Raw genomic sequence first — 576716 nt, forward strand, 5'->3', positions numbered from 1 at the left:
TTGTCAGTGTAAACAGACATTTTAACTTGAACAGAGTCAAGGTGAAAACCCGTGATTTGAGTGTCCTGCCTGATTTTTGTTAAGAAGGGCTCTAATGCTACAATAAACAATAAAAGGGATAGGGGACAGCCTTGGCGAACCCCCCTTGAAAGAGAAAAGTACTCCGAGAGTTTACCATTAGCAAAGATAGAAGCTTTAGGTCCAGAATATAATAAAGAGATCAAGGAGATTCATTTGGGAGGGAATCCTATCCATTGGAGAGCATGGAACATAAAATCCCAGCCAATCCTATCAAATGCTTTTTCAGCGTCTAGAGTGATAGCGGCAAGAGGATAATATAAAGATGAGGCTTTACTGAGAACATTGAAGAAAACTCTGGAATTGTCAGAAGATAAAAGTCCCTTAACAAAACCGGATTGTTCTGGTCCAATGAGTTCGGGTAAAATGGGGTCAATACGTAGGGCAAGTATCTTTGCAGTGTTTACTAGAGAAATAGGACGATAATTTTTTACAAAAAGAAGGATCATTATTTTCTTTAGGGATTAAACAAATCATGGCTTCTTGAAAAGTTCCTTGGGAGGATCCATTTGCAATAAAGGAATTAAATAAGAGAAGAAGGTTCGGAAAAAGAAGTTTCGAAAAATGGTCATAAAATTCAATGGTGAAACTATCGGGTCCAGGAGCTTTACCATGTCTTAATACCGAAACAGCATGGGAAATTTCATTGAAGGTGATATTAGTTTCCAGCGAACCAAAGTCAATATGGTGAGAAGGGGGAGAATTAATTGATTGGAAGTAAGAGTATATATCTGAGTGAAGCGGTTGTGTTTCAGGAGTATAAATGTTTTTCTAAAAGGAGACAAATTCATGTAGAATATCATCATCTTTAAAAAGAATATCACCATCAGAATTCGTTAGAGAAGTAATTCTAGTCCTATCTCTACGCCTTTTTTAAATAGTTAGCCAGGAGTTTCCCCATTTTATTTTGACCGCCATAATATCGGCACTACTCTACAGAAGGTAAGAGGCTGCAGCATCCGTGGATAACTTATTAAAAGTAACTTTGGCGGAGATGAGATCTTTTAAAGATGCTTCTGTGAAGGAGTGATAATAAGTATATTCTAACTGTTTGATTTTAGTGAGCAATTGAGCCGATTGCTTTTCATTCTTCTTCTTCTTTTGGGAGACATAATTGATTATGAAGCCTCTAGCGGTTGCTTTAAAAGAGTCCCAAATCATGGTTGGAGAAGAGTCTGAAGTGTTATTATTAGTGAAAAATTCTGAAGTAAAAGAACTGAATTGGCTAGAGAATTTAGGATCCATAAGCAGAGAGTTATTAAAACGCCACCTAACAGAGGATGGGGAAAAAGGAATTAAATCAAAATCAACAAAAACCAGGGCATGATCTGAAATTAATATAGAACCTATTTCTGAACGAATAACGTGTTGAGTGAGGAATTTACTGAAAAAGAGATAATCAATGCGAGATTGAGTTTTATGTGGGGGGAAAACAACTATATTCTTGGAGATCAGGATGACAGAGCCTCCAAATGTCTACTAAAGAGTGTTGATGAATGGTGGAGGTAAATTGCGTGTGCATTTTAGTATTTACAAATTTAACTTGTGAATGTCTATCTAAAATGGGATTGTGGATTTGATTGCAGTCACCACCAAAAATGATATATTTATCATTTAACAGGAGTAATTTATCAGAAATTTGTAACCAGAAAACATTGTCAACAGAAACTGGAGCATAAACAATAAAAAGAACCAACGGCACATTATCAGCAATTTAACAATTACCCAGCGACCATCTGAATCAATTTTCATGATGAGTAACAGAAACATTAAACTTTTTATGGCACAAAATCAAAACACCGTTTTTCTTACCCAAGGCTAGGTAAGAGAAAACATTACCCACCCATAGTCTCTTTAATTTAGAGGCTTCATTGTCTGACAAATGGGTTTCTTGTAACATAGCAATGTCAGTTTTTAATCTAGCCACGTGGGATAATACTCGTCTTTCAATAGGATTATTTAATCCTTTATTATTCCATATAGTAACCTTGAATTGATTTGAAGTAAAATAACTTTATGAAACATAAGCATACAATGTAAGAAACATTTCTGAAAAAGAGATGATATAAATAAGAGAAGAAAGCGAAAAATAGTGCATCAATGACAAATTGAAACAGAGAATACAAGATAGAATAATAGGAACATTTTTAAAAAAAAGAGGAAATCAGCAATATCTAGAAAAAAAAGGAGAAGAATAACAAGGAGAAAGAAAGGCTAAATAGTAAGGGGAGAAGTAAAAGAGGAATTGAAGAGAAATAACATACCTACAAGAGGGGAAAAACACGTAGACAAGGAGGGGAGGGTAGAGACACAGGGGATGGACGGCACATCCGAGGTCGACCGAACAGGGAACCAGGGAGACGTCATGAGATAGCAACAAAGAATCTGTGAAGGTGAAGAAGATACAGAAAAAGTTAGAATCACAAGGTAGAACAAAACAAAAACAGCAATATCAATAAGTTTTAATGATAAATAAACATATAATAAAACTAGAAGTAGAACATATTAAAATCAGTGTAGATTAGGAGGCATTCAACATCAACCAGGAACTGAAGAAGAGGAACCAGAAGAACCCATTGCAGATGGTTTACAAGAGTTTATGAAGCTTTGCAAGCGGAGCGGTTCCTCGTAAGTGGTCGTTCTGTTGTTGTATGTAACTTTGAACAAACAGGGGTGGAAAAGGCCATATCTGGCACCCATCGAGCAAAGCTCAGCTCTCATATTTAGAAACGCCTTACGTTGATTAGCTGTAGCTTTAGCATAATTTTGGGTGAAAAACAGAGATGAACCCGACCATGAAACCTTTGGAGAAGATTTAACTGCCGCCAGAACTTTCAGTCGACCCATATATTCTAGAAAATATAGGATAACTCCTCTTGTCTTTTGTGGAGAAGATGCAAGAGATGGTAAACGACCCAGTCAGTGAGCTCGCTGGATATTTAGGACAGTGCCCTCTGGCATGTGCAGAATTTTGGGTAGAAAAGACTTAAAGAAATTAGGTGGGTCCGACCCCTGAAGTCCTTCTCCCAGGCCATAGATAAGTAGATTATTCCGTCTACTGCGGTTTTCTGAGTCTTCAACTTGTCTTTGGAGTCCAGAAACTTGAGAATGAAGGTGGGAAACGCTGGCACAAGATTCCTTTAAAGAAGCAACTGTGTGTTCGACGGAAGAGACCCTTGTCTCAAGTTGTGATCAGTTATCCGTCAAGACTTGGAGTTTAGTATTGGTCTCTTCCATAAAAGGACGGAGCTCTTATTTCCTCGAGTATTAACTCCATGGAGACAAGCGATGATTGCTTGGGAGGTGAAGGTGGATACTTTTTTAAGCGTTTGGTATTAGATTTCCCTGGAGCATTTTGAGAAGATTCCATTGTTGCAACCGCGTCTTGTGAGGATGTTGATAAGGAATCCTCAAAGTTAGAAAGCTCAGAGAAAATCTTTGAATTCTTTATAAAAATGCGTTTTGGTGTTGACGGATATGGATATAGTGTCTTGGTTCTGCCCATGGAACATATACTACACACTATTTTGGTGCACACTTACTGAGACGATGTCACCATGTAGTAAGATTCCCAGTGGTATTTGAGAAATACTGTTGGAGATACACGTCACAAGCACAACCCAATATTAGAGCACAGAGATGTTTCCTGAATAAATGAAGCAACCATTTAACATGCAAAGTGCCCCCAGAAACAGTAGAAAAAACAGGGGACCCTGAGATTGTGTGGAAACAAAGCTGAGATAGAGCACCAATGAATCAGTCAAGGTAAGGTGGCCATCAGTCAGCCTAATTAATCAACTGCACAGCGAGGCACAGTCAAAATAAGTTCCAACAAGCAGGAGACCAAAATGGTGACAACATAGAGTCTCTCAAATCATGGCATGCAAAAAGAAGAGCATACTGTGAAAGGTCCTTCAGCTTCCTGCGAAAGGGGAAGTTATCAATGAAATATAGGGCTCCTAAAATGGTTGCAGTTGATACTTCAAAAGAGAAAAAACTTGCTTTTCCATTAATACAAAGCATTACACAGGAGTGTATTGGCCACCAAAAAGACATGAAATAGCACGTTGGTAAATCTGGGAAGATATTCCCATGATGACAGGTTGAGTCAGGGCATTCCTGTGAGGTAAAGAGAAGACGCACGAAGAATCCAAAATGGCGGCCCAATCCAAACAGAGCTGCAAGAAACTCACCGAGTCCGAATTAGGCTGCACAGGTCCTTGAAAAGGGGTCGTCACGGACTACAAGTTGGTCTCGGCATCCTCCGATGCTCGTTGACGCTTTTCTGCGGACGAAAAGACGGCCCGCATCGGTGTGCCTCCCGCGTGAGCCATCACCGTCGGGTGCTAAGTCACGCCCCGAGTCTCAACATTAATTAAGGACATTGTGTGGTAAGAGTCTCACCTTTCTCTGGGTTTCCCTTTCTTGGGGAGAACCAAAATAGTCTCTCTCTGCAGATCTGTGGGGAGCTCCCCCAAGTCTTGCGGGTTTAGACAAACTATTCAGCAGGCAGGGCCTGAAGATATTTGCATGCTTTTTGCAAAACTCTGCAGGGATCCCATTGGGCTCCGGGGTTTTCCCCAATCTCAGTTTGGAGATCGTGGCTTGTATTTCATCCAGTGTCAACTCTACTGCTAAAGAGCCGTGGGCAGCCACATCTAACACCGATGTGGGAGTCATGGCTGAATATTGTGCAATAGCATCCAGGTCTTGGAGCAATCTAGCTTTATAAAGCTCTTCATAGTGGTGGGTGAATTCACCAACAATCAGGGCGTTGATGTCGCAAATGACCCCAATGGGGCTTAGAAATGTCTGCACCTATCAAGAATCCTGTTCTTTTCTACTCAGCCTTGCCAGGAGCCTACCGGCCTTGTTTCCTGTTTCGTAAAGATGATGCAACATAGTCATCATCTGTTTCTTGGCCCCATCTTGTGCTTTCTGTAGAGTCACAATCTGTCTAAGAAGCAGGGGGTCAGCTTTCATCCCCTGGGACCCCTCAAGTTTCTAATCTCTCAAGCTCTGACGCCTCTCTCCTTATTTGGGGCAATTCGAATCTGGGCCTCATCGGGGAGCACTGTCATGAATGCTTCCCACAATGTAATCTTGGACTCCACAGACCTTTGATTTTCCTTAAAATAAACCTTGGTATCAGCTCTGAGACCGTCATCTACTTCTCTGTCCTTTAGGTCCCATGCGCTCAAACTCCATCCTGTCGTCGCTTGCTTCGTAAGCGTCCTATCCGAACCACTAAGAGTGAGTGGGTGGATAACCCCCTCTCACCAGGTACTCAGCATGCTGTACCTCGCTATTTCTCCCCAGGGCACAAAAATGTAATCCAATCTTGAATATACCCAGTAGGCCCATGAGAAGTAAGAGTACTTCCTGTTTGCATTATGCACATTCCACCAGAGGTCAACCAGTCCCAGCCAATCCTCAAACTGCACCAATGCAGTGGTCTAGGGGGATCGGCCTGGGTTCTAGGTTCGACAAAGGCATAGGTCATGAAGTCGTTGAAGTCCCCACCTACAATATGGAGCATGGAGGTAGAATCTAAAAGAATATCTGTTATCTTGTCCATTGTAGAAAATAAAAGAACATCTCTTATCTTGGCCATTGTGGATTCCTGAGTCTAAGGGGGGTGTATACACTTAGAAAGGTCATTTCAGTCCTTCATCTGCAGCCCTCCACTCCTATGTACCTGCCATTCGGGTCCAGCCATGAAGGGGAGGTTCTTTTTTATTAAGATAGCCACTCCTCTACCCCCCCTTAAAAACCCCGCATGCGCAAGGGTAATGTATGCCCCATCTGTAGTGGGTCCCCTGTAGATGAGTTTTCTGTAGGAAAACAATAGCGGGGTGCATCCACTTGATATATTGCACCACCAGATCTCTCTTAATTTTGATGCCTAAACCATTGACATTCCAGGACAGCAGCACAAGTGGTGGGTCCTCTAATTAAGCACTTTACAGCATAGGAAAGGGCCAGTATGTGTCCGCATGTGTGTCCAGTAAAACAAGATCATGACCGCATACCCATATATGCAACCTAACAAATAACATTAAACCCTAACAAACCCCTCCACAACCAACACATAACCCACCCACCCCCACAAAGTCTCCCCCGGCAGAGAACCACAACCTCTGGCCCAACAAATTCATGAAGAGAGCATAAGAGGTCTGTGGCCCTCTTTACAACCATTGTTTACAACGTCCAAATGTGGAATATAGCAATAATGAACTTGAAACTAAAAGAAAAAGAAAAAAAAAGGAGAGAAGAGAAGAAAGCAAGAAGGGAGAAAAAAACAAACACTCACAGAAACTCAGAGTGGAGGGATAGAGGTTCCATTAACTTTGGTATTGACTCACTACTGCCATTCATTCGCCACTCATATCTTATTGCACCATGTACATTTTCCTGAGGTGTCATTAGCTGCCTGTCCCTGTTCCAATTATGCTATTTCCCTGGGCACTGGGTGCAGGTAATCTGTATGCGAGGAGCAGTCTCTGTTACATCCTTAGTCTGGCCGCTCCGTTCGCAAGCAAGTTTAATTTTTTTGTGAAGCAAGGGTGCATGACCCTCGGTGTCAGAGAATTTTCCTGGTCGCCATTACCGCCTTAGTTCCTCCATCAGGGTCACCTTATGACAACGCCCATCAGCTAGGGTTCGCCTCTGTCTCCCATAGTGGTGCTTCTTGGGTCACGCCCCTCTGATAGGAACCACCCCCACCATGTTGTGCACCCCCAGTCTTCCGCAGGGGCACACACTCCTCCATCAGGCTTCCTCCGGTGAGAGAAAGAAAAATGTCCTTCCCTCGAATATAGCTTTAAACTTCTTGGGAAACAACAACATGTAGTTCAAATGGAGGGCTTGTAATTTAGCCTTTACAGAATCAAAGGAGTGCCTTTGGTTCTGCACCTCTCTGGTATAATACAGGAACACCATGATTTTTTAATTTTCGTATTGAATCTCTTCCAGGCGGTGGACCTCTTGTAAGATCATGTCTCTATCCAAAAAGTTTCAAAAATCAGTCAATCACCTGACTTGGAGAGGTGTGCCCTGTGTAATAAAGTTTATGGGAGAACTGGTCTGGTAGGAGGGAGGCCCACAGCCATTTGGCCAGAAAGGCCTCTATTTTGGGACTGTCGATTCTCTCCAGCAATCCCACAAAGTGTAAGTTATTTCTGCTGGCAGATTTTCTGCATCCTCGAGTGTAGGTCTTTTGTCACTGTGCCGAGCTCTGATACCTCCTTCGGTTGTCCTTGGGATACAACCTCCACCTTCGAAATTCTTCTCTGCCGTGGTGACCCTCTCTGAAATGTCCCATAAATTCTGCCGTAGGACCGATACATATGATCGGATCTCATCGATCTTACCCTCCAGAGCTTCACTAGAGGAATGGATTGCCAATAACAGTGCTGCGTTATCCACCACCACTGTGTCAGCTTCTGACAAGGGTGCCATCACTCTTGTGAAGTGGTCTAGTTTGCCCTGCATAAGGGGCTTGGAATTCTTGTTCTTGGCCATGGCACTCTCAACGTCGGGCCTTGCTCGGAGGAATTCTAGTGGCGTGGCAGGTTTTAGCCACAACGTACCCTCACGTGTAGGCCAGGGGTCATTATCAGGAGTCAGGTGTGTCAGTCAGTGTGGAGTGAGGGCTCCACATCCCCAAACTGCCACCCCCCCAATGGGCCACCATGCAGGAGGCATCCAGGGCCCCCAACAGCTACACAGCACATGCATCTCCAGACGATTCGACAGTCCCAGAAACTGACATGCCCCACCCACTCTTGGCTCTTGACCCTTGGTAGGCCGCTCCCCACACTGCACAGCTCCGCTTGTGTGCCTGTGCCCATGCCTGCTGCCACTGCTGCTGCCAGTGGGGTTTGAAGTCCTCCCCGCTCCTGCTCATGGTTGGTTTTATGCCACTGTAATCTGTGCTTTTTTACTTTCACTGTTTGTCTTGTGCTTTTTGTAAGTTATTTTTGCTATAGTTCATTTGTGCGTTAAGTTCACCGTTGTTCCCCCCCCCCATCTTTGCCATTCCGCGCCCTCTCCATTGTTGCCCATTCCTTCTCTTCACCCCGAGCCCACCAACACCGACACCTCTGCCCACAACCTCAGACTGTGGATCAACGACTGCACCAACACCCTCTCCCCGCTCAAGAAACCCTCCAACAGACACACCAGCTAGAGAGCCAGCTGGTTCACTGAAGACCTCCAGGCCTCCAAGCAAAGCTGCTGAAAGCTGGAGAAAAACTGTCTCCATGAATAAACACCGGACAGCTACTCAGCCCACAAGAATGCCGCCCACAGACACCATCACCTCATCAGAGCCACCAAAAGAGCCTCCTTCCAACACCGCCAAGACAACAACGCACAAAACAGCAAAGAGCTCTTCAACATAGTGAAGGAACTCTCCAACCCCAGCACCAACACCAACAACATCCCACCTTCGCAAGACCTGTGCGACGCGCTGGCCACCTTCTTCCATCGCAAGATCACAGACATCCACAACAGCTTCCACAACACGACTGCCATGACAACCACGGAACCCCCACCCCCACGACCACCATCCACACCAACCACCTACTCTCCTGGACCAACATCAACAACGACGACACGATCAAGGTCATGAACTCCATCCACTCCGGATCTCCATCAGACCCTTGCACACACCATATCTTCAACAAAGCCAACACCGCCATTGCACCCCACCTCTTGAAAGCCATCAACATCTCCTTCGAGACAGCAACCTTCCTGGAGAGCGGGAAGCACGCCGAGATCCACTCCAGATCTCCATCAGACCCCTGCCCACACCACATCTTCAACAAAGCCAGCACCGCCATCACACCCCACCTCTGGAAAGACACCAACATCTCCTTCGAGACAGCAACCTTCCTGGAGAGCTGGAAGCACGCCAAGATCAACGCCTTACACAAGAAACCCAAGGCGGACCCCAAGGACCTCAAGAACTTCCGGCCCATCTCCCTGCTCCCATTTCCGGCGAAGATCATCGAGAAAACCATCAACAAACAACTGACCCGCTACCTCAAGGAAAACAGCATCCTGGATCCATCACAGTCAGGATTCCACAGCGACCACAGCACCGAAACTGCGCTCATCGCCGGCACCGATGACATCAGGATCCTGCTGGACAACGTAGAAACCGCTGCCCTCATCTTACTGGACCTGTCAGCCACCTTCGACACAGTCTGCCACCACACACTACAAACACGCCTCTACAACACAGGAATCCGAGAAAAGGCTCTGGACTGGACCACCTCCTTTCTCACAGAGCGTCCGCCTCCCCACCCTTCCGCTCCGAAGCCACCAAGATCATCTGCAGCATACCCCAGGGCTCATCCCTCATCCCAACGCTGTTCAACATCTACATGGCACCGCTTGCCCATGTTGCCCGACTGCACGACCTCAACATCATCTCCTACGCCGACAACACCCAGCTGATCCTTTCTCTCACCATGGACCCCCACACCACCAAAACCAACCTCCACAAAGGAATGAAGGCCATCGCCGAATGCATGAGGGACAGCCAACTGATATCAATTACAAAGGCAATGTACTCACATTTTACCCAGACTTTATGGCTACAGTACAGGCAGCACGAAAAGAGTTTCAGGTATGAAAAAGTTGCTCATGAAGAAACAAATTCCGTATGCCATGCTCTACCCAGCGCAGCTGCGCATTGGAGAATCAGCCACTTCCAAGATATTCACAAATCCTAAACAGGCGATGGAACATGCCAAATCTCTGCACCGGCAGAAAAGCCCCCCGGCTCACACTTCAGATGTGGATGACTGAGTAGTAAGAAGCGGCTGGTTCAGACACTCTGTTTGTCATGATTGTACTTAATTGTGTCAAGGGCTGTTTGCAGTTGCACTATGCGCTAGGGGCGTTTATTGTGTGAATTTGTGTTAGGTAAGCCCAGTGGGCTCCGGGTTAATATGTTCAGTGAAGGGCGTTTGTTGCAAATGGCACCTGTTGTGACATGTAAGTGTTAGACAATCAGACATGTGTATTGGACCTTGCTGGGCAGAGAAATATTCCATGTTTGGAGGGCCAGCGAATTGTTATAATGTGCTGTATCTTATTATGCTTTTTTCAAGTGGGAACGGGCTGTCCCTCGGCTATCCTATTCTATGCCTGTTCATATGTGACTGATGTGTTGGTGTTGGGGTAGTGGGTCACATTGAAATATTGGCGGCCCCCTCCCTACTAGATCTGGGAGTGGACCTTGCCGCTACGTTCCCCAATGGGTGTCCCCCACCTGATATATCGTTTCTTGATGTTTTTGTTGGGTTGGAAGATACATGAGGGTCGAGCCTTTGGCAAATTGGGGCTGCTGAGGTGGGTGGGGTAAGAAGGGTATGTTCTACTTTTTCAAGCTGGTTATACTGTGCTTGGTATTATAGTGGCAACTGTTATGGTTGTTAATATGTGTACATGTGCTCTGAAATAATGTGCTATGTCCTCTGTTCTGTTTACCGCCATAGATGACAGGGGAAAAGTTTAATTGCATAACTTGGACTGTCCGGGGATTAAACACACCTAAGATGACCAGACAAGTGTTAGCACAGCTAGGTAGACATAATGTGAAAAATGCTCTCTGAGTAAACACACAGAAGGCACTGTGGCATGCAGATGGGCGGCCTACCGGCTAGCCTCTCCGTACTCCACTTAGGCGAGGGAGTACTCACCCTTGTTAAGAAAGGGGTGCCGTTCAAAGCTGTGCAGACATGCACGGACACGGAAGGTCGCTGGACTATGGTGCAGGGCAAACTAGGGATGGTGATGGTAACAATTGTAAATATGTATGGTCCTGTCGTGGACGATGCGTCGCCTTTTCAGCAAATGCTTAATGTATTACGTACTTGGCCGGAAGCTGCAATTCTATGGGAGGGATCGCACCTCAATCCACTGGTGGATAAATCCAACCCAGCGGGAGCACGCACGGTTAATGCTACACAGTGCATAAGGGATATAATGTTGGAGAGGGATTTAGTGGATGCCTGGTGGCTGCAGAATAAGGGAGTTTTAGAAGGCACACATATCACTCCTGCATTTAACAGCTGGTCTCGGCTTGACTACTGGCTGATTAGCAAAGAAGCCAATGCATGGGTGGAAAAGGTTCACATACTTCCGCGCACTCTATCTGAAAATAATTCTGTTCTCCTTGAGTTGTCTATTCCCGCTAACCCAAACAGACCATTCACATGGCGCTTTAGGGCAGATGCGCTATTAGACCCGATTTATGCTGACGCTATCAGGACTTCTAATATACAATATTTTGAATTGAATGTGGGGTCAGTCAAAAGTCAGGTGACCCTATGGGAAGCCTTTAAGGTGACAATTAGGGGGGCATGTATCAGTATCTCGGTGGGGATCCTTAGGGACCTCAGAAGACAACGACAGACAATAGAAAAACAGCTGGAGACCCTTGAGATACAATACAACCGTGCACCTTCCAGGGATATACTGGCTCCAATTCAGGAGCAAGTAGAAGAATATAACTCTCTAGCAGATACCGAAGCAAAGTATTTATTCAAGCAGCATGTGCCTAGGGCTTATGGGGAGGGTGGGAGACCGTGCAGGATTTTAGCTAATAGACTGCGTGATAGGACTGATAACCCACCAATGGATTGCACTACAGGTACAGACAGGGAGACGCATTATTCCCTCCACACAATATAGGTGTTATGTCGGATGTCCTCGGGATCGTTTTGAAGTATGATGTTCCACCTCTAAATCCAGCCACTGTCTGGTTGCCGTAATGGCACAGTACAATGGAAGGATTAAGTGGGAGAGTAAGGTGATTGGGAAAAAGAGAAGGAAAGGAAGGGGACAGCTGGGAGGGAGATCTGGAAAACACAAAGAGAACGTTTATCATGAATACCTTAATATTCTAATTGCACTGTTCATACAGTCTATCCTCACTAAGCGCTTTATACATTCTCTTTCCCTGAAAAGCAAAATACACTCCAGTGGATAGGTAGGTGAAGGTTGATTATGTAGATGGTGTCATAAAGGATGTTGCTGCAGTGATACAAAATCAAAATAACATATAACCACAACTTATTAGATGCATATCAGACTACAAATCCATGAGACTATAATGTTGCATGAACATACCCCTAACTCACTCCTTCTACGCTTCACAGGGATAGAGTGTAGTCCACTACCACTCATTTGGAACCCCTGTTAATAAAAGGAGCCAGAGACAGTTTGGGTTAACACACCATACATCCAGAACACAATATCTATCAAGAAATAAAAAAGTCAAAGTAAGTGAATTGCGCCGTAGTTAACTTCACTCGTGGCAAATGTATCAGAGGCTTATTCCTTGAGTAAGACTGAAGCTTAGTTTAAGCGTTCCTTGCTCTTAATTCCTGTTATCACTATAGGAACACAAACTTAAATGGAGATACTTGTGGACCTCCAAAACATCCACGTCTCCGTCGGCCGACAATACCGACCAGGTCAAGATCCTGACTGACTAGCAGTCACCCCAAAGAAGATCCAGATTACCGCGTGTAGGCAAACCTTGCCAACATGTCAAACACCAAGTAGAAACAAAAGTGGCCACAGTTCCTGATGCAAGCACCCTTACCGCACCCACAGAAGATCTGCAACGGCCACCAGAAATCACTGGACAGGAGGAATTCCCGACGCCGAGCTCGGGAAAGGCTTCCTCCTTATGCGTCCTTGATCGGAGTCTCGCGAGATTCGCTGAGCAACATGGGAGTAGTAGTTCCAATGCGCGTCTTGCCGGGAACTGTAGTTCTTTCTCCAACGCGATCCAACGTGATCGTGACAGTACATCCTCCCACAGGGAAGGCAACATCAAGGCCCGGGTTTCGTAGGATTGTGGTAAATAAAAAGCTAGTTATTTACGCCGTTCGGAATTTCTATAATTACCCAAGGAAATGGTAATGCATAAAATGAGGAGCAGAGTCCGTGGTCTTCGAGTTGAAAGGGTTTTATTCCAGAACTCGAGTTAAGGGAGAGCTCCTTCACCAAGCGGGTTCAGGAGTAGTCTACTTTGCTTGAAACATAACAGCACTTATATACAGTACGAGTACAATCAAAAAGAAGGAGTTTCCCTTAGACTCGATTCAATCACTTCATGATGTAATCATACAGAAGACATAGCATACTTGTTCTCGTTTAAAGAATAACCTGAATAGCATTTACACATAGACAAACATATTGCACCGGGGCGATTGTGGTGGCAAGTTACAGAGTTGCTGGTATCTGAGGACAGAGAATTGAGGCATTGTTACAGGGTCATTTCTGTCGGAAAGGTAAAGAGGATGAGGCATTGTGCGTTCTTTACTTCGTACACAAAGGTGGTGATGTTTCACAATGGTATGTGTGTGCAGCGGGGAAGAAGGAGAATGGGCTGTAGTAAACTATTCTTCTTCGTGGCAGTCTCGTGTGCTTGATTATGTTTTCCCTTGGTTCTTAACCCAACCCGTGGCTGTCCTCGCAAACTTGGAAATCATTGACGAGCGAGAGCTGCTCGTTTGGTGACAGAGTTAGGGAGGGGGTTTTTCCGAGTCACCCATCCGACTGACTCTGTTCTGATCTAAGGGAAAATATCGAACGGGACGGAAACCCGTAGGTTACATGGTAGCTGGTTATTATTCTTGGCATGTGGCAGCTTTATGGAAAGAGAGCAGGCAAGAGGGGGTACAACGGGGTTTGTGCTTGAAGTAGGAGGATCGGCTTGCCTGGTCGATGTCAGGGAGGATAGGGTGCATGATGGGACACCAGAGAAAATGAGAGCTTTTTAGTCAAATTCCACAGGATGCCTCCGATGAAAGACTGCCACCCGGGCCGGCGGGTGGATCCCCACAGCAGGCTCCCATGAGTTTTCCTCCGGGCCATACCCCTTCCAGGAAACCAAATACCACAGTTTACGGCCTCGGTACTTAGAATCCAACAGGTCCTTGACCTCATATTCGAGTTCACCATCCACCATCACTGGAGGAGGACGCGATTGCCCCCGCGCTCTTGAGGGTTTCAACAACGCCACATGGAAGACAGGGTGGATGCGCAGATGCGAAGGGAGCTTCAACTTCACAGCCACCGGATTTACCCTTTTAACTATGGTGTAAGGTCCAATGTATCGAGGGTTAAACGTGCTGCGCTTCCTGAAATTTAGGTTTCTAGTTAACAGCCACACAGAATCCCCTCCGCAATACAACGGACCCTGCCTCCGGTGTTTATCAGCAGCAGCCTTGTACTTGATTTTGACCAATTCAAGATGCGCCTGAGCTTTAGACAAAGCCTCACGAATATGCACCAGAACACCACTTCTTCCAGAATTGGGCAGTGAACTGGGCACCCCTGTCGGATACGATAACACTCGGCAAGCCATGTAAGCGCACCACGTTAGTCATAAACATTACCGCCAGCTGACCCGCTGTGGGTACTTGAGCACATGCAATAAAATGCCCCATCTTGGTCAGATAGTCGATAACAACCAGAATCGCCGTACACCCCTGATCTTTCGGCAGACCCACTATGAAATCCAATGAGATCCTATCCCTATGATCGGATGGAGTGGGAAGAGGCTGTAGGAGGCCTTGTGGACGGCTATGGTCAGACTTCATCCTGGTACATTGCTCGCAGGCAGAAACCCACTGTCCAACATCGAGCCACAAGGATGGCCACCAGAAATGTCTGAGAACATGTTCCACTGTCTTAGCTACCCCCAAATGACCCACACAGGGGGATTCGTGGCACCACACGAAAACCTGCTTCCTCAGCTGCACTGTGGGTATTAACAACCAGTTATTGAACAACGGGAGACCCCCATGCATTTTCCATTCAGGGTGTCCCCGAAGCCATGACCTCCATGAAAAAGATGCATCCCCTCTCTTGACATCTTTTAGAAATGTATCTGGCTGCATAGCATACAAAACCCTTCCAGGGTCGGTGATGCTGCCGGCCGGAGTCCCCTCAGGAAGAGACACCGACGACTGAAGAGTAAGAGCGTCTGCCTTACGATTGTCAGCCCCAGGCCGGTAAGTGTTGAGGAAATGAAACCCAGAGAAAAACATCATCCACCGATGTTGCCTAGGGGTAAGATGACGGGCCGCAGACATAAACTGCAGGTTACAGTGATCTGTGAAAACAGTGACCACATGTCTAGCACCCATGAGGAAATGCCTCCACTCCTGAAAGGAATCCCGGATAGCCAATAGTTCTTTCTCAGAAATATGATAGTTTGTTTCAGCAGAATTGAGTTTCCGTGACATGAACGCCACTGGGTGGAGCTGACCGGTCTCGGCATGTCTCTGAGACAAAATGGCCCCGATTGCGACATCCGAAGCATCGGCTTCGACCACATATGCCTTGCCAGGATCTGGGTGAGCTAGTACCGGAGCTGACACAAAGGCAAGTTTAAGAGCAGTGAAAGCCATCTGCGCTTTGTCAGTCCATTTGAACACACTGGATTTCTTTAACAATTGCGTGATGGGAGCTACAAGCTTCGAAAAAAACTGATTAATGAATTGCCCGTAGAAATTGGCAAAGCCAATGAAACACTGTACATCACGAACGTTGCATGGAACTGGCCAGTTCATAACAGCAGAAACCTACCTTTCTGCCATTTCCTGCCCATCAGGACTCAAGATTACCCCCAGAAACTCCACTGACCGGACATGGAAATCGCACTTACTCAGCTAGCAAAGCAGGTTGTGCGACTGCAGAATGCCCAGCACCGATTTCACATGTTGACAATTAAGTTCCTCAGATTCAGAATACACCAGGATATCATCAATGTAAACTATCACATAATGGTCCAGTATCTCACGAAGAACATCATTAAGAAAGAATTGAAAAGCTGCAGGGGCATTACACAGCCTGAACGGCATCACCAGGTATTCAAAAAGAGCATACCTGGTCTTAAATGCCGTCTTCCACTCATCCCCACTCCTCATCCGGACCAAGTGGTAGGCCCCTCTCAAGTCAGGCTTAGTAAAAACAGTGGCTCCTTTTACTTGCTCCAGTAAGACACTGATAAGAGGCAAAGGGTACGTGTTCTTCACAGTTATGGCGTTTAACGCGCGAAAATCCACACAAGACCTCAATTCTCCGTTGGCCTTAGGAATAAAAAAAGGGGCGAGGCAGCAGGTGATTTGGACGGGCGAATGAAACCCAATCCCAACAGTTTGTTTAGTCTTCGGCTCTGTCAATGCATAAATACGGCCACTGGGAACCACTGCCCCAAGTACCAAATCGATCTGGCAATCATACTGCCTATGTGGGGGTAGCACCTCAGCAGGGAATTCACGAAAAACCCTTGCATATTTACTGTATACAGCAGGGAGTGGAACACTTTTCTCAGCAGCAGTAGCAATACTGAAACCCCAAAACAACGCCCTAGCAGGTTTCATAGACGTTACATGACAGTAATCCACACAATAATCAGATCCCATGAGCAATGTTCTAGTGTTCCAGTCAATGCTAGGGTTGTGCTTCTCCAACCAAGGAAGGCCAAAAATAACTCCATACTGTGGGGCCCTGATAACACTAAACAATATCATTTCAGTATGAGAATCCCCATAAAGTACCTCTAATTCCTCAGTTATGTACTCAATGGGGCCGGTACACAGTCTCCTCCCATCTACAGCATAGATTTCCTCAGGGGTCTCATTCTGTATCCATGCGACACCTTTACGCTGTGCTTCTTGAATGTCCATAAACATCCCAGTGGCCCCAGAGTCAACCATAGCAGACATTAACACTTTTTCGCCTGCCAGCATTACCATGATCGGAATAAAGAGATGACCTTTTGAAACCGTTTTTACATCACTTAACGAAAGGACGTATAAAGGACTCCAGGAAACCCCTTCCTGTGTCTTAGAGTCTATCAGTTTTCCGACCCCAAATCCGCACTAGCAGAGGCTACTCGAGTGGAACGAAAACGATTAACCTTGGGCTTTACGGGGCACTCCCTGACATAATGTCCTCGTTTACCACAATATAGGCAAAGCCCCTGCTTGCGACGCGACTCTCTCTCAGCTGGTGTTAATGCTGATCTAACTGCACCTATTTCCATAGGTTTAGGGGTAGCGGCTCTAGGAACGTCAACCGGTTTACACCGCTCACATGGGGCTTTCCTACGATTATCACCTCTCCTTTCGCTCAGTCTATGGTCAAAATGCAACGCTAAATTAATCAAATCCTCCACAAATAAAATTCCAATAATGTCACCTGGACGTCTTGGATATGTCTAAGTCCTCCCAAGTTCAGAAGGAGGTGATGTCCAGGATGGTTGAGTAGTCATGTCAGACAAACAGAACAACAAGCAAAAAAGAAAGAGAAACATTGGTGTTTGCAAGTTAACATTACTTTCGATGGTAAGTATAAAAACTATTTGCACCGTAAGTGTCTATGAGTGTACACATAAGGCCCAATCTCGAGCCTACCGTCCGCTTACCTATTGGGTAGGACGATGGTACTATGCCTCACCTGGCTGCGGCTCAGGTAGGTAGAGCACCGCTCTAGTACAAGAAAGCAGGGATAGAGATGTCAGGGATAACAATTATGTATCAATGGCACCTTGTCATCATTATTCAAAATATAGAGTGCATCAAAAGAAAGGGATATGGTCTTCACTAGAAAGTGTGCTATTAATTTGGAGCTGTTGTTTTAACACACCACAGAGCTAAGATTAGTTCGGGTCATAGCCAAAGTTGAAAATGTAGCTTAATCTTAGAAAGAGCCAACTTATCTATGTAATCGTGCTGACTGTCTGTTGTACTATATTGTCGCACCACCAAAGAGGTCAGTATAGGAAGCACAGTCCGGTGCTCTAAATAGCCAACAACTGCGTGTTCCCAATTGAGACAACTGTATTTATAAACCTATGTGGTCTCAAAATAGCCAAGAGCAGTTAATACTGTTCTAGTTGTGCAGCCTAACAATATGCGTGCCAAAAAACCTGGGTTTAATCCAAGAGGCATATATGGTGTCAAACAGCCTCTACATGCATGCAAAGTTCTATCTGCGTTCCTCGATGTGGCCCCCTCATAGTTTTAGCAAAATTACTTCTGTCCTGGGTGTCACTTTAGCGTACATCGTCAGCTCATATGGAGCCTCCAAACTTCAACTCTCTTCATATTGGCGAAAAGTTTAAAGAACGGTAGCAGTCCTGCCCCCGCTCCTTACCTGACCGTCGGTACTCCGGGCGTCCCTCTGGGCTGTCTCGGGGAGGTACCTGACCGTTCTGCAGTTCAGACTATATTACTTTCTTGTCTCGTCACCCCCTGCAGCACCATACGTGTGTGTCCTGCGTATGCCGCAAGGAATGCCGCGAAGAGTAGTTTTAATTCACAGCAATGTAGTTCCAGTGGGAACATGTACGAATTATAGCCTTTGGCTGCCACATTTTATTAAATCGTGTAAACTGCTCTAAGGATTCTTAATAAAAGCTACTAATCAAAAGATAGTGAGCCTGCCACGACTACAGGTGACTAGCACATAAGCCCTTGTCCATCGTGCATAGGCCAATAAAGTTTTTTTAAAGTTTAAAAAAAAACAAATATAAACCCTAAAAGGTTGCTTCTATAAAAGGATGATATGTCACATTGTAGGCAATAGTATACCGCTGTTTGGATTCTTAAAAAAAGCTAGAGAGCCTGCCACAACATTGTCAAAGACAGGCAAATGACTCCTACTTAAGCCCTTGTCCATCGCGCAAAGACAAAATTAAGTTTTTATAAGTTTGAAAAACTCAAATATCAACCCTTTGAGGTCGCTTCTATGCAAGGGTAATATTTCATATTGTCGACAATAGGCAATCTTGGCAAACGGGAATCCTTTTAAAGCCCGATGAAATGCACCATGTACACCACGAGTGTGAGGGTACTTGTAATCATGTAGTTAGAAATGATCAGTGCCAATGGACGGTCACCGTATCTTAGCTCCAAAAAGGTGATGGTAATGCATACATGCACCTGAGAATGGCTTCCAGGAACTAAGCTTGCTAATTCCGTGCCTTGCCTTAGCACCAACAAGGTGATGGTGATGCTCTTACAACCGTCAGTATAGCTATAAGGAACTGAGCTTGATTATAATCCTGCCCATTCTGTATCCTCAATGTCGAGCTTCTCAGTAAGAATTACGAGTGCCTGCAACCACTAGGATTCCTAGTCAATTGAATTATGAATCATATTTATAGGCGAAGATCTAGAGTGGCATAAGAGGACTATTTGAAATAAATCAACAAGGAGGTTATGTTATGTTATGTTATGTTATATAGAGTTTTATTAAGGGCTCAGCTACTCGGACCAAGTGTATCGGCGCTATCAGACCCAGCACAACACAACCATCATGGCAGAGGGGGATTAATTACAAAACAACCTCGCCTTAAGCTCCTTCCTAAAAGACAGTAGGGTCACGCATTTTCTTAGTGACAGTTGCAGTGCATTCCAGGCTCGGGGTGCAAGGTAACCAGAAGAGCGACCCCTGATGCGAGCACACCTAACTGCCGGCATAGTAGTCAGTGAAAGGGACACAGTGCGAAGTGCTCTAGATGGAACGTGAAAACCCAACCGCTTCCTCAGGTAGCCTGCGCCAGTGCCATGGAGTGCCTTAAAAGCCATGGTCAGCGTCTTGAACTCGATACGTTTCTGTATCAGAAGCCAATGAAGGGATTTCAACAGGCCAGCCACATGAGCCCTCCGACCGAGGCAGAAGATAGCTCGGGCAGCCGAATTCTGCACCACCTGCAGCCGTAAAAGAAGATAATCAGGGAGGCCGAGGTAGAGCACATTGGCGTAGTCGAGCCTGGAACCTACCAAGGCTTGCACTATACTTTTCCTGTGGGCAATGGACAGGAGAGGGAGGAATTTCCTGAGCATTCTCAGTATCCTGAAGCATTGACCCACCAGACTCAGAATCTGTGGTTTAAGGGACAGGGCGGTGTCCATCTTGACTCCCAGATTCTTTGCCATCCCCGTCTCCGCAGAGGGAGGGTGGATATGAGCCGGCCACCAGGACTTTCAGCATGGGTGCAGTGAACACCCAAAGAAGAGAACCTCAGATTTGTCTGGGTTGCATTTCAGCTGGTTTGTATGAAACCAGCTGAACACGGCGCCCAGGCAGTTCATAATAAGCTCTCCGTCAAAGTCCCTGTTCCTGCTACAGGTGAAGAGCAGCTGGGTGTCATCGGCGTATGAGACAATCTGGGCGCCGCAGGCCTCGGCCAGCACTGCCAAAGGGGACATATAGATATTGAAAAGGGTGGGACTTAGAATCGACCCCTGGGGGACTCCCACCTCCAATGGCGGTACTGAGGCCGAGTACGGTGGGCCCAGACTGTCTGTTGCCGATTCGAGAGAAAGGACTCAAACCACCTGAGCACCGTTCCCCTTAGCCCAATCTCCAAGAGTCTAGCCAAGAGACTGTCGTGAGGAACGGTGTCAAAGGCCGCCGACAGATCTAATAACACCATCAGAGCCTTTCCTCCCCTGTCCAGGACCACCTTGATCGCTTCAGACACCTCGAGCAGTGCCGTCTCCGTGCTCATGTTAGCCCTGAAACCGGACTGAGTAGGGTGAAGGAAGCCGTGAGATTCTACAAAATCCACCAGGACAGCCTGCACGCGCTTCTCAGTCACCTTAGCCAGAACCGGGAGCAGCGAGATAGGGCGGTAGTTGGCATGGGTGCCAGGATCTAGTGCCGGCTTCTTTAGAAGGGGAAGGACCAAAGCTTCTTTCCAAGCTGGAGGCACGACTCCTGTCTCAAGGGAGTAGTTTAAAATTGGATTAACCATAGGGTTAATCACGTGTGCCAATTTGGCAAGGTATTTGGCCGGACATGGGTCCAAAGGTGACCCAGATCGCATCTTAGATAGACTCTCCAGCGATTCCTGTGGTGCAATAGGGGGGAAATTAGCAAGAAAGGGCTGCCCCAGCTCCGGTTTGGGGGGAAGGCCGAGCCATGATAGAGATTGCTGCCCCTGCAACAGGAGTGAAGGTTGCCTGGATACTGATGATCTTATTCGCAAAAAAGCTTGCCAATTGAGTAACCCAGGCCTTCGAGAAGGAGCGTTTAGGAGTGATAGAGGCCGGAGAGGTGAATTCCTTTACAATCGGGACAATTTCTTTGCTGGAATTAGAGGCCTCCTCAATCCTCCTGGCAGAGTACGATTTCTTTACTACAAAAATTGCCTTGTGGTAAACCTTCATGCACTGCCTGTAAGCCTCCTTAAGGGGCTCATCATAATTTGAGCGCCAAGCTCGTTCGGCCTTCTTGCAGAGCCTATGGCTGGCGTTAAGCGTGGGTGTGAACCAAGGCGCCGAAGCACGCTGAGAGTTCCTAAACTTCCGCTGAGGAGGAGCCAGCTCCTTGAGGCAATGAGCTAACCATGTTTGAAAGAGGTCCAAGACCTTTTCCAAATGGCCTGTTGGCTGGCATGGATGGGACAGTAGATACTGCGCGACCATGTCAGGAGAAATATTATGAAAGGCATACGAAGGGGAGGGGATAGGACAGGTCCCTCTGGACGAGAGGCTTGATTTGTGTGGAATATCAAAATTGACCAAAAAATGGTCAGACCAGAGCACAGGTTGAGGGAGAGCAACTGTGATGGGAATTGTAGAAAAGATCTGATCGAGCATGTGCCCCTTGTTATGGGTGGGGGAAACCAAACATGGTAGCAGGCCAAGCGGCTTGGTAGTGTCTAGCAGCTAGATGGTGTCCGCTGCATCTTGCATATCCATATGGATGTTGAAGTCACCTAGAAGTACGCAGTGCTTAAACTGCACACTTAAAGCTGAAATCACAGAATATAGCCCCTCATGAATGGACCCAATAGATCCAGGGGGCCTGTACACTAACAAGCCCGCGCAGGATTGAGCTAGTGAAAAAGTCAGGCAGAATCCCAGAGCTTCAGCCCCGGGGATGTCATCAGTAGGGACAATAGAGCACTCAAAGCGACGGTCGATCACCAAGGCCACACCCCCATCTTTGCCTGTGCCCCGGTCCTTCCGCAGCATAAGGTAATCAGGGGGCAGAGCATTAGCGATATCCGGACCGGAAGTCTCGCCCAACCATGTTTCCGTTAAGAAAAGACACACAGGATTAGAGGCTGAAAGAAGGTCAAAGAGGTCCTGCGCATGTTTGCTTACGTATCTCGTGTTCAGAAGAGCACAGGAAATATTGCGCACAGGCGGTCCCTGACCCGGCATAGTTGCGCCAGAGTGTCCTACATTTGCCGGGGCGTCCTACATTTGCCGGGGCCCACCCGCCCTATACCTCATGCATAGACCATCCACACCCCTTGCAGAGAAAGTTCCCTCCAAAACACCAGCCCTGCACCGAATAGGTGCAATTTCTACTGCCTCTTAAACTCAACAACTGCAATGCAGAATACCTGAATGTCTGTGACTGAGGGTCGCCCCCACATCCACCCCGTCCGCATCTGGGACGCCTCCGGGTGCAGACGGGCTCTCCTTTGGCGCTCCTTTGGCGCGGGACAGGCGCGCCCGCTGCACGCGTCCGCTGCGCGGAGCCATCCCCGTCTGAATCTAGCTCTCGCCCGTGAGTCATCAAGGCTAGTCCGCCGACTAGCGAGCTTGCCTCACCTAAAATGGCCACCGAACTACAGCGCAGCCTTCAGATCCCACACTGCCCCTCAGCTCCTCAATCGGCTGAGAGGGGGGCAGACAGATGGACTCTGCACAGAAGGATCAGCGCGGCAGTCATGGGAAAACGGGTAAGCGCCCCGCTGCCCCGTAGAGGTGAAAGGCACACTCCATCACAGAAGAACACAGAACAGAAGGAGATCTCCCGGCTTCCGCCTCAGGAGAGAGATAGGGAGAAGTAGCAGGTAGTCCCCAGTACCATAAGCACACAACAACAAAGTAAAATAAATCAGTGGCTAAAATTAGAAGCAGTTTTAAAACTTGGTATCATGCGACTAACTCTGCCAGGCGTCTGCCACGGGAGTCGCGCTATGAAAGGTCTAAAGGAGGTAGCTCGATATGCAATTCATGATTGGTCATTAGAGGCGAAAGGCACTGGGACCTAGTTGTTACAAAGACATCCAAGGAATGTCCTCGTTGAGGCCTTCTTTGTCTGTGTTTAATTTGTAAACCCATTTTTGTTCCTTTCTAAAGAGGTATTTGGTGACATCTGAAATATGTTCCGGAATCATGGGTTGTTCAATCACCGTCCATGTGAAGTCTGTAGGAGCGTGACCAACATGCAGGAAATGCTTAGTAAGGCGAGTGACCTGTTTTTTGCACCGGATGGTGCTCTTATGTTCCGAAATCCAGATCTTTACTTTCCTGGTGGTCATGCCCACATATTTGAGATGGCATGGGCATATGATCAGGTAAATCAGGTTTTGACTGTTGCAGTTTGTGAACCGCCTTTGTTGCCAGGGACGGTCGCTTTCAATGTCTAGGCTCGTTGATTTAGAAGTCTGTGGGCAAGCTGCACAGCTGCCACAGGGATGATGCCCTTCCACGGCTGGTATGTCCCAGAGTGTACCAACAGAATGTGCAATCTTAGTCTTCGGTCTGGTGTGCACGAGTTAATCTCTTAGGTTGGGTCCTTGTTTAAAGGCAAAGATTGCAGGCGGTAAGGTATCGGAACCAGTGTTCAGAATGGTCCAGTGTTTCTTTATGATTTTTTGTATGCTGTTTGATTGGGTGCTGTATGTATTTATGCACGTGACCCTTTGTTTTTTTTCTTTAGGGAGTGTGGGTTCCAGCAAAGACTCACATTATTGTTAGCTGCTCTCTTCATTGATTGATGTACCAGTTTTTTAGGGTATTTCCTAGAGCGTAATTGTTTTTCTAATGCCCCAGCATGTTCGCGAAATGAATCTCCCATAGAGCAGTTGCGTTGGATCCGTAAAAACTGCCCATAAGGTAGATTATCTTTCAGAGCCTTTGGATGGCAGCTGTCATAACATAATAGGGAATTACGCGCCATGGGTTTTTTGTATAGCTCTGATCTTAGCGTACATCGGCAGCTCATTTGGAGCCTCGAAACTTCAACTCTCTTCATATTGGCGAGAAGTTTAAAAGAACGGTAGCAGGGGGTGACGAAACAAGGAAGTAATATAATCGGAACTGCAGACCGGTCAGGTACCTCCCCGAGACAGACCAGAGTACCGACGGTCAGGTAAGGAGCGGGGACATGACTGCTACCTTTCTTTTAAAATTCTCGCCAATATGAAGAGAGTTGAACTTTCGAGGCTCCATATGAGCTGATGATGTACGCTAAAGTGACACTCAGGACAGAAGTAATTTTCCTAAAACTATGAGGGGGCAACATCGAGGAACGCAGATAGAACTTTTCATGAATGTAGAGGCTGTTTTGCACCATATATGCCTCTCGGATAAAACCCAGGTTTTTTGGCACGCATCTTGTTAGGCTGCACAACTAGAACAGTATTAACTGCTCTTGGCTATTTTGAGACCACACAGGTTTATAAATACGGTTGTCCCAATTGAGAAAACGCAGATGTTGGCTATTTAGAGCACCGGACTGTGCTTCCTATACTGACCTCTATGGTGGTGCGACAATATAGTACAACAGACAGTCAGCACGATTACATAGATAAGTTGGCTCTTTCTAAGATTAAGCTACATTTTCAACTTTGGCTATGACCCGAACTAATCTTAGCTCTGTGGTGTGTTAAAACAACAGCTCCAAATTAATAGCACACTTTCTAGTGAAGACCATATCCCTTTCTTTTGATGCACTCTATATTTTGAATAATGATGACAAGGTGCCATTGATACATAATTGTTTTCCCTGACATCTCTATCCCTGCTTTCTTGTACTAGAGCGGTGCTCTACCTACCTGAGCCGCAGCCAGGTGAGGCATAGTACCATCGTCCTACCCAATAGGTAAGCGGACGGTAGGCTCGAGATTGGGCCTTATGTGTACACTCATAGACACTTACGGTGCAAATAGTTTTTATACTTACCATCGAAAGTAATGTTAACTTTGCAAACACCAATGTTTCTCTGTCTTTTTTGCTTGTTGTTCTGTTTGTCTGACATGACTACTCAACCATCCTGGACATCACCTCCTTCTGAACTTGGGAGGACTTAGACATATCCAAGACGTCCAGGTGACATTATTGGAATTTTATTTGTACTTGTCACTCACATATAGTAATGCAGTAGCGAAGTTCGGTCCTGATGAAAGAAGCAGACACTTAGCAGGGTCCATACACTGCAGAAACATGTTGACCTACATAATGTAAATAGTAGCTATTTGCTCAACCTACTATGTTCCCGCACTGGTTTTAACTATTGGAAGTACGAGAGGTACTTAATAAATTTCCTTTCCTCTCCACTCTCCAATTTTATATTATTCACTTAGATCACACACTTCATCACACACCGCTTCTCAGTTATCAGTACACAGTTACCTTCTACACACCCTCAAAAACACTGGGGCATCCACTTATATTATCTACACATTGAATGGATGCAGGAATATCCTCCTTGGCGTAAGGAGTCCCAAGTGATGACAAGGGCGGCAACAAACGATAACTGATGGGTACTTTCACACCTTGGAAGTATCCGGTTCAGATGATTCACTTATTTTGACTTTATGCATGAGTTGATATTGAGTTAGATGTCAGACATTGACTAACAGGCTGTCTTCATAGACCCACAGTTACTTTTGTTTTCTCGTATCATCACACATACCAATAGGGAAACACTCAGGAAGGAGATCAACACAAAAGATGTCACTATCATAGCATGGCAGGAGAGTGAGAGGCAGACATATAAACTACCCCTATATTCACCAGCTCTGCCCATAGCGGGCCACACCGCCTTATCGGTGGCTCAAGAACAAGGCCCTGGCACGGCCCTAAGAGAGGCAGCCATTGTACTCATGAAGGACTTGCACTCCGAAGAGAAATATATAACAGGATGGATTTGGCTTACATACAAAACCCCACGCCATTATTCCAGTACACCTGCTATAGATTACGACAGGCTATGAAGGACCATTACACTGATTTCCCTGATGAACCTGTGACATTGCAGGCATTGCAATTGATGATAGTGTCTCCACATAAGAAGAAGCCAATCACCAAGCTCTAAAAGACAGGAAGAAACAGCCCCTGCGAGGGATAAGAGTTTGGATCGCTGGAATACTGTGTTGACCCCCTCACCCGGTTGTATGTCACTACAACGCGGGCTATTACCACACGTGCCATTACAACGCTGTTTTTACAACGCAAGTCGTTACACTGTAAGTGCTGGATAGTGGAATAGTGTAATTTTCTATTCCAACTCCAGCCCACGTTACAGTAGGGAAGGTGTTGGAATAGAAAATTACACTATTCCCTATCCAACAGCGCCCTCCAGCGCAAGTCGTTGTAACGACGTGCATTGTAAAAGCAGCATAGTAATGGCAGCGCGTGGTAATGCCCGCGTTGTAAAGGCTGTTCACCCCCCGCCCTTTACTGACAAAGAATAGGAACAGATTTGCATGCTGACGGGGCGATTGACATCCAATAGCAATTTGCGGATTATCCATCCAAAGTTTCTGCATCAAGTATATTATACTCCCAAAAAGCTGCATAAGATAGGGCTCAAAGAACGGTTTGCTGTAAAAGATGTGGGCAGAATGGTGCCGATTTCTTTCATCTCACATGGCAGTGTGGGCGGGTGTTCCAATATTGGGAAAAAGTTATCACTCTCATACACACTATGACAGGTCAGGAGCTACAGTACACACCGCTGGAGTGCCTATTAGGATATGTGTCCAATATACAAGCTGTGATGGGGAGGTTTGTAAGAGTGGTGCTGCTATTGGAAAAAGGTGTGTGTTATTCACCTGGGACAGTCGCTTAAGTCCAAAAGTGGATGTTGCTCAAGAACATGGTTTATTGCCGTGAACAGCTGGAACTGTATGCCGAGGAACTTCTGTTTTTTTCAAGGCTCAAGGATATCTGGGCCCCCTTAAGGGAATATTTTCTGTCTCGGCACGAACTGAACTCTGAGTAGGTAAATGCTTAATGGTATATTCCAGAGATTTCCAAGAACTGGACAATGTATCTATGGGGTGGGAGCAGTGATAGACATGGGCATGTATGCTGTAAACTGATCACGGACACTACCTGACAAGTACGGCTTTTTTTTTATTTGTATTGGTTAGGTTGTTTTATATACTATGAGTGTCTTTACATTGTAGCATTGAACTGTGAATACAATGTATGTTATTGAAATACTCAATAAATAATATAATTACAAAAAAACAAACAAAAAAAACAGTTGACTGAAGCTGAACTCGGACAAGACTGAGGTCCTCATCCTCTGATCCACCCCCTCTGCCTGGAACGACTCCTGGTGGCCGACCACACTGGGAACAGCTCCAACACCCACCGACCACACATGCAACCTAGGGGTCATCCTCGACTCCACCCTCTCCATGACCAAGCAGGTCAATGCAGTCTCCCCCTCCTGCTTCAACACCCTACGCATGCTCTGCAAGATCTACAGGTGGAGCCCCACAGAAACAGGAAGAACGGTCACCCAGGCCTTCGTCAGCAGCAGGTTGGACTGCACAAACACCCTCTACGCAGGAGCCTCCGCCAAACTCCTGAAACGGCTTCAACACATCCAGAACGCCCCTGCATGCCTGATCCTCGCCATCCCTCGCCGTAGCTACATCACACCTCACCTAAGAGACCAGCACTGGCTCCCCATCAACAAGAGGATAACCTTCAAGCTCCTCACCCATGCACACGAGGCACTCCACAACACCGGACCAGCGTACCTCAACAGCTGACTCAGCTTCTACACCCCAACCCGCCAGCTCCGCTCCGCCGACCTCGCCCTCGCCACAGTCACCCGCACCCGAAGCGCGACCTCCGGCGACAGATCGTTCTTCCACCTCTCCAAGACCTGGAACACTCTCCCCATCCACCTACTGCAGATCCATGACCTGCTGCCCTTCAGAAGAATCCTCAAGACCTGGCTCTTCGAGCAGTAACAGCATCCCCCAGCACCTTGAGACCCTCACATGTAAATAGTGCGCTTTACAAATGTTATGATTGATTGATTGACTCCCCTGTGAGAAAAGAAGTCTGGACGGTTGATGACATGATTCAAACCTGTGGAGGGTTTACTTCCAGTCAAACAGCCAGGGCATCCTCCTCATAAGGTTGTTTCAAAAGTAACTGGTGTACCAGGAGAACCACATATGCAGTAGGCCAACCCTGCAAAGTGACACCCCGGGCCCCAGCAGGAATCCCCCTTTCCAGTTAACAGTAGTCAGTGATGGAAGCACCAATGGTGAGCAGGGCCTGCTTGCACTCACAGGTGACTCTCTGTGGGTAGTAGGGCACAAGTAACCCTGAAAGGTGAAGGGACAGCAGCATGCAATCCCCTCCTGAGGCGTTGGCTGGCAGTGCCTTACCCTGGATTGATAAGCACATCAGGCATTGGTGCTCCAAGAACCATTTATGACCAGGTACAAGTCAGTGGCACCAGGATGAAGGATCATGAGGTGCAGAAACCCTTGTGTATGGAGCATCTTCCCTTAGGCAAAGAGGGGTCAGGAAAGACAGCAGGCACAATCACACTATTAATCCATGGAGTCTCCAGCCCCCCAGGGGTCCTGTTCTAAGCACCGACCTCAGGCCATAGCTCCAGCCACTGGGAAGCCCAGGCAGCAGCCCCAGAAGGCACGCCTATCATTTCCATTTGCCCTTGCCTCGTGTCCTTTCCCAGACTCGGCCAGCTAGGTTGGAAAAAGGACTGCTGTCTGTGAAGGCACAGTCACAGATGGCACTTGATGACCCGCTCCAGCCAAGGCACCTATTAACTGCCCCCTATGCCTGCCAATCCCCAGTTCTAGTGAGGCCCTGGGCACAGCCACCAAAAGGGCCGCGACTGTGTCCTCTCCTGAGGTGGGGGCACTCAGGCAATTCGCTGAAACTCCTGCCCTCTCAGAGATGAAGCATGGAGAAGCACACACAGGCCAACCAGTCTCTCTCCTCGCGACAGGCTCTTCATGGGCTCGGACTCAGCACTGGCCTCAGTCTCCGTGGTTGATGGCAAGCAGTGAACAAAATAAATGGTGGATTGCAGGAGGCTGTGGAGCGAAGCTCCGTGAAAGAGCGACTGCCATCTTGGCTACACAAGCCACACACTCCTCCCTATTTCACTGTTGACAATCTTTCAATGAACAGCATCCATCAAAATGTTGACCTAATTCCACTAAAAGTTAACGCCACGTGCGACACAACCAACATCATCTACATGCTTAAGTGTCCCTGCGGGAAAGCATATGTAGGCCAAGCTGAAAACCAGACTCAATGAACATAAGAGTAACATACTAACTAAAGCATTGACGTCCACGGTGGCTAACCACTTCATAGAGGCACAACATCCAATAAGCCAACTTAAAGCTTGCGTGTTGGAAATTGTAGAGAGGGTGGAAGGAGTTGACCACAAAAACAACTTATTGAAAAGAGAGAACTATTGGATTTATCACTTGAACACATTGAAGCCCCAGGGTTTAAATGAATGGATTGAATTTTTATGTTATCTATAAACACAGAGATGCCTGTGAATGGTTCAAATTTCCAGCAATCCATCATACTCTTGGCATGGAACAATGATTTACACACAGAATTGCGATACAGAGATGGTTGTAATTATTGTTGACTTTTAGACACATCCATAGCTATGACATTTGCAACACGAGTGAACTTTCACCACACACAACGTTAAAATGTGCCTTTTATTGCATGAATGTTCAAATAACAGCATATCGTGATGGCTATATATTTTTTTTCAGACACGTCATTTATCTTTATTGATAAAACACATTGGTGCCCCTTTAACTATCACAAGCACATTACACGCGTTTTAACAACAAACTTCATGAAAGCCAGTACACAGGATGAAATAAACGTGAGCAGCACCGCGCTGCAGATTCTGGTAAGAATTTACTACAACAATAGATTATTTAATACTAGCCACACAGCCGTAACCTGTATTATACGTTCATGTAACACCGGTTTATTTAATAAGATACTGTCAGCAGCGATTTTAAGCGCGATAGTGAATGTTGCTTTATTGAACGATAAATCACCATGCGGGGAGCACAGAGCATGACACGCGGTAAAAGAACCCAAACACATTGGACTGTTTTTCACTCGATTTATGAATACTAATCGCACACTGGTGGATATAACTTCGGCGATTCTCAGAGGTCAGAATAAATATGCGGCATTCGACTTTTCTTTATAGATATTCCCCTAACCAAATGCATTAGGAAGGAAGCAAATAACTAAGAATGCATATGTGGAAATATTGCATTATGGGAATTGAAGTTTCCACAAACATTTGGATGAAAAAGATGTGAATAAAAACATTTGCAACGTACAATAATAAAGAGTGAATTTATACTTTGGATAAACCTAGCTGGAAACACAGCACCCAACACCTGTGCCCAGGGAGACAACCTAAGGGAACTTGGGACTGCTACTTCAGTGTTTACGCACACTTCCGAGTGGGGAGTGATTCCCAGGAGCATGGTCTACCAGACAATACAGATTCATTTTAGCAGTTCACGACCTACACCCTATAGACCTAATCAGGACAACATCCAATGTACCCAATCTTGAGAGGCCCCAAGTGTGTGGGTATGAGGAAATAGGGATACAACTGTAGAAAACATTTTGCATTGTAGAAAATATTCCAATTGGAGTATAGCAAACTAAGGGTGGGCGTAGTATGCGTAGTGGGGCTATGCGAAGCTATGCAAAGTGGGTGAGAAACTACGGCCACCTACGCACTTCGCGTAGCCCCACTACGCGCTGCCTGCCCCCCTCCCCTACATACCTAATTTTTGTAAATGCTCAAAGAAAAGTAAATAAAAGGCACTTACCTTTTATGCTGTGTCACGAGGCTCCCTCTTCTCGCCCACGCATGCGCATTTCTCGTGAGAAATGCGCATGCGCGGGCGGTCGCACATGCGCATTGGTAACCAAGACAGCGGCGCGCACGAGAAGAGGGAGCCCCGGGATGCAGCGGACAAGGTAAGTGCCTTTTATTTACTTTTTTTTGAGCATTTACAAAAATTAGGTATGTAGGGGAGGGCGGGAGGGAGGCGGGTGGCGGGCAACTTCGCTACGTCCACGGTGTGGGCGTAGTGTTGCCTGCTATGACTACTTTGCAAAGTGAGAAGTAGGCAAATTCAAATTCAAATAAACTTTATTCGACAATTAAGTCATAAAAGTAAGACATAAAATCAGATTTTCCATTAATTAGAAGACCATTAAAAAGATTATACAATAAATAGATTTAAAAAAGAATTAAACTCCAAGAGACAGTTGTCGAATATCACATAACTAAAAACACATCCTTAAAATGTATAAAACTCATCAGTTGTATGGGTCATGCTATATAGCAGGGCTCATGTCCCAACTACATCCCAGCATTTACAATGAAAATAAACAGTTTAGATGGTATTCTCAGTCTAATTTAGTAGAGCTCTTACCCGGATTATCCATGCCCATTTAAAAAATGTTGCCACTGCTATGGCAATTGGGAGATTGGGGTCTGTATACAAGATTCGTAGCGCCTCCTCATGTCGGCGGATTCCTATTAATTTACAAATTGGTTTGATTCACAACTTTCCAGGGGCCACATAGAAAGGACAGAAAAAGAGGAGATGACTTATCGTCTCTAGTTCTTCTATACACCTCGGGCATTTGCCATGATGATTTTCGCCTGCCCAATTAGCTGTGAATGACCTTGTTGGAAGGGAGCCTACTCTAGTTTGAAAATATAGTTTACGTTCCAGCTGCTTTTCAATGGCATCCCAATACAATTCCAGCTTAGGGTATCCCTTGAAATCAAGGAAGCGACCTGTAAGATGCAGGGAAAGGCCATAGGTTCTTGCATTTGCTGTAGTCATCTCCCAATATTATGACTTTAAATCTTTTTTAGAGGGGAAAACCGCATTAGACGGGTCATCCCAAAGTTCCCTCATCCCTAAACTAATTAGCAGTGACTTTATGGCTTTTAGCTGTTAGAAATGGGACCCTGGCTGGCCAAGACTCGCGTCGAGGTCAGTCAGGGATCACCATTCCTAAGGTCAGGGCAAGGGAGTTACACGCCAAGATAACCCCTACTCGCCCTCTAGGTAACGTGGCGCGAGCAGCAAGGCTAAACTTGGAGGCGATATGAGTTAAGTATTTGCGCACGCTCCCCAGCAACAACACCCAAGGCCCACCACAAAGGAAACTCCATACAAGGGTATATAGAAAAATAGCCTTTGTATTCCAATAAACATACATTTAGATAAAACACACACTTTACATTGTGCCAGAGGCACGGGCAGAATTTACAAGGGATATTTACAAGACAGGGCCACCTGGACCACTGTCAGGAATCAGCACTTTTAGAACACAATACTTGTAGGCCTAGAACTTAAACATAGAGCCTCACGGACAGTACCTCCCGACCTGGTTGCAAGGATAATGCGAGTGACCTTCTTAGTAAACTTGAGCGGGCGGCCCAGCAAAGCGGCACGACTCAGGGGAGAGTCATGCGGCTCGAGGCTTGAGCGGGCCACCGGCAAGGTAAAGCGTTTCTCTGGGGCGACCAATGTGTGCGGCTCAGAAGAGGAGAGGAAGGCAGGATGCAGGCGACCCAGCGAAGCGGCATGGCTCAGGGGAGAGCGGTGCTGCTCGAGGCTTGGACGGGCTGCCGTGCACGAGCTGCCGAGGGGAATGAGCGAGGCACGTTTCAGGGAGGCCCCAGGGGCCCAAGAGAGATCAGACAAGTCCCAGCAATTTGTCAGGGCAGGCACAATAGAGTCCACTGGTCCTGGGACTCTGGTCAGGGGGAAAGCTCAGTATCAAGCCCTTGGAATATCACTTAGCACATAACAGAAAATCACTGTAGCACAACACAAGTAACTACTGGTAATCAGGTAAGTACTCCCTACGCAATCCTAACCACCTTAGGAACAGGTCAAGCAGGGAACCAGGACCTCACTAGCACCACCTGTACTAGCAAGAACAACCAACTAAATATCACCTTACATTTAGGGGTATAGACCTGGGGACAAAACACATGATGTATCAACAACACATTCAGCGGTGTAAGGAACACATGACGCATCAACATACGTTCAGCGGTGTAAGGAACAAGGCACATGATGCATCTACAACACATTCAGAGGTGCAGAACACAGGGTGCGCAAAACATACTACACATTGTACATTTCCTAGCACCCAAAAGCAATAGGACATAGATCATAACAGCATCTAAACCTCAGTTAGCGCATAAATCACCTTTAGCGCAGAACTCACAAAGTCCAGGTTGCGCCACTTGCGCCAGGACCTAAACGTAGCAATAGCAAAATCCACATTAGTCACCAACTGTGACTTTCCCTAGGCCAACTGGCCTTGTTGGGGCTAGGACGCCCTGTGTCTCAGAGTCAGGGCAGGCTGTAATAAGCCAAATGTACACCAGCCTAAACGTGGCAGTTGCCCACAAAGTGCTGGGCAACTGGTGAGAATGGTGGGGACAACGTTGGAGCCTTCCAGGCCCTGAACAAATAAAATGTTCCCCTGAGCCTCACAGGGCTCGTAAAACTACTGTGCCCCCTTGAGCCTCTGTGGCTCGCCAAACAGAGAAATGCCGCCTGGAGCCCTCGTGGCTCTGAGAACAACTGTGGCAGGGGTTGGCCCTCTGGGGGAGCCTCGCAGCGCTCCAAACCAACAATGGCCCCACGAGCCTCTCCGGGCTCCTTCACAAGATGCCGCCTGCTTTGCTGGAGTCCCCCTCCTGGGGACTCTCCCCCTCCTGGGGACTCAAAACGACACTGGCCCTTTCACTTGAGGGGAGGGGCGGGCACCGGTACTATGCCCCGACGCCCCCCCTCTTCTGGGAACACTCACCGGTCTCTTCTCTGGCGCTGCTCTTCTCCTCCGGGCAGGGCTCTCCGGTGCTGCACTTTGCTGGCTGCCCCGGGGCTTTCTCTCCACATCACGGGAGCCCCGGGCGGCCATCGCTCAGCCTCATTCTCCTCCCGGTCGACGGCGGCAGGCAGCCAATCGTGGCGCGGTGGCAGGCGGGACTTCCCTCCAAAACCGGAAGTCCCGCCCCGCGTCAGGCAACGTAGTGCCTGGCTTCCTGTTTGGCGGCGCTCGGGCCGCGACGGTGAAAACTGGGCATTTAAGAGGGGTGGACACCCTCGAGACCAAAAGTAAACAGTGAAGCGAGGTGGGCACTCGCAGAGGGCGCCATAATCGGGGTGGCACCCGTCAATTAAGAATTAATTAATTAATTAATTATGTGCTTATATAGCGCTGGAATCACTCCCAAAGGGGTACCTCCGCGCTTCAACCGCTGCGAAACCCTTCCTGGCTTCCTTGAGAGATGGTCCCTTAATGGGTATCTCCATGGTGAGACCAGGCATCCCCGGCGGTCTGGTGGGGCCGTTAGTGAAGATGAGGCAAGCTAGTGCCCAGAGTTGCCGAGTGTGATCGCTGATCAGAGTGGGCACCGAGGCGAGAGAATTATCGAGTCCGCTGACCCTGGTCCAGAAACCTGCCGCTTCGGGAATCGAACCCTGGTCCCGGGCCGTCCTCTGCTCTCGGGTCTGCCGCCTCTAACCAGTGAGCCACACTACTTCACACTACTAAAGTGCAACGAAGCACTCGGGGGTACCAATAAGGGCAGGAGCGCTTCCCTCAGAGGGAAAACGACAGCGCTCTGCCCAGGCAGGCAAATAAAAGCGCTCCCAGCGCTATAAGGCAAATAAAGCGCTCCTTGCGCTAGGAGGGGAAAGAAAGGACTTTCAGGTGCTTGGAGGGTAAATACAGCGCTCCCAAGCGCTATGGCAAACAAAGGTCCAGCAAAAGTCCTTTAGGAGTCCAGGGGCTGGGCAGAGCCCAGGGGAGGCAAGCCTTCCCCTGGGCCCAAGCAGCAGCACGCCCCTGGCAGATTCAAGCAGCAAACAAGAACCTCTTCATGGGGTCACAGCCCCTCTTTTATACACCTTTTCCCTTTGTCTTTAGGTGCAGGGTGGGGGGAGAACCAGTCGCAGCTGGTTTTGGAGTACCCTTGATGGCCCAACCACCCCTTTCATTCATCAGGCAGGCTAGGGTCATCAGTCGCACCACAGGGGGCGGAGCCAGCATTGTGTGGGGGAAACCCAGCCTCATTCAGGACACAGGCGCAGCCCCTCCCTCACATCAGCATGCTAATCTCTCCATTCACCACCGGGGCAGACCCACACAGACTCCTGGAGCCTGGCATCCCAGCCAGCTCCAGCCAATCACACGCCAGCACCTTCACAGCACATACACAGCCATGTCTAGAAGTAGCACTTCCACGCAAGACACAACCATGCCACATACATCGTTGCGAAGCATTCACTCTCACGAGTTCGCACATACCAAACTGGACCATGCACGCCTCACGCATCAGGAACTACCAGGGACACAGACATTCCCCATGCATTCCTATGGGAGAGCAGGCCAATCTCACACACGCACTCAGGGAGAGGACACACTTTACACTGCGCCACAGTGTCAAAGTGCGCAAAGACCAGAAATCACTAGGCAAAAAGTTCAGGGGTGAACCTGCCAGAAGGGCCAAGTCCAACATTAGCCAACTAATTTTTTGGGAGGAGTCATTAGCTATTATTTCTTTTAGGCCCTCTGCATAGTGCTGAAGCTCTTCTGTGGTCCATATCCTGCGCCAATACAGGAGCGGGCGCAAGAAAGCAAGATCTTGGACAGATTTTTTCCCTAGATCCCACATTAAAGGTAGCAACGGGGTACTTATCGGGACGCTAATCGCTTTTCTTAGAAATTCGTTTTCTACTTGGGTCAGGCTCCCTAGTTTTTCAAAGGCCCATAGTTCAGCTCCATAAAGAGCCGAACTAAGTACCTTCATCCCATATATTTCTAACAGTGGACTAATGGGTTTTGTTACAGAAGATTTAAATCTTTTGAGAAGGATACCTGCCTGTTGGCGATGCTTAAGGACTGCTAGTTCTAATTGGCTAGTCCAACCCAGATCTTTCGGAAGGGTAACCCCCAGGTAGGTGAATGCTTCGACCTGTTCAAGCGGGGAATTGTTCATGTATATCCTCCCTCTATAAGGTTTAGTGCGGCCAGTAGATTTATGGTTAGTAAGGACCATATACTTGGTTTTGGCTATATTTATTTCCAAACCCCTTTCTAGACAGAAGTCCTCAAAGCGCTTAAGAGCACGCTGCAGGCCACTAGGAGTTTCCGAAATTAATAAGGTGTCGTCCCCAAACATAAGGATCGGGACTCGCTCACCACACATCACAGGGGCATCGGTCGGGACCAGGGAGAGAAAACTCGCTACCCCGTTCACAAAGAGCGAGAACAGAGTAGGTGCCAAGACGCAACCCTGCCTCACCCCTCGCCCAATGGGGAAGGGTTCCGTAACATCTCCCTGGCCTCCCCACCGTACCCGAGCAAACGTACCCTCATGTAACCGGACGACCAAACTCAGCAGCTCAGGGGGCATCCCTAGTTCCTCTAGCACTTGCCACAATTTATTGCGGGGCACCAAGTCAAAAGCCGCCCTTAAGTCTACAAAGACGGCGTAAAGAGTATCTTTGTCCAAAACCACAGTGCGCCAAAATAAAATAATGAATCGGAAGACCTGATCTATAGTGCTGGTCTTGGGTCTAAACCCAGCCTGGAGGTGACTCAAGATGTTATTATCATCCATCCACGTCTGGATTTTTCCCAAAACCAGCCGTCCCATGATTTTTTGGACAGAGTCGATCAGGCTGATGGGCCTGTAATTACCTGCTAACGACTTGTCCCCTTTCTTAAACACCGGAACTATTTCCGCGCATTTCCATGAAAATGGGACTTCCATCCCCTGGGCGATGGCATTTGCCAAATGCTTGATATACAGTCGCCATCTTCCCTTATTATATAAAAACAAATCGGCGGGGACGCAATCCATTCCAGGTGTGCGGCCCGTGGTCACCAGATCTAACGCTCTGTCCACATCTCTTACTGTAAATACTACTTCAGTATAGTAAATGTGGACCCGTGCTCCCTCTATGCCTCCCGATTCATTAGCGGCATATTGCGGTTTAAAGTACTCAACCCAGGCGCTTTGGGCTACATTATTTTGGGGTGACTCATGTTGCCCATCCCTACCCCATTTAAAAAAGTCGCAAAAAGCTTTTGTGTTTTTGGCTTTACAAGCTTCTTTAAGGTCCTGCCAACTAGACTCTTCCCACGCTTTTTTAGCAACAAACTGTTTGTTCCTATAGTTGGCTCTAGCCGCCCTTACTTCACTTGGGTCCTTTGATTTTAGTGCTTTAGATAGCTCCCCCCTGGCTTTATGACAGGAGCCCTCATACCAACTCTCAGATCTTCGAATTTTCCTTTACGGGTCTTACAGAAATAGCTTTTCAGACTAGTAAAATAAATATTGTGGGCCTCCATGAAAGCTCTATACGAGAGCCCATCGTTAGGTTCAGCCTCCATAGTTGCCAGTACACCTTCCAAACCCTCCTCAATTTCTGTAATGATATCCTGGTGTTCAACCACCTGACACCACTTTAAGCGGCGCTCATCATTAGCTAAAACTAGGTTCGACTTAAAGGGGCCCCTAGTCGTTTTATCCACCATTTTTAGACCCAAATTAAACACAGCGGAAATGGGATTATGGTCACTCTCGATGCGGTCCACTACCTCCATATCAAGAAGGGTGTACCACAGCTTGAGTGGAACAAGTAGGTAGTCTATACGGCTTGCTCTAATGCTCTAATGCCATTATCAAACGTTACTTTACTCGTTCTATCCGAGGGTGTGCGGCCATTGGCTGCCCTCAACTGATGCCCCAAACATAGGCCTTTCAGTTGAATTGCAGCCTCGGTCCACTTATTTATAGGGTTGGTGTCTAGCTGGGGGACTCCCCACCTGCTATCCGTCAGGTGCGTATCCTCGGGGCCCAATGGCTCAAAAGTAGTATTAAGATCACCTGCTATTATTGGTAGTACATTTCCAGGGGTTTCCTGAAGCATTATATCCAGGGCAACTACCACCTCTGATTTTTTCCCTCCTGGGAGACCCCTAGCATAGACATTATAAATGTCAATTTTCAAATTCAGAGGGAAGGAAAGCCTTACAGTCAGTATATCGCAATTTGACCCGGGGAGTAAGTGACTATGGCAGTTAAGACTTTGCCTAACCCAAATAATTAGCCCCCCCTTAGGACGACCGGGGTGGCTTTTAACCGCAGGGACATAAACATTTAAATAACCCTCTTTACACACAGGATCAATCGCCCAAGTCTCCTGGAGCAGACAAATGTCAAAGTTATCGATAAATTCCATCCAGGCAGGTGAGATTATTTTGGACCCCACCCGCCACATTCCATGAGATGAACGATTTTCGACATAACACCCCAGCATGATCACAGACTAAATTTCCGGATACAGGAGAACTCACGGTTACTTGGAATTCCCTATTCTGCATAGACAATCCATCCACTCCTAAAGTCTCGACTATATTTCCAGTACCTGTCATGACAGAGCTGCAGGCACCTTTTTCTATACATCTACCATCATTGGCAGTCACTTCAGCTGCCCGCTTTCCATGCCCATCCTCACCTATACCTGGGGACACATCACTTAAAGCGATATTTTGGGGCACATAGCGTCAGTCACACTCACTCAACCCCAAGAAAGCCTCAAACCTATTGAACAGCCTTAAGTTGCCCAATGGGTGTATATTAATTTGCTCTACCGATCTAACAACATTCCAGTGGGTACCCTGGGGCCATAGAAATATGATAAGGGGAACGTTTGTATCTCAAGTGACTGATCTGATCGTGGCCAGCTACAAATGTAGTTTACACTTCTCCAGTTTTTAAAATTAATAATGACACAGTCCCCTTCAGAAGACTTAGGGCTCCTTCCCAGCCAGTTCACTCTCCTTGCAAACAGAATTTCCGAAAAAATGTTCGGTGGTAATGGGCGATGCTTATTGAGCCAAAAGAGACACTTATTTTTCAACTCCCCACAAGATTCGCGTTTGCCCTGAGCTACTGGAGGTACTCCCACTAATATTACCACATACGGTGCTGATTCAGGTGGGAGATCAATAGTCGGTAGGGTAGCCACTGATCTTAGTACAGGCCCCACGGTACTTGCTGCGGGCCCCAAAGATGGATTTGACAGAGGTGCTGTTGGTCTAATCTCTGTAGCATGAGGCCCTTGCACCGTCCTCACTATGCTCCCAGTATCAGGCAGTGTAGGTGGCAATGGTGGCAGTGGAGTCAACGCGTTAGCTGCCTCAGGGGCTCTGGCTCCCTCAATGGTTTCCCCAGATTTGGGAGGATCTGGAGGGTTTTGGGCTATTGGTGATTTCCGTTGCAGGTTTGGAACACTACGCCGTGATCCAACCTGTTTCTGGACTGTTGATAGTGAAAGTTCCAGACACACCAGTCTATTTTCGATAGACTCCAACCGATCGTATATTGGGTTGCATAGCTTTTTTATGGTTCCCTCCAATTTTTTCCAGAATGGTTGGCCTAGATCAAAAAGTGGCTCATTCCTTACAGGTACCTGTGGCCCTCCATGGCCTTCAATAATAGGTGGTATAGTCTGAGTTAGGCTACCAGATAACGTTACTACTGGTGTTACTACTTCCACCTCCTCCTGAGAAGTAGGCAACACTACGCCCACTCCGTGGGCGTTGGCAAGTCCTTCGCCCAGGGTTATAGCAAACCCTCTGGTACCTTCTTAAAGTCGACCAAAAAATACTCTGGTAGTGTCCCTGAATGTAGCTTAGTCATCACAAAACCTTTATTAGTTAGTCCTCTAACTGGCAAGATGACGGTTGTCTGATCATGGCCGCTGAAACCCTCCCGTCCTGTCCGTCCCGTAACTGTGCTTTAAATCTCTCCTGATACCGCATGAAGGAACCAGTGTTTCCTACCATGAGGCGATCGGAGCCGCGAAGAACAATTCTCGGCCTGCTGGCATTCTGCGCAGTCAAGGTTTGCCGGATCTGGGGTCGTCTTGCTTGGTGGCTGATCTCGCTTGAGAGTGGTGTGGCTGCTGGGGGTGGAGTGCTCCCGATCAACACTCTGGCAATGTCTCCAGCTAAGGCGGCCAAAGCAAAGAAGGGCCGAATGAACTGAACTGATTGGTAAAAATCCTGCAGCAAAAGCAGACTTGGGCTCTGCATCAAAAGGGTTGGTGCAACAGAGTTGGAGGGTGTTTGGCCACATTTTTTCAAAAAACCTTCACGGACAACTACCAGGGAATCTGGGAAAACCCCCAACAAGAAAACATCTTCAATGCCAGATCAACCCTCCCTGGCAAATTCGGCCTCACAAAATGAAAGCATTGGCTCCAATATTTTACATCAGGCAGGAGCCATATTCTCTGAGGCATATCATCTACAATCATCGCCCATGAACCCTGATGTGAGCCAGACTTAAAATCTTGAAAAGGTAGTAGGCCAAGGGGACAGCACAGGCTCCTGAGGGACCTGGAGGAGAGGGGGGTGTCCCCAGTAGAGTGAAGATCTACTTGCAGCCTGCGGTCGTGAGTTACATAAGCTGCCTGGTCCCAATCCTAAGGAGGGCATTTTAAGTGGAAAATTAACTAATAATAAGGGGCCTGAGCTAAAAGGTGGGGATACATTTTTTTCTTGTTGAGCATCTCACATTGGTCTGACTGAGAAAGCAAGGGCCATGTATCGGACTCTAGTAGCTCAAATGGGAAGCAAAGCCAAAGCTCTGATCGTTACTGCTACAGTGAAAAAGGGGAGAAAACTGCCTTCTCAAGACAGAGTTAGTAAAAATTAAACCAAAAAAGCTTGAGGACTGCTTTGGGGCTACTCTATCTCCCCAGTGCTAGAAGGAAACAAGGCAGCAGCTGGCAACAGTTAAGGAGCTGCGGAGCCCGCCTCTCTGGAGTCCATAAACAAAAGCATCATGGCCCATAGAGAAAAGACACATGTTGAGAGTTGGAGAGTGCAGACAGCCTGCAGGAAGATGCAGGAAACTATCTGGAAGATCTGTAAAACCTGTTCAGAGGTCATGGAAAGAATGACTGAGGTAGAGAATAGGGTGTATACGGTGGAAAACGAAGCTTCGACATATAGAGAAATCACAGTGTGCCTAGAAAATCAAATGTCAGTCACCCAATGGAAGCTGGAAGACTTCGAAAATAGAATGAGTTGGAATAACTTGAGGGTTTTGGGTATTCCAGAGAGGTTTGAGGGGGGGGGGGGTGATATCTCAAAATTTAATCTCAAACTCCTCGAAGGGGCTCCCCCAGAGTTGGGAAATTGGGATTGGGCTCAAGAAATCCAACATGCACACAGATTCCCATTTAAGCAGAGGAAATCTTTGTTGACAGCATGGAGTAAACCTTGTGCGATTTTGATATTCATTGGGAATTTTCTCCTTTGCCAGGCAATCTATGATCTAGCTCGACCAGATCAGCAGCGCTTATTTAATGGACATACTTTTTTTGTCTGACCTGGTTATTGCCACACTACAGTAGAACGTCTCTGGCGACTTCGCCTGCTGATCAAATCTTTTCAAAGCAAGGGAGCTCTGATATTTTTAACGAACCCTGCTAAACTAAAGGTAATGTGGATTGAGATCCCACATTTTTTCTCGTCAGTTTTTACAATCTCTTAAATAGATCCCTTTTATGTTGGGTGGAATAAGTAATAGTATTCTTCCTATTTTCTCTTTTTTTTCCTCTCTCTTCAGTTCTTTTTTGTTGCTTAGGATGTTACAGATAGACTTGCGGTCCGGGCAGGCAAGCGGGAAGGGTTCCACTCCATCATCGGATCTGGGAGGTCCAGTCGTCTGTGATGGTTGGTGGGGGCAGGGGGAGTGGGCTGGAGGGAGAGCAAGGATTTGGGGGAAGGTGGAGGGGCAAACAATTGGTGATCATTTTTTTTAAAGATATGTGTAAGGAGGAAAGAAATGTTCTTCGTGAAAAACTCTATATTAATATATATTATGGAAAGTTCTGGCATTAGGAATCTTAAATGCAAGGGTGGAGGGTAAAATATGGATTTGTTCAGTGCACATATGTGGCCTCAATGACAAAAAAAGGGGTATGTTGGCCAACAGCCTCCGATTTATGCAGATTGACCTAGTGTGCCTTCAAGAGATTCATATACCCTGGAGCAAACGATGGTGGCTGAGGGATTTCGGCTATAATATGTTAGCTTGTACTCATCAGGGGACAACAACTAGATGGGTGTCAATTTTAGTAAGAAATAGTATGGGTATCTGTAAACGAACCAAGGAAGATAAGCTTGGGCGATGGGCATTGTAGGATCTACTCTATCTATGGGTCCAATGTAGACGATCCTGATGTACTGGATTATTTGAGTATTGAGCTTGCCTTATGGCCACACCCCTTGATATTTTGTGGTGATTTAAATATCAATTTGGACAGCAATTTTAATTTAAATGCTGATGTCCCGTACCAGGGTAGGAAGGTAAAGGTCTTCAAGGCCTTGCAAGGCTTGGTGAGAGAACATGGTCTGTTTGACAGCTGATATAAGCATAGATCATCTGATCCAGAAGTTACCATTTACTCTGCCCCTCATAATAAACTTTTTCAGCAGGTTTTACGATATCCAACATTTTCCCTACTTTTCACTCTATGGAGTTAGAATAGTAATTTTTACCCACCCGCTATCCAATGCTTTCCCTACTGTTGCACTCTCTGGAGTGGGAATAGTAATTTTTACCCCTACGCTATCCAACGCTTTCCCTACTGTTGCACTCTCTGGAGTGGGAATAGTAATTTTTACCCCTACGCTATCCAACGTTTTCCCTACTCTTTCATTCTCTGGAGTTGGAATAGTAATTTTTACCCCTACGCTATGCAACGCTCTCCCTACTGTTGCACTCTCTGGAGTGGGAATAGTAATTTTTACACCTACGCTATCCAACGCTTTCCCTACTGTTTCACTCTCTGGAGTGGGAATAGTAATTTTTACCCTTACGCTATCCAACGCTTTCCCTACTGTTGCACTCTCTGGAGTGGGAATAGTCATTTTTACCCCTACGCTATCCAACGTTTTTCCTACAGTTGCACTCTCAGGAGTGGGAATAGTCATTTTTATTCTACGCTATTTAAGGCTTTCCCTACTGTTTAATTTTCTGGAGTGGGAATAGTAATTGTAGATTCTACGCTATCCAATGTTTTCATTACTGTAGTTTTTTTGGGACTTTAAATAAGTTTTATTTATTTATGTATTTAATATTCTTTGTATCATTTTAGATATTGTTGTATTTCATTAAGTTTAAAAATATTGAAAGTATATATATTTTTATTTATTTATTAAATATGATTGTTTATTTTTATTTATGTTATTATTTTATGTGTAGATATTTTTGTATTTATAGTTTATTTTAATAATGTATAAGTAATTAAAATAATTAATATAATGTATTATTAAGTAAGTATATATTATATGTTATGTTTATTTTTAATTAAAGTTTTATTGTTCAATATGTATTATTTATTAATTTTAAACATTATTAAATATGTTTAAATATGTTTCTTTTATTTATAAGCATTATTTACTTTTATTTTACTTTTTAACATCGATATTTTGGTTTTGATATTTTTGTACTTACCATGTTGTAGATAGGGTGTCGATATACTTGCCTTCGATATTTGGGCGTCAATGTTTTGTAGGTCGATATTATGTCCGTCGATATTCTGTCAGAGATTCGAAGCGCACGCGTACCACGTAAATACGTTACATATGAGAGAGCTACACAATAAAGTACGAAACAAACCCCCCTCAACGAAGCGCACGCGTACCCCGTAAATACGTCGCGTATGAGAGAGCTACACAATAAAGTACTAAACAAACCCCCCTCAAAAAAACACATGCGTAACCCTAAAAGAGCACAAGGAGTGTGCAAACGAGTCGCACAACACCACAAAACATATTTCCTGTGTAGAAACCATTGCAAAGCAATGTCCAGGCAAAATCCAAACTAGCAAACAGAGGGCCCAAATCAGACCCACCCCTTATAAAACACCCACCAAAAATTCAAAATAAGCCACTCCCACAAATGGACCAATGAAAAGGGCCCACACACACAAACCAGCATCCTTTGCAACATATACATTTACCTACAGAGACTGACAACACACCAACAACTGCACACATCCACCTTCACACATACCCCAATCACATTCAGACCCAAACACACCCTTCAAATTCAGACCCGCAACCCCCTATTCATACACATCCTTACCCCCCAAATACATTCAACCCACAACATGTATGCACCAAAGAATCCAAAGTTCACAAACCAGGAGATGGAGATCCTTGCAGATGAAGTCATCAGAGTAGAGCGACAGCTGTTTGGCGCATTGGTCAGACAGACCAGCATAGCTGGCAAACCCGGCTGTGGGAGAGGATTGTCAATAGGATTAATGCTGTTGCACCCATCAGGCGCCCCAGGAAGGATTGCCAGGTCAGGTGGTACGATCTGCGGAGGATGGTCAAGCGAAAGATGGACGAGGACTACGCCCAGAGCCAGTACACTGGAGGTGGTGGTCCCCGCAGACCAGTACAGTGCCAGCCCTGGGAGGAGAAGGTCATGGCCCTGCTACTACCGGTGGGAGTACATGGAATTCCACGAGTCGTGGAGCCTGGTGAGTATACAAACAACTCGTGTCACATGGGTGGACCACCAGCAGTGCCCAGACACATGAGGGGTGGGTGGATATGACTCCCAGCACTAGCCAGACATAGGAGGGGTGGGTGCACAGGACTCCCAGCAGTGCCCAGACATAGGAGGGGTGGATGCACAGGACTCCCAGGGATGTATGGCTTTACAGCGCTTGCTATTACACCGCGTGCCGTAACAACGCATTTTTTTCAACGCAAGTCGTTACCACGACTTGCGTTGGAGGGGGTGCTTTTTTTATTTACTATCCCAACACCAGCCTACGTACAGTAGGGAAGGTGTTGGATAGTAAATTAAAAAATTCCTTGTCCTGCAGCGCCCTCCAGCGCAAGTCGTGGTAACGACTTGCTTTTTAAAAAACGCGTTGTAACGGCATGCGGTGTAACAGCCGTGTCGTAAAGGCTGTTCCCCGACTCCCAGCAGTGCCCAGACATAGGAGGGGTGGGTGCACAGGACTCCCAGCACTGCCCAGACATAGGAGGGGTGTGTGGATATGACTCCCAGCAGTGCCCAGACATAAGAGGGGTGTGTGCACAGGACTCCCAGCAGTACCCAGACATAGGAGGGGTGGCTGGATATGACTCCCAGCAGTGCCCAGACATAGGAGGGGTGTGTGGATATGACTCCCAGGACTAGCAGCCAGACATAGGAGGGGTAGGTGCACAGGACTCCCAGCAGTGCCCAGACATAGGAGGGGTGGGTGAACAGGACTCCCAGCAGTGCCCAGACATAGGAGGGGTGGGTGCACAGGACTCCCAGCAATGCCCAGACATAGGAGTGGCTGGATATGACTCCCAGCAGTGCCCATACATAGGAGGGGTAGGTGCAAAGGACTCCCAGCAGTGCCAAGACATGGGAGGGGTGGCAGGATATGACTCCCATCAGTGCCCAGACATAGGAGGGGTGTCTGGATAAGACTCCCAGCATAGGGCAACAGTATAGGGGTGGATGCACAGGACTCCCAGCAGTGCCAATACATAGGAGGGGTGACTGGATATGACTCCCAGGACTGCCCAGACATAGGAGGGGTGGATGGATATGACTCCCAGGACTGCCCAGACATAGTAGGGGTGGGTGCACAGGACTCCCAGCAGTGCCAATACATAGGAGGGGTGACTGGATATGACTCCCAGGACTGCCCAGACATAGTAGGGGTGGGTGCACAGGACTTCCAGCAGTGCCAAGACATAGGAGGGGTGGCAGCCGAGGATATGACTCCCAGCCTAGGCCAACAGTATGGGGGTGGGTGCACAGGACTCCCAGCAGTGCCCAGACATAGGAGGACTGGCTGGATATGACTCTCAGCAGTGGCCAGACATAGGAGGGGTGGCTGGATATGACTCTCAGCAGTGCCCAGACATAGGAGGGGTGGGTGCACAGGATTCACAGCAGTGCCAAGACATAGGAGGGTTAGCTAGATATGACTCCCAGCACTACCCAGACATAGTAAGGGTGGCTGGATATGACTCCCAGCATAGGCCAACAGTATGTGGGTGGGTGCACAGGACTCCCAGCAGTGCCCAGACATAGGAGGGGTGGCTGGATAGGAATCCTAACAGAGGGCAACAGTATTAAGGTGGGTGCAAGGCTCAGGGCCAGAAGGCTGCAAGGGGGATGGTAGGAGGGTGCAAAGGGGATGGTGAAGAAGCTAAAACTTTGGCCACCCTTATCACCAATACTATGTACGCACAAGCCCAATTGCACTCATCCCATATGGTCAAGGTACACACCCATGGACCATGCACAATGTACAGGGAGTGAGAAAGTACTGACAAGATAGCTGACCCTGGGCCCTGGTGTATGCAGCACAAGGACCTCTTGTGACCAGTGCAAACACTGACATCAGGACAACAAGGTCAGATATCTTGCACAGGAACTCACAACCATGGTCATGGCAGCATGCTCCATGGGGGGACAGCCACACCATGATTGAGGCCCAGTTATAACTCACACACCAACTACTAGCACGGCCTGTCACACACACCCCTTACATAAACATAGCTAGCTGGGACAGGCAATGTAGGGCCCCACTGTCACAACCGTCATGTAACACAACAAATACCGATCTGATGAAGCATTTAATCAAACAATTCACAGGGCTGAGTCACAAGTCACTTGCACATATACCACGATGCCGTAGCTACACCTTACTGACGCAGTGGACGCACACATATTACTGCAATGGTGCTGGGTATTGACAAGGTGATGCACCTGGGAGATGTGCCACGTTCTAAAGTCCTGCACCAGAAGTAGGTGGACTGCTCATGGTGTGGTCGTGGTGTGGTGTGTGGTGGCTGCCCGTCACGGCGCAGCAACACCTTCCAATAGTGGATAAGTGAATTCTGAAACATTTCACTCTGTCACTTTTATGCGCATGCTGCCTCAAAACCCTGTGCATGCCTGAAGCAGACATAAGGATTGACACAGCATTGTGCGGATAGGGCCACACAGAGCTTTGCTGGATCTGCGTTGCACTAGTGACACAACTAAAGCAATGTGCCACTTTCATGGCACAGATCCGGGACGCAGCTGTACTGTTGTCACACTATGGTGATCCACTGTGTTAATGTGTTGCATCCATGCTGGCATAACTGTGGTGCACAATGTCTGACAAATCCCTGCTGATATGGCTGGCTGTGCCATTCATTGGAAATAGACCCTCACATTAAAATGTGTCCTGAACACAGATCAATCTGACACCACAAGTGAACAGTGTGAAGAAACCAAAGCAGTTGTAACAGTGATAACGACAATGTATATGAAAATTGGATTTTACATTAAATGGCATTAACATAGTCTGTCTCTCACACCCACAGCGGTACAAAAGGGGGTGGTGATGGACGGAGCATCTGAATCAATCAAACACTCATACCCAGTCAAAAGATCTGGGTTTAATCCATCACCGTTCTTTAGCCCACTCTGCCACCCCAGTTCAGACATGGCTATATGCAAATCCGTCTGACCCCGTGCCTCATGGGAACTGTCCAGCCCGAACTGCCGAGCCATGTCTTCCCTGGACCAGAAACAAGCTTCCGAGGACCGGTTTCTGGCATTCCAGCTGTCTTCAGCCCGGCTTGCTTGAATCCAGTTGCAAAGTGAGCAAGGGACTCACGTCTGAGCATACCCTGCCACACACAATAACAAACACAATGTGTAGTGTTGTTGAAGTAGTTTTTTCCCTGAGTCAACAACATACGTGTCGGGATATGTCAAAGTATGCCAGAGTGTAGATCAAACTCAAGCCATCCATACACTGGGATCTGAGTCTGGTTGTGGACACACATAGGTGACAATGTATGATCAACTACATCCATGGAGGGAAATACTCACACGTGATGGTTACTATCTGCTGAGGGGGGGGGGCTGGCTTGCCATACTGATCTGACAGACAGTTACAGAAGAGTCTCATGAAGGTGTACAGGTCGTGGGTAATGTGTGTGTCGGTGTCCAGGTAGGAACTACCAGGTCTGTTTGTTGATGTTGGAGAATTATCACCCGCATGCAGTTGTACTGTGGAAGTGTTGAATGTTGCCCAGGGCAATGGTGGCTGGACAGACTACAGCCAATGGGGTGTTGCATGGGAGACGTCCATATTAGTTTTTTGGCTGTGGTTGTGGCGTGCCACTGACTGTGGCTGAGGAGTATGAAGGTGATCCTGCAGTTGACAGTGGGACTCTCAATCAATCAATCAATCAATCAATCAGCAAATTTGTAATGCGCGCTACATACCTGTGAGGGTTTTAAGGCGCTGGGGGGAGGGGAGGGAGGCATCTGCTACTGATAAAAGAGCCAGGTCTTGAGGAGTTTTCTGAAGGCCAACAGGTTCTGGGTCTGACGTAGGTTGGTCGGGAGAGTGTTCCAGGTCTTGGCTGCGAGGTGGGAGAATGATCCGCCGCCGGTGGTGTTTTTCCGGATGTGTGGACCTGTTGCGAGGGCGAGGTTAGCAGAGCGGAGGCTGCGGGTGGGGGTGTAGAAGCTAAGTCGGTTGTTGAGGTATGCTAGTCCTGCGTTGTGTAGGGCTTTGTGTGCCTGGATGAGGAGTGTGAAGGTGATCCTCTTGTTGACGGTGAGCCAATGCAGGCCTCTCAGGTGGGGTGTGATGTGACTGCGTCGGGGGTGTTGAGGATCAGTCGTACGGAGGCATTCTGGATGTGTTGCTGCCGTCCCAGGAGTTTGGTTGTTGTTCCTGCGTAGAGGGCGTTCCCGTAGTCCAGTCTGCTGGTGACGAGGGCCTGGGTGACGGTTTTTCTTGTGTCGGAGCGGATCCATTTCAAGATCCTGCGGAGCATTTGGAGGGTGTTGAAGCATGACGCGGAGACGGCGTTGATTTGCTTGGTCATGGAGAGGGCGGAGTCAAGGATGATCCCCAGGTTGCTTGTGTGGTCGGTGGGTGCTGGGGCTGTACTAGCGATGTTGTCCACCAGGAGTTCTCCCAGGCTGATGGGGAGGTGCCGAGGATGAGGACCTCCGTTTTGTTTGAAATCAGCTGCAGCCTGCTGTCCTTCATTCATTCTGCATCGGCCTTCATTCCCCTGTGGAGGTTGCCTTTGGCGGTGTGGGCGTCTTTTGTGAGGGACATGATCAGTTGGGTGTCGTCGGCATAGGAGATGATGTTGAGGCTGTGTTGTTGAGCGACGTGGGCGAGTGGTGCCATGGAGATATTGAACAGCATCAGGCTGAGGGATGATCCCTGTGAGATGCCACGGATGATCTAGGTGGTCTTGGAGCAGAAGGGTGGGAGGCGGACGCTCTGGGTTCTGCCGGAGAGGAAGGATGTGGCCAGGCCAGGGCCTTCTCTTGGATTCCATCGTCGCGGAGGCGTGCTGTTAGGGTGCAGTGGCAGACCGTGTCGAAGGCTGCTGATAGTTACAGAAGGATGAGGGCGGCTGTTTCACCTTTGTCCATCCGGATCCTGATGTTGTGGGTGGGGGCAACGAGGGTGGTTTTGGTGCTGTGGTTGCAGCAAAAGCCGGACTGGGATGGCTGCCGGATGTGGTTGTCTTCGAGGTAGCGGGTCAGCTGTCTGTTGGCAATGTCCTCCATGACTTTAGTCAGGAAAGGGAGCAAGGAGATGGTCCGGAAGTTCTTGAGGTGATTGGGCTTCTTCAGTAGGGCGTTGATCTTGGCGAGCTTCCAGCTCTCCGGAAAGGTTGCTGTTTCAAAGGAGATGTTGATAGTTTTTTGGAGATGGGGTGCAATGGCTTTGCTGGCTTGGTTGAAAACGTGGTGAGGGCATGGGTCAGATGGGGATCCGGAGTATATGGAGTTCATGGTCTTGATGGTGTCCTTGTCGCTGACGTTGGACCAGGCGGTCATGCGACTGGTGTGGGTGGGGGTCGCAGGGGTGGTGGTCCCGGCAGTGGATGAGGGTGTGTTGATGTGGAAGCTGTCATGGAGGACAGTGATCTTGTCGTGAATGAAGGTGGCCAGTGAATCGCACAGGTCTTGTGATGGTGGAATGTCGTTGGTGTTGGAGCTGGGGTTGGAGAGGTCTTTCACGATGCTGAAGAGCTCTTTGGTGTTGTGTGTGTTGTTGTGTAGGCGGTCCTTGAAGCCGGTCCTCTTGGTAGTCCTGATGAGTTGGTGGTGTTTGCTTGTGGCGTTCTTGTGGGCTGTGTAGCTGTCTGTTATTCGGTTGCAGAGCCAGTACTGCTCCAGTTTCCGACATGTGTGTTTGGAGGCCCTGATTTCTTCGGTGAACCAAGTGTCTTTCTTGTTGGTGTGATTGGTTCCGGAGGTCTTGAGTGGGGCGAGGGTGTCGGCCCAGTTGTTGATCCACTGTTTGAGGTTGATGGCGGCAGCGTTGGGGTTGGTGGGGTCGGTGGGTGGTCCCAGGGCAAGGCTGGTGGTCAGTTGGTCCTTGGTGACCTTGATCCAGCAGCGGCGTGTCAACTGTTGGGTGCAGTGGTGTTTGGTGGGCTTCCTGAAGGTGAAGTGGACGCATCTGTGGACAGTCCAATAAGGTCTGGTGTTGTGGTTGAAGTAGACGTGGGGACTTGCAGAGAACATGGGGTCCAGTGTGTGTCCAGCGTCGTGGGTGGGTGTCGTCACAAGCTGTTTGAGTCCGAGGCTGGCGAGGTTGTCGATCAGGGAGGTGGAGTTGGCGTTGCTGTTGTTTTCAAGGTGGAAGTTCAGGTCCCCGAGGAGGATGTAGTCCATGGATGCGAGGGCGTGTGTGCTGATGAGCTTGGCGATGGTGTTGCTGAACTGTGGTTGGGGTCTGGGTGGCCTGTAGACAACAGTTACTCTGAGGGTGGTGTTGGGGTCGGTGTGGATCTGGAAGTGCATATGTTTGGCGGTGGTGAGGGTGTTGGTGGTTGTGACTCTGAGGAAGTCCTTGTGGATGATGGAGATTCCCCCTCCCACTCTGTTGGTGCAGTGTCTGCATTAGATTTTGTAGCCCTCTGGGATGGCAATGGCGATGTCTGGTGGCGAGGTGACGTTCAGCCAGGTCTCCATCAGGCAGGTGACGTTGGAGTTGTTTGAGTCTAGGAGGTCCCACAGTTTGATGGCGTGCTTGCAAGCCAACCGGGTGTTCAGGAGGATGCATCGGAGGTGGTGGGTTCTCTGGTCGATGTTTTTGTGGCCTGGATGCTGTTGAAGCTGCAGTACTGGCAGGTGAAGGGCCCTTGGTGTGCTTCGGGGTAGCCCGGTAGCAGGAGTGATCGCTTCCGGGGTTTAGTGCATGGAGGGTGCTGGAGTCGTAGTGCAGTCTGGTGTTGTGGCGGTTTTGGGGGTCAGGGGTTCTGATGCTGGGTGCGGTCCATGTGCCAACGGGCACAGACGGGCTTGCCTATTGCGGGTCAACGGCGCACCAGGGCGCGCCTGCTGCGCACGCCCACTGTGCGGCGCCATATTAAAGCGGGGAGGGAGGGAGGAGCAGCTGGGAGGCGGGAGCGTGGTGGCGAGGGGGCGTGGCCGCAACGGCAGCAGGGAGTGCGCAAGAAGCAAGGGGGCGGGTGGGGGTTGAAAATGCACGCACAAGCCTTAGCGCCTACAATGGAAAAACAGAGCACAGCGTACACAGATGAGAAAAAAATAGAAGTTACAAATCACGCAGGAAAGTGCAGTAGGCAACCATAAATGCACAGTGGATGAGCAGGCACAGCAGGCGCAAACTCGCGCTTCACGTAGTAGCGGGACGGAAACAGGTGGAGCTGTTTGGTGGCAGGGGGGCGATCTAGCCTGCAAGCAGGATCAAGGGTCACTCTTGAATTTAGTAGGTATCTCAGGTGTAGGGTCATGTGGCTGTGACAGGGGATGCTGATGATGAGGTGTGCGCATACGCCCTGGGTGTGCACATGTTCTCCTGGAGTCTGGCTCTTCACCTGTGTAGATGTTGTTGCCATAGTTGAGCTGGCTGCTGTTGTGGATCTGGGTGGCTGTCTGTCTTGACTAGGAGTGGATCTATTTGAAGGTCATTTCCAGCTTGTGGATGGACTTGCAGCATGAGGCAGCGATGGTGTGGATTTGGTGAACTAGATGCAAACATTGATGTAGCAATGCAGGATGGTGGTGTGTTTGTCCTCCAGCCAGGAGTTGCTCTACCCCTGACCCATTTATCCTGTGTAAGTGTGGGCCTGCGTGCTGAAGTAGTACTCCAATGTCTGAGGAGCAATCAGTAAAGTTTTGTACCAGCTCAGTGGTCTCAGAAACTGACACAATGTATGTGGAAGCCTCTCAGCCTGATTAGCATATGTAAATACACTTCCCCTACTGGCCCCCTGCCCACAAAGCAATACAACATCCATTCAAAGATTCTCTATCAATACTTAAACGTCATGTGGAACCCTTACCTCAGATTGGTCTCCAACCCGGATGTGTGGAGACACACGCTCCTCCTGCACATCTTAAGTAAAGGCAACACAGATCCTGTATAAGCTTCTAATCACACACCAAAATCTATCTATCAGTCCTGGTGAACATTTCAGTGAAATTGTCCTGGCAGAAACTGATGCACTTTGTTGAAGATAATAGCCTCCTTCCTTACTCACTTTCCAGCTTCCATCCCACCCATAGTACACAGTTGGCCCTCATACAAATGGCAGACTCTATACGCTTGGAGATAGAAGGAGGTTCCAAGGCGGCGTTGGTGATGTCAGCCATGTCTACACAGTTTGACACCGTAGACCATCCCATTCTTCAGAACCGCATGAAGACCATAGTTGTGTACTACTCATTGCTGAACTGGATATTGTCCTAACTATCTGACTGCACACATCAGCTCCTCTCCTGTACATTCTACTCCATAGTCAAACCACAGAAGTGGGGTATGCCGCAGGGCTACGCTCATAGCCCGCAGACTTTAGTAATATTTACTTTACCCCGCTGGCAGAATCGATTGCCATGTCTGAAGTCTAAATGAGATCATATGCTGAGGATCTTGTGCTTTTAATCCCCTACAATCCAGTCAGAGCTGCAATTTTTGAACATCACCAAAATAGGTCCTTGGTGTTGTATGTCACTGTGGGGGTCTACTTCACAAAGTATTAACAATCAGACACCTGGAATGTTGGTGTCGTCCTTGCGGGTGGTCTAGTGTCCATCTGTGATGGCAATGTAGAAGTAGTGTGCGGGGCTTACGTACAACCAGGTCACAGTAATTAATGTTATGTGTTGTGCTGTTGTGTTGATGAGGTAAGAGTCCAATGTTGGGCTGGTGTAAGTAGCGTGTGTGTAGAACGGCGCACATGACCTGCTTGTACGGACATGCACTGTTATGTGTGGCACTGCGGTGTTGGTAGTATGAGTTACACATACAGCCTGCGAAGCTGTCGTGTGCGCTTAGGGGTTGCCTGATACCAGGTGCATAGTTGACTGGTGTTCACTATGTGGAGGGTGGCAGGAGCATGAGTCTGTAGTGTAACCTGTGTAATTCAATGACCACAGGGCCTTGCACTGTGCACGTTGCAGGCGCTGACGGTCCTGCCTTTGTCATGGAGGTGGTGCAACTGTGGCACTGACAAGCTACAGCCTGCCTTAAGAATGGACAGATGAATGGATGAGCATATTGGAGGCGTGTGTGTTGCAGAATCTGGGCACTGGGTGTTGCGTTGTCACTGGGGATGCAGCATCATGAATGTGTGAACACATGATGGCAGAATGTATGAGACACCATGGAAAAGTAGTACACAAAGACAAGGATATTTGCAAAGCACCATGTTAAACGTGTATGAAAAGGAAGGAGTGTCTGGTTACTCATGGGTCCCTGCCATGAAATGAGTGTACAATCACCAAATATGATGACCACAGGATCAGGCACCAAAAAGCCAAGCTGGGCAGAGGACAAACAGCGTCAGCATGTGTTGCATGACCGTTCTGGGCATTAAGCTACAACAAACACATTATGGACCATGACCTATTACAAACACCATGCATGTTGACCCAGTACACGTAACCACATATGCACAATCATTGTAAAGTATGCCATAGATGATGCATGCAGACTGAAAGAAATCTGCGGTGACAGAAATGGGGCACAATGTACACTTGGGAATACTTCTACTACAGAAATGGGTCAAGTTTGTTCTGAGGCAATGCCGATTTAGCCAATGTATATGGCCAGTGGCATTGCTCAGAAGGAAATAACTGTCATGCAATGAGGGTACCTGTAATGCTGGTGAAACTATCTCCACACGACTGCCAGGGATTGTCGGAACCTTTGATCCTCAGATTTGTGCGATGCTGATAGGGGTCCATCTGCAGATAGCCCCTTGGTCTGAGTATGATTAACAGGCTCAAAAGGGTGATCAGGCGAGGGAAGGAGAGGATGGGAACAGCAGGGAGGGAGATCTGAAACAAAGGTAAACACGCACAACAAATCAAGACTTCTTGTCTCTTAATCACGATATACTCATGATGTATACTGTAACAGTTACACTTGTGTGCTTTGACCACAGCCACTGTATCCAATTTGTCAGCATAGGTTTGGAAATGATACTACATCTGAGGTTTTAACATGGACACATAAAAGGTAGCAGAGTTTGTCACCTGAATGAAGGGGGTCTAACGCTAACCAGGCTGCTTCAATGCAATTAGAACCATGCGCTCATCAAGTGTATGAATGGGGTTAAAAAAATACAGTGAATTGAATGTGTGGCAGTGCTACTCACACAAAGCAAAACAACTGTAGTCATCCCTGGGAATCAGTGAAGGTCATGAATGTAAGATACACATCACCTGCAAGAGCCGTACTTAGCTAAGGCAACGAGGAAGGGGATTATTGAAACACAAGAAAGCCTAGCAAGAGCCAGTCATTGGCTCTTCCAACTGTGCCTTACAATGCCAAACATGAAAGCAGGTGTGACCAAACTCTACAGAGAGTAACAAGGAACAAAGCCACTAAACCACCCCTACCGTGACCAGGATATGCAGCACAGCACAAAAGATAGCTGGGATTAACGTCAACCGACTGGTGTAACGGAAGTGTTTTCATTTGCCACACCACTACGTTGGTACGTCATCAGTGCAGCATTCCTGGAATCATGGGAATAGAAATTTAACATAAAGTTACCAAGGAGGCTTGCAAAGCAGTGTTCTCCACTGGCACTGATGTAACGATGTGACAGTGATATTACATACTGGCACAAGGGGCAATGCATCCATACGAACAGACTCACTGGACAGTTGTCAAAACATGTGGGACATACACTGGCCCACACCTTCACAACATGCCATTAGGTAAATCAAACTGTACTGGCACATAATATTAATGTGATGAACCAGACACATCCAGCTGCACACAGTGAGGTTGCAATTACACACAGAGCCTGTGGTTGTGATGTCACACACAATGTCAACCGGTGAAATCCGCAATGTGTCTGGCCCAAGGTTTACACACATAGATGCATTCACCAGAGTCAACAATCAACAACAGATGACTGACAAGAAGGGTGACTGTCCAGTCATGGGAGTGTTGCAACAGGCATCTTGATCCATGTTAATGACACATGTATGTATGCTTTTACAACATGCATAGAAAGAGTTCCCACTCATTCCCAAAGCATACCAACCCAAAAAAGCCTGTTTAGAGTTCTTACCCAAACGGATATTTCTACATGTTTGTGCATGGAACGCTGATTCAACACACGTTGCAATCATCAGGATGAATAGCCGGAGTACCAAGATGACACGAACAGACAACAGGCAGGGCAACCTGGGAAAGACAGGCACACAAGGGGACACATCAATTGGATTTCCATACAAACATGGTCATGTGAAAAAAAATCACAATGTAGTACACATGTACATTCCGAATTCACTCATTGCACATATGCGTGTGTCATGACGTCATCACTCGTGTGACACATCACAACAAACATCAAAGTGACTTCGCATATAGTCAGTTGGACACACAGTATGCAACACATGCCACTCTATGCCACAAGCTTGCACACAAATTCCCAGTGACTCACCATTAAGAGAAGAAGTTGCGTATGAGCTGACTCCGGATATCATCCTCCTCCTCACTTTCATCGTGCCAAACCCTTTGTCCTCAACGGGTGGATGTTCCAGCTCATCAGGATCCAGGATGAGTGGCACGGCCTTCTCAACTGCCATGTTGTGCAGCATGCAGCACACGATGAAGAAGTTACACACCTTAACCGGGGCGTATGGGAGGGATCTGCCATTCTTATCAAGGCACCGGAATCGGCTCTTCAGGAGTCCAAACGTTCGCTCAATCACTCGCCTGGTCTGCCCGTGTGCATTGTTGTACCGCTGGTCTGCAGCTGTCTTTGGGTTGCGGAGTGGTGTCATGAGCCACGGCATGTTGGTATATCCTGCGTTACCTACAAATATACATTGTGTTATAATGTGGGTAATGCCATTCCGTCAGAGCAAACTAAAAATTAAACATACAGGACAAACAGAGTATACCCATCAACAAGACATGCCAGATCGTTGCGCAGATGCAGCATCATCTGTGGTACCCTGCTACGCCTCATGATGAATGCATCATGGCACGATCCTTGAAAACGTGCACAAACATGGGAAATTAGCATGTTAGCAAGACACACCACCAGGGCATTTATTGAGTGTTAACGTTTCTTATTGTGGTAGGCCTGCTCCTGAGCCTGTGTTGGCAGTAAAGCCACATGTGTACCATCAATGGACCCAATGACATGTGGCATCCCTCCCAGGGCATAGAATTCACCCTATACATCTGTTAACTCTTCAGGAGTTGGAAATTCGACGGATTTATCAATTTGCTCTAACATGGCAGCTGACACATCATGTAGGACACGGCTGAACATGGTTTGGGACATACCTCCCACATCTGCAATGGTAAATTGGAACATACCTGTGGCAAAGAAATGGAGGGCTGCCATCAACTTTATCTTTGGTGTCAGCGCAGTTGGATACCTGTGTTGCGGTTGGAGATGTGGTTCCAGCCTGTCCGTCAAGTTCTAAATCAAAACGCGAGTGAATCTGTAATGTCGGATGCAATCATATTCCCTCATGGTCTCCAAGTCGGGAAAAGGCCTTGGTAGAGGTGGTGCCCTGCAGGACATATTTGGGAAAAATGGAGAACAACTGTCAGCCAACAACTATTCCAATGTACATAGCACATGCAACACTGCTACTACACATCAAGGTACTATGGGTTGTGGTGTAGGCACTACATCCTAGAGACATATGCCAGCTTCCTGGCACTCCAAAAAACGCCCTGATACATCTGTTCTTTTTTTACAAATCATTACATGCACACAAAAGAGCTGCTGGGCTGCTCGGAGTGGGCAGAGCAAGATATCACTGGAGTGACACACGTCACCAGACCTGCATTAGAAGGTTGTCATCCCATACAGACAGCTGACTGCAAGGCACAGACCCAGGTCTCATGGAATATCTATTGGACATATCATACAACTTGCTAATAAGGTGTGGATGTGACAACGCAACACCACAGCAATTCTCATGATGCAGACATGTATGCATGGGGATCAATGATGTATGATACCATCAGACCCAAAAGACATTGGAAAAGTACATGTGGCATGGTGTGCGTACATGCCAAACCATTTCAGTCACAACACAGACCCATTATAGATGCAGCAACAGCAGATGCCTTTTACAGAACCCAAACAGCAAATTCAATCTTTACCATGACACACACATTACATTGTTACATAGGGACCTGATGAGCGTCAAATTGTCAAGTGAGAAAGTGCCACGGTCCCTGGCATCATGAGACAGGTGCCCGTAGTGATGACTGTGCCATCCCAGTGTTGATGTGCATGACAACATGTGCATGATGATACCAATAGGACAAGTGGAAAGGTGATGTGTACCACGTACTGCCCCATCACACATCACATGTGTCAACAGATCATCACACATCGATTGTGCATCAAGATCTGATATCCTGTGCAATATCAGTGCCTTGCACACCTAGGGCATGCTCATGTAAGTATGCAATGAGAAGAACTTGCTAGACATCCTTGTGTTAACTGTACAACTACATCCCTGCCATGTGTTCGCCTCATATCACTATTGTAATGCGGCCATACGTGAGCGTGTGCAACGTACCATCCCCCTGCTTTGACTCCAGCGTGTGAAATGCACTGTATTATATGCACCGTACCCCTGCATTCACATCAGCGCGTGAAACGCACTGTATTACACGCACCATACCTCTGCGTTCACATCAGAATGTGAAACACACTGTGTAATATGCATCGTACCCCGACATTGCGTGCGTGTGTGCGCTTTGTTTCACTATTATAATGGTGCCATACGCAAGTGAACCGTCCCCCGACAATGCGTGCATGTGTGCGCATCATTTCATTATAAAAATGGTGCCATACGCGAGCGAACCATCCCCCAAAAATGCGTGTGTGTGTGCGCTTTGTTTCACTATTATAGTGGTGCCATACGTAAGCGAACCGTCCCCCGACAATGCGTGCATGTGTGCGCTTCGTTTCACTATTATAATGGTGCCATGCGCGAGTGAACCCTCCCCGACAATTAGTGCGTGTGTGCGCTTCTTTTCACTATTATAATGGTGCCATACATGAGCGAACCGTCCCCCGACATTGCGTGCGTGTGTGCGCTTTGTTTCACTATTATAATGGTGCCATACACAAGTGAACCGTCCCCCGACAATGCGTGCATGTGTGCGCATCATTTCATTATAAAAATGGTGCCATACACGAGCGAACCGTCCCCCAAAAATGCGTGCGTGTGTGCCCTTTGTTTCACTATTATAGTGGTGCCATACGCGAGCGAACCGTCCCCCGACAATGCGTGCATGTGTGCGCTTCGTTTCACTATTATAATGGTGCCATGCGCGAGTGAACCCTCCCCCGGCAATTAGTGCGTGTGTGCGCTTCGTTTCACTATTATAATGGTGCCATACGTGTTCGAACCGTCCCCCGACAATGCATGCGTGTGTGCGCTTCGTTTCACTATTATAATGGTGCCATACGCGAGCGAACCGTCTCCCGACAATGCGTGCGTGTGTGCGCATCGTTTCACTATTATAATGGTACCATACGCAAGTGAACCATCCCCCAACAATGCGTGTGTGTGTGTGCATTGTTTCACTGTTATAATGGTGCCATACGCGAGCAAACCGTCCCCCGACAATGTATGCGTGTGTGCGCATCATTTCACTATTATAATGGGTGCCATACGCGAACCGTCCCCCGACAATGCGTGTGCGCGCTTCGTTTCACTATTAAAAATGTGGCATACACGACGTGAAATGCACCATACTTGTGTGTGGATCCCAAAAAATACGTAGGGGACACCTAGGGTATGAGTAGTAGGCCCAGAATGCGGGCTGGTTGTCATGGATACTGAGATTTGAGTGTGTGCTACAGGTGTCCTGCAAAAGTCAGTTGGGCAAACTATACAATGTTGCAATATTGTTGTGGAGCTTAAGCTCAAGTTTTGAACCATGCAAATGTATGTCAGGGCCTTATGTTGAATGTGATTGGATGAAACGTAGGATGCTAAGTTATCCAGCCTATCACACTGTACTCCTGATACTAAAAGCCCCTCAGCAGCACTGATTCAAGGCTGCATGTGGCTGTGAGCGGGCCCTTGCCTGCACAACATTGGAGTGGACCACACTGCTGCTGTCTCTGCATTTCCTGGACTCAGATTTTGCTGACCATGGAGAGTGCACCTGCATTCAGTGAGGAGGAGAACCAGGCCCTGCTAGATGCCCTCCTACCAAACTACAGAAAGCTGTATGGGAGACTAGGGGAGCAGGTGAGTGATGAATGCACTAGCTTTGACTGTGCACCTGTTGTGTGAGTGTCACTACAGCCATTGTGTATTTGTGGAGCAGCCATGCAATGTGGTTTGGCAGTGAATGCCGGGTGTGTACATTGTGGTGTCTCCCATGCAGAGCATGTTGTACTTAAAGTGTGTTTACTCCTTACTTGCATTATGCTAACTGTGACATTCAAAGCATACTGATTAGCACATTCTGCTGTGCCACACCTTGCATGTTTTTTTGGCATGATTTACTGAGCTGCAATAGTGTTCACCCCAGAGTGACAGCTGAATGTACTCACTGATGTTGTTTTGTTTTTTAGGGACCTGTGGTGATGTACAAATGCTGTGTTTGAACTCATGGACATTGAAGAGTGTGAATGTTCCTTGTCACCTGGCTGAGTGTGTATGTGATGTTTTGCACCACAGCTGCATGGCGTATGCAGCAGCTGTAGCAATCTGATGTGACAAGTATGCATTGTAGTGTGCATGACTTGCACAGTTAGCCCTACACTTGTGGCACCTCTTTGTCACGTCTGACATGTGCAAAGTGAGTGTTGTATACAATGTTGGGACTGACAGGCAAGTGATCTGTGCCAGGGTGTCTATGTGTGGTCTGCTGAGGGTTCGTAGGTGTAGTGGGATATGTGACAGCATGTCACGTGCTGTCCAACACCCTGCAGTTGCATGTGTTGTACAGTGTGTGCCATGATCATTGAGTGTGTTGCACCCCTTATGTCATCTGTTGCCTTTCTAAGGCATGTAGTGCATTTGTGTTTGCCCACAGGCCAAATTCACATGTACAATGATGCAAGTCCTGTCAGCATCCTATGCCCTGTTCACATCATCAATGTAGTGCAAGTGTGTGTATGTGGGACATGGAGCAGGTGTAGTGATGTTGTTTCACTTTGTGTTCCTGACAGGTAACTGCCTATGAGAAGGGGGAGATCTGGTTGGACATTGTCAGGGCTGTCAGGTCTGTGGGGGGCCCTCGCCATTGGCTGAACAACATCAGGAAGAGGTGGCAGGACATCCGGTGCTGGACCCGGCGTATCGCCCGGGTCCAGCTGAAGCTGGAAGCTCCTCGCCGGCATGGCGGCAGCTGTCACCTCACCCCCACATGCTCCGGGTCCTGGAAGTGGTTTTTACAGACCTCCATAGGCAGTTGCAGGACGGACAGCAGCAAGGAAGGGGTAGGTGCATGTCTGTTTGTAGTGTTGTGTGTCACATGCAACTTGAGGTGCTCAGTAGCCTGGGAACAGTCCCACAGTTGGGGGGTCTGGTCAGACAGGCTATTTGTGCATTGTAGTTTCAATTCCCCATATTCAGCTGGTGCTCTTTTCCATCCCTTCCCCTCCTCCACATGTGTCCCCTGGTTTGTGTGTTTAACATTTTGCACATGTACTTCTAGGGTGCGAGGTAATTAGACTGCACATTGATTTGCGCATCATGTGGGAGGGAGATCTGTGACATGTGTTGGTACCTTGCCTGTGCCACGACCTGTGCACTGTGTTTTGCATTCATATTTCTTTGCAGTGATCATGAGTATCAAATAGGAGGGTAATGTTCAAAATGCACAACCTACCAGCATGCATGACCCATGTTGCGTACTCATACATGATGTACATCATTTGCAAGATATTCATAGTGACAAGACAGTTATTCATGAGACAGTCAGCAATTTCTAGACCCACGGATCTGAGTGCCCACTACAGTGCCCTGCAACACCCTGGCCTCCTAATCATGTGTATCATCCAACACTTTGCCCATTCTATGTGGGTTCAGCATGGGTGTGCCTCAGTGTCATTGGTCCCTGCCATACTTTGTATTTATGATTTGTTAGCTACATGTCCACACTGTCCATGGATACAAGATTTGGCTTGTGCATACCCACACTGGGCAGTGCCTGTGTGCCTATTCACAAGTATCTGTTGCTGGTTGTTTGTGAGTAAAATGGATTGCCAGCCACAGGAGATGACCTTGGTTTACTTTTTCAAAAGTTACAGCACAGTTTTTGAAACCCTGATTCAGATTTTTAACTTCTTGAGCTGTATCAATCACATTAATGGAGTGATGGGGGTGTTGTGCAGGAGAGGTGTGATGGGCCTGCCTGTTTGGCCTTGTCAGTTGTGAGCTGTGGATGTAATTTGTGAGGTAAAGTTATCACCATGCACTTCCCCTATGATGCTGGGCAGTGCTGTCATTGGGGGCTGTACAGGCTATGTTGTTTGCTTACAGAGAAGATTGTGCCTCAAAGGTTTTTGCTACATATATGTAGTTGTGGTGCTTCACTGTTTTGTCTTAGTGCACACACTACAGGGCTCACATTTCCCATGTGGGTAAGGGTGTGTCTACAATGCAGCAATGATTTTGATCTTCACAATTGCAGGCGCATTAGCTTAAGCATTGTTCTGATTTGGGACATGTGGGCCACTTCACATGCCAGCCAGTGTGTGGTATGTGCTAGCAACTGTATGATCTGGTGATAGATGCCCCTATGAGGAGAGACACATTTGAAGTGATATCACATTGATGAATGCACCTAGGCACTTCCAACACTTGTTGAGAGTTGTTAATGTTTGGAATGTGTTCATATGACAAGTTATGTAGGTTACACTTATGTGTCTGGATTATAGTTGTCTCACAAGGTGGTGCACACCACACAACATGTGCAATGGTTTTGGATAAGCAGGCAGATTTTGAATGAGGCCTGTGTTAGTGGTTAATGGTGTGCTTTGGTCTACAAAGACATGTCTCCGCAGTGGTCTTGAGTGCTTGAGACTCCTTTGCTGTCAATTGTACAGACTAATGTGTGTTAATCCATCTAGACCTCCGTTGGACCATGTATATGGTATATGGTCCACACCATTTGTTTCTAACAGTGTTTCATCTTGAAGTCGGCAAGCTGTCTCAATAAATGTGTTAATGTTGTTTGTATGCATTTCCTTGTGAGAGAACTTAAATGCAGGCACATACGTGTTATGTTCACAAGATGGATAATTTACACATGCAATGCAAGTTGAATATGTGAAGTATGCAGAGTCCCAAGATGCCGAGATTTTATGACATTACTTTTCACCAAACAGTAATTCCTGTGCATTGGGTGTGGTGTAACCTTAGGGAGTGAGGTGTGTTACTTAGCCCTGAGGGGCAACACAACAGTTTATTGATTTCTGAACTTGAGGTGGCATAACTTTATTGTATAGGTCAGCTCTCATGTTAATGAACAACCTCATCAGTGTGACTGTCACTCAAGTTGTGGCCTGGTCTGTTATTTGGATCCTTGTGTCCAAATAGCATTGTGTCTATACCAACTGTGCTCTACTAGTCTTAGATATGTGCAGAGTAATGTGCCTGTTACTCATGATGTATGCCATGATTTGCAATGTGCCCAAATAATTTTGTGGTCATGTGTCAGATATGTACAGGTGACTGATGCCTTTTTATTTATTCTCCTTGCCAACAGCATCATCAACCAACACTGTAGGAGACCTGAGCACGGACCAGGAGGAGGGACCCAGCAGCACTGCCACCAGCTTGGAGGAGTTGGAGGGAGCCAGTGGCATGGAGGGTGAGGGGAGTCAAGCGGCCGGACCTTTGGAAGGGGACACTTCTTATCATTAGGACGGCTCCGCTTATGACTCCCAGGAGGAGGAGGAATATGCGGTGACAGCATCTTCCACCACTGTGTCTGTCCCCACCTCCTCCAGACCCATCTCAACCCTCCCAGTTGCTAGGGTCTCTTCTGTCTGTGCTGCCCCCATGTCTCCTTTGTTCCCGGCACCACAGCCCCTGCCCCTGTCTCCCCTACTGCCCTCAGTGCCGAGTCTGTGTACCTACTCCGGCAGATTCATTTTGGTCTGACATCAATGCTGACTGTCCTCCATGGTCAAACCCAGATACTGGTACAGTTGTTGTCATTCATGGAGGGCATGTCAGATAACATGTCTGACCACCAACGTCGGAGTCTATTGTCCATAGACTCCTCACTGATGGCAGCAGTTGCCCTCCTGCAGTGGCAAGTCCCCCCCACTCCTTCAGACCCATCCACATCCCCCTCTCCCATACCTGTCCACGGAACACACAGACACACAAGATCACGGACACCAACAGAGCCACCCAGCACACCACCACAGAATTCTAGGCGCAGATCTCCAGACACCCAATCTCAGGGGGAGGCAGGCACACCCACAGGGACTGGGGTCAGACGGCATGCACACAGCCACAGACGCAGTCCGCAAGATTCAGAGCCCTCTACCTTAACTCCCATTGTGTCCCCGGGTACAGGTGGTGGTCTGGCAAACCTGGCAGCAGTGTGCAGCGCTGAGTACATTTCCACCTATAGCGCTGCACATGCCACTGAGGAGGATTCCTCCCCCCCTGCACCCACAACACCTACCCATCCCTCTTCTGTCCCTGCGGTGCCAGTCACTGACCCAGATGATACTCCCCATGGGTCCACATCCCTTTAATTCTATCATGTGCAGGCAAGTTTGGGGGTGACAACCTCCACAACGTACCCCCAAAAACAAACATTCTTGTGCACTGGCTATTGGCCTTCTTTGAGCCGGGACTCCTTTATGAACTCCTTTTCCTTGTGGAGCTGAATAAAGCATATTTTGTTTCTTTCTAAACTGTTGCATTTCAGGTACTTGCTTTAGGTGCTGTGTGCCTAGGAGTTGGTGTCATGGTAATGTTTTGGTATTGTGAAAGATGTCTGTTTTCTGATGGTAAGGAGGTGTACCATGGAATTTATGTGCCATCACAATGTTGCAGCAAATTATCTTGATTTGTGTGTGTTCAGTTTGCCTACAGACATTGTCCAAATGGGTGTCCCTTCCTCAGTGACACATGAGATCTTCACTACAAACAGTTGCACAATTGTTGTGGTGACTTTTTTGCAGATTTTCTATTTTTTTTTACATTGCCTTCAGCAATGGCCATGCATGCTCACAAACAAATGAGTTCTGCTCATTAGTCCGTGCCATCCATGCTTATCACTGTACTTGTGTTTGTAGTATGTAGTAATGGACACCATCAGCCTTTATCACACTATGCAAATTTATGATCACAGCCTTACCCTTATGTTTGGATTTTTATATGCAGGGTATTTGTGCACACTACTCACAATTTAGTGCTTTGTATCTAAGGGGTTTCAACCCTGTACCTTACATGAGCGAGTATATGTTTTTCCACCTGGACGTTCATATCAGGCCCAGGATGTACATGGCAGTGTGTTTTTCCTTTTTGCTCTATTTGTTTGGTGGGCTGTTACATGACTATACACTGTTGAGTCATGATGGGAGGGTGTGTAGGGTGCCGGCAAACTCCATGCGTGGATTTGCATGTGGGATCTGACATCGCACCCACATGTGGTATGTCACGCAGTGTGTGACAGAAATCCATCCTCCGTGTAGTGGGACACTGCTGTGAGTGATATATTGCTATGCAACTATCAGGACTGTCACAGGTTAGGGATGTAAACATACACCCATGTACTTGTTGTATGATGCTGATAATGCCCACCCCTATAACTGTTCTTTGAAGAAAAACAAGGGGAACCCAGTAAATGGCTCAGGACCATGGGTATCGAGTATTTATGAAGAAAACAAGCGGTCCTTAGCGTATGAGAATAGGGGTAAACAGAGATATTATATAGACCACAATGGGCTACTATATAGTTTACAGTCCCTTGTCCAGCCGGACAGGGAATTTTTATTGATCTGGAAAATCATTTAATGTAAGGATACAAAACATTAGGGTTACAGTAGGGCACAGTCCTGTGGCATACGTAGGAGAGTAATAAAAAGGACAGAAAGTGAAAGAGATATCAGGCAAACAGGGTGAGCTTACAGGTCACTGATGTGAATTTAAATTAGCAGTGTATCCTGGAGTTAACCATACATACAGTAATACAATGGGGTAACATGTATGAATTACTCAGAAAGGAGTCGACGTTTCGATCCCACGCTCAGTTTATAAGGGGATCATCTTCAGGACTTGGAGAATGATTTTGCCTGAATAAAGCTTTTTAAACGCCTGTTGAGGAAAAAGCAAGGAGGAAAGCAAAAAATAGATGCAGTCAATTTAAGCATAATTATAGCAATAGTCAGCACTAGCTATTCACTTACAGTATTCGGAACCGCAGTGAGGGGTGTTGCCAGATGGCGTGGGCATTCAGTTCATACCTTTAGAAGACCATACTACTGTAAAATTATAAAATATTTACAATTCACATATTTTTACCAATGTTTTAAACAATTTTTTAAGGCGGCCGCAGTGTTTTGAGCGGAGTGATCGGCAGGTGCAAGTGAGCGAGGTCTATTGAGTTTCGCACTGGTGATTTGGCATGGCGCCATGTTAGGGGAGTGAGGCGGAGTCAATGTCACAGGTCCAGTGGTGGGGCATGATGGGGTAGTTACCGTCAATTCAGTGCATGAGTGTGCATCAATCGACCGGGAGGATAGGATTGCGAGCAATAGCTGGGAGTGGAGACATACCACTTGTAAATCCGTGATTGAAGTCAGTTCAATTGAACAGGATAGTGACAGGCATCAACACACGAACTGAGATGCAGTTGAAGTAACCCTGTTGGAATTGAGGGAATATTTTATTATCAGGGTATTTACGGAACACGGGTTGTGAATAGGGCGGGTGGCATCTCGTTTTACCGTATTTGAAAAAATCCAGCTAATTTGGGTTGATATTAAAGGGCACAGATGGGGCAATGCTTCCATGCACTGTGCATTTATCACGGTGCGTTATGCGGCGATGGCGTCGCTGTGGAAACAGAAATACCTTGATCAGTAATTAGTCAAGGGGGGAAAAATTGTTACTGCGTGAGGTAACAATTGCCGCTTTACCGTTTAGTTACTTGCAAGTTAGTAAATTGCGGCGTAGGCAATGGCGCTGTCTCAGAGAGATGACTGGTGCGTTACGGATGTAACTTTTAAGGCTGCATGATGCAAAAATTGCATCGCTGTGGGTGCAATGGGCCGGAATTAGTACAGGGTTTTGGGGAATTGTAAAAGGAAGCGCAAAGAGACAGGCGCTACTTTACCGTTTGGTTTCTTCTAAAATTAAAGAAATCCGAAGCTCGGCGTGGTCAATGGAGCCGTCTGGGGAATCGCGGCCAAAATGGTGACTGATCGCTGTGGGTGCAAAGGGCCGGAATTAGTACAAGGTCTGGGGAATTGTGAAAGGAAGCACAAGGAGGCAGGCGCTACTTTACCGTTTTCATTTCTTCCAAAATTAAAGAAATCCGAAGCTCGGCGTGGTCAATGACGCCATCTGGGGAATCGCGGCCAGAATGGTGACTGATCCGCTGAGGGGTTAAAATAAAAATTAAGGTTGTAGTTAGACCGAGTTAGGGGTGTGCTCGTTCCGAGGTCGGTGGCATGGGAACCTACCGAGTGGTGGAGATGAAGTAGATGTGCCGATAGCGTGCTGTGCCTTGCAAGTTCGCTTCCGTGTTGTGGGTTAGGTGGCTTGTTATTGGGCAACCGGCAGTCACGTGTCAGGGGCCCTATGAGGTCCAGAGCTGCTTCACTTTTTGCCGAGCCACCATCTTGAGGTGGTCAAAAGTAACGCAGGAGCTAGGGAGATAGCTGCTAATGGTAGGAATTGTGCCGCCGCCCTCTTGTAATGATTAAAATTAATATAGAAGCCAGCGAGGTGAGTGCTAATGCACAGATTGGGGGCTGTGATATGGCATTATCAATTAGAGTGGAGGTGCAGTTACAAGTGCCTTATTGTGATCATGTGCAGGGAACCAAGTGGCAGCAATTCAAAATTACAACAGAAATTCATAAGGTTTCAACACTGAGATACATCAAGATTACATCAAGAAACATTTGAGATGTTGGAACTATATCTGGATCCAAGTTTTTTGTGTGACAGCCTATAGTACAAAGTTAAGGCAATGTTTTAGCCGGTATAGGTGCCACAGGAGGGTTGTCCAATCCTCACTTCTGTTCAGTCCTGTGTGGATAGTGTTGAATTGGATGATTGTCTTTAGTTCCTATCGGTTGCGTAGTTGGGCCAGATTCCCTCCTCTTTGTGGGAGTTTTACTGTCTTTAGGATTGTCCATTTAATATCATTAGCAGTATGTTTCAATTCAGCAAAATGTTCGACAAGAGGTGCGTTAGGAGTCCCACATCTGATGCGAGTTTGGTGCTGACATATGCGAGTCTTCGCTTTTTGAGTGGTCTGGCCAACGTACATTTTGGGGCAGGGACACAGGATTGCGTAAATGACATTACAGCTGTTACAATTGGTAAAGCTTTTCATTGCTACTGTCACACCGTTATGGCTGAAATTCCATGCCTCAATCGTGAACTCACACACCGTGCAGCAACCATACTTAACGTGCCTAGGATTGGTGCGAGGCCCCAGTTGGATTCAATTGTTGTCATGATAGTGGGGGCAGGTAAGGCAGCTCTGCCTAGATGGTCCCGGAATTGTTCAGCCAAAGCAGACTACTTCAGGGAAGTTGACATCCTTGCTAATAAACTAAAAGCTCGGGGCTACCCCAGAAGACTAATCAAAACGGCCTCCAAAAGGGCTTGGTATTGCCCTCGTGAAGCCCTCCTGACACCAAAGACAAGGGACAAAACAGAGAGAATAGCTTGTGTAACCACCTTCTCCCCATATCCAACAAAATCCGTAAGTCTATCCTCAAACATTGGCCTACGCTAAACGCAGGCCCAATACACCTAAAAAGATTAGTTTTTGCTTTTAAGAAAAGTAAGAACTTAAGGGACCATCTAGTCAGAGCTGCCTTACCTGCCCCCACTATCATGACAACAATTGAATCCAACTGGGGCCTCCCACCAATCCTAGGCACGTTAAGTGTGGTTGCTGCACGGTGTGTGAGTTCACGATTGAGGCACGGAATTTCAGCCATAACGGTGTGACAGTAGCAATGAAAAGCTTTACCAATTGTAACAGCTGTAATGTCATTTACGCAATCCTGTGTCCCAGCCCCAAAATGTACGTTGGCCAGACCACTCAAAAAGCGAAGACTCTCATATGCCAGCACCGAAGTCGCATCAGATGTGGGACTCCTAACGCACCTCTTGTCGAACATTTTGCTGAATTGAAACATACTGCTGATGATATTAAATGGACAATCTTAAAGACAGTAAAACTCCCACAAACAGGAGGGAATCTGGCCCAACTACTCAACAGAGAGGAACTAAAGACAATCATCCAATTCAACACTATCCACACAGGACTGAACAGAAGTGAGTATTGGACAACCCTCCTGTAGCACCTATACCGGCTAAAACATTGGCTTAACTTTGTACTATAGGCTGTCACACAAAAAACTTGGATCCAGACTTAGTTCCAACATCTCAAATGTTTCTTGATGTAATCTTGATGTATCTCAGTGTTGAAACCTTATGAATTTCTGTTGTAATTTTGAATTGCTGCCACTTCGTTCCCTGCACATGATCACAATAAGGCACTTGTAACTGCACCTCCACTCTAATTGATAATGCCATATCACAGCCCTTAATCTGTGTATTAGCACTCACCTCGCTGGCTTCTATATTAATTTTAATCATTACAAGAGGGCGGCGGCACAATTCCTAGCATTAGCAGCTATCTCCCTAGCTCCTGCGTTACTTTTGACCACCTCAAGATGGCGGCTCGGCAAAAAGTGAAGCAGCTCTGGACCTCATAGGGCCCCTGAGACGTGACTGCGGGTTGCCCAATAAAAAGCCACCTAACCCACAACACGGAAGCGAACTTGCAAGGCACAGCACGCTATCGGCACATCTACTTCATCTCCACCACTCGGTAAGTTCCCATGCCACCGACCTCGGAACGAGAACACCCCTAACTCGGTCTAACTACAACCTTAATTTTAATTTTAACCCCTCAGCGGATCAGTCACCATTCTGGCTGCGATTCCCCAGACGGCGTCATTGACCACGCCGAGCTTCGGATTTCTTTCATTTTGGAAGAAACCAAAACGGTTAAGTTGCGCCTGTCTCTTTGCGCTTCCTTTTACAATTCCCCAAAACCCTGTACTTATTCCGGCCCATTGACCCACAGCGATGCAATTTTGGCATCATGCAGCCTTAAAAGTTACATCCGTAATGCACCAGTCATCTCTCTGAGACAGCGCCATTGCCTACACCGCAATTTACTAACTTGCAAGTAACTAAACGGTAAAGCGGCAATTGTTACCTCACGCAGTAACAATTTTTTCTCCCCCCTTGACTAATTACTGATCAAGGTATTTCTGTTTCCACAGCGACGCCATCGCCGCATAACGCACCATGATAAATGCACAGCGCATGGAAGCATTGCCCCTGCTGTGCCCTTTAATATCAACCCAAATCAGCTGGATTTTTTCAAATAAGGTAAAACGAGATGCCACCCGCCCTATTCACAACCCGTGTTCCGGGATATATTAAAATATTCTCTCAATTCCAACAGGGTCACTTCAACTGCATCTCCGTTCGTGTGTTGATGCCAGTCACTATCCTGTTCAATTGAACTGACTTCAATCACGGATTTACAAGTGGTATGTCTACCCTCCCAGCTATTGCTTGCAATCCTATCCTCCCGGTCGATTGATACACACTCATGCACTGAATTAACGGTAACTACCCCATCATGCCCCACCACTGGACCTGTGACATTGACTCCGCCTCACTCCCCTACCACGGCGCCACGCCCAATCACCAGTGCGAAACTCAATAGACCTCGCTCACTTGCACCTGTCTAGTCTAGTCTAGTCTAGTCTAGTCTAGTCTAGTCTAGTCTAGTCTGGATATTTGTATTGCGCAGAACATATCACATCCCGTGAGGGAGTCTCATGGCGCATCACTCCTCTCAAAACACTGCGGCCGCCTTACAATATTGTTTAAAACATTGGTAAAAATATGTGAATTGTAAATATTTTATAATTTTACAGTAGTATGGTCTTCTAAAGGTATGCACTGAATGCCCACGCCATCTGGCAACACCCCTCACTGCGGTTCCGAATACTGTAAGTGAAATGCTAGTGCTGACTATTGCTATAATTATGCTTAAATTGACTGCACCTATTTTTTGCTTTCCTCCTTGCTTTTTTTCTCAACAGGCGTTTAAAAAGCTTTATTCAGGCAAAATCATTCTCCAAGTCCTGAAGATGATCCCCTTATAAACTGAGCATGGGATCGAAACGTCGACTCCTTTCTGAGTAATTCATACATGTTACCCCATTGTATTACTGTATGTATGGTTAACACCAGGATACACTGCTAATTTAAATTCACATCAGTGACCTGTAAGCTCACCCTGTTTGCCTGATATCTCTTTCACTTTCTGTCCTTTTTACTTCTCTCCTACGTACGGCACAGGACTGTGCCCTACTGTAACCCTAATGTTTTGGTTATGTTTTGTATCCTTACATTAAACGATTTACCAGATCAATAAAAATTCCCTGTCCGGCTGGACAAGGGACTCTGAACTATATAGTAGCCCATTGTGGTCTATATAATATCTCTGTTTACCCTTATTCTCATACGCTAAGGACCGCTTGTTTTCTTCATAAATACTCAATACCCATGGTCCTGAGCCATTTACTGGGTTCCCCTTGTTTTTCTTCAAAGAACTGAGCGCAATCGCATGATTGCAGGGGTTTTCTCTAAACCTTAATCCTCGTTTCACGAGGTTGGCTACCCTAGTGCCATTGTACTGTTATCTTTTCCTTTCAAACTCTATCTTTCATTTCCAAAGTAATGTCAGCCCATGCTCCTCTGTACTTCAGAATACCTAAAACAATTATGTTCTGGACCCTCCCTATTATCCGACACTCCTGATATACCAACAGTCACCAACTCCTCATTACCTGAACAATTCGAAAAACTTAAAAAGAAACAGGTTCGGTTACAGCTTATGGTGTTAATGTTGACAGACTACTTAAAGGCTGACGTTATACCAGTAGGACTTCAGGTCCGTAACATCCCTGGTATTTTCACAGACAACCCTAAGTATATTTCCAACTTCAGCTATATTGGCACTACATGCTCCAGACACTGGCTGGCACTGGGTATTGATATAGCCAGCGAAACTCTAAAGTAATTAGAAACAGAAATTAGTGACCTATTAAAGCAAATTAATGACTCGGATCCCACCGCAGAGTGTAAGAAGTTACTGGACCAGGTAGAAAAAACGGTAGCAGAATTCCACCGCATTGAACAAAACAAGAAATCCAACAAAATCAAAAAAGATATTAAAAACTATAACGTTGAAAATACCTACTCCTACCTACACAAGGACTTTTACACCAACAGGCCACAATTCAACCCCAACAGTAGACCTTGGGGTAGATACAATAGACGTCAGAACATAGTTGGCTTCTCCGACACTTCAGAGGAATCTTCTGATAGCTCGGATCCAGGCGAAGGAGCCAGCAACCAAAGACGAGCAGGAGGGGCCCAGTCAATTTTTTTATCCAGGGGCCAACCAGGTACTCCCCAATGGGGGCGCGTAAAGAAACCACAATGATTGTTCAATGCCCCAGGCGAGCGCAAGACCAGGAACAACTTTTACCAGTGGTAAACCACACTGCTGTAATTGACTCTTCGCTCCCCCCTATCTTCCCTCAAATGCCCTCTGAGTTGATACCTATTTTCAATCTATCCCAACATTCACTACAGGACCCTGAAGTAGCTTTATTGAAAAAAGGCTTATCTTTTGTGCCTACCATTCGACCAAATTTCATGGAGTTACAAACTGAACTACTCAGATTTTTCAGATTAATCCATCTGAAAGCCTTCTTTCAACTTCACCCTTCCACCACAACCAATGCCAACACCCCGTTTCGACCCCCCTCCACATTTCTTCCATCTGCCAGTATGATTCCTTCGGAGATAAGAACATTTGAAAAACTGGTACATAAAGACCTCTGCTATTTAGAGAAGAAAAAACTTTATGTTCCTTATAATATCTCACGGGTTGAAAAAAGATGCTATAAATTATCTAAAAAATAATCCCTCACTTGTCATAAAAAGTGCAGATAAGGGGGGGAGGAATTTTCCTCCAGGACATTGATTCTTACAAAACTGAAGTCCAACGTCAGCTTGGAAATACAAATCACTACCAAAGATTACCAGGTAATCCCACCAAAAGCATCCAAGAAACTATAATAAAACTCACAACAGATGCCGTCTCTGATGGCTTTCTGAGTAAAAAGGAACATCTGTTCCTTAATGTAACGTCAACCAATAATCTACACCCTCCCAAAGGTTCATAAGAACAGTGACACTCCCCCGGGTAGACCAATAGTCTCTGCCTGCGGCTCTATCCTTGAGCCTCTCTGAGCATTTGTAGATTTCTTTATGAAGGAATTTGTACCATCCACAACCTGCTATGTAAGGGATAGCATGGAGATGATCAATCTGGTGGAACATTTCCCCTATGACCCTGCATTTCACACCCTATGCACTATGGACGTAGAGTCGCTCTACACTAATATCCCACAGACAGCGGCTCTTCTGGTCATTCAGAAAACCCTAGACTCACGGCCACGCCCTCACAGGGTCCCTACTATCTTCATCCTACAGCTCCTTGAACTGTGCCTCACCAGGAACTATTTTGTGTTTGATAACATATATTACCAACAAATAAAGGGCACTTCTATGGGGCCTATTTTTGCCCCCAACCTGGCAATTCTGTTTATGGATGCCCTCGAAACTGGCAACATCCTAACAGAAAGTAATCCTTTCTACCCAGGAATATCATTATGGCGTCGCTACATAGACAACATTTTCCTCATTTGGAACCTTGATATTCCCACACTGTATTCTTTCAATCATTGGCTCAATAATAACTGTGCTGACCTCAACTTCACTCTTGTCTATGACAAAAACCAAATAGCTTTCCTAGATCTGACAATTTTTCATCATGATAACGAATTACTAACACGCCTCTACAGGAAACCCACAGAACGCAACACCCTCCTGAGTTATGATAGCAATCACCCCAGGGCGCTGAAAGACTCTCTACCATACTCTCAATTCCTAAGGATCAAGCGGAATTGTTCAGCCAAAGCAGACTACTTCAAGGAACTTGACATCCTTGCTAATAAACTAAAAGCTCGGGGCTACCCCAGAAGACTAATAAAAACAGCCTCCAAAAGGGCTTGGTATTGCCCTTGTGAAGCCCTCCTGACACCAAAGACAAGGGACAAAACAGAGAGAATAGCTTGTGTAACCACCTTCTCCCCCATATCCAACAAAATCCGTAAGTCTATCCTCAAACATTGGCCTACGCTAAACGCAGGCCCAATACACCTAGAAAGACCAGTTTTTGCTTTTAAGAAAAGTAAGAACTTAAGGGACCATCTAGTCAGAGCTGCCTTACCTGCCCCCACTATCATGACAACAATTGAATCCAACTGGGGCCTCCCACCAATCCTGGGGCACGTTAAGTGTGGTTGCTGCACGGTGTGTGAGTTCACGATTGAGGCACGGAATGTCAGCCATAACGGTGTGACAGTAGCAATGAAAAGCTTTACCAATTGTAACAGCTGTAATGTCATTTACGCAATCCTGTGTCCCTGCCCCAAAATGTACGTTGGCCAGACCACTCAAAAAGCGAAGACTCGCATATGCCAGCACCGAAGTCGCATCAGATGTGGGACTCCTAACACACCTCTTGTCGAGCATTTTGCTGAATTGAAACATACTGCTGATGATATTAAATGGACAATCCTAAAGACAGTAAAACTCCCACAAAGAGGAGGGAATCTGGCCCAACTACTCAACCGAGAGGAACTAAAGACAATCATTCAATTCAACACTATCCACACCGGACTGAACAGAAGTGAGGATTGGACAACCCTCCTGTAGCACCTATACCGGCTAAAACATTGGCTTAACTTTGTACTATAGGCTGTCACACAAGAAACTTGGATCCAGACATAGTTCCAACATCTCAAATGTTTCTTTATGTAATCTTGATGTATCTCAGTGTTGAAACCTTATGAATTTCTGTTGTAATTTTGAATTGCTGCCACTTCGTTCCCTGCACATGATCACAATAAGGCACTTGTAACTGCACCTCCACTCTAATTGATAATGCCATATCACAGCCCCCAATCTGTGTATTAGCACTCACCTCGCTGGCTTCTATATTAATATTAATCATTACAAGAGGGCGGTGGCACAATTCCTAGCATTAGCAGCTACCTCCCTAGCTCCTGCGTTACTTTTGACCACCTCAAGATGGCGGCTCGGCAAAAAGTGAAGCAGCTCTGGACCTCATAGGGCCCCTAACCGTGACTGCCGGTTGCCCAATAACAAGCCACCTAACCCACAACACGGAAGCGAACTTGCAAGGCACAGCACGCTATCGGCACATCTACTTCATCTCCACCACTCGGTAAGTTCCCATGCCACCGACCTCGGAACGAGCACACCCCTAACTCGGTCTAACTACAACCTTAATTTTAATTTTAACCCCTCAGCCGATCAGTCACCATTCTGCCCGCGATTCCCCAGACGGCGTCATTGACCACGCCGAGCTTTGGATTTCTTTAATTTTGGAAGAAACCAAAACAGTAAAGAAGCGCCTGCCTCCTCGCGCTACCTTTCACAATTCCCCAAACCGTGTACTAATTCCGGCCCTTTGCACCCACAGCGATCAGTCACCATTCTGGCCGCGATTCCCAAGACGGCGCTATTGACCACGCTGAGCTTCGGATTTCTTTAATTTTAGAAGAAACCAAACGGTAAAGTAGCGCCTGTCTCTTTGCGCTTCCTTTTACAATTCCCCGAAACCCTGTACTAATTCCGGCCCTTTGCACCCACAGCGATGCAATTTTGGCATCATGCAGCCTTAAAAGTTACATCCGTAACGCACCAGTCATCTCTCTGAGACAGCGCCATTGCCTACGCCGCAATTTACTAACTTGCAAGTAACTAAACGGTAAAGCGGCAATTGTTACCTCACGCAGTAACAATTTTTTCTCCCCCCTTGACTAATTACTGATCAAGGTATTTCTGTTTCCACAGCGACGCCATCGCCGCATAACGCACCGTGAAAAATGCACAGCGCATGGAAGCATTGCCCCTGCTGTGCCCTTTAATATCAACCCAAATCCGCTGGATTTTTTCAAATACGGTAAAACGAGATGCCACCCGCCCTATTCACAACCCGTGTTCCGTAAATACCCTGATATTAAAATATTCCCTCAAATCCAACAGGGTTACTTCAACTGCATCTCAGTTCGTGTGTTGATGCCAGTCACTATCCTGTTCAATTGAACTGACTTCAATCACGGATTTACAAGTGGTATGTCTCCCCTCCCAGCTATTGCTCGCAATCCTATCCTCCCGGTCGATTGATGCACACTCATGCACTGAATTGATGGTAACTACCCCATCATGCCCCACCACTGGACCTGTGACATTGACTCCGCCTCACTCCCCTACCACAGCGCCACGCCAAATCACCAGTGCGAAACTCAATAGACCTCGCTCACTTGCACCTGCCGATCACTCCTCTCAAAACACTGCGGCCGCCTTAAAAAATTGTTTAAAACATTGGTAAAAATATGTGAATTGTAAATATTTTATAATTTTACAGTAGTATGGTCTTCTAAAGGTATGCACTGATTGCCCACGCCATCTGGCAACACCCCTCACTGCGGTTCCGAATACTGTAAGTGAATAGCTAGTGCTGACTATTGCTATAATTATGCTTAAATTGACTACACCTATTTTTTGCTTTCCTCCTTGCTTTTTCCTCAACAGGCGTTTAAAAAGCTTTATTCAGGCAAAATCATTCTCCAAGTCCTGAAGATGATTCCCTTATAAACTGAGCGTGGGATCGAAACGTCAACTCCTTTCTGAGTAATTCATACATGTTACCCCATTGTATTACTGAATGTATGGTTAACTCCTGGATACACTGCTAATTTAAATTCACATCAGTGACCTGTAAGCTCACCCTGTTTGCCTGATATCTCTTTCACTTTCTGTCCTTTTTACTTCTCTCCTACGTACGGCACAGGACTGTGCCCTACTGTAACCCTAATGTTTTGGTTATGTTTTGTATCCTTACATTAAACGATTTACCAGATCAATAAAAATTCCCTGTCCGGCTGGACAAGGGACTGTGAACTATATAGTAGCCCATTGTGGTCTATATAATATCTCTGTTTACCCTTATTCTTATACGCTAAGGACCGCTTGTTTTCTTCATAAACACCCCTTTAACTGGGCACTGCTGGGAGTCCTGTGCACCCACCCTTTCTATGTCTGGGCACTGCCGGGAGTCCTATCCACACACCCCTCAGATGTCTGGGCACTGCTGGGAGTCATATCCAGCCACCCCTCCTATGTCTGGGCACTTCTGGGAGTCCTGTGCACACACCCCTCCTGTGTCTGGGCACTGCTGGGAGTCATGTGCACCCACCCCTCCTATGTCTGTGCACTGCTGGGAGTCATATCCAGCCACCCTGCCTATGTCTGGGCACTGCTGGGAGTCATATCCACACACCCCTCCTATGTCTGGGCACTGCTGGGAGTCATATCCAACCACCCCACCTATGTCTGGGTAATGCTGGGCGAACTGTCCACCTACCCCTCCTATGTCTGGGCAATGCTGGGCGAACTGTCCACCTACCCCTCCTATGTCTGGGCACTGCTGGGAGTCATATCCAGCTACCCCTCCTATGTCAGGGCACTGCTGGGAGTCCTGTGCACCCACACCTCCTATGTCTGGGCACTGCTGGGAGTCCTGTGCACCCACCCCTCCTATGTCTGGGCACTGCTGGGAGTCATATGCACACACCCCTCCTATGTCTGGAACCTACTGGGAATCATATCCAGCCGCCCCTCCTATAGCTGGGCACTGCTAGGAGTCCTGTGCACACACCCCTCCTATGTCTGGGCACTGCTGGGAGTCATATCCAGCCACCCCTCCTATGTCTGGGCACTGCTGGGAGTCCTGTGCAACCACCCCTCCTATGTCTGGGCACTGCTGGGAGTCCTATTCAGCCACCCCTCCTATGTCTAGGCACTGCTGGGAGGCATATCCACACACCCCTCCTATGTCTGGGCACTGCTGGGAGTCCTGTGCATCCACCCCTCCTAGGTCTAGGCACTGCTGGGAGTCATATCCACACACCCCTCCTATGTCTGGGCACTGCTGGGAGGCATATCCACACAACCCTCCTATGTCTGGGCACTGCTGAGAGTCGTATCCAGCCACCCCTCCTATGTCTCGGCACTGCTGGGAGTCATATCCACACACCCCTCCTATGTCTGGGCACTGCTGGGAGTCCTGTGCACCCATCCCTTCTATGTCTGGGCACTGCTGGGAGTTATATCCACACACCCCTCCTATGTCTGGGCACTGCTGGGAGTCCTGTGCACCCACCCCTCCTATGTCTGGGCACTGATGGGAGTCATATGCACACACCCCTCCTATGTCTTGGCACTGCTGGGAATCATATCCAGCCACCCCTCCTATAGCTGGGCACTGCTAGGAGTCCTGTGCACACACCCCTCCTATGTCTGGGCACTGCTGGGAGTCATATCCAGCCACCCTCCTATGTCTTGGCACTGCTGGGAGTCCTGTGCAACCACCCCTCCTATGTCTGGGCACTGCTGGGAGTCCTATTCAGCCACCCCTCCTATGTCTAGGCACTGCTGGGAGGCATATCCACACACCCCTCCTATGTCTGGGCACTGCTGGGAGTCCTGTGCATCCACCCCTCCTAGGTCTAGGCACTGTGGGAGTCATATCCACACACCCCTCCTATGTCTGGGCACTGCTGGGAGGCATATCCACACACCCCTCCTATGTCTAGGCACTGCTGAGAGTCGTATCCAGCCACCCCTCCTATGTCTTGGCACTGCTGGGAGTCATATCCACACACCCCTCCTATGTCTGGGCACTGCTGGGAGTCCTGTGCACCCATCCCTTCAATGTCTGGGCACTGCTGGGAGTCATATCCACACACCCCTCATATGTCTGGGCACTGCTGGGAGTCATATCCACACACCCCTCCTATGTCTAGGCACTGCTGAGAGTCGTATCCAGCCACCCCTCCTATGTCTCGGCACTGCTGGGAGTCATATCCACACACCCCTCCTATGTCTGGGCACTGCTGGGAGTCCTGTGCACCCATCCCTTCAATGTCTGGGCACTGCTGGGAGTCATATCCACACACCCCTCATATGTCTGGGCACTGCTGGGAGTCATGTCCAGCCACCCCTCCTATGTTGTGAACCCACCCCTCCTATGTCTGGGCATGGCTGGAAGTCATATCCACACACCCCTCTTGTGTCTGGGCACTGCTGGGAGTCATATCCAGCCACCCCTCCTATGTCTGGGCACTGCTGGGAGTCATATCCACACACCCCTCCTATGTCTGGGCACTGCTGGGAGTCCTGTGCACCGACCCCTCTTGTGTCTGAGCACTGCTCAGAGTCACATCCACACACCCCTCCTACTATGCTCTTCGAGTCGATCGTTATGACGGGAGGGTCGGAGGGGGCGTGGCTGTGATTGCCCGCTCCAACCTTCAGTTTTAACTCGTCTCCTACCCTCCCATCATGGCAGTTGATTTTCTAGTTGTCCGCTCCATCAATCTTCTGGTTCCCTTCACCTGTGCACTCTTCTATCACCCTCCCCAAGCTATGCCTCACTTCATCCCAGCCTTCCAGGAGCTGTTGGCTACCCTGGTAGTCAACAACACCTCCGTTCTGCTCCTGGGCGATAACAACTATTGGCCTGGTGACCTCAGGGAGGATCAGACTTCTAAAGATTTCTTTGAAACTCTCCAATCTCTTAATTTTATTTCTCATATCTGCTTTCCCATCCATATCCATGGTCACACCTTAGACCAGGTCTGGTCTGTCAACTTACCCATTTTTTCCCCTACTGTTCTCCCTTGCCCCTGGTCTGATCATTCCTTGATCACTTTCTCTCTTCATCTCGGAGCCATTAATAAGCCCTCTCTACCCAAGAATATCTGAGCCCGAAACTGGAATCACATAGATCTGCGCGCACTTTGTTTGTCCTTGGCAGCCTCGCCTCCAGACATTGATGATGTTCCGCCTGACCTCCAATTGGCCACCATCAACAGCTGGCTTTCTACCTCTTGTGACTCCGTTGCCCCTCTCAAACTTGTTAGGAAATGCCGCTCTCATGAAGCCAACAGGCGGTTCACCAACGATCTAGAAATCCTCAAACTAGCACTTAGACAAGCAGAACGGCGCTGGAGGCGTAGTTACTGCCCTACTCTTAAGGCCCAATACTCGGCCCTTCTTCACGACTACAAAAAAGCCATCTTGCTAGCCAAAACTGATTATTTCTCTCAGAAGATCCTCCTTGCGGCAAAAAAATCAGACTCCCCTTCTGATTGCGCCCCGGCTCACATCCTGAGGGTAGCATTTTCGAATTGTCCCGATCCTCCCTTAACTTTCCTTAATTCCTCCATTACCCAGGGAATGGTCCCTGCCTCTCTTAACGCAGCTACAGAGCCATCTTTTCACCCTAGCCTACTCAGAGTAATTAAATCTTCTTCCTGGGCCCCCTCTGTTCCCCCCCAACTCACTGCGCCATGAAACCGCTCGGTGGCACTGCTGGGAGTCCTGTGCACACACCCCTCCTATGTCCGGGCACTGCTGGGAGTCCTGTGCACCCACCCCTCCATGTCCGGGCACTGCTGGGAGTCATATCCAGCCATCCCTCCTATGTCTGGGCACTGCTGGGAGTCCTGTGCACACACCCCTCCTATGTCTGGGCACTGCTGGGAGTCCAGTGCACCCACCCCTCTATGTCTGGGCACTGTTGGAAGTCATATCCAGCCATCCCTCCTATATCTGGGCACTGCTGGGAGTCCTGTGCACACACCCCTCCTATGTCTGGGCACTGCTGGGAGTCATATCCAGCCACCCCTCCTATGTCTGGGAACTGCAAGGAGTCATACCCACACACCCCTCCTATGTCTGGGCACTGCTGGGAGTCCTATCCAGCCACCCCTCCTATATCTGGGCACTGCTGGGAGTCCTGTGCACACATCCCTCCTATGTCTGGGCACTGCTGGGAGTCATATCCAGCCACCCCTCCTATGTCTGGGCACTGCAGGGAGTCATATCCACACACCCCTCCTATGTCTGGGCACTGCTGGGAGTCATATCCAGCCACCCCTCCTATGTCTGGGCACTACTGGGAGTCATATCCACACACCCCTCCTATGTCTGGGCACTGCTGGGAGTCATATCCAGCCACACCCCCTATGTCTGGGCACTGCTGGGAGTCATATCCACACACACCTCAGATGTGACGCACCGTACCCCAACAATAATGGCGTCTGTGCAGCTCGTATCACTATTGCCATGAAGATATCCTAATGGGCCCCTAAGTTTTAATTTAATTTGAATGTAGTTATGTTGTTTGTAGTCTATTTAGAGTGTGCTACTTGTATTTTTGGTGTAGTTTGGGTGTATTTTACGTTACAGACATTTTTTATTTTGTTCGGTTTTTGAGGCCTCGCTTTTCGAGTGTAGTATATGTAGGTAGGTTTATGTGTATTCTTTTAAAATGTTATTAAATGTGGTTGATGTTGTATTTATGTGTTTATGGGTTATGTTTTTATTCTTTTTTACTGGTTTATGTTTAACAATGTCGGATTTAGGACAACTTGGACTTTTTTTTTTAAAAGAGATGTGTATTAGTTGTTTTAACTAATATTTATTTAACACACTCTTTTATTTTTTGGGTGTTCTTGGAGCGTTTTTTACTTTTTTTACGTTTTCGGGTTTTTGAAGGGATTTCCAATTGGATTTGTCAAAGGAGGATTTGTGTTTAGAGACGGTTGCCGTTTTTTTTAAAGAGGTGTGTTTTACTTTCATAGGCTAATCTTTACTTAACACACTCTTTAATTCTCGCGTTTTCATGGAGCGTTTTTTTTTTTTTTTTACATTTTCATATTTTTTATGGCATTCTGAAAGTTGGACTTATCTATCAAGGAATTATTTTTGGACCTATTTGCATTTTTGCATATTTTGGGGGGTTTATTTAACGTTGCTTGGAGGACTCGACACCTGGATGGACTTAGAAGTTCTGTTCAATTAGCTTTGGAGCTACAACAACTGTAAGTAATTTTTAAATTGGTGTGTGGGAGGGAAATTTAATTTATTTCTGTTTTAATATGTGTTGTATTTTGTTAAATATTATTATTTTGTCAAAATATATTTAAATAATTTATTATGGTGTATATATTTGACAAATTAATAATATTGTATGCAATATGTTAGATATATATGTTGTGTTGTCTAGGCCTCTAGTTGTAGGATAGAGTTTGACTTGGTTTTGTAAAAGTTCATACATTTTGTTCGTCTGTTTAGTTAGTGTTGGGCCAATTAGTGTAATGGATTGTTGTATCCCTAGTTCTTGGTAACTTTGTTCCTTTTGGATACTTTCTAGTAGTTTTTGTAGTGTGGGTGTACCTCTGCCTGTTGTTGCCTGGAAGGCATTATGCCACCCTTCCACAGAGTTGTTACTTTTGGCTTCTTTGTTTAGGGTGCTAATGTAAACGTTCCACCATGGTATGTGGAACTTTGGAAATCTTCGGTGACCTGATCGGTGTAGTCTCCCTACCCTTGTGTCCTCGTAGTAATCAAGTAGTGGGCTTAGTTTTTCTTAATTTCTTTTGTAGTATGGACTCTCTATTAGTAAGTTATAGTGTTCTACTACGTCCGTCACAGGCACATAGGCTAGGGCTATAAGTTTTTTTATATGGTATGCTAAGGTGCTATCTGTTACGTATTCTGCACTCAGGGGCCGACTGCGATTCGGGTTGGAAATCGGTCCGACGTACTCATACCCGGAACGGAGTCCGACCGACATCGACCGGCACCCAACGACCCGTGCAGTACGATGCAAAGCCTGTGATTTACAACCCAGCCGTACGGAAACCAAGCCGTCCGACCGAGCCGTACAAAATTCAGCCATCCGGTCGGAAAATGTACACGAGCCGCACCGACCGAATCGAACCCGCAACAAACCCGCCGATACGTACCCGTGACGTCCGAGCCGCACAGTACGATGGCAAAGGCATAAAGTCAGGCCGAATCGCACAGAGCCCAAACCGCACGACTGACCCGGATCGAAAACGTACCTGAAGCGAGAGACCACGGCTATAGACTCGCATGCAACACAGAACACAATCAGCATGAAAGACACAGAGCAGCCCGCACAAGCCAACATGAGAGTCCGACTTGGTCAGAAGAACGTCTCCTACATGCCCACCAAAAACAATGCCAAGAACACAAAAAAGGACCAGTCAAGCCATGTCAAAGTTAATAAATACATCCCAAAAAATGAAAAAAACAGAGACACACCCCCAACTCCACCTATAAAAAGGCAAAAGTACACTTCCATGATCCTTCGCAAATACAACCAAGCAGCAGCACAGAACACCTTGAGACACCAACCACAGACACACACACACACACAACTCACCCATCACTCAAACAACACACTATCAGCACTACTCCAAAAGCTCTCTCACATACAACTAACAAAAAAGACACCCACCCACCAACCCTCACTTGCACCCACATCACTCCTCACCACCACCCATCACCATGCCCCTTAAGAAGAATCCACAGATCAGAGACACTGAGCTAGAAATATTGGTAGATATCCACACACCCCTCCTATGTCTGGGCACTGCTGGGAGTCATATCCACACACCTCTCCTATGTCTGGTCACTGCTGGGAGTCATGTCCAGCCACCCCTCCTATGTTGTGAACCCACCCCTCCTATTTCTGGGCATGGCTGGAAGTCATATACACACACTCCTCCTGTGTCTGGGCACTGCTGGGAGTCCTATCCAGCCACCCCTCCTATGTCTGGGTACTGCTGTGAGTCCTGTGAAAACACCCCTCCTATGTCTGGGCACTGCTGGGAGTGATATCCAGCCACCCCACCTATGTCTGGGCACTGCTGGGAGTTCTGTGCACCCACGTCTCCTACATCTTGGCACTGCTGGGAGTCATATCCAGCCAGCCCCCTATGTCTGGGCACTGCTGGGAGTCATATCCACACACCCCTCCTATGTCTGGGCACTGCTGGGAGTACTGTGCACCCACCCCCCTTGTGTCTGGGCAATGCTCAGTCATATCCACACACCCCTCCTATGTCTGGGCACTGCTGGGCATCATATCCACACACCCCTCCTATGTCTGGGCACTGCCGGGAGTCATATCCAGCCACCCCTCCTATGTCTGGGCACTGCTGGGAGTCATATCCAGACACCCCTCCTATGTCTGGGCACTGCTGGGAGTCATATGCACACACCCCTCCTATGTCTGGGCACTCTACTGTACTGGGCATCTCTACTCTGAACTCCTGAGGCGGAAGCCGGGAGCACCGATTGTTTGATTTTAAAAATTGCATTTTGTATTTTGTCTGTTTTAAATACCTGTCACTGGGCTCTACTGTTCTCACTACCCTCCTTTCCTCTGCACAAATTCGCTCCTTCCGCTCAGCCGATTAGGTGCTGTAGCGGGGAACGGCAAGGACAGCGGCCATCTTGAGGGTAGACTGGGGTTGCCGGTGCAGTTGCACGACCACTCCCATGTCCTGCCAATATATTATGACCCCTCCTTCCCGGCCGCACAGCGGACGCGTGCAGCGGGCGCGCCTAAGGCAAGCCCGTCTGTGCCCGTCCGCGACCGGCCGGGAACTAGGGCCAGGCACCATGCCCATTTCCTAACTCACTCCTCTCCACAGCTCCTTGCCTGCCAGGGTGACTGGCCCCTTAGTGTTTCCACTCTTGAAAGCATAGAGAACCTTGGCATATTAGGGCCCACCCATTTTTCCAACTCACATCTTCCTAATAAATCCCAGTCTGATCTGTCCTCCACTGTCCTCGCTGAGCCTCCACCTCACTCTTCTTCCTGCTCTCCTGCCGTGACCACAGTCTATCTCCTCAACACCCGCTCGGCGGTGAAGCATCAATTGGAATTATTTAACTTCCTTGGCACTGTCAGTCCTGATCTTCTGTTTCTTACTGAGACATGGTTTGCCCCAGACTCACTGCCTGATCTCTTAGTAGCCCTCCCTGACTCCTACTATGCTCTTCGAGACGGTCGTTCTGACGGGAGGGTCGGAGGGGGCGTGGCTGTGATTGCCCGCTCCAACCTTCAGTTTCAACTCGTCTCCTACCCTCCCATCATGGCAGTTGATTTTCTAGTTGTCCGCTCCATCAATCTTCTGGTTCCCTTCACCTGTGCACTCTTCTATCGCCCTCCCCAAGCTATGCCTCACTTCATCCCAGCCTTCCAGGAGCTGTTGGCTACCCTGGTAGTCAACAACTCCTCCGTTCTGCTCCTGGGCGATAACAACTATTGGCCTGGTGACCTCAGGGAGGATCAGACTTCTAAAGATTTCTTTGAAACTCTCCAATCTCTTAATTTTATTTCTCATATCTGCTTTCCCATCCATATCCATGGTCACACCTGAGACCAGGTCTGGTCTGTCAACTTACCCATTTTTTCCCCTAATGTTCTCCCTTGCCCCTGGTCTGATCATTCCTTGATCACTTTCTCTCTTCAGCTCGGAGCCATTAATAAGCCCTCTCTACCCAAGAATATCTGAGCCCGAAACTGGAATCACATCTGCGCGCACTTTGTTTGTCCTTGGCAGCCTCGCCTCCAGACATGGATAATGTTCCGCCTGGCCTCCAATTGGCCACCATCAACAGCTGGCTTTCTACCTCTTGTGACTCCGTTGCCCCTCTCAAACTTGTTAGGAAATGCCGCTCTCATGAAGCCAACAGGTGGTTCACCAACGATCTAGAAATCCTCAAACTAGCACTTAGACAAGCAGAACGGCGCTGGAGGCATAGTTACTGCCCTACTCTTAAGGCCCAATACTCGGCCCTTCTTCACGACTACAAACAAGCCATCTTGCTAGCCAAAACTGATTATTTCTCTCAGAAGATCCTCCTTGCGGCAAAAAAGTCAGACTCCCCTTCTGATTGCGCCCCAGGTCACATCCTGAGGGTAGCATTTTCTAATTGTCCTGATCCTCCCTTAACTTTCCTTAATTCCTCCATTACCCAGGGAATGGTCCCTGCCTCTCTTAAAGCAGCCACAGAGCCCTCAAAACCTATCTTTTCACCCTAGCCTACTCAGTGTAATTAAATCTTCTTCCTGGGCCCCCTCTGTTCCCCCCCCCAACTCACAGCGCCATGAAACTGCTCGGTGGCCGTGCGCTATACAAATCATTTCAACTTCAACTTCAACTGCTGGGAGTCATATCAAGTCACCCTTCCTATGTTTGTGCACTGCTGGGAGTCCTGTGCACACACCCCTCCTATGTCTGTGCCCTCCTGGGAGTCCTGTGCACCCACCCCTCTATGTCTGGGCACTGCTGGGAGTCATATCCAGCCATCCCTCCTATATCTGGGCACTGCTGGAAGTCCTGTGCACACACCCCTCCTATGTCTGGGCACTGCTGGGAGTCCTGTGCACCCACCCCTCTATGTTTGGGCACTGTTGGGAGTCATATCCAGCCATCCCTCCTATATCTGGGCACTGCTGGGAGTCCTGTGCACACACCCCTTTTATGTCTGGGCACTGCTGGGAGTCATATCCAGCCACCCCTCGTATGTCTGAGAACTGCTGGGAGTCATATCCACACACCCCTCCTATGTCTGGGCACTGCTGGCAGTCCTAACCAGCCACGCCTCCTATATCTGGGCACTGCTGGGAGTCCTGTGCACACACCCCACCTATGTCTGGGCACTGCTGGGAGTCATATCCAGCCACCCCTCCTATGTCTGGGCACTGCTGGGAGTCCTATCCACACACCCCTCCTATGTCTGGGCACTGCTGGGAGTCATATCCAGCCACCCCTGCTATGTCTGGGCATTGCTGGGAGTCATATCCACACACCCCTCCTATGTCTGGGCACTGCTGGGAGTCTTATCCAGCCACGCCCCCTATGTCTGGGCACTGCTGGGAGTCATATCCACACACACCTCAGATGTGACGCACCGTACCCCAACATTAATGGCGTCTGTGCAGCTCGTATCACTATTGCCATGGTGATATCCTAATGGGCCCCTAAGTTTTAATTTAATTTGAATCTAGTTATGTTGTTTGTAGTCTATTTAGAGTGTGCTACTTGTATTTTTGGTGTAGTTTGGGTGTATTTTACGTTACAGACATTTTTTATTTTGTTCAGTTTTTGAGGCCTCGCTTTTCGAGTGTAGTATATGTAGGTAGGTTTATGTGTATTCTTTTAAAATGTTATTAAATGTGTTTTGATGTTGTATTTATGTGTTTATGAGTGGGCTGGTATGTTTTTATTCTTTTTTACTGGTTTTTGTTTAACGATGTCGGATTTAGGACAACTTGGACTTTTTTTTTAAAAGAGATGTATATTAGTTTTTTTAACTAATATTTATTTAACACACTTTTATTTTTCGGGTGTTCTTGGAGCGTTTTTTACTTTTTTTACGTTTTCGGGTTTTTGAAGGGATTTCCAATTGGATTTGTCAAAGGAGGATTTGTGTTTAGAGACAGTTGCCGTTTTTTTTAAAGAGGTGTGTTTTACTTTCATAGGCTAATCTTTACTTAACACACTCTTTAATTTTCGCGTTTTCATGGAGCGTTTTTTTATTTTTTTTACATTTTCATTTTTTTATGGCATTCTGAAAGTTGGATTTATCTATCAAGGAATTATTTTTGGACCTATTTGCATTTTTGCATATTTTGGGGGGTTTATTTAACGTTGATTGGAGGACTCGACACCTGGATGGACTTAGAAGTTCTGTTCAATTAGCTTTGGAGCTACAACAACTGTAAGTAATTTTTAAATTGGTGTGTGGGAGGGAAATGTAATTTATTTCTGTTTTAATATGTGTTGTATTTTGTTAAATATTATTATTTTGTCAAAATATATTTAAATAATTTATTATGGTATATATTTGACAAATTAATAATATTGTATACAATATGTTAGTGTCAGGATCCAACCTTGATATGTTGCTCTATATGCTAATATGCTCTTTGCACTTATTTCATTGCCTAAATATGCTCGACATTTGCCTGGGTTTGTTATAGTGTCCTGTAGCAATGCTTGTTTATCTTCTTTACTGTGCCAATGCTTGTTATGTAGCTATGCCCAAAGCAATGCTTATTATCTTTTGCCGCTGTACCAATGCTTGTTAAAACCACTGTGTTTCTCGAGTTTCTTAGTGTGCTGCCGTAGTCTTTTGTCCCTTTGCAGCTCCTGTACCTGAATTCAGGGCTATAAAAGGTGCCACGCCCTGGAAGCCGTGCGGATTATTCTTGCCGGTTCCTGAGTCAAGACGTCTTCTGTTCCAGCCTTCGCCTTCAGAGCCGAGAGCGGAGGAGTCCCGCAGCTGTTCCTGATTAATGGTAGTAAACTACCACGAATATCCGCTTGCAGGAAACGCAGGTAGGATTTATCCTTTTCTTTTTGAAAACACGAGCGCAAGAAGTCCCGGTAGGAGATTCTCTCGAGACGCTCATCAATCTTAACGCGAGTGACTGTTTGAAGAATATTTCATTACTGGAAAGCTACCGATTTATTCCCTGAAGCCTAATTCAAAACTCAAAACTGATTACACTCGTTCTTGACCAATTTGAAAGCGCTGATTACCGCATTTGAAAGCAAAGACTTTATTTAAACCGTCGCTTTATTTTTGTAGGTCAAACTGCTTTACTGTGAGAATGTGTAATAACAGTACTGTTACTTGATCTGCGCTCAGCATTGTAACAACTTGATTTATACTAAATTACGTGATAGAACCACAATCTTCAGATTAACAATTAGGGAATGCTTCATATTTCATAGCAATATTTCTGAATATCTGTGCATGAGATTAATGCACGGGTATGTGGTGACATATTGCAATTGGTTAAACTAGTTCCAGGTGAACATACATACTTATACTGAATAAGAAATAGTAATCATTCAATTGTTTTGTTCCTGTTCTAAATGTGGGTATAGTTTGGTCAAAGGTAAAGCAAATGGTTAGGTTCACAATGCTCAGTCTAATTAGATATTTTTCCTAGATACAGAATTTAACCCTTTTAAGGTTCTAGCAGGAGAGCACAGGAGTTCGAGTGTTCCAGTGTTTTTTCTTCTCGTTCCAGATCTCCCTCCCCGCAGTACCCTCCCTTACCTCCCCTCGTCTAGCCACTTCGATCCTCTGCGGAACTTACTAAGTGCAGAGTCGAAGCTGCCGGAAGGTGGGCTTTTGGGTACTGCTCCTGAGGAACACTTAAAAGGACTTTCAAAATTAAGTCCCTGACAGTTAGATATATATGTTGTGTTGTCTAGGCCTCTAGTTGTAGGATAGAGTTTGACTTGGTTTTGTAAAAGTTCATACATTTTGTTTGTCTGTTTAGTTAGTGTTGGGCCAATTAGTGTAATGGATTGTTGTATCCGTAGTTCTTGGTAACTTTGTTCCTTTTGGATACTTTCTAGTAGTTTTTGTAGTGTGGGTGTACCTCTGCCTGTTGTTGCCTGGAAGGCATTATGCCACCCTTCCACAGAGTTGTTACTTTTGGCTTCTTTGTTTAGGGTGCTAATGTAAATGTTCCACCATGGTATGTGGTACTTTGGAAATCTTCGGTGACCTGATCGGTGTAGTCTCCCTACCCATGTGTGCTCGTAGTAATCAAGTAGTGGGCTTAGTTTTTCTTAATTTCTTTTGTAGTATGGACTCTCTATTAGTAAGTTATAGTGTTCTACTACGTCCGTCACAGGCACATAGGCTAGGGCTACAAGTTTTTTTATATGGTATGCTAAGGTGCTATCTGTCACGTATTCTACACTCAGGGGCCGATTGCGATTCGGGTTGGAAATCGGTCCGATGTACTCATACCCTTAACGGAGTCCGACCGACATCGACCGGCACCCTACGACCCGTGCAGTACGATGCAAAGCCTGTGATTTACAACTGAGCCGTACGGAAACCAAGCCGTCCGACCGAGCCGTACAAAATTCAGCCATGCGGCCGGAAAATGTACACGAGCTGCACCGACCGAATCGAACCCGCAACAAACCCGCCGATACGTCCGAGCCGCACAGTACGATGGCAAAGGCATAAAGTCAGGCCAAATCGCATGGAGCCCAAATCGCACGACCGACCCGGATCGAAAACGTACCTGAAGCGAGAGACCACGGCTATAGACTCGCATGCAACACAGAACACAATCAGCATGAAAGACACAGAGCAGCCCGCACAAGCCAACATGAGAGTCCGACTTGGTCAGAAGAACGTCTCCTACATGCCCACCAAAAACAATGCCAAGAACACAAAAAAGGACCAGTCAAGCCATGTCAAAGTCAATAAATACATCCCAAAAAATTAAAAAAAACAGAGACACCCCCCCAACTCCACCTATAAAAAGGCAAAAGTACACTACCATGATCCTTTGCAAATACAACCAAGCAGCAGCACAGAACACCTTGAGACACCAACCACAGACACACACACACACACACAACTCACCCATCACTCAAACGACACACCATCAGCACTACTCCAAAAGCTCTCTCACATACAGCTAACAAAAAAGACACCCACCCACCAACCCTCACTTGCACCCACATCACTCCTCACCACCACCCATCACCATGCCCCCTAAGAAGAATCCAGAGATCACAGACACTGAGCTAGAAATATTGGTAGATGAGATCCTCATAGTGGAGCCACATTTGTTTGGTGCATTGGTAGAAAGGACCCCGATGTCACAGAAAACCAAGATGTGGGACAGAATCGTGGACAAGGTGAACGCACAAGCACCAGCGTATCGCACAAAGACCGACATCCAGAACAGGTGGTATGACATGCGCAGGAGGGTCAAGAAGCTCCTCCAAAAGGAACACGCCTTGAGCCAGGTCACCAGCAGTGGCCCTCCTGCCAATCCAGTCTACTTAAGGTCCTGGGAGGAGAAGGTGCGGGAAATCCTACCACCAGAGGGCGTCCATGGCCTACCTGACATACCAGAGCCTCGTGAGTACACAACCAATATGCCCAATATTGTGTCGCAATACACACACAGCACCGTTAAGGGGACTGTGAAACCATGCACTGAGAGCTAAGGCAAAGGAATCATAAGTCAATCAGCCCACGGAGTCCATGTCAGTCAAAGAAACACACCAATGGCCACATCATAGTGAATTGTAACTGTGTCATGACATGTACAAACCTACCAACAAATAGGGCAAGGCAGTGGCACTAATCTGAGTTAACACTGTCAGATATCTCTGCCACCACTACCACTATCTCACAGTGAAGCTGACTGACAGGAAGGAAAAGTGGGTGTGCTGCTGAAGTGAGTGTATACCAAAGCATGATAGTCGTGTTGTCACAGATAATGCACCCCCTCACAATTGGACCATCAACACCTCTCTGAACAATGCTCACCTCACAGGGGCATGGAAATGGGCAGGCAAGTACTCTGGGACTGGGCTCTGTTGCGGGGAGTACAAGGCCCTGCTGGGAATTGGCTACCAAGAAACAACTTAACTCCACTGTCAGCCATCTTGTCAGCACAGGCACCCCCCTCACAGGGAAGCAGAGTCAGAAGGAGGGAAGTAAGGGCATGCTGGGAAGGGGGGTATAGCCCAGAGCATGCTGGGACTTGCAGTCACTCACAATACCCAGCCACCCAAATGGCCCAGCAAGATCACAATGCACCATGCTCACCTCACAGGGGGTGGAAATGGGCTGGCAGGTACCCTGGCACTGGGCCCTGTTATGTGTAGAAAAAGGCCCTGCTGGGATTTGGCCACCACCAAACACCAGGACTCCACTGTCAGCCATCTTGCCATTGCTGCCATACCCCCTCACAGGGAAGCAGAGTCAGAAGGAGGGAAGTGAGGGCATGCTGGGAAGGGGGGTGTAGCCCAGAGCATGCTGGGACTTGCAGTCTCTCACAATAACCACCCACCCAAATGGCCCAGCAACATCACACTGCACCATGCTCACCTCACAAGGGGTGGAAATGGGCTGGCAGGTACCCTGGGACTGGGCCCTGTTGTGTGGAGCAAAAGGCCCTGCTGGTAATTGACCATCACCAAACACCAGGACTCCACTGTCAGCCATCTTGCCATTGCTGCCACACCCCCTCAAAGGGAAGCAGAGTCAGAATGAGGGAAGTGAGGGCATGCTGGGAAGGTAGGTGTAGCCCAGAGCATGCTGGGACTTGCAGTCACTCACAATACCCACCCACCCAAATGGCTCAGCAAGATCACACTGAACCATGCTCACCTCACAGGGAGTGGAAATGGACTGACAAGATGTCTGACACTGGGTCCTGTTGTGGGGAGCACAAGGCCCTGCTTGGAACTGTGCACCAACAAACACCAGGACTGCACTGTCAGCCATCTTGTCAGCACAGGCACACCCCCTCACAGGGAAGCATAGTCAAACGTGAACAGGGATCACACTCCTGTGTCAGCCACCTGATGGCCCTTGAGTAACAAATTCCATACATGAGCTGGGTATGTGCACACATCAACATGCACATTGAACGGCTCCATGTTGGCAGGACAATGTGCTACCACAACATCAGACTCTGTCTGTGACAAATGAAGACATTGCAGTGTTCAGTCATGCATCCTGACGTCACGTTGCAAATGTCATGTATATAAAACATTGCTACAAAGCTCAAGGAGGGGTGAATGGTCTACTCCTCCTGTGCAACCTGGTTCATAACTGATTGTGTTGCCTCTATTGAAAGCCACGCATATGTACACATGTGTAGTGCGAGACATCATGCTTTTCTGCATCAGTGTACTGTAGCAGCAGCATCATTGGCTCCCCCTTGTTGCAAATGTGTTGTGCCTCCAGCTGGAGGTAACTTGGCTGGTTCCCCACTAGTGCCCAGAGGAGAAAACTGAGAGTGTGTGTTTGTGCTCATGTGTTGTGAGTCAAAAATACAAACAACACCCAAAGGCAAAGGAAAAATGTTGAAGATTGTGATGTATGAAGTTACAAACAAAGGTGCTGTGTGTGGATCCAGCTACTCATACACCACACCAGGGTTGGCCACTGTTGGTCAACATGTTGCAGCCCAATGTGATCCTAGACCTAAAATCTCCTCTGGACACTACTGGGAAGCAGCCAGTCTACCTCCAGGTAGAGGCATATCAGATTTGCAGTAAAGGTGAAGCAAAGTAAATGCAGCTACAGAACACTGAAGCGGGAATCCAAGTAGCACAGCCCCAATCCTGTATACGTATAGGAGGGAATTTACTAAGGAATGAAATCATGTACATATCATGGATGAACAGGATTTGTGATCCACTGCCCCTTCCTTTATTGTTAGTACTACCCATTGCAAGATCAATATTTCAGTACCTCTTCCCCCCTCCCTGTTGCAATATACATAGATCAACCATTGATGTATGTAGTAACATAACTTACAATGTCTGTCTCTTCCAAACACAGGTGCCACTGGGGATTCAGCACCAAGTGAAGATGAGCCCCTGGCCCAGACTCTGGTGGAGGATGAGCTCTCTGGTGTTTATCTGGCCCTGTCCACTTCGGATGACGACACTCACCCTGGCACCTCCGGTGGGAGACATCAGGCAGCCCCACCATCAAAAACACCTGCACCCCCTGCATCCATGTCAACACCACCTGCCGACTGACCTTACACCCTCGCCAACAGGGACCGACCTAGGAGATCAAGTTCAAGCAACACAGGGGCCCTGGCCACACAGGATGATTCCAACAATGACACCAGTGGCAACAGTCAACTGTGCCTTCCACCACAGGTACAGGCCTTGTGTCTAGGGCTGGTTGGAGTGGTGTTAGGCAGAGGTCTGCGCCTGCTCCTGAGGATCCCCCACAGAAGAAGATGAGGGCTCGTCAGAAGAAGGACAAGTGAGCCACAGTTGTCCCCGCACATTCCAGGAACCCAGAACCTGTTTTGGATGTTGGTCTTTGTGTGCAAAGCGTTCACCCTATTGCACATGACACAGGTCCCCATCCTGACATGGAGGGTCCATGTTGTACCAATGTAGAAGATGAATGTGGACTTCACTCTGGATATTGCATCTACCAATACTTCGAAATCATGTGTGAACTGTGGATTCTAGACCTCATGTACAGCACTATCTCCACACATGTATGTAATTAAAATCACCATCACACTATACTTGCCTATGTTGTTATTCAAACTTGTTATGTGTCATGGGGATGATGAAATGCTGAAGCACACAGTGCATGCAGACTACTACAGCAATGTCATTACTGATATGTGACTCATGCTGATGTGTAAACTATGAGGGAGACACACCAATAGGGCTCCACAACACATACTTACCATGGACATGTGACACATTGCCTACAAAGATGGTTCCCAGATATGCAGTGGAATGCACAGACACCATAACCATACCTTTACACAGTCACTGCCAACAAGCCCACAGGTGAGGTTACCAAATGTCAGTTAGATGTGTGAAGACAGACAACACACATTACTAAGTGAAGCACAGGTACATTACAAATCAGAAACAAGTTTATTACACAACAGTTTCAAGGTGAATCCACATGACAGTGGGAATATGGTCGATTTCTGTTGTCAAATGGTGCTGTAAGGTTGAATTCTAGTTGTTGGTGTCAGACTTGCCCCAGCAACTAGCAAAGAACCCTGGGAAGGACAGCAATGGTCAATTTCTGTTGTCAAATGGTGCTGTAAGGTTGAATTCTAGTTGTTGGTGTTAGACTTACCCCAGCAACTAGCAAAGCACCCTGGGAAGGACAGCAATGAGACTGTCAGAAGCACACTGGAACAGGTAGGAAATGCAATAAACATGTCACAAGAAACATATACAGTAACATCTTAGCATTTCCACACAATTGTGGACTACAGACCATCGGACCAGACACATCACAGCACGCTTCCAGTCAAGTACCACACGGACAAACACAAACAGCAACTGAGCCGCAGTAACACATTACAGGCTCACTCAGGAAATTGACATGACAACGCTGTCAACTCACCTTCAGCTGAAGAAGTCGTTGATGAGCTGCGTGCGGACGCCAGCCTCTTCATCATCACTGGCCTCGTGGCCCAGGCCAGGATCCTCCACAGGTGGTGGTTGTTGGTCGTCATCGTCCAGGATGAGAGGCGTCTCCTTCTGTACTGCCTTGTTGTGGAGCATGCAGCAGACGATGATTATTTTACACACCTTTGGAGGCTCATATGGAAGGGCCCCTCCGCTCTTATCCAGGCAGCGGAGAGGCTCTTCAGGAGTCCAAAGGTACGCTCGATGACTCGCCTGGTTCGGCCATGTGCCCAATTGTATTGCTTCTCGAATGGTGTCACAGGGTTCCTCAGGGGTGTCAGCAACCAAGGCATATTGGGGTGTCCAGAGTCACCTACTTACAAAGAATCACGCATTAGTTGAGTTTTGTAAGGGGGATAGAGACAAAATAGCAAAACACATACAATGGTAAACAGTACCCACTGTTGTCAGTCCCAATTTGAATAGACCTACTTAGCCCCTTATTATTATTGCTTCTTTAGATATTTCGTTTGGTGACTTTCTGCCCAGCGTTCAAGGGCCATTAATCCGCTCCAGCCACCCGCACCTAGACGTAAGTTCTCTCAATTTACCATACTGGCCATTTAGAACTCGTGATATATCTTAGCCCCCATTAGCAAGTCCATTGCAACTTGTTTTTAATCATTTTTAGGATTTATCGACAGCGGAATTTACTCCACAGACTAGCACCGATTAATTAAGGTATGCTCTTCACAGACCGTGCGCCCATGTTAATTATCCATTTTTGGTTTGTAATATGAGTTAGTAATTCTTTATTTAATTCTTAATACCAATAGGTTGCTAGACCCCCACCAGTCCTGATGAAGACCCCGCCGCAAGGTTTCTAATAATTCCTGCTATCCTAGTGGGTCGAAACGTCGACAACCCTCCATTACACCCCAGCCCCACGTTTGAGACTGTATAAATTTTGCAATATATGGGGCATGTGTTTGTTTAAACGGACTATCTGGATTTATCATTGTCCTTATAATACAATTTACTGATAATTATTTGAGACTGTTGCTTGCTTTTACTGTCACTATCCCCACCTCACTATCCTCACCATTTCACCCCTCCCGTACTCCCCATGGGGCACTGTTCAACCTTTATAAAATGAATAATGTTGGATACTATATCCCTGCTTTGTCTACTTTGTGATTAAAACATCGTAGACTCACTATGTGTATCATCTTTAATTAATTTTTTGTTAATATGTATGTTTCCTTGCTGGGACCCCTTCCCTCTCAATAACTCATCAATGAGGCTCCTGGTGAAGCGATGCCGACGGATGCTGTCATATTCCATCATGGTCTCAAGGTCTGGGAACTGTCAATGAACTGCTGGCGCACTGCAGTACAGAGATGGGTAAAGTTACATTATACATTCAGCTACACATGTAGCACTCATCTTGCTAAAAATCACAATATACATCATAGCGATTCACTATTAACAAAGGTGTGTGCTTTCTTGTTATGGACACATATGTCACCTTCATGCCCATCATCTCATGTCATTGACACATGTGTGCATGACTTCCCTGTGGTGCTATGGCTAATCATTGGGCTGTGGCTGAGTACCTATGGTCTGCTGTCACATTACAAACACACAACACAGTGACAAGTGTCACAGGCCTCACAACTCCATGTCAGGGAGATAGCCATGGTCCCTGTATTGCCACATGTGCACTGGAATGCCATGTTGTATCATGGAAATCAAACAAATATAATGACTTCCCCAGTTAGTGTGCCCTGTTGTCCCTTAAGGCCATACATGGATGCCCCTTACACACACAGCATGAAATAACATTCACAAGGTACATGGTGGACCCTGTCTCACATTGTGGCCATGGAAACACAAACATCAGAGATACAACATGCACACAGACTTTGTGGATATATCATAAATGTAGCCATGGCTCTGTCTGTGATGTACATGACATGCAACCCTCTACTCATGTTGTATGTGACAGGTCATACACATCTGCAAACTGGTACTGTGTCCAGTACTCATGCCCATAAGCCACAACTTTTTCATCACATTAGTGAGGTGCAGCACACCAAAAGTAAACTGTCCCCATGAACTCATGCCCAGCCTGGGAGTGGCTTGACCTGAGTGCCATTAAAGGATAGTAATGTTGCTCCACCCCATACACACACAGGTGATACAGCCTTACATGCCATGGAATGCAGTGTGGGACATGCTGTGGTGTTGAAGGTGTGGCCATGGCACTTAAATCAGTGTTAAAACCGTCTGCAAGTCACACCAATGTGATCCGACGTGGCTGGCCTGTATGCAGACGCGCCTTACATGCATGGACCGAGTCGTGCACACACCTTGTCCATTGACTGTACGATGCGTATGCATTACATTCACCCACATAGGATCACATTGATGCCAATTGGCAATGAGTGCGCACGGCTCGGTTCATGCATGTTGGACGCGTATCCAATCTCACCTGATGCGGGTGAATCGTAAGCAGACGCGTTGTACAGTCATGGACCGAGCTGTGCGCACGCATAGCCCATCGATTTGTATCCAGCCGGATGCGTATTTTTAAAAAGAAACGCGTTGGATAGTCAGTTTTCCGAGCCATGCGCACTCATTGTCAATGGGCTGTCATGGAGACGGACGCAAATTTAAAAAACGCTTGACGCGTGCGCTAGAAATATAGTTGGATGCGTACAACAATGTTGCAATCCTAGGGTCCTGAAGGGAGTGTTTTGAACGATGCGGAAGATGTGTAGGAGTCTTTCATTTCAATGGATTGGACAGATTCACAGAATGCAACCGTGTCTGGCCTATCAGTGAGGGGCAATGTCATAGAATATGCCTCTGCAGCACTGATTTAAGGCTGGCAGGCCCCCATGGACCTCAATTGCCTGCACTACATGCTAGAGGACCACTTTCACTATCCACTACTGCTGCTGTCTGTGATTCCTCTGGATCCTGCAATGGCACGTACTTTGGAGAGGGCCCCAGCATTCACTGAAGAGGAGAACCAGGCCCTGCTGGATGGGGTCCACCCAGAGTACAGCAAGCTGTATGGGACACCAGGGGAGCATGTGAGTGTGCAGTCCACGGCCTATGATTTCATGCAAGTTGTCTGACTAAAAGTAATGGAACTGTGCACAGCAGTATGAGGCATATGCACTGAGTACTTTCAGCTACCTATTCATGTGGGAACATGTGTTGGACAGGTGTCCTGCTGCAGTAGTGCTGGCCTTACAGTTCTAGCCAATGTTTCCATGTCAGACCTGCAGCAAAAATGCACATGTCTATGGATGCACTATCTGTGTACCTCTTTTGCCTTTGTGATGACTACATGTATTTTCAACTGTATGCAGCGCAATTATGTGGCATGTGTGGTAATGTCATCTTCACTTTGTCATCCTCACAGGTTGATGCCCACCAGAAGCAGGAAATCTGGCTGACCATCGCCAGGACAGTCAGATCAGTGGGGGTCTACAAGCGCTGGATCCGCAACTGCCAGAATAGGTGACAGGACCTACGTGGCTGGACCCGGAGGATCGTGAGGGTCCAGCTGAAGCTGTCGCCTCCTCGCCGAAGGGGCGGACACCGGACCCTGACCCCCCACATGCTGCAGATCCTGCCGGTGGTCTTCCAGGACCTGGATGGGCAACTGAAGGCCAGATAGCAGCAAGGAGGGGGTAAGTCCATGCCTGGTCTGCGAACATGTCTAACATGCTATGTGCAGTATTGTGGCCTGGTCATACTCCCACATTACATTGGTCTTGGAGTCCAGGACTCATGTCCCTCTATTGTGTAAGTCACACTCCTCACCTGATCCACAGTTGTGTCCTCTACAGTCTGTTACTATTATCAACTTAGGCTTGTGTCCCTTAAATGAGCTATGCTGATGGCCCTGCACAGCATATGTTCATGTGACTCTGATGTGTGCATCGTGGGTGTGTCTCCTCTTTGCACTATGCTTGGTCTCTGACATGTGTTCTGTGTGTGCCTTTCATATGAGTTCAAATTGCAGGTCTGGGCCACAACATGTGTTTGGGGTAGTTGAAACATGCCCATGCAGCAAGTGAGTCCATGTAGTGTCCTGGATCACTGAAATAATATCGAGGGACAAAATATCGACTTGCCAAAATATCGTGGACAAAATATCGACAGTCAAAATATCGAGTTTGTATCTACAAACAGGTAAGTACAAAAATATCGAGTACAAAATATCGTTAACAATAATATAGATGTAAAAAATATCGACTTTATTAAATACAGTGTTAAATTAAATTAATATTAAATTTTATTTACTAAAATATACTTAAAAATACTTAAATTAAATTATAATAATTAAATAATAAATGAAAATAATAAAAATAATTTTTTACAATCTTATTTGTTGACCCTCAACCCTAAAAATACCCCTTTACCCAAAAACCCAAAACTGACCCTGAACCCTAAAAATACCCCTTTACCCAAAAACTGAAAACTGACCCTGAACCCTAAAAATGCCCCTTTACCCAAAAACTGAAAACTGACCCTGAACCCTAAAAATACCCCTTTACCCAAGAACTGAAAACTGACCCTGAACCCTAAAAATACCCCTTTACCCATGAACTGAAAACTGACCCTGAACCCTAAAAATACCCCTTTACCCATGAACTGAAAACTGACCCTGAACCCCAAAAATACCCCTTTACCCTAAAACTGAAAACTGACCCTGAACCCTAAAAATGCTCCTTTACCCAAAATTTATCAATATTATTTAATTACCAATTAATTATTAATTAACAATAACAATAAAGTAAATATATTAGCACATTAGCTGTAATTATTTTAATAATTAATATTATTTTTTCCCAATTAATTACTTAAAAATAACACAAAATTATATATATTAAATATTTACTCTAATTAATGTAATTAACTAATTACAATTAATTAATTACCAATTAATTACTAATACAAAATATGTTCAAAATTATATTAATTAATTAACTAATTAATATTAATTAATTATCAATTAATTATTAATTAAAAATATTAACAAACATATATTAATTAATTAATTATTATTAAATTACTTCCCACCCTATTCCCCTATAAACCCACAACCCGCTACAGAATTACATTACGCAAATATTATAAAAACAAAATTCATTTAATAAAATATTTTATAACATTAATACACACTTTTCACACATATTATTACATAAAAATACACTATAAAATATTATATATTATTAAAAATTCGATATTTTTGCTATCTATATTTTATACAGTCGATATTACTTCACTTACCTGAAAAACTATATTTTTGTAGTCGATATTATGTCCAGTCGATATTTTGTCCAGTCTATATTTAAAACTCGATATTATGTCCAGTCGATATTTTGGAGTCGATATTTTGTCTGTATACCAGTGTCCTAAGGGCTATGTAAAGGAAGTATGTCACACTGGCCCAGACACCTGTCCACTGTCCATGCCAATACACTGTATTTAGTTTATCTGCTATGTCATGCCCACTCCAAGGCATAGTGAGTCTCTGTACTCACACTCACGTGTATGGACCCACTACTTGTGCTTCCTGAAATGTGCCATCAGGTGTCTGACACAATGTCATTGTAGTTTGGCTTCCTATTTTGTGGCAACTGGTGTGTTGAGGATTTTAGTGTGAGCAGGACCTCTGAGTTGCGACAATGGGGATGATACCTGTGCAACATATAGGAGTGTGGTGAGTTGAAAGAGCACAATGTTGTATGCAAGAGTGACTTTCACGCTGCTGTGTGTAATTGTCAGCAGACTGTGCGGTGCTCATGTTCAGGTAGTTGTGTTTGCAGTCACTCATATGTGAGATTTTAGTGAGGTTGGATCATCATAGTCCTAGGACAGTGTGTGGCAGGAGACAGTCTGGTGCACTTGTCAGCTGCAGAGTTTGGTATGGGCATGGCCTATGAATGTGACACAGTGAAGACTGTTGTTTTTGGGATGCAATGCCCCATGACATGTGACAGTGAATACTGACTTACCATGCATGTGTGTGTGTCAGGGCATTGACTTGCTAGGAGGGATCCTACATTGGAGTCTGAGGTGCTCCATGCACCCCATTGTGTCGTTTAGTATCATGATGTTAGGATATCATTGTGTGTTGTGCTTCTAGGCGTCACAAGATTGTGAAATGTGAGTGTGGGCATACATTCATCCAGACACCTGTACTGAGTGATTGGCATTTGATGTGATGTATGTTAATGGTGATGTACTTCTACATGGTCATTTGCATGTACAACAACTGTGTATGTGGTGCATGTGTGCACTTTGGGGTATTGGCAGCCAGCATGCAACAGACATATGGGTACCTGTCCAGGAGGGGATAAATGTGTGCCATGGTTGATGTTCAGACTGGGTATTGACCTATGTACCCCTGTGTGTGAATTTTTTTTGTAAATATCAGCTGAGGATGCCAGTGCATGACCAGCAATGTGGTGTATTGGCAGTGTTGTGTGCATATAAATGCAGGCAACTAATGTGGTCCTTCTTTTCCTACTTATGTGCAGATACTTCCGCGGGCACAGGAGACAGCGCTACGGACCAGGTAGGGCCACAGATCCAGCCTGGACCAGCAACTGAGGAGTTGGAGGGACCCAGTGGCACGGAGGGTGAGGGGAGCCACACCGAGGCGTCTACAGCACCATCCACCTCAGCTGAGGACCACAGCAGCTCGGAGGATGACTCCCTTGTGGGGGCGGATGTCAGCAGCCAGGAAACAACAGAGGGTGAGGCTGCCCCTGCCACCACCATCACCACCACCACCACCACCCTCCCCTCGACTCCCATCCCAGAGGTCCCTGGCAGCTCCCGTGTTCGGGAGCATGTCTCCTTCCTGCCAGGCACTGCACCCCCTGCCCCTGTGTCCCCTGCTGCCCTGATTGTGGAGTCTGTGGACCTACTTAAACAGATCTATGTAGGGCAGACATCAATGCTGAGTGTCCTCCATGCACACACACTCCTACAGCAACCCCTGACCCCTTCAGCCTCAGTCCAAACAACTCCTCCTAGCACCCTACTTGTCCCCAGCACACACACACACCTGCACGGTCACCCAAACAGACAGATACAGACAGCACACAATCACCCACACATAAGTCTAAACGTGCACGCAAGCAAAGTCAGGAGACTGATACCGCACACACAGGGGATGTGGCTCAGACACACACACAGGCATCCACAAGCACTCCGCAGTCCTCCGATCCCTCTCCCTCCAAGAGGCCTTCCCTTGCCTCACCTGAAACCCCATCTCCTAAGAAGCTCTTCCTGCGTGACCTAGGCCTCTTCCCCTCAGATCCAGCAGATCCAGACTGCAGGGGGAAGGGGAAGTCCCCACACACAGAGAAGAGTGCCCCTCACACCTGGATGCCCTCCCCCAGGTGCAGGCAGACCGAGGCCCCCACCTGCAAGTCACCCCGTTACCGGAAGAGCAAGACCCCATCACCACCCAGCTCCACTGCACAGTCTCCTTCCTCCATCCCCCAGGTCAGCACACCACAGGTTCCCCCGCCACACCCTGTCCCAGGTGCTCCTACCCACAGATACGTCATCCCTAAAATGCTCAGGCCCTCGCCCCCCCTGCCACTAGCTCTTCCACTGACACCACTACCAGTCTGTCTGTAGCTGCAACTACTGTGGGGAGCGTGTCACCCCCAGCTGTCCTGCCAACCCCACATGCACCCTTTTCCACTCCCATGGTGTTAGGCACTGCAGTGGAGTCCACACCCACCCAATCTGAATGGGCACTGCAGTGGGGACCATGTCCACTACAGCTGACTTGCCCACTGCAGTGGTTCCAGTACCCACCCCCTCAGACATGTGTCCCACAGTTGTGACAGCACAATCCATGTCAGACCCCTCCACTGCAGTTGCCACTGACTCTCCTGCACCCAGCACCCCTTCCCAACATCCTTCTGAGCCCTGATCCTGACCCTGCGGTGCCTGGCCTGCCCAATGATTGCCCCTCAGAGTGGATGTCCCCTAGTCCTTATCAGTGCAGGCAAGCAATGGGTGACAGGTGTCACTCACACCATCACTGGGCTTTGATTTTAAAATGGACATTGGACTACATTTCGTTATTTATTTTCCATTCCAGATGGCAGATTGCTGAATAAAGCATTCTTTGTTCTCCTTGTGCATTTGATTTAGCTGTAGATTTTGTGGTTGTTGTTTACATTGACCTGGTGTGAAGATGCAGGATTTACAAATGTCTGTTACTGAGGTGTTAATGTGGTGTACTCCATGTGGACCATGAGATGAGTTTTATGGTCAGGTTGGTATCCATGTCATCCTTTGCAGCTGAGTGGGCGTGTCATGATTGACTAATTTGGCACAGGGATGGTAGCATTTCTTTGGCATGGCCACATCTGTGGCGTGCACCCATGCACATATGATGTGCTTCACAATGTGCAATGTGACACTTTCCCTGACTGTTGTGGCATCTACCCTGTCCATGCAGGTGCTGGACATCCTTGGTGTAAAGTCAGCTGTGTCCTCTGTACAACTTGGTAGACATATGTATTGTGTAAGTGCAGGTGACTTAAGGGGCAATACCGTACCCATGTGTATGCCACCAGTGCCTACATTGGATGGTAGATGAAGTTTGACTGTACAGGTGTTGTCCTGACATGCATAGGAATCATGCATACTGTTTGTCAAGTGCTGCTATGTCCATGATGACACCTACCTTGTGGTCACTGTGATGATAGGTGATTTTGACCCTTTTCCACAATGTTCTACTTTAACTGCACTTTGTGTCCACACATTTTACATTGGATGGGCACACTGATGGGGTGTTTTCACACATTGACCCAGTGTATTTCAAAGCTTGACTTGTGTAGCCCACACTCTGGTTTACTTCACACAGGTGATGCTAGTTACTTTGTGTGTCATGAATCATAATCACTGTTGTGGCTATTTGTCAGGCACTACACACTATTGGCATGATGTTGTTGTGGAATGTATTTGACTGACATGCCTGTGGCTGATGTTTGATGGATGTGTGTCACATCATCCTTCCTATGGGCGGGGTGGAATCAGTGATAGGTGACGTAACACATATAGGTGGGGGGTATCAGTGATATGCAACATGATAATTATAGGTGGGGTGGCATCAGTGATAGGCAACATGATAATTATAGGTGGCATCAGTGATAGAGCACATGACACACATGGGTGGGGTGGCATTATTGATAGGCAACATAACACATATGGGTGGGATGGAATCAGGGATAGGTAACATTACACATATGGGTGGGGTGGCATCATTGATAGGCAACATAACACATATGGGTGGGATGGAATCAGGGATAGGTAACATTACACATATGGGTGGGGTGGCATCAGGGATAGGTAACATTACACATATGGGTGGGGTGGCATCAGTGATAGGTAACATTACATTATGGGTGGGGTGGAATCCGTGGTAGGCAAAATAACACATATGGGTGGGGTGGCATCAGTGATAGAGCACATGGCACATATGGGTGGGGTGGCATCAGTGATAGGCAACATAACACATATGGGTTGGGTGGCATCAGTGATAAGTAACATTACACATATGGGTGAGGTGGTGTCAGTGATAGGCAACATAACACATATGGGTGGGGTGGCATCAGTGATAGAGCACATAACACATATGGGTTGGGAGGCATCAGTGATAGGTAACATAACAAATATGGGTGGAGTGGCATCAGTGGGCAACATGATAATTTTAGGTGGGGTGGCCTCAGTGATAGAGCACATGACACACATGGGTGGGGTGGCATCAGTGATAGGCAACATGACACATATGGGTGGGGTGGCATCAGGGATAGGTAACATTACACATATGGGTGGGGTGGAATCAGTGGTAGGCAAAATAACACATATGGGTGGGGTGGCATCAGTGATAGAGCACATGGCACATATGGGTGGGGTGGCATCAGTGATAGGCAACATAACACATATAGGTGGGGTGGCATCATTGATAGGTATAATTCCACATATGGGTGGGGTGGCATCAGTGATAGGCAACATAACACATATGGGTGGGGTGTCATCAGGGATAGGTAACATTACACATATGGATGGGGTGGCATCAGTGATAGGTAACATTACACATATGGGTGGGGTGGCATCAGTGATAGGCAACATTTCTCATATGGGTGGGGTGGCATCAGTGATAGGCAACATAACACATATGGGTGGGGAGACATCAATGATTGAGCACATGACACATATGGGTGGGATGACATCAGTGATAGGCAACATGCCCCTATGGGTGGGATGGCGGTGGAGTTGACCATGGGTTCCCTAAGGAGGCGTGGTAATGGTGTGCAGGGTCTGGACCCCCTGGATTTTTTTGTGGGGTTGGTGTCGAACTTACCATCTGCGACGTCCGCGTCTGTTCCTGATCCGGTCAAAGATGTATAGGACTGGTATGGTTCGATTCCGTGGAATGGGTTAATGGCGCGATTCGGAGTTGATATGCAGCTCTTCCGGGTGCTGTGACGTGCTGTACATAGCGACCCAGCCAGAACATAGGAACTGCGCATCGTATTTGACCAGCCGGAAGTAGCTGTGTTTATGTTGCCGTGCAGCACGAAGCGAATGTTTCCGTGTCAGGCTCGGTCGGAGGTTGATGATGGAGCCGGAGCATGTGGATCGGTCGGGATTTAGGCACTTTTCCGCATTGTGCTTCCTCGCCCGGACGGTCTCGCTCCTGGTACAGTTTGGCCGTAAGGTAAAGGCTACTAACACGTCTCAGAGGGCTGACCGACCGAGATCGGAATTGGACCCTCAGTGTTGACTTTTAGAGAAATCTCCACAAGCACTGATTAAAATGATAGTAGCAACCTTGTATAGATGTATGGGGGTATGTTTTTAAAATTGCATTAATCATTGCAATGTCAAAATCCATGATTATTTTCTCTGGGAAGTAAATTACGATTTTCAGATTTTATTTTATTGAGAATTTCTAGATAAGTAGTTTGAGTTTTATTTGGGAGTAGGCAGTAGATGAAGGGTATATTAGTATGTTGGTATATAGAATGTATTGTATAAAGTTGATAAAATGGTTTGGGGCATATTTTAAATGTGCCATCTATCACCCAGGTGTTGCATTGTTGGAGTATAGTCAAGTTATTTGCAGTGGCAAACATTATTATATGTTTTTCACTATTGTTATTGTCAAAGAAAATAAATGGCTCTTTGTTATGGGTAATGCTCAATTCAGGTGGGATGTTTACTTCTTGGAAAGTTTTAGGGATAGGCATGGTGGTTGTAGTTTTTTTTTCTGTCTAAGTATAACTTTCTTTAATGCATCAATTGATGGTAATTGTCCAGATGCATGTTGGGGCATTTGCAGTAGCTGTTCTTTTAATATTTCAGTAGTGGCCTGTCTGTGCTTCTGCTTGCTTATTTTATATATTTTCTAAAGCTGCTCTAATTTCAATTTCAGTAATATTGGGGTGGGGGGGGGGGGGGTTATAATACAGTACTTTCTTGAGTTATGCCTCTTCCGTAACATTTGCTAGCGTAGTACTTGCTAAATTTCCAGAACACTTTTAATTTTTTCTACTTTCTTGTGTATATACATAACCCATGTAGCATAGGAGCATTTTTCCCTTTTGTGACACTATGGCCCCATTAGGATGGCAGGCGGATCGCCCCCACCAGGCCAGCAGTAGCCACTGCCAGCTTGGCGGCGGCGATCGGCCCGCCATCCATGCTGCAATGGCCCCCGCCATATTACTATGGCTGCGGGGTCCGTGGCTGACGTAAAGACTGTCCACCGCTTTTGCACCCCGGTTGCCTTGCGACCGGGCGGGAAAGGGTTCTCTATGGTGGCGGTGTCTATCAGACACCGCCAGCCATATTACTATGGGCATTTTTAAATGCCTTTTCATGGTGGCATTGCCGCCACTGAAAGGCATGCAGAGTCTGCTTTGGGGTCCTGTTGCGGGTCCCCAGGGACTCCGGGGGGTGGAGGTGCACATGGGGGTACCTATCGTACCCCCCAGCATTTCAAAAAACAATGCGGCAGGCACCGCGCAGTGCCTGTCACATTGTGCTTTGAAATGCACAACAAGCATTTTTAACATTGCGGCGGGCGGTGCTTTCAGCACCGCCCGGCACAATGTTAAAAATACAGTATGCGCCCGCCACTGTGGCGGGCACATCCTAATTTCCCCCACGATACCCCTGCCATCCTAATGGGGGCCTATGAATTCTGCGCCTTCTGTCATGGTGGTGGGTTTAGTGCTACAGACAATGTAGATACAATTTAATTAATTAATATTATTCAGTATAATATTTTCTTACATTTATATACTTTTTTATATATACTTACAATGGTTACGTAGATGTTGAAACAAATTTATTTTGCTGTGTGGTAGCTTTTATTTTTCATCCTGGAGGAAGTATATCTGTTGATATAATAATAAAAAATGGTTAAGATATTTAGAAGTATTTGCTGTAGGATATAGGGCAATTGTGAAAGGGTTTATTTTAATTGGTTTTTAATTAGTTACATTATCAATTTTCTTTAAACTACTTTTTTAATATACCTACTTTTTGAATAGCTTTATTTTCGTTGTAGATAATTATTCTTGTGGCTGGAAGTATCTGTAGTGGAGACATAAATAAATGAAAGTATATTTTAGTTTATTTTAATTTAGTTGTATTTTTAATAACATTTCTCAATTTTAGTGGCTAACAAGTAATTACTAACTTACTTTTTCATTAGCTTTATTTTCTTTCTTCTTGTAGAAAATAAATTTAGGTGTTGGTAGAATCTGTAGTGGATATATAAATAAGGGAAAGTACATTTGAGTTTCATATTGTTTAATTATTTAGACGTTTTTAGCAATGTTAAGGTTAACACAACATTATTTACTTACTTTGTTTAGTTTGGAATTTTCTCATCTGGAGATTATCTGGTAGCTTTTCGTCCTCTGTCTTTTTGTTCTGTTGAAGTGGAAAAGACTTTTTATTTTTTTCGGCTTTTATAGTGTTCTTTTAATTAGTTAGTTTCTGTGATTGGTTTTGTTGTAACTGCTGAATTTTCATTAGTTGTTGAGTTCAGTTTGATTTTTTTTACATAGTGTTTCCATATACGGAAGATGCTTATTGAGGGGCTGATTCTGATGCTTCCTGACTGAATCAGGTTGGAAATGGTTTCCAACCCACTCGGATCGGGACAGTCCGACTGACGGAGTACAATGCATCCAGATGCTTCCCGATACGATTTAGTTGGACTCCCATTGACTTCAATGGGAGCATATGTTCTTAACCACATCATAATTGGGCCCTGGGTCATTCCCTATCCGATTTGGAAGGAGCAAATGCCATTAGGAAGCCTTCCTAACCGCATCAGAATCAGGCCCTAGGTGAGAAAGCTTTCCAACCCGCATCAAAATCAGGCCTTCAGTAGTAATAATATATTTTAAATGCATTTAATTGTTGCAATATATTTTATTAATATTTAAATGTTCTATATTTTGCTGTTTAGTTTGTTAAATATGTATTTATTTTCGTTTTTGAGTGATAGTAGTAAATATTTAAGATTTTGTTGTTAATGAGTTTGTAACATATATTTATATGCATTTATTTTATTGTGTATGTATATGTGTTAAAAATGTGTTTTTAAAATGCATTTATACTTTAGAATATGTTTTATTTGTATTCTATTTTAGTGTTGAATCGATATGTTTGGCTGTCTATATTTTGTATTTCGATACTATGTTTTTTTTAAATAGATGTAAGATTTACGATATTTTGTTGTTCGATAATAGAAACTATATTTCTTTTTAGTCGATATAGTGGGTTCGATATATATTTTTTTAAAATTAAATATAGCAGGTCAATATTGTAGTTTTCTATATTTTGGCGTCAATATTTTCTGTAGTTGATATTTTGTCCCTCGATATTTAGTTAATGATCCAATTTATAGTGGGATGGTCAGCTTTTGTCATTTACGAACTTACAGGTAAAGTATAGGGTAGAAAAACAAGATTTCTGCAAACACAAAGGGGCTCATTAGGATGACGGGCGGACTTTGTCCGCCCGCCATCCTGTTGTGTGTAGGGACCGCCCGCCATAAGGGCGGGGGTCCCGTTGGGGGTATTAGGATGCGCCCGCCACAGTGGAGGGCGCATCCTGTATCTTTAGAACCGCCCGCCGCAATGCTAAAGATACATGTCGTGCATTACAAAGCACAAAGTGACAGGCACCGTGTGGTGCATGCCACGTTGTACTTTGAAATGCTGCGGGTGTACCATATGTACCCCCCATGTGCACCCCCCACCACAGGGTGTCTCCGCATGCCTTTCCGTGGCGGCATTGCCGCCACGGAAAGGCATTGGAAAATACCCATGCTAATATGGCTGGCGGTCTCTGTAAGACACCGCCACCATATTAAACCTTTTCCGCCTCGGTCGCAAGGCGACCGGGGCGGAAAAGCGGCGGACGGTCTTTCCGTTCGCCGTGGACCACCCAGCCATCTTAATATGGCAGGGGGTCTTCCGGAGCGGATGGTGGGTGGGTGCCTATCGCCAGCCTGGCGGGGGCAATCCGCCAGCCATCCTAATGAGGGCCAAAGTTTCTTGGGGGAAGTGAAAACAGGGCAGCTCTGATAGCAGAAAAAATACCAGTGTAAATAATACAAGAAAGAAGCACACATTTTCATAGTTAATGCCATCCACCGTTTCCTGAGTGCAGCAACATTTACTAGAACTTCCACCATATATAGAGAATGAGAGAAAGAGTTACAGCCACACATGTTGTGAGAGCCAATCCACCATTTTCACATGTGCCAGGATCTGCCAAGTACTTATTCACCATACTGTAAAGCCCATTTTGTCAATCAGCCAAGCATCACACAACAAAGGTTATACCTTCTAATAAAATGGCTACAGATTAAGGTAATCAAACTTGACATGATGCCATCTGATTATGGATTTAGGGGAAGGTTTAGGGGAAAGTTCCCCCTCATTCCTATATTTGGAAAATGAAAATTCTGCAACAGAATATTTTCATTATGTTCCACAGTCATTTTCTCTTGTCAATATTCCTCAATATTCTGAGCAAGATTGCTGGAGCCTGCATAATTGTCTTCCATATATGGTCTTGTCTGTCTGGAATCTAATGTAGAACTCCCCTACTCAGAGTATGTAAGTCATCCGTGCCCCTGAACCTTCATTTATTGTGCACAGGCCCTAGCCAGAAATGTTTCCACAGGCGGTGTTTCCATATAAAGACAAGTTTCTCTTGTAGGCTTTTATTTCACACTCTTATCACCGAGGACGAAAACATTCAACACAATCAGGCCATGTGTTCGCCATGTAACAATTCAAATGGCCCGGGACAGGGAAATTATATTATCATGGTACCCTATGACCCTGGCTTCCTTTGAAAAATGTAACATGCATGTGATGATCAGGGCAGTAGTTCTGCTCTAGGTTCTCAAAATGTGTTGGACAACCCCAGATACCATGCAAAATTGTGTGGAATGTTGCCCTTCCTAGGGGGGCACCATAACTGTTTACAGCATGCATGCAACATTAATTACAAACCTATTCCTCTGACTGCCCCCACTTACACGGAAGACCAGGACATGGCTTGTGTAAAAGGATTCCTTGAAAATACTCTAGTAAATACACTCATCACAGGTTGAACAATAAGGGTATGCTGTAAGCCAATGACTTCCCAGGTCAAAATAAATGAGATAGGAAGAAAATACGAGCCATCTGGCTGCCCACACTTACTTAGAAATCTGCCACACTACTCATATAAGAGGTGTCTCAAAGCATTTCATTTTGTCCAAAGCCATGGCTTGAAGTACATTGTACTTAACAGTTAGTTAAGATCTTTAAAAAGTGCACAGATCTTGCTTGAATGAGCCATTCCAATACAAATGTTGAACAATTCTTGTAGACATTTCATAAACTTTATTTATCTTTCTGATTGAGCCATATGAGTGAAATTCATCTCTACGGCTCAGGTTATCAGTTAGGCAGAGGGGTATCCCTTGGTGGGATATCATTACAACAGCCGGTATATCTCGCCCTGCCCTCTGGTCTCCAGCCACACTGACTGAACACCGGAACTGAGCGCGGGCTGGGGCCCGACAGCTGCACCCGTTTTAAGCATGTTAGATGGCATAATTGGCAGACCGACCGGGAGCCAAAAGACACTATACCCTCCCCCTCCTACCGTCATTGCTACAGAGCTTCCCTGAGCTGAGTCTTCACACACTGAGAAGACGAGCAGATCAGGGCAAAAACAGGGATCAGGCCTGGTAGAATTTGTTCTGTGGGGCCCCATATTGAAGGCAGTAACTAAGAACCACATGAGTTGTGGGCAGTAGGATGGAAAAGAGGAGGGCGACACTCCCTTGCTGAGACTGAGATGGGCAGTGACCCTGTGAGGGCACCTGTGGGAGAGAGATGCGAGGCAGACAACCAAGAGGGCAGTGTTGAGCCTAAACATATCGGCTGGGGCCAGGGCTTCTCATGGAATTTGTGAACATTGCTAGTGGACTATAGACTGGGGCCATGGGTCGCAATAAGGTAATGGGGCCAGGTCAGGCCAACCACATTGACAAGTACATGGTGGCCATGGGTTGTGATGACGGTGCGACAAGAGGGGTTCCACAAGAGGAGAAGACAAACAGGCCCCAGACCATTCCCTTAAAGACATCATGAAGGTGATCAGGGAACTGCTTGGGACCCTGGAGCTAAAACTAGACTCTGTTACCGAGGAGGTGAACCTCTTGCGAGCAGACCTCTGGAAAATGTCTGAAAAAGTGTCCACGGCAGGGGCAGGAATCAGAGGACTGCAGTCCAAAACTAAACGTCTTGAAGACCAGATCACCATGCTTACAAAGAACAAGTCCAAAATATTTGCCCGGCTCGAGGACGAGGAAGGGAGGACCTGGCGCAACAACATTTGCATGGTGGGTGTGCCGGAAGGAATGGAGGGTCCATCAATAGACCTCTTCTTGGAGGATTTAATCCTGAATCACTTGAAGCCCAAACGCCTCTCCGCTTTTCGTCTTTAGAACGTTCGCACCGGGCTCTGGGGGGCAGGCCTTGCCCAGAGGTTTACTCCTGCGCACAATTATAGTCCGAATTCTGAATGTTAGAGACAGTGACGCTATTGTATAAGAGGCACGTTTGCATGGCGATCTCCGGCATGAGAATGCTACCATCTGTTTTATTCCGGATTTCACGCTTCGCGTCCAGTGCCAGAGGTGTACGTTTGATGCTGTTAAAAGGGCCCTCCGTGAACAAAACATGAACCATATGATGCTCTAACCTGCTAAACTCAAAATCATGGATGAGGGGAAGGCTTACTTCTTTGACTCGCCAGCAGAGGTGAGCGACTGCTGGAAGGGTGGAGCACTGTTGGTCACCAAGGGGGCAAAAGTCAAACATCACCTAAGAATGGGCACATCACATCAGAGCAAGAGGCGGAGCAGGTGTCCAGTAGTCAAGAGCATCAACACCGAACAGATGAGTGACTTGTGACGCATTCCCCCAGTTATCGGAACTGAACGTTTTCTTCCCAGAGACTTCGAGGGAGGCAGTAGTGATGTCCAGAAGCAGTGTTGTAATTGAATGGGCACTCTTGAAGTGTGATACCGCATAAACACCCGCAAGGCGAGGTCCGCTATGATCCAATACAAAGGCCAAACATGTGAAAGGATGAGTAATGTTGTTTCAGAGCTAATCTACATGGGCTTGACTGTATTCAAAAGTAGATATACTTTACTCCATGCTGGAGGCTGGCTCACCTCCCCTCACTAATGTTTATTAATACACAGTTCGGGCGACAGACACTCTGCGTGTTTGGGAGGTAGGAGGTTGGTTACTCACCCATCAGAGCTTCAGGGAGGGGGTAGTTGGGTACAATGCTTAGGTATTTTGGGGGGAAGGTACACGCTCAAGATCACCATATCCAGAAATTACAGGAGGTTGACATGAGTAATCACGAGAGAGGAGGGGACTCATAAACATAATTTTTTCCACCCAACACCATGGGGGATTTAGCTAGTATAAGGGTATGGACCTGGAACCTAAATGTTCTAGGGAAGAAGATCAAACATACACTTGTTCTTCAACAGGTTAGGAGACACTCCCCAGACGTAATATTGACACAGGAATTGCACCCAAGAGAGAGTAAATGCAAGGCATGAGATCGATTTGGGTATAAAATGGTGGCCCACTCCGGATATACGACTGGTGATAACAGGTACTTGGACGGACGAGGCAGGCTGTTGCTTTGCAGCAGCTGGAGAATGGGAGGGGTGCCCGATTGTACTGTGCTCGATCTATATACCCTTGGGACTCCATGCTCTGGTCTTCCCGAAGATAAGTTCATTCCTGATGGGACTGCCCTTGGGCACTCTTTTGATTGGTGGGGATACAAACAGTCATGAATCCAAAACGAGACTGGTCTGGCTCTCAGGCAGGCCAGAAAGGGAAGCGTGGCCTGGCAGGCTTTGTTACGGCAATGGGCATTGTAGACCTGTGGCGGGCACACAACCCAGGGACGCGGCAATACACATACTATACAGCACAACATGTCTCCTTTTCTAGAATAGACCACTTTTTCACACGAAACAACCGGGTGGGGGAAATCACAAATCCTAAGCGCATGGCTAGGGGCATTTTGGATCATTCCCAGGTGTGATTTACCATCAAAGGACCGCTCCTACATAGAGCAGCATTCCCGAGAATTGACCCATGGCGCCTAGGAGATCCAACACTCACAGGCAAAATCCAAGAGAGTTCGGAGCTTTATGTTAAAGAAAATAAGGAGACAGTAGACTCACACATTACTCTATGGGATGTCTATAAGACGGTATTGAGGGGACAGGCACAGGCGCTGATCGGGCCAAGAAGAAAGAAGAAACATGCAAGTCAGGCTGCTTGAGCAAGAAATCACCCAGATGGAAGGGGATACTGCAATTGCAACAAATGCTGACCTGTGCCATAGGCTAGCACTGCGACAGCGAGACCCGCGCGCTTTAGCAGATAGCAAAGCAAGGGCATATGTTCTTGCGACGCCACATCGATTGTATGACGTAGGAGACAAGGCATTGAAGCTCCTAGCGTGGCTGGAGAGACGTGATAGAGAATGATCGTGGGTGATGGGGGTGTGAGACACAATCGGGTCATTGAAAACAACAAGTACAGAAGCCTTCGCCATGCACTTTGAAGGGGTTTATGCACCGGTATGCACTAGGTCCAAAACCAACTGTGAAGAACTGTAAGGGACTTCGCTCGGCCCACATTACTTGGGGAAGGGCGTGAGGGGCAAGATGCTAACCTCACTGAGGAGGAGCTGGGAGGCACCCTTGGTTCCCTTAAATCAGGAAAAGCAGCAGGTCTGAATGGGCTCCCGGTGGAGACATATAAAGGTCAGGCCTCCATAATAGTACCACCACTACTAAATATGCTGATAGAGGCACGGTAAATGGGGCAACTCCCACTTTATCAACGAGCGGCCACAATCGTGGTAATATACAAAGTGGGGAAACCTCCAGATCAATGCAGCTCATATCGCCCTGACTCCCTAATCAATATGGATGCGAAGGTGCTGGCCAAGGCCTTAACTGGCAGGTTGGTGTCATTCATTTCAGAGTTGGTCCACCTGGATCAATAGGGCTTTATGCCTAACAGAAGCATCCAACCTAATCTACGGAGACTCTATGGTGTGCTCCATATGACGAGTGATCCTCCGGCTAAACAAGCGGCATTGATGGCGCTAGACTAGTCAATGGCGTTTAATAGTGTAGAGTGGTCGTATCTGTTTATGGTACTCCACATGATAGGTTCTGGCCCTATCTTCTGTAGTTGGGTGAGGCTACTGTGGTGCGAGTTAATGGGGAGTTATCCAGACCCTTCCCGCTGCCGAGAAGCACTAGACAGGGTTGCCCCTTGTCCCCGCTACTATTTGCCTTCTCACTGGAGCCATTGGCCCACTGGATTATGAAGGATCCGATGATCTGGGGTATAGCGGTGCCAGGAGGATGGGAGGACTGACTTTTGCTGTATTCTGACGACATAGTCTTGTATCTAACAAGAATGTACACTCACTAGCAAGAGTGCTTCACATCTTTGAACTGTTTGGAAGCTACTCGGGTTACACCATTAACTGCTCCAAGTCAGTGATCTTCCCTTTGTCGGGCCCCCCGCCTAGGGTTCCAATGAGGTGTGCAGCCCCAGGTGTGAAGGAGGGTTTTAAGTACCTAGGCATCCACGTCACGCAAGACCAAAAGGCGTTCCTGGAAGGAAAACCTTGAGCCCCAGATGGGTCAACTCAGTACTGATGTGCGCCACTGGCATTCCTATCCGCTATCTCTTATCGGCAGGGCAGCCCTTTTAAAAATGGTGGCATTGCAGCGCCTCATATATGTTCTCCAGAGCACCCCATATCCCGTACCCCGACAATCTTCAAGCGGATAGCAAAGGAAGTTAGAACGCTGCTGTGGCAGGGAGGCTCTTCCAGAATTGCGCTCCATAAACTACAGAAGGGAGTAGGCGTAGCATTCTGACGCATTTCCATGGAGCACCCCTTTCAATCAAAGTGTTGCGTGTAAAGGGGCCATATTTACAAGGATTCAAAAATCCACACAGGCTGGATTTAGTGTCCTTGTTAATATGGAGCAGCAGGTTGTGCTGCTGGTGCGTCACATAGTTCAAGGGGCTTGTAAATAAGCCCACAATTATCTGCAGGGACTTATTTCTAGGTACACACCCAATGATTACAATTTAAAATTGAGTACGAAGAAACAGATTTTACAAGCCAGATGACATTGTAAGAAACAGGGATGTAGATGAAGCAGTGGGACGGATTTGCCCAGAGGTGGGTCCCTTGCCCACTGTGCCACTGGATTCAAGCTAGCCTGGCCGATGTAGGGTGACCAGGGCCGGACTGCAAACCAAAACCGGCCCAGGCAAAGTGCTCGGCGGCCCCCCCGTCCCCCTCTGGGGGGTTGGTTTACGGCCAATTTTGTTACAGGGCCGATTTTGCAGCTATGCTGCAAAAACGGCCCTGTAACAAAAACGGCCCCCAGGGGCCCAAAACCGGCTCTCACCCTTGCGGCGCACCGGGGTATTGCCCGGTGCCCGCTACGGCCGGCCCTGAGGGTGACATACCCCAAAACCGGTCCCAGGATGCTTGTTTCTAGTCTAGGGACTCACTGTAAGCTGTTTTGCCGTCTTGGGAGCCACTGAGAGAGCCTGCCTTTGTTCAGAGCGAAGGAAAACGCCAGGATTACCATCAGCTCCTTGCCGGACCCGCTGCGTGGGTCCGGCTGCATTGTTTCCCTCTGTGTGCCTTCGTGTGGGAGCTGCAGAGCTGCGAGTTGACCCGCAGGGACTCGATCTACCAGGAGTCCCTGCGTGAGGTCGAGACCCGAAACACCTGGGTCGCTCTCCCTGCCTGCCCCACCCTCGCCTCAGCAGATCAGGACCTGCTGCACCGACCCTTGCTGGGACTCACTGTAAGCTGTTTTGCCGTCTTGGGAGCCACTGAGAGAGCCTGCCTTTGTTCAGAGCGAAGGAAAACGCCAGGATTACCATCAGCTCCTTGCCGGACCCGCTACGCGGCTCCCGCTGCGTTGTTTCCCTCTGTGTGCCTTCGTGTGGGAGCTGCAGGGACTCGATCTACCAGGAGTCCCTGCGTGAGGTTGAGACCCGCAACACCTGGGTCGCTCTCCCTGCCTGCCCCACCCCCGCCTCAGCAGATAAGGACCTGCTGCACCGACCCTTGCTGGGACTCACTGTAAGCTGTTTTGCCATCTTGGGAGCCACTGAGAGAGCCTGCCTTTGTTCAGAGCGAAGGAAAACGCCAGGATTACCATCAGCTCCTTGCCAGACCCGCTGCGCGGGTCCCGCTGCGTTGTTTCCCTCTGTGTGCCTTCGTGTGGAAGCTGCAGGGCTGCGAGTTGACCCGCAGGGACTCGATCTACCAGGAGTCCCTGCGTGAGGTCGAGACCCGCAACACCTGGGTCGCTCTCCCTGCCTGCCCCGCCCCTCGCCTTACACCGCACTTATTATTGCCTCAGAGCACCGCTGCGCGGGAGCGCCCGGGGCGAAGCCCGGGCAAAGGGCGGGCCGTCTAAGGCCATCCAAGGTCGAACAAGGACGGGACAGGCCACCCCCTTAACGCCTATATCTTGGCAAGTGTCAATTTTTCCTGCTGCTACCTCCAAGGACTCCCCTACTAACTCACGCCGTACTAGACTTTGTTCCTCATTCAACATACCCCTGATAAACCATGTCTTCGGACCACGCAAAATCCAGGAACATAACTGTAAATACATCGAAGGGGCCAGTAACAGGAACTATCGATCAATTCTTCAAAAGAGTTACAATCGTTTTAGAAAAAGAAATGGCGGACACCGAAAAGCGCCTATCGATGAACCTGTTAACCGGTAAGCGCTCTTCCTTAAGTTTGATTGGGAAAGCCCGCTCTCCAAATATGATCGTTTCTGATTCCCAGACCTCCATCATCCCCTCTTCTGACATTGATTTACTTCCGCTTCTGGGAAATGATGTGAGAGACAGAATAATCCAGACACCCAGTAATGAACCAGAACCAGCCCCCGAAATTCTTCTAGTCAGTCCTAACACATCTAGACTATCTAGTTCCCCCAATTTCTCCGTCTCCCCTCCACCTCCTACAGAACAAATAAACAATCATACTAAGAAATGAAAGAGACAATCTACCCCTCCCTCCTCAAGTACAATTACCATCTTGAACACAACCCCCCCCCCGACAACACCATCTTTGCCCAGTACGGCGCAGAAAACTCGCACCACGACAGGACTACTTCCTGAAATGGAGGCTGAACTTCTCTCCAGAATAGAGGTAATAGTGAAGGCACTCATGCTTCCTCTTCTGGAGAGAACAAGACTAATAAGCTCCCATTTAGAAAATTTGGGCAAACAAATAGAAGATAATACTGCAGCTATTACCAAACTATCGTCACAACCACATAAACACTCCATACCAAACCCCACAGGCCAAAACACGTTTCCACTGGACCAACCATCTACCAGTAGTGCGTCCTTGAAACCTGGAATAACGCAAGGGAAAAAAGCGGTGGCCAAAAGCTCAAAAGAAACAACAAACAATGAAAATCCAAAACCACTCAACAGCAATCAGGCAAAAGATGGGGCGAAATTAACTGCAAGGAGTAACAACACGACAGGGAAGAATCCTGCAGTAAGAACTCTCCCCGTACCAAACACCAACCCTAATCCCCCCACGAACCCCATACCAACTAGAGAGCTGGGCGAGCAGTCACCACAGCGCCCAAGATTTAGACGCAGGATAGTTGATTTACCTCCTGAATCTGCACCATATACAATCATTATGGCAGGAGTTCCAGAATTAGCTGAAGGGGTCAGAGAAAATTACTACGCTTTAAAAAACAAAACTATTTACTGGTTGAAGCAGAATAGACCCCTCCCTGCACATGTCAATGGGGAAATCCTGTCAGTAAGGCGGGCTGTTTGGGTGGGGTCTAGGCCGAAAGACAAAAAGGGGGACGTGATAATTATCAATTTCAAGGATCACAGGGTGGTAAGAACTATAGGTGACTGGTATGAAGCTACAGGGGGGGACAATATTTTGACACACTATGTCAGCTACTTCTACCCACGTGAGTTAATAAACAAGCCAGCTCACCATCACATCAGAAGGCAACGCCCAGAGTGGAGAGAAGTAGGCTATCAATTCACTCAGAATCACTTTCCAAACCAACTCCCGCACCCAACTTATCCCCATCCCTATCAGAGCACTTTGTTTAACAATAACTACCATCCGATATTCCCAGATTACAACATACCAACATTCAACCCCTTTTCAACGCTGAGTGGCCTAGAAGGAATAGACTGACTTGCCAGCAATAAATCTCCGCTGCAAGAATCCCCCATGACAAAAGAAGTTACCCCTTTGGACGATACCATCCTAGGCATCCCTATTGAAACTAGCAGTAACGAAAGTCAACTCCAACCGATCCAATTGTATGGAACAAGTCCGAGGGAGGTGAAAGATCCTATCAGACGGAGTAAAACAAACATGACCCCCATTTTAACTCATAGAGAACTTAACCCAGACTTAGAGATAGCCGTAAGAGAAATGTAAGATAGGTCAAATAAAGGACAGGTTTCCACCAGGAGAGTAGAAAATATCCAAATAATGTTCTGGAATGTTGCGGGTCTCCGAGATAAAATTTTGGACGGAAGTATCCAAGACTTTGTTAAAGATTGCCAAGTTTTGGCCCTTCAGGAGACCTGGCTCACGAGAGAAATGCACCTGATAGGCTACAAAACTTACTTCTCAGCAGGGATTGCAGGAACACACGGAAGAGCCAAAGGTGGGCTGGTAATTTACATATCAAACACCATACCAGGCCTAGAAGTCACAGTACTTAGCCTAGAACCCCACTACCAAATTTTAAAGCTGGTTTTCAAGACAAAGAGGGCACTAATTTTCGTGAACTTATACGACAATACAGGGGAAACCGAGAGAACAAAAATGCTGGGGGCCCTTTGCAAGAAACTAATTAGTGGCACAACACTAAGACCAGGGGTGGAACCCGCAAGCATCGTCTGGGGAGGTGGTTTTAATCACCATCCCTGCATGATGCCTAACAGTGATGTTTGTGGGATTGGAGGTGACTCAGAAGCCCAAATAACCCACTTTAGTCATTCAGTGGTGGGTGATCTGCTAAATGAAACTTTGTCCATTCTGAACCTAGTCATATTAAACCAAATTAACCCCTTAACTGGGAAACTGGACCCCACCTACCTTGGTAGGGGCTGTGAAACAACCATCGACTATATTATTATCACAGCGCCCCTAGCAAATAGGACCAGAAACTTTAAAGTTAAAATTAATACGTTGAGCGATCACGCGGCCCTAGCCTTTGAACTAACCGTGGACCAAGGCCAGCCACTAGCCCAGACTATAATGTCTACCCTTACTCAGAACAACTTACAGCTCACAAAAACAAACGGCTACACCTTGGGGTGGGGAAAGATCGACCCAAATGAGTTGACGAACAAGGTGGTAACTGAGGCAAAATCTGCAATATTGAACTGTTTAGACCTTGAGGCCAGTGAAGAGAATGTTATATCCCATTTTAAACTAATACTAGCCAAAGTAAATGAATCCCTTACTGGGAATCAGAAAGGGTTTAAGGAAAGAAAAAAAGGTTGGTTTAACCCAGGTTGTACCGCTGCCCATAGAAACTTAAAGAGAGCATTATCTAAAACTACAAGAAATCAGGAGGAGATTAGGAACTTGAGGAAACAATACAGGCTTGTGTGTAAAGCGCGAAAAGAAGAACTAAAAAAGGTCCTATGGGATCAGCTGCACGAAAGTTCACTTAATAAAGACAGCGATCTGTTCTGGAAGGTGGTAAAAGCACCTTTCCTGAACGACGTAGATGACCATCCTAGCATAGAAGTGGCCATTGAGGGCCAAACTTGGGTCAATCATTTTGCTAAGATCTTTGGACAAACCCCGGCAGTAGTCCCCATAGGTAGCAGTTGCACCCCAAATCAGGATAACCCATTCCCAATTCCACTGGAAATTCAATTACATGAAGTAATTACGGCAGTTAATGCTAGCAAGAGTGGAAAAGCGCCAGGCCCGGACGGGGTACCGGTTGATTTTTTCAAATTTAAATTAGACCTGTGGGCACCCATTATAACCAGGGTGTTCAACGCAACAATGAAGTGTGGCCTACTTACTTCTTGGACACAATCAATACTGGTACCCATTTTTAAAAAGGGCAATAGAGAGGAGGTGACTTGTTATCGACCTATTTCCCTCCTCGACTCATTGGGGAAAGTACTGGGTAGAGTGGTACTCCAGCGCTTGCAGGACTGGGCAGATGAAACCGGGACCCTCTCGGATATCCAGAATGGCTTCCGAGAGGGACTCGGAACAACGGAACAAGCCTTGAATTTGGCCCTTTTGTTGGGAAAATACGTATCGGCAAAATGCGGGAAGGTCTACATGGTTTATGTCGACCTTTCCGCGGCTTTCGACTGCGTTTCCCATGCAAAATTATGGTCGGTGCTATCCAACATGGGAATAGATGAGACCCTCGTGATTTTTCTCAGAGAACTTTACTCAAACGCCTCTTCCAGGGTGCGTTTTGGAGTACGGGGTGAATTGTCGGAAGCCTTTTCCGTAGAGCGTGGGGTCAGGCAGGGGTGCGTCCTTGCCCCCTTCCTCTTCTCCCTCTACACCAATGGTCTCGAGGTGGAAATGCTGAGGGGGGGTTTGGACCTGCCCCATGTGAATAATAGACTGGTGCCCGCGCTCTTATACGCAGACGACGCGGTGCTCTTAGCATGCACCCCACGTGAGCTCCAAAAGTCCCTAAATAGCTATGCTAAATTCATGAGTGATCTAGATCTCCACATAAACATAAAAAAAACCTATGTTATGGTAGCTGGCCAAGGCAGGAAACATGGAAAAGCTATCTTTCTTAATAACGAAAAGCTAGAAACCACCCCCCAGTACCCTTATTTAGGGATTATGATAGACGAGAAGCTCAACTGGAGAGCAGCCATAGAAGCGCGTAAGCACCAACTTCTCCGCTCTATCGCTGCTCTAATGAAATTTGCCCAAAAGCTGGGGAAAAAGCCTCCGGTTGAATTACTCAAGATCTATAGAGCCAAGTGCCACTCCATCGCACTTTACGGGGCGGGCCTATGGGGACAAAAAAAACACAAATGCCCTCCAGGTAGCAGAAAATATCTTCACGAGATTCTTGCTTGCGGTTTCAAAAAGAGTCTCCACCTTTGCCTGCCACGCAGAATTGGGACTACCACATATCGAAGATCTGGCTAAAATTGAACCCGTACTTCTTTGGCGCCGAATATGGGTTTCAACAAAAAATACCCTCACCAAAGCCATTATTACGGATTGCATGACCTCAGACAGTGCTGAAAAAATAGACTGGCTCATATACGTAAAAAAACTTTTCACAGACTTAGGAATGGCGGAGTATTATCATAATCCCGAAACCATTGCCGAAATACCAAAAAAAGAACTAAAGGCAAAGGCGCTGAGCCATTTCGAAGAGCTTCGTATTACTGTGGAGATTAGGAAACCATCAGTACAGCACTCCATAGCAGTCATGACCACCCTGGAAATGGAACCATATCTAACCTATATAAACTCACAGTTTGAACGTTTTTTACTTACGAGATTTAGGTTGAACATTTTCCATAGGGTGGTAGCATTCCCTAAAAGAAACAGTTGGGAAGAATGTTTAACTGCCTGCCCATGTGACGAATTATCAGAGCAGTCAACAATGCACACTGTACTGTTTTGCAAATTTTACTCTGCTCACCGTAAACTTTGGCTAATCCCTCTGCTTCGATCCTTACACCTAAGAAGGTGCCGCCCTGCTATGCTATGGATACAATTTTTAAACTCGGCTTACGTTTGTAAAGTTGTTAGCGCCTTCCTAAAATGCATTTTTAAGCACAGGCTCAACCTTCAAAATAATAATCTTTAAAACTGTTCGATAAAGCAATGATGACCTTTTAATGCATTGAATTTCAATTAGCAATGTTAAATTTTATTAAATGTCTGTACACTTTTATGGTTTTCTTTGTAATAACGAAACCGAATAAAGATTTTACTACTACTAGTCCAGGGTGGACCTGGTTTGGCAGTTCGCTCTCGACTGTTCCCATGAGGCCCAGGGTCAAGACTGATTTGCATATAGCTCGGTCCAAACCGGGTTGGCGTAGTGAGCAAAGGATCGATGGATTTAAGCCAGATTTCTTGACTGGGGGAGAATGTTTGAATCATTCAGCATTCCGTCCATCATTTGTTGCAGCTACGAAGCTGAGTGTATACATAACTGGATCCTCCGTAAGGTGCCTGTATCCACGAGGCTCATAGGAATACTAGCCTTCCAACCAGGATGCTGGCATGTTCGAAACTCTCAGTTAGGAAAGCGGAGTGTGGAGAAATGCAAACAAGTAAAATAGACTTATAGGAGCAAAAAATAGCAAGAACATGTATCAGGACTAAAAGACAGCAATTAGGCCTCACAGTTTATACTTAACTTACCGGAAGTCATGTTTGTCTGCAATGTTTCTCCTCCATCTCTAACAAAGGCAGGGCAGAAACCGAGTGGGATGGAGGGAGGTCAGACTTCCAGTTTAACTGCCCAGTTGTTGAAATACAGTAATGTAAAGCAGAATGGCTCCTTGAAAAATGGGTGGCGAGGGGCTTCTGTGATTCCTTTAAACTTGCCAACTAATACACAGTGAGCGTTCAGCCAGGCCACCCACCGCACAGGTATACAAATGCCTTGCTATGAGATCCAACGAGCCCCAAGCCCGCAACCCCCGAACGCTGGGAAGGCCCAGACACCAGGCACTGCAGGCTCCCATATCGTGCCGTGTTGAAATACATTACTCCTTTAGTAAGTGCATCCTTTGTGTGTATGATTGCAGTGCCTGCTGCTTTTGTATGTATCGCTAGCCGTGAACTTAATGCTCGCACTTTATCTTTCCTTTGCAATGCGCAAATTATTTGTAGCACAATTCTTAAGTTCAAACAGTTATAAATCATTTTTGTGGTCATTTCAATTAATCATACTTTGGAAATTGTATTTTTATGATGTCGCTCGATGTCCTCATTTCGCACCATGTGTGGAGCATGAGAGACAAAATGAAGTTAATGACTAAATCCAATGTCTTCGTTTATGTTATTTTATTCTAAAATGTGCGATATTACATTTGATTGATATAATGTGTTCCAGATTTGAACACTAGGTGGCAGGCAGGATCCTTCTTCAAAAAATGTATGAGCTGAATAGCTGCAAAGAGCCTGTAACACAATCAGTGCAAACAGCTGATACTGAGCAGGCACAGTCTCTAAATTAGTGTCTGGGGCAGAGTGATGTACTAGACGGGTCATATTGGATTACTAGTTTCTCATTTCGAGGTAGCACATAAATGCGGCGTTGCTGAAAAAAATATCAAGACTTACTTTTATGTCTATTCTGGTTTGTAACTAGCAGTTTAAAACAAGAGAGTAGCCAGAAAATTCAAATACACCCCACTTTGAACCAAACCTCTAATGACACCGAGCGAGCGAAGACAGTAAGCCTGTTTCTTCTTATATTTGTTTGCTTCACCCTTGCATCCAATCATCTGCCCTTCCATCCTTCCACTCTCCCACCCATCCATCAGCCTTTCACCTTTCCACCCATCCTTTCATTATTATGACCAGTTTATTCAATTACATTCATCTGTTCACATATTCATTAATCTTTTTTTATTTTATTTTTTTTAAAAGCTTTATTCGAGTTATATACTCATAAAAGCACAACATACATTTAAATACATCACAATTAAATATTTAAATCACATTTGTACAAATTCATATTTATAAAACAGTTGTGCAAGCTTAATCAGTATAAAAAATTAACACACATTTAAAACATTTATCAAATCACATTTGTGGAAAGAGCCCTCCGCCTAATGGACCAGGCCCACCCCAGATACTTGGCTATGCCCAAAACAATAGGCTCATCAGTGGAGGTACAGATGATTCTCAATGCCTCAACACCACCAGATTTCCCAAGGTTCTTACAAACTGGAGCTAACCATACCCTCCTTGGGGTGGCGTAGGCATTACAAACAAATAGGAAGTGACCCATACTTTCATTGGCTGCACCGCACGCTGGGCAGCACAGGGTATTCAAACTCTTCCACCTGCCTGTTAAATATCTCAGGGGGAGGGAGCCAGATCTCAACTGGAAAAATAGCTTCCTGTCCATAGGGACAGTTATACTGTCCCAGTACTGTTCTAACACGGGACACATTTTGATTTCCAGAAATCGACCCCCCATCAAATCGGATTTTGCGCCCCTCCAGAGCCTACCATCTATCCACTCCCAATATAAAGTTTTAAGGGTATCTTTACTTGGGAATACTTCCCCCGCTGGATTATCCCAAAGGTTGACCCAGTTCGCCTAACATGACCCTTACATTTTTCAACCATGATATTTTATGGAAGGTGTAAATTTTAATTATTGCTAGAAACCCATCTGCATAGTGCTTGATCTCGGGGGTAGACCAAAGGCGTCTCCAATATAAAATGGGACGCAATCGAGCTCGATCACTAACAGATCTTCTCCCAAGATCAAGGCTAAGCGGGATTAGTGGGGTGCTCTGGGGAAGTCCTGTAATTCCCATAATTCCCCTGAAGAACCTGTTCTCTGCTATCTGTAGGGAGGTAAGCTTTTCAAAACCCCACAGCTCTGCCCCATATAGGGCCGACCCTATTGCCTTTGCATCGTATACGGCAAGGACGGGTTTTATGGGTTTTGTTTTTGATCTTTTATGCTCCACCCGTAGTGCCCCTGAAATTTGCTGGTGTTTCAAGACCGCTTTTTCTATGTGATGGGACCAGCCTTGGCTATTTGCTATTTGTACCCCCAGGTAGGTAAACTCCCTAACTACCTCAAGCTCGATGTTATTCATATGCATCCTAGGGCGAGGTTTACATCCTCGGGAGAAAGCCATCAACTTGGTCTTACCAACATTAACTTCGAGGCCATGTTCCAGGCAGAACCCATCAAAGATATTTAAGGCACGTTGTAGCCCAGAAGGGGTCTTAGACATAATTAGCGTATCATCAGCGAACATCAGGATAGGGACCCTGAGGCCCACTAACGAAGATGCATCTACACTAGCATCCAGCATCCTGCCAACGATCCCATTAATAAATAATTAAAAAAGCAAGGGTGCCATTGCACAACCTTGACGAACCCCCCGTGCGACTGGAAAGTTGATGGAAGATTGACCGTTCAAACCCCAGTGGACTTTAGCGAAATTACTCTCGTGCAACCTCATGATTAGGGTGAGCAGTTCTGCTGGGATACCTATTTTATTTAAAACTGTCCAAAGCTTACTCCTTGGGCCTAAATCAAAGGCAGCCCGCAAGTCGACAAAGGCGACATACAGGCTGCCCTTGCCAAGAAGTACCGTCCCCCACCGCAGCAAAGTGAAACGAAACACCTGATCGACAGTGCTAGTAGCCCTCCGGAAGCCGGCCTGGTAAGGGGAGAGGGAATTATTCTCATCCACCCAATCCATAAGTTTGTTTACCACCATTTTCCCTATCACTTTTTGGATAGTGGCAATCAAACTTATTGGCCTATAATTAGCCGGGAGGGACCGATCTCCTTTTTTGTAGATCGGTATAATAATTGCTCCCTTCCATTGGTCTGGGACTAGTGGGCCTTTTGCGATGGCATTCCCCAATAGGAACACATACCTAACCCACCTATTTTTATCATTTTTAAAAACATCCAAGGGTATCCCATCTAAACCCGGGGCCCTTCCCCCTTGTACAGAACATATTGCAAGTTCAACTTCTTTAGCAGAAAACAAATTATCAGTGGGAAATACGGCTGAAATCGCTTCCCCCGCCACCACCTCCTTTGTCTCTGCATATCGGGGTCTAAAATAATTCACCCAGGCAGCCTCTGCGACGTTATTGTCTGGTTTATTTGGGCTGCCACCTCTACCCCACTTCACTATCTTCCAGAAAAGCCTGGAATCCTTGGCTCCAGAAGCCTCCTTTAATTCAGCCCAATACTTCTCATCCCACGTTTTTTTTGCCAGGGAGATGCTTACGTTGTAATGCTTCCTTGCTGCACTAATCACAGCCCTATCCCTATTTCTAAAAGCACTACCCAGGGCTAATCTGGCTGCCCTACACTGTTGGTTAAACCACCTAGCTGGTTTGGGAGGTATTGTACGATTTGCCTTGCGTGCTCTCATGAAATGAGGTCTTAGAAGGGAAAAGAGGTTGTTGTGGATGTCAGTAATTACCCTGGACCCTGGAACTATGGAACCTACTACCTCCATGGGGGCAAGAGCATTGTCCACCTCGGAACTAATAAAGTCCATAGATTCCGCATTCGCCAACACACATGGCCATTTCAATCTGCGCATATCATTAGCCATGTCAGGGAGTAAACCATCACTTGCCTGCAAATTGGACTGGGCAGACATCCACCAAGTGTGGGTCACACAAAGGGGGTTGTGATCACTTTCTATCCTGCCCTTGATTTCCATGTCACAAACCCCCTGCCAAAGATTAAGACTACATATAACGTAATCTATCCTACTTCTATTGTGACCATTATCAAATGTACAAACACCCTCCTTATCACCCTTTGTCCTCCCATTTACGGCTCTCATCCCGTGTTCCAAACACATGGCATTTAGGAGGAGTATGTCCTTCGTCCAGCGTTTGACAGGGGCTAGATTCAGATAACGGACTCCTCATAAATTATCCTCCTCCTGCCCCAGGGGATCATCAGTACTATCTAGGGGTTCAAAGGTCCTATTTAAATCCCCAGCTACTACTACTCGATTTCCAAGGGACTTAGTTTGCAAAAAAGTAGACAGGGCCTCTAAAGTGGGGGGACTCCCGGTATTGGTGCCTCTGGCATAAACGTTGTACAAATCTGTCACACCCCACTTTTCTGAGGAAATTCGCAACATTAAGATGTCTCTGCAACCCAAATCCCACATTTTTATTGTAGTGTCCAAGGTCTGCTTGATCCAAACTGTGAGACCTCCCATTGGTCTACCCCTGGCGCCTCTGCTTGCTGGAATTGAGAAATTGAAGTAACCTGGAAGAAAGATGGGGTCACAAGCCCATGTCTCCTGTAGAAAACACACTTCAAACCCATTAATAAAATCAATCCAGGATTGTGACATCAGCTTGCTACCCAATCCTGCAATATTCTAAGATATAAAACTCCCTGCGATAGAACCATCTATACATACTGTTCTTGTCGAGGGCAAAATAGGGAGGTTCATTGGGCTACCACCATGCCCTCCCAAATTTTGGTCATTGCCCATAATATTGTGCTAGACTCCTTGAGTACCAGTGATACTTGATGCGGATAGTTCCCCACTCCCCTGATTTTGCATTAACTCCCTACTAGCTTCCTCCACAAGTACAATCTTTTCACCAGCATTCGTTTCATTTGACACAACATTTATGTTTATAGCAGAAACATTAAGGTTCCCACATGGATTCCAACAAAATGTACCTCCCCTACTATTCCGATAGTCAGCCTTTGGTCAACAACCCCAACCCAAACCTTGCATGCCTTCCAAAAAGTTATAGTTTAGGCCATTACTATGGGTTTGTCATTGTAGTGGAGTGGTAGATGGAACAACCCCTACCAAGGGGGGGTTGTTAAAGCAGCCTAAATTTCTAGACACACCTACTTGGGCACAAGTTTGCCTTGGATAAAAAAGGTAAGATCCTTAATACCGATTCCACCACTACTTGTGCCCCAGCCCTGCCTCGTTATCCAACCTGCCACCCTGGGGTCTTGAAGATTGATGACAATACAGACCCCCCCCAAGTTTTTGGGAGTATAACCAATCCAATCTGTCCTCCTTACCCCTATTATCAGCCCATCACTTCCCCTGGTAGTGGTCTGTTTACCCTTAACCAGTGCATTACCTTATTTTTCAGCATCTGGAAGGTTTCTCTTTGTCCAACCAAAAGAGGTGGTACGTTGGTAAGGACCGCCACATAAGGATAGGAATCTGGAGTAAGATTCACAGGGGGTATCTTTTGAGGGGGCTTCATTGGATAGGATGATGGTTGTCTAGTAGCTGGAGCAACAGGACGGAGTATAGGGGTATTTGATGGTTGCTGGGAATTAATGAGTGCAGAATTGTTTATTCTGGGACCGTTATTGCCCCCTGCTCCAACTTTAGGATAGGGTTTAGGAATGCTTGGTGGAGGCTGGGAGTCATTCGGAACAGAAGTACTACTTTGTGGGCATTCTTTATTCTTACCCTTAGGCACCGGGTCTGGGACCTTAGTTATTTTTTTCCCTGTTCTGGTGCCAGGGCAAGCTAGCGCTACAGGATTAGTCTGTTGACTTAGTCCCTTTTTCTGGGGCCCATTTGTGGTTCTGCCTATTGGAGATTGTATTTCAACAATAGGCAGATTTTTTACCTTTCCGATAGGTTCCTGAAGCTTACTACTCTCGCTCATCCTAGGTTGTGATTTGATTAACGATTTTGTGGAGAAAAAATTATCTAAGGTGGCCTGCTCGAAGTGATCCAATCGATTAATTAACTTGTTAACTTGATCCTCTATGGGTGTCAAGAGGGACCTTAATAGCTTTTCCAACTCGGGTATCAGTGAATGTATAGGGGATGCATTCGCAACCAACCCCGTCCCCTGGGGGTCATTGATAGTAAGTCCTGGACTCACTGAAACAACAGTTCCCCCCTCATTTGATAGGTCACCACTTTGGCTAACCCCAATATGTTCCTTTTGGGTGTGCAACATTTTTACAACTTTCCTAACTTTATTTGGGGGTTTAGAGGAATAGCATTTCCTCGGGGCGGTACTCCTCTTTCTTTTCGAGCATGGTTTTGATTGAGGCACACTGGTAGACACACTAGGTTCAACTATACAGGTTGGAGAATCAATGAGATTTATAGGTGGAATTATGGATATTGGTGGAAATCTCAGATCCCAAGTTCGAGCCACCCTCAGTCTCCAACATTAAAGGAGATACATAAGGTACTTCAGACACAACTGGCAGGATTATGGATGACAAAGGGGTAACCAATGCCGGGAAGGCTTGCGGTGGACGTTTTTCCGCAGAATTTTTGAGGAGCTCAATGGACAGCCTACGTTCAGCGCGTCTCTCTGCTAGGGAAATTTCCTTGTCAATGTCTTGGGTAACACGGTTACAAAATTTGTCTAGTGGGCCAAAAATGGCTGGCCCAGCCTCGGCCTGGGGAGGGACCAGGATGGTGCTATTTGGTAGTAAAGACATTATTTACAGCCCCCCTCAAGCAAAACAGTAAGTAATTTATCACAGTGAGACACAAATTAAATTGAGTATGTATAATCCACCCTACTGGCAGGGACAAGTTCCTTTGCACTAAGTGTCAGTGGGGTGGCCCAGCCCGGCCTCCTTCGGCCCCTGACGGCCACAGACGGCCCGCCCTTTGCCCGGGCTTCGCCCCGGGCGCTTCCGCGCAGCGGTAAACTTTGTTGAAGTTATAGGGGGAGTGACTCGCTGGGGGCGAGGTTTGCAGGGAGAGCGGGCCAGGTGTACACTATTGGCCGGGCAGGGACTCCTGGTAGTTGGAGTCCCTGCAGTCGCTCGCAGCCCTGCAGCTCTTCCCCATCGCTCCTCAGCAGCAGCGCCCAGAACAAAGACCTGTTGTGCCCAGCAGTCCTCGCCCACGAAGCGGGACGCGCGCAGCGGGTCCTGCGAGGAGTGGCGTCCAAGGCAACAGCAAGGTCTCGGGACGGAAATCCGAAGAACACAGTCCACGCAGGATAAAGGGCATTCCAAATGAGCAAAGCGTCCCACCAGAGCAGAGAACAGGTAGGGATTTAAGGATCCGTTCGCTGGGGGCGGGGTTTGCAGGGAGAGCGGGCCAGGTGTACACTATTAGCCGGGCAGGGACTCCTGGTAGTTGGAGTCCCTGCAGTTGCTCGCAGCCCTGCAGCTCTTCCCCGTCGCTCCTCAGCAGCAGCGCCCAGAACAAAGACCTGTTGTGCCCAGCAGTCCTCGCCCACGAAGCGGGACCCGCGCAGCGGGTCCTGCGAGGAGTGGCGTCCAAGGCAACAGCAAGGTCTCGGGACGGAAATCAGAAGAACACAGTCCACGCAGGATAAAGGGCAGTCCAAATGAGCAAATCCTTTCACCTATCCATCCATCCAATGACCATGCACTTCATATGAAGATCTGTCATCCTTACACTCTTCTAGCCATTCATCCTTGCACTCTTCTGTCCACTTTTACTTCTTATCCGTCTTTCTACCAATCCTTTCTTCTATCCTTGCACCAACTGATCATTTCCCCTACTATCTATTCATTCATCCTTTCAACCATTCATCCTTGCATTCACACTTCATTTTTTCTTTTCACAACCATTCCATTCACTTTGCTGTTTCCAACTTTGCACCTTTCATTATTTTCACCTTTTGCATTCTCCAGTTTGTCCTTTACAGTTTGTATCTCTCTTTGTAACTTTGTCTTTGGTTGCAACATTTATTTTCCTTTTGCTGAAGGTGTCTCACAGTGTTCAGCCCCCGCTTTGGATCTCTACCCTGACTTTTATCTGAAGCCCTTTAGAGGTCATTGTAAAAGTATTAAACCTTTAATAGTTACCCCCCCCCAACTTAAGCTGCCAAATAGGGGGGTTCATGACGCCACTTGTTTAAATGAAGGGCGCTGATTGGACACGTTCAATATGAATCTCGCTTGCTTACCAGTAGATGTTTAATGAAGCCTTTAGAGGAAAAACTCACATTAAACGTAGTTTTGTAAAAAAAAAAAAATTGAAACTGGAAATATTGTCTCCCCACGCCCCTTACACCCACTTCCGCAGGTGCTTCAGCGGCCTGTGTAAAGCCTCTGGCTGCAAGGCCTAAGTGTACTGCTGATTTCTTTCCTTAAGTATAAATAAGTTTAAAACGTATACCTTATTCACAGAAGCTCAGGATTCTGTGTCTTCCCTGGTATACGATGTGTCCCTTTCCATGTGCGGAATCTCCACGTTGTAGAAAATCCACATGTGTAGGTATAAACTATTAGTGACATTTCTTAAATATCAACATAAGTGGTCAGTATCAGTCATATAAGGAAGTGATATCAGTCAGACTCTTTCTTGTGCAATGTCCTGTTTTTAGTAAGCATCAAATGAGCACTCTTTCTATTACATCTGTACACAATATAATTTTGTAACTCATTCCACTTAGTTCCAATAGAAATCCCTGTTTTCCTCTCCTATTTAAAAGTCAGTAACGAGTTAAGGCCAGATATAGGTAGGCTATTACCGGTCAGTAATGGCCGAAATCGTCCGTTACCGACCAGTAATAGGCTTTTCCCATGTAGGTGGTATATTTACCGATTCGGTAAATAACAAATCGGTATTTACCGATTCGGTATTTACCGAATCATCATTTACTGATTCGGTTTTTACCGAATCGGTAAATGAGATGTAGGAAGCACTGTAAAGAGTGCTTTTGTGCTTTAAGGATTCGTTATTTACCACCAACTATTGGTTGGTGGTAAATAAGGAATTCCTGTGTAAAAGCAAATCTGTGCATTTACACCTGGGCCATGTGACAGACATACATGCCCTTATGGCATGTATGTATGCCACATGTGCACACCAGCACTATTCAGGGGTGCAACAGGGTGTCAAAGTGACACCCTGCCACCCTTGACTATTTCCCTATTTTACCGAATCGGTATTTACCGATTCGGTAATTACCGAATCTTAATGATTCGGTAACTTTTACAGAATTATTACTTTCATAGTATTTACCGATTCTAAAATACAGAATCCTGAAAATTCGGTATTTTAGAATCGGTAAATCCTATTTTTCCTACATCTAGCCCTTAGTTCTGTAAATAAGCATATATTATAAGAAAAGCATGTATCTGAACCACGTTGCTAGGCACAGCGCTCTGCCTGATGAATGTTAGAACTGGGATTTCTGGTTTGCTAAGGCTTGCGCCAAAGCCAGACAGAAACCACCACTCTAGTCAGGGCAAGGGAGTTACATGCCAAAGATAACCCCTGCTCACCCCCTTGGCAGCTTGGCATGAGCAGTCAGGCTTATCCTCGAGACAATGTGTAAAGCATTTGCGCAAGCACACAGCAACAACATCCCAGGCACACTACAAAAGGAACTCCACACAAGGTTATATAAAAATAGTTTTTGTATTCTCCAAAAACACATTAGATCATAATCACACAGATACACTGTGTCAACTGGTAATGGGCAGTATTTATAGAGGATTATATACACAATACAGGGCCACGGGGCCACTGTCAGCACTTAGTAGAAATATCACTTAGAACATAGAATAATTGTAGCACAAAAATAACAATTGTAGAACACAACCAATAACCACTGGTACGCAACACACTATGCAACCCTAATCACCTTAGGCATAGATCACGCAGGGAAACATAAACTCACTAGTTTAAAATCTAGTAGGCAAAACAACCTCCAAAGCATAAAACACATTTAGGGGTATCACTGGCATAAAGGCATTGCACGTTACACATAAATCACATTAGGTATGACCCTGTACCCTAAGCGAGGGCACAACACATAAAAACTATCCCCAGGCCAACTTGGCCTCTCAGGGGCTCAAGCTTCCTTTGTCCAATAATGTCAGGGCTACCAGCTACAAATGGAGCAATGCGCAGGGCACCACCTAAACGTTGCAGCTGCCCACTAAGTGCTGGGCAGCTGGGGAAACTAAGCCTGGCACCAGCGTGTCTCCTGGCTCTCCTTTGGGGCTCTTAAAGAAACAACAGTGCCCCCAAAACAACGTGGGAGCCTCGCAGGCTCTAAGTCCCAAAATGCGCAATACTTTGGAGCCTCGTGGGCTCTGAACACCAAAATGCCCCTGGGAGACTTGTGGGCTCTAAATACAACAAATGCTACCCCACGTTGGAGTGGCCCGCTGCCTTCCGGGGCCACTCTACAACTGAATCAGGACCCACCCAGACACCCACACTCACCGGCTGCTGGGAGGCAGCGTTTCCGCTGGGTTTCCCTGCTCCTTCTCAAGGGCGGTGAGGCAGACAGTGTGCGGGGCTCTCCTTCCAACCCGGGAGCTCCGCTGGCCTCGTCTGTTTCCTGGGACACCGGCTCACTTCTCCTTTTGGCCCCGGCACTGCTCTGTCACGCGCAGCTCCCAGTGGTTCTCCACTCACTCCCGGCCTCGCCCTGGCACAGCGCAGCTAGGAGCGTTCACTGGGCTGTCGTCGCGGCTTCTCCTCTTCCTGCACTGCGGCAGTGCAGCGGGGGCTGCAGGCGGGGCTGTTAGGCAGTGGGACAGGCGCCGACAATGCGCCTCGGCCCCCCCTCGACACCGGTGGCTGCAGTTTCTTTGTGGAGCCTCAGAGGCTCCAAGTGGCTAGGTGGCAGGCAATCTTCTTCTGGGTACAGGAGCGCGGGTGGGCTCCCGTCCACTTGCTGTTTTTCCTTGTCTGCACTTCCGGGTCACCATAGGCAGAGCGGCCGCCCTCTTCACTTACGTCGGCTATAGTACGGGGTAGGCTCCCGATTTAAAAACACGGTCCCTGGCAGGGTGGGCACCCGCTAGGGTATTCACAATGGCACAAAGACCCTGGTGGGGTGGGCACCCTCTACGGACATTTATAGCCCACTCTATGCCAGCTAGGCACCCGCGAGGTTCTTCGATGCAGGGTGGGCACCTGCGGAGGACATCCGTAACTGCAAGGTAGGCACTCACTGGGGAGACTTAAAAATGGCAGATCTGCAGGGTGGGCACCCGCACCGTAAATCAGTGCAAACAGCGGGGTAAGCACCTGCTAGGACGGCGCCAAGTTGCAGGGTGGGCACCAGCCTTCTAAGTGGCGATTATGGGCGAAATCTCACACAGGGCAGCTGCGTGCTGCAGGCCCTCCACAGTCCTCCTGGAACAAAAAATAAAGCGCTCACAGGAAGGCAAAACATAGAGCTCCCCAGCTCTGTAGTCCCAAGGAAGTCTCTCAATATGCAGGGGGGGCAAAGGCTGGGCCCAGGGGCCACCTCACAGCGCCCTCCAGCAGGGAGTCAGTCCCTAGTGGCGGTTCCTCCTGGTGCCCAGCAGCATCAGGCCCCCCTCTCAGGTCAGGAACAGGTGAGAACCCTTGCATGGGGTCACAGCCCCTTTTTATACACATATTTCCTTTGTCTGGAGGGTACAGGGTAGGGGGAAAACCAGACGCAGCTGGTTCTGGAGCACTTTGTTGTGCTCAGCCCCTCTCCCCATTCACAGGACAGGCTAGGGATATCAGCCGCACCACAGGGGGCGGAGCCAGCATTGTGGAGGAAAGACCCAGCCCTATTCAGGTCCCAGGTGCATTCCTCCCTCCCATCAACATGCAGATGTCTCCATTCACCACCGGGGCAGATCCATCTTGACTCCTGGAGCCAGGCACACCAGCCAGCTCCAGCCAATCACAAGCCAGATAGTAAATTCACATTTACTACACAGACCTGACAACTTCTAGAAGTGGTACTTTCACACTAGATACATTACCTCCGCGCACATCATCGCACAGCATTTAATCTCACGAGTTCACACATACCAAACTCGACCCTGCACTCCCCACACATCAGGAACTATCATGGACACACATATTCCCCATGCATTCCTATGGGAGGGCAGGAAAACCTCACAACATGCACTCGCACTTTACACTGGGACACACTGTTAAAGTGCGCAGAAGCCAAAAACAACCAACACCAAGTCACCTTAAAATGCAAAAAGTTTAGGGGTGAACCTGCCAAAAGGGCCAAGTCCAACACAACCCCCTTCCAGCCAAATCGCAGGGCAGACCAATCACCACTGTGATGTGCTTCCCTGCTTTGGGCGATAGAACACGGGCGCGGGCCAGCAACTGCAGGGACACCCTCTTGTTCTACGCCACAGTGAACCCATGTGGTTCCTTCTGAAAAAGCTGTCCGGAACAACTGGGCTACCCCACTGGTACTCCCAAGCTGTCCGCGACCGGGACCAGGCCCTAGGCCATCCAGGTGCCCCTGGTCCTTGCCTATTCACAGAGTGAGGGGTGGTAACCCGTGGCACATAGTAGCCATTCTCTACTGTTCCTCTCCTCAGGACAGTTCTAGACTGCCACTGATCCTCCAGCCTGGGGTCTGCACCCTCAGGCCGACCAGAAGTTACAGGTGAGGCTCTCCTCCCCCTACCTCTCCTTCTAGGGTTCCTTCTCCTTTGAGAGGCACCCATACATCACCACTCTCCCAAATAAGGGTTTAACCCCTCAGGTTGCACCGGGGTCAGAGGCGAGGACTCCCATCCTCTGCACCCCCTTCCAGAAGTCTGCACCCTCCCAACTGGAGTGGTACCCCTGGAAGATGAACCGGTCAAGCAGATCCTGAACCTGGCCTCCCAACCTTGGATCTAAAACCTTTGGCGGAATACTTGCCTGGCACTCCAGGACTTCTGGGGATTCACACACTACCCCCCTGAGGCTAACACATGACTCATATGTTGTGTGACCGTCTGTTGGGCGCAGATCTCTCGTCCTTTGTCCACCTGACACTGTGCGAAGATCCCCCAGAACAGAAGTGGTTTCGCCATGGTCACTCCAAGGGAGCGTAGCCCAACTGGCTAGTCCCTGACCCACTGGTTCTTCCACTGGGGAACACATCCCCCATTCACTCCTGACTTAGGACTTCTGTGCCCTCCCAACTGGAGGTGCACTGCCGGACACCAGAACCACGGGAGCACTATTTACAGACGCTCCAGGTTCTCTAGACACTAGGAGATCCTCCTCAAATGGACTAACAGGACAGCCTAGGTCCCCAACCTGGTGTTCCCTAAAGAAACCATCCAGGTTCTGAGACTGGGTTTCGGGCACCCGGGAACTCTCAGTCATACACTCACTCCTACTCTACTGAGACAAGACGTGAGCCCCTACACCCCTCTCGCTACACTGGACCTAGCTGGGCTACTCTGAACCTCTTCCACCACTCTGGGCTGGACAATACCTGAACCACTACTTCTGGGATCACTCACCAATGACTCTTCAGAACCTCTGGCACTTTCCCAGCGGTTTGCTTCTTTTGCAAGGGCCCATGGACTAGCAAACCCACACGTCAACAGATGTTGGCGCAACTCGGGGAAACAACCACTGAGCAGCTGCTCTTTGATAACCAGTTCGAACCGTCCTTCTAAATCCTCTACCGCGGTAACCGCCACCCAACCAGCCAGTGCATCATGACAATCATCCCCAAAATCAATCCCAATCCTGGTAAGACCGCTTCTTACTGTCCGTGAACTTCAACCTGTACTTCTCCTCTTGGGAAGAAGGTACCATTCTTTGGGAACTGGGAATGGGACTTCCTGCACTGAACTCCATATTGCTGCCACCACTGGACTCAACCCTCCCTGGGGAATCCAGAAAACTATAACTGCGCTCGGGAGATAATCTACCCATCCAGAGCTAATTTCTCCCTGGCAAAGGCCCTCTCAGCCTCCGCCATCATCTCCTGCACACCCAGCTGCGCTATTTCCTTGGCATGCTCTAACCTGAGCTTCTCCAAAGCCAGCTGGTACTCCCTTTCTGTCCTCCTATCTACCCACTCCTCTGGGGACAGGGAAAGGGATGGGGTGCTGCACCTGACACTGGACCCATCAAGAGACTCCCTATCTATGGGGTCTTCACTATCTACTGGCGTCCATGTACTGTAATTTTCTTCCTCCTCTTCAGACTCTTCAGGGCTCCCCTCAGACCCACCATCCTCATGGCGTGATGCCCGGGCCCTCTCCTCCTCACTGCGAACACGTTGCCATTCCTCCTTCTGCCATTGGATTAGGTTGTCCCTAAGTTTGGATTGGGTGTCTGATACACTCACTGCTATGTCTCTCTCTTCACAGAACTGCGACCCAGCCGAGTGCCCTTACTTGAGTAAAGTCCCCAGCCCAGGTATGAAGAAAGGTTACAAGGATCTAACGACTGACCTCAAAATGGCCGCGCGCGTGACCATTCCATTAAGGAATAGGGCTCGCCTTGCAACTCAGCCCCCACCAAATAAAGCTGAGGCCACACTACCTAATTAACCCCAAAGGTATCTGCTAGCCAAACGAGCACACTCGCTCGCTCAGAGCGCTCTTTTCTGAATTTTTTGTGTATATTCTGGATTTAAGACTGACCTGATAATGGCCCCCACAGGTGACCAACCCACCAAGGATTATGGCCGCCGAGCCCCAAGGCCCCCGAACCCACACCCAGAGGCCACACATCTGTAATAATCCTTAAAGAGCTAAGATCAAGCTGAAGGCACCTAATAACCTCACACCCGGAAACAAGAAAGATCCCAGCCTGAGACGCCTGGCCTCAAAATGGCCACCACACTTGACCATTCTAACAAAGAATAGTGCTCGCCGGGCAGCTAAGCCTTCCTCCAGTTATTCTGAGGCCATGATCCATCATCAGTCCCAAAAGAAACAGCTAGCCAGACGTTCGCCCTTGCTAGAACAGAGGGCTCATATCCCAACCTCGTTAAATTCCACAATTACAGAATGACTGGCCTCAAAATGGCCGCCGCACTTGACTATGCCAAAGACTAGAGCGTGCAAAGCCCCAAGGGAACCCTACCACAAAATAAGAGACCAGTCGCCCTGTCTACATTTAAGGGCTTCCCAGACCAAACGAGGGCTCCTTCCTAAACAAGACCGCAGACCCTAGACGTAGAAAGACTCCTTCACAGACCGGCTGACCCCTAAATGGCCGCCACTCATGACTGCAACACCAAGAAATAGGGCCTGTCGAGCCCCAATGTCCCAGACTTAAAATCAGAGGCATCTCGCGCCCTGAGCTCTGCCCAGAAGTGTACCAGACTGGCGCTACAACGTGACGAAACCCTGAAATTAGCGCATCCTCTCCCTCGATTCCGCCTGACCCTAAGATGGCGTTCCCCTATCCCTTACTGTGCAGCTTCAGCTCCTAGGCTCCTGACACTTTTTAAGGCACATAACTCTCTGGGTCAGGATCCCTTTTTGCCCCTAGTGAACTGAGAACCTTCTCTAGAGCTCGCACCCCTACAGGAAGCCCCACGCCCACTGCAGAGGCTGCCTGGTCACATGCCGACTGCCCCGAGAACATCATAAAGCCACAGCATACCCTCAATCAAAGTCCTCTTACTTAGTGTCAGAGTCTAGGACTCTACTTAAGGGGATCCCAGCAACCACCTTCATGATCAAAAGTAGTTTTGGTAACTAGAGTTCAAGCCCTACACGGAGCTTCCATCCTGCCCAGATTCCTGCCTAGCCCTACGATGGCCACCACACGACCTTTGTTGCCCCAGGTCTAACTCTTAACTGGCCCAAGACCGACACTGACAGCAACCTTTATCGCAACAACTAGCGCGCACTCTGCGGATCTGCCTTTCCCCCTCCTCCCCCACACTCTCTTTCAGAGGCTTGTTCCCTCTGCATACAGAGCTCACACTATGGCTCTTGACTCGCCATCTCACCCCCCCAATCCCTAACCACACATTTGAAACCGCACAGCCTAAACTCATCCACCATGAACTCCCCCCCACCTGTCTGCCAAAACAAAACGAATCCTCAAACAGAAACTAATCCGACAACACAGAGAAACCCTATTTACAGACATCTACCACTCCTCCTCCAAAGGTCCGATTAAAATGGACTTCATTTTTCACACTGAGAGACCAGAAGTCTCAACTTTACATTGCCACATCCACACCACACAGCTGCAAATTAACAGCCTTACTCCCTAATCGCTCGTCAAGAAGAGGGAGCACTTCTGTGACCTTCTACACTAACGGCACTGTCCTCATTCAGGCAAACAATGAGAACCTTAAAGCCTTCGACACCCTCTTCCCCACACTACGTTCTGCTCTCCCACACCTTCCCCGACCGGTCACAATCCAATTCCCAGCTACAGTGAATAGGCCCCAACAGGAAACACAATCCACTCCACCTTTTACCCCCACTGTCCACCCCCCAAGTCACCTCACACTTCAGTACCCCTGCTATTAATACTCCACAACTCCCTAAGGAAAACACTATCCCACCCCCCATTTGGACCCTCCTACCCCCAACCTATGCAAGACCCTCCCAAATGGTTGAGAAACGTCTCTCAGATCCCCATGGGAATCCTTGAAGAGCGGATAGGTTCTCTTCTCCCTGACACCAACGACCACCTCTCCACAAATGAACTCACTGAGCGCTACAACGCAAATCTACTGTCCATGCTCGATCAACTAGCTCCCTTAAAGCTAAAAAAGAGCAGAGCCACTCCATCAAGATCCTGGTTCAACTCCAACCTCAACTCTGAAATGAGAGGATTAAGAGCCAAAGAAAGAAAATGGAGAAATAACCCTACCTCCATCCTCCGTGATCAACTCAAATCAGCCCGTAGGAAGTACAACAATCACATTAAAAACAAGAAATCCAGCTTCTTCCGCAGTGCCAAAAACAGACCCAAGGAGCTCTATGGTATCATTACACAACACACCTCCAAGCCTGTGTCCTCTTCCATACAGGCTTCAAAAGAACTATGCGATAACTTCGCCAACTTCTTCAATGATAAGATCTCGAAAATCGAACTTTCATTGGACATCAACAACACAAACCCCATGAAGAGCATCTTGGCGGGATCAAATGATCTTTCTCCTGGTTCCTCCATCAATTCCTGGCTAAGCTTCCACCCCATTCAGGAAACTGAGATCGTCAGGCTGATCCCCTCCTCCTAACCCTCAGAGCATGTCCTAGACCCCATTCCTCCACTACTGACTAAAAAATCTGAAACACGCCTCTCTGGAGCACAATCATAAACAGCTCCCTGGAAAATGAAATCGTTCCAGACTACCTTAAAATGGGTCAAGTCACACCCCTGTTGAAAAAACCCAGCCTAGATATTACGGAACTGAACAACTTCAGACCGGTGTCGAACCTCCCCCTTCTTTCAAAAACCCTAGAAAGATGCGTATTACATCAACTAACCCAACACCTGGACAACATCAACCTCCTGGATCCCCACCAGTCCGGCTTCAGAAAAGGCTGTAGCACAGAATCCGCGATCCTCAACATTATCGACGATATCCACGGTTCACCAGACTCTGACCAATGCTGCCTCCTCATTCTCCTTGATCTCTCGGCAGCTTTTGACACGGTAGACCACAAACTCCTCATAAGGGCCCTCCATGAAAGAGCTGGCCTTGGGGAGGTAGTCTTCAACTGGTTCGCCTTCTTTCTGCAGAATCGCACTCAAAAAATAAAAATAAAAAACTTCACCTCTGACCTCCAAAAAGCCATTTAAGGCGTCCCTCAAGGCTCGGTGCTTTCACCGCAACTCTTTAACATTTACATGGAACCGGTCGCCAAACTACTTAGGAAAGCCGACATACGCTTCCATCTCTATGCTGATGACACCCAGATCTATCTGGAAACTACTTCTCTCAAAGACATTCAAAGACTCAATGATGTACTGAGAGACATCCAGGACTGGCTGACATGCAACCACCTTAAACTAAATCCCGACTAGACGGAGATACTCCTCATCTCGAACAAGAAAAAGAAAACCCCCAAATTGCGGAATGGTTAAAAGCCATTAATGCACTCAACGGGAACCTCCCTCTAGCAGACTCTGTCAAATCTCTAGTCATCACACTAGATCCAAAACTGAACATGACGAGACATATCAAGAATTCGGCCAAAAGTGCCTTCCTTAACCTCAGACTACTGAACAAAATAAAACCCTTCATTCCGCCCAGTGATCTCAAACAGGCCACACAAGCACTAGTATTGTCTTGACTGGACTACGGGAACACAGTCCTCTCTGGAGTTCCTAAAGTGCATTTGGCTCCCATCAAGACAACGCTGCATACGGCTGCCAGAATGATCACCAGTATCAAGAAATTTGAACATATCTCACCCGCACTCAGAGAACTTAAGTGGCTTCCAGTCCAAATGCGGATCAGCTTCAGAACAGCCTGCCTCACCCATAAAGCCCTTCACACCGGCAAACCCGAATACTTGGAGATAAAACTCAAAAAAGCCGGCCAGTCTAGGAACCTTAGAAATTCAAACTCCCTTCTACTCATCCCTCCAAAAACTAGAAGAAAAAAGACTGCGGATCGATCCTTCACCGGAAGCCTCCAAAAATCTGAAACTGCATTCCCCCTCACATCAGAACCATTTCCTCCTTTTTTGAATTCAAAAGACAACTCAAAACCCTATTTCTCACCGCTCTCTAGAGAAGGGATAACTCGAGACAGCTAGCAGACATCTAGCTCTGTCCAAGCTCAATAACTCAGAATAACCGTGAAGTCAAATCTGTCCTGCACTACAATGTGTTTCTCTTCTATTGTGCACACTTCTTAACATGTTTTCCCTCCTTTTGTGTATATGGTGACTACCCTCTATGTATATGGTGATTATCTGTTTGTGCCTGTTGTAAAGCGCTCCGATACCCTAGGGTCAGGCCAGCGCTATAGAAAACTTCTTAAATAAATAAATACCAACTCATACATACTGTACCTAAACAGACTACAGAAATTAAAAGCAGACTCCATCTTGGCAGGACGCTCAGGGACGCGTGCAACACAGGGGACCTAACAGTCTGAGCTGAAGCAAGAGTACACAATCTAAAAATGACATTCTCAAGAGAAATAATAAAAAAAACTCAAAACCAATAATCCCCAAACACGTGATTATCTAAATGCAGAGTTTGTAGTGCAACCAGTTGTTACTCTGGTACTGCCCAAACACAAGTCCTATCCTCACCGCTGACAACCAATGTTAGAACTGGGATTTCTGGTTGCCTAAGGCTTGCGCCAAAGCCAGGCAGAAACCACCACTCTAGTCAGGGAAAGGGAGTTACACGCCAAAGATAACCCTGCTCACCCCCTTGGTAGCTTGGCACGAGCAGTCAGGCTTATCCCGGAGGCAATCTGTAAAGCATTTGCGCAAGCACACAGCAAGCACACAGCAACAACATCCCAGGCACACTACAAAAGGAACTCCACAAAAGGTTATATAAAAATAACTTTTGTATTCTCCAAAAACACATTAGATCACAATCACACAGGTACACTGTGCCAACTGGCACTGGGTAGTATTTACAGGGGATTCTATACACAGGACAGGGCCTCGGGCCACTGTCAGCACTTAGTAGAAATAGCACTTAGAACATAGAATAATTGTAGCACAAAAATAAAAATTGTAGAACACAACTAGTAACCACTGGCAAAAGGTAGGTACACACTACGCAACCCTAATCACCTTAGGCATAGATCACGCAGGGAAACATAAACTCACTAGTTTAAAATCTACTAGGCAAAACAACCTCCTAAGCATAAAACACATTTAGGGGTTTGACAGGCATAAAGGCATTGCACATTACGCATAAATCACATTGGGTATGACCCTGTACCCTAAGCTAGGGCACAACACATAAAAACTGTCCCCAGGCCAACTTGGCCTCTCAGGGGCTCAAGCGCCCTTTGTTCAACAATGTCAAGGCTACCAGCTACAAATTCAGCAATATGCAGGGCACCACCTAAACATTGCAGCTGCCCACTACGTGCTGGGCAGCTGGGGAAACTGAGCCTGGCACCTACGTGCCTCCTGGCTCTCCTCTGGGGCTCCTAAAGAAACAGCAGTGCTCCCAAAAGAACGTGGGAGCCTCGCAGGCTCTAAGTCCCAAAATGCGCAATACTTTGGAGCCTCGTGGGTTCTGATCACCACAATGCCCCTGGGAGCCTGATGGGCTCCAAATACAACAAATGCTACCCCGCGTTGGAGCGACCCGCTGCCTTCCGGGGCCGCTCTACAACTAAATCGGGACCCACCGAGACGCCCACACTCACCGGCTGCTGGGAGGCGGCGGCTCCGCTGGGCTTCACTGCTCCTCCTCAAGGGCGGCGAGGCAGGCAATGTGCGGGGCTCTCCTTCCAACCCGGGGGCCCGCTGGTCTCGTCTGCTTCCCGGGACACAGACTCGCTTCTCCTTTTGGCCCCGGCACTGCTCTGTCCCTCGCAACTCCCGGTGGTTCCCCACTTGCTCCCGGCCTCACCCTGGCACAGGACGGCTGGGAGAGTTCACTGGGGCTGTCCTCACGGCGTCTCCTCTTCCCGCACCATGACAGTCGGCGGGGGTTGCAGGCGGGGGTGTTAGGCAGTGGGGCAGGGGCCGACAATGCCCCCCCTCGACACCGGTGGCTGCAGTTTCTTCGTGGAGCCTTAGAGGCTCCAAGTGGCTAGGCGGCAGGCAATCTTCTTCCGGGCACAGGAGCGCGGGGTGGGCTCCCATTCGCTTTCTGTTTTTGCTTGCCTGCCCTTCCGGGTCGCCGCAGGCAGAGTGGCGGCCTTCTTTACTCACGTCGGCTGTAGTACTGGGTAGGCTCCTGATTTAAAAACACGGTTCCTGGTGGGGTGGGCACCCGCTAGGGTAATCACATTGGCACAAAGCCCCTGGTGGTGTGGGCACCCAATAGGGGTATTTTAAGCGTACTTTATGCGGGGTGCAGGGTGGGCACCTGCGTAGGACGTCCGTAACTGCGGGGTAGGCACCCGCTGGGGAGACTTAAAAACTGCAGATCTGTGTGGTGGGCACCTTCACCGTAAATCAGCGCAAACAGCGGGGTAGGCACCCGCTAGGACGGCGCCAAGATGCCTTCTGAGTAGCGATTGTGGGGGAAATCCCAGAGAGGGCAGCTGTGCGCTGCAGGCCCTCCACAGTCGTCCTGGAAAAGAAAATAAAGCACTCACAGGAAGGCAAAGCAAAGAGCTCCCCAGCGCTGTAGTCCCAAGGAAGTCTCTCAATATGCAGTGGGGGCAAAAGCTAGGCCCAGGGGCCAGCTCACAGGGCCCTCCGTGAGGGAGGCAGTCCCCAGTGGCGGTTCCTCCTGGTGCCCAGCAGCAGCAGGCCCCCCTCTCAGGAACAAGTGAGAACAATTGCATAGGGTCACAGACCCTTTTTATACACATATTTCCATTGTCTGGAGGGTGCAGGGTAGGGAAAAACCAGACACAACTGGTTCCGGAGCACTTTGTTGTGCTCAGCCCCTCTCCCCATTCACAGGACAGGCTAGGGACATCAGTCGCACCACAGGGGGCAGAGCCAGCATTGTGGAGGGAAGGCCCAGCCCTATTCAGGTCCCAGGTGCACTCCTTCCTCCCATCAACATGCAGATCTCTCCATTCACTACCGGGGCAGACCCATCCTGACTCCTGGAGCCAGGCACCCCAGTCAGCTCCAGCCAATTACAAGCCAGACAGTCAATTCAAATTTACTACACAGACCTGCCAACTTCTAGAAGAGGCATTTCCACACTAGATACATTAACTCTGCGCACATCATCGCGCAGCATTTAATCTCACGAGTTCGCACATACAAAACTCGACCCTGCACTCCCCACACATCAGGAACTATCATGGACACACATATTCCCCATGCATTCCTATGGGAGGGCAGGCCAATCTCACAACATGCACTCAGAGTGCGCCCACACTTTACACTGGGACACAGTGTTAAAGTGCGCAGAAGCCATAAACAACCAACACCAAGTCACCTTAGAAAGCAAAAAGTTTAGGGGTGAACATGCTAAAAGGGCCAAGTCCAACAATGAACAAACATGGGCTGTAATTGATCAATTATTAAACGTTTTTGCAGTTGTAAGTTCAACTTATATGTGCTAAACACAGTAATTTGTGAGAGCAAATTCAATTCTTGATTCATGGAATTATGAATAGTTGGATTTCCCCACTGTAAAGGGGATTTATGCATACAGAAAGGCTACCATGATGGTAGAAGTGGGTCTTTTGCGGGTGTGTCTACGTTGTTCCGCCGCAGTGGGTAAAATCTTGTGGGTATGTCCCAAATATTTGAAGTTAAATCTTCATCTTGGTGGCATTTAAATATTTACTCCTGGCAAGAGCAGGAATAAATATTGACGGATGTACACCCACCCTAACATTTGATTAGGAAGGGAATAGGGTTTCACCGGAGGAAAAAATTGCCTGTGGACAAAAAAAGAATACAATGACTCCTGTTAACCTGTGATTGAAAGAAATTCCCAAGGCTACTCATGGAATTATTTCCATAAAAGTCAGAAATGTGTTCTAAATGTGGAAGTAACCCTATGAGAGTAAGTTTGAAAAACCTATGTGAATTAGACTCCTAGTGGCTGAGATGATCCCCTTCATATAAACAGCAAATAACCCTATGCATGACCACAACAGATACTCAGCCAATTAAAGCTAGGTCAGAACACAAAAGGTTGCTTGGGGTAGATTACTTAGTTATCAACTTGCATATTTAGTCTGGGACAAGGCTGACAGCTCCATTAGGTTCCAATAAAAACTTTTGAAAAGAAAAAAATAGAATTAGGAAGAGTGGCTTCTACTTCCATGACAGCCTAAAGCACCACGCATGCCAGTTTGAAAGAAAACATTTCTCTAATCACAGTCATTGGAGCTTGTTCAAGACTTGGGGCAATAAGGAAAACAAAGTGAGCAGCAACGTGCTGAGGCCCATTAATGGAAAGTCTATTGAGAAAAACAAATATATGATGGTAGTGAAACTTAAATGCCTGTTTTAACCTCAGTCACGTGCAATCACTCGGATTGCTCTTGAATTACTAGTTGAGACTAAAGGATATAATGATGAGAGGGCTTAAGTGAAATTAAAAATACAAGAACATTGTGAAAAAAGCAGGTTCTGGATGTCTTACCTGTTAGGTGGCAAGTGACAGTAGAGTATCCAAGCAAAATTCTAGGGTGTCGAGCAGATGCCCAGCATATATCCTTAGATGATTGTTAGACCTGACATCATTGGTGTGGGTTTCCCCTGTATTTTATGCCTTTGCCTTCTGTTATTTTGCTGTGTTGGGCTTCGTTTTTTCTGGTCTAGACGCTTTGGACACTTTGCCACTGCTATCCAGTGCCAAAGTGCAAGTGCTCCCTATAAATTGTTGTTATGGATTAGTGATTCCATGATTGGCATATTTGAATTACTAGTCAGTCCTTAGTACAGTGCACTGTGGGTGCACAGGGCCTGTAAATCAAATTCTGCTAGTGGGCTGAAGCACTGATTGTGCCACCCACATAAGCAGCCTGTAAATGTAATTCAGGCCTGCCATTGCAGAGCCTGTGTGCAGTCTGGTACTGCTGTTTCGACTTGGCAAGTGCACCCACTTGCTAGGGTCTAATCTTCAATTTTCTTACATGTTAGTCACCCTTAAGGTAGACCTACGATTCCCCTGTGGGCAGGGTGCAGTGTTTGTGAAAGGTTCGACATGCTCTGAAGTGCGTGGCATGTCCTGATAGTGAAATACAGCCAATTTCCTTTTACACTATTGTAAGGCTATCTGTCCCCATAGGATAGAATGGGAAGTTTGCTTATAACATCTTATGAGCATTACTGCCCATGGGAACAAGATAGGAAAATGAAGTTTGATGTGCCTGAACCCAGAATGTTAAGATACATCTGTTAGTGAGGGTGATTTTTACATTCTGGGTTTGAAAATACCACTTTTATAAAGTTGATATTTTCTTGCCTAACCATCCAGCGTGCCTCTGCTAGGATGTGTATTGACTTGGTTTGGAATGACAGGGGCTGGGGATGTGCATTCTGTTCAGACAGCCACTTGGGGGGCTGAGGTGTGTCCTGCCTTACCAGGGTGAGTCAGGGCTGGGCAGAACATACCTGTCTGCATTTAGAGTAGGGGGAGGAGATTCCGTTCACACGTGAATGGGCCTGATCTGCCAAGGGCAACGCTGTCTCCACCCCCTGCCAGGAAGCTGCACCAGAGAGGACAGAACTGGTTTGGCTGGAAAAAGAGCTTCTCCACCACAGAGAATAAAGGATTTTACTGTATAAAAAGAGGGGCCTAGACCTCAGACTTTTAGATCACTTCTGGGAAATATAGAGGAACCTTTGGAAAGGAGAAGAGCTGGAGAAACTGAGGAGGAATACTGCCCCTGTGCTGTTTGCTGTCTGGGGGTAGCCTGCAGTGGCTACTTTCTGCCAAGGGAAGGGAAAAGGACTTTGCTGTGTGCTGTATACCCTACTTGAAGAAGCTTTCCAAGGGCTTGAAGAAGAGCTTGCCTCCTGTTCTGAAGTCTCAGGGAAACAAAGACTATATCCCCAGCTCCCCTGAATGTCCTTTCTGGGAGTTATGACCTGCTAAGAGGTGCCTGTAGCTGTTCTTTGCCTCTGGAGGTTGTTCTGCTTGTTGGGAGCTAGAAAAGGAGTGCAACGGCAAGAAGCGCAATGCAACCGTACCTGCTTCCGATGCATCGTGGAAGAAACCGATGCAGTGCCTGCTCACGGCTTGAGAAATTGCTGCATGCCAAATCGAGTGCACCAGTCTCTGTAGTCCAAGATCACCACACCGATTCCGACGCAAGCCCTGCTGTGCGGCTGCAGGAACTCGTGCATCGTCCCGGAGCATTGCATCGCATCGAGGCACCAGGTCTGGCGCATCGTTGGGGGATGCAGTAAGAAAATTACGCATCACCTCCCCACGCAGAAGAAAACCGACACATCACATCCTCTCTAGTAAGGAACTAACCCCTCCCCCCCTCCCCCGAGCAGCAGTAAGAAACCGACTCATCCTCTCTCCCGGGGCAAGGAACCGAGGCATCCCCTTCCCTAAGTGTGAGGAACCAACACATCACCTTCCCTGCAACCCTTTTTGTTTGTGCATGCAACGCATCCAAGGTACTTTGTATAAAAAGTGTTACATTTGCAATTTGCTTTGAAGTGAACTATTTCTACCATTGGAAAGTCATATTTTTATTACTGTGGTGTGGATTTTTGTTGCTTTGGTCTTGTTTGGTTTAGTTAAAATGACCTATTCTTCTAAACTGGTGTAGTATCCATTTGAAGTGTTTTTAATGTGTTTCTGTATATATTCACAAATATTTGTTTCACACTGGCTCTGAGATAAGCCTGTCTGCTCGTGCCAAGCCACCAAGGGGGTAAGCAGGGGTTATTTTTGAAGTCTATCCCCCTTAGCTTGACTAGGATTAAGGGTCCCTACTTGGACAAAGGTTCCTACCTTAGCCAACTAGAGACTCCCATTTCTAGCAATGATGAAAAGCTGGTGATCTAAAGTCCACTTAGGTCTTCCATCACCAATACCTCTGTCTGCCTGTTGTTCAGCTTTAGCTAGCTGGCTTTCATCCATTAATTAACGTCTTTAAAACTTGCAAGATGGCTGCTCTATTGTTTGATCCAACATGACAACTATCTTGAAAGTATGGCAAACAGCTTTGTTGTACTTTCAAGTCAGATGCATGATTTCATGATGCAATGTTGCGTAATGCAACGTGATGTTCACATTGAAAGTATAAACATTTTATTGCTCTACATTCAATACGATCAAAAAACAAAACAAAGAGGGGCCCGTTATCGAATTTACCAGCAGGGTTCAGGGGAAATATACCAATCTACCAAATGTTGTCTTTCAGGATTCTGCAGGAGGGTCTCCCAACCCTTGGACAGTGTTCGACAAGTTCAGCAACAGTATCATTGTGATCAGTAACATCAACAGACACCGAATGCATTAGAGATTCAGACTCAGGAGAAAACTCAGGCCAACCAGGAATAGAGCAACGTCCACCACCTGAAGAGCAATCATGAATATCAATGTCAGTGCAGAAGCCGTCCACATATATGCATCTACTTGAATCTCCTTCATTATCAAGATTATTAGAAATTTGCTTTCTCACACACTTGGAAATGTCCCTCACATACCAATATTTACCGTCTTGGGTAATGACTCTTCTCTTGTTAACTTTAACAACACCAATAGGTCTAGAAAAGAGGGCGTGGGAAGGGAAGCACTTAAACCGAGCTCCCAGGCACTGGAAACACGGATAGAGTGAGTTTCCATGCAGCCACCACCCCCATCACACCCCGCGACATCGAAGACTTACGGGAACGATCGCCAAGTCGGATCGGCCGGAATCAAGCCTCTACCGCCACCAGGAAAAGAACATACGCCACCTGGAAGAGAAGATACGAGGATCTGTGCCCCGGCATCCTCAGGACCGTAACTGGCAACTCCAAGGTAACTGGCGGTCTGTGGTCCCCACCCCACTTAAGGTCACCCCGAGTATCACCACCCTAGAGTCCCGCCAAAGAAGCTTCTACATATGCACAGAAGAAACCAGGAAAAAAGCTTTGCAAGCACTGTGCAGCCCCGCAGCGCCTGATCTCAAAATGGCAGCCCGGAGACAGAAATGGAAATAAACGACCTCACCACAGTCACCGGAGTGCCCGAAAGACACAGTCACCTCACAGGGGACCCGCCAGAGCTCCCAACAGCCAAAGACTGCAAAGAACACCAAAATTGGCACAGGTTGAACTTAATGAAAGCCGACTGCAAGCTCCATAGCGCCTGTCCCCAAGATGGCCGCCATGATAATGAACTAACAAGAGTGAGGGCCAGCAGACTGCTCGCAATGCAGAGTCACGCAACAGTAGACCCACAGGAGTCAAGACATAGCCACCAACCTAATTAGCACCAGGAGATCTCTAGAAAGCCAACTTCAAGCTTCTACTGAACTACGCAGTGCCTGTCCCTAAGATGGCCACCCGAGGTACAACCAGGATTAACGATTGCCAGCAGTCTGATAACAGCGCTTGGTCACTCATCAGTGGACTCACAAGAGACCTGACACAGCGACCACAGTGTGACCACCTTTCTGACACTGGGTGTCTGCCTGAAAGTTGCTTGTGAGCTATTACCGAGCTCCGCAGGGCCTGGCCCCAATATGGCTGCAGTAACCTCGAACCCCCAATGAAACAGTCAGTGGACTGTTCTCAACTCTTAAATGCCCCTCAGTGGATCCACAAGAGTCCTAACGACCCAGGACTATAGCGACAGACGATCTAACGCTAGAGAACTGCTGTAAGCGGATTGTGAAGCACTGCAGAGATCTGCAGTGCCTATCCACTAGATGACCACCCCACATCAATCTGGTAAAAGTAACCCCTAACATCCACAGATGCCCACATAATGCTCTCCAAGAAGATTGCTGCCATGCAGAACGAACCAGGACTGAAATAGGAGAAAGCAGTCAGATAGCCACCAGCGCTGCTCCTGAAGCCCAGGCTGTCTGATCCCTTAATGGCCGCTGCCCGAAGGATGCTCCACTTGAAGCACTCCGACCGACTGGATTTGGCCCCCCCAAGAACATGCAGCCTCCACAGTGGGTCATCTGTGACCTACTTCATTGAGATGGGGGCCCTAACTCAGAATGGGGGCCCTGGGGTGCAACACGCACGGAGCCCCGGCTGCCTGACCTTGGAATGGCCGCCAACCTCAGACGCCCGACCTAAGCTGACAAGAAAATTCACCCCCAATGAACTATAGTGAACCCTCCATGAACCTACAACTCGGCCTTCACTCTCTGTCCCGCCTGAGGGTCAAGAGGAAGATCCTAGTCATCTTGTGCAGGAATCTTCAGACCCTGGGGGGGCAATGCCGAATAGACCCCTCCAGATACTGAAATAACCCATCCGGCACCCCCTCAGACACCAAACCTACCCCCTACCCCACCGGGCAACGCCTCAAACACCGAACCGGCACGAGGGGGAGGAGAGCCTTGAAGTGTCTACTCCGGCCCCCGCTCAGCGGCACCGCATGGAGAGCTCCACTGTTGCGCCAGTGAAGAAACGGCGTTGCTTACTGAATGCCTCGCAGCAGATCCATGGGAACTTTCTACTGAACTTCCTACCCCTACCCCTCCCTGCTCTACTCCTCTCCTCTTTCCTGCTACTAACCTTTGCCCTCACCTGTCCTTGCCCTAGTCCCCACCCTGTTTACCTGTGAATTTCTTGAGTCATTTGAGAGCTAGCTACTTTGTCTGATGCCTGATGGAGCTACCTGGTTTAGCTATAGGGGAGACAGGTCGGGGATTCCTTCTTTGGACGTCACCTACCCAGTCGGTCTTCCTTTCGTCTCTCTTGCTGTCTCTTCACGCGTCCTCCCTCTATTTATTATTATTATTTATTATTATTATTTAGCAATTTGTATAGCGCCTGGTGACCCGAGGGCATCCCCGCGCTGTTAATATTGAGTCCTGCTGAGGGGGAGAGAGGTGGAGGGTTTATTTAGGGAACAGAAGGGTTTTAAGTTTTTTCCTGAATGTCAGGTGGTTGGGTTCCAGTCTGAGGGAGCGTGGGAGAGAATTCCAACCAGTGGACGCTTTGACAGAGAAGCGTCGGCCTCCAGTGCGTGTTCTTTTGAATTTAGGGATGTAGGCCAGGTGCTCGTTCTCCGACCGTAGGGCCCTTGGTGCGATGTAGGGGGTGACCAGACCCCTAAGGATCGCAGGTCCCGATCCGTTGATTAGTTTATGGGCCGTGCACATGGCCTTAAACTCCACCCTTTGGCAGACTGGCAGCCAGTGCAGCGCCTTGATGGCGGGTTTAGCGGATACTCTAGGAGGTACGCTCATGATTAGGCGGGCTGCAGCGTTCTGGGTTCTTTGCAGTCTCGCTAAGGTGGCTTCCGGCGCACCTAGGTAGACCAAGTTGCTGTAGTCTAGCCGTGACAATATGAGGCCCTGTACTATTAGTTTCCTGGACACGGGCGGTAGGAGGGGGAGAATTTTGCGAACAGTTCGCAGAAGCCCAAGACAGGTTCCTGCGGTTTTAGCCGCTTGGGTCTTCATTGAGAGAGCGGGTTCTAGCCAGACTCCGAGGGTCTTGATTTCGTGTTTCGGGGTGGGGATTTCCCCGAACACGTCTGGCCAAATTGCCGGGGGGATGGTCGCCCATTGTTTGCCCATGAGCATCACCTCGGTTTTGGAACCGTTGAGTTTTAATGACGATTCACACATCCACCCGTGAATTTCGGTGAGACAGTTTGGTAATTTGTCTGGGTGGTCGTCAAGTTGGGAGAGGGAGACGACCAATTGTGTGTCGTCAGCGTAGCTCACGATTTTTATCCCGTATGGTGTTACCACATCTTCCAAGGGGGCCATGTACACATTAAAAAGTGTGGGGCTCAGGGAGGAGCCCTGAGGAACCCCGCTGGTGAGTGGGAGTGTGGCCGAGTGGAATTCACCATCCCAAACCTGGAACGAGCGTTCAGTGAGAAAGGACTCTATCCATTTGAGTGCCATCCCGGTGAGCCCTGCTGCAGCCAGTCGGTGGAGAAGGACACGGTGATTGACCGTGTCAAAGGCGGCACTCAGATCCAGGAGGATCACTGCCACTGATCCCCCTGAGTCTAGAATGCGCCTTGCTTCCTCGATGACGGCGAGCAGGGCGGTGTCTGTGCCGTGTCCCGGACGGAACCCAGTTTGGGATTGCCGCAGGATGTTATTAGTCACGAGAAATCTGGAGAGTTGACTATTCACCAGTTTCTCGGTGATCTTGCTAATCCCTGGAAGGAGTGATATGGGCCGGTAGTTTGCCATATCAGTAGGGTCGAGCTGAGGTTTTTTAAGGAGTGCCTTCACCACTGCCTTTTTCCAGCTGTGGGGGACTGATCCTTGAGCAAGTGAGCAGTTGATAAGCTCCGTGATTGTAGGGGTGATAGCGGGGGCCACGTTTTTGAGGAATCTCAGAGGTGCAGGGTCTAAAGGAGATCCACTTTTTATTTTATTCAATGTCGTTTCCACCTCGTTGGGCGTTATCGGCTTGAAAGTCTCGAGTTGGGGACGTAATCCCGTCTCATCGGGGGGCTGAATAGTGTTTCTGCGGGAAGGGGAGCTGGGGGGAGGGAGGGATGTGAGGATGCGGGCAATTTTATTGTTGAAGTATGAGGCTAGGTCATTACTTCTATCTACCTGAGGGGTGGTGGGCGAGGAAGCGATGGGAACTTTCAGAAGCTCCTTCACAATGAGATAAGATTCCCTAGAGGAATTGGATGATTCCTTTATCCGGGTGTCATAGTGAGAGGCTTTGGAGAGCTTGATTGCGGTTTTATAGGTTTTAACTGAGGAGTGGTATGCCTCTTTGCTGGCGTTGTGCCAGTCTTTTCTCCAAAGCCGTTCAGCTCTTTTACAGTTTTTGCGGACCTGGCGGAGTTCTGGGGTGTACCACGGAGCAGAGCCGATGTTGTTGGTCTTATCTTCGCGCATTCTGAGTGGGAGCACAGAGTCAAGGGAGGTCGTGATCCAATTTCTGAAGTTGCTATCGGCGTTGTCCGGGATATTGTCGAGAGTAGGGGTGGTAGATGTCAGGGTGTTGGCCCATTCTTCAATAGGTAGTTTGGACCAAGTCCTGCCTTTAGTGAAGGAGGGAGGTTTCTGAGGTTTCTTGAGGGGTCCTGGGAGTTGGAATAGGACCAAGAAGTGGTCCGTCCAGGGAAGGGGAATGGAGTCTATTTCTTGCATCGCAACTACTACATCACTACTTCTCTCCTCTCTCAATGTATTGAGATTGATCTATTTTGTCTGATGCCCGATGGAGCTACCTGGTTTAGTTATAGAGGAGATGGGCCGTGGATTCCCTCCTTGGTCGTCACCTACCCAGTCGGCCTTTAGACATACAGGTGTGGCGCCACGGCCAGGGTGACTGGCGCTGGAATCTGGGGATCACGGTTCGATCCCTGGCGCCGGCGGCAGATTAGCCCAGCACCATGTGACTCTGGGCAATAGCTTGCTTAATCTTCCTGACGGCCCCCAGCACCTGGAGACCCTTATGGGTGATTGTTCGCACTTTACAAATGTGGATTATTATTATTATTATTGTTATGTCTCTCCTTGTTGTCTCCTCCCCTATCCTCCCTTTCTCACCTTCCCTGTTTCCTCCCCTCTATGCTCCATGTTATTTAAATGTATTGAGACTGAACTTTTTTGCCTGATGCCGATGGAGCTACCTGGATAAACTATAGGTGAGAGGGGCCGTAGATTCCCTCCTTGGTCTTCACCTACCTAGTCTGTCTTTAGACAGACTTCTTTCCGTCTCTCCGTATTGTCTCTGCCCTTATCCTCCCTCTCTCACCTCCCCTGCCCCCCCCACTACTTTTCTCTCTCCTCTCCTAATTGTATTGCCTAATTTTTGGGATTTATTGTTTTATGTTGAACTTTTTCTGTTACATTGTTGTTTCTCATGTAAAGTGCTCTGATACCTCTGGGTATAGCCAGCGCTATATAAAACTCTTTAAATAAAATAAATAAATAGAATTTGGTTTTACCTTAACATGTCAAGGCAAGCAATTCTTAACCTATTTCTCCCACTGAAAAGTTGGCTGAAGTGACTCTGTGTAAAGAGTCATAGCGTTCAACTTAATTTGCTTAGACTGTACCCTGACTCTTACGTCTCACAACATTCATATCTCCAACATATGCAACTGAGTCTAATTTACCATCTTCAAGGTCGGACTGTCAGGACTTGGGCAGGCAAGACATGATAAACAATCAGTAGTTTGGTTATTGTTGCCTGTCACATGCAAACATTTTATAGCAGTACTCTTGTAACTTAGATCATAGTCTTGTAATGCATGCAGTAGAATTTAAACCACCTTCAGGAGACAGAATATGAGTTAATGGCTTGTGCTCAGTGTAAGACATTGGGTTATTAGTTGTGAAAGTCATAAGTCAGCAACTTTTTCTTAACTGGGAACCAAGTACCCCAATTGATTATTTCAGGGTAGCAAAACAGAGTGTTCCAAGGCCTGCTCATGGGAGGTGGTATCCCATGGGAGGCTAGTATCCCAGCTCATTGCTATGCAACAAACAACAATCAATAAATCGTTGTCTCACTTTTTTTTAATAAAAAGAGAAAAGTACTTTTATTACCCACACTACTCAATACTCTGCATTAATTACTGGCTGAAGACGGCTGATACTCATAAACCGGTCCTAGGATGCTTGATTCCGGTCCAGGAAAGACATGGCTTGGCAGTTCGGGCTGGACTGTTCCCATGAGGCACAGAGCCAAGACTGATTTGCATGTGGCCATGTCTGAACTGGGGTGGCTTGGTGAGCAAAATAAAGATGGATTAAACCCAGATCTGTGACTGGGGGTGAATGTGTTGCCATTGTGCAACATTCTGTCCATGATCTTGTTTGTTTTGCTGTTCATCCTATGTGGGAAGGGTATGCCCAGCTTTGGTTCCCTTTCTCACTACGCCACTGGAGTCAAGCTATCCTGGCTGAAGACGGCTGATAGCCAGAAACCGGTCCTAGGATGCTTGATTCCATCCATCATCTTGTTTGTTAATTACACTCAGGTAAATGGAACTTCTCTTAGGACTGTTCACACGCCCAGCAAGCCCTAAACCCACAATCACAATACCCTCCACCTATATCAGCCTTCTGGCCTCTAAAGGATACTTTTTCTCGGGACAAAAATCTCACAAGACTACCAAATCTTGTCAAAGAAGGTGGCCATGTGGGTGCTGTTCCTATTTAAGCCACACCTATCTTCCAGAAGCTGCTTGCTATTGCAGCACTCACCCAAGCAGCATGTCTTCGTTGCTGTGTCCTCAGGCATTAATCCTCTTCGCCGGTACAGCAACTCTCAGGCCAGATGAGCAACTGTTTTCAGGGGTCGCAAAGGTGAAATCAGGCCATTTGCGACCGCTAGAAAGGGTTGTTGTATGAACAAAACCCTATTTTGTGAGTTGGTAACCTATTACCGTTTTGTAAAATAGGGTTTGCGAGTCACTATTAGGAAGGGGCGTCCCAAGGTCGGCCCTTCCTAATACCGATTTGCACTGGTATGTATGATTGTTTTGTAAACAGAATTGGGGTCACAAATCAATTGCAGTTACTACCTACTAAAGTAGGTGGTATCCAGTCACAAATGGGGATAGGTCCCCAGGGGACCACCTCTTGCCCTTAAAAAATTGAAAAAAAAATTCTGTTTTTTATTTTATACTCCTGCCATTTTCCTTTAGGGAAAACAGGCTGCATTTGAAAAAAAAAGTTGCTTTATTTAAAACTCAAACACAGACATGGTGGTCTGCTGTCCCCTGTCGGTGTGTTTTTACCCTTTCCCAATGGGTCGCAAATTGCAACCTGTCTCATAAATATTAATGAATCAGGTAATTTGTGACCCCATTGGGAATCGCTCAATGTGTCTAAGACACATTAGTACATCTTGTTTTGCGAGTTGCAAAAAATAGTAATTTGTTATTCGCAAAAAATGAATGGTCATACATCTGGCCCTAGTCCCAGCAAAGAAGCAACATGGAACAGCATAGAGCCTTTAGGCGGTAACTCGCTTGCTTGCTCGAGTGAGCTTGCTACTACTTAGCTTGAGAGAAAACGATTCAAAACCTTGCAAAAAGGAGGGAAAACAAAGGAATTGCACACTACAAAAAGACTTATGCATTACAATGTGAATACTAACTATTGTATTGTATAGGCTGTTGACATAGTCAAGCTTGGAGATGATCCAACGTATGGGAGCATGCAACATTGTGTTTTCATTGGGTAGATGGCACTCTGTTTCACTTTGTTAACATGTGGTATCAAATATAAGCCTGAATCTATGATTACCAAAAGGTTTCTGATTTCTCTTGATATTGTTGGAGGTGTATAATGTTGGTGGTAGGCTGGTATTTATGTCAATTTCCACGGGTCATAAGATCTGTCTCTGTGATATTTTGCTTTAGATGGTTATTCATCATCTATGTGTTTATGGTACAAAAGCAGTCAAGTTTTAAATTGTAGAGATCTTCCAGACCATCCATTAAACATTTTTATTTGGGTGTCATCTGCATAGTTGTTAGCAGTGGGGTTGTGTGATGTAATCAGGATTAGTAAGGAGGTTAGGTAGGTGTTGAGGAATAGAGGGCATATGATAAACTTCTTTGGAATGCCACAGTGTTGTGTGTGTGAAGCTGATATGAAAGGTGATACCAACATGAGTTCACTGTAACAGCTGATAGGTAAAATATTCAGTGGTCATTAGTGGAACTCCTTCACGCCCTCTGTTGAAAATTGAGATACTAATTGAGGAGGATGAGACTCTATTCAAACAGCAAACCCCAAATTAGCCTGGGGTTAACCCTCTGGTAGCTTGGCACAAAGCAGTCAGACTTAACTTAGAGGCATTGTGTGAAGTCTTTATGTCGTACCTCAAACAGTAGTAATGTGAAAGTACAACACATGGAAAAAAACAAAACATTTAAAAAAGAGTAATTGTTAAAACAATAAAAATCCTATCAGTAGAACTGAAGATATGCAATTTTAAAGATTTAGGTAAAAACAGTGCCTAAAAGTACAAAGCGCAACTGTGGTTATCTGGTTGTTCTGGACTAGGACAACGTCACAAATTCAGGTTGACTGTAATGGAGCAGATACAAAGACCCAGTTAGGCCCACTGAACAAAGTACCTTAAACCTTTGTGTGCGGAGCATTGCAAGACCCTGAATTGAGGATGTGTTGCGAATCGGCGGTTCTGAAGGAACTGCTCAGCTGAGATGCAGAGTCCTGCATTGTTGTTGAGGATCCTGTTGACTAGGTGCTTGCAGTCCCTATTTGGACAGTGGTACCTACCCCTGCCAACTAGAGACCCCCAGTTCTAACACCTGCATTGAAAGTGTGTCACGCAGCGACGGTTCCGAGTAGACTGTGGACTGCTATGTGGAGTCAGGCGTCAGGATACATTGTGCTGCAGTGGTGTTGAAGCAGCTGCTAGGAGATGTGTCAGGCTCCGCCACCCTGAACGACAATCTCGCCAACCTCAGCCTCAGACAACTCGTCACCATACCCACGCCGCCGGCCACACGCTGGATCCCGTCTTCTCCACTGGCTCCCATTTCACCTTCGACCACACCACCGAACTCCACTGGAACGAACACCGCTGCATGCATTTCACCTTCAAGAAACCAACCACGCACCACTGCACCCAACAGCTGCCTCGCCGCTGCTGGAGCAAAGCCACTGAAGACCAGCTGATCACCTCCCTTGCCAAGAACCTACCCACCGACCCCACCAACCCAGACGCCGCAGCCAGAAACCTCAGACAGTGGATCCACAACTGCACCAACACCCTCGCCCGCTCAAGAAACTCCCCAACAACCACGCCAACAAGAGAGCCACCTGGTTCACCGTCGAGCTCCAGACCTCTAAACGCGCATGACGGAAACTGGAAAAGACATGGCTCCACGAACGCACACCGGACAACCACGCAGCCCACAAGGACGCCACCCGCAGACACCACCACCTCATCAGATTAGCCAAGAGATCCTCCTTCAAAGACCGCTTGGATAACAATGCACACTACAGCAAAGAGCTCTTTAGCATCCTAAAGGAACTCTCCCACCCCAGCGGCAACGACATCCCGCCCTCACAAGAACTGTGCGACTCACTAGCCATCTTCTTCCACCGCAAGATCGCACATATTCCTTGACAGCTTCAATACCACGACCGCCCGACTACGCCAGACTGCACCTTCCCTGTGAACACCACAAGCGCCAACCGCCTGACCTCCTGGTTCAATATCAACGACGACGAGACATTCAAGGTCATGAACTCCATCCACTCAGGATCTCTGTCTAACCCATGCCCACACCACGTATTCAACAAAGCAGACGCAGCCATTGCACCCCAACTACGGAAGGTCATCAACATCTCCTTCGAAACAGTAACATTCCCGGAAGGCTGGAAGCCTGCCGAAATCAACACCCTCCTCAAGAAGCCCAAAGCGGACACCAAGGACCTCAAGAACTTCCGGCCCATCTTCCTGCTCCCGTTCCCGGCAAAGGTCATCGAGAACATCGTCAACATGCAACTGGCCCGCCACCTGGAAGACAACAACATCTTGGACCCGTCCCAGTCCGGATTCAGACGAAACCACAGCACAGAGACAGCCCTCATCGCCGCCACAGACAACATCAGGCGCCAACTAGACAACAGCAAAACATCAATCCTCATCCTCCTGGACCTGTCAGCCGCCTTCGACACAGTCTGCCATGGCACTCTAAACACATGCCTCCTAGAACTGGAATGCAAGAAAAGGCTCTTGACTGGACCACGTCCTTCCTCTCCGGCATGACCCAGAGCATCCGCCTCCCACCCTTCCGATCCGAAGCCACCGACATCATCTGCGGCGTCCCCCAGGGTTCATCCCTCAGCCCAATGCTGTTCAATGTCTACATGGCCCCCCTCGCACAAGTGGCCCGCCATCATGACCTCAACATCATCTCCTACGCTGACGACACCCAGCTCATCCTCTACCTCACCAAGGACCCACACACCGCCAAAACCAACCTCCACGAGGGAATGAAGGCCGTCGCCGACTGGATGAGGAGCAGCCGTCTGAAGCTGAACTCAGACAAGTCAGAGGTCCTCATCTTCGGACCCACACCCTCAGCCTGGGACGACTCCTGGTGGCCGACCACACTGGGAACAGCACCAACACCCACTGACCATGAACGTAATCTAGGATTCATCCCCGACTCCTCCCTCTCCATGTCTAAGCAGGTCAACGCCGTCTCCTCCTCCTGCTACAACACCCTCTGCATGTTTCGCAGGATCTACAAGTGGATCCCAACTGAAACAAGAAGAACAGTGACACAGGCCCTCGTCAGCAGCAGACTGGACTACGGCAACACACTCTACGCAGAAATCCCAGCCAAACACCTACAACCCATCCAAACGCCTCCGTCCGACTGAGCGTCAACGTCCCTCCCGCAGCCACATCACCCCCCCACCTGAGAGACCTACACTGGCTCCCCGTCGACAAGAGGATCACCTTCAAGCTCCTCACCCACACACACAAAGCACTCCACAACGCCGGACCAGCCTACCTGAACAGCAGACTCAGCTTCCACACCCCCACCCGCCAGCTCCGCTCCGCCAGCCTCGCCCTTGCTGCTGTCCCCCGCATCCAACGAACAACCTCCGGCAGCAGATCCTTCTCCTATCCCGCCGCCAAGACCTGAAACACCCTCCCTACCCACATACGGCAGACCCAAGACCTACTCGCCTTCAGAAGACTCCTCAAGACCTGGCTCTTCAAGCAATAGCAGCACACCCCTCAGGGCCTTGGGACCCTCACGGGTTATTAGCGTGCTTTACAAGTACTCTGATAGATTGACGGTGTCGGTTCTGCCTGCAGGACCACAGCTGGGCTGACAGAGCACCTTGAGGCCCACTTCTAATGGTCCAGGGCTCGGGTGGCATGTCTTGGGGGTGCAAAGCACCTTTAGGCCCACTTCCAATGATCCAAGACTAGGGTGGCAGGTCTTTCGGGCAAGAATTACAACAAGCAGAGTTGAGGTGCTGGATTCAAGATGGTTGGAGCCTTTTTTGTCCCTGAGGTACTGATCAGTGACCTTGGAGTGACTCTGGTGGTACTCAGAAAGCAGGTCTAGTCCTTTTTCTAAGGCAGCAGGGCAGCAGAGTGGTACTGAAAAATGAATTTGGGTGTTTTTCATGAATAGGACATGCAAAATGATATAGTATGTTTCCTAACTTTTACTTACACAGCACCCTGCTCTTAGGACTACCTAGAGCCTAACTTAGGGTGACTTATGTGGAATAAAAGGGGAGTTAAAATTACAAAAGTAGTTTTAAGTGCCAATTCGATGAGGCAGTAAACTGCACACACACGCCTTGCAATGGCAGGCCCGAGACAGGGTTGAAGGTTACTTGTATGGGTGGTACAATCATTGTGGCAGGCCCATTAGTTGCATTTAGGTTACAGGCCCTGGGCATATGTACACCACTTTGCAAGGGACTTACAAGTAAACTAAATACAAATGCACTTTGGCACTGGACGGTAGTGGTAAGGTGCTCAGAGTCCTAAGGTCAACAAAAAGAATTCAGCAAAAAAATGAGGAGGAAGGCAAAATGCACCGCTTAGGACCTCACATATTACATCACTGATGATATCTCAAATGACATCATTGATGACATCATCCAGCGACTGAAAGTGTTTCTCAAACGTTTGAGTGTTAAACTTCAGACGCATGGTGGTTTCTTGAATTGCAAAGTATGCAAGGCTTGTTTACAAGAAGTGAACAAAAATAGTTATCTGTCACCATTCGACTTGAAGGAACATAAGATCACCAAGCTACTCACGTGCAAAAAGGAGTATGCAGTCTATGTCTTGTCCTGTCCATGCAACTTGCTCTATGTAGGGAGCACAAAGCTTCCTGTCCACAAAAGGATCTTACAACACATTAGAGCAATTTGCAACCAAGACAACACTTACCCAGTGGCAAGACATTTTAAAGCTAAACATGACTCCAAAAGCAGTGAATTGAAATACTTTGTGATAGACTGTGTGCCTGCGAGCAGACGAGGCGGTAACAAGGAGGAGAAACTACGCTGCCTCGAGACCCGCTATATATTAGAGCTAAACACTAAACAACCTTCGGGTCTCAACATCACAGAGGATCTTTTCAGATGTCTATAAGGTCATAACCCTATGGGTCTAACACTGATGAAATCTGTATTTTAGGGATATGTAGACACATGTAAATGTAATAACTTTTTATGGGTTTTAAATATTAATCAAGAAATATTTATTTACAGTCTACATTTTATAACAGAATTTCTCATATGTATATTTCCTTGTTAATTTGATATATTGATAATGAATTCACTTTTAGCCAATTATTTAACCATTTTAAGGTTTTTATATAGATTGTATGGCATTATTATGAATCATTGACAGTGTATCTATGACAAATGGAAGGATGTGATATATGAGATAAGATCTATTAGGCCCATATCAAATATAGTAGTATAGACTCTACAGATATCCTAAGCCCTACATCTATTTTCTTGGACTCAGTGGGTATTTATACCGATATAAGACCGCCTCAGTCCACTGACATTTACAAAAGCACGATGCACTTTACTCTTATTAGCATGGCACAAGTAACATTGGGGCTCCGATGTTACTTAACTGGTTTGTTCTGCTCTTGTATATCAACAAATGACAAAAGAGAAAAAAATGCTTCTAAAAACACTAAAAATTGAAAAAACAAAAGAACATATAAATAGTAACATTGTAACCTTTAAAGCTGCTTTTCTGTGCAAAATGAAAGTATTAATTTTAAACATTTGCTTTTTGCACCACTATATATTTTTTTTCAGGATCATGGGTTTTATATGAAATGCAATTTTAAATATTATATGCTTCGGCCAGAATGTAAATAATTTGACAAATGAAATTTGCATTTAGATGATTGTTTGTAGTTCTTTTAAACTACAGAAACTCTACTATTTCTATACGTAATGTAGGCAGAAGCATGTGACTATTCAATGTGATTATTTAAACCAATGACCTGAGGATTGACTGTGTGAATATTTATATATATATATATATATATATATAAATATTCACTGAAAAAACCATAGGTTTCACACCAGTTATAGTTAGGTGGAAATTTTACTGACATAAAACCATAGAAATTCCAACGTTATAGTTAGTTGGACTCACTATAACTTGCGCGCCTGTGCAATGCTGATGACGTCACATATTACATCACTCATGACATCGTCAGTGACATCACTCATGACATCACTCATGACACCAGCCAGTGAATGTGTGTCTTTCTGAAAAAACAATATGTTTTATATATGTATTTGTAAAGGTTTATGGAAGAATAAATGGTTAAATAAGTGTTAAATGGATGTTTTTTAAAAAAAAAAATGATTGGTTAACTGCCTTATTAAGTGTATCTTATTGAATACATATATTAGCAAGTAACTTTTAAATATTGAAATATATGTATCAGTGTTTCACTTTGTGTATAAGTGGCTGCATGGGTTGGTGCCTAACTCACTGTTTGTATGTGTTTGTAAGACAGCATATGTGCCGGACTGTATGGGTGGATGAGTATGTATATGTGTGTGTTAGTGAGTGAATGACTGTCTCACTATTGTCTTTTTTAGTAATGACATATATTTTAATCTAGTGTATGTGAGTTTTGATGTATATAAGTGAGTATATGTGAGAGTAAGAGATTGTAAGAGTTCCTGTTTAAATAAGTATGTGTTTCTATGAGTGATTGTTTAAGAGAGTAGGTATGTGTAAGTTTCCTTAGAAGTAAGGAGGTAGTCTGTGTGTAGTTGTATATGCAAATAAGTGGATGTTCAATAATTTATTTGCAAGTGTGAGTATGTGTGTGAGTAACTTTTGGATGACTGTCGGTGTACAACAGGATGTATAGATGTATCACTACATATGATGAGTGAGTATATGTATGAGTGACTATGTAGAACTGTTGGTGAATGAGTGGATGTGTATATAGATGGTGGAATTACTGAATTGGTTGTTGTAACTGGTATGGGAATCTCAATTTTTTTGAAAATTTTAGTTTCTATTTTTAAATATGTGTTTCAAGGGTTACATTACACTAAAAGGAGGTCTGTCACTCTGTCACAAGGATGGTGTCATAAGTGATGTCATGAGTGATGTCCCTGACGATGTCATGAGTGATGTCACTGACGATGTCATGAGTGATGTAATAAGTGACGTCATCAGCAGTGCATTGCAGGCGCGCAAGTTATAGTGAGTCCAACTAACTATAACATTGGAATTTCTATGGTTTTATGTCAGTAAAATTTCCAGCTAACTATAACTGGTGTGAAACCTATGGTTTTTTCAGTGAATTTAATAGGTTTTTTAAATGCTAATTCCTAACTATAACTGGTGTGAAACCTATGTTTTTTTCAGTGAATTTCATACGTTTTTTAAATGCTAATTCCTAACTATATATAGGGCCTCAAACCTATGAAATGTAATATTTTTTACAATGAATCCTATATTGTATATTTATATAATACTATTTTTTTATTTTTTATTTTTTTTATTTTTTTGCCCTGGTGCGCTCCCGGTGCGCGCCCCGGTGTGCGCACCGGAAAGCGTAGTTTTCCGGAGCGCCCCGGGTCGCGCACCGGTGAGCGTTCCGTTAGCGCTATTGCCCCAAACGAAAACATCATTGTGACGTATCGCGTAGCCGCGTCCGCATGATACGCACGACGTATGCGCACCCGGAAGCACTTGAGCGAATACGATCGTGCAACGTAAGCATCTGACGCGCTTACGCGACGCGCCCCGTGGCGCGCCCCTGAGCGCGCCCGGGGGAGCGTCGGGTAAGCGCGTCGGGTCATGTGACCTGAAAATAACACTTTTTATTGGTGCAGAACAGTTTTGGTTTCCAAATGATGAAAGCCCGGGTCATGTGACCTGAAAATAACACTTTTCATTGGTTCAGGACAGTTTTTTTTTCCAAATAATGAAATCCCCCACCTTTTTTCCTTATTCTGACTTTGTCCTTTGACTGAGAAAGACCTGTTTGGAGATCTAAGAGTAATAAGTTGTACTTTAAAATGGCTACAGTAGCAGCAGCAGCTGGAGCATCTGCACCACCACCACCACCACCACCACCAAGAGGACCAGCACAACATCACATTGGTGGTCAAGAAGAAGAGGAGGAGGAGGAAGAGGAGGAGGAGGGGAGGAGGTGGCTGCCAGAAGACAATACCCCATACAGGCCAAGGTAGCACATTGTATGGGAGTTTTTTTCCATCCCAGAGGGCAAGAAGAAAGTCAATGCGCCAAAGGTGACTTGCAAAATCTGTGGCATTGAACTTTCAAGGGGGAACCCTAATAAGAAATATACATTTGGTAATAACACCATGATTCGACACATGCAGCGCAAGCATCCAAACAACTATGCTGCGGCAGAGGTGAGAGAACTGGCCAGCAACCCTCCCCAATCTACACCCAGCACCTCCAAACGAAAGCAACCCACTCCATCACGACCAGAAACAAGGGAATGGTCCCAAACATTCAATCAAAGTTTGGGCAATACAAAATCTCTTGTATTTTTTGTGGTAAGACCATCACCAATGGTGAGCAAACCATAACGCTCATCAACCGTGCTGGTGACAACCACAAATGCCCCAAAAATCCTTAATTTTTTCCTAGATTTTATTTTGCTCCAGTTGAGCCGTTTTCAATTCCCTGTTTTTTGTTTCTCCCCATAAAAATAACAAAAGATATATAAAATAGTTCATAAAAGCCAAAAAAAGTACAAAATGTTCAAAAAAACATAAAAAAAATATAAAACAACAAAAAGAAGAAAGAAAACAGTTCTTTTTAGAACTACCTCCAAATTATAAAAAAGGCTACATTTTTTAAAAACTCTATCATTCTTTTTTCCCCATGGAACGCTTCCCGGTACGCTCCGCGGTGCGCGTACCAGGCGCTCCCCCGCGCAAATAAAAAAAAATATATATATTATTTTGCCCCGCGGGGCCCTTTTATAGCCCCCACATCAAACCTAGGGGGTCAAGGGGGGTCTACTCTGCCCCCTTATGGTAATTTCCCCCTTTGTTTTTTCCACCTCTTATGTCTCGATCCTACCGAGACACAAGATGGCGGCCGCTCTGGACTGTTTGGAATGTTGACAGACACCCGAGAGCCAATCAGCTTTCCGCACGCAAACTCACGTAGCACGCTGGTTAGCGCCCCGGAGTGCGTACCGGAGCGCGCTTATAGATATATATATATTTTTTAACCTAAATTATTTAAAATCCACTGGAGCACATATCTTGAGACATAGCAAAGGCACATCGGGCTACCAGTCCCTACAATTTTGCCAAATTTGGTGGAAATCCATTCAGCCGTTCGGGCTAAAAGTGAAATTGACCGCCCTATGGAAATTAACATGTGGTAAACGCGTTTTGGGACCCCCCCTTTTATCTCGGCCCCTGCTTGATGAATCCCCCCCAAACTTTCAGGGAAGGACCGGAATGCCGCAAGGCCATTTTGAGGAAATTTTCAGTCAGATTCGTCAACCAGCGCCAAAGTTATTCCAAATAGAATTTTGAGATTTAACATTGAAAAAAATCCTAACTATAACTACCTACTGGCGACCGCCAGTAGGTAATTTATATATATATATATATATATATATAATTATTATTTATTTATTTATTTTCTTTTTGGAGAATCTACAGTACCTAACACCCAAGAATATCTAGAGCAAGCAGGAATGGAAAGGGGCGACCGAATCGATCCCCCCGAACTTATGGCCGAGTGCCTCGATCCCCCCGGGAAGCCGTTTTGGGCGGGAGGCGCGTCTCAGCTGGTATGCCCGAAGCGGCGTAGCTGGGGCGCGCTCGTTCCCGCCCTAGAATGGGCTGGCCTAGACACCGACGCAGCCAGCCACGCCCTCAGGGGCAGGCAGGGGCGGGTATACGCCCGCCCTGAAGACGGATAAAAAGGGACGCAAGACCAGAAGACATCCTCTTGTTCTTGTGCTCTGAAGCTGCACCTCCTCGCTGCACGTGAGCTCGGGACAGAACGAAGAGCCAATTTTGAGCGTTTTAATCTCTCTCTTTGTCTTTTAGATACTTCGTCGAAAGGATGCCCAAGAAAGGAGCAAAGAGAATGTCGACTGACCAGTTGGTTCGGGCACTCATGAAGGACATGTCCGAAATTAAGAAGCGGTTGGCGGAGCGAGACGGCGAGGAGGGATCGGGGCGTCCACCGGCCGGAGGGAAGCCAAAGAGGCCGAGAAGGGGGCCGGTCGGGGGAGACGTCCCGGTTCCCTGTTCTCCGCTCGAGGCGCCAGCCCCGGTACCGGCCCCGGTACCGGACGAGGGGAATCCGATTCCCGTGATAGTCACCCCGACGTCTGCCGGAGATATGCCTCCCGAGTTGGCGGCGCAGTTAGCAGCATGGTTGGGGGACAGTAATGGGGGCGCCATGGCTACCGAAGCGCAAGCACTCATAAAGCAGTTGCGCGAGAAACGTGATACAGCCAAGGTGCCCGCGCCGGATGCGGCGATAGACAAGCCACGAGGGACGGAAGCAGCGTCCGGTGCAGGTAAGCGGCCATTGCCGATTGCAAGGGATGAGTCAACACCCTCTCGTAGAGAAAGATTGGGGCAACATGTTCCTTTGCAAATAAAGGAAAAGATTTGGGCGGGGGAATACGTTAACATTTTCTCCCTGCTCGTTGATCACTATGAGGTCGAAACTGTTAAGGGTCAAAAGGATCTGATGCATCCGAGTGTTTGGCGCGCAAAAATGGCCGCCTTTAAAGTGAATGAAAATATTGGTAACTGGGGTAATGCTTGGGGAATTTTCACGGCAATTTTGGGGGAACGTAGGCCTGATTTGCTCCCTGAATTTCCAGTATATCAGTCACGAATTATGGGGTACTCGACATCACACCAAGGTAACCAATGGTTCTGTTATGACAACCTTTTCAGGAAAGCGATGGAGCATAACAAAAGTTTAACCTGGGACTGTTACGATTCTTTAACATGGAATAAGATGAAAGAGTCGGGAATGTTGAAAGTGCCATTGGTGGGGAGTGCTGTTAGTGAGTCCTCCCGCCAAAATGGGGGGACACCCTTTCGGTCAGGTACGGGTACAGACGATTACCCGAGACCCGCCGGCAATACAGGGAAGAGGGGGTTCTGTTACAATTTCAACAGAAGCAAATGTACTAGGCCCCCGGGATCTTGTAAGTTCAAACACGAATGTAGTGGTTGTGGGGCACCCCATCCTGAGTCCTCGTGCAGAGCCAAATCGGGTGAGAATGGGGGTAGAGGAGGCGCTAAACAGGTCTAATATAGTCCGAGGGGCGCCTTTACCAACCCCGATTGATACCCTGGCGATGATTCCCTGGCTCAGCGAATACCCAGATCGTACTTCTGCTGGGGTGCTACGAAACGGTTTTTCATATGGTTTCCGCATCCCGGTGGGTAACTTTCAGGGTGTCGGGACGTGCAAAAATCAACTTTCCGTCTTGCAGCATACTACTGTAGTACAGGATAAGATCCGGAAAGAGGTTACCCGAGGTCGGGTTGCTGGCCCGTTTCCTGTCCCCCCGGTACCGAACTTTGTTTGTTCTCCTTTAGGGGTGGTCCCCAAGAAGGACCCGGGTGAGTTTCGATTGATTCACAATCTATCAGCCCCTCATGGCCTTTCTGTAAACGATGCAATTGATCCAGAAATGTGTTCGGTGCGGTACGCATCATTCGATGAGGCCGTAGCCATTTTGAATCGCCTGGGGCCCGGGACGCTGATGGCGAAATCAGATATCGAGTCAGCGTTCCGTTTGCTCCCGGTATACCCGGACGACCAACGTTTGTCGGGATTCATGTTTCAAGGTTTGTATTACATGGACAGGTGTATGCCAATGGGGTGCTCGATATCTTGTGCTTATTTCGAGAAATTCAGTAGTTTTCTGCAATGGGTTTACACGAAGAAAACAGGTTTTCGGAATGTGATGCATTACCTCGATGACTTTCTGTTCCTTGGGGCTGCTGGGGATGATGAATGTGCCCGGGCCTTGACTGAATTTTGTGTTTTAATGAATCAATTTGGCGTGCCGTTGGCACCAGGTAAAACTGTGGGTCCCACGACTTGCCTCGAGTTCCTCGGGATCGAGTTGGACTCTAGTGAGGGTTGTTTTCGTTTACCAGCTTCCAAAGTATCGAAATTCAAGACAGCCCTGCAAATGTGTATCACTGCATCTAAAGTTACGCTGCATCAACTGCAGCAATTGGTGGGGAAGTTGAATTTTGCCTTAAGGGTGATCCCGATGGCCCGCCCCTTCTCCCGTTCGATTGCACAGGCGATGGTCGGCCTAAAGGAGGGTCACCATCGCACGAGGTTATCGGCCGAGGTCCGCCAAGACATGCGTATTTGGTTAGCATTTTTGGCGGATTTCAATGGTCGAGTCGTCTGGAACAAACCGGCCTTGTCCTCTGAAGAGCTTGGTCTATGGACGGATTCAGCGGGAAGCATGGGTTTCGGCGCCATCTTCGGCACAAAATGGTCGGCACAAAAGTGGCCAACATGGTGGCACGATGAGGGGCTGACGAGTAATATTGCTTTCCTTGAGCTGTTTCCTATTTTGGTGGCCCTCAGATCCTGGCCCGATGGATTCAGAAATCATTCTGTCATATTTTGGTCTGACAATATGACCGTTGTAGAATGCATTAATAGTCAGGCAGCACGTTGTAAAATGATTTTGAGGCTGCTTAAAGAAATTGTCTTACTGTGTATGCAACTGAACGTGGTATTCAGAGCTAAACATGTCCCGGGGGTGATGAATCAGGCTGCTGATGCACTGTCTCGTTTTCAAATGCAGGCTTTCTCGGGTTTCCTTCCCTCAGCGGACCCCGAGCCAGCACCCTTTCCCGAAGCTCTCTGGTCTCTCGGTGCCCCGAACTTCGTTACCTCGTGGGAGAGAGTCTAGCACCAAGGACGAGGAAGGCATACGAAGGGGCGTTTCGGGCTTATTTGGCCTTTTTGGGGACTGAGAGAGGGGGACTTTGGGGGCATGAGGATTGGGTAGTACATTCTGATGTCCTTGCGTAAGGCTGGGAAGTCGGTGGCTACAGCCCAGAGGCATCGTGCTGCCATCTCCTTTGTTGCCAGGGCTCATAATATCCAGGACCCGACAGCGTCTTTTGCTGTACAGAAAGCGCTGCGTGGGTGGCAACGCCTTGAGGGTCGCAGAGTAGATGAGAGGCGCCCGATAGGTCTGGATAGGTTGTCCCAGTTGCTGGCCACACTCCCCGACATATGCTCGTCTCAGTTCGAGGCCTGTTTGTTCCGAGCCGCTTTTACGCTTGCATTTCACGGGGCTATGAGGATAAGTGAGCTGGTGGCAAGGAGCAAGCAGGATGTGGCGGGGGGTTTGTGCCGGCAACACGTTCAGATCAGGGGTGAGACTATGACGGTATCCTTTGTCAAGTCAAAAACCGATCAAAGTGGGGTGGGAGACTGCATAGTCATTCGCAGGATTCCAGGGTCCTCCATGTGTCCGGTGAGGTGTTTAGAGGATTACCTAGCACAAAGGGTGGCATCATGGGGGGGGACAATGTTGAGGCACGCGGACGCCACCCCACTGACAAAGTTTCAGTTTCAGCGGGTGCTCGCGATGTCAATTACCGCAGCAGGCTTGAACCCGGGTGAGTTTGGGACCCACTCCTTTCGGATAGGGGCTGCCACTGAAGCTGCAGCCAGGGGTCTTAATGTGGAACAAGTAAAACGAGTGGGGCGTTGGTCCTCCAGTTGTTATAAGAGGTATGTGCGGTTGCACATGTTGTGAAGCTGTAATAATGTACTCACGCTTCTTGTCTTTTGTTTGGTTTTCAGTTACGCAAGCCTTCGAGGCGGGGCGGACTATGCAGTCGACCCAACACCGGGCCAGCGGTCAGACATCACCGGCTGTGAGAAAGGAGGTGTGGGTCGTGGGCCACTCATACGTAAGGCGTGCCGCAGACGTATTCAAAGCAGGTGACATGATTCACGTAGCTGGGGAATACGGGTACAGGATGTCCTTCTACGGAAGGGGCGGTCTCTGTATTGACCAGTTTCAAGCTTACTTTGAGGGTTTGTTAGGGCGGATGAGGTCACCGCCGTCTATAGTCATAGTACATTTAGGTGGCAATGATTTGGTCACCACCGGTAGACGACTTCTCCTGGAGGCAATGCTTTCCACCGTAAGTTGGTTGGCGAGGAAAGTTCCGGGGTGCATAATTGCGTGGTCTCATATGATCCCACGAAAAGTGTGGCGGGGGGCTGTTTCGATCCCTGCTTTGAACCATTCTGTTAGAAAACTTAATAACAAAGTGAGTAGGTTGTTTCGTTCCAGGACATTGCATTCTATCTCGCACGGTTGTATTAATGATGACAGTATGTATCTAGGGGATGGTGTGCATTTGTCTCGGGTGGGAAATGAGTTACTCATAGGAGACTTCTTAGCATGGTTAAAAACGTTGGTACATGACCTTTAGCTAGGAGTTTTGTGGGGGGCCCGGATAGCCGGTCAACTATCCGGGCCTGTGGCGGTAAGGTCATGATCGGTGAGCACTAATTAGTAGATCCCTATGAGTGGGCGTCACCCAACACGGATGGGAGCGCTCGGGAGAGGTGGCCATTGGCCCCTCAATGGGGAGGCGGTCCCTTCTAAGGATGGGTCGCCGGAAGTAAAGGAAAGGCGGTCAAGGCCCCTTCCTTTGTAGGAGGGGTTACAGCCCCCTCCTGGGGAATTTCCCGGGGCCAGTGACATCTGCGACGGCAGATGCGGTAAGTTGTGTGGGGTTGGGATAAGGGCCACGATACCTTATAGATACCTCACACGAGTATTCGAACGACCTTTAACTGGCGTCGAGTTTTAGGTGCCCCCGTCAAGTCAAGGGAAATTGGTAGTAGTTGCACTTGAGGTACGCCTCCGTGCTGTCGCCCATCCCAAGTGGGAGGGGTAAGTCCGGTTAGGGATCTTGACACCGGTTATGACCTTGCCGTTGGCCCTTAAACGTTAGGTTGTACAATTTCAATATGTCAAGAAATGTTTTGTAGGTTGCTAGTTCGGCTAGGAGAACCTCTGTATTAGAGAATCTGTTAAGGTTAGCCAAACATCGCAATATGGTAATGAAATTGTACATAACATGAAACGTTTAATGTTTTAATTTTGTTTTAATAAATACGGCCGGGATGGTCACTCCATCCCACTTCCAAAAACTTCAAGAACTGTTTCCGGTTTCACTCCTTTTGGGGATTGTGTTGAGAGGGGGTGGCGGGTATCTCGGCTATATGGAAAGGGGCGACCGAATCGGTCCCCCCGAACTTATGGCCGAGTGCCTCGATCCCCCCGGGAAGCCGTTTTGGGCGGGAGGCGCGTCTCAGCTGGTATGCCCGAAGCGGCGTAGCTGGGGCGCGCTCGTTCCCGCCCTAGAATGGGCTGGCCTAGACACCGACGCAGCCAGCCACGCCCTCAGGGGCAGGCAGGGGCGGGTATACGCCCGCCCTGAAGACGGATAAAAAGGGACGCAAGACCAGAAGACATCCTCTTGTTCTTGTGCTCTGAAGCTGCACCTCCTCGCTGCACGTGAGCTCGGGACAGAACGAAGAGCCAATTTTGACCCACCCACCAGCCCCTGAAGACAGCCAGTTGTGTGTAATAAAGTTGATTAATTTTGTTTCGTTTTCGTTTCCAGGTTGTAGTGCCATGTTGATTTTGAGTTAATAAAGAATGTTCGTTTTGAGTATGTTTGCCATTAAAGATATTCAGTTAAGTGTCGAATTTTGATGTATGCTCTTTCGGTCATAGTGGCCAATGTATTCTTAGGTTAATTTGCACTGTCGTATTTATTTTGGTAGGCGGTAAGGTCATGATCGGTGAGCACTAATTAGTAGATCCCTATGAGTGGGCGTCACCCAACACGGATGGGAGCGCTCGGGAGAGGTGGCCATTGGCCCCTCAATGGGGAGGCGGTCCCTTCTAAGGATGGGTCGCCGGAAGTAAAGGAAAGGCGGTCAAGGCCCCTTCCTTTGTAGGAGGGGTTACAGCCCCCTCCTGGGGAATTTCCCGGGGCCAGTGACATCTGCGACGGCAGATGCGGTAAGTTGTGTGGGGTTGGGATAAGGGCCACGATACCTTATAGATACCTCACACGAGTATTCGAACGACCTTTAACTGGCGTCGAGTTTTAGGTGCCCCCGTCAAGTCAAGGGAAATTGGTAGTAGTTGCACTTGAGGTACGCCTCCGTGCTGTCGCCCATCCCAAGTGGGAGGGGTAAGTCCGGTTAGGGATCTTGACACCGGTTATGACCTTGCCGTTGGCCCTTAAACGTTAGGTTGTACAATTTCAATATGTCAAGAAATGTTTTGTAGGTTGCTAGTTCGGCTAGGAGAACCTCTGTATTAGAGAATCTGTTAAGGTTAGCCAAACATCGCAATATGGTAATGAAATTGTACATAACATGAAACGTTTAATGTTTTAATTTTGTTTTAATAAATACGGCCGGGATGGTCACTCCATCCCACTTCCAAAAACTTCAAGAACTGTTTCCGGTTTCACTCCTTTTGGGGATTGTGTTGAGAGGGGGTGGCGGGTATCTCGGCTATATAATACAAGTGGGCGGAAAAAGTGACTTTAAAAGAAAATAGAGAAAAATTCCACAAACATCTTTTGATGCAATAGACGTTTTCAACGAAGTTGTTATCAATGACTTTAAAAATCTGGCCAAAAGAAGCCACAAAGGAATTGACCATTACAATATTCCACGGAAATATTGGGAAGCACTACAAACTTTAAAGAGTGACAAATCTATAGAGATAAAACCTTCAGACAAAGGTGGAAACATGGTGATCTTTAATAAAGAACATTACCAGAGAGAAGCAATGAGGCAATTGGGAGATACTCAATGTTACACTAAAATTCAACGTAACATATATGTGGAAAGTATCTTGAAATATCATCAACTACTGGGACAATGGAAAGAGGAGGGCATGCTAAACCATGATGAGCATCTTTTCCTGCTCTGTTTAGAACCAACGTTACCCACATTTTACCATTTGCCCAAAATACATAACCACTATAGTAATCCACCGGGAAGACCTATAGTGGATTCAAATAACAGCCTTTTGGAGAACACAGCAATATATGTGGACTCTTTTTTATCCCCCTTTGTCAAGAACCTGACATCATATATACAGGATACACAGGATTTCTTGAAACATGTAGAGGGGATAAGATGGGAAGAGAACTTGTTGCTCATAACTCTAGATATCACAAGTTTGTACACCTGCATTTGTCACTCCGATGGTTTGAATGCAATAAGATGGTTCCTAGGCTAAAAACATCCCAAATTCACACAACATACCGACATGCTATTACAGATGGTATCTTATTGTCTTAATAATAACATCTTTGTTTTAGATGGACAACTGTACCTACAAAATCGGGGTACAGCGATGGGCATGTGTTTCGCCCCCAGCTATGCAAATCTTTTCGTCGGCTGGTGGGAGAAGCACGTGGTCTGGGGGGATGGCAACGACCAGTGGTTAGATAGGATCGTGCTTTGGACACGATATATTGACAACCTGTTTATTATATGGAGAGGCGATCAATCCTCTGCTGAGGAATATATTGCATCTCTAAATAATAATAAATTAAATCTTGAGTTCACAGGAAATATCAGCAACAATACTGTTAACTATCTGGACCTACAGGTCTATATTGAAGATAATGTCTTGGCCACCCGTCTTTTCAGGAAACCTACTGCGGGCAATGCAGTTTTGCACGCAGATAGTCATCACCCCATAAGCCTTATCAAAAGTATACCGTATGGGGAGCTCTTGCGCCTTAAGCGCAATTGCTCCACTGATAAGAGCTACGTAAGTGCAAAGAAAGATGCATTATTACGCTTCTCAGATAGGGGTTATAAGAAAGGACATCTGAAAATTGCTGAGTCAAAAGTACAGCAAATTGACAGGAAAATACTGTTATCCTCTAAAAACAACAACAAGGTGGTACCAACTAAAACCGAGGATCAGACTGTACGAATGATCACAACATACAATGAGAAATCGGCACAAATTGTTCAGATTTTCAAAAAGAACTGGCACATTCTTCAAACTGATAATATTCTTAAAACGCACATCCCTGAATGTCCCTCCATCACATACAAAAGATGTCCATCTATTGGAGACCATCTTATACACAGCCATTATACTAAATCAACAGCCACAAAGAACAAACTAGGAATAAATGGCTTCCTTCCTTGCAAAAAATGCAAGGCTTGTAAATTTAGTAAAAAAATGACTAGTTTCGAAGGTGGGCCAGGGGACTCTAGGCCAATTAGATCCATCAATACATTTTACAATTGTAATTTGGAATATACCGTATATTGCCTCACCTGTCCATGCAACAAGAGATATATTGGTAGCACCAAGAATCCCACCAAAAAGCACATATTGGAGCACATGCGGGCAATTTCTAACAAAGACCCCACCTACCCCGTCACGAGACATTTTGAATTATACCATCAAAGCAATCGGGATCTACTGCAATATTACTGCATCGACGGGGTAGACAAACATGAAAGAGGTGTAGACAGGTTGAGGAAACTTAGAGCCAAAGAGTCCCGTTATATCATAGAGCTCCAAAGTATGAGTCCGGCTGGACTCAATAATGATGAGGAGCTTTGGACACACCTAGAGTAACTTTACAATTCTAGGCAGTGTTACATCAACATAGAAATAGCTTCAAAGTGTGGTAATAGGGTGTTATGCTAATATGAGAAAAATATACATCAACATATAGTAACATAACATTGTAACATCCTTTTATTCCTCAGAATCAAATATGTCACTGCTACTTTACGTGAAAGAAGAACTATTGTAATATCTATAGTAGCACACCTTATTAGGCATATATATATATTAATCATGAGCCCATTCAGGGCACAATTCTGTCACCACAGCATGTTGAGTAACAATACGATATTGTATGTTATGTTTATCAATTCTGTGAACATTTACTCTATCTTGTTTGTTATCTGCTGAGGTTAAAATTTATAACAGGTAACTTGTATGGCAGGTAATGAATTGCTATTACATACACACACCAAAAAATAATACCTGTTCATAGAAAATGTTTTTTAATCGTTAATTCGGTTAATTGTTAATTTTTATGATAGATTTACTTTGAGCACTTGCACTTTATGAATGTAAAGAATATTATTGCATTTTATTTACCCACTACATGATGGCCACCACACAACTGATACCTGTGTGGTTGGTAAAATGTCCATCTTTTGTTTTCATGGCTATGGAAGCGAATGGAGGGTTTAAAATGGTTGTTGCACAAATGGGTAATCGACATAGAAAAAGCCGCGAGGCGAAACGCATCTGTCGATATGGAGGGGAGAGGTCTTTAACCACCGAATAAAGCATTTCCAGCTTTATACATCAACTCCGTGTGTGCCTCTTAATCTGCTAGCCAGCTAAATCAGCTAAATCTGCCTGCTAAGTGAAGCAATATATATATATCTATCTATATATATATATATATACAGTTAAACGATAGACAATGTTATTCCAGGTCTGATGTTGGCAAACTTAAGGAAATGTACCGAGTATATTATAAAAAATTATCAAGTTGGAAAAGCAAAAATCTTATCAGTGATAATGAGTACAAATACCTTAAGAATGATAGTCCAACAGTGCCAACGATTTATTTTATACCTAAAATTCACAAGGACAGTAACAAACCACCGGGACGTCCTATTATTAGTGCAAAGAACAGTTTACTGGAAAAGACTTCAGTCTACGTGGACTTCTTCCTCCAAGAACATGTCAAATCATTAAAGTCGTATGTAAGGGATACGAGTGACTTTTTGAACAAAATAAAAGACTTTCAGTGGAACAGCGAATATATCATGATGGCTATAGACGTAACATCTTTATATACTAGCATAAAACATGAAGATGGCCTACAAGCAATATCATATTATCTGAATAATAGAGCCACCATGTTTCAACAACATAATGAAATGCTGGTATCAATGATCAAATTTTGTCTATACAACAACATCTTCATGTTCAATCATTTACTGTACTGCCAGGTACAAGGCGTTGCCATGGGGGCCAGTTTCTCCCCAAGCTATTCATGCCTACATATGGGCAAATGGGAGGAACTGGTCCTTGGGGTAACGCATGCTGACACTGTAAAAACAAAGGTCAAAATATGGCTAAGATTTATAGACGACTTATTTGTAGTCTGGCATGGCACCAAAGGAGACGCAGAAATATTTTTGGATGAATTAAACGATAATCAGCTTAATTTAAAATTCACGGCAGAAATCAGTGAAAAGAGAGTGAGTTTCTTAGATACAGAAGTGTTTGTAACAGAAAACACCTTACAAACTAAAGTACATAGAAAGAAAACGGCAGGGAACTCCCTACTGCACGCTTCGAGTGCACATCCCCACCACTTAGTGAGAAGTATTCCTTACGGCGAAATGCTAAGGATAAAAAGAATCTGCAGTACTCAAAAAGATTTAGAGTCAGCCCAACAGGAGAGTAAAGAAAGATTCCTAACCAGGGGATACTCTAAGAAAACTATAAATCAGGCCATAGCAAAAACCAACTTAATGGAGAGAGATATTCTGTTGGCTGGTAAAACCCTTAAAAATTCTGATCAGAGAATAGGGAGCTCACAACCAAGCCAAGGGGATCTGGAAGTTGATAATTTTCGCATGGTGGTAGGATATAGTAGACAACACAAAACCATACAGAAAATTATCCAAGATACATGGCCCACAGTTTTAAGTGATCCAGTTCTAGGACCCCTGCTACCGCAGAGGGTGTCCATTACCTACAGCAGAAGTCCATCAATGAGGGATGCACTGGTGGTGTCAGACCCGGAAATTATCGGCAAACCCTCCTGGTACCAGAATTTGAAAGGGTTTAAACGATGTTCTAGTTGTAAAGCCTGCACACATGGGGTAAATACAAAAACGTACCTGAGTCCCTTTAAAACCAAACCCTATGCGATCAACAAAATGTTAAATTGCAAAACTGAGTATACAGTATACGTACTAACTTGTCCATGTGGATTGAATTATGTGGGATCTAGCAAACTACAGGCCCATGTACGTATACTGCAACATCTAAGAGCCATAACCAATATGGACAACACGTATCCAGTGGCTCGGCATTTTAGAACACATCATGCATCCAATAACAAAGGATTAACGTTCTACCTGATAGATGCAATTTCCCCCAATAGGAGGGGTGGGGACCGTGAAAACAAGCTACGTAAACTAGAAACACGGTACATTCTTCTGTTGGATTCGAAACACCCCCATGGATTGAATCTTACGGAGGACATGTACACGTGTTTGGCTTAGAAAACCCATGCTAACAACAACTAAAATGTATGTCACAGAAGAAGACAAAGTCAAAAATTAGATCCCATGCTCCTATAATATTAACAATAAATAATACATTAATTTAGGTACAACACCTAGGATTTATCAAAGTGTGTATATTGTAAATATGGTGTACATATATGAATTATTCAGGATGGTGTAAATATTTTAGAAATGTTTGATTAGCATTTTTTAACCAATATTTTATCAATAATGAGCATTAAAATTGAGGGATACCACAAACACAGGATCAAAGAGAGTGACATAGACAGTATAAATGTGCAGAAAGTTTAAGCAATACAACATGAAATATGACGAACGATATCACGAGCATGACATGTATATGTAGTCTGACAAAAATACAAAAAACAAGATGCGACATGGGTATACAAAAGATGTGCAATATGAAATAAAATCTGGGAATGAATATGGAAAATTAGTTGAACTGGTACATAAAAAATGGTAAAGTGAACATATATAAGAAAAGTTGCAAAATAAGAGTAAGATAATGGACAACTTTGTTTTTAAATAAGTGTAAGCACTTATCACTTATCACTAAGCACTTTAACAAAACTTTTTCATTGTCGAGTAGCATGATAAAAAGAACGCATAAGTAACAGAAACAATATGGGCAAGGTGAAAGGTCATGGACTAATGTATTTTACATAAATTTAACATGATCAGGACAAACAGTATAATACAATATTTTATAGTATGATCAATTTTAGACTTTAGCTAAACAAGATGTGTACTAATGTATTTTACATGTATTAATCACAACACTTTCACCAATGCAAATCAAAAGTAATGTAAAGAAATGTATTTTACGAGTATTACGCTGTTATTAGGTATTTCTTTCATGTCTATGACTGAAGTAATCACGTGGTCACAGCATCACATAGCACTGTCACTTTAAATAAGCCTTCGCGCTCATATGAGATTGTCGAGTGAACAAGCGGCGTTCGCGCTGCGAAACGCGTCTCAGACATCTGGCCAAAATAAAGATTTGAGGCACTGAAGAGATTGGGTCTGTGTCCTGCTTTTTGAGCCCGCGTGGAGTGAGCGAGGAGTCTCATCACAGGATTTGAGATATTGAGATATATATATATATATATATATATATATATATATATATATACATATGTATATATATATATATATATATATATATATATATATATATATATATATATATATATATATATATATATATATATATATATATACACCAAGGCGTATTGATGAATCAGTGGGTGTATGAGTGCCTGTATGGATGATTTAGCGGGTGTATGACTGACTATATAAATTAGTGATTAGATGTCTCTGTGAATGTATGGGTCACTGACTAGGTTTTCTGAATGTCTGTATCAGTCTGTCTATTGGTGTCAAAGTGGCTGTATGGGTTGGTGAGTTGGTACATGTGTGGGTGTAAGGGTGATTGATCAGTTGTCTGAGTGCCTGTATGGGTGTATGAATGTTTGTGTGGGTGGGTGAGAGGGTGTTTGACTGCCTGTATGGATGAGTGAGTACGTGAGTCAGTGGGTGTATGGGTTAGTGAGAATTGTTGTATAAGTGACTGTGTGTGTCCATGGTTGTGTCGATGAGTGAATGGATGTGTCAATGGTATATGGGTGAGTAAGCGGATATGTGAAAGGCAGTATAGGCAAGTGTTAGAGGATTGTTATAGTGGCTGTATGGGTTAGTGAGTGTGTGTGTGAGGGTCTGTATGGGTGAGTGATTATATGTTAGTATCTGTATGAACAAGTCAGTGGGTATGTATATATCTTCATAGGTGAGTAAATGGCTGTCTGATTGACTCTAAAGGTGAGTGAGTAAGTGTGTGAATAGCTCTATGAGTGACTAACAGTTTGTGAGTGGCTGTATGGCTGTATGAGTGGATATATCAGTGGCTTTATGAGTGAGTGAGTTGGTGTATGAGTGGCTATAAGGGTGACTGGACTGAGTGGATATGTGTGTAGGCCTATGGATCAGTGAGTGGGTATGTTAGTACTGGTATGGGTGCGTCAATGGCTTTGAGAATGGTAGTATGAGTGAAATGTCAGTCTAACTATAACATCCCTGTAACCTGTGGTTTTTAAAGTGCATTTCTAAGGTTTTAAAATTCTATTTCCCAGCTATAACGTCCTTGTAACCTTTGTTATTTTTCACTGAATTTTCAAAGTTTTTTGAATGCTAATTGTTAACTTTAACATTCCAGTATCTTGTTTTTTTTTCAATTTCCAAGTTTAAAAAAAAATCTATTTCTTAATTGTAATGTTTCGTACTTTCTTTCTATAATTGTCTATTGTGTTTTATATTTATATAATACACCACTCATTTTTTTTATTTCATATGTGTTTATCAGAAAGTACAACAGGTTTTGTTTTTAACAATTTTGAAAGTTGTCACAAAATTGTAGCATTTAAAGTGAATTCTGTCATCAGTAAATGTATATCACATACTGAAAATGCATGTAAAGACATTTTGTAAATAAAGTTTAACTCAAAATATTTAGTAGAATATTGCTTTAACTTTTCTTTCTATGATCAATTTAGAAGTAAGCCACCCTTACAAAATAAAATGTTATGCGCGACCACCAAAGTCACTGCGATGATGTCGGTAGTCGAGAAGAGCGCGTGGTTTACACAAAGGAAAAATCATATATAGACATATTCTCCAGTATATTTAACAGTAGAGCTTCATTAGTCTACTTTTCAAACTCATATTTTTCTGGTGAGTTTCCAGAATAATGGCCTTGAAGCACTTTTTCCCGTTTCCGCGAAGATAGTGAAAGTCACAATGGCATCGGTAATCGCTGATAGCATGTGTTTTTCAACATCTCTGAAACATATATGTAGAGGTATTGTGAACAAGTTTAGTGTAACTGTTTACAATATAGTATTGAAAATTCTTCTTTTCTTTCCATTTTTGAAAAAAACGACTTTAAACTTGTATTTTACATTGCCGCAGTAACCATGACTATTTCGGTCACAGCGAATATCACATGACTGGGAAAGCAAAGAATATCATTGGATAATATGCTTTTCAGCAAAATCAATAGGAAGTACACACCCACTCCTTGAATCTTCTTTCATAGAACTTCATTCTGACAAGGTGGATTCATTTTACTGTGCAAATTTGTTGGCCTTTTCAAAAATGGCAACACAGCAAGGAGAGGGGGGTCAGCAGGAACAACAGCTGGACCAGGATGTTGAGGAGGTGAAAACTGAAGATTTGGAAGAAGAGGAACCTCCACAAAAGATAGACAGTGTACCATGGGTTTTATTTTACAATCCCGTCAGGGGAATCATAAATAGCTGCTAAACTAGTGCAATTCACAATCGGCAACACAACACTATATGAGAGGGACGAACAAGAAATATTCATGTGAGACAACGTCTGTATTATAACATCTAAAAACCTATCCTAAAAACCTCTCAAACTGGCGATCAAGCAGTGGGAACCTGGAAGACCATCTACTTCAGTGGTCGCAGCAACAATGTCTTGTCAGAAACTCCCTTCTGAGGTGCAGAGTACTGCAAAAGATATACTCCAAGGTTGTGAAGAATGGCCACATACTGCATGGACTGTAGTGCTGTCATAAGTGCTGGTCGGCAGAGTCTTACAGCTATTCGCACTGTTGCAAAACAGCCTACATGCTAATTTTGTTTCCCCTTTTATATGTTTAGCACATTTGTCACTGCATGTTTTCTTAATTTCTGCTGTCCCAGTTGCCATTTTTATTATAAAAAAAGAACAAAAAAAATCTACAACTTTAAAAATGCCTAAAAAAAGGTTTGTGTTGGAACCACATTTAACGGTTAAAAAACAGATAAAGTATGTATATATGTTGGAATAGTGTATGACTGGTGTTTGGATAATTGAACGAGTACACAACTGGTGTATGGATGTTACAATTAGTGTAGCAGTGGTTCCTGAGTGAACCTATGAGTGCATAAGTAGTACCTGAGTGATTGGATGAGTGCAAACATAGTGATCGGGTGGTTGCATTTGTGCATGGGTAGTGGCTGGGTGAATAGAAGAGTACAACAGTAGTGCCTGAGTGAATTGATAAGTGCATGGATAACGGTTGGGTAAATGAATGAGTCCATGGATAGTGCCTGGGTGATTGGATAAGTGCATGGGTAGTACCTGGGTCAACAGATGAGTGCATGGGTAGTGGCTGCGTGAATGAACGAGTAGAACAGTAGTGCCTGGGTGATTGGGAGCAATGCCTTGGTGAACAGATGAGCACATGGGTAGTGTCTGAGTAAATGCATGAGAATATGAGTGAATGAATGAGTGCAAGGGTAGAGCCTGGGTGATTGGATGAATTCATGGATAGTACCTGAGTGAATGGATGGGTGTAAGGGTAGTGCCTGGGTGATTGGATGTGTCCATGGGGAGCTCTTGGGTGAATGGATGAGTTCATGGGTAGTGCCTGAGTGAATAGATGGCTGCATGGGTACTGGCTGAGTGATTGAAAATGTGCATGGTTAGTGCCTGGATGAATGCCTGAGTACATGGCAGTGCATCAGTGAATCGATGAGTGAAATTGTAGTGCCTGGGTCATTGAACAAGTGTATGGATAGTGTCTGAGTGAATGGATGAATGCATGCCCAGTGCCTGAGAAATGGATGAGTGGAAGGGTAATGCTTGGGTGATTGGATGTGTGCATCTGTAGTGCCTGAGTGATTGCATGAATGCCTGGGTAGTGTCTGGGAGATTGGAAGAGTACTTGGGTAATGCCTGAGTGAATGGACAAATGCATTCATAGTGTGTGAGTAAATGGATGAGTGCAAGGGTAGTGCCTGGGTGAATATGTGAGTGCATTGATAGTGCCTGAGTGATTGAAAGAATGTATGAGTAGTGTCTGGCTGATTGGATGAGTACATTAGAACTGCCTCAGTTAATACATAAGTGCAAGAGTAGTGACTGGGTGATTGGATGAGTACATGGATAGTGACTAGGTTATTGGGAGAGTACATAGGTAGTCCCTCAGTGAATGGATGAGTGCATGGATATTGTTTTGGTGATTGGATGAGTGCATGGGTAGTGCCTAAGTGATTAGATGATTGCATGAGTAGTGCCTTAGTGGATGGATGAGTGCAAGGGTAGTGCCTGGGTGAATGGAAATGTGCATGGGGAGTTCCTAGGTAAATGAATGAGTGCAAAGGTAGTGCCTGGGTCATTGGATATGTGTATGATTAGTACATGGGTGAATGGATGAGTGCAAGGGTAGTGCCTGAGTAAATGAATGAGTTTAAGGGTAACACCTGAATGATTGGATGAGTGCTAGGTACTGCCTGGGTAATTGCATGAATGCAAGTGTAGTGCCTGGGTGATTGGGTGAGTGCATGGATAGTGCCTGGGTTATTGGGTAAATGAATGCATAGTGTGTGCATGATTGGGTGAGTGCATGGATGGTGCCTCAGTGAATATACAAGTACAAGGGTAGTGCCTGGATGCATGGATATGTGCATGGATAATAGCTTGGTGAATGAATGAGTGCATGGGTAGTGCCTGGGTGAATGGATGAGTGCATGGGTAGTGGCTGACTGAATTGAGGGGTGGAGAACCGGGCCTTATGGGCCTGGCGGCGCAGAGCACGCCTTAAATCCCCGAGTTCACCTGCCTTGTCGAACAGAGACAAGAGACATTCTGTTGGGCGTAGAAAACCAGGTTTATTAGCTGCAGCCAAGCACAGTTGTCCCAGAAGTACGTACAAGGTATGTTCTGAGGAGACTGTTACTTCAGTCCGTGGTGCAAAATCTTTTATAGCACACATATTTACAGAGTTACTCCCTGTACATACAAAGCGGGCCGATAGGAAAAGTTGGAAAACAAGCTATCAGGTGTCCCAAATACGCCCCTCTCTTAAACCCCGTGTGTTACCACTCCCAACAAATTAATCAGTGCTAGTACCGACAATCCAATTTGCAGGTGGCAGGACGTATTTGTGTGCCTCAAAGGATAGTTGTGTAACAAGAGAATACAAGGAGAGAATAGTGAAGGCCAGTCAGATAAGATAATGTAAGGAAAGAATAGGAGAAGCCAAATAGTCAGTCGTGACAGGGATCAAACAACCCAGACATGGATTAACGAACTCGGCGAGACCCTGACATCGGTTTTGTAAACAAGAACAGGGGGTTACTCTTTAACAGAAGAGACACGTAGCAGCTGAGAAAAGCAAAAACACTCCGTTCGCCGTGCTGCCTGAGTGAGGGCAACACAAAATGGAGACGAGACACAAAATGGCGGCTAAATACGGGACAAAGTCAGAAACCGAAGAACCTCAGACCCTCCTTTTGCCATTACTCAGGCAAAACACAAAGGACTCAAGTTAGTCGGAGTCGATGTCTATGGCCATGAGGTCATCGAGCTGTTGCTGCAACATCATTTTAATGTTCTCTGTTTTCTGTGACACAGGCCTTGGAACACACATGGTGGCACAAAGACCGAAGATGGCAGGGCCACACTGTAAACAGAGAGAACAAAAGAAAATGATGGCCAAAACCGTTCCAATGAAGGTTAGTATCTTCCATCCCTAAGTGGACAGTAGTCCCCAAAACCATCCTATCACAGTCCAATCTCCTGTGTCTTGGTGTATAGACCTGGAAATTATATGCAACTTAGAAATGGCTTGGTATACCGTAGGGGCATTATCAGGAATATAAATGCAGCAACTAGACCCGATCAATTTACAAAGTCCTCCACGATCTGCAAGGACAATATCTAGAACCATCCGGTTCTGCAAAGTCATAGGGCGATCCACCTGAAGTTCAGCTGTCAGATTACTCAAGGCTCCAGAAGTTACATTTATGGTAGCCTCAACAACACAAACTAGCTGTCTGTTGTCTTTGCTGTTGGCCATTGGGCCCCAGAAAGGAAGCAACCCTTTGATAAAGTCACCCCCATCTTCTCCTGCTGTGTCCTTAGAATCAATAACCCGTCTGCCATGTCTCTTTCTATGATGACCTGAAGGAGCAGTATATGTTGGAGGAAGAAGAAAAGCCACATAGCAAGTGCCTGAATAGTAGGTAGGAAACCACGTATAGGCTCTATCATGGCAGACAAAATATGTGCCCTGTGATGCCACTAACGGTAAAGAAATCTGAGGTGAATAGATATACGTATGGGAATAGACACTCTTTTCCTGCTGATTTTTAACATTTTGGCCATTGATTTGTAGACAGAAATTACCTCGATGAGGTACAATCCAAAGTGGTGGGGATCTCCTTCGTCTATCATTATCTGTAAGGCTAGTAACATAACCAGTCACGTTCCAACCATCATATGCTCGTTTCTCATCAACGGGAATCTTACTAATCTCAGCGATTCTAGCCATGGCCACTATTCCCTTTATCAAAGAACAGTGACTAAAATCTGCTCCACCACCATATGGACTACCAGGAGGATATCGAAGTTGGTTCTGATAAACATTAGAAAACATGGCCAAATAGGCCCAAGCGGAGCCTTCGTAGGAAAATGGTAGGACTAAATATGGCATCCCTCTCTCTGTGTTATGGGGCATGAGCCCACAAACCCAACAGTCAGTAGTGTTGATTACCAGTTGATGCTGATGCAATAACTGAATAAATGAATTATTGAAGTATTCTGTTCTCCTAATTTGCTCATGTTCCGGGAGTGTATGAAACTGATGTGGGGAGACAGTAGTAGGAAAAGACAAGGAAACAGAATTTGGAACAGGTGCTTGCTGCATAGTGTAAGCAACCTAACTAACACAAGCCATGTTCATGTAAAATACATGAACATATTAAAATACATAAGGTTATGCCACTTGGACCAACCAATTGCTTTCCACCTAAATATCCATTCTCTAAAGCGTTGCTCACCGCAATCTTCCTAGATCACTTAGCTGTGATTATTAGCCGTCCTATGACACTGCAAGTCCTGCAGACCTACTGTCACTACTCAGGTTACAGCTTAAGACTCCTACCATGACCCTGCAACTTGATGGATAGTGGAAAAGAAATGTCTCTCAAAAAGAATGTAATCAGAAAATGGAAAAAGAAAGTTCAATTGTCTTTCGTTGATCTGGATCTTAAGTTGTACCGAGTCTTATTAGGGATCATTTGTTCTTGAAACAAAGTCTCTGGATTTACTGTGTTCAGTCGCAGATCTGATGGTACAGCTTCTTGCAACACATCGTCGTCTTCTTTCTCAGAGTTCGTTTGATCCAGGCGTGCACTACTGAAAGGTACAAATCGAGGGTCCTTACACCTTCACTGTCACGTATACTCTTGCGAACCCACTGATCAAAAGGTAAAGGCAGAGGTACCCTCTTACAGTGCACGCCATGGACCCAGTTCTTCATCCCGATGACCTTTACTGCTGTACGTGTTGGTAGCAAAACTTGCCGAGGCTGGCCCCAACGAGGTTCCAGATTCTTTTTCCGCTGGAAATTCTTCAGGCAGACCCAGTCACCAGGTTGGATGGAGTGACCTGGATCTGCAGAGGCCTCCTGCAAAGCGTTTTGAACCTGTTGATGAAGAACCCGTAATTTAGTGGTGAGGTCATGCAAGTAGTCAATCAACATTGGATACTGGAAGTCAGAATACTTTTTAGGTCGGGGGACTCCCCAGACATTGGCTGGGCACCCAAAAACGACCTCATATGGGCTGAGTCCTAAACGAGCATGTACAGTAGTTCTTGTGGATAAAAGTGCCAAAGGTAAGGCGTCAGGCCAAGCAAGACCTGTGCTAGCCTGAATCTTCGCCAATTTAAGCTAGAGATTTCCATTATAGCACTCTACCAAACCTGCTGACTGAGGGTGGTTTGCCGCATGGAATTTCTGCCTAATACCAAGACCAGCACACACTTTCTGCATAATTTGGCCTACAAATTCACTCCCATTGTCACTCCAGACAATGCGCGGCAAACCAAACCTTGGGAAAAATTCCTTCAAAAGGACTTTGGCAGTAGACAAAGCAGTATTGTCCTTTAGGGGGTAGGCCTCTATCCATCTGGAAAAGGCACACACCACCACCAGAACATACTTGAAGTTATTACAAAAATCCATATGAATGTAATCAATTTATAATACCTCAAAAGGGTAAGTAGGGGGAGAAAAATGACCTGCTGGAGTTGGGGTTCCCTTTCCTGGATTATGCATTAAACAAACAAAGCAATATTTCACCACATTCTGTGCACATTTTGGAATTCCTCCATTCTGCCATACTGGAGCCAGAAGTTTGCATATGCCTTTTGCACTAATGTGGGCTGGACCATGCGCCATAGTGACTACAAGCAGTACATAGGCGTCTGGTAACAGCCAACGCTGATGTTCTGACAATGCCGTCCAACACCCTGTCTCGGCCAACATTCCCGTACTTTCCTTCCACTTACTCAATTCCTTCTCAGTAGCTTCTTCTTCAATTGTTCTCACATTTTCTATTGTGTCCTCACACATTTTTCCCTCTCTGACCCATCTTGCAGGGCCTGCAACACACATGCAACTCGTAGCATCTCTCGCTGTTTCTTTCGCTACCTCGTCTGCAAAAGCATTCCCGTGACCCACATCATCAGTGACCTTCTTATGAGCACTACACTTTATTATCGCTATTTGGGTAGGCAAAGCAAGTGATTCGAGAAGGTCAGTCACCAACTGACCATGCTGTATCTTAGTCCCATGGGAAGTAAAGAATCCTCTTTCCTACCACAAACGACCAAAGCTATGAGTCACGCCAAAGGCGTATTGGCTATCAGTGTAAACATTCACTCTCTTTCCCTTAGCCAACACACACGGTCTCGTCAGGGCAATCAGTTAAGCTGCTTGGGCTGAATTCTGTGGAATACGTGCTGTCTCCACCACCGTATACAAGGTGGTAACATCATAAGCTGCAGTCGTCTCGCCATTTGGAAGTTTGAAACAAGACCCATCCACCCAAAGGATCCCATCCGGGTCCAAAAGTGGTGTGTCTTTTAAGTCTATTCTGCCTTTCGTTTCCTCCTCCGTTCGGAGAAAACAATCATTCTGTTCTTGAATGTCTTTCTCTTCCGGAATGGGCAACAATGTTGCTGGATTCAAAGTATTACACCGCTTGATGTGTATATGGCTAGCCAAGAGCGTCAGCTCATATCCAGACAAGCGAGCACTCGTGAGGTGTTGTGTTTCGTTCTGTTTAAAAGAGTATCCACTGTATGTGGTACCATAACAACAAGAGTGTTATCTAGTACCAATCCAGCAGATTGACGAATGGAAATCGCTGCCGCTGCTGTAGCTCTGAGACAACTAGGCAATGCCTTGGCTACTGGATCCAACGTAGCCGAAAAATAGGCACATGGCCGTTGTTTGTCTCCAAATTGTTGTGTTAAAACCGACAACGCGCAACCTTCCCTTTCGTGAATGTAAAGTGTGAAAGGCTTACTGTAATCTGGAGTACCTAACACAGGGGCCGAACACAAGGCAGTACGTAAGTCAGTAAAACTCTTTTGACATTCATCAGTCCAAGGAAGAGGTTGGGGAGTATCTTTCAAAGTAAGTGCCAACAAAGGTTTAGCCATCAAACAAAAATTCAGAATCCACTGTCTACAATAAGAGGTAATGCCCAGAAAGGCACGCACCTCTCTTTGTGTGGATGGTACAGACATTTGCGCGATTGCTTGAATTCGTTCTGGGGTCAACCGTCTTCCCTCCTTCGACAAGAGATGACCTAAATAGGTAACCTCTTGGTGGCAATATTGCAACTTAGAGGGTGACACCTTGTGATGCAAGCTCAGACAAATGACACAACAGGGAAACAGTCACATTCTTACAAACATCCTCTGAATCAGCAGCTACTAACAAATCGTCCAAATACTGAATAAGAGTGGCACCTGGGGGCAAAGTGAAAGCATCGAGCTGGGATTTCAAAGCCTGACTATAAGTGGGGGGACTCTCACAATAGCCTTGAGGTGCACATTTGAATCGGAAACTTCGGCCTCCAAGAGAGAAGCCAAAAATATCCCTACTTTCCACAGCAATAGGAATACTGAAGAAAGCATTTTTGAGATCAATAACTGAGAACCATGCCGCTCAAGCTGGTATCATAGTAAGCAAGGCAGTGATATCTGGAACAACAGGAAACTGGGGGACAACAATCTTGTTGACCTCCCGAAGATCAATCACAAAGCGATATACAGGAGGCTAGATGGATCAGTGCGTTTGAGGACAGGTAGAACAGGACTGTTACAAACATTACCTCTCGTCTCTTCGACCACACCCTTCTGAACCAGATCATAGATCATAGCCAACAAAGCTCGTTCACCATCATTAGAAATCTTATACTGAGGAATGCGTGGTAATTTAACATTAGGCTTAATAGTAACCACGTAAGGCAGAATCTGGAGCAGACCAACATCATTCGGACCTGTAGCTCAAAGCGTAGCAGGAAGAGAATGCAATTCGGGTTGGAGTTGGTCTTTAGACAAATACATAGGAGAAACCAGTTTCTCACCAAGGTAAGATGCACACCAGAGGGGGAACAATACAACGTTGCATGAAGACGTTTCAACAAGTCCAAACCCAACAAGTTCTCTCCGCAACCAGTTGTTAAAATAAGCGGAGCTTCCAGATTGTAAGGACCAATCGAAAGAGGCAAAGGACAAGAAACCGGGTTAGTAACTGGGGCGCCAGAAAATCCTACAGAAACGTTAGTTAAGCCAGGTAAAGGTGCCCCAGGGAGTTTGGAGTGAATAATAGAACTTCTCATTGCACCAGTATCCAAAAGAAATGGCTCTGCAACGCCCAATGCAACAACTTCAACATAAGGCCCATTCTGATCCACTGGAACTGATACGACTCCCTTACTTTGTCCATGGCTGTCCTAACTAGAATGAAAATCCTGAACCTCACCTTCATCACAATAATCGTCTTTGTAATATTGCGCAGACTGAGTATTCTGCTGATCAAAATAATTCACAGAATTCCGAGGGGGAAAGGAACGCTGTCCTTGAGGCAACGCACCTCGCCCTCTACCTCTAGGTGCTGATTGAAAACCACCACGGCCTCACGGCCCTGGGAATCCACCATTACGCTGCAATAAAACCGGACAGATATTCTTAAAATGACGTTCCTCTTTACAATAGGCACATTGATTAGGACCAAGCAAAGGTCACGGAACAAAAGGGTCAGGTTTTTGTAACAACCTCTGAGGCTGGGGAGGCTGTTGAAACCGGCGCTGGGCAGAACGAGGGGGATAAGTCTGTTGCTAAAGAACCTTTGTTTTTAATTCCTTAGTCTTTTTCTCAATCTTATCTTTCTCTTCCTTATCCCTATTCTCTCAATACTGAGCAGTAGCTAATATCTGTGCAGACGAAGAAACAGCCCACAAACTCTCTGAATCTTTCAGCTTATGCGATAATTCTGGAAGTAAATTAAATACAAATTTATCCACAAACAATCACTGTCCACCTTCAGTACTCATATCTTGACCACTGTGATCGAGAAACGTCTCCTCAAAACGAGTAAAGAAATCGGAAACACTCTCATCTTTCTTCTGCTTACACACAGCTAACTTATCCCAGTTTACACGTAATGCAGGCATCATCGTCTTCATTAGAGCGATGTTTCTACCAGGCAATTGTGCAATCAAATCATCTGGCTTAGCACCACCCACTTGTGCTGTATCTGCGGCAGTTATAGCGGCCCAATTACCGCCTAAAGCTTGGTCGTGGTCCTTCCTACGAATCCGAGCCCACAACGCTTGTGGAACTACATTCCCCATCAGCATATCAATATTGGCCAAATTCATAATACATGCATCAACAGTCTATGACAGCTCTTTATAATATGTTATATCAATAAGAACTAGCTAGAGGTGCGAGACTCTGTTATGTACGCTTTATCTGGGAAACCATTGGGTTTGATTAAAAAGCCCTCACCCACCAACCTAGTTGGTGGCATGCTTCATCATCGGGCCCACCACAGTGGCACCTAGCGTGCCCCGGGTGTGCTTCAACGCCAGTATTACTGCGGCGCTGGTATAATTGCTGAGTGTGGTGTGTGGTGAGTGAGAAGGTGAGATTTAAAAGCTATACAGTGGGTCCCAGTACCCGAGGGTAAGATAGATAAATTTTATTGACTGGGCCCCTGTTAGCGGATAAAAAGGCTGTCGGACGTGTTGGTGAATTTATGATTCCCTACGTCCAGTGCGGTCTACATGTTTCAGCCAGGCCTTAAAAACTTAAGTGATACTAGATTATTGTGTTGGTTCTTTAGAATGTGTTGCACTCCCTAAAGTGCGTCTATATGTAGAGGGGGATTCCCTCTTGCTTTTGCTACATATGACATAAAGGACAAAGACAGACGTACAGGTAGAGTCAAGATTGGTACACCACAAAGATTGGTACGCCACCACTTGACTCTTGGGAGGTTATACCAACTGACCGCCCTTTTTGAGCCAGTGGTGTACCAATCTTTGTGGCCAACAGGAATGCCAAATGATGAAGGGCGGTTCCGTGTGGTGACTGATGGATATCCTGTGAGTGATCACTGGTATCCACCAATATTCTTGATCACTGTTAGATGAGTTGACACTGTTCTATTAGTTTAATGAACCACACATAGACCAGATAGACCCTCTGACACTTTTTGTTTTTCTGCATTCAGTTAGGGAATGTGTCTTTGTTTGGTCTTTAAAATCCCTCAGGCCCCTCTCCTACCTCTTTGTTTTTTCGCCTCGCCCTGAGTGCCTAGTCATTCGAGGTACTATGCGCATGTGTGCGGTGGGGCAGTGTATATGGCACATGCGCATTGTGACTGAGCAGTGCGTTGCACATCTTTTTGGTGCGCGTGCGCACGGGGTTGGGGTGCCGATTGTGCACTCATGGTAATGGGTGAGTAACCACAATGTTGCTAACGACCACGTGTGTGGTGTGTTCAATAGGGTTACATGTCCCATTGATTACTAGAGTGTGCTGGGAGCACTGTACTGCGAAGAAACGGGGTACAAGAAGTACCTGCAAGCAGGGTTGTCTAGCATCAGTTTGCTCATGGAGTGAGTGAATTCCATGGTATTGAGTCATTCAGACCCTCAAGGTGTGTGGAGAGCCGATATATCCAGCGTTGTTCTTTGGCAAGGAGAAATTTGTCATTCATTTCCCTTGTTTCAAATTGTTCAATCACGGTCCATGTGAAGTCATTCGGGGTGTGGTTGTGAGTCAGAAAATGGTCTGTTAATCTGCTAATGTTTTTGCCACATCTGATGGTGCTCCTATGTTCCGTCATTCTGGTTCTGACTTTGCGGGTGGTCATCCCAACATATCGGAGACCGCATCTGCAGGTTATTAGGTACACCAGGTTGGAGGAGTTGCAGTTGGTGAACTGCCGTTGTGTCCAGGTTTTGCCAGGTTCCAAAGCGAGGGATTTGGAGGGTGAGGTCAAGTGACAGACACTGCAGTTATTGCATGGTTGGTGGCCAGTTAGCTTTGGAAGGCCCCAGGCGTTGATAATAGTGTTCTGTGTTGCTTGCTTCTGTGGCTTGGGTCTGGTTGATACTAGCTGGTCTTTTAGATTTTTTGCTCTCTTGCATGGAAATCGTGGTTTTTCCCATTTCCTTGGACCTGAATTGATGATTCTCCAGTTTTTGTTGATGATGCTTGACACTTGGTTTGACATGGTATTATAAGTGGTGACACATGTTAGTTGTAGTTCCTCTGGAGGTTTGTTGATGGTTTCTAAAAGGGCTTCTCGGTTCTGGTTGCGTGCATGTTTTTTGTATGATTTTGGTGGGGTATCCTCTGTCCTTTAGTTTGTGGACTAAGGCTGTTGATTGTGATTTGTAGTCCTGGGTGTTGCTGCAGTTGCATTGGATGCGCAAAAATTGCCCTTAGGGCAGATTCTCCCTCAGGGGTCTCGGGTGGAAACTGTCGAACCTGAGGAGGGAGTTCCTGGCTGTGGGTTTGCAAAAGGTTTTTGTGATTAGGCCACCGCCCTCAGCCTTGATGTTAAGGTCCAAAAAAGGCAATTCATCCCGGCTACTAGAACATGTGAAGCGTAGGTAAGCGTCACAGTTATTGATCCATTCACGGAAGTTGTCTAGTGACGTTTGATCGCCTTCCCAAATGATGAGGATATCATCAATATAACGGCGCCATATTTTGATGTTGGTGATGTTCGGATTGGTGGGTCCATGGATATGGGTCCGTTCGAAGTGGTGGACATATAGTTCAGCCACGCTGGGCGCAAAAACACTCCCCATCGAAGTTCCGTTTGTCTGTAAATAGAATGTTCCTTCATATTGAAAAAAGTTCTTTTTTAGCGCTAGGGTGGCGCAGTCCATTATGAAGCTTATTGGGGTTTGGTATTCCCAATGGGTTTCCCTTAGGACGTCATGTAGAACCTGTAGTGTGGCAGCTTGGGGGAGACTAGTTTATAGACTTTCGATGTCGAGTCCAACTAGGATTTGTTTTGTAGGGTCGAAGCTGATGTCCTTTATGATGTTAAGTAAATGTTTCGTATCTTTAATGTATGACGGTGTCTTTTGCACCAAAGGGTTAAGGAAGAATTCACAGAATCGTGAGAGTGGTTCCAGTAGGGATTGTATGCCAGATACGATGGGTCTGCCGGGTGGTGGTATGATCCCCTTGGGCACTTTGGGCACTATGTAAAAGTAGGGGGTTTTGGCATTTTTTGTCCGCAAGTAATCTGCCTCTTGTTTCGAGATTTGCTCCGTGTCACAGGCGTTTTTAACCAGATCATTGATGGTGTTTCTCAACTCGTCTATGGGGTCTGCTCTCAGACGTTTGTAGTTGCGTTCGTCATTCAGGAGTCTACGGCACTCTAGGTCATAGTCTCTTTTGCCCATCAAAACGATGCCCCCTCCTTTGTCCGCTGGTTTGATTATCAGTGATGGGTTTTCTTGTAATCGTTTGATGGTCTCGCGATCTACATTGGAGAAGTTGTTGAAAGTGTTTTTGGGTTGTAGTGATTCAATGTCCGAGTAGACTGCCTGTTCAAAGGCTGCTATCTCCACCGGTATACTTGTAGGTGGTGGGATGAAGGAGGATTTTAGTCTCAGGCCAGTTTCGTTTTGAATTTCATCGGTCGCTTCTGTCTGTTCTTGTTTTTCGAAAAAGGCCTTTAGCGTTAATTTTCTGAAAAACTCAGCAAGTTCCACATGTAACTTGAAGGTATCAAGTTTGGCGGTTGGCACGAAGGAGAGGCCTTTGTTAAGGACTTCTGTTTCCTTCTTGGTGAGGGGTGTACTCGAAAGGTTGAACACCAGAGGCATGCTGGTGTCTGTGTTTGCTACTTGCTCGGTCCCGCTTGTTCTCTGGATTTGTTCCGTGTGTTGGAACTCACAGGTTCTTCTTCTGGAGCCCAGTGTACCTGCGTGGTCGTCCTTCTCTTTCCGCGTGTCCTGCAGCCCTATGATAAAAAAGGGTACCTGTGGTTCTGGTTGCCTGGGTAGAATGGCATGTGTCCCGGTGCATACATCGGAGGGTATCCAAAGTATGGTGGTTGTACGGGTCCGAATTGTGGAGGTCCGAAGTTGTAGTTCTGTGGTGGTCCCTGCCAAGGTTGCTGCCAGTGTTGACCGTGGCGTCCTCTGCCTCTGGATTTATTCGATCCAGTGCTTGAATTGCTTGAGGCTGAGCTATCGTCACTCGAGTTGTCAGAGTCTTTCTTGGGAGCTGTATAGGTTTCATCTGGTTAAAAACGCCTGTCACACGGAGCAAATCTCGAAACAAGAGGCAGATTACTTGCGGACAAAAAATGCCAAAACCCCCTACTTTTACATAGTGCCCAAAGTGCACAAGGGGATCATACCACCACCCGGCAGACCCATCGTATCTGGCATACAATCCCTACTGGAACCACTCTCACGATTCTGTGAATTCTTCCTTAACCCGTTGGTGCAAAAGACACCGTCATACATTAACACCATGCGTGCTAGCGGAATTCCGCTCTCATGCTGTGATTTGCGAAAACGCATGTTACGTGACGAGCTGGGCTCGTCATCAGCGTGCGAGGAGGCTACGCCATGACGAGCCCAGCTCGTCATCAGCATGGAAGGGGTTAAAGATACGAAACATTTACTTAACATCATAAAGGACATCAGCTTTGACCCTACAAAACAAATCCTAGTTGGACTCGACATCGAAAGTCTATATACTAGTCTCCCCCAAGATGCCACACTACAGGTTCTACATGACGTCCTAAGGGAAACCCATTGGGAATACCAAACCCCAATAAGCTTCATAATGGACTGCGCCACCCTAGCGCTAAAAAATACCTTTTTTCAATATGAAGGAACATTCTATTTACAGACAAACGGAACTTCGATGGGGAGTGTTTTTGCGCCCAGCGTGGCTGGACTATATGTCCACCACTTTGAACGGACCCATATCCATGGACCCACCAATCCGAACATCACCAACATCAAAATATGGCGCCGTTATATTGATGATCTCCTCATCATTTGGGAAGGCGACCAAACGTCACTAGACAACTTCCTTGAATGGATCAATAACTGTGACGCTTACCTACGCTTCACATGTTCCAGTAGCCGGGATGAATTGCCTTTTTTGGACCTTAACATCAAGGCTGAGGGCGGTGGCCTAATCACAAAAACCTTTTGCAAACCCACAGCCAGGAACTCCCTCCTCAGGTTCGACAGTTTCCACCTGAGACCCCTGAGGGAGAATCTGCCCTACGGGCAATTTTTGCGCATCAGACGCAACTGCAGCAACACCCAGAACTACAAATCACAATCAACAGCCTTAGTCCACAAACTAAAGGACACGGGATACCCCACCAAAATCATACAAAAACATGCAAACGGGCACGCAACCAGAACCGAGATGCCCTTTTAGAAACCATCAACAAACCTCCAGAGGAACTACAACTAACATGTGTCACCACTTATAATACCATGTCAAACCAAGTGTCAAGCATCATCAACAAAAACTGGAGAATCATCAATTCAGGTCCAAGGAAATGGGAAAAACCACGATTTCCATGCAAGAGAGCAAAAAATCTAAAAGACCAGCTAGTATCAACCAGACCCAAGCCACAGAAGCAAGCAACACAGAACACTATTATCATCGCCTGGGGCCTTCCAAAGCTAACTGGCCACCAACCATGCAAAAACCGCAGTGTCTGTCACCTGACCTCACCCTCCAAACCCCTCGCATTGGAACCTGGCAAAACCTGGACACAACGGCAGTTCACCAACTGCAACTCCTCCAACCTGGTGTACCTAATAACCTGCAGATGCGGTCTCCAATATGTTGGGATGACCACCCGCAAAGTCAGAACCAGAATGACGGAACATAGGAGCACCATCAGATGTGGCAAAAACATTAGCAGATTAACAGACCATTTTCTGACTCACAACCACACCCCGAATGACTTCACATGGACCGTGATTGAACAATTTGAAACAAGGGAAATGAATGACAAATTTCTCCTTGCCAAGCAACAACGCTGGATATATCGGCTCTCCACACACCTTGAGGGTCTGAATGACTCAATACCATGGAATTCACTCACTCCATGAGCAAACTGATGCTAGACAACCCTGCTTGCAGGTGCTTCTTGTACCCCGTTTCTTCGCAGTACAGTGCTCCCAGCACACTCTAGTAATCAAGGGGACATGTAACCCTATTGAACACACCACACACGTGGTCGTTATCAACATTGTGGTTACTCACCCATTACCATGAGTGCACAATCGGCACCCCAACCCCGTGCGCACGCGCACCAAAAAGATGAGCAACGCACTGCTCAGTCACAATGCGCATGCGCCATATTCACTGCCCCCCGCACACATGCGCATAGTACCTCGAATGACTAGGCACTCAGGGCGAGGCACCTACTTCTATTTCCACCATCTCACAGGTACAGCCAATTAACCGAGCTACTTAAAAACCCAGCGATGGCCCTCATAATTCGAATCCGGGCACCGCAGAAGGACAACAGGTCCAAGGAGGAACCAGACCGGTACTTCCATGAGTAATGCACAGTCGATCAACAGTATTGGGGTAAGCAATTCTCTCCTTACAGGTTGTTCGCTAACCGCGCTTTCAAAACTTTCTGTAGGGTCTTTTTCTCTGCCGAGTGTCCCAAGGAGGCTTTTACAGATACTAGCCTGTGTGAGGAAAAAGTACACTTACTTACCTGCTCTTCACCATGTCTAAATTCACGCTGTCTTAGCCCACCACCACCATTACGGTCTTATGATAGAATCACTAGTCATGCCACGAACATGACCACACCCTAGTCCAATATAGGACGAGCACACACCTTACCAGTCGGCAATGTTGTGTGTTACCAACTCACCATGCTAATTGACTCTACCTGTACGTCTGTCTTTGTCCTATATGTTATATGTAGCAAAAGCAAGAGGGAATCCCCCTCTACATATAGACGCACTTTAGGGAGTGCGACACATTCTAAAGAACCAACACTATAATCTAGTATCACTTAAATGCACTTTTCACTCATTGGTCCTGAGGAAAGCCAGTTTTTAAGGCCTGGCTGAAACATGTAGACCGCACTGGACGTAGGGAATCATAAATTCACCAACACGTCCGACAGTCTTTTTATCCGCTAACAGGGGCCCAGTCAATAAAATGTATCTATCTTACCCTCCGGTACTGGGACCCACTGTATAGCTTTTAAATCTCACCTTCTCACTCACTACACACCACACTTAGCAATTATACCAGCTCCGCAGTAATACTGGCGTCGAAGCACACCCGGGGCACGCTAGGTGCCACTGTGGTGGGCCCCATGATGAAGCATGCCACCAACTAGGTTGGTGGGTGAGGGCTTTTTAAACAAACCCAATAGTTTCCCAGATAAAGCGTACATAACAGAGTCTTGCACCTCTAGCTAGTTCTTATTGATATAACATATATAAATTGGGGATCGGGACTAGTTAATCCAGTCCTCACTCTCTTCTTTGATCAGGCATACACTAGGCAGCGCACAGCTGCGAGAGTTAAACTCAAACCACCGCCAACATGGCAGTCCTCACTCTCTTCTTTGATCAGGCACAAGCTCTTTATAATATCCAGCAGGATTTTTATGAGGGTCCGGTAGAGACTGTTTGAGCGCCAAAACTTCAGATTGTTGCCAAGGGATATGTACCCATATACGCTGGAAATGTGCAGGGATGGCCGGAATATTACCTGCTTGCGGAACCGCTTCCCTCCATACTGGAGGAACTTTCCTCATAGGATAATGTTTCATTTTCTGTCTAACTGCAGGATCAGGTTCAAGAATAGTCTGAGAAGAAAATAAAGACCTGAAAGTGACCAGTGTCCTTACAGCGTCCTCAACTTCAAGGCCACACAATAAGCCCTTTATCAAACTTATTCTGCACGTCCAAAAGACCCTGAGGAGTTAAATCCAACTCCATACTCTCCCATCCGTTGACAAGAATATCACACATGACATTAAAAACATATCTCTGCCTGGGGGCATTCCACTGGAGAAAGGTACTCAGAATATTGGGTACACTACACTGTGGACCACTCATGATCCATTTATGAGCAAGAGAGTCAAACGCAACTCGTTCGTCAGAATCTGGGATTTACTACGGGATTGCCTTCGAGAATAAGCAGGAGTCCGATTAAAAGACCCAAAGAGAGGGGAGAAAAGACCAGAAACAGTATCAACCAACCCTTTACGATTTGGGGAAGAATCAGACACTAAAACTGGAGACACAATATTAAGTAAAGGAAGAGAAGGACTAGTCGCGACAAGAGGAACCGAAGATGAAGGAGACAGAGGTACAGAAGATGGGGGTGGCAATGTAGGAAAAGGCAATTGTGGGAGAGCCGGACCAACTGGCTGAACAACAGGTTGCTGGAAAAGTGGCTACAATAAGGGTACATTAGCTCCTGGTACATAAGGGGGAGGCAATCTCAACAAATGGGACATTAGGGGATCTTCGTCAATATCCTTACTCTGTGGAGAAGTAGGCAACACAGGGTAGCATCTATCTATTGCCATACGATGTTGTCTGTCTGAGACCTCAATCGCTCGATCAGTCTTGTTGTCCTTGAACTGCTGGGCAGCCTGTATGATCGTCATATCCTTCGCTCTACTATCTCTTTTTGCCTGCTTAATTTCTCTCTGTTTGGATTCCTTACGCCAAAGGCGGAAAGAGTCAAGCAATGCCGGCCGGGTTTTTCTTTTGAACAGAATTGCTTCCAAATTGTCTCATATATCAGGCTCAAAGCTACCATTTTGTGGCCACTGTAAAACACCATCTTTCTTCGTGTATCGGATCCATGCCTCATTAAAGGCAATGGGGCCAACACCATGTTTAGAATAGAGCTCATAAGTGGGAGTTCCAACTGGAGGAATCGGACAAGAGTCCTCGAGCCGGGAATCCCTATTACAACCAAAACAACAAAACTTCCTAAATTTGCTAAAACCAGGCATCTTAAATTCACTGGTCTGTTTACCAACTTCAAGGGGTTAAAACAAAAAACACAGCACAAAAATGCTCACCCTTTGGCTTCGTTTATTGCAATGGTCGAAAACCAAAATTCAAAAACAAAACTAAGAAGTGGGTGCTACCCACAAATACTTAACTAAGTCGTCTTCTCACTATAACAGAGGTCCGTCTAACGTCTCGCGATACCAGTCATCACCAATGGGTCCAAGGCAGGGCAGCAGTCAGGGCAGCAGTCGTCAGTAGCTGTCAGAAAGGAGTAGCCGCGCTGAAAAAGACCTTCGGTCCACTTCGACATACAGGGGTCGCTTGACGTGGCTCGCGAATCCTCTGGAATTTTCTTGCGAGGCTTCTCACGACCCTCGGGCTGAACCGCTACTACAGAAGCCGCCCCACGTTGGGCGCCAGTTGGAGAACCGGGCTTTATGGGCCTGGCGGCGCAGGGCACGCCTTAAATCCTCGAGTTCACCTGCCTTGTCGAACAGAGACACGAGACACTCTGTTGGGCGTAGAAAACCAGGTTTATTAGCTGCAGCCAAGCACAGTTGTCCCAGAAGTACGTACAAGGTATGTTCTGAGAAGACTGCCACTTCAGTCCGTGGCGCACAATCTTTTATAGCACACATATTTCCAGAGTTAATCCCTGTACATACAAAGCAGGCCAATAGGAAAAGTTGGAAAACAAGCTATCAGGTGTCCCAAATACGCCCCTCTCTCAAACCCTGTGTGTTACCCCTCCCAGCAAATTAATCAGTGCTAGTACCGACAATCCAATTTGCAGGTGGCAGGACGTATTTGTGTGCCTCAAAGGATAGTTGTGTAACAAGAGAATACAAGGAGAGAATAGTGAAGGCCAGTCAGATAAGATAATGTAAGGAAAGAATAGGAGAAGCCAAATAGTCAGTCGTGACAGGGATCAAACAACCCAGACATGGATTAACGAACTCGGCGAGACCCTGACATCGGTTTTGTAAACAAGAACAGGGGGTTACTCTTTAACAGAAGAGACACGTAGCAGCTGAGAAAAGCAAAAACACTCCGTTCGCCGTGCTGCCTGAGTGAGGGCAACACAAAATGGAGACGAGACACAAAATGGCGGCTAAATACGGGACAAAGTCAGAAACCGAAGAACCTCAGACCCTCCTTTTGCCATTACTCAGGCAAAACACAAAGGACTCAAGTTAGTCGGAGTCGATGTCTATGGCCATGAGGTCATCGAGCTGTTGCTGCAACATCATTTTAATGTTCTCTGTTTTCTGTGACACAGGCCTTGGAACACACATGGTGGCACAAAGACCGAAGATGGCAGGGCCACACTGTAAACAGAGAGAACAAAAGAAAATGATGGCCAAAACCGTTCCAATGAAGGTTAGTATCTTCCATCCCTAAGTGGACAGTAGTCCCCAAAACCATCCTATCACAGTCCAATCTCCTGTGTCTTGGTGTATAGACCTGGAAATTATATGCAACTTAGAAATGGCTTGGTATACCGTAGGGGCATTATCAGGAATATAAATGCAGCAACTAGACCCGATCAATTTACAAAGTCCTCCACGATCTGCAAGGACAATATCTAGAACCATCCGGTTCTGCAAAGTCATAGGGCGATCCACCTGAAGTTCAGCTGTCAGATTACTCAAGGCTCCAGAAGTTACATTTATGGTAGCCTCAACAACACAAACTAGCTGTCTGTTGTCTTTGCTGTTGGCCATTGGGCCCCAGAAAGGAAGCAACCCTTTGATAAAGTCACCCCCATCTTCTCCTGCTGTGTCCTTAGAATCAATAACCCGTCTGCCATGTCTCTTTCTATGATGACCTGAAGGAGCAGTATATGTTGGAGGAAGAAGAAAAGCCACATAGCAAGTGCCTGAATAGTAGGTAGGAAACCACGTATAGGCTCTATCATGGCAGACAAAATATGTGCCCTGTGATGCCACTAACGGTAAAGAAATCTGAGGTGAATAGATATACGTATGGGAATAGACACTCTTTTCCTGCTGATTTTTAACATTTTGGCCATTGATTTGTAGACAGAAATTACCTCGATGAGGTACAATCCAAAGTGGTGGGGATCTCCTTCGTCTATCATTATCTGTAAGGCTAGTAACATAACCAGTCACGTTCCAACCATCATATGCTCGTTTCTCATCAACGGGAATCTTACTAATCTCAGCGATTCTAGCCATGGCCACTATTCCCTTTATCAAAGAACAGTGACTAAAATCTGCTCCACCACCATATGGACTACCAGGAGGATATCGAAGTTGGTTCTGATAAACATTAGAAAACATGGCCAAATAGGCCCAAGCGGAGCCTTCGTAGGAAAATGGTAGGACTAAATATGGCATCCCTCTCTCTGTGTTATGGGGCATGAGCCCACAAACCCAACAGTCAGTAGTGTTGATTACCAGTTGATGCTGATGCAATAACTGAATAAATGAATTATTGAAGTATTCTGTTCTCCTAATTTGCTCATGTTCCGGGAGTGTATGAAACTGATGTGGGGAGACAGTAGTAGGAAAAGACAAGGAAACAGAATTTGGAACAGGTGCTTGCTGCATAGTGTAAGCAACCTAACTAACACAAGCCATGTTCATGTAAAATACATGAACATATTAAAATACATAAGGTTATGCCACTTGGACCAACCAATTGCTTTCCACCTAAATATCCATTCTCTAAAGCGTTGCTCACCGCAATCTTCCTAGATCACTTAGCTGTGATTATTAGCCGTCCTATGACACTGCAAGTCCTGCAGACCTACTGTCACTACTCAGGTTACAGCTTAAGACTCCTACCATGACCCTGCAACTTGATGGATAGTGGAAAAGAAATGTCTCTCAAAAAGAATGTAATCAGAAAATGGAAAAAGAAAGTTCAATTGTCTTTCGTTGATCTGGATCTTAAGTTGTACCGAGTCTTATTAGGGATCATTTGTTCTTGAAACAAAGTCTCTGGATTTACTGTGTTCAGTCGCAGATCTGATGGTACAGCTTCTTGCAACACATCGTCGTCTTCTTTCTCAGAGTTCGTTTGATCCAGGCGTGCACTACTGAAAGGTACAAATCGAGGGTCCTTACACCTTCACTGTCACGTATACTCTTGCGAACCCACTGATCAAAAGGTAAAGGCAGAGGTACCCTCTTACAGTGCACGCCATGGACCCAGTTCTTCATCCCGATGACCTTTACTGCTGTACGTGTTGGTAGCAAAACTTGCCGAGGCTGGCCCCAACGAGGTTCCAGATTCTTTTTCCGCTGGAAATTCTTCAGGCAGACCCAGTCACCAGGTTGGATGGAGTGACCTGGATCTGCAGAGGCCTCCTGCAAAGCGTTTTGAACCTGTTGATGAAGAACCCGTAATTTAGTGGTGAGGTCATGCAAGTAGTCAATCAACATTGGATACTGGAAGTCAGAATACTTTTTAGGTCGGGGGACTCCCCAGACATTGGCTGGGCACCCAAAAACGACCTCATATGGGCTGAGTCCTAAACGAGCATGTACAGTAGTTCTTGTGGATAAAAGTGCCAAAGGTAAGGCGTCAGGCCAAGCAAGACCTGTGCTAGCCTGAATCTTCGCCAATTTAAGCTAGAGATTTCCATTATAGCACTCTACCAAACCTGCTGACTGAGGGTGGTTTGCCGCATGGAATTTCTGCCTAATACCAAGACCAGCACACACTTTCTGCATAATTTGGCCTACAAATTCACTCCCATTGTCACTCCAGACAATGCGCGGCAAACCAAACCTTGGGAAAAATTCCTTCAAAAGGACTTTGGCAGTAGACAAAGCAGTATTGTCCTTTAGGGGGTAGGCCTCTATCCATCTGGAAAAGGCACACACCACCACCAGAACATACTTGAAGTTATTACAAAAATCCATATGAATGTAATCAATTTATAATACCTCAAAAGGGTAAGTAGGGGGAGAAAAATGACCTGCTGGAGTTGGGGTTCCCTTTCCTGGATTATGCATTAAACAAACAAAGCAATATTTCACCACATTCTGTGCACATTTTGGAATTCCTCCATTCTGCCATACTGGAGCCAGAAGTTTGCATATGCCTTTTGCACTAATGTGGGCTGGACCATGCGCCATAGTGACTACAAGCAGTACATAGGCGTCTGGTAACAGCCAACGCTGATGTTCTGACAATGCCGTCCAACACCCTGTCTCGGCCAACATTCCCGTACTTTCCTTCCACTTACTCAATTCCTTCTCAGTAGCTTCTTCTTCAATTGTTCTCACATTTTCTATTGTGTCCTCACACATTTTTCCCTCTCTGACCCATCTTGCAGGGCCTGCAACACACATGCAACTCGTAGCATCTCTCGCTGTTTCTTTCGCTACCTCGTCTGCAAAAGCATTCCCGTGACCCACATCATCAGTGACCTTCTTATGAGCACTACACTTTATTATCGCTATTTGGGTAGGCAAAGCAAGTGATTCGAGAAGGTCAGTCACCAACTGACCATGCTGTATCTTAGTCCCATGGGAAGTAAAGAATCCTCTTTCCTACCACAAACGACCAAAGCTATGAGTCACGCCAAAGGCGTATTGGCTATCAGTGTAAACATTCACTCTCTTTCCCTTAGCCAACACACACGGTCTCGTCAGGGCAATCAGTTAAGCTGCTTGGGCTGAATTCTGTGGAATACGTGCTGTCTCCACCACCGTATACAAGGTGGTAACATCATAAGCTGCAGTCGTCTCGCCATTTGGAAGTTTGAAACAAGACCCATCCACCCAAAGGATCCCATCCGGGTCCAAAAGTGGTGTGTCTTTTAAGTCTATTCTGCCTTTCGTTTCCTCCTCCGTTCGGAGAAAACAATCATTCTGTTCTTGAATGTCTTTCTCTTCCGGAATGGGCAACAATGTTGCTGGATTCAAAGTATTACACCGCTTGATGTGTATATGGCTAGCCAAGAGCGTCAGCTCATATCCAGACAAGCGAGCACTCGTGAGGTGTTGTGTTTCGTTCTGTTTAAAAGAGTATCCACTGTATGTGGTACCATAACAACAAGAGTGTTATCTAGTACCAATCCAGCAGATTGACGAATGGAAATCGCTGCCGCTGCTGTAGCTCTGAGACAACTAGGCAATGCCTTGGCTACTGGATCCAACGTAGCCGAAAAATAGGCACATGGCCGTTGTTTGTCTCCAAATTGTTGTGTTAAAACCGACAACGCGCAACCTTCCCTTTCGTGAATGTAAAGTGTGAAAGGCTTACTGTAATCTGGAGTACCTAACACAGGGGCCGAACACAAGGCAGTACGTAAGGCTAGATGGATCAGTGCGTTTGAGGACAGGTAGAACAGGACTGTTACAAACATTACCTCTCGTCTCTTCGACCACACCCTTCTGAACCAGATCATAGATCATAGCCAACAAAGCTCGTTCACCATCATTAGAAATATTATATTGAGGAATTAGTGGTAATTTAACATTAGGCTTAATAGTAACCACGTAAGGCAGAATCTGGAGCAGACCAACATCATTCGGACCTGTAGCTCAAAGCGTAGCAGGAAGAGAATGCAATTCGGGTTGGAGTTGGTCTTTAGACAAATACATAGGAGAAACCAGTTTCTCACCAAGGTAAGATGCACACCAGAGGGGGAACAATACAACGTTGCATGAAGACGTTTCAACAAGTCCAAACCCAACAAGTTCTCTCCGCAACCAGTTGTTAAAATAAGCGGAGCTTCCAGATTGTAAGGACCAATCGAAAGAGGCAAAGGACAAGAAACCGGGTTAGTAACTGGGGCGCCAGAAAATCCTACAGAAACGTTAGTTAAGCCAGGTAAAGGTGCCCCAGGGAGTTTAGAGTGAATAATAGAACTTCTCATTGCACCAGTATCCAAAAGAAATGGCTCTGCAACGCCCAATGCAACAACTTCAACATAAGGCCCATTCTGATCCACTGGAACTGATACGACTCCCTTACTTTGTCCATGGCTGTCCTAACTAGAATGAAAATCCTGAACCTCACCTTCATCACAATAATCGTCTTTGTAATATTGCGCAGACTGAGTATTCTGCTGATCAAAATAATTCACAGAATTCCGAGGGGGAAAGGAACGCTGTCCTTGAGGCAACGCACCTCGCCCTCTACCTCTAGGTGCTGATTGAAAACCACCACGGCCTCACGGCCCTGGGAATCCACCATTACGCTGCAATAAAACCGGACAGATATTCTTAAAATGACGTTCCTCTTTACAATAGGCACATTGATTAGGACCAAGCAAAGGTCACGGAACAAAAGGGTCAGGTTTTTGTAACAACCTCTGAGGCTGGGGAGGCTGTTGAAACCGGCGCTGGGCAGAACAAGGGGGATAAGTCTGTTGCTAAAGAACCTTTGTTTTTAATTCCTTAGTCTTTTTCTCAATCTTATCTTTCTCTTCCTTATCCCTATTCTCTCAATACTGAGCAGTAGCTAATATCTGTGCAGACGAAGAAACAGCCCACAAACTCTCTGAATCTTTCAGCTTATGCGATAATTCTGGAAGTAAATTAAATACAAATTTATCCACAAACAATCACTGTCCACCTTCAGTACTCATATCTTGACCACTGTGATCGAGAAACGTCTCCTCAAAACGAGTAAAGAAATCGGAAACACTCTCATCTTTCTTCTGCTTACACACAGCTAACTTATCCCAGTTTACACGTAATGCAGGCATCATCGTCTTCATTAGAGCGATGTTTCTACCAGGCAATTGTGCAATCAAATCATCTGGCTTAGCACCACCCACTTGTGCTGTATCTGCGGCAGTTATAGCGGCCCAATTACCGCCTAAAGCTTGGTCGTGGTCCTCCCTACGAATCCGAGCCCACAACGCTTGTGGAACTACATTCCCCATCAGCATATCAATATTGGCCAAATTCATAATACATGCATCAACAGTCTATGACAGCTCTTTATAATATGTTATATCAATAAGAACTAGCTAGAGGTGCGAGACTCTGTTATGTACGCTTTATCTGGGAAACCATTGGGTTTGATTAAAAAGCCCTCACCCACCAACCTAGTTGGTGGCATGCTTCATCATCGGGCCCACCACAGTGGCACCTAGCGTGCCCCGGGTGTGCTTCAACGCCAGTATTACTGCGGAGCTGGTATAATTGCTGAGTGTGGTGTGTGGTGAGTGAGAAGGTGAGATTTAAAAGCTATACAGTGGGTCCCAGTACCCGAGGGTAAGATAGATAAATTTTATTGACTGGGCCCCTGTTAGCGGATAAAAAGGCTGTCGGACGTGTTGGTGAATTTATGATTCCCTACGTCCAGTGCGGTCTACATGTTTCAGCCAGGCCTTAAAAACTTAAGTGATACTAGATTATTGTGTTGGTTCTTTAGAATGTGTTGCACTCCCTAAAGTGCGTCTATATGTAGAGGGGGATTCCCTCTTGCTTTTGCTACATATGACATATAGGACAAAGACAGACGTACAGGTAGAGTCAAGATTGGTACACCACAAAGATTGGTACGCCACCACTTGACTCTTGGGAGGTTATACCAACTGACCGCCCTTTTTGAGCCAGTGGTGTACCAATCTTTGTGGCCAACAGGAATGCCAAATGATGAAGGGCGGTTCCGTGTGGTGACTGATGGATATCCTGTGAGTGATCACTGGTATCCACCAATATTCTTGATCACTGTTAGATGAGTTGACACTGTTCTATTAGTTTAATGAACCACACATAGACCAGATAGACCCTCTGACACTTTTTGTTTTTCTGCATTCAGTTAGGGAATGTGTCTTTGTTTGGTCTTTAAAATCCCTCAGGCCCCTCTCCTACCTCTTTGTTTTTTCGCCTCGCCCTGAGTGCCTAGTCATTCGAGGTACTATGCGCATGTGTGCGGTGGGGCAGTGTATATGGCACATGCGCATTGTGACTGAGCAGTGCGTTGCACATCTTTTTGGTGCGCGTGCGCACGGGGTTGGGGTGCCGATTGTGCACTCATGGTAATGGGTGAGTAACCACAATGTTGCTAACGACCACGTGTGTGGTGTGTTCAATAGGGTTACATGTCCCATTGATTACTAGAGTGTGCTGGGAGCACTGTACTGCGAAGAAACGGGGTACAAGAAGTACCTGCAAGCAGGGTTGTCTAGCATCAGTTTGCTCATGGAGTGAGTGAATTCCATGGTATTGAGTCATTCAGACCCTCAAGGTGTGTGGAGAGCCGATATATCCAGCGTTGTTCTTTGGCAAGGAGAAATTTGTCATTCATTTCCCTTGTTTCAAATTGTTCAATCACGGTCCATGTGAAGTCATTCGGGGTGTGGTTGTGAGTCAGAAAATGGTCTGTTAATCTGCTAATGTTTTTGCCACATCTGATGGTGCTCCTATGTTCCGTCATTCTGGTTCTGACTTTGCGGGTGGTCATCCCAACATATCGGAGACCGCATCTGCAGGTTATTAGGTACACCAGGTTGGAGGAGTTGCAGTTGGTGAACTGCCGTTGTGTCCAGGTTTTGCCAGGTTCCAAAGCGAGGGATTTGGAGGGTGAGGTCAAGTGACAGACACTGCAGTTATTGCATGGTTGGTGGCCAGTTAGCTTTGGAAGGCCCCAGGCGTTGATAATAGTGTTCTGTGTTGCTTGCTTCTGTGGCTTGGGTCTGGTTGATACTAGCTGGTCTTTTAGATTTTTTGCTCTCTTGCATGGAAATCGTGGTTTTTCCCATTTCCTTGGACCTGAATTGATGATTCTCCAGTTTTTGTTGATGATGCTTGACACTTGGTTTGACATGGTATTATAAGTGGTGACACATGTTAGTTGTAGTTCCTCTGGAGGTTTGTTGATGGTTTCTAAAAGGGCTTCTCGGTTCTGGTTGCGTGCATGTTTTTTGTATGATTTTGGTGGGGTATCCTCTGTCCTTTAGTTTGTGGACTAAGGCTGTTGATTGTGATTTGTAGTCCTGGGTGTTGCTGCAGTTGCGTTGGATGCGCAAAAATTGCCCGTAGGGCAGATTCTCCCTCAGGGGTCTCGGGTGGAAACTGTCGAACCTGAGGAGGGAGTTCCTGGCTGTGGGTTTGCAAAAGGTTTTTGTGATTAGGCCACCGCCCTCAGCCTTGATGTTAAGGTCCAAAAAAGGAAATTCATCCCGGCTACTAGAACATGTGAAGCGTAGGTAAGCGTCACAGTTATTGATCCATTCACGGAAGTTGTCTAGTGACGTTTGATCGCCTTCCCAAATGATGAGGATATCATCAATATAACGGCGCCATATTTTGATGTTGGTGATGTTCGGATTGGTGGGTCCATGGATATGGGTCCGTTCGAAGTGGTGGACATATAGTTCAGCCACGCTGGGCGCAAAAACACTCCCCATCGAAGTTCCGTTTGTCTGTAAATAGAATGTTCCTTCATATTGAAAAAAGTTTTTTTTTAGCGCTAGGGTGGCGCAGTCCATTATGAAGCTTATTGGGGTTTGGTATTCCCAATGGGTTTCCCTTAGGACGTCATGTAGAACCTGTAGTGTGGCAGCTTGGGGGAGACTAGTTTATAGACTTTCGATGTCGAGTCCAACTAGGATTTGTTTTGTAGGGTCGAAGCTGATGTCCTTTATGATGTTAAGTAAATGTTTCGTATCTTTAATGTATGATGGTGTCTTTTGCACCAAAGGGTTAAGGAAGAATTCACAGAATCGTGAGAGTGGTTCCAGTAGGGATTGTATGCCAGATACGATGGGTCTGCCGGGTGGTGGTATGATCCCCTTGGGCACTTTGGGCACTATGTAAAAGTAGGGGGTTTTGGCATTTTTTGTCCGCAAGTAATCTGCCTCTTGTTTCGAGATTTGCTCCGTGTCACAGGCGTTTTTAACCAGATCATTGATGGTGTTTCTCAACTCGTCTATGGGGTCTGCTCTCAGACGTTTGTAGTTGCGTTCGTCATTCAGGAGTCTACGGCACTCTAGGTCATAGTCTCTTTTGCCCATCAAAACGATGCCCCCTCCTTTGTCCGCTGGTTTGATTATCAGTGATGGGTTTTCTTGTAATCGTTTGATGGTCTCGCGATCTACATTGGAGAAGTTGTTGAAAGTGTTTTTGGGTTGTAGTGATTCAATGTCCGAGTAGACTGCCTGTTCAAAGGCTGCTATCTCCACCGGTATACTTGTAGGTGGTGGGATGAAGGAGGATTTTAGTCTCAGGCCAGTTTCGTTTTGAATTTCATCGGTCGCTTCTGTCTGTTCTTGTTTTTCGAAAAAGGCCTTTAGCGTTAATTTTCTGAAAAACTCAGCAAGTTCCACATGTAACTTGAAGGTATCAAGTTTGGCGGTTGGCACGAAGGAGAGGCCTTTGTTAAGGACTTCTGTTTCCTTCTTGGTGAGGGGTGTACTCGAAAGGTTGAACACCAGAGGCATGCTGGTGTCTGTGTTTGCTACTTGCTCGGTCCCGCTTGTTCTCTGGATTTGTTCCGTGTGTTGGAACTCACAGGTTCTTCTTCTGGAGCCCAGTGTACCTGCGTGGTCGTCCTTCTCTTTCCGCGTGTCCTGCAGCCCTATGATAAAAAAGGGTACCTGTGGTTCTGGTTGCCTGGGTAGAATGGCATGTGTCCCGGTGCATACATCGGAGGGTATCCAAAGTATGGTGGTTGTACGGGTCCGAATTGTGGAGGTCCGAAGTTGTAGTTCTGTGGTGGTCCCTGCCAAGGTTGCTGCCAGTGTTGACCGTGGCGTCCTCTGCCTCTGGATTTATTCGATCCAGTGCTTGAATTGCTTGAGGCTGAGCTATCGTCACTCGAGTTGTCAGAGTCTTTCTTGGGAGCTGTATAGGTTTCATCTGGTTAAAAACGCCTGTCACACGGAGCAAATCTCGAAACAAGAGGCAGATTACTTGCGGACAAAAAATGCCAAAACCCCCTACTTTTACATAGTGCCCAAAGTGCACAAGGGGATCATACCACCACCCGGCAGACCCATCGTATCTGGCATACAATCCCTACTGGAACCACTCTCACGATTCTGTGAATTCTTCCTTAACCCGTTGGTGCAAAAGACACCGTCATACATTAACACCATGCGTGCTAGCGGAATTCCGCTCTCATGCTGTGATTTGCGAAAACGCATGTTACGTGACGAGCTGGGCTCGTCATCAGCGTGCGAGGAGGCTACGCCATGACGAGCCCAGCTCGTCATCAGCATGGAAGGGGTTAAAGATACGAAACATTTACTTAACATCATAAAGGACATCAGCTTCGACCCTACAAAACAAATCCTAGTTGGACTCGACATCGAAAGTCTATATACTAGTCTCCCCCAAGATGCCACACTACAGGTTCTACATGACATCCTAAGGGAAACCCATTGGGAATACCAAACCCCAATAAGCTTCATAATGGACTGCGCCACCCTAGCGCTAAAAAATACCTTTTTTCAATATGAAGGAACATTCTATTTACAGACAAACGGAACTTCGATGGGGAGTGTTTTTGCGCCCAGCGTGGCTGGACTATATGTCCACCACTTTGAACGGACCCATATCCATGGACCCACCAATCCGAACATCACCAACATCAAAATATGGCGCCGTTATATTGATGATCTCCTCATCATTTGGGAAGGCGACCAAACGTCACTAGACAACTTCCTTGAATGGATCAATAACTGTGACGCTTACCTACGCTTCACATGTTCCAGTAGCCGGGATGAATTGCCTTTTTTGGACCTTAACATCAAGGCTGAGGGCGGTGGCCTAATCACAAAAACCTTTTGCAAACCCACAGCCAGGAACTCCCTCCTCAGGTTCGACAGTTTCCACCTGAGACCCCTGAGGGAGAATCTGCCCTACGGGCAATTTTTGCGCATCAGACGCAACTGCAGCAACACCCAGAACTACAAATCACAATCAACAGCCTTAGTCCACAAACTAAAGGACACGGGATACCCCACCAAAATCATACAAAAACATGCAAACGGGCACGCAACCAGAACCGAGATGCCCTTTTAGAAACCATCAACAAACCTCCAGAGGAACTACAACTAACATGTGTCACCACTTATAATACCATGTCAAACCAAGTGTCAAGCATCATCAACAAAAACTGGAGAATCATCAATTCAGGTCCAAGGAAATGGGAAAAACCACGATTTCCATGCAAGAGAGCAAAAAATCTAAAAGACCAGCTAGTATCAACCAGACCCAAGCCACAGAAGCAAGCAACACAGAACACTATTATCATCGCCTGGGGCCTTCCAAAGCTAACTGGCCACCAACCATGCAAAAACCGCAGTGTCTGTCACCTGACCTCACCCTCCAAACCCCTCGCATTGGAACCTGGCAAAACCTGGACACAACGGCAGTTCACCAACTGCAACTCCTCCAACCTGGTGTACCTAATAACCTGCAGATGCGGTCTCCAATATGTTGGGATGACCACCCGCAAAGTCAGAACCAGAATGACGGAACATAGGAGCACCATCAGATGTGGCAAAAACATTAGCAGATTAACAGACCATTTTCTGACTCACAACCACACCCCGAATGACTTCACATGGACCGTGATTGAACAATTTGAAACAAGGGAAATGAATGACAAATTTCTCCTTGCCAAGCAACAACGCTGGATATATCGGCTCTCCACACACCTTGAGGGTCTGAATGACTCAATACCATGGAATTCACTCACTCCATGAGCAAACTGATGCTAGACAACCCTGCTTGCAGGTGCTTCTTGTACCCCGTTTCTTCGCAGTACAGTGCTCCCAGCACACTCTAGTAATCAAGGGGACATGTAACCCTATTGAACACACCACACACGTGGTCGTTATCAACATTGTGGTTACTCACCCATTACCATGAGTGCACAATCGGCACCCCAACCCCGTGCGCACGCGCACCAAAAAGATGAGCAACGCACTGCTCAGTCACAATGCGCATGCGCCATATTCACTGCCCCCCGCACACATGCGCATAGTACCTCGAATGACTAGGCACTCAGGGCGAGGCACCTACTTCTATTTCCACCATCTCACAGGTACAGCCAATTAACCGAGCTACTTAAAAACCCAGCGATGGCCCTCATAATTCGAATCCGGGCACCGCAGAAGGACAACAGGTCCAAGGAGGAACCAGACCGGTACTTCCATGAGTAATGCACAGTCGATCAACAGTATTGGGGTAAGCAATTCTCTCTTTACAGGTTGTTCGCTAACCGCGCTTTCAAAACTTTCTGTAGGGTCTTTTTCTCTGCCGAGTGTCCCAAGGAGGCTTTTACAGATACTAGCCTGTGTGAGGAAAAAGTACACTTACTTACCTGCTCTTCACCATGTCTAAATTCACGCTGTCTTAGCCCACCACCACCATTACGGTCTTATGATAGAATCACTAGTCATGCCACGAACATGACCACACCCTAGTCCAATATAGGACGAGCACACACCTTACCAGTCGGCAATGTTGTGTGTTACCAACTCACCATGCTAATTGACTCTACCTGTACGTCTGTCTTTGTCCTATATGTTATATGTAGCAAAAGCAAGAGGGAATCCCCCTCTACATATAGACGCACTTTAGGGAGTGCGACACATTCTAAAGAACCAACACTATAATCTAGTATCACTTAAATGCACTTTTCACTCATTGGTCCTGAGGAAAGCCAGTTTTTAAGGCCTGGCTGAAACATGTAGACCGCACTGGACGTAGGGAATCATAAATTCACCAACACGTCCGACAGTCTTTTTATCCGCTAACAGGGGCCCAGTCAATAAAATGTATCTATCTTACCCTCCGGTACTGGGACCCACTGTATAGCTTTTAAATCTCACCTTCTCACTCACTACACACCACACTTAGCAATTATACCAGCTCCGCAGTAATACTGGCGTCGAAGCACACCCGGGGCACGCTAGGTGCCACTGTGGTGGGCCCCATGATGAAGCATGCCACCAACTAGGTTGGTGGGTGAGGGCTTTTTAAACAAACCCAATAGTTTCCCAGATAAAGCGTACATAACAGAGTCTTGCACCTCTAGCTAGTTCTTATTGATATAACATATATAAATTGGGGATCGGGACTAGTTAATCCAGTCCTCACTCTCTTCTTTGATCAGGCATACACTAGGCAGCGCACAGCTGCGAGAGTTAAACTCAAACCACCGCCAACATGGCAGTCCTCACTCTCTTCTTTGATCAGGCACAAGCTCTTTATAATATCCAGCAGGATTTTTATGAGGGTCCGGTAGAGACTGTTTGAGCGCCAAAACTTCAGATTGTTGCCAAGGGATATGTACCCATATACGCTGGAAATGTGCAGGGATGGCCGGAATATTACCTGCTTGCGGAACCGCTTCCCTCCATACTGGAGGAACTTTCCTCATAGGATAATGTTTCATTTTCTGTCTAACTGCAGGATCAGGTTCAAGAATAGTCTGAGAAGAAAATAAAGACCTGAAAGTGACCAGTGTCCTTACAGCGTCCTCAACTTCAAGGCCACACAATAAGCCCTTTATCAAACTTATTCTGCACGTCCAAAAGACCCTGAGGAGTTAAATCCAACTCCATACTCTCCCATCCGTTGACAAGAATATCACACATGACATTAAAAACATATCTCTGCCTGGGGGCATTCCACTGGAGAAAGGTACTCAGAATATTGGGTACACTACACTGTGGACCACTCATGATCCATTTATGAGCAAGAGAGTCAAACGCAACTCGTTCGTCAGAATCTGGGATTTACTACGGGATTGCCTTCGAGAAAAAGCAGGAGTCCGATTAAAAGACCCAAAGAGAGGGGAGAAAAGACCAGAAACAGTATCAACCAACCCTTTACGATTTGGGGAAGAATCAGACACTAAAACTGGAGACACAATATTAAGTAAAGGAAGAGAAGGACTAGTCGCGACAAGAGGAACCGAAGATGAAGGAGACAGAGGTACAGAAGATGGGGGTGGCAATGTAGGAAAAGGCAATTGTGGAAGAGCCGGACCAACTGGCTGAACAACAGGTTGCTGGAAAAGTGGCTACAATAAGGGTACATTAGCTCCTGGTACATAAGGGGGAGGCAATCTCAACAAATGGGACATTAGGGGATCTTCGTCAATATCCTTACTCTGTGGAGAAGTAGGCAACACAGGGTAGCATCTATCTATTGCCATACGATGTTGTCTGTCTGAGACCTCAATCGCTCGATCAGTCTTGTTGTCCTTGAACTGCTGGGCAGCCTGTATGATCGTCATATCCTTCGCTCTTCTATCTCTTTTTGCCTGCTTAATTTCTCTCTGTTTGGATTCCTTACGCCAAAGGCGGAAAGAGTCAAGCAATGCCGGCCGGGTTTTTCTTTTGAACAGAATTGCTTCCAAATTGTCTCATATATCAGGCTCAAAGCTACCATTTTGTGGCCACTGTAAAACACCATCTTTCTTCGTGTATCGGATCCATGCCTCATTAAAGGCAATGGGGCCAACACCATGTTTAGAATAGAGCTCATAAGTGGGAGTTCCAACTGGAGGAATCGGACAAGAGTCCTCGAGCCGGGAATCCCTATTACAACCAAAACAACAAAACTTCCTAAATTTGCTAAAACCAGGCATCTTAAATTCACTGGTCTGTTTACCAACTTCAAGGGGTTAAAACAAAAAACACAGCACAAAAATGCTCACCCTTTGGCTTCGTTTATTGCAATGGTCGAAAACCAAAATTCAAAAACAAAACTAAGAAGTGGGTGCTACCCACAAATACTTAACTAAGTCGTCTTCTCACTATAACAGAGGTCCGTCTAACGTCTCGCGATACCAGTCATCACCAATGGGTCCAAGGCAGGGCAGCAGTCAGGGCAGCAGTCGTCAGTAGCTGTCAGAAAGGAGTAGCCGCGCTCAAAAAGACCTTCGGTCCACTTCGACATACAGGGGTCGCTTGACGTGGCTCGCGAATCCTCTGGAATTTTCTTGCGAGGCTTCTCACAACCCTCGGGCTGAACCGCTACTACAGAAGCCGCCCCACGTTGGGCGCCAGTTGGAGAACCGGGCTTTATGGGCCTGGCGGCGCAGGGCACGCCTTAAATCCTCGAGTTCACCTGCCTTGTCGAACAGAGACACGAGACACTCTGTTGGGCGTAGAAAACCAGGTTTATTAGCTGCAGCCAAGCACAGTTGTCCCAGAAGTACGTACAAGGTATGTTCTGAGAAGACTGCCACTTCAGTCCGTGGCGCACAATCTTTTATAGCACACATATTTCCAGAGTTAATCCCTGTACATACAAAGCAGGCCAATAGGAAAAGTTGGAAAACAAGCTATCAGGTGTCCCAAATACGCCCCTCTCTCAAACCCTGTGTGTTACCCCTCCCAGCAAATTAATCAGTGCTAGTACCGACAATCCAATTTGCAGGTGGTAGGACGTATTTGTGTGCCTTAAAGGATAGTTGTGTAACAAGAGAATACAAGGAGAGAATAGCGAAGGCCAGTCGGATAAGATAATGTAAGGAAAGAATAGGATAAGCCAAATAGTCAGTCGAGACAGGGATCAATCAACCCAGACATGGATTAACGAACTCGGCCAGACCCTGACATCGGCTTCGTAAACAAGAACAGGGGGTTACTCTTTAACAGAAGAGACACGTAGCAGCTGAGAAAAGCAAAAACACTCTGTTCGCCATGCTGCCTGAGTGAGGGCAACACAAAATGGCAACGAGACAGAAAATGGCAGCTAAATACGGGACAAAGTCAGAAACCGAAGAACCTCAGGAGTGCATGGGTATTGCCTGAGTGAATGGATGAGTGCATGGCTAATGTATGAGTGAATTAATTAGTGTATGGGCAATGCCTGATTGGTTTGGATGAGTGCAGTGGTAGTGGCTGGGTGAACAGATGAATGCAAAGGTAGTACCTGGGTGAATGGATGAGTAGAAGGGTAGTGCGTAGGTGATTCGATATGTACATGGTTAGTACCTGGGTGACTAGATGAGTGCATGGGTAGTGCATAAGTATTTGGCAAATATGAGTTTATTTGTCCCTAATTTAAGCATAAAAGTTTATGCAAAGTGTATATATTTATAGATGCTGATATTTAAAAATGAAATAATTGCACAGGAGTTAAAAATTCCTCAGGTACATCACTATATAATAGTTATTGCACATTTCATTCTTATATATAATGTATGTACAGTCGAGGCTCAGTGCTTTGTTGCATCTTCTGGATGTAAATTCTGTCTCCATCACATATATAAGAACAAAATGTGGAATCACTATTGTTTAATTATGTTCATGATTTTTTTTTTTTAAATCGTGTGTGGAAATGAATGTGAAATTAAAACTCTGTAGGGCATATTCTCAAGGACTTTTCACCGAGTTAATGGCACCTTACTACAGCCAAAGTGGCAAAAAAGATATCGCCCCATTCACAAGCTAGCGCCAACAGCCCATATCACCAGTTTACCCGCAATAGCAGCCATAAAAAACATCGCCACCGATGACCCTGGCAACTATGCCTAATGAGATGCAGAGTAGGCGTTCCCGTGCAAAAAGCCGTGACAACACCTCTTTGCAACATTCTCAACGACCAGCCAGATCGGCGATGAGAACTCAAAACAGGCAATAAGGCATGTTAGCAGGAGGAAATTAACACCTGCTCTGACCTGGTATAAAGTCGGACGGCAGCGGGCACCAGAAAAGGGAGCCCAGCCCAAAGCCACACTGGAAGGGCAAAAGATGCCATGGAGCTACTGATCATGCAGCTGGGAGCCCCAACTATCCCACAACACCCATCGCCACCACCCCCAGGCCCACCATCCCCGACCCCCCTGCTACCTCCTTGAATCCCCCTCAGCCCCCCGGACCACCACAGAGGCAGCACAGACACAGACTGCGGACCTTCAAAAGATGCACCAGCCTCACAGACTTAACACCAGAGTATGTCATTTCCCACTACAGGCTCAAAAGGACAACCATCCTCCCCATCTTGAACATCATAGCCCACAGGCTGACGACACCAACATAGCGGACAACCAACATGCCTCCGCAGACAAAACTGCTGGCTGTGCTGCATCTGTTGGCCTCTGGTACCTTCCAACCAACAACAGCCAGAGTCGGAAGAGTCTCACAGCCAGCCCTATCAAAGTTCCTCAAACCTGTCCTGGATGCCATCATCAGCTTGGTACCCCAGTACCTATACTTCCCCCATTCTGCGCAGGAACAGCTGGAGACCAAGCAAGGCTTCTATGCCATAGCTGGCTTCCCGCACATGTTGGGGGCAATTGACTACACACATGTCCTACTTATGCCCCCAGCTGACACTGCACACAATTTCCGAATCAGAAAGCACATGCATTCCATCAATGTGCAGGCAATAGTGGACCACCGGTGACTCTTCACCAATGTCGTCGCCAACTACCCAGGCATGATTTATACATCTTCTGACAGTCCATCATCAACCAGCGCTTCCAGGATGGCACCTACAGAAACACTCTGCTCATTGGTAAGTACCAAATGAACACACCACACACCTCAAATACGCAATCATGCAATCCACAACTCGGGGAATGCACACGTCACAAAGTCACATACAACATGCCCACACACCAGACACGACAGCACAACTCACTGTGGGAACCTGGTCTAGCCATGTACATAAGCCATCAACGTCATGGCACCTCAGCTACACAATAGCAGTTTGTGGGAAGAGGAGGGAACCAGGCCTGTTCGAAGGAGGCGATGTGACCGATGAATGAAACTACACACAATGCCAAGTGTGGCATGGATGTGCTAGACAGACTGCAGTATGCAGACCACAGACATATCCATATCGACACACACCGCTGGTGTTTGGAGTGTAGTGGATAGAGGACGCAACCATGTCACCCCAGCCAGTGGGGGAGATCAAGGAAATGTAGCTTGTTATGCCCCCCTGTTTGCGTGTGAATAAAAAGCATGTGACTCTGAGCGTGGTCCTCTTCTGGAATGCCCAACGTCCCTACCATGGCGGTGCCTCTCACCCCGCCATGAGACCCCCGCCGTGAGCGCTGGTGCCTGGGATCCTGTGTGCCTGCTGCACCCCAGACCAGCACCAGCGGAGAGGCCGAGTCAGTCCGGTTTGAGCGCACCACACATGCAGGCTGCAGCCGGAAGGCCTGCAGCCCATAGCCAGGGCCTGCTCCCACCTCCGTAGTTGCGGGCCAAGACCCTGGACCGCCCCCCACCTACCGCAGCCCACGGTGGGCGACGACAAGGCTCCTCAGCTGCTGGTGGGCTCCTGACTCCTCAGAAGGTATGGATTCCCACCTCCGGTCCTCCGGCAGCTGGAACAAAAGCCAGTCGAGTAGCCCTTCTGGAGCAGTAGGCCAGGTCAGTCCACCACCGGAGGCTCACCGGAGAGGTAGGTACCAGCAGCCGCCAGCAGCACATATAGCAGGAGGTAGAGGGTGTGGCGCAGCATACTCTCGTCACCTCAGAGCCCAAGCCGGAGCTCTGCTCCCACTTGCTGCATCCTTGGCCGCCATCTTGGCCTCGAGGCATTCGGAACAGCTCTCGCCGAATTGTTCCAATGCAGAGCCTCTCCGGTCACACCAATGGCCCCTAAGTGTAGCAGGGGTGACACTCCATGCAGGGTGGCAGTGTACATACTTGGATGCCCCAGTATGCAGCAGATTCTGGGTTGATGGGAGATCAGCTGTGCAGAGCTGCACCAGAGTGCGGCCATCTTGCCAGGTGCTCTCTAGCGCCCCGCATCCTGGGCATTCTAGTCCTCTGCTGAGCACTGTGACACCGGACCCTCTTTCACAAAAAGATCTGCGTTTAAGTGCATCTCATCAAGCTTTGCTTCACTTGGCATCTGTTTTCTACCGCAGAATGCCAAAGAAACCTGTGCTGGTCTCGGAGGAGCACTACACTGTCATTTTTGCCCCGGAACCGTGCACTACTATGAGGTCTAGGTCACAGGGTGACAACTGTTACGCTAATCCGCTTGTACAGTAAGAGCGCTTTTGGTGTATGTGCTACGCTCAATGAAACTACGTTTTCTGTTATAACAGTCATGTCCTCAGTACCTGTCTAGAGTGTTCCAATGTAGACATGATTGCCTCGTATACACAAGGAGATGATGGATGGAGCGCTGAAACCTTTCAGACACTCACCTCCAGTCACAGATCTGTGTTGAATCCATCATCATTTTTTAGCTCACTTCACCACCTCAGTTGAGACCCAGCTATATGCACATCAGTCTTGACCCTGTGCCTCATGGAAACAGTACAGTCCGTACTGCCAAGCAAGGTCTTCCCTGATATGGAAACAAGCATCCTGGGACCGGTTTCTGGATAACACCCTTCTTAAGGCCAGGGTAGCTTGAATACAGTGGCAAAGTGAGCTCACTATACCACTGGATTCAAGCTAGCCGGGCTGATGAAGGGTGAACCCCTGGAACCGGTCCCAGGATGCTTGTTTCCGGTCTAGGTAGGACCTGGCTTGGCAGTTTGGGCTGGACTGTTCCCACAAGTAACAGGGTCAAGACTGATTTGCATATGGCTGTGTCCAAACTGGGGTGGTGTGGTGAGCAAAAGAATGATGGATTAAACCCAGATCCTTGTGACTGGGGGTGAATGTTTGCATTGTCCAGCATTCCGTCTATCAATTGTTTATTTTGGACACGGATGCCTCAACATCATTTTTATGGTTTTTCTCTGTGAACAATGAATTTTTTAAAAATCAGTTGATAATTTAATCAATTTTCATTGCGTGTTCACAGTGTGGAAGATTAGCATTTTACTCTCCACTCAGGCAAGAAAGGGAGACACATTTTTCTCATTTGAGTTCACTGCTGTGCACTGGTCTGTATTTCTACATGTCACTTAATCCTACAACCTTTTGATTAACATGTCAATTTGAGTGGTTCTATAAAAGTTTTTGGAACTATCTTGCATAAGCATGCAAGCAGTTGCACCTCCACCTCCATTTGTACAATCACCTGGTGAACCTCCCATTAAGTGAAACAATGGTTTGATGGGTTTGAAACTTATTTAGGGGAAATTGGGGCTATTTGCTTCAGGGCTGAGAGGAATAAATATATTTTGCTTCATTCGTTAGGGTTTGAAGGCAGGGCCGTTTTGAAACACTTGCCATCACCGATTGTTGATGGACAGCATACCCTTGATGATTATGAAGACACTGTAAAAATTCTTCACTACAGGTTCGATGTCCAACCAAGTTTGGTCATGTTGCGCCATACGTTTTTCCTACGAGTCGGGAATGCTAGTGAATACGTTGATGCTTACATAATGGCATTGAGAAGGTTCATTTCTGAGTGTCATTTTGAACATTTTGCAGACCAATTCATTAGAGACCAGTTAATTTGTCATCGTACTGACAAGATGATCAAGGAGAAACTGTTTTCTCTGAGCAATCGAACATTGAAGGACACAATTAAAATGGCCAAGACCATTGAAACTTCTCAGCTGTCTGCTAAGGAACTTGAAACCAAGAGCTATGAACCTGTTTTGGTAGTTAGAGCAAAGGATGTTAAGGAGGCTAAAGATAACAAACTGGTTGACAGGTCTTGTCCAGATTATTTTAACAAACAAAATGCCGTTTGTTCTCAACATAACATTTGTTTCAGGTGTGGGTACAAGACACATGTGAAGAGTGGTAAGTGCCCTGCAAAGTTTGTGACTTGCAGAATTTGTAATAGGCTTGGCCATTTTGCCAAGGTTTGTCAATCCGTTAAAGGTAAACAGTCATCCTCAGTCAAGTGTGTTTTGGATGATAATCGGGTTGACAAAGGTGATGAATCAATCAGCAAAGATCTCAAAGGCATGGTCATCATAGTACATAATGAGAAGATCAAAATGGGAAATCCAGAGTTATGCGTGGATCCGTATGTTCTGGTTGGAGACAAAATTGTGAAACTGTTAATAGATTCTGCGGCACGTATCTCCATGATCACAGAAGAGCTTTACGATAGCACTTGGCATTCCAGACAACTTGTACCCTCCTGTGAGGTATGTGAAATCAATTTATCTGGGTACATTGAAGACATTATGGAGTTTAGAGGCAGGAAAATTGCTGGGAAGGTGTAGGTGCACACACGGGTTTGAACATAGTGGGCTGGTTCCACCAGGGGTTATTTGGGATGGTGCTCAAACCTGGTACCAGTGAACAAGTACTTGTGGTGAGAGATCATTTGTATCTGGAGAGTGTAATTAACAAATTTCCACATGTGTTTTCTGGTGAGTTAGGGAGAGTCAAGGACTTTCACCGCACAATCAATGTGAAAGATGGGGTTATTTCTATTAAACACAAGTTGGGGAGTGTTCCCTTTAGCATTAGTCAAGATTTGGAAAAAGAGCTTGAATATCTGTACAGGAAGGACATAATTTAACCTATTGAATCATCCTTGTGGCTCTCTGCCTTGGTAGTTGCACGGAAACAAGCTCCCTCAGACAAAGCAAGTCTCAAATCTTTTTTAGGTCTACGCAAATTTTATTCACGTTTTGTACAAGATTTTGCCACCAAGTTGAGACCTCTGTCCCAGGTGCTTATGAAAGGGACAGTTTTTGAATAGAGTGCTAAATGCCACGGGGTGATTAATTGGGTGAAGCAATAGCTGATTTCACCCTTGGTGTTGAAACACTATGATCCAGAACTTCAGTGTACTTTGACTGTGGATACAAGTGATGTCGGGCTTGGTGCTGTGTTGAGTCAAACTAAAGGTGGGGAGATCGCAGTGCTTAATTTGTGCCGGGGCTTAACACTGGCACTTATTTCTTAGGGCCGGGTCTACACAGATTTCAATTTGTGTGTAATATATTTAAATTTGCCTGCGGCCGCCTGCCTTTAACTGCCCCAGTGAGGTCCCTGCCTCAAGCCTTACAAACAGCAATACTAGTAGCGTTGGTGCTGTATCAATGACAGGATTAACCCGGCCCCGTCTGTTCCTCCTTGACCTTTGCGCCTGCCCGAGGCCACGCAGTGGCCATTAGGAGGGCGGGCTCTTAGTCATGGAGGGATGTCCCGCCCCCACATGACATAGTACTTCCTCACCCAGGGCAGTCTCCCCTGGTTGGTGGAGACTGTGTAGGTGATGCACGTCCGGGGCGGCTGGGAGGAGCCGGCGGGAGTATTTCTGTCCACTTCCCCGCTGGGGAGGCCTCTTTGTGTGGAAAGTAATAAGGTGCGTGGCCGCGGGACCCCACGAGCGCTTGCTACAACAAAGCTCGCCCCCCCCCCCCCCGATCGGCCTAACGCTCATCGGTTCATTGCTGTTTGTTTCATTTTAAAAAAGGGATATTCATTGCTGTGTTTACGATTTCTATCGTCATGTTTTGAATGCCACGAGTTTGCCATTTTATGAATAGCACAGTGTGATGTTGGTCTAGTTTGAGCGGTTGCTAGCATGGTGCAGCGTATATGCTATGTGGGCGTTCGCGCCTGTCCTGCGACTATGTGTTCTCCAGCGAGGGTGGGGGTCTTCCATCTGCCTTGCTTCCGGGTCGTGCACCCCGAATGGGATGGTGGGGGTCGGGGCTACGGTGTCCCAGGCATGCCGGTGGCCGCTCGGTCGTTCAGACAGTCCAGAAGGGAATTGTTTGTACCTAAACTTTGTTGTTTAGCGGGTAGTGCGCTGCTTAATCCAGTCTGGCTGCCATGCCAGCTGTTTGACATGCCTCCGTAGGCATTTGTCGCGCGTGGGGCCCCGCAGTTGATCAATCCTATTCCGGCATGCTTTGAGCGTGACCAGTGCCCGGCATCGTTGGGGCGGCCGCCCCAATCGCATATGGAATTTGCAGCCGGTGAACCTTCCCCCAGCTAGTAGCACTTCCCGGGGGTTATTTAAGTACTTAAGTGTGCGCTGCGAGCGGTTTGGTTTCAAGTTCTGTGCGTGAATTGCGTGTCCAAGACGGGTGTACTAATAGATAGTTGAACAGACGGAAATATAATTAATTGGGCAGAGATTTTGCCGTGTCTGGCGCTGAGGGCGCTCTGCGTGACAAGATTGCAGGAGTGAGAAGAGGTTCATATTTCAAGGTGTTTTTCCGTTAAACATTCACGTTCCCTTCTTGCACATTCATATTGGAGCTTGGTAATGATCCTGGTTACAGAAATGCGTTTTGACAACACTTGAAATGCTTTATCATTTTGTAAGAAAGTAGTTTAAGGATACGAACCAACGGTGTATGCCGATCATTGTCTTCATGATTCAGAAATATATCTGCACATTGTGATGATTAATTAGAGACGTGCTAAAGTGCGAACTACCATGTTTTCTCAGTTGTGCCTTTGGCGCGGTAGAGAAACTGTGGCAGGAGCTAGAGGGGGGGTTGTGCTCCAGGTGTCCGAGGGTCAAGGGTTGTGTAAGCATGCAGGGAGTGATGCGCTATTTTCCTCGGCAGCCTTGTTCATTTCCGGTATGGTAGAGGTTGGCATTCTGAAGTGCGATGATTTCGTGTGGTCCTTGCGCGGGTTCTAAACAGGTTGCAGGTGGATCTTGTCTACACTATTTTCCATGTATGCCTCAGTGAATTATCGATCAGAGGATAAAAGATGTCTTTACAGTCTGTTGGAAACATAGACTCCATGCTCCTGGGCAGCCGGCCATTCCTTTGGGCGGTATCTCTTTCATTGTCCGGCGCACGTGGGTAATGGCGTCCACTTGCCACCATTGTCATGGGAAGTACTCTCACCATGTCCGCGGCACGCGGGTAATGGCGCCCGTGTCCGGCCATTTTTAAAAGGCAATTTTGTGCGAGATGTCCGCGCAATGTTGCGCCATCAGGCTTCGGGGCAAATTTTTGTGGGGCACAGGCATGTTGGCTTTATCTATGTGTTTTGGCATGCACGTTTTCAAGTGGCAGACTGGTGGAGTGGCCTTCCACCCACCACCCCTAATCCCCCCCCTGGCGGGCAATGTGCACATGGTTCCACACAGCCGCCCTCCAGGGCATGGTACACAGAACAAGGGTGCTTGTACATGCCTTTAGGCCGGGCAACGACGGGAGCGGAGAGACGTTTTCGCTGGATGTCCTGGCCACCCCTTTACCTGCTGGGGTGGTTCTCGTGCCGTTCAGCAACACCGCACTTTGGCAATTGCTGGGCATAATTTGGTCATGCATGTGTTAGCAATTGTTTCGCTCGGCCTTTTACTTGGGCAGTGGGGCGTGTTGGCCACCAGGGGGAACAGTCTCTCGGTTTCAGTTTCTCCGCACACGCTGGAATTTTGTATGTCCTTTCCACCTTTTCCCATAGAATTTCATTTCTCAGCACGGCAGGCTATCATTCGTCCTTGCCCTCGAGTGGTGTTTTGCAATCAGGCATGTTCAATTTCACGGACTGTCATAAACCTGATGATTCTTAAAATGTATTATGACTACACAGCAGGTACCTCTACTGTTTCTAATACGTGGTTCTCACCCCTGAATGTTTGCTTTAAGATGTTTAAATTACCTTTACATTTTTAGGGTATTTATCGGTTAATCTGTGGCTAGATTTCGGGACACTTCATGCAATGATTCCCCAAGTAAACTGCATTCAGTGGAAATTAAGTTAGCTGATTTACACAGGTGCCAATATTATAGATGCCACTGCTCCGGCATTATGCGTTATGATTTGGTCCCATTTTCCTCTAATGAGGCCTTCCTAGTACAAATAGGCACAACTACAGTTCGCCTTGCCCTCGAGTGGTGTTTTGCAAACGGGCATGTTCAATTTCACGGACTGTCGTACACCTGATGTTTCTTAAAATGTATTATGACTACTCAGCAGGTACCTCTACTGTTCCTATTACTTGGTTCCCATCCCTGAATGTTTGCTTTAAGATGTTTAATTACCTTTAAATTTATTTTAGGGTATTTATCGGTAAATATGTGGCTAGATTTCGGGACACTTCATCCCCAAGTAAACGGCATTCAGTGGCAATTAAGTTAGATGATTAACACAGGTGCCAATATTATATATGCCACTGCTCTGGCATTATACGTTATGATTTGGTCCCATTTTCCCTAATGAGACCTTCCTAGTACAAATAGGCACAACTACAGTTCGTTATTCAGTCCTTGGTTTTCTAGCATGCGGCGTACTGCCACACATAAGACTTTCATATGTCACACGTGGCCGACTGGATATATGGCTATGCCACTCATACATAGTCCCAAACTTGGTTAGCTTGGGTTGATCACGGCAATCTCTCCAGTGGGTCAAACGAGAGGCATTCTATTATTTGGAATACCAGGGATTAACGTGTTTCTCTGTTAGCATAAATATTAGTTATGTGTGTGAATGAGGTGTGAGTTTGCAAGCCCACAAATAGGGTATACGCTAGGGCGCAAGTCATTATGATCAGTTGATTAAGATTCCTTGCTGAGCAGCTGTTGTCTCCCTCAGCTTCACGAGAAAGTGTCACATAGCAACTTCTCCTTCCAGGGTTTGTACCTGCTACCCAGACTGTACTCAGCATATTTTGGGTGGGTATGAATTTTCCTCCTCACACCTTTAGTATCCTTTTTTACAATTCCCAGGCTAGGTACGGTGTTACACCAGAGAATTTTGAATGGATCCACATTTGGACTCCACCCCCGATGTTATCGCATCCTAATTATACCTTTTCACAACAAAATCGTCCCTGTTAGACATGTTCTCTTATGCAAGAGGTTTTAGGGTATGGCTATTCCTAGGCTCCCTCTGAGCAGGTCCTGTAAGCGAATTCCGGAGTGTGGAATTACTAACTAGGGTAATCAGAAATGCTGGAACTCTGGGAGTTGATAGTTCCCCCCTAGTATTTTGGGTAGGCGAAAGGGGTGCAGCACAAGGTTTGTGCCTTGTGTGGTCGGCAAACATGCCAACCTGTGTATGGTCCAATGGGTATTGCGCGTAATACGCACCAGGCACAGAACTAACGTTACGTAGGCTATGGTTGAGGAAGGAGTGGTCTCCTAGTTCATTGATCTTGATGCCTGGGGCCTCCTCCTAGATTGGCTGTCCTTCTAGCTCAGGTACCATTACACTCCATGTAGTGTGTGCGTGAGGCAAGTAGTGTGCTTCTTTTATATTACACATACCCTTCTTGGGACAGGAACACACGGATGCATGTTTCGCTAGAAGATGCTGCCCAGGGTATGCTTGGTGATGGGAGCGATCTGAACACCCTGTATTCTGCTCCCGGCATAAGTCTCCCTGGTTCACGAGTTCCTATGTTGCACCGGTGCAAGTGTAAGATAAACACGTGGGAAATAGCAAACTGTGCGTTAAAAGAAGTGGCGTGGTATGCAACTTAAAGTACCAAACACAGGTACATAGGGAGCACTGCAATAATGGCAACAGCTTGAAACTGAGTAATTGTACCTGTGCACCCTCGATTACGGCTCATGTGTTGCTCTTCCTTGCTTGGGAGGGTCATACTTTATAGTCATCCCCTCCCCCTTCCTTTGGTCCTCCTGCCTTTTTTCACGAGCACGGACTGACAATAATGGTTTAGGGTGGGCCTGAGAAGTCTTTGAAGAAATAATGCATTTTCCAGGGGGGGCAAGTGTTCCCGGCTGTCCCCGTGTTTTTCAGTTTGCCTCTTGTAGGACCACTTCTCTAGTCGCTCCAATGTATGCATTTGCGTACCGCAATAGACTTCTGTATCCTGTAGGGGATTTATTGCCAAAGCGTAATCTTGCAGTTGATTGGTTTTGTGACGGCACTTGTCTACCCGGGGGGGGGTTCTCTGCTGGGGGGGCCCTTCCCATCACCTGGTCTCTTGCCTGGGATAGTCTTCCCTATTGGGGTAGAGGGATTGTTCCCGGGTGGTCATGCCTATTGGAGTCGGGGTGGCTGGCATTTTCCCATGCATGCCCCTGCGCAGGTCAGCTTAGGGGGCTCTCTGTGGCGCTGCGGTCCCCGGGAGGTGGTCGTAGTTGGCCTTCAGTATAGCTAACTTAACAGTATTACGTCTGAAGCCGCCTCCAGCCTAAAACACATGAGGGCAGGGGATGCCGGCTGCTTGGCCTGTGGTCCCGGTATATCGCTTAACTGGGACTCGTCCAAGTTCTATAGTATGTCTGGTGCCCTCATTCCCTCGTGTCAGTAAGCACACTTACTCTCCTTGCTGGATTATGAAGATGGTGATTCAGCGGTATCAGTGACTCCTGGCGCAGTTTTCTGTCGCTCAGTGGGAAGGGATGTGTGGGTGCCCCAGCGGCATGTGCTGGACAGCTTATTTCATGTTGCTTTGGGCCTCTGTAGTAGGGTCCCCTTCCTATCCCTTTAGTTTCCTGAGGGGTGGTAGGACAGGTTTATTGGTGCCTGATGGTAGCACCCCAAGCCTATGGGCGTTGCCCTGTTCCTCCTGTCTGGAGGTAGCAATTCTAGGTGTAGGTTGCAGGTAAAGAGCAGTAATAATGGTGGGGGGCCCGTGCGGCAGCGGGAACCACCTCACGGGCTGTGGCGGAGTTACTGGGCGATCCGGAAGAAGAGAGGTGCAAACGCTGGACGTCAGCGGGCACATAGGGGTGCCAGAGCATAACCTCAGAGCCTAACCTGGAACCTCATGGGAGGCGCAGGAATCCGTGTCGGCGCCCCAGTAGTCCTTCGGGCGGTTGTGGGCCTGTGCAACCGGGGGTTTGCCTAGTCACGCCCAGCAAATGGGCGTGTCATATAATTATGGTATTTGTACAACAGTTGGGTGGTTCGCCACTGTGTTGTTTGGCTCAACAGGCGGGCAGGTGGCGAGAATGCGGCCTGCCCTAGGATCGCCCGTAAGCTAACCCACCGTCATTACATATGTTGTATGTAATAAACCTGCAGCAATTTTTACCCAAACCTAACATTTGTGTCCTTGTGTTATTTGCGGGTTTGGGCATGTGGGGCGGGTGTTCATGTGGGCCCTGAGGTGACTATGCGCCTGCCCGAGGCCACGCAGTGGCCATTAGGAGGGCGGGCTCTTAGTCATGGAGGGCTGTCCCGCCCCCACATGACATAGTACTTCCTCACCCAGGGCAGTCTCCCCTGGTTGGTGGAGACTGTGTAGGTGATGCACGTCCGGGGCGGCTGGGAGGAGCCGGCGGGAGTATTTCTGTCCACTTCCCCGCTGGGGAGGCCTCTTTGCTGCTCCGGACGTCGATGTAGTTCCATGTTGGGACACTCTTTTCCCGCCCTTCCTCTAACCCAGAGTGTCTGCTTGAGGGGGCTCAGGGGGGAGCATTTAATGTGTTCCTTTTTCGTTGCAGGCGGAGTTACTGGGCGATCCGGAAGAAGAGAGGTGCAAACGCTGGACGTCAGCGGGCACATAGGGGTGCCAGAGCATAACCTCAGAGCCTAACCTGGAACCTCATGGGAGGCGCAGGAATCCGTGTCGGCGCCCCAGTAGTCCTTCGGGCGGTTGTGGGCCTGTGCAACCGGGGGTTTGCCTAGTCACGCCCAGCAAATGGGCGTGTCATATAATTATGGTATTTGTACAACAGTTGGGTGGTTCGCCACTGTGTTGTTTGGCTCAACAGGCGGGCAGGTGGCGAGAATGCGGCCTGCCCTAGGATCGCCCGTAAGCTAACCCACCGTCATTACATATGTTGTATGTAATAAACCTGCAGCAATTTTTACCCAAACCTAACATTTGTGTCCTTGTGTTATTTGCGGGTTTGGGCATGTGGGGCGGGTGTTCATGTGGGCCCTGAGGTGACTATGCTCTGAATCGTCAGTGTCCCCTCGAGCCGCACCAATGCAGATTAGAACAGTGTTTCCACTTTTTGCCCGCCATACCGTACTGCGCAGCTGCAGCAGCGCGAGTCATTCGAATGGGTTGAGTCATCTCATCTTAGAAAACGAAAGCAAACAGCGTGTGTCCCGAAGACTCGAGCAGCGTCAGGCCTCTCATTAAATCCAAAAGGCAATTGTAAGTCATTATTTAATTTTAGCATGCGCTAGCAGCACTGTAGTGCGAGGGAAGTGAAGCAAGAATGTTGTTTTATTGGCTGAGGTACGTGCCCGGAAAAGTGCACCTTATTTACTGCACGATGTCTTTATGTAAATGACCTCGCCATGACCTGCCATACTATCCCGATTGCCATCATAATATGATTTGAGTGGACAGGGTGGGAGACTGCATCCCAGCTCTGTTCTGAAGGGAAAGAAGGCGCGCGGTGCGCCCAAGGAGAAGTGTATGCTGCAGTGATGGGAACCAGATCAAACCCACAGTCACCATCACATCATCCCAACATAGTGGCAGTCACTGGCATACCTCCCTACCAAAACGACAGCACTCACACATACACCATCGATCTATACAAATATCTCTTGGCTCAAGAAAAAGAACAAAAAAACAGCGAGTACAATTAATTGCCATGCGGGATTCACAACAGTCCAGATTCAACTGTGAAAGGTTTAACTTTTGCTTCGTATCCTCTGGTAATGAGCCTCATATTCAAGGGCCTGTAACTGAAAATCATCAATTTCCATTGTTCCAGTGCAACTCTGTACTTGGAAAATTCCTAGAGCATCTGACTGGCATCATGGTCCGCCCTGGAATATATCTATATTTTATATACATGTAAAAACATTGTACTAACTGCAACCACTTTCACATCACAACATAAACAAACACCGTTTCAGTATCTTACACTCACTACGAGACACACAAACACACCATCAAACCATATTATCTCAGTACCACACCCCACCACACAATCTCAGTCACACCCTAACATATATTGAAGCCAGCTCTGACAGTTGGCACACTTACTGTGTGTGTGTAGAAATGTCCACTGCTGCAGCCGGTTCGGTAACTGTTGCATTTATGCAGGAAAAGCTTGCATTGGTGCTGGACACTTTTCTATATGTGTTTGAAGAAGTGGTCACTGCTGCATTCTGTGTTTAACTGCTTTGTTTGTGGCAGAAAAGCCTGCACTGCTGATGGACCTATAGCTTTGTGTGTGGGTGAAGACGTGTGCACTGTTGTATCGTGTGCTGGAACTGCTCTTTTTATGCGGGATAAGCGTGTACTGCTGCTCTGCCTGTTTTCTGTGTGTGAGGAAGTGTGCACTATTTTGTCTCTGTATGGGAGGGAAGCTTGCACTGCTGTTGCAGTGTGTGGGTGTGTGCATATACTTACCCCACACTCTGTTGACTAGACCAGCCATTACAGTGTTGTGCATTAAGCTTGGAAAAAAACCTGCCTATACAACAGCAAAATGCATTGTTCATTGCCGGAGCACATACCTTTGCTCACGTAGTCATATAGCCTCCACGTTTACTTTTTGTCTTTTTTGTGAGCCAACTGCAAGAAGATATTTACGAAAGCATAGAGGGCATTTGCGTCCTTGTTTAGTATCCAAGGCATCCTGTTTTGAGAGCCTGGTTCCTGTTAGAGTGTCGGATGATGGGAGTTTGTGGAGGAGCCTTCCTTTATTGTGCTCTAAAGGAGAATGGGTTCCTTCCATGGGCATCAGCACTGCCTCATCATTCAGCATTGCAACTGGAGCCTCACCTGCTCTCTTTTAAGACATTAAGGTAGTGGTCAGCTCTGTGTTTTTTGAAACAGTGTCAGAAATAAATATTGACCCTTAGGACGGCAATAAAAAGTCAAGTGGGAGGCTGTATGGCAGACTCATATTTTCTGAAAGTCCATTTAGTTGATTGTTTTCATATATTCATTGGTTAGGGACTCCATCTTAGAAAAAGGCCTGATAATCTGAGTACAAATACTTCTAGTCTGTAGCAGCAGTATACTGCTGTATAGATGCTTTAAAGGTAGCTCACAGCATTTCAAATGTATACTTCCTTGTTTGGGCAGAAAAAAACCTACAGATGATAACAAAGCTTCAGGTTTCATAGTAACTGTCTCCTATGACAAGAACCCAAAGACATTTCTTCAGGAAGTCCCCTGAGCCAACATCTTGAAAGAGCCTTGGAGGCTCCAGTCACTCTGGCCAGCCTATGTTTTATTACATAGTCCTGATGATTTTGAGGCTGTTCTTGTCATTGGCTGTTATTTCCACCCATTCGAGAGCCTCTCAGCCTCTGACTGCCTCAAATAGGTCTTAACTGCACTTGGACCATCAATTGTGAACATTTACTCCTTTCCGTCCGGCTAGTGTCAAGGAAATACCCAGGTTGTCTTTTTTGTTATAGAAATAGCATGTTCCAGCCAGGGCGAGGTCATAGTGGTTGGAAGCTGTGAAAGAAATACTTAATTGTCCTAGGGTGTGGCATTGATCCAGCTGATCCTCGCACTGACCCTGATTAACCCGAATAACATAAAATGTATTCATATGGATGCCAGTGATCATATTGCTGCCTCATGGGGACCTCAATACTTTATTGGCACTCGCAGTGTTCATCCGAGTCAACTGTGTCTTAACCAGAAGACGGATACAGAGGTCTTGCTCACTAAATAGAAACATATGGCCAGTTAGCACAGAAGATGCAAGTATAGTCCACTTCGAAGTTGAAAGGAAAGTGTTAACTGCCTGACTAGCCTGTTGCTATGGGTTAACCAAAGATAGGCTTCTAGTTGAATAAGGTAGCTTGTCAGAACGAGGCAAGAGGTGGGAAACTCAGGCCACCAGGGTTTCAAAATATATTAACAGGGATTAACACAAAACTGGAATCCGGCTCTTTGTTGCCATCCAACCCGCAGGAGATTAGCAGCTCCTCTTTTAGGGAATGGGAGCATGCCACCCGTCCGTTCCTCCTTGGCGTTGAATCGTCTTTCCTCTTGAGAAGTTGGACCAATGCAGATCAGACCAGTGTCCCCACTTTTCACCCACCCCAGCATACCGCACAGCTGCAGCACTGATACTCAGTCATATTGACTCAAGAAGCAAGCAGCGTGTGTCACGTTGACTCTGGCAGCAACAGGCCCTTTAATTAAAATCAAAAGGCAAAGTAAATAATGATTTCATTTTAACATGCGTTAGTACTGTAGCGCGATGCAAGTATTTTGTTTAATGGTTGAGGTACGTGCCCGGAAAAGTGCACTTCCTATTTATTGCCTGTGTTTGTTTTTATGTAAATGACCTGCCTTACAATTCTGATTGCTCTGTTACACGAGTAATATTAATGTGCCTCCGACAAACTGATTAAGTGGGTGGGGCCAGTGGAAGAAGTGGGTGGAGCCGGGGAAACTGGTGTGGCCTCCTACAAAAATCTGAGCACCTGTACTTAATATTTTATAAATTAAGCACTGGGGAGATGAGAAACATTGGATTTGCATCAAGAGTGTTGTCAGGGACAGAAAAGAAATAGCCTGTTTGTGGGCTGTGATGAAGTTTTGCAACTATGTTTTGGGTAGTAGATTTTGTCTTCAAATGGATCACAAGCCTCTGCATTTCATTCTGAGTGGGAAGAATGTTAGAGGTTTCACTCCACATAATGAGGGTTGCCACAGGAACTCAATAGTGGAAACATGGCCAGGTCTCTGCTCTTTGCTGGGTGATCGCTTTCTGGTAAAACCAGCTTTTAGGGGCAACCCTCATATGACGAACAGGAAAATGTGGTATTCACACAGGTTACATAAAAAAGGCTCTAAATAAAGCTTCTCGTCATCATATGGAGTAGTTAAGTTTAACCAATTATGTTTAATAAAAAAATTAAGGAAATTGTATGAAAATGAGATTTGGAAAGCAAAAAGAGATTATAAGGTGGACTTGGAGATAAAATTACACAAAGTAAGTAACACAAATAACCTAAGAGCATTTTGAGGTATTATTAACTCTTTGGAACATGGCAATATGAGAGCTAGTAGTGCTAATATTTCCTCAACTGTCTGGGAGTCTTTTATTCCTACCCTGTATGGGATCAATACTGCAAAAGGACCAAACTCTGTTAACAGCACATGTAACCCCTGGTCAATAATTAATATATATAATGAGAATAGAAGGCACAAAATTGTGATGAACAATTATTAATATTTGAGACACTTCAGGTCGACATGGTAAAGTCATTGATAAGCAGGATGAAAACAAATGGTGCGCCTGGTCTAAATGGGATCCTGAATGCTGTTTTTAAAGCAAGAACAGACAAATGGTCAAAAATTCTTACCCAAATGTTTGAAGACATTGTAAAAACCAAGCAGGTCCCAGAATCTTGGCAAGGCTGCATAATACATCCGATTTACAAAAGTGGCCCGCATGAAAATCTAGCAAACTATAGGCTAATTGCCCTAACTGATGTAGAGGCAAAAATTTTGCAACATTATTACTCAAAGGTCTAGAGGAATGGGCAACTACAAGGAAAGTTATCCAATGTTTCAAACTGGATTTCGTAGGGGACAATCAACAATAACGAATCTGCTGATACTTACCTTGCTGGCAAAGAAAACCAAATACAAATAGTAAAAACTTTATATTTGTTATGTAGATCTAAAAGCAGCTTTTGATTCTGTTCGGCGTAACCTTTTTTGGTCAAAGTTATCAGCATGGGGCGTACGAAAAAACCTTTTAGATATGATTGTACTATTGTATACAAATACATGGCTACAGGTCAAAGTGGGGGATGGAAGTAGTACCACTTGTCGCCTTGAAACATATAGTGGCCTTAAACAGGGCTGCGTACTTGCCCCTTGTCTTTTTTAACTTTTTATGGCTGACTTGTCTCATTATTTGCATAGTGTCAATGCACACTCACCAATTCTTGCAGGACAAAGTGTAAAATATTTGCAATATGCAGACAATACTATTCTGCTAAGTCACACGCAAATAGGGCTGCAAAGATTGATAGTCATTTGATCAATATATATTGGCGAATGGTTTACAAATAAATGCCAAAAAAACAAAAATTATGATAATTGGATCCACAAAATCAGATAAGCCATTATGGAAAATGAAGGATTTATCTATTGAAACAGTAAAGCAGTATAAATACTTAGGAGTTACGCTGGATGATAGAATGATACTTTGATAACTTAAAGGCCAAGGCAACTTCATTTTCTTTTGCCTTTATATCATTGCGTGATAAACTTTCATGCCCTAGTTACAATCATTTATTAAAAGTAATGAAGGCGAAACTTATCCCTGCGATTACATATGTGTCAATAATTTTCCAGGGAAAAGATAGGCAACTGCTGGATAAATTACAAATAAAAGTTTTTAAGTCAATTTTTAGGATTTCTAAAAATGTTGGACACGCTACAGTTAGACTGGAATTTGGTTTGCTAAACCAAGTATTGGTAAAACAAGCTGCATTTTTAAAATGTCTATTTTCACTTTATTTATCAGACCCTGAGTCCCTTACATATATGTGTTGGCAAGAAATGAATCAGAAGCAGTATGCAAGACCATGGAGGTCATACTTAATGGAAAGTTTGAATACTTTTAAACTCCAACCTTTTGACAATATGATTAGAAATAAAACCATTTTAAAACAGATTTTTTAATCAATCAACTAAATTGCTATCATTAATATTGGATCAGGAGCAGACTGTAAAAATAAAAGCATGCCTGGTCGGTTATTAATTCGTATAATAAAATTGAACCCCAATTCTATGTAACTTTTTGCTTGAAACCGGTGGTGAGGGATATATTGCTTTAGCTTAGGTTTGGGCATTATCCAACAAAAGATTGTACACCTAGATGGGTGCAAGTTTGGCAATCACAAAAGTGTAGATTATGTGGTTATGTTAATGAAACGTTATTGCACATTGTTTGCATTTGCCCCAAATTGTGTCAAGGAAGATTAACACTGTTAAACCAATATTTAACGAACAAGGGGTGAGAATGTGTCGCCATGAAATAATATTGTGCCTCTAAGGGCGTATCATCAATTTAACAGTTAACTTTTTCAAATGTATCATTATAGCGGAGAAAAAACTGGCCTCAGGACGATGTTGTGGTCATATAATAAGAATAGAATTCGGCTATGATTCCAACTATATTGTTTTCCCCTATACTGATAAGGTAACTTGATACATTTTATAAAGTATCTGAGATATGGGGTAATTTTAAGAAATGTGGATGCATTTTATATTTTAAGTACTAAGATCACAACTGGACCAAACATGTGTCACTGTATGCTCTGCTTCTTTTTAGGGGCTGTTTAAAAAGAGAGGGGACTAATAGATTATCTGTATGGATGGGTTTAATAATTTGTATGGTTAATAATCATGAAATGTAATGTTTATATTCGATTAAGAACAAGTTACCTTTTTATGATTTTTAATGTATTTCTAACAGTTATAAAGATATGTTAACACTTACTCATTATCTTTAAGAAATGTAAGAAATTGCCTCCTTGTTTTATGAACTGTGTTGTTTTATTGTAATGATTTTAATTAATCGGACAATAAAGAATATAATAATAATAAATAACACTCCACGTACTGCTTTCTTATCCTCTAAATTGTTGCAGATTGATTTTATGCCAGAATGCATTCCTGGTAGTAAGAATGGATGTGCAGTCTACCTTTCACGTTCATCTGTGACTGTTGAGGATGCCAATGATGTGAGCGAGAAAGACAAGTAAAAATTAATTGTAGCTGCTGTTGATCTTCTGAGAATGAGTGGCGCCAAGCTTTAAACAATGACTTTTCCATGCTGACTGTTATGAGATATGTGGAGATTGTTTGGCCAAAGGAGAGGAACCTTAGTTTTGAGTTCAAGACATATCATATGTTCAAGTGGCGGACGATTTGTCCATTGAGGATGGTTTATTAAGGAGGGCTGACAAATTAGTCCCTCCTGTGAGTTTGAGAGCTGGTATCATTCTACGTGCCCATGAGGGGCATGTGGGAGTGACAATTGCTAAAAAAAAAGGGATAAGGCTCCCCTTTTGGTGTTCCTCTATGGTTAGTGAGGTGGATAATATGGTCAAAGGGCCTAATTCACAGAACTAACAAGACAAAATCCTAAACTTACTACCCTTTTGGTATTCACAGAAGGCACTTACTCATTTTGGTATTCACAGAAGGCACTTACTCATTGATGAGTAAGTGTCTTCTGTGATGAGTAAGTGCCTTCTGTGAATACCAAAATGGTATTCCATCCCTTGTTTGCCACCAAAGTGTGCGTCGACACAATGTTCAGACCCGTAAACATATGATACCCTCTTGGTCGTGGAGACATTGTTACCTTAAGTCTCCTCTCTTTTCGGATGTGTTTTACTGTGAATGAAGTATGAATCTGAATGAAACTGTGTCAGTTGTGGTGTGTATGGTTTGATATATGTAAAGATTTGGTTCCCCTGGGGAGTATCTGTCTATTAATCATTGGTATGTACAATTTTGTATACCTATGGTGATACATTTGTCAATATTTTTAAATGTTGCAAACAAAAAAAATTAAAAAAAGAAAAAAGAGTAAAGCAATGAACTTATTTGATATAGAAAAAATGTTCACATAACAAAATAAATTACAATGATTAAGTCAATGTTGTAAGTATTGTTCACTTGATTGCACTTCTGTCAAGCCCATCCTGTAGATAAAAGTACATAAACAGAAAAGAAATATAGGTCCTGAGGGAGGTTTTCGCATTACATGTTTGGTAGAACAATAGAACAGGGTATTGGGTGAATGTATACAGTGGGCGATTGTTAACAACTGTGAGGTAGCCAATGCTGTTGAGAGAGTGCCATGTTATTCTGAAAGTTGTAGGGGTGCATTATACTCACCCGTAGTCAGCACCCACATATTTAGAGGATTTTACTGATGTAGTTTAGGAAATGTAACGTTTGGGCCGGGGATCAGTGCAAATTGTGGTGGAGTGTTTATTAACCATAGACAAAATAATGCTTTAATCATGCTAAATGTTTGCCTAAACGTAGAAAATTAATCTCATGTGAAATGTCGCGTTAACAATGAAGTGCCTTAGTGAAGAATAAGGATGCTTATTAATGAGTGAATTAACATAGGTTTAAATGTGAAGAAGGGTAGCTTGTATTGAAAATAGAATTAAAGTTTAACTGATGAAATGTATGCTCTTGTTATAATAGAAACGCAATTAGAATGTGCAAGGCCTGAGGTGTGTTAAAGCTGGTAGAGGCCTAACTGTATTTTTCCTTGGCTTAGCTTTAGCTGAAGAAATAATCCTTATTCTTGGGAAAGGCTGTTCTCGGCAAATGTTGAATTGTAACTTCGAATGTTGCAAAGGGTTCTTCTCAATATTCCAGCTCGCAGGTGCCAGGCCATGGGCCTTGTTAGGTAGAGTGAGCCATTGTTTGGAAGTTAGGATAGTAGGAGCGAGCGCAGAGGAGATGCCAAGGAATTTGGGAGTGCAATATTTAGGGGAGAAGTTGCCTGGGACCCAAGGACACTCTAACGGACGCTTGACGGGTCCAAAGGCGTGTCAACTGTTTTGGGGTTTTGTATTAGGGACAGCACCTGAGGGTGGAGGGCAGATTAGATTTTAGTGGGCTTCAGGAGAGTGTAGATGTAGAGGCAGAGAGTGATTTTGGGAAAGGTAAAGATGTAGGGAGATTGTGCACTTAAGGCAGAGTAGGGTGTAGGAAGGAGGACCAGAGAGCGAGTTCTCTAGCTGAGGATTGTTAAGGGAAAGTGGGTGTACTTCTTAGGAAGTCATCATTGCTGACACCTTTATTCTTGCCTTGGTGAAATGCTAAGTAGGGATGTCACTCCAAAGACAATATAGGGACAGACTAACTAGACTCTTTTCCTTTCTGTAATGCAATCCCGGACTCAGGTTGGGAGTTTCATCCTTTGCCTGATGATTCTTGAACTGATTTTGCTTTTCATTCTGAGTCGTCTGAGACTCTTGCGTAGGATTATGAATGTATTAGTTCCCGTTTACTTCTTGAATCTTTTACTGAGATGTTTGTACATCCCATTTTTTTGGCTATGTAATAAATCTTTTAAATTTCTTTGGTAGTCAGTGGTTCTGGAGTACAAATTGAATTTGGCTGGTTACATTGTTTAAAGTTGTAACAAAAGATCTTCCCGCCACACTTCTATGACAGGGAAAAAGGTTCAGTCGGCCTTATATGGGATTCTGGAAATTGGTAAGACAATCGAGAAAAGAATCCCAGCTTCTCCACTGTCAAGACCATGCCTTTGTTTTATCACACTACTCCTCATGTCACCACTGGTGCCACCTTTTGAGTTGCTATGTGGTTGTAGAGCCGCAACCAGTTTCTGTCCTAGTTGGATGAATAAATAGGTTAAAGGTGTATAATGGTGTGATGCAAGTGTGAGTAGTCATGTGAGCCTGATACAGGAGAAGCAAAAGAAATACTTTGATTCTAGGAAAAATGTCAAAGAGCTTGAGGTAGTTGTGGGAGATTCAGTTTGTGTAAAAAAAAATACTCATGCAAAGAAGGGTGGGTCCAAATTTGGACCAGTCATCAAGGTTGTGAAAGTAAATTGTGGTCTGTAAAGTTTGAGAATATCCAGTGGTGGAACAAGTGTTTGTTGGTTAAGTCCAGCAATGCTGAGGAAGGATGTGTTGGATAGAGTATAGATGGTTGAAAGATACGTACACAAACAGATCAGATGAGTATGAGACGTAGTTCTAGGGTGAGGAATGTTAGTCTCTGTTTCAGAGGCTTATGTCTATTGGGGAGTTTTGATTTTTTCAAAAGGGATGTTTACTGTACTGTTCATTTACCTGCTATCCTTTTTTCCTTTTGTTTCCTCCCTGTTTGCCCTATGTTAGCTTGGGTTTTCTGCAAGTTTTATTTTATTTAAGGGGAAACCTGTTGAGTATGTATTACATGTTTGCTAATTGGAATGTTGGCTGGTTCGGAATCTAACTGTGTGGGGATCTGCGCTGAGTGGAAAACCGTAGGGCAGTTGGTTGCTAGAAGTGGACTAAGATCTGCCTGTGGTGGTTCCGCCCTATAAATAAACCATGTTATTGAACTTACCTTATCTCAGCGTCTCCTTCACTACAAGCTCATCACCCGGGACCGCAAACTGATGCTGCTAACGGCTGTACCTTTACATATAAGGTTCATAGAGGTTTCTGCCCATTAAATTAAGCAAGTCGCCAAAAGCCTTTGGTCTTCTTGGTTCTAAAGGTTATTCCCCCACTTTTTAAAACACATGGGCGAATCAGAATTATGAGGGTACCATTCCCCCGCCCGACAGCCATGGTGTTGAGTATGTGATGCCGGAGGAGAAGGACAGTTTTCTACAGGGGTATGGTGAAAACCGTAAAAGGCAGTTTCATTTTCAAACCAAGTTGAAAGCTTACTGTCAGGCAGATGTAATGATCTTCAAAAAAAGGTTGAAATCTCTAAATAGACGTTGTTGTAAAGATGACCAAGCAAGAAAAGGTTCTGAAACCCAATACCTCCAAGATGACAAAATCCATATTATACGATGACCCTTTTCAACACATCACACTGGCTTCCATGAGTATGTCTATCTAGAAGCACATGTTTTTACGACCTGAAAGCATAGCTCTAGTGCCACTTGAACTCCATGATGGTAAACAGAACCGTTATTCTACCCCCTCTATTCAATGGCTGATAAGGAAACCTCTTGTTCGAACATGATGTGCAGGGTGGTGAATACCGTGTGGGCCCTTGTTTCCTAGATGGGTACGCTGTTTTTAGCGGAGTGAAAACGGCATCTGATTACAACAGTTGTTTTTACCACAGTTGTCCCCACTGCTACAAACCCCACGAGTTTAATAAGCTGTACTCTGTTAAATGTCCAATATGCTAAAAACTCTGGTTTTGTTCTGAGATGTCTCTGGGTGCATGAGTGGTTAGATATGTTAACATCAGGTGCGGAATTATGCTCCTCTATTAAGAGTAATGAGTTACCTGAACCTTTGGAACCCCACAATGCCTTATTTGGGAGTCGCAAAATGCTATACAGTTGTACAGGGCCATGGGAGAGGGTGAGAAAATACTTTACTACGATTTTATGAGTCTGTATCCATTTGTAAACAAGATGAAGTTATACCCCTCAGGCCACTCCAGCATCATATGTAGGGGCTTTAAAGCCATAGGCGAATACTTTGGGTAAGTTAAATTTCAAATCTGCCCACCCCAGAGGCTTTACTTCCCAATTCTACCGTACAGAGTCGATGGTAAGCTAATGTTCCCCCAGTGTCGAACATGTGCTGAAAGTAAAGAGGCTAGAGAGTGCTGACAAACAAAGGGTGCACACAGGGACCTGGTGTAGCATTGAGGTACAGGCGGCCCTAGAGAAAGGATACTGACTTGGAAAAATACACAAGATTTGGCACTTTGAGAGGACTACAACCCAACTCTTTTCTGAGAATGTAAACGTATTTCTCAGAGACAAGTAAGAGGCATCAGGATTTCCAGAATAGTACATTAACGAGGCCTCAAAGCAAAAATTAATTGATGATTACGACGTTCACAAGGGTATATGCTTGAGACCTGAGTTCATCAAGCCAACTCCGTCAGACGCCAGCTAGCCAAGCTCTGCCTCAATTCCTTATGGGAAAAATTCAGACAGCGTACAAACTTGTCAAACATGACCATCATCACATATCCTGATGAACTGTTTAAATATCTTTATCTTTTTTTTGCTCCGTGTTACGAGGGGTCTAACTGCAGGTTTATCGATGATGAAACTGCAGTGATGTGTTGGAAATACAAAAAAGAGTACCCCACAACTTGTAGCAATATAAATATCTTCATAGCCTGTTTCAGAACCGCTCATTCCGCTCATTCTTGTTCTGAGCTTTACAATGTGATGGATAAACTTCAGAAATGGGATCTGAATCACAATACTGACTCCGTATTTTTGTGAGCAAATTAGGAGATGAATATCCCCAACTGGATGATTATCTAGGCGATTTGGCCAGTGAGCTAGAAACGGATGAGCAAATCATCCAATTCATGTCATCTGGGCCCAAGACCTATTCTTACAGAACTTCTAACAATGCAGCCTCTATGAAAGTCTAAGGCATCGCCTTAAACGTAAACAACACTGTCAAAATCAATTTGGACAGTTTAATGGGTCTGGTAAATGAATACTCAACCTCAAGCAACCGTGAAAATGTTAAAAACAATTGTTGTAAAACAATCTAGCATAGTCCGGTCAAAAAATGGTGGGAAATTAAACCCAACCATTGCATAAAACCTTGTGCGTAGTGTTTGATAAAAGGGTCCTAACTGAAGACTACAAAACCCTGCCGTACGGTTATTGAAGGTGCATTAGAGTCTCGCAACCCCCAACTATAAACAGCAGGTTGCTGCACCCGTTCTCCTGCATTTTAGCAAGACCCTCAAGTTGCAGTAAAAGTAATTTTATAAAGAAACTATTAGAACTTGCTCCCAGTGTTTTATCCCAAACCCCTAACAATATTGTTTGGCTTTATTCATGCTGGAAAAATCTTTATACAGAGCTATCCCTAAGGTTCCCACACATCAAATTTTTAGAAGGCATACCGAAAAATCTCAACAACGATGCATTGCTACATACAGGTCTTGTAAACATGGTGATTGTAGATGACCTTCTGAGCAAAGGTGGGGATCACCCTGAGATAGAGAAAGCTTTTACTCAATAGTCACACCACTGCAATCTGAGCATATTTTACATTGTGCAGAACTTGTTTTACAAGGGTAAGAGCAGTCGTTCTGTATCTCTCAAAGCCTCATACATGGTTTTATTTAAAACCCCCTGAGACAAACGACAGATATCCGCTATAGCTAAACAGATGTACCAAGGAAAGACCCAGTTTTTCTTGGAAGCCTTTACCGACAATATCGAGAAACCCCACAGTTACTTACTGATAGACTTAAAACCCAATACTCTAGAAGACTACAGTTTGCGTGCTGGTATTTTTCCACCCGATCTCCCCTTCGCTTACACACTTAAAACAAAGCCTATTACAAAAATTGTTAAAGGGACTCCTGTAACATCTACACTCTAGACCTTATAAAACCTGGTATTAATTATGTTGGCACGTCTACGCTATAACCTAGCACTCCTAAAAATGTAAGTCACAGCTAGCCCCCAGCAAAGACAGGCCAGCCTGTGTGTAACTTCGGGCTATTTCATGGCAGCCAATTCAGAAATCGCCCTAAACACCATAAAAGGTAATGTCCTAATATCAGAGCGCCATGTCCGTGTTTTGAAGAAGCTTTGCCTTTATCAAGTAGTCAGCCACAAAAGGTCTTGCCTCATTTCTTAGAAGAAACTGGTAAAGGAGTCTGGAGGTTTATATGTTCCTTGTTGGGCATAGCTATATATTACTTACCAGCCTCCTAACTGGGAACTGATGGATTATGTCCAAAAGATGTACTTGATAACACAGCAGCACCCGGAACAGTTGGGGACGTCTACAGGCAACGCCTGGGATATCGGAAAAGATGTAGGGCCTGGATGCTGAGATTAAAAACATTTTGAACTGACTGATTTAAAACAAAGCAGGTCATTACTCCAGCTTGCTTCAAAACATTTAAAAATATTACAGGCTGTGTAATAATGACAAAAACAGGTTGACTCTATAGGCCCCTGACTCTAAACAGCCTCCACCTTCAACACCTCAAGAACCACCACGATCCTCAGAAATCGTTGTTGAAGAACTGTTAGAAATGTAAGTCAAAGGTACAAAGGTGTGGCACAAATGTTGCTGAGTTAAATGGTGGCTTCTAAAGACCTGTCCTCATGGAATGAGAGAGGTGAATTCCTCTACAGAGGTCAACCGGTTGCTGGATCACACATGTACGACCTAGTCAAAGGTCTTACTCACCCCAAAACACTATCATTCCAGAAGGCACCTAGAGGTTAGGAACAGTTTGTGTGAGCCTCTGCGGAACTCAACATTATTTCAACGATTGTTGATAAAGCTGATCACAGGCGGCTGCTTGAAAGATCTGAATTACAGCACCTCAAGTACTCTAACACCTGTTGTTTTTAACACCCTCTCTAAGATGCCAACATCCCCTTTCTTTCCTCGGCTAGCCCCCTCTTGGTACCAAAAAAAAGACTTTGTCCAAAATATACACATGGTTAAATGTCTGATGTTTCTTCTGAAGTTTGAACCTATTAATATGCGTGCCTGTGTTTGTGTGTATCGCTTTGCCATAGTTAACATTTTGAAGCTTTTTTTATGTCTTTAGTAGATTTATCAGTGTGATGCTTGTACTACAAAAAACTTTTTTGTAAATAAATCTTTTAACTTTCCAAAGTATTTCTGTCATCTTTTAAAAACATTTTAAATGTGTGTCCTTTTGTCAGAATAAAGATATTGAGTATGCTTTGAAGTTTTTATTCTTTTAGTTTGGACAGTCACCATTACATATAAGAGGTGGTACATGACCTTACACTTTTAACAAATTGCATACTCTTTTTTAACATCACTTGATGCAGACTAAGAGTTTTCTTTCACATATTGCAAACAATACTGTCATTGTTAATTAAGTCATTCAAATATACATGTAGAAAATGTCTAAATGTCCTACCCTCAGACATTTCACTGATAAAATAATTACAATGCTCTCCGCATGTGATAGTGAGAGAATCATGTACCTGTATTTTTTTTATACTCCACCCTCACAGCAGCTTTTTTTACATACTTGATTTAGGTAGATGCTGTTTTCTGGGAATGCCTCTGCGCTGTCAAACACTGTAACAATGTATTTATCTAAAAACCTGGCCGTCCATTGAGTTCTTACCATGTAGTGCGGATCTGAGTTAAAGACGAGCTTGTGGGTTCTTTCAGACCCTATTTCACCAGTAACAGTGTCGCTTGGAAAAACACCTAAAAGGTATTCCCTTGCATATTTATGACAGCTTAAATATCGAATCTAAACAGTATCCATTTTAAAATATTTTAAAGATAGTCAAACAAAATCTGCCAGACGTGGTTGATCTGCATGACGTTTTCGAATACAGAGAGTACAACCATGTTCACATTCGTAGCCAAGGGCTGACTAAAACATATTTCTGCATTTTGATTTCCATTTTTGATCAAGATGTAGTGGTCACCATCTTCCATCTCAGGGGTCAGATTGAAAGCGAATAGCGTGTAGGCTGTCCATTATGCTTCTCTTGACACAACAACTCTGTGTCATGCAGGCGCTTCCTAGTTATGGAAACCAAGCCCAATTATTCCCTGATAAAATTAGCATCTCCAAAGCTGGGTCTGTTTTGCAGGAATCACAGCCCCTGTGTGGTACAGAGCTGCACAGTTGATGATGTAGTGTTTAAAATTGAAAGGGTTTGAGGTATACAGACTGCTAAAAGCTGTGTTGTCAACAAAACCTATGATAAGTTGCTGTAGTTGTCTGAAAAATACATTTTGCTGCTAGGTTAATATGGTACCATCTGGGATGCTGAATATCTTCAGAGCTACTCTTTCAGTGTCATACTTGGCATTTTATAGCTGTAAGGTCCAAGTTGGAGACAGTCTGACATTTGGGGACACTTTCAGTCACTTTACAAACAAACTATTGGACAGTATAAGCAGTTTATACTGTTATTCTGATGAGAGAGAACGTGTCCTTGTTGCGTTTAAGTTTAATCTTAAGAGCAATATTGTTGATGTGCAGTTTTTATTGAAAGAAAAGCTCTGACTGTATATACCCGAGGAGGTCAAACTGTCAACTGCCCGTGGCAAGATTGCTTTTTTTTACAAAACCTTGATTGTCATCGTCCAGCTCCTTGTCTTCAAAATTTGCATAAGTATCCTTGTTGAAGAGCCCTGCTGAAAGCTGTGTGCCCAGGGCCTCGTAACTGTAATTTAGAATACTCTCGAAGTAGGCATATATGTTATCATTTTGCATGATGAGTCGATCGCTGAGGGTGATGTCCACCTGATCAAACATGGTCTTGAGGGGGTAAGTGATTGTCATCACTTTAGCTGCACCTGGTATGTTAGCACCATTAGCTTTTACAGTTTTTCAAACAAGATGCAGCAGAGTATTATTGAGATCCAGATACATATCCGTTGACCCTGACACAAAAAACTCTATTGGTGCCAATGACATCAAAGCGGCTAGAGGCGATACTTCCATGAAAAAAAATGTTTTCAATACTGGTCTGAGTGGACTTTAGAGAAAACAAGTCTAACTCTGATTTGTCGCTTTCTCCCAATGTGCAAACTATGAAGGCCATGTTTCAGGTTGTTGCGTTTTAGAAAATATTTAGGCTAGCATGTGTTTTCTTGTTCTTCTAGGCTCTCTTCCACCTTACAGATCTTTTTTTGTGAGCACTTTTTTGAAGAGCGCCTTTTTTTTTTATAGATAGCTGGCAGATCTCTATGCCTCGAAGACCTTCTCTTCCTTTTAATACTTGTACTTGGCCTGTACACAAGCCCTGCTCCTTCTTGGGGTTGTTTGTTCATGCGTTCGGCGACAGCAGAAGTCGCAGATCCCACCACATCCTGGGCAATGTTCGAGGTCACCGCTTTAACGTGGATTTTGCAATTTCATAGCCTCTTATCAAGAAAGGAACAGCTTTTCTAAACAAACTATGGAAAAAACCTCCAAGTCCTGCCCCATACATAACAGGGGCCACTTACAAGAATGGTGGCCCTTCATATCCAGCCTGGTGTCTGTGTGGAGAAGTGTGGCTCAATGGTTAGAGCGGCAGACCCTGATGCAGAGGTCTGGCCTGGGACCAGGGCTCAATTCCTGCCTCGACGGGTCTTGGGCTAAATTTCCTCGGACCTGATAATTCTCACCTCAGTGCCTATTCTAATCATGGGTCCCACTCTGCAACTCTGGGCAATAGCTTGCATAATCACCACAACGGCCCCAACAGCACTGGGATGCCTGGCTTCACCTTGGGGGTGCCCAGGAGTGGACGCCTCACACTATTAGTTAAAAATACAATATAGATGAGTATTAGTGTCTATAATGATTTTTACTAACCTTGTCATTTTCGTGGAACTTTTCGGCGGCACTGAAATCTTGAGCAACTGAGGTCTATCGAGGCATAACTGGCTTCACAGTTTGCACGCGGCTGTTTCATGACAATAGCCTCCAGGGCCTATTCCTCCAGAAACCCCATATCTTCATAGACCAGTGAGTTGGGAGCTGTTATAGATTCTTCACCATCTTCCATGTTGATGAAATTGTTTCCAGCATTTTATTCGTTACTCGAGGCTTTGCTGCTGCTGCTGGAGCCCTTAATAGGGAATATCAGTTGCAGCAAATCCTTGGCACTGAGCGTTTCAAACCACCGGCAGAGCTCCTTGTCAAAACCGTTGATGTAGTGACCATCCTCTTTAAGGTCGCTCTGCGGCACGTTCTGCTCCATTGCCGCTGGTGTCAGATGACGATAATATCTATCAATAGTGTTCAAACCACCATCAGATGGTGTCTTTATAATGAGTTGGCTGTATCTCTTCATAATGACCCAGTGATCTCTTTCTGCAGGGCAGCTCCTGGGTTTGGCATAGGCTGCTAAGGGCTTCTTCTAAACATAAAAAGAAATGGGACATACTCCTCTACATCATATCATGTTCACCTGATCTCCAGGGGCTCTGGTACATTGAGTGTTGTTGCATAGCCCTAACCACGTGGTAAAACCACGACCATGTGACCTGCACATGACCATGGTAATGTCACAACACATGTGACCCAAAGTGGTCATGTGATCCCCGGAACTGACGTCACCGCCAGGGAGGGCTCCCAGAGACTCTGAAGTCCCAGTAACGGAAGTGACCTCATTTCCAGGACGGGTCAACTGTCACTTTTTTCTTGATGTGGAAGGTATCCCTCTTTACTACTTGTGGACTATATCTTTCTCTGTAATTAATGTGGGCTGTAAAATCCACAAAACTCAGAATTCCGACCTAATCAAGGCAGATAAAGAAGGAACAAGGACATGAAATGCAATCCAGTGGATTACTAAATGAGAAATGAAATGGAAAAGGGAGAAAAATGGTCCCATGACCTCAGCAGTGGAAGAATGCAGCTAATTTAATTAAAAGCGAGTGTAAAGCACCATTATGATGACAAACGTAAGAATAGCCTGGAAAGTCATCCAATCGAGAGCAGGGAATTGAGGTGAACAAAAAAGTCATCCAATCAAGAGCCAAGCGCTGACCTAGGGCCCACTCTAAGTAGAATGCATGTAGTGCTATCTGCATCAGACAACTCTAGATTTTTTTTTTTTAAGGCAGTGAGGGAAGAAAGAAGGTAAATGTGTATATTAAAGTGATGGGGACAACCTCTGCTGCACCAATCAAAGCTCGGTACACAACCACTAAATCTAAGAGCATCATGGTGCTGATGCCATGATCACGAAGAACCTCGTCCGGATTTGTGTTTCTTACAAGGTGGGTATCTCCTTCATGTGTTGCCTAGGCTAGTAGTCTCTGCTGCTTTGTATTTCCTTTATTTCTACAGGCAATGTAAGACATGCATTTAAGTTTGCCTCTCACCATATATTTCGAAGTTGCCTTGAATATTTTTTTCCATATGCAGTGCATCTATTCACTTTATATAGCAGTAACTATACCATTGTAAATTTAAATGACAAATATTCATTTTGTATTGGTAAAGTGGCACATTCCATTCTAAAACAGCTTTGAGGTTCCAATAATTCACGGCATGCAAAACAACCCCCTCGAACAATACGTAATAAAGATCAGTGTTCAGATGAATAAGCCGGGGCGAGCTGCAGGGGACCCCCTCCCACACTGCGCATAGGTGGGCCTGAGATCTCCTGAGTCTGGAGGTGGGGCCCCCCCTCCATGCACTTTGCGGGGGTGATGGGGGCGGGGTCACAAGTTTCTTTACGCCACTGGGCAGAACTGCCACTTTCCTCAATTCCATACAGCAAAAATCATAATTATGTTAATACCTGGTGAAAATTGAACGGGAAAAAACCTCTTTGTCAGTGCGAAAGTTGCACCCGACTGGCAATGCTGATTCGGACACAAATGCACTGTGAAAGAGGGCCTCTGTGAATTGATACAACAGGCAGTCCCTACGGGGCCCCAATCTGGAACTGAAAGCTGGTTACAACAACCCGCAGAAACACGTGGAGAAGCCCGCTCCGCGGTTAGGTCTGGCCAGCGCCGCCAACAAAAGACTAGAAGAAGCCACCAATAGGATAAATGAAGTGACTGAAAGCACCCAGCCTAAACATGTCATGGCATGTGCCTGTGGAGGTCTCCGGGCAAACCCTCCTCCGAGCTATCCTGTGCCAGGGATTTTCAGCTCAATGTATGCTATGTTCTATGGCCACCCAGTTATTGCTGCGCACAAGTCCAACGGGGCCGGAGGGCACGCTGGATTCCTGCACTTGTGAGCACATACAGCATGCATACCGCGGGGCGGGTTCTCTTCCAACGGCCTGGGGGGCTCAAAGTAGAGCAGCCTGTTTAGCAAGGCACTGGCACGGTGTGTGAAGTGCAGTTGACATGTGCCCCAAGAGGCGTCTGATCCCTCCTGGCACTGGGTGCAGACAAACCTTCTAGATGCTTTCCAGCTCAGGCGTCTCGAATGAAGGGACGTGTTCCATGCATCACCTTTCTTTTCTACATCAAGTATTGTCCTTGCCACAGCAGAAGATGTTAACGTTGTAGTTCACGTGTGTGCACTCTAAGTGCTTTTGAAAAGCTGACTGATAGACACCGAACTGCACATGTAGCACATATTTTATTGATAGCGTATTCTTTTTTATTGTAAAAGAAAGATCTTCAGCACCGTGGCCGCCAGTCACAGCCAGATACCTAACACAATAAAGAAGCATTTCAGATATCAGGGCTCGAAGGGCGGAAGAACAAGCAGCCTCAAGCATGCAACACTCGATTTTAAGTCCGAGGGGCAGCTTGACAGTGGGCGCCCTCCTTCTCGTCCTAGAGTCTGTGGTTCTGCGCCATTCCCTCATGCATCATGCTCCAACCCATGGGCTTTCTGAACTGCGGAAATTCACATTTATCCAGCAGCCAGCCGGCCATCCATTCGCTGACACCCTTGCACCGCCGGACCATTATCTTGCCTCTAGTACATTTTGATTAGCCTTTTTGCCAGTAGGAATTCCAGAACCACAATACCATAGCACACGCGTCAATTCCTTGGGCACAGGTGTAATTCTAAAATGCCTTTTACCCCACCTAGATGTGATATAACTTGTTTTTATTGAAAAAAACCCAATAAAAACCAAACCCAACAGATCCATATATCCGTAATGTCCGTATTACACGGAACAGATCAGCCCCACCCTTGAAGGTCAAATTAACTAAAGTGCCGAGGTTAGAGGGAGTGAAATCATTCACCCTTCGACCTCAAGGATATCATATATAATGACAGCACATGATCTTTGACCCTGATGTTAAAACCCCACAAGAAGCGCACAATTAGTATTTACTAACACAAATAAATGCTATTTTAGATACTACCTATATTTTAATTAGGATGCCAACATGATACGTCAGGGACACATTATGAATGTTTTTCAGGTTGTAGATATAGTGCTACAAACATAGAACAGCACCAGAAAACGAAATTTGTGCTTCCACTAGTGGTCATGAAGTAACAGTTCTCACAATGTACACCAAAAAGGTCAAATGTATTAATTCGTCACAGGAAGATACTTCTAAAAAGAGTTAAAAACACAATACTTCTGTCCACCACTATTACTTTATCGGCACAGTGTATTGAATATTAAATGAGCTATGGGCTTACAGTATTCCTTAACATTGTTCCATCATCACTTAAATGGAACTGTTATTGTTGCTAAGCACAAAGGTAAAGGTTTTGTTAAAGTACATTATTTTCCATGTATTCACAATAAAGAATAGTTGTTTAATAAGGAGGGCTTTCATTTAACTTTTTGCTAATTCAGAAGAGTGCACTGTAATGAAATATGATAGACTCATTCTTCAACTTCTGTATTTAAATGTATTCCAGACACAAGAATCATCCAACAGTCCCAGCCAAGCGCAGTTTCAGACTCCATTCGCCCAAGCATGGAACGTTACACATGTCACATGGAATTGCAGAGGTTGCCCCCAGAGAGGGCCTTGAGGGCCCGTGCCAAAATGGACACCGGCCCAGCAGGTAGGGGGGGATTGAGGGGGGAGGGAGTGAGGGGGGGGGGGCAGGTGATGTTTCGAACTCCCCAAAGGACTTTTGATAATTGGTTGGACACCCTTCAGAATCATGGCCTGCATTATTGTTGAGAAATTCCTACAGAAGGCATCTTTGGATGTATGAAGCCAATATTCACGGGACACACAAGCAGTTCCTGGGGGATGCATGGTTAGAATATGATAATATCTTAGTGGATTTTATGGGATAATGAATGAATTTATTGGTCACATTTTATATTTTGTGTTTTTAAAATATATGTCTGATTACTTATTCGATGGTTATAGAGTGGTTTAATCGTATTTTAATATTTTTAGCTGATTTATAAATTGTATGATGTTATTTTAATATGTGCTTTTATGACAAAACTGTCGAATAAAGCTTGAATTGAATTGAATATGATAAAGGCTTTAGGTTAAAAATGCAGACCCACCCTGAGATGGACTGGAACAAGGAGGACGTGTCCGGTTTTATACATAAAATGACAGTGGCAAAAGACGTCAAAACATGGGCAGGGAAGGGCGAGCAGCCCTTTTGGGGATCCTTTCACAACGGTAAGGCCAGGTAATTTCAAAGGCCCAAAACCCCCCACCCACCAGCAGTCCAGATACCATCTGCTGGACATACGAGGCCAATAAATGCACATGGGGGGACTCTTGTAAGTTTCAACACATATGTTCTATCTGTGGTGGGGTGCACCCAGCAGCAGGGTGCAGAAGCAAGAAGGAGCAGTGAGGGGACAAGAAAGGTGAAGAAGAAGCACTAGCATCAATACAGGATGTGCTGGGGTACTAGAGGACTTGAGCAGTTACCAGCTAGCCACATCACCCATTAACACGCACCAATTCAGATGGCTAGCTAACAAATACCATAACAAAGAGTACGCAAGGACGCTAGTGATAGGCTTTGAGAAGGGTTTTGTCATATCATTTGAGGTCCCCTTACCCATGGGCAATGCCAGCAATTTAAAATCAGTGCTGCATCACCCAGAGATAGTGAGTCCGAAAATAGACAATAGGGAGAAATCCCTAGATATGATTGAAGGTCCCCTACCCCTCCCATTGCCAAAGGGATCAGTGATCTCTCTATTGGGGGTAGTTCCCAGGAAGGAGCCAGGTCAGCTCAGACACATTCACCACCTTTCCTTCCAGGAGGGGGAGTCGGTTAATGATGGCATTAGCCCGGAGGTATGTTCAGTGGGCTATAAAGACAGTGGACGATGCAGTTGTCCTAGTAAGGGCAGTCGGCCATGGTGCACTCATGAAAAAAGACGACACTGAGTCCACATTCCGCCTCCTCGCGGTTCACCCGGATAGTTTTCGCCTAGTGCGTTTTCAGTGGGAGGGGGTAACTTACTTTTCAAGCCAATGCCAATGGGAGGTTCAGAGTCCTATGCATATTTTGTGCAATTTAGCACCTTTTTGGAATGGGCTTTGCATAACCGGTAGCCAGCGAGGGGCAAACTACCTAGACAACTTCTTATTCGTAGGTCCTGGACTGTGGAGTGTGGCGAGACCCTGGAGGCATTTCAAGACCTAGCGGGGGAGCAGGGAGTGCCATTGGCAGCAGACAAAACAGTAGGTCCCTCCACATGGCTCACATTTTTAGGGATTGAGCTTGACTCAGTTGCAGGATCGTCCAGGCTCCCAGATGCGAAAGTGAGAGAAATGAGGGACGACATAAGAAGCTTGTGCGGTAGTGGAAAAGTAACCCTCCACAAGCTACAACAGCTTATTGGAAAGCTCAACTTTGCAGCAAGTATCATACCCGCTGGCAAGGTCTTTGCCAGACGCCTAACTCAGTTAACTGCCGGGCTTAGGCACAGACACCACCATGTCAGGTTGGGGACTGGGGTCAAGCACAAGCTCATCATGTGGGACACATTTCTAGCTGAGTTTAATAGCCTGGTAATTTGGAGAGAGGGTTGGGTGATGGCCAGACAGATTGCCTAGTTCACAGAAGTTTCAGGTAACACAGGCTTTGGGGCAATTCTAGGGGACAAATGGTGCACAGGGCAATGGCCAGACTGCTGGGATAAACAAGGCATCATCACAAACATCACATTTCTAGAGTTGTCCTAGTTGTAGTTGCCCTGGCGGGCATGGAAGCAAAAACTGAAGAACATGAAGCTAACTCTCTGGTCTGACAACAAAGGGGTAGTGCAGGCAATCAACATATGCACAGTCAGATGCCCTGACACATTGAGGCTAATGCGTCACTTTGTTCAATTACAGTTGGAAGGGAAGATAGAGCTGAAAGCACGCCACATACATGGGGTGGGAAACGCAGTGGTGGATGCACTCTTCCACAGGTGAGCAGATTCAGGGAGCTGGCACTGGGGGCGGAGAGAGTCATGACCCCCTTCCCAGAGGATGTATGGTCTTCGGCGAGGTGGTGTTGTCGATACTTGTAAACCAGGCCCTTACTCCCAATGCCGCCAAGCACTACAAGAAATAGGCAGGGACAGTGATACAAATAGGAAATATCCAGACACTGGGCAAGGGGTGTGAGACATGGAAGGCTGTGGAGCAGTTCATTCAGTGGGCATTTACGAACAAAAGGTCAAGGTCCTTGGCCCAGGCCCACCTGTCAGCAGTAGCAAACTTCTCCAAGCTAATCACGGGACAGGACCCCACTGCTTCCAACTACATCAAAGCAGCGATGAAAGGTTGGAGGCGCTCTGAAGCGGTAAAAGGGGATAACTAGAGACCCATAGACTTCAATATATTGGCTTTACTCATGGATGCATTTGGGGAAATGCAAAAGACACATAAAAGCTGAACGCGTTCAAAGCAGCCTTCGTGACAGAATTCTTTTCTGTGGCATTTAGGATTAGCAAGGTAGTGGCCCCAGCTAGGACAGACCTGCGGGTCATTGCCTACGATCAGCCAACATTAGGCCCGGAGTGGCAGAGGTGGAAGTGAGGCTGAGAGGGTCAAAAACTCACCAGGCAGGCAAAGGGGTGAGGGTAAGGCTGGAGTGCATCAGGGACCCCAAATACTGCGCAGTATGCTGCCTATTAACCTACATGGCATCATGCCTGGCGAGGGAGGGCCCCCTGTTCAAGCATAGAGATGGGAACCTCTTGAATAAATTCCAGTTCTCTACAGTGATGTGTCAGGCCCTGGACAGAGCAGGCCTCTTGCCGGCTTCCTTTGGTACTCATTCATTTAGGATTGGGGCAGTGGTCACAGCAACCCAGCACGGGATGTCTGAGGCAGGAATCAAAGCCAGCGGCAGGTGGCTGTCCAAGGCATACAGGACCTACGTGATACTCCTGTTGCTGTAGACAAAACCGGCAATGCAAAGACAGGGGGATGAAACATGCAGGGGGCACGGCCGCAGGAGCATGTGGTCGCCCGACATTCACCTGACATTGTGATTATTGCCTCAGCAGGACGGTCATGCCCCCGTGTGGTATGGGTGGGGGTTCACTCATTTGTTTCCTGGATGAATTTGTGGTGGCAGTGGGAAGGCCACAAGTGAAGAGGCGGGCCGGTCAACACGTGCGCATCCAATGGTGGGGGTTGCCCGGGGAAGAGATGGGACCAGCATCCAGCTGCACTCGAAGAGCTACAGGCAGACACAGCCTGGTATCCAGACGTATTGATAATTCACCTGGGCGGGAACGACCTAGCCCGAGGTAGCACGGTGCAGCGGGAACACCACCATCATATGGTTCAATGTGATCAGCAGGCTGGTGTGGTGAGGGGCAGAGTTGTAGAGGGCGGCTGAGAACTCCAAAAGGAAACTGAACACTGCTGCAAGCAAATTCTGCAAGACCAATGGCTTGGAGAGAGTTAGGAATGGCCTCATCCACCTGGGCCATCTGGAGCTCTATGGGCGGGACGGGGTTCACCTGTCAGAGGAAGGGATGCGTGTATTCTAGAACAACATGTGGGGTGCAATGGTTTTATTGGGCTGCGCCTAACAAGAAAAACTGACAACACAGGGGGGAGCCGCAGGAAGACATTAGCCTCACTTGCAGCGTGGTGGATAAGAGGGGTACATTAGTTGGTTATGGAGGCACACCGACAGGGCAGTGTGTAGAATGAGGGCTGCTCACTTTGGGATGCCTTATAGCAGGGTGAGTAGGCCGGACAACAGAGGGTAGCAAACAGAGATTGCGCTCGCAGCCCAGACCCCGCCAGATGGCAGGGCACAGAAAGAGACTAGCAAGGTAGCAAGCTGGGGCCTAACTCCAGGAAGAGGATATCCCCCACATACAAAGGGGCGTGGAAACCAACAGAACACTATATGACCCCAAAAATGTCAAGAAAAGAGATACGCCTGCGAAACATCAGAATAACGAACTGTCAGGGTGATTTAAGGCCCTATGATATGCAAATGAGCCATGACAAATGAGTGATTTATGACCAACAAATGATTTATGGCAAATGAAGTATGGCCCATAATGCAAAATGATTTATGACATCAATGTATGACTGTTCATGACACAAATGATTTACAATACCCAAATGATTTTTTACACTTGATTTATGATGAACAACAAAATGATTTATGACACCCGATTTTATGATGGTTCATGGTAATGATTTATGACCCTGGCCATAGAATTATGACCAGGAGATGGCAAAAATGTTATGCATATGGGGTAATAAAACTGCGTGTAAAGAAAGAGAGAGGAACCCCTTAAAACATTCAAGGGAAATGAGGTTGTCTGACCAGAAAAAAGGAAAACTTCCTTTGAGGTTGATACAACATAAAGCTAAAGCTAAAACATAGCCTCAAAATTCACAATTTTGAGGCTATGTTTATGCTTTAGCTTTAAGTTGTATCAACCTCAAGGGAAGTTTTCCTTTTTTCTGGTAATAAAACTGCAGCCAACAATTACCACAAAACTACAACAAGTGGTGGCTGTCCTTTTGGTAATACATATGTAAGAAGATTTGTAGGCAATCCTGGAGTGGGCACAGTGCGGGTGTTATTATAAGCAATGACAACTATGTGCAAAATTAGTATTTTAAATTATATACTCCTAGAAAGCAAAAATTGAACTGATCATATTGCAACATGTAAACCTCTACTCATTTTCTTTTCAACAACAAAGAGAAGTTACTCATGTGAAGGGTACATGCATATATAATTCTTCAAGTAGGTGTGTGTCCTTTTTTATCTTGCACCCCTTTCTCTTGCACATAACCTCTTGTTTCATACGCACCTTCCCTTGAGGACTTTCTAGTACTGCTATAATTACTCTTGAACTCATCATTGCTTACTGATGACCATGTGGAATCAGATACCTCGACACCACGTGACTCACAGACCCCTCCTTTTTGATAAAGCGCAATCCTCCTGAGATTCCACGTTTGACCATTGTGAAATTTTACCCAACTGCCACTGACTGCGTTGACCTTGTAAGGACCCCCAACCTTTGACAACCCTTTATATACTCCACCTGGTTTGACCTTCACCCAATCACCCTCTTGAACAACCTTAGAGCCACCATCCAGAATTTCCATTACATCTCTTGTATGACTATGTTTTAACCATGAAGAGACATATTTGGTACTAAGTTGCCTGCAATGCATTAATTTTAAAGGAATTTCTCCATTCCCTCATATACTGTAGTGCAAAATGCCCATAACATTTACTTAATGGTCTTCTGTACTGGTAATCTTGCTACAACAGCTAACTGCATTGTGCCCTTCACCAATCGGTTCACCCACTCACACAATCCATTCCCTTCTGGATTATAAAGTGAGGTGCATGCATGCCTAAACCCAGTTTAAAAAAAAACTCTTTCATCTCCTTTGAAGTTAGCTGAGTGCCATTGGCGGTAAGAATTACTGATGGAATACCTTCTCTTCTGAAGACTTCATTCAATACATGAATGGTCAACTCTGTGGTAATGCACTTCATGAAAACAATCTCCACCCACCTTGATCCAGCATCGACCAAAACAGCAGCATACATTTCTTGCTCTTATAGAAAGGTCAAATAATATCTAAACAAACTTTTCCCCAAGGTACATCATCCTTAATAACATATTGCCCACAAACGCCTTTGCCCAAACAAACACATAATTATTTTTCAGACTCTACAACAGTCACAATTTTCAACCCATTCCTTTATTTGTTTGTCCATGCTTGCCCACCTAAAACTATCCTTCACTCTCCTTCCTGTTAACGTCTGCCCCAGGTGACCCAGGTATGCTAAGCCAATCAACCTACCCCTAATGGACTCTGGTGGCACAAACCTCTCACCTCCCGGCCAGGCGCGGTTACAGACTCCAACCGCCCAATCATGGAAAGTTACACATGTCACATGGAATTATAACTTTGTAATAGCAGTCTCAGCCTGGCTTAGACTGCCAGATAATTTATAATGTACATTAACAGAACAAGATACCAGGGAGAGCAGCAGAAAGTAAACAATGCTCACCAACAGTCCTTGTGTTCTTTAGACTTCATTCACCACCAGGGGTCACAAAGAATGTGCTTGGGGCAGCCAGGGGCAAGCCAAGGGTCATAGTGACAATGACTGTTGACCCCTACATGACCTCAGTGACCCCATCCACACTACATCATGGACATTTCCCATGATGTATACCTGTATCTAAATATATATTTGTGTAGCAGGAGTGTATCCGGAAGCAAGTGGAGAGGTGTACAGGGTCATACACAAAGATACAGTCAACCTGTAGTTGGATGAAGAGAATTGTGTTGTAGTGGTCTTTAAAGAGGTGCATCTTCAGCTATTTCATAAATTGGATGGGAGTTGGGTTATTCCTAATGTGTACAGGGATGATGTTTCAGATCTTGGGTGAACAAATTGAGAAGGGCTGTTGCCCTATGTTTTTTCTTTTTTTCACTTATTTGCCTTCCGTCTGACGGTATCCTGGCTGTTGGTGAGCAGAGAGATACTGTAGATGGTGAATTTGTCGGCCAGACAGTGAAGCGTCTTGGTCATGATGGCTTTGCAGAATAATACAGCTGGATTAGAAGTTGGTGCAGGCACACAAGAAGACAGTTGAGCTCCATGAGAAGGGGGAATGATGTGGGCATATTTCTTAAGACTCTTGTAAATATGCGGATACTTGTAGGATGAGCTAAGGGGGAGGGCAATGTTGAGTCTAGGAGGCTGTGGATCAAGGCATTATCACATTCTATATGTTTGTTTAGTTTTCTTTAGTACAAAAGCTTGTATCAGATTGGCTTGGTTTTCTTGGTGATATGTGACATTGGTGACCAGGGTGAATCAGAGAGACTTGGCATTGAGTGATAGTTGTTTTTCAATTCTGTCCAGGTTCATGTCCATGAACTAGGTGTTGTAAGAAGTGTGTGATATATTTTGCAGGGGATAGTGGATGTGAAACAAAATCAGTGGAATACTTAAAGTGTGAAAGGTGAAATCAATCAATTGTTTTCACATTTTTAGTGTAGCCAGCGTGTTAACCCAATCTTAAGCTGGACTTTGCATCCCACAATGACCTTAAATTTCTAAGTAAGCAATATATATATTTTAGATCTGTCAGCTTTAGGGTGGTATTCCCCAAACCTTTTTGCCTGTTTGTCTCCAATGTTGCTGGATTTCTGCTTCTGTTGGCCATAGGACTCTGTACACGTTACCAATGCGTACCTGTGATAAAGTGCTTGTGTTCCCTTCCCTAAACAGGGTTTGATTGACATATACCTAATCAGCATATTTATTTTACTTGTATATCTCTGTAAGAGTGGTTAACCAGATACCCAGGGCCTATAATTTAAATGCTATTGGTGGGCCTGTGACACTCATTGTGCTACCCACTTAAGTAGCACCTTAAAACAAATCACAGGACTGCCTTTGCAGCCTGAATGCACTGTTACACTGCTATGTCAACTTGTCATTTAAAGCCCATTGTGGAGCCTTAAACTCTGCTTTCATTACATATGTCACCCCTAAGGTAGGCCTAGCTAGCCCATAGAGCAGGGTGTTGTGTACCTAAAAGGTAGGACATGTGCCTTTAGATTTGACGGTTCCTAGTAGTGAAAAGCTCCCAAATTAATTTTTCATTACTGTGAAATAATTTTCATAGGATAGTATTGGGGATTGATTATTATATTTAATAAGCTGTAATTCCTAATTGAGAGGAGTCAAATATGTCAAGTCTGGTACCTATGAGATGTAATGTTAAAACATCTTTAATGGCAAAGTTAAATTTATCATTATAATTTTGAAAATACCACTTTTAGAAAGTTGGCATTTTCTTGCTCTTTGTCCTGTGTGCCCGCAGCCTGTCTCTGATTGTATGTCTGGGTAGGGTGACAAGTGGGCTTTGTGTGTTCCCTCCAGACAGCCACGTACAATGGGAGCTGAGGTGGGACTTGATAGCCCATCATGACAGGATAGGTGCGAGGAGCTGGACACTGCCTCACTTATACCTGAATAGACTGTGTCCTGTCACCTCACACAAAGTACTGCATAACCCCCTGTACTGAGTCTGGATCCAGGACAGGAAGGGAGGACCTCTAGACACTTCAAAAGCCTGTCTTTGAAGCACGCCCCACTTCAAGGGCATTTTTGGTGTTGTATTCCATTAGTGCTTTAGAACTGATGCCATTCTGATGTATGTCAGGACATTCTAATGCTTTTGTCATGGGTACTGTGGGATTTCAGGTCGGACAGTTGATGCTGACTGATCTGACTTCTTCAATAAATTTACTTAAAACACAATTATGTGTGGTCTCAACATTGGTGATGTGGTTGGGATTCACAGAAGAAGACAGAAGAGGTACCGACTCCACAGATATTTGTGTTTTGAGTGACGGTGCTATCGGCACGGACAGGCATTTCACAGAACTGTGAAAATTATAGGAGAATTTCTTAGATGTTGAAAAGTGGCCTCCAGTGAATGCTGAAAGGGTAGTGCAGAGATAATGAATTTAAAGTCTTTTAGACTATTTCATTCTCCCTTGTAAGGCCCGCGATCAAGAGTTTGCGCTTCGTCGCATGGACAGGCCACTGCAAAAGGCTCGCACTGGGTGCTGCTGGTGTGCAACAATTAGAACAGCAGAAGAGGACAGTGATTAGGAGCTCGCGCTTCGTTGCTGGATAGCACTGGTGCAGGCTGCTGCTATGTGTGCAGCAATCAAAGCCGAAAGGATGGTGCTATGGAGGGTGCTTGTGCAAGCTGCTGTTCTGTATACGGCAATTAGGACAGAGAGACTGTGCGTGAGGGCACTCAGGGGAAGGACACCACACCTTCCAATTCAAAAACAAAAAAAGAAACCATACCGTGTGCGCGTTTGAAGGTGTTTGAAGCTGGATTGAGCACCAATGTATTAAGAAGTTGCGCATATTTGGGCATACTCATCGGGGAAGAAAGAAGTGGAGGAGAGTTGTGTCATGAGAGGTGTGTTGTGGTGTTTATCATAAACAACAAAAAGGGATTAAGTCGTCTTGCTGCTATTAAACAAAGACGAAGGACTAAGGAGCATGAACTAGGAGCGATGAGTGAATAAACATAGAAAGAGGACACAGTGACAAGAATTCTTCTTTCCTTGCAATAAATCCTGAGTAAGGAATAGAGGAGGAAGGAACAGCAATTGACAAAGGTGGCTACTTTTTTTTGTTTTAAGCTAGACTGAAAGCAGGTACCCAAGCCATTGATGACGGTGACTACTTTCATTGTGTTTCAGAAAAATAAGCATGTTGGTATAAGAATTTGTGATAAGTTATTGGGTGATGTAATATATTTGAAAATTTGAAATGTGCTTCCTTTTATTTTTGGAAGGATAACATGACAAGGCAAACAATAGCTGCCCATCCCTTGTTTTTGCAGGAACCGGGTTCACCTGTAATGGCATGAGACGATGGGAAAGAGACCTTTGAGATGTATCTAGAAGCTATAGCAGGGGACGTATGTGGAAAAAAAATAGTCAGCCATGTTGAAACATAGTCTTGGGGTTGAAGGAAGGAAAGTTCTGAAAAGGCTACCTATGCCGCATGGATGGCAAGAATGAGATCGGTGATAGGTCAGATGTGAAGGAAGGTCCTGTAGCTGAATATGTGATGGCTACAAAGGTATTGGGAGAAAAGTATGACAAAACGTTGAGCATATTGGTGGAATGACAGAAGTTTTTTTTCATGAGCTCAGCAACCAGGTGAAATGTTAGAGCAATATATGGCTGTGTTCAGGATGTTATCGGTTTCTTGTCAATTAAGAAATTTGCAGGAGGAAATCATTAGAGACCAAGTGATGAATAAGAATAGTAATCTTAAAATTTAAGAGAAATTATTACAAATGAAAAACTTCTACTATTCGTGCTGCAACGAGAATATGTCACGTTCTGTAAAAGAAATGTGCAGTGGAGGCTCCTCCGCTGGGGGTTTAGGAGTGTTGCCCCCTTCCAGCAACCAAAAAAAAGAATTAATAAAACAATAATCAACCTGAGTTTATTATCATTTCATTTTGTTTCCCGGCTGAGTTTTTGGTGACGAGGTCAAGGGGAATGACAGGTACTGAGGGGAGAAGTTGCACACACTGCCTTCAGGGCTCATGAGGGTTTGGCCAGCTGTCTCAGGACACCCAAACCAACATGCACACTAAGGCTGTCTCCAACCAGAGCTGTGCTGCTGGGTTGGAGACAGCAGGCAGAGGCTCCTTACCTCATTGACAAATTGAGGGCGCTCAGGCCAATGCTGATGCTGCTCTCATGCTGCCAGAAGCACTGGCAGCATAAGAGCAGGGTCAGGATTGGCCGCAAGGGAGTCTGGGAGCCTGTTCCAGCAGTGAACTGGAGCCAGAGAAGAGCTGAAGACCAGTGATTTGTTTTTTAAATATCTTTGTGTTTGGTTTGATACCTGGCCTCCACTCCCCCGCCCGCCACTTTGTCTGGCCACTGGCCGCTACTGAAACTGAATGAAAATCATTACACATCTAAGTCAGATGAGGGCATGTGAACACTGTGAATAGAGGTGGGTATAGGGTGAAAGGGGGAAAGACAAATAAGGAAGCACAAAAATAAAGTGTCTAGGAAAACAATGCTACAGGTGTGGAAGCACACGTCATTTAGCTGAGTCCAGTGGTTGTCCTGCTTTCAATGCCCAATGTTATAAGTGCAAGTAGACTGGACATTTTGCCAGAGAATGCAGATTGGGAAGAAAGGACATGATTAAAAGCAATGCGAATTTAATAAGAGAGCGCCTTAGTGTGAATATACATGAGGAAGGTGACAATGACAACACCCATAGCGAGGATATAGAAGTATTGGTAGTATGTGGGCTGAAGAATGTGAAAGTATAAAGGAAGAAGTGTACTATCTCCCAAAGTGTGTGATTGGGATGAATGGTGTGGAGGTGCCCATGTGGGCAGATTCATGTTCTCCAGAGACCTTAGTGGACAAACCCAATTGGAAAAGCCTGAATATCTCATGTGAGTTGACTCCAAGTTCTGGGTTACTTTGGGGCATATTTAATGTATAAGGGAAGGAGTGCATGTGAATAGGTGAATGTGGTTGAAAGAGAAAATACTTTGCTAGGATGGAGAGAGCAGCTAATGCTAGGGATTTTGTATTGTGGTTGTTGTTTTCCCAATAATTGGGGTGATTGAAGAAATTTGAACATCTCATTATTAAGGTACATAAAGTGAGGAATGTGCCATTGGCGTTATGGAAACAACTGTCTGAAGAATTACATCGTTTGTGTGGTGAAGAAACCATTAAACCAATTGAGGCATTCAAATGGCTGAGTCTGACAGTTATAATGTAAAAAGCGAATGGAAAGATACGCATGTGTGTTGATCTTTGCGATGTTAACGAAAATATTTCGGTTGATAGGCATCCTCTTCCCAAGATCAGTGAGATGCTGATGAATGTAAGGAATATGAAATATTTTACCACACTAGGGGCCTGATGTAGGTAATTTCATTTTTCCGGTTCTTAAATACCGATTCATACCGAATCGGTTTTTATGAATCGGAAAACTGAATGTAGGTAAACAATCGGAAAAAAATACTGAATCGGTAACAATCGGAATCCACACTCGGTAAATACCGATTCGGTAATCTCCGAATCGGAAATATCCGATTCGGTATCACCCATTCAACCCAAGGGGCCTCCCGGCCCATAGAAATGAATGGGAGATACCGAATCGGACATTACCGATTCGGAGAATATCGAATCGGTATTTACCAAATCGGTAAAATCCGTTCTCGAAAATTCGAATAGAAGACATGTGAGCCAGTTAACCAATCAGGGACACCCACCACACCCCACAACAAAGCAACTGAGAAATCTACCAATCAGATGCAAGTACCACACCCCAGTACCTGGAGGTGGCCACACCCATGCAGGTGCAGAGTCACAGAACTGTTTGGAGAGCTGGAGGGAAGACAGAGGAGCAGGCTGCACTGAGCCCAGCAGAGCATCACCATGGAGTCCCAGGAAGGCCAGAAAGATGGAGGTGATAGAAAAAGGAAGCTAAAATTCAGCACAACTGAGCTCCAGGTGCTGGTGGAGGAGGTAGAGCAGCATTACAGCCAGCTTTTTGGGAGACAGTCCCTGCAAGTAGCAGAGTCTGTCAAAAGAAATACCTGGCTGGCGATCCAGAACAAAGTAAATGCCCTAGGGGTCACACATCGGGAAATTGAAGATATAAAAAAAAGGTGGTATGATCTGAGGATCACCACCAAAAAGAAGATTTCAACCCAGAGGAAAGAATCCTCAGCCACAGGTGGAGGGAAGAGCCGTGCACCAAGCCTCACTGAACTGGAGCAGCTGGTGGAATCCACCATGGAGCCGGAATGCATACACAGGATTGGGGATGCTGACAGCTCAGCCAGAGCTGCAAGAAAGAAAGGTAAGTTGCATGGACATGAATCCCCACCCATTCCCTGGCCCCTTCCCCAATGTAGGTGACTGAATCACAATCCAGAACACATATCAGTACTCACCACCAATGCATCATGGTAGTCGTAGTCATAGGAACATACATCAAAGCAGCCAACACAGAATTCAGCATGCCATGCCACACTCCCCATACACAAGCAGTTGAGGCGTAGGAAAATGTGTGATAGGAATGTGTATAATGAAGACACACAGGTGATCATTGTCCATGTCTGCCCACAGGAGAGTCACCGCGCAGTGCAGCGCAGGGAGGGGAGGCGAGTGCACCAGCAACGGCTGCGAGGGAGAAGCCTTCAGACACATCAGGACCCAGCACTGTCCCTGAGGGCACTTCTACAGCGCAGGCCCCCACAGCATTGGAGGAAGACACCACAGCACAGCCACTGTCACCCCTGCTGTTTGGGACACAGACTTCGGCAGCACCTGCAGGTGTCACAACACCAAGCTCAGGGTCCTCTGTGCATGTGAGGCCAAGGAGGCAGGATGTTCCACCACGCAGGATCCTAGCCAGCTCTGATGAAGAAGAGGTGGAGGTTCACACACACAGCACTCCACCACTGGCTGGCAACACAGGGCAACATGGGTCATCAGGATCTGTGCATGCAAGTGTCCGTGGTCGTAGGGCATGTGAGCGAGACGAGGGGCAGGAAATGCAGGGGGTCTTTGCTGGTTTGGAAACCACTATGGTGAAGATCCAGCGCGTGCAGGCCAAAGGGATCATGGCAGTGCACAGACAGGTGCGCATCCTGAACAGCAGGATGTCAAACATTGATCGGGGGATATGCTCCATGGCCCTAGGAATGGAGTCCATGGTAAAAGGAATGGAGTCCATGGCAGAGGGGGTGAGGGAAATGGGTGTGCGCATGGGTTCCCTCTGTGACATGCTGGAGAGTGACCAGACAGGAAGGCGCAGGAATAGGAACGTACTTAAGCAGCAGAATAACGCCATCAACCGGCTGGCAACTGCAACCACCCTACTATGCCGCTGGTCAGTGAACATGCAGACTGACATTGTGCACTGCTGCAGTGACTTGTCCAGGGGGATGGGGAGAGTAACCTCTGCTATGGAGGTACTGCTGACACAGCAGACAGCCACTGGTGGTAACAAGTGTGTCGGGGACACAGAGGAGTCCACAAGCAGGAGTGGATCCAGCACGCCTGTACAGGACGTTCGTCGGAGCAGCAGGCTCCATGCAGAAGACCCTGCCACCACTGCCAAAGTTGACCCCCTGCCCCGTAGCTCCCATACCCTAATGCGTAAGCGCAGGCAGTAACAAATAATCCTGAACACAGGACAGGTCACAGTGATGTGAACTTTGGCCACCCAGTGTGAAATACGGATGTTGTTTGATTCATGTGGTCTGGTATATGTGAAGTTGAGTAGTGCATATTAAACTGAGTGCTTCAAGAACTACACATGCCTGTGTTTCCTCACTTTATTAGAAATATTTGTTTGTGATTTCTGCATGTCTCAGTCTGCCATCTGTTGCTGGCGCTGCTCCTGCTGCATTGTGATTGGCTTGTTCTGTCCCATCATCTATGTCCTCATGATATGTGATTTCTACCTCTGTGCCCTCTTTGGTGCCAAGATTGTGAAGCATGGCGCAGGTCGCAACAATTTTGCAACAGATCATTGGCGTGTACTGCCGTGCACCTCCACTCTTATGGAGGCAGCGAAATCTGCTTTTAAGCAGTCCAAAAGTGCATTCCACCACGCAACGTGTTGTTCTGTGTGCCACGTTGTAACGCCTTTCACCCCTGGTGGATGGATTCAGGTAGGGGGTGAGGACAAATGAACGCAGGGCATATGCACTGTCACCTGTGTGGTAAAAGAAATGATGATTAGTGACATACTCATGATTGATCCTTCTGCATTGGCTATCAGGGTGTCTCACAGTTATTTACCTAGCAGGTATCCATCCCTGAAATCACCAGCAACAAGGCGTGTGTATGTCCCACTATTCTGGAAGATGTAGGAGTCGTGGGTACTCCCTGGAAATTTGGCAACAATGTTAGTTATGATGTTGGCTGCGTGATGTGTTCTGTTGCTGCAGGTGGGCATAGTGGAATGTGCGTCTCATCGATACAGCCTATGATGTGCAGGAAGTTTTCAAGTTGGTAGAAATCAGTTTTGGTCTTTGCTAGTTCAGCAGGTGTGTCAGGGAACTCAATGTAGTGTCCCATCCTCTGCATCATGACGTCAAGAAATTTCTGGAAGAAACGTGACAGGCAGCTCTGGGACACCCCACCTACCGCAGCAATCACATGCTGGTAGCTCCCAGAAGCAAGAAGGTGTAGGCAGCACAGCAACTGCACATGGGGTGGGATGGCGTGTGCTCTTGGGGTTGGGTGTTCCAGATATGGGTGGAGGTCCCTGATCAAGTCCAGGATGGTTCTGGGGTGCAGATTGTACCTTTGCTAAATCTCTGGTTCAGTCATTTGGAATAGGGTGATCCTCTGCCTATACATTTGCTCCTCTCTTAGCCAGACACTCTCTCATGCTGCCTGTATCCGTAGTCGCCTTGTCATTATGTAGAAAGCCGCCATTGTGGTTGCACTGTTGCATTTTGGGGCCTGCTTTTACATCCTGCACCTGGTTTCCACCTGCTTTCTTTCCGTGGTAATTACCGACTCTTAAATACCGATTTTCATGGTATTCGGTATTTTTGGAGTTTCCTACATCTCGATATGCCATTTTTACCATTTCTGATTTAGCGATTCGGTAAATAAGAATTCGGTATAATCCGATTCGGAAATTTACCATTTCTTATTTACCGACTCGATAATTATGAATTCGGTATATTCCAATTCGTGAATTGGTATTTTACCGACTAGTTTTTACCGATTCTGACACTTTTTTCCACATACATCTCGATACTCTTATTCCGGTCGGTAAGGGCCGAAATTACCGAATTTCGCCCGTTACCGACTGGTATTTGGCTACCTACATCGGGCCCTAGATATTTCTATGCCTCTCATAAGGTGCACTGGAAGCCAAGCATTTAGCTTAATTCATCATCCCTGAAGGAGCATATCTCTTTAAATGCATGCCTTTTGGATTAAAATCAGCATCCACCATATTGCAGAGAGTCATGCAGAATGTGTTGCAAGGACTATCTTAGGTGTTAGTGTTTCAGGATGAAATTTTGGTATGGGTTGAAAGTAAAGAACTACACTATGTAGTATTGTGGTGAGTATTGGAGAGATCAGAAAAAGGTGGATTGACAGTGGTATTGATTAAATGCAAATTTGATAGGGAAGAAGTGGAGTATTTACGGCATACTTTATCAGCTAAAGGGATCAAATCAAAGATGAAGCTAACTGAAGCAAAATAGAATGCACCACCATCTAAGGATAAGGAACAGTTACAATCTTTCCTGGATATTGCAGTGTATTCCTCCAAACTTGTGGAGTATTTTTTGGACAAGGCACATGCATTTCATGTGTTGTTGAAGAAGGGAGCAAGGTACAAGTGGGTGTCAACAAACATTCACACCATAAAGATGGCAATAGTGAATGCCAACATGTTGGTGCCCTTTGATCAAATGAGGAAGTCTATTGCTGTAACAGATGCAAGTTGTTATGGACTGGGTACTGTTCTAATGTAGGAACATGAGGGTAATGAAAGAAGTGTTGCATTTGCATTGTGAGCATTGAAGGTGTGCGGAAGGTTCATACTCTGTTATCGAGAAAGAGACCCTGGAGTGTCGCTGGGGACTACAATACTACTGAACATTTGTATGGGGGAACACAAGGGCATATTAGCAACAACCTCGTTAAAATTATCGCCGTTTTAGCAGCAGGAAACTGCCGCTAAAACAGCGATAATGGGCTTGCTAATATGCGTTAGAGAATTCCAATAGAAGCCCAGGTTAGATGTGCAGGACACCTAACCTGGGCTTCTATTGGAATTCTCTAACGCATATTAGCAAGCCCATTATCGCCGTTTTAGCGGCAGTTTCCTGCTGCTAAAACGGCGATAATGGGCTTGCTAATATGCGTTAGAGAATTCCAATATAAGCCCAGGTTAGATGTGCAGGACACTTAACCTGGGCTTCTATTGGAATTCTATAACCATATTAGCAAGCCCATTATCGCCATTTTAGGGGCAGTTTCCTGCCGCTAAAATGGCATTCATTTTAATAAGGTTCTTGCTAATATTCCCCTCAGTTTGAACTGAGAACCAATCATTGAGATCACTAATTTCCTTGTTAACCACAAAGGGCATAGCAAAGTGGTTATATAGGTTGCAGGAATATACTTTTAGTGTTAAATATGTACCAGGTAACAAAAATGTGAATGCAGACTGCTTGTCTCATTTGCCCTTAGATAGTGATTTTTGCAGCAAAGAGGATGATTGGGTGATGATGAAATAGGTGTTACTTGCAAAGAAGCAATATGGAATGAGGAGTGCAATTTGGTCAATGATGCTGTCATAAATATGCTTCTTAACAAGCTACCCAATCTGGAAAAATTGACTCAGGAAGAGAAGGAAAGCCTAAGTGAGTACTTACCTGTGTGGGATGAGTTAACAGAGGTGGAAAGAATAGTTAGAAGGTGCAATAGATTAATTGCATCTGGCACCCTGCATCACAGGCTTTATTTTTAGTTATTGCATCAGGGACACCGCTGCATTTCTGCAATAAAAAGAACTGCCCAAAATGATTTTTTGTGGCCAGGTATGGACAAACAGATCGAGAGGTATGTTATGAATTGTGAACCTTGTGTTTTCAGTGAAAAAACCCACAGAGCATCTGTTAGACCTGGCACCTTGGCGTGAGTTTCCCTTCCACTTTTTGCTGATGTGCCTCCGATGTTTTGCTGGTTTTCCGATACTCAGGGCACTGCGCCACGGCTGACCCGTGCCGCAGTGCAAGTGCTCCCTACTGTAAATTGTACATGCGATTGGTATCCATGATTGGTTCATTGGATTTACTGTTAGTCCCTAGTATGGTGCACTAGGAGTGCCGGGGCTTGTAGATGCCAATACTGCTAGTGGGCCTGCAGCGCTGGTTGCGCCACCCACCGAAGCAGCCGTAAAGATGTGTCTGGGAACTGCGACCGCAGAACCCGCGTGCGGTCTCGTACTGTCACGCTAGCTGGGCAAGTGCACCCACTTGCCAGCCCGAACCTTCCCTTGACCACATATTAGTCACCCCTATGGTAGGCCTACGGGCAGGGTGCGTTGTAGGTGTAAGGTAGGACAAGCCCTGATGTGTGTGGCATGTCCTAGTAGTGACTTACAACCAAAATCGTATTTCACTATTGAAGGCTACCTGCTCCCGTTAGGCCAGACTGAGCTGCTGGAAATATTACGCCCTATAATCCCCGCAGGCTCAGGGAGCATGGTAGCGAGTCGTGTTTAGTATGCCTGAACTCAGGATGATAAAGTATTTCTTGTAGTCAAGTTTATTTTAGTATCCTGGGTTTGCAAATGCTACTTTTAGAAAGTTAGCATTTGCTTGCCTAACCATTTCAGCCGCCTCTGCTGGCATGTGTATCTGACTGTCTGGGATGTGTGAGTGACAGGGCTGGGGGGATGACAGGTGGTGAATGCGCAGATTACACCTTAGTGGGAGGTAGGAGTGGCTCTTGACTCTGGATCTTGCTGTGCTCTACCACCACAATGCTGGCTCCACCCTCCTGGGGAGCGACTGATGACTCAGCCGACACCTGGCCCAGGACGGGCGAAGCCCCATCAACAAGGTGCTTCTGGCTGCCCCTGTCCACACAATAGTGGCTCCACCTCCTGTGGGGCGTCTGATGCGCCTGCCCCTCACACTGAAAGCAGAAGCCGGAGTACACCCACCAGAGTACTCAAGGACTGAAAGTGGCTATGCAAAGGCCCCCCTGGCCTGCGAGAACAAAAGAAATACCATATAAAAGAAGGAGCCCTGCTCCTTGAAAGTTAGATCCAGTTTGGGCTACAGAAGGAACTCTGCCCGACGAGAAGGACCGTGAAGGACAAGGAAGGGTACGGTCTCTTGCCTGTGTCTGGTGCCTTGCTGCCGAAGGAGAGGAAAAAGGAAAGACTACGAGAAGACTTTTGCTTGACAAGACTTTGTGCCAAACTCTGCTGAAACGATCTCCAAGGGCTTGCTCTGAACTTGCCCCCTGACCAGCGCCCCAGGACCAGTGGGCGCTACACCCTGAAGAAAGCGATGGTGTGTGCTGCTTATCGCTGCAGTACCGACGGAGGAATCTCCTCCAAGGCAACGACATCCACCTGACCACCGTGACCGGGGCCCAAAGCAACCGCGAAAGCAAAGTGAGGACCAGCCGCCGCTGGCCCGAACACCGTGACCGCAACTGCACCGGGAGCCCGAGAGCAAAGCGAAGGAGGACCCGTCCGGTCCGAGCTCTCGAGTTGACTGCACCACGAGCAGCCAATCCACTTGCAAAGACGGACAGTCGCCCTGTGAGAGTCCTCTGGGTCGGTAACTTGCCCGACAGCTTAGCTGTGAGCGCACAGCTGCACCGGCACTTGGCTGGGTACGTCCTGCACTTGGGGACCGTACTGCCACTTGCCGCCACCACACAGCCGCCGCCTACAGGGTCGGAGCGAACGACGAGGAAAGGACCCTGCCGCCACAGAGCACCGCTGCCCCGGATGACCCGTGACCTGCTCGGCTGAGAGCCGCAACGACCAGCGACCCCGGGAAGGCAACGCGACGTGGGACAGCTCCCCTGGAAGCCGCCCGCTCCACAAGAACTTTGTTGAACCGGCCAGAAGGCCCTAAAAGAACACTTATTGCTCGAAAGAACTGTGGCAACTTGAACTAAGTAACTTGGAACCGCTATTTGAAAAGTCTGATAACTGTACTCACTTGCCTGCTTGAAGTTTATATAAAGAGATATATTTTCAAAGAATACAGTTTGGTCTCATTGTGTAGTGGGTTGGTTGTGACGGTGTAATATTGCAAGTGTTTAACCCTATGTGCCCCAAAGATTAGCCTACGACTGCTTAAGCCACACTACCTAGAGGGTAAGCAGAGGTTGTCTGGAAGGTAACCCTCAGCCCTGACGAGGAAGAGAGAGTCCCTGCTTGTCGCTAGTGTCGCCACTGCGCCAACTAGAGCCTCCCCCTTCCTACATTGGACGCAGCGGTGAGGATTTTTCGAATCTACATTTGCAATATTTATACCTGAGCTTCTGACCATTGCACAGTGATTACAGTCCAGTTACTTAGCCACAGACTTTGCTTTTGAATTTTGCCGAAAAGAAGATTCCGAGTGTGAGAACCATGCCGGGCGCGAAGAGCCTGGATGGAGCGGAGTCCACGACCTCGGAGGTGTTGGAGGTCGAGTGGGACGCCGCGAAGCTGGATACGTACTCCCGAACGGAACTTAAGTTTTTTTGCAGGAAACTCAAGGTTCCGCACGCTGGTTGCAGGAATAAGCCAGAGCTCTACAAGGCCCTGAAAGCCTGGGTAGAGTCCAGAAAGGCCCCAAAGATCAAGACGCCCTCGCGGAGCAAGTTGCAACGGAGGAGCAGAATGCACTTGGGGATCTGGTGGATCTCGAAAGGCAAGACAGCGTGCACAGCTTTGGTAAAGGCCTGTCGCCAGAGGAGCTGGCAGATAGGAAAGAAACAAGGAATCACGAGAGAAAGCTGGCAGAATTAAAAATCCAACTGGAGCTTGAAACAAAAAGAATGGCGCTGGAAGAGCGAAAGCACCAAATGGATTACGAAGTGAAAATGAGGGAGATGAGTCTGAAGGAGAGAGGCTTGGATCGTCCTCCCTCTGGTGGCAGCACATCACCAGTGCAGGTAGAGTCAAGAGTGCACATCCCGAAGGACGTAGTTAAGGAGTTCTTTAAGGGGGATGACATAGGACAGTGGTTTAGGGCATACGAGGTAGCCATGTCCTCCCACCGGGTCCCTGACAAGGATTGGGGAGTGGGGTTGTGGGGAAGGTTCCTTAGCGAAGGGCGAGATACTTTGCTAGATTTGCCCGTTGAAAATCAGAGATCCTATTCCCACATGAAAGAAGCTTTAATGAACAGGTACGGGCTTACCCCTGAAATGTATAGACAGAAGTTTAGGGGATGTACTAAGCGGCCTGGGAATACGTATGTGGAGTATGTGACTTACTTTTGCAGAGCACTGGATGGTTGGGTGAAGGGTAGCAAAGTGAATGATTTTCAAGGTCTCTTTGATTTAATTGCATGGGAGCACTTGTCTGATCACTGTTTTCCTGAGTTACGCCAACACCTGATCGATAGCAAGCTGTCCAACCCGAGGAAGCTTGCTGAGGAGGCGGACCGCTGGCTCAGCACCAGGGTCCACAAGGGTCCCGCGGGAGACTTCGCCAAGGGTGGGCAGGGTCCCCAGCAGAAGAGTGGGGGGGACAAGGGGGGAAAACAGAAAGGGTTCCAAAAAGGCCCCCAAGGTAGTTCCCAGGGGAACCAGCAGCAAGGTTCTCAGCCTCCCCCAACCCCGAAGCAGAATGGGGCCCGACAGGTAAACCTGTTCCAAAGGGGCCCTTCAATTGTTACAAATGTGGCGAGCCTGGGCACATATCCAGTGACCCCAAGTGTCGCCTGTTTGGAAAACCCGCACCCACTGGTGCTCCGCCCCGTCAAGTGACTAGTGTTCACTTAGGAGAAGAAGTGATGGTCCCGGGGGGTGGAGATCCCGTTCACATGACCCTGGTCTCGCTAGGAGACAGTGAGATGATCCCTACGAACTACCTGCCCTCGAACACTAAGAAATATGGGCAGGTGGTGATCATCAATGGCAAGGAAGCTGAGGCTCTTAGAGACACAGGAGCCAGTGTGACTGCAGTGAGGCAGCACCTGGTGTCTCAAGAGCAGGTTGTACCCCATGCCTACTGTAGGGTTATCAACGCTGATAATTCAGAGAGTCAGTGTCCGATGGCTCAAGTTCCCTTCGAGTGGGGGGGGTCTCTGGTACTCTGCAGGTCTGTGTAAGGAAAACCATGCCTGTTGACTGTTTGCTAGGGAATGACTTGGAGCACTCCCCTTGGGAAAAGGTGGAGAAAACGACTCACCTGCGGATGGTGGGTCTGCCTGACTGGGCGTGCGTGACCACCCGGTCAATGGCAGCCAGTAGGGGTGATCAAGAGGTCCTGGGGCCTGAAGGAGAGGCCCAGGAACCGGCCGTAGGGAGAAGGCACAGGGGGTGCGGGAAACCGGCCCCTGAAGTTCCCACGGTCCAGGAGGAAGCAGACCTTGAGGGGGATGCCCTGGAGCCTACAGGGGAACAGATCGCCGAACTGGGGGACCTGCCTGAGCTGACCCATTGGCAGCAAGAAGGAGGACCCTCCAGGGAGGAATTCTGCAAGGAGCAGAAAGAATGCCCTTCTCTCGTGGGTATGCGGCAGCAGGCTGCAGACCAGGCCAATGGTGTTCAGGCCAAAACACATTATGTGTACTGGGAGAACGACCTCCTGTATTCAGAGCCTAAGGCTGCTGAACCTGGGTCAGCCCGTGTGCTGGTGGTACCCCAGAAGTTCAGAGCCTTCCTACTGGGTCTGGCTCATGATGTGCCTTTAGCAGGACATTTGGGGATGGACAAGACCTATGACAGGCTTGTCACCCACTTTTACTGGCCCCAAATGCACAAGAGCTCAGACGCTCATTGTAGAACCTGTCCGACTTGCCAGGCAAGTGGGAAGACCGGAGGGAAGAACAAGGCTCCCCTCCAACCCTTCCCTGTGGTCGGTACGCCATTCCAGCGAGTGGGTATTGACATTGTTGGGCCTCTGGACCCCAAGACAGCCATGGGCAACAGGTTCATCCTGGTCTTGGTGGATCATGCCACCCGGTACCCTGAAGCTATCCCTCTGAGGACAGTGACGGCCCCCGTGGTGGGACGTGCACTGATGGGAATTTTCTCACGAGTAGGATTCCCTCTAGAGGTGGTGAGCGACAGGGGGACCAACTTCATATCCAAGTACATGAAGTCCCTTTGGCAAGAGTGTGGCGTAACGTACAAGTTCACCACGCCTTACCATCCCCAAGGTAACGGGTTGGTTGAGAGATTCAACCGAACCCTGAAAGGCATGATCATGGGCCTAGAAGGTCCAATGAGGCGTAAGTGGGACGTCCTCTTACCATGCCTGCTCTTTGCATATCGCGAGGTACCACAGAAGTCCCTAGGGTTCAGCCCCTTTGAGCTACTGTACGATCACCCCGTGAGAGGACCACTGAGTTTGGTAAAGGAAGGCTGGGAGCAATCTCCCAGGAAACCTCCCCAGAATGTATATAGCTACATGCTGGCCTTCAGAAACCAAACCAGACGCTTCAGACAACTTGCCGAGGCAAATCTGGAAGCGAGCCAGGAGGAGATGAAGCGGTGGTACGACCAGAATGCCACTCTGGTCGAGCTTCAGCCTGGACAAGAGGTGTATGTCCTGGCCCCAGTGGAGCCCTGTGCCCTTCAGGATAAGTGGACAGGCCCATTTGAGGTTGTGGAGCGCAAGAGCCCAGTGACATACTTGGTGGACATGAAGACGCCCAGGAACCCTTTAAGGGTTCTACATGTCAACCGCCTCAAGCCCCACTTACGAAGGTCCGAAGTGGGCATGTTGTTGGCAACTGATGACGGAATGGAGGAGGAGTCGGAGCCTCTTCCTGACCTCTTAGTGGCCTGTGAGAAAGACGGGTCAGTGGATGGAGTTAACCTCTCACCCACCCTGACCCCCGAACAACAGGAAGACTGCCGCCAGCTACTGGGGCAGTTTCCAGATCTGTTCTCCCTGGTTCCGAGTGTCACAGACTGGTGCGTCCATGATGTGGACACTGGAGACAGCTTACCTGTGAAGCATAAGGCTTACAGAGTGACTGACAGGGTCCGGGCCTGCATCAAGGAGGAGGTCTCCAAGATGCTTGCCCTTGGGGTGGTTGAGTCTTCCAGCAGTCCTTGGTCCAGCCCGTGGTCTTGGTCCCAAAGGCTGCTGCGCCGGGAGCCACACCCGAACTCCGGTTCTGTGTGGACTACAGAGGACTCAATTCAGTCACGAAGACTGACGCGCACCCCATCCCCAGAGCTGATGAGCTCATTGATCGGCTGGGGGCTGCCCGGTTCCTCAGTACGTTTGATTTGACGTCTGGGTACTGGCAGATCGCCTTGACCGATGGGGCAAAGGAGAGGTCGGCATTCTCGACACCAGATGGGCATTTCCAGTTCCGGGTTATGCCATTTGGGATGAAGAACGCCCCTGCCACCTTTCAGAGATTGGTCAACCAGGTGTTGGCTGGGCTGGACGAGTTCAGTGCCGCCTACCTGGATGACATCGCGGTGTTCAGTGGCACCTGGCCAGAACACCTGCGACACCTCTGGGAAGTGTTGATGGCCCTGCGCAGAGAAGGCCTCACAATCAAGGCAAGCAAGTGCCAGATTGGGCAGGGTTCAGTGGCGTACTTGGGACACCAAGTGGGGAGTGGCAAGGTAGCACCCTTGCAACCCAAAATTGAGACCATCCTGGCTTGGGAACCCCCCAAGACCCAGACTGCGGTGAGAGCCTTCCTGGGGCTCACTGGGTATTACAGGAGGTTTGTCAAGGGCTATGGCACGATTGTGACCCCCTTGACAGAGCTGACTTCGAAGAAGCAGCCCAGGAATGTGATTTGGACTGACACCTGTCAGAAGGCTTTTGACACCCTGAAGACTGCCATGTGCACGGCGCCCGTGCTCCTGGCTCCTGATTTCTCCAAGGAATTCATAGTGCAAACAGACGCTTCAGAGCATGGTGTAGGGGCTGTTCTTTCACAGATGACTGATGAGGGCTTTGACCAACCCGTAGCCTTCATAAGTAGGAGGTTACTTCCACGGGAAAGTAGGTGGAGTGCAATAGAGCGTGAAGCATTTGCTGTGGTCTGGGCGCTGAAGAAGCTAAGACCCTACTTGTTTGGGTCTCACTTCCGAGTTCAGACGGACCACAGGCTCCTCAGATGGTTGATGCAAATGAGGGGTGAGAACCCGAAACTGTTGAGGTGGTCCATTTCTCTACAGAGTATGGACTTTACGGTGGAACACCGCCCTGGCACCGATCACGCCAACGCGTGCCGCAGTGCAAGTGCTCCCTACTGTAAATTGTACATGCGATTGGTATCCATGATTGGTTCATTGGATTTACTGTTAGTCCCTAGTAAAGTGCACTAGGAGTGCCGGGGCTTGTAGATGCCAATACTGCTAGTGGGCCTGCAGCGCTGGTTGCGCCACCCACCGAAGCAGCCGTAAAGATGTGTCTGGGAACTGCGACCGCAGAACCCGCGTGCGGTCTCGTACTGTCACGCTAGCTGGGCAAGTGCACCCACTTGCCAGCCCGAACCTTCCCTTGACCACATATTAGTCACCCCTATGGTAGGCCTACGGGCAGGGTGCGTTGTAGGTGTAAGGTGGGACAAGCCCTGATGTGTGTGGCATGTCCTAGTAGTGACTTACAACCAAAATCGTATTTCACTATTGAAGGCTACCTGCTCCCATTAGGCCAGACTGAGCTGCTGGAATTATTACTCCCTATAATCCCCGCAGGCTCAGGGAGCATGGTAGCGAGTCGTGTTTAGTATGCCTGAACTCAGGATGATAAAGTATTTCTTGTAGTCAAGTTTATTTTAGTATCCTGGGTTTGCAAATGCTACTTTTAGAAAGTTAGCATTTGCTTGCCTAACCATTTCAGCCGCCTCTGCTGGTATGTGTATCTGACTGTCTGGGATGTGTGAGTGACAGGGCTGGGGGGATGACAGGTGGTGAATGCGCAGATTACACCTTAGTGGGAGGTAGGAGTGGCTCTTGACTCTGGATCTTGCTGTGCTCTACCACCACAATGCTGGCTCCACCCTCCTGGGGAGCGACTGATGACTCAGCCGACACCTGGCCCAGGACGGGCGAAGCCCCATCAACAAGGTGCTTCTGGCTGCCCCTGTCCACACAATGGTGGCTCCACCTCCTGTGGGGCGTCTGATGCGCTTGCCCCTCACACTGAAAGCAGAAGCCGGAGTACACCCACCAGAGTACTCAAGGACTGAAAGTGGCTATGCAAAGGCCCCCCTGGCCTGCGAGAACAAAAGAAATACCGTATAAAAGAAGGAGCACTGCTCCTTGAAAGTTAGATCCAGTTTGGGCTACAGAAGGAACTCTGCCCGACGAGAAGGACCGTGAAGGACAAGGAAGGGTACGGTCTCTTGCCTGTGTCTGGTGCCTTGCTGCCGAAGGAGAGGAAAAAGGAAAGACTACGAGAAGACTTTTGCTTGACAAGACTTTGTGCCAAACTCTGCTGAAACGATCTCCAAGGGCTTGCTCTGAACTTGCCCCCTGACCAGCGCCCCAGGACCAGTGGGCGCTACACCCTGAAGAAAGCGACTGTGTGTGCTGCTTATCGCTGCAGTACCGACGGAGGAATCTCCTCCAAGGCAACGACATCCACCTGACCACCGTGACCGGGGCCCAAAGCAACCGCGAAAGCAAAGTGAGGACCAGCCGCCGCTGGCCCGAACACCGTGACCGCAACTGCACCGGGAGCCCGAGAGCAAAGCGAAGGAGGACCCGTCCGGTCCGAGCTCTCGAGTTGACTGCACCACGAGCAGCCAATCCACTTGCAAAGACGGACAGTCGCCCTGTGAGAGTCCTCTGGGTCGGTAACTTGCCCGACAGCTCAGCTGTGAGCGCACAGCTGCACCGGCACTTGGCTGGGTACGTCCTGCACTTGGGGACCGTACTGCCACTTACCGCCACCACACAGCCGCCGCCTACAGGGTCGGAGCGAACAACGAGGAAAGGACCCTGCCGCCACAGAGCACCGCTGCCCCGGATGACCCGTGACCTGCTCGGCTGAGAGCCGCAACGACCAGCGACCCCGGGAAGGCAACGCGACGTGGGACAGCTCCCCTGGAAGCCGCCTGCTCCACAAGAACTTTGTTGAACCGGCCAGAAGGCCCTAAAAGAACACTTATTGCTCGAAAGAACTGTGGCAACTTGAACTAAGTAACTTGGAACCGCTATTTGAAAAGTCTGATAACTGTACTCACTTGCCTGCTTGAAGTTTATATAAAGAGATATATTTTCAAAGAATACAGTTTGGTCTCATTGTGTGGTGGGTTGGTTGTGACGGTGTAATATTGCAAGTGTTTAACCCTATGTGCCCCAAAGATTAGCCTACGACTGCTTAAGCCACACTACCTAGAGGGTAAGCAGAGGTTGTCTGGAAGGTAACCCTCAGCCCTGACGAGGAAGAGAGAGTCCCTGCTTGTCGCTAGTGTCGCCACTGCGCCAACTAGAGCCTCCCCCTTCCTACAGCATCAGAAACACCTGTCACTCCAATTACGTTTCTGGACGGGCCTTGGGAAAAGATTGCAATTGATATTTGTGAACCTTTTGAGTGCTTGGGGCTTGACTGTTGATTTGCTTTAAGTCTTATTAGATATTATTCAAATGGCCTCATGTAGCTTTTGTCAAGGATATTATATCCCACAATATTGTAGCATTTTGTGAATAAGTCTTTCAAAGAAAGGGCTGTCTGGAAGTTGTGGTGTTAGATAGAGGACCACAATTTGCCAGTGAAAGGTTTGAATCATTTCTCAAACACAAGGGAATTAGACATCACGAAACGTCAGTGTATAATTCCAGTGAAAATGCTTTAGTCGTACGATCGAACCAAGTCCTGGGTTTACATTTGGGAGATAGACATAACAAATATGTTATGCAGTTACAGTACAACTCCACATTTGATAACTAAATAAACTACATTTTTTTGTCAAAAGGAAGAGTGGGGTGCATGGCGCGTGTCACTGCGTGGATGAATAGAATGAACACTGGAAGCTTGAACAAGCAAGCTTTAACAAAAAGGGGGAAGAAATATCAAGATGAGTACACACATAAAAATAACACAGGTTTGAGAAGGAAAGAGTATAAGAATGGAGAATGGGTTAGAGTGTGAGTTGTAGGAGGTGTCAGGAAGGGTGATTCAAAATGATCCAGTCCCAAGAAGGTGTTGGATGTGCGAGGTAGCATGGTTTGAGTGGAAGGTGGCAAATGGTGGAACACACGGAAAGTCACCTCCTCAAATTGAGGCTGAAATGTGGAACAGGTGCATCAAATAAGGTGTAAAAACTAATGAAGAGGACAAAATCAGAGAAATGAGAGACAAAGTGTTGATACCAAAATTATACCAAAGAAATTTGATGACTACATGTGTGGGTAGTTCTTTAACCTCTTCGATGCTTATGACGGAACGGTTCCGTCATCAGCGTCAGTTGGGCTGTGCCGATGACGGAACCGTTCCGTCATGACCACGCCCGTTTTCCGAACCTTCAGCACAGCGCGAAAATTCGCGCCGCGCTGAAGGTGATATGTGTAGTTTTATACATAGGTTTATAGGATGTATGCAATACAGGTTTTATAACCTCTAGTTTAATGGCAGATCCAGTGATGCACAAATATTGTTGAAACGTGCAATATGGCCCAGATGGTCATTCTGAGGTCCTGCATAGTGTCTAAAATGTAGTTTATATAACTTTTATGTTATTTTATGAAAGGAAAATGCTGTATTAAGTTAGTACTTTAGAACTGCTGCCATTCCAATGTACATCACAGCATTCTAATGCTGTTGTCATGGGCACTTTGGGATTCCATGGGGGGACAGTTGATTCTGGTCTGCCTGGAGTCTGTTGTATTGATCTGACTTCCTCAATAAATCTTCTTAAAATACAATGCTGTGTTGTCTCAAAGATGGGTATAATAACTGGACCTCAACCCCTACTTCTTCAGGACACTTCTGGACCTGTGGATAGTCTTCCATGAAGAAGGACTATTTTGCTGCTAAAGGACTGCCACTCTGCTGGACTGCTGCTTTGTAAGAACTGCTGCCCTGCTCTTTTGGCCTGCTGCCTGCTGTCCTCCTGGCTTGGGTGCAAAGGACTGGACCTGCATCATTTGAACCCAGAACCAAAAGTGACTGCAAAGACTAGTTGGCTGGCCTCCTGACCTGAAGTCTCAGGGATGCAAAATGCTTCTAACTTACCTGCTTCTGCACCTAGACTGTGCCATCTGGGCGTTTGCCCTGTCAAGTGGTCCTACCCTTGGCAGTAAGGTCTCAGGTGCTTGCTACAGCAAAATCCAAGCATCGTCTCTCAAACTGGTGCATCTGCTCTGTTGCATGGAGCAGAACCAGTGCATTGCTCCTGTTGCATGGATCAGATCCAGCGCATCGATCTGTTGCTTGACCAAAACCAGTGCATTGCCTCTGCTGCGTATATCGACCCTAACGCATCACCTTAGCACTACCGCTGCACAACACTATAACCCGGTGTAAGGTTTTTGCATCTCCATTCATGGTAGCCTCAACAATAACACCAACCCTGTGTGTATAGGAGCCAACATATCGCTGCTGCTGCGTGGATCAGGACAAGCCTATCACCGCCACTGCGTGAATTGACACTGACTGCACCACACATTCGTCAAAGTAGACGCAACCAGGATCAAGGTACTTTTGTTCAACCTTGGTCCCATTAGCTGGCCCACCCTCAAACGTGGTTGGCCTGAACTTTTGACTTTGTCCCTACTCGGGGTGACCAGATATCCAAAGTAAGTGCTAGTTGCTCCTAAGCACTATTTTACAGTTTATTCTTTAAAAATGAAGTACTTGAGTTGGATTTTTGCCGTTTTGGTCTTGTTTTATTTATTAAAGTAATCTCCATTTTTCTAAACTGGTGTGGGATCTTTTTATGTGGTATTTTCACAGTTTTTACTGTTTAAAGTGTTGCACCAATACTTAACACATTACCTTCATGTTAAGCCTGGCTGGTCAGTGCCAAGCTACTAGGGGATGGGCACAGATTAATTTGGGGATTTCTGGGGTCTATGCTATTTTGAATTTTACAAACATTTTAAAACAAAAAAATATGGATTGATATAACAACATAAATACTGTTACCTCGTTTAAAATAATTCGTTTTTTAAAACATTGTTTTATACTAACTCCACTTCCACAAATATTTAGTAAACCACATAATTAAAGAGGCAAATTATACTAGTATAACTCCAATACCAAAAACATTACTGACAGTGGATATGTTTGGGGGCCAAGGGGACTCAGCTTTACTATTTTAAATTCAGTTCCCCAAACAGTGTAGTGTTTATATTTGGGTGGGTTAGATCTACCATTTTAACTTTGGTCCCAAATATATTTGGATAGTGACTCCAGTCTCACAAACATTGAGGAAAGAACTTATATATAGGGGTGGGGGGGACTCAGACTATATTTGAGGAAGGGTTGCATTCACTATTCTATCTCTAGTGCCAGAAACATTTGGGAAAGTGCATATATTTAGGCAGGGGCTCACATTTACTATTCTCACCACAGTCTCACTAAAGTTGGATAAAATGCATGTGTTATTTTGACTCCAATTTCACAAATGTTTACGTAAGTTCCATATATCTGGGGAGCAAAGGAGTTCCTATTTACTAGTCTGTTTCCAGTCCAATTTAAGCGCCTATTACGGTGGACATCTTGAAACGGGACAGACTGAACTCCGGTCCGCCGTCCCGACAGCCTCATCATGATGCGACTGCCTCCCATTCCTCTATGGGCGCTCATGTTACAGTTGTAAACAGACTGTAGCACAAGCTCCCATACAGGAATGGGAGTCTGTGTTCAACCCTGCACTGTGTGGCAGGCACCTCAGGGTGCCTGCCACACAGGGCATGAATGAACAGGGGGGGCACCATAGGTGCCCCCATGGCCCTCAACCGGAGGCCGCAAAGGCAATACTCGCTCTCCGATAAGCTTTCCATGTCGGACGCCCAACACGGAAAGCCTGCCAGAGACGAAGTATAGCAATCCCAAGTCTTAAGGGTGGAAAGCTGTCTTTTGGGATTATGGGCCAGCCTCTGACTGGCCAATGAGCTACTTGAGACCATCAGAAGCCATCCGGAATGACCGGGTGGTTTAGTTTCTGACTGCCTTTGTGGGAAAAGTGGGGCCCCTTCCTTAAAGGATGAACCCTAGCAAGGTAAAGTATTTTTTTGGAAAACGGAATGAGCACACCGGGTTATGTGTACTAGTAATTCATGAGTAAATTAGACATGTATTTTATAATAACTCATTTTCCACTCATAAAGATCTGATTGATGTTATTTATTCTTTATGCATCTTTGATATCTCTTCTTTTTAGTTATGTTTATAGTTTTTCTTATTTTCTTTCTTTTTTTCCTATTTTATCCTTTTCATATATATACTTTCACTTTTTTAGTTTACAAAAAATTTTTTTACATACAAAACATTAGGATAGTTTCACATAAAACCTATATCCTTTAAAACAACATCATTCCTGTTTGAAACTTAATATAAACGCAGAAATAGTTCCTTCAACGCGTTTCGGCCGTCGCCTTCCTCAGGAAATCTGCCTTGTTCTTTGCTATACCCGTGGCTAAAATGATGAAAAAGCGATACTTTAGTATTCATCTTCTGTACAAATTTATTTTAATTTTCATGTCTAACATTTACTTCATTGTGTTGTATCTCTATAAAAAATTATATCCATATCATTTACATCTGTGCAAGTCCCTAAGTGATCAGTAAGCCTACTGTGGCTAGGTGCTGTCTTATCTACATACTTATGCATTTTTATAGATGGTTTCCATATGCATAATAATCATCTACTTCATTTTCTTTGTATTATTCCATACAACAGGTATATTTCTGTCTGATTTAAAAAAAAATTGACTCATTACACATCATAGTGTGGCCTATTGCTTGCAGATGGGAGCTTCTAGGTTGAAGAACAAGACTTATCTGGTGTCTAAGGAGCCCAGGGTTAGTTACCCCATTGGGAAAAAATTCTTCCCTTAAAAGTGTGTCCCGTTTTACTAAACATAACGTTAGTAAAAATAGTAACATTTGTGCTACCTTATTTATAAGGACGTCTTGGCTTCCAATAGATTTATTTGTAGCAATTGTACGAGATTTAGCATGGAACCGGGCCTTTGTATCTGAAAGAAGGTTGGATGCGTCTGTCAATGCCTTTTTCTTTGCTAAAAGTTTGTTATATTTCTATTTCGCTGCCTGAGTTACCTCGAGTAGGTTGTCGTTGACTGTGAAAGGGTGTATCTCCGTCTTGTGTCCAAAGTGACAACACTACCTCTGTTTTATCCAATGGAGTGTTCTGGGTGCAAAGGTCACTTCCTGCATAGGAGGACACAAGGACATAGAGTTCTATTTGTTTTAGGATATCCAATGACACATCATATCCCTTATTACAATCTGGCATGATTTACCTTTATATAGTCAGATTAATCCGTCAAATATACTGCCTTTTTCGGTTATAGTCTGTTTTAATTTCCGGTTACCCATAAAGCTGTGAAGGTCTGTATTCAGAATAACACTGATATCTGACCTATGAAAAGAGGCACAGTAAAGTCATATTAAATCGGATTTTCGACTTTTAAATCGGTATGTTAAGTTCTTTTTACCATGACACAACCCTTACCTTAAGAAGAGAAAGTTGTTTACTTTTATTTGTTGGGCCAGCTTAACAAAATTTACTTCTAGATAATCCAGGATTTTACTTCTTTAAAGTCATCTGTCATGAAGAAGGGGAAAGAGGGTATAGATTTAGCTGTCTATCTTTGAAGCCATATGCTTCATTAAAAGTTTCTAACGTCTCTGTCCTTTCATGTGCGCGTGACATACCTGATATTTAAACGAGAGAGGTCCTCGATGAGCCACCAGTTCAGGAACGGGTCTCTAAAGCGATTGTGAGCTCAGGCCTTTATATAGCGGGATATCTGGCGCCAAAATTACGGACTTGATGCACCCTCTCGCGAGATTACGGATCGGGATGGTGTTGCCTATACTGTTTACTTGTCTTTTCCGAGATAATGGATCCGCCATCTTGCTCTAGTTCTTAAAGCGCTGGGTCTGTGTGTTGACTGTCCGTGAATTAGTTACTACGTTTATCGTAACTATTTAACTTTATTCTATGATGGGTTTTTTTAACGGCCCAAATTTACGAAATTAAAAAAGGGGATCTTGCTTCATATAAAAATGGGGTGTGTTTAACAAAGATTGAATTCTTTGTAATTTGTGTTTTACATCTTATGAGTTTAATTTTTTGTCTGGCGTCCACACTTACGTGTATACCGAGCTTTATCGCCGGATTTAGTGTTGGTATGGTTTTGCCGATTTTTATAACCTGGCATATTTACGCTAATATTTCCGCCATATTGCCCTAAATATTACGGCACTGGATCTGTTTTCTGGCTCCATTTGTCACTGCATTTGCCCTAGCTAATTCCATGTTATGTTCGAATGGTGTTTTTCGAAGGACTTGATCTGAAAGATTTAAAGTGGAATTGTTCTTATTATACTGATAACGTCGGATGTTTTTGCTAGGAGTGAACTCTTTATCATTTGTGTTCTGCACCTAAGAGATTCAGTCAATTTATTTTATTTTAAAGCCAAATGTATTTGGTGCTTTTTGTTTTATGTGTAGATAACAGGGCAGTAAAGGGATATTTATTCAGGTGGAATACTGCCATCTGCAGGCAATGTAGGGCATCCACAGTGTTACATCCAAACCTACTACACATTTTGTACTGTTATGGTTCCATGTATAGGCTAAATGTACAATTTCTGTATTCTTACTCTCTTCTTTCTAGTTACTACTCCTTATGATTTCTTGATCTTATATCAACAACTATCATAAGATTGCTTGCTCCCATGGAATTTCAGCATTCAATCCACTAATGGCAGTCCCCAACACAAAAATCCAATAAACCTCTCTCATTTTGCGTATTTTGTCTTGATCATATCCTGCTCTTGGATGTATTCTTTCTAGAATGTACCATGTTATATCATCAGGCGTATATTCTTCTTCTACAAAGTGACTGACCATAGGGGCAGCCAGTTTCCTTGTTCTTATAGCTGATCTGTGCTCAGTTAATCTGACGTTGAGGGCTCTTCCTGTTTGACCTACGTAGCCTTTGCCACAAGGGCAGATGATAAGGTAGACTACATTTGCGCTTCTGCAGTTGTTTAGGTCGGCTGGCTGTATTTGTTGCTTGTTAAACGTCAGGCTTGTTCCCTCTATGGCAGATCCACATGATTTACAAGTGGAGCATCTGTAGTTACCCACTACTGGTTCCAGATTTGTCAATGCTTGTTGCTTAGGGTCAGTTTTGATTGCCATCCTTGATCTTACTATATGGTCTTTTAGTGTTTTATTTCTTTTGTATGCAAAGATAGGTTTGGGCAGTCTATCTTGCTTGAGGACATTTACATTTAGTATGTGCCAGTTGGCACTCACTGTCTGTCTGATTCTTTCGTTAATGCTTGAATGCTTGGTGACGAAAACTAATTGGGGAGTGTTTTTCTCTGTTTTGGGTTGTAACAGAGTTTGGCGGTCGAAAAACCGGGCTCTTTTAAATGAGTCTCTTACTAGTTTCTTGGGGTACCCTCTGGACAAGAACTTTTCTTTCATTGCTGTTGCTCTGGTGTCATAATCCTGTATGTTAGTGCAGTTGCGCCTTAGCCTTAAAAATTCTCCAAATGGCACGCGATTTTTTTGTATTGTCGGGTGAAAGCTATCATAATGGAGTAATGTGTTTTTTGAAGTTGGCTTGACAAACAGGTCCACTATTAGTGACTGATCTTGATGTTTTATCTCTACATCCAATGGGGTAACTAACCCAGGGCTCCTTAGACACCAGATAAGTCTTGTTCTTCAACCTAGAAGCTCCCATCTGCAAGCAATAGGCCACACTATGATGAGTAATGAGTCAAAAAAAATGCAAATCAGACAGAAATATACCTGTTGTATGGAATAATACAAAGAAAATGAAGTAGATGATTATTATGCATATGAAAACCATCTATAAAAATGCATAAGTATGTAGATATGACAGCACCTAGCCACAGTAGGCTTACTGATCACTTAGGGACTTGCACAGATGTAAATGATATGGATATAATTTTTTATAGAGATACAACACAATGAAGTAAAAGTTAGACATGAAAATTAAAATAAATTTGTACAGAAGATGAATACTAAAGTATCGCTTTTTCATCATTTTAGCCACGGGTATAGCAAAGAACAAGGCAGATTTCCTGAGGAAGGCGACGGCCGAAACGCGTTGAAGGAACTATTTCTGCGTTTATATTAAGTTTCAAACAGGAATGATGTTGTTTTAAAGGATATAGATTTTATGTGAAACTATCCTAATGTTTTGTATGTAAAAATGTTTTTGTAAACTAAAAAAGTGAAAGTATATATATATGAAAAGGATAAAATAGGAAAAAAAGAAAGAAAATAAGAAAAACTATAAACATAACTAAAAAGAAGAGATATCAAAGATGCATAAAGAATAAATAACATCAATCAGATCTTTATGAGTGGAAAATGAGTTATTATAAAATACATGTCTAATTTACTCATGAATTACTAGTACACATAACCCGGTGTGCTCATTCCGTTTTCCAAAAAAATTAGTTTCTGACTGCCACCATTGTAATGCGGCGGTTGGAAATTAAACCGAGATGCGGCCCGGAAAGGCTCTGACCGATAGTCAGAGCCTTTCCGGGCAGCATCATAATGGGCAAATTAGTTTTAACCCCTTCAATGCTCATGACGAGCTCAGCTCGTCATGAGGCACAGTGGAGCTGTGCTTATGACGAGCTTTTACTACTAAAACATATGTTTACATGTGCTGAGACTCTGCAGACAGGTTGTAGATCTCTACACAGAAAAAGACAGGACAGGCGGAGGCAGATTTGCTGTTTAATCCAGACATGGTCAACAGCAAAGTCTGAGGTGCCAGCAACCAGTATCATGTAGGAAGGGGGGCAGCCATGCACTAAGTACAGAAATGACCCAAACAACGGTTTACACCCAGAATTCAGGACCGGACTGGTCGTAGCGGGCACCGGGTATTTCCCTGGTGGGCCAGAAGGGTGGAAGCTGGTTTTGTGGCCACAGGGGCCGTTTTTGTCTATAGGGGCTGGTTTTGCAGCGGTGCTGTGTTTGCTGCAATATAGGCCCCCTGTAACAAAAATGGGAATGGTGCTTCTTACTACCAGCCCCCCCTACACCGCTCCAGGGCTGGCGGCGCAGCAATATGCCAGGGCTGGTTGCTGCCCCCAGACCGGCCAACAATCAAAGTCACCAACAAGAGCATCACAGGTGTTGTTGCTTGTTGTTCACATTTAGTAAGCAAGTATTTTTTTATTTCCCCAAAAACATCTGTGCATACTGTTGTTCAATAATTGGTATCATGTGTTTTCTCCTAGGTGCATGCAGGGTATTCATCCTTGCAACTCAGGTGCAAAGCATCAGCATAAAAAAGGCTCACAATACTTTAAAGACACTACAGTTGAGAGAGAACATCATCAGGAGGCATGTGAGGCCTAACAAGAGGGACCATGCTGGTACCAGAATGGAGCCAGGTCTCAGGGTACATCTTCTGGATCATAGCTATAGTAATCGCTAGAGAAATGCGGCGCAGTAACTATCCTCTAACTCTCCTGCACAGCAAGGCTGTCTGTGCTGCTAACCACATCCTCCTTCAATGCAATTGCATCTCTATCCCAAGGTCTCGGGCATCTTTCTGTAGTCTTGGGTATCTTCCCGCTTCATGTGTTCGTCATTTGCCACAGCCTACCACTGGCCCTTCTATTACATCATGGCTTCACACCGTTCCTTGCTGGCACATCACTTTCACTCTCACTATGTGTCACCAAGGTTACCCTTTCCAGGTATGGCCCTCCAAAGGCTCTAGGCAGCAATGCTTCTCACACAAAATTCAAAAGAGATTGAGCACCATCTTGACTGACTGCCAGAGTGAGTGGGGTCAACTCTTCAAAGAGCCAGTTCTTGAGATCCTTCCTGAATTTGATCCATGACGGGGATAGCCTGAGGTGGAGGGGCAGGGTGTTCCAGGTTTTGGCAGCCAGGTAGTAAAAAGATCTTCCTCCGGTTCTGTCTGGTCTTGCGGACAGTAGCAAGGACCAGTTTGGCAGAGCGGAGGAGTCTGGTTTGTATGTGGAAAGAGAGGCGATGGTACAGGTATGCTGGTCTGGCATCGGGGAGGGCTTTCTAGGCATGTGTGAAGAGCTTGAATGTGACTCTTTTGTTGACTGGGAGCCACTGGAATTCTCGCAGGGGATCGAGATGTGGCTGCTGCGGGGGACGTTGAGGTTCTGTCTGGCTGCGGCATTCTGAACGTTCTGTAGTTTCCTGAGGAGTTTTGGGGTGACGCCTGCGTAAAGTGCATTGTCGTACTCGAGCCTGCTGCTGATGTGTGGAATCCACCTATAGGTCTTTCGAAGCAAGCGAAGAGTGTGGAGGCATGAGGATGAGACAACATTGATTTTGAGCGAGGTGTCTAGTATGATGCTGAGGTTTCTTGTGTAGTTTGTGAGTGTGGGGTGGTTCCTAGCACAGTGGGCAACCAGGATTCTCCCCAAGCAGAGGTGTTGGGCCCCAAGTCTTGTCTGAGTTGAGCTGTGTCTCATCCAGGGAGCGATTGGCTTCATCCAGTCGTGGATGTTGTTTCTGGTCATTGTGGGCGCATTGGTGAAGTAGAGGATCAGCTGGGTGTCGTTGCGTAGGAGACGGGCCTGTGGGTGACAGCGACAGGCGTTATCTACTTTTACTGAAAATCAATTTGGAATCTCTGGCGCTGAGTTAGAGCGTTGGTGGTATAAGCGAACACTTGCTTTATTTTAATTGTTGTGCAGCACTATCAGCCATTGGGGGACATTAGAGGGGCTTAAGAAACTATTCCTGCTTTGTTGACTTACCTGTGTTGCCCGCCCCGTTCCGCCGCGTCCATTGTGGGCGTTTGCTGTGGAGGGTGAGGAGCCCAGCACTTCTGGGTCCACAGAAAGGAGGGCAGCATTCTAGTTTCGCCGTCCCGTGCCCCATATAATGCAGAGAAAGCAGCGGCCGCGCAGCGGACGCACCCTGCGGGCACGCCGGGGGCGCACCAAAGGCAAGACCGTCTGCGCCCGTCCGTGGCCGTACGGGGTCCGGGGCCAGAACCCCTGCCCAAATCAGGCCCATACCAACACAGTATGGGAGGGAGAAGCTTCTGCAGCTATGTCCCCCCATAACGAATGCCTGTAGACACAGTATGGTAGTGACCCAAGTAAGAAGCTGTCAACATTGCTCTTTTAGGGGAAGTCAGGTGCAACAGAGTCGGGTGGGGAGGAAGCAGCTTTTGGGTGGTTTATTGAACTGCTGGCCCCTCAGCAGGCATAGTATTGAGATCTCGGAGCTCATCATGGATGAGAAGCTCGACGTACTGTTTCTTACGGAGACTATGCTGGGGGTTAATTCACACCCGGTTATAATAGAGGCTCTCCCCCCTGGATATAATATAGCCAGAATTGACAGAGGAGTGGGTAGGGGGGAGGGATTGCAGTTATTACGAAAGCTCCCTATGAATGTACCTTGGACCCCCTACTGGTGAAGAATAGCGAGGTGTGTCGTTTTCTGCTAACATTAGGCCCTATATCTTCAATAACTGGGATCCTTATTTATAGACCTCCAGGAGCCTTAGGCCAGTTCAGGGCAAGTCTACAAGAGGGCATTGCCCATCTGGCGATTAGGCGGGACAAACTCCTGGTGCTGAGTGACTAGGATGTGCATTTTGATGACCCCATGCACAGGGAGGCAGTTGAGCTGCGTCAGGACTTGCAGTCCATGCTACTGGATCTAAAATCTAGCTCTCCCACGCTTCAGCAAGGCCATTTGTTGGATCCAGTGTTTGCTAGCTGGGAGGGTGTGGAGGTAGGGACTCCGCTACCAGTTCCTTGGTCGGACCACTTTCTGGTGCCTTTCAGCATAGACCCGACTGCTGAGGAGGGACAGAAGGGGGGATTAATAGTTATCCCTGTAGAAAGTGGAAAAGCTTCACTCAGGATAACTTCAACAAAGAGCTGAGTGAAGGGGGCCCTCCAGGAGGGTCCAACAGTGAGAGTGCAAGTGAGAACCTGGAAAGGCGCATTCTTAATGCCCTCAATAAAGTGGCTCCGCTGCTCTCGAATAAAACTGTAAATAGAGCAAGAAAGTCCGCCCTATGGTTTACCCTCACCTTGCAGCAGGCCAAGGCAGGCTGCAAGCGTTTGGAAAGGAGTTGGAGAAGGGGTTTTGGAGCTCAGGACAAGCTGCTATATAGAGAAGGACAGAGAAATTATCAGATGCTACTGAGAGGGGCCAAGGCAGCACACTATAAAGTCAGAATTGGAAATGCGGAGAACTGCTCAAAGGAACTTTTTAGAATTTATAAGGAGATCTCCACCTTGGAAAGTTTAAAAGTTCAGTAATGATTCAGTGGAAGAATGCAACAGGGTGGCAGAATACTACTCTCAGAAGGTGAGGAATATTTATTCTTCGTTCGCTGGCAGTCCAATGAATGGAAGGGATTTTGAAGAACAGTTGGGAGACTGTAAGACAGGGTGGACACTGGAACATTTCTCTGTCCCCCCCCCCTGAGAACTTAAGAAACATTTGTCTCTGTGTTAAATCTGGCTCCCCTAGAGACCCTGCTCCTCCTAAGGTGTTAGCGAAGAGTTTGGAGATCCTTGAGCCTTATATTAGGCATGTCCTGGATATCTCTTTCTCACTACATACGCTGCCAGTGAATTGGAAAAGAGCTGTGGTTCTACCCATTAGGAAGAAGCCCACTGTCAGTCACGACATTCTAGAAAACCTGAGGCCTATTTTACTGCTGCCTTATCTAGAGAAGGTAGCAGAGAAAGTGGTCAATACACAACTGATGGCGCATTTGGAGGTGGTCAAGCTCTTACACCCCTCTCAATCAGGTTTTCGGCCAGGATACTCCACGGAAACCGCTCTACTAAGAGCCATGGAGACTATTAGGCAAGGAGTGGACGCGGGACACACCATGGCACTGATAATGTTAGATCTCAGTGCAGCGTTCGACACTGTGGCGCATTACACCTTGCTGCAGTGTCTGAAAAGAGGTGGTGTCTCTGGTCCAGCTCTGTGTTGGATGAAATCGTTCTTGGTAGGGCGTAGTTTCCAGGTCCAACGAGGGACATTTCAGTCCAAGGACATTGCACTGGAACAGGGGGTGCCTCAGGGCTCTGCCCTGAGCCCCACTCTGTTTAACCGCATACGCGCTAGCGGTTTTCCCGCTGAGCGCTGCGATTTTGAAAATCCTGCGTTACGTGACAAGGTCAACTCGTCACACGCACAGCGCAGGTAGCGCCCATGACGAGTTGACCTTGTCACATGCATCGAAGGGGTTAATTTGTATATGTCTCCCCTGGCAGAGGTTGTACAGGCCTTTAGGGTGGAGTTAGTCACCTACGCGGATGACACCCAGCTGCTCATCTCCCTTTCCCAGGCGCCCACGGCGGAGGCATCCAACTTTAAAGCATGTATGCAGGAGCTTGCCTCCTGAATGAATAAGAACTGCTTAAAGTTGAATGGAAGCAAGACCGAGGTGCTGGTGGTAGGTGGAGACAGATCTAGGTGGACGTCAGAATGGTGGCCACAGTGTCTGGGTCCTACCCCCACACCTTGTACAGAGGCTAAAAATCTGGGGGTGTGGGTTGACCCCTTCCTCTCCTATGATGGCCAGATTCATCGCTTAGTGGGGAAATGTTTTGGTGTTTTAAAAACTTTACGCAAAACATTAGACCTGCTGCCGCTGGAAGCTAGACAGATGATGACGCATGCTCTCATCACTTCCCGTCTTGATTACGGGAATGTATTATATCTGGGAGCATCAGTAAAGAATCTGGGACGACTACAGGTACTGCAAAATGCGACTGCATGGTTGGTTCTGAGGCTGCCCAGAAGGGCAGCGTCGAAGCCCGCCCTTGAGGCCCTTCACTGGTTAGCAGTCAAAAAAAGAGTGCTGTTCAAGTCACTGCTCATTTGTCATCGGATCCTCCAGAATCAGGCTCCGTCTTATCTGGGGAATCTGGTCACCAGGCATTCTCCAGGGAGATCCCTGAGATCCTGTGGGACTGGGAAGCTGGAAATCCCTAAGATAAAGAAAGCGAGAATGGGCGGCCGCTCATTTCGCTTTTTAATAGCACAAAATTTGAATAAACTTCCATTATGCCTTAGGTTAGAAAGGTCGGAATTTTTTTTTAGGAGATTACTTAAAACACATTTGTTCACTATTTAGCTTCTGTTAAGCTTTGATCTGTTTTCTGCCAGTCCACTCTCCACAGCGTGGGGACATGCCGAGATGGCTTAACCAGGCGCTTTACAAATGTCTTTATTATTATTATAATTATTATTATGATGCTGAGTCCATGAATCCTGAATATGACTGTGGGTGGGCCCATGTAGACGTTGAAGAGGGTGGGTCTCAGGGAGGTACCCAGGGGGACTCCACAGCTGATTTCCGTGGGTTCTGAGATGAATGGCAGTTGCCTAACACACTGTGTTCTACCAGTAAGGAAGGAACAGATCCAGTCCAGCAATTTATCATGGATGCTGGTGTTGTGGAGTATCGTGCTTAGGGTGTGGTGGGAGATGGTATCGAAGGTGGCCAAGAGGTTCGAGAGGAGGAGGGCTAGTGTTTCTCCCTGGTCGAGGAGGTAGCAGATGTCATCATTGGCGGCGAGGAGGGCGGTCATGGTGCTGTGGTTGCTTCGGAAGCTGGATTGGGAGGATCGAGTCCAGGACGTGGCTGGGTTTGATGAACTCAGAGAGTTGGGCGTTGTTTGCCTTCTGGATGATCTTGGCTGCGAAGGGGAGCAGAGCGATGGGTCTGAAATTCATGAGGTTTGTCGGGTCGACGGACACTTTCTTCAGCAGGGAGTTGATCTCTGCGTGTTTTCAGTCATCGGGGAAGGTGGCGGTTTCAATGGAGCAGTTGATGGTGTGGTGTAATTCAGGGGAGATGGAGGTGGCGGTTCTCTGGGAGATGTGGTGCAGGCAGGGGTCGAGGGTCCCTGGAGTAAATGCTCTTGATGCTCTTAAGAGTGTCATCCGTGGTGAGATGGGTCCTGTTGAGCAGGATCTGTTGATGAACGTCATCATTGCTTGTGGCGGTGGCAGGAGTTTTGGTTAGGTCTTGGGTGTCATATCTGTGATAGATCTGCTTGATCTTGTGGTGGAGGTAGGTGCTGAGTCTGTTGCAAAGGTCTTGGGAGGGCGGAACTTTTGTGGTCTCGCTGTTGGGTTTGGCAAATTCCTTGACAATGGTGAAGAGTTTTTTGCTGTTGTGTGTGTGTTGGCATTGATTCTGTCTTGGAGGGCTGTTTTCCTTTGCAGTTTTGAGGAGGAGGTGGTGTACGATGATGGCGGCTTTGAAGTCAGCATAGGTTTCCAGGGTTTGTTGTTCCTCCATCTCTTCTTGATCCGTCAACAGGCGCGGTTGGACTCATGGAGGACGACAGTGAACCAACTGGCTTTCTTGGAGTTGCTTGCCGGGTGCTTTCTTGAGGTGCAGCAGCGTGTCGGAGCAGTTGGAGATCCATCAGCAGAGGTTGCGTGCTGCGGTATTGGAGTCTGTGGATGTTGGCAGTGCGGTTGTGTTGAGGGTCACGCTGATGTGTTCTTCGGTGACTTAGTTCCAGTTATGGCAGGGGAGGTGAGTGCGGTGGTATATGTGGGTTTGGTGAAGGCAAAATGAAGGCACTGCAGTACAGTCCAAAGGAGTTCGGAGGTGTGGCTGTAGGCGATGTTTTTGCTGGTGAAGAAGACGGGGTCGAGTCTGTGTCCCATTGCGTGGGTCAGAGAGGTGACTAGCTGCTTGAGTAAGATGTTAGTGAGTTACTCCAGAAGGGATGTGGTGTTCTGGTCTTTTGGGTTGTCCAGGTGGAAACTGAGGTCGCCGAGTAGGGTGTAATTGGTAGATTCAAGAGCCTGGGTGCGATTAATTTGATGATGTATTGGTGAAAGGCGGTCTGAGGTCAGGCAGTCTGTAGACGAGGGTCCGTGGAAGGTGGTGTTGGAGGTAGACTGGACATGGAAGTGGAGATGTTCCATGGTTGTCGTTGGATTATCCAAGTAGGTGGTCAGACGAAGGGTGTTCTTGTGGATGATGGCAATGCCGCCTCCTGGTCAGTCTGTGCGGTCTTGTGGGTGATCTTGTAGCCATCGGGATGGCAGTGGCGATGTCTGGGCCTGAGCTAGGGTTTATCCAGGTTTCTGTGAGGAAGGCAATGTTAGCCGAGATGTAGTCAAGGAAGTCCTAGATTTCCTTGGTGTTCTTATGGAGGGAGTGTGCATTGAGGAAGCTACAATTGAGCCAGTTGGGTGAACTGTGGGTTGTCCGGGCGGCGGAAGGAGCCGACTCCATCATCGCACCCCAACTCCACGACGTCATCAACAGCTCCATCCATCAGCCACCTTCCCAGAGAGCTGGAAGCATGCCGAACTCAGCGCCCTCCTGAAAAAACCCACCGGGGACCCCACGGACCTCAAGAACTTTCGACCCATCTCGCTCCTCCCGTTTCCAGCCAAAGTCATCGAGAAGACGGTCAACAAACAACTCTCTGCTTTTCTTGAGACAAACGGATCCCTCGACCCATCGCAGTCCGGTTTCTGAGCTAACCACAGCACCGAGACGGCCCTCATCGCAGCTACCGACGACATCAGGTCTATGCTCGACAACGGGGAAACCACAGCACTCATCCTCCTGGACCTCTCAGCAGCCTTCGAAACAGTATGCCACCGCACCCTGATACAGCGCCTCAGCAACACCGGTCCCAAAAGGCCCAGCCTTAGAATGGATCATCTTGTTCCTCGTCGGTAGAACCCAGAGAGTCCGCCTCCCCCCGTTCCGGCCCGCGGCTACCGAAGTCATCTGCGGCGTCCCACAAGGCTCCTCGCTCAGCCCCACCCTCTTCAACATCTACATGGGCCCACTCGCGGCCATCGCACGCAAGCACAACCTCAACATCATCTCCTACGCCGGCGACACACAGCTGATCCTCTCCCTCACCAACGACCACGCTACCACCAGAACCAGCCTCCAGAAAGGAATGAAGGACGTCGCAGAATGGATGAAGCTCAGCAGGCTTAAGCTGAACTCAGACAAGACGGAAGTCCTCATCCTGGGTCCCTCCCCTTCGGCCTGGAACAACTCCTGGTGGCCACCTCCCCTGGGCACCGCCCCCAAACCCACAGACCACGCAAACAACCTGGGCTTCATCCTGGACTCCTCGCTCACGATTACCAAGCAAGTCAACGCCGTCTCCTCGTCCTGTTTCAACACCCTGCGCATGCTCCGAAAAATCTTCCATTGGATCCCCACCGCAACAAGGAAGACGGTCACCCAGGCCCTCGTCACCAGCCGCCTAGACTACGGAAACACCCTCTATGCCGGAACCACAGCCAAACTCCAGAAAAGACTACAGCGCATTCAGAACGCCTCGCTAGACTCATCCTGGACATTCACGGCCACAGCCACATCTCTGCACATCTGAGGAACCTGCACTGGCTCCCCGTCAACAAGAGAATCACATTCCAACTCCTCACCCACGCACACAAGTCTCTCCACGGCGAGGGCCCCATGTACCTCAACAACCGCCTCGCATTCTACACGCCAACCCGCCAGCTCCGCTCCACCAGCCTCGCCCTTGCCACCATTCCACGCATCCGCAAAGCCACCGCCGGAGGAAGATCCTTCTTCTACCTGGCAGCCAAGACATGGAACTCCCTCCCCACCCACCTCCGGCTGACACAGGACCACCTCGCCTTCAGGAAGCAACTCAAGACCTGGCTGTTCGAGCAGTAGCGACCCCCCCCCCCCCCCTCCCCAGCGCCTTGAGACCCTAATGGGTGAGTAGTGTGCTCAACAAATTCCTTGATTGATTGATTGATTGATTGAGTACAGAGGTGGGTGAGGGTGCAGCTGCAGTTTTGGCAGGAGAAAGGTACAATTCAGAACCTATAATGGCTGCTGGTGAGCTCATGAGTCACCTCTGACTCACAAGTAAGGGTGGGCGGAGAGCTTTGCTCCGCCCGCGTAGTGGCCAGAGTTTTGCCTTGCACTAGGCAAAACTTTGCACACTCCTCAACGCAGCGGAGTTGGCTGGCTTCCACCTCCCTCCCGCCCTATTAACATGAGCAGTTTTGAGCAATAAATTGCGATGAAGGAGGAAGAGTGAGCCCCGGGACGCCGCAGCTCAGGTAAGCCGTTTTACTTTACTTTTAAGTTGCTTTTAAACCTTGTAATTTCATTGTTAATAGGGCATGAGGGAGGTAGGTGGTGCATGGTGGGGCTACTCGGAGTATGCAGAGTTTTTACCACTCCGTGGCACTCCGCGTAGCCCCACTATGCACAATGCCCAGGTTTACTCACAAGACACATGCTGAATAGAGTGCGCCTTTTTTCAGGTGTGCTGTGGATTTTCCATGCTTCCACTGCCCTGGGGTCGGCCACCTCTGGGCCGGCCACCCTTGGCTGCCTAAAATTTTGATATGGCTGAAAAAAAATATTTACAGTCCTAATCCAACTAATTTCATTATCTTAACATTTGAAAGTGTGATTGAGAGGAGCGACTTGTGAGTTTAATCAGCAGAGATACACAAAAGTGGTAACCTTTTCAATGCTTATAACTCAAAAACTGCTAAACGGATTTACACCCCAAAAACATCGCACACTTTGTGCATAAACAGTACATGTATATATATATATATATATATATATATATATTCACTGAAAAAAACATAGGTTTTAAGCAGGTTAAAGTTAGGAATTATCATTTAAAAAACCTTAGAAATTGTCATCAGTGATGTCATCAGTGATGTCACTGACCATGCCATGAATGATGTAATATGTGACATCATCACCAGTGGATTGCGGGCGCGAGAGGTACAGTTAGTACAACTAACTATAACAGAGGAATTTCAATGGTTTTGTATGAGTGAAATGTCCAGCTAACTATAACACCCATAAAAACCTATGTTTTTTTCAGTGAATTTCTAAGGTTTTTTAAATGATAATTCCTAACTACAACTATTACCTGCTTGAAACCTATGTTTTTTTCAGTGAATTTCGAAGGTTTTTTAAATGATAATTCCAAGGTATAACCTGCCTGAAACCCAAGGTTTATTTCAGTGATTTTGAAAGATTTATTTAATAACAATTTTTAAATCTACTAATTGTCAAATTAATTTCTTTGATACTAATTTACAAATGTATTTAAAATATATTCATTTTTAGATATTTTATTTTTAAGATTACATTACACATTTTTAATATATATATATATATATATATTTTAAATGTAATATATATATATATATATATATATCTTTTAAAATATTTTTATAATATTTTATGTTTTCTTTTTTTCACAATTTTTTGAGCAGTCCCGCACCCAAAGCGCACCTCTCTTGATTGCTGCGCAGAACGTAGCTGCCATTTTACAATTGCTCTGTAGGATGTGCTTAGGGTGTGCGATGGGTACATATTTTCATGCCCGATTGCTATGCGACCCGTACCTGACTTGAAGCACATACGCAACATATACGTATCACACCACACCGCAGGCGCGCATTTCCGCATGACGTCATGTACGTGTTAAACGCGGTGAGAGTGTGACTTCCGCAAAAAATTTGGATATAAAAAAAGATATACATATATGTATTTAATATAAATATTAAGGGGAAAAGATATTTTTCTTTTAGTTTTAATAAATTTTTATTACTTTTAACCCTGCTGTGCTGGGGGGAGTGGGGGCGCGCGCAGCGAACGGGGCTCATGTCGAGCTCAGCTCGTCATGCAGCACAGTGGCGCTGTGCTCATGACGAGCTGAGCTCGTCACGACCACGCCCGTTCCAATGGAACACCCAGCACAGCAGGGGATTTATCCCTGTGTTGGCGAGGCCCAACGGTCATGACGAGCTCAGCTCGTCATGAGCACAGCGCGCCCGTGCCTCATGATGAGCTCAGCTCGTCATGAGCACGCAATTTGGAGAAGTCGCTTTAGCTGCTTGCTGAGTGTACGCACCCAACGTGGATCCCATGTGACCAAAAAAAAGAGATTTTATTGGTTTATAACACTTACCGTTCTAACTATTGAAGAACCCCACTCATTTAAAATACTCTTCTTAGATCTTCCTTACGAGAAGACCTATTCTGAAAAGAACGTCACTTTTTGTTCATTGGACACCTGAAGTTCTTTTTTAGACTCAAAAATGGCTACGCCACTGCAAGAATCATCTGATTCTGATGATTTTGTTACTGAATAATTTCTACCAGAATCTCACCCTCCCAAAAGATACACATCCATCGTATGGAAATATTTTACTTTTCCAGAGGGGCAAAAGAAATGTAATGCCACCAAAGTAACATGCAACATTTGCCAGGCAGTACTGTCCTTAGGAGATCCAAACAAGAAATACTCCTGTGGCACTGCTTGTATGCGCAAGCACCTCCAATCCATGCATCCTGTGAACTATGCTCATGAAGAATGTAGAAGACTGCGCCAAAATATACCTCCACCACCGGCAATACCAAGTACCTCTGCAGCATTACCTTCAACATCACGACCAGACAAACGTCCCCAATTCGTGAAAGTTAATATGAACTGCATGAACTGCAATTGTTTAATTTGTTATGGGGAGCAATCAGTAGACCTAGTTTGCAGAGCAATTGATAACCATCAATGCTATTTTTTTTTATTCCCTCAAAGTTCATGGTTTTGTTCGTCCAGTTGACTTTTTTTTCTTTCTAAAAAAACCAAAAAAACAAGAAATCGTTGTAAAAAAAAAAAAAAGTTATCATCAGAACTAACTACTCTGGTTAAAGAAAGAGCTAAATGTATATGCTCGTGTGTGAAAGTTTACATAAATGTATGTATACTGCATAATTCAGTAAAGAGTACATTTGTCATATATGGTGAATGTATAACTGCAGAACTATAAGGAAGTGCTGTAGCATGACACTGTAAGCTCTTTAGCTACGGCGTGCTGAGCTACTTCCGAAGGACAGAGATGATACATATGTACATAAATATGTTGGAAGTCTGTCCTTCCCTTTGCACTGCTGTTTAAACTGCCGGCATGTGTTTATACACGCACCCTTGCACCATAGTGCAACAATATTTGTGTTGTGTGGAGTTTGCTTTCGTGCAGGAAGACACACCTTCCTGCACAAAAACAATCAGTGAAAACATTTTTCTCCTACAATGTATGCTGTGCATTGTAGCGTATATTGTAAGAATAAAATGAGGAGAAATTAAAAAAAATGTACGGCAGATGTACAAGCTCTGTGCGCCACCAGTATGCCACTTTTTGTGACGTACTGGTTTTGCATATCTACAAGGAGACAAAAAGTTACCCTGCATAACTTTTCCTTTCCTTTTAAAAACGGCCCCTTCATACGCAACTCTTTGCGTATATATATTACATCATTCATGACATGTTTAGTGACATCAGCGATAACATCACTGATGACATGTCAGATGACATCACTGATGACAGCATCCAGCGAATGTGGATTGGTTTGTTATTTAAATATGTATTATATATAGCAATCTGCGTTGAAGAATGACTGGATATAAAAAAATCTGGATAAAGGATTTAGTAGCAGTGTGATTGATTGTTTACCTGAAAAATGTATAGTGTCTCATTAAATATATTGGATAGTGACTAACCTGTGTGAATATCTGTATTACTTTATCAATTATTCTGTAAACTGCTGCACCAGTTGGTTACTACCTACGTGAAAATCTATATTACTTACTGATTAGTTAACTGAGTATTTGTATGGGAGAGTGAATGTGTGTGTTGGTCGCTGGGGGGTGTCTGACAGCCCAAAGATGTGTGAATAGTAGATTCAGTAGGTTTATGATGTTAAGACTACATGTTATAACAATTGTTTGGGTTAGTTAATATCTTTATGGGTCTGGTAATGAGCAAATATATCTGTCAATGCTACATGTACAATAAAGTCCAAAAATAAATGCCACTGTGTGTGACATTTGTTGTATATAAAGAAGTATACATATAACTAAGTGAGTGCATCAGTAACTGTATGGATAACGGTATACTTGTAATAGGGATTTTATAACACTAACTATGAGTTACTATCTAAGTGCTGTTTGTATAAGTGTTAGGGATAGTGTTTTAGGGTTTAGGGTAGTGTAGTGGTGTTTGTGTACTGAACGGGTTGTGTTGGGGATAAGTTTAATGTTTAAGGAAGTGCATTGGTCTTCGTGTAGAGTAGGGGGTCATGTTGGTGGTAGATTTAGTGTTTAGGGTAGTACACTGGTGTTTGTGTAGTATAGGGGGTCGTGCTGAGGGTAGTGTTTTAAGGTTTAGAATAGTGCAGTGGTGTTCGTCTACTGTAGGGGATAGTGTTTTAGGGTTTAAAGAAGTGCAGCGGTGTTTATGTACTATAGAGGTTCATGCTGGGAGTGGTGTTTTAAGGTTTAGGGTAGTGTAGTTTGTGAAGTGTAGGGGTTGTGCTGGGGGTATGTATTAACTTTACACTATGACCACCTAAAGCACAATTATCACTACTACCCACCAAAACATTCCAGGTGAAGTTATCAGCAGAATGCTAGGAAAACGTTTATCAATATTAAATGCTTCTAATTAAGTACATTTCAAATCATTACATGCAGTGTCCCACAAATGATATTACCACAACAGTAAGTCTCCCCAGCTTACATTTAAAGTGGATAAACATGTTTCATGTGACAGACCCATAGGCCAACGCTGCAGCTTCCATACCCTACAACACCCTCCACATACTCAGCCAGACCTTCAAATAGACCCACCCCCGAATCAAGAAAGACCATCGCCCAAGCACTCATCACCAGCAGGCTGAACTACGGGAACGCCCTCTATACCGGAATCAACAAATTTCTACTCCATAAACTTCAGACTGTCCAGAACACCGCAGCCAGACTCATCCTCAGCATCCCACAACAAGACCACGTTACCCAGCCTAAACAAGCACTCTACTTGCTCCCCATCGAAAAATGAGTGACCTTCAAGCTGCTCACACACACCTATAAAGCCCTCCACAATACCGGACTCCAATACCTCAATCTCCTTCTACAACCCAAAAAGAAACCTCCACTCCGCTGACCAGGCATTGTCCGAAATTCTCTGTATCCACAGAACCAGACAGGAGGCACACCCTTCTCCTACATCATGGCCAAGACCTGAAATGAACTCCCCCTCAGCATCAGATGAACCCCCACACTAAAAGCATTCAGGAAGACCCATAAGACCTGGCTTTTCGAATCACCAAAGCTGCACAAATCCCCCTCACATACTCCCCCAGCGCCTGTAAACCCTCACAGGTGAGTACTGCGCTCTATACATCCCTAATTGATTAATTGATACGCCACCACAGTGTGTGTTATCAACAGACCCTGCCATTCGTTTAGCTGTCTGTAACTCTTAAGGGTAGTGAAATGAGCAGTACTACCTTCTTTAATATACGCGGAATCTCTGAGATTGGCTTGGTTTGGCTTCACCTCTGAGAGCTACTTTTTGAGTGCTGGTGAGCTACCCGTAGCTCCTGAGCTACTAATTGGAGACCCCTGGTATGTATAGAGAGGGGGAAATTGTAGTCCTGAAGCACAAATGTGAAGGTTATTACACAACTACATGCATAATACATAGCACTTTGAATCACTCCATTCCCTAAATCCTGGCTCACTGCATGAATACATGCTTACTGACTGAATGATAACATTAATATAAGTAAAGACACTGGGTGAATTCTTAATTGGTTGATTTTTACTTTAGTGAATGAATTACTACATGGTACTGAAAGACTCATTTAGAAATTGCAACAGCAGTCACACTGTGTTTGCTGGAGTATATAGATAGTGATTGGGGAATTGGAGGCCTAAAGCATAAGTGTAAAGCTGGTTACACCACTACATTAATAATGCATAGTAGTTTCAAGCAGTGCATACCCTAAAGCCTGGCTTACTGCAAGAGTGTACGTATTTATATAATTGCAAACACATCAACAAACAAAATCATTCTCTCTCAATTTTGTCAAATGGACACTGATTCACAGTGTGATTCTAGACAAATAACAGTAACCCTTGCAGTGTATGAAAAAAGATTACAAATATTAGATAAACAAATGTATTAAAACTTGCAGTAATGGAATTAAATAAATTAATAGTCGGATATAAATTAGAATACTCAAAGTTTAAAAGAGAGTATCTCTGGCACGGGATACAAGGAAAATAGGGGTTTAGGATAATGAAGAATAATAAATAAAAATTTACAAAAAAAGGTAAGTTACTAAAATGATAATTTGGAAAAAAAGGGGAATGAATGTTAATACTCGTATTAAAAAAGAAAGTAACCCATAGAAATGCTTTAATAAGAATAACGAATTTAAATAAAGCATTTTAGAAATTATACGAAAGTTAAAAAGAATGGAAAGAGGCATGTTTACATAAACACGTGACGCACAAAAACAGAGCAAAGGAGAACACCTGTCAACTGAAAAACGTGACTTAAAAGTGGGAGGAGCAATACATTGATCCCTTAGAGTGTTAAGTAACCAAAAAGTATATAAACCACACCAGTGGGAAAATTAGTTTAGTTTCAGAGAATTAATACGGGCGAAGAAACTACGAGCAAGGTAATGATTCTGGCCTGCCGAAGCATCTTGAGAATATCTTTCACTTCCTCAGAGGGAATATATTGTTAATGTATATTTAAAAATACATTAAACATTATCTGCCTTCTAGAGGAGTTAGATGAATTTCGACTGAGGAAGGAAAGAATATCGAAGAGAGGTAAATTAACTGAATGGGTATATGTTTGATATTTTTAAAAAAGAAAGCACATTTTTTTTAATGATTATAGAATGTGGAATGATTAAGTTTCAATGTAATATAATAAAAAGTTGACGAAGCAATCATTACAAGAAATATAAGTTAATTGACGAATTATTATGTGCAAGTAATAATTTGGAGTGAAACCATCATCTTGAATGTATCTTTCATTTCCACAGAGGGATCATATTGTTAATGTTTATTTTAATTTATATATAACTTTATGATCCTTCAACTGGAGTTGAATGACTTTCAACAGAGGATTTCAAAACATAATAAATCATATTTTTTTTAGTATGCAAGTATTTCTTAATGATTGAAAAATGTAGTATAAATAAAGTATCGACGAAAAACGAGAATACTCTTTATCTTCTAGGGTGAAAATGGGCTAAAAGTATTTTTACTGAGTATTGCTTTCTCCTATTTTCACTCGTGAAGAACAGGAGGATTATCTTCGCAAGCACTTTTTTGAAAAAGATAATATAATTGTGGCATCAAATGTTAATTCTTTACATTTTTAAAAATGATTGTTAGGTGGCCAAGATGGCGTCGGAGTGAGACGTGCTTTCAAGTCTCTCCGGTGCCGAGCGAAATAAAGCATTGATTTAGCTACCCCCCCAGGGCTTTAGCGTCTTGTGCCCCGCTTACCCTGGGCTCCGGAGATTGACTGTGGTGCCCCGGTGTCCCGTTCAACACGCGGGGACGCTGTGTGAGGAGTTTGCCGTTGTGGCCTGCCTGGTGGCACTTGGGAGCCCGGCCTACGCTGTGACGCGGCCTGCTGCGGGCTGCCCGAAGCGGTGACTGCCCGAGGTGTGGAGGTCGAGAGAGCCAAGGACCGGCTCTGGGGGTGCCCCGGCGGGTGTTTGCTTGCTGGCGGAGTGGCCGGCCGTGAGTTGAGGCTACAGCGACCCGGCTACTGGGGAGGAGTGGGCAGTGAGCAAGTGCCTGGTCTTGGTTCCCACGATGCGGCCCCGCCAGCTACGTGAGGCCGGGGCTCTTTGGACCTGGAAAGGCCCCGACCGGCGATGGTGCCCGTAACCACCGGGCGGCTGCCAGGAGGTTCTGTGTCAGCGCTCCTAGCGCAAGAAGTGACTCTGGGCCCTTGCTGTGCTGCCGAAGTGGGCTTGGCAGCTACCCCCGGAGCTGTAATGCGGGGTCTACCGTGAGTTCGGGAGCACTGAGGAAGATGCTGCGGCCTGGAGTGTCTGCCCCCTGGCCTCAGTGGGGCCTCGCTGGCAGAGGGAGCCCATGTTGGAGCAGTCTGTGGCTGGGAGCAGCCTGTTGAGGTGGCCCTGGCCGACGGAAGAGCACCTGTAGTGGGGAAAGCTGGTGGCAGCACGTGAGCTTGGAGACTGACGGGGGTGGACGGCCTAGCCCCCCTGGGGCCCCCGCCTGCTGATTTTGCCCTTGTCCGGGTGTCCTGCTCGGATTAGTACCCCAGAAGTTGGCTCGGTAATTGTGCTGGGACAGGCCCAGGGGACCTACCCTGGACGCCGGTGAAGCCCTGTGCTGCCGGGTGAGACCTAACGCGACCTGAATCCCGTGGGCTGCTGCGTGGTCCGGTCTTACCAGATCTTTCCCCAGATATCCGCCACGATCCCAGCTGGCGTCGGACTTACGGGAGGTCAGGAGAGACGTGGATGGCATTGGGGAATGGGTGGCGACCTGGAGGAGCACGACTTGGGGCTGGCGGAAGATGTACACCAGCTCCAGCAAGATGTCATCCGGCTGACCGAGCAGAACCTGGACCTCCAGGCCCACGCCGAGGATCTAGAGAACAGATCCAGTCACAACAATATCAGGATTCGAGCGGTGCCATGGGAAGGCGAAGGCTCAGATCTGTGAGAATACGTGGAGGCCCTGTTTTTTGCAGGTCCTGGGTGAGGAGGACATGAAGGGGATTCGCATGGACAGAGTACATTGGGTTGGATTGCCGCGGGGCCCCCGGGCCCCCCTCCTGATATCCTGGTCTGTGTCCACGACTTTCAGTTGAAGGAGCGGATACTCAGGAAGGCACGTGGTCTCAACCCCCTGATATTCCAGGAGCATCGCCCCCAGTTGTTTCAGGACTTGGCGGCGTCTACACTTCAGAAGAGGCGGGAGTTCCGGCCTGTTACCACCTACCTACGGGAGCAGAATGTGGCCTACTCTTGGAGCCACCCCTTTCGCCTCATCTTTCGCTGGCAGAATAAGTTGGTTCAGGTCAGGTCTCTCGCAGCGGCTATGGAAATCCTCGCCCTGGAGGAATCTGCTTCTGCCTCCAGGGGGGAGGAAGCACCCTCGAGGCGACGACAGCGCTCGCCGGCCTGGCTGTGAGTGGGCCGGGTCATGCCGGCAGGGAGACCGGACTCCTCTGCCAGCCTCCAGGAGAGGGGGGCTGCGGTGGCCTCCGTGGCGCTGATGACGGAGGCTGAGTCGGCGGATGGTTCTTCTTCTGCTGCGTGAGATCCTGGGAGGTTGAATCGCTGGCACCGGAGGGACCCACCTCCATCAGGTATCGAGGGTACTCTATGTTCTTTCTGGAGAGACATTCCTGTTACCGGTCCTGGTGGAACTTTGTCTTGTGCCATTCCCCCCACCCCTTGGGACACTTTTCACGATCCGCCCCTAGGGGGTCTATTGTTGTTTTACTCTGTTCCATTCTGTGGGGCCTGAGTTTCCTGGGTACTGGGGAGGGAGGGGTTGAGGGAGTTGGGAGTGGTGGGGGATGGGTGTCTGTGTTCTTTTTCTGCTGCAGTATGCCACTCACAGGAAACGGAGCGAGTTGAGGGAGGGATTCGGGGAAGGAGTTGATCAACGCGGGTTGGCCAGTGTCTCTGCGAGTGTTTCCTCTATGATTGCCTGGTTGCGAAGGGGGAGGGGAGCGGGAGGTGTCGGATTTGGGGTGGGGGAGACGGAGGGAGGTGGGGGAACCCCCCAGTTGAGCTAAATATGTCACCCCTTTTGGAATGACGCTCACTTTTGGAATGTGGAATGTGAAAGGGCTGAACTCTCCCCAGAAACGTCAGAAGATTTGGAAATATATCCTTGATCACCAATTAGATGTTTTTGGCCTCCAGGAAACCCACTTGGCTAGGTCGGAGGAGTCACGTCTTAAGCATAAACAGTTCCCCCTTATTTATAAATCCTCTGCCCCCACAAAGCACAGGGGAGTGGCCTTTATGTTCTGTTCGGTCTTGCACTTCCAACCACTAGGAGTTCGTAGAGATAGGGAGGGTCGTTGGCTAATGGTCAAGGGCGTGCTGCGTGGCAGGTTATGCAAGTTCCTGGTCTTGTATGCCCCCAAAGCGGGTCAGAATGGGTTCCTTCAGGAGCTACTGCGAATGGCCCTGGACTTTGTAGAGGGGCCGCTAATTGTAATGGGGGACTTCAACCTGGTATGGCAGAGGGAGCCTGACAGCACTCATCACCAGAGATCTGACATCGGCCTATTCTCTGTTGAGACGCAGCAATGATTGCGGACATGGGTCTTCTTGATGGGTGGCGCGCTCCATACCCGCAGTCCAGGGACTACACCTTTTTCTCCCATGTGCATCGTTCTTACTCCCGCCTGGATCACCTCTTCCCGAGCCAATCTCTTCAGGGAGACCTACGCGAGGCTAAGATTTTCCCTCTGTCGGTCTCTGATCATAGCCCGCTGGCTGTCTGTCTCCGTTGGGAGGCAGTGAATGGGGCACGCCGTAACTGGTTCTTTCCAGCCTCCCTGGTCCAGGATAAATCCTCCTGCACTGCTTTACGTACTTCTATCAATGAATTCTTTGCCCTTAACGATACGGGTGACACTTCAGTTTTCACCACGTGGGATGCCTTCAACGCTTCTATCCGCGGGAGTTGCCTGGCACTTAACTCTGCCCTTAATAAGTTGAGAGGGAAGGAAAGGGAGAAGTTGGAGGAGGAGCTATCTAGTCTAGAGCAGGCTCACAAACAGGTCCCCTCCAGACAGACCTTGCGACAGCTGACGGCGGTTAGGGGCAAACTCAGGGCTCACTGCAACAACAGGGCGGAATTCACACTGCTGAAGCTGCGACGCACCTCTTATTCCCAGGGGAATAAGATTGGGAGGCATCTGGCCTGGCAGCTCCGAGACAAGAGGGAGCGGGAGTATATTGGGGGGATACTGGACAGAGCGGGGCCCTAACGCATCAGGATGGGGACAAGGCTGCCCTTTTTGGCGACTTCTATAAGTCGTTGTATGCGGGGGAGTCCCTTGATGCGGGGGCACAGAGGGAATATCTACGGGCGCTGCCGCTGCCCCAGGTGTCGGCGGAATGGAACGAGGCGCTCTCTGCCCCCTTCACCAGGGAAGAAGTATTGGCCGCCATCAAAGCCCTGAAACCCCATAAGGCCCCTGGGTCAGATGGCTTTACGGCCGTATTTTATAAAACCTTTGCCACTGAGCTCTGTGATTACTTGGTGCGCTTATTTAATGGAATGGCGGAAGAGGGGGTGACGTCGGGCACTATGGCATAAGCACTGATATCGGTCATTCCCAAACCCGGGAAGGACCCTTCTAAGTGTGCCTCATACAGACCGATTGCCCTCCTTAACCTGGACTCTAAACTGTATTCGTCAATCATTGCGGGCCGGCTCAACAACTTACTGCCGGCTCTTATTCATCCCGACCAATCCGGCTTTATTAAGGGGCGGCAGACCCATGACAACACCAGGAGAGTAGTGCATTTGACCGAGAAGGCCACTAAGTTTAGAATACCTGCTGTCCTTTTGGGTCTTGATGCCGAGAAGGCATTCAACATGGTGGACTGGTGCTTCCTGTTCCAGACCTTGACTGCATTTGGCTTCTTCACTAAATTCCTGACAATGCTTAAGGCTAACTACAGCGCCCCCGGTCTCGCGTGGCCGTTAACGGACATCTGGCCAGCTTCTTTGAGCATTCTCGGGGCACGCGGCAGGGATGCCCCCTTTCCCCTATCCTGTTTGCTCGAAGCATAGAACCGTTGGCCATCGCAATACGGGAGAACCCAGAGATTCGGGGGCTGCCCTTCACCGGGGAGTCGCACAAGATCACCCTGTTCGCGGATGATGTTCTGCTCTCTCTCTCAGACCCTGCCCATTCTCTTTCTGACGTACGAGAGGCATTGGAGCGCTATGAGGCGGTGGCGTGCTTTAAGGTCAACTACGAGAAATCCAATGTCCTTAACCTTACTCTCCCAACTGCTGAGGTCCTGCGCCTTGAACCCCTCACGCCCCTGCCTTGGACCTCCTCCTCTATCCAGTATCTGTGTGTTCATTTGACCCCTATGATCGCGAAGCTTTACTCCGCTAACTTCCCCCCGTCCTCGAGAGGATCCAGAAGGACCTGGGATGATGGAAACCGATGTTCATTTCTTGGTTGGGGAGGATACACGCGATCAAAATGTCTCTCCTTCCCAAGCTTTTGTACCTCTTCCCGGCTCTCCCCATCACTCTTGAGGGGGAATTTTTCCGCCGCATTAAAACACTGATGCTGCGTTTCATCTGGCAGGGGGGCAGAGCTCGCTTCTCTTTCGCCACCATGCTACGTCCAAGAAGAGAGGGGGTGTAGGTTTGCCCGACATGCACCTGTACTATAAGGCAGCACACCTCCGAGTGCTGGTGGAATGGTCCCAACCTACGTCTGAAAAACATTGGTTACATCCACATCTCCGCCCCCTGAAGTGTCAGTGCCATGTAGTGCAGCAGATATTCCACCTCCGGCCCCTGAGGTATCACTGCCACAGGATGCTGGAGACAGAACACCATCGCCCACACGTGAGGCACATGAAACAGCAGAGGACGAAGATGCGGATGAACCTTACTTCCTGGTAAGAAGAACACTGTATCATTCATCTCCGCCATATGGACGGTTTCTGCTTGGTTCTGCCCTCTGCATCATCACCTTCCACTGTCCTCCAATAGACTCTGCCATACTCACCTTAGACCTCGACATGGACTGCCATATTCTGATTGGTCTCCTATGACACAGCATTCAGAGTTCGGACTGAGCTCTTCCCCTTCCGTTAAAAGTGTAATTCCCTGAAGGACTCTGGCTGGCCCTCCACGGGGCAATAATGTAAAGTGGGGTTGTAGTGGTGAGCCTCAGCAAGGCCTACCAGTGCCAGGGATTTGCCCTTCTCTGCACAAAGTCCTCAGACCAATAGAAAGAAGTTGGCACAGAAACTGGAATAGAAAAGACAGAGTTTATTAAACCTCATGAGGTGGAACTACATTCACACAGCACCCTTCGGTAATGCATGAAGTAGCACAATGACTGGAAGGAGCTTGGTCCTTTTATACCCAAACAAGGGCTCAAATTAAGGCAGTACAAGTACAGAATGCTGGTTTCAAATACATACAAGGTCATACAAAAAGTGTGCTGGCAACAAGTGGGAGGGGCTAACAGTTAGCTAATTCTGGTAGACATATCCTGACAGTTACAAGTTGAGGACAGCTGTAAGCTCAACTGAGCATGTGTGGAGCAGAAGATGCTAAATATATCTCGTCGCTAGGCAGATTTCAAGAGCAGTTACCAGGAAGGTAGGACAGAGCGCATGGCGAGCACATGTCAAACAAAATGGTTGCCAGAAATACAAAATGGATTCCGCAAAATGGACAAGATAGTCTCTAAATACAAGCTGGCAGATGCATCAACGTAGCCTTTTGGTATTCATAAATAGCGATTTTTAAGGAATCGCTATTTAGGAATAGCAACAGCCTAAGCATGTAGGAATCGCTATTAAACTAGCGATTCCTTAACATTCCTTAATTGCTACTCGCAAATTGCTAGTCGCAATTAAGGAATGCTGTCCCATTCATTCCTGTGGGCCTACAGGCCCATAGGAATGTATTGGAGATTGCATGAGCAATTAGCGAGTACCAGTAGGTACTCGCAAATTGCTCATGCAATTTCAAGGGTTCAGGGGTGTCAAAATGACACCCTGTTTCACCCCTAAAATTGATCTATGCACATATGTTGAACACACACATGCCCTAAGAGCATTTGTGTGCGCAACATGAAACTTTGAAAAATGCACAAAAGTGCTTTTTTCAAAGTTTTAGCAAATTACCATGAAGTCCAACTTCATGGTAATTTGCTCCCCCTATTAGCGAATTCGCCATATTTTTTACTTTCATGCATTGCATTTAAGAAATCTCAATTTGTGATTCCTTAAATGCAATTGCAATTAAAGGAATCTCAATTTAGAGATTCCTTAAATTGCGAATTTTGCATTTGGGATGATGCATCCCAAATGCAAAAATTCTGGGAGCAAAAGTGCAGATTCTGAGAATCTGCCCATTTGCTCCCGGTATTTACTTTGATGCATCTGCCAGTTGATGTCTTCTGCTAATGCTTAACCTAATCGCTGCCAAATTACAGCAGACGACCCTTTCAGTATTAGCTGAAGACATGCATCCTGTACATTGATGTTCATCATTTCAGTAATTTCTTTGTTTTACATTTGCTGTGCTTTTATCTCTGCAATATTTCCTTTGGCAGGTGTACAAGCATTGATGCACATGGAGCAAAGCATAGAACCACATTGTATACAAGTACAGCATGTAAATAGTATCACCAGTAGTATACATAGAATAGTCAGTAGTTTCCAGCCCCAAGTAGCAAAGAGTGTCCATATCCAGCTCGAAAATGTCCATGTACCAGTCTCTGGGAGAATTTCTGCATCAATCTTATGCAGTTTTAAGATTGCATCATATACTGATGGTGAGTGATCTGGTATACATATACAGCAACTGCTACCGATGATACGACATGCACCACCTCGATCAGCCAAGATCACGTCTAGCACCATCCTATTTTGGAGTGCTACAATCCTCGCAATTTGTAGTTCCTCTGTAATGTTCCCAAGTGCCATACCTGTTTGATTGGTGACAGCTTCCACAACACGAGTTAATCGCCTTATCTTTCTGCTATTCAATGCAGCACACACAAAGAAAAACAAACCCAAATTGAAATCGACATATTGTTGCAAAGTGGTATCTGTCTGGTCAACTTCATCTGTACTTATTGCTCGTTTATATCTATTCTTGGAAATGTCATTATACAACTTTAAATTCAGGTGATATGATGGAGGGGCCAAGAACACGGGTGGTAACAAAAATGATATGTAACATACCCCGGACCACCCAACAGGTAATTGATAGTATCCTTTATTACCACATACTAAATAAGTATTGTGCGACGATGTAAAACTACTATTATTAGCACCTTCAATAGTCAATGTCAAAATACATTCACTCCGTCCTACTGGAATTCTTCCAGCACTACTTATACAGAGTTCTGCTTTAGCTCTGGTCACATAAATTACAAAAGGTCCATTGTCTTTAATGTTCCTCATATTCGTGAAGACATATGGTGTCGAAATATTGTCCTGTTGGTACTCTTCCCAATCCCATTTAGTCCCTTTAGCTTGAGGATAACTATCTTCATCTTGGTAGCATACTTTATTCAAACGAAAGATAATTCCACCTACTGAGGGCTTTCCGGAAGCAAACAAAAGGGCATACCAAGCTTGACATGAACCATTATGGGAAAATGGTACAGGAATAAAAGGCGTTCCTCCTTTCTGTTGATGTGCAGGTATCATCCCACACACCCAACAATTGGTAGTATTCGTGGCATTGTGTGTATGATGCAACATCTGGATGAATGTGTTATTCAGGTAGGATTGTCGATGCTTCTGCTCATGATAGGGAAGCGTATAAAAATGGTGCTCCACTGGAGCTGTAGTAGTGGCAATGAAAAGCTGTCGAACAGGAGCCACTTTCTCAACAAACCAGGTGATTATTGCCATAACCACCAGGGTAACAACAAACCCTACCGCACAAATTATTCTTTTGTTATTCATTTCAGCAACAGTGATGACTGATCTTTCTAAAACTCGTTGAAAACAATCGTTGGAGCTCTTATCCCTTGGGCAGCCGCTGATTTCTTCACCGAAGTTCAAGACGGGTGTCACTACACTACGCAGGGCTGATCAAGTTCAAGTTTGGCATATCGGTATTCTGTTTCAGAAACCCGGGGCTCAACCAGTCTTTTTCAACACTGTAGTTTCTTTCCTCGGTCTCAAGTGGTATCGCGATGCTCCAGGAATCGTGTGGTCCGGGAAGACTTCCGCAGATTCATCAGGTGAGATAGCTTGACCTTTCTCCATCTCCAGAATCTCTCGATGGTCGGTCAGTGCAGCAGGTTCCACCAAGGCAGGCACGCTTACAGTGCGTGCTATGGACCCAGTTCTTCTTGTTCGTCACTCGAACTGCTCTCCTTTTAGTCAGAAGCACCAGCTCTGGACCTCGCCACCTCGGTTCCAGGCTGTTCGATCTATCGAAGACCTTGACCATCACATAGTCGCCAGGACGGAGTTCGTGGGCCTCACCTGTAGATCTGTCAGGAAGCGCTTCTCGAACCTGTTGATGAATAGAAATCAAACTGTCAGTTAACTGTGCCAAATAATCATTCATCAGAACACAAGGAACATCATGTATGGGGCGTGGCTTAGGAACTCCCCAAATATTCATCGGTCTCCCAAACACCACCTCATAGGGGGTAAGACCTGATCGTGAATGTGGTATCGATCTTATGTCAAGTCAAGTCAAGTTAGAATTTGTATAGCGCACTACTCACCCAGAGGGTCTCAAGGCGCTTGAGGGAGGGGGGGACAACAATGCCAAAGGGAGTGCATCTGGCCACCTTAAAGACGTGGAAGCCAGTATTTTCGCCGACTTTAGTTTCAAAGTAGCATTGTACCTCTCCACTAATCCTGCTGATTGTGGGTGGAAGACTGTATGGAATTTCTGTTTGATCCCTAACCCTTTCAGGACATGCTCAACAACTTACCCAATAAAATGAGGTCCGTTGTCACTCCACAAAAGCTTACAAACACCATATCCAGGGAAATACTCCTTCAGAAGCACCTTTGCTGTAGTAAGAGCAGTATTATCCTTTGTAGGGTATGCCTCTATCCATTTACTAAAAGCACATACCCCCACTAGGACATATTTTAGATTATTGCAGCGTTCAAGTTGGATGTAATCCATCTGCAAGACTTCAAAAGGTGCGGTTGGACTGTACCACTCTTTTAGCTGTGTTGTCAATTTCAGGATGCTCCCAAACTTACGTAAGCAATTTAATTATTGCTAGAGCTCCAACATGTGCCAGCACATGTGCCATTTGAACCATAGGTTGTAAATAGGCTGCAAGCAATTTCCACTTATTCATTTCTTTGTTACGCCAACAACCCTCATCGTCTAACATTCCTTCTTTAGACCATTGCTCAAGCTCTTCCACAGAAGCAGATCTCTGTATATCCAATACTTCCTCTCTAGCGCCATGCCAACGCTCAGCTTGTGATTTCACTACGTACATAGATGTAGTGCTTCGTTGCATCGCAGTTTCACGAGCTACGCGATCTGCAAAGGCATTGCCTTGTCCTATTTTGTCAATGAATTTCTTGTGTGCGCTACACTTCATAATAGTAACTTTCTTTGGGTATGTAAGTGCAGTCAAGAGGTTAAGTACTAATTCTCCGTGCATTATCTGCATCCCGTGGGATGTAAGAAAGCCTCTTTCCTTCCAGAGTAGTCCAAAATCATGGACCACTCCAAAAGCATAGCGGCTATCCGTGATACAAGTCAGTGATAAGCTCACACACTCGTGTCAAAGCTATTAGTTGAGCTGCTTGAGCTGACTTCTGAGGTATGCGAGCTGTTTCCACTACTGTCTAAAGCATGGTAATTGCATAAGCAGCTGAAGTCGTGCCATCTGGTAACTTCAGACAGGACGCATCAACCCACAGTTCCTCATCTACATCTGGAAGGGGTGTATCTTGCAAATCGATGCGACCCTTTGTCTATTCCTCAGTGAGGAATTTACAATCGTGAGGTTCCTTTGACTGGGACTGAGTCGCAGGATATGGCAACAAAGTGGCTGGGTTCAGTGTCACGCACCTCTTCAAGGTAAAATGAGATGCTAACAGTGTCAATTGGTATCCTGTTAAATAAGCACTAGTTAAGTGCTGTGTCTTAGTCTGATTCAAAAGGGCATCTACTGCATGGGGTACTAGCACCAACAGTTTGTGTGACAAAACTATCCCTTCACTCTGATGTATGGACACAGCTGTTGCTGAAACTGAACAGAAGCATCCAGGCAACGCACGAGCAACAGGATGAAGAACTGCAGAAAAGTATGCGCAAGGACGCTGTTTGTCCCCGTGTGTCTGTACTAAAACTGTCAATGCACATCAATCTTTCTCTTGTACATAGAGTGTAAAAGCTTTTGTGTAATCTGGTGTGCCTAACACTGGTGCAGTCAAACAAAAATAATGCCAATACTGTTCTCCTTATTCTTGTTCAAATTCACGACCACATACGATTTAAACAATATGTGTCATCACAGCTTATTTCCAGAATAAATCTTTTTATTTTTTCTTTCAATTTTTGTTCACTGGTGCAGAGCAAAGAGCTTGTCTTAACTGACGAAGAGCATTTTGGTATTCATCTGTCCATAGAAGGGGGATCGGAGTGTTTTCAGTCAGAAGCGCTAGAAGGAGTTTAACAATGTGTGAAAAGCCCAATATCCATTGCCTACAAAACAAAGTCAAACCAATGAATGCACGGACATCTTTCTGTGTGGAAGGTACTGGTGTGTCTAAAATTGCTTGAATGTGATCTGGTGTAAGTGCACTGCCCTCATTAGACAGAAGGTGTCCTAGATAGGTCACCTTCGGTCTACAATATTGCAATTTCTTTCGTGACACTTTATGATGGTGTGTAGCAAGAAAAAAAAGCAAAGACAAAGTACACTCTTCACATAGTTCAGGCGTATCGACTGCCAACAAGATGTCATCGACATATTGTATGAGAGCCACTCCTTCAGGTAAGGTAAAGGAATCAAGTTGTCTCTTAAATGCTTGACTGTAAATACTAGGACTCTCAGTATAGCCTTGAGGAACTCTACAAAATCTATACGATCGATTATTCAAAGTGAACTCGAACAAATATCAGCTATCAGTATGAATAGGGATTCAATTCTATAACTGAGAATGTAGTTGCTGTCGGAGGAACCAAAGTAAGTAGTGTTGTTATGTCAGAAACCACAGGGTACTGCGGTACTACAATCTTGTTGACTTATCTCAAATCAATGATAAATCTATAGATCCTAGTGTCAGTAGCTTTTTTCAAAATGGGAAGAATCGGACTATTGCAAACATTGTAAGGAACTTCTTCTACGACCCCTACTTTGATTACGTCTTGTACAATACATGTGAGTGCTTCTTCTCCTTCTCGAGAAATTTTATACTGAGGCAGTCTTGGCAATGAAACACCCTCCTTGACACTAATATGCACTGGTGGAATAACCATTTGCCCTACATCGGGGTCTGAAGTAGCCCACAAAGTACTAGGGAGTGAGGCTAGTGCAATGTCCTCTTTAACAATACAGCATCTCTCAATCACAGGGTAGTTATCATTCAAAATAACCCGTACTCCTTACGAAGAACATCCTATTATAGCCCTGAAATATTTAAGCATATCAAGACCCACAATATTGTCTGGTGTGTTTGGAGAAAGCAAAAACGGACATGGAGCAGTAAACTTATCAACATGAAATGCGAGTGGTTGTGACAATGGGCTAAGGGAAGGTGTTCCATCGAAACCTATCGATCTAAGGGTTAAGCCAGAGAGGGGAGCCCTTGGAACCAATTGTTTAGACAAGGCGCTACGAGTAGCTCCTGTATCAACCAGAAACTGATCAGTAGAACCCAAAACATGTGCTGTAACATAGGGACCCCTCTGATCTACTGGAACTTCAACTGATTCCTTACCCCATCCTAGGCAATCTTATGCATAAGCAGAATCTTGCAAATCATACGGCACATAGTCAGACATTTGATATTGGTTCCTTCTATTAAAAGTATTAGACCCCTCCTGTCCACGTGTAGTTGAATCAAACCTAGCACAATCATTTGTGCTTCCTCTAGGCCCTGAATATCCTGAACGATTTCTCATTTGTCCCCGACCATGTGGACACTGCTGAGCATGCAGTACTGGACAATCAGAAAGTCAATGGCCAAATGTTTTGCAATACGCACACTGATCAGCAGACAACTTCGTATAAGGAGGAAAAGACGAACCATAAGATCCACGTCTGCCTCTATCATTACCTCTAGAAGGTGGGCCATAAGCTTGAGCTAACATAAACTTTGTTTTCAACTCTTTAGACTTTTTATCCTCATTATTTTTAGCTTCTAATTCTTGTTGCTCATAGTACTGAGCCATGGTTAGGAGAGAAACATGAGAATAGGTACTCCATGAACTCTCACTGGCCTTTAGGCGGCTAGCTATTCCTGGCAAAAGGTTTGCAACATATTTATTGACAAACAGATGCCTAGTCGTGTCATCTGTTAATGACTGGCCACTAAAGTCGTGGAATGCCTCTTCAAAGCGTTTACAGAAATCTGAAACCGATTCATCTGCCTTTTGCTTACACAACGCTAATACAGTCCAATCTATCTTTTTAGGGGGAATAATCGTCTTTAGCTTAACTAATATAGCTGCCGGAAGATCTAAAATTAATTGACACGGTTTCTGTGCCGGTTCTCTATCTTCATCTAACTGCTCTAAATCTTTCCATAATGCTCCAAATGTCGCACAGTCGTCAATTTTACGCACAGTTCTCCACATATCAGGCGATAATATTATTCCAAAAAACAAATCAATATCAGGCAAAGTCATAGTACAAGAACTAATTGCACCCTCAACTTCCTCATAAAAGGCTGCTGGATTCTTTCACGGATCAGGCAATGCATCCTTAAGGGCCATAACATCTGCTCTATTCCAAGGAGTGTAAACCCAATTATAAATAAAATATCCTTTAGCATCTACAGAAGTCTTATCATCATTTCTACCAGTTCCTTTAGGAGGAACATATAAAGGTGCGGCTTCCCACAGTGGTTTCACATTAATTACGACATTCTTATCTGTTTCAGGAGTAGAAGTTCGTGCCATGCTTATCTGAGATTTTGGTGCAGCTGCGTCTGCTGCCTTTTTCTCCTCTCGCAAACGGGCTGCTTCAACACGCAGTTTAACCAAGCGTCTGGTGGTGTCAGCCACCTGGGAGAAGACAAAAAGACCGTCACGTAATTGTTTACAATCAGTTGCTACATCATCGGGCTCCATGTCTACCGAATGTCTTCTAAATCATTCAATAATCTCTGCAGCGAATACCTCAGTAAAATATATCTGCTCCCTTTCCTGCCAACTTTATATACTATCTAGAAGTTCAGAAGCAGTAGTTAACATATCTTGCCTAGCCTTTCACTTAAACATCCGTTGCTCCACATACTGAATCTTTCGCAAATCAAATGACCCATGCATAGGCCAACGCAACTCAAGATCTTTACGAGTATATTTATTCCATAACGTGCTGTACATTATGGAAGAAATACCTTACTTAACATACATGTCCCTATTAGGCATTCCCTCCAGGGGGGCCGGTTGTGCTTCGTCAAGTCTTAAATTGGTACCACTACAAAAGCAAAACATCCTACGAAGTGTGCTAGAGACAGGCATGCCAGAAGTAGTGCAGAATATGCAGTATTATGATCAAGGTAGCGCTTAAAGTACTCTTCGTACGTTGTACCGTTCAAACAAAATAAAAATAGAGAAAAATCTCCTCATTATCTGTCTATATGTATTGCAACACATATATATTTATCAAACGAGATTCAATAATGGCCAATCACACAAATAAAGCTGCAGTAACTGTTTCTAAACTTCCTTACCAATCAAAAGGCGTCAAACCAACAGCAAGTGCCGCAGAACGGCTCTTTCCAATCAAATGGTGTCCAGGTTCCAACTGCCAAGTTCTCAAATCGACCAAATGGTCACTGCATGGCGAATTAACAGAAGAGATCTCAGTCGAGGACCGGCGCCACCTGGATGGTCAGATTAGAAAGAAAGGAGAAACGCCGTGGGTGCCAAGACTCGGGTCTCCTCAGGCAGCGATCGTGTCCTAAGCGAGATTCCAATCCTTCGTTGCGTCCAGTCCTTCGGGCATCCGAGTCACCTATGAGCCCCACGTTGGAAGCGCCAATTTGTGGTGGTAAGCCTCAGCAAGGCTCACTAGTGCAAGGGATTCGCCCTTCTCTGCACAGAGTCCTTAGACCAATAGGAAGAAGTTGGCACATAAAACTGGAATAGAAAAGACACAGTTTATTAAACCTCATGAGGTGGAACTACATTCACACAGCACCCTTCGGTAATGCATGAAGTAGCACAATGACTGGAAGGAGCTTGGTCCTTTTATACCCACACAGGGGCTCAAATGAAGGCGGTACAAGTACAAAATGCTGGTTTCAAATACATACAAGGTCATACAGAAAGTGTGCTGGCAACAAGTGGGAGGGGCTAACAGTTAGCTAATTCTGGTGGACACATCCTGACAGTTACAAGTTGAGGACAGCTGTAAGCTCAACTGAGCATGTGTGGAGCAGAAGAGGCTAAATATATCTAGTCTCTAGGCAGATATCAAGAGCAGTTAACCGGAAGGTAGGACAGAGGACATGGCGAGAACATGGCAAACAGAATGGCTGCCAGAAATACAAAATGGATTCCGCAAAATGGACAGTCTCCAAATACAAGATGTCTTCTGCTAATGCTTAACCTAATCGCTGCCAAATTACTACAGGGTTTGCATGGCCCTGTACTGCTCCAGCTATTACACTCCACTGAATGTGCATTAAACATTCATATTCACACAGATGTTTCATGTCTATGATCTTTGAAGTGTGGAAGTATGGATGAATGTAGGGTCATTGACTCCCCCTTACGGTCATGTTGCTCATGTTGTGGGACTTGGGTCACAGGGTGACACATTGCCGAATGCGGTCCGGGTGGCCTAGGCACCACAAAGGGGACACATGCATCAGTTACTTCCTTTTCAGCCCAGGACAAAACCATGCCCAGAGCCCGGGGTCATTGTTCACACCCTTACGCTGGACTGGCATACGCCAGGCCAGCCCACTCCACAGGGGGGATGACAACGCTACATGTCCCAGGTTTTCCTTGAAGTGATCTGCTGATCACAGGTCTAGTTGTCAACATGCCATAGCCACTCCCTCACTGCTGGTTTACACCCACACCACACCGATCCAGCACATGCGTCACAGGACATGTGACCGTGCCAATAAAAAGGCCTGGGCGCAAGTGCTGGACAACATTTCCACCTTTTATCTGGGTGTGTCCGTGTGCTTATTATTTATTCATGAGGGCCTAGGGCCCTACCACAACACATTCTACAGGGCCGGAGGTTACATGATGGTGTCCACACCACAATACCCATTCATAGAGGGTCCATGACTTGCGGGTCACAGAGTTGGTGGCACCGGACACACTGCGGTTGTCACAGGAACACCGCCACGGGACGGTGACTTTCGGTGCACTGAGGTAGAGGCACCTTAAGTGCTGAGCTGGTGTGCAGCCTGCAATGATGCCCTATCTTGGCGGTCTGGAGTGCTAAGGATTTGTGTGCCCTGCTGGACCACAGTGTAGGCCGGAGCTTGCGGGCAGAGCGGGCCTACCACCAAGTGGCGTTGCCTCGCAGAACACAGAGTTAGTGGCACTTAAAGGGCTGAGCTGGTGTGCAGCCTGCGATGATGCCCTGTGCACTGATATGTTCTTGGCCATTGCGATATCAAGACCCAGAATCAAGTGTGTGACCCGGTAGACCGCGGACCGGGGCTGCATGATGTGGGGGCTGCCAAGGTCGTGGGCCCGGGCTAGGAGCTTGCACTGGCATGTGGTGGGCCCTCTTGGAGACACGCCGATGGCAGAAGGTGTGCAGTGAGGCCTGGCTGAGCCGGAGTGGACAGTCACCGCTGGGTGGCGGGAGGGGCTGGGGTGCAGCAGCGTGTGTGCGCAAGGGCGGGCATGCAATGATGGTGTGTGCAATTGTATCTACTCTGCCATTCCTAAATCTGGACTCTGTTTCAGATAAGGGACCTGGTGGACTGCAGTGTGTACCGGCACGTGGTTGGAGACACACCGAGGGCAGCAGGTGAGCAGTGAGGCCTGTGCCCGCAGTGTCTGCACTCTCTCTCCCTCTCACTCTCTTGCTTTCTCTTTCTCTCTCTTTCTTTCTCACTCTCTCTCCCTCTCTTTCTCAATCTCTCTTTCTCACTCTTTCTCACTCTTTATCTCTCATTCTCTCTCTTTCTCTCTTTCTCCCTCTCTATCTTTCTCTCTCACTCTCGCTCCCTCTCTTTCTCTCTCCCTCTCCCTCTCTCTCTTTCTATTTAACTCTCTCTCCTTCTCTTTCTCTCTCACTCTTTCTCTCTGTTTCTCTCTGTCCTTTGATGAGCGCATGACGCACCTTCTTATCTTGAATTTGTGTTGCAGGCTGTGACTTACAGATTGTCCAGAGATGATCTGCCATGGTTCTTCCAAATAGTTGTTTTGATTTTAATTTGAATAAAATGTTTTGTTTGGTCATTCAAAGATGACTGAGTGATTCTCCTTTTTCTGACCTCACATTCATGTTGAGTGTAGTACTTGTGCGACATCAGGCGAATTGTTTTGTTCATGATTTTGCAAAGTTAATGTCACAAATCTTTGTCTGGGGGGGTTGTGGGCCTGGGGGTGGGTGTTGTGGCCCTCATGGGTGTCCGAGCTGCATGATCGTTGGCTCCATGGCATCTGTTGTTCTTCTGGTGTGGCTCTGGGCTGGGCTTCCTTTCATGGTGCAGGTTGTCGACTGACTTTACAGCAGGTCAGAGCAGGTGTTAAAATCATGCTGCTAACACGCCTTATCGTCTGTTTTGTGTTCTTATCGCTGATCTTGCTGGTCATTGAGAATGTTGCGACATGGTGTGTTCACTGTTTTTTGCATGGGAAAGCCTACTCTGCATCTCATTAGTTGCCGGGGTCCTCTGCGGCTGCTATAGCAGGTAAACTCGGGATATGGGCTGTTAGCACCGGCTTGTGAATGGGTCGATAAATGTATCGCCAATTTGGCTGAGTTAAAGTGCTGATAACTCAACAATATGTCCTTGAGAATATGCCCCTATGTGTGATTCTCTCATTAGCATCCATGCAATCAAGCCTTCCCAGCAGCCCAGAGAAGTTGCTTAGAGTCTACAGTGGTCCTGTTGAGATGCAGATAGTTGTCAAAAAGTACTCCAAGTGTCCTCTCTTCTTCCAGTGTTTTCAGGCACATGGTGTTCAGCCTCCAAGTTCGGGCCTTGGGAATCGTCAGCTGAAGATCCAAGGAGAGCTGGAGAGGAAAGTGATCAGATAATGCACCCATGCCAATATCCCTTGTCAATCATTGGCAGGGCCACAGTATTAGTCAGGAAGAAGTCCAACCTTGATTCTGAACCATACGCCAGGGAGAGATAGATGTGTTCCCAAGCTGTAGGATGCAAGAGGCGTCATACGTTGTGAAGAGACTAATCCGCTATGAGATTGTGGGGAAGACTCTGTTATTGTCTGGCCTTGTATCAGGGCACTCAGGTGAGTCCAAAAACAGGTCGGAGATCAGATTCCAGTCCCCTCATATAATTACTTGGTGCGATCCAAATTCTGTCAGAGCCCGTTACGGTTCGGAAACTAGGCCTGCTTAGGACCCATAAGGGCATAAACAGATCTGACAATCAGTGTCTGACAGGAGACCTTTATGCAGCCAAAAGTGTATCTACCATTTCTGTCAGACATTTTTTGGACTTGCACAAACAACCATTTTTGAAACAGAAAGGCTATCCCATTCTTCTTAGGAGTTTTCATAAAAGTTGATATGGAACTGGGGAGGGATGGATTGGGAGGCGGCGCATTTGAGCCAGACGAGAGTAGGGCCTTGCCTACCCAGTTTCATTTAGGTTTGGCAGATTCTGTAGCTTTAAGGTTAGTTTCCTGCATTAGAACAATATCAGTTTTTTGGAACACAGGAAAGTGAGACACTTTTAGTGTTGAATGTAATGGGTCATACCGTTTACATTAAAAGACCAAGTTGCCTATTTACTGTGTGATGGTGTGCATGTCATAATTCCACTATGTATCTGAGGAAGCAAAAGGAGTCTAATTGAGGTGGGATAATATAGAAAGGCCAAGAGCACAGGTTTATGAAAAGAGGAAATCCAGAGCAGTGCAAATGAAACAAAAAGTGCTCTTAAAAACCCTTGAAAAATGAGACGAAGAGTACGTTTATACAGGTAGTAACAGTCACCTATAAACGGTCCCCACCGAAAATGAAGAAAGTGATAAGGAAAGCCACATTAGCAGCACCAGGCAAGTCAATGTGGAAGGTGTCCCCCAGGACTGACGAGACAGGCAGCCATGGCATGCCTGCCAAGCCCAGCTCTAAGTCTATGATGGTAACAGTATTTGCATGTGTCTGGGACCCAGTTCTCTGGCCTATGAGCTCTATCAGAGTCTCTCCACCTGTTGGAAGCTTCTGAAGGGAATGTTGGTGGCACCTCAGGTTGGGATTCAGAAGTATCATTGTTAGAACTGGGGGTCTCTAGTTGGCAGAGGTAGGTACCACTGTCCAAATAGGGACCCTTGCTTCTAGTCAGGGTAAGGAGGAACCACTCTTTGGATAACCCCTGCTCACCCCCTTGGTAGCTTGGCATGAGCAGTCAGGCTTATTAAAGGCAATGTGCTAAGTATTTGTGCCAACACTCACAGTAACACAGTGAAAACTCCACAAACTGACTGCACAACAGTTTATAAATATTAAGGTATTTTAATCTAAACTACATACGACCAAAACCACAAAAATCCAACATAAACAGTTCAAGAATATGGTTTCAAATGAGTTCTTAAGGTTGCGTTAAAATAATCCACAGTTGCGTCACATTTTAGCCAACAGTACCTTTAGATGCGACAAAAGTTCCAAGTGAAAGCTGTGGCGTTGAAAAGCAAGCGATGCGTCACTCCTGAGACCCTGGGGAGGCGATGAGACAACCCCACTGGATGCAGCGGGCGTGTTGCGGTGACTTCGCCTTTCTGAAGTTGGCTGAACTTAGAGGGTTTGCTGGCAGTTATTAACTGCATATCTCCTTCCTACCGAGAAGCCTTTTTTACCAAATAGTGTGGGAGACCAGAGACCGACATACAGCTCGCGCTGTCATGAGCGAACCATAAGGTGCGGATTACATTGCCCAGCAGCCTTTGCCGGCGCACACTGCTGACGTCATCCTAAAGCGCCAGGTGGCGCCAAAAGCGCCCCGGAACTCCCACAGCCCGGGACGCCTTTCCGAAGTTGTCTGAACTTAGAGGGTTTGCTGGAAGTTATTAACGGCATATCTCCTTCCTACCGAGAAGCTTCTTTTGCCAAATAGTGTGGTAGACCAGAGACGAACATACAGCTCGCGCTGTCACAAGCGAACTATAAGGTGCATACTACGTTGCCCAGCAGCCTTTGCCAGCGCACACTGCTGATGTCATCCTCAAGCGCCAGGAGGTGCCAAAAACGCCCCGGATCTCCTGCAGCATGGGACACGTGCTGCCATGCCTGGGTGAAGCCCGGGCCAATGGCGGGCCCGTCAGAGGCCGAGGAGGCTGGGCTGGCCCACCCCCCGTACATCGGTGTCCTGGACATTTTCGTAAGACTCTTTGATAGTTTGGCTTATTTCAGTTTGTGTTCTATATTTGTTATTGCCTCTGATACATGTTCTACACTGTGTAACATTATAACATTTTAGTATAAACAGATAGGGGAGATGGAGTTACATGTAGGGAAAGGGAGGAAAGTAGCAATAGGTGGAGTGTTACTGGGACATTGGATCAGTTTATAACTAGGGCCACATCAGTTCTGGAACACGAAATAGCTATGACAGAATGTCGCTTGTCCTTAGAACCCCTTTATAACAAACGTTCCTCCTTGGGCCCCATAATGTCAGCTATAACTCCAGTAAAACAAGGTAAAGAAATACCTCACGTCGATGCTAATGGGGGGAAATAGTAATTATCTACAGCCGCAGGCGTCGTCTAAACTAAATGTAACTAGGGAGGTTAGTTCTATTGACTTGAGGATTGAATCGGTCTTAGACATTACATCCAAAGAGTCCACACCGCGTTTTCCCACAAGGTCCAAAGCCAAAAATAATTTGCTAAAAACAGCTCAAGGGCAAGGTCCTACAATAAAAAGGAAAAGCGGAGGGGGTCGACAGAAGGGTAGGTGCCCAAAGACAGCCAAAACAGTAAAAACACCCAAAACTGCTAAGAATACAATTATATTGAAGCAACCTGCACCGATTATAACATCTGCATTGAATAACATCTCCTCACCAAATGCAACAGCGGTAAGCCTGGTAGAGTCCTTACCTCCCCCACCCCAATCCCTTGAGGGTTTTATGGAGAAAGTTGAACATTTAATGAAATCCTTGATGGCACCACTTCTGGAGAGAATAAAACGGATTAGTGGAAAATTAGGGACTTTAGAACAAGTAACTACATCCAGCATTTACATTAAGTCAATTAGCAGATAGCATACATAATCAGAGCATAGCAAGACAAATCCCAACTAGAGATCCAATTAGAGATCATAATAGTATGATTGCTTTAACTCCACCCTCTGCAATCACAACTGTCCCGCTATCTAATGGAATTGGCCAGGTTGATAAACCTTTTGGGAATAGGACTATGATGCCTGAAGAGGGGGGCCTGCAAGCTTGGGTGAGCGAGGCGGTTAAGGCTCTAGGAGCCGTAGGACAGGCTAATAAAGCTGTACACCCAGTTAAGGAACTATTAACAGTTGTAAAATTAAAGAGAACATTCCCCCGCATCGATCTACCACCAGATTCATTGCCATATACAGTAGTGGTATCCGGTACCCTTGAACGAAACGCTGAAAAAACAGAAGTGTATTCTGAATTAAAAAATAAGGTAACATATTGGCTGAATAAGAACAGACCACTCCCGTCATACATACATGGAGAAATCCTATATGTTAGTAGAGTAAGCTGTGTGAGTCACAGAGTAAAAGACCTACAGAGGGACTGTATCATCGTTAATTTTAGGGATAGACCGGTGGTTAGCCACATCTGTGATTCGTACCATCAGAGAGGAGATGGCGTTATATATACCCGTGACCCAAGTTACTTTTATCCCAATCTTTCTCTGCGACACCAAACAAACATCGATTTGGGACTCTGCATTAAGGTACTATGGCGGGGTACAGAACCAGATTTAATATCCCCACGTCCAATCACTTTGATATGCTCCCAGAGCTAGAGGGGGTGGATTGACTCAGTACAGAGGGCACTATGGATAACTTGGTGCCTAATCTTTCAGATGTGATATCTATGATTTGGGGGACATATGAAGGAGTGACTAGTACAAGGGAGGTCCTAAGTGAGAGCTCTGGGGAACCTAACCCTGTAGAGTCAGGTGTTCTGAAGGGAAGTGCTACAGTGGGGAACACACAGTGTGAACATTTAAAGGAGAAGAGTGGTCTCTTTACTTGTGTAGATCCACTAGATAATAGGGGTAGATGGTTGATAATGTATTGGAACGTTGCAGGTATAAAAACAAAATTGTCCAATCAGATATGGATTAACACCATAAACAATTACGATATAGTGAGCCTTCAAGAAACCTGGGTGACGGAGACATATCATCCATGTGGTTTTAAAACCTTATTTTCACCAGCAATAAACTCTGCACATGGCAGTGCTAAAGGGGGATTGTGTACAAATGTATTGAACCTGTTTAAATGCGAGAAAATAGAGACAGTGTTTAATATTAGATACTACTACATGGTTAAGATACATATTGATAAGACACTCTGTTTGATAACTGTTAACTGTTACAATAATGTTCCCACGGAGGCAATTGAAGAAATGTTGAAAGCATTGTGCACAGACATCAAATACTTGATGGGGGGAAGTTCAAAAGAAGTCATTGTTATATGGGGAGGAGACTTTAATTGTTCCATGTGTAAAAGAGGAGGACAAGGGACATGTGGTATAATGCTGATCCACGATACCAGCTTAACACACCTTCAACATACCTTAAGTGGGGACCTCTTGAATGATATTATCTTCTCCTGTGATATGGGCTTTACAAATCGAATCTGCCAACCAGAGGCCCCATTTTTCCCCACATTTAACGGTAGAGGTGCCTCTTCAACAATTGATGATTTCATATTGCTGTCAGCTAGATATGGAGGACAGGTTAAAACCTTCAAAAATCTTGGTACAGCACTTAGTGATTATTTCACCCTAATTGTGGACATTTTAAATCCACATCATGATTCTGGTGGAGATAATATGTTAAGGCAGGCTATTTGTGATGTCACTCTGAATAAAAAAATGGCTATTCCTTAAAGTGGAGCAAGGTGGTCCCAAACGATTTTCTTTATAATTTAACTAGCAGCCCGTCCCGATGTTGTCCGGGTATGAATTGCTGCCGGCCAGTAGTATATTGTTTTGTAGTATTTCGTTTTGATAGCATTTCCTATCTGTGACAGGCCTGTGAAACGCTCCTATTCACAGTGCACTGCTGATGCACTTAAGAGTGCGTGTTCAGTAGTGTGTGAGCTCCAGTTTCCCTACTTTATTTTTCCTTGCAATATTATATAGCGCGTACTCGACAACATGGCATGAGCACAATTTATATTACAAAAGAACACATTCATTTGTGGTAGACACGGGGAGACAAAGCGATTTGCCTGGAATCACAGGATGATGAGCTGATGCCGAGATTCAAACGTAGTTCCCCAGCTCTAAAGTTCGCAATTCTAGAACTTGTGGCGGGAGGTGTGTCTAAAAGTGTATGTCGGTGCTGGCCATCAAACAGAGAGACCTGTGCATTTTTCAAATGGGTGGTGTAAAAATATGAGTATGTTGCTGGAAATGTGGGCCGCCGTGCCACCAATGTACTTACCAGGGGAGGGTAAACACCCATTATTCCGCAACTTTCTTTCTGCATACCAACACTCCGCATACTTTCATTACGAAAGTACTATGACTCCGCAATGCCATTATAACGCAATGTTTGGATAAGGTAAGTATGGGTATAGGGGTATATGTTTTGGGGTACTGAGGTATATGTTTTGGGGTGTTTGGGTATTTTAAGGGTTCAAATATAGTTTTGGGTTACAGGGATAGTTTTAGGGTTTAGGGATAGGTATGGGTTTTGGGGTACAGGGGTATTTTTAGGGTTCAGGGCTAGGTTTGGGTTTTGGGGTACAGGGGTATTTTAGGGTTCAGGGGTAGGTTTGGGTTTTAGGGTACAGGGTTATTTTTAGGGTTCAGGGCTAGGTTTAAGTTTTGGGGTACTGGGTATTTTTAGGGTTCAGGGGGTAGGTTTGGGTTTTGGGGTACAGGGGTATTTTAAGGGTTCAGGGCTAGGTTTGGGTTTTGGGGTACAAGGGTATTTTAGGGTTCAGGGGTAGGTTTGGGTTTTGGGGTACAGTGGTATTTTTAGGGTTCAGGGCTAGGTTTGGGATTTGGGGTACAGGGGTATTTTTAGGGTTCAGGGGTAGGTTTGGGTTTTGAGGTACAGGGGTATTTATAGGGTTCAGGGCTAGGTTTGGGTTTTGGGGTACAGGGGTATTTTTAGGGTTTAGGGATAGGTTTGGGTTTTGGGGTACAGGGTATATTTATAGGGTTAAGATGGGTTAGTGTTTAAGGGTGGTGGGGTATTATAAGGAGTAAGGGTGGGTTATGATTATGGGGTGCAGGGGTATTTAAAGGGAGCAGGGTGGGATTAGCACACGATATGAGACATGGCATGAAGGGCGGAACGTACCACACGCCCCCAGCTTTTGTCACGCCCCCAGCAAATGCCCACAACACAATTCAGACACGCCCACAAGGGACTACTTTGCTGGCACGGTTCTTTTACCTTTTAAATGTATATGGTGGGCGTCTGCATAGCCTATGTCCATCTGCTGCAACTGCCCTTTCCAACGCTGTATTGGGTGCTGTGATTGGTGCTGTGGTTCCTGAGATTAACAGCCTCAAAGGTTTGGGCTCTCTCTTTATTATATTAGTATGGATTAAGAAATGTTCAACCAGCACAGAGGCTTGCTTGGATGACACTTCTGATAAGTATTTTATTATTAAATTTTTTTTAATAATTGTCACACATATTAAAAATAGTTTATGGGTAGAATCTAAAAATCGTAAAGAAAAAACTGAGTTGGTTCGACACAGCGTGTACCAAGGCCCATTCCAATCTTAAGCGCGCTCTGAATGCTCCCGTTCGGGATTTTACCTTAATAAGGGAGCTGTGGAAAGCTGATAAGATGACACTGAAAACTAGAAAAGATGTTATAAAAAAGGAAGCCTGGGACTCTATGTGTGAGGCCTCTCTAAACAGGGACACAGCGGCTTTCAGGAAATCGGTGAATGCCCCTTTTTTTATGATAATACCAAGGCAAGGATAGAAATAGCGATTTCTGAGTATGAATGGGTAAAGCTTTATGCTCATCTATATAGCGTGCCGTGCGAACTGCAGCAAATACCATCTGAATTGACTGTGGTTGAGAAGATCCCTGACACTAATAGGTATGCCTAGGTAGCTAAGGTAATGCCTAGATAGCTCTATGCATTACCTTGGCAGAGGTAAATCTAAGTATAAAAGCTAGCCAGGGCGGAAAGGCAGCAGGCCCGATGGGGTACCAGTTGACCTGTTTAAAAGCAACATGGACCTATGGGGGCCAATTCTCACGCAACTATTCAATGCATCTTGTTTTAATGGACTAATTCCATCATGGTTTGAGTGTACTATTGTCCCAATATTCAAAAAGGGAGATAGACAGAGTTGCTTGTGCTATTGCCCTATTTCATTATTAGACTCATCCATTAAGATTTTAAATAGACTACAAATTTGGGCGGATGAACACTCAATTATAAGGGATCTACAATATGGATTTAGCAAGGGCCTTGGTACTATTGACCAGGGTCTTCATCTGTTTATTTTACTAGATAAATATACGAAGGCTAAGGGGGAACGCATCTTTTTAACCTTCGTTGACTTAACGTCAGCTTTTGATTGCGTTACCCACAGTAAGCTTTGGTTGATTTTGAAGAATTTGGGGGTGGAGAAAAATATCATTTATTTTCTTAGGTAGCTCTATTCTGGGGCTACAGCCTCAGTCCATTTTGGCAAGAATGGTGAGTGTACCAGGTCCTTTAGCATAGCAAGAGGGGTGCGGCAAGGGTGCGTCCTTGCTCCTTTCTTATTTACAATCTACATCAATGACCTTGAAAGACCATTGCTGCAGGAGTGTAGGGACATGCCTATGATAGCAAAAAGATCTGTCCCTGCACTATTATATGCGGACAACGCGGTATTGATGGCTCGGGCCCCTCTTGCTATGCAGAAGATGGTTACATCTTTCACCCATTTTATGTCCAGTCTGGACTTGAGAATGAATTGTACTAAAACATTCTGCATGAACTGGGGCTCCCGGGCAGTTAAAAAGATAAAAACTATGTACATTAATTCGAAACCATTTGACTTCACCCCGACTTTTTCATATCTAGGTATACTGTTTGAGCAATCTGGCCTATGAACAAGTGCAATAAAGGCAAGAAGGCTGATGTTCTTTAAATCTATAATGGCCTTAAAAATAGATTACCATGCGTAGCAATTGCCATTTATGGCGCAGGTATATGGGGATATGCCAATGTGAAATGCCTCCAGGTGGTGGAAACACGTTTATGAGATACCTTCTAGCTGTCCCAGAAAGTGTCTCTACTTATATTTGCCACGCTGAACTTGGTCAGCCACATATTGAAGATATTATTAAGGTACAACCAGTACTTCTGTGGCAGATGGTTTGGACCACCGAAGAGTGTGTTTTTAACCGTTCTATCTTGAAGGACGTGATGAATCTTGATAACGTTAGTAAGATGGGATGGTTATCTTATGTAAAAATGTTTTTAACAAACATAGGACATCAAGATAATTACGATGACCCTCTTTTAATGTGTCATGTCCCCAGAAAGGAGCTTAAAAATCGTTGTATGTTGTACTTAGGAGAAAGTAGAACTAACGCTAAAATGAAGAAAAAGACAGTGGTTGCCCATCAATTAATAAAGACCTCTAGTAATATGCAACCAAATGTAACATTACATATGAGTGAAAGTGAAAGGTTTTTATTAACGCGTTTTAGGTTAAATATTCTTTTTAGAGCTCTTAGTTTCCCCTACATGAACAATTGGTCAAGGCAACTTAACAAATGCCCATGTGACGATTTGTCAGAACAATCAGATATCCAAATTCTGTTATTTTGCAAGTTTTACACTATCCCAAGGAAGAGATGGATTGTGCCCATACTAAAGATCATGGAAGTTAATCAGTGCCGTCCTGCTTTTTTAGCTATTCAGAAATTAGATAACATATTACCTGTTGCATCTGTTTCTGCTTTTAAAAAAAAATATTTTTAGATTCCGGAAATCAATCTATGTATGAAATCCAATAAGTCTATTCCTATTGTGCCATGATTACTGTTTTTATATTGTAAATTTTGATTGTACTTTTATGTTTGTTTTTAATGATAATAACCGAATAAAGTTTCTAATGAATGAATGAATGACTTCGGCCTGTATGGGGAGGGATGCGATTCCTTGTGTGGATTGCTTTGCACAGGTTTCGGTGGAACTGGCTGGCAAAAGGTACGATGCATCGATCTTCGGGGTGGCGACGATGCGCGGATCAGCGGCGATCTTCTCCTCTCGCGGCCCCTCGATGCAATGGCTCTGCGAAGACTCTCGCAGCGACGTGAAGCGGTCCGCAAGCAAGTGGTGGGAAGTTCTCACCCAGTGATGACAGGCTCTGCGACGATACTCGCAGCGATGGTAATCTTCCCGCACCGGACTGGTGAGTCCAGCAAACGAAGGATGCGATGACTCTGGCAGCAGCAATAGGTGCTGCGACGATTTCTGCCTTCGTAGCAATGGGAATTTCCTCTCACTGACGGGGATGCGCTCCGCAAGCGAGCAATACGTTAAAACTTGAAGGAAGTCTTTAAAATCTTGGTTTCCAGCTTCCCAACACAGGTACAACTTCCAGAGGCACCACAACTGGCCCGAACACTCTAGGAAGGACAGAACTCTCTCAGCAGAGTTCAGGGAAGCTGGGGGTGAAGTCCTTTTGTTCCTAGGACTTCTTAACAGGGAGCCAGCTCTTCTTCAGGCCCTTGTCAAGCAAGGGGACACAGCACAAAGCAAAGTCCTTCCCCTCTCCTTGGCAGCAAACCAACTGCAGGTCAGTCCAGCAAAGCAACAGCAGGACAGTCATCCTTCTTCAGTCTTCCAGCTTTCTCCATGGCAGAGGTTCCTTCTTAATTCCAGGATGAGCTACAGTTCAATGGTCTGGGGTCCTGTAGTTACAACCCAAAAGTCTTTGTTCCCTTTGTGCAGGAGGGCTCTGAGCCCGGTCTGAACCAGTTCTGGGTGTTCCTTGAGCACTTTGTTTTCCAGGCTTCTCCTTTCCTTTCAGAGAGAGCGGCAGGGTTGTCAGCCGCCCAGCTGGAGGTGGAGCCAGCATTGTGGAAGGCAGACACAACCCTATCCAGGCCCAGGTGCTATCCCCTCCCACCACTCAAGATGCAGTCATTCATCCTACGGCTGAATCAGCCAGCCTCCAGGGGGCTCCCCAGCCCCTGTCACTCTCAAACCAGACAGTCAATTCACAAACAGGCCAAGGCACACAGAAATGTCAGGCAAGAGAACAGCCACTTTCTAAAAGTGCTGTTCTCAAACACAGGTTTTAAAAATAACCTTTCCTAAAAGATGTGTTATTAGATTCTGAGTTCTGGGATCCCATACTTTTATGTCCTACCTTGCTCCTATGGGAAGATATGCTGGTAGCCACTGTAGCCAGCATTCCCCATAATAGCCTATGGGCAAGGTAGCCTTACAATAGTGAAAAACTAAAATGACTGTTATTCACCACCAGAGCATGTCACCTGCACTGGTCCATGTGACTTCCATGGCACCTTTTACATACACTGCACCCTGCCCAAGGGGGTACCTTGGGCCTTCCAAAGGGTTGACCAATGTGTAGAGAAAGGGAATGGTTAGGCCTGGTCAGTGGGGACACTGCCCAGGAGGGTATGGCAGTTCACAGACTGCACACAGGCACGCCGGTGGCAGGCCTGAGACACCATTTTACGGCTACTCATGTGGGTGGCACAATCAGTGCTGCAGGCCCACTAGTAGCATTTGTATCGCCAGCCCTGGCACACTCAGTGCACCTTACTAGGGACTTCTTGGTGGTACGAATATGCCAATCATGGATAACCAATTACAATAACAATTTACACAGGTAGCACTTGCACTTTGACACTGATAAGTAGTGGCAAAGTGCCCAAAGCATCTTAAACCAGCAAAAACGAAATCCAGCACAGCGTCAAAAATGCAGGAGGCAGATCCAAAAAGACAGGGGAAACCACGCCAAAGATGCCCGATCATGTTTTGCCATTGAGTGTCACTAGTTTTTAGCCAAAGTTCCAGTTAAGCCGGATCAAGGCATTCTCTGGTTTTATCGTTAATAGTGACATAATTGCCAGATCTACCAGTTCATAAAATAAAGCCAACTTTTTAAGTGCTGACCGAAGGGCCAGGAGTTTTTTCCGCAGTATGTGTTTCATATGAATAAAAGCAAAAATAACAAATGATGAACGGAATGCTAAACAATGCAAGCATTCACTCCCATTCACAAAGAACTGAGTTTAATCCATAATTTTTTTGCCAACCATGCCACCCCAGTTTGGACCCACCCATATGCAAATCAGTTTGACCCTGCTCTTCATGGGAACAGTACAGCCCGACTGGAAGTAGACAGTTATAGTTCGGGATTAGCTTCTATACGAAAATCGCTTTTTGTTTTGCCAATAACTTTAGCGTCATTTACCAAAGCTTCACGAAATTTTCAAAACAAGCTTGCCACTCCCTTCAACTGCTGTCTTGAAAGTTTTGGGGTGATCAATCAAGTGGAGGCTGATGAAAAAGGGGGGGAGGTCCTAAAACGTGTTTTCCCCATTCAATGTTCCATTTGGGTTTTGGACATGACTACAGCCAGAACAGCTGAACGAAATTACGACAAATTTGGCCGAAATCTGAACCTTGGTCCAGAAATCGTACTTTTTGTGATTTGCTGTAAATCTGTTCAGGACATATTAAAATTACCCACATTTGTATTTCTAGAGGTGTACACCCTCTGTGAATGTCCTCCTGATCTCTGGAAGAGACCTAATTGGCTGCCAAACTTAAATCAGGCAGTGTTATCAGCCATCTTTGAACTTGGACTAAACAAAACTGTAAAAAAAGAGAAGGGCGCAGGGTAAGAATACCCAGACATCCTAGGCCTGGTGCTGAGGACATCCGAAGACCTCGCGTGCCCAAAAAAGCATTTCTTTTCTTCTCAGCAAAAATTGCAACTGATCCGCGAATTTGCAGCGAGAAAAACAAAGCAAACACGGTTTCCCGTGCTTGTTTTAACATGGGCCCCCAGTTGGACTAGGTCCCAGGAGCTTATTTATATTTTGAATAAACGGAGAGGGCACATGAGACCCTCCCTCCCCATGGCCAATTTTGGCCCAAGAGACCCCCCACCTCTATTGGGCAGGCCAATAGGTAAACTTTCCGAGGAGGACAGCATGGCCCCCTCCTGAGACTTTTGCGAGCCCCAGGGATCACCACCTCCTGAGAGCTTTATGAAAAAAAGGAGGCGGCCTTGCTGAAACCCCTCTATTGTCTTTAAAGGCCCCGGGACCACCACATCCCGGGGTCCCAGGGATCACCACCTTCCCGGGGCTTTGTTAAATTTTTAGAAGGAGGGGGACCACACAGACCTCCTCCCAGGCCATTCTCAGTCGTGTGAACCACCACTTCTCTGGGGCAGGCCCTCCAGAATGAAAGGAGAAGGGCATCGCTGCCCCCTCCTGGATCCATAAATAGCCCTGGGGACCGTCACCCTTCAGTGCCAGCTTCCTAACTCCTGAAGGGCTCACCCTTGGAAGATAGCAGTTTGCTTTTGCCTGGCGGGAGTTTTGACAGCTCCCGCCAAGCGTGAGCAAACTATAAGTGTGCTCCCAGTGAGCAAGTTTCAGGAAAACTGCTCCCACCCACTAAAAGCAATGTTTTTATCTGTTTTCCTGCCTGCTGACAAGCAGGCAGGAAAACAGATGGAACAGTTGCTCTCACAGGCAGGGAGAAGCATTTTTGAATGCTACGTGCTGAGTGTGGGAGCAATGCTGGTAGTCGCTGGAGGAAGGGAGCTGACAGGGACAGCGGTGGCAAAGAGGCTCCCCCGCGGTCCACAATATTGCACATTGGGCTCCCTGAGTGGGTTCCAGGGCACCCGGGGTGAATAGGCCAGGCCCAGGGGGATGGAGTTCTTGGGGCAAATATCAGCCCAGCACTTACTCTCTAATACAGCCACTTACACACCGACTCAGTAAATCAAACACCCACTTAAAGAGCCACTCATTCACCCATAAACCTACTTACACACCAAGTCACTCATCTACAAAGCCACTCACACACCCACTGATTCACATGCATAAACCCTCACACACCCATAGAGCCACTCATACACCCACTTACAGATCCATACAGCCACACACACACCCACTTACAGATCCATATAGCCTCTCACAAACCTACTCAAAGACGAATGCTGCCGCTCACAAAACCAGTCACACACCCACACAGCTACTCACATACCCACCCATTGACCCATACACCTACTCACACCCGCCTCACACTCCCCTCACTCACCCGTCCAGACTCTCAACAGAGCCACTCACTTACCTATATAACCACTCACATCCCACTCATGCACTCACTCAAATACTCACACCCACCCACAAACACTTACATATCCATTCACAAATCCATATAAGCACTCATACATATACTCACTCACTCATACAGCCACTCACACATACACTTACTCTCTAATACAGCCTCTTACACACCCACTCAGTTAACCTAACACTAACTTAAAGAGCCACTCATTTACCAATACACCCACTTACTCACAAAGTCACTCATCTATACAGCCACTCACACACCCACTCATTCACATGCATGACCACTCACATACCCATAAAGCCACTCACACACCCACTTACAGATCCAATCAGTTGCATATCCATACAGTCACTCACTCATACAGCCACTCACACATACACTTACTCTCTAATACAGCCTCTTACACACCCACTCAGTTAACCTAACACTCACTTAAAGAGCCACTCATTTACCAATACACCCACTTACTCACAAAGTCACTCATCTATACAGCCACTCACACACCCACTCATTCACATGCATGACCACTCACATACCCATAAAGCCACTCACACACCCACTTACAGATCCAATCAGTTGCATATCCATACAGTCACTCACTCATACAGCCACTCACACATACACTTACTCTCTAATACAGCCTCTTACACACCCACTCAGTTAACCTAACACTCACTTAAAGAGCCACTCATTTACCAATACACCCACTTACTCACAAAGTCACTCATCTATACAGCCACTCACACACCCACTCATTCACATGCATGACCACTCACATACCCATAAAGCCACTCACACACCCACTTACAGATCCAATCAGTTGCAGATCCATACAGCCACTCACAAACACACCCCAAGGCCCATGCTGCCACTCACAAAACCAGTCACATACCCACACAGCTACTCACATACCCACCCGTACACCAATCCAGCCACTCACATACCCAGTCACTAGTTCAAGTTCAAGTTCCAACATTTCCCTCAAGGCGCTTGAGGGAGGGAGGTGTTTTACTTATTGAACATCCAAGTTTTTAGTTGCTTTCTGAAGGAGAGGGGGTTCTGTGTAAGGCGGAGGTGGGTGGGGAGAGAATTCCAGGTCTTGGCCTCTAAGTAGGAGAAGGATCTTCCCCCATGGTGGATCTGTGGATGCGCGGGATTGCGGCGAGGGCTTGATTGGACGATCGTAGTTGTCGGGAGGGATTGTAGAAGGATAGACGCGTGTTGAGGCATTGGGGTCCTAGGTCGTAGAGGGCTTTGTGTGCATGGGTGAGGAGACGGAACGTTATTCTCTTGTTGACAGGGAGCCAATGGAGGTCTTTTAGGTGGCTGGAAATGTGAGCTTGCCGAGGGATGTCCAATATGAGTCTGGCTGAGGCGTTTTGGATGCGTTGGATTTTTTTTCTGTAGTTTGGCTGTGGTTCCGGCGTAAAGGGTGTTTCCGTAATCCAGTCGGCTTGTAACCAGTGCGTGGGTGACCGTCTTTCTTGTTTCGGTGGGGATCCAACTGAAGATTTTTTTGAGCATTCGTAGGATGTTGAAGCAAGATGATGAGACGGTGTTGACTTGTCTGGTCATCGAGAGGGAGGAGTCCAGGATGAAGCCTAGGTTATGTGCGTGGTCCGTAGGTATGGGTGCGGTTACGAGAGCCGGTGGCCACCATGAGTCGTCCCAGGCATAGGGGGATGGCCCTAAGATGAGGACTTCTGTTTTGTCCGATTTTAGTTTTAAACGGCTGTTCTTCATCCACTCGGCTACTTCTTTCATTCCTTCGTGTAAGTTGGTTTTGGCGGTGTTTGGGTCTTTGGTTAGGGAAAGGATCAGCTGGGTGTCGTCTGCGTAGGAGATGATGTTGAGGTTGTGTTAGTTAGCTACTCACACACCCACTCACAGACCTATACAGCCGCTCACACACCCATTTATACACCCACAAAACCACTAACACAGCCACTCACAGAACCATACAGCCCTTTACACACTGACTCTCACACCCAGAAAACTACTCACACACCCACTAATACACCTATACAGAAACTCACATACCTACTTATATATCCATACAGCCACTCATGCACCCACTTACAGATCCATACAGCCACTCACAACCACACTCACAGACCCATATAGCCATTCACAAAACTAATCACATGCCTACACAGCTACTCATGCAACTACTCACAGACCAACACAGCCACTCATACATCTACTCACCCATTCAGCCACTCACACACCCACTCAAGTCAATTCAAAGATTCTTTATTTCGGCTTTGTTGCCATAAAAGAAACAGTTCATATACATACAATAAAAAAGAGCAAAGTAAAACTGTACAGCATGGAACTTAAAAAAACCCATTGGTTAAAAACAATTCATTTATATTAGAGACAATTAATACATGACAACAATAGAGTTCTGCAGTGGGCCCCCCACTAATAGCTAAAAAAAATTGTTAATTCTAACTCTGGAGTTGATCCCATTTACAATTGATATCCCAGTTTTTTCCTTTGAAAAAAAATACAATGTAGAAATCTACTAACACTAAATATTATAGGTTGAGTTGTGTTAGTTGAGAGAATTCTCAAAGCCTGTGTACATGATCTCACGCCTAACGCTAGGCATATTGGTTTTATCCATCTTTTCCTGGCCTGTGCATATACTGGGCAGAAAAAGAGGATGTGTTGCTCATTTTCTTTCTGGTGGCTTCCACACATAGGGCAAAGATCATCTATCACTAGATTTGAAATGTTTGGGCCATTGGCCCAATGAGCCAAAGTTGAACTTATTTGGAGATTACCATATCTAAATTTTAAAAATAAGGTTTTTGCAAGTGGTGGTTCTATTTCATCCAAAAAAGTCTCAAAAAGTGGTTCGTCCTTAAAAGTGAGGAACTTTGTTACTAAGGTCCCACCAGTTGGAGCACTTTTGATCATGTTAGTAATATAGGTCCAGAAGGCCCTTTTTAATATTTGTTTCGAGTTAGATGATAGTTGGTCCGGGTTCTCCCAGAAATGTTTCAGACCTAAGTTAGTAAGCCAAGTTTTGACATGTTTGAACCACGAGATAACTTTGAGGTTGTCAAGCTCCATAACTTCTTTTAGCCCATCCCTGTAGTCTTGTAATTCGGGTACCCGCCATAGCCTAACCCACAGCAGCAATGGGCGTATTATAATGTAGTGGTCCGTTCTTTTAAAGTTTAGGTCCAATTGAAGGGGCACTAGGGGAGTGCCTCTCGAGACCCTTACCAAGCTTCTCATGAAGTTATTGTCCAGGACACTAAAAGTGCCCTTGGACCCAGGGCCCCAGATTTCTGTTCAACCGCCGGTGACACGGCTTTGCTAGTGCTCAGGCTTTGTTCCGTAAGGATGGGTTTTGCATTCTGGGAAAATGTCATCTTACTTTTTTCCAGTTGAGCTTTCCAGGAAAATTTGGAGTCCAATGTCACCCCTAAATATGTAAAGTGGGGGACCGATTCTAATTTTACTCCTTTTAGGGTTAAGCAGCCTTTGTCTGATTTAGTAGGATTTAGGGCCATACATTTAGTCTTTTTCCCATTTATCTCCAGTCCCTTCTTGCTACAATATTCGCTGAAGGAATTCAATAGAGCCTGGAGACCTCTTTTGGTCTGGGAAATCAAGATAGTGTCGTCAGCAAATATTAGGGAAGTTACCTTTTCGCCGTTCAGTTTAGGGGAATCGTTTTCACATCCCTCAAGGTATGAGGGAATGTCATTCACGAAGAGGGAAAAGAGTGTAGGGGCCAGAACGCACCCTTGGCGGACACCACGCTCGATGGGAATTTTTGGGGTTAGTTCTCCATTAGGGCCCCAGCGGATTCTCGCAAAGTTCCCTCTATGGAGCTCTTTAATCTGGGTTATTAGATTAATTGGCATCCCTACTGCACTCAATACTTCCCATAGTAATTGCGAGGCACTAAATCGAATGCTGCCCTTAAATCGACAAATGCGACATATAATTGGCCCTTTTTGATCTTTACGTATTTCCAGTAAAGGCAACAAAATCGGAAAATTTGGTCCATTGTGCTGACTTTGGGTCTAAATCCAGCTTGATATCTAGTTAAAATTGCATTTTCATCCAGCCAGTCACTAACACGAAATAAAATATGTTGTGCATACATTTTCTGGAGTATATCCATTAAGCTGATTGGCCGGTAATTGGAGGGGTCCATCCTGTCTCCTTTTTTAAAAATTAAAACAATTTCGGCTCCCTTCCAACTCTCTGGAAAGTCTGGATTACGGGATAACTTATTGCACAGGTAATTAATGTAGGGTACCCATACTTTTAAATCGTGTTTATATAAGTCTCCCGGAATCTTGTCTAGCCCTGGGGCTTTACCAGATTTTATTTGGCTTATTGCCAACTCTGTTTCACCTAAAGTGAAATCCAGATGGTCTGTTGGAAGTACGTTGCTTGGGGCATTCGTATCAATGGGGAGATCTATATATTTTTTATACAGGCTAGTAAAGTGGTTAACCCAGGTTTGTTCGTCCAAGTAGATGTCCTTAACCACTCTCCCTGCATGGCTTCCATTAGCTTCTAGCCTCCAAAAAGCTATGTTGTCACGTGATTTTGCGGCCAGCAGCATATCGGCCCATTTTTCTTCTTCCCAAGCTATTTTTGAAGCCTTTTGTACCGATTTATAATTGTTCCTAGCTGTTTTAATATCTAAGGGTGCCTTAGATTTAATCGCTATTAAAATTGCCCTTTTGGACTCCCTACAGGCTCTATTGTACCAGGGTTTGCTGTGAGACAGGTTATGTGTCTTTTGCTGACTTTTCTTAGGCATTTTGGTAACTAGAAGCTTAAGAGCATCAAAAAATGTTTGGTGTAGTGTCTTAAAGTGGGTATTGTTTTCCTCGTCTGATATATGGTCTAAATATGGACCAAATGTACATGCGAAAAGTGTATATATTTCTGCAACGATTTCGCCATTGTCCAGTATAAGTGGCCATTTTCGTGATCGCCTATTATTACTAATGTGGATCTCATTGTTATCGCTATTATTTCCTTCTAGGGGCATAGGAGAAGCTATAACCTCTAGCAGTGAGGTTTCCATTTTGAGATCTAAGGGAAAATGGTCACTTTCTAGTCTCTCTCTTACCTCGATGTCGAGGAGGTATGCCCAAGTTGGTATGGAAGCAATAACGAAATCTATATTACTTTTGTAATTTCTCCTACAAAAGGTAGGCTTCTTCAAACTATCAGACGGTAACCGTCCATTACAAGCCCTAAGGCAGTATTCTGCACATATTTTGGTCATTTGGAGGGCCAGAGTTGAGCATTTAACTGATTTAACATTATCCAAGGCGGGGATTCTGTTAGCCTGGTCTTCCTCTTCGAAAATATCGCTAAGACCCATGACTGGCTCAAAGTTACAGTTTAAATCGCCAGCCACAATAATAAAATCCTCCCTGGTATCCAAATGACTTAGCAAGAAATCTAGTTTGGATAGTGTTGGTGATTCTCTTGTTATGGGTGATGGCCTATTATAGATATTTATTAAAAATAGGTTTTTTCCCGCTATGTTCCAGGAAACCAGTTTAAATGACTGCCTTATTGCAGCGGCCATTTCCAGAGATACCTTTTCTGCCTCCTTGCAATTAGGGAGAACCTCGAGTTGCACCGCCGAGGACCCTTCTATACTATTCAGGTTGTCCTGGGATGGCAGCAAGGCATTTGGGTGTATAACACTCTCATTCAAGGTAAATCTATCCCTAGTTGTTAGTACAGCCACATACCTTGAAAATTACTCACATACACATACAGCAACTCACACACCCACTTACAGATTCATACATCCACTCACAAACCCACCCATAGACCCATGCAGCCACTCATAAAACCAGTCACACACCCATAAAGTTACTCATGTACCCACCTAAAGACCCATACAGCCACTCACACACCCAGTCACCGATCCATACAGCCACTCACACACACACTCACAGACCAATATAGCAACTCACACACCCATTTATGCACCCACTAAACCACTAACACAGCCACTCACAGACCCATACACTCACTCACACACCCAACCATTCAGCCACTCACACACCCACTCACATGCCCAGAAAACCACCCACACACCCATACAACTCACACACCCACTTACAGATCCATGCACCACTCACAACCAGTTACACACCCACACAACTAGTCACACACCCACTCACAGACCCATACAGCATCACACCCCCACTCACAGATCCATGTAGCCAATCACACACCCACTCAGTGACCTAAACAGCCACTCACACACCCACTCTCAAAGGTTACAGGTTATTGTTGGGAAACAAAATTTAAAAAACTCATCCATAGAGCCACTCAGACATCCACTCACTCACCCATACAGCCACTCACTTGCCCATACACCTAGTCACATAGCCACTCATTCACAAATGCAGTCATTCATGAAATCACTCACTTACCTATACAGCTACTCACAGATCCAACTATTCCCCCATACAGCCAATCTTACCTCCTCACTCATCCATACAGCCTCTCAGCAGAGCCACTCAGTCACTCATATAAGCACTCACACACCCACTCATGCACCTACTCACACACCCACTCACACACACTTACATACCCATTAACACATCTATATAAGCAATCACACAGTCACTCACTCACTCACACAGCCACTCACACAGTCACTCACTCACGCAGCCACTCACACAGACACTTACTCTCCAATAGAGCCAATACACACCCAGTCAGTTAACCAAACATCCACTTAAAGAGTCACTTACTCACCCATTCACCCACTTACAAACCAAGTCACTCATCCATATAGCCACTCACACACCCACTCAGTCACCAATACAGCCACTCATATAGCCACTCACTCACACATACAGCTAGTCACATGCCTACTTATTCACCAATACTGCTAATCACACACCCACTTATTCACCAATACAGCCACTCACACTTATACTCACACAGCCACTCACACACCTGCTCACACATGAATACAGACAGTGACACAACCACTGAGCTCACATGTATTAGAAATTATTTCACTTCTTGGTGGTACAGAAAGAATACTAATTTTACATATGCAGTAACTTAGTATTTATCTTTAAGTCTCAGAAATGTTTACAAAATACGTACATTCACTGGATGATGTCATCAGTGATGCCAGTTGAGATATCTGCAAAAACAACAGTTGATGGACAGAATGCTGAACAATGTCATACATTCACCCCAGTAAAGAGATCTGGGCCTAAACCCATCGTTTTTTTTGCTCAACATGCCATTCTAGTTTAAACCCAGCCATATGCAAATCAGTCTTGACCCTGTGCCCCATGGGAAAATTCCAGCCCAAACTGCCAAGCCAGATCCTCCCTGGACTGGAAACAAGCATCCAAGGACCGGTTTTGGGCTTTCAGCCCTCATCAGCCTGGATAGCTTGATTCCAGTGGCATGGAGAGCATGGGACTCATGTCTGAGCATACCAGTCCCACTCGGGGTGACAAATGCAAAACAACAGTTGATGGACAGAATGTTGAACAATGTCATACATGCAGCCCAGCAAAGAGATCTGGGCATAAATCCATTGTTATTTTGCTCACCATGCCTTTCTAGTTTGAACCCAGCCATATGCAAATCAGTCTTGACCCTGTGCCCCATGGGAACAGTCCAGCCCAAACTGCCAAGCCAGGTCCTCCCTGGACTGGAAACAAGCATCCAAGGATAGCCAGAAACCGGTCCTAGGATGCTTGATTCCAGTCCAGGGAAGACAAGGCTTGGCAGTTCTGAGCTATAACATATGGCCCAGCAATGCATTGCAATGCATTGCTTATGACCTCACATATTACATCACTCATGACATGGTCAGTGACATCACTGATGGCATCGCAAATGACATGACTGATGACATTACTGATGACATAATCAAGGGAGTGTAAGCGTTTTTAAGAGTTTATGGATGCTAAACATTTATACTAACCTACTACAAAAGTTAGATTAGTATACTAGTTGTACTACTAATGTTGATATTATCTCTAACACGTGTGACCTGAGTGGGTGTGTGACTGTCTGTATCAGTGTGTGAGTGTATGGGTATGTGAGTGCATGCATGAGTGACATTATTGGTGAGTGAGTGGATTTCGGACTAGTTCTGTAGGTTAATGAGTGGTTGTGTGTGAGTGGGTATCTGAGAGCTTGTATGGGTATGTGATTTGAGTGTGTGAGTGGTTTTTGGGGGGTGTGATTGTCTATATGTGCGTGTGTGGCTATATAGTGTACAAGTAGGTATGTCATTAGCTGTGTGGGTGAGTGAGTGGATGTGTGAGTGACTATGTTGGTGAGTGAGTGGGTATGTCAATGGGGGTATGGGTGAGTGAGATGCTGTCTCCGTGACTGTATGGGTGAGTGTTTGGGTGCCTGATTGGCAGTATGTGTGAGTGACTGGGTGTGTAAGCAGCTGTATGGGTGAATCAGTAGCTGTTTGTAGCAGTGTGCTGCTCCTTGTCGTTCCACCTCCCTCGGTACCAGTGCCTGCTACGGCGGCAGCGACTGTCTTTGTTAATGTCTTTTTACATAATTCCTGGAACTCCAAGAATAAATACTGCAGCACACCTCCAGACAGCATAAATGTTTATTCATGCACAAAGACAACACGTTTCGGCAAAAAGCCTTTTTCAAGTGTAAATCAAGTGCCAAAATGCCTCTAGAAATATTCACAGTGGTTTATGGAAGGGAAAGAAATATGTTCCTATATCGCATATGCATTCAAACAATAATACTTGTCAAGCTCAGTTCTTATTATTGGTAAATTAACTCTGCTGCATATTCTGTATACGTATGTGTTCCCCAAAATATCAGATTACTATCCATTAGAATTGATCATGATACATCTTAATTCCAATATCCCATGTTGTTCAAACTTGTCAATTAAGTTACATGATTTTGAACCAATGTGATACAGTACATTTTTGCAATGTCCATTTGTATATATAAGGGGATAAAATTGATCAAGTAATTATATTTCATTATTATGATAATCATTTACCTCCAAATGGAATACAGAAAACTTACTGAGCTACTTCATGAGTGACCGCGATGAATAAAGTTATATACATTCAAAATTGTCCGTGATTGACCTAGAGGCAGAGGGTCATACCTTAAGTGTGCAAAATATGATAGAGTGCAATATTCAAAAGGGTTCAGATCCTATGCTTAAAGAGTTACCCAGTGTTGATTTCCATAAACAATGGAAAGATATCCAAGTGGGTAATAAATTAATCAATCATTCTATTAATTACAAGTGTACACATGGAATTCCTCCATTTATAAGGGTAAGTTTTTATAATACCATGTGGAGATATTGATCAGCATCAACTGTGTTACATGACAGGACTGAGGAGAAGTGCTGTGATCATGTTTTGATCTCAGACACCGTAAACCCGTAAAACTAAAAAGGTGATATAGTGAGTATCGTGAAGAATGTGTGATTTAAATAAAATAAAATCCGGACTAGAATTTATTGAGAGCATTGTATCTGCCCAAGGAGAAACATCAATATAAGCTCTATTTCATAGATTTTATCTACATGGAAGCATCAGTAATCAAAAAACGGATATTATCGTAGGTGGGTTGCTGATTTCTCCTCAATACGATATTTATCCTAGGGGGGTTGCTAACTCCTCCCCACTGTTTAATCCATTTGGTATTTTGGTATCAAGATCAGTTATATATCTTGATTCCAGGGTGCGTAGATGTTTTTCTATGTCTTCACCCCCTTGAGTGTTGTAGGGCCCTGTCTATGCCAAAAAATTGCAACAAATTACTGTTGCTGTTATGTTTTTTCTCTGAAGTGCCTGGCCACAGGATAATTTAAATCCCCCTTTGATATTGCTCGCATGTCCTGGAGAATCCTGAGTTTAAATTGCAGCTTGGTGCTGCCCACGTACTTGAGGCCACAAGGACACTCTAGTACATATATGGTGAAGTCACTGGTGCATGTGTGGTACCCCTAATTTAGTTCTGACCTTATTTCAAGATTTTTCTGATTGCAACAATAGTTCCGCATAATATCTTCCTTTTCCATTTCCATTAGCTTTATTTTATGTGGTTTTATCATGATTCCTGTTTTTATATTGTCCATTTGCAGTCATTCCCTGTGCTGGTTAATGGCATTTATGTTCTTCATCCGTTTTTGCTTTATTACAAGTGAACATAAAGTTCTTCATCAATTTTCATCCCTTTCGGATTTTTTGTGTGGAGCCTAATTATATACTTTGACTCTAGTTGTAGGAATCTCTTTTTATTATCACCAATCCTTTTCATTGTTTGCCACTTGGTCTATGCCAAAGAAACTCATATTTCGCCAGTCACCGTCTGTCATGCTAGTAGATGTTTGGCAGTTGCATAGGGTTGGGCTTTGTTTTTTACTGCCTGAATGTGTTCTAAGAATCGTTTTTAAACATGCAGATGGTACTGCCTATATACATCATGCCACAGTTGCATTGAAGGGCATAGACTACATAGTGCGTTGTGTATGTTATTTTTTGATTGATATGGATGGCTCTTCATTCAGGATCTCTGATGTCTTTTTTGTTTATTCCAACCTTTGAAACCGACCTGCTGTTGTTCCAGCCAGTTTTTTTCTTTTCCTTTTGATTGAAAATGGCTCTGTACTATTATATCTTTGAGGGAGGGTGCCTTTCTATAAGTGATTTGTGGTTTTTCACCAACGATCTTTGCAAGGTCTTGATCTTGTTGTAATAATGGCCAGTATCTTTCAAGGCTTTGCCTTATTTTGTGTGTCTCTTTACTGCATGTCAGTATGAGTCTTGGAGATGTTTGCTTGTTGTTAGATTTGGGGGTCTCTGGTTGGCACAGGTAGGTACATGTGACAAACAAAGACCCTCTCCTCTTGTCAGGACAAGGGGATTACCCTCTCAAAATAACCCCTGCTCACCCTCTAGGTAGCTTGGCGCGAGCAGTCAAGCCTTGTTTCAGAAGCGTTGTAGGTTAAGCATTTGTGACAACACACAGTAACTTAGTGACAACACTACAAATGGACACCAAACTGGTATTATCAAAAATAGTTATCTTTTATATAAGGATTTAGCACAAGACCAAATAACGACAAAATGAGCCACAATACTATTAGCAAAAAGAGTTCTTGTTAAAAAGGCTTAGTTTCGAGTTCTGTGCACTTCACCCTCCTTGTCCGGTTCTCACAGTGATGAGAATACCTAAAGAGAGTCTAACCAACGCAGTGGACGCGCTGGTCAGATGCGTACACAAATGCAGTGTGTACCTTAGCTTGATGTGTCCGCCACGGACGGGCGATGAAAAATAAAGCGTTTTACGCGGCGATGTCCTCCTGTCACGGTGCGAGCTACGGCTCGTAGACGTCCTCAGTGCGGGTCGTTTGAGCTCAGGGTCGCATTGTTTGAGGGGACGGCGCCTGGTGCAGTGCGATCGATTTACGTTGCTGCGTACAAGCCGTACCTTGGGAGCCGGTGCCTTTTAGTTGTCAAGCGTGGTGCGAGGCGGCCAGTACGACACGGATGTGCGAAGCGTACCCCACCTTTCAGCGTAATTGCAGATTTTGACAACAGCGGTACAAAAGGAGGTGGTGATGGATGGAGCATCTGAATCAATCAAACACTCACACCCAGTCAAAAGATCTGGGTTTAATCCATCACCGTTCTTTAGCCCACTCTGCCACCCCAGTTCAGACATGGCTATATGCAAATCAGTCTGACCCTGTGCCTCATGGGAACAGTCCAGCCCGAACTGCCAAGCGATGTCTTCCCTGGACCGGAAACAAGCTTCCGAGGACCGGTTTCTGGCATTCCAGCCGTCTTCAGCCCGGCTTGCTTGAATCCAGTGGCAAAGTGAGCAAGGGACTCATGTCTGAGCATACCCTGCCACACTTATGGCGGCGAAATGGGTACAAAAGGGGGTGGTGATGGACGGAGCATCTGAATCAATCAAACACTCACACCCAGTCAAAAGATCTGGGTTTAATCCATCACCGTTCTTTAGCCCACTCTGCCACCCCAGTTCAGACATGGCTATATGCAAATCAGTCTGACCCTGTGCCTCATTGGAACAGTCCAGTCTGAACTGCCAAGCCATGTCTTCCCTGGACCGGAAACAAGCTTCCGAGGACCGGTTTCTGGCATTCCAGCCGTCTTCAGCCCGGCTTGCTTGAATCCAGTGGCAAAGTGTGCAAGGGACTCACGTCTGAGCATACCCTGCCTCACCACCCCCTTTTGTACCGCTTATGTGCATGGCTGGCCCTGGTTCCCACAGTAATTTGTGCTGTTGTGTCTGGTGGGTGGGCATGTTGTTTGGCATGTTTTATGTGAGTTTGTAACGTGTGCATTCCCAGTGTTGTGAGTTGCATGATTGTGGAGTTGAGGTGTGTGGTGTGTTCATTTGGTACTTGTCAACGAGCAGTGCATTTCCGTAGGTGCCATCCTGGTAGCGCTTGTTCATGATGGACTGTCGAAAGATGGAGGGATCATACACACTGCCTGGTTGGTTGGCGTTGACATTGGTGGATATTCTCCAGTGGTCCACTATTGTCTGCACATTGATGGACTACATGCGCTTTCTGTTGCAGATATTGTGTGCAGTGTTGCCAGGGGGCACAAGTAGGACATGTGTGCAGTCAATTGCCCCATGAAATGTGCTGGAATGCCTTGCTTGGTCTCCAGCTGTTCCTGCGCAGTGTGGGGGAAGTATAGATAGTGGGGTACCAAGCTGATGGTGCCATCCATGACTATTATGAGGGACTTGGATTGGGCTGGCTGAGGCTCCTCCGACTCTGGCGGTTGTTGGTTGGAAGGTACCAGAGGACAACAGATGCAGCACAGCCAGCAGCTTTGTCTGAGGTGGGATGTTGTTTGTCCGCTGTGTTGGTATCGTCAGCCTGTGGGCATGATGTTCAGGATGCGGAGGATGATTGTCCCTTTGAGCCTTTAGTGGGCAATTACATTCTCTGGGGTTGGGTTTGTGAGGTTGGTGTGTTTTCTGTAGGTCGCTGTCTTTGCCTGCGCTGCCAGTGTTGGTCCGGGGGGACGGTGGATGTCCATGGGGGGGTCCTGGGGTGGTGGTGGTGGGTGTTGTGGCCCTCTTGGGTGTCTGGCCTGCATGTTCAGTTGCTCCATGGCATCTGTTGTTCTTCAGGTGTGGCTCTGGGCTGGGCTCCCTTTTGTGGTGCAGGCTGTCGTCCGACTTTACAGCAGGTCAGAGCAGCTGTTAATTTCCTGCTGCTAATGCGCCTTATCGTATGTTTTGTGATCTTATCGCTGTTCTAGTTGGTCGTTGAGCAGAGTGGTGTTGTTGCTGCTTTTTACACTTGAACGCCTACTCCGCATTTCATTAGCAATAGTTGCTGGGGTCATCTCTGGCGATGTTTTTTGCGGCTGCTATCGCAGGTAAACTGGTGATAAGGGCTGTTAGCACCAACTTGTGAATGGGGCGAATAATTTATCTAGGCAAGAAACAATTCCCTTTGCCCAATAATTTCAAAATACAATAGTCAAACAAACACATAAAAAAATATTCAATATACATGTACTATATGATCATTACATTTTATTCAAAGATTAAACAGATTTTTTCTGGAATCTTCTTTCCATAGTATAAAACCGTTTAAAACACATCAATTTAAACACTTGTAAAAACATCAATTCTTCCTTCCCACAAATGTTCCTAGTGCAACACAAAGCAATATACAATAATTTTCATGACAAATTCTAATTATGGCCAGCAAAAAAATAAAAGAGACAAACCAACAGTATGACGTAGCCCTTTGTCAAATACTTGTACACATTAAAAAATGGATTCTGAAACCTCCTAGTTAATATTTTGATCCCATCAACATTCAACTAGAGTAGGTTAATCCTTGAATTGTGTTCACCACAGCGTTGATGCGTTTCGATGGTTTCCAGATTATAATGCCATCTTTGTCAAGACCAAAAACTTTGTCTCTTGTTCATATATTCCCCAATGTTATGTCTTTTAATCCTACACAAGACAAACGTATATAATCAAAAATCCCATCATAATATGACAGTGATTAAAACAATCAGCCTACACCTGTACAATATCCTGCCATACTTAATATGATGTCAAGAGGCTCCTTTTAATACTCTATTTTACCTTGTCTTTTGCATTTTACTGAATTTATCGCCACTTTGGCATCGATAAAGTGCCGTTAACTCAGCGATAACTCCTTGAGAATATGTCCCAGAGACTCTCCATTCTCTATGCTGGCCCACAAGCTTCACAGGATCCGCAGAATGCAATGCCGGTGGTAATAGACGCAGGCTGGAAATAGATGCACACCTTGCCGAAGGCAGACGGCTTCCATCACCCAAAAACATCACTATGGTACAATGGAGTCCTCACTATAGGCAAATCTACTGTTTCTTGGATTGCCTGGAAGTGCAAAGGTATCTCGGAAGTACACCACTTGCTGATGGAGGGTTCAATTGTTTCCTTGACAGATCTTACCTAAGACTATCATCTGCCGTGGTCCCATTTTTGAAAATACTTGCAAATCATACACTGCCTTCATACACACCAATGTACATCTGCTTAGTTTTGCCACCCCCCTCAAGTTCAAATACATATCTTCTGGTCATGCCCTGCAATCCGACCCTTCTGGTCGGGGGATGGGCAACTGCTGAGAGAGAACTGCGCTCACCCTCATCACCTTACGGCCGCATCAGGCGTGGTGGGTCCATTTGGGCGGAAGGGCCACACCCCTCCACCTTTTGCCCTGTAGGAACAGTGTCTGTCAGGCTGTACAAAGGTCAGTCTGACAGGCACTGTTAACTTTTAGTTCAAGCAGCCAGGAGCCAGACATGCACATTTAACGCTGGGATCTGGCTGCCTGAACTGAACTTTGCTGGGCTGAGAAAGTCTCAGCTCTGGTGGGCGTGGCATTCTCAGCTCAGGAAAGGTAGCTGAGGCCCTCCCTTTCGTGACGAGGGGTAGCGTGACTGATTGCCTTGCACCTGGGTGCTTCCGCTTTAAGCCCTGAAGAGCCCAAGGTTGAGTGTCAATCAGTGACACTTCATCACAGAGTGGGGTGGGATCAGTAGTCTCACTGACCCCATCCCACTCTGTGATGATGCTGGGACTGCCACCTTCCCTAAGGTCAGCCAATGAAGGAAGGCAGTAGTCCCAAGCCTTCTAGAACCACTAAGGCAGCGCAGCGCTGGCTTAAGGTAAGTGTGTTTTGTTTTCTTTTTAAATTGTTTGGTGCGTGCATGCGTGCATGTATGAATGTTTAGGAAAGAGTGTTGTGAATGAATGTGTTTATGTGTGCGTGTGTGTACATGTGTGAATGCATGGTTGTGAGTGTTATGTGTATGTGTGCAGGTGTGTGTGTGTGTTCCGTCCACCCCCCTCCCTCCAAAACGTACTGGCTGCCACTGGGCTGCATTGGCCATTCTTCATGATACCAAAAGATATCATAGGCCTCATTAACCATGGCAAGAGATGTTTGGACTTTGTTCTGACAGCTGCTAAACTGTTCATCCTACGCATGGGGGCCTCTCCAGTTAAGCCTACCTTAGAGGATTGGCTCAAGGCTGTGGCTTTGGACTGCTGCCCATGAACACCTTACATACAGACTGAATGACCAGGAGCACGTTTTCATAGACATTTGGAGCTCCTTTCTCCGGTGAGATAAGTTGTTAATTGGTAAAAGGGCTGGGCCCATAAATTCTTTACTTATTCAAGAATCACAATCCAATGTTTTTCTGAGCAGCATGTAAGCATAGAGGGGAGAAAAATCCATTCAACAAGTTCCTAATGGACACATAGCACCCACAGATAACTACGTCAGGTTAGTTAATCTATTACAAAGCCAAAAATAACTGAACATAAAGACACCTCAAGATGAAAGTGTAGAAATACATTGGAATCAGATCAGCATAAAGCCAAATCTACATATCCAATTGAGGTGATGTAACATAAGCAAAACAATGAATTCAATAAGTAAAATGCAGAGGATCAGAAAGCATGAGTCCAAGTTTCCCTGCATCGAGAGTTGATAAAAATAAAGCATTAATCTATCCCTACACTACCACTAACGTGACATTCCTACTAATCATTTTCAAGAAAAGGAATAAAATGGTGTGAGCATGTGGAGACTTCCTAACAAGTCTCTCCACAGTATCGGTCAATGTAGCATAAAGCTTCTGAGACAGAGCTTGTTCTAAGATGCTCTGTCTCCAAAGACAGAGGAAGAAGAAGTGGGCAATTTCCCTACTCCCCACATTACATTACTACAGGTATCCTTCCCAAGATACCTTGCTGGTCACGCCATCTGCTTTGAGTACAGTCCTCAAGGTAGTTTTTCATGGGACATTGATGTTCCTTTACTGGCAACAGTTTGTCCTTTGCTCCCACGCCTTCTCCTGTGCGCAGCATCCTTTATTGATTAAAACATTTTGATGTAACTTTTCTCTCCTTGTCTGACTAATAAAACATATACAGTGTTCTAGGTTACAAGAGCGCTTCTTTTACTTGCAACACAAAAAGTGAGAAAGAACAAATTCAACAGCACACATGAAATTCAGTGTGTTAATTATGAAGTGAGAGTTTCCAGTGAACTGCATTTCAGGCCTACAAAATTCAGATAACATAAGAAACCAGCATATGAGCTGCACATATCTGGATGGAAAAAATAAAGCATATTCAATTAATGCATTTACCGACATGTACAACGATCTGATTAATAAACACATTTAATACATGAATAATTGTCAGTTTCACAACATGAGTTCATCCCATTAATGTCTTCTGCTAGTTACATTCATTTTCTACATTAATTCTCCATGGTCTAAACACATAATGTTTCAAATTAATAAATTTCACAATTCTAATACTTCATGTTAATACAACAAAAGATTATATGTTGGTGCGCTCAACACGTGTGATTATAACGCACCCCTACAAATAAAATGCAATTTCCGCTACGTCAGTTCCCCATCTGATGATGTTGAGTCATCACAAAACCCTTGTAATCTGTAGAGAAGACCAAGCTAAACAGATGTTGTAGCTAGTCTCCTCTGTCTGAGCTCCTCCAACCACTTCAGATTCTCATAATGACTATCCTGCAGGCTTTCCACCCTTCTCTCTTTTTCCCTAAAGGAGTTCTCCATTTGCATCACCTCGTGCCATTTGTATGCCCTTATCATATGTAGCAAGGTCATGACACACATTACAAAAATTATTATTGGCTTCAAAATATAACAAAAGATTCCCTTACCTAGGTTAGCAAACCAGTTTCCAACTTCACCAAATCCCTTTCCAATCTTATCCCAGACTCCCACAGTTGCCAGATCATTTATCTCACAATGTATTTCAGTGATGTTAATTATATATCCCCTCAAACCTTACTTTTGTCAAGAATGTAAGTATACACTGTTGGAACTTCAGAATCCAACAGACTCCATCTGCTTCTGCCAATAACACATCTAAAGCAAGACAGTTTTGAATCACCATGCCCTTATCAAAACCATTTCTCCATCTATGAGTAGCAGCAACTGAGCTGTATTAACTGATAACTTATCCACAATGGTAGACAACTTTCTTATCTTGGTGTTATTCAAAACCACTACCAAACTAGGTATCACTGCTCCACATATGTCTCCCACACCAGCACTCAGTACATGTTTTTCTCTATGGTTCAATTTTCCCTCTAAACCTTTCAAATCCTTTACATGGTATATCTTTAGAAACACAACAGGCACATAACAAGTACCAAACCAATTGTTGGAAGCCAAACATATGAATTCTTGCCACACACAAAATATACTCGTGTTACCACTTCCACTGCTTCTTCAAGGAAATTGTTCTAAAATGCATCAATTAGGAAGATGCGATCACACACACTCTCTGCCACAAAAATAGTGTCATAACGAGTCTGTACCTGTTGAATGCAAAGCTTACCTTGTTGTTCCCAATCTAGAGCTATAAGACCATAACTTCCTTTATAATTGTGAGCTAACTCCTCCTTGGTCCACCGAAAGGTTCCTTCACTAATATTAAGTTTAACAGTTAATGCCTATCCTCTAGTTGGTCTGCAAATGTATTCTCTTTGTCTGTTAACGTGCAAGTTAGGTTATGTCTATGAGCATAAGCAGTGTCCAGTGTTACTGTGGGTACAAAATACTTTCCCATTCCCTCTTCTTGCTTGTAATAATCATATTTTGATCTCAGTAATAACTACAGCTATCACTATGATTATTCCTACAATTAAAATACCTATAATATATTTGTGCCTATGATTCGAATTTCCCGACTTCATTTTCAAATTGGCCTAGATTGTGGGTGTAAGAGGATAAACCCAGTCTCTTTTCTCCGCCTCTTATTCACTTGCAAACAAAGTCCTTGAGCAACCTTTTTTAGGATCTTGAAAAAAAAATTTGGAGACAATATTTAAACAGCTTGGAAGACTTCCCTAGCACTCTTTCTTCTTCTTCCACTCAGGCTTAGGTTATCTTCTCTCAAGCAACATATTTACAGTTCAAAAACGGTTCAATTTGCATCCCTTATGAGACCAGAGCCAATCTCCTCAATGACTCATTGTAACAGTTCACCTCTTAAAGCTGCAATCTCTTGAGGAGATGGTGGAAATTCATTGTCTTCCAGAATCAGGGTCTGTAAACCAATTAACCTTGGTGAATAAGGCACAGTCAGTGACAGAATTGCATTAGCCTCTATTCCAGAAACTCTCAGCAGGATCTCAACAATCAGTATCAAGAACTCAGCCCTCGCTCTCCCAGCATTTGTGACCAGTTAAGTCCACTAAGGAGTAATATCTCCGACACAGCACTCTTGCTCTCCTGGACCTCCTTACACCTCCTGTGGCTTGCTTGGACTCGCTAAGATCAGACTCTGAAGATTCAATTATTGGTGCAAGTTCTCTTTCAGACCCAAGTCTCAGATTCCTTCTTTTTTGTCTCACAGGCCATTTTTCATCTGTGGTATCTTTCTTCCCCGCCTGCACATGCCTGTTTTCCACACCTGTCTCTTCTACTGAGTCTGACTGTATACCACTCACAACATTACCCTCTCCCTAAGAGTCTATATTAGGGTCTTGTGTAGCTTGACCCCCCTCAGCTTGATCTGGTGGCTACCCAGCCTCTCCAGGAACCTCCACAGCTTGGCTTGTCCTCTCTTATAACCCCTCGATCACGGCTGGAACTATTTCTGAGAAAGGAGATGTTTCCTTGGAGGGACCTGTGACTCATCGGGTTTGAGAAGTGGGGATCCAGTTTGGCAATTCTCCACACTTCACATCAGTATTTGTCACCAATATCACTTGATATTGTCCATGCTTCTTTCTCACATGTTTTTGGATGAGCACCCAGTCACCTGGACTCAGGTTGTCACAGAGGAATTTTGATGTCGGTGCAGATGTCACTTCAACCTGATGAGACACTGAACAAACCACATCAGCCAATCCTTTACAGTAGTCAAGTCATCTGCGATGTTAATCAAAGCTGTTGTTGGCATGGCAGGCAAGCACATTGCCCTTCCCATCAAAATTTCATGTGGCGATAACCCAGTCCTCCTGTCAGGAATGCTGTGCAAACTCATCAGAACCAAAGGCAATACATCAGGCCATTTCAAAGATGATGAAGCACACGCTTTAGCCAGTCTAATCTTTAAGGTGCCATTTATCTGCTCCACAATTTCCGGTGCCTCTGGCCTGTAACTACAATGTAGTCTTTGATCCACAACTACATGAGGTTAGTTAGTTTATTACAAAGCCATAAATTACCGAACATTAAGACACCTCAGGATGAGAGTGCAGAAATACATCGGAATTAGGATAAAGTCAAATCAGTGTATCCAATTGAGGCACTGTAACATAAGCAAAACAATTAAATCATGAAATAAGATGCAGAAGATCAGAAAGCATTAGTCTAAATTTCCCCGATTTCAGGCTTTATGAAAATAAAGCATTAATCTATACCTATACTGATGTGACATCCCTACTGAGCATCTTCAAGAAAAGAAATAAAAAGGTGCCAGCATGTGGAATCTTTTTAAGAAGTTTCTCCACAGTATGGGCCAATGTAGGAGAAAGCTACCCAGACAGAACTTGTTCTAAAATGCTCTCTCTCCGAAGGCAGAGGGAGAAGAAGTGGGCACTTTCCCTACTCCCAACATAACATGACTACAGGTATCCTTCCCAAGATTCCTTGCGGGTCACGCCACCTGCTCTGGGTACAGTCTTCAAAGAGGTTTTCCATTGGACAATGATTTCCTTTTCTGGCAACCGTTTGTCTTTAGTTCCCAAGCCTTCTCCGATGCAAAGCGTCCTTTATCAATTTAAACCATTCAATGCAACTTTTTTCTCCTTGCCTGACTAATAAAACAAAGACAATATTCTAGGTATCAAGAGCTCTTCTTTCCCCCGCAACACAAAACACGAGAAAGAAAAAGCTCCACAGCTCACATGCTATTTAGCATGTTAATTCTAAAGCAACAATTTCCAGGGAACTACATTTCAGGCCTATAAAATTCAGCTAACATAAGTAACTAGCATATGAGCTTCAAATATTTGCATTGGAAAAATAAAAGCATATTCGATTAATGCATTTAACTACATGCAAAACGATACAATTAATAAACACATTTAATACATGAATAATTGTCAGTTGCACAACACAAGTTCTTCGTGTTAATGTCTTCTGCTAGTTATATTCACTTTCTATGGTAATTATCCATGTTACGTTCAATGGTCTAGACAAATCACGTTTCAAAATAATACATTTCAAAATTCTTACCCTTTATGTTAATACGACAAAAGATTATATGCGGGTGTCCTCTAGAAGTGTGATTATAATGCACCCCATCAAATAAAATGCGATTTCTGCTACATCAGTGGCAACAACATTCTTGTGTCGTATAAGTTTACTTGAGCTCCTATTTAGGTGCTTTGCCATGCATCTTGTCTGTCTAGCCATTCTCCAGGAACCACTTTGGGGCCCTATGAACTGAGGAGTTAGATAATCCTATGCTTTCGTTTCTCTCCTTCACTATCTTTCGCTCTCTCCTCCTATTTTTGATGGCCTTTTTTTCCTTTTCTTCTTCTTAGTCTACGTCTTTACAGACTTTGGTTTCATGTGATCTTCACATTACTCTTGTAGTTTGATAACATTGATTGCTCAACCACGTTATGGGTCTTCGGATACTTTTTGCACCATTTGACTGCCAATGTCTGCTGTCTATCCAAAAAGGCAAATAAAAAGATTGAAACACAGAAAGGATATGAACGGTGTCGCGACCCGGCACACTGCACTCCCAGCAGTTCAAGTGGTAGAGTAGTCCAGCTCTTTGGAGTGTAACAAGTGTCCAGAACCAGTCCCGTATCATCTTATACAGGCAAAATTTCATATAGAATTCCCATACTCCTTTGTCTAGGTTCTCAATGAGGTCTTTCTTGTCGGCTTCTGTGTACTCTGTGAGGCAGTAGTTTTTGCGATTTTCCCTGTTGTTGAGATAGGACGGGGGTTGGTGCGTAGGTGCTCGACTGGTAGGTTATAGAACCCTGTCATTACACCTTTTAAGAGGCCCCAGTGTTTTAGGTATTGAATGATGGATGAGTCTGGGATGTCCCATGGCCTAGTTTCCAATGTTTTGTGAGGCAGTGTGACAATGAGATATATCTTCACTTATGGTTCTTGGAAAGGAGAAACTTGTCCTGTACTGCGCCAAAGGATTTGAGTTCCTACTTCTGTACTATTTCATAGACAGTAAGGACACCTACCATGTGCCATTCTTTTTACTGTATTGGCCTGTCTGCTACGAACAGTCTGGTGTTATTTTTAAAGAGGTTGTGTGCATCTCTAGATCCGCACCATGGCTTAAGTCATAGGATTCTGTGTCACTGATAGGAGAGTTTTATGTTAATATAAGAGTTGTAATCCCTTGGTCCTGTGTGTGAGGATACGTTCAATAAGAACACACAGAGAGGGGTCATCTGACTTTGGCCACATGTATGTTAGTTAGGGCAGATGTAGTCATGTGCAGTAATGTTCAATGCTGGGGAGTTCAAGGCCTCAGTGTATCCAGTGTGCTATAATTCTGGAGACTTTCAAACGGGGTCTCGTTTTACCCCATAGGAAGTCTTTAATACCCATGTCTATGGATCTCAAGTAGTCCTAACAATCTCAAAACATAAGTAAACTGTGGGACTATAGCCATCTTCACAGCCTGTATAGAGCCACATAGGCATACGTCCAAATGCAACCATTTGCATATTCCAGGTTTGTTCAGGCAATGAGGTGGTTAAGGTTGTCAGGTAGTTGGGGTATCAGGGCCCTATTGATGTAGATTCCCAGGTATTCCAGGCATTTGGGCTTCCATTTGGTTTGATATCCCTCAATAGTGGCCCTCGTTGTATATCAGGACATAGGTAGTGCTTCACTTTTCTCCAATATAACCTTATAGCCTGAGGTCGGGGAGAATTCATTAATGATAGACTCAAGGGCTGGAAGGAAGTGACTTAGATTCATCAACATAAGTAAAATGTCATCTATGTATAGCAGTTTTTCTGAGGGTCCTGCCAGTGGGGGAACTCCCACTATTGCAATGGATTGATGAATGGCCACTTCTAGAGGCTCCAGGGCTAGCAAAAACAAAAGTAGGGACAGAGGAACAACTTGTTGTGTTCCCCTATGAAAGGTAGATAGTAAGCCTCCACAGTTTACCTGTGCCATTGGACATCATACAGCCAATCAACTTCTAATGATCTTTGCCAGCTGCGGTCAACCCCGCAACAGTTTTTGTGATTGTATACAATACTAGCTTACCCGTCGCACGTTGCTGCGATCTCAGAAAAAAGGAAATGTAAGGAAACTTGTTATGATAACATTCAATTTACATTGTGTCATTTTTATTGAAACTTATTCATTTTAATATGGAAAACATTTTAAAGTGTTGTTTTAATTCCGTTTATTTATTAGAGTGGTTGTGGATACACAGTATTTTTTGTTTTTCCGTCTGGTGCGCACACGAATAAATCAGAAGTTTTTCCGACGCGTGAGCTGGCCACATACAGTTGTCCATGTGAGAAGCACGGATTCTCTAAATCTAGTCCACACACTTGCAGCGATTGTCCTTGTGCTTTGTTGATGGTCATTGCAAAAGCGAGTCGCACCGGAAACTGTAAACGTTGCGTACATGAATAAATCAGAAGGTTTTTCGACGCGTGAGCTGGCCACATACAGTTGTCCATGTGAGAAGCACGGATTCACCAAATCTAGTCCACACACTTGCAGCGATTGTCCTTGTGCTTTGTTGATGGTCATTGCAAATCGCGAGTCGCACCGGAAAGTGTAAACGTTCAGTATTGGAAAGATTATTTTTTTGCCAGAAACCTTCACGAGAGTGTACTCAACAACTTTTAACACATTTTTTTTTTTTTTGCCGGAAACCTTTGCAGGAGTGTACTCAACAACTTCCCAAAGTTTCATGGCGATCGGATGAATGGTGTAGTAATGCATAAAGGACAAACAGACATACTTTTGTTTTTATATATATAGATTGGTGATAGAAAATTGTCCTCAGCTGTAGAGTGTCAAGTTCTTCAAGCCCAGAAACCCTATAGGAGCTGTCACAATGACTGGATGATGTCATAGGTGATACCATCAATGATGTTTTAGGAGATGTCATCAGTGATGTCATCAATGATGTAATTTAACATGTCATGAGTGATATAATATGCAATGCCATAAGCAGTACATGGAGGCGGCATAAGTTATAGTTAGGTCACTAAACTATAACCTATGAGTTTGACAGTTTTTTTGTTTTTAAACATTAGTTTTGATCTTATTCTAATATTTAACAATAACATTACTGCAAAGTACCTTGTTTGGTCATCAGAGAGGGCCTGATGCGTGGAGCAGAGGCAATGTAGCGTCTTTGTTGATCTCTTCAGATGTAGGCAATGCAATGGCTCCCAGCCACACAAGTAGGAGATTTATCGTTGTCGAACCACAAAATGTAGTCGATGCTTCGTCATCAAGCCACACAAGTCGAGGATGCATTGGGATCTGGAGGCGATGCGCCTCACAGTTGGTGATGCAATGTATTCAGTTCTTATGGCAGCGGCGATGCATCAGCATCAAGGAATATGCGCCAGTGCCGAGCCTCGAATGACGGCAATGCGTGGATTTTCACTGAAGCAGTACTTTATGCCCTCTTCTAAGGGCCCAGGACTGGATTGGCTCTACTTGGCATGGTAAGACTCTCAGATGGCAGAGTCCAAGTGCTGTAGGTGCATGGTTGGAAGTCTTTGATGGTCCGTGAGTCTTCAAAATAGGAGGAAAGCAGACAAGCCCTTTGAGTCACACATTGGTTCTGGGTTGGAGGGTTGCCGGTCCAGTCCTTCTCTCTCCTAGGAAATAGGGCAGCAGGTCAGCTCAGCAGAGCCAGAGTCCAGCAAAGCAGAAGTCCAGCAGAATTGTAGCCCCTTCAGCAGCAGAGTACATCAGCCCTTACTGGCAGAGTAGCCACAGATCCAGAAGTGTACTGAGTTGCTGTTGTCCAAGGCAGAGACTTCAAAATAGAGGCTTTTGAAGTGTACAGAGTCCTTGCCCTTCCTGCTCTGGTTCCAGACTCACTACAGGGGGCACTCAGCCCTTTGTTTGGGGATCGGACACAGCCTATTCAGGTGTAAGTGTCAGCTCCTCCCTCTCATCCTGCCAAGGATGGCCCATCAGGATGTGGATGGCCCATCAGTCACACCTAATCTATCTTTGTGTGTGGCTGTCTGGAGGAAATGCAAAAAGCCCAGCTCTCCCCTTTACAATCGGCTTCTCCAATCTTTTACTGCCACTGCAAGGGGTCACGCCATGGTGTTTTAAACAAGTGCACAACATGTACATCATTTGGAGGCACCCTAATGTCACCGCTCCCGCAAACCTGGAGTGTTACCCCACAATTATGGACTCCATCCCTTAGAAGCCACATTAAGAAAGGCTGATCACATTATTCAGAGTGCAATTGACTTGCCGTCATGTTTAAGGCAATTAGCTACCGAACATTTACCCAACATACAAAGAGGGACATCACTATTATTACGAAGTCTCCCTTTTAACCTAGAGCTATACCCCAGCACAAGGGACTTAATCTCAGGGAACTGCCCGGAAGTATCACACAGCTAAAATTAGGTGCCTTCCTCTAACAAGGCATCTCCATTCACTATTCTGAAAGATTATAGTTACTGCTCGATTAAAGAAGAGTCACAGCAAATGCAGCAGGATTGCACCCCACTAGGCACCATAACAGTTCAGTAGGTGCTCCACAATGTGTAAATACCTTGCATATAGACAATCATGATTGATCATAGACATCATGCCAAATATGGCATCTATTGTTTTATCCTTTCAAATAGTCAAGACACCCTCACCTCACCCGCTACCGTTTCACGTTCTTTACAAAATAAACAAGACTGCAAAGCCACAAGTATATACCTATTTTCCACCTTATGTATAAACCCTTTCACCTGGTGGGTATCAAGAATTGAAGGAATTAATCACCTCCCCTCCTTTTCTACCTAAAACACCAATACTAATAGGATTTTTTATTACAGTTCTCCTCCCCATCGCCCGTTATTTGCTAGTAACACACAGAACACTACCTGACCCTAAAATATATGGTCACATATATATAAAAAAACTCAGGATAGTGTTTGATCTGAGATTGAAAATTGTGCTTATTACATTGGGTTATCTAAAATTGTATATTATGTAAAATTGCAAATAAGACAACAATTGGTCTCTAACTATGCACTTTTTCTCTCAACAAATTACAGGTTCAATGTAGGAAGCCATTTCTTACAGTAAAATTATCAGTTTGATTACACGTAAGTAGATACTAAAGAGTCAATTGAGTCACTACAAGTGATCTGTTGATCTCTGAAGTTAGTCCCGATGAAGGCTTGGACACTTATGGGCAATGAAGGCCAACACTTGTTGACTGTATACATATGATTCTAAGGAAAACGTACACGTCCGAACAACATCACCACCTAACTTTTTAATCCTACCCCTGTATACTGTGCCTACATTAAACATCATTGTTTAGATATAGGAATTAATTTTATCTATCACTACACAGATACCACCAGTACTTTCCCTCGAAAGGAGATACCAGTAATCATCAAGTTCACTCTCTTTTGCTCAAGACGTGTTACACTTGTGGAAGCTGAGTGACCTTTCCGCATGCTTCTACCTCCCCTCACTTTATTTTTTGCTTGTTAGGGAATAAGGGCCTGCTACCGCAAAAACACACACAACATGGGATGGGTAATGTTCCTTCTCAGTACCAAGTACAGAGTAATCAGAACATAGCATACACTCATTCGCAGCTAGCTCTGCCTGGCGCCACACAACTGCAGCAGGGATTAAGTAATTGGGCGAGCACATGACAGCAGTAACAACAGATAGGGAACCTCGCACAACAGTAACTGTGGCCACAACTCCAGCAAGGAGGGTGACAGTGTGGGGAGGTAGCACCTTCATACAGCCACAGAGCCAAAATGAACAGTAAAACAGACCCCCTAGCAAATGAAGACCAGTTTTAGTAAACAACCAGAGTCTCCCTACTCTCTCCCCCTAGAAACTGTATCAGATCAAAACCCACTAACAGACAGCAGTGGGAGTTCAAAAAGTTTTTACTTGCATCCAGAAATTCAGACCTGCTGAGGTCTGGGTCGATCGGGGGCCCAAACTAAGTTTAGCATCAATGGTGATTCCATGGCATCACAGAATCTTCAGGTAGCCTAAAGTGCATACGGAAACTAAGCACCTCTCTGTTGCTGATCCCCTGAGGCGGGGTTCACTGGCCATGCCCCAGCGGCAGGGCAGTCTGACGAGGGGGCGGGATAGAAGACTTTAAAAAAAACAAGCAGGTCCCGCAGTCAAAGTTGAAGGGGATTCATTCCAATCACCAAGTAAGCATGGGCGAATTTTGCGGATCTCGCGTTCGCGAATTTTGCGGATTTGCGGATTCGCAATCCGCAAAATCCGCGAATTCCCGCGAATTTGCGGATTTTTTTTTTGTGTTCGCCCGTGTTTCTGCCAGTTCGCGAGGGTTTTTACAATTTCGCAATTTGCGAACTTACCTGTCGGGTCGCAAGTTTTGCGAACTTGTTGTTTCTACGTGTCCAGCCTGTTTGGGACACTCTTCTTCATCACTGCCACTCTCTGTCACCACTGCCACTCTCTGACTACTCATGCCACCCTCTGGCCCACCCATGCCACCCTCTGTTTCATCACCACACCCTCTGGTTGTCCAGTGTACATTATTTTCGGCAAAGCAAAGCACACCTTCCCTGCCTCAAGTGACCTGAATTAATTTGGGGCTGATTAATGTGTCACAGAATATTTTTTTAGCTGGCACCTGCTTCCTTAGTGCGCCCTGATTAGTGATCTTTTGCACTTGCTAAGTGCTTTCATTGTTGCAAAATTAGTTACAACACCTGCCCTGCCCCAACTGACAATAATGAATTAGGGGCTGATTAATGGATTTTAACTTCCAGCCTGGCTCCTGCTTGTCTCCCTTAGCTGTAATTCAGGACCTTTGTGGCATATGTGTAACTATTCTGAGGTTCAGAGCAGGGTCACATAATAGTTTCAACTGGCAACTGAACTCTGGAGGGGCCCCTCAGGAAGCACTACAGGAAATGGCTACTAATGATGAGCCTGAACTTTTGAACCTGGTAAGTAGTTACTTTCAGTTTTGCTAAGAGCGTATTTCTGCAATTTTGCACTTATTCGCGGGGCGCGAACTCACGCGAACAGTGCGAGCAGTGCGAGCAAAATCCGCTGCTCGCGGATTTGCGGATTTTGCGGGAGATTCGCGAATCTCGCGGATTGCGAATTTCCCGAAAATCCGCAAAATCCGCGAGCGGAACGGATTTTCCACCCATGCTTATCACCAAGTTAAATAGACCCCATTTTTGGGCATGATGCCCTTGCTTCATGTTCCTTCATGACGTGGAGTCCAAACAGCGTCTCCAAAAGCTCTACATGTCTCTGAATCAATTGAGGCTTCCCTTTCAGTTATAAACAAAGTCATATTCAGTGTCAGGAACCATGTTCTCCTTTCACATGGGATGATAAGAGCCTAAAACTCCACAGGACACACACGAGAATCAATAAGCTAAGAGACCACAGCGTGATGACAAGTTCGAGACTCCATTTGGGGGTTTACTAGTGTGACCAGGTGTCTCGGATTTGCTAAGGCAGTCCCAGAGTTTTCACATGATGTTCTGGCGCATTTCTGCATTTTTTGGGTAGGTCCCTGTTTTCAGAGTGGGTCGACTGAAACCAGTGAAGACACAGGTTTTTTAACAAAACAGTACTAGCTAGCAGCTCTTATCGGGAAGTTATTTAATACATGTATGATCCTGATGATCCTGGGTACTAGCTTCTTTATTTTTTGCGAAATGTGCAAATATTTGGGCTTCCAAAGTCTGGTCACCCTACCTTCCACCCTTCTGGAGATCGACAAAGATGTGCACACGTTTTAACTAGTCAATCCACGACTGTTGAGTCCCCAGCCAATAGCTAGGGACAGCGGGCCCACCAACAGCTCTGATAAAAGTTGGAATGTGGTCCGAGAGGTGGTTGCCCAGGATGTGGGCCTCCAAGCCTCGATTCCTTATCCAGACTGAATGCAGGGCATCAAATGCACCCCATCCAGGTTCACCTCACTTCAAAGCTCAGTCCATTTACCGTGTCCTACCTTGCAGTCCCAATTTAGGGGGAAAAAACAGTAGACTCTGACTTCTGACACTATGGGATGGCTCAGAGAGGAGGGGCCACATGACATCCTCTGACCCTCTCCCCACAGGTTAAGGGAAACAATGGATTATGCAAAAGAGAAGCAAATGCTCAAATCTAAATGAAAACAAATGCTCAAATGTAGCCTAAAAAAAAAGATTCCAGCTACAAGGCAGTGTCATATGGTTACTACGTTTCTATATATTGTGTTAAGTTAGCATGAGCTTATTAAATGTTTAAACGCAATATTTTCTTCCAGCTTGAGTTTGCACACAACACCTAATTGTTATTGTAGCTTTCAACCTAGACGAAAGATGTGATTTATTTGAGAATAATATGTTATTTGCTCTAGTATCAGTCGTGCTTGGTACACTTGGTACAACTGTCTGTACACCGAGAACTGCACACTCTAAGAATAACCTAACACAAGGTTGCTGAAGGCCTGATCCTCGCACCACGTTAGACATAACACAAATAATGTTGCTGCCAACATTGGGCTCTACGCGAGTTTAAGATACAGTTACAGGGAATGAATCAACACACTTGATGCTGAGCATGCAGAGAGCTGGTAGCTGTTGATGTGATCTCCTCCTACTGAGAATTAGAGGTATTGGTCCGCCCTGCTAGAACCCAGATGAGACCTTCTTAGATATAATATAATATGCTAATTAGGGTGCGCGAAATATAGGTGATACAGAATTCTATAGATTTTTGCATCATAACATGCTATCACCTTTTGCTTACTATGGATTAGTGACTATGCTGCTGACTCTGATTTTTATAATATGTATGTTGATATTATACAAGATACTGCATTTGAGAATGCTGCATTGAAAAATAAACATTTCAAACTTGCACGTGTATTCTTTGCCTCCCAGTTTCGGTTTGGAATGATAATATAATGAAAGAGTGTTCATGTGTTCCACGATACCTGAGGTACTCTAAGTTCATGTTCTGGATTGTCTAAGTCATTGGTAAGTTATTACTACCGATGAGACACTGTAGCTAGCTTGGTAAGGGGATTTCTGAAACAAAGGTGAGTTTTGGGTCACCCTAACTCACCCAGGTTCTAGATCTCTGTGCACAGTTCTGTGGGAGAACGGAAACCCTGCTACATGGCGCCCATACGTTGATTGGCCTTATATCATGACACTCGAGTAGTATATCATTCAAACCTTAACGCCTTCATTCCCGTTTCCGGAAAACTGCAGTGTCGGAGAAACCTACCTATTTTTGAAATAGGTCTTTTTCAAGCTTGAAACTATCTGTAAACGGTTTCTTTGGATTACTACCCAGTTGTGCTACAAAGTAATCTTTGTGTTTTCACTTTCCTGTGCTGACATGGCACAAGCTGTGGACATCCCGCAGCATAGTCGCATTGCGGTGCGTGACCATTTGCGGGCTTATGATGTTCCTGTGGAAGGCTTGGCTGTGGTTCTGGTGGTGAGTGCGGAACATGCTTACCCGTACGAACTGTTTTATTCGTGGGTGACATTTCCGCCAGTGAACGCTAATTCTGGTGTGTTCCACTCCTACACTGCTTCGGATGTACCGGTTGCGTACGCTCCGTACAGAGCACTGGAGGTTCCTATTGATGCTTGGCAGCATGGAGTTTGGTTTGGTGGCGCCCTACCACACGCTTTAACCGCTTCGAGGTTAGGTCCTTTGTCCATTCCGGGCACACCTTGGCCCGCTTTGGCTGGATTCACTCCTCACCCTCAACGCGCCACTTGTAACATGGCTGATCTGTGGCGGCTTCATGAAGTCGCGGTGGAAGTGATTAGAGCGCTTGTTCATTACACTAGCCGTAATGTTCAGGACGCGGCCCCTAGGGGCGCACAGCTTCGTGCAGAACATGCTGGTCTGAAAATCAATCCGGTCATGGTAAATTCCGTGATGGGTAAAAAGCCCCAGGACAAGGATGATTTTCCGTTCTGGCTTGCTGAGAAATTCGGCCAGCTGGAAGCTGTGTTTCCCAACACGAGTCCGGGTGATAAACACCGGATTCTTACACTAAGTTTACCGAAGGATTTGGCTCCTGAACTTGTTGACTGTGAGACCTGGGGCAAGACTTTTGCAGCGGTCTATTCGAGGTGCTATGGCTCCCCGTCTGTGACCAATCTAGGTGGGGTCCTTAAACGTGTTCAAGACGAACACGGACCGGAGTCAGCTGTTGAATTGGGTATGCGCCTGTGTGGCTCCTTTGATGTAGTTTGCGATCTGATCCTTGCGAATGTCAAGGGGGATGCAGTGAACTTTCAGGTTGCTAACGCATTGGCGTTGGTTCCCGAGGCCGAACGACCCCGACGGTTGGCAAGAATAATTGTGGCTGCTTATAAAACGGTTGGCCGCAATGCCATGGGGGTTAAAGCTTTTCCTGATAAAGAGAAAAAGCAGCCCCAGAGTCAGACATCGGAAACTAGTGGTCAACAAAAGTCCAAGAAACAAAATTGGCCTAAAAAGCAGAATCAGGGTAAGCAACAACAACAACAAACACAGGTTTCTGCTCCTGCGTCTCCGTTGCCTGCGCAGTCGGATCGAGTTTATGATTTGCGCGACCGCGCGATGATTAAATCGCCTGAGAGGTTTCAGGCTTCTGACCAACGCTCTCCTCGTTCCTTTCAGGACTGATCGGCTCCGTCAACCGATGGTGGAGGGGGCGGCAGGGGCCGGGGTGGCCAGCAAGGACGTGGTCAGCCCCACCCGCGAAACAGTGGAGAGCAGCGGGAAGGCTCTACGCCCAAGAGACCACAGTTTGCCACGAAGAAAGTCGCCGCCCTGACAGCGCATCGTTATGCCCCAGATAGTGAGAACGCGGCTTCGGAATCTGACGTGGGCTCTGACCTTGCTGGACAGCGCAGCAGAGATTACCATAGTGAGAGAGGCCCTCCGTCCACTGTTGAAGGTGACAGCGACTGATTCTTATGTTGTGATTGAAACTGCTGATACGCATGTTGCTCCCCCTGAACGTCTTTTTGAAATTGTCCTGCTAATTGAAGGTGACATGCAGCGAACTGTAAAAGGGGTATTTTGGGAAAATCTCTCGTCTACGTATGACATTTTGCTTTCGGAGGCTGACTGGCCCCCACCTTTTGTTCTCGCAGCTCCGCGAGGGGAGGAGGTAATCCTGCCCAGCTTCGCGCACACTGTGCCGAGGGTGGAAGCGCTGCATTTTGCAGAAGAGTGGGCTCTGGCGCTTGCGCCGGCTGTGTACCGTAATCAGTGTGGCTGGGATAAATTGTCACCAAGCCACGAGATTCCTTTACGGTCTCAGCCACAGCCTCAACCTCAATATCCCATACGGCGTGAAGCCAAAGCTTCGGTCGCGGCTATCCTTGAACAATTGGAATATCAAGGTGTAATTGAAACGTGTGTGTCACCGATGAATAACCCCCTTTTTACTGTGAACAAGCCGGACGGCTCATATCGTTTGGTTTTGGATTATAGGCATTTGAACTCGCATTGCCGTAACTGCGCAGTACAGAATACTCATGGCTCTGCGTTAGTGAATAGTCTTGAGCGCAAACGGTTTAAAACCACGCTTGACATTTCCAACGGTTTTTATGCCCATAGACTAGATGGTCTAAGTTCCCAATGGACCAGTTTTACATGCGTCGGTGTGCAAAAAATGTTTCGCCGACTCCCAATGGGCTACAAGAACAGTCCTGGAGTATTCTCCGCACGCATTGTCTCTCTTCTGGAGAGCTTCGACCCAGTTGCTTGTTCGTATGTGGATGACATTTATCTCACAGACGACGATCTTTGGGAGCATCTGTGTTGAGTTAATAGCATAATTTGTAACTTTGCTGACATAGGTTACAAGTTTAACTTTGCAAAGTCGCACATTGCAGAGTACACAGTGTTGTTTCTAGGTTACGAGCTTAACAACGAAGGGAAGGGTTTAGCACCCCACTTCCTGGAGAAATGCGCACAGTTGCGTTCTCCGACAACACTGAAAAAATTACAATCTCTTCTGGGCTTTTTGAATTTCGGAAGGACTTACATTCCGGAATATGCCCAGCGTATCAAGCCTTTGTATGCTTTGATACAACCATCTTTTTCCAAATCATGCTGGCTGCCTGAGCATTCAGCCATTCTGCAGTCTTTGCAGGCTGATTTGCTCGCTTCTGAATACTTACAGACTCGTGATAACCAAACCAACCTAGTGATAAGAATTATCCCTGGGGCGGTGGGTTTCACGTACCTGACTTTTAATGAAGGAGATACAGTACCTATTGCTTACAAGTCACACTTGTACACTTCGGCTGAATTGCGTTTTTCCACTGTGGAGAAAGTTTTAACGGCTGTGCAGTTGGCAATTCTTAAGGAACGTGCCCTGTCACAAGGAAAACGCATGTTGGTTGTTACCCCGTGTCCTGCCTTAGAGGCGGTTACGAAAGCCAGTGTACCTAATTCCAAAGCTTTGCACCCTCGGTGGATTCAATGGGCTGCGTCCATGACGTCCCATGATGTCACGTTTATTTTTGACGCCACTTTACGGTCGCAGGAGTATTTACAGTATGAATTTGTTCATCCTGCTCCATTAGCAATGCGGCCGTTGGAGGATTTCCATTGCATCATTTACACTGATGGTTCGGCGCAGGTTGCGCATGGCTCTAAACATGCCTACGTTTCCGCTTGCGCCATTCTGGTTGGTGCCATGGTGAACGATGAGTTCAAGTCCAGTGTTGTGCACACGCAGACGCTTGGGGACTGCACCGCACAATTAGCAGAGCTTCGTGCTCTGATGCTTGCATTGGAGTACGCAGATCCTAGTGTGACGACTTTGATCGTAAGTGACTCTTACTACTGTGTCCAGTGTTACAATGAAAACTTGTTCTTTTGGATTCAGAATGAATTTCATGATTCCAAAGGTAGCACAATAAAACATAAAATGATCTGGGTCCGGGTGGCGGAACTTAAAGAGAAGTTGCCACTCGTGTTTGTGATTCATACTCTCGGTCATCAGCGCGTGGGGGTCCACGCTGTTGGCAATTCGCTTGCTGATGAAGCAGCGAAGTCAGCGGTATCATAATACTTAGTTGCAGCGGTCACGAGGTCCAAAAGCAAAATAGATGATGACATCTTGGCAGCAGTTGCTGCAACAGAGAAGGGAAGTAAATATCCTGCGGGGTTCCCTTCTAAATACACATACCACTTAAGTCCCGATAAGGTTCCTTATGAGAAAATCCCTGATGTTGGCGAACGTCTAGTTCCCAACTCGGATCGCAGGGCTGCTTTGATTGCAGCGGCTTATGAAGGTGTGGCGTCTGCGCATGCGGGCGTCTCAGCCACTGTAACTCAGCTACAACAAAGATTCTGGTGGCGGGGACTGTACAAACAGACGCGCGATTATGTTCTTCAATGTGACATTTGCCAGCAGATTAAGCCTTCAACTGCTGCGCGTCCGCCTCAGACATGGTTGTATATCTCGAATAAACCGCTTGGATGCGTTTATTTGGATCACTGCAGTCCATTTTCTTCTGATACTGCATACAAGTACATCTTAGTAGCAGTAGATTCATGCACACGCTTTGTGTGGGTATGGCCACATCGTAGCGCTGATTCACGTACTGTCATTAAGGATTTGCGAGTCTTTGTGGGAATTTTTGCCTGTGGTACCTTCCATTCAGATCAGGGTCCGGCTTTTGCCTCTAAGGCGTATAAGGATGCTATGGTTTCGATGGGGGTCCAAGTCAAATTTTCGAGTCCCTACAGACCTGAGGGTCATAGTGTAGTTGAACGAATGAACCGCGACTTAAAGCAATCTTTGACAGCTCGAGTTATAGGCACTGGCAGAAACTGGTTAGCCCACCTCATAGGCGTGCAGCGTGCGCTTAATAATCTCCCTAGAAGGTCTCTGGGTGGGCGGACCCCATACGAAATGCTCTTTGGTATCAAGATGTATGTCCCTGACCTCGATGGGCTGGACTGCAAGGCCCAGGCCACGGCCTTTGACGTAGATAAACATTGCAATGTTTTACAGAATCTACAAAAGACCAGAGACAGTCTTGCAAAGGAACATTTGCCCTCCACATCGGATGATGCGCTGCAGGTCCCGGTAGTTGGCTGGCTACCCCAAGTTGGAGAACTGGTTCGAGAGAAGATCGATAACAAGAAAGAGTTTGGTCCCTCATATCGAACACCGGTTCGAGTTCTTGGAGTGAAGGGCACAAGAACAGTCATTTTACCACCACTTCCAGGTCGTAAGGAAAACAGATTTATTTCTATTGACAATGTCAAGACACACAGGGTGGCCGATTCTTCATAGCATGACACCGGCTGTATCCTGTCCTTCCATGGTGAGGCACTCTGTGCTAGCAATAACTTCTGGTGCAGAACAGGAGGTGTCCCTCGAGATGCCTGCCATATCCAGTCCTTTATTAAATACTATTCCTGTTACTAACATTGATGAGCTGAATTACACTTATCCTGCTGATTTATCGATGCCTGATTTACAGACCCGTTTGGCAGACCAATCCAGATTCTCTTTTGACTCTGTTTCGGAAATTTCAAGGAAACCCTCAACTGTTGCAAAATATGCCAAGTTATTTAAAAACATTTTTTGATTCCCCCATGGACATACATTTGGTTAATCCTATTTTCATTTTACCTTTTTATGTCAATTGGTTTTGTGTTTTATTTTTTCCGCCTGATTGATGGTCACTACGTTAAAGAAAGAACAGGAATTCGGTACCTAAATGGAACGTTGGCCCCTCTTTCCTCTTCACATTCAGCGCACAGACTGAAACGAAACTTAAATGCAGTTAACATTACTGCTTGGCCTGTCCTTGATGGGATTGTGTGGGATACGGTTAGGTTTCAGATACATGGGCCCACTGAAGTGATTAATGTTCCAAATGTGCTTAGAGTAAACATGGGAGATGTGATTAAACAAAATATACGTTCTGATGATTGGGATATTCAGGCCGTAGAAGCATTATTTTCTGATTTGAAGTATTATGCTGCCTTCGATGCTGAGGATCTGTATTCAGATTCTACTAATTATGGTGATTTGTTTTGTTTTCAACACTATGGTAATCATTTTTTACATAAGACAAATTCCAGGAGGGTTGCTGTAAATTATACACAATGGGAACATTGCCCTGCTCCATTAGGTGGCAGCTCCAATACGTTTCTGAAAAACTACACTTATTTCACAGACTTTAATCAATCTAATCCCGAGTCATTTTATTTTAAAATGACACAAAAGTCCATGTCCAAAGTTAGACTTACCGATACAAAATTGCTGTATTCGAAGTCCTTTTTAGACAGGTTGGCTGTAGATGGCTACGAGTTTTGGAAAGGAACAATTGACCTTAAATCGGTTTGGGGTACCAAAGATTGGCAGGTACAAGGCACTGAGGCTTTGCACCGTGCATGTCTCGTCCAGAATCACATGTTGTTTTTAAATTCATCCATTTTCCAAACAACATGCTTTGGATTGGCTACTTCTAAAAAATTAAATACACCGACCATCCCAAATTTAGAGGAATATTCAGGTTGGGGTAATTTTACTGATTTGTCCATTCATGATTTACAAGCTCTTTTGCGCAATTCATCCTTTAACATTTCCGGTTTGGATTCCAAAGGTTGGCTGGTATGGCAGAAGAGTGCTGATTCTTGCCAACGCCGTTTTATGGGTTTGGCTAAAGGTTTCACAGAAGTCAGACCCGATCCCCGTTTTGAAGGAGACTATACTGTCACAACTTATTCTGTGGGGAAACTGTGTCAGAATTGGTTACAACATTCCACATTAGCTGCAGTTACACTACATCTGTCTCTATTAAATGATAATGTGGATTTGAACAATTTTATAAAAGGCCCAGCTAAAGGAAGATCTAAACGATGGCTGTATGCGATTTACAATGAAATTTGGAAAGTTTCACAAATTGAGGCTGCTAAACGCCTGAGAGCTATTGATCAAGCAAATTTAGAAAAGGTGCTTGCAGTTGTCGATAACAGTATTAACACGTTTTCTTCCCGAATTTACACGTTGAACAATATTGTGTCTTCTGTTGTGGACATTGTACATGATGAAGTGTCCGTGTTATATCATGGTCAAAATCAATTGCGTTCTGTGATGCAGTTTGCTTGGACACTACAGACTCTTAAGTCTGGTCGAGTGCCTTGGAATTTTATGAACGTTTCATCACTATTTGCCCCATTTAATTTGACTGAAAAACAGCGCATGCTATCAATGAGAGATGCAACATTTTCTATGTTACACATTGAAAAATTAGAATCCTTGCCCTTTTCGGTGGCTGAGGTGACTGCTGCTACATGGCTTATCCATGGGATTATTACCTTACCTTTTGCTCTGTATAAATTTACAAATTATATGAAATATATAGCCATTGGGCGATATGAGCCATTAGGCAGTGCTTACCTCCATGAGACATGGTCTTTACCATACACTTACAGATGCCTAAAAGAGGGAAATGAAGTGAATCTGAATGGTAAAGAATGTACACAGTCGCCTGACCGCTCACTAATATGCAGACACATCCAGTTGCATGGTTCTTGTAATCAGGACAAACCTAATTTGGCCTGTGTTTTGAAAGGGACACCAGTTCCTGCAATAGTTCCCACGTTCACTTTATTGTCCAACGGTAGTTATTTACTTTTGAATAACAAACTTTGTTGTGGGTTACAGGCCGGTATCGCTTATGTGGTTACCGTTTCAGAGAGGGTGGTTTGCTGCAAGAATGTGTTATATCCACCCACGCATGGGAATTCAGATGTTTTAATTTGGCCAAGAATACCAACCTTGAAAGCTGAGTTCAATGGTTTAAGCCGTATAAGAGCACTGTTGTCTCAAAAGCAGGTGGCCCTGAGCTCTGCCCGCGAAACTTATGTCCTTCACATAGCAAACACACGCACAGAGGTGCAAGCACTTTTAAGTACTGATTTGCCGTTTCATTTCTGCGAGCTGGTTCATCAAATCTTCAATGCCTCCTCCACAGTAGGCCTGGCTCATTTTTTTAAATTGGTTAGCAGTGGTCTCGTGACTACATTTGAAAAAGTATTTGGTATTATCCCTGCGTTCTTTCATTCTATATTCGCAAGCCTGTTTGGCGGATTTCCTGTTTTGCTGGCTTTGGCTGCAGGCGTTCTGGTGATATTTTACTTTATAAAACATGGATGCCCATCCTGCGCAAGGAAACGCTCAGCCCCTACTGATGCAGTTTCGCAACCGGATGCTTGATTACTATGGCTCCTTGCCGCTTGCGACTTTAAGCACGGCTTTTGGATTATCGTTCAGATTTTCCTATTTCACATGTGTCCAGCCCGTGTTTCATTGCCTGAGCTGTGATTTCGACTGGGCCATTGATTTGTGTCTCTGTTCACCGACTTCTCCTGACGTCGACTTTGATCAGCTGATGAACCCCGTAGTGGCTCACGAGTTGGTCTGTTCTGGCGAAAGGGTTATGGCTGTGGCAGCGATGCATGGACTAATGGGTCAGTGGGACATATTCGCAGCGGCGCATGACTTTCTGGCACATAGCGTTCTCGAAAACCCACTGAGTTGTCCTCTGATGTTGCTAGAGGAATCAGTGTTGGAGGAGCACGTATGTTCTTTCCCATTGCTTAATTGGATGGCTGAACTGTTTTCAGATGATGACAGTGATTTCATGTTGGAAGCTGTAGCTACCTATTTTGCATATTCATTCAACCCATGAGTGACTTTGAAGACTTTCATTATTATGGCATGTGACTTTTTAGTAATTCTGAATGGTGCCTTTTTTCAATACGAACATTCGATTTTCATATGTTCTGGGCCTATGAACTGAGAGTAGGCCTTAAGTTCCTCTTTTAAATTTTGTGTGGCCACTATAGGCATTCATACATATTTTTGTTTTTAACTTTTACATACATTTGCATACATTTAGCTTGGCTCAATATCATTGGACTCTGCTTTCATGTTTTGCCTTTCATATGGTATTAGCTTGTGTTTTATCCTTTTTAAACCGTCCTCGGATCATTGGGGGGGTGTCATATGGTTACTACGTTTCTATATATTGTGTTAAGTTAGCATGAGCTTATTAAATGTTTAAACGCAATATTTTCTTCCAGCTTGAGTTTGCACACGACACCTAATTGTTATTGTAGCTTTCAACCTAGACGAAAGATGTGATTTATTTGAGAATAATATGTTATTTGCTCTAGTATCAGTCGTGCTTGGTACACTTGGTACAACTGTCTGTACACTGAGAACTGCACACTCTAAGAATAACCTAACACAAGGTTGCTGAAGGCCTGATCCTCGCACCACGTTAGACATAACACAAATAATGTTGCTGCCAACATTGGGCTCTACGCGAGTTTAAGATACAGTTACAGGGAATGAATCAACACACTTGATGCTGAGCATGCAGAGAGCTGGTAGCTGTTGATGTGATATCCTCCTACTGAGAATTAGAGGTATGGGTCCGCCCTGCTAGAACCCAGATGAGACCTTCTTAGATATAATATAATATGCTAATTAGGGTGCGCGAAATATAGGTGATACAGAATTCTATAGATTTTTGCATCATAACATGCTATCACCTTTTGCTTACTATGGATTAGTGACTATGCTGCTGACTCTGATTTTTATAATATGTATGTTGATATTATACAAGATACTGCATTTGAGAATGCTGCATTGAAAAATAAACATTTCAAACTTGCACGTGTATTCTTTGCCTCCCAGTTTCGGTTTGGAATGATAATATAACGAAAGAGTGTTCATGTGTTCCACGATACCTGAGGTACTCTAAGTTCATGTTCTGGATTGTCTAAGTCATTGGTAAGTTATTACTACGGATGAGACACTGTAGCTAGCTTGGTAAGGGGATTTCTGAAATAAAGGTGAGTTTTGGGTCACCCTAACTCACCAAGGTTCTAGATCTCTGTGCACAGTTTTGTGGGAGAACGGAAACCCTGCTACAGCAGGGTCGAGATCAGCCAAAAGCCAGGTATCTGATGCAACGTGGGATGGTCACATAAGACACAAAATGCCGGGAACAGGGAGATGCACAAACATGAAAACTTGCTCCCGGGGCACGTTGAAAGCATCAACCACACCTATTGCAGCATGCCCCCTTTCCCATACTTCCCTAAACACACAGCACAGAAAGCGCAAATGGGTAATATCAAAACAGGTAGCACCCAGCACAGCTGAGGTCCGTGCCGGTAAAAGCGGCGGGGTGGTGGGGCCGGGTGGGGGGTATTCTGACGGACGATGACTAGGGAAAATGTATTATTTATTTAATTTTCCCTCTGCATCGTCCGTCAAAATCTGCCCCACTGCTGGTACCTCCACGGATTGTGGCTGCCCCAGCAGAAAAGTAATTGTCAATCAATCATAACATTTGTAACCGTGAAGGTCTCAGGGTGCTGAGGGGGGGGGGGTGCTGCTACTGCTCGAATAGTCAGGTTTTGAGAAGTTTCCTGAAGGTTAGTAGTCCTGGGTCTGCCGTAGGAGGATGGGGAGTGTGGTCCTGGTCTTGGCGGCGATGTGGGAGAATGATCTGCCACCGGTGGTTACTCTTTGGATGCGGGGGACAGTGGCGAGGGCAAGGTCAGTGGAGCGGAGCTGCTTATTCGGGTGTAGAAGGTCGTCTGTTGAGGTATGCTGATCTGGTGTTGTGGAGCATTTTGAGTGCATGGACGAAGAGCTTGAAGGTGATCCTCTTGTTGACTGGGAGCCAGTTCAGGTCTCTCAGGTGGTCAGTGATGTGGCTGTGGCGAGGGATGTCGAGGATGAGGCGTGCGGAGGCGTTCTGTATGCTTTGGATTCTTTTCTGGAGTTGGGCTGTCGTTTCTGCGTAGAGGGCGTTGCTGTAGTCCAGTCTGCTGCTGACAAGGGCCTGGGTGACTGTTTTTCTTGTTTTGGTGGGGATCCATCTGTAGATTTTGCGGAGCATGCGGAGGGTGTTGAAGCAGGAGGATGAGACAGGGTAGACTTGCTTGGTCACGGAGAGTGTAGACTCGAGGATGAATCCTAATTTGTGTGCGTGGTCAGTAGGAGTCAGTGCTGCTCCCAGTGCAGTCGGCCACCAGAAAACGTCCCAGGCTAAGGGGGTGGAGCTGAGGATGAGGACCTCTGTCTTGTCTGAGTTTAGCTTCAGGTGGCTGTTCTTCATCCACTCGGCGACAGCTTTCATTCCTTTGTGGAGGTTAGTTTTGGTGGTGAGGGGGTCCTTGGTGAGGGAGAGGATCAGCTGGGTGTGCATCAGCGTAGGAGATGATGTTGTGGCCGTGCAGCGCAGTGCAGTTGGCGACGTGGGCGAGCAGTGCCATATAGATGTTGAATAATGTCGGGCTGAGGGATGATCCTTGGGGTATACCACAGGTGATCTCAGAGGCTTCGGATCGGAAAGGGGGAGGCAGGCACTCTGGGTTCTGCTGGAGAGGAAGGAGGTGGTCCATTCCAGAGTCTTGTCTCGGATCCCCACATTGTGGAGGCGTGTGTGTAGGGTACGGTGGCAGACAGTGTTGAAGGAGGCTGAAAGGTCCAGAAGGATGAGGACTGCGGTTTCGTTGTTGTCCAGCAGGGCCCTGATGTCATCAGTGGCGGCGATGAGGGCAGTCTTGGTGCTGTGGTTGCTGCGGAACCCGGACTGGGACGGATCCAGGATGTTGTTCTTCTCGAGGTAGCGGGTCAGCTGTCTGATGACTGTCTTCTCCATGACTTTCGCCGGGAATGGGAGAAGCGAGATGGGTCGGAAGTTCTTGAAGTCCTTCGGATCTGCCTTGGGTTTCTTCAGTAAGGCGTTGATCTTGGTGTACTTCTATCTCTCCGGAAAGGTTGTGGTCTCGAAGGAGATGTTTATGGTCTTGCTGAGATGGGGTGCGATGGGGCGCTGGCTTTGTTGAAGATGTGGTGAGGGCATGGGTCTGACGGAGAGTCGGAGTGGATGGTGTTCATGATTTTGATGGTGTCATTGTGATTTATGTTGGTCCAGGTGAGCAGGGGATCGATGTGGGTGGTGGCCGCGGGGTCTGAGATGTTGGTGGTTGCCGGGCCGGTCAGGTTGTTGAAGCTGTCATGGATGTCTGCGCTCTTACGATGGAAGAAGGTTGCAAGGGAGTTGCACAGGCCTTGCGATGGTGGAATGTCGGTGTTGCAGCTGGGGTTGGAGAGTTGTTTCACGATGTTGAAGAGCTCTTTGCTGTTGTGCGTGTTGTTGTCAAGTCGGACCTTGAAGGAGGCTCTTTTGGCGGATCTGATGAGGTAATGATGTCCGCGGATGGCGTTCTTGTGGGCTGCGTATCTGTCTGGTGTCTGTTTGTGGTGCCATTTCTTCTCTAGTGTGCTGCAGATTTGCTTGGAAGCCTGGAGGTCTGTGGTGAACCAGCTGGCTTTCTTGTTGGTGTGTGTTTCTTGATTGGGGCAAGAGTGTTGGCGCAGTTGTCGATCCAGCGTCTGAGGTTTCGGGCAGCAGTGTCGGCGGGTGGGCTTCGGGCGAGGGTGGTGTTTAGCTGGTCTTTGGTGATTCTGCTCCAGCTGCGGTGGGTGATCTGTTGAGTGCGGTGGTGAGTGCTGGGTTTCCGGGGAGTGAAGTGGATGCAGCGATGTTCGGTCCAGTGGAGTTCAGTGGTGTGGCTGAAGGAGACGTGGGAGCTTGCGGAGAAGATGGGGTCAAGCATGTGACCTGCGGAGTGGGTGGGTGTTGTGAAGAGCTGTCTGAGTCCGAGGTTGGCGAGGTTGTCAATCAGGGTGGTGGAGTTGGTGTTGTTGTTGTTCTCAAGGTGGAAGTTTAGGTCTCTGAGATGGATGTAGTCTGACGAGGCCAGGGCGAGTGTGCTGAGGAAGTCAGCGATGGAGTCGCTGAATTGAGGCCGGGGTCCAGGAGGTCTGTAAATGAGAGTTCCTCTGAGGGTGGTGTTAGGATCTGTGTGGGTCTGGAAGTGCAGGAGTTTGGCGTGGGCTGAGCGTATCAGCAGTGCTGGTTGAGACATTGAGGGTGTTCTTGTGGATGATGGCGATTCCCCCTCCTACTCCGTTGGTGCTTTCACTGCGGGTGATTTTGTAACCGTCCATCCAGGTCTCTGTCAGGAAGGCAACGTCTGGGGAGGATGTGTCGAGCAGGTCCCAGAGTTCGGCGACGGGTTTGCGTGCAGAGCGGGTGTTCTGGTGGTTGTGGCCTGTCACGGTGGGCGGTTTGGCAGCACAGAGGCTGGTGAATTGTTAAGTTGGCATTTTTCCTTGGGATCTGCTCAGTCCTCTCAATGGCCCACCTCCAGGCAGCTCTAACTCGGTGTGCTATTATAGAACCTAGGATAAGAGTGTCCAGGTGGGGGGGAAGGGTGTGGGATGGGAACAGCAGAGAAGGAGACCTGTAAGAAAAGGTTAGTACAAGAGAAAACAATACCATGAACTTCCAGCATGTCTTATGCTGATTGTTTCAGACTATTGGAGTTTTTTATTAGAATACTGAGACTACACTGTTGAATTCCTTATGATGCTGCTCATACGAAAAATGTATCACATGTAACCATTCACAAGCTCTTCATATCAACAGTTACCATCACGGATAAATACCTATAGACTCTCATTGCAGATAACAAATCTCTTACTGCTTATTTGGGAAGCATCTGTTAGTAAAAACAAAAACTGAACTTTGGGGCACATGCATCATTTCAAATTGCATTCGCAAATGGTGCAATTCGCAAAAATCAGCCGTTTGCGAATGCAATTAGAATTTTTGGGATGCATTATAATTTTTGTTATTTTCGTAATTTAAGAAATCGCAAAATTGCAATTACTTAAATTGCGATTGCATTTAAGGAATCTCAAATTGAGATTCCTTAAATGCAATGCATGAAACTTTAAAAAATTGCAAATTCGCACTTAGGGGGAGCAAATTAGCATAAAGTTGAACCTCATGGTAATTTGTGAAATCTTTGAAAAATTTAGTTTTGTGCATTTTTCAATGTTTCATGTTGTGCACACACCTGCCCTTAGGGCAGGTGTGTGCACAACATATGTGCACAGATTGATTTCAGAGGTGCAACAGGGTGTCCTTTGGACACCCCTGCACCCTTGAAATTGCATCCTCAATTTGCAATTCGCTAATTGCTAATCGCAAATTGAGAATCTCTTCACATTCATTCCTATGGGCCTCTAGGCCCATAGGAATGAATGGGGAGCTATTCCTTAATTGTGAATCACAATTTGCTAGTCGCAATTAAGGAATTTTAAGAAATCGCAATTTATTTAGCAATTTCTTCATGCATAGCCATTTGCGATTACTTATTAGCGATTCCTTATTTTTCGCTAATAAGGACTCGCAAATGGCAATGTTGGTGCATGTGATGCCTTAGTCTTCTTCATGCACATCTCGATTCAGCCTGTGATTTTAAACTCAGCTAAGCCCTGAACCCGAGGCAAAAAAATTGTCAAATGAGTCACAATACCTTATAAACGCACTTCTGCGCGTAAGCACGCTGTTTTGTGATTGCTAACTAAGAAGGAAAATTACAGGTACAGTTTGGAGCTTAGAGCATGGCCTGCTCTGATGTTAAATGCGGGATGGCTGCTAGCCTTCATCGTGAGCCGCCAAGAACGTCGGGACTCACAACAGGAGTTGGCCAAATTTTGCAGCGTGAATCTTTCAGGATTCACTATGCTGTGCATTATTCCGCGGTCTTGTGGTTGGGTCCGGATTCGTAGTCTTTTCTTTGGTTTTTTTGTTGCCCAGGTGGGCGTAGACGTCCCGCCTTTGGTGTATTTCTGGTGACGTCTGCACGCTTCCCGCGAAAGCTCCCACTCCTGGGCGCCATCTTCAGATTCTTTTTTCCGCGGTTGGGTCTGGATCGTTACCGAAAGGGCTCCAGATATTTTTGGAGAAAGAAGAAGAAAAATACGCACTTTTGCAAGAAAAGAGATTGAGAAGACTACAGGAGACTACATCATCAAAGAGGACGACGAAGGGGAAGAAGAACCTCAAGAACTTCGACGTCCATCGGAGAATGCAAGCTCAGGGGGCCCCTGAACGCATGAGATTGACAACACTCCTTTCAAATTCTGCCGTAACTGCCACCACAAGTACACGCAGAAGGACCAGCACCCGTTCTGCAACCTTTGCCTACTGGTCGACCACAAGAGCGAGGACTGCAATGCCTGCTCCGCCTTCACGCCGAAGACTCTTCGAGTGAGAAAGAGACAAAGGATAGCCAACGCCACCATGCAGGGCAAGGGACAGCCACCGTCCTTCGAGACCTGGGGCTATCATCAGACGAGGAAGACAAGGCCGCCGCCGAACACGACAGCTACACGGTCGTAGTGACCGATATTAAGAAGACTCCAAAGAAGGTAGGAGACTCTACTGCCCCTAGCGCACCAAGAGACCCCGAGTCTTGAAAAATTGAGGGCAAAGCCTCGAAAGCGCCGATGCTGAAAAGGTTGGCGTCCGCGGCTACACCAAGACACAGCGGATCGTCTGAGAAGGACTCCCAGGCGCCGAGAACTGGAGAACAGCAAAAGACGTCGAAAATCGCCCCCGAGAAGGAGTGTACGACGCCGAGGGAAAAGGACCCGGAGGGCCTTTCAGTGCCACCGAAGGACTCGAGAGCCAGTTCGGCACTGAAACCTTCGCCGACAAAAGTCAGCTCAGCGCCGAAAAGAGCAGTTGATCCATTCAACGCAGACCACGTGGCCGAAATGGAGAAAAAGAAAAGACGCCTCGAGGCCGAGATGGAAAACATCCTGCAGCGGGAGAAAGATTTCGACGCCAGGATGAAAGAATACACAATCCCGATGAAACCTAGGCTACAGATGGTCGAGGAAACGGAGGAGGAGGACTACGACATCGAAGGACAGTCGGTGGACGTCGAGACCTTCGACGACCAAGAAGAGGAGGAGGCCTCCTACTACGAGAAGGAAGGAGACGACGACCGCAAGACACTCCTCGGGTCTGCATCCTCGAAGACTCAGGATATAGATTGGCAGGACGTCGACACCGAGGACACAGTGGAAGCTGTCGACACGTACCCCTCGAGGCCCTCGCCGCCAGATGACATCGGGGTCTACAACACAGTCATCAGGAATGCAGCTGCAGTTTTCAAAGTAAAACTCAACGAAGAAAAGCAGAAAGCCGACTTCCTTCTCGAGACACTGTTCCCTACACTAACAAGGAGCCAGTTCCTGCCCATGCTCGACAGTGTCATGGCACAGGGAAAAGAGGCTTTCAAAGAACCAGCTACTTGCAAAGCCGTTACTCCCAGGTCGGAGAAAAGGTATAAACATTCCTCCAAGGACCCACACTACATTCAGGATCGGTCTCAGCGGACTCCATCATCGCAGCCACAGCAAGGAAAAGGGCCAATGTGCCTACCACTTCTGGGCCACCTACAGACAAAGAAAGCAAGAGGATGGACCTGGTGGGGAGAAGAATTGAACAGAATGCCGCAATGCACTGGCGCATGACAAATTCCAATGCTCTGCTCAACAGGCACCAATACCAGATCCTGGAAGAGCTGGGCGAATTAGTAAAGAACATGCCACAGGAATTTAAACAAAGAGCTGAAAACCTTGTCGAAGAGGGGAAGAATGTAGCCAATTCTTGCCTCAAGACTGCCCTGGACGGAGCAGACACCTCCAGCAGGCTCATGATGATGGGCATCAAGGAGAGATGCTGAGGCTCAGAATTTCGGGCTTCAAGCCAGAAGTGCAGCACAGCATCCTCAACACACCGTTCAACGGAGAAACGCTGTTCGGGGCCCTAGTTGACGAGAAACTCAGCCAACTGAAGAAGGATAACAAGACTGCAAGATCCATGGGGGAATTGCAGTTCAGAGGTACTAAAAGGGGCACCCCGTCACGAAGACCTAACGGGAGGGGAGGAATCCAGCCAGGTACATCATACCAGACGTTCCAACAAACCCACCAAGCAGACACCCAGACACAGCAGGGGCAGCAAAAACAGTCCTGGCATTACCAACCAAGAGCCCAGTCCTTTCGCGGGATAGGGAATGAACGTGGACATAATAAGAGGGGATACAGCAGCCCGCCTCTAAATGACTTAATAAAACTCCATGTGCACACCCGAGCAAAAACTCCCAGGGTGGAGCACAGACACACCGGACTGGAGTTACACAAACTAGACACCTCCGTACATGTAAGAACAGTGGGAGGAAGATTGAAACACTTCTTCAGGGAGTGGAAGAGAATAACATCAGACAAATGGGTACTCAACATCATATTCTACGGGTACTGCATAGAGTTGAAAGGAAAGCCAAAGGACAGGAAACCAAAAAGAAAGCCACTAGCAAAGAACGACTTAGAGCTCCTTTGGGAGGAAGCAAAGGAGCTCCTGCAAAAACAAGCCATAGAGCCAGTACCTTACAGGGAAAGGAACAAGGGCGTATACTCCACATACTTCCTGGTACCAAAGGTGGACGAAACTATGAGACCCATCCTGGACCTAATAGTCTTAAACAAGTTCATAAGAACGCAAAGGTTCAAGATTAACTTCCTACAAGAGGTACTTCCTCAATTGCAAGGCGGGGACTTCATGGTCACCATAGACCTAAAAGATGCCTACCTGCACATCCCAATGAACAGGGGCCACAAACACCTCCTCAGATTCATCATCGGAGAAGACCACTACCAGTTCACAACCCTGGCGTTCGGGCTCAAATCGGCACCAAGGGTCTTCACAAAGTGCCTCGCAACAGTCGCAGCACACTTACGAAGGGAAGGGATATACGTGTACCCTTACCTGGACGACTGGCTGATCAAAGCAAGCTCATACAAAATGTGCAAGCAGCATGCACAGAGAGTGACCAGCACACTGATGAACCTAGGATTCTCCATCCACTGGGGAAAATCCTCCCTGGAACCAGTACAAATAAAAATCTTCCGGGGAGCACAGATCGACACCTTACAGAGCAAGGTGTTCCCCAGCGAGAAGAGAACGATAGCGCTCTTGAGAGAGACGCAGCTCTACCAGAAGGGGCAAGCTCGGACAGTGAGGACAGCGAGCAAAATCATGGGCATGATGGCATCATGCATTCACCTAGTGCCAAAAGTACGGCTCCACATGAGACCTTTACAGGAATGGCTACAGGAGCAATGGTCACAAGCTACAGGTCGTTGGGAGGATCTAGTGGTTGTAACGCACGCAGTGCAGAAAGGGATGGCATGGTGGAACATGGGGGACATAACAAGGGGGAAGCCTCTGACACAACCAATGCCAACAGTGACTATTACCACAGACGCGTCCCAGAGGGGATGGGGCCCTCACATGGAGAAATTCAAAGTAAGAGGCCTGTGGACACCAGCAGATGCAGTCAGACACATCAATTACCTGGAGTTGAAGACAGTCTGTAGATGTAGCCATAAAGGCCTTCCAAACAAAACTGCCATAAAGGCCTTCCAAACAAAACTTTTGCTAGCCATAAAGGCCTTTCCAACAAAACTGTACAACCAGAGGGTGTTGATCCAGACAGACAACACAACAGCGATGTTTTACATCAACAAGCAGGGGGGGACACAATCAGCCCCGCTTTCGAAACTAGCGCAGGAGATATGGAGATGGGCCATCCCACTCAAGATAGACCTGCTAGCCATACATCTACCAGGAAAGGACAATGTAGAAGCAGAATGTAGAAGCAGACTGGCTCAGCAGACAGACATCGGCATCCGAGTGGAAACTCAATGCACAAGAGACGAGAAGGCTCTATGACAGGTGGGGGACACCATCGGTAGACCTATTTGCAACACGCCAGAATGCAAAATGCCAAAACTTCACATCCAGACAGCCCGGGGAGGGCTCCCTGGGGAATGCCCTATGGCGAGCAACATGACCCTGATACTGGTGGCACCACAGTGGGCCAGGCAGGCATGGTACTTGCAGATCATGGAGATGACACAGAGTGCACCCCCACAGATTTCGCAGAAGAAAGGACCTTCTCTCCATGAAAAACGGAGAAGTGCTGCACCTGGATCCAGAGAGCCTGAGCCTCGTAGCGTGGCTCCTGAGGACATAGAGTTTGCGCATTTGAAACTGCCAGAAAGCACCCTAAGGGTACTTCGGGAGGCACGAAGACCCAGCACACGGAAGTTCTACGTAGCGAAATGAAAGAGATTTACACTGTGGTGCAGGAGGGAAAAGCTACACAATAAGATGAAAAAGGACTCAACAGTGCTAAAGTACCTCACGCACCTGCTCGACAAAAATCTGAGCTCATCCTCACTGAGGGTCACTTGGCAGCGATAGTCGCTTACACAAGAGGAGAAACATGCAAGAGTTTCTTCACATCACAGGTCATTAAGAGATTCCTGGAGGGGGCAAAGAGGATCGTACTGCCAAAGAGGGTGACACCACCTGCATGGAACCTTAACCTAGTCCTAACGGAACTCATGAAGGAACCTTTTGAACCGATTCACAAGGCCTCCCTAGAAATGCTGACCATGAAAACAGCTTTCCTGGTAGCAATCACTTCACTGCGTAGAGTGAGCGAACTGCAGGCACTAACACTACAGGAACCCTACATACAGATACACAGCGATAGGGTGGTGATGAGAACAGGCCCACACTTCATACCTAAGGTGGTGTCAAGGTTCCACTTGAATCAAACTATACAGATACAGAGTTTCTTCCAAAAACCTACAACAAGAGCTGAAAGGGCACTGCACACTCTGGACGCCAGAAGGGCAGTCATGCACTACATTGAGAGAACGAAGGAACACAAGAAAACAAAGCAGTTCTTTGTGTCCTTCGCTAACAGTTTCATGGGGAAACCAGTACCTAAAGGAACAATTGCGCGATGGATCACCCAAATAATACAGTTCTGCCACAAGCAGGCAGGGCAGGAACTAACAGAGGGGACACGTGCCCACTCTACCAGGAAAAAAGGAGATACCATAGCTTTCCTAGCTAACACACCAATTCAGGACATATGCCTGGCGGCAACATGGGCTTCAGTGCACACGTTCACAAAGCACTACTGTGTGGATATACAAATAAACAAAGAAGCACAAGTCGGACAAAGGGTGCTTCAACACATATTCAATAACCAACGCTCATCTTTCACCCAGCCGCCACAAACATGAGAAACCGCTACAAAGTCTATGCACAGCATAGTGAATCCAGAAAGATTCATGCTGCAAAATGAATAGTTTCTTACCTGGCGGTGTAGTTTTGCAGCTTGATGATCTTTCTGGATTCACTAGCGAAGCCACCCACCTCCGCCAGAAAGATGAGGCTGGAGAGATAAGGTGGTTGAAACAAAGACAATACTTGGAAAAGAAGCCTTAAAGGTAGCAGTGAAAAAACTTAGTTGAACATTGCCATAACTTCCGTAACAAGACTAACACGAGAAAAAAGAATCCGAAGATGGCGCCCAGGAGTGGGAGCTTCAGCAGGAAGCGTGCCAATGTCACCGGAAATACACCAAAGGTGGGACGTCGACGCCCACCTGGGCTACGAAAAACAACAAAAAAAGAAAAGACTACGAATCTGGACCCAACCACAAGACCGCGGAATAATGCACAGCATAGTGAATCCAGAAAGATCATCAAGCTGCAAAACTACACCGACAGGTAAGAAACTATTTGTTATCAGGATTGCAGTGGAATTCATCAGGGTACCGGGATCACAGTGGAATCTGGGCTGCTGTACTCTCAAGAAAGGAAACAAGGAGTCACTCGAGAAAAGCCCGGCTCACTGGAAGATGACGGAGCTCCTGCTCCAAATGAAGCTGGAAGAATAGTGAGCATTGATTGTTGGGCAGGGGCACATATATATACAGAGACCACAGCCAGGAAACACCCATGATGGCTGCCCTCCAAGGCTGATTCAGAAAAGGGGGGTGGTGATGAACAGAGTGTCTGAATTAAGCAGACCACTCTTACCCAGTCCAAAGATCAGGGCTTGATCCATCACCGTTTTTCAGCTCACTGCACCATCTCAGCTCAGAACTTGGCTATATGCAAATTAGTCTGACCCTGGCCCAGTGCATCATGGGAACAGGGCAGACCAAACTACCAAGCCAATTCTTATACTGGGAAGGAAACAAGCTACCGGGGACCGGTTTCTGGCATTTCAGCCGTCTTCGGCCCGGCTTGCTTGAATCCTGATGGTGCAATGAGCTAGGGACTCACATCTGAGTATACCCTTCCACGCTTATGGTGGACAAAAATGATTCAGAAAAGGGGGGTGGTGATGAACAGAGTGTCTGAATTAAGCAGACCACTCTTACCCAGTCCAAAGATCAGGGCTTGATCCATCACCGTTTTTCAGCTCACTGCACCATCCCAGCTCAGAACTTGGCTATATGCAAATTAGTCTGACCCTGGCCCAGTGCATCATGGGAACAGGGCAGACCAAACTACCAAGCCAATTCTTATACTGGGAAGGAAACAAGCTACCGGGGACCAAGCAAGCCGGGCCGAAGAAGGCTGAAATGCCAGAAACCGGTCCCCGGTAGCTTGTCTCCTTTCTGGTGAAGAATTGGCTTGGTAGTTTAGTCTGCCCTGTTCCCATGATGCACTGGGCCAGGGACAGACTGATTTGCATATAGCCAGGTTTTGAGCTGGGATGGTGCAGTGAGATAAATAACGGTGATGGATCAAGCCCTGATCTTTGGACTGGGTAAGAGTGGTCTGCTTAATTCAGACACTCTGTTCATCACCACCCCCTTTTCTGAATCGGTTTTGGCCACTATAGGTGTGGCAGGGTATACTCAGACATGAGTCCCTTTCTCACTGCACCATCAGGATTCAAGCAAGCCGGGCCGAAGAAGGCTGAAATGCCAGAAACCGGTCCCCGGTAGCTTGTCTCCTTTCTGGTGAAGAATTGGCTTGGTAGTTTAGTCTGCCCTGTTCCCATGATGCACTGGGCCAGGGACAGACTGATTTGCATATAGCCAGGTTCTGAGCTGGGATGGTGCAGTGAGATAAATAACGGTGATGGATCAAGCCCTGATCTTTGGACTGGGTGAGAGTGGTCTGCTTAATTCAGACACTCTGTTCTTCACCACCCCCTTTTCTGAATCGGTTTTGGCCACTATAGGTGTGGCAGGGTATACTCAGACATGAGTCCCTTTCTCACTGCACCATCAGGATTCAAGCAAGCCGGGCCGAAGAAGGCTGAAATGCCAGAAACCGGTCCCCGGTAGCTTGTCTCCTTTCTGGTGAAGAATTGGCTTGGTAGTTTAGTCTGCCCTGTTCCCATGATGCACTGGGCCAGGGACAGACTGATTTGCATATAGCCAGGTTCTGAGCTGGGATGGTGCAGTGAGATAAATAACGGTGATGGATCAAGCCCTGATCTTTGGACTGGGTAAGAGTGGTCTGCTTAATTCAGACACTCTGTTCATCACCACCCCCTTTTCTGAATCGGTTTTGGCCACTATAGGTGTGGCAGGGTATACTCAGACATGAGTCCCTTTCTCACTGCACCATCAGGATTCAAGCAAGCCGGGCCGAAGAAGGCTGAAATGTCAGAAACCGGTCCCCGGTAGCTTGTCTCCTTTCTGGTGACGAATTGGCTTGGTAGTTTAGTCTGCACTGTTCCCATGATGCACTGGGCCAGGGACAGACTGATTTGCATATAGCCAGGTTCTGAGCTGGGAAGGTGCAGTGAGATAAATAACGGTGATGGATCAAGCCCTGATCTTTGGACTGGGTAAGAGTGGTCTGCTTAATTCAGACACTCTGTTCATCACCACCCCCTTTTCTGAATCGGTTTTGGCCACTATAGGTGTGGCAGGGTATACTCAGACATGAGTCCCTTTCTCACTGCACCATCAGGATTCAAGCAAGCCGGGCCGAAGAAGGCTGAAATGCCAGAAACCGGTCCCCGGTAGCTTGTCTCCTTTCTGGTGAAGAATTGGCTTGGTAGTTTAGTCTGCCCTGTTCCCTTGATGCACTGGGCCAGGGACAGACTGATTTGCATATAGCCAGGTTCTGAGCTGGGATGGTGCAGTGAGATAAATAACGGTGATGGATCAAGCCCTGATCTTTGGACTGGGTAAGAGTGGTCTGCTTAATTTAGACACTCTGTTCATCACCACCCCCTTTTCTGCCCTCCAAGGCAGCAAGGAAATGTTGTGTTTTGAAGATGCACCCTGTAAAGAAGGAGAATAAAGGCATGTTAACAGAAACAAACACTGGCACATTACTAGTAATGGTACAAGCGTGTCTGAACACCAGTACACGCACTGCAAAACGCAGGATAATGCACCCACCAATGCGCAGAGCAAGCATTATGCAGCTTACCACAGTGGGACTGATAGTGGAGAGGGAACTGAATGCAACCCACAGCAGGTTGCACAATTTGTTTGTGGTGGGCCCTAGAATGTGCATTGCTATGAAGATGACGGTAGAATCGGGAAGAGGCTGACCAGCCAACGAGCTCTCATACATGCACTAGGCAGGTGATTTCGGAAACTAGTAACTCCCATTGAATCCCTGCTAAAAGCCTCAATATTACCTAACACTGATCTTACCATCCAGACCCAAAATTGTCAGACTAAGGTCCAAAAGACACCATATTAGGATAGGAGGGGGTTAGGCTCTGCAGCTTATAAAATAAGATTTGTCATGTTTATAAACGTGATAACCCTTACTAATAGAATCGGCGGTGGTGAACTCTACATCAACTTCCACTCGCAAATATGTATTCAAGCTGACCCTCAGACCAAGACCTGGGATTGCTGACTGATGGGTCACAGGTTGGAGAGTGGGTAGCTGATAGGCTAATGCTCCGGCAGGAAACTCTTGATCAATCCCACAGATAGGCGCAGTGACATTAAAAAGGGTCAAGGGAGATTGCTCCAATAAACGCACATGGATGTAGGGGCTACCCGCATTCGTAAAACACCATAATAGTCAGATGCCACATGAGTTAGAAACACATAGTCAATCAGGGCCTAGCACACATAGTGAATGCACACTCCCCATGCTGGACATCTGGACATGTATCCACTGGCTTACATTGTGTCCACGTATGGTAGAAGACCTACCTGTGGTAACCATTAGACAAATAATTTCTGACTTTAAAGCAGCAACTAACATATATATGATATGCTAGAAACTTTTACAACTGTTCACATTTTGTATAAAAGAAGGACATATCTCGAATGTAAATGGAGACAGTCCTTAGACCCTGTGCCTATAACTGTTCCCCCAGCCATAATGTTTAATTAAACAAACCGTTCCTGTTTTGCCAAACCCTCTTGTCTTCTGTTTTTTAAGGGATTTCAAACTCAAGCAACAATGGGACTGATGGAGGGCTCTGGGAAGGACCTCACATGGGCAACAAATTGTCCCCAAAATATTTTTTGGGGCACACAAGGATCCACAGATCCACTGCGGAGCTCAGAGTGGCCCACATGTGAATCCGTGGCAGATCTGCAGTTCCAGATCCCATTTAAGAAAAAATACATGAGGCTAATCCATGGATCCAGATCGTAATTTTAAAAAAAATACACCCACTCACAGACCCACTCACACACTTCTCACACACCGACTTTCACACCCACACAACCATTCACACACCCACTCACACATCATCCATAGATGTCACTCACACACCCACTAAGAGACCCAGAACACCACTAACACACCCATTCACACACTCATATAACCATTAACACACACACTAAAAGACCCACTACATCACTCACACACCCACTCACAGACCCACACAGCGTTTGGCCAGGACCTGCAGGGAACCCCTCACATGTAACCCCCCCCTCCTCAGGCTGATTTCCTTGAAGCTCTTCTTCCAGAAATCGGTGATAACATGAATCATCATATAGTGAAGACAGCAAGAATACAAAGTGGTGAATCTCCACCAAGCAAGGGTACTTCATCTTAACTATATAAAGTAGGTGCTTCTTTGTTTGGTGGCGATGTCTTCATATTCCCCCAGCATCTAAAACATGTCACCAAAATTTGTGGAAATGTGCTGGGGGGCTTTTGGTAAGCTGTCCATCATTTTGGCAAAGGTGGGAAGCCATTTACATTCTACTAAGGTGGATAGGGTGGGGCGAAACTGATGGAGCTTCTATGTTATTTTGCCACTTTGCTTACTCAAAGTAATTTAAAGGGAGAACAATGAACTCTACTCTCACCAGGAGAGGACAAGAAAGAACCCCTTGTCAAATTCACTACAGATTGCGCTCCGATATATCAACGATGCATCCACCTTAATCAAGGATTTCTGATCGTTTATCAATGTGGAATTAAAGGGAAAACACAATTGCTTTGCCTTCGCCAGGCCCAAAATGTTAGGATCATTTGTCCTGTACAGAAGTGGAGGTTCAACTGGGGAACCTGATATGGTTCTATTTGTAAGTGCTTCCCGCTGAAGTTTTATTTTCTGTGAAATAATCAACAGGGCCAGAACAGAACCTTACCTGCTCATTTATTCAACAAAAGTCCACAGTTTTGCATAAAATGGCTACCCAACTGAAGTACCTTCTACTGGTTAACTAGCAAGTGCTACCTCATTGGGTAAATGTCTAGTGCATATTCTAGACTGCAGCTTCATAATGGACCACAAGGAAATCTCTCCAGGGACCTTGTGTGCATTTAATTTTAGTAATGGGATAGTTCCTTGAGTGTGTTGTTACAGAAATCTGTGTGGGGAGAGGAGTTGGCCTAATGGCTAGGGCGGTCGACCTCGAATCTGGGGAACCTGGTTCAAGTCTCGGCAATGATGCTCAACATCCTGTGATTCTGGGCAAATAATTTAATCTCCCCGTGCCTAACAAAAATGAATGTGTCCTCATGTAACGCAACTGGTGCTATGTAAGGTGCACTGATACCCAATACCTTCGGGTCAAGTTCGCGCTATATAGAACTCTGAAAATAAAATAACATGAATCCTCGTCTAGTGGAAATGACAAGACTGCAAAGAGGCGAATCTCTAACAAATAAGGGTACTTCTGTTCACTATATAAAGCAAGTACTCCTGTTTGGTGGAGATGTCCTCAAATTACTCACCATCAAGAACGCATCACCAAAATCAGCTGCAAGCATGCTGCGGGGCCTTCTGTTAAGCTATCCATCATCTTAGCAAAAGGAGGGAAGACCTTTGCATACTACTAAGGTGGACGGTGTGGGATGAAACAGGCTAGGCTTCCAGGTGATTTTATACATTTGAACAATCATAGTCATTTAAAGGGAGAACCATGTACTCTTTTCTGACCAGGAGAGGACAAGAAAGAACCCACTCAGCGCACATTGGGCTGTGGGTGAGCCCTAATGGCCCTGCATTCCCAGCGGGAGCCGGCATTGCACCTGCTTGCAGGGAGCAGGAAAAAAATGGTGCTCCCTGGATGTGGGAACAATTTTTTTTAATCTATTTCCGTAAACAGATGAAAAGTCCACTCCCAGCTGGCGGGAACATTTTTAAAGCTCCCACCACCTGAGAGCGGACTTACTATTTGCTTTTGCTTTGCGGGAGATTTAAATTGCTCCCGCCAAGCGAGAGCAAACAGAGGTTTCCCTGCCCGCACTAGTGCAGGCGGAGAAATCAGTGTGTCCCGAGGATGGACAACCTGGGGCATAACTGAGCCTGGCCCTGGTCAATTGGGTTCCCAAAGCCATTTGATTGGCTTAGCCAGGCCCCATGGGTTGGAGTGCCCAGGGCCAAAATTGGCCAGCGAGTGGAGCCCCCTCCCCCTAACTATGTATGGCCAGGCCCTGGGGGATGGTGGTCTCCGGGAGCAAAATTGGCCAGGGAGGGGGGGCTGCGCATCCTCCCCCTGCTAATTATGCATGGCTTGGCATGGGTGGTGGTTCTTGGGGACAAAATTGTGGCCCCCTCCACCAATTTATAATTTTGAATCCACCCCTGCGACCTGGCCAATCCGGGGGGCATATACAAAAAAGAGCTGGGGACCACGCATGTTCGCTCAATTATGCTGCAAGTTCATGGATCCTCCTGGAAATCGGAGCAACATTAAAAAAATATATATACTTTTGGCATCAGGCGGGGTGCTAGTGGTACCCCACCACCTGCCCTAGGGGTCAGGGTATTTATACCCTGTCCCCTTCTTTTTTTCACCTTTTTTCTTGGAACTCAGCTGATTTGTTAAGTGCACATATACCCTGGGGTGTCTTGGCGCTGTCTTCTCCTGATCAGGAAGAAGTCTAGTTTTTGAGGAGCCAACTTGTAACTCTATTCTAAAGGAGGTGAGGGTGGGGAGAGCTCTGATGTGGGAAGGTAAGTTGTTCCAAAGCTTGGTCGTTCCAACCATAATGCTTCTACCTCCCCAGTTTGCTTTGCAGATTTTGGGCATGGTCATGAGGTTCGCCCCTAGCCCATGTGTTTATAATTTTCTAGATCTGTGCAAAACATGTGCTGAATACCCTATTGTCTCAAGACAAATAGTTAGCATTTTACTAACCTAGGGTCTGGCAGGATAGGGAAGGCAAATGAGTGCTGGTCTGGAGATCACAGTATGTTTCCTTTTCATTTTTTTCTGCTCTACATGCATCCCTATTTATGTGTATTTAATGCTTTGACTATTCCAACCAACCTTTGAAACGTACCGGAATATTGCCCCAGGCCGGGTAGTTTTTCTTTGGGCACAAACTCACCACGGTCTGCAGATCACAGCATAGCTATTAAAGGTAGCAATTACACATGCTACGCAAGATTGACAGCCCTGCTTTGACACTGGGTGACCCTCCCTCCAAACACAGAAAGGGAACATGCTGTGTGTGGTAAAGGAATCAAGAATATGTGGTGCAGTGTCTTTGTTCTGTTCAGTCACTGGTGCCAGCCCTGGTGGTATTTAGTGTGGCCAGTTCCACATTATCACTTTGCAGGAAAAAATTGAGGGCCTGGAAGCAATTTTCACATGCAGAGATATCAGAGAGCTTTTGTTGGAAAGCAAAGAGTCGCTCAGCACATTTTTGGGGTTTTATTCTATATCCCTCTTCAGGCCACCATAAAAGTTATAACTCAGTCAAATATTGAGCTTATTAGTTATGATTATTATTCATGCTTTACCACCTCCTGGAGTAAGCCTTGACTGCTCACTTTTACAACTTTTGCAGAACAAGTTTACAATATGAACAAATTTGTTATCTAATAGGAATGAAATAGTCTTAATCCCTGAAACACCACTGGTAAATATGAGCAACTACCATGGATTATGTCCAGTCAAGATCTACTACCACAACAGAGAAAGAAAGGGTCTTGCAATTTACTCAAGACTGTTTTCCTATTATATGAAAATATTGAAAGATTTTATAAGCAGAATCAATACAGTGTGTCAATACTATGAAAAAACTTCAACAGGACTCTGAACCCAGTGAGCAAGACTCTGGGGTGGGTAGGCAAAAGAACTTGATATGGTCCAGGGCATACATTGCATCTAATCTTGGCTTAACCACTTCACCTAAACGTGCTGGAAATAAAGACTTGGGGGCTTATTTATGAGCCCTTGCATCACTTTTGCGCCGCCAGTGCGTCACTTTTTGTGACGCACCAGTAGGGTAAAAAACGCACCATGTTGCAACATATTTACAAAGTGATACATCTAGGTAGATGCGTCACTTTGGAAACCCCTGTGCCACATTATACCTGCGCCAGGTATAATGTATGCAGGGGGGCGGTCTGACGCAAGTAAGCCTTGTAGAAGTGACACAGTGAAATCTATGAGATTTCACTGCGTCACTTCTAGGACGGAAATGCGTCAATATCTTACGCCTGCCTCACTGACGTAGGCACATTTGAAATGGGACTTGCCCATGTCAAATGACCCATTGATGGAGCTGCTTCACTTTCGTGACACACTCCAGGAAAGCATCATTTTTGCGCCTGCAGATACGTCAGAATTACTGACGTATCTGTAAATCCTTGCGACATGATGCATCATAATGTAAATATGACGCATCCAGCATGTCGCAAGGAGGGCACAATGAAAAGTGATGCATCGCTGTTTATACTCAGCGATGTGTCACTTTTCATAAATGAGGCCCTTGATTCTGAGGCTGAGGCAGGCCCGTAACAAAGTGACATGGGGAATAGTAGTCTGTTGGCTTTGCCAGCACCGAAATTGTGGTCTAGTGTGTTAGTTCAAAACCATTGAAGCACGAGACCTGATTTTTTTTTATCTTAGCCACCCCATTAAGCCCAATCAATTGGTTCTGGACAATCACTTTTTTAACATATTTCTGTGCTCTCTTTTCGCAAGAGTATTCAGAATCAGTGTAAAAGTTGTAGTAAACGTGTTGTTAAAGAACACTGAACTAAATATTACCTATGCAAGGGGAGTGGTGCCCAGCCTAATAGTATATATGGCCATTCCTCCTGACTACAATGTTTTGAGGAAGGATAGACTCAAGGGGAGGGGTGGTGGAGTGGCATTGGTGGTGAATAAATGCGCGACATGTTCTATATTGCCCGTGGATGACATCCGAGGCTCTGAGTCCCTTGCCTTCTCCATCAATCTGGCGCCTCACCAATCCTTTAAAGGTCTATTAGTGTATAGGCCACCTGGCCCACCTGGAACCTTCTTTGAAGAGCTCGAGTCGGTTATTTCGGGGTTGGCCTTGAAAGCGGAACACTGCATTGTGGCCGGGGACTTTAACTTCCGTATGGATGAGCCATCGGACCCGGATACCATCAAACTGCTGGAGGCCACGGCCCCTTTGGGCCTGGTCCCTTATCTTCGGGGGCCAACACACGACAAGGGTCATACTCTTGACCAGGTCTTCTCGACATCTCCCTTGGAGGTGAAGGAGATTATTCCAGTGCTTTGGTCAGACCATAGACTAGCCAAATTCTTTGTCAAGGGCACGGCGAAACCGTCTAATCCCGTGTCTCAGCAGCAGGGCCGAGCTCCCAGGGCATATCATCGAGTGACTCCAGCTATGCTGGCTCAGGCCGCTCTGGATCACCCATGCCCCCTTACAGGAGATTTGGAGAGGGATCTGGAATCTCTGCAAGTATGGCTATTAGACAGGCTAAATGATCTCGCCCCGGTGATGACCCCCGATCAACATCTAAGCGGGTTTCGGCTCCCTGGTTCACTGCGGCACTGTCGACCTCTCGGCAGCAGTGCAAGGCAGCTGAAAGAGCCTGGCGCTCACAATATGACTCTGTGGCAAGGCTGACTTACAAGACAGCGGTTAAGGCCTATCATCGGGACATTCGCCTAGGAAAAAAAGCCTATCTTGCAGGGAGGATAGAGGCTGCCTCTAACTCCTGCAAGGAGATTTTTACCATTGTCAGAGAATTTATGGCCCCTCGATCTAATACATCCCAAGTCGTTCCTTCTGAGTCCTGGGCCTCTGATCTTGCAAATTTTTTTACTAGCAAGACTAAACTTATCCAGGATTCTTTTACTTTGGTGGCGCCCGTGGGGTTGACCAGCCCCGAGGATGACTCAGGCTTATCGGCCCCTTTGGGCCCAGTGCTGGCCGTTTTTCCATCTATCTCAGCCCCTGCTTCCTTGGCACTTATGGGCAATCTTAAATCTGGGTCGCCTCTGGACCCCTGCCCTGCCAAATTTCTGTCAAAAATGGCGGGAGTTATAAACCCGCTGGCGAATCCACTCCTGAATCTCTCCTTGAGCCAGGGAGGGGTTCCGCAGGCCTGGAAGCAGGCAATGATCATCCCTCTGCTGAAGAAGCCTGGTCTCGATCCTGAGGTTCTGGCCAATTATAGGCCTATTTCTCTCCTTCCTGCTTTTACGAAAATCTTGGAGAAGCATGTGCACACGGTGCTCTCCAATTTCCTGGAAACTCATGAGATTCTGCATGCCACTCAATCCGGCTTCCGCCCCAATCTAAGCACGGAGACCGCGCTCTTGGAGGTGTCAGAAGCCATTAAAGGGGTACTGGACTCCGGGGGCAAAGCCATGCTGGTCATGTTAGATCTGTCGGCGGCCTTCGACACCGTCCCCCATGAGGGCCTTCTCGCTAGACTCTTTGAGGTCGGCCTACGGGGGACGGTGCTTAGCTGGTTTACATCTTTCTTAGCTGGCCGCCGACAAACGGTCTGGGCCTCCCCGGACTCTGCCGTGATGCCGCCATTGGGAGTTCGGGTTCCGCAGGGCTCTGTATTGAGCCCGACTCTTTTTAACATCTTTATGACCCCTTTGACGGCGTTGGCGGAGTCTTTCGGGGCCCAGATCGTATCTTATGCCGACAACACCCAGCTCCTCTTTTCATGTAAGAAGGGAGGAGACTTCGATGGAGAGAGTATCCGGGATTGCCTTGGGGCTGTTTTTAAATGGTTCCAGCTGAACAGCCTCAAGTGCAACTCAGATAAGTCTGAGGTACTCTTCTTCGGGTGTGCATCGGATCCGGACTGGCAGGCTTGGTGGCCCATTAACATGTTCCCCCCGTCTTGCCCATCCCAATTAGCCAAGAACTTGGGGGTCAAGATGGACAAGGGTCTGACGCTGAGGTCCCAGATCCTAGGTGTGACGGGTACATGTTTCGGCCTCCTCAAGATGCTCCGGAAGTTTCTGCCTCTTCTTTCTGAGGAACACAGGAAGCTGACTGTGCAGGCTCTGATCGGCTCAAGATTGGATTACTCCAACGTCCTCTACTTGGGCCTGCCAGAGTATCTGCTGCAGCGGCTTCAAGTTGTGCAGAATGCGGCCGCGAGGGCCATTTATGGCCTAAACAGGCGAGCCAGCGCTGCTGGCCTTTTGCAGTCCCTACATTGGCTGCCTATCCAAAAACGGATTGCCTTCTAGGCGTTAACTTTGGCCTACAAAGCTCTTCATGCTGTGGGAGCTAAGTATCTCCAAAGGAGACTTGCCTTCTACCACCAGGCCCGTTCTCTCAGATCAGAATCTCTGTTTCTGGCGGTTGTGCCGCGAGTAAAAAGAGCCCGCATTGGAGGCCGCTCCTTTGGATTGCTGGCGCCACAGTTGTGGAACACTCTGCCGCTGACACTTCGCGGAGCTACTAATTTACTTGCTTTCAGGAAGGGCCTTAAAACCTGGCTGTTTGCCCTTTAGGATTTTATTTTTCTGTTCTGTCTTCTATTATGTTGTTTTATCACTGTGTTGTGTTATTCTGCTATAGGTCTCATTACCAAAAAAAGCGCCGGGACACTCTTTTTGAGTAGCCGTGCGCTATATAAGAATAAATATAACATACCATAACATAACATAACATAACATAACATAACATAACATAACATATTCACCCAAATGCAATATGGAGATAGAGTTAAAGTCTTTTGCTTGGCTTGTAGTAGTGTGATGCAGTCTCAGGTCTCCTACATTGGCAAACTGTTAGATCCTGGGCAAGTCATACTCTCCCTGTGCCTCGGTCTTCTAATCAGACAATATTTGGGTACTCTGAAAGAGGCATAATGGAAGAAATGAACAGCAAGGGTATAATCTCAGATCTGGGCCCAACATGGTTTCCGGGGTTGTTTAATGGCAAAAGGGTTTTTTGCTTCTCTATAGATGATTGTTCTCCGGAAGTTGGAATCCTGCAGTGCATTTGTGCTGAACGCATACCAGGAGCCACACTTGTAAGACAAATCTGCAAAACTCAGGACAGTTGGCCAGCTTCGTGGCACTCCATAGTTGGTGGGGGGTGGTGTATCAAGGGGGCCATGAAGAATGAAGGGTGTACAGGCCACTCAGACTCTTGCAATAATCCACTGTCAGCACTATAGTTCATAGGAAATTCAGAGCTTTCAATTATACCTAGGCTATGGGGTTTTAGGTTTAAACCTATAATAACTGATAAAACCCCACTGAAAGAGAAATAACCCTCACCAGTGAAATCATATAAACACTGAAAAAACACCTGCACAATCACAAACTAAATGCCATTCAAAGAAAGGAAAAAGAGTGAAAGAGTCATTTTTTTTCTTCCTGAAGGGGCCAATACAATGTAACTTTGTTATACAAGCTAGCAGTAAGAAAGACTGGCTAACATTATTCTGCTTGAGTTTTGATGTTTAGGGATGCCACTAAAATATTGTTTCTCCTTCGTTTTGTTTGTTTCAGTTTTTGCGGTCTTTGGTCTAAAGATGCAGGGTTTTGAAGCATGTTTTAGGTCTCATGTAATTAATTTATAAACTGTTGAGCATCAGGAAATATCAAAATCATATTTGATATTTTGGCTGCTTTGATTATTTCACTGATAGGTAAAATGGCTGGTTTCATAAGAATCTTTCCTAATATGTGTCATCACATTTACCCACAGAGAATGGGTAAAAACCCTTAATACATCAGCCCACAGTTTCTAGTGGGTCAGTATTGATAGTAGGAGAATTGCCAACACCTCAGGCTTTAAACATTCAACGCAAGGTATAGTGGACAAGTATATGTATAAAGAGCGCTATCACCAAGCATCTGGGATAGTGGTGAAAACATGACACTAGACTTTTGGAAAACATGGAACGTAGTGTCACTTGGAATGCTCTTCAAAAAAAGGTTCTTTCCAAGTTCAACAAAGATTGGAGTGATATTGTTTGTATTTCCAGTGATTCAGCTACGTATATGAAAAAGTTGTGTGATGACCTGCCAAAATTGATACCTGAGCTGAACTAATTCCCTGTAGGAGATCCTTGCCACTTGTTAGATGGTATGCTGAAAGCATCTTTACATTCTTCAGTTAATGAGGGATGCTGTTTACTTTTTAGTCCATTCTGGAACACTGTTTTCTTATGCACAGGAACTAAAACGCAAATATTGATCATTTCTTGCTTTGTGTGGCATCAAAGAGTCATCCCAACTATGTCCTTTAGCTGATTGTTCTCAGTTCAAGGGGCTATGAATGCTATATTATCCATATGGCAACCGTTTACAGAATTTAGGCTGAGTGATGATGCCGAAGGCAAGAAATGTGAGGATCTTTGGTCACTTATTGATAGTGATGTAAAAAAAAAAGTACACTCTACTGCATTATTAGATTTTTACAGGAAAACATAACTGCTGTAGTGGACATGATAAAAAAAACTAGAGTCTGAAAAAACCCTTGTCTGCCAAGTGTTCAGCATAATTGGTGTAGATGTGAAACATCTTCTAGAGAGTAGGCTGGGCGGCACCTTTAGTCACTTTGGCACTGGAACATGTTCCATGTTAGAGTGCTTACGACTTGGTAAGCAAAGCAATGTTGAAGAGCAATTCAGGAACATTTATTTTACAATCTATGAGAAATGGCTTGCAAGGATGCATAGAAATGTCCCTTCACCACCAATGGCATTTGAAGTCAATGACATCTAACTGTGGTACTCTGTACAAGTTCTAGATCCCTTCAGTACAGGGGACAAGCGCCAGCTCAATGCAAATGTTACAGAACCTGCAATGAGAATCGAAATGTTCAAGTGCACCAGTATTGGTATGGAAAGCTATGTCAGTGGCCAGAGTTAACAAATTGTGTACTGGCTGTTTTGGCGTTGCCCATCTCAAGTGCCAATGTTGAGAGGGCCTTTTCACAGAAGTTTACATGGGAAGGAAAGAGCGAGCACACATGACCACAGACTCTCCGAAGAAGTATTGTATGGTGTACTACAATAAGTTTAATTTGCAAAAATCTATTTGGACCTCATATACACTGTATGTACACTGTCTATATACCATGTTCTAGCAGTGCAAAAAGCAAGCAATAATAAAAGAAAAACGTTCCATAAACACCGGAAAACACTTTTTTTTGTGTTTTTAGTGGCGTGCAAATATGTAACCACTGATAACAACTGTTTTTTAAGGTATTGAAATAACTGAAAAAACCCCACCAGAATTTACCAAAAATAGAAACTGAAAACTGGAAAGCCTAATTATACCAGTTCCATTCATGAAAACCTCATCCAGTACAGGTTTTGTCTGTGTATTCAAAGATTTGTAGTCCTGTGGTGCCCCCTATAAAATCACGACTATGGGCCTCAAATGCAAAGGAAAAATGTAGCCTAAATTATCTACCCTTGCATAGATGGGAGAAATTTGAGAGCTCTGTGAATGACAACACTTCAAGTGCAGAAGTGGAGAAGAAGGGTGTGATGAGAGATCCAAAACAAAAAATAGTTGTCTCCTTTAATCATGACCCACTTTTTAAAAACAACAAAATAGAACCAGAGTCCCATTTCATTATTCCCATTTGAGGTTTTTCTCAAAGTAAATGCTTCAGACCATTAGGATCCAACTGTGAGCTTTGTAACTATAGCACGGTTAATATAGTTATTGAAGCTGCTGAAATTACTGTGCCTGTAGGTTACAAACATGCACTTCAATGGATCCTCGTTAAAGGATGTAAAGTGTGCTCATTCCGATTATAGTGCTTCAAAAGCGTACTGTGTTTTTATTCTTCATTACAACTTACCTTTCTCTGGAATGCTAATTTGAGCACCTGCTGCCTACCTTGGATGCAGTACTATTGCTAAATACCTTCTTTGAAATTGAACCCTGAATCCTCCTTACCCTTGGTCACCATGGTAGGCACAGAAAGTCCTATCTGAAGCTGACATGGCAGACATCTAAATACCACCATCACAGGAATGTACGATCAGCCTGCGTATCCAAAGTAGTCAGGTGAGACGGATTGGTCTGTTCTGATAAATGCACACATCCTGGGAGGTCAGGACTCATTGGCATGTATTATTTCAAGAATTACCAGCTATCTGAGTTGTGGATGGAGTGACCAAAGAAACCATAATGTATTCAATGAATTGTTTACGGTTTCACTGTACCAGCTGTGTGTACTTACTCATTTAATTTTTGAGACAAGTATATGATACTGGCAGTGTCCACCAGGTAGCCACTTCTACAGGAAGATGGTGTCACATGCCTGTTTCAGACTGACTGCATACTTGACAGCCTGCAGATCCCTCCAGTCTACAGGTGCAATGAGGGCCCAACCTGCTTCAACAAGATGGAAGGAAAAAGACATAGATGTTCTTGCCTTCCCACTGACATGGATGGTGTGGAAACCCCAAAGAACGGTTGTTCCAAGATACTCAGGAAATTCACTGGGTAAAGAAGGGCAACAGTGTGGCACATAGGGCCCACTACTCCAGGTGACATCTGCGGCTACCACTACCTGACCCTTTTCACAGTAATCAGCCATTAGAAGGCAAGCTAATTGGCTGATTGACCTTTGTTCTGCTGGGTGGGGAGACCATCTTCAGAGGGCCTCTCCGAAAGGTACACCCTTTTGTTGGGTGGTGCCAGGCCAGGTGTAAACAACAGCCAAGGCTGGTCAAATAGTCTATACCTCACCACTCCAAGTATGTCCATTCAATAAGAGTATTTTGCTGATTAGACCATCCGAGTGTGGGCTCTTCTGCTTTGCATCCCTGTCTTCTCTCTGAAGTGTCCCCCTCCCCCACTAGCCTTCTTGGAATGTATGTGCACCGGGTGACAGAGGGGAAGACTAAGTGAACGTATCCAACTTCCTGGAGCCCTGGTTATGCTTGAAGCTTCAAATGAGCCCTTAGTTGGACTTCTATGGCTACTCGATCATCCGGTTGTACCATGCATTCCTAAGGTGTGCCCAACCAGATGGCTAGAATCAAAGAATGTCAATCTGGGTGCATCATAACTTTCAAGGTGAGCTGCTGCTTACCATTTGGGGGCCCAAATCTCTGGCTAGGGCCTCTGAGCGTTTTACCCCAGCAGGATCCCTGGGCCTGCATAACAAGTCCTGGACACTTTGTGACACCACAGGCCAGTGAATGTATCCAGGTAGAGGGGCACAGAGCCCAATGCCTTCTGAAGCTCTGACTCAGTTCCAGTAGGAGCTCTCCATCCTCCTGAAACCATGGAGATGCTTGGGTCTGAAGTACTCAGTTATGGGTACTTTTTTACACCACAGGCTGATGAATGGAGCCCAGGCCTAGTGGCTTACACCCCTGGGTCTACTGGATATCTGCCCTTGGATTTGGTCAGAATTCCACCGAGCCAAAGTAGGGGAGCCCTATCTGACCTCCTAAGGAGAGGCCTGCGGGTCCTGCTGAACCCCCATCCTGGGCGCTTTGTGATATCATAGGCCAGCAAATGGAGGCCAGGTCTGGGAGCCCACATCTCTGGCCTGCCGGATCTCTCCGAGGGAACCCAGTCAGAGCTTTCCACCCCACCAAAGTTGGAGATACCTTACCCGGCCTGCGAAACCCTGTCTTGGGCATCCTAGAGCTCTGGTGGCCTAGTCGGTGCTTTTTACTGTACCAAAGTGGGGGAGCCGAATCAGGGACCTGTGGAACCACACAGTTTTCAACACCATGGGCTAGCGAAAGGGACCCTAATCCATGGACCCGTGCTCCTGGATGCCTGTTCAGAGCTTTTCAACCTGCTAAAAAAGGGACCTTCTCACTGGGCCAGGGGAACGCCTTCCTGGAAACTTTGTAACACCACATGCTTGCAAATGAAACCCAGGGACCAAAAGCCTGGACCTCCTAGGCCTCTGGAAGGGGACCTGGTTCGAGTTTTAAACCCCCTGCTGAGGAGGGGTAGCCTCCGTGGGCCTACAGTAGTGTATATTGGGTTGTTTGAAATATTAACAGTCAGTGCTTGAAGGCTATAGTCCACAGCACACTTCCTGGGCCTCCTGCACTTTTGACTGGGATCTGTCTGAGCGTCAGTGGGGACTCCTCTGCTAAGGCTGAGGAGCGTCACCCCACTGGGTTTTTTCAGCCGTATAAGAAAAAAATAAAATGTTAATCCCTCAGTTATTATCATTTTATTTTTTACTTTTTGGTGCACGTCAGCTTTGCAAGGCAAGGTGAGGCGGGTGCGGCTGACAGAGCAGCTGAGGAGTGGTTTGCCCACTCCCAAGTGTGCAATTACTATTTGGCCGGCGCTCTCGGGCAGCCCAAACAGTCATGCACACTTTCCCTGATCTCCAACCAGGCTGCATTACAGCCTGGGTGGAGAACATGCCCAGGTCCCCATGCCCTGTCTGAGCACCGAGCCATGACACTCAGACCAATCACAACACTGCATTTCAGCATTGTGAATAGCTCAGGGGAGGCTGGGTGCTTCCAGGCTGCTTCCTGTTCCTGCCAGTGGGAGGAGGAGAGATGCAACCAGGAGGAGTTGTAAGGAGGACGCGGCAAGCAGGTAAGTTAAAAAATGTCTTATTTAACCTCCAACTCACCGCTCTTCCCCTGCTCCCACCGGCCACCATTCCACCCCTGATCGGTGCCGGCCGCTGCTGCAGAGTGTTCAACCCTACAGGTAACACAAAGCTATCCCCAGGCCTATGGTTCCCTGTCCAGGATATGGAAGTATGCCTCTAGTTGGTGGATTAATCTAGCTTTTCCCATGGAGCCTAGAAATCCACGTGGAACCGAAGGTCAACACTGTCATACCCTATTGACTGGAAGAAGTATCTATATGTTGCAGCAGTCCCACTCTCCCCATATAACTATCTGTGGGGAAAGTAACTTGTTTTTTTGTAATTAGGGTAACCAGGGTGATGAGGGGTACTTAAGAGCTGAGGCAACGGGCCTCATGGTGCCTTGGCTGCGAGAAAAATTTGCACTATCCCTCATCAGGATTTCCAGGGCAGCTCAGAAATCTGAACACTTTGTTATGCCCAATGGTCACATGTTTTATTTTTTGTTTTTTCTTGTATATTCCGAACGTTATCAATGTCAGTGGTGTGACAAATTTCTCACATAGGCATAACTTTTATGATTTTGCACACCTCTTTCTCAAATGTGCAAGTTATTTACCACCCACACTAAAAAGGTTGCTGCCATGTGTTTCGGGACTTTGCGTCAGCTCAGATCCATTTTTAAATTCTTTGATGCGCCTACTAGACAGCTTATTGTACAAGCTATGATTCTGTCGAAGTTAGATTACGCCAGTTCTCTTCTATTGGGAGCTAACCAGGCTGAACTCTCTAGACTTCAACGCGTTCAGAACGCTGCCACCAGGGCTCTGGTTGGCTTACCAAGATTCTGTTCAGCCAAAAAAACTATTCACAAGCTCCACTGGCTTCCTGTTGCTCAGAGAATTAAGTTGAAGTCTCTTTGTCTTTCGTTCAAAATCCTGAAACAATCTTCCCCTCAGATTTTGAAGCACCTCATCTCTTCATATGTTCCATCACGGTCTCTGAGGTCCTCTCGTCTTCACTTGGCTATAGTACCGCATTTCAAGAGGTCTAGGATTGGCGGCCGCTCTTTTAGAGTGCTTGCTGCCAAGTTATGGAACTCCCTTCCTGTCCATATCCGTGCGATTGACGGACTCTTGTCGTTCAGGAAGGCTGTTAAAACTTTCCTTTTTCCCTTAGACCCCTAGTGCTGTTGTGTTTTGGGCTCCTGTTATTGCTTTTGCCCGGTTTTCTGTTCTGTCAGCTCCAGGACGCCCCTTTGCAGGGGCATCTGTGCGCTCTACAAATCCGGCTAACATAACATAACATAACATTGATGTTGCCTCTTATTTTTCTGATTAAACTGCTTATTGTTTCTGGTGCATCAGCCTCATATTTTGCTGACCACTGTGGCGCATAATTTGCTTTAACTGGAACTAATTGAATACAGATTACTAACACCAGTTGTACCTATAATGTAGCGAGACTCTTGTTTACATTTATGTGAAAAAATGCATTTGATGTACTGTCAAAGTGTTTTTTTCTGTTCCTGTGCTCCTTTTGGGCAACATACCTGACAGCTGACTAACTCAAAGCATGTGAGGCAGTAGAGTCCGACCCACATTGCTCTGTACTAGTATCCATACGTGGTCACGCCCTACTCCAAAAACACTCCCATGCAACATAGCCAAATTCTGAACCTAGACCTCACCCAAAACACAAGTGAATCAGAGACAAATTACGGGCCTACTAAAGTGTATTTTATGGCGGGGGTGTTAATTCTTCCAGTAGATGAAGGGGTAAAAAACAACAAAGCGGTGAGGGGGGGGGGGGGGGGGGGGGGAGGGGGTGGGCGCGGGGCTGAGGCCCTTTGAGCCCGATGGGCGATGCGCGCCTGAAGTACATCACAGACCTACCCGCACTTTGTCATCTCGGACCATTACTAATGCATACCCTGAAAAGGCGCATGTTTGACCAAGTGGTTGTAAACTGGACTACTGGTGTCGCAGTTCTGGGTGCGTGCGGCTTTACAAATCACACCCGCCCTTCCTTCAAATATTTCAGTGGAACAGAGCGCTTAGATTGCAAGCATGACCTCAAAGCACACTCACTTAAGTGAGCAGACATGCTTGTTTTTACCTTGGCTCTGAAAGTGCAGTGCTGCGCTCGCTTTTGAAATCGGCACACTTCTCTGCGCCCGGCCAGTAAAAGCCTCCATCACAGCAACCTTAATTCACTGCCCTTTCTTCCTGCATGGCTTGAGGCTTTCAAGTCGGAGCCAAAGACACATGCTTGAAAAGGTGCAGACAGGGGCCTTATACACAACAGATTGAGCCGCGCCGAGCAGCTGACATTTACAGGAGGTTCCTAAAACAGCTGCCACATAAACATCCCATCTAAGATGTTATGTACGTGACTGTTTTCATACCACGGAGGCACAAATGAGGGTACCGACCGCGGTGTCTCATCAAGGCACGTCGCCTCGACCTTATCCACGTAACTCTGTGTTTATAGTTTCGGACGACTTCGCAGTTGTCCTCAGCACAGCAGTGCTATCTGAAGACGGGTACCAGGGCTTCACTTTCTGGGTTTCTGATTGATACGGTAGCAAAGAGTGACTCATTCGCCTTCTGTAACATTCAGATTTAGAAGTTCTGTTGAGCAACCCAAAATGAAGGTCTCTCTAAAGCCTGGCATACATTTGTAGACTAACTTTAAACCGATACAAAGCACTTAAGATGCATGAATGTGGGTGTTATGGGACCTATTCACAAAACTTAAGTTTACTATCAAATTCACCTTTTTATAGGCACCAGGTTCCGATTTAAAAGCCACTTGCAACACTTTTGTGACGCAGCAGCAATGTAAACAATGCGGCCAATTTACAATGTGATGGATCTACGGAGATGCATCACGTAAAGCCCTGCGTCACATTATACCTCTGAGGGTATAATTTATGCAGGGTGGGCGTTCCCACGCGGGAAAGCCTCGTAAAAGTGTCGCAGTGAAATCTACAAGACCCTGTGCCACTTCTAAGACGCCGCTGTGTCAAAACCTTACACCCGCTTGAAGCAGGCGTATGGAGGGACTCAGTACAATAAGTATAGGCCTCCCCATGTATTGCTGGAGTTGCGTTATGCTTGCGCACGACCCCAGCAATGCATCTCTGTTGGGTCAACAGATGCGTCAGAATCTGTCAATCCTTGCACCATGGTGCGCCGTATTGTAAATATGGCGCAAGGGTTTCTCAGGGTGGCGCAGGGAAAGTAACGCATCTCTACAGATGCGTCACTTTCTTCCAAATCTGCTCCCAGGAATTCCCAAAGGGATTCCTGCAGGCATTAGTCCAGTTACAGGAGGGAGATCCCCGCCAAGAGTGCATAGATCTGTGCGGCCAAACATCCACTAAAGGGTTGGAAAAACGGATGTTTGAAAGGATGGTATGCCTTAAAAGGGCAGTGACATCACCAGTAAAGCATCTGGTGTGTATGGGGACTGCCAAGAGTGAAGCCCCCCTCTCTGAACCTCTTGATCTGGTTTGGAATAACACCCTCACTCTCCTAGGTGGTCAAAATGGTGACCTTGGAAGGCTCAGTTCACTTTTGCAAGTTCTTCTCGAGCTGTGGTTATTAGCCCTCGCGTCCTGGGGTGTTAGATCCTGAGGCTATGTTTGTAGCAGTTTAAAGGTAGCTAAAGCACTCACACGCTGAATTGCTTTATTACCAATGATAGTGTTGACTGTGGTATCTTATACAGAGTGTTATTGAACAGTGGTATCATCTTTCGTTCTACAGTCAAAGTCGAAGCTAGGATAGGTTTGATTTTTAAATATCACAAGGGAATCAAAAGCCAACAAGTGTCTCATGACTCATTCTATTAATTTGTCATTTCATTAGGGTATACAATGACATCCTTGATATTCTGTAGTGGAACATTTATAGAGGTACAAAAGTCCGATTTCACCAAATACAAAATCTAAACAAGAGCATGAGACCTCCATTCGATCAGTCCTGGCATTTTGCATCCTCTAGGGTTGGTTTAATATTGCTGCACTGTTTTTTGTGATCTGCTTCTGCTATTATTGTTGTGTTGAGGCGGGTCTGGTTTTTAATAACTGTACCTCAATATATTGTATTCAACATATGTGTGCGTGGGTGCTGGTACTGTGGCTTTAGGGTCCAGGTCTTGCTGGTGAATAAACAGTTAGATGTGGTCACATTAGGTATTTTCACCAGACATCTTGCAATTATTTGGGAATTAATATGTAGTAGTGAGTAATATGTTCAAAATAAAATACTTTCCATTTTATAAGAAAACCACTGACTGCACAATGATGTATTAAGTCATGTTTGCTGGCATGCTTGAGGGCGTTAAGTTTTAACGGGTTGAACCTATAAAACTACCCGGCCTCGGTCAAAGGTACAGTACGTTCGAGAAATGGTCGTGGTAGTTCCTTACTACTATAAGTTATACACAAAAAAGAAAGACAATATACCACACAAGATTCTAATTAAATTCCCAAAGGAGGAAATTTAATTTCCACGAGTGACACATTCATTAAATGCAATTGTGACTCAAAGCATTAATGTTTCTGCATGTATCAACTTGAATACATTCGTAGTGCATGTAATATTTACAGTGCTCACAGTGTGATAGGAAGAAAGAGGAGGGTAGTTGGGTAATGGGGTGAACTGGTGAGTGAGGGACAGGGTAAAGGTATAGTGACATAGGCACAATAACTGTTATATACAATCGAGGGTGGCAGTGCCAGCCCATTCCACCCCCTTAGTAAACCTTGGACTGCTCAGTCTTGCCACCATGACAGTCAAGTGCTAAAAGAGCTATTTGATTTCCAACACTGCAGTCGGGGATATGGGGTCCAGATTCTGTAACTTTCCTGTGCATATTAAGTGGATGACAGGACACCCTATCCTGTATGGTTGTTTTTTCTGGAATACATACGAAGGGGATTTATAACTCCATCTGCTTCCTTTCCAGTTATTTGACCTGTGGAACTGCTTGGTTGATCTCTCCGACCTGGTTTCTAACTTACATATGATCCGCTCACTATTTGTGGAAGGTGTCGCACTGTAGCACTGTGTGCAGCATATACAAATGTATCTGCCACATAGAGCTGAATGTTCAGTAACAGGCTCGAGTACAACGTGAACAAAGCAGAAACACTCTGATTGGGTGGAAGTGCTAAACACAACACAAACCAGCGACATCTGCTCTGTCTTTCTCTAAAACAGCTCATATTTCTATCCTTTTAGCCATAGAGTCTGGGTGTCCTCTTGAACTGGAAGATCTTCAAGTACCAACATGCAATTTAACTCCATTATTTGAACGTAGACTTGTCTGCCAGCTTTAGGCATTGAAACAACTTGAGCCTCAAATATTCAAAAATGATCCTGGCAAAGAACACTCTATTTTGTAGTTGCATTGGTTGAGCGTGCAATGGGACTTCTACCATGGCTTCTAAATGACACTCTGTTCTCAACCCTATGCGCAAGAACAATTTACGGGGTTATGTTCTCGTTACACTTGTTCTATTTACAGTGCCTAATTACAGTATGTTCTGTTTCAAGAATATGAACATGAATTGTAACTAATCCATTTGACGCCAGCAAAGACAGAAAATGTGAAAAACTGAGTAAAATGAAATAAAACAATAAAACAAGCAAAACTCACATTTCTTTCCACCTACACAGATGATGGACAACACCATCTGAAGGTCCTATATTCTTACCACTTCCAGACTGATTTACTTCCGATTGGTCCATTTATTTTGCAGGCATTAGTCCAAACCACGCTAGTGATGCAGCATTTCTCTCGGCACAAGTGGGGTAACACTGGGTGGAAAGATTTTTAATGAATTCCTGTAAATTCATCACAGAAATGTAAGAAAAATATGTAACTTCGGCATAGTTTAAGGTTGCAGGGAATGGGGGCGGGGGGGGGGAGGAGGTGAAAACCTTACGGGATCTATGGAAGGCACACCACCCTGGAATCCCCTGGTTGTCTAGTTTTAAAAAATGTCTGTGGTTTATAGGTTTTCATGGGTGGTGGCTGATCATGGCCCCAAATCCCAAGGGCGGCTCCTCCGTTATGGCAGAAGAGCGTTGCCTCACTGCTGGAGTCAGGACACACATGTAAAATAAAATTATAATAAAGCAGTCAATGGAACTGTGTTATTGTCATTTTATTTTACTCCAGAGCTGCCGCTAAGTCTTGAGGGTGGGGTCATCAGGAGCAGGAGGAGTAGTTTCTACTGCCCATGAAGGTTTGCCCAGCCAAACCAACATGTGCACTTGGATATCTCCAGGCTATTGTTTGGAGATATCAGCATGGCTCAGGAGCACAGACTCCCAGGCCCTGCAGGAGCATGGAACCGGCCCCCCTCGGTCCAATACCTATGCTTCTTTCATGCTGGGTAACACCAGCATGAATGTAGCATTTGGTTTGGCGCATGGAACTCTGGGAGCCTTTGGGAGCATTGTCTGATGAGGCGACGAGGCAGGGACGTCAGGCTGCAGGTACGTTTTTTAAATGTTATTCTCCCTTCTGCCCCCCTACCCCCACGCTCCCTCACCGGTTTCCCCAGCTACCGGCCGCCACTGTGAAATCCCGCAGCTAGCCTATTACTGGTATCTCAACATAGCACTTTAGAGCCTTTTGTCCAAGGGCTCTTATCCCACCCACACAAGTGAGGTACCATTGTTATTGGAAGACTTGGAGAAATGCTGGGTGATAGACATGTGTGGCTCCCCGCAGGTTCCAGAAGCTATGCTCACAAACATGTGATGAAAGAGTCTCATTTTAGACAAAATGTTGGGGTGTGCAGGACATTGTGGGTAACAAAATGTTGTGCGAGCCATGCAAGGGACACTACCCTGGATTCGCCTGGGCATTTAGTTTTCAGAACGGACTGGATCTGCTGGGTGTTACCAGGTGGCAGCCTACCCAAGCCCAACAGGTACAGCCAATCACCTTTGCAAGTGGAAAGATATTGGGAGTTAGCCATGCTCTCTTGTTCCATATGTAAAAGCAATACCCATTGGAATGAAATGTCCACTTGTTTGGAATTGGGATGGGATTTCTTAGTCTGCGGGGCAGCAGAAAGACTGTTGAGGCTTTAGGGGTGAGGGTGGGGGAGGATGTTAGGCTGGCCACAACCAACTCAATATATTTCATGATAAAATTTATTCATGCCATGCAGTGGGCCTTCTGGCTCCCAGTGGCAAATTGAATCAAACCTTCTGTCTGCCCTGGTGGGGAAGGGTGAGGGGAAGATTGGTCTGCTCTTTTTTAGGGGGTGGGAGTGTGGCCAAAGCCAAAGCGCTATATTGCACCACTTTCTTTTGCTATAAAAGCAAAATCCCTGGTGTCAGGTGGACCTTCTTCCCCCCTGGGGTAATATATGGCGGAATCTCCCAAATTGGGACAAACCTCCTACCTGCCCCCAGGGTGGTAGACAGCCGCTATTGCCCCTTCTGGGTCAGGTGTATGACTGAATTCCAGGATAGACCCCATTCTCTCTTTTTTTGTTTTGGCTACTCTTTTAAATGCTTGGTATTTAGTGGGATTTCTGTCCCAGAAGGGCAGTTTGGGGGTGAATACCCCTATCCACCCCTCGGGGGCAGAAATTCTACTCTTCCGCGAAGTGAGAGAGAGCATGGACCCATGCCCAAAAACACCCTCCCCCCAACAAATACTGCATAAATGTAGTCACTGGTGTCTACTATGCATTCTGCCCCTGGGGGTGGGGGGGGAATTGGAATAATTGCCCTAATCCACCCTCGAGGGGAGAGAATAACTTTCTTCTTCTTGTGATGAGGCATGGCCAGTCCCATGGTAGGCAGCCCCCGCTCCTATACTCTTTTTTTATCCCTGGTGTCTAGTAGGCTTGTTGCCCCCTTGGTTGCGGCATATTGGGGGTTATCCCTCATCTGCCCTCCATGAGGGGCAAAAAGACTGTCACAAAAGGTTTTGGGGTTGGGGGCATGGCCATGCCCATAGTGGGCAGCCCTGACCCCTATATTTTTTTTAAAAATCAACCCTGGTGTCTAGTGGGCTTTCTAACACCAGGGTGGACAGATCGGGGATAATAAACCCCATCTACCTCCGGGGAGAGGGCAAAAAGACTGTCTTTCTTCCTTTGCACATGGGGGCATGGCCATGCCGGGCAGCACCACTGCAAAATACATTTAAAAAAACAGGTGTCTAGTGGTCTTTATGCCCCCCCAGGGCTGACACCGCACCAAAAGGGGTAAACAGTTCACCACTGCCAAATATTGTGGATAGGGTATGTGAAATTCAATAATTTACAGTAGCGTAATTACGCTAAATTAAAAAAAGTAGGCAAGATTGTGTGTAATTATGCAACATGCTTTTTGTGCACAAAAATAATGCAAAGAAACATTGTGCTTTATTATGTGTAATAAAAATCCCCAAATATTTAAAACCATCCGTCACCACTTGGGCCTCACAAGCATTCTGTAAGACTGGGGTCTCACCACTGAGTACATATATTATTGATTTGTGCCAATTGATAGTATAGCCTTAGTACCACCGGTATATAGTGAACACCTGCATGATTCTTTCAAGGGAGTCAATGGGATCAGGAACATACAGCAGCATATCATACGCATAGAGGGATATTCTATCTTCTTACTCAGTGGTTCATCTCAGTCCTCTAATCATAGCTTCGGTTCTCGCCCATGCTGCGTGGCTCCAGCACCAAGGCAAAGATCAAGATCAACCTTGCCCCGTGCCCAGTCGCAGCAAAAACAGAGCACACGCACCCCCATTCACCGCCACCTGGCCGGTGGATTAGAATACAGGAGCTGGAATCAGGACAGGAAACAAGGCCCGAATCCAAGCATCTCCAGCACTGCGTAAATAAAGGGCCACTCTTGCTTGTCAAAAGCCTATGCGCATCCATGGACAGTTTAACTGCGTCTTCCCGGAGCCGTTTAGCTCAGCCGAAATCATTATGCAAGCGATGCAGGTTAATCCCTGTGCTCCTACCCAGCATAAAGTCGGACTGATCTGGATGGACAAGTGGGTTAATCACTTGAATAAAATGCGTGGCCAAAACGTTGGCATGTATTTTAGCTTCTGTGTTCGACAACAAAATGGGTCTGTATGAGGCACATTCCTCAGGCAGTTTGGCATCCTTGTGGATCACCACTTTGGTAGCCCCTCTCTGATCTCTCGGCAGCACATCAGCTTCTCGGCTTTCCATGAGCATGCTCAGGAGGTGGGGCACTAATCCTGGGGCTGCAAGTTTGCATAACTCCATGGGTAGTCCATTGGGCTCCACCGCTTTACCAAAATTAAAAGCGCTGATTACATCTGCCACCTCCTCCTCTCTCAGATCTCTGACTTTCACAGATATGACCACCGCCTGTCAGTCCATAGGTTGCATAGATTGGGGAGTAATCAGAGATACTCCTGGCCATAAGTGAGGTCTCTTTAAAGAAGAGGAGTTGATGGGCCAAGGTTTGTATGTAGTCAATTTGCAAAAGACTCCCATTGTGGAATATGTATTGTTGTGCTATGGAGTTAAAGGGTCACTATGTATTGATGAATCCATGCGCCCCCAGAAAGTCCAATAAAGGTATACCTTGCAATGACACTGCTGAGAGCAACAGCGGTCTGCCTCCTTGTAGGAAGGTGGATATCTGACTATGGTTACCCCCAAACTTTTTGCCTGGTGTTTAGCTGGTTTTTGACTTAGTTGGCCTGGGATCCTGCTATTCAGGGCCCCAGGCTGATTGCTCTCTCCTTAAAATGGACTCCATGTACCTTAGGTGCATAACACAATTGGAATTGGTTCACCTTATAGGCCCCTGTAACAGTGTACCATAGGTACCCAGGGCATAGGTGTAGCCAAGGCCTACCAGGGGCTGCAGCATGTATTGTGCCACCCCTGGCCTGGCCTCCATATTTGACACAACTGGCTGATCACTCAGCTGGGGTAAGTTGGTGTAATCACCTCTTACTTAGGTACAGTATGCCTGTGCCTAACCCTAAACTGGACACATATGTTCCTATCAGCCACTCCTATGGAAGGCCTCATCAATCCTGGAGGCAGAGTGCTTGGAAATATGTGAGATGGTGCTCTAGCATGAGCTGAGCCTGTCTGCAGCTGTCGGGAACCACTCCCTAAGCTGTTCCGGGATATTGCCATACCATATACTCTTAAGTGCATTATAATCCTCGCGGTTATTTGCTATCTTTGGTTTGGCTTTATCAAAACATGTCGAGTAAGGTGTCATACGAATTGGAATACTATCCCCTCGCCAGTTCTGGCGACGGGGATAGCATTCCACCCTTCTAGAGGGACACGACATGTGTGTAGCCTTAACCCCGGTTAAAGTTAACCAGAGCCTCAGCATCACAAAATGGATGCTGCCACCACAGACACATGTCTGACCTCCTGCTGCTGGGAGTCCTTCCAGCGAGGAGGGCCTGGACAAAGGGTTTCCTGCCTGGGGAGGTGCGAGCACCACCCCAGACAGGGTTTTGTGTATTGGGTAGGACAGGGCTGAATAGATTGAGACATGCCTGGGGCACACAAGGTGTCCCTGTGCATAAGCCAGCCCAAACCGGTTCTGGGGCTTTCCAGCCCCAGTCCTGGCGAGGAGCTGGACAAAGGAGAGGGGGTGTAACCACCCCCCTTCCTGGTCCCACCCATAGGGGAGGGACCTAGTAGGTGATCCACCCCTCAGATTGGGAATAAGAGAGGGAGCAGTGCCATTGCACAGCAGATCATCCTGAAATCAACTTTAAACAAGAAGAAGACTGGACTTCGACATTCTGCTGCACAGAAGACTGAAGAGAATCTCCCTAGTGGCCTAGGAGGGGCCACCCTGTGAACACAGGTATCACCCAGCACCTCGACGTCTGCTTTGCCGCCGCCTCCCGCCGGAGCCCGAGTGCAGAGCCTGACAAGACATAGCTTCCCAGACTTCTCCTAGCCCGATCCACAGTCCCTGCAAAGAAGGGACCCGTGGAGGCACCGAGAGACGTGGGAGTGGCCATCTTGAAAGACCCCCGAGACGCTGACTGCGCAGCACCCGAGGCACCCTCGACTCTGTGCTTTGGGGTTTGAGAAGCCCCACAACCGAGCAGCATTTGCACCAAAGATCAGCCCTCCAGCATCTCCACGATCTGCGTGGGGCCCTTTTGCTTTTTGCCACTCGACTCGCCATCCCGGCCGCTTGTCACGTGGTCAGCGGCCATCTTGGCGACGAAACCTACAATTTACACTGTGGGTCTGATTGCTCCAGACCAGCCCTCGCTCCTGTAGAAAGGAGTACCCGCTCTGACCTTGCTGGTCCGAGTAATAAGCCTTTTTCACTTTCCCCGTGGCTTGCATTAGCCAAGGCTTGTTTGCTTCAATCGAGTTGCCGACACCGCCATCAGCTAGAACCTTCGAGGGACAGCTCGTGATCGACTCCTGGACGTCCTTGACCTCTTCGTGTCCATGTGGCTGCAGAGAGAAGCAACACCTCATCACCTGTTTGCACCCGACTTTGCCTGGTTCCAATCTGGTTCCACGGTGGTCACTGGTCAGTGACTTTGAACATTGTCCCCTCTGCTTTCAGGTCTTCACCACTTCAGATCCACCCTTGGATCCACCGGACACTTCTCCTTCACATCGCCTGCAGCATCTTCAGCTTCAAGCGCCAAGAACCTGCGTGTCAAAACCCAACGCCACTTCGACCCTGTGCACCCACTTCCTGTGGGTGAGGTAACATTGCAAAGCCGGTGTCCCTACACTGGTACACACCTCTAGGGTCTGTGTCTTAAGTTTTGTTCCTCTAGGTTCAGCGGAAGTGCCCTTAAACTAACTTTGTGCTTTTTACGCACCATAGACCTTGTATTGAGAAGTGCGTGCACTTTGAACACTGCACCCGAGTCCCGTGGGCCTTTCCCGACTTAGTCATTGCCAGTCTCGAATAGCTCCAGCGATTCCCAAGGCCCTAGGCCTCTTCACTTTCCTCTAGGTATCTCTTATACCACTTTCTTAGTATATGGTTTAGGTGGCCCCTAGGGCTCATCCATATTGTGCAACTTTTGTGTATTTTAAACTGTCTTGTGATTTAACGCTTGTGCTTCTGTGCTCATAAAGAGTCCAGGGGATTTTAATAGTTAATAAATCAATATATATTTTCAATATATATCTGTGTGGTGTCCCTTTCATTTGGTATTCAAGGGGGTTGTGTATGGTATAACAGCTGGCTTCACATGCCTTTCAGAGTTTAGCCTAAGACTGCTTTGTCCACGTTACCACTAGGATAACTGGTCTACAAGGTTGAATTACAACCATCATCATAAGGGTTGCTTGGCATGGTACAAAGTGATCACTAGAACTAGTGAGCATTATATACCAGGCCAACTTCTCACATTGGTGAGCAGCGGATTGGGATCTGAGCTTGCTGTTGTTTTACCATTACAATCTTTGAGATTATCATCTGAAAGATCACACAGGTACCTGCTAGGTACATATAAAACAAGACTAGTATACTTAAGTTCTACTGAACTTAGTTGTTGTAGAGCAAAGGGAGTAGCACACCCTAGCTACAACTACTAGATAGGTTTAGTAGGTAAACACCAGTGTAGGTAGATTGCAACACATCCACCCACACTAGAGCAATGTCTGGAACAGAGGGGTCCAGTGGACTTACTCCTGTTGAGAGTGACCCTCCAAGGGCACCATCCCAGTTTGCTATTTTTCCCTTTAAGGAATTAAGACAGCTTTGTGTCTTAAGGGGTCTGAAGACAGGGCCTTCCCCTACTACAGACCACCTAAGAGAGCTCTTGGATCAGTCTGAGGCTCTAAAGACCTCTAAAGCAAACCCCACAAGGGATGCTGAAGGAGGCCATCCTTCAGAGGATGACACTGTAGACCCCCCTGCCCCTATCATCCTAGTAGATGAGGATGCCTCCACCACTGGAGCTCCTCAAGTAGATATAGAGGAAGAGGAAGAAGAAGAGGAGGAGGAGGTGGAAAGCAGTGAGTCAGATGATGACAGAGATAGTCAGGTGCTGGTCAGTAGACTGAACCAGGCTAACTTAAGCCTATTTGGGACTGAATCAGGTAACAACCCATTCAGACCCCCAGGTGGACTTAACCAGAAGCCTAGGAGGAGAAGGACTCACTCAGGTGACTCTGACAAATCCCATGCTTCTAGAGGCTCTCATGGTCACTCCAGAAAGGAGATGACTAGCCCTCAGAGAAGGGAACATGAGGCCAAGATGAGAGAGGCTGAGCTTAGGATCCAGAGGCAAGAGTTAGAGGTTGCCCTGGTCAAGGAGAAACTTGCTAGAGCAAGACAGCCTAGAGAGAGTGGATTAGGATCCACTGGTGGCAGCACTATCCAGAAGGATAAAGACAGGTCTTTTGATACAAGAAACCTGAGTAAGATTGTGCCCCCCTACAAAGCTGGGGATGATATCCATAAATGGATTACTGCAATGGAGAGAGCCTGCAGAGTACAGCAGATCCCTCAGGAGCAGTGGGCAGCAATCTTGTGGCTCTCCTTTGAAGGTAGAGGCAGAGACAGACTCCTCACAGTTAGTGATGGGGATTCTAGAAACTACATGGTCCTGAAGAGTGCTCTGATTGATGGGTTGGGCTTAACCACTGAACAGTACAGGTTAATGTTCAGAGATACCCAGAAGACACAGACTCAGGACTGGTCTGAATTTGTTGAATGTGCCACTAAGGCTCTGGAGGGCTGGTTGCTGGGAAGTAAGGTTACTGACTATACAGGATTGCATAATTTAATTATGAGAGAGCAAATCTTAAGTAATTGTCAAAATCAGCTTCTACATCAGCACCTGGTTGACTCTGATCTGACCTCCCCACAAGAATTGGGTAGGAGGGCAGACAAATGGGTCAGAACCAGGATCAGGCCTAAGAACCAGGGTGGTGACCAAAAGAAAGAGACTACCAAGCCTCAAGAGAAGGGTGGGGATAAAAGTAAGGAAAAGACTTCCCCAGGGCCCCAAAACTCCAAGAATGGGGGTGGGTCCCAAGACACTTCTACAACCCAGAAAAATCCTTATTGTCATACCTGTAAACAGGTGGGGCATTACAAAACAGATAGCTGTTGTCCCAAGAATGGCAATAAGGAGAATATACCTCCAGGTAAGGCTCCAACACCTCCTGTCACTGTTAGCAGTGGTCCCCCAGGTGGTGGGAGCACCCCCAAGAATTTGGGTGGGTTTACTTTTGGAGGACAGGTGGACTCTGGCCTATCCAGGTCCCCTAACTCAGATACTCTTGTCTATGAGACTGGCATGGGGTTTGCCAATTTCACTGCTTGCCCAAACACTTTGAGCAAGTATAGACAGGAACCCCTCATCAATGACTTGAAAGTTGAGGCCTTCAGAGACACAGGGGCTAGCATCACCATGGTGGCTGAATGTCTAGTCCCCTCAAGGCAACTTTTACCTGATGCCAGATATCAGGTGACAAACATTGATGGCATAGAAACCAATCATCCCATGGCAGTAGTCAATCTTAGCTGGGGAGGTGTCACTGGCTCAAAGAGAGTGGCAGTGTCAGCAAACTTGCCTGTAGATTGCCTACTGGGTAATGATTTGGAAATCTCAGCCTGGGCTGAGGTTGAACAGCAAACCCATTCTAGAATGGTAAATCTCCATGGAAAGGTTAGTGGGGCTGTAATGGCTACAGCCCCAATTCAAGATGTCCTTCCTGAAAAGGTTGGGAGGGCTGAGCAAACCTCAGCCCCATCTTTAGATAACTTCCCTCCTGAAAAGAGTAGCAGGGCTGTACTAGTAACAGCCCATACCCAAACTGAGTCTCCTCCTGAAAAGGTTGGTGGGGCTGTGATGGCCACAGCCCAAACTCAAACTGATACATGGGTAGTGAAGCCTGAAATGATGGATCACTCCACCCAAACAGAGAGCATTGAGGAGGAAGAGAAATCTCCCTCCCACCAGACTTTAGGAAAGGATCAGCCTCCTCAGGGAACTGATCTTACCCCTGATGAAGGAACTGTCCCAGAGGTTGTTAGGCCTGGCCCGACAGAGCCTCTGATGGCAGTGGACCCTTCTCAGGTGGAACCCAGTCTGGAGCAGGTAACCTGCCCCTCTCTACCTTGCCTTACTCAGACCAGGGCTGCAGAGGACAAGAAGGACAGTGAGACCCAAAGGGCCCCCTGTCAAATAAAGCACCCCCATCAACAGATTAGGGGCACCGAAACTAGTAGCCCTAGTGAGGTGCAAACTTTAAAAACTCCTGAGGGATCCCCCTTAAAAGTAGTTAGGGACCTCCCCCAGATGGATATTGTTGGGCACAGCCAAACCTGGGACCCTAAGGGCCCAAACCTGAACTGTCCCTCCAGTAAGCCAAACAGAGGGACTCAGCCTCCAGCTTTAGGTAGCCAGAGGTTGACCCTGAGAGCACAGTGCAACTCAGTCAAAGAAAGAAAGGCACACATGATGGAGAGTGATTGGAGGAAGCTGAGCCCTACAGAGGAGACTCACTTCAGTACTCCATCTCAACACCAGCCTTTGACTTTGCAAAGACACACCACAGGTAGAGATTCCCTATGGTGGAGACCCTCAGATACCCTTAGGGTGAGGGATTGCTTAGTGGACCATGAAACAGGGGGTTACCAAGCCAGAGCTGGTACTTCCTTATATGGCCACTTAGGCAATATAGGCTTACCTGGTCAAGGATAGCCTTATCTCCTTTCGTTTGGGGGGGGGTTATGTAGGAAGGTGGATATCTGACTATGGTTACCCCCAAACTTTTTGCCTGGTGTTTAGCTGGTTTTTGACTTAGTTGGCCTGGGATCCTGCTATTCAGGGCCCCAGGCTGATTGCTCTCTCCTTAAAATGGACTCCATGTACCTTAGGTGCATAACACAATTGGAATTGGTTCACCTTATAGGCCCCTGTAACAGTGTACCATAGGTACCCAGGGCATAGGTGTAGCCAAGGCCTACCAGGGGCTGCAGCATGTATTGTGCCACCCCTGGCCTGGCCTCCATATTTGACACAACTGGCTGATCACTCAGCTGGGGTAAGTTGGTGTAATCACCTCTTACTTAGGTACAGTATGCCTGTGCCTAACCCTAAACTGGACACATATGTTCCTATCAGCCACTCCTATGGAAGGCCTCATCAATCCTGGAGGCAGAGTGCTTGGAAATATGTGAGATGGTGCTCTAGCATGAGCTGAGCCTGTCTGCAGCTGTCGGGAACCACTCCCTAAGCTGTTCCGGGATATTGCCATACCATATACTCTTAAGTGCATTATAATCCTCGCGGTTATTTGCTATCTTTGGTTTGGCTTTATCAAAACATGTCGAGTAAGGTGTCATACGAATTGGAATACTATCCCCTCGCCAGTTCTGGCGACGGGGATAGCATTCCACCCTTCTAGAGGGACACGACATGTGTGTAGCCTTAACCCCGGTTAAAGTTAACCAGAGCCTCAGCATCACAAAATGGATGCTGCCACCACAGACACATGTCTGACCTCCTGCTGCTGGGAGTCCTTCCAGCGAGGAGGGCCTGGACAAAGGGTTTCCTGCCTGGGGAGGTGCGAGCACCACCCCAGACAGGGTTTTGTGTATTGGGTAGGACAGGGCTGAATAGATTGAGACATGCCTGGGGCACACAAGGTGTCCCTGTGCATAAGCCAGCCCAAACCGGTTCTGGGGCTTTCCAGCCCCAGTCCTGGCGAGGAGCTGGACAAAGGAGAGGGGGTGTAACCACCCCCCTTCCTGGTCCCACCCATAGGGGAGGGACCTAGTAGGTGATCCACCCCTCAGATTGGGAATAAGAGAGGGAGCAGTGCCATTGCACAGCAGATCATCCTGAAATCAACTTTAAACAAGAAGAAGACTGGACTTCGACATTCTGCTGCACAGAAGACTGAAGAGAATCTCCCTAGTGGCCTAGGAGGGGCCACCCTGTGAACACAGGTATCACCCAGCACCTCGACGTCTGCTTTGCCGCCGCCTCCCGCCGGAGCCCGAGTGCAGAGCCTGACAAGACATATCTTCCCAGACTTCTCCTAGCCCGATCCACAGTCCCTGCAAAGAAGGGACCCGTGGAGGCACCGAGAGACGTGGGAGTGGCCATCTTGAAAGACCCCCGAGACGCTGACTGCGCAGCACCCGAGGCACCCTCGACTCTGTGCTTTGGGGTTTGAGAAGCCCCACAACCGAGCAGCATTTGCACCAAAGATCAGCCCTCCAGCATCTCCACGATCTGCGTGGGGCCCTTTTGCTTTTTGCCACTCGACTCGCCATCCCGGCCGCTTGTCACGTGGTCAGCGGCCATCTTGGCGACGAAACCTACAATTTACACTGTGGGTCTGATTGCTCCAGACCAGCCCTCGCTCCTGTAGAAAGGAGTACCCGCTCTGACCTTGCTGGTCCGAGTAATAAGCCTTTTTCACTTTCCCCGTGGCTTGCATTAGCCAAGGCTTGTTTGCTTCAATCGAGTTGCCGACACCGCCATCAGCTAGAACCTTCGAGGGACAGCTCGTGATCGACTCCTGGACGTCCTTGACCTCTTCGTGTCCATGTGGCTGCAGAGAGAAGCAACACCTCATCACCTGTTTGCACCCGACTTTGCCTGGTTCCAATCTGGTTCCACGGTGGTCACTGGTCAGTGACTTTGAACATTGTCCCCTCTGCTTTCAGGTCTTCACCACTTCAGATCCACCCTTGGATCCACCGGACACTTCTCCTTCACATCGCCTGCAGCATCTTCAGCTTCAAGCGCCAAGAACCTGCGTGTCAAAACCCAACGCCACTTCGACCCTGTGCACCCACTTCCTGTGGGTGAGGTAACATTGCAAAGCCGGTGTCCCTACACTGGTACACACCTCTAGGGTCTGTGTCTTAAGTTTTGTTCCTCTAGGTTCAGCGGAAGTGCCCTTAAACTAACTTTGTGCTTTTTACGCACCATAGACCTTGTATTGAGAAGTGCGTGCACTTTGAACACTGCACCCGAGTCCCGTGGGCCTTTCCCGACTTAGTCATTGCCAGTCTCGAATAGCTCCAGCGATTCCCAAGGCCCTAGGCCTCTTCACTTTCCTCTAGGTATCTCTTATACCACTTTCTTAGTATATGGTTTAGGTGGCCCCTAGGGCTCATCCATATTGTGCAACTTTTGTGTATTTTAAACTGTCTTGTGATTTAACGCTTGTGCTTCTGTGCTCATAAAGAGTCCAGGGGATTTTAATAGTTAATAAATCAATATATATTTTCAATATATATCTGTGTGGTGTCCCTTTCATTTGGTATTCAAGGGGGTTGTGTATGGTATAACAGCTGGCTTCACATGCCTTTCAGAGTTTAGCCTAAGACTGCTTTGTCCACGTTACCACTAGGATAACTGGTCTACAAGGTTGAATTACAACCATCATCATAAGGGTTGCTTGGCATGGTACAAAGTGATCACTAGAACTAGTGAGCATTATATACCAGGCCAACTTCTCACACTCCTCATCGTGAACTGCGTTAAAATCACATCCCAAGAGAAACCCACACTCAGGGAGTGGGTGCAAATGTGTTCCAATATCAGAGAAGACACCATCATGTAGTCAGGGGGAATGTAAAGGGAAGCAATGTTAACCGTGGTGCCTTCCCATGTCTTCTGTAAGGTAAGCACAAGGCTTTTAAACATGAGAATGGCAACACCTCTCAACCCCCTTATGTATCCAGCATGAGCGACCATATTGTACCCCCTCTATCTAGTGCGTGGCAGGTGTTTCCTTGTAAATTCGTTTCCTGGAGGAGGACTATGTCAGGGTAATGTCCCCTAAGATATTGTAACACTACACCCCATTTAATTTTGTCCCTCAGGCCATTGACATTCCAGGAAAGGATCTTGAAGGCAGGGGACATCAGCATCTCGTCCAGGTGGCTTGAGTACCCAAAGGGCACCAATGGCACCAAAGGTCAGACTCCCTTACATTATATTCAAGAGCGCTGCTCGAAAAAGAAGACCAAAAGAGTCCATACTAGTTCCCCAGGGACGTCCATGCCCTGGACGAATCTGATTGGGGTCACTATTGAAAGCAACAATGTCACAAATAAAAAAACATTCAGGTCTAATTCACCACTGCTGAAAAGAAAGGATGTCCGTAAAGTCAAGACGGAGCAACAGAACAAAAATATATGTCATAACTAAAGCCCCAGCATAACCCCCCTTAAAAATGCTCGCCCCCTCCCCCAACTGTGCAGAGCACCTGTTGCCCCAAAACATTTGTCAAACTTAATGGGACTGGGATTTCCACCATACCCTAGAACAGCCACTCCCCACATAAACCCGTACAGTAATGATACAGCTGATGAAATTTATGTCTGAAGTGTCTCAGTTGCAGTGTCCAGTGGATCCTTCAAGAAGACATTTGGGATCAGTGACTCCTCAACCTTGACAGTAAACACAGGGAGCCATTAGGATGTACAATGCTATTAGACCTCACCCTCAAGGTCCTGAACCCCAGCCCTGCAGTCCCAGGCCTACTCCGGTGTCACGAAGTACAATGTCTTTCCTTATATCACCACCCACAGTTTTGCCAGGAAACAACATGGAGTACTTAATTTCCCTCTCTCTGACTGCTCTCTTGACCTCCAGAAAGGAAATGATGCTGTCATTGATTCTTGAGAATTAAACCTGGGAGGAAGGTGATGGTGTGGTTGGCATATTTGAGTGGTGGTGCACTATGAGCGGTCTGCATGATGATATTTCTGGCCTGGTAGATAAAGATACGCTCTATGATCAGGCACGGGGGAACTCCTGGTTTTGGCAGAGTTCCAGGGACTCTGTGGGCCCACTCAACAGAGAAATAGTTCAAGACGCCAGGGGAAACAGATGTTTGAGTATGAGTTCCTCAACAAACAGGTCAGCTGATAGCGCTTCTTAGCGTTCTGGAACCCCTATTATTCAGACATTGTTCCTTCTAGAGTGGCCTTCATAGTCCTCTAGGAGGGCCTCCAATGTGCCTGCATTTGCAGTCAATTCTGTCACTGGGGTTTTCAGCGTCTTCGTCTCCGCCTGTAGTCCTTGGTTTCTTTGGCTCGTTTTCCCATATTTTGGAGACCAGCCCTTATTGTGGTGATGTCTTTTGCCACTGCATCTATTTTCCCTTCCAGGGTGGTGCAAATCCCTTGAGCTGCCCCCATAATGTCCATTAGAGTGTTGGTCTCCACAGCTTCCCAGTTTGTGCCATGGACGATAGCTGGTCCTCCAATAGTGGATTAGGTGCAGCTTCTTTGGTCTTGGTGAATTTGGCGAGCTTAGTTTGATGTATAGCCCGTGGTCCTTTACTGACTATCATCATTGGGCACAATACCTCAATCACCCAAGCCTGCAGACACCGCTATGTGCTGGAAGAGGGATGGGGGGCCGAGGAGGCACTCACCGCCACCTTCCAAGCGATGACAAATGATTCCCAAGTGGCCTGTTGGGTATTCCTTCCCAACCCCCACATCCTCTGGAGGAAGAACCAACAGTAAGGCCAGAGAAAAGGCTCTTACCCACAGAGGCCTCCCTGGCTCCACGTGTCCTCCGCGTTGGCGCCCTAGCAAACAAAGGTATATGAACACTAATAGTCCCTCCACACTATTCAGATCAAGCATTCAGATGCTTTTGGGGACAAATAGAATACATTGTTATGAAATAACTTCCCATTAATGGCTCATTTTACAGTTCAGAGAGATATAGCTCACTAGGCGAGGTAATTACTTTGATGGCACTGACAGTGCTTTATATGGGTTGGTGGGGGTTGTTGGTGTATTGCTGTTTAAATGCAGACTATCATGTGGAGGGAGACTATCCTTTGGTGCTCCTCAAGTGTGTAAAAACAATCCATCCCCTGGGGCCACAGCAATTGTCTGCATCTCGGCTACGTGCAGTGTATGTAAATTAGGCCTTACCGGGGGCCGGTGAGTGCCGTTTCAGTCCACAGTCACGCCCCGCAGTAGGCATGGGGCAGACCTGCTCAGACACAAGGGCTCAATGCAGGATGGGGGCGGCAACATCCCTACACTCCTGGCTCTCCCTCCAGGTCCGGAGGTTGACGGACGAGTCCCTCCAAGCCCTGACTTGTGCCCCTCATCTGGGATCTGCTCCGCCTCACCATGGAAGTTTCTGGAGCACAGCCTCCCACCAGGCATTCAGAATCGGCATCTCTGTCGTCCCACTCAAGGCAGCTTTGGCCCATTGACCGCCCCGCTATGCAAGAGTGCCATGCACATCCTCCGTCGTCTCTCTTCGTTCCAGGGCATCGCCTCCGTCCAGTGATTAGGCTGCATCTCATATCCCTCCATCACAACATTTTAAGGGGCCCCAAAACACAGCAGCAAATTTCTTTTCAGGATGCAGGACACAATGAGTAAATCTGGTGTCATTGTCAGATGGATTTTGGCATGGATATTAGGGGATTCATTTGGCTGGCTACAGGAGCCGCCACAGACAGCGGCCATTTTTATTGACACTTGTTTCTGTATTGTCTGTGCCTACGCACTTGACTTAAGTCCAGCCATATGCATGAAGCAATCAATTGCAGATGCTGGAAGTGAAGCTGCTGGTGCTGTAGGTTTAGTAGCAGGTAATGTTGTTACAACTGGTATGTGCAGCTGTTGCAGTTGCGACATGCTTCTGGACTCTGAACCAACAGAGCACTCTCCAGATGTTGGAGGTAGCACATCAGTTCTTCTATGGTCTCACATTTTCAGGTGTTCATCTTCTAGGTCACCTGCTTTTCCGATGTCCTACTACTTATAAATTGAGACATCTACTGTTGAAACAGGAATGAAAGTGGCTAGTGGTTTTTGCTACTGTGTAACCAGTGTTGGAGCACAGATGAACTCTTCGGAGGACCCTATCTCTTTTTGCAGCCTTTGATTTGTGTTCAAACAAACAAAATTCTGGAGAGGAGATGCGGCATAGTGGCTCCTGGAAACCTATGTTTGAATCCTAGTCTCAGTGCTAGACCCAACATCATGTGATTCTGGGCAAATCACTTAATCTGTCTGTGCCTCAATGTGTGAAATGTATTTGTGTAATCCCCACTTGATGTATATGATCTATGATCTTCTCCCAACCCCTCATGTAATGTAGAGTGCTTAATTGTTTACTGCTAGGGTTTTGCTATGTAAATACTAATACATAAATATGAATGACTAAGCTGGCAAACAAAGCAGCTGCTTCTTCTTTGATATTTGGAAATGTTTGTTCCACCTTTTACAAATGTGCCAGCAGCATGTGCAAGTAAAGGAGCGACTAGATAAACACTATACAGCATAAACTAAGCAAATTCAATGCTTTTATAATAGGCAGGTTATACAAAAAAATTACGATAATATTAAAAAGCACAACGTGTCAATTTTGAAACATGGCCAGATTAAGGTGTGTTGGAGGTATCTATGATATCTCCCATGAGTTCAAGAGTAAGTGAATCCTGGAGACACTCCATCTTCGCAGGCGATGAATCTACCCTAGTCCAGTTCAAATCATCCAGAGAACAGATATGATCCTCTGTATCTTTCGATGCTGAGAAGGTATCCGGGGAACATGCATCCATGTTATTAGAGCCAAAGTTAAATGAGTCATGTGCTGAGGCACTCATCTCTCTAAAGGGAGGGCTCATACATGGCATTCTGCAGCCATCGCAAGCAAATGGGACAACTCCAAAAAGGAGTCGTTAGAAGACTCATCAAAAGGTTCATTCCATAGGAAGCAGTGTTTGCAGCGCCAGGCAAATTTTCAGTGCCCATTCAAAGGGGCACCATAGGCAATGAAAAACAGGTTGGACACAGGTAAAAAAGACTGCTTGGAATGCCAATGACCAGTCAAGATCCAGTTCTTAAATCAGTAAAATTCAGAAGAAACTTACCATGTGTTCACAACATACTTAGACTTGTGGTAGTTCCCGAGGGCTTTGAGACTGACCATCCACTGCAGGGGAGAAAAAATAAATTGGAAATTCTGCAAAGGAGGACTAACACCAATGGGATGCCTCCGCACACAGTAGAAAAAAGTGAATAAATAAAAGCTTGCATTACTTCAAATATTTTTTGGGGGGAATTGACTATACCAGAACTGGGAACTTTTAAAAAGTAGCAAGGCTGGCAGTATTAAATGCATTAAAAATGTGATGAACTAATTTGCCAAAATGTATTGGGAGGTTGGTGTTTAACAAGGACTGTATTTCACTGGATGTCCCCAAAACTTTCTCAAGCAGATGTTAGTGCTACTCTTTTTTTTAAACAAATGGGCTTTGAGTCTGCTTAGCTTGTTAAAATCTGTCTTAAAAAGTTGGAATGAAAGGTCACAGCGACCTATTGCATTCTCCTTGCGAGGTGGGAAGAGCGCGCTATTGCAGCAGGTGACAATGCGGGAAACCAACAAAATGTATGGGATCCCAGCTTTCATTCCATAACATTCGTAACCATTTAACATTAAATAGTTTCAGTTTGAAAGAACTTGAATAAAGGGAATAATGGAAGAGGCTGGGATTCCTTTTAGAAAACAGGCCAAATTCGCTACCGAAGCATTACATGTGCCATGAATAGTAATGTGTTGACAAATAAGTGAATGTCCAACAGAAGAGTCACATTATTTTCAATAAGGAAGACCTCCTCACGTTGGGTGCCACGTTGCAGGGATTCTGTGTAAACCGAATTATACCTGGGATCAAAGAACGTAATATGTAGACAATTAATCACCATACCACATCAGTACCTATGAACCCCAATCCTGACTAGCTCAATGTGCCTTACCTGCCTTCCTTACCTTCTTAGAGGGACAGGTAAGTTAGCACCCTAGAACACAGGGAACCGTGGAAACAGATTGTCATCTTTTCACTTACTCACTTATGCATGCCCATAATAAACAAAACAAAGACACTAAAACATTTTAAAATTTTTATTGAAATTATCACGTCCATACTAATATAATAAAGAGAGAGCCCAAACCTTTGAGGCGGGTAATCTCAGGAACCACAGCACCAATCACAACACCCAATACAGCGTTGGAAACGGCGATTGCAGCAGAAGGAGATAGGCTATGCAGACGCCCACCATATACATTTAAAAGGTAAAAGAACCGTGCCAGCAAAGTAGTCCCTTGTGGGCGTGTCTGCGTTGTGCTGTTGGCGTGTGCTCGGGGCGTGACAAACGCTGGGAGTGTGTGGTACGTTCCGCCCTTCATGCCATGTCTCATATTGTGTGCTAATCCCACCCTGCTCCCTTTAAATACCCCTGCACCCCATAATCATAACCCACCATTACTCCTTAAAATACCCCAACACCCTTTAACACTAACCCATCTTAACCCTATAAATATACCCTGTACCCCAAAACCCAAACCTATCCCTAAACCCTAAAAATACCCCTGTACCTGAAAACCCAAACCTACCCCTGAACCCTAAAAATACCCCTGTACCCCAAAACCCAAACCTAGCCCTGAACCCTAAAAACACCACTGCACCCCAAAATCCAAACCTACCCCTGAATCCTAAAATACCCCTGTACCCCAAAATCCAAACCTAGCCCTGAACTCTTAAATACCCCTGTACCCCCAAACCCAAACCTACCCCTGAACCCTACAAATACCCCTGAACCCCCAAACCTAGCCCTGAACTCTTAAATACCCCTGTACCCCAAAAACCAAACCTACCCCATAACCCTAAAAATACCCCTGAACCCCCAAACCCAAACCTAGCCCTGAACCCTAAAAATAACCCTGTACCCTAAAACCCAAACCTATCCCTGAACCCTAAAAATACCCCTGTAGTCCAAAACCCAAACCTAGCCCTGAACCCTCAAAATACCCCTGTACCCCAAAACCCAAACCTAGCCCTGAACCCTAAAAATACCCCTGTACCTCAAACCCATACCTATCCCTAAACCCTAAAACTACTCCTGTACCCCATAACCCAAAACTATATCTGAACCCTTAAAATAGCCAAACACCCCAAAACGTATACCTCAGTACCCCAAAACATATACCCCTATACCCATACTTACCTTATCCAAACATAAAAAACCATGCTTTTACCATTCATGCATTTACAACGAATTTCGTTGTAAATGTATGCGTGGTAAAAGCATATAAAATGTAATGCCATGCAATATAATGGCATTGCAGAGTCATGGTACTTTGGTAATGAAAGTATGCGGAGTCATGGTATGCGGAAAGAAAGTTGCGGAATAATGGGTGTTTACCCTCCCCTGGTAATTACATTGGTGGCACGGCGTCCCACATCTCCAGCAACATACTCATATTTTTTCACCACCCATTTGTAAAATGCACAGGTCTCTCTCATTGATGGCCAGCACGACATACACTTTTAGACACACCTCCCTCCACAAGTTCTATAATTGCAAACTTTAGAGCTGGGGAGCTATGTTCGAATCTCGGCATCAGCTCAACATCCTGTGATTCCAGGCAAATCGCTTTGTCTCCCCGTGCCTACCACAAATGAATGTGTTCTTCTGTAATGTAAGTTGTGCTCATGCCATGTTGTCAAGTTCGCGCTATATAATATTGCAAGGAAAAATAAAGTAGGGAAACTCGAGTTCACACATTACTGAACGCGCACTCTTAAGTGCATCAGCAGTGCACTGTGAATCGGAGCGTTTCACAGGGCTGTCACAGATAAGAAATGCTATCAAAACGAAATCCTACAAAACAATATACTACTGGCCGGCACCAATTCATACCCGGACAACATCAGGACGGGCTGCTATTTCTATTATAAAACAACTGTGCTGCCACTATTAACCCCTTCGATGCTGGTGACAAAGCCAGCTCGTCATGGGCTTTACCTGCGCTGCGCGCATGACGAGCTGGCTTTGTCACGTAACCCGCGATTTTCACATTTCAGCGCACAGCGGGAAAACCCGCTAGCATGCATGCGGTTAAATATATTCATGTAAGCAAAATGAGTAAAGTCACATGTAAACTGTATACAATGAGAAGCACTGCCATGCTTAACCGCATCGCTGCTGCGGTGATTTTTGCGCTGTGCGGCATCTTTAAAAATACCGCGTTACATGACGAGCTCAGCTCGTCATCAGCACACGCCACCCGTGGCTGATGACGAGCTGAGCTCGTCATCAGCAGCGAAGGGGTTAAAGATACATCTGTCTCAGCCTATCCTCACTGATATTTCATAGATCTCTGGGATTAGAACCAAACCTCATCCCATTATTATTGTTAGGTAGTCTGCATCTCAGGTTAGCAAAGGCTGGCACGCTTGTTTCAGGACCTCTCCTCTGCAAGAAACTCTTCTTTGTTTTCCAAAGGCCCGTTTACATGCATACGTCACAAGGTGTCTTTTTAGGTCAAGTCTGGGCAACACATGCGCTGCTCTGCAAGGCATGCTGTATTGAGGTAGGGACTTGAAGCTCAGCCCACTCTCCATCCACATTTTTCATTGGATTCTGTCATTGTACACTGTAAACTGTGGCTGTTCATTGGTCAAAAGGCATATTATTCCCTCCTTAGTACCGCCTTGTTTCATTTTGTAATCTCCCACGTGTTTTGCTGCTCGGTAGGCTTTAATTACTGCCTCCGAGCACTATTTTCCAAAATAGCTTTGTCCTGCCTGCTGTTTTTACTTTTTAAAGCAAGCATTTGCAATGCAATAGGTCTCACATTTGCGAGAGTTTAAGCTATTGGCATTGTAAATAGCAATGTCTTTTATTTATCTGTTTTAAAAACAACAACAACAAAAAAAGCTTTGTCATTTGGGGGTGCTTGAGAATTACCGTCCACTACCTCGTGACCCAGTAGGTGAATTACAGGAGATCATTAAAGGGATAGTTGGAGAGGTAAAGGAGAAAAAGTGGATCACTCGTAAAGAGGCAGAGTTTCAGGTGAATCCCAAACCGAGAACCCCGGCATTCTACATACTGCCAAAAATACACAAGGCCCAATGGCTGCCGCTGGGTCGCCTGATAGTTTCGGGTGTTCAATCGGTTCTCAAACCATTGTCGCAGTTTGCTGATTTTTTCGTAAGTGAGTCAGTAATAAAACAACCATTGTATGTCTAGGATACCAGGGATATCCTTAACATTTTGGAGGACATACAGTTTGACTCAGCATGTGAGTTCTGGTTACGATTGACATTGAGTCACTGTATACATGTATACCCCAAGAAGCCACGCTGGTGGAAGCAGTGCAGGCACTTGGGGAACAAGAGTGGTTTTATGATACCCCACAGTCTTTCGTATTACAGTGCATTGAAATAACTTTAACCAGGAACTACTTTAGTTATAAAAAGGATCTATTTCTACAAGTATCGGGGACATCAATGGGGGCAACTTTTGCGCACAGTCTGGCCTGCATCTATGTGGGCTAGTTCGAGGAGAATTGTATTTCTCGCTCGTCTAATCCTTTCCAGAGGAATATTCGCCTCTGGAAGCGGTATATAGATGATGTGTTATGTATCTGGGCCGGAACTGAGAAAGCGTTGCTGGAATTTTTGAATTGGTTGAATAGTCTAGACACAAGCCTGAGGTTTACTTGGTCATTCAGCAATCAGAATGCAGTGTACCAAGATGTAGATATAGTGGTTAAAAATGACAAGCTGTGCACCACTGTACATCAAAAGGCAATTGACAGGAATTTCCTTTTGCACTACCAGTGATTTCACCCCCGGGCATTAAGAGATAATTTGCCCGTAGGCCAATTCCTGCGGTACAGCAGGAATTGTTCTTCCACAAATGACTATGTACAACAGTCGGAGGTGTTATGTGAAAAAGTGGTGCAAAGGAAGTATCCGAGGAAAACAATGACTCATGCTAGGAAAAGAGCTCTGAATACTCCACGGAGTGCCTTGTTGGAGCAAAATTTGAGAACTAAAAGTGATTGTCTGCCGGTTGTCATGACCTTTGATCCTTTAGCAAATAAAATCCGCCAGGCTATCTGCAAACATTGGGCATTACTGTCAACGCCAGATTTTAAAATGCCCCAACTGAGATTTGCGTTTAGAAGGGCTTGTAATTTAAGGGACAAATTGGTGCATACCCGTCCAAATTCATGCCCTAAAGAGTCTACGCTCCCCGGTACATTATCCTTACGGGTTGTGTTCAGTGTGTGATCTCATGGAGAGGACAAAAAGTTTACAGTTGTTGAATGGGAAAACATAGTATTTGACAAAATTCAGCAACTGTAACAAGTTCACATCTCGAAAGATCAAGATTCGTATTCAGGAGCACTTGAGCACGATTCAAACAGGCAAACACAAGACGAGGCTAGTACAATACTTTAAAGATAAGAACCATGATGCCAGATCATTGACTTGGTTGTGCTTGAGAAAGTGGTAGGGGATGCCCGCAACATTGAGAAAATATTATCTAAAAGGGAGGCATGTTGGATTTTTTGGAGGAAGGCAGTCCAGATTGGTCTGAATGATTACATTGAGTGGAACAAGGTCAGCATATGATTAACTGTATCAGGACTCTGATATGGATCATATAACTGCTCTTTTTTGATCAGAAGACGGTACCCCTCTAAGGACCTCAAAAAAAGTTTGGGTTTTTAAAAATACCCTGGAGCATTCAGATGCACATAGAAATTAGGTTAAGATCCCGACGAGCGAGTATTGGAGGCAGTCCATTGATATTATAACATATGTAAGACACAATACTGGATTTGCAGAAGTATGTTTCCCCTCTGGTTTTTCTATGTCTTTTTCTTTTTATAAAAAACTGGTGCTCTATTTCTGGGGTTTGTATTCCTTTAAACATCTAGAAATAGTATGTGGTATCGGTTGAACACGAATGAAGTAGAAGAGGTACATTCATTAGGAATACTTTACTATGAAAGCTCCCCAATCTAACATGGCGCCCATAGAAATGGTGCTGGTCACGTGACACGGAAACAGGTTGGTTTCCTGTACACAAACCACCTTGCTTAAATTGAATCCCTGACCACGACTTACAGAGGAACGAGAAAATGCTCATCTGGCTGTGTACATAGTAAGGAGACTTGGGGACAAGCAGTAGTTGTAAGATGTGAGGGTTTGACTCCACTGGCAAAGTGAAAAAACTACTGCCCCGACCTCACTACACCAAAAATATATGAAACTGGAGAAATTAATGCGGAAAGAAATATCTAAGTGGTGGGAAGCAGTACCGTTGGAAAAATACAAAGAAGAAAGACGAGTGCCCAGAGGTCTCAGACTATTGATTGCTCCCTCATATGAAGATCAAGACCCTGGATTGGCAGACGAGTGGGCAGAGAACCTTAAGGATTGTTCAAATCGCATGCTTACAATACTTATAAAATTTGCGTGGAAGGAAGGTTCATCTGCTTTGAAATTGATTAAAACCAGCGAGTTATTACCCGCATTTGTAACTATTCAAAGTGAGATGTAGGAATCACGAGGGGAGCTATTCAGTCCGATATTTGCATCCTTGAGCATCGAAGCTAACTAGTGAGTGTGGCTATATTGAAGGAAACTTATAGTTGTGTCTGAGCAATATGGTAATAACAGGGCTGGGCCAAGAGTTGGTCATTTATGTGCTCAACAATAACTTTAAAGGTTGACTAAGTGGTGCTGCATTTGCAGTATTGACACGTGGTTGCAGTATTTGAATATATACAGTCAGTGAAAAAGCTTTTATTGTTCAATTATTTAAAATCATTACAATATACTAACTGTGTAAAAATAGTTATCTAAAAAAGAAACATAAGTTGTATTGCCTGGGCTTTTTCCTCCAGTCAATTAAACCTAAAACCTTCATAAAATGTCATATTCTGACTATGCAGTTTAAAAACAGTGTGCGTTTAAATGTTTTTAAATTGGGGGTGTGTCCACCTCTCTCCTCCGTCCCGACCTACAATTTCCTTTTTGCAGCTCGGCGTTTGCGGACAGTCCCGCACGAATTAGGTCTGTAAATTTCCCCAGCCGTGCTACTGTTTGACTTGCGGTAGACGTAAAACACAAGTCCGAAATTTCGCAGCATCGATTGCGGCCCTGAGCTCTGCAAATTGGAATGACCAAACGTTGTCTCTCTCTGGCTAACTTTGGGCAGCAACACAGCAAGTGATACCAGGATTCCTGGTGATAGTCACAGAGTCTGCATGCTACTGATTTATCCGGTCGGGCCCAGCTTGGGTTGAACTCCACTATAGGTAGTACCAGGAGCCTCATGTGAGTGATCTTTTTTCGAGTTTGAACGGAAAGAGCTTGTTCAAAGTAGGGCTGCGCTTTACCCACGTTATAAGAGGCATCCAGTGTGTAGAGATTTGGGTGATGATGCAGACTAGCGATGTCTCTTGCAAATGATATTTGCTTTACCTGTCGGTTTACTGCTCTTTTCCATACTGCAGTTGAGATATTCGTGTTGGCCAGGTTTTGCACCTCTATTTCCAGCAATTGATTGGCTACTGCCAGTTGCGCTTGCCATGGCGATCCGCTTTCTTCGAAAATTGTTTTAATTTGCGCTTTCAAAGACATTGCTGGTGCTCGCAGGGTGCTAATGTAATATTTTATTGTGTCTCCCAGGCAAGAGATGTCGGGTCGGGAAAGTCCCAGCTCCAGCCTTACTCTAGCTCTCCTGGCCTGTCGTGGGATGCCCAGCACTTTCTTGTATGCAGCAATTTGAAAACTCATATAGAAGTTGGTAAGGGCTCCTGGGAAAATTAAATGGCCATAATTAACTGAGGGCAATATTTTTGCTTTTAGAACTTTCAAGATGGGGTCCGTGGATGGACAATTTAATTTTCGATTGAGATTTCCCAGACTGCAGATGATTCCTGCCCCTTTGTTTCTTAAGTGCTTCAGATGAGCTGATGTCTTAGCCCCCTCCGTTAGCCAGAGGCCCAGGTAATTATAGTTTTTGCAAGTTCGAATTTGCTGATCACCCAGGCGCCATTAGGCTATGTGCTTTCGATGATATTTCCCTATGATGAGAATCTTAGTCTTCTCCTGGTTGACCAGTAAGTTGTTCTTTTGATTAAACCTGTTTAGCGCATCTAGGGCTTTGTGTAGGCCTATCCTGGTGTGGTCCAAAATTACAAGGTCGTCAGCATATTGAAGTATTTGGAGCCGCTTGTTCCCCAGGTTTGGAACGACTAGGTTTGCCCCCTCCAGTGCTTGGCCTAAATCGGATGTGTAGATGTTAAACAAAAGTGGTGCAAGAACACACCCCTGTTTAAGGCCGTTATTTGTTGGGACCTTATTGGTCATCGATGATTGGCTGGTCTTAATCCTTACCCAGGTCCCTTCGTGTAGAGACCTTATTGCCTTAAGCAACTTTTCGGAAATGCCCCAGTTGGTGAGTTTACTCCATAGTATGCCACGGTCTACGCTGTCAAATGCTGCGCTATAGTCCACAAAGCAGCAAAACAAGGGAGGTTGAGCGGGCTGAGTCGCACGTTTGGACAGGTATCCCAGGGCTATGATGTTGTCTACTGTGGAACATTGTGGTCTGAATCCAGTTTGAAAGAAAGGCAAGACGTTGTGCTCCTCCGCCAAGCTTTCTAATTCCTTCAGCAGCACTCTAGCGAATGCCTTTGCTTCGATATCTAGCAAGGCCACGAGCCGGTAGTTTTCTGGTTTTCTGCGATCTCCCTTTTTATATATGGGGCAGAGTACTGAGCCTTTCCACGATGATGGAATGGAGGCCGTTTCAAAGGCATGCTTGAAAAGTGGGGTTAGCTGTTCTGCCCAGAATCTGTGGGCCTCTTTGAACCCCGCCGTCGGGATACCGTTGGGGCCCGGTGCGCTATCTGTCTTCATTTTCTTGATCAACTTAATTATCTCTCTTGAATTTATGAGCAAGCTCTCAACCACTTCTTCATTATCTGATGGATTTAGTTGTTCTTGCGTGACCCTCATTACCTGCTCTGTTGTGTACAGTTGTTTTGCGTGCTTGACCCATTCCGTGGCTGCCACGCCGTTTTCTTTACTTTGGTCAGTATGGCTTAATTGTCTGATATGTCTCCAGAAGCGGACGTGGCCGTTTTCTTTGAGCATATGGAATATTTTCAACCACTCCGCCTCAATTTTTTTTGTTCGAGTTTCCCATATTTTTTTCCTGTGTTCTCGTCAAAGGGCTTTTATTTCCATGATGAGATGAGTTGTCACTCCTTTTCTTCTAGCCTTCAAGGCTTTAGAAAGGTTCCGATTTGTTTGCTCTAAGTCCTTGGGGTTTGGCTGTAATAGCTGGGTTTGCGGATGAAGGCGCTTGGTTTCCAGGGTCCCGCTAACTTGTCCTAGGACCGATTTTAATTCCAAAAGAAGTTCCTTCCAGTGCTCCGTGGGAGAGGCCGTTGTTTGGCACTGCTCTTTGCGGACGACCCACTCCATGAGCGCTGGGCTTGATTTTATGGACCAGTTTATTCTGTTCAATGCTGTGTGGTGCTCTTCCTCGATGGAAAAACCCACGGATCCAGGGCGTTTTGCGTTTTTCCCATTTATATCTAATGTGACCCTCAGTGGATTGTGATTGCTTTCCTCCCTGTCTCCCACCTCAAAGTCCTTAAAAAGTGTTGCAAATGTCTTTGCGATGAAGATGTAGTCAATTGTTGACTTATTATTAAAGGTAGGCAAGGGATCCCATTGTGGGTCCAATTAAAGGTAGGCAAGGGATCCCATTGTGGGTCCTTAAAGGTGCGCAAGGGATCCAGTCATTAATGTGGGTTTGTCTTTTTTATATAGAGTTGAGACAACACAAGTATCTAGCAAATAAAACAGGTCTCACAATAGAATTGAGTTCCTGTGTGACAAGGTGGATAGCTGGTACGAGGGGCTGTGGCTACTACCCGGTAAATATTAATTAATAATGCAGGTGCATAAGATGTGTGTGTATGAAGAGGTAAGATGGAAATTCGATTTATTGGACGTCCTTTTAATAAACCTTCTTTTTGTTTAATAGACACTGTGTGTCCAAAACAAGTGTCCCGAAGGGTGGATTTAGGCCTCATACCCTGACGAAATTGCAATGAAACATGTCGGCCCATCATTAAATGGTCTGCAAGCATGCAGTTTGTTTTTATCTTGAATAGGCCGACAAGTTGGGAATAAAGTTGACACTTGGTGAATGTGTGGCCTATCTCAATTATGTTTTTGTTGTTAGTGGAATACACATTTTTTTTCACTGGTTTTCTGGACACCAATATGTATATTTTTTTCAAGCGTGAAAGCGACCGATGATGAAAACCGTGGGCACAACTGGTGAGAACCAACCAGTAAGCTCCTATGGTGTGGGGCACGTGAGGTGCTATCTCGTTTTTTCACTATTTTTTTTCTCACAAATTTGTGTTTTACATACACCTGTTGAAGTGGAGGGTATTTGTGTATAACATTGTGATTATTAATTCAAAGGTTGTTTTTTTTAAAAAAAAAAAATGAAAGGGCCAGAATGAGTAGGGACAATACTTATGAAATATGAAGGGTTGTTGTTGGAGTATAAAATGAATTCGCAAACTCGAAAGTTGACAGAATTAAGTGCCCGTTTTGATCAGGTTTGATTGTTATTGTTGGTCACTTAGAATGCCAATAGCTCAAACTCTCATAAACGCAAGACCTATTGCATTGCAATGCTTTTTTGAACATAGAAGATGTGAACCTATGTTGTGTCTAAATTCCAAGCTACATTGCTAACTGAGCACAGTATTTTTTTCCTTGTATGAAATGTTCAGACTTTGCCCCTGAGAGAAGACGCAATAACAAAAGCAAGTGCAGTGAAATTAAACGTGCTGAGTGTAACATGTGCAAAGCAAAGCAGCCTATAACTTGCAGTTAGTGGGCTGTAAAGGGAACTCATGACAATCTGATGAGGCTGCTTCTTAGAAGTCATCTCTGTCAAGGGGGCAACAATGGAGCAATACCCCTTGGCAAATCTCCTGTCATACTTGGTGAGACCTAGAAAGGCTCTCACTTCTGTCTGCGTCTTGAGGGGTGCCCAAGTCAGAATGGTGTCAATCTTTGGCTGTAGGCGCTGCACCTAGCTGCTCCCTACCTGGTGCCCCAAGTATACCACAGACCCATACCTCATCTGGCACTTACTGGCCTTGTTAGTGAGGCCTGTGCTCTGCAGGACCTTCAACACCTCCTGAAGGCGGTACAAATACTCCTCCAAACTGGATCTGAAGACTGCAATGTCATCAAGGTAGGTGGCACTGAAGCTCTCCAAACCAGCCAGGACCTGGTTCACCAACCTCTGAAATGTGGCAAGGGCATTCTTCAACCCAAAAGGCATAACCCGGAACTGGTAGTGCCCTCCTGTGGTTGAGAACGCTGACCTCTATTGTGCCCCCTCTGTCATGGCAATCTGCCAGTACCCAAATGTTAGATAAGTTTGCTGTGGAACTTGGCAGCTCCAAGCCCGTCAATGTGCTCATCAGCACGGGGGATGAGTTGCGCATTATTCTTAGTGAGGGCATTCAGTCAGCAGTAGTTACCACAGAGCCGCAGTTTAGGTGTGACACTGGGGGGGGGCAGCCTTGGGGACCTAAATCACTGGGCTGAACCATGGACTGTTGGAAAGCTCAATCACACCTAACTCCATCATCTTAGAGACCTCTTCATTGATGCTCTTCCCTACTCTATCAGGCAACCTGTAATAGTTATGCTTAACAGGCAGGATGACCCAGTTGTCAATGTTGTGGGCACTTATAAATCAATGTGGAAAGGATCACTGGTTCTGCATAACCAAGGTCTGCAAGTGGATCGGTAGGTGTCTCCCAAATAAAAGACCCTCATACACGTGTTTTTTCAGAGTCTGTAGCGGTATATGATGTGTCCCCGCTTCTTGTAACACGTGTCCGTGCGTAATCCTTGGGTCAGTTTTTGTTTGCACCCTCCGCCAGGAGGTTGTACCATTGGTTAAAACAGTAGTGATGGTGAATAAGTGAAATAGTGCTAAACGTGTTCTAAAATACCCGGAAAGCCAGAGGTTCAACTTTAATATTTCTTGATTCGGGTAAAAGGTTAAGGCGTGTCGCTATGGAATTATTTAGGAATTCTAGCGCACTAATCTTGTGAGGTTAAAAATGGTCGACATGTTTCAGCCTTATCTGCCTATTGGTCAGTCGGCTTTCCTCAGGACCATAAAGTGATTAAGTGAAAAAAGGGAAAAGGTAAATTTGTAACCTGATTCGTTTTGTGGTAGTAGGTCACATTGTACCTGTAATGAAAGAAAAGGGAGATAGTGCAACCGCATTTGTAGCGAATAGATGGGAAAAGACACTTCAGCAATGTACAATGACATAGAGACACAGTTGAGAATTAAGAAGCATATTATTAAAAAACATATAATTAAAAACGAGTTGTGCAATACTAAACTCAGAGTCACATTCATATTAAGCATCAACTTACTCATTCTCAAAATTCTATGCGGAATATTGTGATGTATAAATCCCAAAATTGTATTTAGGCGTCATGAGATCAATTCTTTTCAGTGACCTGATATTGAAAGCGCTATTTAATTTAATGTGCAATTCTATTGTTACATTGCCATGACGTCCAAGGCGCTAGTCAATTTTACTGTGTCATCACGATTATCTTAGACATTGGTATAACTATGTAATACCTGTTCGAGTATAGACTCTTACAATTATTTAAAAGTACATGCATTCGTTATTAGACGGTACCAAGCACTCGTTCTACATGTATTCTGAAAACTGAACATGTGCATACTGCCGCTATAGTCTCTTTAAATGCGCACTCTGGAAAGCCTATTCAGAAAAAGATTCTCTTCAAAAAGTAGGCCCTTCTAACAGAAGTCTAAAACTAAGCAAAACTCAATACAAAGCGGGGTCTTCACATGCGCTTATGCGTAACTAGACCTTATAGAATGTACCTCTACATTATGTAAGACTTGTCTCCTCAGGAACCATGGCAGTTAGGGGGAGGCTTCACTGTTTTGGAGTGAGGAAAAAAAGGAAGTTTAGTAAAGGGGTTTTAATACTTGCAGTTTACTCCATAACGAAAAGGACAATGCTCCTCGATACCTCTAGCCTTCAAACACCCGTCTAGCAGCTTGTGCTGTCTCTGCCCTTGGTGACCCGGAACCAATCGCCAGTGTGTAACTTGTCTTCTTTTATTGCAAAGTAATGGAAACTGAAGAGTTACTCGAGTGTTTGTACTTATTAGTTGCGCTAAATTGTTATACCTAATTTTCAGATGAGAATTGTAATAATTTCTAGCTTGAAAGTAGACACATGGAGTTTATAAGAATGTACTCTATAAGCGCTCATTCGAAATTTTCTCATAATCAAAGAACGTTAGGAAATTCGTAATTCAGGCAAAATATCAATTATTTGTTAAGACTTAACCACGGAACGGCATCATTCAGGCCCTCACTGTCTGTCTTAAGCCTGTGCACCCAACGTTGCTCTTTTTCAAATAACATTTTAGCTGCATTCCTGTCCACAGTTTCGAGGGTTTCCAGGATGACCCACTGTAAGACATTCGCAGAGTGCCCAGATTCTTTGTAGTGAGTTGACATTTTTGTGGTTGTTTTTTTACAGTTCACTTTTTGTAGTGTCACAGACTGTGCAGTTTCCACATGGGTAATGGCCTGTTACTGGACTGTTATTCCACATATGAGAAATTGCAGCTCAATTACTGACTACAAAAGTCAAGCGAATGACCTATGTGACAAACTACTGGTTCGTCAATATCCAAAGAAGGTGATCAACACATACAAGAAACGTGCCCGCAACCAACCAAGAGAAGCCCTCCTAGAGACGTGTCCTAAATTGAAGGAAGATAGGATCACATGCGTAACTACTTATAGCCCAGTCACCAACCAAGTGAAGAAAATAGTCAACAGAAACTGGAGAATAGTAACATCTCACAATCTGAATTGGCCTAAACCGATGTTTGCCAACAAGAAAAGTCGCAACATCAAGGACTTGCTGGTGCACACGAGACCTTCACCCAAGAAAAAGAAAGACACACCTGGACTGTAGAATAACAGTCCAGTAACAGGCCATTACCCATGTGGAAACTGCACAGTCTGTGACACTACAAAACCCACAAAGGAACTACAGCTGCTTCCTAACTTCAATTGGAATTTAAAAAAACATACGAACTGTAACACAAGCCATGTCATTTACATGATAACTTGCCCGTGCCAAATGAGATATATTGGCATGACCTGTCGCAAAGCAAAACAAAGACTTTGCGAACACCGCAGCAATGTGAACTGTAAAAAAACAACCACAAAAATGTCAACTCACTACAAAGAATCTGGGCACTCTACGAATGACTTACAGTGGGTCATCCTGGAAACCCTCGAAACTGTGGACAGGAATGCAGCTAAAATTTTATTTGAAAAAGAGCAACGTTGGGTGCACAGACTTAAGACAGACAGTGAGGGCCTGAATGATGCCGTTCCGTGGTTAAGTCTTAACAAATAATTGATATTTTGCCTGAATTACGAATTTCCTAACGTTCTTTGATTATGAGAAAATTTCGAATGAGCGCTTATAGAGTACATTCTCATAAACTCCATGTGTCTACTTTCAAGCTAGAAATTATTACAATTCTCATCTGAAAATTAGGTATAACAATTTAGCACAACTAATAAGTACAAACACTCGAGTAACTCTTCAGTTTCCATTACTTTGCAATAAAAGAAGACAAGTTACACACTGGCGATTGATTCCGGGTCACCAAGGGCAGAGACAGCACAAGCTGCTAGAGGGGTGTTTGAAGGCTAGAGGTATCGAGGAGCATTGTCCTTTTCGTTATGGAGTAAACTGCAAGTATTAAAACCCCTTTACTAAACTTCCTTTTTTTTCCTCACTCCAAAACAGTGAAGCCTCCCCCTAACTGCCATGGTTCCCGAGGAGACAAGTCTTACATAATGTAGAGGTACATTCTATAAGGTCTAGTTACGCATAAGCGCATGTGAAGACCCCGCTTTGTATTGAGTTTTGCTTAGTTTTAGACTTTTGTTAGAAGTGCCTACTTTTTGAAGAGAATCTTTTTCGGAATAGGCTTTCCAGAGTGCGCATTTAAAGAGACTATAGCGGCAGTATGCACATGTTCAGTTTTCAGAATACATGTAGAACGAGTGCTTGGTACCGTCTAATAACGAATGCATGTACTTTTAAATAATTGTAAGAGTCTATACTCGAACAGGTATTACATAGTTATACCAATGTTTAAGATAATCGTGATGACATAGTAAAATTGACTAGCGCCTTGGACGTCATGGCAATGTAACAATAGAATTGCACATTAAATTAAATAGCGCTTTAAATATCAGGGCACTGTAAAGGAATGATCTCATGACGCCTAAATAGAATTTTGGGATTTATACATCACAATATTCCGCATAGAATTTTGAGAATGAGTAAGTTGACGCTTAATATGAATGTGACTCTGAGTTTAGTATTGCACAACTCATTTTTAATTATATGTTTTTTAATAATATGCTTCTTAATTCTCAACTGTGTCTCTATGTCATTGTACATTGCTGAAGTGTCTTTTCCCACCTATTCGCTACAAATGAGGTTGCACTATCTCCCTTTTCTTTCATTACAGGTACAATGTGACCTACTACCACAAAACGAATCAGGTTACAAATTTACCTTTTCCCTTTTTTCACTTAATCACTTTATGGTCCTGAGGATAGCCGCTTGACCAATAGGCAGATAAGGCTGAAACATGTCGACCACTTTTAACCTCACAAGATTAGTGCGCTAGAATTCCTAAATAATTCCATAGCGACACGTTTTAACCTTTTACCCGAATCCAGAAATATCAAAGTTGAACCTCTGGCTGTCCTGGTATTTTAGAACACCTTTATAGCACTATTTCCCTTATTCACCATCACTACTGTTTTAACCAATGGTACAACCTCCTGGCGGAGGGTGCAAACAAAAACTGACCCAAGGATTACGCACGGACACGTGTTACAAGAAGCGGGGACACATCATATACCGCTACACGACTCTGAAAAAACACGTGTATGAGGGTCTTTTATTTGGGAGACACCTACCGATCCACCTGCAGACCTTGGTTATGCAGGACCAGTGATCCTTTCCACATTGATTTATAATTATTGAAAGGAGATTGAAAGGATCTCTACTCTCTCGCCCTCCACCAATTGATGATAAATGTTGTGGGTACACCTTTAGGTGACTCCAGGGATGAGTGAGAACAGAGAGGCAAACTTTTGTAGCAGCTGGCAAGTCACTCTTCTGTTCTAAGGTCGGAGTAGGGCAGAGGATCACACCCTCTACTGACCCATCCTGCTCTTTGGAAGACATAAGGTTGGGAAGAGGTTCACTCCCCTCTTCCACCCAATCATCCGTGATGAAGAGCATGGTCAACTCAGACCACTCAAAATGTGGTTTGAGGCGGTTCACCTTTAGGACCCGCAAAGGATTTCTAGGAGTCTGCATGTCCATCAGGTAGGTGACATCACTATTGTGCTCCTTCACCTCAAATGACCCAGACCAGTGGTCTTGTAGAGCAAGGGGCTCTATTTGTACCATCACCCACACATTCCGGCCAGGCGGAAACTCAACCAGAGTGGTATTCTAGTCATACCAGCATTTCATGTCCTACTAGCTAGCTTCCAGATTTTTTTGGGCAAGTTTACGGAAGAGGGCTGCCTGGTTCCGGAAGGCCACATGTAACTAAATACATCCTGGGGTAGCTTCCTAGGAGTTTGCTCCCAGCCTTCCTTTATCAAACTGAGAGGTCCTCTCACATACAGAAGGTCAAAAGGGCTCAAGCCAACCCCCTTCTGCCATACCTCCCTGTAGGCGAACAGAAGGCATGGTAGGAGGATGTCTTTGTAGAAAAAGTGGGGCCCCTGCCTTAAAGGATGAACCCTAGCAAGGTAAAGTATTTTTTGGAAAATGGAATGAGCACACCAGGTTATGTGTACTGGTAATTCATGAGTAAATTAGACATGTATTTTATAATAACTCATTTTCCACTCATAGAGATCTGATTGATGTTATTTATTCTTTATGTATCTTTGATATTTCTTCTTTGTAGTTATGTTTCTAGTTTTTCTTTTTTTCTTTTTTTCTCCTTATTTTATCTTTTTTATATATATATACTTTCACTTTTTTAGTTTACAAAAGACATTTTTACATACTGAACATTGGGATAGTTTCACATAAAATCTGTATCCTTTAAAACAACATCATCTCTGTTTGAAACTTAATATAAATGCAGAATTAGTTCCTTCAACGCGTTTCGGCGGTCGCCTTCCTCAGGAAATCTGCCTTGTTCTTTGCTATAATACCCGTGGCTAAAATGATGAAAAAGTGATACTTTAGTATTCATCTTCTGTACAAATTCATTTTAATTTTCATGTCTAACTTTTTACTTCATTCTGTTGTATCTCTATAAAAATTATATCCTTATCTTTTACATTTGTGCAAGTCCCTAAGCGATCAGTAAGCCTTCACTGGCTAGGTGCTGTCATATCTACATACTTATGCATTTTTTAGATGATTATCATGTACATAATAATCATCTATTTCATTTTCTTTGTATTGTTCCATACAACAAGTACATTTCTGTCAGATTTACTTTTTTGACTCATTAAACATCATAGTTTGGCCTATAGCTTGCAGATGGGAGTTTCTAGGTTGAAGAACAAGACTTATCAGGTGTCTAAGGAGCCCAGGGCAAGTCACCCAATTGGGAAAAAAATCCTTCCCTTGAAAATGTGTCCCGTTTTACTAGATATAAAACTAGTAAAGATAGTAACATTCTAGTACCTTATTTATAAGGACGTCGTGGCTTCCAAAATATTTTTTTTTTGCAATTGTACCAGGTTTGACATGGAACCGGGCCTTTGTTTCTGAAAGAAGGTTGGATATATCTGTCAACACCTTTTTCTTTACTAAAAGTTTGTTATATTTCTATTCCGCTGCCTGAATTACCTCAAGTGTAGGTTATCTTTGACTGTACTTGGGTGTATATCCGTCTTGTGTCCAAAGTGACAACACTGCTTCTATTTTGTCAAATCAGGTACTCTGGGTATAAAGGTCATTTCCTGCATAGGAGGACACAAGGACATAGAATTCTATTTGGATCTGCGGCTCTAATTACACATCATATCCATTATTACAATCTGGCATGATTTACCTTTAAATAGTCAGATTAATCCGTTAAATATACTGCCTCTTTCGGTTATAGTCGGTTTTGGTTTCCGGTTGCCCATAAAGATGTAAAGGTCTGCATTCAAATTAACAGTGATATATGACCTATGAGAAGAGGCACAGTAAAATCATTTTAATTCGGAATTTCGACTTTTAAATCGGTATGCTAAGCTCTTTTTACCATGGCACAACCCTTACCTTAAGTAGAGAAAGTTGTTTACTTTTGTTAGTTAGGCCAGCTTAACAGAGTTTACTTCTTGATAGCCCAGGATTTTACTTCTTTACAATCAACCATCTGTCTTAAAAGGGGGAAAGAGAGTATATATTTAGCTGTCTATCCTTGAAGCCATTTGCCTCATTCAAAATTATTAGTGCCTCTATCCTTTCGTGTGCGCGGGACATACCTGATGCTTAAACGGAAGAGGTCCTCGATGTGCCACTGGTTCAGGATCGGGTCTCTAAAGCGCTTGTTAGCTGAAGCCTTTACATAGCAGGTTATCTGGCGCCAAAATTACGTGCTTGATGCACCCTCTCGCGAGATTACGAATCGGAGTGGTGCAGCCTTTTCTGTTTACTAGTCGTATCTAAGATAATGGATCCGCCATCTTGCCCTAGTTATTAAGGCGCTAGGTCTGTATGATGACTGATTGTGAATTAATCACTACGTTTATCGTATCTATTTAATTTTGTACTTTGATGGTTTCTTTTAAAGGGCCAAATTTACAAAATTAAAAGAGGAGTCTTGCTTCATATAATGACGGGGGATGTTTAACAGAGACTGAACTCTTTGTAATTTGTGTTCTGCACCTAATGTATTTGATCTACTATCTGGCGCCCACATTTACGTGTATGACGCGTCCTCTCGCGGGATTCAGCGTTGGTATGGTTCTGCCTGTTCTCTTTACCTGGCATATTTCAGCTAGTGGTTCCGCCATTTTACCCTAATTATTAAGGCACTAGACCTGTTTACTGGCTCAATTTGGTCACTACATTTACCATAGCTAATTCAATGTTATGCTTAGATGGTGTCTTTAGAAGGGCTTAATCTAAAAGATTTAAAGTGGAATAGTTCCAGTTATAATGACAACGCGGGATGTTTTGCCAGGAATGAACTCTTTATCATTTATGTTCTGCACCTAAAGGATTCGATCGATTTATCTTATTTTAAAGAAAATTACATTCACGGCATTATGTTTATGAGTGGATAACAGGGCAGCAAAGGGATATTCATTCAGGTGGATTACTGCCATCTGCAGGCAATATAGGGCATTCACAGTATTACATCCAAAACCTACTACACATTTTGTACTGTTATGGTTCCATGTATAAACTAAATGTACAATTTCTGTGATCTTGCTCTCTTCTTTCTAGTTGCTACTCCTTTTGATTTCTTGTTCTTAACCCCACAAATATCATAAGATTGCTTGCTCCCATGGAATTTCAGCATTCAATCCACTAATGGCCGTCCCCAAAACAAAAATCCAGTATACCTCTCTCATTTTGCGTATTTTCTCTTGATCATACCCTGCTCTTGGGTGTATTCTTTCTAGAATGTACCATGTTATATCATCAGGTGTATGTTCTTCCTCTACAAAATGACTGACCATAGGGGCAGCCAGCTTCCTTGTTCTTATAGCTGACCTATGCTCAGTTAATCTGACGTTGAGGGCTCTTCCTGTTTGACCTACGTAGCCTTTGCCACAAGGGCAGATGATAAGGTAGACTACATTTGTGCTTCTGCAGTTGTTAAGGTCAGCTGGTTGTATTAGTTGCTTGTTAAAAGTCAGGCTTGTTCCCTCTATGGCACATCCACATGATTTACAAGTAGAGCATCTGTAGTTACCCACTACTGGTTCCAGATTTGTCAATGATTGTTGCTTAGGGTCAGTTTTGATTGCCATCCTCGACCTTACTATATGGTCTTTCAGTGTTTTATTTCTTTTGTATGCAAAGATAGGTTTAGGCAGTCTATCTTGCTTGGGGACATTTACATTTAGTATGTGCCAATTGGCACTCACTGTCTGTCTGATTTTTTCATTAATGCTTGAATGCTTTGTGACGAAAACTAATTGGGGAGTGTTTTTCTCCGTTTTAGGTTGTAACAGTGTTTGACGGTCAAAGAACCGAGCTCTTTTGAATGAGTCTCTTACTAGTTTCTTGGGATACCCTCTGGACAAGAACTTTTCTTTCATTGCTGTGGCTCTGGTGTCCTAATCCTGTATGTTAGTACAGTTGCGCCTTAGCCTTAAAAATTCTCCAAATGGCACGCTATTTTTTTGTATTGTTGGATGAAAACTATCATAGTGGAGTAACGTGTTTTTTGAAGTTGGCTTGACGAACAGGTCCACTATTAGTGACTGATCTTGATGTTTTATCTCTACATCTAAGTACGATACTTGTTGTCTGCTTGTGTGGTGTGTGAATTTGATATTATTGTCACAAAGATTTATCCATTGTAAGTATTCTTCTAACGTGTCTTCATTGTCGAGCCAAATGAAGAACACGTCGTCTATATATCTGGCCCAATTACATACTGATTCAAAAAATGGGGTTACTTCATTGAATACAAATTGTGCTTCAAAATGGGCCATATGGATATTGGCAATTGTGGGGGCACAAGAAGCCCCCATACTGACTCCTGGTTGCTGCTTGTATAGCTTGCCATTGAATTCGAACACATTGTCATTAAGAACAATGTTCAGGCATTCTAGTAGAAAGATACTAGGGCACTGTATCTGGTACTTCTGTATAAACCAATGTGTAGCTGTTAGTGCTCCTGCTATTGGAATATTACTATACAGGGCGAAAATGTCCATCGTAACTAGGATGTTAGCCGTATTACAGAATGGTACATTCTCCACAAGGTTTATGATTTGTTTGGTAGGAGGATGTACCACTTACGCCTCATAGGTTTGAAGAGACCCCCTAATCATGCCCTTCAGGGTATGGTTGAACATTTCAAGCAACCCATTGCTCTTTGGGTGGTAAGGGGTGGTGAACTTGTACGTAACACCACATGCTTTCCACATAGCCTTCATGTACAGAGACGTGAAGTTGGTACCCCGGTCAGAATGCCACCTCCTTCGGGAAACCCACACGGGTAAAGATCCCCAGCGGTGCCCTGGCTACCATGGGTGCAGTCACCATGCTCAGAGGGATAGCTTCCAGATACAGTGAGGCAGGTCCCCCAAAATCAGGATGAACCTGTTGCCAGTGGCTGTCTTAGGATTCAGAGGCCCCACTATGTGAATGTCCACCCTCTCAAAAGAGGTGCTCACAACAGAAAAAGGTTGGAGAGGAGCCTTGCACATTTTCCCAGACTTGCTACTCACCTGTAAGGATTGACATGACCTGCAAAACAGATTGGAGGAGTTCCTCATTTGGGGCCAATAGAAGTGGGCAATAAGCTTGTCAAAGGTATTGCCCTGCCCAAATGACCTACCAAAGGCGCATCATGAGCCAAACCCAGTTGGAAGGCTCTGAAGCACTTGGGTACCACCAATACACGGGCTGCCCCAGGTTCATCAACTTTAGGTTTGCTATAAAGGAGATCATTCCCCCAATAGATCAGATGAGGTCCTGAGACGTTACAAGTTTTCTGGTTCTGATCCTTTTTCCAAAGATCCAGAGTGACACACTCTTTCTGTGTTGTGCAGAACTTCTCCCTGCTGTGACCTCCTTCCTGCTGTCAATGGGTCAGTTCAGCCAAGTCTCCCAGTTCAGCCACATCTTCCCCTGTAGATTCCGGGGCATCCTCCTCACTTGCAGCCTCCTCCCAGCCCATAGGGATTTCAGGAGAGGGTTTCCCGCAACCCTTGCCACTTCTGTTCCTGGCAGGCACCTGGGCCACTCTTTCAGGCTCCAGGTCCTTCTGAACACCCTCCCTTGCTGCCATGGACCGTGCGGTCAGACACGCCCACTCTGGCAATTCCAACATCTCCAAGTGCGACCTGAGCTCCACCTCCTTCCAGGCAGTATACACCAAGTCATAGCCAATTAGACAATCAACATTCATAGATGGGCTCGCAATCACCCTCAAGGAACCTGACCCCCAATCAAAGGAACCCTGAGCCACCAGACATTGGCACTCACTGTTGTCTACAGCAATAACTTGGTGGCCCACATTAGGGACTACCTGCTCTTCAGACACAAGATGGCAGAAGACAGTTGTAATGTTGGCTTTTGTGTCTCTCAGAGCCTTCAGCTGCCTCCCATTAATGGTCAACCACTGCCTGTACTTCAAGGTATTATCAGACATGAGGTTTCAATGGACCACCTCACCCTTACCCACGGAGACTAGGTTAATCTCAGCCGGTTACCCACCGCTAACTGGGACCAACTTTTCACCAAGTGCTACACCCACCATCTCCTGTGACTGCCCATCTGTTGAGGGCTGTGCCTGTTTGGGACACTTGGGAATTGCACTAAAGTGTCCTTCCTGCCTACAGTCAAAACACTTCCCTGGGTCCCTTCCCTCCTGGATTTTCTGACAGGAACCAACTCTGTTTGGCAGGAGGTTGGGATTCCTTATCCTGGGATCTAGTCTGGGGCCCTTTTGAGAGCTCCTTACTCTTGCTATGTTGGCCCCCCTCCTTCTGTTGGATACCCTGCCAACCCTTGGCTGAGTTTCCCACATACAACCTCTTGTGGATCCTGGCACTCAACCAGCGGTCTGCCTCCTGAGCAAGCTTCCTGGGGTCAATAAGGTTACTGTCAATCAAGTGCTGGTGCAGGTCTGGAAAACAATGACTATACAAGTCCCCCTATGCAATCACATTGTACAGCCGCCGATAAACTGTTACCTCACTCCCCTTAACCCTATCATCCAGTGATTTGCAGAAGGAATCAATATTCTCGACCCAGGTTTGGAAACCAAATCTAGTAATCTCCCTAAATTTCACCCTGTGACTCTAGTGTGAGATAATACCTCCTAACTAGGGCTCCCTTCATGGCAGGGTACCTCACTTGGTATTCTGGGGCTAGTGCCAACAAGGTGTCCCTCCCTTCCATTTTGAAGTGCTTCCACAGACCTGCTCCCCAATCTCTCTCAGAGACCCTTTGCATCCTTAAAGCCACTTCATAGCCCTTAAACCCATGATCAATATCATCTCCCACCACATAATCCTTCACCACATCCTTGGGTATTTGTGCTGTTCCTTTTGAGTGCTCCAAATAATTTCTGCCACTATCTGTGATGGGATTGGGCTTCTTGTCCAGCTCCTCCAAGCTGAGCTTTTGGGCTAAAATATTTTTTTTATCCTCCATAGCCAACTTATCTCTCTACGTGGCCAATTTTTCCTTTTCTGCCTCTATGTTAAGTTTAGCTAGTTTAAACTTGCGCTCCCTTCCATGCTCCATTTTGAGATTTTCCAGCTCTAGCTTGCGCTTTCTAGCTTCCACATGTCCTCAAGCTCCTCTGGGGACAGACCTTTAGAGGACACAAACCTCTGCTTGCTCTGGGGGGTGCTTTCCCCAGGCAGATCCTATTCACCAACAAATCACCATGCATACTTTGTTCCTCCATGTCCTTCACAATATCACTCCCTTCCACAGTGTGCTCACCAGCCTCCCTAAATGCCAACTAATACCTCAACGCCTTTTGCAGCTCCTCCTTTCTAGTGAGGCCTTTAAAAGTACATTTGAGCTCCTTTCAGAACTTTAAGAGCTGAAGCACTGTGTAGGTTTCCAACCCCTCCTGCTCAAACACCAACTCTGCAGGTACTGCTGACGGCTCATCAGACTGATTGTGGCAAAGACTCAAAAGTTGCAACAACAAACACACAGAAAAACAGTAGGCTGGGGTGTAATGGTCTACGCTATGAAAGTAGTGTACACCAATCACTGTATGTAATGCACAAATACAAATCCTATCTCACTGTTGCCACTAATGTTAGAAATAGGATCTCTTTTTGTCAGTGGTTTGCGCACTGTCCAAGTAGGGACCCTCACTCTAGTCAGGGTGAGTAAGTTACACACCTAAGTTAACCCTTGCTCACCCCCTTGGTAGCTTGGTACATAGCAGTCAGGCCTATCCCAGAGGCAATGTGTTAAGAATTTGTACACACACACACACACACACACACACACTCAGTAACACAGTGAAAACACTACAAAAGGACTCCACACCAGTCTAGAAAAAAAGACCAATATTTATCTGAATACAAGAATATCCAACATAGACAAGTCGAGATATGAATTTGAAAGATTAAATAAAGTTGTACTTCTTAAAAATCAATGGTTGCACTTGATCATGACAAAATACCTTAGATGCATCAAAAATAAAGATGATGAGAGGCGCAGAGGAGGTGAGACGCTGAAAAAGCAGGTGATGCGTCGATTCCTTACTAGTCAGGGGAAGTGATGCGTCGGCTCCTTACTACTTGGCAAAGGAGGTGATGCATTGGTTCCTTCGTACTACAGGGGAGGTGAAGCATCCTTTTCGGGCATGATGCCTTAGTTGCTTCCTGTGGTGTGGTGTCAATGAAGAAAACTGGCACCCAGAGACGATTTGTCGAAAGTCAAGTCGCTCTGACTTCAATGATGCGAGGCTCGAGACTCATGCAGTGGTAGTTCTTCAGAGGCACTGCAATGAAAACCTGGGACCTGCTTTGTAAGCCGCAGTCATTGCTTCAAGCTTGGACCACACTCCAGTGAAGGCAGCTGCTATATGGAGAGTTTTGGCAGAACTGCGTTGGTTCCAATTACAAATCTACTTTGTATCCCCAGAACTCACTTCCAAGGGCCCAGGAAATTGATTATGCGCCACTTATCAGAGTAAGACTCACAGCAGCAGAGTCCAGGTGATTATGAGGAGTGCAGCTATGGTTATAATGACCTTAGATATCGACTTTGGCCTAGAACAAAATATGTGCTTGGATGCAACTCTGATCCTTGATCTTTGTGCTAATAGAGAGTTACAATTTAAATATAAAGTGGACAACGTTAAAACCTACTATATATTAAACACCTTACCTAAAAGGGATTGGGCAGTTCCTTTCGACCCCCAATACAATTATAACAATTTAGATATGGCCTCATCTGGGATTGTGCTACCTGCACACAGATGCCAGGCAAAGTTCGCCAGAAATCTTCCTTACTCATTCTTTATGTGTGCACATACATGTTTAAACGTCCCAACCACAACCAGCTCAGAGACCTTTACACCAGTTGTACTTCATGCTGGAGTTGCATCTCAAATCCATTTTAAAAAGAACATTACAGTGTGAGAAAAGCCATTGGGATCCCACACCAGTGGTCCAAAAAAAGCAACAAAAAACAGAGGTTCAAAAGTGAAAACTGGGTCTTCATGGATAGACTTTAGATCCATATGTATAAATTTTGACCATTACTTTAACTGCAAAAAACGTTTGGCCAAATTTTACCTATTTCTAGTCAGGACTATAGTTAACACTGGTCTTGCTGTTTCTCTCCAGACTGGTGAAGCTGCCTCTCTTCCTTGAATCTTCAACACATTTCCCTTTAAAAAAGAAGTTTCACAAGAATAAGGATTCTCTTAGAAAGAACCTGCCCCAAGTTTGCATTGTTTGTCACCAGGAAACCAGCTTTCCTGACCCTCAGAGACGCTTTTTTTCAACATGAAACTGGAGGCACATTCCTGAGAAGCAGTGTGTGAAACATGTCTAATTTGCTTCTGCGCAATTATGGCAACTTTCAGCAAAGGTTTGCAAAGATTTGCATAATTCTGCTAAAGGCAAATCTGTCCTTTTGAGCTGTATTTTAACAGAAAATGCATCCTTGCCTCAATTTTTGACATAAAGGCACATTTTGACCTAAAAAAGCAGTGTAGAAAAATCAAAAGCACCACAAACAATAAAACTCACGTTTTGCTATTCCAGTGCTTCTACTGTAAACAGGGCATGTGCTGTAAATATTTTACTGTGAATAGTGCAAAATTTTATGAACTTCGTAAAAGTATATTTTCAGAAATTCTGACTAATAAACATAATGCAAAATTCACAAAATTACATGAATTACGCCAGCGCAATTTAAATTTTGCCCAGGCCTACTCTGAGTCTTTCACTAAGAAAAACCCAGGGAGATTAAGACTTCTTCGACATAGGTCAGTTTTGAATTTCTCAGTCCAAACTGATTTGTCTTTGAGAGTGGTGGGGCCAGTTTTTATAACAGTTTTTAACAGTTACTGACAAACTTGCTTATGTGAATTATAACATAATTTATGCCTATCTTCCTTCATACTTTTTAATCAACATGACCCAGTTCCTGTTTCCTATGGCTTAGGTATGGCAAATATAAATTCCTAACACCTTGTTCTCCAGTTTTACAAAAAGGCAGCACAGAACTTCATGCAGTTGTCCCTCTATCCCTCTCCTAACGTTTTCCAGAGATAGCCTCCTGTAGAAAACATACCCTTTCTTATGTAATCCCTACCTGGATTTTAACAAGTAAGAAGGCTTTTGTCTGGCTAAAGCTTTGACAAATGGGATTGATTAAATGGGGAGCTGCCAGAGACTTAGCTGCATGAAGAGGATCAAGGGCACCAAATTGGCTTTTGAAATGAGACAATAATGCCAGTCTTACTAAAGTAACCTTTGAATAACATAAACTACTAATTAATATTTACCAATAATTTTCATTTTCCTTAATAAATTATAAGCCAGGAGAATACATTTTACACTTATCAGCATAAGTTAAAGAGAAATAAGGTTTTGAAACTGAAGTTGAAAAACATGCATACTACTTGCAGCCTCTCTGATAATGCAGCACTTAAATATGTGTTAATCCTTTTAGATAGAAGTGTATTTATTAGATTTTCCTATGCAGCTAGATCCAACCTTTATAAGATACTTTGACAGCTGACTCATACACTATTACATCTATAATATTAATTGTACACAAGTTAAACATCAGGCCTAGCTTAAGGGCTACATATTTGTTCCACAGCACATGTGACAAATGTGAGTGCTAAAAGCTTTAACTTGGAACTGATATTTGGAATTTGTCTTTTAGGGGGCTTACATTGTTTGGATACTTTAAAATGTATTGATAGGTTAATAAAATCATTACAATAGAATGACAGAAAATACAATAAAGTAAGCAAAGTTATCAAAAAGTTCATAGAGTATTTTGTGCTTAAGCAGCTCTGTGAGGTAGCGATAAAGTACTCCTCGGTTGATCCTTGCAGGTATACCTTATAAAGCTCATGTGCATACCCAGTAGATGGCTGGCAGAGTCCGCTTGGCACAATGACCTTTGATCAATTAGTCTTGTGCTTAAGGAACTCAACTGGGATAATTGCACAATATTTTTTGGGGGATTCGGAACTCCTGACTGATTGATCATGCGGCATGGTGGAGTGTGCAATGTTTCTTTTACTCTCCCTAATTGTGTGACTGCTATATCCAAAAATTGCACTAATCTTCTTCAGTTCAGTTCAGTTCAAATAACTATATTCGATTCAAAGAGAATCATAAAAGTATACTATTAAAAATATCAGATATTTAACATACAAATCACAAATGGTATTTCAATTTCCAAAATTAGCTGACAATAAACAATATACAAAGAATCATATCACTATACATTGTTGGGCTAAATTATTAGATAAGAAGGGTTTTAACCTCTCACACCAACCCCCATGCCTAATGGAAAAAACTACAAAGTGCAGTGCATTGAGGTAAATTTCACATATACAAATCACTAATATTATTTTATATTCACAAGAAAAACTTGTGGATAAATACACAATACACAATATATCATTTCAAAAACATACATAAAATCAATAAAAATAAGTTCATAATTCATAGCGATTCCTAATTAAAAGAGCAGATCTAATAAAACTAAGCATAGAGCTACATATAGCAGTAATCTTGTTGTGAGATGCATGTCCACCCTGCAGAGGCATTCACCAAGTGCCTCCTCAATTGATGGTGCAATTGATGGTGCCCCTTTGTTATATTCCGTTTACCTGCGCCCATATAGGCGCAGGTAAACACTGCAACTTTTCACCTATATCCTTCCCTACATTTCATACATAACGGTTCATAGGGACTGACCTTTTACCTAGATACGACACTGCTTTCGGAACATGATTTTTTCCCTTGTTCGATACTCATATATTATGCATGAGGCTTCTTGGAAGCACAGCAGGATGAACGTCTCCTGTATAATATCAATGTTAAAGTTCAAGCCCGACTTCATCCTCTAGGCCGACACAGTAACACAGCAAGAAAGGACCCCTGGGGAGACCTGCGGGTATATATACATCATGTCTTGCTTAGACACTCAGCTGACCAGAGACGCTGAGGATCCTGCATGCAGACGCTCCAGCTAGCAGTGGTCTAACATCCCTTGTGGGGTGTCAAACTCGAGACCAGGACGGGATCCCATATTCTTCCCTTACTCAGGTAATGGGGTTGACTAGACCTTAGAGGGATTCTTGGCATAACGCATAACACCTTCACCAATGCTAGGTACATTTAGGTACATCTAGTTAGGGAGGCTTCGTAGGAGTACGCACTTATTATCATTTCTTTTATGTACTTGAGTATATTCATGATTACTGCAAGATGGTAGAGATTTACCATCCCTTTACTTTTGTAGTACTGCTAATCATATATCTCTGTTACTGTCTAATCAGACCCCCCAGGATATAGCGGCATGGATTAGCAAATTTAGCGGCACAAAAATGGAAATTTAGTGGCACAAATATGGAAATTTAGCGGCAATTTTGGGGCATTATATTTGGCCATATTTCCTACAACAAACACAGATATCTTAGTTTTTTAGTTATTTAACAACTTGAAGCTATGTATATTTGGTTTATTTACAATGTAGACACTTTGTTTCCCTCGAAAAGCAAAAGACTGCCCGTCAGCAGCCCAGGGCAGCAAAACAGCGTTACAAGCGTCCCGCGTTGCATGGGGGGGGCTAGAACCGTCGTCCCACCAGGAGCCACCAGCATCATTCACGGGAGGACGGCAGAAACTGTCCTGCTTATGATGTTGGAAGGTTTGCCCAGCGATAGAATGGCATGGAGTTTCTTCAGGGGGAGATGCTGGAGTTTGGAGGTTCATCATTCAACAATCATTTGCGCCCTCAGCTCTTCCTCAAGACCAGCGACGGTGCACTACAGCAACTCACTCTATACTGGAATTCACACTCCAACCAAACACTTAAGTTCAGCTGCTGCATTTAAAATGAAGTTGTAAAGACAGAGAAATTAGTTTTTTGGTGCAAATCTGGCTCGTTTTGGAACACGTAGGGCCTCAAGAATGCTGTGTTATGGAGTGGGAGCTGTGACAGTCAGCCCCTTCCCCCTTCCCTTTCAACCAGAGGCACCACAAGGTCGGCAGTAACGGTTCAGAAATGGTTGGTTTTAACAAAAAAAAAGAAGTAGGGGAACTGCTTTGCTGTTCCTCATAGATTCCGCCCACTTCTACCTCTGGGTACATTGTAATTACAAATTGTAGTATCCAGACATCTGTAATTGGGATTATCCTGACATCTGCAGACCCTTATTTCTTTGATAGCATTTCTTTTTGCTGCACTTCACCCAGAGGTGGATGAGCCACTGAAAGGGGGAGTCAGGCTCGAGCCCAACGCCTCACTCTGGCTGAGCTCGAGGTCCTCTTGGGTTCTGGAGCCCTAAACGATCCGAACTTTAAAATGTTTTCTGCCTACCACCCACGCTCTAACTGAATACTCTAAGATGAGAACATTATCCTTTGATGTAAAATAGGAAAAGGAAATACTTACTCAATGTCTGAATGGCACAATGTGGAATCAGGAAACCTAGAACTCTTCCTGCCTTCCCTGCTTGACCAAACTGTGATCCAATCCTAGACAAATATTTTATTTCACTGTGCCTCCTATTTTCTTTATTGCATTTAAGAGTGCCTTGAAATACATGAGTTCAAGGTGTGTACTATCTTGTGTCGGATTGAAAGACTATAATGTTGCTCCATGAAAGAATCAAGGCCACCTACATGGTACACATGGCAACTGACTTGCCTTTTAATTCACTAATGGCAACGCAGTCATGGCTGGGGCCAGGGGGCATGACCATTTTGAAGTTCATGTTTAATAAATCCCTCGCAATGCAGTGATATCATCTGATGTACTACGTTGAAACACTTCTATCTGCTAAAGAAATGCACTCTTTGGAATGTTGAAGTGCAGGAGCACTTAAAACCCAGACAGAGAGTCGGCTCGGCTCTTGCAATTAATTTGGTTGTAAATGTGTGTTGGCTCACCCGCCTGCCCCTTTGTGCGAATATGACGTTGAAATCTGCAATGATTTGTATCCACAGCCTGCCCAACGTGATGCATATTTACTCCCCACGCCCATAGCCTTATTAATGCAATAGCAAACTATAAAACCCAAGGAACGAAACACAGAAGGAAGGGAAATCCATTCTGAAAGGGTCATCTGAACAACACTGGCAAAATGACAATGTAACTGTTCAGTAGTGTTCATAGCGCCTAACACTGAGCCCCGTGTATGCATTTATTAAGGGTGGGCTGTTTTCAAGACCACAGGACATGATGTCGGACTTTCCATCAGAAGGGGGCTCCTAGGAGCAATATGCAAAGACCTATTCAGATGAGACAAATGCACCCGCGGTCCCTGGTGATTGAGTTTCTATTTAATGATTATGGCCTAACTGTGTCCCATCGTGACTGCAGCTGCACTGCGCCGTGTCACCCACACAAACAGAGGCAAATGGGAAGGCGGATGGCCTGCTTAATTACTCGCTCTTTAGGGTTAATCCTTCTATGTAGCAGCACTGCCCGGCCATCCGCTGGGACATTAACACCCGGTCTGGACTCACAATACCAGGCCGTTCATGGCTACCGGACTCAGACTCACAATACAGACCCCCCAGGATATAGCCGCATAGCGGCATGCATTTGCTTTTGTAACAATGCAGCGATTTCTACAAAAGTGCACATTTCGCGGGCACTTTAGTAAAAATCGCGGCATTTTTACAAAAGTGACGATTTCGCGATTTATTTGCAAATCGCGAAATCGCGATATCCTGGAGGGTCTGTCTAATGGTTGTTGTAGCAAATCTTTCTACAATAGAATAACAACTGTTCAATAAATTCTTATTGAAACGCCCAGACTGTTTATTCTGTGTATCTCTGAGACAAACAAAATAAGCACGAGTGACTCAGCGAAAAGTAGTATATTGTTTCCACAATCCTGAGGGATCAGGGTTGTCATGTTCCGGAGTTGACAATAATAGGAGATTCTAGTGGCACTGTGAACTAGCCTAGGCAAAACAGGTTAACATATCCGGTAGGGGTGTTCGGAACCAGTCTGCCACCAAACCCACAGTTTATGTTATCGGAACACACAGATCCTGTATAGTATATCTAGGAACTACATAACACCTTAGAAGCTTCCTTCTAAGTGGCAGTTAGAGCGGATAAAGGCATATTAAATGTGATAATTCTGAGCAACGCAACCTCTCAAGCTTGGCAAAAAATCTGTGTTCCTTCAGCCTTGTGAGTACTGCCTTTACAAGTTTAACATGTTCCTGTTTAGTTTCGGAATAGATTAAAATGTCATCTACACAGATGATACAGAACATATCCAGGTAACCTCGCAAAACTTTATTCATAAAACACTGGAAGGCAGCCGTGGCATTGCACAGTTTCATGGGCATTACCTGGTTTTCAAACAGGCCAAATTTGGTCCTGAACACCATTTGCCTTTCGTTGCCCTTTCAGACCTGCACAAGATGGTACGCATACCTGAGATCTCATTTGGTGAACACAGCAGCACCTTTTAGCTGGACCAATAACACTGGTAACAGCTGTAAAGGATACCTATATTTGACAATGATTTTGGTAATAGCTCGGTAGTTGATACAAGAGCGTAATTCCCCTACCTTCTTTGTGACGAACAAGAAAGACGAGAACACCAAAAGCCTAATTCCAGTTTCTCGTAAAGATATCCTCATAGGTGTGGGATTTTGGACTTTGTTAGAGCATAATTCCAACTACAAGGTACCTGGAAGCAATTAAATTCTACTATCATAATCACAGTGTGGTAGCAACTTGCAGGCTTGCTACTTGTAAAAACTTCATCTTATTCCTGATACATGGGTGGAAGAGTGTTTACACAACAGATTTGCACTTCACTCCGTAGGACAGGTTGGAGAATCTTTTCTGTGGGGTTTTCTCACAATTTCCGTAGTTGAGCAATATAAGTGGGTCCAGGGGCGGACAAAGGTCCAGCATATACTCCCCCACAAAGGCTATGTATAAAGGAGGCATGCAGTTCCTGTCAGAAATGGGGAAGGATAGGTCAGAAGCTACCTGAAGAGGCAGATCAGGGGATCTGCTCCCTTAGGAGCAAGGGCCCTCACACACCGCATGGAGTGTCTTCATCATTGGGCAGCTCCTCATTGGGCCAGCGCTGCAATGCCCAACAGGCCCCGCACGGGGCCTCTTTGCTGGAGTTCTTTTATTTTTTGCCGATGTGAAGAGGGAGTTGTAGCGTATGTGTGAAAAGTGAGTGGACTGGTGTATAAATGAGGTAAAAATAACCAATATGCTATTAAATAACTAGGTATGACTAAAAATATATGGGCTGGCTAGAAGTGGATACACTGGTCCAATCAAGCGCAATGTGATTTTTTAAAAGAAGTTCAACAGGTTTCATGCCTTATTACTGTCATAAAGATCGTGGCAATTAATCATGAACGACATCCTAATATCCTAATTTATTTGTGTGGATGTCGGAGGCAAGTAAATGTGAGTAATGTCATACCCTCAACAATTCACACCAATATACAGTATATCTTCATGATAAAATTACTTAAGGAGAGAGTAAGAATAATGATAAAGCAAGATAAGGAGTTTTGAAATATCAATCTATGCATTGCGAATAGGAGCGTGCAATAGAAGTCCCCATCCTGACATAGTAAATGTGGGATGTCCACAAGAGTTACCCAAAAACCACATACCAGCAAGACAAACATGTAGTGTACAGTATGAGTCCTGTGATAGGGCGAGAGGACAAAAAATAGAGGTGAATGCCTCGATCCCAAATGAGGGAGCTTACCAAGTAAGGGGGAAAATGTACCTCAACCGTAGTGGCAGACCGAAATGCTCATTGGCATGTCAAGTGCCCTGGTAGGGAGTAATAAGGAGGAAGAACATCTGTTAACAGTAAACGGCAAAAAAGGAGAATAGGAACCAAGGGTCTGGGAGCAATGGAGCCGTTGCAGCAGAAAGAAAAGGAAAGGTACTCATGGTAAGTGGCGGGTGTTTCTAGTGGTCAACCTACCCCTCATTCTGCCAACTCAGAAGTGAACAGTGTGGCAGCCGAGCACACTTAAAAAAGGGGTCTCGGTTTAAATTAGTCAATATGAAGCAGGTGTGGCGGAAACAGAATACCAGGATGCTCTACCATCTTACAAAGAGCGGCTCAAGACAGGTACCATCCTAAGAGTGGCGTGGCATACAATTTAAAAATAAACATCATAGTGAGAGGTAGGGACAACCGAGATGTCCAGGGGCCTCAAAGGTGCCTTAAAGCAAGAGGAGGGGGGGGGGTGACAGTAGATTTCACAGGATCTACTGGAAAGATGGACTGCTTTATACTGAGGTCAGAAACCTCCAAAATGAGGCAACCAGGAGGTTGGTGGTACCCCAAAAGTACAGAATTCAACCTGACCTTGGATCATGGTATCCCCTTGGCAGGACATTTGGGACAGACTAAGACTTGGTACCAGTTGGTGAAACATTTCTACTGGCCTCATACGTCTGAGAAGGTAAAAAAAGTTCTGTAGCTTGTGTATTATCTGTCATGGCAGTGGCAAGACAGGGGGAAAGTCAAAGACTCCCTTGACACCACTGCCAGTGGTTTAGACTCCCTTTGAGAGGGTGGGGGTGGACATTGCTGGTCCCCTAAAACTGCATCGGGAAATAAGTATATTTTAGTGGTAATGGACCATGCCACAAGATACCCTGTGGTAATACCCCTCGGAACAGTCACTGCTTCTACAGTGGCTAGGGCCCCACATGGAGTATTCACCAGAGTGGGTTTCCTAAAATAGGTTGTTCCAGATAGGGGCATGAACTTCATGTCCAGCTATCTGAAAGCTGGGTGGGATGAATGTGGTGTTACCTACAAGTGCACCACCCCAGGTTCACTAAGACCCTGAAGGGCATGATAAATGGGTTATGTGACAAAATCAAGAGGAGATAGGATGTTCTCTTTCCTTGTCTACTGTTTGCCTCCAGGGAGGTCCCACAAAAAGGGGTTGGTTTCAGTCCCTTTGTGCTGTTGTTTGGACACCCTGTGCAGTGACCAATGTGCCTATTGAGCAAGTCATTAGAGTAGCCTCTAAAGGAAGCAAAGGAAAATGTTCCTTGACTATGTGCTAGGCCTGAGATTTCGCACGGCAGAGTAAATGTACAAGGCAGGCAGAAAACTGAAGGTCATACAGGAGCTCATGAAGCACTGGTATGATCAAAATGGTGCAATGCCTGAGCATACTCCAGGATAGTTGGTGTTGGTGTTGGAGCTTATAGCTCATAGTGCTCTCCATGACAAGTGAACTGAACCCTACTCAAAGACTTAGAAAAAGGGTGAGGTTACCTATCGGGTCAACCTTAACACCCCCAGGAACCTACATAGAGTCCTGCTTGTCAATAGATTGAAACCCTGCCATAACAGGACAGGCATGACCATGCTACTGGTCACAGATGAGGATCAAGAGGAGGAAAATGAGCCAGTGACTGACCATCTCTTCAACAATGTGCAAGATGGGTCAGTGGAGGGAGTTGTACTCTCTCCCAAATTGACAAGCCAGCAGCACAGAGACTGCAAGCAGGTGCTGGTGCAGTTTGCTGGTCTGTTCTCTATGACCCCAGGTAACACTGATTGGTGTGTGCACCAAATTGACACTAGTGACAACCCACCTGTCAAAAATAAACTGTACAGATTGTCTGACCAGGTCAGGTAATTGAGCCCTCTGACAGTCCGTGGGCCAGCCCAGTGGTGCTGGTGACCAAACCTAATCCCAAGGGGTGAAAGAAGGAGTTATGGTTCTGTGTGGACTACAGAGGACTGAATGCAGTCACTAAGACTGATGCTCGCCCTATACCTAGAGCTGATGAGCTCATTGATAGGTATGAGGCTGCTAAGTATCTGAGTACATTTGATTTGACTTCAGGTTACTGGCAGATTGCCCTCACCGAAGGAGCAAAGGAGAGGCTAGCATTCTCCACAACAGAGGGACATTACCAGTTCATATGAATGTCCTTTGGCTTTAAGAATGCCCCTGCCACCTTCCAAAGGTTGGTGAATAGGGTCCTGTCTAGGTTGGAGCATGTTAGAAACGGGATTTCTGGTTGGTTAGGGCATGTGCCTAAGCCAAGCAGAAAATAACACTCTAGTCAGGGCAAAGGAGTTACACACTGAAGATAACCCCTCCTCACACCCTTGGTAGCTTGGCAGAGCAGTCAGGCTTATCCCAGAGGCAATGTGTAGAGTGTTTGCGCAACACACTCACACAGCAGCGACACATCAGGCACACCACAAAAGAAACTCCTCACAAGATTCTATAAAAATAGCCTTTGAATTATCCATTAAACTCATTTGAACATATCACATATATACACTGTACCACCGGGCTCTTGTCATGTATTTACAGGTATTTGCATAAGTCACCAGGCCAATCGGGCCACTGTCATAACATCACAACCCTCAGTTAATGAAGACAATCAGTAACTACTGGTAACAGTGCGCCTAGCACACCACCTTAGGCATAAACCTCTGCCATAGGGCACCACAGTTAACACCGGTCATGTTACACAATTAGCACAACTAAGTCACTGCTGGTAGGGACTGTTCCTAGCATCACACATTATGAATATGGGGCAGTTGCTGCAGGGTAACCCATCCACCCACTTGCTTGTGCTCCAGCAAACTCAACCGCTGCCTGGGTGAATCGGAGTTTAGCCTCGCGCTTCCACTCTGAAGTGGCCACAGCTTCATGGTGTGAAGTCTCCATTGGCATCTCTCCTTCTTGTGAGAGCCACGCCTTCAACCAAACTCAGCCTTTTCCTGGCTTCCACAGGAGTCACTGACTACCCCGTCCGCACAGCAATGCTGGACGGTGGTCTAGTTTCTGACTTCTTTCCTGTGGGCACAGTAACCCTCAAGGCTCTGGCTCAGTATCTCCTGACGGCTCCGCCCACACCCAGACAACAGCCATCTGGCTTCCTGTTCATTGGCTTTTCTGCCATGGCGTGATGGCGCCCGCCACACTCAAGGTAGGTGCCCCCTCCTCGGGCTCAGCAATAATATAAAAAACGCTCCTCACGCTCCAGGGCAGCGTATAAAACACAGTGCTCACCATGCGCTGCTGTGACATGAGCCCATGCCAGGGGCTCAACACCTAGGAATCCTGCCTTGCTCCCAACCCAGGTCAAGGGCAATAAAGGTAGAGTGCTAAGCCCGGGGCTTAGTCCCCAGAGTCCCATAGGGTAGAGCTGGTCACAGGCAGGACAGCATACAGGGCCTCCCAGCAGAGGGCAGCCCCTCCAACCCCCTAAGGCAGCAGTTGGGTCCGACAGCGGTTCCTCCTGGCTGGGTTTTCTTCAACTCCAAGTCAGTTCAGTGAGTTAACCAGACATGGGGTCACAGCTCCAAGATTATAGCACCAAGTGCAGTTGTTCTTCCCCTGGCACAGGGATCTGATCCCAGTCTAAACCAGTTCTGGGGGAACTTTAAAATACCTTTTCAAGTGCACAACCACCTCTATTGTTAGTGCAGGTCCAGGCCCCAGACACACCTCAGGGGGGTGGAGCCATCATTGTGGAAGGCAGGCACAGCCCTATTCAAGTTCAGGTGCTATTCCTCCCACCACTCCGAATGCAGATAAGGTGTATTCAGCCTAGCACTGATGCACCCAGACTCTCTCTAGCCACTGCACCTCCCTCCAAGGTCAGACAGTCAGTACACAACAGGCAGGCACAAAGACACATAGCACACAGAAATGCCTACTTCTAAAAGCGGCATTTATAAAATAGTGATAATAAATCTGCGAACACCAGTACGCAGCATTTATACCACTATTCCTAACATACCAAACTTGATCAAGCTACACTTCTCATGTCAGGAATTTCAACTGAAGTATTTATCAGGGAATCTCCAATGCATTACTATGCGAGGGCAGCCTTACAGCAATGAGAAACCAAATAGGCTGTTTGTCACTACCAGGACATGCCAAACAGTTCAGGCACATGTCCTACCTTTTACCTACACCGTACCCTGTCCATAGGGCTAGTTAGGGCCTACCTTAGGGGTGACTGATGTGTAGTAAAAGGGGAGTCACAGACGTGGCAACCACTTTATGTGCCACGTCACAGTGGCAGTAAACTGCGTGCCCAGGCCCTGCAATTGCAATAGCAAAGGCCTGAGACAGGTTAGAAAGGCCACTTTAGTGGGTGGCGCAAGCAGCGCTGCAAGCCCACCAGTAGCATTTAATTCATTGGCCCTGGGTATATGAGATATCACTGTACAAGGGACTGACTGGTAGATTAAATATGCCAAACAGGTGTAGACTAATCTTACCATCTTACCATCTTACCATGTTTATCTTAGAGAGCACATGCCCGGAGTCCTAAAACCACCAGCAACAGGTCTGAAAAAATACCGGAGGTAGGCAAAAAGTTCTGGGATGACCCTGCAAAAAGGGCCAAGTCCAACAGAGCAGTTCAGTGCAGCTTATCTGGATGATATAACTGTGTATAGTTCAACCTGGGAGGATCACTTTAACTGAGGGAAGTGTTTCACGCCATGAAGCAGGCAGGTCTAACTATTAGAGCCAGCAAGTGCCAAAAAGGGTAGAGTTCTGTGTTGTACCTGGGCCCCCTGGTAGGTGGAGGCCATGAATAGCCTCTCCAGGCCAAAATCCAAACCATTTTGGATTGGACAGCTCCTACTACCCAGACATGGGTCAGGCTTTCCCTAGTCGGACTGGGTACTAGAAAAGATTTGTTCAGAACTATGGGACTCTTGTGGCTACCCTGACAGAACCTATTTCTAAGAAGTGGCCAAAGAAAGTTATGTGGACCCCAGAGTATCAGAAGGCTTTTGAAACTCTGAAAGATGCTATGTGATCAGCACCCATGTTATTGGCCTTTGAGTACACGAAGGAATTTGTTTTTCAGACAGATGCTTCAGAACAAATGATTTGGGCAGTGTTGACACAGGTAAATGAGGAAGTTCTTGATCAGCCATTTGCCTTTATAAGCAGGTGACTTCTCCCCAGAGAGCAAATATGGAGTGCTATTGAGAGGAAAGCCTGCGCTGAAGTTTGGTCCCTGAAAAAGATTAGACCATACCTGTTAAATACTGACTTTTGTGTTCAAACTTACCACAGACCTCTCAGGTGGCTCATGCAGATGAGAAGGGATAATCGCAAGCTATTGAGGTGCTTCATTTCTGTACAGGGGATCGACTTAACAGTGGAACACATGACTGGGGATGTCCATGCGTGTGGATGTTCCAGGTTTTTCCTCTTTGCTGATGTGTAATACTAGGATGCAGGTTAGCTATCTTCACTCTTTATTTTGGGTGAGGGGGGCAGTTTAGAAAGTCATCATTTTGCCCTCTTCAACCCCTTTTTGTTGCTGAATGATACTGGTGTTAACTGACTCTGATGTACCCTGGTCTCTACTAACTAGTCCTAGGGCCCGTGCTATGTGTAAAAGGTACATTTAATAGGGTACATTTACAATTGGCAATGGCAGGCCCTACAAGTCATTAGTAGATATTAGTGCAAGGTGGTGCAATCTACCTAAAAGTCCCTAGTATATAATGGGGAATGGATGTTTAGAGGCCCAGTAATGTTCCTGAACTTGCATGTGTGCACTGCTGTGTGCCTCCTTTCCTTTTAAAGGCAGTCCTGCCTTGCAGCCTGTCTTTAAAAGTAAATCTTCACAATTGGTTTGGACAGACCCTATAAGTCCCTAGTATATATTTGGGCTAGGGGTTTCAAACTACCTATAAGCCCTCAGTACGTAATAGGGCATGGAGATTTAGAGGCCCAGAAGATTTCCTGCACTTGCATGTGAGCACTGGCGAGTGCTTGCTGTCATTTTAATGGCAGTCTGGCTTTGTAGACTGTCTTTAAAAGTAAATTGTGTGCAAACTCTACTTTGGTGGTATGAACATTTATAGAGTGATAATCAACCTTATTTGTACATATTAGGCACCCCCAGGTCTCCCATTAGGTTCCCATGGGTGGGGTGCAATGTAACTATAATCAGGGATCTTATAAAAGATGTATATGCCCTGGTGAGGAATAAACTGCCATTTCATTTGTTCCTCATTGCATATACTTATTGATAGGAAAGGAGTAAAACATATAATTTAAAGAATGGTGTTGATAAATGCAATAGCTTGCCATTGTTAAATTTAGCATAACTAGTACAGAAGAGAAATTATGGAACTTTCTCTTCTGTAAGCCAAAATCCAGCCTTCTAGTGGTTTCTGCTGATAAGTCACCCTTAAGAGGCTTAGCCTGGCTGTTTGATTAGGTGATAAGTGACCTGGCCTGGGCTGAAGTTATCTGATGGAGAGACCTTTGCAGCTGGGGAGGATGGGTCCTACAGATGGAGCTAGGTAAATCAAAACTGAGATCAAAGGGAGAGCAAATCAGCAAGTATTGGCAGGTGTACCTACCCCTACATCCTGGGCCCTACCCAGATGGCAGGTTTAGAACAGGAATAAGCAGAGGTCAGGGGCAGAGAGCTAATGGAAATGAGCCACACTGTGGGCTGATTTAGCTAGCTCTTACTCCTCTGGAGAGAAATCATCCATGTTGGATTCTGGAGGTGCAGTGCTTTGTGGGACAAGAAGCTGCCATACTTTGGAGGAAGCTGTCATACTTTTGTCTGGCACCCAGCATCTCATTGGACAGAGGTGCCCCCTGCTTGTTGCCAAAGAACACTGAAAAAAAGTCTGAGAGCTGCATAGCTTCTCAGATTTGCAACCTGAGACTACAAGGAAAGGAGGGACTGCCCTGCTGGAACCTGGATTTACACCCAAAGGCCTCCACTCTAAATGACTGCACCTACTGCACAATCTGGCACTACAGCCTTAAGGACTGTGCCTTGCTTAAAGAAGGATTAAGGAGCGGATGACCTGCAAGTTACAGATTAACAGAGCTCACCTTCATTATCTCTACCAAGAGTCCCCATCCTGGAGTGCGTACAGGGAACTTTTAAGGAACCTTTGGTCATGTGCATTGTGGGAATTGTCATCCAGATATCCCAGAGATCATCTAGGACATTCCAGATCTTTCAATTGGTGATTTAGACATTTTGAACCTACAAGGAGACCTTCAGGAAGCACCTCATGTAGTCTGGAGAACTTTTGTGAAAAAGCTCCATGAGGTGACAGACCCAACCTTGAGAGTCAAGCCAACTAGCCTCAACCAAGACTCCGCCAGGATTTCAGGTGTGTACTGCTGAAATCTCAGGAGCTCCAGACTTCCTGGATTTGACCGGGGACTCTCGGAAAACCCAAGCCCGCGAACCCTCTCCGAACCTGGCCTGCTGTGGAGGGTCAAGTGGCATCTGAAAAAATAGCACCAGAAAAGTTTGTAAGTGTGAAGGTAAAATTTTGACCGGGGCCTCCTGCCTAGTATATCTGACCAGTGCTCCATCACGGTCCTATTAGGAATTGCTAACAGTGTTTGAGACACTGTTGTAAATTGCATTTTGCGATTCGAAAATTGGGAGTCGCAAAAGAGTCATAGATCTGGCGACAGATCAAAGAAATTAACGTGAAAAGCACTTCTCGATGACAGTGGGCTGAAGAGCGTTGTCCCGGTGCAGTCTTCGACAAAGGTGAGAAAGCTCCAAGCAGGTGAAGTCCCAACTTCATGCCAGAGAAGGCCTTGACATTGATTGAATGCTACTTATCATCAGTCACAATGGAGTCCTCTATGTTTGGACTTGGAATCTTTTCTCGCAGTCAGATCTCCTTCAGTAAAACAAACCAAGAAGCTGAGGCCGACCAATGATTCAACATCTGTTGGTCGCCCAGTCAGAAAGTTGGAAAAAGTTCCTAAGTCCCACTTCTTGAAGTTTGCGGACAGGAGGAGTACACTCTAATACCAACCAAGACTCCAGGACCTGTGGGGCACCACTTGGAAGTTAGGGCTCTCTTCAACAGAGGCCAGTATTAGGGTCAAGGGCATATCCATTTGGAACTGGTTACCAGGGCAGTTGCAGAGAGATGCATCTGGAAGATTGTTGTGTTCCTGTAGCTTAAGCAGGAGATCACTGGACCCGCGGACCTTTCACCAAGACCATCATGGACATCCTCTCCCCGCATGCCACCACATCTACCAACTTCACCCTGCTGGGAGACCTCAACTTCCACCTTGACAACCAACTGGACCCCAACACCACATCCTTCCTGGACAAGCTCCACAACATTGGACTCTGCCAGATCGTGACCGAACCCACGCACTCAGCAGGATACACCCTCGACCCCATCTTCGCAACAGGATACTCCATCACCTTCAGCCACACCACCGAACTCCCACGGACAGACCATTAATGCGTCCACTTCACCTTCAGAACACCCACCATCCATAGACACCAGCACCCGCTCCCACAAAGAAACTGGAACAGAATCACCGACGACCAGCTCACCTCCTCACTCAGCAACTCCACCCCAACCATTGAGTAAACGACGACCCCAACACAACAGCCCGAACCCTGCACAGATGGAAATCCGACAGCGCCAACACCAGAGCCCCCCTCAAGAAAAACAACAACACCCGCCAAGAAAGCCAGATGGTTTGCTGTCGAACTTCGAGAGTCTAGACGCTCTTGCTGCAGCCTTGAAAAGGCCTGGAAGAGCACCAAATCCACAGGATCCCAGAACAACTTCACCGCCACCAATGCCCACCACCAGTTCATCAGAAAAACGAGGCAAAAAGCGATTGAAGACAGAATCTCCACACACGCACACAACAGCAAAGAACTCTTCAACATCATCAAGGAGTTCTCCCAACCCACCAGCGAGTCTACTGACATCCCTCCCTCACAAGACCTCTGCGACAACTCAACACATTCTTCCACCACAAAATCAAGAGCACCTACAACAACTTTGATGAAGACAACCAATACACTGAACCCTCACCAACCACCCTCGATATCCTAAAGCCAACGATTGACAACTGGTCAGCCCTTATCACTGAAGACACACTGAAGACTATGAAGTAAATCCACTCCAGGACCCTCACGGACCCCTGCCCCACCACATCTTCAACAGAGATGCAGACACCATCGCAGCCATGCTCCACCACACCATCAACTGTACCCTGGCAACTACCTCCTTCCCCGACGGCCGGAAACACGCCAAGGTCAACGCCCACCTGAAGAAACCCTCAGCGGACCCCAACAACCTCAAAAACTACAGACCCATCTCCCTGCTCTCTTTCCCAGTAAAAGCCATCGAGAAAACCATCAACAGCCAACTTAGCACATTCATCGAAGAGCACATCCTGGACTCCTCTCAATCTGGCTTCAGAAGAAACCACAGTACAGAAACCGCTCTCCTCGCCACAACAGAGAACATCTGCACCCTACTGGACAAAGGAGAAACAGTAGCCTTTATCCTCCTCGACCTATCAGATGGGTTTAACAGTCTCTCACTGTACCCTAATACTCAAATACTCAAACTCCACGACGCAGGGATACAGGACAAGGCCCTCGACTGGATCTGCTCCTTCCTCTCCGGCAGAACTCTGCGGTCATACTCCCCCCCCTTTCCTCTCAGACACTACAACAACCGCCTGTGGAGTCCCCCAGGGATACTCTCTCAGCCCCATGCTCTTCAACATCTACATGGCTCCACTCGCCTCCATATTCAGAACCTACGGACTCAACTTTGTGTCATACGCTGACGACACACAACTCATCCTCTCCCTATCAAACGAACCCAACACCGCCAGACACAACTTTCGAGAAGGCATGGAAGCCGTTGCCAAATGGTTGAAAAACAGCTGCCTACAACTAAACACCAACAAAAAGGAAGTACTCATCATGGGCCCAAACCCTGACACCTGGAACAACAGCTGGGGGCCCACCGCCCTCTGAAGCCTGCCCACCCCCACGGACCACGCACGCAACCAAGGAATCATCCTGGACTCCGAGCTCAAAATGGACCGCCACATCAACTCGGTCTCCTCCTCCTGCTTCTACACCTCCTCCTCCGTAAGACCTTCAAATGGATCCCCCTCAAACACAGAAAGACCATCACTCACGCCCTGGTCACCAGCAGACTCAACCACAGCAATGCACTCTACGCCTGAATAGACAAAAACCTCACCCGCAAGCTACAAAACATCCAGAATGCCGTCGCAAGACCTGCCAAGACAGTGCCACATCTCCCAACACCTGGGCACACTCCACTGGCTCCCCAGAGAGTCACCCTCAAAATGCTCACCCAGGCACACAAGGTCCTCCACGACACCGGACCAGCATACCTGAACTGCAGACTCAAATTCCATGCACCCCAAAGAACCATACGATCAGCCCAGCTCTCCTACGCCATGGTCCCCCGCACCAGAAAGACCAGATCAGGAAGCCGCTACTTCTCCTTCCTCTCGGCCAAAGCTTGGAACGCCCTTCCGCTCCACCTAAGACAGACAGCATCGCTCCCCATCTTCGCAAGAAACCCCAAACAATGGGTCTTCGACAGACCCCCACCTTGTTGGACTGGAACCTGCACCTCCCTCATCCCCAGTGCTTTAAGACCCTTACGGGTGAGTAGTTGCACTTAACAAGCACCTGATTGAAAGATTGATTGAGAACCTTCCTTCCCCTGCTCAGAACTCCCTGTGCCCACCCAGAGGTATGGTTATGATAATTGGCAAGCCCTCCCTTTTTGCACTCCAGACCAGTTCTGGAGCAGCTCTCCCTCCGATTGGGTTTGGGCCATGTAGTCTAGGAAGACAAAAAGGAGGCAGGCCTAGGGGTGAGCTACATCTACAGCCACAGGGTAGGCATCCTTAGAAGCTCAGAAAGGGCTGGTCAATGCCCCTAGGCTATCTTGTTTAAGAAAGTAAACCACCTCCCCACAACCAAGCCCATTTATCCACAGTATGGGAGCAATCAACATCTCACCACACGGAAGCCATTTATTTTTTTTATTTACAAGCCATCAGACGTCATTTGACACTAAACACTTGCAGAAAAGCCCTTTTGACTTTAGGCAGGAAAATGACAACTTACTAAAAGTGTCTTTTCTAAAATAGTAATTTAAAGTTCTAATTGAGTGTTAGACCTGGCATCCTTGGTGTGGTTTCCCCAGACTTTTTGTCTTCAGATCTCCCGTTTTTACTGTTTTCCTGACTCCGTTTTTACTGGCTTTGGGAATCTGGGTACTTTATCACTGCAAATCAGATTGTTAAAGGCGAGGGTTTTCCAGGGAATCTGCCCACTTGTGGCCTGAGTCACCTCAGTGAAGTTCCACCCAGCCTTTGAGTTCCCACTGGTCCTCTCTGATCCCCAGGTGTAGCCTATTACAGGGGGGATGCTACCCCACTAAGCCCACAGACTATGTCTGTTCCAGGGCAGATTACCTACTGACTGCTGTTAATGCTGGGACAGTCTATTATCTAGTAGACTCAGTGTCTCTTTAGCAGAAACATAGCCAACCAGTAATCTTGAAGTGATTTCACTCACACCAGACTCAGTCCTTGTACCTCAGTAGACAGCATTCCTATCACTTAGCAAAACAGTTATGTTATGTGTATTTGTATAGCACACAACTCACCGTGATAGTATCCTGGCACTAAAGCAGGAGCTGTATGGGCAGAGCCAGGATCTAGGCTAGGTGAAGAGCCAGGTCTTCAGTTTCTTGTGAAATTCCAAGACCTCGGGAGGAGGCTCTGATGTACAGGGTCAGGTTGTTTCAGGCTTTATCAGCGAGGTAATAGAAGGCATGACCACCAGGTTTGGTTCTGCATCTGCTGAGGGTGCATGCTAGTAAGAGTTCAACTGAGCATCGGTGTTTGGTAGGTATGCGGAAGTTTATGTGGTTGTTGAGGTACGGGGGCAATGTTGTATAAGGCTTAGTATGTGGGCATGAAGAGTTTGAAGTGTTTGTTAATTGGGAGCCAGTAGAGTTATTTGAGGTTTGGGGTGATGTAAGTGTGGGGTGGTAGGCTGAGGATGAGGCTGGCTGCAGAATTTTGAATAGTCCGGGGTCTTCAGGTCAGCTGTGCATTGATTACTGCTGGTACAGAGTTCTTGAGAGTAGGCTATCCTGGTGCAACTTGCTGCAGGAGAGGTGAAGTATTTCACTATAGCAAAGGTTTCCTTGGTGCTGGGGATCCTGCTTTCAATGTGGTTGGTGAGCACAGAGGTTTTTATGGCTCTTACGTGTTGATGCAACTGTCTGAGGGTGGATTTGTAGGACTTTGTCTCTATCTGCGTTCAAGTTGCCTGCAGTGGAGTAATGTCACTCCTTATGTTATGTTATGTTAACTACAATGTGTATAGCGCATAATCACCTGCAGGTCTCTTAGCGCTTGTTGAGAAGACCCAGAAGCCATCTGCCAATCCCGAAAGAGGAGTACGACAATGTTCAGAGCCTCCCAAAACAGATGAGTCTTGAGGTGTTTCCTAAAAGGAAGAAGGGCGGGTTCCTTGCCGAGATTCTCAGGCAGTTTGTTTCAAAGTTGTGGGATTAAAACAGAAAAAGCTCTGCCACCTTTAGATACAATTTTAACCCGTGGATCCTTGGATCTTTTGTTCCCCCACTATTTGTGGTACCCCACGAAGAGGTTGCAGAAACACTCCTAATCCAAGCAAATGGAAAGGGGCGACCATTCGGTCCCCCCGAACGTATGGTGGAGTACCACGATCCCCCCGGGAAGCCATCTTGGGCGGGAGGCGAGTCTCGGCTGGTATGCCCGAAGCGGCGTAGCCGGGGCGCGCCTTTTTCCCGCCCTAGAGTGGGCTGGCCTAGACACCGACGCGGCCGGCCACGCCCTCGGAGGCAGGCGGGGGCGGGTTTACGCCCACCCTGAAGACGGATAAAAGGAGCGGAAGCCAAGAAAGCATCCTCTTGTTCCTGTGCTCTGAAGCTGCACCTCCCCGCTGCACGTGAGCTCGAGACGGAACGAAGAGCAATTTTGAGCGTTGTAATCTTTCTTTTGTCTTACAGATATCCCGTCTGAGAATGCCCAAGAAAGTCGGAAAGCGGGTCGGTACCGAGGAGATGCTCCGCATGCTCATGAAGGAGATAGCCGATCTGAAGAAAAAGGTGGAGGCTAAGGACGGGGAGGGAGGACCGAAACGGCCTTTGCAGGGAACAATCCCCGGTGGAAAAAGCAAGAGGCCCAGAAGGGGAGCACTTGGGGGAGAGACCCCGGTTCCCGAAACTCCACGAGAGGAGCCAATCCCGGTGCCGAAAGAGGGGAATCCAATCCCTGTGGTGGTCACCCCCGTGAACAGGGAGGATATGCCCCCCGAGTTAGCGGCACAATTGGCAGCGTGGTTGGGAAACGATAGCGAGGGCGCCACGGCTGACGACGCCCGGGCAGTAATGAGGCAATTGCGGGAATCTAGGGAGGCTGCGAAGGCAACATCTTCTGTTCCCCCGCAGGTTCCGGCGGCTGGAAGTACAGCAGGCCCAAGTTCGACGACAAGCGTGGGGTCTACTTCAGGTAAGCGGCCATTGCCGATTGCGGGGGAGGGGTCTGTACCTTCTCGAAGGGAGAAGATTGCCCAGCACGTCCCACAAGAAATTAAGGAATTGATTTGGGCGGATAAATATGTAAACATGTTTTCATTGCTTACCGACCATTACGAGATTGAGCATGTGAAGAGTCAAAAGGAGCTCATGCATCCGAGTGTTTGGCGCGCAAAAATGGCCGCCTTTAAGGTCGACGAGACCATTGGTACTTGGGGCAGAGCGTGGGGCATTTTTACTTCCATCATTGGTGAGCGCAGGCCCGAGTTGTTGACCGAGTTACCCATTTATCAGTCGCGTATTATGGAGTATTCTGTGGCATATGGGGGCAATCAGTGGTTCTGCTATGACAATCTGTTTAGAAAAGCTAAAGAACACAACCCATTGTTGACTTGGGATTGTTACGACTCCGTGTCATGGCAAAAAATGGAGAGTACAGGGATGTTGAAGGTGCCATTGGTAGGGAGTAACGGGGGGGAATCTTCCCGCCAAAACTCTGGGACACCCTTTCGGACGGGTGCAGGTAACGAGTACCACTCGAAGCCGAGTGGCAACACAGGTAAAAGGGGGATCTGTTGGAATTTTAACAGAGGGAAATGTACTAGGCCCCAGGGGTCATGCAAATTCAGACATGAGTGTGGGGGGTGCGGGCAGCCATCCCATCCTGAGTCCATGTGCAGAGCCAAAACGGGTGATAACGGTGGTAAGGGAGGCGCCAAACAGGTCTAATATAGTCCGAGGGGCGCCTTTACCGACCCCGATTGATACCATGGCAATGATTCCTTGGCTCAGCGAATACCCGGATCATGCTTCCGCTGGGGTGTTACGAAACGGGTTTTCATATGGTTTCCGCATCCCAGTGGGGGATTTTCAGGGGGTACCAAATTGTAAGAATCAAATGTCGGTCTTACAGCACACGGCGGTGGTGCAGGTAAAGATTGGGAAAGAGGTGACTCGAGGTCGTGTCGCCGGTCCATTCGATTTGCCACCGGTTGCTAACTTTGTTTGTTCTCCTCTAGGGGTGGTCCCCAAGAAGGACCCGGGTGAGTTTCGGCTGATACATAATTTGTCAGCCCCACGTGGTCTTTCCGTGAATGACGCGATAGACCCGGAAGTGTGTTCGGTGCGGTACGCATCTTTCGATGAGGCCGTTGCCATGTTGAATCGCCTGGGGCCCGGGACGCTGATGGCAAAATCGGACATCGAGTCAGCGTTCCGGTTGCTCCCGGTACACCCAGACGATCAGCGTCTCCTTGGTTTTCAGTTTCAGGGTCGCTATTACATGGATAGATGTATGCCAATGGGATGCTCGATTTCATGTGCCTATTTCGAGAAGTTCAGTTGTTTTCTGCAGTGGGTATTCACAAGGAAGACAGGTTTTCAACATGTTATGCACTATCTCGATGACTTTCTGTTTTTGGGGGCAGCCGGGGATTCTGAGTGTGGACAGGCTTTACATGAATTTTGTGTCCCAATGAATCAATTCGGTGTGCCATTGGCGCCAGGTAAGACTGTGGGTCCCTCGACCTTGATCGAGTTTCTGGGGATCGAGCTCGACTCGGTGGAAGGTTGTTTTCGATTACCCAAGGAAAAAGTGTTAAAATTCAGGTTATCCCTTGAGACATGTATTCGTGCAACGAAAGTAAACCTGCATCAATTGCAACAGGTGGTGGGTCAGTTGAATTTTGCCCTAAGAGTGATGCCGATGGCGCGCCCCTTTTCCCGCTCGATTGCACAATCCATGGTCGGCTTGAAGGAAGGACATCATCGCACGAGACTCTCGGCAGAGGTTCGCCAGGACATGCGCATTTGGATTGCATTCCTGGCGGATTTCAATGGTCGAATTGTCTGGAACAAACCAGCGGTGTCTTCCGAGGAGTTGGGGCTTTGGACAGATTCGGCGGGGAGTGTGGGTTTTGGCGCCATATTGGGTACACAATGGTCGGCTCAAAAATGGCCGTCATGGTGGCATGAGTGCGGGTTGACGAGTAACATTGCTTTTCTCGAACTGTTCCCTATTCTGGTGGCTTTGAAAACATGGCCTGAAGGGTTTAGGGATCACTCTGTGGTGTTCTGGTCTGATAACATGACCGTGGTTGAGTGTATCAATAGTCAGGCAGCACGATGCAAATTGATTCTGAGACTGCTCAAGGAAATTGTGTTGTTATGCATGCAACTGAATGTACTGTTTAGGGCGCGACACGTGCCGGGGGTGATGAACCAAGCGGCTGATGCGCTTTCTCGTTTCCGTATGCAGGCCTTCTGGGGTTTTCTGCCCACAGCGGACCCGGTGGCGGCACCCTTTCCCGAAGCTCTCTGGTCTCTCGGTGCCCCGAACTACAAAACCTCGTGGGAGAGAGTTTAGCACCCAGGACGAGGAAGGCATAGGAAGGGGCGTTCTGTTCCTATTGGGCCTTTTTGGGTACTGCCGGGGGGGAGCTTTGGGGTCAGGAAGAGTTTGTAGTGAGATTCCTGCTCTCTTTACATCAGGCAGGCAAGTCAGTAGCTACGGCCCAGAGGCATCGGGCCGCCATTTCCTTTATGGCAAAGGCTCATGGGATCCAGGACCCGACAGCGTCTTTCGTTGTGCAGAAAGCGCTACGTGGGTGGCAACGCCTTGAGGGTCGCAGAGTAGACGATAGGCACCCGATAGGTCTGGATAGGTTGACCCTGTTATTGTCCGTACTTCCGGCAACGTGTTCATCCCAGTACGAAGCAGTGTTGTTCCGAGCCGCATTTGCACTAGCATTCCATGGGGCTATGCGGGTAAGCGAATTAGTGGCAAAGAACAAGCGAGATACGATGGGGGGACTGTGCCGGGAACACATTCAGGTCAGGGAGGAGACGATGACGGTCTCGTTTGTTAGGTCCAAATCCGATCAGGGTGCAATCGGGGACTGCGTAATCATTCAGAGGATCCCCGGGTCTTCCATGTGACCTGTTGCGTGCGTAGAGGAATATTTAGCGCAGAGGGTGGCAGCATGGGGGGGGGACCTTCGTGAGACACGCTGACGCCACCCCACTGACGAGGTTTCAGTTCCGGAGGGTGCTGGCGATGTCTGTTTCGGCCGCGGGCTTGAACCCCGGTGAGTTCGGGACCCATTCCTTTCGGATAGGGGCTGCTACTGAGGCTACAGCCAGGGGTCTGAGTGTGGAGCAAGTGAAACGTGTGGGGCGTTGGTCCTCTAATTGTTATAAAAGGTATGTGCGGTTGCACATGTTGTGAAGCTGTAATGATATACTCACGCTTCTTGTCTCTGTTTGATTTTCAGTTACGCAAGCTTACGAAGCGGGGCGGACTGTACAGTCGACCCGACTCCTGGGGACCAGCGGTCAGAAATCACCGTCTGCGAATAAGGAGGTGTGGGTCGTGGGCCACTCATATGTGAGGCGTGCCGCGGACGTATTCAAAGCAGGTGATATGAGTCACATGGCTGGGGAATACGGGTACAGGGTGTCCGTCTACGGAAAGGGCGGGCTCTGTATTGACCAGTTTCGAATCTTTTTTAAAGGTTTGTTAGAGCGGACGAGGTCACCGCCGTCTATAATCATAGTCCATCTTGGGGGTAACGATCTGGTGGCCACTGGTAGACGACTTCTTCTCGAGGCAATGCTTTCCACAGTAAGTTGGTTGGCAAGAAGAGTTCCAGGGTGCACGATTGCATGGTCCCATATGATCCCACGGAAAGTGTGGCGGGGGGCTATTTCGGTTACTGCATTGAATCATTCAGTAAGAAAGATAAATAACAAAGTGAGTAGATTGTTTCGTTCAAATACACTGCATTCTGTTTCGCATGGCTGTATCAAAGGGGACAGTATGTATTTGGGGGACGGTGTTCATTTGTCCCGGGTGGGGAACGAGTTACTCATAGGAGACTTCATAGCCTGGTTGAGGGGTTTACAGCATGACCTTTAGGTAGGAGTATTTTGTGGGGGGTCCGGATAGCCGGTCAACTATCCGGCTGTGGCGGTAAGGTCATGATCGGTGAGCAGTAATTCGAAGATCCCTATGAGGGGGCGTCACCCATTACGGATGGGAGCGCTCGGGGGAGGTGGCCAATTGGCCCCTCAACGGGGAGGCGGTCCTGTCTAAGGAGAGGCCGCCGGAAGGAAAGGAAGGGTGGTCAAGGCCCCTTCCTGGATAGGAGGGGCTACTGCCCCTCCTGGGGAATTTCCCGGGGCCAGGACATCTGCGACGGCAGATGGGTAAGTTGTGTGGGGTGCGGGAGGGGGTTTACGCTACCTTTTAGACACCTCACATGAGTCCTCGAACGACCGTTAAATGGCGTCGAGTTTATTGGGGCCCCCGTCAAGTACAAAGGGAAATTGGTAGATGCACTTGAGGTACGCCTCTGTGCGGTCGCTCCTCTCACAAGTGAGGGGGGTATTTCTGGTTTAGGGATCTGACACCGGTTACGACCTTGCCGTTGGCCCTTAACGTTAGGATGTACAATTTCAAGTCAAATGTTTTGTAGGATGTTAGTTCGGCTAGGAGAACCTTTGTATTAGAGATCAGTTAAGGTTAGCCAAACATCGTAATGTGGAAATGAAATTGTACATAATATGAAACTGTTATTTTAATGTTTTATTTTTGTTTCATATTTTTAATAAATACGGCCGGGAAGGGTCACTCCCTTCCCGCCTTCCAAAAGTTCAAGAACTGTTTCCGGTTTCCCAATTCTTGGGGATTGTGTTGAGAGGGGGTGGCGGGTATCTCAGCCATATGGAAAGGGGCGACCATTCGGTCCCCCCGAACGTATGGTGGAGTACCACGATCCCCCCGGGAAGCCATCTTGGGCGGGAGGCGAGTCTCGGCTGGTATGCCCGAAGCGGCGTAGCCGGGGCGCGCCTTTTTCCCGCCCTAGAGTGGACTGGCCTAGACACCGACGCGGCCGGCCACGCCCTCGGAGGCAGGCGGGGGCGGGTTTACGCCCACCCTGAAGACGGATAAAAGGAGCGGAAGCCAAGAAAGCATCCTCTTGTTCCTGTGCTCTGAAGCTGCACCTCCCCGCTGCACGTGAGCTCGAGACGGAACGAAGAGCAATTTTGACCCACCCACCAGCCCCTGAGGACAGCGATTCGTTGTGAATACAGTTGATATAGTATCTTTTTTGTTTTCTCTGTTTTCTTACAGGTTGTGATGATTGTCGTGAAATTTCTTACGATGCAATAAAGATTGGTTATTTTCAGTATGTTTTGCAAATAAAGTAATTTGGAACAAGGATTGATCAGTATTTACGCTTGGTAATAAATGATGTGTGCTTTGTAATCTTAGTAACTTAGGTAGAATTGTCGTATTTATTTTGGTCGGGCGGTAAGGTCATGATCGGTGAGCAGTAATTCGAAGATCCCTATGAGGGGGCGTCACCCATTACGGATGGGAGCGCTCGGGGGAGGTGGCCAATTGGCCCCTCAACGGGGAGGCGGTCCTGTCTAAGGAGAGGCCGCCGGAAGGAAAGGAAAGGTGGTCAAGGACCCTTCCTGGATAGGAGGGGCTACTGCCCCTCCTGGGGAATTTCCCGGGGCCAGGACATCTGCGACGGCAGATGGGTAAGTTGTGTGGGGTGCGGGAGGGGGTTTACGCTACCTTTTAGACACCTCACACGAGTCCTCGAACAACCGTTAAATGGCGTCGAGTTTATTGGGGCCCCGTCAAGTACAAAGGGAAATTGGTAGATGCACTTGAGGTACGCCTCTGTGCGGTCGCTCCTCTCACAAGTGAGGGGGGTATTTCTGGTTTAGGGATCTGACACCGGTTACGACCTTGCCGTTGGCCCTTAACGTTAGGATGTACAATTTCAAGTCAAATGTTTTGTAGGATGTTAGTTCGGCTAGGAGAACCTTTGTATTAGAGATCTGTTAAGGTTAGCCAAACATCGTAATGTGGAAATGAAATTGTACATAATATGAAACTGTTATTTTAATGTTTTATTTTTGTTTCATATTTTTAATAAATACGGCCGGGAAGGGTCACTCCCTTCCCGCCTTCCAAAAGTTCAAGAACTGTTTCCGGTTTCCCAATTCTTGGGGATTGTGTTGAGAGGGGGTGGCGGGTATCTCAGCCATATAAACATGAGATCTGGTCTCGAGTCACAGTCTCACTTTCACTCGTGGTGAAGAGGTGCTGGCACACCTACCTAAAACTCTTGGTAGAAAAGTGTGTGTTAAAATTGAAGTGCCAACTTAAATTCAACACTGAGCGTAGTTGACGTTCGCAAAACAATTGAAATTAGTTTCAAGCAGACCGCTTTATAAACATTAACATCATTTTTTTGAATAATAAATATATTTTTGCTCTTTTACTTGCCCACAGTATTAGGATGTTAGGAACCGAATGATAAAAACTTGACTGTCCACGTTATTGCACATCTCCTGATAGAATACCTTGTTATCCGCTTTTCTGCAAAAGCATTATTTTATATGCATTCACTCTAAGTTGGAAACTTCGAAAGCACTTTAAAGCTGAGGACCCTGAACAATTTGTTCCTAATAACGTGTAGTGACGGGCGGGCTTACACATCAGAAAGATCTTAGACACAGAAATAGACGGAAAAAATATCTTAAAGCGGCATCGTCAGTGGTAAAGTCCCCGCGGTCACACGGTGTACCCACCCCTTGCTAGGTACACAGTGTTCAGCATGAGATGGTGGCAGTCAATCCCTCTTCATGGGTTTAATCCAGTTTGCAAAATGAGTCACTGTGAAATTGATTCAAGTCGTACGTGTCTGCACACATACAGTGATTGTTGAACAGGACTCAATGTGAAGATTGGTTCAGAAAATTATCCTTATTGATTTATTCTTGCAGGATTAGAAAGCTTTACCTATACCCAAAGTTGGCATCATAGTGCTGAAGAAGGGGTACGGATAATAGGTAGGGGCAGTGCAAATCACTGGTGCAGGATTTACGACAGGAAAAGTGCCCTTCTTGGTTCCAGGCAGACTTTGAACAAACTGAAAAAGTTCTGCAGAGTTTTGAAATTTCGTAAATTACTAGCAGATTTTCAATCACTGTCTAGATTTCCAAACATAGGAACGTGCGTGGTGCCATGAGGAAGGAAAGAGGAATGGCTGGAGTTTCAGGAGGCGGAGTCGTAACAGCAGCTATTGCTTATGTTGACTGGATGGACTGCGGCAATAACTGAAATACTCATTTTTTTAGTATTAGTTCAGATGATGTACAGGCGAGGCTGGGAGGTCAGCCTCCACCCTGAGAATGTTCAGGGACGTAACCCAGCCCAAGTCAATTAGGGTCAGAAGCACCATGAAAACAGTCAGGGGTGGAAAGCAATTGTACGGACTAAACAGAAGCACTATTTTATTTTGCAAACTGGCCTATGTATTAAACACAAGAAAATGAATTGCAGGGGTTCACAGAATGACCTGCCTGAATAAAATCAAGTAGGCAGGTCGCAATCCATGACCTCTTGTGATTAGCTACAGTCTAAGGGATGTTGCCCTGCAAGAGACAGCAGGCCGCTGTCTTTGTGATTTCATAAAAAAATTGCAATTTGAAAAAAAAACAACAACAACATCCAGAGTTCTCTAAAAATCTGGGCTGCTTTTATCTATTTTGGTAAACTTCAGGGAGGGCAGGAGGGGGTCGTCGGAGCCACTCCCTGCACAAACGCTGGGGCAAAATTAGTAAGGTTTTGCGTCAAGATTGCATCACTTTTGTGGTGCAGTCCCAAATCCAATCCTTTTATGGATTTATTAAGCCATGCAAAGCCATTTTGCGTGGTTTAGTACACAGTATTGCAAGGCAGCACATAGTACTGCCTTGCTTTATCTTGTCTTGGGCAGCCGGTCCATAGGTGGACACAGCATTCCCATGCATTCACCCATGGGTGTTGGTGCCATCCCAGATTTACTAAAGCTAGTAAACCTGGGAATGTGTCATTATGCGAAAGCTTCCCCAGTGAGGTGCACCAGGAAGAAATATGTTTATTTCTCCTTGTTACTTCCTCTTTCTATAACATTCTGCAGCACACCTAGAAAGAAGAATGTGCCTCTGAGGATTGGTTTTATGCAGGAAAGTTTATTTTCCTGCACAAACACAGTCCTGCCCATAACACAAGCATACTTGCAGTATGGTTCTAGGGTGCCTAAATTAGCGCTAGGCCACACACAGTGCGCCAGTGCTAGGAGACTGCAGGAATGCGCCATATCTTTTTAAATGTGGCACATTTCTGCTGTCTCCATTTCGCGCAGCACAGCAATTTGTCTTGCTGCGTTGCATGAAATGTCAGTAATTGTGCCCCTCTGAATTTTGCTCAATCAGATGGTTTCTGACAACAAAAATCCTGTGTTCTTCTGGGCCATAGTCACCAGTGGGTCCTCTCTCCTTTAACTGAATGCAGCAAACGTGGACTATTCGGTGTGTCAGGAAAGGTATGTGAAGTTGCAGACGCAGACACAGAAAGGTTGCTGACAGTGGCGTCACGAGGGTTGGTGTCACCCGGTGCGGGAATCTCATGGTGTCACCCCCTCACGACTTACCGCATGGACCGAGTCCGCTCCGAGTCCGCCAGTGGACACAGTTGGCAAATAACGGGACCATACAGAATCCTTAGTAACGTTTGTAAATTTAGTTCCATGATAAACCATTTGCAATACTCCTCCATTGACACTACTATTGACATTTTTATGATTTCAAATTTCACTCTGCTTAATAGGTATTTATGACGGATAGAATTTACCAACCCAGCATAGTTAATCTTTGCCTATTTTAAAGATCACAGAACGTAGTTAGTAGTGCAAGATGAAATACAGAGCTGGAACTACTACTATAAGTCGCAACAACTCTTCCCAATGGCCTTCTAACTTGATTTTACAAGGCCCAGTCCAAAAGGAGAGTGATTCAATACATTTATCCCAGTTCCTATGGAGTGTGGCATCTATAGGTTTGACTTGCGTTTGTTAACGGTGACATTGCCATAGGATCACCCAAGAAAATGTGTGTGGAAATATCCGAGTGTACATTAATTCTTTATAATTTGATGAAGAGGTAAAATAAAAAAAACTGAGACCTTAAGAAAAACACGTGCAATATATTCAAGATCATTCTTGTGCCTCATTGTTAGCTTCACCTTTCACAACTAACACCATTTTTCTTGGTGACAGGTCTTTTTTTGTGTTTACACAATTATTACGGCTCCTCTACAGAACAGTGGACTGAATTTTTAAGAATACATCAGTGCCTAAATGTGCTTAAAAATGTAGGCCCTCTCCCTTATTGGCTAGAAGACAGACACTTTTAGACAATAAATTGTTCGAGAACCCAAAGCCACCCACAAGCACCCATTAGTGAGATAGTAATTGGCAACTGGTCCAAGTCCTTTTCAATCTATGGCCTTAGACCCATCTTTTTCCACCCTGTGGGCTGTAGATGAAGGACTTTGTGGAGAATAATACTAGCCGCAGACGCATTTTCCACTGAGTAAGCAAATTGTGAGACTGAAGCTACACCCATCCGTTTTTCCAGTGGCGCAGGCACCTTAACTGCTTCATATCAAGATCAGATCTACCAAACAGCCAAAAGGTGCACAATTTTGCTTTGCACATTGTGAAAAGAAATTGCCATCTATGCACGGGACAAGGGTACCTTGAGTGTGGTCCATGATTGATAATGGTCCCTTTCCTCTGGAAAGACAGACAGCTTTAGGAATTCGTATACAACGTTCACACTGGCCTCTTGCCTTCTAAATAATATTTAGAGCACATGGAAGTGCAGAACGGAGGATCGGCAAAGGTAAGATGCTATGGATTTTGAGTTACGTGTAATCGTGCATCCGCTACTGTGATACATCTGTTTAATTGTATGTCATGTTTATTATTTTTCAGTGAATGGTTTCGCTGGCAGTTTTCACTTTATACTGGAGAACGCTGATGCACATCAACCTCCAGGATTTACCATAACAAAATCTAAGCAACCGAGCTTCACAATAGTTGTATTTTTTCTAGTCTCCAGGCAGCAGGAAGACCCCAGAGTGACGGTTTACTGCATGTCCGATCGACGAAAAGTTCATTATTCTTTATATTGAGGCGAAGCAGCTGTCTTGCTGCGAACCTTGGCGCGAGTTCCTCGCATTCCACTCCCAGGACCTTCCCGCCTCACGCAGGCACTCCGCACCCACCTGAGAACATCTGCAAAGACTCTCGCACAGGTGGGCCGCGAGACTCCGATCACAGGAACAGGGCCTCGTCAAGCAGTAAGCAGGTGACAATTAAGTTTCCCTCTTCCTCCTCTGTTGAGTCTCCGGCCTCACCGCGTTTACCTGCTCAGGCCAATCCTGACAGTTTGATTGGCGCAGCCCTAGTGTACCTTAACACCTCAAACTGTGGCATGCTAATTATGGAGTGAAAGACCAGCTCTATGGTGTTGCCTTGGCATACCCAGGACCGCTTACATTATGCATCAGCAGAGAACAAAACCATTCAGAATACTTAGCTAAATTATTCAGCAAAGAAAGGCAAAGAAGGGGTCAGTGATGCAGCATCTTTTTCCCTTTAAAATAGTTCTGCAGAAGAGTATAGAACATTTCAGATTTATTATGAATGTGTTTCACTAGAGGTAGTTTAGGATCCTAGGCTTGGGACCATAAAAACATATGAAACATACGTGCAATTCTTTCAAAGTCTGAGTGTCAGGTTGAAATAACTGCAGCTTTGAGATAAGTGCCTGTAATATAAACATGAATTTGTGGTTGCAGTAAACAAAAGGAATCATGACGAAAAAGTCATCATTTTATCCACCGAATAAGAATTGTGTTTATGTAATGATTTTTTTCCTGAATCCCTGCTGCAGACACTGTAGTCTTCCACTCCATCAAATGGGGACATTCACACTATCTGGACACTATTGTCGCTTTCTTCAGTGGTCACTGACTGCAGCAGTCATCACCTGAGGTGACCAATTAACTTTCAGAAAGGGTCTGTCAGCACTATAGTAGGTGGAGCGTGCGTGGCGACGTGCACTCACAGCAGTATTTTGTAAGCAGCCAGCAGGTGCGCTTGCACTGTAATAAAGCAGAGCGCAGACTAGAGGTGAGGCTCAGGCTGCAGAGCTGTGTTTGTGTTACAGAGCGCGCGTAACCAGATTGGTGTCACCCCCTGATGGGCTGACACCCGGTGCGGTCCGCACCCCCGCACCCCTCTGGTGACGCCATTGGTTGCTGATAATGTGTGCAGGGTCGGGGCAGTGACCTTGGTATCAGGAGTGACACATTTTAGAAGAACAACAATGTGAAGAAGGAAGAAAAAAAGTGTACATATTTCAATCAATTTATTTTAAAAATATTCTGTAATATTGACAATAAATACTTCAGCAGTTTGATTTACTATTCTAATTTCTAATGGCAGTGACCCAGTAATTTTAAACTTTCGTTTCAGATGATTTCCCTCTTTTCTCTGCAGTACCCTAGAAATATTTCTGCAAATTCCCACAGATTTTCAGCCAATCAAGAATGGCACAAAGTGATCTGCTAAAGAGAGCCTGATTTTCATCAGTAGTCCGATCATCTGGGGGTAGATATTTATAGGGATTCTTAGGATTAAGAAGCAAGAATTTCTGACTATAATGGAGATACAGAGCTGGCAGTTTGTGGGGGATGCTTTCTTAAGAACAGACAATAAATACTGTGTCCAGAGGAAGGGTCTATAGAAATGTGTAGAGGATCCAATTAGAGATACCGAAAGTATAGTGGTCCTGTAGGAGTTTCATCAAAGGGGAGGCCCAGAAACATACGTCTAAGGAAGAAGAGCAGGAGATGGAGAGTTGAACAGTGAAGCCGTCATCAAGCTGAAAAAAGGACATTTATTAAACTGTGCAACATGTTAAGACTGTGATGCTGCTTCTGGGTAAGTTCCATTTTGGTTGCAAACCCCCATTTCCACCTGAAACAGAATTCCAAGTCGGGTGGTATTTGCCCATGCACTCATTGCATGTATGCAATTTCGCCATTCAAAATTGAGTACCCCAGGCAACTTGCCCACACGTTTATTGTAGGTGAAACCGAACAAGAAACAACTTGTCAAATAGCCTGAAATGCTGTTTTTTACCACTGGAAGAATGGCCTCAGGCAATGAAGACATTGACTGAGGGTTCTGAAACACACACTGTTAGAATATAGCAGTCTTTGAAAATGTTGTTGGCTAACAGAGGAGCAGCCAAACAGGGAGTTCAGGATGCGAACAAACTAAGATATGCTGAGTAAGACTTCGTTCTTGGTGATGCTGCATACAGGGAGAAAGCAAGCATTTGCAAGTGTTAAGCCGGCAGTGAATAGCGACAAAGTTCACGTGCTGGGACAGACATGTACCCTTGTCCTGAGTGCCTCAACTGCATGAATGTCTGGATGCCTGTTTCTGATTTTTTTGTCATGGGTGAACATAGATCATGTGTGCCATCACGGTGCCGTGGCTCACAGATTGTAGCCTTTTTGGATGCCCAAAGTTCTACAGCATAGTGCTGCCAGGAGTTAAGCAGGACAAGCGTGGTGGTAGCAGCAAACCAAGTAGTGATCAGTAGACGTGAACAGGCCTTTTTACCTGTGTCACTGGAGTGAGGCCTACAGACTCGCTGATATAAGTTCTGCTGCAGTGTGAAGTCTTGGCCTACATTAAGTTAATATGTAGTGCTGTGCAGTGTGTGAATTTTGTATGCATGTGCTGGGTACATGTGTGCCCGTGAATGGTGAAGTACATGAAAAATTCTGGCTTCAATTTTGGAGACCGAGGGTTGGTTAGAGGAGCATAGGAATCCCCCAGACAGAAGTGTGGATTGCTACATTCCTGTGAGCTGGGCGGGACACACACTGGAAGAATGAGAGTCAGGCTCTCAGGCCCATTCATAGGGTGTTCTTTGATTCAGACAGAGGTCACTGAAAATGGGCTTGGCACATCTCAGGAAGGAGATGAGGCTGAAAAGGAAATTATAAAGAGTAGGTCTGAGGTCCTGGTGTAACCTTTTGATACATATATCTCTGTGCCTGAAATCCAGGTGTAAATCTGTAGTCACTCCCATGGCTCTCAGATTTGGAGTTGCTCATGCTTTGACAAACTTGTTTCTGGAGAAAGGACAGGACACAAGAGAATGCCCCAACCCAAACTTCAAAGCCTCAGACCATGAATTACATTTGATGTCTGAAAATGGACTATAAGAAGGGGAGATTGAGGCCCCCAAACTTTTCAACTGGCAAGCAGCCAGGGGGCTTTGTGAGGTGGGAAAACTCTGCAACACTTTTACTTGTAACTAAGGCCGCTATTCTCCCAGTTGGGTGAGGGGACAAAACCCTGGGACATCCAAGGCCACCCGCTCCTGGAGCCCAAAGGACCACTGTCTGGCTGCTTGCCAAGACCAGTGATCGCCATGAGGAAGAGGAGAGCTGGAGGGAGTGAGGCCCCGAGGGGGATCCTGGTGAGCGGATCTTTGAAGCGGGGTATGAGGGGGACAGCTGCTGCACCAATCAGGTCATTGACCCTGTTCAGGTAAAGCCACTGACTCCCGGATGTCAGAGAAGGGCGGCTGTGAAGTGAGCCATGAACTTTGCCGCACTGACTTGATCATTGCCTGTGAGTGGGGTTAAGTTGGTGGTTCCGCATGCCAGATGAGGGCCCCCGGGAAGTTAGCTGTGAACTCTGCTGAACCGATCGGGTCACTGCCTGTGTACAGGTGTGGGCCAGCAATCTGTATGGCAGAGAAGGGGCACTGTGAAGATTGTTGTGCTGATTGGGCACTCACCTCTATGTGGTGTGAGTCAGTGACCCCATATGCTAGAGGGGCCGCTGTGAAGAGGAGCCTGTTGCTGTGCCAATTGGCCCGTCACACGAGTGAAAAGCAGGTGTGGTGACCCCAAATGCCAGAGGGGGGCCATCAGAGGAGGACAAGAAGCACAACCTTGGGAATGCCATTGTCATGAGAAGAGGTTGCTATGGTGACCTGTGCGGCCCAGACTCTGACCGAGGATTGGAATCAGGAACCACTGACAACCTCCCCTCCCCCCACCTTGAGGGGAAGACCAAAGGAAACTTACATTTGCATCGGAGGAGCACAGAGGACACCTGGCTGTGACCCCTACAGTGTTATGTGTTTGAAACTCACCAGAGGCAGCCCCTGCAGTTGCCTCACCCATGAGAAAGATGATCTCAGAGACTCCAGTCAGATAATCTCTGCTGGTGTGGGTAAGACTGAGCTACAGGCCCTTAAGGCCACTGTGGAACTCGTCAGTCAAATAGCGCTTTGACGCTGGAACAATTTTGACTTGTCTAATGGAGTCGTAGTGGTACTCCTAAGACTCAGACGTCTAGTGGGGCCTGACCTGAATGTTACCCATTATGAAGGGGGAATAACAATTGCCACTAGGAAAATGGGACTTAGGGTACTGCCATTAAACACTGGAGCCCTGATCTCAGGTGGCTGTGCATATTGTTGTTTATGCTGTATTTCACTTTGTGTTCTATATCAATACTATTTTTATAAAAAAAGATAGTATTTGAAAGGCTAATTGTTTGTTGCTGCTACTGATTTTATTTTGAGTTGTGAGCTTGTGTTCACCGCCTGTGTCTACCTCTCCTCCGAGAGCCCTTGGACTGCTTGATCCACGCTACCATTGAGACTCAGGTGCTGAAGGGGTACTTGCACTAGTTGCTCAGGCTCCATAGTAGGTCATGTACTGGGACATAATGAGTAAAAGGCCTCAACACTCATGGTTGGACCCTGTAGCTCCTGCTTGCCCATGGCCCTCTAAACAGGGTTCTGACAACATGTATGTGGTATTTTCAAAAGAAGGGGGGACCCTACATCAATACAAGGCAGGTAGACGGGGAACAAAACAGAGTATCAAAGCAGAAAAGGACCTGCCTGAAGGATAATAAGGATGGCCTAGGATAGGTCCAAAAATTACATGTCACTCTGAACCCAAGAGGATATCTCACAGACACATAGCAAAGAAAATGTTATCAAAAGACATTTTATTGTACATTATGACAATTCATTATTTTCTTTCATTTTCATTAAACAGTTTATGATTATAAATATACAATAAACATTTTTGTTGAATGGAATAGCATAAGTTCTAGACCGGGCCCATATTCTCGTAGTTAATATCACCAACACACACACAAACATTCATAATCATTCATACTTCACTTCACACAGTTGCCACAGATGTGTAAGGTGGACAAGGGACAGAATGGTGTACAGTCCCAAAAAGGTTTTTTGTAGGTTCCAGGGATGGAACAAGCGCCGACGTGCGTTTCGGTGTATGGCCGCAGCCGGGCTACACCTTCATCAGGGCGGAGGGAAGTTGGGGCAAGAGGCGAGATGTGGGCCACAGACGATAGAGAGTTACCTGTTGAGGTAATATATTAAAATAACATTAGTTCAGTGAGCATCCAAAAAGGGGTTCAGAGTGATCAAGTTTCAAACAATAGAAGCACAAATTTACTGCAAGGAAGAATAATAGTTAAACTCCAGGAGTTTCAATGATCAAAGGGCCAGCATACAAATAATATCCCCACACACAAATGGCACCTCTTGATATAGGGTAGCTTGTTAGAATATCAAAATTACCTTAGATAGATAAATGTGTCGTTGAGCGACGGTACCCTGTTCGCTAAGGGATCTGAGAGACTGGTAGAATTTTTGTAGTTACCAGAACAGGAAGCGGCTGGGGGATATCAGGTAGTGTTTAGTTTCCCAAATCAGGAGGTCTGATGAAACTGGGATCAAAAGAAATAATGGGGAAAGTGGACGATTAGAAATGAGGTAAGGTGACAGGGTGGATAAATTCAGGGGATCCATAGGGGGATAGAAGACCCGCATACCAAGGAATTTAAATCGGATGGATAAGGATTACGCTAAACGCGCATATTAAAAAACCATAGCGGGACGGAGGATAGCACGGGGAAGGGATGGGTTTAAATTGGTGGGGGAGATGGGTTTTTTGGGGGGTCCGACACTTACCTCTTCTAGGGTTACACTATGAGTATCCTCCTGGGTTGGAGGAGGGGATGGCACGAGGGGGAAGGATGCCCGTTCCTCTCTAGGACTCCCAGAGAAGAGAGTTAGTGCTGTAGAGATTGTCTCCTAAATGTGAGAGATAAATAATGTAGCTATGAAGTCAGAGGCTGACCCTCATGGGGTAGAACGTCAGGGGAGCGGGGCTTGTAGGATGAATGATAGGGCATCTTACCTGTTTATTCAGTACAGTTCAACTGCATTTTAGGATGTGGATGCCATCTCTAGGTCCGTGGAGGTGATTTCACGGGAAGGAAGGACAGGGTGAAGGGTGCCCGTTCCTCTCTAAAAGCTCCAGAAGGAGGCAGTAGGTGTTGGGAGCAACGTCTCCTACATAGGGGAAACAAATAGGACGATAGTGAGGTCTGGGGCAGACTCTCGCCGAGTCAAACGCCGGTTGGGTGATACCCAAGGATCGATACCACGGCGTCGGGATAGGATGGCATCTTACCTGTTTATTAGTAGGAAACGCGTTTCTCCGGGAGGCGAATCGACCACTCGCTGGGGGCCAGATCAAGGAATGGGGAAACAGTCAGGGGATCTATTAATGCGGCCGCCGGGGTCATAACCCGGACAACCCGGATAACCCGGACAAGATCTCGCGAGCTTTCAGAGAATCCGAGAATGGAGAGAACAGCTAGTACGTGGCAGATACCGGACGGGAGAGGAAAAATAGCGCGGCCATATTGAATATCGAGGATAAATATTCTTCCTTGCAGTAAATTTGTGCTTCTATTGTTTGAAACTTGATCACTCTGAACCCCTTTTTGGATGCTCACTGAACTAATGTTATTTTAATATATTACCTCAACAGGTAACTCTCTATCGTCTGTGGCCCACATCTCTCCTCTTGCCCCAACTTCCCTCCGCCCTGATGAAGGTGTAGCCCGACTGCAGCCATACACCGAAACGCGCGTCGGCGCTTGTTCCATCCCTGGAACCTACAAAAACCTTTTTGGGACTGTACACCATTCTGGCCCTTGTCCATCTTACACATCTGTGGCAACTGTGTGAAGTGAAGTATGAATGATTTTGTATGTTTGTGTGTGTGTTGGTGATATTAACTACGAGAATATGGGCCCTGTCTAAAACTTATAATATTCTATTCCAAAATTTTTTTTATTGTATATTTATAATCATAAACTGTCTAATGAAAATGAAAGAAAATAATGAATTGTCATAATGTATAATAAAATGTCTTTTGATAACATTTTCTTTGCTATGTGTCTGTGAGATATCCTCTTGGGTTCAGAGTGACATGTAATTTTTGGACCTATCCTAGGCCATCCTTTTTATCCTTTAGGCAGGTCCTTTTCTGCTTTGATAACATGTATGTGGTACACACAAGGTTCAGAGGAGGTCGGATGGATGCTAGCAACTAAATCATAAGCAAATCAGGGTGAACCAGGAAGAGGTATCCGGAAGTTAGCTGGGGTAGCAGAGTAGACAAAATAATTCACTGCTGAAAGAGATGTGCCACTTGATGGACACAGGTTCAAATCTTAGTGGGTCTACCCAGTCCCTTATCCTTATAAGGTTGGTAAAATGAGGGTTAGTGACCCGGCTAAACAAAGCTTGTTAGCCACTCATATAGCCTGATCTATAAGTTTAGCAAATATTGTTACTCAATGGCTTGGAAAGATCCACTTAAAATAAAAGCTTCACTGAGTGTTCCTGGAACTTGTGCAAGTGAGCTTATGGATTGCCTACGTTCACAGATAAAGTAGTGACATCTTAGAGATTTGTGGGGCTCTGGGCAAGACATAATTTGGGCCCCCAGTTTGGAAAAACTTTGAATTTGATGTTAAAAGAATGGGAGCGCATAAACAGCTGCCCAGTCTGTCAACCAGTACCAAAGGAAGGCATGAACAAGCATTGATTGAGCCATTTCTTTTTACGTTTGGATTCAAATGTATTTACTTGCAAAAACAATATTTTATGTCAAATTCAGTGTCTAATGAGATTGTTACTTACAGAAAAATATGCTCAGGGTGACTTGTTAGATGTATAGTGGACTTGCTCATAATATTCAGATAAGACATAAGCACAGAGAACATGGAATTGTTGCTCCAGTTTCCACAAAATTGTATTGACAAAAATATCCCCATCACTACTGGCGCTCTTACATTGAAAATCTAAGTGCTCCTCAGAGAATTTTCACCATTCCCTTTTTTAAATCTCATAAAGTTATCCTAATGTATCTCTCATTGCCTTGTCCCGCTTCTCAAATTTATATCTATGCAGTTCTCTGACTAGATAGTTACCTGTGAACCTGCTCAATTAGATGAATAGTATGGGGGCAGGATATAGTACACGGAAAGAACCATAAAGAGAACAACATATCTAGAGATGTGAAGTAGAGGCAGAAGGGGTAGAGACAGAGATCATGTAAAAATATATGTGAGGTAGGGAGAAAATAAAGTAAACTGAGAAAGGTGAGGTCACCATAGAGAAAGATAAAGAGAGGTAGTAAAAGGAAGATGTAGGTAGAAAAAGAGAATAGCAAAGGTTTTAGAGTTCAGTAGAAAGGCAGAGAGATATTAAGGCAGGGAGAAGGAAATGTAGAGTGAGGCAGTGGAGTACAGAACTCCAAGAAGTGAGCTGGAGAGAGTGGGAAAAAAGAGATGAATTAGACAAAGTAAATGCATCAAGGAGTAGAGGAAGTCAGAGAGACTAGAGGAAAAAGCAAAGAGGTGCACGGTACAGAGAGAGCAAAATTAGAATATGCGTAGAAAAAAAACAGATCAGTTAAAGAGAGTATTGGGGTAGACAGTGATGGAGAAAGGACTCGTGAAAAAAATACTTGCTTGGAAGCAATCTTCTCATGTAACCACTAACCCCGCACTAAACTTGTATTGTGAAAATAACATGCATTACATAGACATTTATGAATTAGAATGAAGCTTGCCAATGTGTCTTATTAACCAGTAACTCGAGTGTGATTCTAAAATGGCTGATAACCGAAAATCTTTATTGCGCATGTGCCTACTGCATCTACGTAGTATGACGTATCTTTCGCTTGGAGGGAACTTTATGCACTTGCGCATTAGCTAACAAAATGGCCGCTTGAAACTCACATGCTTGCTACCTGCTTGTTTAAAAACCTAAACCCAGCTATTCTACTAATGCGGGGAGAATAATAATAAGTAAATGGGATTAGAGTAGAGATAGATGGTATACAGTGAAACCATTTATTTTTGATTTTAACATTTATTTTTTTGACTCTTTTCAATAGTGCTTATTCTGGGCCTAGAAACACGAACTACAGCCTATTCCCTCTCGTTCTACCTCACATGCTTAGTGCAAACAAGCTGGAAGACGCAATGTCAACTTGAACACCGTCCAAGGTTCCTCTGGGATACATTCATGAGAACCGGAACAACAGTCCACTGAAATAGATGGGAACAACAGTTTTTTTCCTAATATGTGACAATTACATTGTGAATACGGGTCGGAATAAAGACTGATGTATAAAACTTAAGGGGTGAGATTTTAAACAAAGAGCTGAAAGAAAATAATGGAAAATAAGCATGGTGTGATGATCACCTCCCCTTCCTTGTCCAATCGAAGTTAGTATTTCTATACATTTGAAACATTAATGGGTGGTACTAGCAAACAGAAAGGTATAATTGAGGTAGTTTAGTTAGTTAGTTAGAAGTTCCGGACGGAGATGCTGAAGTCTAGACCGGGATGCTGTCGGAGTGACGAGTGATGCTGAAGAAGAATTGAACTATTGAACCAATTATCTTAAGCAAATTAATTTAGAAGAAGATCACAGAAGAATCTTGGGGAGGAAGAGAGTGTCAGAGATGGTTGCTACGCAAGTGTTGGTGTCCTGATTCCTGTCCTGAAGCCTTTGTTTGCCAGACCTTTCCTTGGGGGCCCTTACCAATTCCTAGGCCTGGGAATTGGTTTTCGCACCATTCTTGGTAAATATAAATATATCTGTGTATGCGCCTATTGATTGCTTATTTGAATCTTCCTTCCTGTGGGGGACGGAGTTTGTTCTGTACTGTATAAGTGGTACACATGAATTTAATCTGAGATACATTTAAAAAAAAAATACAACCTGACTCTGTGATCATTTCCAATTTGTAAGTATATTGAAATCTTATGTCATTTCACTATCAACTAGTTTAACTAATGGTCCATTGACCAGAGAAAATAACTTTTTGATCAGTGAAAGATAAGTAAGAGACTAGAAATAACTAATCTATAGACTTACAAAAGCATGACCCCAGCAGTAATTGCCAGTGTGTTGTGAATGAATTTATGGGCCCAGGTTAGTATGTGGTGTTAGATTATCTATTGCTATTAACCCACTGGATCCGTTTTCTGGTAGCAGAGCGATGGTTATTATTGACTAGTTTGGTGATAAGTTTTGATTATTGATTATCTGTTTGTGTTACGTTTTATTTTATGTTGTCCAGAATTCCCAGGAAAAGTGAATAGCGGGTGGCGATAGAAACCACACTGCAGTGAGGTTACTCGTCTGTTGGAATAACACTGAGAAGCTAGGTAGGGCGGGCAGTGTAGAATTTGGGACTATTTCGTGTAAAAGTGAGAGTGATTGATAGCAAAGAGTTCACTGGTGAAACTTTGTCTTATATCACCTAGTAAGGGTAACACTGAAGGAGTAACAGGTTCTTCTGAGCTTGATTGAAGGGTAAACAGAAGGTTTTATCCGCATTGTATGGAAAGTAAATGGAAGGTCTCACTCAAAAGAAGAGTGAGCGGAAGGTTTTACTTGCAGTAAAAGGAAGTTAACTATCCTTTGATTTAGTGGAGCAGACAGAGCAGCAAATGTTTATATGTTGTCGTTAATGGATTTTTTTTTAGAGAAAAGTAAAGGCAAAGACGTTTTCGCATTACCTTGTGAAGGGAGGGTCAGTTGCTGGAGTTGCACTGACGGTGAACCATGCTGGGATTGGTAGAAACTGCGGGTGTGTGACAAACACAGATTGTGAAGGAGGGGTCAGTAGTAAAGACCAGAACTGACGTCAATCGATAGGCAGCACTAGCATTGGTCAGATAACGAGTGTGGTCTGAAGCCTGATTGGAAGCCTGAATAAGAACTACATTTTGACTGGTTAGTGAAAATGTGTATGCTCGATTCTCATTTGCGTTTTTATGTAAATCGCCCTGGCGGGAAAACTCGAGGCTTTGCAGATTATTGCTTTATTCGTCGGATGTCCAGGAAAATATATGGTGAAAGGAGGAAAAAGTCATTTATACAGCAAATTAAGATAAACCCGTTTTAACTAGAGAGGGAATTCCTATTCCGCCACCTAGAATGCCTGTTTCATTTATGATGATGGAGAGAGGTTCTCCTACCTTAGTATGGATGGAAAATTGGATGAAATACACAAAAGATGATGGTGTTTTAGCTTTTCCAGAGCATGGTATCTTTAATGGAAGAATTTTACAGAATTCGAAGATGCAGATGTATGAATTAGAACCTAGACCTAGATTAACCCAGTATGATGCATTAGAAGAATGGGAGACTGAGTCATTGGAGAGAGAAAAGTGTCGAAGAAGCCTTGAACAAAAATAGAGAAGAATTAATACAGAAAATAACCCAATTAAATGTAAATCCTGAAACATTGACAATACCTGTAACTATAGGCCCTGTTGTTCCTTTATATGAAGATAAAGTAGCTTGTCCAAAAACACCAGGTACAGTAATGCCTTTAAATAATCCCAGAAAATAAATCATAATAACTGATGACCAAACCAGTCAGCGTGATTCAGTAATTTCATTAATGGATTTACTGATAAGAGACAATGTAAATGAAACCCGAAAGAGAGTTATACCTAGCGGTTCAAAGTAAGGAACAACAGTAACATCCTCGCGGGTTAGGAGTGCCACATCAGTAACACGAGAAGATTTAGAAAGATGTGCACAAGAGATTAAAAAACAGAATTCACCTCCTAAAATATTAGATATTTACAAATTAAAAGTAGAATTGGAAGAATTGATTGCTGGAAATGTGGGAATAGATAGATTGAATACTTATGATAAAGAAGAATTGTTGTTTGTATGCAGGAGTATAACTAGAAATGCGAGATTGTTTCATGAGAAATTGACAGAACTATCCTCGAAGATGAGTATAGATAAAGGGAGGTCAAAGGTATTACAGAAGCCTTACTGAGTGGATTTTACTGAAAAGGATTTGGAAAATATGAATGTGTCTGGGAGGAAGTTGTAAGTGAAAGAGCTACTGAATATTTTGCAGAAATGGGGAGACCTTGATAAATGGAGAGTGAGATGGCAAAAGAAAAAGGAAAAAAGCACAGGCTAAGGAAGTGTCTAATGCATATTTAATGAAAGAAACATGGAAACTAGAAATATTGTGTCCTATGAGGGAGGTACCTTGTGGTGGATACATACATTTTCCATGGCGTCAACAAGATATTTTGTCATTTAAAAACGTGTTCCCAAAGTTGAGAGAGAAGCAAGCTGAATGGTATAGGCAAGTCAAAAGGTTGTGAAAGTTTCAAAGGTTTTGTTAAAAGATTTAGATGGTTTGTTTGAGATAGTGGTGCCTGCAGACAGACTTATAGACAGAATGTAAAATCACAGATGATTGGCCTAGTGAAGAATATCCAAGATATTCAAAAACAGGAGCACCCTCAGATGGCGTGATGAAGAAATATCATCTAGTAATTACGTTTTTGAAAGGGAAAATTCCTCCAAATGAAACAGATTGGATAAAAATAGGTCGAACTACCCAAGAGCCAAATGAGTCTGTTCCTGCCTATTATGAAATATTATTGCAGGTATTCAAGCAGTATAGTGGTTTTGAAAGCATTGGAGATAAGGATATGGGACACTTTGAGTATTGATTTGTTACTGGATTATGACCTGAGATTAGTCAGATGATTCAACAACATAAGATTTGTTGGCAGAGTAAGGCCATAGATGAGATATTAATGTATGCGAAATATTGTGGAGATGATATTGAAGATAGGCATAAGAAACTAAAAGAAAAGATGATGTGGGCACAAGTGAAGTTGGCAGAACAACAGGGAATAACATTAGATGGTCAAACAGATCGACAGACAAAAGAACAGAATCAGAATGATAATGTGGCAAGTAGTGGTAAACAGAAGGGACGAATGAACAGAGAGCATGCGAAGAAAAAGTTTCCTTGTCATGGATGCGTAAAGCTTGGACATTGCAAAAACGAGTGTAACAATATTCTGAATAATAATGGCCCAAATCAAAACTTGAATCCATAGACGCAGAATGAGGGATTTGTGAATCAACCGCAGCAGGTTGTTAATCAGAAGTATCAGTTGCCACCTGCCCCATGCCAAATTTTATGAATCAGGCACAGTACAGTGCGGACACAGGATTACCAGGAAGCGGTAAGAAAGATTCTGTGGTGTCACAATATTTTTTGCAGAATAAAAATGAAGAGGACATGTTGATGCAATGACAGTGCCTGAGGGGGGGGAGGAGGAATGCATACTTGGCTGATCCTTACAGGTAGATCAATCAGGTATATTTGTAGATAGGAAAGTGGAAGCTAATGACATCACTTGTCTATTGGATACTGGTGCTACCCGTTCTACTGTGAGAACAGCAGACATCCCAAACCTACCCCTCTCGGGAGACTCTATTCAAGTGGTTGGATTTACCAACCAGCAGATCTGAACCTCAATTACAAAGCCTATGGAGGTACAATTTAGAACCTTTAAAGATATGCATAAAAGTGTAGTTTGTGATTCAAATCCAGTGAATTTGTTAGGGCGAGACCTTTTGTGTAAAATGAACTGCACAATTTATTGCACACCGGATGGTGTTGCTTTTAAAACCCCCAACAAAGATATGATTTATAAAATATTGTTAGCTAAGCAAGATACTGAAGTAAATGAAATGTATTCAATAATGACTGAGAATGACTTACCAGAAGAACTAAAAACTACAGTAAATGCTGAAGTATGGGATTTCACAGGAAAAGAAATAGGTCTAATGACGAATGTAGACCCAGTAAAAGTGACTGTGAAAGAAGGTGCAGTTTATCCGAACACTTCACAATACAAAATGAGTCCTTCTGAAATTGATTGAATGTTTAAGCAAGGCATTCTAAAAGAAATAATGAGCAGTCTTTGTAACTCGCCTATAATAGGTCTCAAAAAGGCTAGTGGGAAGTACAGGATAGTGCAAGATTTAAGGAAAATCAATAAAATTGTAGTACAATGTTGTCCAGTGGTGCCAAATATATCAGATACCTTGGAATTCTGGCTGGTTCACTGTGACTGATTTGTGTCAAGCCTTTTTCTAGATTCCTTTACACCCAGATAGCCAGTATCTTTCTCTTTTGAATTTGAGGATCGTATATTGGCAAGGAATCGAGTTCTTCAAGGGTTTACAGAAAGTCCATCTATTTTTAATTAGGTTTTGAAAAAATGTCTAGAAAAGTTAGTTATGTCCCGAAGTTCAGTCTTAGTGCAGGATATTGATGACCTGCTTGTGGGATCAAAGTGTAGAGATGATTGTGTCATTAATTTAATTGCACTAATAAATCATTTGGCTGATGGAGGACAGAAGGTATCTCCAGAAAAAATTTTGCAAAACAGGAGTAAAATACTTGGGTCTTCAAATCGAAAGAGGAGTGAGGAAAGTGACCAAAGAAAGAATCAGAATAATAAGACAAATGCAATTACCCCAAACGCAGAGAGAAATCAGAATGTTTCTTGGAGTTGTGGGCTACTGCAGACAGTGGATTGTTGGATTCTCCTTATTGGCGAAGCCTTTAATTCAGATTACACAAAAAAGAGCAAAGGATCCAATAGTTTGGGATGATGAAATTGTAGAAGCCTTTGTAAAATTACGAAGCTGTTTATGCGAGGCCCCAGCCCTAGGAATGCCTGACTATACGAAAGAGTTTGCACTGTTCTGTTGTGAGAGAGAAGGCTGTGCACTCTCAGTCTTAACACAGAGGCATGGATTAAGCTGACATCCAGTTGCTTATTTTTCAGCTACTTTGGACCCTGTGGCTTCAGCATTACCTGGCTGCTTAAAAGCAGTTGTTGCTGCTTGTATGAGCATAGAGGGGACTGAGGCAATTGTGATGGAACATCCAGTGAAAGTGTATGCTCCACATTCAGTAGAGATTGTATTAACAAGAACCTGAACAGAGCATCTTACCCCTAGTCGGATGACTAAGTATGAAGAATCATTCTAGGAGCAGAAAATGTGACAGTGATCAGATGTACAATGATGAATCCAGCCACCCAATTACCAGATCCCAAATGTGAGGAAGTGAAAGATGAGGTAGAACAAAATAATTAGATGTTATCGAGATGTGCACCAAGTCATGCCCTGACATACAAGAAGAACCATTGAAAGAACCTGAAGACGAGTTAGTCGCTGATGGTTCCGGCCTAAGACTTGAGGAAGTTCAACTGAGTGCAGCCTATGCTGCATGCAAATTGACTGGGGTTGTTGAAGCATCCTGTTTACCTGGAGTAAAATCTGCACAAGTAGCCGAATTGATAGCTTTAATTAAAGCATGCAAAATTGGAAAAAATTGGAGAGTGACCATATTTACTGATAGCCAATGTGGTTACGGGGCTGAGCACAATTTTGGCCAATTGTGGTCATTAGGGCATACATGACTTCTTCAGGATCCCCTATTAGAAATGGAAAATTTGTGAAAGAATTACTGGAAACAACACAATTGCCAAAAGAACTAGGAGTGGTCAAGTGTGCCTGTCACCAGCCAGAAAATGATAAAGTGACAGCTGGTAACATTACGCTGACCAGGTTGCTCAGTATTGTAATAGAAACCACATGTCAATAAACAGAAACATGGAAACAAGTGGAATAAGCTGCCAACTTATGTCATTTTCAGTTTTTGAGACATGGGAGGACATGAGACAGTTGCAGGAGGAAGTGGAAGAAAGTGAAAAAGAAAATTGGATAAAGCAGGGTTGTGAACGAAGGGAAGCAGATGGTGTGTGAATGTACCATGAAGGCAGACCAGATATGCCAGATTGTTTGCTCTCACAAATGGCAAGAATGTACCATGGAGACACACAAGTAGGCAGGGCCGCAATGATGCGACTATTCAGACAAGATTGGTACAATCCAAGATTTAGGGCAGTCACAGAAAGTCTTTGCCAGAGATGTTTAACCTGCCACAAATAAACCCAAGAAGAAAGACATTAGTCAGTTGGGGAAAAATTGGGAAAGCAAAGTGATCATGTGTGAGGCTACAGCTAGATTTCATAGCACTACCTCCATGCAAGGAATTGAAGCACGACCATGTGATTGTTTTCACGGTGGGTGGAAGCATACCCCACAAGAAGAAATGACAGCATAACTGTTGCCAGGTTATTGTTGAGGGAACTCATTCCCAGATTTGGTTTTCCAGTAACTTTGGAGTCAGATAGAGAAACTCACTTTAACAAAGAAATTATTTGAATAATCCGTGAAGCATTCAAGATTGAACAAAAACTGCACTGTGCATTCCGCCCAGAGGCTTCTGGAGTGGTAGAACAATTGAATAGCACAATAAATTCAAAATCGGCAAAGGTGTGTGTATCCACTTCAATGAGTTGGCCAGATGCGTTGCCTCTTGTTCTGATGGTTCCTGACAAGAACAAAGGATTGAGTCCCCATGGAATTATCATGGGAAGAGTTATGAGACAGGCATTTATACCAGGACATAGGTTGCTGAATATAACTGATGATCTAGTATTGGATTATTGCAAAGGATTGGCTGACCTAGTGCATTCTATCTTCCACCAGGTTGGAGAAGACGCAGTGACTAGGCAGCCGGATCAAGCTCATGATTGGAATCCAGGAGATTGGGTGGTGGTAAAGAACCACACCTGAGAGTTGTGCCTAGCACCAAGGTGAGATGAGCCATGACAAGTCATATTGGTCACTACCACAGCAGTGATGTGTGCAGGCTTCCCAAACTGGGTACATGCCAGTCATACAAAAAGGGTACCAGCCCCTGATGAAGAAAGACCACAACTGACACAAACAGTTGAAGCTGCTGGAGGTTGTACAGTCGAAGATCCTGGAGCAAGGGACTCTAGGGAGTTTGACAGCAAACAACCGAGCACAAGTCAGGAGGACTGGGTACCAATAGTTGAAATACCTGAGGTCTACATCAAAACACGGAGTAGAGCAAAATTAGAAGAACAGGAGAATAGTGAGGATCAGACTGGTATAGAAGAACATGCTGAGGAAGAATTGAGCAAAGAAACTGAAAATTCTGAGCAGGACCAGATAAGGACAGAAGAACATACTCAGGCAAACAGATCAATTGAAAGACCTGAGCAGGGACAGATAGGCATAGAAGAACACGTTCAGGCGGCAGAACACAATAGTGAAGTATGACCTGAGCAGGACCAGTTAGAAATAGAAGAACAAGTTCGGGAAGAAGAAGAAGAAGAAAAAGAACTATCTAAAAGAGTACCCGAACAGGAACAAGTAGAAACAGAAGAACAAGTTCAGGCAGAAAAAACCACACAAACAAGTCCTGAATGAGGGAAAGTAGAGAGGAACTCAGAAGACAAAGAAAATCAGCTTGTGCTACAACGTAATGAAAATAAAAGGGCTCTTGAAAGAGACCAAGAAGGTGAAAGTGCAGTGCAAGTCAAAAGGGTCAGAAAAGGTGACAAATGGCCAAGTGGGGTCAAAAGGTTAAAATATCGTTTAAAAACAATAAATGAAGATCCAGAACAAGTAAACGAAGTTACAAGTCAAACTCAGGCGGGACAGTCCATTGCTAAAATCATTCATAGAAGTTAGAGATTTAAAATATAAAACAATAAGTTCAAAAGACCTGAGTGGACCTATGTGATCCTTGAAGAATTTGAAAATCTAGATTTAAATGAAGAATCTGAAGAAAAAGCAGACATAAAACAGATTGACGAAGGGGAAGTGAGACCTCCTTGAAGTACTTAAAAGATCCTGATTCCAAATTTAAGAAAGAAGAGAAATATTTTTGAATCAAAATGGCTGAGATCAGAGTTACAGAAAGACCAAAACAAAATTGTATAAAAAGATGTTGTAGGGTTTGAATATGTAGTTTGTTATTAACCCCTTCGACGCTGATGATGGAGCGGTTCCGTCATCAGCGTCGGTTGGGCTGTGCTGATGACGGAACCGCTCTGTCATCAGCACAGCCCTGGGAGGGAGTGCTGGCGCTCCCCCCCTGGGGCATCGATCTTGGTGCTTTTCCCTGGGGTGGCAGCGGAAGACTTTCCGCTGCCACCCTCTGGCCCCCCCACGCTTCCTGGTGATATCAGCGCGCACAGCGCATGCCGACGTCATCAGGAAGCGCTGGACACGCTGGAAGCCATTTGTTTCCAGCGCGTCCAGCAGGAAGGGTGAGTCTTTGGTGCTCCGGTGGGGCGGGGGGCCCGTTTCTTGGTGCCTTGAGGCATCGGGGGGAGGAAACACTGTTTCCTCTACCCAATGCAGGGCATTCCTGGTGCACGATCGCACACAGCGACGCGATCGTGCACCAGGAATGCCCCACTAGACACCAGGGATTGCTTGTGTTTGTTTTTTGTGTGTGCAGTAAGCGACCCCTTGGGCAAGGGTCGCTTCCTTTGGGGAGGCAAATTATTTTTCAGACTTTTCTGCCCCCCCCGGGGCAGATCAGCCTTTTGTTTTGGCCAATCTGCACCCGGGGGGGGGGGGCAGAAAAGCCCACTAGACACCAGGGATTTTATTTAATTTATAAAGGAAGTGACCCCTTGGGTAAGGGTCGCTTCCTAGTGGCCCACAATTGTTTTTAGACTTTTCTACCCCCCCCTGGGGGCAGATCGGCCGTTTTTTGGGCTGAATCTGGACCCAGGGAGGCAGAAAAGCCCACTAGACACCAGGGATAGTATTTTATTTTTGAAGGAAGTGACCCCTTGGGTAAGGGTCGCTTCCTAGGGGCCAAACCTTTTTTTTAGACTTTTCTGCCTCCCCCCTCCCCCCCTGGGGGCAGTTGGGCCTTTTTTTGGGCCTAATTTGGACCCGGGGGGGGGGTCGAAAAGCCCACAAGACACCAGGGACTGTTCTTTTTTTTATAAAGGAAGCGACCCCTTGGGCAAGGGTCGCTTCCAGGGGGCTAAATATTTTCACCTTTCTGCCCCTACTGGGGGCAGATTGGCCGCTTTCTGGACCCAGGAGGGGTAGATTAGCCCACTAGACACCAGGGATTTGTTTTTGTTTTATAAAGGAAGCAACCCCTTGGGCAAGGGTCGCCACCAGGGGGCAATATAAATATTTTAGACTGTTCTACCTCCCCTGGGGGCAGATCGGCTGTTTTTTTTACCGTTTCTGGACCCAGGGGGGGATAGAAAAGCCCACTAGACTCCAGGGATTTTTTTTTTATAGGGAGCGACTTCTTGGCCAAGGGTTGCTTCCTTGGACCCATTTGTTTTCAAAAGTATGTTCTGCCATGTCTTTATTTGGCCTCTCTGCCCTCCGTAGGGTTGCTTCCAGGGGGCCCACGTTTATAATGATTTATATTCTGCCCCCCATGGGCACAGACACTCCATTTGTGACATACCCTGTGACATAGCCTGTTGTAATGTGCGGTGTTTTTGTTTCTTCTAATGTGTATTGTTTTATTTTATCTTTAGATTGTTGCAGTGTGCGGTTCCGTTACTGATGGTTCTGTTGTTCTGCTGTTTGTGTAGGTGCATGTGTTTGGTAAGAGACCTTTTTTTCTTCAATTGTAATATAATTCTTTATTTTGCAAAGTGTGTAGTAAAACGAGTATGTTTGGTTTCTGTTTTTTGTGATTGTAAAACATGTTTTGCATTTGTTTTTGATGTGTACTACTGTAGATGTAAGTTTTTTTTCTTCTTTCTAGTGGGATATCGTTGCCTATTTGCTGTGTCTTTGCAGAGTAGGTACTGGTGAGTGTAGCTGTCTCTTATAAGTGAATTGTATATTTTTTCAATATATAGATATTTGTGATAAAGGCTTATATTTTTTTACTTACTTTGCACAGTGTTGGGGATGTTGAGTTGTTTGTGCAGACTCCTTTATTTGTAAGGATAATGGCTAGCCGCCGGATTACTGCTCAGCAAGTTGTTGGAATGCTTTTTGATTCTTCCTCTGACCATGGTCCAGAGACTGACTCTGATTCTGAGCCAGAGGTGGGAGGTGAAGATTCAGGTAGTGAGTTTTCACTGCGCATGGGTGCTTCATCTGATGAGGAAGATACTCTGAGTGCTGATGAAGCTACTTTTGGTGTGGATGAAGTGCATGTGGTTGCGGAGGACATTGCTGTGCCAATAGTGCGGCAAGAGACATCTGGGCTGCAGCCTCGGATTGCTAGACTTCCAGTTGGTACAGTGAGACAAGAGGCAGCTGGTCGGCATCCTGCGGCTGCAAGACTTAACGTTGAAAGTTCTGACCTCTGGGTTGCACCAGGCATGGTGCAGCCGGCATTGCCTGAATTTACTGGTGTTCAAGGGTGTAGGGTGAACACTGAAAACTTTTTGCCAATTGATTTTTTCAAGTTGTTTATGGATGATGTGTTTTTGGCTGAGATTGTAGAGCAGACTAATTTGTATGCTGACATTTTTTTGAGGGTGAACAGTGCCAGCCTTAAGCCCCACGCTAGAGCTACCCGGTGGACTCCCACAAATTTGGAGGAGATGAAAAAGTTTTTGGGTTTAACTTTTTTGATGGGCTTGCTTATTAAACCATCAATGGATTCATATTGGTCTACTAGTCCCTTGATGGCAACAGCTATATTTCCGGCAGTCATGAGTCGTGATAGGTATTTGCTTTTGCTTCGGATGATGCATTTTGTTGACAATAGTTCTACTTTGGCACGAGATCACCCTGATTGTGATCGTCTTTTCAAGATTCGGCCTGTCATTGATCATTTCATGGATCGATTTCCTGAGATCTTTAATCCTGGGAAAGAAATTGCAGTGGATGAGTCTTTGCTGTTGTTCAAGGGCCGCTTGGTATTTCAGCAATACATTCCTAGTAAGAGGGCACGCTATGGAATTAAGCTTTATATGCTGTGTGACAGTCAGACTAGATATGTCTCTAATTTCAGGGTTTACACCGGCAAGGAATCCAGGATTAACCCCCCTGGTTGTCCGTCGACTTTTGGAGTGACTGAGAAAATTGTGTGGGAACTCAGTCGTGGATTTGTTAACAAAGGCCATCATTTATATGTAGATAACTTCTACCCTGATGTGCGGTTGTTTAGGGAATTGGGCAAAGTGGACACTGTTGCTTGTGGCACAATCCGCTGCAACCGTAAAGGTTTCCCAAAATAACTTGTTTGTAAAAAGCTTGCTCGGGGACAGTGCAGTGCATTGCGTTGTGAGGAGCTTCTAGCTATGAAGTTTTCAGACAGGAGAGATGTCTACATGTTGACTTCCATACATGATGAAAGCACTGTACTGGTGACTGTTTGGGGTCAGGTTGCAGAAGCGCGCAAACCTGTGTGCATAATGGACTATAATAGGCACATGGGTGGTGATGACAGAGTAGATCAGAGGTTGGAACCGTATGCTGCTCTTCGTAAGGCTTACATTTGGTACAAGAAGTCTTTTCCACTTGGCAACCTTTAATGCTTTTGTTGTGTTCCAGAAATCTTGTCCCCAGTCAAAGATGACTTTTGTAAAGTTTCAGGAGTCTGTAATAGGCAGCCTTGTTTTAGTGGAACAGGCAAGTGTTCCTAGAGTTGGAGTGGTGGAGGATGTTTCTATAAAAAGAGAGAGTTTTCCCTAATAAACCCAGAAAGGACTGGGAAAAATCACAACCAAAAAAGAATTCCTTTCTGTGTGTTTCAATTTAGGTACTAGTGTATTTCATAAACAACCACATTTGTTTAGACCAATTTCAACCACAAATTCCCCATATATTGACTTAGAATCAAAACATAAGATTATATGTAACTATATAGTTTTTTATTTAAAAAAAAGGTTTTTCATGTACTTAGTATGAGCAATTTATGAAAAACAAAATCATGTAGCTTTTTCAAAACAACATTTTACACATATTTTCTAAATTTTATCATAACTCAATACATAATTTACAATACATAATAAAAAACAATCAATTAATACAATTAAAAATCCGTGTGTCGACGTGTTTCGGTGCTTCGTTTTTTAGAACACCTTCCTCAGGACGATTTTAAAAACATCTTCTTTATCTGTAACAATTTTACTTTGCGGTACCAGATTTATTCCGGGGGTTTTAATGAGTATTGAACTTCCACTTCCACTCTGTTATATCATCAGAGGATTTGTATTTAGCGTAGGAACACCACGCTCCGTGGCAAGGGCTGTACTTTCGTAGATTTTTAAGTTTGTTGCTTCCTTTGTTAACTTGGCCAATCGGATACCTTGGTTCCTCATGGGTTCGCACAGCGATCCTGCCTCTTTATTATTTGAGGGGATTAGCAGCGTCTCTCATAGAGGACAAAACGCTCCGCCTGCCCGGTCTCCCTGGTTGCCCGTGTCAGACCGGCATGCATTCCCCTTGTTCCCCCGAGTAAAATGATACCTCACTTGTGTGGGTGGGCCAAAGCGGAACAGGCCAAAAATGTAGTTTTAAGAAATTGTATTTTTTGGGGCTGTCAAATTAAGCACATAGAATTCCACTGTTTTAGGGTCATCCTAGTCACAGGCCTTTGGCTCACCCACACAAGTGAGGTATCATTTTACTCGGGAAAACAAGGGGAACGCTGGGTGGTAGGTAATTTGTGCCAGCAGGGAGATCCCACGAAAAAATGTATGGAAACGTGTTTTTTTTAACCTAATTTTAAGGTTCACATGGAATTCTTGGAGGAAACGTTAGGGGACCCATGCATGCCATACCTCCCTGGACTCCCCTAGGTGTCTAGTTTTCAGAACTGTTTGGGTTTGGTAGTTTCCAAAGATGGCCGCTGAGCCCTGGGCCAAAAACTAAGGTTCCCCCCCAAAAAAAGAAAATAGTTTTGCTAAAAGTATTTTTTCAGTCTCCACCGTACGATTTGGCCCTTTTCCTTTTGTAGCCACTATGCCTACCCACGCAAGTAAGGTACCATTTTTATCGGAAGACCTGGGGGAACGCTGGGTGAGTGGGAATTTGTGTGTGCCCAGTGATGCCACGCTTTCCCATACAGAAATGTGTGAAAAATCTGATTTTTTTTAGATGTAGTTGAGGTTTGCAAGGGAATCTGGGTAAAGGGACGTTGGAGGATCCACACAAGCCATACCTCCTTGGAAGCCCCCGGGTGTCTACTTTTCAGAAATGTGTGGGTTTGGTAGGTTTCCTTAGATGGCCGCCTAGCACAGGGCCAAAAACGCAGGTAAACCCACTTGCAGAAGCTGGATGGTTTTGACATAGGATTTGCCTATGTCAAAACCATCCAGCTTTTGCAAGGGGTGTTACCTGGGTTTTGGCCCCGTCCTAGGCGGCCATCTAGGGAAACCTACCATAAGCAAAACTATTTTCTTTTTTAGGGGGGGAACCTGAGTTTTTGGCCCAGGGCTCGGTGGCCATCTTTGGAAACTACCAACCCCAAACAGTTCTGAAAACAAGACACCCTGGAGAGTCCAGGGAGGTATGGCATGCGTGGGTCCCCCAACGTTTTCCTACCCAGAATTCCATGTGAACCTTAAAATTAGGTTAAAAAAACACTTTTCCATACATTTTTTCGTGGGATCTCCGTGCCGGCACAAATTACCTACCACCCAGCGTTCCCCTTGTTCTCCCGAGTAAAATGATACTTCACTTGTGTGGGTGGGCCAAAGGCCTGTGACTAGGGTGACCCTAAAACAGTGGAATTCTATGTGCTTAATTTGACAGCCCCAAAAACTACAATTTCTTAAAACTACATTTTTGGCCTGTTCCGCTTTGGCCCACTCACACAAGTGAGGTATCATTTTACTCGGGGGAACAAGGGGAACGCATGGTGGTTGGATATTTGTGTCGGCACGGAGATCCCACGAAAAAATATATGGAAAAGTGTTTTTTTTACCTAGTTTTAAGGTTTGCAAGGAATTCTGGGTAGGAAAACGTTGGGGGACCCATGCATGCAATACCTCCCTGGACTCCCCCGGGTGTCTAGTTTGCAAAATTGGTTGGGTTTGGTAGCTTCCAAAGATGGCCGCCGAGCCCCGGGCCAAAAACTCAGGGCCCCCCCCCAAAAACAAGGTAGTTTTCCTAAAGGTAATATTTAAGTCTCCACCATACGATTTGGGCCTTTTCTTCTGGCAGCCATTATGTCTACCCACGCAAGTGAGATACCATTTTTTTTGGGAGACCTGGGGGAACGGTGGGAAAGTGGAAATTTGTTGATCCACGCAGATTCCAGAACTTTCCACCACAGAAATATGAGGAAAATGTGTTTCTTTGTCAATTGTTCAGCTTTGCAAGGGATTCTGGGTAACAGAACCTGGCGGGAGGCTGTCGAGTCCCCCATCCTGAATTCCCCTGGGTGTGTAGTTTTCGAAAATGTATAGTTTTGCTAGGTTTCCCTAGGTGCCGGCAGAGCTAGGGTTCAAAAACAAAAGGTAGGCTCTTTGGCAAAAAAGGGCACTTTTCACTACGAAATTGAGGTGCGACCACGTTGCGTTTTGCGCTGTTTCCTGTCGCAGGCACTATGCAGACCCAGGTAAGTGAGGCACTTTTGTTTTTGGGAGACCTGGGGGAACGCTGGATGGGTGCAAATTTGTTGATCCACGCAGATTCCAGAACTTTCCAACACAGAAATGTGAGGAAAATGCATTTTTTTGTCAATTTTTTAGCTTTGCAAGGGATTCTGGGTAACAGAACCTGGTGGTAGGCAGTCGAGTCACCTCATCCTAAATTCCCCTGGGTGTGTAGTTTTCAAAATGTATAGGTTTGCTAGGTTTCCCCAGGTGCCGGCAGAGCTAGGGTTAAAAAACAAAAGGTAGGCTCTTTGCAAAAAAAGGGCACGATTTCACTGCAGAATTGAGGTGCAACCATCTTGCGTTTTGCGCTGTTTCCTGTCGCAGGCACTAGGCAGACCCAGGCAAGTGAGGTACCATTTTTTTGGGGAGACCCGGAGGAACGCTGAGTGGGTGGAAATGTGTTGATCCACGCAGATTCCAGAACTTTCCACCACAGGAATATCAGGAAAACGCAATTTTTTGTCAATTTCTGAGCTTTGCAAGGGATACTGGGTAACAAAACCTGATGGTAGGCAGTCGAGTCACCCCATCCTGAATTTCCCTGGGTGTCTAGTTTTCAAAAATATATAGGTTTCCTAGGTTTCCATAGATGCCGGCAGAGCTAGGGTTCAAAAACAAAAGGTAGGCTCTTTGGCAAAAAAGGGCACTTTTCACTACGAAATTGCGGTGCAACCACGATGCGTTTTGCACTGTTTCCTGTTGCAGGCACTAGGCAGGCCCAGGCAAGTGAGCTACCATTTTTTTCGGGAGACCGGGGAGAACGCTGGGTGGGTGGAAATGTGTTGTTCCACGCACATTCCAGAACTTTCCACCACAGAAATGTGAGGAAAATGCATATTTTTTCACAATTTTTTAGTTTTGCAATGAATTCTGGGTAACAGAACCTGGTGGGAGGCAGAAGAGTCACCTCATACTGAATTTCCCTGGGTGTCTACTTTTCAAAAATGTATAGGTTTGCTAGGTTTCCCTAGGTGCCGGCAGAGCTAGGGTTCAAAAACAAAAGGTAGGCTCTTTGCCAAAAAAGGGCACTATTTCACTGCGAAATTGAGGTGCAATCACGTTGCGTTTTGCGCTGTTTCCTGTCGCAGGCACTAGTCAGACCCAGGCAAGTGAGGTACCATTTTTTTGGGGAGACCTGGGGGAACGCTCGGTGGGTGAAAATTTGTTGATCCACGCAGATTCCAGAACTTTCCACCACAGAAATGTGAGGAAAATGCATTTTGTTTGTCAATTTCTTAGCTTTGCAAGGGATTCTGGGTAACAGAACCTGGTGGTAGGCAGTCGAGTCACCCCATTCTGAATTTCCCTGTGTGTCTAGTTTTCAAAAATGTATAGGTTTGCTAGGTTACCCTAGGTGCCGGCAGAGGTAGGGTTTAAAAACGAAAGGTAGGCTCTTTGCCAAAAAAGGGCACTTTTCACTGCGAAATTGCAGTGCGACCACGTTGCGTTTTGCGCTGTTTCCTGTTGCAGGTACTAGGCAGACCCAGGCAAGTGAGGTACCATTTTTTTTGGGAGACCTGGGGAAACGCTGGGTGGGTGGAAATTTGTTGATCCACGCAGATTCCAGAACTTTCCACCACAGAAATGTGAGGAAAATGTGTTTTTTTGTCAATCTTTTGGATTTGCAAGGGATTCTGGGTAACAGAACCTGGTGGGAGGCAGTCGAGTCACCCCATCCTAAATTCCCCTTGATGTCTACTTTTCAAAAATGTATAGGTTTGCTAGGTTTCCCTAGGTGCCGGCAGAGCTAGGGTACAAAAACAAAAGGTAGGCTCTTTACCAAAAAAGGGCACAATTTCACTGCGAAAATGAGGTGCAATCACGTTGCATTTTGCGCTGTTTCCTGTTGCAGGCACTAGTCAGACCAGGCACGTGCAGTACCATTTTTTTGGGAGACCTGGGGAAACGCTGGGTGGGTGGAAATTTGTTGATCCACGCAGATTCCAGAACTTTCCACCACGGAAATGTGAGGAAAATGCAGTTTTTTTGTCAATTTCTTAGCTTTGCAAGGGATTCTGGGTAACAGAACCTGGTGGTAGGCATTCGAGTCACCCTATCCTGAATTCCCCTGGGTGTGTAGTTTTCAAAAATGTATACATTCGCTAGGTTTCCCTAGGTTCCGGCAGAGCTAGGGTTCAAAAAACCAAAGGTAGGCTCTTTGCCAAAAAAGGGCACGTTTTCACTGCGAAATGGCGGTGCGACCATGTTGCGTTTTGCGCTGTTTCCTGTCGCAGGCACTAGGCAGACCCAGGCAAGTGAGGTACCATTTTTTTGGGGAGACCCGGAGGAACGCTGAGTGGGTCGAAATGTGTTGATCCACGCAGATTCCAGAACTTTCCACCACAGGAATATCAGGAAAACGCAATTTTTTGTCAATTTCTGAGCTTTGCAAGGGATACTGGGTAACAAAACCTGGTGGTAGGCAGTCGAGTCACCCCATCCTGAATTTCCCTGGGTGTCTAGTTTTCAAAAATATATAGGTTTCCTAGGTTTCCATAGATGCCGGCAGAGCTAGGGTTCAAAAACAAAAGGTAGGCTCTTTGGCAAAAAAGGGCACTTTTCACTACGAAATTGCGGTGCAACCACGTTGCGTTTTGCACTGTTTCCTGTTGCAGGCACTAGGCAGGCCCAGGCAAGTGAGCTACCATTTTTTTCGGGAGACCGGGGAGAACGCTGGGTGGGTGGAAATGTGTTGTTCCACGCACATTCCAGAACTTTCCACCACAGAAATGTGAGGAAAATGCATATTTTTTCACAATTTTTTAGTTTTGCAATGAATTCTGGGTAACAGAACCTGGTGGGAGGCAGAAGAGTCACCTCATACTGAATTTCCCTGGGTGTCTACTTTTCAAAAATGTATAGGTTTGCTAGGTTTCCCTAGGTGCCGGCAGAGCTAGGGTTCAAAACAAAAGGTAGGCTCTTTGCCAAAAAAGGGCACTATTTCACTGCGAAATTGAGGTGCAATCACGTTGCGTTTTGCGCTGTTTCCTGTCGCAGGCACTAGTCAGACCCAGGCAAGTGAGGTACCATTTTTTTGGGGAGACCTGGGGGAACGCTCGGTGGGTGAAAATTTGTTGATCCACGCAGATTCCAGAACTTTCCACCACAGAAATGTGAGGAAAATGCATTTTGTTTGTCAATTTCTTAGCTTTGCAAGGGATTCTGGGTAACAGAACCTGGTGGTAGGCAGTCGAGTCACCCCATTCTGAATTTCCCTGTGTGTCTAGTTTTCAAAAATGTATAGGTTTGCTAGGTTACCCTAGGTGCCGGCAGAGGTAGGGTTTAAAAACGAAAGGTAGGCTCTTTGCCAAAAAAGGGCACTTTTCACTGCGAAATTGCAGTGCGACCACGTTGCGTTTTGCGCTGTTTCCTGTTGCAGGTACTAGGCAGACCCAGGCAAGTGAGGTACCATTTTTTTTGGGAGACCTGGGGAAACGCTGGGTGGGTGGAAATTTGTTGATCCACGCAGATTCCAGAACTTTCCACCACAGAAATGTGAGGAAAATGTGTTTTTTTGTCAATCTTTTGGATTTGCAAGGGATTCTGGGTAACAGAACCTGGTGGGAGGCAGTCGAGTCACCCCATCCTAAATTCCCCTTGATGTCTACTTTTCAAAAATGTATAGGTTTGCTAGGTTTCCCTAGGTGCCGGCAGAGCTAGGGTACAAAAACAAAAGGTAGGCTCTTTACCAAAAAAGGGCACAATTTCACTGCGAAAATGAGGTGCAATCACGTTGCATTTTGCGCTGTTTCCTGTTGCAGGCACTAGTCAGACCCAGGCACGTGCAGTACCATTTTTTTGGGAGACCTGGGGAAACGCTGGGTGGGTGGAAATTTGTTGATCCACGCAGATTCCAGAACTTTCCACCACGGAAATGTGAGGAAAATGCAGTTTTTTTGTCAATTTCTTAGCTTTGCAAGGGATTCTGGGTAACAGAACCTGGTGGTAGGCATTCGAGTCACCCTATCCTGAATTCCCCTGGGTGTGTAGTTTTCAAAAATGTATACATTCGCTAGGTTTCCCTAGGTTCCGGCAGAGCTAGGGTTCAAAAAACCAAAGGTAGGCTCTTTGCCAAAAAAGGGCACGTTTTCACTGCGAAATGGCGGTGCGACCATGTTGCGTTTTGCGCTGTTTCCTGTTGCAGGCACTAGGCAGACCCAGGCAAGTGAGGTACCATTTTTTTCGGGAGACATGGGGGAACGCTGGGTGGGTGTAAATTTGTTCACTTCAGTATCGGCCGCCCGCGCCGTTTTTTTAAACAGGCTCGCGTCTTCCACGAGCATTTTCGCTTCTCGTTCCGAGTTGATCAGGGAGCAGACGACGCAACAGCGGTGAGTGTAGCTCCCGCAGGGAGCTTTGTGGCATCAGCGTTCCACATAACAATAGTTAAGGTATTTACTGCGGGTCTTTTTTACAGGGGGCAGTCCGTGAAGATCGAGCAAATAATCTAATATGGACATGTTTTCTAATATGTTTTGGTGAGTGCCGATCATCTTGTTACCATTCATATTCATTTCTGCAGCTTTGTATTCTTAAACGCTCTCAGCATTTACAACAGTATTACATTTTCCTTCTTTTAGAGTTGTTTTCATTGCTCAGAATAAAAAGTATACCGCAGTAGCTGCTTCTTGCCCAGCAACTCGGTGAGTTCATGGATTGGAGGTTGTCTAAGTTACTCCTGTAAGATGTGACACATGGTTTATATTCGTTAGTTCTATGGAATGCGGAAAAGTGAAGCAATTACTTTAATATTCAGTTAGCACAGGATCACAGTCATGATTCTTTACAATTATCACGAACCTTACAACAGCAGGCAGTTCACTAATATAGTGTCTATAATAACAGTCAAGCATGATTTTTTATCAGCTCATATCTTTGAGTAAGCAATGGCTAATATATCAACAAGGGAGTTGTTCTCCTAATTATAGGTATTTGTTCTCGTGTAGGTTGCACAAGATTTACGTACATACAGACATTATCCAGGACGGTTTCGTCCAAGCTAATTCTCAGACACTTTCAGATGTAAGTACAGACAGTAAGTTAATGGTATTCACACTCTGAGTTTTTCTTTTTTCGTATCACATTTTCACAACCAGGTTTTTTCTTTGGTGGAGGTCTCTATCACAAGTTTTTTCTTGTTAGCTGTCACACATGGTGTTTCAGTTTGACCTATTTATAAGTCCATCATGGTATTTTATGATGAATTCCTCATTGTCAATTCCATCCTGTACTGTTCTTTGAGCAAATCCCCCAAAAAATGCATCTTTGTCTATAACTGCATTTATTATATGTTACATTAATTGTCACTGAAATGTATTTACCCTATCTTTTTCCTGCAGTTCCCCTGAAGAAGGGAGTCTTCCCGAAATGCATTGGGCTGTTCTGTTTAATTGTGACAGTGTCAACTAGCTTCATGAGAATTGTTCCTCTTTCAGTTACTTTTGAATGAATTAATATGGTATTTGTTCTAATGTCTGTTGTATATATTCAAGTACATGCACATATAAAATGAATTGACAATCTTGAATATAAAGTGTACATTGGTTAATTCTTCTTCAATACTCAATTGATTTTTTGATACCCTGACTTAAGCAAGGTTTACAGTGCCTATTATTTAACATACTTTACAATAGTAGTGTGTTTGGTATACTAGTGGAGAGTCCACCAGATGTTGCTCATTCAATAGGCTGGCTGCCTTAGACCAAACAGCACACATAATCGTCAAAAACAGTTTAGCTTTAGAGTATTTGAGTATAAAACCTGGAGTGCGCTGGCAATTTTCACTCTGTAAATTTGTTGATCCACGCAGATTCCAGAACTTTCCACCACAGAAATGTGAGGAAAATGCATTTTGTTTGTCAATTTCTTAGCTTTGCAAGGGATTCTGGGTAACAGAACCTGGTGCTAGGCAGTCGAGTCACCCCATCCTGAATTCCCCTGGGTGTCTAGTTTTCAAAAATGTATAGGTTTGCTAGGTTACCCTAGGTGCCGGCAGAGCTAGGGTTTAAAAACGAAAGGTAGGCTCTTTGCCAAAAAAGGGCACATTTTCAATGCAAAATTGCGGTGCTACCACGTTGCGTTTTCCGCTGTTTCCTGTTGCAGACACTAGGCTGACCCAGGCAAGTGAGGTACCATTTCTTTTGGGAGACCTAGGGGAACGCTGGGTGGGTGGAAATTTGTTGATCCACGCAGATTCCAGAACTTTTCACCACAGAAATGTGAGGAAAATGCATTTTTTGTCAATTTCATAGCTTTGCAAGGGATTCTGGGTAACAGAACCTGGTGGTAGGCAGTCGAGTCACCCCATCCTGAATTCCCCAGGGTGTCTACCTTTTTAAAAATGTATAGGTTTGCTAGGTTTCCCTAGGTGCCGGCAGAGCTAGGGTTCAAAAACGAAAGGTAGGCTCTTTGCCAAAAAAGGGCATATTTTTACTGGGAAATTGCGGTGCAACCACGTTGCGTTTTGCGCTGTTTCCTGTCACAGACACTAGGCAGACCCAGGCAAGTGAGGTACCAGTTTTGTTCAGGAGACCTGGGGTAACGCTGGGTGGGTGGAAATGTGTTGATCCATGCAGATTCCAGAATTTTCCACCACAGAAAAATCTGGAAAATGTGTTTTGTTTGTCAATTTCTTAGCTTTGCAAGGGATACTGGGTAACAGAACCTGATGGTAGGCAGTCAAGTCACCCCATCCTGAATTTCCCTGGGTGTCTACTTTTCAAAAATATATTGGTTTCCTAGGTTTCCATAGATGCCGGCAGAGCTAGGGTTCAAAAACGAAAGGTAGGCTCTCTGCCAAAAAAGGAACATTTCACTGCGAAATTGCGGTGCAACCACGTTGCGTTTTGCGCTGTTTCCTGCTGTCGCAGGCCCTAGACAGACCCAGGCAAGTGAGGTACCATTTTTTTTGGGAGACCTGGGGGAACGCTGGGTGGGTGGAAATTTGTTGATCCACGCACATTCCAGAACTTTCCACCACAGAAATATGAGGAAAATGCTTTTTTTCACAATTTTTTAGATTTGCAAGGAATTCTGGGTAACAGAACCTGGTGGGAGGCAGACGAGTCACCTTATCCTGAATTCCCCTGGGTGTCTACTTTAAAAAAATGTGTAGGTCTGCTAGGTTTCCCTAGGTGCCGGCAGAGCTAGGGTTCAAAAACAAAAGGTAGGCTGTTTGCCAAAAAAGGGCTCAATTTCACTGCAAAATTGAAGTGCAACCACGTTGCATTTTGCGCTGTTTCCTGTCGCAGGCACTAGTCAGACCCAGGCAAGTGAGCTACCAGTTTTTTTTGGGAGACCTGGGGGAACGATGGGTGGGTGGAAATTTGTTGATCCACGCGGATTCCAGAACTTTCCGCCACAGAAATGTGAAGAAAATGCTTTTTTTTGGTCAATTTGTTAGCTTTGCAAGGGATTCTGGGTAAGAGAACCTGGGGGTAGGCAGTCGAGTACCCCATCCTGAATTCCCCTGGGTGTTTAGTTTTCAAAAATGTATACGTTTGCTAGGTTTCCCTACGTGCCGTCAGAGCTAGGGTTCAAAAAACGAAAGGTAGGCTGGTTGCAATAAAAAGGGCACATTTTCACTGCGAAATTGCGGTGCGACCACGTTGCGTTTTGCGCTGTTTCCTGTTGCAGGTACTAGGCAGACCCAGGCAAGTGAGGTTCCATTTTTTCTGGGAGACCTGGGGGAACGCTGGGTGGGTGGAAATTTGTTGACGGCGTCTCCCCTGAGAGCAGTTGCCTCAGTATCCTTGGAGACGCGTGTTAAGACTTGGAGACGCGTGTTAAGACATGGAATCCCGTTATGAAAACGGTAAGCGTCCTGTGAGGCTCCAGACCCCCTGCTAGTCATACGCCTCCCCTGTTTGACAAAAGCAGGTGCTCATGATAGGGTTTTATGTCGTTTCAGCCGCCTAAAAGTTCATTAACTACTGGCATTCGACCATCTTTGATTTGGGATATAGCTAATGCAACAGAATTCATGGATCAAGGTAATGAATTCTTTGAATTATTTTATACACTTGGAAGGATAAATCATTGGGAGATACCACACCAATTGGTTCTTCTTCTCTTATGTTTTACAGCGTGAGGATTTGCCCTAGAAAATCGTATAGTGAAATAATATAAACTCAAGATTGGGCTCTGGATTTTGACAAACGGTGAGCCCCGTATAAACAGCGGTAATTTACAGTTCTTGTCCACTTAGTCCAATCCTTTACAAGTACTGTTATAAATTTGTTACAGCTTCCTGTTGACAAGACATCTATCCGCAAGTACATATCTACCAATGATAAGAAACCCAAATTATTGAAGAGGTAACCTTTATGTTTTACTCTGACGTGAATGTTTTTGAAGCCATGACTATGGGACCATATATATATATTTATTACATAGGTTCCCCATTGCTTTTTCAAAAACCTGTTCAATTTATCAGTTTGTAGAATAGGACTCTTTGGATTACATGGACTGAGCCTAGTTGGAGTGGGAATCACGACCACTACTCCCCGAGAAGGGTAAGCACGTTCGGACTTTTGTCCTTGGTTCAGTGATTAGGCAACAGCCCCAATTTTTACGGTCCATTATATCTTTTACAGGGTCACCAAAAAGATCCCTGTGTTGCCCCGTCTAATATGTCCTGAAGAAGACTCGCATGGCCCAGGCACAATCGACCGCAAGGCCGCAAGACGAGTCGAAACGTCGACACTTATCTAATACCTGGACCACTACCTATATCTCTCTCTTTGTGATATAGTGCAGACATTTATTACATTCTATGTCTGAGAATAATATTAGGGAGTCCCTTTGGACTATTTGAAGTGGTCAGGTTGGTCTGTTCCGGCATTCATTGGCTGGTGTTGTGTTTGAAATTATCGAAACTGTTTTATTTATAAATTTTGTGTGATTCCTTTTCTTTTCATCTTCATCACTTTCACGCTCTTTGACACCCTTTGCTATACTGCACGCTCTACACGGGGCAATGTGTATAAATTGTGAACTGTGTTTCAAATTTTGAATATGACAATAGATTAAAATATTGCATATATTTGGACATTGTTGCTGTTGCCGTCTTTTATGTTTATCATTAATTGAGCAGGGCTGCTTTAAATAATACATGCTCTTTAATTGGATAAGTTCTGATTCATTGTTCATTCAAAAATATATAGGTCCTGGACCATTGTTTGTTTATATCAATATAATACCCAGGTCCAGTACTTTTTGGGTTACCCCATTTCTTTAATGGGGGCTTCAATAGAGGCAACTGTACCAGACCGCAAGGGGCATGTAAGTTCAAACATGCGTGTGCGGGTTGTGGGAATTCCTCGCACCCGGAGAGTTCATGCAGGTCAAAAAATAGCGGGTCGGGAGGTAGAGGAGGGTCCAAACAGGACTGAGGGGGACCGTTGTGTACAACTGCCCACTCCCGTTGATCTCATGGCTATGACTCCCTGGTTAAAAAATTCCCTGATTATGTCTCTGCTGGGGTGTTGAGGAAGGCATTCTTATATGGCTTCCACATCCCGGCGGGGGATTTTCGTGGGGAACCTTTTTGTAAAAACCAGCTTTCGGCACAACATAACCCAGGTGTGGTGGAGAGGAAAATCGCTAAAGAGGTGACCCTAGGCCGAATTGCTGGCCCATTTCAGCACCCGCCAGTGGCAAATTTCATCTGTTCCCCTTTAGGGGTGGTCCCTAAAAAAGACCCGGGGGAATTTAGGCTGATCCATAATCTGTCTGCTCCAAAGGGTTTCTCAGTAAACGATGCTATTGACCCAGAAGTCTGTTCGGTGCGGTACGCATCATTCGATGATGCCGTCATCATGTTAAATCGCCTGGGCCCCGGGGCACTGATGGCGAAATCAGATATCGAATCAGCGTTCCGGTTGCTCCCGGTACACCCACAGGATCAGCGTTTGCTAGGTTTTGCGTTCCAAGGACGTTATTACATGGATAAATGCATGCCAATGGGTTGCTCCATTTCCTGTGCCTATTTGAAACATTCAGCTGTTTTTTAGAGTGGGCATTCACCGAGGCCACAGGGCATAGGCATGTTATGCATTACCTAGATGACTTTCTGTTCTTGGGAGCAGCCGGCGACACGGAATGTGCGCAGGCGCTACAGGACTTTTGCACCCTCATGGGGGAGTTTGGAGTGCCATTGGCACCAGGTAAGACGGTCGAACCATCTACTTCACTCAAGTTTCTGGGAATTGAGCTCGATTCTGTGGAGGGATGTTTCCGTTTGCCAGTGGGAAAGGTAGCTAAATTTAGGGCTTCCCTGGAACTGTGCCTTAGTAAAGAGAAGGTTACCCTGCACCAGTTACAGCAGGCAGTGTGTCAGCTTAACTTTGCCTTGAGAGTGATACCAATGGCCCGCCCTTTTTCACGCTCTATTGCACAAGCTATGGTTGGTCTCAAGGAAGGACACCACCGCACGAGACTGTCTGCAGAGGTTCGCCAGGATATGCGCATCTGGTCGGCATTTCTGGCGGACTTCAACGGTCGAGTAGTGTGGAACAAGCCGCCGGCGTCTTCGGACGAGCTGGGTTTGTGGACTGACTCGGCGGGGAGCGTGGGATTCGGCGCCATCTTTGGTAATCGATGGTCGGCGCAAACATGGCCGACGTGGTGGCACGCCAGCGGTCTCACAGGTAACATAGGGTTCCTCGAGCTATTCCCTATTTTTGTGCTCTGATGGCATGGCCGGATGAGTTCAGAGACCGCTCTGTGGTATTTTGGTCTGACAATATGACTGTTGTCGAATGCATTAACAATCAGGCAGCACGCTGCAAATGGATCTTGAGATTGTTGAAGGAAGTTGTGCTGCTTTGCATGAGACTGAATGTACAGTTCAGGGCGAAACATGTGCCGGGTGTACTGAATCATGCGGCCGATGCACTCTCTCGTTCACATATGCAGGCGTTCAGGGGTTATCTACCTACAGCGGACCTAGCGGCGGCACCATTCCCTGAAGCACTCTGGCTAACCGGTGCCCCGGATTACAAGACCTCGTGGCAGCAAGCTTAGCCCCCAGGACGAGGAAGGCATACGAAGGAGCGTTTTGTTCCTATTGTGCATTTTTGGGTCCGACGGGGAATCAGAACTGGGGTCAGGAGGATTCCTTTCTAGGGTTCCTGGTAGCACTGCACAGGGAAGGCCGATCAGCGCCAAAGGCCAATAGGCATAGGGCGGCAATTTCATTCATGGCGCAGGTGCATGGCATAAAAGACCCAACGGGTTCCTTTTTTGTGAAGAAAGCACTTCGTGGCTGGCAGCGCCTCGAGGGTCGTAAGCAAGACGAGAGGCGCCCGATTGGCTTAGAAAGGTTGTCCCTACTCATGGCGAAACTAGTCACAACATGCTCCTCCCAATTCGAAGCAGTTCTGTTCCGGGCAGCTTTCGCATTAGCGTTCCATGGGGCTATGCGGGTGAGCGAACTGGTCGCAAGGAATAAGAAAGATGTGGAGGGAGGCTTGTGCAGGGATCACATCCTAATTAGGGGTGATTCGATGGTAGTCACGATAGCTAGGTCCAAAACTGACCAGGGAGCTATGGTAAACAGTGTTGTTGTCCAGCGCATGCGAGGGTCCCCCACGTGCCCGATAAGGTGCATCGAGGAATACTTGGCACTGAGGGCAGATACATGGGGGAGGAGTTTGCTGAGGCACATCGATGCCACCCCACTGACGAGGTTTCAGTTCCGGAGGGTGCTAGCACTGACAATCGCGGCGGCGGGCATGGACCCGCCCGATTTTGGGACCCACTCCTTTAGGATAGGGGCTGCTACTGAGGCTACAGCCAGGGGTCAGAGTGCGGAAGAGGTGAAACAGTTAGGACGATGGTCCTCGAATTTTTTAAAAGGTATGTGCGATTGCACATGTTGTGAAGTCAAGTTACATGCACTCACGCTTCTTGTCTTCTGTTTGATTTACAGTTTCGCGAGCATATCATGCGGGGTGGAATTTGCAGTCGACCCAGCACCAGGGGATCAGCGGTCATGGATCGCCTGCTGAGGAGAGAGTGGTGTGGGTCGTGGGCCACTCATACGTGAGGCGGGCCGGGGACGTATTCAAAGCAGGTGACGTGACTCACGCAGCTGGGGAATACGGGTACAGAGTGGCCTTCCACGGAAGGGGCGGGGTCTGTATTGACCAGTTTGAATCTTTTGTTGAGGGTCTCTTAGGGCGGCAGAGGTCACCGCCATCTGTAATCATAGTACACCTGGGGGGCAATGACTTGGTGACACTTGGTAGGCGAGTATTACTCAAGCGAGTTTTGTCTGCTGTTAGCTGGTTGGCAAAAAGAATCCCGGGGTGCACGATTGCCTGGTCCCACATGATTCCCAGACGGGTTTGGTGGGGGGGCCTTTCAGTGTCAGCTCTGAACCATTCGGTGAAGAAGGTTAACAACAAAAGTGGTAGATTGTTTCGCTCTGCGCAGTTGCATAGCATTCCGCATGGGTGTATTCGGGGCGATCACATGTATCTCAATGATGGGGTTCACCTATCCTGGGAGGGGAATGTCCTACTCATAGGAGACTTCATAGCATGGCTAAGGGGTTTGAGGAAGCATGACCTTTAGGAGGAGTTGTGGGGGGGCCGGATAGCCGGTCAACTATCCGGCCTGTGGCGGTAAGGTCATGATCGGTGAGCAGTAATTTCAAGGTCCCTAGAGGGGGGCGCCACCCACTATGGATGGGAGCGCCCGGGGGGAGGCGGCCATTGGCCCCTCCCACTGGGAGGCGGCACCCACTAAGGATGGGTCGCCTAGGGGGAGATGGCCATAGGCCCCTTCCAGGGGAGGAGGCGGCTATATGCCCCTCCTACGAATTTCCCGGGGCCCGGATATCCGCGACGGCGGATGTGAGAGAGAGTGTGGGGTGGGGGGGAGTCCACGCTGTCCTTCCTACAGATACCTCACACGGGTGCTCGGACGACCTTTAAGATGGCGTCGAGCTGAAATGGGGGCCCCCAACAAGACAAGGGAAATTGGAGTTGGCACGGAGGGTACAGTCCTCTGCGCTGCCGCCACTCACACCGTGAGGGCGAGAGTTTTGGTAGTAGGGATCTGACACCGGTTGTGACCTTGCCGTTGGCCCTTAATGCTAGGATGTACAATTTTAATTTAGAATGTCTGCATTTGCAGGATGTTAGACTCGGCTAGGAAACCTTTGTATTAGAGATTTGTTAAGGTTAGCCAATGAAAATGTCTTCATCGAAATGTAATAAATGAAAATTGTACATGATATGAAACTTTTATTTAATGTTTTAATTTTGTTTCATATTTTAATAAATACGGCCGGGAGGGTGACTCCCTCCCGCCTTCCAAAAGTTCAGAACTGCGTCCGTCTTCCCATCCTTGGGGATTGTGTTGGGAGGGAGTGACAGGCATCCCGGCCATATGGAAAGGGGCGACCACTCGGTCCCCCCGAACGTATGGTTGGGTGCCCCGATCCTCCCGGGAAACCATTTTGGGCGGGGGGGGGGGTGTCTTGGCTGGTATGCCCGAAGCGGCGTAGCCGGGGCGCGCCTTTTCCCGCCCAAGAGGGGTTGTCCTAGACACCTACACCGATGGCCACGCCCAGGGGCGTACCGGCGGAGGGTACACGCCCTCCCGAAGAAGAATAAAGAGAGCGGGAATCCTAAGAAGCGTCCTCTTGTTCCTGTGCTTGGAAGCTGCACCCACTCGTTGCACGTGAGCCCTCGACGGAACAAGGAGCAATTTTGACCCACCCACCAGCCCCTTATGGCAATGTTAGTTTTGCAATAAAGTTTTAGCTCTGATAACATCTTCTTTCCCTCCGTATAGAAGAAAATGAATGTCTAGTTTAAGGATGTAATGTCTGTTTGCAGGTACTGTTTTCCTGAGGTGTAAACAATTGATACAAGTAGACAGGATGATATTTTCTCCCTTAGTAGGTAAACAAATGTCGTATTTATTTTTTGGTCGGGCGGTAAGGTCATGATCGCTGAGCAGTAATTTCAAGGTCCCTAGAGGGGGGCGCCACCCATTATGGATGGGAGCGCCCAGGGGGAGGCGGCCATTGGCCACCTTAATGCTAGGATGTACAATTTTAATTTAGAATGTATGCATTTGCAGGATGTTAGACTCGGCTAGGAAACCTTTGCATTAGAGATTTGTTAAGGTTAGCCAATGAACATGTCTTCATCGAAATGTAATAAATGAAAATTGTACATGATATGAAACTTTTATTTAATGTTTTAATTTTGTTTCATATTTTAATAAATACGGCCGGGAGGGTGACTCCCTCCCGCCTTCCAAAAGTTCAGAACTGCGTCCGTCTTCCCATCCTTGGGGATTGTGTTGGGAGGGGGTGACAGGCATCCCGGCCATATCAAAAAAGTATAGGTTTGCTAGGTTTCCCTAAGTGCCGGCAGAGCTAGGGTTGAAAAACAAAAGGTAGGCTCTTTGCCAAAAAAGGGCACATTTTCAATGCAAAATTGCAGTGCGACCACGTTGCGTTTCACGCTGTTTCCTGTCGCAGCTACTAGGCAGACCCAGGCAAGTGAGGTACCATTGTTTTTGGGAGACCTGGGGGAACGCTGGGTGGGTGGAAATTTGTTGATCCACACAGATTCCAGAACTTTCCACCACAGAAATGTGAGGAAAATGCGTTTTTTTTGTCAATTTTTTAGCTTTGCAAGGGATTCTGGCTAACAGAACCTGGTGGGAGGCAGTCGAGTCACCCCATCCTGAATTCCCCAGGGTGTCTAACTTTCAAAAATGTATGGACTTTGCTAGGTTTCCCTAGGTGCCAGCAGAGCTAGGGTTCAAAAACGAAAGTTAGGCTCTTTGCCAAAAAAGGGCACATTTTCACTGGGAAATTGCGGTGCAACCACGTTGCGCTTTGCGTTGTTTCCTGTCACAGGCACTAGGCAGACCCAGGCAAGTGAGGTACCATTTTTTTGGGTGACCTGGGGAACGCTGGGTGGGTGGAAATTTGTTGATCCACGCAGATTCCAGAACTTTCCACCACAGAAATGTGAGGAAAATGCGTTTTTTGTCAATTTTTTAGATTTGCAAGGGATTCTGGGTATTAGAACCTGGTGGGAGGCAGTCAAGTCACCCCATCCTGAATTTCCCTGAGTGTGTAGTTTTAAAAAATGTATAGGTTTGCTAGGTTTCCTTAGGTGCCGGCAGAGCTAGGGTTCAAAAACGAAAGGTAAGCTCTTTGCCAAAAAAAGGCACGTTTTCACTGCAAAATTGAGGTGCGACCACGTTGCGTTTTGTGCTGTTTCCTGTCGTAGGCACTAGGCAGACCCAGGCAAGTGAGGTACCATTTTTTTCGGGAGACCTGGGGGAATGCTGGGTGAGTAGAAATTTGTTGATCCACGCAGATTCCAGAACTTTCTACCACAGAAATGTGAGGAAAATGCATTTTTTTGGCAATTTTTTGCTTTGCAAGGGATTCTGGGTAACAGAACCTGGTGGGAGGCAGTCGAGTCACCCCATCCTGAATTCCCCTGGGTGTGTTGTTTTCAGAAATGTATAGGTTTGCTAGGTTTCCCTAGGTGCCGGCAGAGCTAGGGTGCAAAAACTACAGCTAGGCACTTTGCCATAAAAGGGTCCATTTTTTACTTCAAAATTGAGGTGTGACCACGTTGCATTTTGCGCCGCTTCCTGTAGCAGGCACAAGGCCGACCCACACAAGTGAGGTACCATTTTTATTGGGAGAGTTAGGGTAATTCAGATTTGTAAATCAACTGTTATTACCTATTGAGTTTTCATGCATTTCTCCCTTCCCAATGAAAGACATTGTGTAAAAAAAAATCTTTTTGAAAAATGACCAATAATTCTCATGCTAGTATGAGTATTCCCAATTTTGAAAATGTGCAAATATATACTGTTTCTAAACTCTATAATTTGTACCCAATTCAGAAATACAAAGGTGTTTTTCATACTGATTTCTCCATGTATACATTTCCCCAGAATAAGTGCTCTATACCCAGTAAATAATAAAATACCATTGCAAGTTGCTGCTCAGTTTTTGGCTCTGGGTTCGTCGGGTTCTTGGTGAAACTACAAGTCCTATATATCCCCACAACCAGGAACGTCAAACGGATGTAACGGTATATTGCTTTCTAAGAGCTGTCAAAATTACAAGAAGTTATAGGTGAAAACGTTGAGCCAAAAGGCTGTTTTTTTCAACTAATTTTCAATTATTCCAATATTTAACTGTTAGTTTCTATAAAGAAACCTTCATGGATTTAGACAAATGACCCCTTTCTGAATTCAGAATTTTGTCTACTTTTCGGAAACGTATAGATTTCTAGGATCCATTATTGATTTCAAACTCATTTCTACCATTAACCGGAAGGAGGTTGAAAGCTCTAAAAATAGCAAAAATAGGCTATGTCCCAGAAAAATGCCAAAACTGTGTGAAAAATGTTGGTTCTCTGACAAAAGACTGTCATTCCCTAAAAGCTGAGAAAATTGAAATTTCAGCCCTACAAACCCTTTTTTGATAACATTTGCGGGAAAAAACCCAGAGGCTTTCATTTGCAGCCCGTTTTTCCCATTTTTCTGAAAAAAACTAACATTTCACTATATTTTACTTAATTTCTGGGACCCCTCCAAGGGAATCCACAAACCCTGGGCACCTTTAGAATCCACATGATATTGGAAGAAAAGGACGCAAATTTGGCGTGGATACCTTATGTGGTCAAAATGTTACAGGGGCCTAAGCGCGCACTACCGCAAATCGCAAAAAAAAGGCTTAGCACAGGAGGGGAAAAGCCCTAGCAGTGAAGGGGTTAATAATATTAGTTTGGCTACTTTTAACGATAGCAGTTCCTTATCCTATGATAACAGATAAAAAGAATGACACTAACATTAATGAAAAGACAGCTAACATGAAAGGAGAAATAGTAGAATTAGAAGCATCAGATGAGACAGATTTACATCACACAGTAATTGACAATGATACCTCTTTAAATGGATTCACAAAGTTATAATTTCAGTATGTAGACACAATGGAGATTAGTGATTATTATGTTTGTAGGAAAGTAACCACTTTAGTAGCTGAAGGAATGACATATCACTGTTTACCTTTAACATATAGTATTTCTTGTAGTGTACTGTTAAGCTTATTTTACAAAACAGAGAAATTACAATAGTATTATTCTAATATAGATGAAGTGTTTACAGAAATTACTGTTCGAAAGAATATGAATCCAGTGAAAACGAGTTTAGATGCACAGTTTATGGGCAAATTTTTCCTACCAATGAAGTCACTAGATATAGAAAAGGAACACAAAGACAACTTAACATGTTCATTACGTGAAGAAGAGAAAATGTTTTTGAATTTAGTTGAGAAAAGGAGGCAGGATTTCCGAAGAAAAGCTGCTGAACAGAAACATCATATTCCATCATGGGCAGAGAAAGAGGGAATTTATACAGCTGGCAAAGATCATGCTTCGATGGCCCTAGATATTGTAAAGACAGGAAAAATATGACATAATAGATTAAAGACAGATTATTTTAACGAATGTATTGGTTCCAGTGAATGTGAACATAATTTTCTAATTCTGGGAGGTTGGGGACTAAAACGTGGAACTGATCCAGTATTTCCTGGAGTTTACTACGTGTGTGAGAATTAAGCTTATTATAAGTTGCCTGCCAGGTGGTATGGGAGTTGCTATTTCAGAATAGTTTTTTCAAAAATATACCTTGCAAAAAGAATCACTGGAGGCAATGAAAATACTAATGGACTAACACGTAGAAGGAGAGCTAGTTTTTCAGAAATAATAGGTGGCATATTCAGCGCATTGATACCTCCAGTGGGAGTCGTACTAAATTCACATAGAATCTGTCAATTGTCAACAGTAGTTGGTCGTCTATCGACTGATACTGCTGGAGGCTTCTTGATGATTACTACTGAAATTGTTGCAATTAGGTCTATGGTTTTGCAAAATTGACTTGCGCTTGATATACTATTAGCTAAAGAGGTCGGAGTCTGTAAAATGTTGAAGGCGCAACATTGTTGCACATACATACCAGATAAAAGCACAGAAATTAAAGGATATATTAAGAATATTACAAAAATGCAAGAAGAATTGAAACCACTGGAAGTTGATGATATATGGGATAGACTAACAAAAAAACATTCTTCAGTAGGGAATTGGTATTCCAATATAGGGAGAAGTTTCCTAGGACAAATAGTATTTCCTATAGTTGGTATAGCAATAATAGTGTTATCAATAATAATATGGTGTGAGTGCTGTACTAATAAACTGAGAATAAGAAGATATGAAATAAATGAAAAGGGAAACAAAAGACATTATGAAGAGATTCAGTTGGAAGAAATGAAAGGAAAGTTATATGAGCAAATGAAGGAATTAAAGAACAAAGATGAAAAAAAGAATAGAAAAGTGAAAGAAATTGAAAAATGGTAAAGTTGGCATCTGATGAGGGATGGGTAATTTGTGATGGCTTTAAAATGCAATCAGAGAGGGGATTGATTGAGCAAGGACTCGTGAAAAAGAGACTTGCTTGGAAGCAATCTTCTCTTGTAACCACTAAGCCCGTACTAAACTTGTATTGTGGAAATAACATGCATTACACAAACATTTATGAATTAGAATGAAGCTTGCCTATGTGTCTTATTACCAATAACCCGAGTGTGATTCTAAAATGGCTGATAACCAAAAATCTTTAGTGCGCATGCGACTACTGCATCTACGTAGTATGACGTATCTTTTGCTTGGAGGGAACTTTCTGCAATTGCGCAGTAGCTATCAAAATGGCCACTTGAAACTCTCATGCTTGCCACCTGCTTGCTCAAAAACAAAACCAGCTATTCTACTAATGCTAATGTGGGGAGAATAATAATAAGTAATGGGATTAGAGTAGAGATAGGTGGTATACAGTGAAACCATTTATTTTTGATTTTAACATTTGTCTTTTTGACTCTTTTCAATAGTGCTTATTATTGGCCTAGAAACACGACCCACAGTCTATTCTCTCACGTTCTACCGCACATGCGTAGTGCAACCAAGCTAGAAGATGCGATGTCAACACCGTCCAAGATATCCCGGTGGATACATTCACTGAAATGGTTGGGAACTACAGTTTTTTTTCTAATATGTGACAATTACATTGTGAACACGGGTGGGAATACAGACTGATGTATAAAACTTAAGGGGTGGGATTTTAAACAAAGAGCGGAAAGAAAGTAATGGAAAATAAGCATGGTGTGATGATCACCTCCCCATGCCTGTCCAATCAGAGTTAGTATTTCCATACATTTGAAAAATTAATGGTTGGTACTAGCATACAGAAAGGTATAATTGAGGTAGTTTAGTTAGTTAGTTATTTAGAAGTTCCAGAAGAGATGCTGAAGTCTAGACCGGGATGCTGTTGGACTGACGAGTGATGCTGAAGAAGAATCAAACTATTGAGCCAATTATCTAAAGCAAATTAATTTAGAAGATCGCTGACGAATCTCGAGAAGGAAGAGAGTGTCAGAGAGGGTTGCTACACAAGTGTCGGTGATAGAGAGGTCGTCTGTCCTGTCCTGATTCCTGTCCTGAAGCTTTTGTTCGCCATACCTTTCCTGGGGGACCCTTACCAATTCCTAGGTTTTCACACCATTCTGGGTATATATATATATATATATATATATATATATATATATATATATATTACCTACTGGCGGTCGCCAGTAGGTATATATAGTTAGGATTTTTTCCCTATGGGACTTCTGAAAATTCTATGTCTAATAACTTTGGTGTTTGTGGACGGAATTGGCTGAAATTTTCAGGAAAATGGCACATTTTGTTTCTGAGCAGCCCCTGAAAATTTGGGGGGGGGTCGTCAAGTGGGGGCCGAGAAAAAAGGGGGGTCCCAAAACGCGTTTTTCCCATGTTAATTTCCATAGGGCGGTTGGACTCACTTTTAGCCCAAACGGCTGAATGGATTTCCACAAAACTTGGCAAAATTGTAGGGACTGTTAGCCCGATGTGCCTTTGCTAGGTCTCAATATATGTGCTTCAGTGGATTTTGAGAAATTAACGTTTAAATCAAGATATATATCTGTAACAGCGCTCCGGGCAGCGATCCGGTTCGCGTACTTTTCGCGTTACGGAACTTTGCGCACGGAAAGCTGATTGGCTCTTCGGTGTCTGACAACATTCTAAACAGTCCGGTGCAGCCGCCATCTTGTCTCTCGGTAGGATCGAGAGACAAGAGGAGGCCAAAACAAAGGGGGAAATTACCATAAGGGGGCATAGTAGATCCTCATTGACCCCCTAGGTTTTATGTGGAGGTTTTAAAAGGGCCCAGGAGGGTCAAAAAAAATTTTTTTTTTTTTTGCGTGGTTAGCGCCTAGTACGCGAACCGGAAAGCGTTCTAGGCAGCGTACTATAAGGATAATAGAATGATACACTTTTCAAATACTGTATGTTAATTGTTTGTTGTTTTGTTGTTTTTTTTTGTTTTCTTTTTTTTTAAGTTTTTTTTTTATTTTGATTGTTTTTCATAATTTATTTTCTTGAAATATTGTTTGCAATCTGTGAGGTTGTAAAATGTCCTCATTTGCAAGGAGGGCATCTACTGCTTGGACACATTGCAGCAGTTCATTATCCAAGCTTTCATCCATAAATTCCATGTCAATTTGTTCAATCAATTCCTGGCTGCTCTCTTGCAGGTCCATCTCAAAAGAAACTTGCTGCTCGCCTTCCATTTTGCCTGAAATTTGGATTAAAAAAATATATATTAGTAGAGATAGGGCACTGTTGGGATTAATTTTAGATAGGCAGTTTTTATCAGTGAATTTATCTTTTGGCAGTGTATAGTATCAGAGTGGAAATAGGACTATAAAAAAGTGTATGTGATTTAACCAAGACAAGCCTAACTCCATTCATAACTATAACAGAGAAGTCTATCTAAATACATTACTACTACAGAGGGATAGTGTATATCTAGCAGAAAAAGTCTACTATATTAAGTTATAGTGCACAATATATTTCATTTTTAAAAATTATAACTTACCTTCACAAAGAAGTTGAAGTTTTTTTAAGCTATTGAAATGTGAGGTACAACAAGAAGTAGTAGTCAAAATGGCTGTGTTTCCTTCTCTTCCTTTATATATATACAGGTATATAACCAATCAAATGTCAGGTAATAAAAGTAGAAAATGAAAGTAACATTTTCATTGGTTGTCAATTCCAACAGTTCAGATGTGTTTTGTGAAGTAATTTACCTCACGGTACTTGGAGAGGTCTACAGGCTAAATGGCTAAATGAAATTTCAATCAAATTTGTGAGAATGAAAGGGATTGTTATGTAGTATGAGCTAATTTATATTTGGTGAGAGTGTCTCTAGTCGTTTTTCTGTAAATTACTTTCCCACCTTTTTTTTGGACCGCTTCCCGGGAAGCGGTCCGGTCCGCGAACTAGGAGCGTAACGGGAGACAACCATTTTGTGTTTCGGTCGAATCAAGGTATAAAATGGAGGGTAAATAATGTTCTGAATGGGTAGAAGGGGGCATGGTACAAGTATTTTGCCCCCCTACGTTTTCTGAGGGTGGCTGAGGAGGACTATATATATACGAAGAAAAAACTTTTTTTTTGAAATTTTGCGCGGTTAGCTTCCAGTTCGCGTACCGGATAGCGCTCTTTGAGCGTAGTTTGTTGAAAATTACAGAAAAAAAGTTAGAAAAAAAATAATAAAAGTGTGTGATCAGATGAAGGGTAGCTCTGAGAAGAGCTTTTGGGTTTATGGTACATTTAGGTACTTATAAGTAGGTACCAATGCACAGTCTTAAATTCAGAATGAAAATTCTGTTGCCCTCATCTGAGAAGTGAACTCCATCTCCTCTGTAGATATCTTGCATGTAGTAACGCAAGTTTTTGTTGTATAGAGAGCCCATTCCATGGTCTCTCATGAAAGCTGAAACAGATTTGTTTACATGCTTCCTCGCTTTCTCAATTTGTGGAGAAAATTGGTTGGACCACCTCCATTTCTGTCTTTGGCATATATTGGAATATACCAAGGCAGTTTGAGGAAAAAGTGCCATTAATTGCTCAAAGGTGTCCTTTAAAAGCATTTCCAGACCTACCCCTGTCAAAGTGCCCAAATCATTACCTCCACAGTGCACTATTAACAGGTCAGGTTTTGGCAAATGCATAAAGGTTTTCACCAATGGTATCAATTGGTGACATTTTAATCCTCTTTGGCCCAACCACTTAATTTCCACATCTTGTAAATTGAGGTTAGGTAAATTTCTGTTCTCAGCATACCTTTGAGCCCAGTGGATGTAACTATGTCCAACAATCCAGACCTTAAACATGGTGGGAGAAGGTTGTTCTGCAGTCAGATGAAGTGTGGTAATGAAAGGGCAGTTGAAACAGTAGGAGTTTCTAAAGAAAAAAAAATGTGGATTTGCAATGCTAATGAATCATTAGCAGTGATTGGTGCATTTCCATTTCTGAAAACTGAAAGTTAGGGTGCATGGATGTGTTCTTTGAAACATGTAATTTGAATGGTCAAGGAAGAAACATTTAATGAAAGATTGCACTGGATACGCAGGTGCACTGAGAGTTCAGAGTTCAATTGAAACATTGTTGTGTGAATTTGCAAACATGAGAGGTCTTCCAGGAGGTGGTTGCTATGGAAAAAAGGCAGAGAGGGCAGAGGGGGGAAGGGTTTTGATTTGAAAAAAGTGAGGGAAGAGTTATGATTGGCTAATATGAGAGATATGTGAAATGAATATCTGTATTTCTGTGCCTTCAATAGCTGCAGCCTTTGGAGTGCATCCTTTTTCTTCTGCTGAAGACAATTTGGTGTATTTCTGAGACTGTTTTCAAAACTCAAAAAATATTTGCTAAGGTGAGAAAAGATTTATTTAATTTAGATAGAGAATAGTATGATTTAAGGAGAAAATGATGAAGAAAGCTGTGTTTTTAAAATGTGGTTTTGTCTCTAGTGATATACTAATAGAATTAGTTTCTTTGAGAAATTGTAATTGCATATTCGGTGTAGCATTCTGGCATGCAGTAACACAAGTTATTGTGGTACATGGAGCCCATTCCATGGTCTGTTATGTAAGCTGAAACAGATATGTTGTTTTTAAAAACGATTTTAGAAATCAATTACATTTCTGGATATGTACTGCTAGAGCTTCATAGGTTGTTTTGGGCCATATTTATAAGGCATTTGAGTGTCTTTGATGTTATGTTTTCCTTTTAAAATGGAAAGTGTTCCTCATGGGGCAAGTGTCTTGTAAATACGCTCCCACTTGTGCTTTGCAAATTTAGATTTTGATTATGGGAGTTACATAGCCATGTTAATAATGTCCAAACAATGGTGGTAGGGCATTGAAGAAAACGCTTTTCTGTGTCTCTAGGACATTTTCAGTCCTTTCCTCTTGAATGCAGGTATACAATTGATTTATATGCTGTGTTTAAAAACGAATTTTCAAATCAATTACATTTCTTGATATGTACTGTTAGAGCTTCATAGGTTGTTTGGGGTCATATTTAGAAGGCATTTTAGTGTCTTTGATGTTATGTTTACCTTTTTAAATGGAAAGCGTTCCTCATGGGGCAAGTGTCTTGTAAATACGCTCCCACTTGCGCTTGGCAAATTTAGATTTTGATTATGGGAGTTACCTAGCCATGTTAATAGTGTCCCAAAAATGGTGCTAGGGCATTCCAGAAAACACTTTCATGTGTCTCAAGGACATTTTTAGTCATTTCTTCATGAATGCAGGTATACAATTGATTTATATGCTGTGTTTAAAAACGAATTTTGAAATCAATTAAATTTCTGGATATGTACTGTTAGAGCTTCATAGGTTGTTTGGGGTCATATTTAGAAGGCATTTTAGTGTCTGTGATGTTATGTTTACCTTTTTAAATGGAAAGCGTTCCTCATGGGGCCCTGAGCAGTTCTTAGCCATGTTATTTAATGGGAAGTGGATAACATGGCTAAGAGCATTTGCTGGAAAATGCATGAATATCGCTGACTTTTTAGCGATATTCATGCATTGCGGCCGTTTTTTTTCGCATTTGCGAGCAGTTCTTAGCCATGTTATCCAATGGGAGGTGGATAACATGGCTAAGAGCATTTGCTGGATAATGCATGAATATCGTTGACTTTTCAGCGATATTCATGCATTGCGGCCGTTTTTAATCGCATTTGCGATAAACAATTACATTTCTTGATATGTACTGTTAGAGCTTCATAGGTTGTTTGGGGTCATATTTAGAAGGCATTTTAGTGTCTTTGATGTTATGTTTACCTTTTTAAATGGAAAGCGTTCCTCATGGGGCAAGTGTCTTGTAAATACGCTCCCACTCGCGCTTGGCAAATTTAGATTTTGATTATGGGAGTTACCTAGCCATGTTAATAGTGTCCCAAAAATGGTGCTAGGGCTTTCCAGAAAACACTTTCTTGTGTCTCAAGGACATTTTTAGTCATTTCTTCATGAATGCAAGTATACAATTGATTTATATGCTGTGTTTAAAAACGAATTTTGAAATCAATTAAATTTCTGGATATGTACTGTTAGAGCTTCATAGGTTGTTTGGGGTCATATTTAGAAGGCATTTTAGTGTCTGTGATGTTATGTTTACCTTTTTAAATGGAAAGCGTTCCTCATGGGGCCCTGAGCAGTTCTTAGCCATGTTATTTAATGGGAAGTGGATAACATGGCTAAGAGCATTTGCTGGAAAATGCATGAATATCGCTGACTTTTTAGCGATATTCATGCATTGCGGCCGTTTTTTTTCGCATTTGCGAGCAGTTCTTAGCCATGTTATCCAATGGGAGGTGGATAACATGGCTAAGAGCATTTGCTGGATAATGCATGAATATCGTTGACTTTTCAGCGATATTCATGCATTGCGGCCGTTTTTAATCGCATTTGCGATAAACAATTACATTTCTTGATATGTACTGTTAGAGCTTCATAGGTTGTTTGGGGTCATATTTAGAAGGCATTTTAGTGTCTTTGATGTTATGTTTACCTTTTTAAATGGAAAGCGTTCCTCATGGGGCAAGTGTCTTGTAAATACGCTCCCACTTGCGCTTGGCAAATTTAGATTTTGATTATGGGAGTTACCTAGCCATGTTAATAGTGTCCCAAAAATGGTGCTAGGGCTTTCCAGAAAACACTTTCTTGTGTCTCAAGGACATTTTTAGTCATTTCTTCATGAATGCAAGTATACAATTGATTTATATGCTGTGTTTAAAAACGAATTTTGAAATCAATTAAATTTCTGGATATGTACTGTTAGAGCTTCATAGGTTGTTTGGGGTCATATTTAGAAGGCATTTTAGTGTCTTTGATGTTATGTTTACCTTTTTAAATTGAAAGCGTTCCTCATGGGGCCCTGAGCAGTTCTTAGCCATGTTATTTAATAGGAAGTGGATAACATGGCTAAGAGCATTTGCTGGAAAATGCATGAATATCGCTGACTTTTCAGCGATATTCATGCATTGCGGCCGTTTTTTTTCACATTTGCGAGCAGTTCTTAGCCATGTTATCCAATGGGAGGTGGATAACATGGCTAAGAGCATTTGCTTCAAAGGTTGTTTGGGGTCATACACCATTTTTGGGAAATTATTAACATGCCTATGTAACTCCCATAATCAAAATCTAAATTTGCCAACCGCAAGTGGGAGCGTATTTACAAGAAATTTGCACCATGAAGAACGTAAAATAGCATAATAGACACTCAAATGCCTTATAAATATGACCCAAAACAACTTATGAAGCACTAGCAGTGCATATTTCCAGAAATGTATTGGTTTTCATTTAATGATTTACTTCATTGGTAGGCCTTCACATGTTTTTTTACCTTGGTTTTTTTCAGTGAAAATCTTATCTGCAACCATGTGTTGGCCTCACCTCAAATAAACAAAACAGGTGATGGACTGAATGTGGATCAATGACACACATTCACCCCAGTCTAAAGATCTGGGCCTAAACAAACCTTTAGATAGGCTACATCTTATCGTCATCCTGAATTAATCATTTAAAATATTAGGGAGTGATTTATGATTGTTCTATGCCTGTTTTGTACCATTGAGTGTCATTTTTGTGATGCAGTGCTGGTGGAAAACATTTGCTATGTTAAATAATTAGTAGGGCATTAAGTTTTAGATGACTGTTATTCATTTACTGTTTGGTAATAGTGGTTAATAACATTTTTTATTATATTTTTCCACAGATTCAACTGCAGATTCTTTCATAGTTTGGAAAATGCCTACAAAAAATAGAATTAGAAAGGCTAGAAAACGTCAAAGACAGCAGGATGATGTTTTATTGCAGCAGTCCTCTTCCCCAAATACTTGTCAAAACACCAAGAAAGGTCCGGGTAAGAGCACGAAATCATTCTTAAGAAATATTTGTAGTAAAAAAAGTTTTTCTCCAAAAAATGTTTCAGTCCACAAAAAGAAAAGCAATTTAAATGGAAAGGAGAGACCCATCACAAATGTTACTGGTAGAGGAAGAGATAACTCTGTGCATGATAGTAGAAGGAAACAACAGTTTAGGGACATTCGAAATCGAATGTTCCGTAACAGGATAATAGTTAATTTATTGAAAAATATTTTTAAAAAAGGCCAACAGAAAGCGGCATTTTATAAGAAGAAGAAAAATGTAGAGAAAATTATTGATCATGCTTTTGAAATTAAGCGAAAGTTGTTTATTTTGGTAATCAATAGAATTAGGAAACTAAGCAAGGTAATTTCTGATTTCAAAACAAAAAGTAGATGGAAGAGAGTAGTAAATCGTACTAACTTTTGTGAAGTTTTTTCCGGAGAATGGATGCATAGTTCAAGTTGTGAGGCATTTTTTAATGAGGAGAGTTATTTTCAGGATAATGATTTGGTGTTTGCAGTTGACACCAGTGGTCGAGCTTATGAAGTGAAGGATGGTTGTCCAGTTGAAAAAGAACAACTTGTGACAACAGAGACAGAAGAGGTGCTAAGTGATGAGGTTTTAGGAAGACGTCCTAAGGGTCCTGTGTACATTTGGAAGTGTAGTTCTATTTGCAGTGTGCGACAGGTTTCCATCAATTTGCTTTGTGATTTTATACGGACATTTAATAAGAAAAGTTTGAAGCAGAAAATGAAGTTGTTGCAAGATTTAGATCCTTGCAGAGTGAGACAAATGACAGGTTTGCGTGGTCATTCACTGGCTTGTCTTTCCAGGAGAGTATGCCAGAGTGTTTTTCATCATTTCAGGATGCTAGCAGTGCATCATAATAAAGTGAGAAAATTAGTGAGAATGTTGTATTATGCTAAGAGTCCAGCAATTATGCTTAAACAATTATGTGCTGCTCTTTTGCATGGTTCTGAAATAGATGTGAAGAATATTTGTGAAGAAATTGAGTTTTGTTACTTTGGTAGTAAAGATGAGAATGTTCAAATTGACCCTGAAGTAGAGGGTAATGTTGAAGATAATGTACAGGTTTCCAGTACAGATTATTTTCAGAAGGAAATTGCCACGTTTCAGATGAAATCAAGTGAGAGGCCTAATTTCACTTGTGTATGTTGTCGACGCACTTATTATAAGAATCAGACTAAGTTAGTGGATTTATATGCAAAAAGTGAAAGGGAAAATAATAGTGAATGGAAGGATTTTGCCACATACTTGATGGTAGAAAATTGTTTTGATTTGGGAGTGGACCAACGTGTGTGTACTTATTGTTGTAATAAATTAAATCAAAACCAGATGCCTGCTAGGGCGGTTCATAGTAATCTGGAATTGGTTGAGATTCCTTCAGAATTGAAGGATTTAAATACTTATGAATCTATTTTGATTCAAAGTATCCATCCCTTTCAGGCTATTGTAAGAATGGAGCCAAAGACAGGGAAGTTGCCTCCAGCAGATTTACAGAGAGGATTAAAGGGAAGAGTTGTTTATTTGCCTCTAGATTTGAACAAAAACATTAACACAATTGGAGTTGAGAAAGTGGAAGAGGAACCTCTGGTTATCTTGGTTAATGGGGTTCCGACAAAGAATAAGAAAATATGGCAAGATTTAGTGGATGTTAGGAAAGTGAAAAATGCAACTTTGTATTTGAAGAAAAATAATAAGTACTATAAGAATGTATATGTTGCAGAAGAGGAAGTAAGTGATGAAGAGGATAGCGTTTTGTGTGCTGGCCAAATTGAGAAAGTAGAGGTGTCTAATAGTGAAGAAATATATGAACATTATAGTGTTCATCCTTTGCATTCCAAGGAAGTCATGGGGAATGCAATTGAGTTGTTTCAAATGAAACAAGCCAAAGGGAGTCCCATTAGTGTTTGGGAGGAAAGTTTGGAAGCTCGGTGTTTCCCACAGCTATTTCCCACAGGTCAAGGAGGAAGATATGATGAGCGACCTCATCAAATTCCTGCGTCTGAATACCGGACTTTACGATTGTATGCAGAAGATCCTAGGTTTCGTCAATGCATTCCCTATTTGTTTCATCTCTTGTTTGAAAGCGATCTGTCAGGACTGTCATATGCAGTGAACCACATTTTAAAAAGTGGTATACAGATGCGAAACATCTCGGCAAGTGACTTTATGCATAAAGTCAATGTCCAAGACAGTATTTTGGATTCTCACTTAATTAATCTCATGGCGTGTCAGCGTGGTACTAATGAGTACTGGTACCGTCGTCATGGTGATTTAAAATGTATGCTGAGGAACTTAGGAACTCCAACATGGTTCCTCACTCTGAGCTGTGCCGAGTATGGCTGGGAAGACTTACTTGAATTTCTACGAGAGGCAAATGGAAATATTGAAAACATTGAATTCAAGACACCTGGAGAACTGTGTTCTTTGGATCCAGTGAATGTATGCAGGTACTTCAATCATAGATTTGAAGCTATGATGTCTTTCATCACAAATAAAAAGAATCCACCTCTTGGAGAGGTGTTGGATTTCTTCTGGAGAAAGGAGTACCAAGCAAGAGGTGCCCCTCATATACATATGTTGTTGTGGATCAAGGATGCACCTAAATTTGGAACAGATCCGGATGACTTAGTGATGAATTTCATAGAACAGTATTCTACGTGTGCTGTTCCAAACGCAACGGAGAAGAAAAGCCTAAGAGAACAAGTTCTACGTTTCCAAAGCCATCGTTGTGGAAAGTACTGTCGTCGTAAATTCAGAAACAAGGACAAGTTCTACACCAAATGTCGTTTCAACTTTCCACGACCGGTGATTTCTAAAGGAAGAGTGAACAGTTTGATCTCTTCGCTGCGACATAATGTGACGAGGAAATCACCCAAGAATACATACAATTTGAAAAGGAACGAAGAGTCCAAGTACATCAATGACTACAACCCAGTGATTTTGTCCATGTGGAATGCTAACATGGATATACAGTTTGTGGCTGACAACTGTATGGCTGTGGCTCGGTATGTGACATCTTACATCACCAAAAAAGAAAAGACCGAACTGAAGGATATGTGGGAGGACATTTCCCATGAAAAGAGCCTCAGCAAGAAGTTGTACAGTTTCAGTCTGAAGATGTTGTCGCATCGAGAAATCGGAGCTTACGAATGTTCTGATCGATTGTCTTCAGCAAGTCTCTATGCCAAATCCAGGAGTCTCGTTTGGGCGAGTCTTGGTCTTGCTGCAACGCGAAATCGAGTTCTAAAACCTGTCCGGGAAATTGAGTATTTGGCAGAAAAGGAACCAAACAGTACCGACATTTTGAAGACCAACATGTTGGATACATATTATCCAAATCGAAGCAGTCACCTTGAAAATGTTTGTCTATATGAGGTTCTCCAAAATTATATATTCAAGAGGAACATCAAAGAAGATATTGAGAAAGGAGTGTATGCTGTAATTGGAAGTGAGGGATGCCTGGTCAAGCAAAGAAAATGCCAATTAGTAAACCATCGAAAATTGAGTGGTGAATCTCCAGAAAAAAAGGAGTTTTTTTATTTAGCACTTTTGCAACTTTTCAAGCCTTGGCGTGCAGAAGAGGAACTGCTTGGAGATTTCCTCTGTTACGAAGACTCTTTCAATGCAGCCAAGGAGTCCATAGAATGTCCTGCTTTTTCTAAATATCAAGAAATGCTAACTTTGGAAATTGAGCAGGAAGCAACGATTGCAGCCGAGATTGCCAGAGACAGTTCTCAGGACAGTCAGAGTTCTGTTTCATTGAGTCAAGATCCACTTGGAGGACCTATTATCGAAAATGAAGCTGCCACTGCTATGAATGAAGTAGAAAGAGCCATGGCACATGCTCAGGAGGATTCAGTTAACTTAGAAGACTTGGAAAAACAACTCAACGTTGAGCAGAGGAAAATATATGATGAAGTTACCAAGGAAATTGAGCACGGATTAAGTCATGAGAAGAACGAGTGCTCATGTACATCGTTGAAGCCTGTCCGACTGTACGTGAGTGGAGAAGCGGGAACTGGAAAAAGTTTCCTCATTAAAGCAATCTCTTGTTATTTGCAGGAAAGGACTGAGTCATCGCTGTCTTGTGTTGTCACCGCTCCTACTGGACTGGCAGCACATAACATTAAAGGTATTACTTTGCATCGTCTACTGATGCTGCCGGTGGAGCATGACAACAAATTACAATACAACAAGTTATCTGGGGATGCTTGCTGTGAAGTTTCAAGAGTCTTGAGGAAAATGAAACTACTTATCATTGACGAAGTAAGCATGGTTTTCAATGTCATGCTTGCCTTTGTGCATTTGAGAATGCAAGAAGTACTTAAAACTGAATATGATGTGTTATTTGGTGGCAAACACATCATTGTTTTCGGAGATCTTCTGCAGCTGACACCAGTAAAAGGTCAACCTGTGTTCAAAATACTCACGCATGAAGATACCAGGAAGTGCCTAGGGAGCATTGGCAACGTCAATATATGGTTAAACTTCAATTATGCTGAACTGCATGAAAATATGCGTCAAGCAAAGGATGAAGATTACAAGAATATTCTACAAGATATTAGAATTGGAAAAGTGACCGAGCATGGGAAAGAAGCTTTAAATGCACGATTACTGTCAAATTTATATCCCAAACAAGAGATTGTGCCTGAGAATATTTTTAAGAAAATTACTGAGAAGAAATCCGGGATATGTTTGATGCCAACTCTTGCAGAATGTGCCATCTTCAACAACAAAATGTTGAATTTAGAAAAGCAAGAGATTGTGAAACTTGAAGCTATCGACAAATTAGAGCATATGGGATCAACAATTATTTTGTCAGACAATTTGAAATCAAAATTGGATTCATTAGAGAAGACTATATCTAAAACAGCGGGTTTTGAAAAGACTTTGAATGTGTGTTTAAATTGCCGAATCATTTTGAGAAGGAATTTACATGTAGAAAGAGGTCTGGTAAATGGATCAATGGGTAATGTTGTTGATTTTGAGAAATACAGAAATAGAGATGGAATAGAATTTTTAAGAATTAAATTTGATGGCATTGAGGAAGTACAGCAAATTGGTCGTTGTTCTGCTAGGTTTTTGCTTGTTAAAGACTTATATGTTCGCCGTAAACAGTTTCCTGTTTGCTTGGCATATGCGGTGACAATCCATAAATCGCAAGGTTTAAGTGTAGACAGTGCATTGGTGAATATTGGCAGTTCTGTGTTCAAGGAGGGTATGGCATATGTGGCATTGTCACGAGTTAGAACTTTATCGGGATTGTACTTGATTGACTGTGATGTCACAAACATTTGTGCGGATCTAGATTGTGTTAAGGAATACAATAGGTTAAGAAGAGAGTATGCGCCACATTTGCCTCAATATCCTTTGTTTGAGAAACGTGTGGTAGGCCGGAAACGTAGAAATATCAGTAATAGTAGGGAGGTTGTTGCAAAAAGACTAAAAGTCAATGAACCGAAAATTGTTAGCAGAAAGAAAGTGGATTCTGTTGAAGATGTTGTCGGTTTTCAATTTGAAAACAGTTCTGGTGTCAACTGCTATGCAAATGTAGTGGTTAATGTTCTCTTTTCATTAGAGAGTTTAAAAGAACAGATTCTGTTGAATTCAGAACAAATTTTATGCTGTTTGTTGAATTCTGTTTTCGAGAAATGTTGCACTGATCGAACAAAAGTAGAAAGTGTGTCTGAAGTTCGTTATCTGTTAGATGAATGTTCAGGTCAAACAGACTTCTCTGAAAATAATCAGCAAGATTGTCAGGAGTTTTTAATGTATATGCTTGATATATTACAAGATGAGGGTGTAGATGTAGATCACCTGTTTGGGCTTTCTTATCAATGGCAGCATGACTGCGAGAACTGTATGGTATCAAGTACTACTAGTGTAGACTCAGAAAGATTTATATATTTAACTTTGCCAGACAGTAAATCAGTGTCCTTTAATAAGCTAGTAAATGCAGCGGATCACAACATGGAGTGTAGCCAATGTAAATGTGATATGATGTCAACATTATTTATACGTAGATATGGCCAGTATGTCATTTTAATGATCCAACGATGTAAGCCTGATGGATCAAAATTGTCAACTTTAATAAAAAATGTTGTGGCTTCTCAGCTGTCAATATCAGGGAGGACTTTTGTAACTGTAGCAATTATCTATCACGATGGTCCTTCAACAACATCAGGACATTATACAGCTTACTTAAAGTCTCGAAACGGCTGGTCATTCTGCAATGATTCTGTTGTAACTTTCAAAAAAAAATTGCCGTTTGACCTTAAAAATTCTTACCTGGTGTTTTTAAAACCAAAATTTTAAAGAAAGTTTTTTGGGATTTCCTGTGAGGAATTGGAAATTGTTCATCAAGTAGAGGGAATGTAAGTCTGCAATGCTGTCTAGATTATTGGTCCAAAACTTTTAATTATAATGTCAATTTTAAAATCCAACTATATAAACCTGATGCAAGTAAGTCTGCTTCATAGTAAGCAGTATCAGTGTCATAGGAAAAGGAGAATATGAGTGACAAAGAAGAGTAAGATATTAGTAGTCCAGGATTGTGAAAATATTCTCAAATGTTTTCTTTTTGAAAGATGCGAAAATAGAAAATGACGGGATTTGATTTGAAGAATTACAAGATTTGCGAATCGCTGCAACATGATTTGGCCTAGTGGAAACATGTGATAGAATGTGAGAAGTCTTTTTTTGTATGTAACATGTTTTTCGAAATGATGGAGGTTTTCTTTCAGAAAGTGCCGGGCTGAAAATATTTATAGCACAACAGAGTGGATGCTGTTCATAGGAGATCCTTTGACGTTATTGAAAGTAAGTTAATTTTAAGGAGTTTTGAATTCAGAATTCTTATGTTGTATGGGTTTTTTAAACACAATCATTTTGATTGTGTTTTTTTTCCCCGCTGTTACATGATGAATACCTTCAAATCACTGATTTAAGTGAAATTTGATACATTCTGAGAACAGCAAAAATAAACCATTTAACATGTATAATTAATGTTCTGCTTTTTGTACTTATGATATACATTTAGAAATGTGAGGTAGATATGGAAAAAGTGAGTCTTCTGTAAGTGTCAATTCTAATGCTTACAGTGCTGTACTTCTGGGTACTGTTTTTTTTTTAAAAAAAAGAAATAGGCCTCACCTCTAAGAAAGCTCTTGAAAGCACTCATCTTATTTGCATCCTGAAACAATCATTTAAAATGTTAGACACAATTTTATGATGGTTTTACATCTCTTTTGCGCTGTTATTGCATCACTATTGTGAGACATAAGCAATGCAAAAGAAGCATCATGTTTCTAAATAGGTCTCATTTCATCAGCATGAAGATACTGTTTGTTTAAAATAAATATCTTTAGGATTGTGTACGGGTCATAGAGAAGTAGAGGTTTCTGTAAGTGTCAAAGTTGTTTAAAAACTGTTTCTTCTTGAACCTTTTCCCTTCTTTTTTCTAATTTTTAAATACATGTTTTAATATTTTTGGAAATGTTTGTTCTCTCATTTACAGATTGAATATATGAAAAATTTTCTTTAAAAGTTATCAAGAATTATAAGGTAAATGTTTTCTACTTTTATAACCCGCATTCCACTGCTGATGATGTCACTGACTATGTTATGAATGATGTAATAAGTGGGCATGTTTTACTACAATGGTAGGTCTTCACATCTATTATCTCCTCTGTATTCTTCAACAAGCATAAATTAGATATGCAACCCAGAGTACGGTTCACCTTAAACAAACTTTTAGAGAGGACATACCTTATCGTCACCCTCAATCAATCATTTAATCTATCACATTTAACATCTATTAGTTCTACTGCTTCATTTCTTTAATCTTTACTTTCCTGTGTTTGCTACTTCTCTCATTCCTTTCTCTATTACTTAATTTTTCTACTCCTTCCAGTATTTTTCTCACTCCCTCTCTTCTCATACTTCGTCATTATTATTCACTAATTCTGTCTCTATTAATGTTACTGTTTCTGAATGATCTCCAAAAATTTTTAAAACAAGAACAGTAAGTATAAGGATAGGAAAAGACATTTATGTTACAAGAAAGACAGCTATAGGAAGTAAACAAAAAAAACTGTTACTCGCAATCCACTGCTGATGATGTCACTGACCATGTCAAAAATTATGTAATATATGACATGATCAGAAGTGAATTGCGGGTAACAGTATCTTTTCTTTACTCCCTATAGCTGTCTTTTTTGTAATATAACTGTCTGTTTCCTTTCCTTATACTTACTGTTCTTTTTTAAAAAAAAAAATTTTTGGTTCGCTCAAAGTTCGCGTACCGGAGTGCGAACTGGGAGCGAACTAATAGAAATAGAGCTTGGCAGAGTTCAAAGAATTCAACCAATTTTTTTTAATAATGGGGAGGTAGTTCTGAAAAGAACTTTTTTTTTGTTTTTGTTGTTTTATTTTTATTTGAACATTTTTTATATTTTTTTGTTTTTTTCTGAACATTTTGTATTTTTTTTTATTTTTTGGGGGTAGGGGGGAAACAAAAATGATTCAGTGAAAAGGGCTCAACAGGAGCAACGAAAAAAAGAAGAATTTATTTCTTGGGTCGTTTTGGGCACACATGATTGTTGATGGCTCTCATTATAAGGGTAATGCTACTTTCGCGGTAGCAAAGTGTCTGGTTGCACCACACACAGACTTGCTTCACTTCCCCCATGTTGATTTGGATGTTCGGGATCACCTCCCTCGCCTCCGGTCCCGATACCTCCTGAACAACAGATCTTCTTGCCATTTCTGGGGGATTTTGTTGTTGGTCGCGAAGCTGGGCATTACTGTAATTGTTAGGGTGCCACCGACTCATGTGCCTGTGCATTGTATAATTCCCATAGCTGTACTTTTTGTCAGTGCCCCTTGAAAGACGTTCGCCGCAAATACGGCAAAAGACGTATCTTGCATTGACTTTTTTTTGGTCAGCTGGAAATTTAAAAAATTGCCAGATGTAATTTTCTTTCCTGTTATATCTCCTGGGCTCTTCTGGCAAAAACTCAGAATGTTCTTCCTCTTCTTCCTCTTCTTGATTTTCCACCTCTTCCATAATTACTGAAGCAGGTGGTCCTTTCTTCCCATGAGGAGGTGGAGGAGGTGGTGGTGGCACACTGGCTGAAGCAACCATTGAAGCCATTGCTGAAGAATCAAAAAGGGTCTTTCTCTCACCAAGATGAAAGTCAGAGTGAGGAAAGAAGGAGGGGTTTTCATCATTTGGGAGAAGGAAAAATTCTAAACCAATGAAAAGTGTTAATTTTACATCACATGACCAAGTATTACATCATTAGGAAACCAAAAGTGAAATGAACCAATGAAAAGTGTTATTATCGAGTCACATGACCTGTTGTATTTACGTTTCGCGCTTTGCTCCGCTTTCCGGTCCACTTCCGGGTCCGCTAACTTGGCGCGTCCAATGACGTATTACGCGATAACGCAAAACGTCATGCGAACGTAACAGTTACGCTAAAGGAACGTTTACCGGTTCGCGTACTAAGCCGCGGCTTTAAATTGAGCTAACGGGAAGCAGACCGGTTCGCGGACTGGGAGCGAAACAAAAAAAAATTTTTTAAAAATATTGTCTAAAGTACATGAAAAATATATTTCAAGATTTAAAGGAGAATACATTTTACAGCTACAGATATTAGCTTTTAAAAAACCATTGAAATTCAATGAAAAAACCATAGGTTATAGACCATATATAGTTAGGAATTTGCATTTACAAAACCTTTAAAATTCAATGAAAAAACCATTGGTTAAAGAACATATATAGTTAGGAATTTGCATTTAAAAAAACCTTATTTTACTCGCATAAAACCATTGAAATTCCATATATAGTTAGATGCGCTAACTATATATCGCGCACCCGCAATCCACTGCTGATGATGTCACATATTACATCATTCATGACATGGTTAGTGACATCACTGATGACATCACTGATGACATCTCAAATGACATCACTGATGACATCACTGAAGACAACATCCAGTGACTGTATGTTTCTGTAAAGTTAAAATATGTCTTACATATTGAAGAATGAGTGGATGTATAAGTGTCTGGATGAAGGATTTAGTAGGTGCATGACTGACTGTATGAGTGAGTGATTAAATGTGTCTCACTGAGTGCATGGGTTAGTGACTAAACTGTCTTAATTTGTGCATCATTATATCTGTTGTTCTGTAAACTGTTGCATGTGTTGATAAGTAGCTATATGAGTAACTATATGGGTTATTGATTGGTTGCCCAAGTATTTGTATGGGAAACTGAGTGTGTGTGTATGGGTGGCTGGGAGGTGTATGACTCTGTGCATAGATGTATGAGCAGTTGATTCACTAGATGTATGGTTTCAAAAGTACATGTGGAAACAGCTGTATGGGCGGTTGACTGTGTGCATGAGTGTATTGGTGAGTGAATGGATATCTCAGTGCTACATGTCAAAGTAAGTACATATGTAAAACACAGTACATGTGAAAGTTGACATATATAAATAACTGTGCATAAGAGCCAGTGAATGTGTGAGTGGTTGTATGGATCATTGTGAACATGTATCAGGGATTGTATAAGAGAGTAAAGTAAATATGTGTTAGTATATGTTTGAATAAGTAAGGTGTGTATAACTGTGTAGTTGAGAAAATAGAGGTGTGATTGATTTTTTGCATAACTGACTAGGTGTGTGAGTAACTCCATGGATGAGTGACAGTCTGTGACTGTCTGTTTACACTGATTGTATCTAAGGTTATATTAGAGTCTGAAGAGGTTCATGGTATTATCCCATGAAAGATATCATCAGTGATGTGATCAGTCATGTGAAATGAGATGTTATCAGTGATTTTATCAGTGATGTCATTTGAGATGTCATCAGTGATGTCATCAGTGATGTCACTAACCATGTCATGAATGATGTAATATGTGACATCATCAGCAGTGGATTGCGGGTGCGCGATATATAGTTAGCGCATCTAACTATATATGGAATTTCAATGGTTTTATGCGAGTAAAATAAGGTTTTGTAAATGCAAATTCCTAACTATATATGTTCTTTAACCAATGGTTTTTTCATTGAATTTTAAAGGTTTTGTAAATGCAAATTCCTAACTATATATGGTCTATAACCTATGGTTTTTTCATTGAATATATATATATATATATATTACCTACTGGCGGTCGCCGGTAGAAAGTTATAGTTAGGACCTAGTTTCCATAGGAAATCCGCGACATTCTATTGGGAATAACTTTGGCGCCGGTTGTTGAATTCTCGTGTATTTCTCAAAGAAGATGGCCCGCTCCGCTCCTTCCCTGAAAGTCTCGGGAAGATTCGTCAAGCAGGGGCCGATTAAAAAGGGTGGTCCCAAAACGTGTTTTCCCCATGTTAATTTCCATAGGACGATTAGACACGGCTACAGCGCGAACCGCTGAACGGAATTACACCAAATTTGGGAAAATGGTATTGTCTGGCACGCCGATCACGCTTTTGGTTAAATGGTGTAAATCCCTCCTGTAGTTTCTGAGAAAAAAGAAAAAAATATATATCTGGGCGGAGCCTAATCCCACATCTCATCGTGAGATCTAATTGGCTGTCAGCACTTCATCCAAGAAGTGTTGGCAGCCACCTTGGGACCAATATACATGATAGCACCTCATTAAAAAGCATTGCAGTTAATAGAGGGATTTAGGACTTTAGTTACATTATAAATCATTTGTTGATGGTACCATACTCATTTTAGGAATTGTGGTGTGTTCTAAGGTGATTTTACCATGGGGAAAAGCCTTCTGCAGGGATATCATGAATCATGTTTGAAAGAAAACTATTATCTCATGCTTTTCCCACAGTGGTTTTGAAGGGGATCTATAAGCTAAACTGAAAGCATATTTTCTGTAAATTCACATTATCTTTCTCAGTCATGTGAGAATGAAGTCTGACATTCTCAGTAAAACATGTACATCTAACAAGGACAGAGACTGTCAGTTGATTCCTTTGTGTTCTACTGCAGCTTCCCAGAGTGTTCTAAAGAACAACTAGAGCGCTAACAGTCCTACTTATTACAAAGGTATGGCACACCTGAAGCCATCTTGATTGGAATAAAGTGGTAACTCTTAAAACATTTAATTTAGAAAGGAACAAAATGAGGAGGTACATTTTGCCATAGAAAGTATGATTAGTGCTGCAGAAATGAAAAATTAGGGCACATTTTGAGTGACTTCTCAAATCCTCTTCTATCTCATTAAAATATTGTGACATGCAGACTGAAACATGCACTTTCAATACCAGCAGCAGACTTTCCTGGTGAGCAGTAGCTTTACTACAGTGATCTAATAAGCAACTAGCGTGCTAACATTCTGAATTTATGGAAAATGTGTGTCACATCTGAATGCCTTCTTGGTGGAATCAAAGTAGAAAACTTAAAGTATTTCCTACTGAGGAGACTGTAGTAAATGAGGAAATTAGGAAACTTCATAACAAATAAGTGTTCCAAGATGGCCACCAGAGACAAAAGAGCCCAAATGTAGAACAAATATCCCCCAGATGTAGCCCAAGTACAGCTCAATGACAGAATGTCCCAGAGTGTTCTAAAGAACAACTAGAGCACTAACAGTCTTACTTATGACAAAAGTATGGTACACCTGAAGGCATCTTGATTGGAATAAAGTGGTAACACTTAAAACATTTAATTTGCAAAGGAACAAAATGAGGGGGTTTATTTTGCCATAGAAATTATGATTAGTGCTGAAGAAAGAAAAATTTGGGCACATTTTGACTTCTCAAATCCTCTTCTATTTCCTTAAAAAGATTCTGACATGCAGACTGAAACATGCACTTTGAATACCAGCAGCAGACTTCCCTGGTGAGCAGTAGCTTTACTACAGTGATCTAATGAGCAACTAGAGGGCTAACATTCAGAATATATGGCAAATGTGTGACACATATGAATGCCTTCTTGATGGAACCAAAGTAAACAAGCATTGAAAATGCAATAGATCTCGCCCTTGTTTAAGTTAAAGCCATTTTGTTTGTAATGAGGTGGCTTTTTAGCTTTGCTTTTATTAGTGTTTTTCAAACTTTCATGTAAATAACATGCACATGTATGCATATATGTATGTGTGCATGCATTTATATTTGCATTTATATAGATATGCAGGTTATATATGTTTATATATGTATGTATATATATATATATATATATATATATATTCAATGAAAAAACCATAGGTTATAGACCATATATAGTTAGGAATTCGCATTTACAAAACCTTATTTTACTCGCATAAAACCATTGAAATTCCATATATAGTTAGTTGCGCTAACTATATATCGCGCACCCGCAATCCACTGCTGATGATGTCACATATTACATCATTCATGACATGGTCAGTGACATCACTGATGACATCACTGATGACATCTCAAATGACATCACTGATGACATCACTGATGACATCTCATTTGACATTACTGATCACATCACTGATGATATCATTCATGTGATAATACGATGAACCTCTTCAGACTCTAATATAACCTTAGATACAATCAGTGTAAACAGACACTCACAGACTGTCACTCATCCATGGAGTTACTCACACACCTAGTCAGTCATGCAAAGAATCAATCACACCTCCATTTCCTCAACTATACAGTTATACAAACTTTACTTATTCAAACATATACTAACACATATTTACTCTCTTATACAATCCCTGATACAAGTTCACAATGATCCATACAGCCACTCACACATTCACTGGCTCTTATGCACAGTTATTTATATATGTCAACTCTCACATGTACTGTGTTTTACATATGTACTTACTTTGACATGTAGCACTGAGATATCCATTCACTCACCAATACACTCATGCACACAGTCAACCGCCCATACAGCTGTTACCACATGCACTTTTGAAACCATACCTCTAGTGAATCAACTGCTCACACATCTATGCACAGAGTCATACACCTCCCAGCCACCCACACACACACTCAGTCTCCCATACAAATACTAAGGTAACCAATCAATAACCCATATAGTTACTCATATAGCTACTTATCAACACATGCAACAGTTTACAGAACAACAGACATAATGATGCACAAATTAAGACAGTTTAGTCACTAACCCATGCACTCAGTGAGACACATTTAATCACTCACTCATACAGTCAGTCATGCACCTACTAAATCCTTCATCCAGACACTTATACATCCACTCATTCTTCAATATGTAAGACATATTTTAACTTCACAGAAACATACAGTCACTGGATGTTGTCATCAGTGATGTCATTTGAGATGTCATCAGTGATGTCATCAGTGATGTCACTGACCATGTCATGAATGATGTAATATGTGACATCATCAGCAGTGGATTGCGGGTGCGCGATATATAGTTAGCGCAACTAACTATATATGGAATTTCAATGGTTTTATGCGAGTAAAATAAGGTTTTGTAAATGCGAATTCCTAACTATATATGGTCTATAACCTATGGTTTTTTCATTGAATTTCAATGGTTTTTTAAATGCAAATTTCTAACTATATATGGTCTATAACCTATGGTTTTTTCAGTGAATTTCATTGGTTTTTTAAAAGCTAACATCTGTAGCTGTAAAATGTATTATTCTTTAAATCCCAAAATATATTTAGATGTTTATTGATAATTTTTTTTTTAATATTTTTTTTCTTCGCTTCTAGTTCGCGAACCGGGAAGCTTTCCGTTAGCTCATCTTGATGCCGCGATCTAGTCCGCGAACCGGTCAACGTTACGTTAGCGGAACAGTGACGCGCCGCGGAAGCGCGACGTATCACGTTATCGCGTAATGCGTCTAATGACGCGCCGCGTTAGCGCTCCCGGAAGTGCTCCGGACCGCGAACCGGAAGCGATCTGGGACGCGGCGCGCGCCGCGTAACGTAAGCGGAACAGGTCATGTGACTTGTTTATCAAACTTCTCATTGGTTCATTTCACTTTTGGTTTCCAAATGATGTATGACTAGGTCATGTGACCTAAAAATAACACTTTTCATTGGCTCAGAACTTTTGTTTTCCCCAAATCAAGTAAACCCCTCCTTATTTCCTCACTCTGACTTTCATCTTGGTGAGAGAAAGACCATTTATCTGAAGATCCACAATGGCTTCCATTGTTGCTGCAGCTGGTGCACCCCCACCACCACCTCCACCTCCCCATAAGAAGAGAGGACCACCCAGTCAAATTATGACTAACAGAGAGGAGGAAGATGAGGAAGAAGAAGAAGAGGAGAGAGAGGGACAACAATTTGTTGATGAGTTGCCCCGGGTTTCTAAACGAAAAACCAGTTTCATCTGGCAGTTTTTCACCATCCCTCCTGGAACCAAGAAAGTGAATGCAAAATATGCCACCTGCCTCATCTGTGACCACAGATTGTCGAGAGGCACAGAAAAGAAGTACAGTATGGGGAACTATACAATGCACCGTCACATGAGCAGGTGGCATCCCTTGAACTACAGCCGGGCTGAGTTGAGGGATCTTGAAGACAATCCGACGGCAACTCCTGTGGCAAGATCTACATCCACATTGTCTTTGACGGGAAGAGAGGCACAAGAGACTGTGCCAAACATCCAACGTAACTTCCAGCACATGAAGGTGTCTTGTATTTACTGTGGTGCTATGCTGTCATATGGCAACATGAGTGTCAACCTCATGAACATTGCATATGAAAATCATAAGTGCCCTAATGCACCCAAAAAGTAATTTTCTTTTTTTTTGCTCCAGTTGAGCCGTTTTGAAAGCCTGTTTTTTGTTGTCTCCCCTCCTTAAAAAACACAAAAAAAACATAAAACAGTTCTAAAAATACAAAAAAATCAAAAAATGTTCAAAAAATTACAAAAAAAACATAAAACAACAAAAACAAAAAAAAACAGTTCTTTTCAGAACTACCTCCCCTTTCAAACAAAATTGCTAGAATGTTTATCACTCTGGCAAGCTCTATTTCTTTTGGTTCGCTTCAAGTTCGCTGACCGGTTCGCGAACTTTAAGCGAACTAAAAAAAATATTTTTTTAAAAAAAAAGAAGAGTTAGTATAAGGGAAGTAAACAGAGAATAATGTAAAAAGAAAGACAGCTAGAGAGAGTAAATGAGAGATACTGTCAATGACATCATCAGCAGTGCATTGCGGGTAAAAAGAGTGGAAAACATTTACCTTATAATTCTTGTTACCTTTTTTAAATATTTTTTCATACTTTCAATCTGTAAAACAAAGAACAAACATTTCAAAAAATATTAAAACATGTATTTAAAAATTAGAAAAGACAAGGGAAAAGGTTCAAAAACAAACAGTTTTTCAACAACTTTGACATTTACAGAAGTCTCTGCTTCTCTACGTTCCCTACACAATCCTAAAGATATATATTCGAAAGAAACTGTATCTTGATATTGCTGAACTGAGGCCTATTTTGAAACATGATGTTTTTCTTGCACTGCTAATGTCTCACAATAGTGATGCAATAGCAGCGCAAAAAAGATGTAAAGTCATAATAAAATTGTGTCTAACATTGTAAATGATTGTTTTAGGATGCAAATAAGATGTGTGCTTTCAAGAGCTTTCTTTGAGGTGAGGCCTCTTTTTTTTATAAAAAAAAAACACTACCCAGAAGTACAGCACTCTAAGCATTAAAATTGATATTTACAGAACTCACCTTACCCATATGTACCACACATTTCTAAATGTATATCATAAGGACAAAAAGCATAACATTAATTATACATGTTAAATGGTTTATTTTTGCTGTTCTCAGAATGTATCAAATTTCACTTAAATCAGTGACTTGAAGGTATTCATCATGTAACAGCGGGGAAAAAAAAACACAATCAAAATGACTGTGTTTAAAAAACCCATACAACCTAAGAAATCTGATTTCAAAACTTCTTAAAATTAACTTACTTTCAATGACGTCGAAGGATCTCCTATAAACAGCATCCACTCTGTTGTGCTTTAAATATTTTCAGCCCGCCACTTTCTGAAAGAAAACCTCCATCGATACGTGAAATATGTTACATAGAAAAAAAACTTCTCTCATTATATCACATGTTTCCACTAGGCCAAATCATGTTGCCGCGATTCGCAAATCTTGTAATTCTTCCAATCAAATCCCGACATTTTCTATTTTCGCAACTTTCAAAAATAAAATATTTGAGATTATTTTCACAATCCTGGACTACTAATATCTTACTCTTCTTTGTCAGTCATGTTCTCCTTTTCCTATGACACTGATACTGCTTACTATGAAGCAGACTTACTTGCATTAGGTTTATATAGTTGAATTTTTAATCGAGACAGCATTGCAGACTTACATTCCCTCTACTTAAAATTTTGGTTTTAAAAACACCAGGTAAGAATTTTTAAGGTCAAACGGCAATTTTTTTTTGAACGTTACAACAGAATCATTACAGAATGACCAGCCGTTTCCAGACTTTAAGTAAGCTGTATAATGTCCTGATGTTGTTGATGGACCATCGTGATAGATAATTGCTACAGTAACAAAAGTCCTCCCTGATATTGACAGCTGAGAAGCCACAAAATTTTTTATTAAAGTTGACAATTTTGTTCCATCAGGCCTACATCGTTGCATCATTAAAATGACATACTGGCCATATCTACGTATAAATAATGTTGACATCATATCACATTTACATTGGCTACACTCCATGTTGTGATCCGCTGCATTTACTAGCTTATTAAAGGAGACTGATTTACTGTCTGGCAAAGTTAAATATATAAATCTTTCTGAGTCTACACTAGTAGTACTTGATACCATACAGTTCTCGCAGTCATGCTGCCATTGATAAGAAAGCCCAAACAGGTGATCTACATCTACACCCTCAACTTGCAATATATCAAGCATATACATTAAAAACTCCTGACAATCTTGCTGATTATTTTCAGAGAAGTCTGTTTGACCTGAACATTCATCTAACAGATAACGAACTTCAGACACACTTTCTACTTTTGTTCGATCACTGCTACATTTCTCGAAAACAGAATTCAACAAACAGCATAAAATTTGTTCAGAATTCAACAGAATCTGTTCTTTTAAACTCTCTAGTGAAAAGAGAACATTAACCACTACATTTGCATAGCAGTTGACACCAGAACTGTTTTCAAATTGAAAACCGACAACATCTTCAACAGAATCCACTTTCTTTCTGCTAACAATTTTCGGTTCATTGACTTTTAGTCTTTTTGCAACAACCTCCCTACTATTACTGCTATTTCTACGTTTGCGGCCTACCACACGTTTCTCAAACAAAGGATATTGAGGCAAATGTGGCGCATACTCTCTTCTTAACCTATTGTATTCCTTAACACAATCTAGATCCGCACAAATGTTTGTGACATCACAGTCAATCAAGTACAATCCCGATAAAGTTCTAACTCGTGACAATGCCACATATGCCATACCCTCCTTGAACACAGAACTGCCAATATTCACCAATGCACAGTCTACACTTAAACCTTGCGATTTATGGATTGTCACCGCATATGCCAAGCAAACAGGAAACTGTTTACGGCGAACATATAAATCTTTAACAAGCAAAAACCTAGCAGAACAACGACCAATTTGCTGTACTTCCTCAATGCCATCAAATTTAATTTTTAAAAATTCTATTCCATCTCTATTTCTGTATTTCTCAAAATCAACAACATTACCCATTGATCCATTTACCAGACCTCTTTCTACATGTAAATTCCTTCTCAAAATAATTCGGCAATTTAAACACACATTCAAAGTCTTTTCAAAACCCGCTGTTTTAGATATAGTCTTCTCTAATGAATCCAATTTTGATTTCAAATTGTCTGACAAAATAATTGTTGATCCCATATGCTCTAATTTGTCGATAGCTTCAAGTTTCACAATCTCTTGCTTTTCTAAATTCAACATTTTGTTGTTGAAGATGGCACATTCTGCAAGAGTTGGCATGAGACATATCCCGGATTTCTTCTCAGTAATTTTCTGAAAAATATTCTCAGGCACAATATCTTGTTTGGGATACAAATTTGACAGTAACCGTGCATTTAAAGCTTCTTTCCCATGCTCGGTCACTTTTCCAATTCTAATATCTTGTAGAATATTCTTGTAATCTTCATCCTTTGCCTGACGCATATTTTGATGCAGTTCTGCATAATTGAAGTTTAACCATATATTGACGTTGCCAATGCTCCCTAGGCACTTCCTGGTATCTTCATGCGTGAGTATTTTGAACACAGGTTGACCTTTTACTGGTGTCAGCTGTAGAAGATCTCCGAAAACAATAATGTGTTTCCCACCAAATAAGACATCATATTCAGTTTTAAGTACTTCTTGCATTCTCAAATGCACAAAGGCAAGCATGACATTGGAAACCATGCTTACTTCGTCAATGATAAGTAGTTTCATTTTCCTCAAAACTCTTGAAACTTCACAGCAAGCATCTCCAGATAACTTGTTGTATTGTAATTTGTTGTCATGCTCCACCGGCAGCATCAATAGACGATGCAAAGTAATACCTTTAATATTATGTGCTGCCAGTCCAGTAGGAGCGGTGACAACACAAGACAGCGATGACTCAGTCCTTTCCTGCAAATAACAAGAGATTGCTTTAATGAGGAAACTTTTTCCAGTTCCCGCTTCTCCACTCACGTACAGTCGGACAGGCTTCAACGACGTACACGAGCACTCTTTCTTCTCATGACTTAATCCGTGCTCAATTTCCTTGGTAACTTCATCATATATTTTCCTCTGCTCAACGTTGAGTTGTTTTTCCAAGTCTTGTAAGTTAACTGAATCCTCCTGAGCATGTGCCATGGCTCTTTCTACTTCATTCATAGCAGTGGCAGCTTCATTTTCGATAATAGGTCCTCCAAGTGGATCTTGACTCAATGAAACAGAACTCTGACTGTCCTGAGAACTGTCTCTGGCAATCTCGGCTGCAATCGTTGCTTCCTGCTCAATTTCCAAAGTTAGCATTTCTTGATATTTAGAAAAAGCAGGACATTCTATGGACTCCTTGGCTGCATTGAAAGAGTCTTCGTAACAGAGGAAATCTCCAAGCAGTTCCTCTTCTGCACGCCAAGGCTTGAAAAGTTGCAAAAGTGCTAAATAGAAAAACTCCTTTTTTTCTGGAGATTCGCCACTTAATTTTCGATGGTTTACTAATTGGCATTTTCTTTGCTTGACCAGGCATCCCTCACTTCCAATTACAGCATACACTCCTTTCTCAATATCTTCTTTGATGTTCCTCTTGAATATATAATTTTGGAGAACCTCATATAGACAAATATTCTCAAGGTGACTGCTTCGATTTGGATAATATGTATCCAACATGTTGGTCTTCAAAATGTCGGTACTGTTTGGTTCCTTTTCTGCCAAATACTCAATTTCCCGAACAGGTTTTAGAACTCGATTTCGCGTTGCAGCAAGACCAAGACTCGCCCAAACGAGACTCCTGGATTTGGCATAGAGACTTGCTGAAGACAATCGATCAGAACATTCGTAAGCTCCGATTTCTCGATGCGACAACATCTTCAGACTGAAACTGTACAACTTCTTGCTGAGGCTCTTTTCATGGGAAATGTCCTCCCACATATCCTTCAGTTCGGTCTTTTCTTTTTTGGTGATGTAAGATGTCACATACCGAGCCACAGCCATACAGTTGTCAGCCACAAACTGTATATCCATGTTGGCATTCCACATGGACAAAATCACTGGGTTGTAGTCATTGATGTACTTGGACTCTTCGTTCCTTTTCAAATTGTATGTATTCTTGGGTGATTTCCTCGTCACATTATGTCGCAGCGAAGACATCAAACTGTTCACTCTTCCTTTAGAAATCACCGGTCGTGGAAAGTTGAAACGACATTTGGTGTAGAACTTGTCCTTGTTTCTGAATTTACGACGACAGTACTTTCCACAACGATGGCTTTGGAAACGTAGAACTTGTTCTCTTAGACTTTTCTTCTCCGTTGCGTTTGGAACAGCACACGTAGAATACTGTTCGATGAAATTCATCACTAAGTCATCCGGATCTGTTCCAAATTTAGGTGCATCCTTGATCCACAGCAACATATGTATATGAGGGGCACCTCTTGCTTGGTACTCCTTTCTCCAGAAGAAATCCAACACCTCTCCAAGAGGTGGATTCTTTTTATTTGTGATGAAAGACATCATAGCTTCAAATCTATGATTGAAGTACCTGCATACATTCACAGGATCCAAAGAACACAGTTCTCCAGGTGTCTTGAATTCAATGTTTTCAATATTTCCATTTGCCTCTCGTAGAAATTCAAGTAAGTCATCCCAGCCATACTCGGCACAGCTCAGAGTGAGGAACCATGTCGGAGTTCCTAAGTTCCTCAGCATACATTTTAAGTCACCATGACGACGGTACCAGTACTCATTAGTACCACGCTGACACGCCATGAGATTAATTAAGTGAGAATCCAAAATACTGTCTTGGACATTGACTTTATGCATAAAGTCACTTGCCGAGATGTTTCGCATCTGTATACCACTTTTTAAGATGTGGTTCACTGCATATGACAGTCCAGACAGATCGCTTTCAAACAGGAGATGAAACAAATAGGGAATGCATTGCCGAAACCTAGGATCTTCTGCATACAATCGTAAAGTCCGGTATTCAGACGCAGGAATTTCACGAGGTCGCTCATCATATCTTCCTCCTTGACCTGTGGGAAATAGCTGTGGGAAACACCGAGCTTCCAAACTTTCCTCCCAAACACTAATGGGACTCCCTTTGGCTTGTTTCATTTGAAACAACTCAATAGCATTCCCCATCACTTCCTTGGAATGCAAAGGATGAACACTATAATGTTCATATATTTCTTCACTTTTAGAGGCCTCTACTTTCTCAATTTGGCCAGCACACAAATCGCTATCCTCTTCATCACTTACTTCCTCTTCTGCAACATATACATTCTTATAGTACTTATTATTTTTCTTCAAATACACTGTTGCCTTTTTGACTTTCCTAACATCCACTAAATCTTGCCATATTTTCTTATTCTTTGTCGGAACCCCATTAACCAAGATAACCAGAGGTTCCTCTTCCACTTTTTCTATTCCAATTGTGTTAATGTTTTTGTTCAAATCTAGAGGCAAATAAACAACTCTTCCCTTTAATCCTCTCTGTAAATCTGCTGGAGGCAATTTCCCTGTCTTTGGCTCCATTCTTACAATAGCCTGAAAGGGATGGATACTTTGAATCAAAATAGATTCATAAGTATTTAAATCCTTCAATTCAGAAGGAATCTCAACCAATTCCAGATTATTATGAACTGCCCTAGCAGGCATCTGGTTTTGGTTTAATTTATTACAACAATAAGTACACACACGTTGATCCGATCCCAAATCAAAATAATTTTCTACCATCAAGTATGTGGCTAAATCCTTCCATTCACTATTATTTTCCCTTTCACTTTTTGCATATAAATCCACTACCTTAGTCTGATTCTTATAATAAGTGCGTCGACAACATACACAAGTGAAATTAGGCCTCTCACTTGATTTCATCTGAAACGTGGCAATTTCCTTCTGAAAATTATCTGTACTGGAAACCTGTACATTATCTTCCACATTACCCTCTACTTCAGGGTCAATTTGAACATTCTCATCTTTACTACCAAAGTAACAAAACTCAATTTCTTCACAAAGATTCTTCACATCTATTTCAGAACCATGCAAAAGAGCAGCACATAACTGTTTAAGCATAATTGCTGGACTCTTAGCATAATACAACATTCTCACTAATTTTCTCACTTTATTATGATGCACTGCTAGCATCCTGAAATGATGAAAAACACTCTGGCATACTCTCCTGGAAAGACAAGCCAGTGAATGACCACGCAAACCTGTCATTTGTCTCACTCTGCAAGGATCTAAATCTTGCAACAACTTCATTTTCTGCTTCAAACTTTTCTTATTAAATGTCCGTATAAAATCACATAGCAAATTGATGGAAACCTGTCGCACACTGCAAATAGAACTACACTTCCAAATGTACACAGGACCCTTAGGACGTCTTCCTAAAACCTCATCACTTAGCGCCTCTTCTGTCTCTGTTGTCACAAGTAGTTCTTTTTCAACTGGACAACCATCCTTCACTTCATAAGCTCGACCACTGATGTCAACTGCATGCACCAAATCATTATCCTGAAAATAAGTCTCCTCATTAAAAAATGCCTCAGAACTTGAACTATGCATCCATTCTCCAGAAAAAACTTCACAAAAGTTAGTACGATTTACTACTCTCTTCCATCTACTTTTTGTTTTGAAATCAGAAATTACCTTGCTTAGTTTCCTAATTCTATTGATTACCAAAATAAACAACTTTCGCTTGATTTCAAAAGCATGATCAATAATTTTCTCTACATTTTTCTTCTTCCTATAAAATGCCGCTTTCTGTTGGCCTTTCTTTTTAATATTTTTCAATAAATTAACTAATATCCTATTACGGAACATTCGTTGTCGAATGTCCCTAAACTGTTGTTTCCTTCTACTATCATGCACAGAGTTATCTCTTCCTCTACCAGTAACATTTGTGATGGGTCTCTCCTTTCCATTTAAATTACTTCTCTTTTTGTTAAGAGACACATTTTTTTGAGCAAAATTTTTTTTACTACAAATATTTCTTAAGAATGATTTCGTGCTCTTACCCGGACCTTTCTTGGTGTTTTGACAAGTATTTGGGGAAGAGGACTGCTGCAATAAAACATCATCCTGCTGTCTTTGACGTTTTCTAGCCTTTCGTATTCGACTTCTGGAAGGCATTTTCCAAACTATGAAAGAATCTGCAGTTGAATCTGTGAAAAAATATAATATAAAATGTTATTAACCACTATTACCAAACAGTAAATAAATAACAGTCATCTAAAACTTAATGCTGTACTAATTATTTAACATAGCAAATATTTTCCACCAGCACTGCATCACAAAAATGACACTCAATGGTACAAAACAGGCATACAACACTCATAAATCACTCCCTAATATTTTAAATCATTAATTCAGGATGACGATAAGATGTAGCCTATCTAAAGGTTTGTTTAGGCCCAGATCTTTGGACTGGGGTGAATGTGTGTCATTGATCCACATTCAGTCCATCACCTGTTTTGTTTATTTGAGGTGAGGCCAACACATGGTTGCAGATAAGATTTTCACTGAAAAAAAACCAAGGTAAAAAAACATGTGAAGGCCTACCAATGAAGTAAATCATTAAATGAAAACCAATACATTTCTGGAAATATGCACTACTAGTGCTTCATAAGATGTTTTGGATCATATTTATAAGTTATTTGAGTATCTAGTATGCTATTTTACATTCTTCATGGTGCAAATTTATTGTAAATACGCTCCCACCTGCGGTTGGCAAATTTAGATTTTGATTATGGGAGTTAGATAGGCATGTTAATAATTTCCCAAAAATGGTATATAACCCCAAACAACCTTTGAAGCAAATGCTCTTAGCCATGTTATCCACCTCCCATTGGATAACATGGCTAAGAAATGCTTGCAAATGTGATAAAAAAAGGCCTGCAATGCATGAATAACGCAGAAAAATCAGCGATATTCATGCATTTTCCAACAAATGCTCTTAGCCATGTTATCCACTTCCTATTAAATAACATGGCTAAGAACTGCTCAGGGCACCATGAGGAACGCTTTCCATTTAAAAAGGGAAAAATAACATCAAAGACACTAAAATGCCTTCTAAATATGAACCCAAACAACCTATGAAGCAATGTGAAAAAAAACTGCCGCAATGCATGAATATAGCAGAAAAATCAGCGATATTCATGCATTTTCCAGCAAATGCTCTTAGCCATGTTATCCACTTCCAATTAAATAACATGGCTAAGAACTGCTCAGGGCCCCATGAGGAACGCTTTCCATTTAAAAAGGGAAAAATAACATCAAAGACACTAAAATACCTTCTAAATATGAACCCAAACAACCTATGAAGCAATGTGAAAAAAACGGCCACAATGCATGAATATAGCAGAAAAATCAGCGATATTCATGCATTTTCCAGCAAATGCTCTTAGCCATGTGATCCACTTCCTATTAAATAACATGGCTAAGAACTGCTCAGGGCCCCATGAGGAACGCTTTCCATTTAAAAAGGGAAAAATAACATCAAAGACACTAAAATGCCTTCTAAATATGAACCCAAACAACCTATGAACAATGTGAAAAAAAACGGCCACAATGCATGAATATAGCAGAAAAATCAGCGATATTCATGCATTTCCCAGCAAATGCTCTTAGCCATGTTATCCACTTCCTATTAAATAACATGGCTAAGAACTGCTCAGGGCCCCATGAGGAACGCTTTCCATTTAAAAAGGGAAAAATAACTTCAAAGACACTAAAATGCCTTCTAAATATGACCCCAAACAACCTATGAAGCTCTAACAGTACATATCCTGAAATTTAATTCATTTCAAAATTCGTTTTTAAACACAGCATATAAATCAATTGTATACCTGCATTCATGAAGAAATGACTAAAAATGTCCTTGAGACACATGAAAGTGTTTTCTGGAATGCCCTAGCACCATTTTTGGGACACTATTAACATGGCTAGGTAACTCCCATAATCAAAATCTAAATTTGCCAAGCACAAGTGGGAGCGTATTTACAAGACACTTGTCCCATGAGGAACACTTTACATTTTAAAAGGCGAACACAACATCTTAGACACTCAAATACCTTATAAATATGGCCCAAAACAACCTATGAAGCTCTAGCAGTACATATCTAGAAATGTAATTGATTTCTTAAATCGTTTTTAAAAGCAACATATCTGTTTCAGCTTACATAACAGACCATGAAATGGCCTCCATGTATTACAATATCTTGTGTAACTGCATGCCAGAATGTTACACCAAATATGCAATTATAATTTCTCTTTGAAACTAATTCTATTAGTATATCACTAGAGACAAAACCACATTTTAAAAACACAGCTTTCTTCATCATTTTCTCCTTAAATCATACTATTCTCTATCTAAATTAAATAAATCTTTTCTCACCTTAGCAAATATTTTTTGAGTTTTGAAAACAGTCTCAGAAATACACCAAATTGTCTTCAGCAGAAGAAAAAGGATGCACTCCAAAGGCTGCAGCTATTGAAAGCACAGAAATACAGATATTCTTTTCACATATCTCTCATATTAGCCAATCATACCTCTTCCCTCACTTTTTTCAAATCAAAACCCTTCCCCCCTCTGCCCTGTCTGCCTTGTTTCCATAGCAACCACCTCCTGGAAGACCTCTCATGTTTGCAAATTCACACAACAATGTTTCAATTGAACTCTGAACTCTCAGTGCACCTGCGTATCCAGTGCAATCTTTCATTAAATGTTTCTTCCTTGACCATTCAAATTACATCTTTCAAAGAACACATCCATGCACCCTAACTTTCTGTTTTCAGAAATGGAAATGCACCAATCACTGCTAATGAATCATTAGCATTGTAAATCCACAGTTTTTTTTCTTTAGAAACTCCTACTGTTTCAACTGCCCTTTCATTACCACACTTCATCTGACTGCAGAACAACCTTCTTCCACCATGTTTAACGTCTGGATTGTTGGACATAGTTACATCCACTGGGCTCAAAGGTATGCTGAGAGCAGAAATTTACACAACCTCAATTTACAAGATGTGGAAATTAAGTGGTTGGGCCAAAGAGGATTAAAATGTCACCAATTGATACCATTGGTGAAAACCTTTATGCATTTGCCAAAACCTGACCTGTTAATAGTGCACTGTGGAGGTAATGATTTGGGCACTTTGACAGGGGTAGGTCTGGAAATGCTTTTAAAGGACACCTTGGAGCAATTAATGGCACTTTTTCCTCAAACTGCCTTGGTATATTCCAATATATGCCAAAGACAGAAATGGAGGTGGTCCAACCAATTTTGTCCACAAATTGAGAAAGCGAGGAAGCATGTAAACAAATCTGTTTCAGCTTACATGAGAGACCATGGAATGGGCTCTCTGTACAACAATAACTTGCGTTACTACATGCAAGATATCTACAGAGGAGATGGAGTTCACTTCTCAGATGAGGGCAACAGAATTTTCATTCTGAATTTAAGACTCTGCATTGGTACCTACTTATAAGTACCTAAATGTACCATAAACCCAAAAGCTCTTCTCAGAGCTACCCTACATCTGATCACTCACAATTATTATTTTTCTCTAACTTTTTTCACTAATTTTCCACAAAATTCGCTCCCCGGAGCGCTACCCGGTTCGCTAACCGAAAGCTAACCTCGCGGAATTTTTTTAAAAAAAAATTTTTTTCCGCACATATAAGCCTCCTCAGCCACGCTCAGAAAACCTAGGGGGTCAAGATAAGTCTACCATGACCCCTTCTACCCATTCTAAACATTATTTGCCCTCCATCTTGTATCTTAATGCGAACGAAACACAAAATGGTGGACTCCCGTGACGCTTAAGGTTCGCTAACCGGGCAGCTTCCCGGAAAGCGGTCCTAAAAAAAGGCGGGAAAGTAATTTACAGAATAACGACTAGAAACACTCTCACCAAATATAGATTAGCTCATACTACATAACAATCCCTTCCATTCTCACAAATTTCATTGAAATTCCATTTAGCCATTTAGCCTGTAGACCTCTCCAAGTACCGTGAGGTAAATTACTTCACAAAACACATCTGAATTGTTGGAATTGACAACCAATGAAAATGTTACTTTCATTTTCTACTTTTATTACCTGACATTTGATTGGTTATATACCTGTATATATATAAAGGGAGAGAAGGAAACACAGCCATTTTGACTACTACTTCTTGTTGTACCTCCTATTTCAAAAGCTTCAAAAAACTTCAACTTCTTTGTGAAGGTAAGTTATAATTTAATATATTGTGCACTATGACTTAATATAGTAGACTTTTTCTGCTACATATACACTATCCCTCTGTAGTAGTAGTGTCTTGGTTAAATCACATACACTTTTTTTTAGTCCTATTTCCACTCTCATACTATACACTGCCAAAAGATAAATTCACTGATAAAAACTGCCTATCTAAAATTAATCCCAACAGTGCCCTATCTCTACTAATATATATTTTTTTAATCCAAATTTCAGGCAAAATGGAAGGCGAGCAGCAAGTTTCATTTTCGATTGAACTGAAGGAGAGCAGCCAAGACAAACTTGATGACTTTATGGATGACAGTAGAGACCACGAACTTCTACAATGTGTTGAAGCAGTAGACAACTTGCTTCAAAATGAAAAACAATTACACCCTATAATAAATTATGACATTTCTGACAATGAAATGTTAGAAAATTTAATAAAGTATGAAACACAATCATAATAAAAAAAATAAATAAATAAAGAAAACAAAAAAAAACAAGAAAAACAACAAACAATTAACATACAGTATTAGAAAAGTCTTTCATTCTTTTATCCATAAAGTTCGCTGCCCAGAAAGCTATCCGGTTCGCGAACTTGGCGCTTACCACGCAAAAAAAAATTTTTTTTTTTGGACCCTCCTAGGCCCTTTTAAAACCTCCACATAAAACCTAGGGGGTCAACGAGGATCTACTATGCCCCCTTATGGTAATTTCCCCCTTTGTTTTGGCCTCCTCTTGTCTCTCGATCCTACCGAGAGACAAGATGGCGGCCGCTCCGGACTGTTTAGAATGTTGACAGACACCGGAGGGCCAATCAGCTTCTCATCGCAAAGTTCCGTTACGCGAAAGGTTCGCTAACCGGATAGCTGCCCGGAGCGCTGTTACAGATATATATCTTGATTTAAACGTTAATTTCTCAAAATCCACTGAAGCACATATATTGAGACCTAGCAAAGGCACATCGGGCTAACAGTCCCTACAATTTTGCCAAGTTTCGTGAAAATCCATTCAGCCGTTCGGGCTAAAAGTGAGTCCAACCGCCCTATGGAAATTAACATGGGAAAAAGGCGTTTTGGGACCCCCCTTTTTTCTCGGCCCCCCCTCCACAAAACCCCCCCAAATTTTCAAGGTCTGCTCAGAAACAAAATGTGCCATTTTCCTGAAAATTTCAGCCAATTCCGTCCACGAACGCAAAAGTTATTAGGCATAGAATTTTCAGAAATCCCATAGGGAAAAAATCCTAACTATATATACCTACTGGCGACCGCCAGTAGGTAATTATATATATATATATATGTGATCAAGGCAGGGATCTGCCGAAACGCGTCGTGGCTGATGTGGTTGCACTTTAATAATTGAATAAAAAAAGAAGCACTCATTCGGGTCTACCTCGTCTTTTGCTGGTGTGGCTGTTTGGTTTCGTGGAGGCCAAGACGAGCTCTTGCATCATATATATATATATATATATATATATATATATATATATATATATATATATATATATATATATATATATATATATTACCTACTGGCGGTCGCCAGTAGGTATATATAGTTAGGATTTTGTCTCTATGGGACTTTTGAAAATTCTATGTCTAATAACTCTGGCGTTTGTGGACGGAATCGGCTGAAATTTTGAGTTTTCCATAGGGCGTTTGGCTTCACTTTTAGCTCGAACGGCTGAATGGATTTGCACGAAACTTGGCAAAATTGTAGGGACTGTTAGCCCAATGTGCCTTTGCTGGGTCTCAATATATGTGCCCAGTGGATTTTGAGAAATTAACGTTTAAAAAAACAGATATATCTGTGACAGCGTCCCGGGTAGCGCTCCGGTTCGCGTACTTTTCGCGTAACGGAGCTTTGCGAAGCAAAGCTGATTGGCTCTCCGGTGTCTGTCAACATTCTAAACAGTCCGGAGCGGCCGCCATCTTGTCTCTCGGTAGGATCGAGGAGGCCAAAACGAAGGGGCAAATGACCATAAGGGGGCATAGTAGATCCTCCTTGACCCCCTATGTTTGATGTGGAGGCTTTAAAAGTGCCCCGCGGGGCCAAAAAAAAAAAAAAATCATTTTTTTTCGTGGGGTTCGCCCGGTACGCGCACCGGAAAGCGGTCCGGGGAGCGTACTATAAGGAAACAAGAATGATTGACTTTTAAAATATTGTATGTTTATTGATTGTTCGTTTTGTTTTGTTTTTTTGTTTATTTTTATTTACGTAGCAACATGTAGGTACCAATGCAGAGTCTAAAAATCAATAAACACCGTCTCCTTTGTAGATATCTTGCAAGTTGTTTCTGAAGTTTTTGTGGTATATGGAATTCATACCATAGTCTGTCTGGAAAGCCGAAACAATATGGAGGTAGGGGATGATAAAGAGATGTTAAATACACATTGGAGATAATATAGTGGAAGAAAGGAAGTAACTATGAGCAAACTTAGTATGTAACGCAAAAAAGTTGCACAGTATATTTAAAGTCTGACTTTACATTATAATCAATTTGCTACTAGTTAACAAAATACATATAAAAATGAATAATGTCTCAAACAATTTTTGAATTATTAAATAAAAAAATATTTTTCTGATTCTTTTTCAAAATTGAAAAGAAATTCTAATAATTCATTATCATTTTTTTTTCATTTTGAAGTAGGAAATCTACTGCTTCCACACATTGCAGAAGTTCAAAGTCCCGTGAATCATCATTGAATTCATGGTCAATTTCTGTATCTGTTTTGCTTCCTGCAACAATTTCCAAGTTATTTTCCTGTTGTTCTTCCATTTTGTATGCTGTAAAATGAATTTAAAAAAAATATATCAGTACAGATAGGGCACTGTTGGGTTTAAGTACAGACAGGTAGTTTGGTTTTTTTAAACAGTGATTTTTTCGTTGGGCAGTGTATGGCATCAAACTGGAAGTAGAAATATGTAAAAAATTATGAAATAAACTCTAAGTCAATTCTTAATTATACAAGACAAGTCTAACTCCATCCATAACTAAAACAGGGAAGTCTATTTTATTCTATAAGTATTACAGAGTGATAGAATATAACTATCAGAAAATGTTTTCCTAATTAGCTTACAGTACAGAACATACTTCAGTTTTTAAAATAATATCTTACCTTTCTAATAGAACTTGAAGTTATCAGTTGAAATGTAGTTGATATGTACTTCAAGAATTAGTAGTCAAAATGGCTGTGTTTCTCTCTCTTTCTTTATATATATTCAGGTACATAACCAATCAAATGTCATGATATAATAGTAGAAATTGAAAGTAACATTTTAATTGGTTGTCACTTCCAACACTTCCGATGTGTTTTGTGAAGTAATTTACCTCAGGGAATTTAGAGAGTTCTACATGCTAAATGGCTAAATGGAAGTCCAACCAAATTTGTGAAAATGGTAGGGATTGGTATGTAGTATGAGCTAATGTTTAATTGGTGAAAGTGTCTCCAGTGGTTTTTCTGTAAATTACTTTCCCACCTTTTTTGAGCGAGTGCTTGTCAGTGCGTGTCCCGGTACGCGAACCTGCAGCGTTACGGGAGTCCTCCATTTTGTGTTTCGGTAGAATTGAGATACAAGATGGAGGGTAAATAATGTTCAGAATGGGTAGAAGGGGGTACTTTAGACGTATTCTGACCCCCTAGGTTTTCTGAGGGTGGCTGAGGAGGCTCATATATGTCGGAAAAAAAATTTGAATTTTTCACGCGGTTAGCTGCCGGTACGCAAACCGGGTAGCGAACCGGGAAGCGAACATAAGTGAAAATTAGTGAAAAAAGGTACATTCGAAATTTCAAAAGAGTAAATAAAGTTAAGGTAGCTCTGAAAAGAGCTTTTGTGTTCTGTGTAAGTTCTATGTACTTATAAGTAGGAACCAATACACATTCTTAAATTTAGTATGAAAACTCTGTTCCCCTCATCTGAGAAGTGCACGCCATCTCCTCTGTAGATATCTTGCATATAGTAACGCAAGTTATTGTTGTAGATAGCACCCATTCCATGGTCTCTCATGTAAGCTGAAACAGACTTATTTACATGCTTCCTCGATTTCTCAATTTGTGGACAAAATTGATTGGACCACCTCCATTTTTGTCTTTGGCATATATTGGAATATACCACGGCAGTTTGAGGAAAAAGTGTCATCAATTGCTCAAAGGTGTCTTTTAAGAGCATTTCCAGACCTACCCCAGTCAAAGTGCCCAAATCATTTCCTCCACAGTGCACTATTATGAGGTCAGGGTTTGGCAAATGTTAAAAGGTTTTCACCAATGGTATCAATTGGTGACATTTCAATCCTCTTCGGCCAATCCATTTGATTTCCACATTTTGTAAATTGAGGTTGTGTAAATTTCTGTTATCAGCATACCTGTGAGCCCAGTGGATGTAGCTATGTCCAAGAATCCAGACTGAAAACATGGCTAGAGGAGTTTTTGCTGCAGTCATATGAAGTGTGGGAATGAAATGGCAGTTGAAATAGTGAAGTTTGTAATGAAAAAAAACTGTGGAGTTTGAGTGCAAATGATTCATAAGTAGTGATTGGTGTATTTCCATTGCTGAAAACAGAAAGTTAGGGTGCATGGATGTGTTCTTTGAAAGATGTAATTTGAATGGTTATTTAAAAATGATGTTATGAAAGATTGCAGTGGATTAGCAGGTGTACTGAGAGTTCAGGGTTCTTTTGAAACATTGTTGTGTGAACTTGTAAACATGAGAGGTCTGGCAGGCGGTAGTTGCTATGGAAAAAGGGCAGAAAGGGCAGAGGGGGGAATGGTGTTGATTTGAAAATAGTGAGGGAAGAGTTTTGATTGGCTGACATGAGAGATATGTGTGATGAATATCAGTATTTCAGTGCCTTTGTTGGTTGCAGCCTCCGGAGTGCATACCTTTAATTCTGCCAAAGAAAAATTGGTGTGTTTCTGAGACTGTTTTGAAATTCAAAAAGAATTTGTAAAGGTGAGTTATCGTTTCTATATTTTAGATAAAGACTAGTATGCTTTTTTGCGTAAATAAGAAAGCCAGCTGTGTATTTAAAATGATGTTTTGAGTCAAGTGTTTGCATTATGCTTTCAAAGACGATTTTGCATTCTTTTACCAAATGTAATTGCAGATAATGTAAAGTATTAGTACTGACAAGGTGTGGTTGTACATAGGAGCTGTGCTGTGTTTTCAAATTTTGATCAGAAAATCGTTTTTAAGGAAAAGGAATGCTTGAAAAAATTATAAGATTTTATTTACTTGTGATGTGACTCCTGCAATGCGTCGTTTTTGCGGAACAGATGCATGATGCATCTGTGTTGTTATTGCCTCATGCTGCTCTACAGTGTACATGTAAAAAATGATGCATAAGTGTTGCACGGGCATTGTAAATACTCTCCTATGTGTGCTTAGCCATTTCAAGTCACTTCCCCCTGCTTCAAGGGCCTTGTAAATACGTCCCCATGTGTGTCTGGTCATTTGTAGTCACTTTCCCCGTGGTGCAAGGCCCTTGTAAATACGCCCCCATGTGTGCTTGAAAATTTTTGATTTTGATTGTTTGAGTTACATAGCCATGTTAAAAGTTATTTAAAAAAAGGTGCAAGTACCTTAAAAAAACGTTTTCATGTGTATTATGGCATTTTAAGTCAGTTCCCCATGAATGTAGGTATATAATTGTTTTACATAAAAGGTTTAAAAACGTTTTTTGAAATCAATTAGGTTTCTTGATATGTACTGCTAGTGTTTCATAGGTTGTTTGGGGCATATTTACAAGGCCTTTGAGTCCCTTTGATGTAATTTTTCCAATTTTAATTTAAGACATTTCCCCTGGAGCAAGGTCCTTGTAAATACGCTCCCATGTGTGCTTGGGCAATTTAAGTATTGATAGGGTGTGCTTCTACATAGGACGTAGACTACATCTGCATAATGAGATAAGTAAGCTGAAGAATCACATTGTGCAGATGAGGTTTAGGTGTGTTCAGGGAAATAGAGGAGGTCTGGCCTTTGTTCAAGAGTGCAGTGGATATGATTCACTTCATTGTTAGGCCTGCACATGTATTATCACCTCTGTACTCTTCAACAAGCCTAAATTTCATCTGCAACCCTGAGTAGGCCTCACCTCAAACAAACTTCTAGATAGTCCACTCCTTATCGTCATCCTGAATCAATCATTTAAAGTCTTAGGGGCAGATTTATGATGGTTGTGCGCCTATTTTGTGCTGCTGTTGCGTCACTTTTATAATGCAGTAGTGATTTACAAGATGCACCATGTTGCAAGATAGCAGCCGCGGGTCGTGGAGGGAGTTACGGTGGGGCAGGGAGGCGGGGAGGGGGAGGGGCAGGGTGGAGGGACCTAAACACTGGCATATGTATTATTGCAGGTAAGTACACAATTTAATGTGCGTAAAGTTTCATGTGGGCTTTTTGTTGCAGGGTGGGCAGTCATTTGCATGAAAGCCCTGTAATACTATCACTATCACAGTAAAATTAAGAACATTTTACTGAATCATCTTTATAGCATTGCTGAATCAAATTCTTACTGTTATTGATTTACTGTTTGGTAATAGTGGTTAATAACATTTTTTATTATATTTTACCACAGATTCAACTGCAGATTATTTAGAGATTAGACAATGCCGTCTAAGGATAGAATCCGAATGGCTGCGAAACGTCAAAGACAGCAGATTACTAAATGCTTGCAGCAGTCCTCTACATTAAAATCACCTCAATGCACGAAGAAAGCTTCGGGTAAGAGAACGAAATCATTCCTTAGAAACATTTGTAGAAATAAAAGTATAACTACAGAACAAGTTTTAGTCCAGAAAAAGAGAGCCAATTTAAATGGAAAGGAAAGGCCCGTCAAAAAAGTTTCTGCTAGAGCAGGAGATAACTCTGTGCATGGCAGTAGAAGGGAAAATATATTCAGGGATATTCGTAGGCGAATGTTCCACAACAGGGTAATTGTCAATTTGCTTAAACAATTTAAGAAAGGTCAACAGAAAGTGGCATTTTATAAGAAAAAGAAAAATGTAGAGAAAAATATTGATCAGGCTTTCGAAATTAAGCGAAAGTTATTTATTTTGGTAATTAATAGAATTAGGAAACTAAACAAGGTAATCTATGTTTTCAAATCAAATAGTAGATGGAAGAGAGAAGTTAATCGAAATAATTTTTGTGAAGTTTTCTTAGGAGAATGGATGCATAGTTCAAATAGTGAGGCATTTTTTAATGAGGAGAGTTATTTTCAGGACAATTATTTGGTGCATGCAGTTGACAGCAGTGGTCGAGCATATGAGGTAAAAGATGGTCGTCCGGTTGAAAAAGAAATACTTGTGTCTGCAGATGCAGAAGAGGTGTTAAGTGATGAGGTTTTAGGGAGACGTCCTGAGGGACCAGTGTACACCTGGAAGTGTAGTTCTATTTGCAGTGTGCGACAGGATTCCATCAATTTGCTTTGTGATTTTATACGGACATTTAATAAGAGAAGTTTAAAACAAAAAATAAAGTTGTTGCAAGAATTAGATCCTTGCAGAGTGAGACAAGTGACAGGTTTGCATGGTCATTCACTGGCTTGTCTTTCTAGGAGAGTATGCCAGAGTGTTTTTCATCATTTCAGGATGCTAGCAGTGCATCATAATAAAGTGAGGAAATTAGTTAGAATGTTGTATTATGCTAAGAGTCCAGCAATTATGCTTAAAAAATTAAGCAGAGCTCTTTTGCATGGTTCTGAAGTAGATGTGAAGAATATTTGTCAAGAAATTGAGTTCTGTTAATTTGCTGGTAAAGAGAACAATGTTGATATTGAACCACTAGAAGAAGGTAATGTGGAAGACAGTGTACAGATTTTCAGTACACATAAGTTTCACAAGGAAATTTCCACGTTTATGGTGAAAACATGTGAGAGGCCTAATTTCACTTGTGTGTGTTGTCGACGGACTTCTTATAAGAATCAGACTAAGTTAGTGGATTTATATGCAAAAAGTGATATGGAAAACAATAGTGAATGGAAGGATTTTGTCACATACTTGATGGTAGAAAATTGTTTTGATTTGGGAGCGGACCAACGTATGTGTACTTATTGCTATAACAAATTAAACCAAAACCAGATGCCTGCTAGAGCGGTTTATAATAATCTGGAATTAGTTGACATTCCTTCTGAATTGAAGGATTTAAATACTTATGAATCTATTTTGATTCAAAGTGTCCATCCCTTTCAGGCTATTGTACGAATGGAGCCAAAGACAGGGAAGTTGCCTCCATCAGATTTACAGAGAGGATTAAAGGGAAGGGTTGTTTATTTGCCTTTGGATTTGAAGAAAAACATTAATACAATTGGAGTAGAGAAAGTGGAAGAGGAACCTCTGGTTATCATAGTTAATGGTGTTCCGACAAAGAGTAAGAAAATCTGGCAAGATTTAGTGGATGTTAGGAAAGTCAAAAAGGCAACATTGTATTTGATAAAAAATAATGAGTACTACAAGAATGTATGTGTTGCAGAAGAGGAAGTAAGTGAAGAAGAGGACAGCGATTTGTGTCCTGGACAAATTGACAAAGTAGAAGCCTCTAAAATGGAAGAAATATATGAACATTATAGTGTTCATCCTTTGCATTCCAAGGAAGTCATGGGGAATGCTATTGAGTTGTTTCAAATGAAACAAGCCAAAGGGAGTCCCATTAGTGTTTGGGAGGAAAGTTTGGAAGGTCAATGTTTCCCACAGTTATTTCCCGCAGGTCGAGGAGGACGATATGATGAGCGACCTGTTCAAATTCCTGCTTCAGAATATCGGACTTTATGATTGTATGCAGAATATTCTAGGTTTCGTCAATGCATTCCCTATTTATTTCATCTACTGTTTGAAAGTGATCTCTCTGGATTGTCTTATGCAGTGAACCACATCTTGAAAAGTGGTGTACAGCTGCGAAATATCTCGGCAAGGGACTTTATGGATAAAGTCAATGTGCAAGACAGTATTTTGGATTCTCACCTGATTAATCTGATGGCATGTCAGCGTGGTACTAATGAGTATTGGTACTGACGTCATGTTGACTTAAAATGTATGCTGAGGAACTTAGGAACTCCCACATGGTTCCTCACTCTCAGCTGTGCTGAGTATGGCTGGGAAGACTTACTTGAATTTCTACGAGAGGCAAATGGAAACATTGAAAATATCGAATTCAAGACACCCGGAGAACTGTGCTCTTTGGATCCAGTGAATGTATGCAGGTACTTCAATCATAGATTTGAAGCTATGATGTCTTTCATCATGAACAAGAAAAATCCACCTCTTGGAGAGGTGTTGGATTTCTTCTGGAGAAAGGAGTATCAAGCAAGAGGAGCTCCTCATATACATATGCTGCTATGGATCAAAGATGCACCCAAATTTGGAACAGATCCAGATGACTTAGTGATGAGTTTCATAGAACAGTATGCTACATGTGCTGTTCCAAAGACAAACGAAGACAAAAGTCTAAGAGAACAAGTTTTACGGTTTCAAAGCCATCGTTGTGGAAAGTACTGTCGTCGTAAATTCAGAAACAAGGACAAGTACTACACCAAATGTTGTTTTGCATTTCCACGGTCGGTGATATCAAAAGGAAGAGTTAACAATTTGATGTCTTCGCTGCGACATAATGTGACGAGGAAATCACCCAAAAACACATACAATTTGAAAAGAAACGAAGAGTCCAAGTACATTAACGACTACAACCCAGTGATTTTGTCCATGTGGAATGCTAACATGGATATACAGTTTGTGGCTGACAACTGTATGGCTGTGGCTCGGTATGTGACGTCTTACATCACCAAAAAAGAACAGACAGAATTGAAGGATATGTGGGAGGATATTTCCCATGAAAAGAGCCTCAGTAAGAAGTTGTACTGTTTCAGTCTGAAGATATTGTCGCATCGAGAAATCGGAGCTTACGAATGTTCTGACCGGTTATCTTCAGCAAGTCTCTATGCCAAATCTAGGAGTATCATTTGGGCGAGTCTTGGTCTTGCTGCAACGCGTAATCGAGTTCTGAAACCTGTACGGGAAATTGAGTATTTGGCGGAGAAGGAGCCAAACAGTACAGATATTTTGAAGACCAACATGTTGGATACATATTATCCAAATAGAAGCAGTCACCTGGAGAATGTTTGTCTGAATGATGTTCTACAATATTACGTTTTCAAGAGGAGCATCAAAGAAGATATTGATAAAGGAGTGTATGCTGTAATTGGAAGTGAGGGATGTCTGGTCAAGCAAAAAAAATGTCAATTGATAAATCATCGAAAATTGGATTGCGAATCTCAAGAAAGAAAAGAGTTTTTCTATTTAGCTCTTTTGCAACTTTTCAAGCCTTGGCGTGCAGAAGAGGAACTGCTTGGGGATTTCCTCTGTTACGAAGACTCTTTCAATTTAGCCAAGGAGTCCATAGAATGTCCTGTTTTTCCAAAATATCTAGAAATTTTGAATGCAGAAATCAAGCAGAAAGCAACAATTGCAGCTGAGATTGCTAGAGACAGTTCTCAGGACAGTCAGAGTTCTGTTTCATTGAGTCAGGATCCACTAGGAGAACCAGTTATCGAAAATGAAGCTGCCACTGCCATGATTGAAGTGGAAAGAGCCATGGCACATGCTCAGGAGGATGCGGTTAACTTAGAAGATTTGGAAAGACAACTCAACGTTGAGAAGAGGAAAATATATGACGAAGTTACCAACCAAATTGAGCATGGATTAAGTCATGAGAAGAAAGAGTGCTCATGTACGTCGTTGAAGCCTGTCCGACTATACGTGAGTGGAGAAGCAGGAACTGGAAAAAGTTTCCTCATTAAAGCAATTTCATGTTATCTGCAGAAAAGGACTGAGTCATCGCTGTCTTGTGTTGTGACCGCTCCAACTAGACTGGCAGCTCATAACATTAAAGGGATTACTTTGCATCGGTTACTGATGCTGCCAGTGGAGCATGATAACAAATTACAATACCACAAGTTATCTGGGGATGCTTGTTGTGAAGTATCTAGAGTGTTGAAGCAGATGAAACTTCTTATCATTGACGAAGTAAGCATGGTTTCCAATGTCATGCTTGCCTTTGTGCATTTGAGACTGCAGGAAGTTCTTAAAACAGAGTATGATGTGTTATTCGGTGGCAAACATATCATTGTTCTTGGTGATCTTCTGCAGCTGACACCAGTGAAAGGACAACCAGTGTTTAAACTGCTTACACATGAAGATACCAAGAAGTGCCTAGGGAGCATTGGCAACGTTAACATATGGTTAAACTTCAGTTATGCTGAGCTGCGTGAAAATAAGCATCAGGCGAAGGACGAAGATTACAAGAATATTCTACAAGATGTTAGAATCGGGAAAGTGACTGAGCGTGGGAAAGAAGTTTTACATGCACGATTACTGTCAAATTTATATCCAGAAGAAGACGTTTTGCCAGAGGATATTTTTCAGAAAATTACTGAGAAGAAATCTGGAATATGTTTGATGCCAACTCTTGCAGAATGTTCCATCTTTAACAACAAAATGTTGAATTTAGAAAAACAAGAGATTGTGAAACTGGAAGCTATTGACAAAATAGAGCATATGGGAGCAACAATTATTTTGTCTGAGAATTTGAAATCTAAATTGGATTCATTAGAGAAGACTATATCTAAAACTGCGGGTTTTGAAAAGACTCTGAATGTGTGCTTAAATTGCCGTATCATTTTGAGAAGGAATTTACATGTTGAAAGAGGTCTGGTAAATGGATCAATGGGTAATGTTGTTGATTTTGAGAAATACAGAAGTAGAGATGGAATTGAATTTTTAAAAATTACATTTGATGGCATTGAGGAAGTACAGCTAATTGGTCGTTGCACAGCAAGGTTTTTGCTTGTAAAAGACTTATATGTTCACCGTAAGCAGTTTCCTGTTTGCTTGGCATATGCGGTGACAATTCATAAATCGCAAGGTTTAAGTGTAGACACTGCTTTAGTGAATATTGGCAGTTCTGTGTTCAAAGAGGGTATGGCTTATGTAGCATTGTCACGAGTCAGAACTTTATCGGGATTGTACTTGATTGACTGTATTGTCAAAAACATTTGTGCGGATCTAGATTGTGTTAAGGAATACAATAGGTTAAGAAGAGAGTATGAGCCACATTTGCCTCAATATCCTTTGTTTGAGAAACGTGTGGTAGGCCGGAAATGAAGAAATATAAGTAATAGTAGGGAGGTTGAAGCAAAAAGACCAAAAGTCGATGAACCAAAAATTGTAAGCAGGAATAAAATGAATTCTGTTGAAAATGTTGTTGGTTTTGAATATGAAAATAGTTCTGGTGTCAAGTGCTATGCTAATGTAGTTGTTAATGTTCTCTTTTCACTAGAGACTTTAAAAGAACAGATTGTGATCAATTCGGAACAAAGTTTATGCTGTTTGTTGAATTCTGTGTTAGAGAAATGTAGCGCTGATAGAACAAGAGTAGAAAGTGTGTCTGAAATTCGTTTTCTGTTAGACGAATGTTCAGGTCAAACACAATTCTCTGAAAATATTCAGCAGGATTGTCAGGAGTTTTTAATGTATATGTTTGATGTATTGCAAGATGAAGGTGTAGATGTAGATTATCTGTTTGGCCTTTCTTATCTATGGCAGCATGATTGCGAGAACTGTAGGCTATCAAGTACTACTAGTGTAGACTCAGAAAGATTTCTATATTTAACTTTGCCTGACAGTAAATCAGTATCCTTCAATAAGCTAGTAAAGGCAGCCGATCAAAACATGGAGTGTAGCCAAAGTAAGTCTGCAATGCTGTCCACGTTAATTTTACAAAGTTATGGCCAGTATGTCATTTTAATGTTCCAACGATGTAGGCCTGATGGAACTAAATTGACAACTTTAATTAATAATTTTGTGGCTTCGCAGTTGTCAATATCAGAAAGGACTTTTATAACTACAGCAATTATATATCATGACGGTCCTTCAACTACTTCAGGACATTATACAGCTTATTTAAAATCTGGAAACGGCTGGTCATTCTGCAATGATTCTGTTTTAACTTTCAAAAAAAGATTGCCTTTCCATCTTCAAAATTCTTACCTGGTGTTCTTACAACCAAAATTTTAGGAAAGGAATCTTGGGATTTGTTCTAAAGAATTTCCAGAGGTTCTAATGGCTCCTACTCTATATGGCCTTGTGGATAATTGTAGTACAGAGCGAAAACTGTTTGTGTTTATAAGCTAAGTCAAGCAGCAGATCAAAATAAGGAGTAGAGGAAATGTAAGTCTGCAATGCTGTCCATAATATTTATGGAAACTTATGGGTGAAATGTCATTTTACAATTTCAACTACAAAAACTGGATGAAAAAAAGTTGTTAAGTCTAATTAAAAATGTTTTGGCTACACAGTCATCGATTTTAGGAAGAACATTTGCAACTGCAGCTATTATATATTATGATGGTCATTTGCGAACATCAGGATATTACACAGCTTATTTGAAATATAAAAAGGCTAGTCTTTCAGCAAACATTACCAATTGAGTTTGAAGCAATGTTGCCTTTTGACTTGTTTACTGAAGTGAGAATTTAGGGTAGGTAACTGGACTATAATGATTCTAGGTGTTGCTGTAATTTAGTGTGCTGTTTTAAATTGCTTTGTATGTCTCATTTTTCTTAAAACGATTGAGTTTATTTTTCAGAAAGTGGCGGGCAGAAATTAGTAACAGCACAACAGAGTATAAGCTGTTCATAGGACATCCTTTGACGTCATAGAAAGTAAGTTACTTTGGAGGAGTTCTGTTTTCTGATTAGTTATATTATTTGGGTTTTTTAAACACAATCATTTTGATTGTGTTTTTTTTCCCCGCTGTTATATGATGAATTCCTTCAACTCACTGTTTTCAGTGAAATTTGATATATTCTGATTACAGCAAAAATAAACCATTAAATATGTATAATTAATTTTGTACTTTGAATTGTGATTTATAAATGTATTCATTTTGTCTCATGCTCACTCTTTTTTTACTACCTTCTATTAATTTAATTTTTTTTGTTCTTTCTTACACAGATTAAAAGTATAAAAATGACAATTGACTACTTTAATGCCAATTATAAGGTAAGTGTTTAGAACTCTTTACGTTACATGTCTATCACATTTAACTTTTATTAGTTCCACTGCTTCATTTCTTTAACCCTTAGTTTCCTGCCTTTGCTACTTCCTTCATTTCTTTTTCTATTACTTATTTATACTACTCTTTTCACTTCTTTTATTCAGTCCCTCTTTCAACAGTAACTGTGTGTTACTCCCTCTATTTGTCTTTCTTTTCACATTACTCTCTGTTTACTTACTCGTCTTTTTTAAAAAAAAAAAAAAAATTTAGTTCGCTTCCGGTTCGCGTACCGGCGCGCGAACCAGGAAGCGAATCAAAAGAAATAGAGGATGCTAGAGTGCTAAACATTCTAGCAATTTATCTTAAAGGGAAGGTAGTTCTGAAAAGAACATTTTGTTTTTATTATTTTTGTTGTTTTATATTTTTTTTGTGTTTTTTTGGAGGGAGGGGAAACAAAAATGATTCATTACAAAGGGCTCAACAGGAGCAACAAAAAAAAAAATTTCGTTTCTGGTACGTTTTGAACATTGATGATGTTCATATGCTCTATTTATTAGAGTAACACTCCTCTCTCCACATGAAATTAATTTGCCACAACTTAAACATGTCATTTTCATCTGTCCAAAGTTCTTCTGAGGATTTGGGACCGTTTCCCTTGCCTCTGATTCTGTCACTGCCACTTCATTGGTGGATGTACTGGCAGGTCGGGGGTTATCCACCAAATCTCGAATTTGGGCAGCACTATAATTAATCGGGTGCCACCTCTCCACATGACGATGCATGGTATAATTACCATAACTATATTTTTTTTCGGTTCCTCTGGAGAGTACATCGTGGCAGATGAGGCAGGTAACGTACCTGGCATTTACTTTTTTTTCATGTGGAGGAAATGAAAAAGATTGCCAAATAAAATTTTCTTTAATATGGGACGTCCTTGACTTTTTTTTTAAAAACACCCTTGTCCCTTGCTCCTGTTCCTCGTCTTCCTCTTCTTCCTCCTCTTGTTGGAAGATGACCTGTGGAGTTGGTCCTCTCTTCCTTGGAGGTGGTGGTGGTGGTGGGGATCCACCAGCTGCAGCTACTACAGATGCCATGACTGAACAAGCAGAAACAGGTCTTTCTCTCATAAAAATGAAAGTCGGAGTGAGGAAAAAAGGTGGGACTTTCATCATTTGGGAAAAAAAAATGTTCTAAACCAATGAAAAGTGTTTATTTGACGTCATATGATCAAGCGTTCCATCATTAGGAAACTAAAAGTAAAATGAACCAATGAAAAGTTTTATGAACTAGTCACATGACCTGTTATGCTTACGTTACGCGCTCCGCGCCGCGCCTCGGATCGTTTCCGGGGCTCTGCGTTTCGCGCCTTGGTTCGCGTTCCAGAGCGCTTCCGGGTGAGGTAACGCGGCGCGTCATAAGGCGCATTACGCAGTAACGCGATACGTTGCGATTACGCGACGCATCACTATGTGGCTTTCTAACGCGGTACTTGCACTAACGGAACGTTTACCGGTTCGCGTACCGGCAGCGAAACAATAAAAAATAATTTAAATTATAATATAAATTAAATTTAAAAAATATAATACAAAAATATATAAAATATATTTTTGAATTAGAATAAGAATACATTTTACAGCTTTTGATATTTGCTATTAAAAAACCATTGAAATTCACTGAAAAAACCATAGGTTATAGACCATATATAGTTAGGGATTAGCATTTACAAAACCTTAATTTACTCGCACAAAACCATTGAAATTCGCATATATAGTTAGTTGCAATAACTATATATCGCGCACCCGCAATCCACTGCTGATGATGTCACATATTACATCATTCATGACATGGTCAGTGACATCACTGATGACATCACTGATGACATCTCAAATGACATCACAATCACTTCCTCTCTATGCATGGTTACCGCCATGTGTTTATTGGGGTAGAGTCTCTTTCATTAAATCAACTGGTGTTTGTTAGTATATGTTTGGAAATGGTTGATTATACATAATTTGTACCTTCAAAATCTTTTTGAGGTGCTTAATACTTTTCCATTCTAACAGAGCGGGGCCTCCTTCTCCCTGAGTGGGTGCCGGGTGAGGTGAGGTGATCTCCCACAGAATGCTGGGTGAGTGACATTC

This window comes from Lissotriton vulgaris, chromosome 7 (assembly GCF_964263255.1).
Source record: "Lissotriton vulgaris chromosome 7, aLisVul1.2, whole genome shotgun sequence".
Lineage (NCBI taxonomy): Eukaryota > Metazoa > Chordata > Amphibia > Caudata > Salamandridae > Lissotriton > Lissotriton vulgaris.